The following is a 576,716-nucleotide window of genomic DNA, read 5'->3' as shown; positions in this document are numbered from 1 at the left end:
TTTAGCTCGATAATCGCTAAACGCTAAACCCACATTAGCGGAACTTTCGCTAATCGCTAACTTTTTAATATGTAAATAGTCATATCGCTATATTTACTGTTCGTGTTTTGTACGATTTGGACCGTTTTGATCTGTTTTGGTTAAACAAACGAAAACAATTACTTTTTAAAGCTATTTACAGTAAGAGGTTCACGAAACGGTATTCATATTTGATTTTGTAAAAACAAGAATAACAAAAGCTATTTAGCTTGCATTGAAAATTGATACTCTTAGGAATGTTTTCATGAAAATTCAATTATTATCTGAATCGAAAACGTAAAACCAAAATTGTCATAATTTCAAGCGCATTGCATTTTACCAAAGTTCTTGGTGTACCAAAAATTCAATCTAGACCTTGTTGTGTTCTTCAAAATGCTCCTGTGGCTTGTACGATAACTGGAACTCCATTCTAGGGTAAAAAACTGACAAAAGTAACTTTCGCAGTAAAGTATGTTCATCTTTCGAAGCAATTTACGTACGCCATCAGCAATTCACAGTTTTTCTAAATATTTCTATTGTCGCTTCTCCACAAAATTTAGCGAATTAGCGATTAGCGTTTCGATGGCCAAATTTTTAGCGACGCTAACAGTTTCGCTAACCAGCTCAAAAATTAGCGAAATCGCTAAATCGCTAACTGAATTTTAGCGTCGCTGATTAGCGAATTAGCGGAATGGTGCCCACCACTCCTCGAATTGACCGTTATTTTGATCCACGAAAATAAATTTCATGGTACGTCTATTTGTCTGTGGTATAGTGTTCAAGCGTGGTGTCAGGACCTATTTTTTTTGTGGCATTGTCCGCACGATTTTGCTGTTTGCACATTTTTGTTTTTTTACCTTTTTGTAGTGTTACTTACTGAGAAGTAACCTCTCCTTCAAACTTAGTAAGCTACTTCCTTCCTTATCGACCTTATCATCTCCTTTTGCAAGCTATCTTTCTAACATCATATAACGTGCTATAGTCTATGATACTATCGAAGCTTTAGACCAGTGGTTATTAGGTCTGGAGAAAGGTTTTGTGTGAAAGAGCCTGAGAATAAATCCGTACTTAAAATCTTTTTGCCAACAACTGGTTTGGTTCTACTAAGATTCGAATCTATCACCACCCGCTTGTCAAAGCGGACTCTGAAACCTTACGGCTCCGAAGCTCTACAACCCGGACCTTAATCTCCTGGATTTTTATGTGTGGTCATACATGCTGGCCAAGCAGAGCGAACATAAAGTGAGAACTATAGACCAATACAAGAAGCTCATTTCCAAGATCTGAGACGAGATGGATTAGATGCGTGCCGCGTACGATTCTTTAGAGGAACATCTCAAGCTCGTCATACAAAGAAGGGTGCTCCAAGCCTAGGACAGAACGTGACAAGTGGCTTCTAGTTATTCTTCTTTTCGTTCAAAATTGCCCTCATGAAACATTGTGATTTTTCGGCACGACGCTTGCCAGTGTTTCCAAAAATGTTCAATTAGCAAAATATAAATATAAAGGATTTTCCATGTTCTGGATTTCAATTTTAATCAATTCATTTGATAATCCTAGTTTAATTGATTTAAAGATATATGTTAAATTTATTTGAACCAGCCATAATTTTAACTCATTTTGGGTTCCTCTTGCTTTCATGAAAACTAATCTGCTATTGTTTATCATACGTAGTTTTAAAAACATCAATAACATTTCGAATGTTGATTTTTATAGAAGCTACACAGTAGTGTAGGAAAAAGTTTCAAAAAATTGTTGAACCAAAAGCTGTTCATTCACTTGGTAAGCAAAAACCGTGTGAACAAAAAATACCGATAGTTTTCGCAGCACGGCCAACCGTACCGTCTAATAATAAAATTTAACAGTGCGCTGAGTAAAATCGACCAATCAGAGAGGGCTTTCGCTTTGACAGAACTTTGGGTGATTTTTGGTTTCTCTTGTTACGTCCTGTCCTAGCTCCAAGCTAATATGTCGTAAAGGTTCTCAATAAATTTTTGCCTCGATATAAATTGATCAGAAAAGAATATGATGTATTTTCATATTTTAACACATTTTAAAAGTGTATTCGAACTAATTGAATACCCTGTATAATGGACAAATTACACTACTTCGACTACTTCCTATTGCAAAATTGTCATGTGATAAGTATTTGCTATTATGACTTTATTTTCAGATATAGCCGATCTCCTCATTAATTTTTTTCCTTACACAACATTTACAGCTTTATTCAGATTTATTTATTTTCCTTCAGTATAATGACTGCCGGATGCTCATTAGCTAACATTAATCGGAGATATTAGGTTTCACTCCCCTAATTGCTCCGGATGATTGAGTGCTCTCTCATTCAAATTGCAACGAACTACATGTTGTTTTCCTATAAATACTGCTTACCTCAATGTCAATGTTAACGCCCTGAAACAGGTTCGGTGGAATCTCTCTTAAATACAAGAAGATAAGTTGCATGAAGGGACTTTTTGATTTCTGTTTTTACTGCTATTAAATTTTCTTATTGTATTGCGATGGTTCCGTAGGAAAATGAGACATATCTGAATGGAAAATTACCCGTAATATCATATAGCTCCGTTTTTCGTTGTAGTATAAATGTATTCAGGAGCAGGGCTGCTGAATATCACTTCGTTGCATTCGTATTCATTCATTATTGCCGAAGCACAACAACACGTGGCAACAGTGTATTCACTCAGCAATGGAAACAACGCCTATAGTGAACTGAACTGTTATGAGTGGCTTGTGGGCGATGAATAGTTATTAAAACGTAATATGATCACCTTCGTGTTTGATTCGTATTGGCTACGATTTACTCAAGTCATCCGAAGCGATATTGAGCGATCGGATGGGAATGCATCGTTTCAGAAGCCTTTGTGACCCAGATCAATGCCGATGAATATTCACCGTGAATGGTATTACCAATCGCAATGATGCTTCGGGGCGAATCCAAACGAAAAATGAAAATTGCCGAGGAAGAAGCTTATACTGCCGTGGGCTAGGATTTTGACGTAAGCGCCAAAAGCACAAAATCGCTACAGATCTAAATCGTTTGCAAATTAACAGAAGCGCTTTATTGCGCAAACTAATCTGATAGAATCTGAGTAAATATGATGAAAAACATACCCCATTGCTTTAACACGTTTATTTATGTAAACGCATTGAGTTTTAATGCCAACGTCACTTCTCTTGCAAAACAGCAAAACCATTTCAAAGTTTTGCACTAAAAGTGACGTTGATACGCCTGAATAGTCTAGTTTGCCATGCGTACTGGTCGGTAGCCAGCAGCAAGGATATAAATAAAATTATGCACTCCACAAGCATGATACACTATCTTATTCGTACCTCAACGTCACTTCTATGTAAAGTGGCGCTAACGTCACTTCTTATTTTTGATATTTCTCAGTTATTTATCAAAATTTTTGGAAACGGCAACAAGCATCTTGAAGGTGATTTTCTATATTATAGTAATATGTAAATAAATGAAATTTGAAAATTTGGCGCTTACGTAAAAATGCAATATATATATATGACTATGTCCGGCGGGTTGCTTCTGATTGAATAAGTAGTATGTTCACGGCCTTAGTCATTTGCTTTGATCCGTAGCTTATCTAGTTGGCTCTTGTTAGGCCAGGACGCGGAAACAGTCTCCAAGAAGATACAGGTAGAGGGTATCAAATTGTTCCGTTTAAATAAATAGAAAAGATTTTTACTTTTGAGAAAGGGTTTCTTCTTTTGTTTTTTTTTTGAGATGTTTTCAAGCGACACAAAGAAACAACCATTTGTATTTATTCAAACGTAACTTAAGAGTTAAAAAAAAAATCGACAAAAGAAACATACAAAATGGCGGACATATTCACAATTTCGTAATCATGCAATTCATAATCATTTTGAAAATCTGTCTGTCTACTATGCTATTGCTACTATGTAGCAATAGAAGTATTGAACGTTGAAATATTTTTTTCTCAACTGTGGTAAAATTAATTGTCTTCCCGGTCAGAAGAGCACAACTAAAACATTACAAAATTCTATCAACGTGAGATACAAATAACATATTTTGATACAATTTTGTATTTTTCCATATAATTTTGATTACAAAATTGAATCTGAATATATATAATAACAAAACGTGTAATGAAGTAGTTCTGAAACAAGTCTAACTAACTTTTCGTTTTTATCAAAACCTGTTGTTTCTAACAATGTTTGTTATTATATTGTATTATATACTATCTTATTTTGTTAGAAAGCTAATATGTTAGTAGCAAATTTTAATATGTGTTAGAAACTAGTAGAATAATTTCTGTTATTTTAACACCTAACGGGACCAAATTGAAAACACAGCCTGGAAGGTTTTTCCCGTAACAAACTAACAACTTCTGTTACATTTTTGTTTTTTCTTTCTGATCGGGTTTGCAACAAATGTAAATTTGTATAAATAACTTAAGTAATTTTTCTATACACTAAAGTCGCTTTTTACGCGAGGGATACGTGTCGCGTAAAAAAACCGCGTAAATTCCGGAATTCGCGTAAAAAACCCGCGTTAAAAAAACGCCTATGAAGCAACCTTAGTTTATTTATGCACGCCAACCCAGCACACAAGATTGTTAAAATATGCCATTTTGCGTTTTTCTAAATCAACATTCATTTTCCTATGCCCAAACCTATCTTTAAGCGTATGCAAAAGATTATTACGCTGTATCGCATCTTTCACCCCGAAAATAAAACTAAGAAAAACCACCGCCGAGCAATGAGAACACTTTGAAGAAAGCGCTATACCTTTTAAATAAAATCTGTTGGTTGCAAATTCGTTTTTTCATCTCCAAGATAAATAAATTAACCCTCTAGTACTCAGTGCCGCCTTTAGACGGTCTTCAGTTGAACCTCTAAAAAGTTTCAATCAATACTTAAAAAATGTTTATAAAGTTTCAAAGTGATTTTTTCGAAGTCCGTCTGAAAATTAATTTGGGCACTAGAGGGTTGAAGCTACAATTTAATTATTTACCGTATATTGCAAACATCGATTAAAAAATAATTTTTAAATATTTATAATATCATTCAAAAAAATAATTTTTAAATATTTATGTAACCATATTTACCTAGTACAAGAATTATTAGTAAGCACACTAACTGTTCGGTTATTTCAAAAATTTGGTTATTCGGATTGGAATATTTTTAAAAATTCTAGATAAATGAGACAGACCTCGCAAATTAAGTAAATGATCAGTTGTATTAATTTACAATTAATTAATTTACAACTAACACGGCGCTGCCATGCATCTTCAAAAACCGAGAAAAATATGAACAATATGTTCCCCGTCGTCAATCATAATAAATTCAACTAAATTTTGTATGATTTCCAACATTAATTGTTTTCTTAAGAAACTATGCTCGCTGTTTTATTGAATCTTCACGACATAGATACAAAAATGAAAGCTTTTTTGATCCCGGCCGTATGAACAAAAAAGTTTGTCCTGCTTGTCTCGTAGTATTTGCAGCGGCGAATAAAGCCAACGCTTTAAGGCCGTGAACATACTAGCTCCGTAGGCTAATGTACAGCCCTAAGTAAAGCCCTGCCGCAGGTTAATGTACAGCTAACCCACGGCAAGGCGAACCGTCTCCGCAGTGCAAGACGCGCCAGTATATTTTCGGCCTAACTCATACGGCCTATTATCTCATAGCACCAGCAAATGTACGAACAAGCTCAGAAATTCTGGTAAGCTTCAGTGAACGATTCGATGCGAATGCTATTTTGTCTTCGTCCCGATTTTATTTGCCATGATGAATCTATCAATGCCACGGTGAACCGATACAAATATTTACTGAGTTGCATCGATGTGATTTTAAACCGTATCCAATCGGCAAATAATGAGAAACAGCAGGAAAAGGGAAAGACACGAATCGATCGTTTCAGTTCATCCGAACACATGTACGCGCCCGATGAAGTATGCGTTCGTGTTACATTGACATTAGTCCACAGCGAACGGTTCACGAAGCGAATGAAGATTCAATGCAGGAATCAGGAGCCCTGTTCAGGAGCACAAAATAGTTACAAAATAAATGTCTAAAACGCAATGAGGACAAATCAGAATACTACACTCCACAAAAACATTTTTAAAAAGCTGGTATGGTAATACTAGAGCAAAATCGTACCAAATGGTCTGGAAATACGCAGAATGTATTCGATCGTTTTTGATTCGGATGAAACTTTGCACTTTGGCTTAGCAAAATGAGTTTTTTTTAGATGGAGAAAAGCCTTTTAGAGACGAGAGAGTTCTTTAAAAGTTCGCATGCATTTTGGCATAGATTTTATTCAAAGTATTGTAGTTGGTTGTATAACAAAATTGCCTGAGAACGAGTGGTAGGGGATTAAAAATGACTTGTAAAAAATATAGAAAGTAATTTTATTTTGTTTACTAAAAAAAATGAAAATCAACACAAAGTTTTAATTTACGAAAAGAAGGAATTGATTTTTTATTTATTTATTTTTTCAGAAAAACTTGAATTGATCAAATCCTATATTGTATTCCTGCTTCACCTTTTTGTCAAATGGCTTTATGCCGCTGCATTCGCACACCTTATGGATTGAATTAAATAACCCTTCGATCATTTAATAACTAGAGCTCCATAATTGATACGCGCACGTTCCAACAGGTTTTCTGAGACTTTCCCATCCATGTTTGTTCCGTCGTTAGCGAAACATTCCAGCTGTATCGGCGCTCGTTCAATAATAGATTGCATCCTGCAGTTCGATCACGTTTTATCCACCGCCACTTTTGCCGCTATCAGACACGAGGTGCGGTTGTTGTAGGCGAAAACTGGTGAAAAAGAAAGACAAAGGTATCACGTTTCGTTGTAAAGCTACCTCATCGGCCATTTGGAATAAATTTGCGGGTGTACAATTATAGTGCCGTGAGTCTTCTCGCGGTGCCTGCTTCTGCATAGTGCCCAACCGACGAAAGTGAAATTTGCGAAATGACATTCTCATGGATGGTTGAATTGACTACTAACTGCATCTGCAGGGCCAAAACAGAAACCCTTTTCAGTAGCTACTAAACTGTGAAATGGCAAATATACAAGAGAAACGTGCAACGGGCAGATGATTATCGGTTGACCTTTTTTTTCATTCAACTGTACGCTACGTAGCAAACAAGAAATGCTACTCAAAATCAAAATGCTGAAAGTTGTGCGATAAGTAATGTTCAGAGCTATATGGTATTGCTGGGAGCTGTCATGGGACAATAATTAATCATCTTTTATGCTAATATATTTTATTATAAGCATTAAAAACAGTTTTTTACACAAGTAAACTTAAATTTCGCGAAACTTTGTACACATCAAACTGCCAGCCTAAGACACCTTTTGCCCACTGATATTTCCTCCGCCAGCAGCCCCTAAGACTACTCCCGGAATTGCGGTGTTATTAGGCAACCCATTCTGTTGGACCATAGGTCCTCCATTCTGTTGTTGCTGCTGTGCAGGAGGCTGTTGCTGCTGTTGAATATTGTTTGCATTTGTGCTATTAGTGTTGTTATTGTTGGTCGCTAACGGAACGGGTTCGTTCGATAGTAGTGTACCCTGAACACCACCACCGACAGGTTGACCTCCAACAGCCAGCCCGGTAAGACTAGTGGTTCCCAGCGAAGAAAGTCTCGTTCGCCTGCGAGTGTAATGTTGCCATAGCAGAATAGTTTGATCGTCAATGAATTTGCAACATTGCGCATTGACAATCTCCCGCCGAAAATGTTCGTATTGCAGCAGATCCAGAAAATACAAACACATCGGGTACTTCAGATACTTAGCATACTCGGGATCTTTCCAGTAGAGTAAATACTTCAAATAGTTGATAAAAGCGTTATCCTTGAAGAATCCACGTTGTGCTAGAACTAAACAGAAAAGCAAACTTAATCCGATCATGTTACAGTAAGAAGGATGAATGTCGATTGTGTTTTGCCGGTTAGAATATGATCCCTATTTTTCTCGGAACTTGTGTAGTTAAATTTTTATCAATACCCCGGGTATCGAAGTAATAGCAAACTGATTTTATTTAACTCCCCCATACCACAAATTAAAACATTGAGGGTGTATATCTTTTTCCTCTATTAGAATTTTAAATTTTAGAATAAAGGGTAGTTTGTTTATGCCTGGGTAGTTGATTATGCCTTTTTGTCGATATTCTCGAGAAAACGTGAAACAAAAAAAAACAGTCAATTTTTTTATGATCGGAATTATAAATTAAACAACCGATTAACCGATTACAATTCAAAAATTCTCAGCAATCGAAATAGGTTGTCTTGAAAATTTGGAAGACATTATTGCCAAATTTAATCTCGCCCTCCAAAAAAAAAAAAAACATTCTCGCAGTACGATGCTGCGCTGGTGAATGATACTTACAGTGAAGATAGTTGGGGTTTGCTAGACATTGGACGAATTCCAGCTCTACTTGGAACCTCAACTTCTGCGCATCTTCTGATTCAACGGGCACTGGAATTAGAATAGAAGCTTATTAAAAGGGTACTTCCCTATCCACAAGAAACTACTTTCAAATTTCAAATCCTATTTGTCATTGTAGTTAAGACAAATTTTGCGTGTGTACTGAAGTTGTTATACTAGCTATGTACCAAAAGTTAGATATTTTCAACATGCCAATGAACAATTTTTGTGTTTTGTTTTGCTATATTACCTTTTTACGAGAGCATCAAATATGCTCTAGCAATTACAGTACAGTAATGGGTGACGATAACAATATGAACATAGAAGAGGTAATAATAAAAATATAGTACTTACATTTACCCTTCCCGACCATCTTATTAGCCATTATTGTGCGCTCTAGTTTCCTAGAATCCTAGAGTTGTTTAGCGATATAGGATGCCGAAGGCTCTGTGCAGTAGTAGCCAGTGAGCTTCGTTCCGAGCAGGAAAACAGGAATAGCAAACTTATTGGAATTTTACGGAGGAATATACGTGAGTGCGTTTGCGAAAAGAACAAATTCCTTTGTGTAAAAAGTAGCAACCAAACCAACCAAGAGGAAGAGGCCAGTCGTGAACTCCAGTAGAGGTTCTAATCTCATTAACAACAACACATCAATCTCTTCTTGAGCGTAATCAAGCGCTAGGGTACTAAAGCAGATAAATGAAGGCAAAAGGATGTTAAATGATTATTTACAATACTAGGACAAAGGTACATTGAGAACCGCGTCGGCAGATCGATTTTTTGGTGCTTTTATATTATGACATCAATCTGTTACGCTTTCGAATATTTAACATTTATGCAGTCTATAGGGTATGTTAAATGTCAATTATATACAAACGTGAAATCTGTTTTTCGTTACTATGTTCTTTCACAAATAAGAATAAGATTGTTTTAGAAATGGATGCAAACTCTATGACGGAAAACCACCTCCAACAAAAAGTCAGTTTCTAGGTACATAACAAGGAACATGAACAATTTTTCACACTAAATGATTCTGTAATGCATTATCTTTCTATTAAAATACTAAGTGCGCCCGGAATCCTAACAGCTAAAGAAAAAATAATGAATTTTAATTAAAATGTTGATAGAACCCAACACTAACGGTACACAGACACAGCACCTTTGTTTTATAGAACCCGAAAATAAAATTACTCACAACCATACGGATTCATCATAGATAGCTGCTGTTTGAATAGTAGATCAGTTTGCAAGATCCGGATGCCGGATTCTGCCTTATTTTAGAGGAACACTGCAATTTTCATCTATGAATACACTTCACAAAACTACTTCCCGTTTTGACGCGTCAAGTATTGACTTGACGTATTGAGATGATTGACGATTCTCACGATTTTCGGCTTGATGCTTTTTGGCAGAAAAATGACGGATGATGACAGTTGTAAACATCGCATGAAGCCAAAGTATGTGAATCACAGGTTCGAATATTTCCCAAATTTTCATAACTACAGTCGAGTTTCGCTCGTTGGCCTACGTTTTAGTTGGGCTCCCGCTCGTTGGGTTATAGCAGAAAAAGATCATTCAAATAATACGTTTCCGCGTTCCTAATACCAAATAGCTCTGTATCAGCTAACTTAATGCGTATTAACTTTATACGAACATTACTAATGTTCAACAACATTATGGTGAACTAGCATTATTGCCAGTAAAATATGCGCTAATATGCGCTTGGATGCATTCTAAGAAAGCTTTTGATTTTTTGCGTGCTAAATGGCCAAAAACAAGCTTAAAACGAGCAGTGATTCTTGAAAACAGGTGTTCTCTGTCCATTCACGTATTTCAGCAGTGGTTGAAACAACAACAAAAGAATGCATGAAATAAACCATATGGGTTACGTTTGAAAACTTTCATTTGCTTTCTTTTTAAATATCAAATATCAAAGAAGTGACAATCCGAGAGTGCTCCAAATAAGCAATTATGATGCATACTAAGGGTTGCCATCTGCAGCACTTTATTGGCTCGCTTTTTACTGTTTTAACATTATATGAGATATATACAAGCATTTAGGTCAAAATAAGCTTTTACCCAGAATTATGTAATCAATTATAGTATTGTTATAGGGCAATGATTAAGTGTCACTTGGGCACTACGGGGGGCTATAGAGATAAGTTACTTTTCACCTACGCACACTCCAAACTGTAAATCATTTGTAAAAAATTTTTGTCATTTTTTGCCGATTACGTTGCGGCTGCGTTTGAGGCAATATAACAGTTAGCCCATACGTTTTCTGTCAAATTAACGTTAACGCAACGCAAACGTGTCCATTGTGTTTGGGCCTTAAGAGTTCGATTGGGTATCTCATTGCTTAGTTCCTCAGTGGTAATTGAGCCATTGACATCCCTATACCGAGTAACAGTGCTGAGCTCATGACCTGGGCTGCAGATCGGCTCTAACAATCTCGTAATTCGGTGGTTTATTCTTGGTTTTTGTTTTTATAACTCTAATATTTATTAGGGCCCGACCGCAAAGCACAACGGGGCCGAATATCTGTACGGAGTAGGGAAAAGCCCGCTTGAGTAGAGCCAGCATACCGTTTGCTCCTCCTCAAACGGGCATAAAAACCCTCTCATCTTTTCTTATATTCTAGCCCCTCTTGTAAAAAAAATCACAGGAGGGTTGTGTGAAAAGCCACGTCCGCAAGGTTGAAGTAGAATACTTTTACAAGAAAGATAACCCGGCTGCTTGCGTGTCAGTCATTTCTAAATCGGATTTGTTTCGTATATACCGCATACTGCTGTGCATTTGCAGCAGCATCAAACCTCAGTTGCAGTTTAATAATAACCATTCATTATGCTCTTCCAAATACATTTAGTAGCCTTGAAAAAGGGCGATTGCTGCAATTGCAACTTTCATTCAACTATTGCATAAATGCTTCATGGTCAGATATACTCGCTGCAACTACTACGCTATCCATAGTCATGCCACAGTGTGGCCGCTATACGCTACCATTGGTATCCGCTGCCACTGCATCAGCTGGCCTAGCTGCTATCGATGCTGAGATCCGCTGCAACTTGTGCGCTATCCATTGCTATGCCACAGCTGTGGCCGCTATCCACTATCGCTGGTATCCACTGCACTGCTAGTGCTGCTGCTAAGGGAGGACGACTACTGTTGTTGCTTTCTAGAACTTTTATGAGCGGCTTCGGCTGAAACAGGCTCTTATATAGGCCAAATAGCATATTTTAAACTGCAAGGTATATGATTATGTCGACCATGCTTGGGAAGCAATCTTATAACGACCAATCAGAAGTCTAATTTTCCGTTTCGACAAGGCTTAACTATTTTCAATAGTACAATAGTTTGAATAATAAAATTACAATTGTCTTCATTTTGGAAGAATTTTAGAAGATTTTCCAATCTATTGCTGCAAGAACGAAGGAAATCCATCGAATACTAACCGATTTATTAGCATTTGAAATTGGACATATTTTTCACTTTTTTCGGTTTTAGATTTTCATTTCACATCCCTATGTAGCCGAACTTCCTGAGAGAAGTATTCTAATTCAAAACAAGATGTGATGAAAAATATTGACCAAATATACAAGACAGCAGAGAGAGGCTTATTTTTGACATAGTTTTACCACTGTAACATTAAGAAATCTTACCAAAGCAAAAAGAAACAATGCTTTGGCGCTCCACTTGACAAAATTTTCCAGTTGTAGTTCACCCAACTAAAAAACAGGATTCGCTACCCGTCGATCCAACATGATTCATCACGGTCCAACTACCCGCATAAATGAAAACCATAGACGAATGATAATCCATATGGTTACACGATAACCCGCGCAGCCGTAACTATATCCCGAACTAGTTGTTAGGCACATTTTATGGTTTTTGATAACGCGGGTAGTTGGAAGCAAGACAACAAAATCAGTTTATCAGTTAACGAAGATTGTCAAGGCATCGGTCAGTGTCAGTGAAAAAGTGTTTCGGTGAGGTTCATTTTGGTTGAGTGGACTGTTTGTTTTTCTTTTTCGCTTTGAAGTGAAGATCATTTGGTTGGATTTGTCGTCAAATTTTATTCCGTAACCGTGAACGATGCGCGCGATCTATTTCATCTGAGTATAACAACACGTTACTAGGACGAAAATCTAGTGTATCTGAAAGAGTGCTGCGATCATTGAAAGTGAAAATTGAAAATGATTAACTGTAATTTTTGAAGAATTTTGCTGGAGAAAATGACTTTTATCAGCACTGGTCGTGACTCAACCAACGATTTCCGGCTGAGCTGAGTATTCAAAGATTTATAAATTCCTAACATTTACGTAAGTTATTGATGTGTTGATAAGTACGCATAGTGTACTTAACGTCAAAATTTTGATCAGTAATGACGTCAAAGTTTTTGATTACGCTAATAGGGGTAATTAAATTAAAAAGTAATTTAACGTGCCTTTAAACAAAGTATAACCTGTAATTCTACTTCACAATTGCTTCCATTGATGCAGATTGTTCTTCTTATTCTTATTAGGACACACAGATATGCCACTTCGAAGAAAAATCCTGGGAAATCCTTATTCGAAACGTTACACTTATGCGCCGCCATGTGAGCTAACTGCCTACTAACTAATTTTCGTAAAACCGGTGTTCTTTTTGCTAGGGGGTGTGTACTATAGACACTATATATAGACCTGCGTAGTGAATGACAGCAGCACTGTAATCGTTGGTTTTTCATATTCTTGTTATTTGTTTGATACAAATTTTTCGTTATGTTTATTTTGGCTCGCACGTTTGACGGTTATTTTGGCTCGCTGCGGTTCAGTCCGCAGGTATATATAGTGTCTATAGTGTGTACGCTTGCTTATGGCAACATCAGCGGCATAACTGACGGGTTTTTGCCTTTGCTAATGATTGTGCATGCTTGCTCATAGCGACATCGGCGAAGAAATCGTCATTTGATTTTTTTTACTCACATTAGAAGATTTCGTGTCCGGTTTCGTTTCGTATTTGAAATTTTAAAAACAACAACGATAACAAATGAACAAACCATAAGACGTCACCGTGGATTCGCGACTATACGAAGCACAAAGATATTCTAAAGGCCTCTCACACACACGTAAACTCTCATATAGATTGTCAAAATACGTTAATGACATAAGCAAAAATATTTCTTTCCTTCACTTTCTTGTGCAAAAACAAAAAAAAAACAAATCTCGCCAAACATGTGAAAAGGGCCCATGCGCCATATGTAAACAAGCCAAATTTTATCGTTTTTTGATCAATACAAGCGAAATCTGCTCTTAGCAATAAGATTTATTGATAAAAGAATTCACTCTTTATCAAAAAATCTTATTTGTACGAGTAGAATAAGCTTGTATTCATTGAAAAACGTGAAATTGTGGCTTGTTTACATATGGCACATGGGCCCTTTTCACATGTTCAGCGAGAAATATCAGCAACTTCGTAGTCCCGAATTGCTAAAAATTTTCTACACTGTAAAAAAATTTCACGTCGAAGTGAAGTGATTTGCTGTTGAATTCGCACTACTTGCCGAACATTTCAAAGTGAAAAGAAAATCCTTCGAAACATGTTAATGCAAAGAACGGTGAAAGCAACAGCAAATCACTAGCTTTTCTGTTGTTATGTTCATCTTTTATGATATTCTTATGTTTGAGATACAAAATGTTGGTCATTTAAATATTATCTGCTAATCACAATAAATTTAAAAGGTTTCTGTTTATTTTAGATTTTTCAATTTTATTTTATTCTAGGTTTTCAATTTGATTACAAAATGACCACTGTCGCTGTGTCGGTGTATTCGAATTCAGGTAAAAGAGTTGTTTTATTATTATTTTATTAATATCAAAGATTCAATAAAACTTACTTCCAAACAAATTTTTAATCTCCGGGGAAAATGTGCTGCTTGCGCCTTTCGCCACCGTCACTATTTTTGTTTCGTTTTATGTTTTTGACGTTTGTCAATTGGAATCGCAGCTGTAATTCAATTGATTTGAACAGTGGTGCAAATACAAGAGATATTCATTATAACATGATGGTGATTTCCATTGAACAGTTTTCAACGCAAGATCATTTCATTGGAAAGTGTTAATCATTGTGAAATCAACACTAAATCACTTCAATTTGCAGTGTGACGTGACGAATCGAGTCAAGTGCAAAAACACTCGAAGTGATCGTGGCATTTAATTACAGTGTATGATTTCATTCTATGTTTTACGTATACAAAATTTCATTTACTGGGAACACTGGGTGTTCAGTCATTTGAAATCAAAGGAAGCTGATGGAGATTTTTCACTCCTCGACTGTCGTTCCGTAGAAGGCGAACAGAAAAATTTTGATTTAGAAAGTGAGTTATAGAATAATCCAACAGCAAAGTGCTGGTGTTCAAGGTTGCAGTTTTTCCAGGACAAATAATACTCCTTTGTTATATAAATATTTATGAGATTTTGTTACGAGTGGTAAGTTTACGAATGAAATTTTATAAAGTAGAATGTAATAAACAAAGGATTTTATGTTTCAGACGCAAGTGATTTACGCTGCCAGCGAAAGTTGTAATTATCCTAAGAGTTTTGAAAACGTGTGGCAAACTGACGACCAATATAAGATTGGCTCTATTCACGAGAACAAAAATCAAAAAAGGAGGGTCACAATTGCTCGCATCGGGATGCCTCCCTATCGTTACCCTACCCAGAACTTTACGTATGTGAGTTCATGCGTAAAATACATGATTTTTCTGCTAAATTTTGTGTTCTGGTTGTTTGGAGGATTACTGATTGGAATCGGATTCTATGCCTTCATTGACAAATGGCAAGCTACGGGGCTGATCAAATTGGAAACATTTTACGACATCGTGTTGAATATTTCACTAGTTATGATAATTGCTGGAGGAATCGTGTTTATCGTGAGCTTCGCTGGATGCCTGGGAGCATTAAGAGAAAACACTTGCTTGCTTAAGTTCTACTCACTGTGTCTCTTAATGTTTTTCCTGTGTGAAATGGCTGTGGCTATCGTTGGATTTGTGTTTCCACATAAGATGAACATTGTTTTGGAAGAGCGATTTACTGACAAAATTATTACAACATATCGTGATGATCCAGATCTCCAAAATCTAATAGATTTTGCGCAGCAAGAGTTCCATTGCTGTGGACTAAGCAATGACGGATACTTGGACTGGGGAAAGAACGAATATTTCAACTGTTCCTCGCCAAGTGTAGAAAAGTGTGGTGTACCGTACAGCTGTTGTATCAATGCCACAGATATTTCTTCCGGGTTGGTCAATATTATGTGTGGCTATCATATTCAGCAGCAGTCAGTCGCAGCGGCTAGTAAGAAAATTTGGACAAGCGGATGTATTGAAATTGTCCGCGTCTGGGCCGAAAGAAATCTGTATCTAATAGCTGGCATAGCGCTGGGAGCAGCTCTCAGTCAGTTGTTTGTGATCTATTTGGCCAAAACATTGGAAGGTCAAATTGATCTGCAGAAAAGTCGCTGGTCGTCGTGAGCTTACGTGGGCTGGGGCGGTGGACGGGCAGTTTAAGAGCGGAGATAATGACTGGTGAGTGAATGGGCTTCTATTACAATTATATCAGCTAGATAGCTTAGCACTGTGGTGCCGCTGTTGTGCAACAGAAAGACCCTGCAACGAAAAAGACGAAAGAAGGCTGAGAAAATCGTTTCAAAGCGTTTCGGTAATTCAAACAGTTCAGACACTGCTAAAGTTGTATTGCTAGGTGACTAATTCGTTAGTGGTGAGAAAGTTCATTGTTATTCAAAAGCGTGGGCACAAGTGAACTAAATTACTTACATGCAAGCAGATTGAATTGTGCTGCATTCTTATGCTAGTTTTATTACGCTGCAATTTTATTTGACAAATAAAAAAATGGATTGGATTGTTTTTATGTGTCTCTAAGAAAAAAATAATGATTCCATCAAAGAAATCATGTAAAAACTTCATTTTTAAATAGCTTATTTAATTTTACTAACAACATTAATTGCAAAACGGAATGTTCATATAAAATAACTGTAAAACATGAAAATTCAACAAAATACTACTATTTCAAATGAAATTCTCTTGTTCAAGGTAAGGTATTCTCTTGTTCAATATGTTTTTCTGTTGCTCACTGTATGTCCTACCGTATATAAGGAACACATCGGTCATTGTTTTTGAGTTGTGTGACTAATCAACTGGTATATTCGAGCGGTTGCAACTTGAATACAATCCGGATTCAACAAGAAAAGTTTAGTGATTCCATCAAAGAAATCACGTGAAAACTCTATTTTTAAAAAACTTTTTAAATTTTACTTACGGCTTAAACTCCTATTTAGCACATGTTACTCATATGTTTCAAATATATGAGTAACACGTGCTAAATAGTAACTGTATTTGATACTTTATACTTCAATCGTATTTTCATCTTGCAGGATTGACTACCAGCCGGATTCCACCATTGAATGTTTACTAAATGATATGTAAGATCTGGCAGTAATTTCGTTTTTAAACACGCGATTGTTGGGAGACTGAACATAAAATATGCGCCATCTATCGGTGACCAGCACCTGATGTTGAAGTGAAGACTTAGCAGAAAATAGCTGAAAATGTCAGCAATTAGTGTTCCCTGTGTATATCCAACTAGAACTTACGTTTAATTTTACGATATAGCCAATATGCTACAACAAACAAAGACACAAAAACCGTTCACATTTCATAAATTGATATTAAACACGTTATAAACCCAAGTAACTAGCCCTAATATCGATGCATTTTACTAACTAGAGTACGCATACTCTAACTCATTTTGCTGTTTCAAACATTAACAATAGTATTTTTAATATGTTCAGAACAAAATGACTGATATTTTTTATATACACAACTTTGCAAATTTGATATAGTTCCGCGTCACTCTCCGGGCAACATAAAGCAACATTACTAGTTACCGCATGTGTTCTGATGCCTTCCAATTTCAAACCACTAAAACCGCATTTTTTTAAAGTGTTTATGATAAAGCAGTGATGCATAATTATAATTTGCTTTTATTCGAAGTATGTTTTGCATCAATCTAAACTTTGAATCATACAATTAAATAATTTTAATGACATGTAATTGCCAACGTTAATGACTCTTGAATACGTAACTAAAATCACAAAAACATACATTGCCGCTAGATCTTTCTATGTCGCTCAACGTTTACTATTTACTATTATACTTTATGAATGAAATTACAAATATTGAAAATTATTGTATCTATATTTGGATGACTAGACTAGCGTAACAGTAATGTTGCTTACCGACATTGTAAACTGTTTCCAACGAATGTGATAGTTATATCTCTTGTGTTTAGTAAAGATGTGTTATTCTACATTGAAAATTGAACGTGCAATGTGTAACAGCAAGCACTTGACTTCCAGTATTGAAAAACGAAAGTTTTGCTGAAAAATCTCACTACTATGACATGTTTTATAATCTTTCGCCGTTTGTCATCTCCCTGAGAAAATCTCATAGATTTTATATTGTGAAAATTCTATCATAAACGTCGGACCACCAACTCAAATTACGATTCAAGATGTTCTTTGGATGGAAATGGATATTAGGAAAGTTATATACGTTCAGCCAGTATGTTGAACAAGAAATACAGAGGAATGTCTAATAACCTAAATGAGAATCAAATAATAGAAGTAATTAACTATGTCATTATTTGTAAAGCTCAAACAGGTAGGGTTGCAACCGAAATTATATGAATATCTGTCAAGATTGATAAATAAAACCTGGTGTCATGAAGGACTTCTTTAATCTTGTTTGTCGTAACCTATGCTGACAAAATCCATTTCGTGACTTTATAACACCTCTCTTAATCGGTACTTTAAAACAAATCTATCTTGATTAGGATTAGGTATCAATATATGCATTGAAAAAGTTGACTTAAATCATACGGATGGAATATGATTATTCTTGAAAAAGATAAAGTTAGGGAAATGTTATGAAATTTTCGCCAGGGCATCTTAAGTGGAGGTGTATTTTTGGAATCACTTTATATTTGCTTCACATCAGCAGAACCCCTGGTGCGACAGTAAGTTTGAGTTAAAAAAATAGAAAAAACAACCATTGGACCACCGCTAAAGATGCCCTAAAGAAAAAAAATTGATTCATCAATCAATTGTTATAGACAAATCAGACCTGTTAACGTACGAACGTGTTAGTGCTACGCGTTGAGTAACACATAAAAAAATTGCTGTTTTGTTTGCAATGCTGCGTGTTGAGCAGCTGGTTCGGTTTTAAATATTGTTTTCATCCGAGACTATGAACATAATCGGCAAAAAATATCAAAAAGTGCTCAAGAGCCGGAACAACGAGACGCGATGCATAGCGTGTATTGTGTAGATTTTTTTTCACCTGTGAAAACATATTCTGCTATGGTGATGCAAACATAATGTCGTTTTCGTTTTCGCGGTGTAGCTACACTCAAACGACACTTGACACCGAAAATGTTTTATTTGACTTTTCGAACTACCCTTTTCCTGTCCCTCCCTACACTTTTTCTGTCCCTGACGACACCCGAAAAAAGCAGAGTGTACTGTAGGAAGTTACCAACACGTTCACACGTATGTGTCAAAACTGGTTTGTTTTGGTTTTCGTTCCACGTGGTAAAGTGTCAGGTAAATTTTTTCTCAGCACATTTGCGAGATGGACATATGAAATGGAAACGAGACAAAATGACGAATGCGATAATGACCAAAACAAAACGAATTGACAGCTATCCCATTATTACGCATACCAATGCAATGAAACTGAAAATGTTTTATTTGAAGCTGCAAAGTATAGCACGAAAAAAGTGTAGCTACATCGCGAAAACGAAAACGACATAACATAGTGTTTTCACAGGTAACGACCAGACCGATGTCATGGCAACAGTTTTCTGAAGCCGCCGCCGATGATGATGGCGCTACTGTTGGAAATATGGTCATAAGCTCCGTTCGTTGTGCCGCATGTGTTACTGTACGGATTTTTTGCGTGCTTCTAACTATATTGAATGTAGGGCTATCCGGAACGTGTTGAAACATGTTTGAACGTGACCATTTATGTCCTGCACAAAATCCATGAAACGCCTAAAACAAAACAATCGTTTTTCGCTTTCTGCATTTCTTCACACCACTTGCAGCAACAGTTAATCTCGCATGAACGGTGCTTAATCGGCTGTTTCGCAAGCACTGACAGTCTTTTGACGGGTAATAGAGCCAGAGAGCCAGAGAAAAACGGCTTCAAGCGAGTGCATGGAGATGACGAGATTGACATGCGGCACAACGAACGGAGCTTATGACCATATTTCCAACAGTAGCGCAATCATCATCGGCGGCGGCTTCAGGAAACTGTTGCCATGACATCGGTCTGGTCAAACGTCGTTACACTGAACGGAATCGTCGAGTTTTGCATTCATATTTTCAGTGATAGTTGTCGATAGTTTACAACATGAATTCAGGCGCATACGTGAAAGAAAATCATCCTTGTTAGCCCCATCAACCCGTATGGCATCACCTCACATCTAAACTTGTATTATAACTTAATAATTTAACTTGATATTTTGAACGATTAAAATATTAAATACGGGTTGAGAGCAGATCAATCTACAATACGCAACCCAGTTTGTGTTAATTGTACGTGTAGTTGCTTAGTTATTTTAATTATTTTACTAATTTTATATATTTTCGCCCTTTTTGAAGTTTAAGTTAGATTTCTTATTTTGCTTCAAATTCGCGTTGACGGTGTTGCTGATATTTGTTTGGTTTTTGCATGCGAAAAAGAAGGAAGGATATATTTTTGCTTTTGTCATCACGCACATTTTGACAATTACATATGAGTGTTCACGTAGGTGCGAACAGCCTTCAAAATCTCTTTCAACGCGAATAACCCGAATGTCCGTAAGCCCTACAAATGCAGATACATAGCGAATAGATTCAGCCCCACCTATGCGACGATGTCATGAACCAGTCAGCGTCATTAGTGACAGCTGACGCGACAGCGGCCGTATAGAACGAAGAAGAGCACGGCAAACCGAACTAAACTGTCTCGCTCTATCGGCACACACTGCAAGTGAAAAGTAAGTTGTTTTCAATAATTCTGTATTATTTAACAGTTTTAGGCATAACCTCTATGTTAAAATATATTCAAGAAATAGTCGGAAGGTTCAAAAAGCAAATGTGTGTATAATTTTCCACTTTATAGCTGGTTATGGTAGTGAAAATGTGATTTGAAAAATGCGAAAAAGTCTGCTCTGCCTTCAATCGAAAAAGATGAACGATGCGCTTTCCTCTCCTCTCCCGCTGACAGTCTCGTTCGCGTTTCATATCCACCCTGTTTGTGTTTCCATTCCAGTTAGCATAGCGTGAGCCCTCGTTGGCTGCAGCAGGGAAATGTTTGCATCATAAAAGGCTAGGTTCTCGTATTTATTAACCATAAGAAAGTTTGCCGCTTCGTATGGGGAATTGCTGAATCGGTTTTGTTTTGATTTGGATTTTCCTCGTTGGGGTTTTGCCGAATGTTGTGGTAAAGTTATCGAGAGTAACTCATTTTGGTAAAAAATTTTAACCAAAAATTATTACACACTAGTACAAGTGTCAAATCAGTTTAGGAGATTTATAAAATTTTCATATTGGTATATTGTTTGATGAGAGTTACTACAGTCGTAATCAGTTTAACATCATCTTGAAACCAATAGTTAGTCCCGTTTAGAAACTTCAAAAGCTGTTTAAACGTTAGAGAGCCTTGAATACTGTTTTGAAATTGAAACATCTCAATCACATTTTGTAAACGGGCACTTAAAACTAGTGTCAAAACATCGATTATATTCTATCGAAGAATTGGTAAAAAATCCCCATTAACTGAGGTTACGTTTTACAAAATGAGAAATTTTTCATTTGAGACTTTTTACCGTTGGTAATTTCGTGTTTTGGTTCGATTTGTATTTTAAAATAATTAGCCTGTATTGTGTATGCATATATTTCTTGATAATTACAACAATCGATGTATATCTCGTAGTGACGTGCCAGCTACGAGTCTAGTTGTAGAAGTTTCGCAGTAAAAATCTATTGAAGAGCGAATAGAAAAGCATCTTCGATTGCTCGTTGGAGTTGGCGACTCTTATTCTTCAGTATCGAAACCTTACCAAACATAAAGGTTTCTTATCTGACATTAGATGTCCCGAATATTCGGTCTACTGCTTAACGTTTCAACCAGGCATTTTAACGGCTATCGTGAACATTTACAAGCCTGGTTCCAACTATTCAGCCGAATAACATGATATAATTTCATTTGGTTTCAGATGCTCTGTTTTGTCTCATTAGTTCTATTAGCAGCATAAAGCAAAGAGATTAATAAGAAATTTAATAACAAATTCTTAAAACTTTTTTATAACCTGTTCTTATCATTCAAGAAAGTTATATTCACTCATAGATCAGTACGGAAGCTTTGTTTTAACTTGGATTTTGATGACTAAGAATAAGAGAATGAAATCAATAATTTCTTCTAATTAATTTATACAGTTATACAATTTATGAAAATAAAAAAAATCACTCGTTCAAAATTTTTAAACCAGTATATTTTATTTATTTATTTTCGTCAAGCAAATGTAGACTACAGTTATAATAATACAATGTTTTCTTATATTCTATACATTATTTCCAGTAGTTAGTCGTTTTTTGATTTGATTTCTGCCCATAGTGTGTCGATATTTTCGCAGTGCTGATTATAGTGACGCATCATACGATTTATTGGGCCATTTTTTGAGTAGTTAGTTCTGTGAGAGTTTTCCGAAAATATTTTACGATTTAGTTGCGATAATAATTTAGAAGATTGCACGCGTTGAGAAATAATGTCATTGATAAAATAAAGCATTGAAAGTTCGCGGCGTTCTTTAAGTGCTTGTATGTCTATAAGCATGCAGCGTGCTTCATATGATGGTAAGGGAAATGCTGTCCAATTTAGTTTACGAAGCGCGTACAAAAGAAATTGTTTTTGGACAGATTCAATGCGTTCTTCATGTGTTACAATATAGGGATTCCATACAATGCTACAGTATTCCAGAATTGGTCGGACGTATGTAATATATAATAGTTTGATTGTATATGGGTCTTGAAAATTGTGGCCGAAGCGTTTTATAAAGCCCAGCATACTATTTGCTTTGTTGATAATTGTATTATAATGTTCTATGAATGTAAGTTTGGAGTCTAAGATTACGCCTAGGTCCCTTACGATTTTGCATTTTTCTACTGGTTGGTTTCCTAAGAAAATGTTTGTAGGTGGTGTTACTGTTTTTCTGCTAAATGCTATTGAATTACATTTTTTGATGTTGAGTTGCAATAGACTTTTGTTGCACCAAGTGTAGAATACATTAATTTCATTTTGGAATATTTCGAAGTCTTCTGCATTGATTATTTCTATAAAGAGCTTCATGTCGTCAGCATATATACTTGTGTATTGATGCAAATTTTCTTAAATATTATAGTCTATTTCATTTCAGACCTTCCATGTCAACCGTTTTGTGAACACCGTGTTGTTCTCCCTGGGGATATTTGCCGACGAACGGTATCGTGTGAGGGCGATTCGCTGCAGCAGAATTAAGTTTTTTTTTTTAAACGTTTATAATGAATGCTATTCAAATGCCGGAGGCACAGTTGCAGCGGTATGAATTGGATAAGCGAGCCTGGGAGGATGCGATCCGGGGGTATACTGGGCCGGATCCCTTGGACATTTGGTTCAACTTTATCTGTTGGCTGGAGCAGCACAAGATGTTTGATAAAGATGGAGGATTTCGAAAAATTCTCGAACAATGCCTGTCAAATTTCGAAAATTATGAAAATTATAAGCAGGACGTTCGGATGGTGAAGCTTTGGATGAAGTTTGTAAGTAGTGTTGTCAGTAAAAGTGATGAGGGAACTAAATTAAATTTCTTACTTTCAGATTGACATGCAAGCAAACCCTTTAAATTTGTATCAGTTCCTGTATAAGAAAAATGTTGGCACTCAATGTGCCTGTTTCTACATTGGATGGGCTCACTACTACGATGCGGCAAATGCTTTCAAACAAGCAGAGTCTATATACAACTTGGGCATTCAAGTCAAGGCGCAACCGATGGAAGAGCTACAAGAAGCTCAAAATAAATTTCGTCTTTCAATAGCACAAAGGATGCTTTACAACGACGCATCCTCTAAAAAACGATCTGCAAACACTTTGGTCGAGCAAAGACAACAAATAACGTCCTTGAGTCCACCGCAAAAGAAATTGAAAGCGGAAAATATAGATTACTATCAATCGTCACAGCAGCACACTCAACCGCCGGTCCAGCAGCTCACACAACCGCCTGTTCAGCAACCAGCGCAAGTACAAGTGTCTCAAGCACCACAGTCTCAGCTACAATCACAGCATTCACAACATCAGCAACAACCAAATTCGCAACTACAGCAGCCGCATTATGCAGGTTATTATCAACAACAACAGCAATCAGAACTACCGGCTGTTTCGGCTTCGAATTCCACCAGCTCTACAATGACTGCCGAGCAATACTATCAGCAGGATAAACAGAATGCGTCTTACTATCAAAACAATAATTCACTTATTTATCAGAACCAGCATCATCAGACAGTTTCGTCGCAAACACAGATCCAATCTCCGATCACAACTCAACCCTCTACACAGCGTCAGATGCAAAGCGTTCAAGTACATCATAATGTTCAGCATCAGCTTCCCTATCAACCACTCACATCGGCTCACCCTCATCCGTCTCAAGAGCCACATTCAGCAAGTCAGCAACTCAGACCTCAGACTTCATGTTCAGCGCGTTTCCAATCGCAAGTAATTGTTCAAGCCCCACCTGCGGTTAATCAAACGGCTGCTCCAGTGCAGTCCAAAACAGCGTTACCACAGCAACACATCTCGGTTTTAGCGCCGACGCAGCCACCGCCTCCACAGATCGAGCAACCGGTTCACAAATCAGTCATCATCGAAAACTACTCACTGACTAACGACAGCCTGATTGAGTGCAATTTGAATAACTCGGCCTATGTTATATCTTCATCATTAAACTACGTCTACGATGATGCTGATCTGACCGGTTATTCAATAGAAGAACCAACGGTAGAAAAGGTAGATTTGAATCCAACTGGAATTCGACTGCCCATAAACTTTTCCCGCGAAGCTCGCTCCAATCACGAACGATGGGAGGTTCCGCTTTGTCTTGAAGAACCGTACGATTTAAACAGGAAATGCTGCTACCCGAAAGGCGTCGTTTATCCAGATTTACATACTGGAAAACCAACCATGGAGTTCTCACTGGAAGAAATCCGAGCTAGAAAGTGGTATCGTCGAAAGGAGGAACTTGAAGAACAGACGAAAGCAAAACAACAGCAATTGGAGTTCGAGAAGCAGAGGCAAGAGCGGCAGCGGCAGCTGCAATTACAATATCAACAGCAACAACATCATCATCAACATTCACACTTGCAACAACAACCACAGCAACCACAACCACAACAGCAGCCACAGCACCATCAGTCTATTCCACAACAAGCAAACTACGGACATCCACAACAGCAGATAACAACGCCGACGACAGCTCACCGCTACCAACAGCCAAATCAGGTAAGTTGTTGTATGGTATGTTTTGGTTTTTATTTTTCTAAACAACCGCATCCTTTTATTTTTCAGTATCCACATGTTTTATACCAACAGCAGTCACCTAATCAACCAGTTCAACAGTACCAACCACCTTCTCGACAATCGCAAGAAGTAGCAGCACCGATCCAGGCAGCTGCACTAACGCCAACTCCATACTATCACCAACATCTTCAGCAACATCAGCCTATTCATCACCAGTCAGGACAGCATAATCCCCAACCAACTATCCAATCGGTGCAACATTCACCTATTCAACCAGCTCAACATGCTCCGATTCAGGTTAATTATGCTAACTACCGACATCCGTATCCACAACAGCAGAATCAGTACCAACCACCGTCGGTTCCAGTCCATCAGCAATCACCTGTTCAACAGCCAGCAGCATATCAGCAGCATTCGCCGTATCACAGCAATCACTACGCGGGATATCCTGCACCCAACTATACTCACAGTCAACCTCCGGTACATCAATCACCTCCAATGCAGATGCAATCCCCGCATCAATACCCAATACAACAAAATGCGCAACAAGTCCATCATAATACGCATCAAAGTTATACGTCACAACCTCCTGTAAGAACCAAAGCTCCATCACAGCCACAAGTACCAATTGTACCGGCAAAACCTAACTCACCTATTCGACAAACTCCCAACCCACCACCTCCACAACCCTACATTGACCATCCGGCAACTAGTCAAGCCCCAGTTGCTAGTCAACCTGCTCAGCAATACACATCGCAACAAAAATCTGCTTCGTTATCTTCAAAACCACAAGCACCCGTGCCGCAGAACCAACCAATCCGGAAGCCAACAGCGTCAGCTTCGTTATCGCAGTGTGTCCCACCCGCTACCAAAAGCTCAATTAGCAATTGTGATGATTTTGAAGAGCAAATTGAAGCATCAACAATTCGATTTTCCACATCTACCGAGAACGGTACGAGCAAAAGTAAAACCATCACTATCAAGTTCAAAAAAGACAAATCCGCAGTGGCAGCTCCAAGTCCAATCAATACACCACCAGCAGCTGTAAGTCAGCCGACAAAACACCGCATTGAGGCAACGGCAACAAGTTCAGCTGCAAAAATAGAAACCAAAAAATCCCGTAAAGTGTCTTCTATAGATGGTACAGCTTTGAATAATACAGTAAAAGATAATTCGAAAAATGAAGTCAAAACTAAACCCAGCAAAGCTAAATTATTGAAGTCTAAATACGACTCGGAGACAACATTGATTCCGGCCCGGCCAATTGACGACTCTTTATCAGATGATAATGAAACTTCTGATCGTTCATATGCTTCTTCACCAGGCATTACCCCGTCAAAGAGCAAGAGTAAGTCTAAAGCTCGCTATGTCATAGACGATGACGATGATGACGAATTTGATGAACGTGAATTTCCGGACTCAGACGAGGACGACTACGGTGAGGTTGACGACGATGATGAAGACGATCTGGATGAAGATGGTGAAGAAGAAGAGGAAGAGGAAAACGATTCTTCGTATCAGTCAAATTCGGAGTTTAACACTTCTTTCAGCAATATTTCGTTTGCTGGTGATAACAGCAATGGAGCGTTTAATTTTGGCGGTGGCAGTTCTTGTTCAACTCCGCTTCGGCATACACAAACCTCAAGTGGAATTTCGAAAACGTCAACACCTGTGGGCTCCTTCCGGTTTCTCAAAAAACATGAATCTAATTTCTCACTGCTGGGACAAAATGACGATTCAATGAACTCAACAGTCGTCGAAAATAGCTATTTCCAGACGGAACACGATGAGGAAGGCAGGCGGCGTAGAAAGGAAAAAGCGCTGGATATAATAGATACACATTTAGCGAAACCGTTTTTGGATCCTTTCAGCAGTGAACTGTGCAAAGCATTTCTCACGAAGATCGATTTTCCATCCAGGGAAAACAGCAGTGGATATAAAGTGGTCAACAGTAATTTACCTAAGCTTATGAAATCCCAAATGGCATGCCTAGGGGGAACAACATACAGCATCGAAAAAGAGGTTGGCCGAGGTTCGTACGGATCAGTGTTTCGAGCGGTGAACAATCAAAACGGAGCAGTTGTGGCTATTAAGTATCAAAAGCCTGCCAACACTTGGGAGTTGTATATTTGCACCGAGGTGAAGAAGAGAATCAATAATCCCGAAATTGTGAGTAGTTGATACATATGATTTGCGATTTTATCTTTCAATTATTGCTACTTGGTTTGTAGTTACCCGGTTTTATGGACATCTGCTCTGCTGTAATTGCACCGAATGCGAGCGTTTTAGTATCGGAATTTTCTCAATACGGTTCCTTACTGGATATAAACAATAAAATAAGAACTGCTACAACGAAGGTAAGAACAGTTGTGCATCTTGTCGTTCATAATGTTTACCACAAACTGTTTTGCAGGTTATGCATGAATCGCTGGTCATGCATTTTAGCAGCCAAATACTGGCCATCGTAGAGCATTTACATGCCTGTAACATCATTCATGCAGACATAAAGCCTGATAATTTCCTATTGATGCAAATGTGAGTACCAACTAAAGCTGTTTTATTTAAGTCGTTCGAAAGTGGGACAACATTTTCCAATTCGTTCGAATAAGGCTCTGGTTATGGTGGACGCGAAAAGCGGCGCGAGGCGATTCGCTTTTACATTGACCTACGGCTAGGCGAATCACCTCACGCCGTTATTCGCGTCCACTATAACCAGAGCCTAAGTCTTTTCGAAGTTCGTATTCGAGTCGATCGAGTGTTCATTAGCTGTGAGCGAATGAATGAATATTCGACTAACTCGGAATTGTCGGTGTCCGATGTAGTGATAAAGTGCGACTATTCTGTTGTTCAGTAAAAATCAGCTTTTTATAGGTTAACGATAAAAAAATTCAAACAAAAGTGTACTGGAGATCTTGAAGTTAAAATCTTGATGTTCTACTGATCATTCTTTTTATATTTTTGAACCCTTTTCATTTAGTTAATTTACTGTTTTATGTTACTTGACATGCTCAAATGTATTAATAGTATATTAAAGTTTTCTCAAACTATTCTGGAATTGTTACTTTTAAAATTCCGCGATAAAATTTAATTGAGAACTTTCAACTAATGAAAACATATTATGCAATACGCAGACCAACTGTAGAGTCCGACATACCAACTCTTCGATTAATTGACTTCGGCTGTGCCATCGATATGAATTTCTTCGAAAAGAACAGACAGTTTAAAAAGGTAAGCATTTTTTATACGCTCCTCCACTGTCAGTGTGACTTATACCTTGAATACACAGGTGATTCAGACGGATGGATTTACTTGTATAGAAATGCAGGAAGGACGTCCATGGTCTTTCCAGACTGATTTATTTTGCGTGGCTGGTACAATCCACGTTATGCTTTTTGGTGAATACATGCAGCTAACAAAGAAATTCGACTGGGAAATCAAACAGAAATTGCCGAGGTATATTTGTTCGGTCACTCGTCAAATGATCCGGACTTCAATCGAAAATTTGTTTTTTTTTGTAGATACCTGAAGAAGCACGTATGGAGTGAAGTTTTTCAAAAGTTGCTGAACATCAAAGACATCAACCATATGCCGAAACTGAGCGCTTTGAAGGAATTGATCGATGGTGAAGCCTTTAATCTAGAATCTGAGTTGGTGAAACATATACGGACTTTGTCGAATTTACTAAAACGGCGCTAAAGTGGTATTACCCATTATGTATAGCGTAAAAAGCACTAGCTGGCCTGGAATATGAATTGCCATCAATTGTATAGCGGAAAGAAAAGTGTCTATAATATGCATATGAATAAACTTATGCACATAGTATTTAACGTTTAAAGTGTACATTGATAGAACTATCTTATTGTAAAAATTCGAAACAAAGATGAATCAAAATGTATATTTATAAGTCATATAATAATTTGTTTGTATTGCGCTCTTGGCTGTACCAATATAATAACAGGAGAAATATGAAGTTTAAAATAGATACCTAGTACCTATAAGATAGTGAGCCTGCTATGTCAAAACAAAAGGAAATTTAACTAGGAGTGTAATTATTCACGGCTATCAATAATTAGCTATGCTTGTACATAATCATTCAAAACTGTACTGACAAAATTTAAACCGTACAATTACATCGTTTATAGGATTGGCAAATAATTGCACGCTGAAGGTGATACATATCTAGTTTAGTGTTGAATTCCACAAATTGTGGAGGGCGACATAACTACTATTATATTTTGCAGCCGAATTTCATACAAATTAGTTCAGTCCAAAGAATAGCTGTCTCAAGACAAGGTGATGAGTTACGAACCGATTTAAAACTGTATCAATACCCGTAAACTGGGTTAAGGGTGAACATTAATATGACCTTTACACCGGGTATCCGAGAGTAAATTGATTTGCGCAAAATATTTCTCCTAATGATACAACATTCGCTATGGTATACACAATTGCATACTAGTGGGTAATAAAATTATTATGTTTACTATAGATGCTGGAATTTCATGTTTCGTAAAAAATCGAAGGAATACCCTGCTTCGTTTTTGTCTCAAGGATTACGTAGAAGAACAAACCATCCGGTTGATCGAGTTTTGTCTGTCGAATAATGTAATCTAATAACCAAAGAAGAAATGATGGACGAAAAGGAATTGATGAGAGTGAAAAAAGAACTTAAAAAAACCAGCAATGGCTGTACAAATTCTGATGGGGGCGTCAAGCAAAAATGTTGAGCATTTTACTAAAATCCGTCCCAAAACTTAACCGATGTTGGGTAAGGAACGGCCTCAAACTCTGAAATTTCGATCAATATCGCCACTTTCAATGACGAGAACGACAATTCTGATTATCTACCTGTCTTACGAATATAAAAAACAAGGTTCAGCACGAAAAAATCTTTGAAAAAACATCAATTGAAAAAATCAATTACTATTGCATCTATTCAGGCGTTATTCGGGTGCTGAAAAAATAATCTCCTGCAAGACAGATGCAAACTGCTTGCAATAGGTTCAGCAGGGTGATTGGAATGGTGTCCTTCGATTAGGAACTTTAATTGATTACTGTTAAAGTTTGCTAAATCAGTTTTACAATTTGAAAACAAGTGCTGACAGAGAGAAAGGTAGTAAACAAATCGATATACTTATGTTTGTATTTCACCTTACACATTTCGAGTATTTCTTCTAAATCACCTGCTTAGAATAGGTTCCCTACTCTATGTAAATTGACGTAAAGTAAATTGCACAACGCTTTCTGCTTTGAGGCCTTTTTGAACAAAACTGTGCATACATAAACAAAACAAAAAATACTGGCAAGAAGAGAAGAACTTTTATAAGAATAATCGCATTTCTCTCTGAGTGTGTTTGATGTTGAATATGAGTACCTCGAAAAAATTTCAAATTTTTAGTTATCAATTCGTTATCAAAATTCAATCTTTTCCGCTGAACAATATGAACATAGGATACCCACTGAAAATTTTGTTAAAAATGATCATTTCGGGCAAATAACATCGAATCCCCTTTTGTAAATGGCTGGGCACTAGACTGGGACACAGTTGTATGGGAAAAAACCGTTGGTGTAATTTTTTCGCTCTCATGCACTTTTCGTATTCCTTATGGGTCCTGTAACAACTGTGTAACTTTTCAGATCTATCGGTGGAACCCCTGATTTGCGCCCGATTTTTAAAGTTTCCATACGATTTTATATGGGAAAATCCACTTTTTCAAAACTTATCCTCTAGAAATTTCTAGTTGGCTCCTAAAAATATACCAATACATTTTTTTTGTAGGAAATTTCCTTTGGAATAATTCTTCTGAAGACTGTGTAGAAAAAATTATTCACTTTAAACTGATCGAATGTCTGACGAACGGCTCAACATAGAATTTTTCCAGCAACACTGCTGCAGCATGCTGCTGTTGCAAACTCAACAACGCGATGAGAAACAGTTTCGTGTAGAATTAAGCTTGAAAGCGTGATTTTTTGCTCATAGTATCTTCGGAGAAAATGCTTAGAAAATCAATCCCTATATTTTGATAGTATTCGTTGGGTGATTTATACCCCTAAAAGTGAGAAATCAGCTTTCTAAACACCCTTACGTAGTGAAAAACATTTTCGTGTAGGATTGAGCTTGAAGGTATGATATTTTGCTCACGTTATCTTCATTATCGGAGAGCTTGCTTAAAATATTAACTATCAAGTTTTAATGTAAATTGATTACTCCCCCTAAAAGAAGAAATAAGCTTTCTAAACACCCACGTCGTGTGACAACTTGCCAATTCAATTGCATGCTGCAGCAGTGTTGCTGGAAAAATTCAATGTTGAGCCGTTCGTCAGACATTCGATCAGTTCAAGGTGAATAACTTTTTCTACAAATTTTGTAGCGCCTTAGAGTCTTCAGAAGAATTATTCCCAGGAAAATTTCCTACAAAAATCATGTATTGGTATATTTTTAGGAGCCAACTGGAAATTTCTAGAGGATAAGTTTTGAAAAAGTGGATTTTCCCATATAAAATCGTATGGAAACTTTAAATATCGGGCGCAAATCAGGCGTTCCACTGATCGATCTGCAAAGTTACACAGTTGTTACAGGACCCATAAGAAACACAGTGCATGGGAGCTAATATTTATTTTTTGTTCCACCCTACTGGGCACGAGTCACTTGAGACACTCTTGTAGCCATCCATCTCTGTCTAGCAACTCCTATCCCAACCTCCACGAGGCACAGTGGCAGGTCTCTATACAAAAGCCGGAAAAAACCTAGTCTTTTTTTATGATTGGAAATTACATATTATTACAATTTTGGAGTGGTGAACTCATTTCTGATGAGAGCAAAAATGTTGCAAATAGCAATTTATGCACCTAAAGTGCTGTTAGACCTTTCTCATAATCAGATTTTTGTTTTTGCTTCAATTTTGCTTGAAATTTTGATATGAGAACCGCTCTTATGTTTATCTAAACACCTATATTCATCTCATTGCTCGTATTTGTTCAATTTACTGTAAAATTTTACTTTTTTTTAAGTAAAAGTAGTTTTATTTCACCTCTTATTTAAGTCGAGTAGTCGGAAGTTAAGAGCGAAATAAAAGCGACGGGAAGAATATAGGTGCTAAGATGAATATTTTGTTTTGTTCTTAGGGTACTATTTTTTGAATTAGGGTGGTGCAAGTATCGTCATAATTCAATTATTTTATTTTGAAAATTTTTTAGCTTTCAAGCCGTTTGACTAATTCGAGATCTTTCTACGACAAGTTAGAGTTCTTTTAAGAAAAATTATGAGATCGTATGGTAGTTTATTCAACGTCAGTGAAAATATAAAAGACGATAAATTTTTTTCTCATCAATTCAATTTATTCTCTCTTCATACATCTTGCAGTACTGAAAGCGGTTTACAAGTTTATATAAAAATGCTTGAAACTACCGGAAAAAACTTCATGTATACTTCCCAGTCAATCATGTTGTTCAAATATACGAAATTGAATATTTTACAACTGACCACCATACGTCTCCATAGTTTTATTTTAAAAATATCTCCATATGAGCAACGACGTGCAAAACGGGACCCAAAAATTTGAAAAGTACAATAAATTTCCCATTAATTGTTGGTTATCCGATCGTTCCGAACTGTTTCACAAGATTGTACGGTAGAAATGAAATTAGAAATACATGTTTTTTTGGCCTTCCTGCAATATGTTTTACCTCGATTGGGAAATTGGTTGTATTTTTGGAAACTCTTGAAAAAGTACACAAGTTTACCTTCAAAATGAAACTTATTGAATCAAAATCGGATCAAAACTGAGGAAGTTGCAGGTGTTTAAAATTGAGGTAAAAATTGTGATTTCAAACATGAAAATCATCGAAATTGCCTGATATAGCAACATTCAAAGTGCGATTAAAAATTGATATCTCAACCGATTGTCATGAAACTTTGCGAAAAGGTCATTTACACTTTGAGAATCTTCGGAAAAATGCAAAACATCAAAAATATTGACATGAAAAATCGAGGTTTTTTCCGGTCTTCGACCACTGTGCGAGGTGCCGACTAGGATACGAGTAACCTTAGCGGAGAACGGGTAAACAACCCCCGGTGGAAACTGGGAAGGCGGATCGTACGCGGCTGTATCTTCATGCTAGGGGCGGCGTACAACAGCAACTGACTCGGAGCGGGCTACTGAATCACGAAACGCGGTGCCTCGTCTGCTATATCTAAGACAGCAGCCCCTTCGCGAGACTAGGTATCGCAGCTCTAGTAAAGCAGTATATACCAAATATGAAATACTACGAACAATCCAGATATAAATACGGAACGGAATAATCGGCGTGGACCTAGGCGAACGAAAAAGGACAACGATTATTAGAAATTCGGTACTTGGAATGTAAGGACTCTACTCGAACCGGCACGTGCAGGTATCCTGGCTAGAGAGCTGCAGGTTGCTGCCATATAGGAGATGAGGTGGCCGAAAACGAGAGAACACGAATTCCAGCCAGTAGATCCCATTGCGGGCACTTACTTCATTTAAATACCACATCTACTACAGTGGCGGCATAAAACCACAAAGGAGAGTCGGTTCGTGCTCATAGAGAAACAGACGGAGTGTGTCATTAAATGGAGTCCGATCAGTGACCGTATATGCATGTTGAGAATTAAGGGCAAACTTTTCAACTACAGCCTGATAAATGTATACGCACCGACCAACGATAAACCCGATGAAGAGAGGGAGGAGTTCTATGAGCTCCTGGAAAAGACGTATAATGGTTGCCCAGGACACGACATCAAGATCGTCATCGGGGATGTAGAGAAAGCCTCCACTCTACTACGAACGACAACGGTCTGACGCTTGTCAATTTCACCGCAGTTAGAGATCTCGTGGTACCCAAGATTCGTGCCGGTTGTACAACGTGTTAAAATCCAGGACGACAAGGAGGATACATTTGAACATCTAGCGGCTGTCAACTGCAGAAGTGGCTACGGAGCTCCTGCAGACGGTTGATGAGCGGATCGAGGATCAAGTTGGAGGTAACCTGAATGAACAGTGGAGGCATATCCACAGTACAATCAGCACCACAGCGGGAGAAGTGTTGGGTAATCTGCGACAGCCACGGCCAATGAGTGGTTTCACGCTGAGTGCCAGCGAGAGACGGACGGAAAGAGTCGCGTCAGAGTTCACATGTTAGCCACGGCTGTGACTTGTCGGAGCGTAGGAAGATACCTGGAAGCCTAAGTTGCTGAAAAAAGACTCCATCGCCGGAAGAAACGACAGCATTGGGAGCGTATTCTTGCGGAGGCGGAAGGTTGCTTCTCCAGGCATGATGCGAGAAGCTTCTACGAGAAGATTAATGGTATCAGGAACCGGAACGCGTTAGCCGCTGTCATGTGCAACGATAGGAAGGGAAACCTGCTTACCGACAGAACGGAGGTGACCAGACGTTGGAAGGAACATTTTAGTATGCTGTTGGATGGTGAAAAAAAATAGCGTTGTTGAAAGGCACAGGATGATAATTGAGGAGGATGTTAAAGCTGTGGACCCACCATTCATGGACGAGGTGAAGAAAGCAGTGAAAGAGCTGAAGAATGCAAGGAAGCTGGTAAGGACGGCATTCCAGCCGAACTCTTCAAAGTCGTGAGCGAACATCGTGCTTTACACCGGACCATGCTGAGAGTGAGGTCCGATGCAGAATTGTCCGATCTACAAGAAAGACCACCGGCTGGACTGTAGTAATTATCGGGGCATAACCCTCCTCAGCACCGTTTACAAAATTCTCTCCCGTATTCTGCTCCATAGACTGAGGCAGTTGCAGGAAACCTTTGTTGGCGAATACCAATGTGGTTTTCGAGGGGGACGCTTCACTACGGACCAAATATTCACCCTGCGACAAATTCTCGAGAAATTTCGAGAGTTTAACTTGCAGACTCACCATCTGCTCATAGATATTGGGGCAGCGTACGATACAGTTGAGAGAAATGGTGAATTATGCTTGAACATGGTTTTCCAACAAAACTAATTGGGCTGATTCATACCACCCTTGAAGGCTCTACATCATGCGTCAGGTTAGCCAGTGAGATATCGGACTCCTTCGTAATGTTGATGGTTTGAAGCAGGGAGACGGACTGTCAAACATTGTTCGACAGGGTGCTATACGGAGGGCACCATCATTACGAAGTCTCATATGCCTAGTTTTTGCGGACGATATCGACGTCGTTGCTATTACCCGTAGAGCAGTGGAAGAGACCTTCGGCGGAGAGCAGCTGCAAACAGGGCCTTCTACGGATTACGTAGGTCCCGCAGTCTGCAAACCCGTACTAAACTGGCACTTTACAAAACACTAATACTTCCCGTGGCCCTCCACGGTCATGAAGCATGGACGTTGAAAGAGGTCGATCGGCGAGCTCTTGGTGTTTTTGAGCGTAGGATTCTGTGTTCAGTCAAGCAAACTAGAAAATGGTGTTTGGCGCAGACGCATGAACCACGAACTGTACCAGGTGTACAAATCGGCGGATATAATCAAGCGGTTCAAACACGGCAAGATGGAGCTAGAATGCCGGAAGAACGACCATCGAAGACTATATTAAGCAGAAACTCCGATAGAGGCCGTCGACTTTGAGGTAGGCCCCGCACTCGTTGGATGTGTGATGTCGACGAGGATGCCCGTTAAATAGGTGTTAGGGGAGATTGGAGGATAGAAGCTCAAGGTCAAGAAAAAAAAACTTTTGAAGATCACCGTTAGCACTGCTTCGCAAGTGGATGAATTTTTGAATTTTATGTATTATATTTAAGCCAAAAGTCAATCAAAAATTGCAACAGTTAGAAGAATTTTAGCTTTGTAACTGTTGCTCTTCTAAAAGAGGCCGTCGACTTCGGAGTAGACCCCGCACCGGATGTGGACTGTCGACGAGAATGCCCGCCTTGGCAGATAGCAGCCCTAGACCAAGTGGTGACGGGTTCTAGATTCGGCACTGGATCGATAATGGGCCTGTCGCCGCAAAAGTAAAGTAAAGTAAGTAACTTTTGCTCTCACTCTTAAACTGTAAACAGACTAGAATTTCTTTCTCCAATGTACACTCAAACAAGCATTTTCATTATACATTCATAATAATATATTACACATCCAACAATAAATAGGTGTTATTCTTTTAGATTTTTTTTTCAATTGTTAGAAACGATATAGAACATTGCTATACAAAACAGTGAATAATAAAACCATAAATTTTACGTTGTAAAATCAATCGCGTCATTGTCCAGAATTAAGAATTCAGTTTTTTTGTACACCTGTTGGATATAGAATTTGCCTTTAAAATAAGCTAAACGACAGTTTTCACATTGACTGGAATGATTAGATTATTGTTTGTCGGAAAATTAAAGTTCATTAGTACGTTGATGGTTGTATGTATAAATGGCAATGATTTGAATCGAACTCGGAGGGTAATCTATTGTTTCAAGATTGTGCACTCAACAATTTACATTCTACAGCTGTGCTCGGTTAGCTTGAACAAACTACCTTCGTTCCGATTAATAGAGGGTCATAAGCATGGTTTGATTAGATTCAGTTGCGTATTCCCGTATCGTTCGTGAGTGTGTGAAGTTAACTATTGCTAGTTTGAGTTTGCTTTTTTCTACAAATGCGTCCCGGTGCGATATGAGTGCTTTTCGAATACGCCGCCTAAAGAATAACCTAACAACAATAGTTGAGATGAGCGCGCGTGTTCTTAAAAGTCTTATCGTTCTTTTCGCGGTTAAGTCCTTTGTGTGTTGACAAGATCCTTTGCACTCCCATTGAAATTTTGTGCTCAAATTTAGTGCCAGAACTTATTGAAAAGTTCCATGAAGGAATCGTATATCATAAATGTAATCGCCACATCTAGACATACACGGCTAAGTCGCGGAACTGTTCCTTTGTAGAAGGCGAATGGGCCTTCATTTTTCCAGATCTTCAAGGCACAATCCATTGTGTTCTTGTATTTGGCAGCTTCTAGGCCTTGCATTCGCGTTTTCACTACATCTATAGGCGTGTTTCCAAACACAGAGGCAGCCCCAGCAACAGCACCAAACGCACCAACCATCATCTTTGGCACAGGTTTCGAAGGATCGTCTCCCTTGTATAGTTCCTTTAGCGATTCCATCACATAGAAACGTATGGCTTGATTGGAACCTTGCTTCATGATAGTTGCAGTCAGGCCTTTGTAAACACCAGACATACCCTCTTGTCGGACAATCATACCAACACCATGGAAGAAGCCTTTAAATTTGGGATTTGGACTTCGTTGGTCGTTGATGAATTTCACCTTCACGGTTTCCATGGGTGTAACGGCGAGGATCGCTTCAGCAACACCAGCACCGAGACCGGCAAGCAGTTTCCCTGAGGTACTTAGCTGACCACTGGGCTCTATTAGATACCCTTTGAAAGTTTCAAAGGCGCCAAACCTGCGTTTAGAAAAACGTTAGCTACAACTGGAAAGGAATGGTCGGATCTCATACCTAACCGCCGATTTAGGAATGGATCCATAGAGTAGCACGCTCAGACCTCTGTACAGGCCAAAGAAACCGTTATTTTTTACTGTTTTTTTCACGCAGTCTACAATGCCATTGTACTGTTTTGTTGCACCTGTAATAGAAGAAAAATATATACGTTCAATCTCATTAAGCTTAATATAAATTTTAAGTTTGGTTACCTTTTTCATCTAACTGAAGCTGCGTTTTGACGTACTCTGTCGGAAACGTAATACATATTTCAATGCCTCCGGTAATGCCTCCGGCTACTATCCCTTTCAAGCCGGTACCTCCTCCGGCCGCGGCAGCTGCACCATTTTGATCCATCCATGGTCTTTGACCGAATGGATTACGGAAGTCTTGCCTGGTGGTGGGAAATCGATCCATAGTCTAATTAACCAGGGTAAACGTGGAACTGTAAAGATTGATACAGAGTTTAAAATTTGGAATGTGGAAATGTGAAAATCAAATACAATAGGGATGAATCCGAAATCACTATCTTTTAGTCGTTTGCGTGCGACTGTGATTATTCACTTGTTCTGTTTGAACGATGTAAACGATGATTGAAGCTTTAATAGTGATAATTATGCACAGTTTGTACTGTTTTGCTTACTAACGATACATTGTTTATTGCAGGATCCGTTTAGCATCCGTGTTCACAAAATGTACCCCAAGATCGACAAGAAAAACGCAGTCTTACGTCAAAAGCCACATAAAAATATTAATCGAATGTTAATTCCATTCTTACACCGAGTTTTTAACCGGTGAACATTCAAGATAATTGAAGTAGACAGTGTATGTAATTAGCGAGGCGAAAAATAAGCGAATTGACAAATATGCTTGGCTTGGGAAAAAAAACATTACATACAGAAAAGCTGCCAGATCTAATATCCCGGGTCATATTTCGTTGACAACCAGCATTTTTAGGAAAAGTTATTAGGCCGGTATTTTGTAATCCACGATGTTGAGGATACCAGATCCCACGGTTATCTGTTCGTAGAAAGCAAGGTCGCGTATGACCATGATAGACGATGGCGAGCTACGGAAAGTAACAGACGAATATTTTTTCCCGCGAAGCTACCTAGTTGATACAGATTACAATGGTTGATGATGCGAAATTCCGGTTAAATATCTCAAAATGTAAACACAAGATTAACATATTCGTATAGGCTTTTTAATTGATTTGAACAACTTCTAAAAATAGTTACTATTTTTAACGTTTGGCTAATCATTTAACAAAAAGGAAAATTAGTACATAATGGGCGAGGACATCGCTGAAGAAGCCGTACCGAAAACGTCTGCTGCCAGTATTATTATTACTTACGAGTATTCGTTAATGTTTATTGATTTTGCTTCTATCAGAGCATAAAACATATATTGTTAGCTTTCTTATTCATTTCATTTCATTTAACTATATAAATGCTGCTTTCACTTTCATCAATCTTGAATTGACAAACCTATTTGTGTCTTCCAAAATTATGTAGATATAAAGATCTTAATGTGCTTTGGCGTGACAACTCAAAATGAAAATGACTTCGAAAGGGCTGAGGAATTCTGATTTTAGGACAATGCTGGGTTTTCAAGCTTCTTTTGCGTTTTATAATCCAGTTGGTTCTTAATCTTTCTAATCAAATGATAAAGCAAAGCAAAGCCTTGGTGCAACATTCCGATTCGGAACTTAACTTTCTGTTTATTCATACACAGACTTCGCAGCAGACTATTTAGTGTACAGGACAATTGCGGGGCTAGCGCTACGATCCAACTGACACTAACAGTCTCTCCCGAGACGACACTCGAACCTACGACGACTGGCTTGTTGGCCCAGCATCGTACCTCGAGACCATCTGGGAGATAAATCAAATGATAAAAACTGTTAAAAAGAGGTCTTCCATGTGCAGGTTTCGTATTTTGCACTAAGTAAAGGCACTGGTTTTTAGTTGACATATAAATAAACGCATAATTCGGCCTGGCAGTTGTTGGCAAAATCAAAAGTTTGCAGAGATAATGTTTTGTCTTAACTTCTTCCTTTTTATTTTAATTGCGATCCGGCACGTAATTGATAACAAATATCACTTTAAGCCGGATGATTCCATAACACTCGTCCGGGCACGAGTGCAGTATAATCTGAGCATTTGACTTTACCAAAGTCACAATCACAAATCGTACGACATTATATAAAACAAACTGGTTACCATGATACATTGGAATTGATTTGTCCATGTCTCGCATTGACGCCATGAAGGGCACATGGTTTGCTACTTGTGAGCAACTTTTCGATTCAGCAAAATATGCTAAAACTTAAAATAATGGATTAGCTTTGATTGTACATTGTAGCGTCTGTGTCAAAAGGCTTGGAATTTGAACCTTGAATACGACCCGGCTTAAACTTCCCCTATCAGCTGTTGCGAATTACACTGATTGTTGCCTAGCAACTGTACTCCAATAAGCGAGCCTAGAGATAGTGAAAATGACGCGTTTAATTGCAGAAATTGTCAATAAACGAAGGCGTGTAAGGTTTGGATAATAACAAGTTTGAAATGTAAACAACTTCAATTCATGAGAATTTTACTATTGGACGGAATACCGGTTCACAACCACATCGGAAGTGGAATTATGTAACAACCGTCATAGCTCGCTACAAAAAAGGTTCAATTTTTTCTGCATTTACGTGTTTATTGACCTCGACAATAACGATTTAATTTGAAGTAAGTTTTTCTTCCTCATAGCGCGATTGCAACTGGTTAACATTGCGACAAACCGATACCACATCTACTACAACCAACAACCATTATTACTACTTGGTCAAATTAGCGAACACCACCTGGAGAGAGAGAATAAAACTGACGTCGTGTGGTTTCATTGATAGGCACTTACGAGGAGCAGCCACTGACTAGAGCCTTTCGGTCGATATGTTGTCCACCTCCGTCACTGTGTGTGCAAGCGGAAGAGTGAGGTAAGCGATGATGACAGCGCAGTTTGGCTTACACACCAACCGAGTAGCCCAATGGCCAGCTGAGACACTTGTGTAGTTCCTACAGACCGCGAGTCCGATGTCGTCCGACTAGTGGGGCAGCCTTTCAATGACTGGCCAATAGATCCTCTTTCCGTGGGCATGTATTTTGACCTGCGAGCGAGTGCTGTTTCGCTCTCGTTTTAGGGTGCTGCTGATGACGCCATACGTACTACTACATTGTCGGTCGACAATTGTGTGAAATTTTCATTCCTACGCTGGAGTTCAATTGAATTGCGATAACTGGTTAAAATAGTGTATAATTACTATGGTTTCTCTGGTGTCAATGTTGTTTCTTGAGGTTTTACAGAAAAGCTAGAGATTTGAAATGGCAATGTATACCACAACACTTTTGACCATTTTCGAACACATTGGAAACCATTGTTATGGTGGCGCGATACTGATTCGCATATTCGTCTACGCGTCACTGATTGTATTGAACGCGTGTTTATTCCAAACTGAATCAATGGATGTAAACGTGAACACGTTTACAGGGCCGCATGGTTCGCGAATTGTAAGAAACAAAAGTCAGGAAAGGTGGACTTGAAGCGTACTGTATGCGTGTAGAATCCATCGTATGAATGTTTGATGGAAAATCTTCATCGTGCTTGAAGTGGTTGGTATCCAAAAATAGATATGCTCAAGATTTTTACTTTCACTGTTCTCCAGAAAACTTGCAATCATATTACACTGGATGAAAGAGTAGCGTATCGTAAACAAACACCATGATATATTTTTTCGAATAAAAATATTCTGCCCAGCAAACGTTGAGTTTTTTCTTCGGTGTCACTAGAACACAACTAACAATTTATGATCAAATGATAAAATACACTAAAGTCGCTTTTTACGCGGGGGATACGTGCCGCGGAAAAAAAACCACGTAAATTCCGGAATCCGCGTAAAAAAAACCGCGTAAATTCCGGAATCCGCGTAAAAAACCGCGTAAATTCCGGAATCCGCGTAAAAAAACATCGTTAATTTTGCATTCCGAGTGAAGGGAAACCGAAATCCGGGCAAAAAAAATATCGCGTAAATTCCGGAATCCGCGTAAATTCCGGAATCGGTGGAAAAAACCACGTAAATTCCGGAATCCGCGTAAAAAAAACCGCGTAAATTCCGGAATCCGCGTAAAAAACCACGTAAATTCCGGAATCCGCGTAAAAAAAAACCGCGTAAATTCCGGAATCCGCGTAAAAAACCGCGTAAATTCCGGAATCCGCGTAAAAAAAACATCGTTAATTTTGCATTCCGAGTGAAGGGAAACCGAAATCCGGGCAAAAAAAATATCGCGTAAATTCCGGAATCCGCGTAAATTCCGGAATCGGTGGAAAAAACTGCGTGAATTCCGGAATCCGCGTAAAAAAAAACCGCGTAAATTCCGGAATCCGCGTAAAAAACCCGCGTAACAAAAAAACGCGTAAAAAGCGACCTTAGTGTACTTTTTTTTATAAAAAACTTGAAATACCATTTGCGTACGGAACATCTTTCGGTTTTTTAACACAAATTAGAGGGTGGTGTTCAACGCACGTGTGCATGTTTGACGTAGGATTACGGCTGATAAATAAATCATAATTTTACAATTTTCGACGTAGGACTACGTCTAACCGCACTATATCGACACACATTCTGCGGAAACTAAAACCAAGGTGTAACGTTGGAATGAAAGATTTCAAACGGTAATACTGATGTAACCACATGATGGATTTCAATAATCAACATGTCATTGGATTGATAAAATGATGGACAATTTTGTGATTCCTCAGTTATCATTATCATTTTGTAAAACAGTGAAAATTTCATAAAAGTTTCAAGGTCGAATTTTTACGAACATTGTACCAATCACATACGAGCACGCCTGGCACAGACTTCATGAGTAGACACCAACTACCTGATGTGATATCCTGTATAGCAGTATCCAAAAAAAAAAATTACAGAATCTCCCCGTCCCAATAGGTCAACTATAATGTTCGCTTCCATGAGCCTAGACCATTTTGATGTCTTGAAGGTGAAGCTTTTTCGGAAAGTTCGTAACCACCTCCACTATCAGACAGTTTTACGTTCTGCTGTTAGAATGTTATTAAAACTGATGTCTTGAAGGGAAACATGCTGGCACAGACAACAGTACTGCACCGAGCAATGTATGAATAGAGTGCTGGTCACTCGTCGTCTATCAGTGCAGTAGAACTCGCTATTCATTTGTGTGCAGCCAAGCCAAGTGAAGACTACATAGCCGCTGTCGACGCACAGTGGGGCGTGTTGGGTTAACGCGTAGGTATCGTTTTGCGATCTGGAACACAATCGAATTGCCGTTTGAATTGTCTTCTTCTTCTTCTTATTTCGTATACAGGTCGGACTCGATTATCCGGAACATCGAAACATTTTTTATTCCGGATAATCGAGTTTTCTGGATAATCTAATCACACAATAATATACTGAAATTTTGCGATTAGAGAACATAAAATAAATATCTTTTTTTTTTATTTTACTTGTATGATGCAGTGGCGTAACCAGAAGTTAGTTTCTTAGGCGAAAAGGGGTAAAATCTTCAGAAGCAAAAAAAAAATAAATCGGACATTGGATATTATCACTTAATTCTAACAGGTCCCAAACATGCCGAAAGTGACTTAAATGGTAACAAATATGCCAGAAGGGATGGTAAGGGCAAAATTTCGGAATACAAATTGAAAACGGATACCAAAAAAATAAAATTCCGGATAATCGAGTCTAAAATTCCGGATATTCGAATTCCGGATAATCGAGTTTCCGGATAATCGAGTCCGACCTGTAGTAGCAAATATCAGATTTCAACATGATTATTCGGGTGCCGCAAAATACGTTCCGCCACCGGGGACAAAAAATTTTGTACGTGTCGGTAGAGGCAGATAGCAGGGTATATAAATTAGGTTTATTGTAAAGATAAAATGCGTTGTTTATTTTTGAACTCCACACTCTGTTCTTCTCATGCCCATAAATAAATAGTTTAAATTTTCTGTGAACATACATTTTTGTTTTAAAACTGTAATTCTTTATCGTTATTTCTTCCACGAACTTGTGACTGCGGGAAAATTTTATTATGTGACATCTTTGCCGCTTGGTGATCGGAGAGTGAGCCATCTTTCACAAGACAAATAAATATTGTTTAATTTCTACTAAATAGTACTTAATTTAGAATTTAGATTTTATAGAAGCTTGCCTTTTCACGTATTGAAGAAAATTGACTGTATTAGAATGAAAGGTATTCATCAATGTTAAAGAGAACATTTTTTTTCTAAAATGCACTCTATTTAAATAAATAATCAAAATACAGACCCCGTTCGATTTTGCCAAACACGGCACGGCATAATTTTTCTGTTGCCAAGATTGAACCATGCCAAATATGAACGGTTCTCTTTTCATGACCTACTTCATAGATATTTCCATTGATGAACTAGTTTTAGTTCCAAGTCGTTTGAGGTGTCGCTTGATGAATTGAGGCTGACGACCTAGATACTTGATATTACTACCTGAGTAATTAGAGGCTTAGTACTGCTTAGACCATGATCATTATATTACCGGCACATGTTCTCGCCATATTCCAGGAACCGTTTTACCGATTCAAGTCATCCGCTTCGGCAATATAAAGAACCAAAATACCCTTTTTTGGAGGATGTGGAGCTTAAATTGGTTGACATAATCAAGAAAACTAAGAAATGTGATTAGACATAATCGTTCGTTTTTGGCACATGTGTGTCCAAATCGAACCGTGCCAAAAGTAAAACGAGCTCGAATCAAACAGAGCTTCAAAGGGAAATATAAAACTATTGTAGTCCTACGTCAACTATGCGGTCGTGTCTTGGATACCACCCTCCTACTATTTTTAATACTTGACCTAATCTGATTTGAGTCCGTTTTTGTTACCTTTTCAGAAACAAATACAAACAAATACAGAAAACTTAAACTAGAATTTCAAAAATTCTCAAAATGCTCTGTTACAAGAAAGTATTTCTATAGCGGAAAAACATAACATATTTAACTTGACTCGAAACAAATAATCATATTTCAATCGTAGTATAATCAATGTGATAGGAATATATAGTTTATTATTTGCCGTCACAGCCCATTGTCTGCAAATACTTCGCACTCTGATGCGTATGTGTGCATGTCGAAATTTTGTAAAACGAATGCTGTTCGCTGTTGTAAGGTTTCCAAACCAAAACACTGTGTCATAACATAATATGTTTATGCTGCGAGATTTTGATGTTTTGGTATGAGACGAGGATATCGATTTCCGAAGCACTTATAGCAACAGAAAATAGTACTTTTAAAATAAATTATGTGTGATTCAAATGTAATCGTTAAACTTAAATTGATATTAGAACTCTTACGAACTTACGGTTTATTGCGATATCTTTGCACAATGCGAATGGCGTCGTCTATGCTGCAGAAATTTGATTGGTCCTATGCTCTTTCAATTTCGTAATACTGTAATCTGCACAATGTTTCCTACTTAACTTATGCTTTCTACGGCTATAAGAGTCTGATCACATTTTCAAGAACACAGATTACACAATGTTAGGCTGGTAGCTACTGGACAACTTAGAGCATCGTTTTGATAACGTTTCATATTCCATGGCTGCACGCCTACTATCTATTTACTTTCCACTCGCGGTTGCCGAACCTATTTCGTATTTATTTCCATGCCATGCGTCGACCTGACACGGCCGAAACAAAACGAAGCATTACCAAATTTTGGAGCATACAATTCAGCTCAGATGGCATCATGTTGCATTGCATTACATCGGATGATGTTGCATTGCTAGGTGTATGAGTGCAATATTTATGCTTTGATGCTAATATGATGTGCTTGATGCTTACTTTTTACGGGAGAGTGTGGAATATTCCAATAATAACAAAATCTATAAAATTTTATTAGGTTATTAGGTTATCCGAAGCAATATTAGGTTATCCGAAGTTTTTACGCTCTGGATTATTGTTCATTATTATTAGCAAAGGCCAGGTGCCATTTAGCCCGTTTCGGAGTTTGACCTTTTGTTAAGGACAAACGGTATTGAATCCACAAATGGCCGACATCGAACCACCACTTTGAATTTTCAGAAATGCAAGAGTCGGTAACATTTAATGCATTGAATTGTGTAAACGCTCGTGAAACGTCATCGAATGGCCTGATTCTGCTAAGATTCGAACCCATCCGTTTGACAAAGCGGACCCTGTAACCTTATGGATTTCTAGCTTTCTACGGCATTTCTTACTCAGTAAACATTTTCCGTGTTTCTACTGACGTTGCGAATAGTGCATCCATTTCCCGATGGATTTCAGCCTGCCGGGATTCGGGAAATTACAATTCAATTTCCCAGGAATTCCGTGAAATAAGAAAAAATGTAAAGAAAAGTCAAAAAGCGGCGATTTATTTAATTTGGATTTTTTTGTCATATAGAAGAAAAGATTGGAAACATTATTCAATGATTCGAATTCATGAAAAAGCAGTTTCGTCTTATCGGAAAAGTTTTCGATTTCGACAATTTTATTAACTACTTTCTGTGCATTTCTGTGTCAAACACGTGAAACTCTGACTGCTCTGACTCCACTACTCGAAATCAGATAGAGTCTAGATCATATTTTTTTCATACATTCCATTAGCGGTCTAAGGAGCATATCCATAGACGAAGAGTGAAAGAAATGATTTATACTGTTCAGGGCCGGGTTTGTAAATGGTTATGCAATCTTGCTCAAAATTGAGTGGAAGTGTACACGATCTCGGAAGGGTCTAAAGTTTTAACTTGATTTGCCAATAGTTTTCATTTCAGGAAATATTTTTCGGGATCCCGGTATTTGAATAAAAATCTCGGGAATCGGGAATTCCAGGAAATTGAAATTTCCCGGGAATTCCATTCAAGGACGTCCCGGGTAGAACGCTCTAATTGCGAACCTTTTTCACATCATCAAACATTTTGTCTTCTGACTAAGCAAATGTGAATACAGGAGTTTGCGTGATTTGGAAGTAGAAATGACGTTTTGGACAGCTCAAAAACGCCGTCTCTAGAGCTGCTTCTAGAGCTGCCTGAATCGCTCGGAGTTCCACATGTGTTGAAGCAAAGGAACGTCGATCAGCGTTGAGCTAGGGAAAAACGGTTATGCTTTGCATATGGTTGGATTTTTTCCAGGACAATGCAACGCCTCATGTTGCAAAAGTCGTGAAACCTTATTTAGAAACACTGAAATTGGAAGTTATCTAATTGGCATTGTCTTGATCCTGGGACATGACTTGTCAGAGCAATACTTCAAAAATTACGAAAATCTAAAGACTAAGAATTCTTTCGACGTGGTAACCGTTCTTTGCCAGAAAGATTCTAACCTTTGAACAGCAAGTTCAATCGAATTTCTCCGATTTCTCACATGGTTCATATTCGTTTAAGCAAGTAGTTTGTATAAGTAAGTTTGTATACTTTTCTTATGTCCAGAAAAGCATAACTAGAATGATGTATCAGCGTTATAATTGAAACTGTCAAAAATAAGCAATCTGTCCCTATCTATATGCAATTTCCACCAAACCTTGGTTTCGGGGGTTGGATGTAGGGCGAGATTTCATTCGCGTGATGTCTCGGATTATGTCCAACCACTACGGGTTAGACGCACATCTCCTGCGTATTGGGCTCGCAAACAGTAATCATTGCATTTGTGGATTGGATTGGAAGACGTGGTTTGGGTGTGTGCTGAATTCCGTTGCGCCAGATCTCTACTTTTGGATACGCTCAGGGCCCGATATCCACGTGATATCCTCGCTCAGCGAAACTTGTCATACATGCTACATGTTTATAACTATTTGAAAAGCATCAAGGTGCCCATTCAACAGCGAAACGAATCTTTGATAAGTGTTTGTTTTAGTGTTAGATTTAGTTTCAGCTCGTAGTCGACAGCGAGGTTCAAAAATTTGCCTTTAGCTTATAGGTAAGATATTTTAGACCATAAGGCATTAGATTGGCTCCGTAAAACATTAATTTGTATTGTGACGCGTCAAATAAACGTTGTGTAAAAACAAAATAAGCAATCGATTCACATGGCGACATTTATAGGTAATCATTTTATTCCACGTCGATCATGTTGAGCGCTGACTTCTTTCTTGTAACATTCTACACAGAAAAATATAAGTAGTATAGTATATATAAATACATTCTAACCTGCAGTTACTGTTCATAATACCTTATAACAACTATAACGATACATAAGTTTGAATAAGTTTTATTAGAATAAAGTAAGCAGTTATCGATCAGCCAATATTTTAATAATCTACGTTTAGCAGTTTACGTTTATCGATTAGCGACGTAACTTTTTTATGAAAGTTGGGCAGGTACCATTAATCAAAAATTTAGCCCCGTTAATCGTTAATCCACTTACCGAAAAATTAAGCACCGCTAGTTGATTAACGTTCATCACAAAGATTAGTGAAATATACTAATCGCTAACTGTAAATTTACTTTTTAAAAATACTTTTCAAAACTTATGTACAGTGAGTTATTAAGAGGTATTACTCATGGGCGCAACTACGGGGGGCTAGGGGGGCTCCAGCCCCCCTCCTAGAAAATGTTTAGCCCCCCCCCCCCCTAGAATTTTCCAGAGAATCTTTGATTTCTCAATCACTCTGCTAAGACGCTCGTTATAGATTTTCTAAATTTCCCAGAGAATGTTCGTATTCAATATAAATACATTCCATACTACTTATCAGAACATCAAAATCAACACAAATTGAGGCTAAGAACTAGTCAGGATCGATTCTCAAACCTAGCTCTCTTACTCATCTTACCAGTCAGACTAGAGCTGCAGTAACTCGTGCTGTATCAATAAGTTGTTGCCATTTTACTCGGTTTGGGCTGTGTTTCACCAGTTCCCCAGACGTCTCATCACTCGCAAGTCTCTTTCGATCTGGTCAAGCCATCATGCACGGTGCGCCCCTTACTTTCTGGTGCCAGTAGTGTTTGCTAAAGAGAAATGATTTCACAGGGTTGTCGTCCGGCATCTTTACGACGTGACCGGTCCACCGCAACCTATTGTCTTTCGCCAGGTGTGCAATGGGGTTCTTTCCAAGCAGCGCTTGTAGCTAATGGTTCATGCGCTGTCCCCATTATTCGTCGTCCGTTTGTACTCCACCGTAGATAGTCCACAGCAACTTCCGTTCAAAAACACCAAGAGGACTTCCGTAGAGGACTACCGGTTATATCAGGGTTTTGTAGTTTTTTGTATCGAAGTGGTCATGTCCGATCAGCACTGTGATTGGTGCGTACGTATGTAATGTCTGAGAAGAACGGGCCGTCGATGAGAACGTGGTCAATTGTTTTGCTGTACGTTGGTCGAGGAAAGAAGGGACTTCGGACTGCCAGCCCGCGGGAAGCTGCGAAGTTGGTGCATAGCTGACCGTTGTCGTTCGTCACGGTGTGCGAGCTGTGCGGGCAATCACCGGCTTATATAAGTCTTTCCTTCCGTTCATGTCCCCAATGACGATCTTGATGTCTCTACCCGAGCAGCTATCGTAAAGTTTCTCCAGCTGTGCGTTGAACGTTTCTTTCTCTGTATCGGATCTTTCTTCGTGAGGGCAGTGCACATTGGGAATAGTGTAGTAGTAGAACCAGCCTTTTATTCTCAACAAACACAACCTGTCGCTGATTGCCTGCCACTTCATCACACGACTCTGCATCCTGCCCAGCACTATAAAACCGCTACCAAGCTCATTGATTGTGCCACCGCTTTGGTGGTACTGTGCCTTGCGGTCACAAATCCACCGTCCTTCCATCCATCCTTCCAGGCAAAGCTCCTGGAGCGCAACGATGTCGAAGTGGCGGGATTCTAGCTGATCCAGCAGAATCCAGTCGACATCTGGGGCGTTGAGTGATATACTGTTACATGTACCGAGCTTCTTATCGTCGTCCTTATTTCGTCGGCTGGGTCATTGTAAGTGGTATATCGCGATTTCGCGGAAGCCGCGAATTCCGCGAAATTCAGCATGGGCTGCAAAATTTACAGAAACACGCGAAATGCCGCGAAAGTAATAAAAAATAGCAACGTTCTTTGCCAATCATCTGAAATTTCGATTTGAAACCTGCAAAATTCATGAAAACCAGCAACACGGACAAAGCTGAAGATTAATGGGCATCTCTATGGCAACGGGAGGCCTTTCCCTACGTATCCAATAAACTGAATTTTGGCGATTTATAACCTGCATGATAGAATTTCAGAGTGTGTAGCCTTAAAATCGAAGTTGCAAGCTGAACTAAGTACAAGCAAGTATAATTTTTTAAATACCCGACAGTGAGATTGGTATTATAACTTTAACAGGTATTCGGATCGCAGACATTTTCTTGGACTATTACGTAGTTGGTTTTGCAACATTAAGTATATATTTTTGAGTAGCTTTAGTTGAAAATTAGGTTGAATTACCGTGAAGGTGCCATATTCTGCGCAGTTAAGACAATTTCAAAAGTTCAACCCTAGTTCGCAGATTTTTTACATGTATTCAAACAAATAATAGGTCCCACATGTTGTATGACTTTCGAAAATACAGAAAAAAAAGTTAGACACATGTATGAGATATGAGACAGTATGAGATGAAAATTTTGCATTTATGTTTGGTGTCTAATTCTGCGCACTTGCTTGAGCATGTTCCTAATTCTGCGCAGTTTTGTTCCTAATTCTGCGCAGCCAAAAAATAACATTCATTTTTTTTTTAAATAGTTTATTTGACACGGCACGATACAATTTATGTTTAACTGAGCCAAGTACATTTTTTTTAAATTCAGGGAAAAGAGGGAGGCCTTTTCTTTATTCTCGCGGCCGACTACGAGCTAGTGGGGATTTAAGGTGAGAGGAGGGGAGTTACAATTTTGATTTTAACTATATTGAGTTATACGATTTATTTATTTGTACATGGCTAAGCAGTGATGTTCTATTTGAGCAGTTTGGACTGAGGTGTCTGCGTGAACATAAAGATGCCGAGTCTTCGTTTGAGTGTCTCCAGCTTAGTGTATCATCTTCTTTCAGCGTGTAGCGGGAATGGTAATCTAACAAATAGATAGAAGAGTTTCATATTTTAATACCAGCGTGTTTTATGAACACGTATAGCTGTGTCATGTACTGGAGATCACCGCTTCCCAGAATGTCTCTAACGGGTACGTTCGGTTGTTTTCCTCGGGCCCGAAGGGAATCTATAAGCTCAGACCTAACACCACAGTATTCGGTACACGACCAAACAACATGCTCGATGTCATGGTAGCCATCGCCACAAACGCAGTGATTACTGTCTACAAGCAATATTACGTGTAAGGTCGTAGGAAATATTGATTGAGTTCGGGGGAGTTGAACCATTAGCAATTGATATAACGATTGGAAGATGATCACTACCGTGGGGATCGTTGATAACTTTCCACCGGCAATCTAACGCTAGTGATGTCGAGCAAAGGGATAGGCCAAGCACGCTTTCACGTGCTGGAGGATTAGGTACACGTGTCGCTTCCCCAGTATTCAAAACTGTCATATTGAAGTCGTCGATCAAGTTACAGATTAAAGAAGATCGGTTGTCGTCGTACAGCGACCCCCATAGCGAACAGTGAGAATTAAAATCTCCCAATATCAAAAAAGGCGCGGGAAGCAACTCTGCTATATCAGAATTTCTTCTTCCCTTCTTCGATGGATACTGAATGCAATTGCTTGACATCCAGTATCTTTACATCTTGAATCAGGGGGTTCTTGAAGCAGCCAACCCCGTGACGCAAAATGTCATCGACCGTGAGGCTTCCTTCGGTAACCACACCGTCGATCTCCACGTCCTTGGCAGGGATGTACACGCGGTACTCTCTCGTGAAGAGCTCGTAGCTAGCAATTGCGTTTGCTTGCTTCAAGCTACTCACAACAACTCGCAGTTTGTTCGGTCTAACCTTTGTAATTTCGGTTACGTCCGAAAACTGTTTTGCCAGGTCCTTGCCGATTTGAATTATATTTAGAGGCTTCTTTATAGGCCTGAAGTAAACTACGAACGGACCTTTCGAAGCATCTGGGTAAGCTTTCACCCGTGTTGCCGGTACCCTTGGTACGGGGCTAGGTAGCGGGGAAGGTAGAGGGGAATTGATGGGGGAGATCTCAATCTCTTCCCCAGTTGTTTCCACATCCAGGAATAGTTGCACCTGCATGTCGTCCATTTTGCGGGAGCGTTACGCTCTACCGCACACAAACGATAAATATTCGAATGTGGGGGGGGGTCAAGTAGTTGCTATTAAATTTTAAAAACAATTTTCCAAACTACAATGGATCAAAATAAAAAAAAGGCAGTAATACTAATACTAATAACAACAGTAATAATAATAATAATAATAATAATAATAATAATAATAATAATAATAAAAATAATAATAATAATAATAGTAATAATAATTATAATAATAACAATAATAATAATACTATTAATAATAATGATAAAAATTCTAAAGTGAATACTTCACCGAACGTCTAAGTCACGACCTCACGGCTGATAGTAGGATTAATCGAGCGTCTTCGCAGAACAAACAATGACGATCCAGCTTCGTGTTGTGACACAGTGGCCGTATCCTACACGCGACCTTGTAGATGCCACTTGTAGTTGACTTCCACTCGCTCGATCATATGGTGGTCCGTGCTGCTAGCGGGGTAACAGCGGTGCGGGAGAATTATTCTTGCTGATATATCAGCTGCGTATCGGATCACTGGCGGGGTAGCCTGCCCCTACCAGTGTGCAGAAGATGTTTCTGCCGATAAACTACCGGCTATTGTTATCGCGCAGCACAAGAACTAATCGACAAAAAAACACTCGTACGATAACTCGTGTATTGTTATTTTGCAAACTCAAACGGAGATGAACAATTTGCGTCTAATCGAGACGAAAGCAAAACAACGAATGAACTACTTAAACATTTTCTGTAGAAGTTTTTCCATCATTTGAAGCCTTCGTTAATGTTTGTTTTTGGCGCTTCTCTTGTACTAACTGCTTTTTCTTTTCACGGGCTACTTTTCACCTTGCAAAACTCAGTGGTCTGAAGAGAAACGTTCGATTTATGGCCATTTATGAAAAGTAAAACGGGAAGAGCTACCTTGTATCGCAGTAGCCATGGGTGGAGAACATTTTTTAAACATTCATAAAAAATCTTATGCCACCGATACATTTTTCTCAATAGACCAACCATCCGGAGTACTATTGACGATTTCTGCCGGCAGACGGGTTCCAACGAAAATAGGTCGCCCAATTGATTTAAGGTAATGTGCCACAGATGTCTTTAACCTCTGAGAATCCACCCAAAATCCAGCTCTCGCTATCTGAATAATCCAATCGACAATCCGGCTTTTCTCTTGCGTTGTGAACGCTTCTGGCCTCCCGGAACGCGTCGCAGAGTTCAACTAAACACCAGCTGAAAACTTTGCACGAAGTGTGCTTTCGAGAATCCCATATTTCATTGCGGCTCGGCGTATGGAAAAGCCTCTTCTTACCTTGTCCACATTCGCAAGCACTTTGTTCTTATCATATTGCATGTGCTTCCGCCTAATTTTGCCAGAATTCATCTCTGTGAAACTGCGCATAGTTAGGAACACAAAAAACAAATTTGGTGCCTAAATCTGCGCATTATTTTTTTGCACTTTTTCAGTACTATGCGCTACTTAGCGTAAGCTAATATTTCATTTTACCTAAATCATGACTAATACTAACTTTTATTACCAACTTCGATGTTTGTTTAAATCGTTGCACTCGTTTTAAGAGGAAATGAATAAAACTATTTCCTGCCGTTGTCTTTTCGTTACTACGAACGAAGGTGTTTGCGACGTTGATCATATTAACAATTCAGATTTTTTTTTCTTTTATTCGCATATATTCTTGATATTATTGTGACCACTGACTAGTCAGCCTATACACCAGAGAGACGCCGAGACACTCACCGTTAAGGCAGCTGTCAACATCAAAACGCCGTTATCCGTTTTGATGTTGACAGTTGCCTTAACGGTGAGTGTCTTGTCATTTCTCTAATGTATAGGTTCGCTACCACTGACACAGAATCAATAATTCTATTTAAGAAAAATAAAATATTATGCTCATAGTTACAAAAAATACAACAAAACATAAGTATAACAAAAATTGCGCAGAATTAGGAACTGCGCAGAATTAGGCACGGTAACGGTATCAAAACAAAACTAAGTGTTACATGATTGATTGGGTGATACTGAGTATCGATACTTTCTCAATTGTCATTGTATCGATACTAGACTTCACGGTTTCAAGTATACTAGATTAATATATATAGGTATCAAGCACTGACCATTGCTGGAGTGATTTCTTATTAACCTACCAAGGTAGCAGTCATCATAGAGTATCTTTGTCTATATAATAAAATATTTCTGTCCAGCGTTTCGATATCGCTAGTATCGATACCTATCACCCAAACTGCGAAATCGTGTGCGAGATTCGACTGTGATAATCGTGTATTTCGGGGTAGTCCAATTTGGCGTAAAAGTCGCAATATACCTATAAACTTTTAGTCAGTAATGCAAAGAAATTATTAATCGTACGGTTAAATGACAGTATATTAATTTAAACCAGCGAATTGTTTCTTGTTTTCGCCAAAAAAATCACTTTATTCAGTATTTTTTGGAGAAGAAGGTTGCCGCGAAATTACCGCGAATTTTAAATATTTTTCATTTTGCCACCCGCGAATTTTAAATTTTTTTGCCGCGAATTACCACCGTCTCTAGTCATTGCCTATTGTTCTGGTTCGTTTTGAATTCTTGATTCTTCGTAGTATGTTTATTTTAGTATGCTGCCTTACTAGGGCTGCGATGCCTAGTCTCGCGACGGGGCTGCCGCCATAGGTGTAGCTGGCGAGACACCGCATTTCATAGTTTCGCCGTTCGGTCCGGATCAGTCACTGTTTAAGCCGCCCCTAGCCTGTGGGGTACAGGCAAGCTGCTCTCTAAGGAGAGCAACTACCCCTTTCCTGTCAGCATACGACCAAGTTCCCACCGGTTCACCGGTTTTCCCTAGGCTGCTCGTATCCCAGTCGGTAACACGGTGGAGGTTGGAATAGGGCATTATGCCTTGAACCACACTGGGGTCTATTTTATTCCAGCTAGTGCGGGTGTGCTGTTAAATAGCACTGCCCAGCCGTTTACCAAACCTGGCTCTCTTCAATATCAAATCAGTGTTGCTGAAAGAGGTTGACGTTGACGCTGTGTTCAAGATATTTAGTACATCTTCGGAGATTCTATCTCGAAGTGATTTTTTCTGTGATATTAAAACTCCTAAAGGTCGAATATTATTCCAAATATTCGGTAAACGAACCATTTTTCCAAGGAACTTTACATGCGTAATGATTTTTAGCTATGAACACACAATTTGATTTTTCAGCCATAATTTCGTCACGATTCAAACTATTGTATTTCAAAGATTCATTGAAATTATTGCCAGCAAATGAAACAAAAAAATTGATTTGATTACATATAACAATGTATTTCAGACGGGTTTAGTTTATTTTTACAATATGCTTCATGTTCAACTAAATCTAAAATAATATCCCAAAATAGATATTCTGATTCATTTTAACAAATGAGGGATAAATGAAAAAGTCTGGAAAATATGCAAAAAAAAAAAACAAGGAATAATCATATGGAATACATGCAGCATTTGTCCAAGCAACATACGCTTAGATTTGTGTCTGATTACAGCATGGTATGTGCGTCAAACCGATCGTAGGACTCTCGATCTCGAAGTCGATGCAGAAGATGTCTATGATGACTAGGATTGTAGGCTGAATGCTTGTTTTTGTGATGTCTAGTTATGTCGCGAAGAAGATACCTCAGAGACTAGGCACATCATGCATAGATGCTGTTGAAAAGGAAGGGGCGTTCGATGGTGCCGGTCTTAGACGGCCTTGTAGTATCGGACGCACTTTGCGGACCCGGCGGTCATGGTGGCAGTTAAATCGGTAGCAGTGAATTCACGAATGATGGTCGTTGGTTTTTCGCCCTTCTGCTCATGGATAAGCTTATTGTCGCCCTCGAAGGTGCACACGGACTTGACCTTTCGGCCGTCAACGGTTTCCTCCTCGAACTCCTCACCCAATTTGAACTTGATGGTGGTATTTTTAAAAGTAGACAACGTGTTGAAGGTGTACTCATCGCCCTCCTTGATCAGTTCGACCGTTGGCGAGATGCTGTTTCCGAGCTTGCGGAGCACCATGCCAACACCTGAAACGAATAGAGATAAGCAAAGATCCGTTAGAATTAGTCTACAGTAACATTTTTTTATCAATCACTTTGAGACTGATTTGAAATTGATGAAAAAAGTGTGAACACTCACACCTCATACCTTTGATATTCAAGCGAAACCCGAACAAAGAATTTTTATATTTTCTATGATTTATTAATTCGAAACAGTCCTATACCAGTTTTCTTACGGCGAATAAAAGTTTGTGCTTTTCATGCAAATGGTACAGGCATTAAGTTTAATTAAATCGCATATTTTTACAACTACTGTATGTTCAGTTTCTGATTGTAGATAATTGAAATATATAACTTTAATTCCGGTAATCTCTCCACGTAATGTGTTGGTAGGAGCAGATAGGAATTCTTCTAGGTGTGTTAACAGCGAGGTCCATAGTTCATTTTAATCTTGTTTGCACTGCATACCTAATGTTTTGTAACCTAATGCCATATGAGGGTACTGATTAGACCTCGACGTGGTTGATCCGATGTCTTAAAGTTAACTTGAGCACCGACAAGTCATGAATAAAAAACAACATTATCAGAATTCGTTCACCCTGATAACGATTACTGTTTAGTGCAGCAGTCGGTAGCTAATGCAGGAACTTATCGGTGATTTGTTGACGTTCAGCTTAGCAAACACTTGTAGCGTGTAAATAATGGGGATACGTTGAGCTTTAATAAATTATGCAATTACCAATAATCAATGTCTGATGTCGAATGTCACTATACTGCGGTAAGGTGACTTTGCTTTTAACTATGGAGATAATTGCACTAAATACGATGTATGCAGCGAAATAGTGGCTATCATGCAGACATGTTAATAAGAGGGAGGTAATAAGCGAGAATATTGGACCTAAGTGTGCGGAACCAAACTCAAACACATCAATGTACATTTTAGCGGTTTTACTTTCCAATCGGTTAAAGCTAGCCGTGCTCTTGTCGAAGGAAGTTTATGTTGAAAAGAGCCGGAAATCCGCATTAAAACCTGTCTGGCGAGGTCCAGACTGCGCGACAACCCGGTAGTCTGAGTTATAGTTACAAGTACTAATCGGCACTTTGGCACTGTCAGTTCCAACGATAACAAGCAGTACTGCAGTATGCAGCAACCGATAAGCACTTCCCATGCTTTGACACAATTGATCAATTGTAATAAATTAATCGAATTCTCTTGCTTGTCAAGCCAGCTGAACGGGTTTTCTCTTCCCACCACACTACGCAATGCGACAAGAAGCACCATTGTATGGATCCAGACTTCTCCGGCGGGGATTATAATAGGTTCTTGATTCAATTACCGACGGCTACGGAGGCAGGCGTGTTCCGTCAGCCGACGCATCACGGTGGCGATTGTTCGCGGGCGCGAATCAAATTAACCTCTATAAATCTTGAACTTTTTTGGATGGACACTTTCGACCGTTTGAATATGGTTGGGAACCTCTTGCAGTAGAACAAGTACTGGACGCTTGAAAGCTATTATGCATAACAAATGCATGTTTAGATTTCGTTGCAAAATGATCACATAATAAGCAATATAGGATAAAAGATTATTTTTCTCATTTGCTACCAAGTTGTATTTATGTTGCTTCCCTCTACACATTCTTTTTAGATGTGATGCGGTCTTATCACAACAGCGTGATTATGTTTTCAATCAGGAGTAAAAATGCATCACTTATGTTTTTAAATCGACAATCACTTCAATATTTATCAATGATTGTCGTAGGAGAGAAGAAAAGCGATTCATTTAAAAATAAATAGCTTTGTCAAAATGTTCACGCCATCACCTGTATGACAGCTATGTCAATAAAAACGCTTGGAAAGAAAATCTCACTTGTCGCTTATATCCAAAAATAAATTTTGCTGTATCGTTATTACTGTGTATGATTCAATGGCAGCTAACAGTCCTAACGAGAGTTAAAGCCAATTAATAGTTAAATTCACTATTAATTTAACGATTAATTTCAGATACACAGCTCTGTTAATCTATTGTAATCGAATCAGAACTATATTATAAACCTTTGTTTGAATTAATAATTTAGTTTAGTATTTTCAATAAATCTCTGTACTCTAAATTAGAGTCTCAACTATTCAATAAAAAAAAACGTAATCATGTTTAGCATGTTTGCAGGTATAAATTAAAAAATATCGTCGAAAACAACGTAGAACGAAGCGTTCAGAAGGTTACTTTTCTAATTACGATCTGCTTAGTCTTAAATTAGGAAAAAAAACTCTTAAAACCTGACGTTAAGGGTATAAAAATCGAAACAACACTGTATTCTTTGATTGATGTAAATGCTGTTACTGCAAAGAAACAATGCTTTCTAAAAATATACAATAAAAAAAAATACTGCGTATGAAATTTCATATTTAATGCCGTAGTCCAGTTCAACATACGAATTGAAAAAACTGCGCAAAACATAATGAAAATGGAATCTCTTCATTACAATTGATTACATTTCAACCCAGCCTCAACTTTGTTGTCCACCAGTCCACTGTTGATGGCACCGCAATCAGAACAGTTTCTGATTTCTAGGTTCAATGACTTTTTCTTCATTTCAGCGACAGTGTCGTTCTTCAGTACGACACGCTAAGAATGGAACTCTTGGAAAATTTTCAACCACACGTTTTGCGTGATAAAATAAAACCTTGAACAGTTTTCGTTCCAATCGATTTTTTGCACATTCTTCGTTTATCTCTACAGAGGTGCATGCTGCTGGGATAAGACGCAGACTACAAATGGTGAAAAGAGTTCCTCGAAGCAGAGAGGAAAAAGAAGATGATGCCGCTTGAAGAAAAACCGGCCGGTATTTGGCGCAAACGCAACCACATGCGATATCGTACGATACAACTGGTCTTGCGTTTAGTTCGGCGATGTAGAAAATAATAATGGGGCTTCACAGTTCATATCCGGTAGCGACGGGTCATCGATTAAAAAAAAAACATGTTTAAATTACGCGCTGCACTTCTAACTTGATAAATTAGAACGGTGGTCGGTACCGCACTCTGATGTATAGCAGAAAATTGAATCAATTACAAATTGAGTAATCGGAATGTGGAAGCTGCCTTGATGTATCATTATTGTCCGCGTGTATCTCAAACACCATTGCACCAATTAGCGAATAACTTACCGAGAGCCTTCATGTACTCATCGAATCCCTCGGACTTCTCCATCTTGTACTTCTTGCCAACCCATGCTGCCATTGTTAAAGGGTGTGTTTGGGACGTTCAAAAGGTTCAAAAAATGAAACTAAATGCAAAAGTTCTCTGCCAAGCCTGACCACCACCACGTACAACCTTTTACACTTGAATACACTGATCGGTAACCGTTCGGTTTCAATTTATACCGGCACCGCTATGGGAAAGGGCAGCATTGCCAACAATCTTCAAAGAAAGGCAGATGTATCGGAAATATCGGTCTGTAGACCATTGAACGATATGTTGGACTCTGGTCATGTGCCGAGAAATCACCAGATTTATCAAACGAAGAGCTTTTTTAAATTTTGGAAAATTTTGAAGAAGTGGAAAAATACCCTTGTGTCTGCTTGTCTGAAAATACGTCACAAAGTCTGGGATTTTAAAATAAATCTGCGAGATTGGCATCACTGTCGAATGAGGAGAAAACCTACGCAGCTTGCCGATTGAAGCGTTTGCTTGAAGGCGTTGTCTGTTGCATGCAAGAGCAGTGATGCCATTAGGTCATTGCAGGTTTCGACTGTAAATTTTGATTGGAATTCTAGTAAGAATTATTTTAGGATATATAACGGATTTTTTTAAACTTTTTCATATCTGAGCTACATGTTTAGAGTAAACAATTGATCAAAACTAAGAGTGTTTTTATTAATTTAACTCACTGCCATCGCTTCTTCAGACGATTCAATTCTAGACATTTGTGATAAGATTTGTCGCAAAATGTGTCATATCGTTGTCTTGATGTTGCTATACAATCAACTTTCTGTTCGATAACACGTTTGCTAATCGGTGAGATTAATCTGTTATCATTTTTTGCTTCAGTACATCCAATGCTGTAAACTTTTTAGCTGATGTGTTCAACACAAAGATTAATTTTCCCACAGCCAGCAGAAGGCATTAACAAATAGTCGACGTAGAGACCTGATAACATGTGGCTATTGTTTTATATTGGTGTTCGTGATCTAAAAAATTACATAACGTGCCCAAGAGGGAGGGTTGTATATCTCATGAATACACCAGTTATAACTGAGTAAGGTTGATAAACATGAGTAGAAATGTTTGAAGTCAATAGTCAATGTTTTTTATAACACTGCATCTTTATTACACCTGAACTTTAGGTCACATTTAATATGTTACATCTGCGTTATTTAACGGTAGCATTCTTCAACATAACGATTACGTTTGTGTTGCCAGGGTTGTATTTACAAATATTATGTAAATATGTATGGCATACTACAAGCGGAGCATTTTACGTGAATTCAGCAGAGTTGTTTAAAACATTTTGATCATGGACATGAAAAATAAACTTGAGATTTTATGATTTTTCTAAAGCATCTTTCAATTTTCATAACAAGGGAAATTTGAAATTTTCAAAGGTCCTTGAACTCAATGTTTTAAAAACTTGTGAAAAGTTTCTCTTAAAAGTAAAAATGAATTATTTTTAAAATCAGTTGATTCTGAAGTGATTTTTCCATTCCGATTTCCGAATGATGACTGAAAAGTTCAATAATGTTCGCCTCTGAGCTTTTTATTCTAGCTGATAATTCAAAAGGTTGTTCAAGTGGACAAAAACTTTGACTATGTCTGTTTAGTTATTCTTGAAGGAGAATCATAGAATCATAAAAGGAGAAACAATGGAAGGACTATTGTCTGTACCATTCGAGATTTGTATTTCTTGTAATTTGAGGTTTAGATTTTTGGAAGCTGAACTTGTATTCTTTGTCTAGAGTTTTTTACCGCCGAAATATTTTTTCAATTTTTCAAAGCATTTCGAGATATTTACGATCAGCTATTGAATTCAAAAATTTGTATTACAGCTATAAGGTCAATGTCGAAATCACAAACTCAATTTAGATTCAGGTGAATGGATTGATTAAAAATAACTAGTTATCAGTTAGGGTACATGCGGTGAACATTAGTTATCAGAGTTGATAATAAATCTGATACGGTATGATGAAACTTTTCGTTATCTTTTGGTCTGGTGTTATATTAGGTAACTTTGCCAGGAAACACGAGTGAATCGATTTGATTTACAACTCTTTGAAATTCAGAAAAGAATGTTACTGAATAAATTGTAATCGATAATTTGCTGGAATATCACGTTCATAATGTATTCCTCAGAGGCGATTGCCAAATTAGGCAAATCCTCTTTAAAATAAAAAAAATGTATTCCTGTACTGCTTATGATTATAACATAAATACATCTGTTGCTGTGGATCCACTGGTTTCATATTATTTGATTTTTACTTTTTGATGGAGCTTAATTTCAGAATACAAATAACATATGCGACAACCTTAATTCTAGCTCGATATTGATAGCAATAGCAATATATCTAATGTTTATTCTGCGACAGATTCTAGAAAAGTATCGAGACTGCAACTTGTAAACCTATATCTGTTTGTGGATTTTAAGGCGGCGTACGATATAATTATGCGAAATGAGAAGGGTTAGTGAGTCGAATCGTGTTTACAAAAAGCATTTGTGAATCGAATTTTCCGAACTGGAAAATGATATCGTTTGCAATGGTTTTCGAATTCCCAACGTTTTTTTAATGATTACAACGTGCTCTATATAACGGTAGTGGCAATGACGTCCAACACAATTTCTGAAGGGCATTTGCGTGTGATTGAAAAGGGTAACAAACAATAAAGTGAAGTGCTTTTATACGGGTCCTGAAAGTTGTAATAAAAGTGCTTGATAAAGCCTAGCCCGTTACTTGCTGTGTGACTTGTGGTGCTGCAGTGGGTTATAAAAGCTTACAGTTTTACCAGTTTGATTTCGTTACCTACCTTACCAATCAGACGTGAGCCGTGGTGGCTCGTGCTGTATTAAGAAGTTGTCGCAATGTTGCTTGGTTATGGGTTGTGTTTCGCCAGATCCTCAGGCGTCTCATCACCCGCAAGTCTCTTACGATCTGCTCGAGCCATCGTGCACGCTGCGCCCGGCTTCCTTACGACGTGACCGGCCCACCATGACCAATTGACTTTCGCCAGGTGTGCAATGGGGTTCTCTCCAAGTAGTGCGTGCAACTCGTGGTTTATGCACCGTCGCCATGCTCCGTCGTCCATCTGTGCTCCATCGTAGATAGTCCGCAGCACCTTCCGTTCGAAAATTCCAAGGGCTTTAAGGTCCTCTGCGAGAAACCTTGTTTTTTCGACTCCGTAGAGAACTACGATCACTCAGTTATTGGCTGCTGCTATCCAATCCCTAGGACACCGTGTACTATCCGCCAGATCTCGCTCCACCTGGTCTACCCATCTTGCTCGCTGCGCCCCTGGTTGTCTTCCTCCTGCCGGATTCGGAGCAAACACCACATTTGCAATGTAGTTGTCCGGCATTCTTGCAACGTGCTCTGCCCAGCGTATCCGTCCAGGTTTGGCCACCTTTTGAATACTAGGATCACTATAGAGTTGCGCGAGCTCATGGCTCATCATCCGCCTCCATGTTCCGTTCTCCTGCACGCCGCCAAAGATCGTCCTTAGTACCCGTCGTTCGAAAACTCCGAGCACTCGCAGGTCCTCCTCGAGCATTGTCCGCGTTTCATGCCCGTAGAGAACGACTGGTCTAATGAGCGTTTTGTACAGGTTACTCTTCGTACGGGGACTTAGTCTGTTCGACCGCAATTGCTTGTGGAGCCCATACTAGGCACGACTTCCACTGATAATACGCCTCTGGATCTCATGGCTGGTATCATTGTCCTCAGTTACCAGTGAGTCAAGGTAGACCAAGGTATCTGCAACCCAATCCTCGCTGATTCGCGTTTTAGTCTGGTGTAGTGTTCTACCACCGCCGCAGTTGTTCTGCCGACAATGTCCATATCATCAGCAAAGCAAACGAATTGACTGGATTTGTTGAAAATCTTACCCCGCGTGTTGATGTCCGCTCGATTCATTACACCCTGTAGCGCAATATTGAATAGCAGGCAGGAGAGACCATTACCCTGAAGAAGCCCCCTGCAGGATTCAAATAGACCCGGCAATCCACCCAAAATTCGCACACAGCACTGCGTCCCATTCACCGTAGCCTTTATCAGTCTAACCAGCTTTCCCGGAAAGCCGTTTCCGTCCATGACCTTCCATAGTTCTTTTCGGTCGATAGTGTTATACGTGGCTTTGAAGTCGATGAATAGATGGTGAGTGGGGCTCTGTATTCACGGCATTTCTGGAGGATTTGCCGTATGGTAAAGATTTGGCCTGTTATCGCTTTTTCTCCCGGAAGATTTGGGTTCGCTACATCTTCTTCCGTCTATACTGCCGTTCTAATCATAGTAGTCCCATGTTCTACACAAACCTTATGCAAGCTGGGACAACTATGCTTGGAATGGCAGTATATCTTTCCACGTTCTTGTTATGTTCTCTCAGGACTTTGGTTAATGTGCAGTGAGACAATTGATAGCACTCATGGCTTACCTATATTTACAAGTTTGTCGCTCATGACGGATGGTAGTTAAAGACCATGATGCAATGGTTTGAACAGCTATTTATAATATGTACAAAAAGAGTTAAGAGCAGGTAGCCCAGCTGGTCTCGAGGTACGATGCTGGCCTAGCAAGCCAGTCGTCGTAGGTTCGAGTCTCGGCTCGGGAGAGACTGTCAGTGTCAGTAGGATCGTAGCGCTAGCCCCGCAATTGTCCTGTACACTTAACAGTTGGCTGCGAAGTCTGTGTATAATAAACAGAAGGTCGAGTTCCGATACGGAATGTAGTACCAAGGCTTTGCTTTGCTTACAATAAGAGTTGCCTGATAAGACGTTCTCGGGATAACCCTGAAATACATTGCTGCTTCGTTAACTTTGTTCGTCAAAGTTATCTAGGGATACTACAGCTCTGACGAGTGGCACTGCGCATCTCACCCGTCCGCGCAGCGTTCTCTTCATCCATTACCCTCCTACATTCGTCGTTAAGCCACTTCTTTCGTTAGGTTCGTCCCACATGCCCGATGACGTTCGCTGTTGATGGCTGTTCTGATGGTGTTCCAACAGTCCTCGAGAGAAGCTTCCTCCAGTTGGTCCTCTTCCGGCAGCGCAGCTTCGAGTGAATGCGCGTAGTTTTCGGCGACGTTAGGCTAACTCAATTGTGCGAGATCTAACCGAGGCGGGCGTGCTACCGAATGTTGTTAACAACGGAGAGTTTTGGGCGCATCCTAACCATCACCAGGTAGTAGTCCGAGTCGACGTTAGCGACTGATGTCGATGATGTGTAAAAAGTGTCGACAGTCAATCAGAACGTGGTCGATCTGTGTTTCTGTCTGATTTGGTGACCTCCAGGCGTACTTGTGTAGAAGGTTGTGCTGGACTGCTACGCACAGCCATGTTCTTGGAGGCGGCAAAGCCGATAAGTCTTAGGGCTATTTCGTTGGTCAGCTGGACTTCCAAACACCGGTTTGTATTCCCTGACGATCTTGGTATCATGTTTTGGGCAGTGGTCGTACTCACGCTCCAACTGGGAGTAGAATTCATCCTTGTTGTCATCAGTACCTCCGAGGTGTGGGCTGTGCACGTTTTTGATGCTGATGTTGAAGAAACGGCCTCTGATTCTCAACTTGCACATTCGAGGGCTGATTGGCTACCACCCAATCACCCGTTTCCGCATCTCGCCCATCACTATAAAAGCTGTTCCCAGTTTATGCATGTTGCCCCTGCTCTGGTAGATAGCATGACCATTCCAGAACGTACGTACCATTGAGCCCTTCCAGAATACCTCCTGAAACGCTATGACGTTGAATCTGTGGGATTTCAATACTTCGGAAAGCACTCGTGGGCTCCCTTGGGAATTGAGAGACCGGCAGTTCCACGTCTCGAGTTTCCAATCGTTAGTCCGTTTTCGTCGTATAGGTCTGTGCCGATTGTTCGAGTCCGAATTTATTTGTTCCTCGTTCAACACTCATGAGCATAGGCGTGGCCAGAGGGGGGCAGGGGGGGCGTTGCCCCCTCCTAATTGTTGAAATTGGTGCAGAATTTTGTTTTCAATACCTCTAATAACGTTTGCGCTAAAAAAATAGACAAAAATTGCCAAATTTTCATAAGTTTACCTTTACACGCACTGACGAAACTACGCATGCAGCAGCAATCATATTAACCCATAAGTCATCAGAAAAAATTTGATTTGCGCGTTTAAATAACGGTACCCCGCCGCGTCGAAAACGGACATCGTGCGGCAGTTCGTGAACACCTGATACGCCCGTTCCGGCATCCACAACATCATGGCACCATTGGACACCAATCAGAGCATTGAAAGAAAGCCCGGTTCTGGACGGCCGCCGACCCTGAGCGACAAGAAGCTCCAAAGGATACTGAAGAGGAAGACCTAGGGAAAAGTGGCTACATCGCACGAAGTAGTGCTGGGACTTTTAACCGGATATACTCGAGATCCGGTTATCCGAAGCTTGGATCACGGATGCATGAACGAATACTATCCGGATACTCGGATATCCGGATACGGATCATCGGATAGTCGGATATTCGGGTATCCGTATATTTATTATCTTTTGAAACCCCGTCAAACAAAACGCAACACGAAAATTTTTTTCACAATCCCCCATCCCCTCGTAAGTAATTATTTACATAATTCTCTTTACACTATGTTCGGATAAGAAAAATCCGGATATCCGGATATCTGACTATCCGAAAATCCGGATGTCCTGTCGGATAATATCCGGATATCCGTTTGATCCGGATTTTGGATATTTGTCGGATATCCGATGCCGGATATCCGGATAGTCCCAGCACTAGTACGAAGTTTTCGTTGACAAGTGCTTCGAAAGGTTGAAGAAAAGAGAATTCGCTTGCCCACCCTAGGCGGCGACGTTTGTTTGGTGTTTTTTTTTTTTTTTTTTTTTTTTTTTTTTTTTTAAGGGGGGATTTGTTAGTAGCTTAAGTATTTATGATAAATATTAGTAAATAATGAGTATGTGTGTCCAATCACAAATGGTGACTTCTCAACACTGTTAGAAATTTGTAATTTTAATTGTTAGGATTTGTTTGCTTTCGCAATTAGGACTTATCATTCGTAGGGATTTAAACCTACTTGTCAGAAAAGGGGAAGTAAACTTACAACTAACTTAATTGCTAACTTATTGGCTATAAAGAGAGCTTATCGTAGCAATTGAGGATTGCAACGATTTTTGTCGAAAATTGTTAATAATTATATTTGACATAGCTTCTAATGGTTCAACACCAGTAAGTCTATGTAATTCGAGGGTACCAAACCAAGGAGGACGCTTCAAAATCATTTTCAGAATTTTATTCTGAATCCTTTGGAGCGTTTTCTTCCTTGTTGAACAGCAACTTGACCAGATCGGTACAGCATAAAGCATTGCTGGTCTAAAAATTTGTTTGTAAATCAAAAGTTTGTTCTTTAAACAAAGTTTAGAATTCTTGTTAATGAGAGGATATAAACATCTCGTATATTTGATGCACTTGGCTTGTATACTCTCAATGTGCTCTTTGGAAATAAGTTTTTTATCATAAATTAGTCCCAAGTACTTAACCTTGTCGGACCAACTTAAAATAACCCCATTCATTTTGACAACATGATTATTGTTTGGCTTGAGGAAAGAAGCCCTAGGCTTATGCGGAAAAATTATCATTTGAGTTTTAGAAGCATTGGGAGAGATTTTCCACTTTTGCAAGTAGGAAGAAAAAATATCTAAACTTTTCTGCAATCGACTGCATATGACACGAAGACTTTTTCCTTTTACGGAAATGCTTGTGTCATCGCAGAACAATGACTTTGTGCATCCTGGAGGCAAATCAGGAAGATCTGAAGTGAATATGTTGTACAGGACTGGACCCAAGACTGAACCTTGAGGTACACCTGCTCTGACAGGAAATCTATCAGATTTTGAATTCTGATAGACAACCTGCAGAGTTCGATCAGTGAGATAATTTTTTAAAATTTTGATTAGGAAAATTGGAAAATTAAAAGTTTGCAATTTCGCAATCAAACCTTTATGCCAAACACTGTCGAATGCTTTTTCTATGTCTAAAAGAGCAGCTCCAGTGGAATAACCTTCAGATTTGTTAGCTCGTATCATATTAGTAACTCTGAGTAATTGATGAGTTGTGGAATGCCAATGGCGAAATCCAAACTGTTCATTTGCAAAAATTGAATTTTCGTTGATGTGTGACATCATTCTGTTAAGAATAATTCTCTCAAACAGTTTACTTATTGAAGAAAGCAAACTGATTGGTCGATAACTTGAAACTTCAGCTGGGTTCTTATCCGGTTTTAAAATGGGAGTAATTTTTGCATTTTTCCATAATTTGGGAAAATATGCAATTTTGAAGCAGCAATTGAAAATTTTCACTAAAAATTCCATTGTGCTCTCAGGGAGATGTTTGATTAGTATATTAAAGATTCCATCGTCACCAGGTGCTTTCATATTTTTGAAATTTTTAATAATTGATTTAATCTCATTCAAGTTAGTGTCAATTATTTCTGCAGGTAAAAAATTCTGGGAAGAAACTAAATCAAATTGACGTGTGACTTCATTTTCAATTGGACTCACAAAATTCAAATTTGAGTTATGAACACTCTCAAACTGCTGAGCAAGTCTTTGAGCCTTTTGTTCATTGGATACAAGAAAACGTTCACCATCTTTTAAAACTGGAATAGGCTTTGAAGGTTTCTTAAGAATCTTCGACAGCTTCCAAAATGGTTTTGAATATGGTTTCAATTTTTCAACTTTAGTCTCAAAATTTTGATTTCTCAGAAGAGTAAATCTATGTTTAATCTCTTTCTGTAAATCTTTATAAATAGTTTTAAAAACAGGGTCACGAGAACGTTGATATTGACGTCTGCGGACATTTTTCAAACGAATTAGAAGTTGAAGATTTTCGTCAATTATTGGTGAATCAAATTTCATTTGAGCCTTTGGAACAGAATAATTCCTGGCATCAACAATTGCACATTTTAATGCTTCCAAAGCGGAATCAATATTCACTTCGTTTTGCAAATCAAGCTCATTATTGAAATTTCTCTCAATATGAGTTTTGTATCTTTCCCAATTAGCCTTGTTATAATTAAAAACAGAGCTCATAGGGTTTAAAACTGATTCATGTGATAAAGAAAAAGTTATTGGAAGATGGTCAGAATCAAAGTCAGCATGTGTGATCAAATCACTACATACATGACTTTGATCTGTTAGCACCAAATCAATTGTTGAAGGGTTTCTTACAGAAGAAAAGCATGTAGGACTATTCGGAGATAAAATAGAATAGTATCCTGAAGAACAATCATTGAATAAAATTTTGCCATTGGAATTACTTTGAGAATTATTCCATGAACGATGTTTAGCGTTAAAATCGCCGATTATGAAAAATTTCGAACGATTTCTGGTGAGTTTTTGTAAATCACCTTTAAAATAATTTTTGAGCTCGCGTGTGCATTGAAATGGTAAATATGCTGCGGCAATAAATAAAATCCCAAGTTCAGTTTGAACTTCAATTCCCAAAGTTTCAATAACTTTCGTTTCAAGATGGGGAAGAGCACGATGTTTGATTCGGCGATGAATAACAATTGCAACTCCACCGCCGGAACCCTGAATCCTATCATATCTATGAACCACGTAATTGGGATCATATTTTAATTTTATGTTAGGTTTCAAAAATGTTTCAGTAATAATTGCAATATGCACATTATTTACTGTAAAAAAATTAAAAAGCTCATTCTCATTGGCCTTCAATGAGCGAGCATTCCAATTTAATATTTTAATTGTCTTATTTAACATCATTGCTAAATTTTAAATTAGAAACAATTTTAATAGTAAAATTTGTGCCTATTTGAATGGCTTCAAACATTGATTTTGCCTGCAACATGGCGTTCATAAGATCGAACATTGCCTGTTGCAAAAAAGAAAGTTTACCTGCCGTAATAGGCCCCAGGCAGTTGACATTAGAAAAAATATTTTTGGCAGCAATATTAGCTGGAGTAATAGGTGTACAATTATTTTCTAGCTTGTTTTGCTTACCCATATTAACGGTCATTTTCGAACTACCAACACTAGGCGGTATAATGTTCGAACTACCTGTAACCTGTGCATAAGTTAAACGGGTATGCAAAGGAGTAGGTAAACCATGCGTCACTGGTACGCTTGGAGAATTTTGTTTTGAAGTTGGTTTTAATTGAGAAATTGAATTTGTTTACCTTGCCTTGCCTTAACAACTGCTAAATGGACTGGGCATTGATAAAAATTTTAAATAAAGTCATATACCAGTTTTTAAGTAATTATAAAAATGTATAGAGTGTGGAAATTACTCCTAAAATATTTCAGTGTAGCTCGAATGCTGTTTTAAAAATAGTTTCAAGGTTCTTTTGAAAAGGCTTCAAAACAGTTGAGAGGAGGTTATTTGCATTGGATTAATATTAACTGGACCACATTTTTGTTGGTGCAATAATTTTCTAAATTTGATAAGAAATGATGTGTATAAACTAGGGTGGGGAATCGTTACATGGAAAGAACGAAATTTGATAGCAGATTGGGGCCCCAAACAATCCTGAATTTATTGGAAGTCGATTGGTTTTGTCTCCGCTTGGCGCATTGCATTTTAAATTCAAATGGAGATTTGTATGGAAAAACTTTTTTGCATTTTCTATTCTAAAGGGCTCAAAATGGCTCAAAACATAGGTTTCATGACTTCATATGGTAGGTTTTTAAATGCCTAACAACTTGGACGAAGACACTAAAGAGCTAGGGTGTGCCAAAAAAATACTAGAGCTGTTCAAAGTTGAGTATGTCGAAATTTATGTTGCAAATCATTTTTTCTGCCAACACTGCCAGTGTACCGGCGTCAGTCCGATTTCCATTAGAAGTTACCTCTGAAACACGTTGTAGATTCTATTTACGCCTAGAATATTGACCTAAATTTGTTTGCTAGGTCTAGCTGAGTGTATAAACTTGTTACGACAGGTTACTTCTGATGGGAATCCAACTAACGCCGGTACATTGGTAATGTTGGCAGAAAACAAGATTTTTTGCATTTAAATTGACATACTCAACTTTGAAAAGCTATGGCTCTTCTTAGGGACATTCTAGCTCTTCAGTGTCTTTTGCAAAGTTGTTAGGCATCTAAAGTACTATACTTTAACATAATGTAGTGCATTATTAGAGCATTATTGAGCTCTCTAGAAGGGTAAATGCAAAAAGTAGGTTTTCCCATATAAATTTTTATACAAATTTGAAATGCAATGCGCCAAGCGGAGACAAAACCAATCGACTTCAAATAAGTTTGGGTTGTATGGTACCCCAAAAGGAACCAAAAAACTTGGTTCTGGAAAATCGATCATTTTTCCCCACCCTAGTATAAACGCTATATTTAGAAAGGGTTTGAGGCAGCATCCATAACTTACGGGACGGGGGGTATCCTTGAGCGTTACGATTTGCTACACAGGGTAGGGTAGAGAAACTCTGGAGAGACTCTCCAAAAACGAGTAAACAAATTCTTCTAAAGCGTTACGTAATTTTTATGAGGGGGTAGGTGTTGGCGTTACGTTTCGTTACGTATGGGGGGCGGGGGTCCAAAAATTGGGTTTTTTGCGTTACGTAATTGAGGGATGTCGCTTTATTTGGTTTAATTAAATAATGGAGTAGTGTATCAAACCAAAATACTTTAACTGTTCGCTACTTGGAAACTACTGATTTCGGTTATAATTTGATTATAATTTTCGATTTACACTAGGGTCTTTTCTTACGCGGTTTATTTTTATGCGTTTTATTAAACGCGATTTTTTTACAATAACACGGACTATTTTTATGTGATTTGTAAGACTATTTGTACGCGGTATCAAATAAGTTCAGTATAAGTACATCTAATCTCACCCCTAAAAAGCGGTTCAATCAACCGCGTAAAAAAGACCCCAGTGTATTACCAATCAAGTTTTTTGTGATCTTTATTTTAGACCACAGCAATCAACGGCTCAGCAATAGCGGGTACAGCAAAATGAATATTGCAAATTCTTGAGGCTTCTGGAGTACATATGTCAATGAATGAACACTCTAACATGTCAAGGCTGTTGATCAGTGAATAGAACTACCGCCAAAAGCATCGTTCAGAGAAAGCTCCAAAAAAATTAAATGCATGTACGCTTTCATACCGGCTAGCTTTGAATAAGTGTTGTACCAATAGCACTGGGGCGGCTGGGGCTCGCCTCAACTTGAACAGCAAACAAACTACCGCAAGCGGAAAAACTTATCCACATCATGTATGTGCCAACTGATTTTAGGAGATGCACAGTGCTCTTCGGAGCCCAGTGGTGAAGAGTTTTGCTTAGAAATGTGTTCATGATGGATATTGTTTTTCACGGTGGGACGAAACAGGAATCTTGGGCTCTGCTCTATAGAGGTCTGTTTAAAAAAACATGACGAAACTGTCTACTTTGCGGCCATCCCAGATAGGAGACGATAGTGGAGTTGTAGGGAGGAGAAAAGCGTTTTCTCGCTTTAACGTTGCGGTTGGAAGTCGTGGAGCGTCAGGAAAAGCATCTTCAAGGCAGAAGACGTCAAAAAACGTATAACGTGAATGTACGTGCTTTATTTTCTGTCTGGGCTCTATAGAGTTTTTTTGATGTGCTTTTCTGTTATGTACTGAAATCCTGAAAACTTACGAGGTTAAACGCAGAAGACGAACCGTCCGTTTGTGGGTATAAGTAGGACAAAAGTGCAACATGCATACACATAGGTCGGCAAACTGAGAAGGACACATCCGAAAGTATATAACCCATACCGTGCGAGCCTCTCGCTACGGACGAGTAATCGCGGGAAAGTGAGATACTATTCATTCGCTTGAGAGGAATACGATTTTCTAAAGAGTAGGGGAAAGTGCTCGTGTGATCGAACACGTGTGTGCCGTTAGAATTGGTTGGTTGCAGTTTCACGGTAATTTTCCCGCGTTCTTTTTTTTTGAAACTTCAAACTGGCTAGCAAATGCTGTAATAAAACTTATTTTTCACAAATGAGCCATTTTTCTAATAGTCCTTCTCAAGAACCCTTAGCTTTTAGCTTTATATTTTGCAGCCAGTTAGGTTATTTTTAAGAAAACGTTACTTAGTAACGCGTATTATTTTTTGCTAGATTAATTTACGCTTCGCTTCATACGAAACGTAAATTATACTGTCGTGAACTTTGTTCGAGCGTTCTATGTTTCGGGATTTTTTTTTATTTCGATTGGCTTTCAGTCGATAAATGATAAGATAACGGTTTAAAAGATATGATAGGATTATCTGATTTCTAGAAGATTGGCGATAAGCGACGTTGAATATCTGGTTAGCGATGTATACTAATAGAAATAACTTCCAAATATTTAAAACGTAGGTCTACATAAGATTTTAAGTAAAACTACCTATCCGTATTTTTTATTTTCATTGACATACATTGTAAAAACTAAGTGCCCTAGGTGGTGAACATTTTTCCGCTTACATACAATGTTTTACTGAACATGAACTATGCAAAAGCGCCTTTTATGATATAAATCAGCTATCGAGGTATATCACCCGTATGGAGTATGAAAAATGATCAAGGTAAATGCACATGTTCAAGAATACCTACCCGCAAAAGTTTGGTGTGACATTAAATAAAAATAAAATGTGAACCAGCCTTATTTGTTAATACGAAAACAAACGTTGATCATTTGTGATACTACCTGAGTGTCTGCTGTATTCTGCACTTCTATTATTACCAATAACGATATTTAGAGTAAGTGGCATGCTTTTTTATATTTATTTGGGATTGGATGTATGTTTTTATACTTACGCTCGATGCTCTACTACACGGAGCCTACCAAGTATCGACAATTCTAAATGGCATGGAGAAGTTGGCTGCCTTAACGCAAGTTTAGGTCCAGTATAACACCAAGATTAGTGACTACGACTACGTTCCTTCCAGCAATGTGGTATTCATAAATAAGAGGGTGATATTTTCGGCTAAATCTGATTACGAAACGCTTGGAGATGCTAATTGACATATGATTAATGCGGCACTAATCGGCGAAAAGATTAATTAGCTCTTGGAGTCTGGCGCAGAGGTCATGAGCTTTAATGAGCTCAAGGACTCAGTATCATTAGCGTAAAATAGTCTCGTGCATGGAGGTAATAGTCTGGTTATATCGTTGATAAATAAGGAGAATAGTAGAGGTCCTTGTGATATGACATCAATAATTTTTGTTTGTATAATTTGGAGTAAGGAATAAATTAGCGAACAGTCACAGTAGTTACAGACCGTTATTCTTTCTTGAACAGTTACTAACATAGTCGTCTTCCAATTTATGGGAAAGAAAACGGTAGTGGAATATGTAAATCAAATTTCCGTATGTTTATAGGGGGTTCTAAAAGTTCGATTAGACTTTAAAAATAAACAACATATTCTTCCCGAAGTAAATTTTTATATGTATTTGGAGTCGACCGTGTATTGATATCGGGGTTTTTTTCCATTCCTTGAGATGTGCCATATATACACCACACAACAAGCCGTCAATAAGAGAACAGACATTGCCGGACTAAATACAGCCTATGCCTCTCTTTTGACTGGTATAACAAACAATAGCCCATCTCTCTCTAAAATTAGCTCAAATAGCAATAGCCAAACTTTCAATAACCAAGATACCATTCCTTAGTAGCATAAATCCACCATAGAGTACGCAAACGCCACAATCACAGTTTTTTAAAAATTTAAACACCGAAATAGTAAGAAACTTTAAACCTAAGCTAAAAATGACACATTTAAAATAATAATTTTCCAAATTTAGCCAATCCACCAATGTCACTATCGAACGATACAGAACACACAGTTATATGTTTTAAAAAAACCGTAGGACGCGAAACAAAACTAGAACTTGTAAGTAGGCAATGTATGTACAAATGAAAATTGTTAAAATAGTTGACTTATTTAAATATAGTTTCCCCGAGGTAGATACCAATCGGTGTCGAAACGTAGGACAAAATTGAATAGCTGTTTTCAATATCAATACATATCAATACACGGTCGACTCCAAATACATATCAATGAACATGGCCGATGGTAGTTTTCACAAATACATAACCGAATGCTATGGTGAATCTGTGCTCAATAAGTTCAAAAGCTACGCCATTGCGAATTCTAAGCTAGCAAACATGCAAAGCCGAAAGTCGTTCCTAATCAAATGCAGAAGACGAGGTATGTTTCCCCAGCACATAGTACAGTCCCTGAAATGCCTGCATGAGATGATCGCAAAAAATGAAACATGCCTAGCAAAGCTAGACAGATGTGTTAAAAAATTCAAGAAAGCGATACTGAATATTGAGATAAAGCAAGCTTTCAACAAAATCAAGAAGTTAAAAGGGATAATGGAACAAGTGGGTCCAACACTATCGAGCATAACAAACGAAAACATCAGTCGAAACTTTTTGCAAACGCAAGCTATGTCGTTCCGAACTAAAATGACGAAACGAACCAAAACCGCACATAAAAAGCTGAGCGATATACTAGCCCGAACACTAACGGCACCAGGAGCGTTAACAACCAACGATAAAGCGATTTTCAACGCTACAAAGGTTCAAGTCCCAGCGCAGACTCTAACCCTGCTGAGTCTAGGTCCAAAATTTGCATTAACGCCGACAAATGTCAACCAAATTCCGATGTTTCATGTACTGGCCGATATAGAAGAAATTATTAGAACACACGCCGACAAACGAACTCAAGACGAGAATCGTTGCAGAGCCATCAACATAATACAAAACTATGTCCATGGCTTCCACTCGCAGATCGATACACGTGACCCTACGGTGGCCTTTTGCAATTCTTCCATCAGAGAGACGAAAAATTTCCTTCGATCACACCCAGACTTATGCATTCTTTCGTCGGATAAAGGAAAACGGACGGTTATTATGGAAAAGAAAATGTATGGAGAGAAAATGCTAGCATTGGTGGGCGACGAAGGAACGTACGCAAAACTAACCAGGGATCCAACGAGTGGAATTCAAAAAACGAACAATAACCTGGTAAACAGATTAAAAAATTTAAAGCTGATCGACTACACAACTGCCAAACACCTCACTGTTAATAATTCCGTATGTCCACGCATCTATGGTCAACCAAAAGCTCATAAAGAAAATCTCCCCCTACGCCCAGTAATCCCCAACATAACCGCCCCCACTTACAGACTGTCAAAATTCTTTGCGAACATTTTAGCAGGCTCGATCAAAAGCACCGACAGCACCCACAGCTCGTTTGAATTCTGTGACGAGATAAACAAGGTGATCTTGCCAGAGGACCATATTATACTTTCTCTGGATGTGGTATCACTGTTTACGAATGTTCCGAGGGAATTGGTCACCAGGATGATAATTGAGCGGTGGAGAGAAGTTGACACAAAAATCAACCTAGATTTGTTTCTGGAGGCTATTAGTTTCTGTATGGAATCCAGTTACTTCCAGTACAAAAATCAACAGTTCAAACAGATTTACGGTACCACAATGGGAAGCCCTCTTTCACCAATATTGGCGGACATAGCGCTAGATTCGGTTATAGACAGGGCACTAACTGAACTGCCATTCACCGTCCCCATAATCCGTAAATATGTGGACGATCTTTTCCTGGCGGTGCCAAAAGACATGGTACCTAAGGTGTTGGATGTGTTTAACAGACAGGAACCGAGGTTACAGTTCACGGTTGAGGTGGAAAAAGAAGGAAAGCTACCCTTTTTAGACATGATCGTGATTAGACAAGAAAATCAGCACCTTACGACGGAATGGTATACCAAACCAATCGCGTCAGGAAGAATGCTAAACTACCATTCATGCCACAAAATGCAGCAAAAAGTTAACGTTGCGGCGAACTTCTTTACCGGGTCATGGCGCTCTCACGGCATAGCAGCATACAACATCAAACAAAAACGATACATCAGCACTTACATAACAACAACTACCCGAAAACATTAATAAACAGACTTATCCAGAAACAAATTTCGAAGTCGAATAGCAGATGGGGATCCGATGTCAACTACACGCCAGCACACATTTCACCTTCGCCACCACCACTTATAGTACCAACACCACCTCCGGTGCAGCAGAATCCACAAACCAACAGCCAACATGAAACACCAACATCGCAGCCAGCCAAAAACGGAATCCCGCAATCCAGTCCAAGGCAAGAACAAACCAGCGAGAACATCATGCAGCCATCAGCAACCAAACAGCATATCCAGCAACAGCCTCAAGATCATTCCAGTAGCACACAACAGGTAAAGCTGTACCGTTCGGTCCCGTATGTCCCATTGCTAACAGAACGACTGGCTAAAATGCTCAAACATGACTATCCACAATACCACATAGCATGCAGACAAACACACACAGTCAACCAATTTCTCTCGAAACTCAAAGATCCACTCAGAAAAACAGACAACCATAGTGTAGTTTACAAAATACCCTGTAGTGACTGTAGCAGTTGCTACATTGGCATGACGAACAACAAACTGAACACAAGGCTATTGAGTCACAAATCTAATATCAAACGCATAGACGAGATTATCGCTGGTACCCACACAACAACAACAATAGACGAGATGAGAGAGAAAACAGCTCTCATACAGCACTGTGTTGATTTCGGACACAGATTCAACCTAGACAACACTACCATCCTTGACCGTAGTAGAACCCCCAACACACTTCCATTCCTTGAGATGTGCCATATATACACCACACAACAAGCCGTCAATAAGAGAACAGACATTGCCGGACTAAATACAGCCTATGCCTCTCTTTTGACTGGTATAACAAACAATAACCCATCTCCCTCTAAAATTAGCTCAAATAGCAATAGCCAAACTTTCAATAACCAAGATACCATTCCTTAGTAGCATAAATCCACCATAGAGTACGCAAACGCCACAATCACAGTTTTTTAAAAATTTAAACACCGAAATAGTAAGAAACTTTAAACCTAAGCTAAAAATGACACATTTAAAATAATAATTTTCCAAATTTAGCCAATCCACCAATGTCACTATCGAACGATACAGAACACACAGTTATATGTTTTAAAAAACCGTAGGACGCGAAACAAAACTAGAACTTGTAAGTAGGCAATGTATGTACAAATGAAAATTGTTAAAATAGTTGACTTATTTAAATATAATTTCCCCGAGGAAGATACCAATCGGTGTCGAAACGTAGGACAAAATTGAATAGCTGTTTTCAAATTACAAGACCGCTGAGCCGAAGAAAAAACCCCGGTAAATTTTTATTGAGGCAATGTTTATTGAGATATGGAACTTCTTGAATTCACTTTATATTCGCTCTGTTTGGTCAGCATGTACGACCATACATGAAGGTCCAGGGGATTCACGTCTGGCGAGAAAACCAGTCAAATTCTCAAGACACCACGCTTGGGCGATATTGACCGCGTGGGTCGGTGTGCAGTGTCCTTTTAAAAGACGAAATGACCGTATCCCTAGAGGTTCCGAAGTGCCGGGGCCACAACCTTCTCCAGAACCTCGGTCTTATAGTACCGGGCGATGATTTTTCCGTTTTTCTCGATAAACACGAGTGGGAGTTTCCCTCGCCTGAATACGGTCCCCTGGAACTGCGGGATGTTTATATAACCGGGGAATGCAGGCCTACGTCGGCGCCCACAGTCGATCATTGTGGATATTGTGTGGCTTGACAAAGATGAATAGTTGCACATCAGAAAACACGAACTCATGACTTGCGTGCCACAAACAACGGAAATATTTGCCTTTTAAGTTTACTTTTCACCGAAAACAGATTATCCGCCATATATAAACAACTACTGAAACGTCACGGTACTCCTACATCGTGCGCGGTAAACAAACTATGAATGACAACTAGTCTACACTGTGCACGTCACCCGAATAAAATAACATTAAAAAAACCTTAAAAGTTGCTGTAATTGTACATAGTTATACCATAATTTAACTATGTTTTTCATTGTAAATATATCAATTTTACATTAAATAACATTGTCCAGAACAATATAAAACACCGTTTTTACCATTTTTACCATGAAAAAGGGGAGTCGTTATGTATCTTAACAGCATTTTTTCAGGCATTTTTCCCATACATTTAGAAGTCACTGACAATGATTTTCATTGTAAAATTATTGTCGGTGGTAGATTCAACAACAAAACCTAAATTAATCCACCTAGCGGTCAGACCCAGCCTTTCTCATTCAAACTTATTATTTGTAAACATAGATTTACATGAACGTTTCAATCCAATAAATGTATATACACTCTTTAGGTTCTAAAATATTGAGGTTGTAATCTTCTATACATATAAAAATGCAGTCCGGTCTGTCTGTCTGTCTCTCTGATCCATATAGGCTCGAAAACTACCGAACCGATCGACGTGAAAATTTGTATGTAGGGTTTTTTGGTGCCGATAAAGGTTCCTATGATAGTTTGAGACCCCTTCCTCTTCTGGAAGGGAGGGGTCCCATACAAATGAAACATAATTTTCTGCACAACTCAAGAACAAACCAAGCAAGTGAAACCGAATTTGGCATGTGGATGTTTTAAGGGGTAACAAATATGTCCATGATAGTTGAACGCCGTTTTTACCATTTTTACCATGAAAAAGGGGAGTCGTTATGTATCTTAACAGCATTTTTTCAGGCATTTTTCCCATACATTTAGAAGTCACTGACAATGATTTTCATTGTAAAATTATTGTCGGTGGTAGATTCAACAACAAAACCTAAATTAATCCACCTAGCGGTCAGACCCAGCCTTTCTCATTCAAACTTATTATTTGTGAACATAGATTTACATGAACGTTTCAATCCAATAAATGTATATACACTCTTTAGGTTCTAAAATATTGAGGTTGTAATCTTCTATACATATAAAAATGCAGTCCGGTCTGTCTGTCTGTCTCTCTGATCCATATAGGCTCGAAAACTACCGAACCGATCGACGTGAAAATTTGTATGTAGGGTTTTTTGGTGCCGATAAAGGTTCCTATGATAGTTTGAGACCCCTTCCTCTTCTGGAAGGGAGGGGTTCCATACAAATGAAACACTAATTTCTGTACATCTCGAGAACTAACCAACTGAATGGAACCAAATTTGGCAAGTGAATATTTTTAGAGGAAACAAATATGTACATAATGGTTTGACACCCCTCCCTTTTCTATAAGGGAAGGTCCCATACAAATGAAACACAAACTTCGCACAGCTCAAGAACCAATCAAGAAAATACAACCAAATTTGGTATGAGAATGCTTTTAGAGGTAACAAATATGTCCATAATGGTTCGACGCCCCTCCCTCTTCCAGCACATGTTTCTGCACAAATTTCTGCACATCTCGCAAACTAATCAACTAAATGGAACCATATTTGACAGGTGAATGTTTTTAGTGGTAACAAATATGTTCCATAATCGACCTCAGGCAACATTTTGGATTGTAAGATGGCAACATCCGATTTCTGGAAAACAGCCAGAAATAGACGATTTCCACCCAATATAGTAATATTCCATTCTGTGCCGAACACGCATCAGTATCGGACGTGTTTGGTGATCGCTCCGATAGAATATAAAACAAAAGACGCGTGAGCAAGTGTTGGCATTGTTTGCCTGATCGAGTGAAGGTTCAAGGTCGCCCGCCTTCGTGCAACTGTTTCGCATCGTGGCTGTTTGCTGGTGCGTAAGCCGATTTGGCTGCTAAGTGATTTGTGCTACAGCAGTGGACGAATATCTCTACACAAAGGAGGAAAAAGAAGAAGCCAACAGTTGACAGCGAGTTGTGTCGCTGTGCTGAGTGATCGTACACCCGGCTCGCTGCTGGTGGCTGTTTGGAGCTGCTGTATTGGTGCTGCTGGCGGTAACGGCTGCAGCTTCGACCGTTCGGACAACCAACCCTGCTGAAAGGAGAAGTAAAGAGGTACGTGTTCTGTCGGCGCTAGTGCGCTAGATTTAGCGCGATGGATGTAGATCCCTCGCCTCCCGTGCCCCCACCCCGAACCCCTCCGCCCCTGTCCCTCCTGCCAACCCTTCCTCTGTTAATTCTCCAGTCCCCCCTCGCCCCAGGCTTTACCCGGACGGATCTCAGGGCAGTTTTACTGTTTTCTTTCGGCCAAAAGCAGGAAATCGAAACCGTTAAATATCCTGCAGATTTCGAAAGACCTGACGGAGGGATACAAGGCCGTGACCGAAATCTCCAAGGTCAGACCCAACAAGCTCCGTGTCGTGGTCAGCGACCTGGAACAGGCCAACGCTATTGCTCGCTCCGAGCTTTTCACACGCGAGTATCGCGTTTATATACCCGCACGAGACATGGAGATCGACGGTGTCATAACCAATTCGAGTCTGTCGGTCGAGTGTATCTTGGCAAGCGGTTTTGGCTGCTTCAAAAATGCTTTGTGTCACGACGTAAAAGTAAAAATCATAGATTGCAAGCAATTGCGGTCTGTGTCTCTTGTCAACGGCACAAAAGTGTACACTCCGTCAGACTCGTTTCGTGTTACGTTTGCCGGATCTGCTCTCCCTAGCCACGTCTCGATCGATCGGGTTCGTCTGCCTGTGCGATTGTATGTACCCCGTGTTATGAATTGCACCAATTGCAAGCAGTTAGGCCACACAGCCGCCTACTGCTGCAATAAGGCACGATGTAGCAAGTGTGGGGAGACTCATGCGGAAGATTCTTGCAGTGTTAATGCTGAAAAATGTATTCACTGTGGGGAAAACCAGCATGAGCTCTCCACATGCCCGGTGTACATGCAGCGCAGAGATAAAATCAAGCGGTCACTTAAGGAGCGTTCAAAGCGTTCTTATGCTGAGATGCTTAAGAAGACCATGACCACTTCTACCATAACATCGAACCCCTTTGATCTGTTGTTTCTCTGGATTTGTGAAATTCTCTGACATTGTGGACTGGATCTTTGAAAATTTCAATATACCCGATCCAATTAAAATTTTTCTTACAGCATTCCTCCCAACAGTTAGATCATTTTTGAAGCAGTTGACTGCCCAATGGCCCCTCCTTGCAGCGATTGTATCCTTCGATGCCTAATTCATCTGCGTATACGAAGGATTCTATCTCTGTCTTACAGTGGAATTGTAGAAGTATTCTAGCAAAAATGGATTCATTTAAAGTTTTAATAGATAGAAACAAATGCGATGCATTTTCCCTTTGTGAAACTTAGCTTACTTCAAATATTGATCTCAACTTCCATGATTTTAATATTATTCGCCTTGATCGAGACACCCCATATGGAGGAGTTCTAGGGATTAAAAAGTGCTATTCTTTCTATCGTATTAACCTCCCCTCGATTCCAGGCATCGAAGTTGTCGCATGTCAAATGACAATACAAGGTAAAGAGCTTTGTATTGTCTCAATATATATTCCTCCCAGAGCACAGGTTGGGCAACGGTTGCTCTTTGATTTAATAGAACTTCTTCCCTCGCCACGTTTGATTTTGGAAGACTTCAACTCTCATGGTGTGGCTTGGGGTTCCCCCTACAATGATAACCGCTTCTCTTTAATTTATAACCTTTGCGATGACTTCGACATGACTATTTTGAACAACGGTGAAATGACACGTATCCCGAAACCTCCAGCGCGCCCAAGCGCTTTGGATCTATCCTTATGTTCGACGTCGCTACGGTTGGATTGCACATGGAAGGTGATCCTCGATCCCCACGGTAGCGACCATTTGCCAATTCTTATTTCAATTACTAACGGGTCAACCCGCATGCGACCAATTGACATTCCGTATGACCTCACACGGAATGTCGATTGGAAGTTATACGAGGAAATGATTTCAAAAGCGGTCGAGTCGATTCAACATCATCCACCACTTGAACAATACAACCTCCTCGCGGGCTTAATCCTCGACGCCGCGTTGCAAGTCCAAACGAAGAAATATTCCGGCGTAACGATCAAAGAACGGCCTCCAACTCCGTGGTGGGACAAAGAGTGCTCCGATGTCTACACGCAAAGATCCGACGCGTTTTTAACCTTCCAGAAGGGAGGTATACCCGACGACTATATACGGTATTCGGAGCTTAATTCCAAGCTTAAAAGCCTGGCTAAAGCAAAGAAACGCGGATATTGGCGTCGGTTCGTGAACGAGACGTCGAGGGAGACATCGATGAGCACTCTTTGGAACACAGCCCGAAGAATGCGGAATCGCGTAACGGTCAACAAAAGCGAGGAGTCTTCAAGTCGGTGGATATTTCCTGAGCAAAACTTTGTTCGCGATACGTCTCCGGGTCACGACGCGATAGAATCACCTTTTACGATGGCAGAATTTTCAGTTGCCCTCCTGTCCTGTAACAATAACGCGCCTGGGTTAGATAGAATCAAATTCAACTTGTTGAAGAATCTACCCGGCAATGCCAAGAGGCGCTTGTTGAACTTGTTCAATAAGTTCCTGGAGCAAAACATTGTACCGCTGGATTGGAGGCAAGTGAGGGTGATCGCCATTCAAAAACCAGGGAAACCAGCTTCTGATCACAACTCTTATAGGCCGATTGCAATGCTATCCTATATCCGGAAGTTGATGGAAAAAATGATACTCCATCGTTTAGACCACTGGGTCGAATCAAATGGTCTACTATCAGAAACTCAATTTGGCTTCCGCCGTGCCAAAGGGACGAATGATTGTCTTGCGTTGCTTTCAACAGATATTCAGCTGGCGTATGTTCGCAAAGAACAAATGGCGTCTGCGTACTTGGACATTAAGGGGGCTTTTGATTCCGTTTCTATTGACATTCTTTCGGGCAAACTTCACCGACAAGGATTTTCTCCAATTCTAAACAATTTTCTACACAATTTGTTGTCCGAAAAGCACATGCATTTTACGCACGGCGATTTGGCAACTTTTCGCATTAGCTACATGGGTCTTCCCCAGGGCTCATGTTTAAGCCCTTAAGCCCTCTTTACAACTTTTATGTAAATGACATCGACGAATGTCTGGCAAATTCATGCACGATAAGACAACTTGCAGACGATAGTGTAATCTCTGTTACAGGAGCCAAAGCTGCCGATTTGCAAGGACCATTGCAAGATACCTTGGACAATTTGTCTGCTTGGGCTTTACAGCTAGGTATCGAATTCTCTCCGGAGAAGACTGAGATAGTAGTTTTTTCTAGGAAGCATGAACCTGCTCAGCTCCAAACACAATTAATGGGTAAAACGATTTCTCAGGTTTTGGTACACAAATGTCTTGGTGTCTGGTTCGACTCTAAAGGCACCTGGGGTTGTCACGTGAGGTATCTGATGAAAAAATGTCAACAAAGAGTGAATTTTCTTCGTACAATAACCGGACAATGGTGGGGAGCCCACCCAGGAGACCTTATAAGCCTTTACCAAACAACGATATTGTCTGTCATTGAGTACGGGTGTTTCTGCTTCCGCTCCGCAGCAAACACACATTTGATCAAACTGGAGCGAATACAATATCGTTGTTTGCGTATCGCCTTGGGTTGCATGCAGTCGACCCATACGAGGTCTTAGCTGGAGTACTACCATTGAAAAACCGTGTCTGGAGCCTATCTTCTCGCATTCTTATCAAATGTGAGGTCTTGAACCGTCCTGTGATTGAAAATTTTGAAAGGTTAATCGAACTTAATTCTCAAACCCGTTTTATGACATTGTATTTCAATCACATGTCTCGAAATATTAACCCTTCTTCGAATATTCCAAATCGTGTCAACTTATCAAATACTTCGGATTCTCGGAAGAAACTCGTGGAATCCCGGATCATTTACGCGTGCAGCAGATCCCTAAAATATTTTCCAATAAATATCGAAACATCAACTGCGACAATATGTTCTACACTGACGGATCACTTCTCGATAGGTCCACTGGCTTCGGTATTTTCAATAACAATTTAACCGTCTCCCATAAGCTCGATATCCTGCTTCTGTTTACGTCGCAGAATTGGCTGCAATTAAGTACACCCTAGGGATTATCGGAAAAATGCCCACGGACCATTATTTCATCTTTACGGACAGTCTCAGTTCCAGAGGCTCTCCGATCGATGAAAGATGTTAAACACTCTCCGTATTTCCTGGGGAAAATACGGGAACCTCTGAGTGCTTTATCCGAAAAATCGTATCAGATTACATTAGCGTGGGTCCCTTCTCACTGCTCGATACCGGGCAATGAGAAAGCGGACTCTTTGGCTAAGGTGGGCGCAACAAACGGTGGAATTTATGAAAGACCAATTGCCTTTAATGAATTTTTCTCATTTGTACGTCAGAATACGATCATCAGTTGGCAAAATGCTTGGACCAGAGGGGAACTGGGAAGGTGGTTACATTCCATAATCCCCAAGGTGTCGACGAACCCGTGGTTCAAGGGGTTGGATGTAGGTCGGGATTTCATTTGCGTGATGTCCCGGCTTATGTCCAATCACTATAGATTTGACGCGCATCTCCGTCGTGTTGGGCTCGGAGAGAGTGGTGTCTGTGCCTGTGGTGAAGGTTATCACGACATAGAGCACGTTGTTTGGTCATGCTCTGTACACCGTGACGCCAGGTCTAAATTAATAGCTTCCCTGCAGGCCGAAGGTAGGCAGTCGGCTGTTCCTGTTCGTGATGTCTTGGCGAGCCGTGACCTATCCTACATGTCCCTTATATACGTTTTCCTGAAATCCATCCACGCCCCAGTTTAGTCCTATCCCCTTCCGCCTACATTCAACCTAACGACAAGAACACGTTAAGACCCCGGATCCGGAAACAGCGATCAGACCCGCACGATACTCTCAAGGCCCGAGGGAGACAACCCAATATGCCAGTCCATAATATCTTGGCCCAGCAGCGGAACAAATTAAATATGCTGCTTACCTATGGCAATGAAAACCATCATACAGTAAACCAGTGCTTTTAATGCAAAATATTCTAGCTTTGAGTTAGATTTAGTTTCAGCTCGTAGTCGGCAGCGAGGATAAAAAATTTGCTTTTAGTTATTAAGATACTTTAGAAAGTAAGCTACCAGATATAATTGGCGCCGTTAAACATTAAATTGTATTTGTGCCGTGTCAAATAAATTATAGATGAACAAAAAAAAATAATAATAATATTCGGATCTAGAATGATGCACAGGAGCTCAAATCGACCACAGATACCATTTTGAATTCTAAGGCACTTCCGGTTTCTGAAAAAAACAGCTGAAAATGACCAAATACCACCCAATATGAGTATTTCCGGAGCCAGAATGTTGCAAAAAGCTAAAAATTGACTTCAGACACCATTATGAATTGTAGGATGGCTGGAAAACAGCCAAAAATGGCCGATTTCCGCCTAACATGAGTATCTCCGGATCTAGTCGAAAATGACCGAATAATATGGGTATTTCCGGTGTTAGATTGATGCCAGAAAATCTGCTGAAAGTGACCGAATACCACCCAATATGAATAAATTCAGAATTAAGGCGATGTACAGAAGCCAAAAGTAGAGGATGTTGTCATTTCGATAAAACCAATCATTTCAAACGATTTGTTATTTGACTTTGATCATATTCTATGGCCGATTCGTCGTGCATTTGCAGACTTCAAACACATCGCAAGGAATCAATGAATTCGGAACGTTCAAATAGTACGACACCACATTTAAATTATGTTGAGGCCACATATATCGATTAAAGCAGGTATAGTTTTCAATAGTCTTTGAATTTCTTTCCTTTTCATAACTTTTGAGCCACATATCAAATTGTTATGAAGTTTTTTATTTGTAAGTTTGAGAGATGACTCGTTTGTATGAAACTAGTTATGGTCAAATAAGTCATGTTATCTTTGAGATAATAGACTTTCGTTGTTTTATTAACAATTTAATACATAACGGTTGCTTAAGTTCGATTGTAATCGAATGAAATGGGAACGTATAGAGCAGCCAAACTTTGGAACCACGTGTTCAATCGTAATTCATCAGTTAACCCTTAACTTGCCCGCTCATCTGATAATGATATTGATCAAATCGGTTGAGTAGTTTCTGAGATAATGAAGTTTCGTGATTTTCACATTTCGGTACATTACAGACGAAGTTACAGTTCGATTACAGTTAAATTCAATAGTGTGTTATGAGGCAGCTAGACCTATTATTTGACACTGATTTTGTGGAAATCAAATCAGCAATCTCTGAGAAAAGTGAGTGAGTCCGAGTAGTCTTCGGAATATGTTTCTTTTCATAGCTGGATTTCACATTTTTGAACATAACAGGCAAAGTAATAGTCCGATTGCAAAATAAATCAATAGGGTCTTATGGGGCAACTAGACCTTTCATTTGACACTGATTTTATGAAAATCGGTCCAGCTATCTCCGAGAAACATGAGTGAGATTAAACAGTCTTCAGAACACGTTTCTTTTCGTAACTTTTGAACCACAAGTTCAATCTTTATAAAATTCGAAAGTTAAGTGTTTTTCAGGTTGCCCGTTCATTTGAAACTAATTTTGTTCAAATCGGTTGTACAGTTATCGAGATAATGATGTTTCATAATTTTTACATTTTGATACATAACCTCTAAACTAAAAATCCAATTACAAAAAAATTGAATAGGGTCTTATGGGACAACAAGAGCTTTCATTTGCAATTAATTTCATATAGATCGGTCCAGCCATCTCTGAGAAAAGTGAGTGAGAAAAAATCTGCACATACACACAAATACACACACACATACAGAAAATGCTCAGCTCGTCGAGATATATGTCATTCGGCCCTGGAGCACTTTTATATCTTCGGTTTTGCAAGTGATTGCTATACCTTTCTAGGAGAAAGGCAAAAACGTTGTAAAAACATGTTAATCACAACAATCGTTTGCAAGCTTACAGTAAAAATACCGTGTTTTTATGATTACAATAAAAAACATTGTCCGTTTACTGTTCTCGCCACAAAATACATCGTAAATTTTTTTTCGTGTGGTTAGCTTATAAACTAAAGCTGACACCAATACCAATACACAGAATGCACATGATGCACATGATGCGCACCTATAAAACGATGAGAATTTGTATTCGAACTTATTGAACACCCTGCATACAGAATTTGTTTAGAGCCCGATCAATTAATGAAGCACTGCGAATGTCAATCTCGCCCACTATATTAGAAAGTCATAAAGCGTGTATAACTGTTTCACAAATAGTCAATCAACAGTATTTTTATGAAATGATATAAATAAATTTTATAATAAAGTACAACATAAAAATTAAATTGAGCATGAAACATCGGCGTTCGGACTTGAAGTCTCACTAATAAAGATATAAAAAACAGAATAAACCTTCCAGATTTGAAACCCATTCAACGGCCGTTGGTGGTGGCGGGCGACTTCAACGCTTGGGCTGTTGAATGGGAAAGTCGCTCAATGAACCAGAGGAGTCAGATCTTGTTGGGGGCTTTGGCAAAGCTCAACCTAGATCTGGCCAACGTTAGAAACAAATGTACCTACAGCAGAAATGGTGCGGAGTTGATAATCTACGTGACGTTCCAGCCCAGGACTGATCAAGAACTGGAGGGTAGACGATGGCTACACTAATAGCGACCATCAGCCGGTTTGCTATAGTGTAAACAACAACAAGAGGCGGCAAGCGACGGGTAGAGCCAACACGTCGATCACCCGCGGGTGGAAGAAATCGAATTTCGATGCTCGGTATTCGGAGAGGCAATGATAAGAGAGCGCGAGAGGGGCAGTTGGCTCCGCCCGACTGCTGAACAACTAGTTGCATTGCTATCGCGACGTCTAGGATTCGCCAACTTATGAATGGGAAGCCACCGGTTTACTGGCGGATTGACGCGATAGCAGTGCGTGCCTCCGTGCATGGCTGAGGATGCAGTGTGCACGAAACGAAGAACAGGGGTCGGCCAACCGGCTGAACATCCAATACGTGAGCGACTATAGCCGTGTCGAGATCGATGGGGGGTAAGGGTTACGAATGAGGAACTTATAGTGATCGCCAACTCCCTAAAAATGAGCAAGGTACCAGGAACGGATGGAATGCCTAACCTGGCTGCCCTGGCTGCCTAATCAGGCTGACGATAAAAACGCCCCCCGGGCTGTTTTGGGCAGTCATGCAGAGGTGCTTGGATGACTGCCTCTTCCCGGAGAGGTGGTGACGGCAGAGATTGGTCTTACTGCCAAAAGCTGGGAAACCGCCAGGGCCCCAGCATACAGGCCCATCTGCCTGCTGGACATTGCGGGCAAGGTGCTTGAGAGGATTATCCCTGTAGGAGTTGTGATTATTGGCTTTGCAGACGACATAACGCTAGAGGTCCACGGCGAGTCGATCGAGGAGGTCGAGTTGTCGGCCGCGCACTATATACACAAGGGCGAAACTGGATGCACTCCAGGAAACTGGAGTTAGTGCACCATAAGACGGAGGTCACGGTTGTGAATAACTGCAAATCAAAGCAACAGGCGGTGGTCAGAGTCGGAGACTGCACCATCACCTCAAAGCGATCTTTTAACCTGTAAAGACCCGGGACGGAACTTGTTTTTTGAAAATGCTCGTTCTCAGCACTGGAACGGCTGATTTGGGAAAACTTGGAATTTTATTCAAGGGGAATAGTTGCTCTAAGTTTTGGTAAAGATACCACCCCTCTGGACCCCTCCCCGTTTTCGTGAGACGCAAATATGTCTGTGTTTTTTTCTAATTTTTCAAATTGATTGAGCTAACACTGGGAATTTTCATACGTATCAATTGCTCCATGTATCAAATCATGTCAGGTGGATGAAATATGGTATGTAAGAGTGAATTTTGGAGCTTTTAAATTGGTTTAAAATAGTTTATTTGACACGGCACGTTACATTTTCTGTTTTACTGAGCCAAGTACAATTCGTATTAATTCTACGTTAGCAGGGAAAAGAGATAGGCCTTTTTTTATTCTCGCGGCCGATTACGAGCTAGTGGGGATTTAAGGTGAGAGGAGGGGAGATACAATTTTGACTTAAAACTATTTTGGAACTTTGTTTTTCAACTGGTAGAGCAATTGTATTCTTGTTTGTTGTGGGTTCAAAATATTTGTGTAAGCATAGATGCGGGCTCTTCGTTTCCGTGTCTTCAGCATAGCATATTTGTATCCTTAGTCTGACAAATAGACAAAGAAAATTTTAAATTTTAATGTCAACGTTTTTCAGAAAGCAGGATAGCTGTGTCATGTACTGGAGATCACCGCTTCCCAGAATGTCTCTAACGGGTACGTTCGGTTGTTTTCCTCGGGCCCGAAGGGAATCTATAAGCTCGGACCTAACATCACAGAATTCGGCACACGACCAAACAACATGCTCGATGTCATGGTAGCCATCGCCACAAACGCAGTGATTACTGTCTACAAGCTCTATACGAAAGATGCGTGTTTAACGTGTAGTGATTGGACATAAGTCTGGACATCACCCCTTGAACCATGCTTTCGTCGATACCTTAGGAAAAGTGGAATGTAGACACCGTCCCAGTTCATCTGAATTCCATGATGATTGCCAACTGTTGAGTGTCCTCTGACGCAAAATGCTATAAAATTCATCATAAGCAATTGGTCTTTCATAAATATCGCCATCAATAGCACCCACCTTAGCTAAAGAGTCAGCCTTTCCATTACCTCGAGCAATGAGAAGGGACCCACGCTAAGGTAACCCGGTAATTTTTATCTGTTAAAGCACTTAAAAACCGCCGTATTTTCCCCAGGAAATACGGGGTGTGCTTCACAGGCTTTATCGATCGCAGAGCCTCAATGGCACTGAGACTATCTGTGAAGATAAAGTAGTGGTCTATGGGTAGGGTTTCGATGATTCCAAGAGAGTACTGAATAGCAGCAAGTTCTGCGACGTACAGGAAGCAGGAGCATCGAGTTTGTAGGAGGCGGTAAAATTTTCGTGGAAAACACCGAAGCCAGTGGACTCATCTAGATTAGATCCGTCAGTGTAAAACCTTTTATCATAATTAACGTGTTTAAACTTATTGGAAAAAATCTTAGGGATCTCTTGAGGTCGCAATTGATCCGGGATACCAGAAATGTCTTCTTTCATGGTAGTGTCGAAGAATATAGCATTATTAGAAGTATCTAAAAGTGCGACATTGGAGGAATCGTATGAAGAAGGATTAATGTCTTGAGCCATATAGTCAAAATATAAAGTCATAAATCTGGATTTAGATTGAAGGTCGACCAACCTCTCGAAATTTTCAATTACTAATGGATTCATAACTAAGCATCGAATTCGCAACCGGTAAGAGAGATTCCAAAAACGATGTTTCAACGGAAGAATACCCGCTAACACTTCAAGACTCATCGTATGGGTCGACTGCATGCAACCCAAGGCAATACGCAAACAACGATATTGTATTCTCTCTAATTTTATAATGTGCGTGTTCGCGGCGGAGCGAAAGCAGAAACAGCCGTACTCAAGAACTGACAATATCGTTGTTTGGTATAACCTTAGAAGGTCTCCTGGGTGGGCACCCCACCAGGTTCCGGTAATCGTACGAAGAAAATTAATCCTCTGTTGGCATTTTTGTGTCAGGTACCTAATATGACAAGCCCAGGTGCATTTAGAGTCGAACCAGACCCCGAGATATTTAGCGACTAAAACCTGAGTGATCGTTTTACCCGTTAGCAGGAGCTGCAGCTGAGCTGGGTTATGCTTCCTCGAAAAAACGACCAGCTCAGTTTTCTCCGGAGAGAATTCGATACCCAGCTTAAGAGCCCATTCAGACAAATTGTCTAAGGTATCTTGCAATGGTCCTTGCAGATCGTTAGCTTCGCTTCCAGTAATGGATACAACGCTATCGTCTGCAAGTTGCCGTAGCGTGCATGAATTTGCAAGACATTCATTGCAAATGAAGTTTCTCGGTTAAAACTTCTACAGAGACACAGTCAAAAGCCCCCTTAACGTCCAAGAATGCAGAAGCCATTTGCTCTTTTCGAATTGAATTTCAGTAGAAAGCAACGCTAGGCAATCGTTCGTTCCTTTGCCCCGGCGAAAGCCAAATTGAGTATCTGAAAGTAAACCATTTGTTTCGACCCATTTGTCTAACCGTAAGAGGATCATTTTCTCCATTAATTTCCGGAGGCAGGAGAGCATAGCAATCGGCCTATAAGAATTGTGATCAGAGGCAGGTTTTCCGGGTTTTTGAATAGCAATGACTTTTACCTCCCTCCAGTCGTGCGGAACAATGTTTAGCTCAAGAAACTTGTTGAACAAGTCCAACAAGCGTCTTTTTGCAGAGTCGGGTAGATTCTTCAAGAAGTTGAATTTAATTCTATCCAACCCTGGTGCTTTATTGTTGCACGAGAGGAGAGCCATTGAAAATTTCAACATCAAAAATGGAGGCTCTTCCGTAGCTACTAAAAACGCGTCGCGAAAGGTCTTCTGTTCGGGGACAGAGTCCGGACAGACCTTTTTGGCGAAATGGAGTATCCAGCGATCTGAATACTCCTCGGACTCATTCGAAACATTACGATTCCGCATGCGTCTGGCGGTATCCCAAAGAGTGCTCATCGCTGTTTCCCTCGACAACGCGTTCACAAACCGCCGCCAGTATCCGCGTTTTTTTTGCTTCTATCAAGCTCTTCATTTGTCTATCCAGTACATCGTACTTTCGGAGCAAATCGATAGTGCCTTGTTCTCGGAAGGCCAAATACACCGAGGACCTCCGCGCGTACAGGTCTGAGCACTCTTTGTCCCACCACTTGGAGGGAGGGCGCCGTCTAATCGTTACCCCGGGTATCGGTTTCGTTTGAGGTTGAGTCGCGGCGTCGATGATCAGGCCAGAAAGGAACGCGTATTCTTCCTCCGGAGGAAGTTCCACGTGAGACTCGATTCTTTGCGATATTATGGTCTCATAGGACTTCCAATCAATGTTACGTGTGAGGTCATACGCAATATTGATTGGATCCGTTGGAGTTGACCCATTAGCAATTGAAATAACGATTGGTAGGTGATCACTACCGTGGGGATCATTGATTACTTTCCACTGGCAATCTAACGCTAGTGATGTCGAGCAAAGGGATAGGTCAAGCACGCTTTCACGTGCTGGAGGATTAGGTACACGTGTCGTTTCCCCAGTATTCAAAAGTGTCATATTGAAGTCGTCGATTAAGTTACAGATTAAAGAAGATCGGTTGTCGTCGTACAGCGACCCCCATAGCGAACAGTGAGAATTAAAATCTCCCAATATCAAAAAAGGCGCGGGAAGCAACTCTGCTGTATCAGTGAGATGCCTCTGTTCAATCCGCGCGGATGGAGGGATATATAACGAAACAAGGCATAGGTCTTTTCCATTCATATTCATTTGAATGGCAACGACTTCAATATTCGAGATCGAGGGGAGGTCGATTCTGAAGAAGGAATAGCACTTTTTAATCCCTAAACGTACCCCTCCACCGTGTGAGCCTCGATCTCGACGAATAATGTTAAAATCGTGGAAATTGAGTTGATCGTTTGAATTGAGAAAGGTTTCACAAAGCGCAAATGCGTCACAATTGTATGTATTTATCAAATGAGAAAATAGATCGAATTTGGGGATGATACTTCTGCAATTCCACTGTAATACAGTGATAAAATTCCTAACCTCTTTCGCCGTATTAGTCATCGAAAGATATGATAGCTGAAATGAGGGGCCAAGTTGCTATGAGTTGCTTCAAACAGGTTTTCACTGTAGGAAGAAGGGCAAGAAGAATATTTTGTAGGGGATCTGGTAAGTTGAATGTTTTAAATATCCAGTCCACAATATCAGAAAATTTTATGAACCTTGTTTCTTTTTTATCTTCTGATCGAGAAATGGGTGCACGAGGGGTTTTTGGTGCCCCAGGAAGCGGTGGGTACTCCTGGTTTGATTTAAAATTAAAACCGGGAGGTACTTGCTTAGGTTTTTCTTCACCGCTTCCTTTTTATGTTGGCTTATTGGTCATTCCGCTAGGGGTTATCTTGCGACCTTTGCGAGAAAGATTAGGAGAGTTGATCATTCTCCTCTTCCTAGATCCTTCTGGTATGGCATAAGAACACCCTTCGACGGGATCGTCAGATGTACCCTCATCGGTTGGCAAAAAGGAAAAGATGTTTCCTGTCGAGGGTGGCTCAGCCCTCTTAAGCATTTCTGCAAAAGAGCGCTTTGATCGTTCCTTGAGGGAACGCTTAATTTTTTCCTCGCGCTGCTTGTACGCGGGACACGCCGAAAGGTCATGTCGAGTTCCCTCGCAGTAAAGACACTTTTCAGTATCCTCACTGCAAGCGGTCTCAGCATGATTGCCTCCGCACTTGCTGCAGCGTGCCTTTTTGCAGCAGTAGGTGGCTGTATGACCTAACTGCTTGCAGTTTTGGCAATGCATGACCCGCGGTACGAACAGGCGTACAGGCAGACGAACCCTGTCCAAGGAGATGTAGTTCGGCAGTGCGGATCCGGCGAATTTTACAAGGAAGGAGTCCGAAGGGAGGAATTTCTTCTTCCCTTCTTCGATGGATACTGAATGCAATTGCTTGACATCCAGTGTCTTTACATCTTGAATCAGGGGGTTCTTGAAGCAGCCAACCCCGTGACGCAAAATGTCATCGACCGTGAGGCTTCCTTCGGTAACCACACCGTCGATCTCCACGCCCTTGGCAGGGATGTACACGCGGTACTCTCTCGTGAAGAGCTCGTAGCTAGCAATTTCATTTGCTTGCTTCAAGCTACTCATGAAAACTCGCAGTTTGTTCGGTCTAACCTTTGTAATTTCGGTTACGTCCGAAAACTGTTTTTGCCAGGTCCTCGCCTATTTGTATAATATTAAGAGGCTTCTTTATGGGCCTAAAAAAACTATGAACGGACCTTTCGAGGCATCTGGGTAGGCTTTCACCCGTGTTGCCGGTACCCTTGGTACGGGGCTAGGTAGCGGGGAAGGTAGAGGGGAATTGATGGGGGAGATCTCAATCTCTTCCCCATTTGTTTCCACATCCAGGAATAGTTGCACCTGCATGTCGTCCATTTTGCGGGAGCGTTACGCTCTACCGCACACAAACGATAAATATTCGAATGTGAGGGGGGGGGAACAAGTAGTTGATATTAAATTTTGAAAACAATTTTTTAAACTACAATGGATCAAAATAAAAAAAAAAAACAGTAATACTAATTCTAATAACAATAGTAATAATAGTAATAATAATAATAACAATAACAATAATAATAATAATAATAATAATAATAATAATGATAATAATAATAATTATAATAATAAAAACAATAATAATAATAATAATATTGATAGTAATATATTAATAATGATAAAAATTCTAAAGCGAATACTTCACTGAACGTCTAGGTCACGACCTCACGGTTGATAGTAGGATCAATCGAGTGTCTCCGCAGAACAAACAATGACGATCCAGTTTCGTGTTGTGACACAGTGGCCGTATCTTACACGCGACCTTGTAGGTGCCACTTGTAGTTACCTTCCACTCGCTCGATCGTATGGTGGTCCGTGCTGCTAGCGGGATAACAGCAGTGCGGGAGAATTATTCTTGCTGATATATCAGCTGCGTATCAGATCACTGGCGGGGTAGCCTGCCCCTACCAGTGTGCAGAAGATGTTTCTGCCGATAAACTGCAGGCTATTGTTATCGCACAGCACAAGAACTAATCGAAAAAAAAACACCCGTACGATAACTCGTATATTGTTATTTTGCGAATCACACGGAGATAACAATTTGCGTCTAATCGAGATGAAAGCAAAACAACGAATGGAGTTTTTAAATTATTTCAGTACAAAGTCACAAAACTAGAGCGGGGGCCTAGTGTGGTTGGTAACGTCTCCGCCAACCACGCTCGACGCCTGGGTTCGAATCCCACCGCCGACATAGGTGTCGATGGTTGTGAGGTGGCGTGATCCACTCACAACCAACCCAACTGGTCTAGATTCAATCCTAGCCGACACCGGGAGATTTTCTGAGGCGAAAAATCTCTGGGATCACGCCTTCCATCGCATGAGGAAGTAAAGTCGTTGGCGCCGGTCCGTTAATAAACGGGTCGTGAGTTAGGGTCCTGGGTGTGGAGTCGCCTCCCTGGGCGTCGGTGATTGGCCACAACAGTGGCGGAACTAGACCGACGGAAAATAAGCGAGAATAAAAAAAAAATCACAAAACTACGTATTTTCATAAAAATTCAAATAAGAAAATCGTTCTTCAAACTTTAAGCTCTACATTTTTGAAGTAAGGTCTCCTGAATCAATACGCGATGAAATATTCATTTTAGCATGCCAATATTTTGAGAAAAACGAGTTTAAATTCACTAAAGTACGTATTTTCATGGAAACCTGATTTTTTCAGTCTCCCACAGTAGGTTTCAACTTAGCTCTTCAATTTCAAGCTCTATATTTCTAGAGGAACGTCTTCTGAATCCAAAGATGCTGAAAGATTTATTCTAGCATGCACAGAAAAACGAGTTTGAATTCACTAAAGTACGAGTTCTTATGAAAACTTGATTTTTATCAAATCTGTGCGTGCTTTCACCATCTTTGGATTCAGAAGAAGTCACTCTTAAAATATAGAGCTTGAAAATTGAAGAGTTAAGTTGAAACATACCGTGGGAGACTGAGAGAATCAGGTTTCCATGAAAATACGTATATAGTGAATTTAAACTGGTTTTTCTCAAAATATTTGCATGCTAAAATAAATATTTCATCGGGTATGGATTTAGGAGACCTTACTTCAAAAATGTAGAGCTTAAAATTTGAAGAACGGTTTTGTTGTTTGAATTTTTATAAAAATACGTAGTTTTGTACTGAAATAATTTGGATACTCCAAAATTCACTCTTACATACCATATTTCATCCACCTGACATGATTTGATACGTGGAGCATTTGATACGTATGAAAATTCCCAGTGTTTGCTCAATCTGTTTGAAAAATTAGAAAAAAACACAGACATATTTGCGTCTCACGAAAACGGGGAGGGGTCCAGAGGGGTACCTTTACCTTTACCAAAACTTAGAGCTACTATTCCCCTTGAATAAAATTCCAAGTTTTCCCAAATCGGCCGTTCCAGTGCTGAGAACGAGCATTTTCAAAAAACAAGTTCCATCCCGGGTCTTTACGGGTTAAGCTCTTGGGGGTTATTGTTGACGATAAGCTCACATTTAGGAGTCACGTCAACTATGCTTCCGAGAAGGCTTCAACGGCTATTGCAGCACTATCTCGAATGATGTCGAATAGCTCAGCGGTGAATGGAAGCAAGCGTAAACTTCTTGCCAGCGTTATCGTGGTAAACTGGAAAGTACCTACAGGCTCATGTTCCTGAGGGTTACAAGTGCGTTTTGTACAGTCTCATACAACGTAATCTGCGTCCTGTTCGGCATGATGCCTATCAGCATAGCCATTAGAAAGGACGTAGAAAGCTTTGACCAACGCGACACAAGGGGCATACGAGGTACAAAAAGATCATTCTCGATGATCATATTGCAGCATGAATGGTCCAGTTCCCCAAAAGGTAGATGGATGCAACGACTTATTCCGGTGGTATCCGTTGGGTCAGGAGGCGCAGTGAAGAAGTGACACAGATTTTGTCAGGTCATGGTTGCTTCAGGCAGTATCTATACAGGTTCGGGCATGCGGGATCTCCTATGTGCCCCGAGTGCGTGGATACGGAAGAGACTGCTGAGCATGTTTTGATAAACTTGGTTGTTCTTGAATGAATACTTAACCGGCGGAACGTTGGGGTTTCTTTTCTTAGCGGTGACGGAGTTGACAAAAGTCAAAACCGTTCGCAATGATAAAAACCTCTTTATGTTTAAAGCTATTCCGGTGAGTAGACTGGAGTAAACCAGTCGCTGCGGAATGCTCATTGATTAATTCGATGTCTTTATTAAAAATCATTTGCTTTTATAGGCAAATACAACTGCCAAAATATTTAATTCTATGTGTTACATGTGTGGCCAGCTTGGGCCCCTACTGGAAACAGCTGGAGAGTCGAGCTTTAAAATTGCAACGCTGCATTTTGCGTGCTGTATGAATCAGGCTCCAAGCGTTGCGGTACACTCAGCAAGGCCTGGTGGCGAGTGTGCTGTAACGCTTAGGCATAAGGCTTTCAGTAAGTAACGGAACTTACTTGCGCGGGTCAGTGGTTTGATTCGAAATTTGTTTTGTTTATGGTTTACGGTGCCGTACAAATGAGTTGGTATACGACAATGTCCTCGTTTTGCGCGTGCGCGGTGTGACATGGTGGTAGTGGACGGTCCAGACATTACTCCGGACAGCCTAGTTCGGATGATGTGTGTAGACCCGAAAATCTGGAAAACGGCAAGGCCTGGTAGCGAGTGTGCTGTAACGCTTAGGCATAAGGCTTTCAGTAAGTAACGGAACTTACTTGCGCGAGTCAGTGGTTTGATTCGAAATTTGTTTTGTTTATGGTTTACGGTGACATGGTGGTAGTGAACGGGCCAGACATTACTCCGGACAGCCTAGTTCGGATGATGTGTGTAGACCCGAAAATCTGGAAAACGGTTTGTGCAGCCGTCTCTTAAATAGTCCTAGAGTTGTAAAGCAGGCAATAGGTTGACCACCGACACGCCAGTGTTAGCTAACTGCCAGTCTCCAGGCTAGTTAGTTAATTAGCTAGGAGCATTGATAGAGACAGGAGGTTGCACAAAGCATAAAAGCCGCTCCCTGAAGCAATACCTAGCGGTCGCCCGGGGAGTATTATGGGCTGAAGATTGGAGGGTTTTAGTGGGTCAAACTCCACACTACCTGAGGTTGGCCTCTCAGGTGTTCGGCAGAAAATTTTCCCTCTACCTAAAATAAAAAAAAAACATTCAATTGCCGATAAAAAGGCGACGGGCAAATTCAAGAAAGTCGATTGGATTGTAATTTTGCAGCTAAGGTTTGTACACGCAATAATTCAGACACCTTCAAATTAGTGTAACTCTTGCAATATTCAAGCTATGAGCGACTTTCTTCATTCAAGCATGCTGGGGGTTTATACTTTCACCTACTTTGATTTGTTTTGCATTCTTTAAACAGTCCTCAAAATGTCGACGAACGGAAAAGACGTGCGAGAAAGGATATTGTACAGCCGCACTGAAATTCCTACCTCTCGATACGTGAACACGCCAAAAAGCTTAATTTCCTCAAAACCACAGTCCAGGATGTGTTAAAAAAGTTTGCTGAACGTTCGAGTGTCAACAAGACACCAAGAAGTGACAAAAATATGAGTTTTTTTAACTGAATTTCGATGTAATTCTATTTTTGTTAATTGGTTACTACAATAACTTTACAATGCAAGTCGTTTGCTTCCAACCATTTCATATTTGATTTCTCTTCATTTTTGTTTTTGAATTTGTTGCTGATTTGACTTATTTTTCAATTATAAATTTAATTTTTTGATGTTTGAGCATCTGGTTTGAACAAAAATATTAGTCGTGCGGATAGTTCTATGACCAAAATGGTGAAGAAGATTTCGGAAAAAAAATTAGGAATACCTCCAGGATTCGGACCAAAGCTGCCAGCAAGACCACCGAGGAGACTGTATAAAATCTAATGGATGGAGTGAAGAGCAAAGCACGAAATTTTTACATCAATGGAGAATAATAAAGTTTTGAACCCGTGAATTTGTGAATCATATCCCATAGTTACATAGTAACAAATAGTAACAAATAATGCTTTGTGTGTGTTATATCACAGTTTCGGGATAATTGCGGATACGAGCCTTTAAACGTTGTTTCTCTTTAAATGTCTCTCACCAGGCTATGACTCCGTTCGATGTTATGTAGGAGCATTATGATGCGCTTTTACCGATCTCGGTTTTCAAAACTAAGTCGATTGGTGCATGTGACACTGCTAAGCATCCCAATTGAAACGCTGGTGGGAAATTATAGCTTTTCAGCGGTCAGAAAACTTTTCACCCGTTTTTTTCGGATTTGCAATGAGCCTCTGATATTGCACTGGGTGAAGTTCAATTACAATTTCGTAATGTCCATTAATCTGATCAAAAGAATACTCATTATTTGTGGATAAAATTTTTGGAAATTTTGAGTTTTTTGTGTAAGATTTTGTTTTCTGCGAACATTGTTTTGATCTTTTGTTGTAAAATGTTAGGGTTTTCCAACACAAACCAGTATGACAACAACAAACATACCGTTGATTGTAACGATATACTGGCAATCATTTTTTTTTTTGAAAATATCCTAAATATCGATCATCGAAATAAACGTTGCTTTCTCATATAACTAGATTTTGGATTCAGGCGCAATTGTATGAAGCGAACAAAAACAATATTCTGTGGCAAATTTCTTTCAATCGCTCGATCGTCCATCGATATGCACTCCCAGTATTAGTATAAATTCATTTTAAATGCATTTAACATACAGCAATTATTTCTAAGCTTTTTTATAATGTCTCGCAGGAAATTAATATCGCCCCGCATAATTTATTCAAACCAATTGAATTTGTCAGCGGACGTAAACTTGTCTCGTTAACAGTAATAAATAGCAACAGCCGCCTGTCATGCTATAACCCTCTAATCGAAGGAGTAAATTTATGGCTCGGAGAGAAGCCTGCATATGTGCATGCCATTTCAAGTTCGAAAAATGCGCGCGCAGTTGTAGGTTTTTGAACCCTTCTTCTTCCGGATACAAACCATCCAGAGGACATCGGCCACAAGTCGGGCTGTGCAACCGTACCAGAGAACCGGAGAGAATTGCAATATACAGGAAGAAGCGAAGCCAAAGACCCGAAGACATGCGACTGTTATTTATGCGCTCGTCCTGAGACTGCCAACGATCGTCGATTTTGGTGGTACCGAGAATGATTTTCCCGCGGGAGGGGAAACCAACAGAAGAGCTTCCTTTTTGGAGCTGCATGGGGCAGGAGAGGCGAAGAGCACTGACATGTTGGCTGGCTGGACTGACTGACTGAGAGTGGGCGCTCGCAAGAAGTGTGTTGCCCGAGAGCGGGAAAAGTTCTTGCAGACGGTTTAATTTTCCACACAGAATCAGGGTTTATTTCAGTTTGGCAACGTTATCGGAATGAAGCACAACAGAAGTAACAATAAAGCAGCAACCTCCAAGTGAACTTGGTTGGTCTACTATTCTTCTTTTTTACCAGCCCCTCCGCCGGAAACAAGATTTAAGCTTAACTGTTAGGAGGATACTTGGAAACATTTTTTGGAAATACTCCTAGAGGAGCAAGTTGTAGTTCGTAAGATCGATCTGAACCAGTTTAAATATAGCAAACAAGAATAAAAAGAAATATATTGTGCTTAGATAAATTCATTATTGAGTATAAGTGAATGTGAAGTATTTTAGAGGCATAACTGAAACATGGCAAAATTTTAAACAATCGAGAATATATTATTGCTGAAAATAACCATACTAAAGAGAATACCCGTACTAGTGAAAAGTTTGTAATATTAAGGCAAACGGAATAATTCAGCTACATTTCGTGTAAAATAGTTGATAACATGGAAGAAAACATGAATTCACATTGATTTATAGTTTTGTGTATTTATTTTTGAAGAAAGAGTATTTATATCAGAAGAAGAAAACTTGGAATGTAATCCTGTGCGTGACGAAAAGCTTTTCTTCAGTCAAACCAGTTCGCAACCGTTTGTTATCACTGGCGGAAAAAGCGCAAGCTGGCCCTACAAGTAAGAAAAGAAAGAAAAAAGATATAAGTTTAGAAAATAATTCTCAATTCTCAAAAATGAAAATGGATTAGTGACCCCGCCAATCACGTGCGTGTATGAGTGTGCGTTACAGTCAGCAGTCTGAGTGAATCTGGGTCATTGCAAAAAGTTGCGGAAACAGTGCCGAGGAATCCGGTTGCTCAGCCATGGAGTTGGGAGGTGAAGTGCTCACTATGGGGCTGGCACTGAAGCTGCACCAGAAGATACCACCGGGGGCGGCTTTGGACTTTGGCGAGTTTCGAAGGGAAAACTCAAACACGGCGGCCTTCATTAGCGACTGGGGTAGCGATCAGGTGAGGAAATTTTATTTCTACTCCGTCATGTTCAGGATTTTTTTTTCTGTAATATTTATTGATTGGGAAATTATGATGCACGTGTATGTGCATATCAGGCGTGGGAGTATGAGCCTGCTGAACAAGAGTGAGTATGTTTGCAGCAAAAAATTCATCACGATGTCATTGTGGCTACTGCAGTGTGGTCATAATGCTGACAGCTTACGTAAGAGAGGCTAGCCGGTTTCTCAACAACTCGATGTCAAATCAGAATCTGCATTTTATGTTACAACAGTATTAAGAAAACTTATACCATCATCAAGCTTAACACCGCAAAAGGCTTTTGGTTTATTCAAATAGACAAAAGATTGTACGATAAAAGTATTCTTGAAGTAAATTTGGTGAGTATATGCCCTTGAATTTGTGCGTATAAGTGTACATTTAAAAACAGTGTTAAGGGGTTATATACCTTTTTAGTTTTCAAAAAACCGGAAATTTTTTTATTACATTAGCTTCAAATACAACATCTTGAGAACATTTCCACAAATTTTCATAAAGAATTGAGCAATAGGAAGAAAGTTAGAGCGATTTGCAACGCGCCTCGCCACGGCCGCATAAGCTAAACTTGAAACTTTACACGCGATTATCTCGGAATAGTTTTTTCCGGAAAATGACTTTGCCGAGATCCTGATTGCGGGAAAACTACTGAACCCTTTTTCCTTCATCTTTTTTTTTAAATTTTCGTTATAAAATTCGCCCGTCCTTGAACGATCGCTTTTTGAAACATACAGTTACATTTTGCCGCAACTTTTTTAATGCAATTTTTCGTGCTCAAAACGTGCATTTTTTGGGAAAAACGTTCCCGTTTGCACTGAAAACAAAATACTCATAAAAGCGATCGTTCAAGGACCCGGCACACTTCTAAACTAATGAAATAACATGAGCTTTTGATTTCGGTTGATCCGCTGAGTCTCTATCTGGATCACCGCAAGCCTCTGCAAGAAAATAGCGTTTCGGGGAAACGGCCATTACTCCAGTAATAATTGGTATATCTCAAAATCAAACGTATTTTCTTGTTGTTGATAAACTGTACTTTCAGAAAAATACCACTTTGATGCAATGAAAATGGTGCTATGCACTTAAAAATAAATTCAAACTTCCCTCATTTTTCTCGACCAAGAAGGTATATAACCCCTTAATAATTAGATGCGGTGCAATCTTCCAAACTTTCTACTTTCAGGAGTTTTGTCTGTAGTCTAAAGAATCAAGCATGAACTACTTAACATACTCTTTATTTAGATAGAATTAATCTAATTTGGTTCTGGTGCTTCTTTTCAAATTGAGTTTCTGTGAAATTCAATAATTGATCAATATTAAATTATAATTTTTAGGAATTCCATTCACTTTTGGTACTTTGTTTTTCACGCTTAGAGGGACGACAAGTGAAGGTTCTGATTGCTAAAAATTGTGCTTTGATTCACAAACCTGCGTAAAAGTTAAAAGTCACGACTTTTAATGCTTTTATTGTTCTCGTATTCGATATTGCAACCGATGAAATGTGAGCTTTTCTACGGTCAAATGTTTCTTCATGCCCAAAGATCTAAGTGAAAACAAATCTGAGCCTACAAAATGTGATACTGTTCACAAAACTATGAGACCATTAAATGCGCACAACGTTAAAAAATCATCTAAAAACATAAAATCTTTGTTTAACAGTTTTACTACCCTAAAACTAACCAATATGCATAAAAAATTTGAAAGATTTACTTCTTAATGTGCAAATAGGGTAACGGGGGTATTTTGGCCAGCTTTGGGAAGTGTTCGCACAGTTCATTGAAAACAAACACAATTTTTCAACATAAATACCTACTCTATTATACCATTGTTAAAAGCTAAGTGTCTATTTTAATATACACCGTTCAACAATGCAATATATTGAAAAATATCCTAGAAATATCAAAATTTCTACGAAGTGCTAAAAACATATTTTGGTCCACCAAATTTTTACTTTGGCCCACCTTTATATCTACAGACGTGTATGGAAATAGTTTGGACTAATTATATTTAAGATCATCATCGGTATTTTTAAAGCAAAAAAAGTGGGTTTTAGGAGAACATTCTTCTGCTGTGAATTTTTGTAAATTTTAGGCATCTAAAAATGAAATGTTTTTTCTCACAGTGGTTTTACAGGCATTCTCATCTAATTTCATATCGTTAAATGTGATAAATTAAGAAGTAATTACCTGTAAATTGTCACAAGCCGGTTCTTTGTTCACGTGCAACGGCCGAACGGTAATCAAAGAGATGTCAAAACTTGGCATGGTCAAAATATGTTTGCTTCAGAAAGAGGCAAACATATTTCAGCCATGCGTTTAACCACTTTTTCAACTTTTTCCAACATGTTAGAGTATACAAACTGTTCCTATGACATTTTATTGATGTTACTACAACAACGAATTGTTTTAAAGCATACATATTTGTAACAATAGCTTCCGGACGTTGACTTGTTTATTACCACTTCCTCTTGACTTTGGGTTGACTCTGCCATGACTTTGAATATGTATGAAGTAATTCCAAAAAAACACTACCTAGAGCCAGTTTTTCGCCGAAAATTATAGTGTAGTATGATTCTTAGGTGTGTTATTCAATGTTGCATGTATAGTTTTCTAATATTCATTGATTTCTCAGATAAAATGCGTAAAATGTTACCGGGTGGGCCAAAATATGCATGTGGGCCAAAATACCCCCGTTACCCTATTACCATGTTGTTTTTAAACAACACTGTGACTTTATCGCAGGATAAAGTCTGAGCAATTACTTTTGTTAACCGCAACTTTAAAATTGACCTTTTGTTAGTATAATTAATGATTTATAATTACTGACATTTTCACTAACCACTAACTTTATTTCAAAATTTATTTTCAAAGACAGTCAGCACCAATCGGGAATCTCGCCATGTTTTTTTTCGTTCCCGAGATTTTGACAGCAAAAGTAAAAACAAAACATTCAAATACAGTACTACCAGCTGTTAAGTTTTCTTCGTTAGAGTCTAGAGAGCTGTTCTAATGAATTATATTTCTAAAACCTAAATTAATCCACCTAGCGGTCAGACCCAGCCTTTCTCATTCAAACTTTTATTTCTAAAAATAGATTTACATGAACGCTTCAATCCAATAAATGTATATTTACTCTTAAGGTTCTAAAATATTGATGTTGTAATCTATACATATAAAAATGTAGTCCGGTCTATCTGTCTGTTTGATCCATATAGGCTCGAAAACTACCGAACCGATCGACGTGAAAATTTGTATGTAGGGGTTTTTGGTCCCGATAAAGGTTCCTATGATAGTTTGAGACCCCCCCTCTTCTGGAAAGGAGGGGTCCAATACAAATGAAACATACATTTCTGCACAACTCAAGGACAAACCAAGCAAATGAAACCGAATTTGGCATGTGGATGTTTTAAAGGGTAATAAATATGTCCATAATGGTTCGACGCCCCTCCTTTTTATGGAAGCACATGTTTCTGCACAAATTTCTGCACATCTCGCGAACTAATCAACTGATTGGAACCATATTTGGCAGGTGAATGTTTTTAGTGGTAACAAATATGTTCCATAATCTACCTCAGGCAACATTTTGGATATTGTTTTTGGCACATTTTGCATGTGTAGGATAAGTACAACGATACACCAAAATTTCCAGCTCAAAAAGATCCTCGACACCGCTGACCACAGAGCCACGGGGACCACAAGAAAGATACACAGGAGCTGAATTCGACCACAGATACCGTTTTGAATTCTAATATGGCGACTTCCGGCTACGGAAAACCAGCGGCAAACGACCAAATACCACCCAATATGGGTATTTTCGGAATCGTAATGATGCACTGGAGCCACAGATTGACTTCAGACACCATTATGAATTGTAGGATGGCAACTTGTGGTTTCTGGAAAACAGCCAAAAATGGCCGATTTCCGTCTAACATGAGTATCTCCGGATCTAGAATGATACACAGCAGCTAAAATCGAAAATGATCAAATTACACCCACTATGGGTGTTTTTTAAACCAGAATGACGCTCAGAGGCCAGAAATTATATTAAATACCATTTTGAAATCCAAGATGGCGACTTCCGGTTTGTGAAAAACAGCCTAAAATAACCAAATACCATCCAATATGACAGCGGTTCTCAACCTTTTTTTGTCCGCGTACCCCTTGGCAATATTTTTCATATCGATTGTACCCCCTAACTTGGAATGTTCTCGCAGAGTGGGAAAGAGTTGTGGTAGATCATGTTGTGGAAGTCTAGTTAAGGTTTCAAATAATGAAGTTTCGTGATTTTCACATTATGGTACTGGTTTCGTGATTTTCACATTATGGTACTTTACAGACGAAGTTACAGTCCGATTACAGTAAAATTCAATAGGGTATTACGAGGCAGCTAGACTTATTAGTTGACACTAATTTTGTGGAAAGCGGGTCAGCCATCTCTGAGAAAAGTGAGTGAGTCCGAGTAGTCTTCGGAATATGTTTCTTTTCATAGCTGGATTTCACATTTTTAAACATAACAGGCAAAGTAATAGTCCGATTGCAAAACAAATCAATAGGGTCTTATGGGGCAACTAGACCTTCCATTTGACACTGATTTTATGAAAATCGGTCCAGCCATCTCTGAGAAACATGAGTGAGATTAAGTAGTCTTCAAAACACGTTTCTTGTCATAACTTTTGAACCACAAGTTCAATCTTAATGAAATTCAAAAGTTAAGGGTTTTCAAGGTAGCCCGTTCATTTGAAATCAATTTTGTTCAAATCGGTTGTGTAGTTTTTGAGATAATGATGTTTCATGATTTTTACATTTTGAAACATAACCTCTAAACTAAAAATCCGATTACAATGAAATTTAATAGGGTGTTATGGGACAAAGAGACCTTTCATTTAAAATTAATTTAATAAAAATCGGCTCAGCCATCTCTGAGAAAAGTGAGTGAGAATAAAAATATGCACATACACACACACATACACACACACATACACACACACACATACAGAAAATGCTCAGCTCGTCGAGCTGAGTCGAGTGATATATGCCATTCGGCCCTTTGGAGCACTTTTATACTTTCGGTTTTGCAAGTGATTGTTATACCTTATAGGAGAAAGGCAAAAATACTGAAATACGTATAAAACGTTTTTAGTAGTGTTGGTTTAAAACAACATTGCGCATTTAAGGGTTAAAGACGTTATTTTTTTATGTTTGACTCGCGCTAAATTTAAACGTAGGGTTTTCTGCGATAAAATATTTGCAGATGTTCAAAGAACATGTTCGAGTTAAAGTAAAGATAAGGTCTTGTATATCCGATGTTCAAGATCAAAGTTCTCATCATCATTCTTGAGTTTAGGTCTGATAATCTGCAAGATCAATCACGATTGCTACAATGTTTGTATGGCGTATGGTCAATCGTTTGTCATATATTTCAGATGCTCTAGGTTCTTCAACTTGTTTTATTTCAAGTCAAATGCTACATGTACAACGTATTCAGCAATTGGATTTTCCCTTCCGATTTATTTTTCTCTGTTTTTTTTTTTTGTAGATAATAAAGCCGTCAAATACTCACAATTCAGTATTTTCACGTATCTTGGAATGTTATTGAATAATTTGCATTTTTTTTTTGTTAGAACCACTCATATTTCATAATACCCAGTTTGTGTCATGTTTTGTTGGGCAAAAATGCTTCTCGTTACTACCTCTACAAGAACTTATGGATAATTTACAGGTATTTAAACCATTTCCACTCAAGTGATATTTTTTAAAAGTGTGCACCATTTTCAATAGGTGAAATCTTCGAAAAATTGCATCTTTTGTATCAGGGTAACCTCTTTAATATAGTTGCCTATAGACGAGATGAACATGATGATAAAAGACGTTTTTAGAGACAAAATGGTTTGTTTGAAGAGTATAATATCTTCGGCAAAGTTGTGGGTAGTGATTTTATCTTCACGAAAATATACATGGTGAAAAAAATATAGAAATTTTTTTTTATAAAATTTTAACCTTTTTGTTTTTTGAACAACCACTTTATTTAATAGTTTTTTTGGTACGGCAGGAGAAACTACCACCAATGATTAGCTAAGATTCTGTAGTTTCTGATAGAACGAATTTTAAAACAAAGAGTTTTGTGTGATATTTAATTTATAATTGTATTTATCTGTGTCGAAGACACTATCAAGGCTTTGATTGGTCCGTTTGATTCTAATAAAAAGTTTTCGAGGATTGGAACTTCCTTATTTTTTTTTCTTTATGTTTAAACAACCATAATTTTGTTCAGTAATTTAAATAATACGCTAAGATATTGCGTCAGTTTTACTAGAACAAAATTTAAAAAAATGCCCGGCTTTTCAATTTTAGTTTTTAAACATTTTAATTTACTATTGAACAAAACTAGTTATTTTCTGTGTAAATTTTCACCTTCAATTTTCGACAACGCGTCCTTAGACAACGTTTTTTAAAGGGCAGCGTTTCTCTGCTAAATGACTTAGTAAACTGAGTATTTTCCGCGGGTGGAGGAATTTTCAAGACTCAAGACTAATTTCGCAATTTTCTTCGTATACTTTTTGGCATAGGTTTTGCATGGGAAATTCTTAAAAATCACTTAATTTTAATTTACAAAATAAGATTTGATTTTTTTTTGTTTTTTAAGAAATCTCAAGTTATAACGCAACTTTTGATAAAATGTCCAAAATGGAGTAATAAAGCAACTTAGTTTATGGTGGATTAAGTTTACTTTACTTTACTTTTTTGGCTAACGGACCGTTCACTGGTCTAGGGCCGAACGAATTAGAGATGTCCAGCTTCTGTCTCGGGCAGCCGTTCTCCAGTCTCCCCGTACACCAGCAGATCGTGCATCTTCTTCCACCGCGCACATCCACCGCGTGCGAGGCCTACCACGGAGTCGACGGCCTCTTCTTGGTTCTCTACTGAAGATGGTTTTGGCGGCTCTCTCGTCAGGCATCCTGGCTACATGTCCAGCCCACTGAAGCCTGCCCCGCTGTATTACCTTCACTATATCAGCATGTTTGTATATCTGGTACAACTCGTGATTCATGCGTCTGCGCCACACTCCGTCTTCCAGTTTACCGCCAAGTATCGATCGCAGAACTTTACCCTCAAAACTCCGAGCACTCGTCGATCAGCTTCCTTCAGCGTCCTTGCTTCATGTCCGTAAAGGGCCACCGGGAGTATCAGCGTCCTATACAGCGCTAGTTTTGTGCGAGTTTGCAAACTACGGGACCTTAGCTGGTTATGCAGTTCGTAGAAAGCCCTGTTCGCAGCTGCAACTCGTCGTTTCACTTCACGGTTCATATCGTTGTCACATGTCACAAGCGTACCAAGATGAACGAATTCGTCAACCACTTCAAATCGTTCCCCATCTATCTCCACCTCAGCACCAACACCACGGGGACTCTGTCGCAGGGTGGAAATTTGATCCGTCGTGGAACGCCCTTGTCGAAAACCAGCCTGGTATTCGCCAACAAAGGATTCCGTTAACGGTTTAATCTGAAGAACAGGATACGGGAGAGCACTTTATATGCGGAGTTGAGCAACGTTATCCCTCGATAGTTGCCACAATCCAATCGATGGCCCTTCTTATAGATAGGGCATATGAGGCCTTCCAACCAGTCGTTCGGCATTTGTTCGTTCGCCCAGATTCTTAGTATTATCTGGTGGATCGGCCGGGATACCGTCCTTCCTAGCGGCCTTGCCGTTTTTCAGCTCACTAATCGCCTTTTTCACCTCCTCCTGTCTTGGTGGCTCCACAGCTTGTTCGTCACTCATAATCGTCATCCTGTTCCTGCTCTGCTCATCCGGCTCCTCACCGTTCAATAGCGCTTGAAAATGCTCCTTCCACCTGGCTGCAACCGTCGGTTTATCAGAAAGCAGGTTGCCGTCCTTGTCATTACACATGACCGGCACAGGGAAATTCCTGCTTCTGACTCTGTTGACAGTTCTATAGAATCTCCGCACGTCGTTTTCAGCATAGCTGCCCTCTGCGCTGGCGAGCATCTGCTCCTCGTACTCGCGCTTCTTCCGACGGTGGGTTCTATTTTCGGCAGCTCTTGCCACCCTGTACCTCTCTCTGTTCTGACGCGTAGCCGCAGTGAGCATGCGGCTCCTGGCACGGTTCTTCTCATCTGTCGCTCTCTGGCACTCGGCATCGAACCAGCCGTTAGGCTGTCTTCCACGCGTCGTACCTACCACCTCTCTCGCAGTCGTTTCGATGGCGCCGTGAATACTGCTCCACAGCCCATTTATGTCTTTCACTTCTTCCTCCTGCTGTTCTGCGATCCGTTGATCCAGCTCTCTGGCGTATTCTGCTGCCACGCCATCAGCTTTCAACCGCTGAATGTTGAAACGCATCGTCCTCTCTGTGCGAGATTTCAGCACGTTCGACAACCGTGCGCGGATCTTACAAACGACGAGATAATGGTCAGAGTCAATGTTTGGTCCCCGAAAAGACCTAACATCAGTAACATCCGAAAAGTGCCGACCGTCAATCAGTACGTGATCGATCTGGGAGCAGGCTTCTCCATTTGGATGCCTCCAGGTGTGTTTCCGAATATTCAAACGTGAAAAAAAAGGAGCTACATATGGCCATTCCTCTGGCCGCGGCAAAGCTTATCAGCCTCAGGCCGTTTTCATTGGTTGACGAGTGGAGGCTATGCCTTCCAATGACTGGAACGAAGAATTCCTCCCTCCCAACCTGTGCGTTTGCCAACCGGAGGATTAAGTTTATAAAAATTATATTTCATTACGACATTTTTCAAATTATTTGTATTCCAATGATTTTAAGCAATTCAAATGGTTATTTCGAATCGAAAAGCTCATAAAATAAACTTCGTGAATGCATCCGTTTCCAGTTATTTTGAATTAATTTGAGCAAATTAGAAAATAAACACTAAATCATACATGAAATTAAAAACGGATCAAATTTTCGTCTCAAGTTAATTTTTGGTAAAAAGTTCTGGATGGAAAAATGTAAGAGAAATTTTCACTGAGAGTGAAGTTTCTTTTTTTTGACATAGTAAAACGTGTTTTAAAGAAACCCGTGACCGAAATTGCCATCATTGAACCCATTAACTATTTATTAGTCTAACACCGCTTAACACTAACTTTTACTTTTATAGCGACAGATCGTTGAGATCCTATGCCGAATCCAGAATACGCCTCCACAAAACTCGGTCTTGGGGTGCTCCTCTCCAGTCACACCTTGCAGCCGCTGTTCTGGCATTCTCGTGGACAGCACACATCCAGCGCATGCGGGGTCTACCTTGAAGTTGTCAACCTCCATCCAGTTTTCTGCTAAATTTTATCTTTGCCGGTCGCTCATCTGCCATCCGTGCTATGCGGCCAGCCCACTGTAACCTGTCGTGTTTGATCAGCTCGACAATATAAGCTTGTTCGTATACTTCGTACAGCTCGTGATTCATGCGCCTGCACCACACTTCATTTTTTAGTTTGCCACCGAGCATTGATCGCAGGATTCTACGCTCGAGGACCCATAACGCTCGTCGATCGGCCTCCTTCTACGTCCACGATTCATACCCGTAGAGCGCCACCGGGAGGATCAGTGTCCTATAGAGCGCAAATTTAGTACGGATGTGTAGGCTACGGAACCTAAGCTGGCTAGCAGTCCATAATAGGCCCTATTCGCTGTCGCAATCCGTTTCTTCACCTCGCGGCTCACCTCGTTTTTTCACATATCACGAGAGTACCAAGCTAAACAAATTCGTCGACCACTTCGAAAGTACCCCAATCCATCTTCACCGCAGCACAAACATCCGCAAAACTACCATGCTCTTTGCCAGCCATGTACTTCGTTTTGGCAGTGTTCATGGTGAGTCCAATTCTCGCAGCTTCCCTTTTGAGAACCGTTAAGGCCTTCTTAACAGCTGTACGGTTAACACCAATTTTATCAATGTTGTCCGCGAAGCCCAGAAGCATGTTAGACTTCGTGATGATGGTGCCGTCTCTCTGCACATCTGCCCTTCGTATTGAATCTTAAAAGCTGTGTTGAACAGCATGTTCGAAAGCCCGTTACTTTGCTTCAGACCATCTAACGTCACAAACGCGTCCGAAAATTTGTCCGCTTTCCTGACGCTTGATGTGCAACCGTGAAGCGTCGCACGTAGTTTTGTTGGAAAACCATGTTCAAGCATTATTTGCCACAGCTCGTTGCGCTTTCTTGTATCTTTCGCCGCCTTGAAGTCTATAAACAGGTGGTGTGTCTGAAAGTTGTTTTCTCGAAGCTTGTCGAGAATCTGTCTCAAGGTAAACATCTGGTCCGTAGATCGTCCCACTCGAAAACCGTATTGTTACTCTCCAACAAAGGCTTCCTGCAACGGTCTCAGTCGCTGAAACTGGATAAGCGAGAGAATTTTACAAGCGGAATTGAGAAGGGTTATGCCTCGATAATTAAGAGTCTATTTCAACCAGTCCGTAGGTAGTTATTTCTCAGACCATCCCTCAGAATAATCTGTTGAATTGCACTATACAGCCGCTTGCTCCCGGCTTTGAGAAGTTCGACCGGTAAGTCGTCCTTCCCAGCGGCTTTGTGGTTTTTTAGCTCCTTGCAAGCATTCTTCACCTCGTTCAATGTTGGTGAGTCCACAGCTTGTCCGTCCTCCCAGATTTCTATCCAGCTCCCCTCGACGACTCTTCTAACTTCCTCACAGTTCAACACCACTTCAAAATGTTGCTTCCAATATCTGGCCACCTGCTGTCGATGGTTGTGAGGTGGCGTGATCCACTCACAACCAACCCAACTGGTCTAGATTCAATCCTAGCCGACACCAGGAGATTTTCTGAGGCGAAAAATCTCTGGGATCACGCCTTCCATCGCATTAGGAAGTAAAGCCGTTGGCGCCGGTCCGTTAATAAACGGATCGTGAGTTAGGGACCTGGGTGTGGAGTCGCCTCCCTGGGCGTCGGTAATTGGCCACAACAGTGGCGGAAATAGACCGACGGAAAATAAGCGAGAATAAAAAAAAAAAATCTGGCCACCTGCGATTTATCGGTAATCAGGTTCCCCTCCCCGTCATTACACATGGAAAGTACTGGTACGATCCGGTTCCTGATTCCGTTAATCGTTCTGTAGAAGCTCCTTGTGTCGTTCCTGGTGAAGCAATTCTCTGCCTCTGTGACTCTGCGAGGACGCGATCGTGAGGCTCACGTTTCTTACGGCGGTGAAGCCTCTTTCCGGCAGTTCTTGCCTCCTGGTATTTCTCCCGCATCTGACGCGTCCCACGATTAGCTGCTACTGACATGTTGGCGTAGGCCCGTTTCTTCTTTTCCGTCATCTCTAGACACTCAGCATCGAACCACCCACCAGAGCCTGACGAACTCATTTTCAATTGACAATTATCAGGTTATAGTGACGCTTTGACCCGTCGCTTGCAATTTTAAAGCTTTTGTATCATTTTCGAGCACATTGTAAGGCACATGAAAACCATTCGAAAGCTCTTGCTTTGATTTTGACAACTGAAGGGCTTGAAATTGATACAAATGCTGTCACTCTCACACGACGATTCCCAATTGAAAATGACAACGAACGCTGACGGAGACAGGAGGCTTCCATACAGTATTTCACGCATATATAGGAAAAAGAGAAGGAAGAAAATCGTGACGATATGCAACGGAGGACGCCAACACCAGTTTCACAACCCGAATTGGTAACGCAGCGCCAGTCTCTCTTTCCTTCACCCTCTCCGTCAATTAAAATAGTCATCAGTTTCATTTGAAATGATCCGATGAACAACAGACGGGAAAGAGAGAAAGCAGTGATTCGATGACAGTAGCCGAAAAGAATCAAGTAAAAATGAAACTATATTAAAATGTAGTTTGTTTCGCTGGATGTGCTTCCACTGCTCGTTCAGGTCCACTCCAGCTGGTTCACCGATCCGTCTTTCAACTTTCCGAGTATACTCTGCAGCGACTCCTTGCGCTGATAACCTCTGGATATCCAGACGTATCTTTCTCGCCGATCTCGATTTAAATTCGTTGGACAGCCGGGCGCGAATCATACCTACCACGAGGAAGTGATCCGAATCGATGTTTGGCCCTCGTAAGGACCGCACATCTGAAAAGTGCCGGCCTTCGATCAGCGTGGGGTAAATCTGGGAGTAGGCCTCTTCATTCGGGTGTATCCAGGTGTGCTTCCGAATGTTGAGACGTGCATAATGGGTACTACAGATGGCCATTACCCTGCCGTTGTCGTTGGTGGTCGAGTTAAGCTTTTCCTTACCAATAATGGGACGAAGGAACTCCTTCACTCCGACTTGTCCATTCATATCTCCGATGACGATCTTTATGTCGTGTTTTGGGCACTCTCCATACGTTTTCTCAAGGAGCTCAAAGAACTCCTCCTTTACGTCATCATCTTTACCGTTTATCGGCGCGTACACGTCGAGAGGGCTATAATTGAAGAACCTGCTCTTGATCCTCAATACGCAGAGACGGTCATTAACAGGCCTCCACCTAATGACACGCTTGTATGGCTGATATCTTCACATTTGCTTCAATACGTTGGAGAGTTTGCTTAGCCAAACACGTGTGTAAAGTTTCATTCAAGTAAAAATGGTCGGAAGTATTTTTTGCGAAATTTCCAGATCATTTGGCATGGAAACGCTCAGTGAGGTTTGTTAGTAGCTTAAGTATTTATAACAAATATTAGTAAATAATAGGGGTCTTCACATCGAGCTCGTATACGAATACCCAGCCGTAAACTGTGTATCTTCCATTACTCGTCAATGGAGGTGAGTATTTTTACGGCTGGGTATTTGTTTACGAGCTCTACATGAATACCCATAATAAGTTTGTGCTAGAAATTTGTAGCTTTAATTGCTAGGATTTGTTTGCTTTCGCAGTTAGAACCTATCATTCATTAAATCTACTCGTTAGAAAAAGGGATTAATTTTACAACTAACGTAATTGCTAATCTATCGCTATGAAGAGAGGTTATGGTAGCAATTGAGGATTGCAACGATGTTTGTCGTAAATTGGTGATAAATTTATTTGACTTAGCTTGTAATGTTTAAACACCAGTAAGTCTTGACACTTTAAAATCATTATCGGAGTTTTATTCTGAATCTTTTGATGTGTTTTCTTACATGTTAAACAACAATTTGGCCAGATCGGTACAGCATAAAGCATTGCTGGTCTAAAAACTTGTTTGTTATGAAAAAGTTTATTCTTCAAAACTTCAAAACTTTAAACAGAGTTAAGAATTCCTTTTGATGAGAGGATATAAACATCTCGTATATTTAATGCACTTTGCTTGTAGACTCTAAATGTGCTCTTTAAAAACAAGATTTTTTATCGTAGATAAGTCCCAAACACCAACCTTTTCAGACCAATTTGAAATAACCCTATTCATCTGGATAGCGTGATGATTGTTTGCCTTGAGGAAAGAGAGATTTTCCACATTTGCAACTAGGAAAAAAATAACTAAGCTTTTCTGCAATCGACTGCATATGACGCGAAAACTTTATTTGTGTCATCGCAGAATATTGACTGTGTGCATCCTGCACAGTACCAAAAAATAAAATTTACAACTAATACAAATGAAAGCACGTAACGGTTTCTAGCACATAAAGTCAAAAACTTACATAATTTCACACCGTTAATAATGCACAATACAGAATCGTTTTAAACTATGTAAATTTGTACGTTAAGTGATATAAACTTAAAGCTTTGAATATAAATATGCATGCAAACTAACAATATATTCATTTACATTGATGTGAATATAATGCCACACGGAATATTACATGGTTTCTAATGCTCCATTTATGTGCATTTAAAGAAATGTAAATTTTTTTTACTGTGTGGAGGTAAATCAGGTAGATCTGGAGTGAATATATTATACAGGACTGGACTCAAGACTGAACCTGCTCTGACAGGAAATCTATCAGATTCTGAATTCTGGTAGACAACCTGCAGAGTTCGATCAGTTAGATAATTTTTCAAAATTTTGATTAGAAAAATTGCAAAATTAAAAGTTAGCAATTTCGCAATCAAACCTTCGTTTCAAACACTGTCGTATGCTTTTTCTATTTTTCGAAGAGTAGCTCCTGTGAAATAACCTTCAGATTCATTAGCTCGTATCATAACAGCAACTCTGAGCAATTGATGAGTAGTGGAATGCCCATGGCGAAATCTGAACTATTATTCTGCAAAAATTGAATTTTCATTGATGTGTGACATCATCCTATTAACAGTAATTTGTTATTTTGAAGCAACTATTGAAAATTTTTACTATAAATTCTATTGTGCTCTCTGGGAGATGTTTGATTAACAACAGCTGCTTCCATATTTTTGAACTTTTAATAATGGATTCAATCTTATGCAGTCTTTGAGCCATTTGTTCATTAGATGAAAGAAAACGATCACTCTCTTTCATAACTGGAATTGGCTTTGAAGGTTTTTTTAAAAACCTTCGACAGCTTCCAAAAAGATAAAATTTGGTTAGAGATCAGAGATCTTGAGATACAATTTTCCAAAGATTTCACCTACTAAAACATGTACGCCGTTTTCGAAAATAAGTCTTCAGTAAGAATGGTTGAAAAATAAGTCTTGAGTTAGAAGAGATTAAAATCAAAGGAATCAAAAATGTATATTTCAGATTTCGGTATTGTCAGCATTATTTCGCTTTCACAATGCACACGAACAATGAGTTTGAATGTTGAAAAAAGGATATTAGGAGCAAATTTTTTGCGAAACATGTGGTGTGGTGAACTATTATTTCCACCTTTCAGTGATCAAATAGGCATGCATTATTACTATCGTTTATTTAAATTTCATCGAACAGTGTTTAAATGGAGGATTTTGTAATGGATGGCTATATGCTGTAACTGAAGTTTTATTAGTTCTTGATAAGAACTCGACTGAATAACATCTGGCATGTAAGAGAAACTTTGAATGAATGCGTTGAAAAAATTGAACAAATTTACCGAATATTTGTTAGTATGTAGGAAAATAACAGTAACAGTTCAAGTTTCGCAATTGGTACTATTGGACAGTTATTTCATTGATATCGATAGTGAAGGGCACTGTTCCGGAATTTTTTTTATTTGTAATAATATTTACTTGTGATCAGTGAATTAGCGATATCACCTTTTTGATAAGGTAAAATAACAAAACGATGATTGTGAGGCACCGAAAATAATTTATAGGTACTATATGTACAAGCAGACGGGGATGCCAATTTTCCAAAAGATTCGGAATAAACATGTTATCAATTAGAGTTCTCTAATTTGTGCTGTTAATCCAATATACGGTATAAAAACAGTCTGTTTTGAAATTAAACCATATAGGTATGTAGGTATACGATTGTTTCTTGTGTCGTGTTTTCCTAATTCGGCCAGCTTAATTTCTGCTGCTACCGGGTCATGGCAAATCAAATGCTCGATATTTTTCATTCCCCTACCGGTCTGAGTAGGTATTTTAGTTCTTTAGGTCGCTGCTGCAAACCCCACCCGTCTTCGACGACCAAAGATAATCGGTGAGGTTGGTGGTAATGTTTTGCTTTTCAACGTGGCGATATAGTCTCCGGGGATGAGACAGCTTCAGCTATTCCTACCACGTCCGCTGCCATGCCGCCAGAAATGAAACAAAACTTGGGAAAGGTATCACGGACTGAGCTGCTAAGTGCAGCTGTCATACACAGAGGAGTATGGGGAAACGTTTCTAGATGAGAAACATATAAATGAACTTGTAGCATCAAATTTTTGTTTATTGATGAAATTATTGTTTTGGTTATCTGGCTTTTAAACTGTTAGTATTATATCTTTTTTCCATAAGCTCTACTTAAAAATGAGTTCATAGAAACATATGTGCTTGTGCATACATAGTTGCAGCCAGCTTAAAAATGGTCTGTTAAAACGATGTCGTATGTTGTTGGTCTATTTCTTTGCCCCAGTGTACCGATGAAGCACATCTGTGCTCTCCTGGCTTATTCCCACTCTTCAAGGAGAGCAGCTAGGGAAACTCAGGACGCGATGATCCTACACTAGCAACCCTATTCGCCGAGCGCCTAGTGCTATTGCATGCCGCTACCATTGAAGCGGAAACTCGCTCTTGTCATGCACAATTCCAATCAAACATTTGTCCATTCAGGGCGTGCATGCATTAAAAGCGGCACACACATTCATCAAGTACACCTTTTCAATTCAACACAAATGGATCAGGAGCCGAGCAGAGCCGTGCCGAGCCTAGTGGCGGAGGCTAGTGTGGTACTATAAATTATAGATAGCATGTTTTATTTTACCAACGAATGGGTACGAAAGTAAGTCCCTGATGTCAAAAGATTCTGTGCTGTTGAATCTAAACCGAATGACCAAAATTTTTAATTCATTAGTACAGTAGTTTTGCATTTCATTGTGAATAACAAAGTTTGTTTTTTACCGCTTCGTAATTGAGTTGAAGGAAAAATATACTTTGGATAACAATAACATTTTTGTGTTGTGAACTTAAATTTTATATATATTCAAAGAAGTTAAAAATAAATCAATAAAAGTGCATTATATCCGAGCGAATGGATTTGGGTACTTAAGATAAACTGGCTGTAGTAGAGAAACTAAGTTGACACTAGTACCGTAAATAATATTGAACTAATTATTACGAAATCTGCAGTTCTGTATCCCATTTTGACAATTTTTGCTGAAATGAAGTAATGGGTAAGTATCGCGTGCCATTTTGATTCTTTTGATACAAATCCAATTAAAAATTTCAATTACCTACATACAATTTATGCACGCGCACTCATTGTTGTTGGAATAAAATGAGTTCCAATAAATGCGGTATTTCAGTAGAAACTGCTTTCCACATTAAGACTCGAGTTTTTCCTCTACCTCAGTTGCTGATGACGGTCGAAATCGCTCAATCCCCAACAGTCCAGACTTTCAATTGGCCCGAGGCGCCAGAATCGATTTTCAATTTGAATATGTTTCCGCTGCACTGTGGACTGCATCTGACCACTCGCACCAAATGAGTGTCGGTGACAAGATCAGCAACGAATTGACGGTCATTGCAAAGACGACCACCGTAAAATCAAATGGTGTTTAATTGGATAAAACTAGCGAGTCGTGTTCTATCGCTATTCGATTCACTGTAGGGGCTGTGGGAACTGTTGTGCAATCAGCTCAGTACAGACCAGGGTAGGATAGGTCGAGGATCGCTTATCTGCGCATAGGTCGCCATACCGGTTATGTCAAATGAAACGAAATGTATTTGTGGAAATAGGTACACCATTACACGTGAATCGGCCATGAGTGAGATTATTGTTTCGAGTGATGAAATCCTTTACGAAGCATCAAACTGCCAACTGGTAGAAAGAAGCGACAGCATGTGTATGTACACATCGTTAAGGGTTATTGGAGTAAAAGGCATTACATTGCGTCGTCTCAGGTCACTATGTCTTGACAATCCTAAGATGTATAACTAGTGAAATAAGTTTTTGAAAACCGATCGTGTGGATACCACATCAATATTGTGCGAAATTAGCGAAACCTAATATTAAGTATGAAACCTGAAAAGATGGTTTTGTTTAGCTCCAAATCATTTACCGATACAGTAATGATAGATACGCAGGTACAAGTAAAATAACATCATCGTTATAGAATTAAAAATATATAGCAGCATGAGCATAGTTTTGCATGCAGTTTCTACCAAGTGAACCGCTCTATTTACCCATCACCTTAATTTGGCACTTACCATTCCAAACCACACTTCTCGAACTTCTCGTTTCTAGCTCACTATCAGCAGGAGGAATGCTTTTGGTTGGAAAAGCATCAACGCCCTTCCTTAGTCTGAAATGGTATGTGAACTGTAAATGCTGTATCTATTCTGATTCCTGACGAGGCATCGAGGCGTACTTTGGACAGACGGTACGGTACGTCTGTTTAGCATATTACATTCTGCGGTTGCGACGTTTTGGTATGAGGGAAACAGGCTTGGGCGGTATTCAGTAATGCTCAGATCTCGCGACATACTTTATCATACTATTTTGAAGGTAAATTAGTTGTTACAAGTAAAAGTTGGATGGTGCGGAACCACATCAATGTTGTGCGAAATTTGAGCAACTTTTGATTAATTTTCGAATAACAAAGGTATCATAGCCATAATACAATTGTTTCAAGCGTGTAATCAATTCATCAATAAAAAAGCAAATATATATCCATAAACTACAAAAATAGACTTGTGTATTGCTTGTTTTGATTGTAGAAAAAGCAATCCGAAGCTCTTCAAGGTGGCTATCATTCTTGAAATTTCAATAAAAAATAAGCAATAGTATTTACATTTCATGCATTGAAACATTGAAAATACTTCTCAGACATGTCTACCCACGTCTTTTCACATGCATAGCTACCACGGGTGTAGTTTTTGAAACAAAGTTTATGGTAATTCAATTTAAGAATTAAAATACTCGTGAATAAAAACGAAGAAACGCAATTCGACTCAGTCGTTACTTCTGCCAGTTAGAGGGGGAGGCATTGTCTCCCTGTAAAATTGTCATCCGAGGAGTTTTCGTGTTGGCGAGAACCACGTCGTAAGTTACGACTCGTGACAGTGAAGTGAACAATACTGTGAAAGAGAAGGACCTGCTACGCTTCGTTCATTCTTCCGTTGCACTGACTCTTGCATCACAATTTAATTCATGAATTGCAACTTTTTAGGCGGATGCCGATTTATCCACTTTGGGAAATATCTTCTTATTGATTGAGCGCAACAATTTTATATTTGCTCTGATCCGTTCAGTTTGATGCAAGTTGCAATGGTGGCCGAAGGAGAATGGTAATATCAGTGTAATAATATGATACAGATTCGAACTGAAACACTTTTTCAGCATGAATGCAGACAGTATTTGAATCCTGGAGTCAGCTTAAATCAACCACTCTGTAGCATCCGCCTGTGCTTATCCTACTGCAATGAGACTTTCTTCATTTTTTTGTTAATTAGCTGTCAATTGAAGCTAAATATTAAGCAAATTTTATAGCCGCTCGGTGGATAGAGATATCATACAACTGTGTGAAACTCATAGGTAAATTACAGATATTAAAATTTTCATTGAGGGTTCCTACAAGCCATTGTCTATTGTTATAGTTCCACAAGTGTAAATGGATGAGCACCATTTGGAGGCTTGTGTCAACTTAATCCTGCCCGCCTTTTAGTTTCCCGCGTTGCGGGATGACACTAACTTTTGCGGCAAGTTTTTGAATTGTCTGTTTGAACTTCTGGTGTTCTTATTCTGTCTTTTTCATATTACCGTTTTGGTTCGAGCTTCGATCATCTTGAAATAATAAATTTAATATCACTGTCAATACAGTCAAAATATGTATTTTCTGTACAGTTCATTGAAAGGTATGTTTTATTGAATTAATAAAACTAAGGTGTATTTGCCAGTTTCTTTTAGATATATTAACCCAATGCTCGCGGGTGATTGGGGATCGCTGACATTGACAATTATGCTTGAAATTCTAAACGATAAAATCATTCAACCAGAGAATTAACCTGTTCTAAATTTTCAGCAAATCTATCAAGTCTAACCCGAGCTCTTGCAGTTTTAGCTATTTTGACGGCATTTTGGGAAACAAATTGGTTTATATATGTGAAGTAAAATCCCACCCTAAAATTGAATATGCAACCTTGTATACATGAAATTTAAGCTCGTGAGTTGCTCTAAAATACACAATAGTTAGATTTTTTTTTCTAGCATTGTTGTGAAGAGTAGGAAGACCCAGGAAATTGGCAATTTATAAAAAAAATGCATTTTTTCGTCATGTCACCTCTTTGTCATATATTGTGACTGTGCATTTTAAAGTACTCTTAAGCGGGTATTAGACGAAGCAAACATTTGCTATTTTTGGTACGAATTTTATTTTTTATTTATACAAAATAAAATCCGTACCAAAAATAGCAAATATTTGCTTCGTCTAATACCTGCTTTAGTGTTGAATAATAACACAAATTTTTAGAAAAATCCATCAAAGCTAGCGGTAGTTACTTTCTTTACTTTTTTCGGCTAACGGACCGTTTACCGGTCTAGGACCGAACGAATTAGAGATGTCCAGCTTCTTCTGTCTTGGGCAGCCGTTCTCCAGTCTCCTCATACATCAGCAGATAGTGCATCTTCTTCCACCGCGTGCGAACCTATCACGGAGTCGACGGCCTTTTCCTGGTTCTCTACGGAAGATAGTTTTGGCGGCTCTCTCGTCAGACATTCTGGCTACATGTACAGCCCACTGAAGCCTGCCTCGCGTTATTACCTTCATTGCATGTTTGTATACCTGGTACAACTCGTGATTCATGCGTCTGCGCCACACCCCATCTTCCAGTTTACCGCCAAGTATCCCAAAACTTTACGCTCAAAAACTCCGAGCACTCGTCGATCAGCTTCCTTCAGCGTCCATGCTTCATGTCCGTAGGGTGTCACCGGGAGTTTTGTGCGAGTTTGCAAACTACAGCAAAATCATTTGGGCCACAAGGCCTGTTGATGTAATTTTTACAAATTAACAAATAAACAAATACGGGACGTTAGATGGTTACGTAGTTCGTAAAAGGCCCTGTTCGCAGCTGCAACTCGTCGTTTCACTTCACGACTCATATCGTCACACATGTCACAAGTGTACCAAGATTAACGAACTCGTCAACCACGTCAAATCGTTCCCCATCTTTCTCCACCTCAGCACCAATACCACGGGATGTGATGATCATATTGTTTCTTTGCACGTTTGCTCTTCGTACTGCCTCTTCGAGGGCGATATTGAATAGTAAGTTAGAGAGCGCATCCCCCTGCTTCAGTCCATCCAACGTTACAAACGCGGCTGATGTCTCGCCAGCTATCCGCACGCCTGATTTCGTTCCCTCCAGCGTCATACGACTCCGCTTAATTAGTTTCGTCGGGAAACTGTGTTCCAGCATGCTCTGCCAAAGCTCGTTTCTTTTCACTGAGTCGTATACCGCCTTGAAATCCACAAACAAAAGATGCTCCTGCAGGTTATACTCCTGGAACTTATCGAGGATCTGTCGCAGGGTGCCGTGGAGCCAGCCTGGTATTCGCCAACGACGGATTCCGTTAACGGTCTCAATTTGAAGAACGGATACGGGAGAGCACTTTATATGCGGAGTTGGGCAACGCAATGCCTCGATAGTTGTAACAATCCAATCGATGACCCTTATTATAGATAGGGTATACGAGCTTTTAGAACTTCGGCCGGAATACCGCCCTTTCCAGCGGCCTTGCCGTTTTTTAGCTCACTAATCGCCTTTTTCACCACCTCCTGTGTTGGTGGCTCCACAGCTTGTTCGTTACTCATAATCGTCATACTGTTCCTGCTCTGCTCATCCGGCTCCTCACCGTTCAATAGCACCTGGAAATGTTCCTTCTAGCAGGCGTTATTGCCCCACTTAACCTCAATGAAAATTACTACAAGGTATACAGCCCTAGGGTTGTATGAAGGAGTGACGTGGGACTAAACACTGTAATTAAAGGGACTTTTGAAGTAGAATACTTCTTTCAGGAAGTTCGGCTACATAGGGATGTGAAATGAAAATCTAAAACCGAAGAAAGTGAAAAATATGTCCAATTTCAAATGCTAATAAATCGGTTAGTATTCGATGGATTTTCTTCGTTCTTGCAGCAATAGATTGGAAAATCTTCTAAGATTCATCCCAAAATAAGATAATTGTAATTCTATTATTCACACTATTGTACTATTGGAAATAGTCAAGCCTTGTTAAAACGAAAAATTCGACCTCTGATTGGTAGTTATATGATTGCTTCCCAAGCACGGTCGACAGAATCATATACCTTGCAATTGAAAACATGCTATTTGGCCTATATAAGAGCCTCAGTTTCAGCCGAAGCCGCTCATAATAGTTCTAGACAGCGACAACAGCAGTCGTCCTTCCTTAGCAGCTGCACTAGCTCTGTGGTTGGTCACCACGTCTCAGGAGCAGCGCGGTTTTTCTCAGCGTGTGTCGCCAGACTGCCATTATTCCCCCTGTGTTGGGGCAGCATGAAGATTGCATTGAATTGAATTTACGACAACACAAGCAAGCGTTCTGTGTTGGATTCTAGCAATTTAAATCTGTCGCGCCCGTCTAATTCACTGAATGTGAAATAGCTTCCACAGTGCATGTTGTCCGTGTATCTTAATTCCCCCATTGTTAGGGCAGCTCAAAGGCTGCGATCAGCAACCGATTTTGAACCGCAAAATGCCTTTTTGAAGACAAATAAACAAGTAATTGAAGGTTAATAATTTTCTGGTATCAACACAAGCAGACATTCTGTGCGGGATGCAATCAAATTCTGTTGCAGTTGTATAATTTTAACTTTATTGAGGTAACCCCCCACTGTAAGGGCAGCGCAAAGGCTGTGATCAGCATAAGCGATTTTGAATAACAAACTGCCCTATTAGAACACCCTCACAAAAGCAGTTAGTTCGACTATGCAGAGCTAATGTGAAGTCGATTCAATCAATCAGCATGAACAAAATTTCGTCGTCTCACAGCTGCTAAGTTGCAACATGATGCAACACGCAGCAGCGAGCAAACGAAATCGCTTGATGTTACAAGCCGCAATACGGTTAGGGGTTAAATAAAGTATTCTACTTTAACCTTGCGGTCGTGGCTTTGCACACAACCCTCCTGTGATTTTTGTTACAAAGGTTACAGAATCCGCAGACAAAATTAATTCAGCCGTCGTCTAATTTTTTTAAAAATATATTAAACAACACTCGAAAGAATATCGTTTACACTTGACGATATTGCAGTGTTTTTTTGTGCAAACAACATTTATTTGTATTTGTATTTGTATTAGTTTAATATTACAGGGTGGGGAATCGTTATATGAAAAAAAAACACTTGATAGCAGAAAGCCAGAACCAAGTTTTTTTTGTTCTATTTGGAGCCCAAAACAATCCTAAATCTATCGGAAGTCGATTGGTTTTGTCTCCGCTTGGCGCATTGCATTTCAAATTTATATGAAGATTTGTATGGAAAAACCAACGTTTTTGCATTTTCCATTCTAAAGAGAACGAAGTGGCTCAAACCATAAGTTTCATGACATCAAATGGTAGGTTTTTTGATGCCTAACAACTTGTTGAGCTGTTCAAAATTAAGTACATATGTCGAAATTCATGTTGCAAATCATTTTTTCTGCCAACACTGCCAGTGTACCGGCGTTAGTCCGATTTCCATAAGAAGTAACCTCTGGAACGCGTTGTAGATTCTACCTACGTCTAGAACATTGACCTAAATTTGTTTGCTTGATCCAGCTGAGTGTATAAACTCGTTACGACAGGTTATTTCTGATAAGAATCCTACTGACGCCAGCACATTGGTAATGTTGGCAGAAAACAAGATTTTCTGCATTTAAATCGACATACTCAACTATGAACAACTATAGCTCTTCTCAGAGACATCCTACCTCTTCAGTGTCTTCTGCAAAGTTGTTAGGCATCTAAAATAATATACTTTAACATAATGTAGTGCATTATTAGACCGTCATTAAGCTCTATAGAAAGGTAAATGCCAAAAAGTAGGTTTTCCCATATAAATTTTCATACAAATTTGAAATGCAATGCGCCAAGCAGAGACAAAATCAATCGACTTCCGGTAAGTTTAGGGTTGTTTGGAGCCCTAAAAGAAACCAAAATAACATGGTTCTGGAATATCGATTACTTTGCCCCAACCTAATGTACACGTAATAAAAATCACCTTCGGAGAATGTTTATGCTTGTCGACTACGGAGAAGTTGCTTGAACATATTAACCGACATGTTAAAGTCAAATGAGGCTGCAACACTGTTGAAGCTTGCTGACATAAAGCGAATGGGATCATATTGTCCCTAAGATGCATTACACTGGGGCAGAGAAAGAAAATTTCTTCGTCTTAATGATCGTTCCGGAGCATATAAATCTAATCGCTGTAAAATTCTTGGGATTGCTACGGAGTTCGTTTCAAGAACAGAACGGACCAGGGAGATGTACAGTGGTCGAAGGCACAGTGGATCGCGGAATTCCGATGCTATCTCATAGGTAAATCCACGTTGTCGAATCACCTTTGCAATTATCTCGTTGTAGTGCGCCCTACAATGATAGCGATGCGTCTAAAGTAACACCCAAGTCTCGAACCTGGGTAACTTTCGTTAAGGTGAAACCTCATTGAATCCAAAATGGCCGACTTCGAGTCACCACTTCGAATTTTCAAAAGCACAAGACTCGGAAATACTCATTGCGTTCCCTATGAAAATTCTATTTTATGTTTGCTCCCCACAGCAAACATAAAATAGAATTTTCACAGGGAACGCATTAACTATTTCCGAGTCTTGTGCTTTCGAAAATTCGAAGTGGTGACTCGAAGTCGGCCATTTTTGGATTCAATGAGGTTTCACCTTAATGTTTGGTCAAACATGGTGTAGCTCAACGTTATAGGATCATTTTTTCTATGGAAAGAGATTACGCAACATTTCTGGATACTAATTGTTAGTAGGTTGTTGGTACACCACTTATAAAAAAATGTTGATAAGCCGCTGGAGTTCGTGACAGTCTACGATACTTCGTATAATCCGTATTAATTTGACAACGTCCGCAAAAAACATACGGCTTGGCTCTGGCAGTAATAAGGATGCGTCATTTATGAACAGTGCAAAGAGCAGTGGTCCTAAATTACTGCCCTGCGGAACGCCCGGTAGATTCGAAAAGTGTGTAGAATGTTGTGATCCAATTTTAACGTACAGCGTTCGATTTACCAAATAGGACCTTTGCCATTATACGAGAGCAAAAGAAACTTCTAATTTCTCCAATTTGGCGAGCACAAGCGTGTCGTTGTTGTTGAAAAAGAACCAAGAATTTCTCGTAATGCGTCTAAATCAAAATTAACTCTATTTCCTCAAAAACCAAATTCAATAAAACGTTATCATAATGAATGGTTTTGTCTAAGGGTAAAAGCACCGGTTTTGGCCATAGTATGTTATTGATGAGAGGTTTTTTGGTCTGCTTCCTTCGAAAAATATGTAATTGAATCAGTTCAACGCGCAAATCGGATGAACTCGCCTATATTTTTCACTAACATTGAGTTTAAATAGCAAAATTATGTTATTTTGTTTATATATTTTCCAACCAAAAAACTTCTCTAGGCTCTTATTTTGGCCATATCATTTCTTAATTGACCACTCGGGGCTCCTATTTTGGCCAATTCGCGAAAAAGTTGAATTCACACGAATTTATTTTATAATTTGACTTCACCATGTAGATATATTTTATCAGCAGAAAATCCTCGTTATTTAACTAACTAAAAGGCCAGTATATCTATTAATCAAACTAAATAATAATATTATATTCACACATAGCTAGCAGTGCAAAGTACTTCGAGCTAGAATATTATTTGAATTGAGTAGGATATTTAATAACACTGACATCACATCATTGATCTATGTTAATTTTTCTTCTGTCATTTATCTTTACTAATAAGCTTCCGCTCTTTGCGTTTTTCACATAGAAATTATTTGTATTATTTACCAACTATAGTTAAAAGTCCGAAGCGTTAGTTTTGGTAGATACAACCGAAGTTACAATTTTGTAAATAATCTGAACCAATAGAGAACGGATATATTATATCAAATAGCGGTGCTGTAGTAAAATAATTTTTGTGTTTTCACGAATCTCATGCGATATCTTATGACAGCCCGAAAAACTTCGTACTTTTCATGTTTTGCATCAATGTTAATACGTTACCATGGATTTGTTTACATATGGCCAATATGATATGGATTATGAATTGCTATGATATGTGGCCAAGAATGGATCATTGATCGTTTTTGGAAGCTTTTTTTTTTCTTCATCTATAGTTTATTTGACACGACACAAAAAAAATTCAATGTTTAACGGCGCCAATTATATGTGGTAGCTTACTTTCTAAAGTATCTTAATAACTAAAAGCAAATTTTTTATCCTCGCTGCCGACCACGAGCTGAAACTAAATCTAACTTAAAGCTAGAATATTCTGCATTCAAAGCACAGGTTTGCTGTTCGATGGTTTTCATTGCCATAGGTAAGCAGCATATTAAATTTGTTCCGCTGCTGGGCCAAGATATTACGGACTGGCATATTGGGTTGTTTCCATCGGGCCTTGAGAGTATCGTGCGGGTCTGATTGCTGTTTCCGGATCCGGAGTCTTAACGTGTTCTTGTCGTTTGGTTGGATGTAGGCGGAAGGGGATAGGACTAAACTGGGGCGTGGATGGATTTCAGGAAAACGTATATAAGGGACATGTAGGATGGGTCACGGCTCGCCAAGACATCACGAACAGGAACAGCCGGCTGCCTACCTTCGGCCTGCAGGGAAGCTATAAATCTAGACCTGGCGTCACGGTGTACAGGGCATGACCAAACAACGTGCTCTATGTCGTGATAACCTTCACCACAGGCACAGATACCACTCTCCCCGAGCCCAACACGACGGAGATGCGCGTCAAATCTATAGTGATTGGACATAAGCCGGGACATCACGCAAATGAAATCCCGACCTACATCCAACCCCTTGAACCACGGGTTCGTCGATACCTTGGGGATTATGGAATGTAACCACCTTCCCAGTTCCCCCTTGGTCCAAGAATTTTGCCAACTGATTATCGTATTCTGACGTACAAATGCGAAAAATTCATTAAAGGCAATTGGTCTTTCATAAATATCACCGTTTGTTGCGCCCACCTTAGCCAAAGAGTCCGCTTTCTCATTACCCGGTATCGAGCAGTGAGAAGGGACCCACGCTAAGGTAATCTGATACGATTTTTCGGATAAAGCACTCAGATGTTTCCGTATTTTCCCCAGGAAATACGGAGAGTGCTTAACATCTTTCATCGATCGGAGAGCCTCAATGGAACTGAGACTGTCCGTAAAGATGAAATAATGGTCCGTGGGCATTTTTTCGATAATCCCTAGGGTGTACTGAATTGCAGCCAATTCTGCGACGGGTTCGCCACAGAAGGCAGAATCACGAAAGGCAGAAGCACGAAAGGCAGAACTCTATGACCGTACACACAAGGCAGAATATTTCAAAAGGCAGAATTTCGAAGGGCACGAAAGGCAGAATCCCAGGTAGCAAAATCTGACTCACGATAGCCAAGTGCGTGATGACAATTTGGTGCGAATCCTGGTCACGGTATCAAAGCTGCTACTCTACCTTTATTATTTAATATTATTTGGTAACCAGACATTATAACTGGTTACAAGCAATGACCAGTTTTGATGTGAGGTGCAAATCAAGCCTAATTATTAGATCCGAAACGCACAAACTGGTTTGGCTCAGGTCTTAAAAAGTATCACGGCATCGCGGAGAGAAACTTTTCGATGGTAGGTATAACTTACACTAGTCTCAACGGCTTTATAATTAACATAAAACAATTCATGCGGCGAAGACGCATAATCGAGGGCAAGGAACCGAGGCGGCACAAAGCCGCCGTGGTTTCCACGGTCCGAGCCGGCCACCGACCCGCCGTCGGAAGCGGCGGCCTCTCGCATACAAACAACTGATCTACTGGTTTCCTAGGATTATTCAAACAGGTTTTCTTTCCCTTAGTTAAGTCCGAACGAGCGGTAGCGAGTAAGGACAGCATACACTTGGACAATAGAGTCGGCCAAAGGCCGCGAGTGTGTGTTGTTAATAAGAAAATAGACCATTTTTTGATTCTGCCATTCGTGCTTCTTTTGATTCTGCCATTCGTTATTCTGCCTTATGAAATATTCTGCCTTTCGTAATTCTGCTTTTCGTGATTCCGCCTTTCGTGATTCTGCCTTCTGATTTTCTGCCTTTCGTGAGAGACCCTCTGCGACGTAAACAGAAGCAGGATTATCGAGCTTATGGGAGACGGTTAAATTGTTTTTGAAGATACCGAAGCCAGTGGACCCATCAAGAAGTGATCCGTCAGTGTAGTACATATTGTCGCAGTTGATGTTTCGATATTTATTGGAAAAAATTTTAGGGATCTGCTGCACGCGTAAATGATCCGGGATTCCGCGAGTTTCTTCTATCATGGATGTATCGAAAAACACAGTAGAATCAGAAGCATTTGATAAGTCGACACGATTTGGAATATTTGAAGAAGGGTTAATATTTTGGGACATGTGATTGAAATACAATGTCATAAAACGGGTTTGAGAATTAAGTTCGATTAACCTTTCAAAATTTTCAATCACTGGACGGTTCAAGACCTCACATTTGATTAGAATACGAGAAGACAGGCTCCAGAAGCGGTTTTTTAATGGTAGTACTCCAGCTAAGATCTCCTAAATCATCGTATGGGTCGATTGCATGCAACCCAAGGCGATACGCAAACAACGATATTGTATTCGCTCCAGTTTGATCAAATGTGTGTTTGCTGCGGAGCGGAAGCAGAAACACCCGTACTCAATAACAGACAGTATCGTTGTTTGGTATAGCCTTATAAGGTCTCCTGTGTGGGCTCCCCACCATTGTCCGGTTATTGTACGAAGAAAATTCACTCTTTGTTGACGTGACTCACGTGACAACCCCAGGTGCCTTTAGAGTCGAACCAGACACCAAGATATTTGTGTACCAAAACCTGAGAAATCGTTTTACCCATTAATTGTGTTTGAAGCTGAGCAGGTTCATGCTTCCTAGAAAAAACTACTATCTCAGTCTTCTCCGGAGAGAATTCGATACCTAGCTGTAAAGCCCAAGCAGACAAAGAGTCCTAGGTATCTTGCAATGGTCCTTGCAAATCGGCAGCTTTGGCTACTGTAACAGAGATTACACTGTCGTCTGCAAGTTGTCTTATCGTGCATGAATTTGCCAGACATTCGTCGATGTCATTTACATAAAAGTTGTAAAGAAGGGGGCTTAAACATGAGCCCTGGGGAAGACCCATGTAGCTAATGCGAAAAGTTGCCAAATCGCCGTGCGTAAAATGCATGTGCTTTTCGGACAACAAATTGTGCAAAAATTGTTCAAAATTTGAGAAAATCCTTGTCGGTGAAGTTTACCCGAAAGAATGTCAATAGAAACGGAATCAAAAGCCCCCTTAATGTCCAAGAACGCAGACGCCATTTGTTCTTTGCGAGCATACGCCAGCTGCATATCTGTTGAAAGCAACGCAAGACAATCATTCGTCCCTTTGGCACGGCGGAAGCCAAATTGAGTATCTGATAGTAGACCATTTGATTCGACCCAATGGTCTAAACGACGGAGTATCATTTTTTCCATCAATTTCCGGATACAGGATAGCATTGCAATCGGCCTATAAGAGCTGTGATCAGAAGCTGGTTTCCCTGGTTTTTGGATGGCGATCACCTTCACTTGCCTCCAATCCTGCGGTACAATGTTTTGCTCCAGGAACTTATTGAACAAGTTCAACAAGCGCCTCTTGGCATTGCCGGGTAGATTCTTCAACAAGTTGAATTTGATTCTATCTAACCCAGGCGCGTTATTGTTACAGGACAGGAGGGCAACTGAAAATTCTGCCATCGTAAAAGGTGATTCTATCGCGTCGTGGCCTGGAGACGCATCGCGAACAATGTTTTGCTCAGGAACAGAGTCCGGACATACTTTCCTGGCAAAATCAAATATCCACCGACTTGAAGACTCCTCGCTTTCGATGACCGTTACGCGATTCCGCATTCTTCGGGCTGTGTTCCAAAGAGTGCTCATCGATGTCTCCCTCGACGTCTCGTTCACGAACCGACGCCAATATCCGCGTTTCTTTGCTTTAGCCAAACTTTTAAGCTTGGTATCAAGCTCCGAATACCGTAAATAGTCGCCAGGTATACCTCCCTTCTGGAAGGCCTCGAATCGGTTATGACACCGTCGATCTCAACGTCTCGTGCGGGTATGTAAACGCGATACTCGCGTGTGAAGAGCTCAGAGCAAGCGATAGCATTGGCCTGTGCCAGATCACTGACCACGACACGGAGCTTGTTAGGTCGGGCCTTGGAAATTTCGGTCACGGCCTTGTACCCTTTCGTCAGGTCTTTAGAAATTTGCAGTATGTTTAATCGCTTTGAATTCACTCCTGCCTTTGGACGAAAATAAACAGTATAGCTGCCCTGTTGAGATCCGTCCGGGTAAAGCCTGGGGCGAGGGGGGACTGGAGAATGAACAGGGGAGGGTGTAACAGAAGGGTCAGGGTCAGGGGGGTTCGGGGATGGTGGCACGGGAGGCGAGGGATCTATATCCATCGCGCTAAATGTAGCGCACTAGCGCACTAGCGCCGACAAGAACACGTACCTATTTACTTCTTCCTTCCAGCAGTGGTTGTCCGATCGTTCGAAGCTGCACCCAAAGCAGCCATTGGCCGAGCTGCAGGCCACCACGGGTCGACGCCTGGCGACCGTCGAGGCCATGCACGCGTGCGTGACCACCGATAGGTGTGTGATAGCATCAATTAGTCCTGGACCGGCAGCGGGAGCTTGCCTAGGGAGTGGTGGGGTTTCGGGCATTGGGCAGTCGATTCCCCGTAAAAGCCACGGCCACCCGTAAACAGCTTCGACGGAGCGAGTAGTGCCGCTCCCATCATCCAAATGCACTAACCTGCCTATTGGGGCTGATACCAGTAAGGTCCCAATTATGGTGTACTGGTCGCTGTGTGTTTTTTAGGTTTTTGAGAGGGAATACGATTTTATACCACGACGTAGGGCTGGCACCTGCACCGAGCTCCCTTAGTAAAGTCGCGTGACAACGGCTTGAAACGGCGAGGTGGCATACGGCTGCAGGGGTCTCCGTCCCGTAAAACCTGGCAGGCCTTCCAGTACGTTCCGCGGTCATTGCCTGATGGGAATCAGGCAGGAGTGGGATCAGATGCCCTTTCCTGACTTACGCCGGTCGGGAGGCGTCATAGTTGCTCATGAGGGGCTATGGCGACCTTCACTAGCCATGACCTCACTGCTCCGGCATAGGCCACCATGGGACCATATAGGCGACCACTCCACCATGACCAAGGATAGCGGCTGGAAGGGGGACCCTTTTAACCAAAATGTTTACTATTAAAATCGACGAAGAGGCGAAGGTAGTGGATGGGGCGGACGGGTTAGTAAACCCGTTTGCCAGGCGGGGCATCGCCCGGTCTCCACCGAGACTGGCCGATGCCGGTAAAGGCGGCGCACAGGTTGGTACACCTTTTGCGACACCGACAGGGGAGTTCCGAGTTGGGGCAAAGGCGGGCACGCCTAAGCCAGCACCAACCGGAACGGCGAAGACTGGTGGCAAGGTGGAAACACCTAAAACCGCCAAGGAGCGGGAACAGATATCTGGGGCTATGCTACTCTCTGCGGTAGAAAGTCACATGAATAAGTTCCCAAGCGTGGAGGCGGTGTCCGTACAACTTGATGAAATACTCAAGTTCACGGACGAACGTAGCAACATTTCAAAAGACCTGAAACAATGTCTTCTGTTGTTACGTATGAACGTATGCAGCGCGAAGTCCGAGCTTTCGCAAGCCCTTAAACGGGCTAATGATGCCGAAAGCAAGGCACTTGCGCTAGAGGCGAGGCTCAACCAGCCTGAAAAAGGGAGTGCTGCAGCTGTGTCTAAATACACACAAACAGCTGCAGCATCGCTTGCCGAAGTCTGTTCAACCGAACCGACTGGCAAACGTGCGAGGGGCTCTCCGGGGGAAACGGCCCCCAGGACGCAACGGAGGCGGTTGTTCGGTGACAGCCATGAAGCTGGCTCGTCGGTCCAGCCGAGCAAAGAACCAGCAAACGGCGAACCGGCAAACGGCGTAGCCACGGATTGGACTACCGTGGTGAATAAGAAGCGGCAGAAGCGGGAACGACGCGCGAAGCGCGGCGACCGCAATAAGAAGCCGCAAGGGGCGAGTAGGCGGAGCAAGGGTGACGCCCTCATTTTCAAGACCGATGCGTCTAAGTACGCCGAAGTCTTGAAGGCCATGAGAGGCGATCCCAAGCTCAAAGACCTCGGCACGGACGTCAGGACAATTCGTCGGTCACGCACCGGCGAGATGATCCTCGAACTCCGCAAAGAGGCGAAGGGCAAGGGCTGTGCCTATAAAAAGACGGCCCAGGAAGTGCTAGGCGAGGAGGTTAAAATCCGAGCCCTCACTCCTGAAGTGACTCTCCAGCTTAAAAACCTGGACGAGATCACCGAAGGGTGTGACATAGCACAAGCCTTCGAACGTGAGTGTGGAGTGGTAGTAACCGCAGAGGCAGTTCGTCTCCGCAGGGGCCCGGCCGGCACCCAGGTTGCCACCATAAAGCTTCCACTAACGGAGGGTAACAAGGCCCTGAAGAAGGCCACGTTGAAGGTGGGTTGGTCGGTCTGCCCTCTGGGCACCTTCCAACAGCCTGACGTTTGCTTCAGGTGCTTTGAGCGGGGGCATAAATCCTGGTCGTGCAAAGGGCCCGACAGGTCCAATTTATGCCGCCGCTGCGGTGGCGCAGGCCACAAGGCACGGGACTGCGGTGCACCTCCCAAGTGTCTGGTATGTACCGGTAAACGGGACGCCAAACACGCCATGGGAGGCCCCAAGTGTCCGGCTGCACGGCCGGCTACTAAGCCGCAGGCCTGAGGGTGATACAGTTAAACCTGAATCACTGCTATGCGGCGCAGCAGCTGCTACACCAAGCGGCTGCTGAGTCGTTGTCGGACGTGGCCATCGTCTCGGACCCATACCGTATCCCAACCGGAAACGGTAACTGGGTATCGGACAAGTCTGGGAAGACGGCCATTTGCACGACAGGCAGGTCCCCGGTTCAGGAGATTGTGTCGACCTCCAGAGAGGGGTACGTTATTGCCAAAGTGGATGGAGTATTCTACTGCAGTTGCTATGCTCCGCCAAGTTGGTCTACCGAAACGTTCGCGCAGATGGTCGATCAAGCAACCGTGGAACTGACGGGCCTACGGCCGTTGGTGGTTGCGGGTGACTTCAACGCTTGGGCTGTCGAGTGGGGGAGTCGCTGTACAAACCAGAGGGGCCAGGTCTTGTTGGAAGCTTTGGCAAAGCTCAACTTAGACTTGGCTAACGTTGGTACAAAGTGCACCTACAGCAGAAACGGTGCCGAATCGATTATCGATGTGACGTTCTGCAGCCCGGGACTGATCACGAACTGGAGGGTAGACGACAGCTACACGAATAGCGATCACCAATCGATCCGCTATGAGGTAGGCGTGCGGAAGCAAGCAACGAGTAGGGCCAATATTCCATCCTTCTACGGCTGGAAAACACTGCATTTCGATGCAGATGTTTTTGGGCAGGCAATTAGATGGAAGCACGAAGGGGGTGAACTGCTCCCGGATGTGGACCATCTAAATTCGATGCTGTCATGGGCGTGCGACGCCACGATGCCTAGGTCTCGTCCGCCTAGAGAGGGTAGGCCACCGACATACTGGTGGAGCGATACGATAGCAGGCCTGCGCAATGCATGCCTCCGTGCAAGACGGAGGATGCAGCGCGCACGTTCCGACGACCAAAGAGCGGAACGCGGTGTCGCATTCAGATCCGCTAAGGCAACGCTTAAGAGCGCAATCAGAGCCAGCAAACGAGCCTGTTTCGAACGACTCTGCGCCAGTGCCAATTCGAACCCGTGGGGTGACGCCTACAGGATCGTTATGACCAAGACTAGAGGTGCGCTAGCCCCGGCCGAACAATCACCAGCGATGCTAGAAACGATCATTCAGGGCCTCTTCCCAAGACACGAACCAAGTCCCTGGCCTCCGGCTGTCGAGTCACCACCTACCGTGAGTGACGGCAGCCGTGCAGAGGCTGACGATGCGGTAAGGGTGACGGAAGATGAATTGATCGAGATCGCAAACTCCCTGAAGGTAGGCAAGGCTCCGGGACCAGACGGAATCCCGAACTTGGCCATCAAGACGGCCATCAAAGAAGCCCCCGGGTTGTTCAGGGCGGTCATGCAGAAATGCCTTGACGACTGCCTCTTCCCGGACGTGTGGAAGCGCCAGAGGCTGGTGCTGTTGCCGAAGGTTGGGAAACCACCAGGTGACCCATCGGCATACAGACCAATCTGCCTGCTGGACACGGCGGGCAAGGTGCTTGAGAGGGTAATCCTCAATAGACTGGTGAAATATACAGAAAGTGAAAACGGTCTATCAAGCAACCAGTTCGGTTTTCGAAAAGGTAGGTCCACGGTGGATGCGATTCTCTCCGTCACTAGAACGGCTGAGGTTGCAATCCAACGCAAGAGGAGGGGCATTCGTTACTGCGCGATCGTCACGCTTGACGTGAAGAACGCGTTTAACAGTGCCAGCTGGGACTCCATAGCCTTAGCGCTACAGAGTCTCAGAGTGCCGACGTCGCTGTACGAAATTCTAGGCAACTACTTTCAGAATCGAGTGCTAGTGTATAACACAAACGAGGGTCAGAAAAGCATTCCAGTTACCGCAGGTGTACCGCAAGGTTCCATCCTGGGTCCGGTACTGTGGAACGCTATGTATGACGGCGTGTTAAAACTAACACTCCCTCCAGGGGTGGTGATCGTGGGCTTCGCCGATGACATAACTCTTGAGGTCTATGGCGAGTCTATTAGAGAGGTAGAGTTAAAGGCCGCGCTATCAATACGCGTAGTGGAAGACTGGATGCACTCCAGGAAACTGGAGCTAGCGCACCATAAGACTGAAGTTATTGTTGTTAATAACAGAAAGTCTGAGCAGGAGGCATCGATTAGTGCCGGTACATGCACTATCGCCTCAAAACGCTCGTTGAAGCTTCTGGGGGCTATGATCGACGACAAGCTCACGTTCGGGAGCCACGTCGATTACACCTGCAAGAAAGCTTCCATGGCTGTGGCAGCGCTGTCTCGCATGATGGCAAACAGCTCAGCGGTTCGTAGCAGCAGGCGCAAAGTCCTTGCTAGCGTGACCACGTCCATACTCAGGTATGGAGGACCAGTGTGGTCCAAGGTATTGAGTACCTCGTGCCATCGCGGCAAACTCGAGAGTACGTACAGGCTAATGTGCCTAAGGGTCGCGTGCGCATACCGAACAGTGTCGTACGAGGCGGTTTGCGTCCTGGCTGGCATGATGCCCATCAGCATCATCGTCAAAGAGGATGTAGAATGCTTCGACCAACGCGACACGAGGGGTATTCGCAACACCATACGGTCATCCTCAATGGCCAGGTGGCAGCGGGAGTGGTCCAACACTACAAAAGGTAGATGGACACACCGACTCATTCCAGAGTTAGCAGGCTGGATTAATAGGCGCCATGGGGAAGTAACCTTCCATCTAACACAGATCCTGTCAGGCCATGGCTGCTTTAGGCAGTACCTGCATAGGTTCGGGTACGCCGAGTCCCCTATGTGCCCCGCTTGTACGGGTGCGGAAGAAAGCGCAGAGCATGTGTTCTTCACATGTCCGCGCTTCGAGCGGGTACGGTACGAAATGCTGGCAATAAGTGGGATGGACACCACGCCAGAGAATATAGTGCGTAGGATGTGCGAAAATAGGGAAATCTGGGATGCGGTCATCACGGCAGCATCACAGATCGTTAGTATTTTGCAGGGCACCAATCGACGGGAAACCATCGACGTGCCCCAGTTAGTTAACGGTTAACTAACTGGCCTGTATAGGCTGCTCTGCTACCCATAGAGGTAAGTGCGATAAGCACGACGGGCCCTCTCCCTGAAGTAATGCCTAACGGCGGTCCCGGGGAGACAAAGGGCTTTAGCTGTTCAGCTTAGGTTGCTCAGCATGGGTAAAAGCACCCAAAGCAGCCAGCAGCACCAGTACAGCAGCACCAATACAGCCAGCAGCAGTGAGCCGGGTGTGAGATCACTCAGCACAGCGCACGACTCGACTGTCAACTGATGGCCTTGAATTAGAAAGATCTATTCACTGTGCACAGATCAAAACTGCAGCTGGTATTTTGCACCAATACAGCCAAAGTTGCGAGCCGAGTACAGAACGTAGCGACACAACTCACAATCTAGTTGGCCTTTAGCGCGAATAATACACTCTTTTGTTTGGCTATTCGTACACACGGACCGGATTGTAATAGAACGACCACTTTGCACGTCCGTTTCTGTCGAGTGTTCGACGTGGAATGATTTTGGAAGCTTTCGTTATTTTTGATATTGCAGAGAAAAATCATACCATAATGCCTATTTTTTTATCCATGTGCTGTAATAAGTTGTGCCTGGTGCTGGTAACAATATTTGCTATAGAAATGAACAAACTTAAACAAGATTATGCTCTACCAAAAATAGCTTGCAAATTACCTAAACGTTAGACTGTACAGTAAACCTGGGAGAGTATATTTAGTTCCTTTAAAAGTGAAACACGCATATTTGTTTGCTAAAGTAAGTAATGTATTTGTCGAATAACATCAGCAGTTTCAATAGGTAACTTCGAAACAGGAGTAATTCAAGATACTTTTTCACAATTATCGATTTTATTCTATCATGGCGAAAACTGGTGCTATGGCCAAAACCGGTGCTTCTATTTAACTCTGAATAAAACGAATTCATTATTTGAATAATGTCGAAACCGGAATAGGCAAACATGACAAGCTATGTTGAACAAAACGATCAACAAGTTCCAGCAAAAAATCGTAGCAATCAACAATTCCAAAGAAGCAAAAGTTGCTGTACTTCGAAGACAGCTCATATAGGGTAATCGCTCCATTATTCATCTCAACAGGTTGGTGCACCTATATTCATCTTATTTCTCTCATTTGTCCAATATACCGTCAAATTTCTAAAAATTTTTGAAAGTAAATCTATTTGCTTCTCGATTTTCTCAAGTAGCTAAAAGTTTTACGTTAAAAATATGGTAAAATTTGACGATAAATTGATCAAAAAGGCGTGACGAGATGAATATAGGTACTGAGATGAATATGGGAGCGTTTACCCTACTATATTATTTGTTGAGTTGAAAATAAAAAAAAATCATCTTATTAAATAAATCTTATTAAAAGCAAAGCCTTGATGCTACATTCCGATTCGGAACTCGACCTTCTGTTCGCAGCCAACTGTTAAGTGTACAGGACAATTGCGAGGCTGGCGCTACGATCCTATTGACACTAACAGTTTCTCCCGAGTCGAGATTCGAACCTACGACGACTGACTTGTTAGGCCGCAATCGAACCTTGAGACCAGCTGGGAGGGTAAATATATCTTATTAAATGGACTAAAGAATCACAAGTATTCGCCGGTTCTTACTCTTCTAAAAGTTTGTATATTTAGGAACGAACGAACATTTATTTTATTCGAAAAATAATTTTTATGCCGTTACAATTTGTTTCACTTTGTTTGGTACACAATTAATTGTTTTAGACTATCCGAAAAACTTTTATCTTCGAGACATCAAATGTGGTTATGCTGTTATTATCGTTTGAAATTAGACGCAATATTTGCCAGTTTCATTATCAATTTTACAAAATGCATTCCAATATGGAAAACACAGACGTGATCCCACGTTTATATTGCGAATATGGAAATGCTGCATACCTTGCTAACAATATTTGTGCTTCTCAAAAGTGCCTCAAAAGTTAAAACACTAAAACTGAAACATGACTTTTCCTGGTGAGGAAGGGTACATAAACAAACAAGTAAAAGTGTCTCTTTGTTGCATAGTGATGCTTTGTCTTCAATCATTCAAAGTGAAATAACGTTTCCTTATCCAGTGCCTACTTTTTTATCAAACCCTTACACCATTTTCTACTCATCGAGTCTTTCAAAATTCATCTTTTTGTCGCGAATTAAAATTCAAAATTTTCCATTGAGCAAAATCCAATTCTACCCATGCTGTTTTTTAGGATGAAGAGGTGCTTCACCAGTCCCCGTGGTTCTGTGGTTAGCGATGTCGGTCGGATAGCTCTCCCACACGGTTGTGATATCGGGATCGATTCCCGATCAGGTTGAGGATCTTTTCGAACTGAAAATTTTCTCGACTCAGCACTGGGCACGGTGTATCGTTGTACTTATCCTACAACATGCAAAATGTGCCAAAAAACATGATCGATAACGAATTCTCTCAACTTATCTAGTTGATCGAGACCGCTATTAGCCTTCCAGGCTAGCGTGCGATCTTATGTTGTAGGTGCTTTACAGACAACTGTATTCAAGCAACCATTATTTTTTAACGATTTAAAGGTAAATTCACAACGCTTCTCCTCGGTGTAATACATAATTTAAAACACTCTTTTTTAAGAAAGAAAATTATTACTGGAATTTACCGCATCAGGCCATCAAATCGATTAACTCCAATCGCGTGTACTTCCCATTGTAAGAAACACATTGACAGGCTATTGTAATTCTACGTCAACTTGCGGTCGTGTCTAATACACATACTTTTCAACTTTTAAACATAACAAACTGATAGCTCCTGTTACATTTTTTCTAACTGACCAGATAGTAGCTTAAAACTATAATCAAATGTTTGTTTGATTGTTGATGATGTTTGATTTTTTTTACACAAATATAGTGACACGTGTTCGTAAGTTGATACAGAACGGTAGCTCATGGTTGCTCCATTGGAATTTATTTTCAGGCCCAGGAGACAGCACTGAACGATACCAGCTTCTACGAGGATAATGAGTTGTTCTACCGCCATTCGGCCACCATGACCGTCGTGTACTGCGTAGCCTATTTCGTAGTGTTCCTGGTCGGTCTGGTGGGTAACAGTTTCGTAATCGCCGTCGTGTTCCGAGCGCCCCGGATGCGTACCGTAACCAACTTTTTCATCGTGAATCTAGCTGTGGCCGATGTGCTTGTGATAGTTTTCTGTCTACCAGCGACACTCATGAGCAACATCTTCGTGCGTGAGTATTCCGATATTGATAACCTAATTGCTTTGAATACCGCTTGCGAATAATAATTAATTCAATTTAATAGCGTCCTAGAGAACAAATTAATTTGTAGGTGTAAGGTGATATATTTACACGATTTTACTAGGGTTCAAGATAAGTTAAGGAAAGCTTCTTCGTATGTGATGAAGACAAGAAAAAAGGCAAGTTTATATTTATTCTGTTAATCATGACTAGCAATTTTTGCTAATAATAATATTATTTTATAGCATATTGAGTAGAAATTTCAATTAAGTACCAATACAGATGTTGGTGCGTAATCATAATCATGAATGGTTCCATGAAGTGGCACAGTAAGCAGCTATTTAGTAAGGGAAAGAAAAAATGCAACATTATTTTCCAAATACTAATTACTTCTGCGAATATGTCAACAGGGCAAGTGACATTGCCTTGTATTGAGAATTTTGCACTGATAGTGGTATCGCTGACATCGGAGCCTCAGCCGATGTAATTTGAAATCGAATTGTCAACACATGAAAGTAACTTATTTGAAATTGTAATCTCTCACTCGGGATGCGGTACCAAGTTGGAAACGACAATGCGCTAACAATGTATGCCATTGCCGCGTGGCACATTGTACCGTAAGCAAGCAACGGTAGACTTCTGTTCGCGTTTTTTTTTGTTGCACCCGAGCAAAATTCCGGAGGATAGGAAGTTTACAAATAAACCCACACGACTCCGAGGACGTAGAGTGGTTTCGGATCAGAACACTGAATGCGACAAAGCAAAATCAGATTATGTCCATGACTATACTACTGACTATTTCGATGCAGCGGATTGATGTCAATATTACTATTGCAGATATCTATACGACAGCAAACAATGTGTTATTGTAGAAGTCAAACTCCTCGAGTTTGCGATATTCAGCATCCTGATCAACGAAATATATCAGGATTTACTACATAACTTGATATTTAATGAACTGTTTGTACCAACAGTGTTTTAAACTTGATCTTGTTGATAGTTAAAATATCAAAAACCCTATCAAATTTATCCATTGATTTTTACAAATAACAGTTTTGTTAGGTTTTCTGCAGGAACAGATCAGAATGTTTCTTTTAAATTTTGTTATATATACCTATGTTGCAATATTATTAATATTAAATTATTTCCAACTTGCACATCAAAACATGTTTTAATGTTTAAACAGGCCTTTTCCAAAATGCATCAGTCTCTTTTTAGTTCGTAACAAAAATCAAGATATATTATAGTCTTGATCAGTGACGTAGCGAAGGGGTAAGGAGTTTGGGGTTCGACCCCTCCAAAACATTTGATCTTTAATTTTTTATCGATAGTAAGGTTTTGCATTACTGTTTATTAGAGTGCAAATGGGTTGTATGGAAAGAACTTGACCTTCAAATTCAATTTAGCAGTAGGGTGCTTAGTCTTTTCAGAAAAAGTTCGCATGCAAAATTTCGGCTTAATGGTACTTCCACATCAAAGTAGCATCGAAGCGGTCAAAGTTTCACTAAGGTATACGATCGATGAAAAAATGCACAGAAATTGTCGAAATGAAATTATCGCGATCAAACTTTTTTTGAAACCAAATGTCTTAGAATAGCGATAAAGTTTTCAGAAGGGTTAAAGCTTCGCTTTTTTTAGCGGTTAGAAAAAATTGAGAATTTTTGGCATTGAATCTTCGAGATCGGGTGTATTCTCAAAAAAAAAAAAAAAAATTAAAGGGTATGTGCTTGAGTGCACAAACATAGGCTTGCCGTGGTACTATGGTGGGTGTAAAGATTTAATTGTGCCATAGCCATAGTATATAACACACACCAAATGTACAAATACCATACACAATAATCCATGAACATTTCACAAAAAAACACATACACCTGTCATAAACTACAGCATACAAATACCAATACCCACATGAATGCATAACAGTCACACGTCACACACACATACACACATACACGCACACGCACACACACTTACACGTTACTTACACGCACACACACTTACACGTTACTTACACATACACACACTTACACGTTACTTACACATACACACACATACACGTTACTTACACATACACACACATGCACGTTACTTATACATATACACACATACACGTTACTTACACATACACGTTACTTACACATACCCACACATATACAAATATACACGCAAACGCCACTCACACATATACACACACGCTATTCACACACCCACATACACGCTATTCACGCATCCACACATACACACCCACAACGATATCTGAATTAGATTACCACTGGTGGGGTCCAACTCAGATCGAAGGGAAGCCGAACTGTTCGCCTTGACGGTCGACCAGGGAATGATCTTCTCTCAACACGGAATGTCCTTTTATAGCGTCACTCAGTGTGGGGAATTTGGGGAAGAACCAATCACGTGGGAGCATCTCTTCTTTCTTTCTTCGTCGCTTACGTTGGGTGATGAATGCGATGCCAATTAGCTGGCATTGCTAGCCAATGACTGAATGCGTGAAATCATTTCGTCTATGTTTTTGAAGTCTGCGTTAGGGAAATATCTTTGCCAGAGGTTTGTAAAACAGAATTTCCCGTACGTGCGGAGAAAACAAAGACCACCCGGATTCAAGTCTGTTGCAAGAATGATTTTATCAAACAAATTCTACTGAAACCCCTGAGAGTAAAAATTCTTTTCCGATTTTTCCCCCTGTTCTTTTCTAACTTTTCATTTCTTGGCTTCGAAAACGTTAACGATATTGTTTTTACGTTGCCTACTCAGTTTGCTCGTCATTGGTTTTCCCATGGACAACAGGGTGTCTAGTAAGTTTCAACACTTCATTCTATACTGTATCTCAGGGAAAGAGGCTGCTGCACGATTGAAATGTAATTTAGCAAGGGTACTTTTTTTGAGAAGACACAACTTTTGAGACCTACTGGTAAACAAAATTCCAAAAATCGATTTGGATATTGCATAGGTTTAAATAGCACGTGCGTTGACGAGCAAGCGGTATCGTTAATGATAGCAAAAAAACACATAATCTTCTAAGTTGTTCTCTCCGATTCTCTCTCTTTAATATTCTCTCGCACTCATTTCTCCACTACAACGCAACCCGTATCGAGAGTGTGTGATGTAAGCGCGCCAAGCCATTGCTTTTCTCATGCCGTTTTGTAACTTGATAGTATTTGATTTAGGCTACTCCCTCACTCTCAACCTACCTCTCTCTTCAATACTCTCAAAATTCAATTTTTATTTTCAAGGCAAAGCAAAGCCTTGGTGCTACATTCCAATTCGGAACTTGACGTCCTGTTTGTTATGCACAGACTCCGCAGCCGACTATTACACGTGTACACGACAATTGCGGGGCTAGCGCTACGATCCTATTGTCTCTCCCGAGCCGAGACTCGATATATTGATCAGGAACTCAGGAAGTTTTTATTTATTACGGCTGAATGACAGGTTTACAGTAAAGCGTAAGCGTAGTAATCTACACAGTCGACAATACAGTTACGAAATAAAAACATAGAGAGACTAAATTATATTGATTTAGAATCTGTAATGTCTATTGATTGATAGGATAAAAATGTGAAACATTCGAAGTTTTATATCTGATATATCGATAAAAATTCCAGTATCTTTGCCATATAAAGTAACGTAAGCATTTTATTTCGTATTCTTAGGGTAGTATTTGGCTTGTCTAAATAAAACCTTATAAATATTTAAGTGTACCATAACAGAATTTGATTAAATCCCGTACTTAGTACACTAATGTCGCTTTTTACGCGGGGGATACGCCACGTAAAAAAACCACGTAAAAAACCGCGTAAATTCCGGAATCCGCGTAAATTCTGCAATCCGAGTGAAGAGAAACCGAAATCCGCGCAAAAAAAAATACTGCGTAAATTCCGGAGCCCGCGTAAAAAAACCGCGTAAATTTCGGAATCCGCGTAAAAAAACCGCTTAAATTCCGGAATCCGCGTAAAAAAGCCGCGTAAAAAGCGACCTTAGTGTATATCAAAATTATTATAGGCATCATGCTTGTCATTCTCCTCAGTATGTGAAAGGAGTGGAGAAAAAATTCACTGCGCACTTCCCTTCCAGTATGTGCCTGCGTGTAGCAAATACTTTCACCACACTGCTGCTTCCTCCACTCCAAAGTGTCTCAACCAGCTTACAGAGAGACAAACACACTTCCAGCTCACCCCACATCTGATAGAAACGAGAGGGGTGAATCACTTTACAGAGAAAACGCAGAAATACACAACAGTGTCCACTGGCGAGTAGTCCGGAAGGTGAAAAAAAACCTACCGGGCAAAAATGTAGTCCTCGTGTAGCTACGAACGAATTCCACTAGAGTAAATTCGACCGGCACGAGCAACGCAGTCTATTTTTTTTCTCCCAATCTCTTTTCCTCTTCTGCCATGCTTAAGAAACCAACTGTGAAACGCACCGCAGATAGCTCTGCAGTGTAATTATCGTGCGTGATGTCCACACGTGTGAGAAAGTACACCATAGTTCATTGTCTCGCAAGAGAGAGATTTCAGATTTCACCGCAGTGCGTTCAGGTAGCTCAACAGATAAAAATCGTTTGTCACTCTCTTCTAGCATGAGCGTATTGATTTGCTCTTTAGTGTGACGGCAGTTGTTTCCGCAGTGCAAGATGTTCTCCTGCACTCTAGAGGTTTTCTGAGGAGAAAAGACAAGCATGATAGGCATTGTTATTTCTATCAAGTTCAGATATATTTGTGTTATACGTGTTATAATCGTTCGATCGGAATATCTCATGCTAGTGGTGTAGTGCTTATAGTATATCCTTTTTTGGAACTTATTCCTTCATTAAGACAGAATTGCTTGGAAGAAAAATAAGTATAACTATTTCGAGACACAATTGAATGCAACATGGAAAATAGAGTATTAAGAAAATAATTTTTGAATTACCTATTAACCATGATAGATCCTTTACATCACAGCCAAAGGATTTAGAATTCATAACACAACATTTCAAAGAATCAATCGATGGTAATTGATAATTATTTGAATGTACTCAAAGTATTCGAGTGGTGGATGATTTTCATCCGCGTCGTTCGCATAGGATCGCGGTGTTTGACAAGAAAATTACTCAATGTTCGTTTTCGTAATGAGTAAGCTTCGCGCGCAACATCGTTCGATTTTATCACTCATCGCGTAGACATCAAGGACGGACGGTTTCCGCTCCGGCCGCTTGCAAAATATCGCGGTGTTTGTGAAGAAATATACTCTTCCACTGGCGTAGCGTGATGAGGGGTGACACCCGCGTGAATATTTACATACGTGGAATCTTCAAAACGGTGACATCCGCAAGAATAATTATCAATTAACATGTGTTTCATATTGGACGAGGTGATACCCGCGAAAATTATATACACCTAGGAGGTAGGAGAGGTAACACGTTAATTTTCCGCCCAAGTGTCACCTAGTCACGCTACGCCACTGTACTCGTCATTCGTCTCTATGATGAGTTGATTACGCGCGTAACATTGTTCGATTCCGTCAAATACCACGGTGACACAACCCTTCCTCTCCGTCGCAGTCGTGGAGATGCAGAGGTAAACTCGGTCTCCGACAACAACGACTGTTACACTTCCTTCCTTACGCTAACGATCGTAAGGACGTGGCCGGCGCCGTTATCGATCCATACAAAGCGGTAGTTGCTGAATTGTTGTACATTTTACACATACACGTGTAACCTCACTAGCTCAGATCTATCACGGAGGAGCAACTACGAAATGTGTGGTCGTCAAGCTCAAACCAAAGGATTTAGAGTTCAGAACACAACACGTTTGTATTGTGTCAACAAGGTTGTAAGGTTGAGTGGTTGTAAGTTGATGTCAATTCTTTCCAAACTTTACCATGATTGCATCAGTTGTAATATGAATCACATTGCACGGTTTGGAATAGAAATCCTCAATATTATCAAATTATTTTGTTCTGCGACCAACCCGAAGCTAAGATTTCTTAATCATACCATTCCACTAGTCTTAAATAATTCGAACAGACTGTTCTTTATTACAAAGTTTCTCTATTTTCACAACTGACGACATAATACTTAGGGGTTTTTTATGGGTAGCAAAAGATAGGGTAGGAAACCTACTTGATTGATTATTTTTAATTGATATTTATTACAGGATTTTTTTGCGTTGAACAGTATTTTATATATTCGTGAGACAGCTAGTTAATCAGAGTTTAGTTCTTCTTTAGGTTAAAACTGTCGATATTGGTTCAAGTTCGGGAGTTTAAGGCCCATTTTCTTCGACTGATTGAAATAGGCTTAAGCTGTTTCTTACCCTAGTATGAAATAATTACTGGTTATAGGGAGGCAACTGTCTCTGGAACGTTGCACGTTCTCAGGACGATCCCATTGTTCTCTAAAATTTATCATCGATGGGGTTTATAAACATTTCAATAAATATAGAATGTTTCACACCACTTGAATGTAAAAAATCTTTCTATCAGTTGTAGTTAACGACACTTTTTGAATTTTATATCCAATGGTTTATTTATTACAAGGGCAAAATACAGCGGTAATGAATAATTTTTCTTCTTAAAACATTAATCTATTATTTAAATTATGTAACATCCTCATGCCTGGGGCCCTACATTTATATATTGCCATTCCTTCCGAAATGTAATTGCAAAATATCCTGAACTCCAACAATGGTAGAATAAAATGAAACTGCAAAACACTCTGTGCACTGCGAGGCCAACTATAACTTTTAGATATCAGAATTGATGTGTCAACTTTTTTCGGAACTGTAAAACTTATACACTAGTATACCGAGCACAAACGATGCTGTGGCGTCAGCAATAGGATTAGGTATCTGCCGCCGGTTTTTGTCTAGAAAGTGACAAATTTCAGAAGGGAATAGTTTGAGTCAAAGGGTGTTACGCTCTTTTACTGCATTATTTATCGCAGAAGACGAAGCTCACAGAAGGGCAATCGAAAAAGTTATTTCCATGGTATAAGGATTGTTCAAAGCAATCAAAATGTTACCGGCTAATTGGAGTCGACGATGTCTGCTCAAGAATTCTAACTTTTGCCACTAGGACTTTCGTAGTCTTGTTGTCTTCTTCTAACAGTACAAGTACGACAGGCACGTTTCTAACTATCAGTGATTTGAAATAGGGTAATTTTTCAGAATATTGGGTAGTTAAAAATAAATGATATCGTTTTTAAAATTGGCTAATACTATAATTATAATATAGGACTCTCAAACAACAGCGGACATCATTTTAAATTAAATTATCCTATTGATATACAGTCGAATATAAATGAAATCTCATCTTACCGATTTTATTCAATTCATCCAATTAATCTCAACTGTATGTTACCTGTGCAGACCAAGACTTGCGAAGGTATCTCCAAATTAAAACACGGTGGTACACTACACTGGAACGAAAATATTCAATTTGATGAAAACATTGGACCATTTCCTCGGAATGCCATTTGTACCCTTCATAAAATGTCATTAAATTGCATCCTTGCACTAGTGGAATGGTTATTCAATTACAAAACCCGTCCAATCGTAACTTCATTTTGTCCCCCAAATTCGATTGCCAGCTCAATGGTTATTTTTGTGTCTTTGGACTATGCCTCTTATTCGCCCGCGTGGATATGAGGATTCGAGATCCAAGTAGGTACATATGCTTAGGTTAGGACGACTGCTGCTGTGGCGCTGCAAATCAATTGGAAAATCTACAAACTACTTTCTCATCCGTCCCTCGCTCTGCACTAGCCGTTGCAAATGGTCTCAACGCGCTGTCATCATGCTCCACTTTGATAGTGAGCATCCGTCGAGCCCAACTGATTGCTGCCGCGTTTTCCGAATGACAGTTGTCTTTCTTGTTGAAGGAAAGAATAGTAAATTAATTGTAAGAAAAAGGAGGGAAAATCTAAAAAACATTCGGATTACGCGAATTTTACAGACATTGATTTTTATTGAAATAACTATGAAGGTTTGAAATACTTAAAGTAAAGCAACTCATAACCAAGCGTTTAAAACAAAATAACGTAAAGAACAAATTTTAATTCATTTTGTATTTTTTAACTTTTGGAAAAAATGTATATTTCTTGTAAGTTCGTCCAATGTATCGGTTTTAGGCAGCTCTTTAATTTTTCATAAATACAAAACATCAAATTTTATTAAAAGAAAGGGATTTCCATTCCAAAACTACAGAATAGTGCGTATCGACATACTTTCGAAACATAGGTCGTGTAAGTAGAACTCAGTATTAGTTCACTGAACGATCTGAAATTTAGAGGTGGCATTCCGAACGACGAGGACAATTATATATAATGTAATTTGATAGCAACAATAATGATAATGTAAAGATTTATCAACATAGGCTTCTTTCCATTTGATACACATGGTCTCAATAATATGTTTGAAGTGAGAAGCGTTGAGCTCCTCGAAATAGCTATCAATCGTAATCCAAAGGGGCTAGATCTGGTAACAAGAGTGCGTGAGGAAGGAGATGCAATAACGCATATATGAACTGGTGCAGTGTGTGGATAAAACTAACATTTTCTTTATTACCCAAAAAGGTAGTTTTTATTTGAATCATCGTTATGTGAATTTTATTTAGTATTTTTATGTGGTCTCATTTGGTCGTCGAATGCAAGCTTCGTCTTCACAGCTCTTTTGGCCTCAGCCAATTTCTGCCATCTAATATTTTACTGTTCAAGGCTAAAAATCAATTCACATTTTTTTTAACAAAACAACGCCATCTTTGAATCAGGAAAAAGACGAATGAGATTACTCTCGTGGGTCGTTCCGTAAACGTATCATTATTTGTTGAAATTCTAATGTAGATTTCAACGAAGAGCAACTTTCAAAATTATATTCCAAGCCGGTAGTATATAAAACGCTTTCTTCGGTTATAAGCGAGTATAATTTTCCTAAAACAATATGTTGTATCATGATATTACAGTGCAATTTCTTTCAATAGGGCCCGTTCCTAAACTACGTGGTCATAAAGAGGGGGACGGAGGGGTTTGTCAAAAGACCACGAAAGACCACGCACGGGGGTGGGGCGGGGGGTTAACGAAATGACCACGTGGTCTTTTTTCCTGACTTATAATTTATTGTGTCTACCAATTCAAGAATGGAGCTTTTGCACGGTGCTCCCACAGACCGTTATTATAAAAAAAATGCACCAAAGAATCTGAGTACACCATTCGATTCGATTTGACGTCCAGAATGTCTGGTCAAAATTTCAAAATCATCGTATGGTACATTTTTGAGTTATGCCCTTTTGAAGGTCGAAAACTACAAAAAAGTGATATAAAAACGATGAAATACTTATTGTAAAGCACGTTTTTCAACCACCATTTCATGAAATAACTTCCAAAATAGGTTCTACACATTCCAAGAGTCATATTTAAAAGACATTAACAATTGGTAGAAAGATTTATTTGAAAATCCCACAGTGGACAGTGGTCTAAGCTCGAAAAATCGAGATCGTCCTAGATTTGACTGTGAAAAATTGATTTTATGTACTCGATGTCTTCAGCAAAATTGTTTCATGGAATAAGACCTTACTTTTGGCGTTTTTAGTTTTTCGATCAATCCACCTAACAGTTATATAAAACAAATATTTTTTCTAATTTTCAATATACCAGATTGCTTCCTTCGGCAAAGTTATGGAAAATTTCAAAAGAAAAACAATTGCTGAACACTGCGATGTCCTATCTGTACGTTGGACACGACCAAATAGAGTTTTTTGTGGAACACTCCTCCTCAAAATCATTATTTTGTTTATAATTTTGTCTGTAATGGTCAAAACAGTGCAAAATGTTCTAAGATTTTATTCATTCAACTAAGATTCTCTCAAGACTTTATAAAATTAATTGTTTTGACAATCATAGAAAAAGTTATAGACAAAAAACTGATTTTAAGGAGGGGTGTTCCACAAAAAACTCTATTTGGTCGTGTCCAACGTACAGATAGGACATCGCAGTATTCAGCAATTGTTGTTCTTTTAAAATTTTCCACAACTTTGCCGAAGGAAGCAATCTGGTATATTGAAAATTAGAAAAAATATTTTTTTTATCTAACTGTTAGGTGGATTGATCGAAAAACTAAAAACGCCAAAAGTAAGGCCTTGTTCTATTGAACAATTTTGCTGAAGATATTGAGTACATAAAATCAATTTTTCACAGTCAAATCTAGGACGATCTCGATTTTTCGAGCTTAGACCACTGTCCACTGTGGGATTTTCAATTAAATCTTTCTACCAATTGTTAATGTCTTGAATATGACCCTTGGAATGTGTAGAAACTATTTTGGAAGTTATTTCATGAAATGGTGGTTGAAAAACGTGCTTTACAATAAGTATTTCGTCGTTTTTTATCACTTTTTTGTACTTTACAACCTTCAAAAGGGCATTACTCAAAAATGTACCGTACGATGATTTTGAAATTTTGACCAGACATTCTGGACGTCATAACGAATCGAACGGTGTACTCAGATTCTTTGGTGCATTTTTTTTATAATAACGGTCTGTGGGAGCACCGTGTTTGTATTTTAGAAATATAGAATGTACTGAAAGTTTAATAATAAAAAAGTAGAAAATTTTAGCGAATTTTTGGCACTTGACAAATGAAAAGACCACGTAGTTGAAGTCGCAGCTTAGGCTAAATTTAAGAACTAAAAACAATCCATAATGTGGACTGACCGACTGTGAAGTGCTTTATCTTGATTAATGATTAACGCTGGACCAGAAGGCTGAGAGAATGTGATGCTAACCTAATTTTATGATTGATTGCAGTACACTGGGGTCTTTTTTACGCGGGTTATTTTAAGCGGTTTTTGTATACGCGGTTTTTTTACGCGATTTTCTGCTATAACACGGATTATTTTTACGCGATTTTTTAATAAACGCGGATTATTTTTACGCGATTTGGAAGATTATTTTTTCGCGGTATCAAATAAGTGTAGTATAAGTGAGTCTGATAAAGTAAAAAATCAATCTTATGGTTCATGACAATAAGATTTTCTTTTTTAGCAATCTGAATAATGCATATTTTTAAAAAATTTGCTGTTATTATCAAATGGTAGGCAATTTCCGTTGATTCTGGAAAAAGGAACAAAAATACACTGTTGTATAGCGATACGAGCCAGGGTCGTTGGGATGAACTTCCGATTAAGGAACGAAAGCTTAAAAATATATTAAAATCATTATAAAAAGTCATTGTCTTATATCAATGAATTTTCATTTTGGAAGCACTATAAACTCATTTTGTGTGTTTTGTTACTATTTTTATATAATTTTTCAAGTTAATATTTACTTACGTGCTATTATTTTTAATCGGATCTCTCAATTGAATAGGGTTTTTTACGCGATTTTTTAAAATTGCGCGGTTTTTTTATACGAGGATTTTTTCAACGCGGTACAACCAACCGCGTGAAAAAAGACCTCAGTGTATTGTATTTTAATTTAGATTTTAGTTAATTGTATCTCTGAAGCCTAAGAACAATTCTCCTTCAATAAACTTCACTTTACTAAGTATAGAACAATTATATAATAGATTCTGATAGATATAACATGAAACTGATTATTTAATTGATCGCATGGAAAATCATTATAGTCCTCCTTCTTGTGTTGATTTTGTTTGTCGAACTTGTCATTCTTTTGCAATGTCAGCATTTCGTTATACGACCTATGTTCCTTGTGAGAGGTGCGCACAGGCCGTCATGGTCAACATTATTGAACTTTTTGACATGTGAGGCACTTGATACACACAAACTGTAACTGTAGCCTGCTCCTTTTGTGAGTTACATTAACAATATCATGCTTGAAAAGTTAAAGGGTATGTGCCCAAGTGCACAAACGTAGGCTTCACGTGGGACTATACTCAAACTATAAAATACATATTATTTGCGTACCATACACTATACTATACAAATATACGTACCATACACACCTATACGAACAACATATAAATATCATACACAACAAACTATGCAAATATCACAAGAACACATACCCCTATGATAAACCATACAATACGAATACCAATACACCCATAAACTGCCCATAAATGCATAACAACAACAACAACAACATATCGCACGGCTAGCCTTGGGGCTAATAGCGGTCTCGATCAACTAGATTAATTGAGAGAATATGTTATCGATATTGTTTTTGGCACATTTTGCATGTGTAGGATAAGTACAACGATACACCGCGCCCCAGTGCTGAGTCGAGAAAATTTCCTGCTCGAAAAGATCCTCGACCCGATCGGGAATCGAACCCGATATCATAACCGTGTGGAAGAGCTGGCCGACCGACATCGCTAACCACAGAGCCACGGGGAACACCCATAATTGTATAACAGTCCCATGTAATTACTCATCACTTTTGAAATAAACCTCAAAAATACGCTATATATACACACGCTACACACATACACACGCTACAAACATACACACGCGCTATACAAACATACACACGCGCTATACAAACACACGCACGCTACACACACATACATACATACGTCCATAAACACACATACACACATACATGCATACACGCAACTCACACACACACTACTCACACACGCACACTACTCACACACACACACTATCCACACACACGCTACTCACACACATACACGCTACTCACACACATACACGCTACTTAAACACACACATACATGCGTGGTATATATTACACATTATACCTGCGCAAATTCGACAACATCCAAACGGCTCCCAAGTCTTCCAATGGTCCCTTCCAACGGCTTCCAACGAGGCCCATTGCCGGGCACATCCAGTTTCGAAATGTATTCCAACAACGATATCTAAATTGGATTACCACTGGTGGGGTACAACTCAGATCGAAGGGAAGTCGAAATGTTCACTTTGACGGTTGACCAGAGAATGAGCTTCTCTCCCTTCTGAATGTCCTTTTATAGCGTCACTCAGTATGAAGAACTTGGGTGGTTGGGGAAAGAACCAATTACGTGGAAGCAGCAATTGGCTGGCATTGCTAGTCAATGACTAAATGAGTGAAATCATTTCGGCTATGTTTTTGAAGTCTGCGTTAGGGAAACAAGCCAATCGTATGGGAAATGTATGAGGATATTTGACCTTGAAACTTTTCCGTAATTTTCACGTAGTGATAGGGAATCGGCAAGTTATCATGTTATACAAATTTGAGAGCTAATAGCATCTGAAAACTTGCATTCCTCTAACCAAACACGTTACGTGTTTTTTTCAATTTTCGTTTTTAGTTAGTGAAGAAAAACATAGTAGTTAATTCTTCTGCCACAAAATAAGGCAAAAAAATATATTTTTTTGAGCTTCTGCTCGTCTATCTTTATTCACTTATGACTTAAGACTAAACTACAATTCTTTTAATACTCTTATATATAGCATCGCAGCGAGTGTTTGTTTATGCTTCCTGTTTATGCTTTGTATAATCAAAAGATAGTCTAAACACTACTGGTGAGAAATAGATTATTTTCATTCTGGGAATTCTGCTTTATGCTGATTTGACGACGATGATGGTGGTCCTGATGAGATAAGGTGGCTTGCCGGATATTGGTGACGTGTTCTGCTTAACTCTTCCCCTCTTAAGTAACTTTGTCCTCAAAGTTGAACGGTTCGAAAAGGTGATGACATATTGATGAATGATTCGATTTCCTTCTTTCGTTCTTCTGATAAATCTGTGGTTGCTATCTCTTGGTCCGTGATAATGAGATCATCCTTTTTGGTGGTAGAAGTTTCTATTGTTGTAAGTGCAATGTCTTTGTTCTCGGTGCTTGGTATATTAATTTTTGTGTTGATTATTGTCTTTCTGGAAAGATAGAAATATATCCCTATCACAGAGATGATTGAAATTATCGTTAATCCTCCGAATGATCCGAATATGTTGAGTTTCCATGTTAGTGAATTATTTTCTAGTTTTAATATTTCAAGTTTCTCTCGGTGCTCCAGTGTTAGATTTCGTAGATAAGCTGCGGGAGGTGAATCTAGTGTGTCTGTTTCGGTTACCAATAAGCCAGTTGTGGGGTGATACGGTCGTCCAGGTATAAAAGCTTCGAAATTAGAGAATAGTTCTCCGTTGATTTGTATGTCGCTGTCTTCGAATTGGATTAGAAATGAGCCATTCAGCTGCTTATTTGAATTGCTGCAATTAGATGAAATTTCTATGTGTGCGTCATTGATTAGAATAGAGGCGTCGTTAATTCGTTTGACTAAGCCTCTTAAGTAGACTTTTTCGAAGGTGCAATTGGAATGTTGTCCTCGTATGAGCCGGTCTATGCAGTTATTGGGTAATGTTAGACAGGTGGTTTCGCACAGGTAGTAGTTGCTTTGGTCCTCGCATGGTTGTTTTGATTCGTAAACATGCGTAAGGTTGCGCATGAGGTAATTTCGTGACAACAAAATTCGTCTGTTGTTCTTAATAATAGAGTCTACATAATCGTTTTCATAGACGTCTTTTGAAAACTGTGGTACTTTTAGAACGTGTACTATATGAGTATTGTTTAATGTTACTTGTGCTGTAGATTGTGAGAGTAATTCTTCAAACGATGACACGAAAATATCGTGCCTGCTTAAGAATGTGGCGATTGTGTTGAAGTCTCGCATGGATAGCAACTTGCTGCTTGGGATGCCATGTTTTGCCATCAAGATCGCTTCTTCTAGTGTTTCTATCTGGTCTTGAAGTGAGTCTAGATTGGATAGGATCATAAGATGATTGATTTCGAGAGAATGGTTTTTTGCTCTTACTTTCTCTAGTGTAAGCACTTGATTGGTGATATCTGTGACCTCTTGTATTCTTTTGCTGATAGCTTGATTTATCATGACTTGTTTGTTGTTTTGTGTGATGAGGGAGTTGAGCGTCATGTTGATCGTCAGCGTCTGGACTGCCTGCTACCCATTTCCATACTGTTCCTATTGAATCCCATCTCTTGTGTCTTGTTACAAAGGGTTTTAATTTAAGAAAGGTTTCGTACAATTTATAATTTTTGATTTGCATTAATTCGTATAAAGGATCGGTTGAAGGGTTTGCCTGAATTTCTTCATTGACATTAGCTATCGTATTACCTATCTGCACCAGATCTATTGGATGTACAATTCTTACATATCCTGTTTTGAATTTATCTTTGCCTAAAGGTATGATTGCTAGTGGATTATTCGTGAGGTCGTGTATGTGGATGTTGGCGTATGCGATTGACACGCAGAAGGCGAGTCTGTGAAAAGAAAGGAGTGGTATTATGATTTTTGTTCTATAGTGTCTCGCCTAAGGTTTACTTTATGAATTTTTCTATTATTAGAATCGATGACGTACGTGTCATGATTTTCCTTAATCTTTATTATATTATATCTACTTTTTCTTTTGTTATTAGAGCTTGTTTTTTCATATGCGTATGTATCTGGTAGAAATTTTTAAAATTCTTTGGTGTTATTTTATTTTCCTTATTTTCAAACAATTGTAGTATTTTTTGGTTGTTTTCCTCTTTTTGTTTAGCGAATTCCTCAAATGTTAAGTTATCTGTGTTTTCTTCTATGTAAATAGCCTTAGGTGTTTGTTTGGTAAAGGAATGTATGGAACTGTTATACTTGTGTGTAGCCTCCTGAATGAGGTTATTAACTGTGATATCTGGATTGAGTGCTTTTATACACCTTGCTATTTTTCTAATTGTTGAATGGCATCTTTCGACTTGTCCGTTTGTTTCTGATCTGTGGACTGGTGTTTTAAAAATTTGAATCCCTAGATTTTCGATGCGTTGTTCTATTACATTTGAGACAAATGAACTTTCATTATCACTAACAATCTGCGACGGTACGTCCCAGTCATAAAGAAGCTGTATCAGAACGTCCCCTACGTCTTGTAGCGACTTTGATTTTACCGGTCTTATTTTTAGAAATTTGGAAAATTTATCTAAGGAAGAAATGAACAAAAAGTTTGCATTGTAAACAAATATGTCGATATGAATAATATCACTAGGGTATTTTGGCATTGGTGTTTTTACTGGTATGTATGGTTGCGGTTTACGTTCGTATTTCTCAGTTTTGCAAATCTCACAAGTATTGACGTAATTTTGAATCAATTTGTTCATTCTAGGGAAGTAATATGTTTTCAAGAGCTGAAGTGAATTTTCTTTGGCGTTACGGTGAGCGAAATTGTGCGTGTTTTTAATTTCTTCAAGTTGTCGTTCTGCCTCTTCTATGTCTTCCACCCTTTTTTGGGAAAATCGAGCTTTGACAATTTTGGGGTTGAAGTTTTCTTTGTAAATTTCTTGAATTCGACCCATAGTAGGTTCGTCGGTTAAAATGCCGTTAAGAATTCCAGGGATTAGGTATTCTTTCAATTTTTGTTGTAGGTAATCATTTGTGAAATGGGGTTCTGTAAAAATATGCCTCTGATAGTTTTCAAATGGTCGGTTCTGTTCAAAGCTAGAGTTTCTTCCTATGACGAAAATAATTTGATTGCGGAAGACATTTATCGGGGCTTCTGTTGAGGGTATATAGGAACTGTCATAATCTTCGGCCGAGTGCTGTGTTGGGGTTAGTGAATTCATTTGGATGCGGGATAGGGCGTCTGCTACTACGTTGGATTTCCCAGGTTTATAGTGCATTTCATAGTCATGCTCTTCTAGGAATGCTTTCCATCGCTTCAGCTTGGCGTTGTAATTTTTGGGTGATAGGGTAAATGTTAGTGGGAGATGGTCAGTGTAAATTTTTAATTTAGCTCCGTATATGAAATTTCTGAGTGTGTGTAGTGCCCAAACGACAGCAAGCATTTCCTTTTCGTTTGTAGCATAATATTCTTCCGTTCTGGAAAGCGTTCTAGATATAAAGGTGATCGGTCGCTCTCCATCATGGAATTTCTGAGATAGCACAGCTCCCAGTGCTTTATCTGACGCATCGGTGGTCAAGATAAAAGGTTCCTTAAAATTTGGATGTGCCAATACATCGTTCGAGGATAATATTTCCTTCAATATTTGGAAAGATTGTTTAGCCTCTGTGTCAAAAGTAATTGGGAAACTTTTCGATTGATTTTTAGGAATTTGGCGATGGCCATCTTCCCCTCTTAAAAGTTTTGTCAAGGGCTTTGCAATTTTTGCGTGGTCTCTAACAAAACGCCTGTAATAGCCAGAGAGTCCTAAAAAGGCTCTCAAATCTTTAAGATTTTTTGGCTCGGGGTATTTTTGTATACATTCCACCTTTTTCATGTTGGGTTTCAGGCCGTTTACAGAAATAACAAATCCTAGGAACTCCACTTCGGTTTTCAAGAATTCTGATTTGTCTGGCTGGATTTTGAAGTTGGCCTTTTGTAGGGTTTCGAAAACACTTTTTAAATTGTCTAAGTGTTCTTCAAAAGTTTTTCCGAAAACGATGATGTCATCTATATAGACATGGCAGATTTTGCCAATATGTTCTCGTAGGACGTCGTCCATAACCCTTTGGAAAATTGAGGGTGCGTTTTTCAGTCCGAACGGCAATCGTACAAACTCATATTTGCCGTTATTTACAGAGAAAGCGGTTTTTTCGACGTCTTTCTTTGTCATTGGGATCTGATGAAAGCCAGATGCTAGATCCAATGTTGTAAAATATTTATTGTTTCCCAAGTTTGCCAAGACCGTTGAGGTTTCAGGAATGGGATACCTGTCACCGATCGTTTTTGAATTTAGTTTCCGGTAGTCTATTACCATCCTATACTTCTTTTCGTTGGAGGCGTCCATCTTCTTTGGAACGATCCATACAGGGGAATTATAAGGGGATTTTGAAGGTTTAATGATGCCATCATTTAGCAATTTTTCTATTTGTTTATTAACTTCTGCTTTCAAGGCTTGTGGGTATGGGTATGTTTTGCTATATATTGGATTTTCGTCGGTGGTGCGAATTTCTGCATTAACTCTTGTTGTGAAAGGCAATTTTTCATCAGGTGGTTGGAATAAATTTACAAAGTATTTGAGAAGTTTTTAAAGTTCAGATTTTTGATATTCTGGGAGGTGTTCATCTCGAATCTTGATCTGGTTTACCTCCTCGAATTTGTGCTGTAGTAGGTTAATGGTGTGTCGATTTTTTATTATTAGTTTTTCCTTTGCGGTGTCAATTACGGCTTCTAGCTCTTTGAGCGTATCGTGCCCTATAATTGCGTCGAAGGATTTTAATTCTGCAAGATGATAAAACTTTACGTCTATGTCTGAGTATGGTCGGAAAAATTTAGCTTTTGAAAATTTGTCGATTTTTATGTCTCCTCCAACAGAAGAAACGTTAAAAGGTTTCTCTGTGTTGTGGGAGACTCGTGCATACTTTGGATGAACATAATTTTTGTTCGATCCTGTGTCCACTAAGATTCTCAGAGGTGTACCCGCGTTGCCATAATAAAGAAAATAAGGCAACGTGGAATTCATCCTAAAAAATTAAGCTCAGCCTCCTCCTCTTCAGGTTCCTCACCTCGTTGGGCTTCCATCATTCTGATGTACCTTTCAAAAGTTTGTGATGATTCGGGGTAATATTCTTCATCTTCTGATGGGGCATAACCTGAGCGTTCATTAATTATGTCTTCAGGCTCAGGTTCTTCGTACTTATTTGGCAAAAGTTAAACATTCTCTGTCTTTTCAGTGGAGGTCCTCTCTGGTCTGACCTTTGTTGTCTGTTACCATAGTTGACGTTATTTGTTCGGATGGAAGTATCTACTTCCATCGGTTCTGGTGTGTTTTCAAATGGGTTGTTAGGTGTTATTGGGGGTTTTTGCTGTTGATTAAATTGCCTGAATGGTTGAGGTTGGAAGGGTTGATTAAAGTATGGTGGTGGTGGCATTGGTCTTGGATGATATTGTGGTTGTGGAATTGGTCGTTGGTAATATTGTGGGTTTGGTCTACATGAATTCAAATTGTTAGGTGGTCTTGTTAGTGCTGGAAGTTTGGGAGGAAGTCTAGGGGGGCAAGAATGGTATCAAGTTCCTTGGAACCTGCGGAGCTAACATGCTAGGTCTGATCATTGTGGATCTGAACTCTGCGTTTTGATCCTTAATGCAGTAGCTGTACGCGGCAGCTAATGACGTTGGTTGATAGTTTCTGATGAATTTGCTCAGCTCACCATCGAGGCCTCTAGTGAAAGAGTCAATAGCTTTCCTATTGTATGACTCGATCAACGCCTTTGATGCTTCTGGATGACTGAATCTTTCATCGGTCTTTATATGATTCGCAATTAGGGAGAGCAATCTATTAACTTCATCGTAAAACTGCTCGAGGGTTTTACCTTTCTGTGTCGTATGCGACAACTGGTAGTCGAGCGTTTCCAAATCTCTCTTCTCTCCATAATAAGTTGTTAAAGTTTTCTTAATAAGTTTCCAATTTATGTTCACGTTTGAGGCAACTAAGGCATCGTTTGCCTCGCCTCTAATTTTTCTTCTTATGGTCTTACAGACCATGTGGTATTTATTTTGGGCCTCTATGGGGCTTTGATGATTAGTCTCGTAGAGATTGATGATGCTTTGAACATCGTCAATCCAACTATTCAACTCTCTTGACTCGGCGGTAAACGTTGGCAAATCTTTAACTAAATCTGGGATTCTTTCAATCGAATCCGTGTTTACCCGAGCTCCTTCTCTATCAAAAAGATGAAGCGGTGGGTCGCTGTAGTCCGGTCCCGGAAGGGGAACGGCTGCTGCTTCTAGAGCGGCAATTCTATTGATTATATCTTGCACTTGATTTTGTACCATTTTAATTATTTATTGTTTTGAGTTTTTTTAGGATATTTCTTGTTTCACTTTTTTACTTCTAATATATACTATTTAAACATAATCACTTTCCTTTTGGTTTTTTAAGGATAATTCTTTTTTCACTTTTTTACTTCTAATATTTGCTTATTAAATATAATCACTTTTTATTTTTGATTTTTCACTTCACTATTTTAATAATGTTGGAGTACTTACATAATTATTTTAACCGTCATACCAATCCTGTTACAGTGGTACTTCTTTAAATCCAATCGTCTGCCTCTAACGGTGACGCTTCTGATTCCTTTGAATCCAATCGTCTGCCTCTAACGGTGATGCTTCTGAATCCTGTGGGTTGAGACCAGGCCGTGGTGTTTCCTCCTTTCCGGCACGGCTGTTAAATCCGTTTTTCCTGGAGCGAGTGATGAGCTGTCCAGGTGACGCGGCACAATCCGTACGGCTGCTTTACGCGGTCGGGAGAGATTTTTGCTTCACAACAAAGAAGTATCCGTGAACTCTTACGTGGCGAACTACACTTGTTGATTCACTTTACACTCACGCTGGTCCCTATTCGGGCGCCAGTTAATTCTTCTGCCACAAAATAAGGCAAAGAAATATATTTTTTTGAGCTTCTGCTCGTCTATCTTTATTCACTTAAGACTTAAGACTAAACTACAATTCTTTTAATACTCTTATATATAGCCTCGCAGCGAGTATTTGTTTATGCTTCCTGTTTATGTTTGTATAATCAAAAGATAGTGCTGGTGCAGACTAAACACTACTGGTGAGAAATAGATTATTTTCATTCTTGGAATTCTGCTTTATGCTGATTTGGCGACGATGATGGTGGTCCTGATGAGATAAGGTGGCTTGCCGGATATTGGTGACGTGTTCTGCTTAACTTAGTCCCACGTCAAAAACACGAGCATTTTCAAATTAAAGTAATTCTCCTTGAACAAACCAAGTCAATAAAGAAAAAAATGCGCATAGGCCAATGAAAGAAATAAATGTTTTATTCCAGTTATATCTTTAAAATTTGTTACGGAACCAGCAACAAACAACGCTTTTTTAAAAAAGAAGACAGGGTGTTTATTTGAAATGATCAGAATTGTGGCCGCCATCTTGAAGTGTGACTCTGTTCGAACCAATTTTTCAAACGGGGTTTCAATAATTTGGTTTTGAGACATTTTCATTCTTTGTTTATTTATTTCTTCAAGGTCGAACAACCACTAATGTTTAGCAAAAGTTTTTTTTTTTCTAAATATATTTTTTACTACGTTGTACATTTTTTCTGGGTAGACAAACTTATTATTTACAACTTTGCCGAAAACATCACACTAGGTAAGCCATTTTGGCTTCAATATTGCCTTTCTCCTAGAAAGGTATAGCAATCACTTGCAAAACCGAAAGTATAAAAGTGCTCCAAAAGGCCGAATGGCATATATCACTCGACTCAGCTCGAAGAGCTGAGCATTTTTTGTATGTGTGTGTGTGTATGTGCAGATTTTTATTCTCACTCACTTTTCTCAGAGATGGCTGGACCGATATTCATGAATTTAATTTCAAATAAAAGGTCTTGTTGTCCCTCAAGACCCAATTAAGTTTTATTGTAATCGGATTTTTAGTTTAGAGGTTATGTATCAAAATGTAAAAATCATGAAACATCATTATCTCAAAAACTTCACAACCGATTTGAACAAAATTGATTTCAAATGAACGGGCTATCTGAAATACCCTCAACTTTCGAATTTTATGAAGCTTGAACTTCATAAAATTCAAAAGTTCAGAGAAGAAATGTGCTCTGAAGACTGTTTAATCTCACACAAGTTTCTCAGAGATGGCTGAACCGATTTTCATAAAATTATTGTCAAATGAAAAGTCTAGTTGTCCCATAAGACCCTATTGATTTGTTTTGCAATCGGACCATTAATTTGCCTGTTATGTATAAAAATGTGAAATCCAGCTATGAAAAGGAACATATTCCGAAGACTACTTGAACTCACTCACTTTTCTCAGAGATGGCTGACTCGATTTCCACAAAATTAGTGTAAAATGAAAAGTCTAGCTGCCTTTTAACACCCTATTGAATTTAACTGTCATCGGACTGTAACTTCGTCTGTAATGTAACGAAATGTGAAAATCACGAAACTTCAGTATCTCAGTTAATACACCGATTTGAACAATACTGATATCAGATGAACGGGCTAGTTAAGGGTTAACTGAGGAAGTATGATTGAATACGTGGTTTCAAAGTTTGGCTGCCCTATACGTTCCCATTTCATTTGATTATAATCGAACTTAAGCAACCGTTATGTTTTAAAATGTCTAACAACGTTTGTTTTAGAATGTCTAACAAAGTCTAACACAAAAGCCTATTATCTCAAAGATTACATGACTTATGTGAACATAACTAGTGTCATACGATTGAGTCGTCTCTCAAACTAACAAATAATAAATTTCATAACAATTTGATATGTGGTTCAAAAGTTATGGAAAGGAAATAAATTCAAAGGCTATTCAAAACTATATCTGCTTTGATCAATATGTGTGGCCTCAACATAATTTCAATGCGGTATCGTACCATTTGAACGTTTTCGGTATAGCTCGTGATTAAATTGTTCGAAATTAAGAGTCATTTCTTTTATTTCGCTATTTCTTAATAACTAACATAACGTCAAATTTAATATTTTATACTTCAATTAAAACATCAATTTTTTAGAACCCAAAGAGTGAGTAAACCTTTATTGGATTTAAACGTTCATGTAAATCTGTTTTAACAAATGATAAATTTGAATGAGAAAGGGTCTGGATCTGATTGCTAGGTGGATTGATTTAGGTTTTAGTTATTTTGATTTCTCCATGTTTGTTTTCAAGTTGGTCTCAAGGTACGATGCTGGCCTAACAAGCCAGTCGTCGTAGGTTTGAGTCCTGGTTTGGGAGAGACTATTAGTGTCAGTAGGATAGTAGCGCTGGCCCCGCAATTGTCCTGTACATCATATAGCTGCGAATTCTGTGTATAACAAACAGAAGGTCGAGTTCCGAATCGGAATCTAGCGCCAAGGCTTTGCTTTTTTTTCTCCATGTTTAGACACTCGTCCATGTTTGGTCAACCTTTGTAGAAAAAATAAGATTTTTCGGAAAAAAAAATTATCAGGTTTATAAATCACCTTAAAAAAACTCGAAAGGTTTCTACGACATTTAATTTTGTTTTTTTCCTTAATAGAAATTTCGGCTGTGTATAGTTAATCGTGATTGAAAAAAGCGAAGTTTCAGTCAAATCTAAAACTGCAAATGCAATCTACATTATTTACATTTTTTAAAAGTTATCACAAGCTTGAATAGATACAAAATGTTCGCACGAACGATGAGAGTTTCACTGTTACGTAGATTGATAAGAATCTTAGCCTAAGTACGCGCCAAGCGGTTGAATTTGCTGAAACCATTTCATTCCAGAAAGCCCGGAATTGAGTATCCTGCTGATACGTAAGACTGCATCGAAGTGGCCATACAAATACATAACTATATGTGAGATAAACGTAGATCACAGCAGCGAAGACGTGGTGAAAGTATAGCAGACAATTTTTCTACCGCTTGCAACTGCAGTCAACCGTATATGATTGAACTTTATGTGTACGTATGTATGTTTGTATGTATGGGTATTTGGGGTGAGCTTCGACGGTTATGGTTTGAATGGGGGAGTATTTTTGATGGATGCGCTCGGTGACACTTACGTGGCACCCGATATTGCCAGAGCACAATTTCGCAACCATCGAATAATTCAATTGCCGTAGAGTATGAACAAGCAATTCAATTGTACGATTGTCCACGTCCAGTGCTGCACACAATATTGGCTACGTTATATCGACTTTTGTTTCGAACGGGTAATCAAATTGTGGAATAACTGAGCATCCTTTCAATACAAAATAAAAAATTCAATAATTGAAGTACTATGAAATACAAAATCCTTTATTAGCATTGAGTGAACTGTAAATATTCACTTTTTTATTACCAGTACAAAGACATTTCTATACCATAGCTAAATATCGCTTGCTAGAAACAGATCTGTCTTTTGTTTAGCCATAATGTTTAGTCAAACGATCAGCTTATTATTAAAGGTTTAACAATTTTTGTAGTTCGCTGAGATGAACAAAACATACTTATCTGAAGACTACAAAACATATAACTTTACTAACTTCCTTAACGTCAGTTTCGAATCTTCTAAACATATTTTATAAATAATCTGTAATCTTTAAACAAACTAATCACTTACTGTTCAACTTGAATATATTTTTATTAACCACAAAAGGCCAAAAAATTGGTCGCAGTGATAAAATACCCAACATGGAGAACCAAGCTGTTACCGGAAAAACAGGCACACGAACAACGATGCGTAGACTTTCTGTCCAAAGTTTTTTGTGACACTATTCTACGAGCCATAATTCACGAGCTTGTTTGCAGTAAAATCGAAGTGCTTTTACTTGCTGTGAAAGACAGAACCAATCAGCTGATCAACATTAAGAAAAATAACCAAAAAAGTGCATTCAAGTTGCCAAATCGAAGTACATTTTACAGGCTCACTCCTATGTGTCAGTCAAAATAAAGAATGTTACGCTATCGGTTTCTTACATAACAAAACGGAACTACCGGGGCACCCGGGTGAATTGAAGAAAAAAAAATCAGCCAATCACATCTGCAACAGAAAAGAAATTTAATATCAATATAATTTGGCACCAAACATAAACTTTTATCTATTCACATGGGTAAGCTTTTTGGCTTCAATTGCATCAATTGATTTTTTTAGAAAAGCAGTTTAAAAACTCCCTCTGCAACACATGCGGAGAAAATTCATTGTACTGCTTCCAAGAGTGAAGGCGTATCCATACAGCACTATACACACTGTCAATGTCATTGCAGTCCAGTCTGGCACCAAGCGATGTCCACTTGGCGGACGGGACAATCCCGCTGAATCTGGTCTTCTCGAAGAGCCTGATAGGAGTTGGACAGAATACCGGATTTAGTGCATTGTCGGATCACCGCCGCCGATGTGGTGCATTTGGATCAGTGATGTTTCGGTTGAGTTGCAGTTCTCGTGGCTGCTGAAATACAGTAACGGTGAGGGAAAAGAGAGTGCATTTGATGGGTGACTATATAAACCTTCAGTTTGCTCGGCTTTTATGAGATAGAGATTCAATGTGGTTTTTAATATCACACACGATGCTACGTGTACGCCATCTCGACATTGGAGCTACTGATAAGTGTTGTGGATTAACTTGTCGTTATTTTCATAGAACTAGCGGATATCCTTTGTAGGCGTTGGTTCTCGGTTGGTGCAAATTCACCATCACTCAGCTTTAGAGTACTGGCGTGTCAATCAAGAAATTGAAGTACTTGTGGGCCAGCAAAAATACAAAATACATAGAAATGGCATTCAAACCATCTTAGTATTTGATAAATGTAATTAATCCACCAAAAAAAGTTACTTTTTCAAGTTTTTTTTTCACGTTTAATAGACTATAATTAATGTTTCGCACAACGCACCTAGATGTTTTGGAACGGCACCGCACATTATTTCATGCAATCTAGAACTAAGAAACATTTTTGTCATAATTTCAAACAGAGCTATCTAATCTTATTATTAAGAAAATGTGTAGAAAGGATTTGAGACAAGCATACTTGTCGGTTTTAAATAATTCATTGTTTGGGTTAAGTTGGTATGAGGAATAATACAAAATTACGTGTAATTCACATTATTGCTCGGATCTATCAAACTAAATATTTAATTTAAAATCTGTTTAAGTTGAATAATTGTTTTTCTCATGAAAACACTCAACCTGAAAATAATACTGGTGGATAAAAGCGAAGAAAGTTGCTTTAAAAAGATTACAGCCTTTTTAACCATTCCTGTGAATTTTGGTGCACCTAGTAAACGCAAAAGTGCGTCAAACTTTTCGAGAAATCTCGTTATGATAAGGACCCATCGCCCCCTGTTTTCAGAACTTTCTTAAACGTCATTTTAACAAATGCAAATATCTTCGTAACAAATTGACGTACCTGGTAAAAAATCATCATTTAATGTCAGTAGATCTGTTTGCTTTTGAATGCGCACTATTTGCATTTTGTAAAATGCGAATCCTTCGGCTTAGTTCAAAACACGCTGAAAACCGATGACAATTAGGTATTCTGCATCTAAGAATAACGTTTCGGATTCGTGGCAATCATTTTGTCAACGACCAGTTTACACTCACAATACGAATTACGACAGCAGAAAATGTAATATGAGTCATTCCATACGAAGTGTACATACCACTTGGACACGACCATGAAACATTCAGTTCGAAGTTGTTGGAATTACAGACGGTGTTATGAACAGTTACGCAAAGAGTGAGGTCGAAAACTCCAAGTGAACCGTCAAATCGAGGCTCCAAGTGTGCAAAGTAAACAAACTCATGCGTGTTACTTTTCGTACAGAACGTGTGTTGCGATCAGTTTAAATTCTGTGAATCACGTGCAATTATGGTTTCAACGAAAAATGTGTTCGTCATACTCATGTTATGAGTGATGCATTGGAAATTATTATAATTGTATAAACAAGCACTGAAACTCAGTGTATCCTTAATATATCCTTACAAAGTTTCGAAATTTCATTACAATTTCTAGTGCGTATGAAAAGTCATGCGAAAATAAATGTGGTTGCCAGAATTGTTTAAAATAAAATATTAGCAAAGTGTTGCCATATTTACTGCTTTTCTCTTTGCGTATCTCTTTATAACACAGTCTCTAGTTGGAATCATTGATCTTGTGTCACTTTAAAAAAAATCTCAATTTTGGTGTCGGTTGGAATGCCTTCCGCTTTGTGTTTGTTGCAGAGTAACGCATTTTTTGTTTAAAATCCTTTATTCTGTTTCTTACAATTTTCAGCAAGACGCGCAAATGGTTAATGCTTTTTAAAGAAAATAAACCAAAGTATCCAGAAATATATGATTTTTGACCGGAGGGGTTGCCAGATAGATTATTCTCGTAGTTCAAAACTAAATTTGCATTTTTCGGTAAAAGCATTAAATTTTATTACAAAATTGATAGTTTCATCGTGTTCCTAGGAAAACTTTATGTAAGAAACATCTATCACCCAGAGATTATATGAGCTAATCTTGACAACATTTTTAGGAAAATAACACAACATGTTATGGATGGGGTAAAGTGACCGGTTTTCCAGAATCAAGTTTTTTTAGTTCCTTTTGGGGCCCAAAACCATCCTAAACTTTTCGGAAGTCGATAGGTTTTCCGCCTGGCGCATTGCATTTCAAATTTGTATGAAAATTTGTATGGAAAAACTCTAGGGGCAAGACACTATTGATATATTTCCAATATTCGAATTACGAAGTATTTATCGTTGCCTTTCCAGACACCCGTCTACCTGTATCACAACTCCTTGACAGCACATTATTGTCGGAGTCTGTAGGAGTGATATGAATGTGACAGATAAACGATAAATATTAAAATATATCCACCAATATCGAATAATATTACCGAAATATTTCTCTTGAAAATAAAGTTGTCTAGCCCCTAAGACAAACCTATTTTTTTTTCATTTTCCTCTCTAGTGAGCTTAGTGATGTTTTATGTATGCGTAATTTACGTTAAAGTATAGTATTTTAGATTCTTAACAACTTTGCAGAAGACACTGAGGACCTAGGATGTCCTTAAAAAAGCTATAGCTGTTCAAAGTTAAGTATGTCGGATTAAATATCAAAAGTAACCTGTCGTATCGAGTTTATACACCTAGCTGGACAAAGCTAACAAATTTAGGTCAATGTTCAAAACGCATGTGGGATCTTTGAAGAGGTTAATTATAATAGCAGTCTGATTGACAGCGGTACACTGGTAGTGTTGAAAGAAAAAATGTTTTTCGGCATTTTGTTCAACATACTCAACTTGTGTCTTTGGTAAAGTTGTTAGCATAAAAAACCTACCTTTTGATGTTTGGTTTGGTTAGTTTAGGCCAAGCCTGTCCAACGTACGGCTCGCATGCCACATCCGGCCCTCTGCTTCATTTCTCGCGGCCCGCGTTAAGTTTCGAAACTCGTTTTTCATCTGGCCTACGTGTTGATGTTTTCAGATTGGAATTTGTTGTGATAAAAACACCTTTGTATAAGTTTAAATTACACTAGTAACGGCATCCTATTTTCAAAGTGTTGAGATTTTCAATCCGTATCTACATTTCAAAATGAAAAACTTTTCCAAAGAAATGAGAGCAGTGAAGAATAGTTGTCGTTCATCTTTATCAGAGAATTTCGAATCATGTTTGTGGATTGCGGTATCAGATTTAGGAATCAATATGGCTCGTGCTCTTTAAAAAAACCAATAGTTTCCAGTTTCCATCAATTCTCTGAGCTCATGTAATTTAAAAATCTGACAACAATAAATAGAATGTCTGTCCTGTTTTACCTACCATAGAAAAAATATTGTTTGTTTTCCTTATTTGTTAAAACTGTGACTTGTAATTTTGGCCTTTCTCCTAGAAAGGTATAGCAATCACTGGAAAAACCAAAGGTATCAAAGTGCTCCAAAGTGTCGAATCTCGTATATCAATCGACTTAGTTTGACGAGCTGAGCATTTTCTGTATGTGTGTGTGTGTGTGTGTGTGTGTGTGTGTGTGTGTGTGTGTGTGTGTGTGTGTGTGTGTGTGTGTGTGTGTGTGTGTGTGTGTGTGTGTGTGTGTATGTAACGCTCTCCCAATCTCACTCGATTTTCATGAAATTAATTGCAAATGAGAGGTCTAGTTGCCCCATAAAACCTTATTGAATTTCATTGCAATAGGATTTTTAGTTTAGAGGTTATGTTCAAAAATGTGAAAATCACGAAACATAAATATCTCAGAAACTACTCAACCGATTTTAACAAAATTGGTTTTGAATGAACGAGCTACTTAAAAAACGTTTCTCAGAGATGGCTGAACCGATGTCCACAAAATCAGTGTCATTTGGAAGGTCTAATTACCCCATAAGACCCTATTGATTTTTTTTGCAATCGGACTATTACTTTGCCTGTTATGTTTAAAAATGTGAAATCCAGCTTTGAAAAGAAACATATTTCGAAGACTACTTAAACTCACTCACTTTTCTCAGAGATGGCTGGACCGATTTCAATGAAATTATATGCAAATGAAAGTTCTAGTTGCCCCATAAGACCCTATTTAATTTCATTGTAATTGGATTTTTATTTTAGAGGTTATGGTTAAAATGTGAAAATCGCGAAACATCAATATCTCAGAAACCACACAACCGATTTCAATAAAATTGGTATCAAATGAACGTGCTATCTTAAAAACCCTTAACTTTTGAATTTTATATAGATTGAACGTGTGGTTCAAAATTTATGAAAAGTAACGTCTTCTGAAACAGAGCTTTGTAGCCGCAAGGTTACAGAGTCCGCTTTGATAAGCGGGTGGTCGTGGGTTCGAATCTTAGTAGAATCAGGCCATTTGGTTGTCAAAGGACTTTAACATGGGTTTATTCTCAGGCTCTCTACTACTTACCCTTCCTTCAAGCTGAATTCTATAGTACCCTTGCTGACTTTCATCCTAACAAAAAAAGTCCCTCTTATAATAAAACTGTTCTGAGTAACGTATAATAGATCTCTTAAGGGAATTGTAATTATGACACAGTCTTGGCTGGAGGAACGAAGTTTCGATAAGACTCCTTCCTCTTGACAAAAATATAAGTCCTACTTATAATAAATCTGACCACAGGTGAAGCATTGAGTGCCTCTTCAGGGAATTGTGATTGTGACGCGGTGTTGGTAGGAGGAACGAGATTCGATAAGACTCCTTCCTCTTGACAAAATAAGTCCTTCTTTTAATAAAACTGATTTCAGAAATATTTACCCTCTACAGGGAATTGTAATTGGCGATATTAGCACGAGGAACGAGGTTTCGATAAGACTTCTTCCTCTTGACATAATTAGTCCCTCTTAGAATAAACCTGGCCAGAGAGGAACGTTAGGTGTAGCCTCCGTTCAGGGAATTGTAATTTGGCGATATTGGTAGGATAGAAAAGAGGCTTATCGGTATAGTAGAGCAGTAAGCTGGAAATGAAAGGGTAAACACACACACACAAGCACGGATATAAATAAAAAAAGCGTATCATTCACTCCAACAGTGATACTGCCAGTAATATGAAGTGCGGAGTACAGAAAACACCTGGGCAATATCACAATAGATCAAAAATGTCTCTGGTCGCAGTGATGAGTCCACACAGAGGAAAAAAAAACGTCTTCTGAATACTGTTTAATTTCACTCATGTTTCTCAGGGATGGCGGGACCGATTTCCACAAGATCAGTGTCATATGAAAGGTCTAGTTGCCCCATAAGACCCTATTGATTTTTTTGCAATCGGACTATTACTTTGCCTGTTATGTTTAAAAATGTGAAATCTAGCTATGAAAAGAAACATATTTCGAAGAATACATAAACTCACTCACTTTTCTCAGAGATGGCTGCACCGATTTTCACGAAATTAGTGTCAAATGAAAGGTCTAGCTGACTCATAACACCCTATTGAATTTTACTGTAATCGAACTGTATTTTCGTCTGTAATGTACCGAATTGTGAAAATCACGAAACTTCATTATCTCAGAAAGTACACAACCGATTTGATCAATAGTATTATCAGATGAACGGGCTAGTTGAGGGTTAACTGATGAATTATGATTTAACACGTGGTTTCAAAGTTTGGCTGCCCTAAACGTTCCCATTTCATTTGATTATAATCGAACTAAGCAACCGCTATGTATTAAATTGTTAATAAAACAACGAAATTATATTATCTCAAAGATTACACGACTTATTTGAACATAACTAGTGTCATACGAACGAGTCATCTCTCAAACTTACAAATAACAAACTTCATAACAATTTGATATGTGGTTCAAAAGTTATGGAAAGAAAAGAAATTCAAAGACTTTTTAAAAATATACCTGCTTTGATCAATATATGTGGCCACAATATAATTTAAATGTGGTATCGTACCATTTGAATGTTCCCGGTATCGCACGTGATTGAATTGTTCGAAATTAAGAGTCATTTCTTTTGTTTCGCTATTTTTTGAGCATTAACATTACATCAAATTTCATATTTTATACTTCTATCACAACATCATTATTTTAGAACCCAAAAAGTGAATACACATTTATTGGATTGAGGCGTTCATGTAAATCTATTTTTACAAATAATAAGTTTGAATGAGAAAGGCTGGGTCTGACCGCTAGGTGGATTAATTTAGGTTTTTTATTATGGTAAGCTTCAATCGAACTGCTTTTATATCAAAATCAAAACGATATTTTAACATATATTTGCACATAATCTAAAAATCAGCTGAAAATTGAAAGTTTTCCTAATTTTGGCCCGACAGCTGACTGTGAAATTTGGCCCACGTAGGTTGGACAAGCCTGGTTTAGGTGAAGACAAGTAAAAACAGTTTCGCACAGCAGTTTTACTTTAAACAGCTTCAACTAAAATAAGTTTTATTTAATCAATGAACTTAAACAAACAAATTTAGCTTACAAATCTAGTTTTTCCTTGCATGCGAATTTCCCAACCATAAACTGCCTGAATTATCACCACCGACTGTAATTAAAATACAATTAGGTATCGGTATGACTTCTCCCATCTGTAATCGCTTACTGCAACACTACCTTTCACTTTCAACTGATCTATCTTCCCGAACTTTACTTTTACTATCAAGTTTGCTACTAATTTCCGTAAATTCTATCTTAAGCCACGCTAGAATCTCTTTTACCTTCCTGCTTTTACAATATCTATTTGTTCACAACTTTGATCTTTGAACTTTGCTCTTCTTTGAGCTTCTTTGATCTAATACTTTTCCATCTGTCATTTCTACTCCTTCACCTTCTGACATTTCTAGATAAACATTTCAAAAGGTCCTATCTGCTTTTCTCGTTTTTCCGGAGCGTCGTTTCATATTGGTAATGATTCAGCATTAGTCACTCTCTCAAGCGTGGTTTACATTCAGAAGGCTAGAGTGATCCCTCCGCTATCAACTTGTGCAAATAACTTGTCATAAAAGGCGTTAAAGAAGTTGTGGTGATTGAATAAAAGTGATCGATCAAAAAATCGATCGAAGCAGATAGGACCTTTTGAAATGTTTCTCTAGATTTCTGGTTTATTTGACTAAACATGCAGCGACGCGGCAGAAACATGACCAGTATGGCCAGAACAAGTGTTGCCAATGTTTTCTCCCGTTCAATCTAGAATTAGATCTTTTCATAAATGAGGAAGAGATGGCAAACGATTTATCATGCCGTGAGCGGAGAAAGGTAGAATAATGTTATTTTGGATTAGGTATTATCAAAGAATAAAACAATATTAAACAAAAAAGTTAAAGGGTATGTGCTTGAGTGCACAAACGTAGGGTTGCCGTGGGACTATGGTGGGTGTAAAGATTTAATTCTGCCATAGCCATAGTATATAACACACACCAAACGTACAAATACCATACACAATAATCCATGAACATTTCACAAAAAACCACATACACCTGTCATAAACCACAGCATACAAATACCAATACCCACATGAACTGCCCATAAATGCATAATAGTTCCATGTAATTTCTCATCACTTTTTGCTTGAATCTCAAAAACTTCTTCACATACCCGGTGCTCTTAAAAAATCGCAAGAAAAAGCAAGATTAGAAGAATATGAATTTTGATCAGTCCCATGTTACAAATAAACGCAAAACAAGCTCAGTGCTGAAAATAACTAGCATGAAGTAATGGACACTATCATAGAAATACCAATTGAAGTACTAATAGGAAAAATAATTAACTTGTTGCCTATACAAGTATTCTGTCATAAATATATTTACCTCGGATAAATGCATTTTTGCACACACATGTTACACACACATACACACACACAAACACACACACAAATACACACACACACACACACACACACACAAACACACACACAAACAGACACACACACTACTCACACATACACACACTACTCACACAGACACACACACTACTCACACACACTACTTACACACACTACTCACACACACACACACACTATTCACACACCCACACATACACACACACGCTATTCACACACCCACACGCTACTCAGACACACACGCTTGATATACGACACACTATACCTACACTATCGGCAGCACCCAAACGGCTTCCAAGTCTTCCAATGGTCCCCAGAATCGTCTACGTCCAATTTCGGGCTGTATTCCAACAACGATATCTAAATTAGATCACCACTGGTGGGGTTTAACTCAGATCGAAGGGAAGCCGAACTGTTCGCCATGACAGTCGACCAGAGAATGATTCTCTCAACACGGAATGTACTTCTATAGCGTCACCCAGTGTTAGGAACTTGGGTGATTGGGGAAAGAACCAATCACGTGGAAGCATCTCTGCTTTCTTTCTTCGTCGCTTACGTTGGGTGATGATTGCGATGCCAATTGGCTTGCATTGCTAGCCAATGACTGAATGCGTGAAATCATTTCGTTGATGTTTTTGAAGTCTGCGTTAGGGAAATATACCAATCGTATGAAAAATGTATGAGGATATTCGACCTTCAAACTTTTCCGCAATTTTCACGGAGTAATAAGAAAATGGTAACTAAAATTATCATGTTATACAAATCTTAGATATTTAAGCTTTTCAGCGGTATATTGACTATTGAGATCAGAACAGTTGTTTAAGCGCTATTAGCATCTAAAATCTTCCACTCTGCCAACCAAAAACGTTACATGTTCAATCCAGTTTCCACATGATGTACCTCAGTATAGTGAAGAAAGACGTAGTCCCCCGTCAATAGCAATGAAAATGAGAAAAAAAGATAATATATCTAGCAACACTTCCGGTCAAAAATGATGTTTTTGCTGAATTCCTTAGTCAATTTCCATAAAAAATCGAAAAGTTTTTGGTGCCGAGAAGGGTGTTTAAGATAGTTCGAGATACGTCCCTCTTCTGAAGGGAGGACTCCCCCACAAATGAAACACAAATTTCTGCACAACTCAAAGACCAATCAAGAAAATGGGACCGAATTTGGCATGTGGAAGTCTTTGGGAGCACGAAATATTGCCATGGTGGTTCGACACCCCTCTCTCTTTGGAAGGGCGGGCACCCCTCACTACACTAGAAGGGGGCGAGGGGTCCCATACAAACGAAACAAATATCTCGATCAATTTTTCAGAAAAACACGTTAGAATGATCGGAATGATGCACAGAAACCAAAAATCGACTGCAGACGCCATTTTGAAATACAATATAGAAACTTACGGTTTCTATAAGACAAGCTTGAGCGAAATCGGGATGAAGAAACCAAAAGACGAGGACGTGCTCATTCCGATAATTTTAAACGATTTGCCTTTTGAGTTTGAACGTATCCAATATCCGATTCGTCATGCATTTGCAGACTATGAACAAATCGTAAGATCAATCTTGGGATGTATATGGAACAATTTAGAATGTTTAAATTATTAAGTAAAAAGAAAAAATGGGCGGGAAGAAGCCAGTTATTAATAATAATGAAGATAACAAGATTTTCCTTTTTTCCTCCCAATGTTATTTATTTTTTGCCTACCCTTGGTTAACTTTGATAACCTTGGACTAGAACCAATTCAAAATTTGTATTGGCTTTATTGCTCCAGAAGCTTGTAATTGTTATTTAATTCCATTTCGAGTATATAATAAAAGTTTTGCTCGTAGCGTTGCCTGATGCCACTGATGCACTGTTTTTGACTACTCTTCAGCTGGTGAACTGCATTTACACAACGAGATAGTCGCGGTGGTGTCCAAACCATCGTCGTCGTCCTTAGCATGTACTACATCTGCTCGGGTCTTCTTCATAGACTGGCTGCTGGTTGATCAGTGCAAATCAATATACTATATACAATTAATGAACTCGTGCAACACATGTTGACTGATATTGCTATTTTCATCTGCCGCCGTCATCTGGCGGGATACGTGTTGTTCTCTAGTTCCGTCCCTGCTGATGCGAATTGATATCCGTTCGTCCTTGCTCTGGTCAGTGGCTATAAATCTACAGTATTCGAACTGTGCAACGGTGCATTGTAACGTGATGCACTTGAGCCGTTGATGGATTGTTTTGAACATACGATGCGCATTTAGTAAACGTACACGATGCTGTTCCTGATGAGTGTAACCATTTGGTGCGGTCGGCAGGGATGGCCGGCGACGGCAGGTTCGACTCCGAAACCGACTGTTTGGATCGGTTTTCTTTCTCTGCTGATAAATACGCGAAAATAAGCTATGTTGCCGTCATTGTTGTAAATCTCATGGGATCTACCGACAAATTGGTTTACCAATAGAGTAATGATTTCAGTGTTTTGTTTTTCATATTAAAATTCTCTACAGCGGTTGCCAAGTTATCAGTACTTCGAGCTTCATCGAACTTATTATACTGATTACGTGTAAAACAAGTTTTTCTCCAACGAACAGTGGCCAAACGTTTCAAACTTCTAGTTAAGAACCTCAGAATATAAGATTTCTTAAAATTTACAACCTTAGTTTACAATTCAAACAAGCCTAATATGAAGAGAAAGAGAATAAAACATAAATTTGAATATTAAATATTGAATATTGAATATAAAATATTTGAATATTCCGAATAAGCAGTCTAAGTTATAACTGCTGAAGAGTGTCCTCAAACCTGGTGTCGCACTGAATGATAATTACTATTTGCATACAGATAAGAACTTAATGAATTAACTTTTTTTTACTAAAATTACCAGCAATTCGAAAGCGCAGATATTACCGATAAAGACAAACATGTGGCTCGCAATACATCCTTTCGATTATAATCAGAGCAATAATTAATCGAAACCAGCGTATCGACAAGATTATAATTGACTTTGGTCTCGCTTTTTCATATCGGTTTGAGCACTTCAATCTTATCAACCCGTTCCAATTTGCTGCCACGTCTCCAGGCTGTCTGCCGGGGTGGTTGATTTACCTAACCTTCAGCTGCAGTAACTGGTTATGGCCCATTTTATCGATCTCCCTGCCTCGTCAACCTTATCCACAACACTCGACTGTGATGTTGGATAATAGTGATTCAGGAACTGCATCGGATTCTTGGCGGTGGTGAAAGCGAAAAAAAATCTAAATAATACAATTTTCCTTGCCGAGTTTAGCTGCACCGAATAGCAAGCGTGATTCAAAACGGATGTACGGGCGGATTCGGAAGGAGCACAATTTTCCCACATTGCATTGCGTGCATGAGCTCCGTTTTCCCACAGGCTGCACTCTGTTTTTCACGCGACGGCCCTGACCAGGTAAGGCAGTACATAGTTTATTGACCGATCGACCTAGTTTTAAGTCTCTCTTTCTCTTTGCTAGAATTTCATTTCCTTTGCAGGCGCCTATTCTCTCGCTATTGCTCGAATTGATCACGATCTATTCTCTTCTCTCGCTTGCTAGAATTCATAGCGGGTGTCTCATGCCATTACCGTTGGTTGCCACCCGGAACGAGGATTTAAATCCTTGAATCTGGCTCCGCATGTGATACCAAGCTCGCACCGCTTTACTCAGGGGTAGATAAATGCATCTATTAGCTATTAACCACCGGAGACTAATGTGTACGTGTCGGATAGATAATGAGCATCGGGTATATTCTACCGCAAAGGTATTCTGCAGCGTTTAGATACGGTTGATAAAAAATTGATTTTATCAAGGTAGTAAGTTTGATATACTTGAATTTTGTCTTGAGGGTGCCCACGATTGTTAGGCCTAAAGCTTCACAATGGAATACCCGTTAACTCGATGACGAAGTGACTCGATTTGTAAATTTAAAAAAATGTCTTCAAGCTTGGTGCATTGCTAATTTTTATTTTCAACACAAATTATAGCGATACCCGAAAAAAAATTTACGATGTATTTTGCGGTGAGAACAGTAAACGGACAATTTTTTTATTGTAACCATAAAAAGCACAGTATTTTTACTGTACGTTTGCAAACGATTGTTATCATTACCATGCTTTAACAACGTTTTGCCTTTCTCCTAGAAAGGTATAGCAATCACTGGAAAACCAAAGGTATAAAAGTGCTCCAAAGTGTCGAATCTCGTATATCAATCGACTTAGTTTGACGAGCTGAGCATTTTCTGTGTGTGTGTGTGTGTGTGTGTGTGTGTGTGTGTGTGTGTGTGTGTGTGTGTGTATGTGTGTGTGTATGTAACGCTCTCCCAATCTCACTCGATTTTCTCAAAGATGGCTGGACCGATCTTCATGAAATTAATTGCAAATGAGAGGTCTAGTTGCCCCATAAAACCCTATTGAATTTCATTGCAATCGGATTTTTAGTTTAGAGGTTATGTTCAAAAATGTGAAAATCACGAAACATCATTATCTCAGAAACTACTCAACCGATTTTAACAAAATTGGTTTTAAATGAACGAGCTACCTAAAAAACCCTTAACTTTTGAGTTTCATGAAGATTCAGAAGTTATTTAAAGAAACGTGTTCTGGAGAGTGTATCTCACTCATGTTTCTCAGAGATGGCTGAGCCGATTTTCATGAAATCAGTGTCAAATGGAAGGCCTAGTTGCCTGTTATGTTTGAAAATGTGAAATCCAGCTATGAAAAGAAACATATTCCGAAGACTACTCAAACTCACTCACTTTTCTCAGAGATGGCTGAACCGATTTTCACGAAATTAGTGTCAAATAAAAGGTTTAGCTGCCTCATAATACCCTATTGAATTTCAATGTAATCGGACTGTAACTTCGTCTGTAATGTACCAGAATGTGAAAATCACGAAACTTCATTATCTCAGAAAGTACACAACCGATTTGAACAATATTGGTATCAAATGAACGGGCTAGTTAAAGGTTAATTGATGAATTTTAAATTGATTATTCACGGGGTTCAAAAATTGTGAAAAGAAACATGTTCCGGTGACTTTTCACATTCACTCGTTTTCCCGAAAATGGCTGGACTAAATTCATCAATCTGAGTGTCAAATGAAAAGTTTGGCTTTCCTATGGGTTCCCATTTTATTTGACTATAATCGTATTTTTATTCCGAAGATATTCCGCAGGATTGGAGGCAAGTGAAGGTGATCGCCATCCAAAAACCAGGGAAACCAGCTTCTGATCACAACTCTTATAGGCCGATTGCAATGCTATCCTGTATCCGGAAATTGATGGAAAAAATGATACTCCGTCGTTTAGACCATTGGGTCGAATCAAATGGCCTACTATCGGATACTCAATTTGGATTCCGCCGTGCCAAAGGGACGAATGATTGTCTTGCGTTGCTTTCAATAGATATTCAGTTGGCGTATGCTCGCAAAGAACAAATGGCGTCTGCGTTCTTGGACATTAAGGGGGCTTTTGATTCCGTTTCTATTGACATTCTTTCGGGTAAACTTCACCGACAAGGATTTTCTCCAATTTTGAACAATTTTTTGCACAATTTGTTGTCCGAAAAGCACATGCATTTTACGCATGGCGATTTGGCAACTTTTCGCATTAGCTACATGGGTCTTCCCCAGGGCTCATGTTTAAGCCCCCTTCTTTACAACGTTTATGTAAATGACATCGACGAATGTCTGGCAAATTCATGCACGATAAGACAACTTGCAGACGACAGTGTAATCTCTGTTACAGGAGCCAAAGCTGCCGATTTGCAAGGACCATTGCAAGATACCTTGGACAATTTGTCTGCTTGGGCTTTACAGCTAGGTATCGAATTCTCTCCGGAGAAGACTGAGATAGTAGTTTTTTCTAGGAAGCATGAACCTGCTCAGCTTCAAACACAGTTAATGGGTAAAACGATTTCTCAGGTTTTGGTACACAAATATCTTGGTGTCTGATTCGACTCTAAAGGCACCTGGGGTTGTCACGTGAGGTATCTGATGAAAAAATGTCAACAAAGAGTGAATTTTCTTCGTACAATAACCGGACAATGGTGGGGAGCCCACCCAGGAGACCTTATAAGGCTTTACCAAACAACGATATTGTCTGTAATTGAATACGGGTGTTTCTGCTTCCGCTCCGCAGCAAACACACATCTGATCAAACTGGAGCGAATACAATATTGTTGTTTGCGTATCGCTTTAGGATGCATGCAGTCGACCCATACGATGAGTCTGGAGGTCTTAGCTGGAGTTCTACCATTGAAAAACCGCTTTTGGAGTCTCTCTTCTCGTATTCTTATTAAATGTGAGGTCTTGAACCGTCCTGTGATTGATAATTTTGAAAGGTTAATCGAACTCAATTCTCAAACCCGTTTTATGACATTGTATTTCAATCACATGTCTCAGAATATTAACCCTTCTCCGAATATTCCAAATCGTGTCAACTTATTAAATACTTCTGATTCTACTGTGTTCTTCGATACATCCATGATAGAAGAAATTCGTGGAATCCCGGATCATTTACGCGTGCAGCAGATCCCTAAAAATTTTTCCAATAAATATCGAAACATCAACTGCGACAATATGTTCTACACTGACGGATCACTTCTGGATGGGTCCACTGACTTCGGTATCTTCAATAATCATTTAGCCGTCTCCTATAAGCTCGATAATCCTGCTTCTGTTTACGTCGCAGAATTAGCTGTGATTCAGTACACCCTAGAGATTATCGAAAAAATGCCCACGGACCATTATTTCATCTTTACGGACAGTCTCAGTTCTATCGAGGCTCTCCGATCGATGAAAGATGTTAAGCACTCTCCGTATTTCCTGGGGAAAATACGGGAACATTTGAGTGCTTTATCCGAAAAATCGTTTCAGATTACCTTAGCGTGGGTCCCTTCTCACTGCTCGATACCGGGCAATGAGAAAGCGGACTCTTTGGCTAAGGTGGGTGCAACAAACGGCGATATTTATGAAAGACCAATTGCTTACAATGAATTTTTCGCATTTGTACGTCAGAATACGATCATCAGTTGGCAAAATTCATGGACTAAAGGGGAACTGGGAAGGTGGTTACATTCCATAATTCCCAAGGTATCGACGAACCCGTGGTTCAGGGGGTTGGATGTAGGTCGAGATTTCATTTGCGTGATGTCTCGGCTTATGTCCAACCACTATAGATTTGACGCGCATCTCCGTCGTATTGGGCTCGAAGAAAGCGGTATCTGTGCCTGTGGTGAAGGTTATCACGACATAGAGCACGTTGTTTGGTCATGCCCTGTTCACCGTGACGCCAGGTCTAAACTTGTAGCTTCCCTTCAGGCCGGAGGTAGACGGCCAGCTGTTCCTGTTCGTGATGTCTTGGCGAGCCGTGACCTATCCTACATGACCCTTATATACGTTTTCCTTAAATCCATCCATGCCCCAGTCTAGTCCCGTTCCCCTCCGTCTACACCCAACAAAACGACAAGAACACGTTTGAACCTTAAGCACAAAACCAGCAACCAGACCCCGCACAATAGAACCAGGACCCAAGGACTACGAGCCTCTGTCCCAACTCACGACATCGTGGCTCAGCAGTACGAATCCATACATGCCATTCGACGATTATCAGACGACCATTGAACAACAAAACACAGATTCGAAATTCCATGCTAGTTTTAAGTTAGACTTAATTTCAGCTCGTAGTCGGCAGCGAGGATAAAAAATTTGCTTTAGTTTTTAAGTCATCAGATATAATTGGCGCCGTTAAACATTAAATTGTATTTGTGCCGTGTCAAATAAATGTTATGTGAAGGTTGTCTCTCAAACTCACAAGTAAGAAATTTCATAGCAATTTGATATGTGGTTCAAAAGTTTTGAAAAGAAACGAAATTCAAAGACTAATTAAAACTGTAACTGCTTTGATCAAAACATATGGCCTCAACAAAATTTAGATTTGGTACTGTGCTATTCGTACGTTTCCGGTACTGCTCGTGATTGAAGTGTACGAAATTCAAAGTCATTTCTTTTATTTCGCTTTTTCTTCAGCACGAATATTTTACTCCTATTTAATAATTTTTTTAACTTTTTGCCTTTCTCCTAGAAAGGTATAGCAATCACTTGCAAAACCGAAGATATGAAAGTACTCCAAAGGGCCGAATGGCATATATCACTCGATTTTCTGTATGTGTGTGTATATGTGTGTGTATATGTGTGTGTATATGTGTGTGTATGTGTGTGTATGTGTGTGTGTGTATGTGTGTGTATGTGCAGATTTTTATTTTCACTCACTTTTCTCAGAGATGGCTGGACCGATTTTCATGAAATTATATGCAAATGAAAGTTCTAGTTGCCATTGTAATTGGATTTTTATTTTAGAGGTTTTGTTTAAAAATGTAAAAATCACGAAACATCAATATCTCAGAAACCACACAACCGATTTCAATAAAATTGGTATCAAATAAACGGGCTATTTTAAAAACCCTTAACTTTCGAATTTTATATAGATTGAACATGTGGTTCAAAAGTTATGAAAAGAAACGTCTTCTGAAGACTGTTTAATTTCACTCATGTTTCTCAGAGATGGCTGGACCGATTTCCACAAGATCAGTGTCATATGAAAGGTCTAGTTACCCCATAAGACCCTATTGGTTTTTTTGCAATCGGACTATTACATTGCCTGTTATGTTTAAAAATGTGAAATCTAACTATGAAAAGAAACATATTCCGAAGAATACTTATGTATGTATACTCACTCACTTTTCTCAGAGATGGCTGAACCGATTTTCACGAAATAAGTGTCAAATGAAAACTCTAGCTGACTCATAACACCCTATTGAATTTTACTGTATTCGAACTGTAACTTCGTCTGTAATGTACCGAATTGTAAAAATCACGAAACTTCATTATCTCAGAAGGTACACAACCGATTTGATCAATTGTATTATCAGATGATTAGGCTAGTTAAGGGTTAACTGATGAATTATGATTTAACACGTGGTTTCAAAGTTTGGCTGCCCTATAGTTCCCATTTCATTTGATTATAATCGAACTAAGCAACCGTTATGTATTAAATTGTTAATAAAACAACGAAATTCTATTATCTCAAAGATTACAAGACTTATTTGAACATAACTAGTGTCATACGAACGAGTCATCTCTCAAACTTACAAATAACAAACTTCATAACAATTTGATATGTGGTTCAAAAGTTATGGAAAGAAAAGAAATTCAAAGGCTATTTAAAACTATACCTGCTTTGATCAATATATGTGGTCACAATATAATTTTAATATGCTATCGTACCATTTGAATGTTCCCGGTATCGCTCATTACTTTTATTTCGCTATTTATTGAGCATTTTCATTACGTCAATTTTCATATTTTATACTTATATTACAACATCATTATTTTAGAACCCAAAAAGTGAATACACATTTATTGGATTGATGTAAATCTATTTTTACAAATGATAACTTTGAATGAAAAAGGCTGGGTCCGACCGATAGGTGGATTAATTTAGGTTTTTTGCTGTTGAATCTACCACCGACAATAATTTTACAATGAAAATCTTTGTCAATGACTTCTAAATGTATGGGAAAAATGCCTAAAAAAATGCTGTCAAGATACATAAAGACCCCTCTTTTTCATGGTGAAAATGGCAAAAACGATGTTTTTTATTGTTCTGGACAATGATATTTTATGTAAAATTGATGTATTTACAATGAAAAACATAGTTAAATTATGATATAACTACGTATAATTGTACGTAGCAACTTTTAAGGTTTTTTAATGTTATTTTTTTCGGGTAATGAACTTATTCATAATTGTTCTAAATCACGTAAATAAAAGTACAAAAAGGAATCCACACAAAGTTTTTTTAAAAGAATAATTTCAGTGGTAAAAGTGCCAAAATAATGCCATTTCTTCAAAACGAAATCATCCAAAAGGAATAGGTCGGTTTCGGAGTTTTTGGTTGATAATTACTATTTTTTTTATTTTTTTCTCAAAAATGGTATAGCATTTACCACTGAATGACAGAGCAGTTCCAAACAAAATGTGCCATCTTCGATATTTTTTGAATGTCATTTTTGATTTAGTTTATTTGCAACTTTTTCAAAGACATACCGATTAAATGAACTGTTTTGGATATAAAACGTATTTTTGTCGTTGATAAGCACTCGGCTCTGCAAACTAGATTCATATTTCCGCATGAAGTTCTTTGTGCTAATCTAAAGAAATCTAACTTTGGGAGTATCTCCTGTGCTGAAAGTCAATTGATGATACAAATGGTTTCAGAGCCAAAGCGGTTTGTTTGATCATTATACAGATCGGACTCGATTATATACAATTTTAGACTTAGTTAATTCATTGACGCTCCCTAAGCAACTCATGAAGGGCTGTTCGAATATTCCGTAACGTATAGTTATATTATTTTCCGTATATGAAACAATAAACAGAAACAATAAGAGAATGGGGGATATTTAGAGATCCATTTTTATATGTTACCTTATATTTGAATGGACCCTGATATAGATAATTCAACGTGTGTTAGTGAATGACTTTTCTAGTTTTTTTATTTTTCTATTTGGCGAGAAAAAAAATCAGATGAACCTAGTTGACTATTTACCCAATGCGCAAGACAAGACTCATAGAGGATTGATATAAAACGACATAAATGAACAAATACACTAAGGTTCTTTTTACGCGGGTCCTTTTTACGCGGGCTATTTTTGTGTTTTTTTAAACGAGATTTTTTACAATAACGCGGATCACTTTTACGCGATTTGGAAGATTATTTGTAAGCGGTATGAAATGAGTTGAGTATAAGTAAATCTAATGTAATCTTTACAACGCGGTACAATCAACTGCGTGAAAAAAGACCCCAGTGTACTGCTTTTGATTAATTTCCATAATTGCAACCTCGTTTGAAATCGTGGCACAACAATAGAAGACCTGAAATAACAAATTGAGGTTTAGGGTCACAAGTAAACAAATCAATATACGCTGATCAAAATTTTTCTTTATTTTTTTTTGTTCATCTATAATTTATTTGACACGGCACAAATACAATTTAATGTTTAACGGCGCCAATTATATCTGGTAGCTTACTTTCTAAAGTATCTTAATAACTAAAAGCAAATTTTTTATCCTCGCTGCCGACTACGAGCTGAAACTAAATCTAACTTAAAGCTAGAATATTTTGCATTAAAAGCACAGGTTTGCTGTTTGATGGTTTTCATTGCCATAGGTAAGCAGCATATTAAATTTGTTCCGCTGCTGGGCCAAGATATTACGGACTGGCATATTGGGTTGTCTCTCTCGGGCCTTGAGAGTATCGTGCGGGTCTGATTTCTGTTTCCGGATCCGGGGTCTTAACGTGTTCTTGTCGTTAGGTTGGATGTAGGCGGAAGGGGATAGGACTAAACTGGGGCGTGGATGGATTTCAGGAAAACGTATATAAGGGACATGTAGGATAGGTCACGGCTCGCCAAGACATCACGAACAGGAACAGCCGACTGCCTACCTTCGGCCTGCAGGGAAGCTATTAATTTAGACCTGGCGTCACGGTGTACAGGGCATGACCAAACAACGTGCTCTATGTCACCACAGGCACAGACACCACTCTCTCCGAGCCCAACACGACGGAGATGCGCGTCAAATCTATAGTGATTGGACATAAGCCGGGACATCACGCAAATGAAATCCCGACCAACATCCAACCCCTTGAACCACGGGTTCGTCGACACCTTGGGGATTATGGAATGTAACCACCTTCCCAATTCCCCTCTGGTCCAAGCATTTTGCCAACTGATGATCGTATTCTGACGTACAAATGAGAAAAATTCATTAAAGGCAATTGGTCTTTCATAAGTTCCACCGTTTGTTGCGCCCACCTTAGCCAAAGAGTCCGCTTTCTCATTGCCCGGTATCGAGCAGTGAGAAGGGACCCACGCTAAGGTAATCTGATACGATTTTTCGGATAAAGCACTCAGATGTTCCCGTATTTTCTCCAGGAAATACGGAGAGTGCTTAACATCTTTCATCGATCGGAGAGCCTCAATGGAACTGAGACTGTCCGTAAAGATGAAATAATGGTCCGTGGGCATTTTTTCGATAATCCCTAGGGTGTACTGAATTGCAGCCAATTCTGCGACGTAAACAGAAGCAGGATTATCGAGCTTATGGGAGACGGTTAAATTGTTATTGAAGATACCGAAACCAGTGGACCCATCCAGAAGTGATCCGTCAGTGTAGAACATATTGTCGCAGTTGATGTTTCGATTTTTATTGGAAAAAATTTTGGGGATCTGCTGCACGCGTAAATGATCCGGGATTCCACGAGTTTCTTCTATCATGGATGTATCGAAAAACACAGTGGAATCAGAAGTATTTGATAAGTTGACACGATTTGGAATATTCGAAGAAGAAGTCATAAAACGGGTTTGAGAATTAAGTTCGATTAACCTTTCAAAATTTTCAATCACAGGACGGTTCAAGACCTCACATTTGATAAGAATGCGAGAAGATAGGCTCCAGAAACGGTTTTTCAATGGTAGAACTCCAGCTAAGACCTCGTATGGGTCGACTGCATGCAACCCAAGGCGTTACGCAAACAACGATATTGTATTCGCTCCAGTTTGATCAAATGTGTGTTTGCTGCGGAGCGGAAGCAGAAACACCCGTACTCAATGACAGACAATATCGTTGTTTGGTAAAGGCTTATAAGGTCTCCTGGGTGGGCTCCCCACCATTGTCCGGTTATTGTACGAAGAAAATTCACTCTTTGTTGACATTTTTTCATCAGATACCTAACGTGACCCCAGGTGCCTTTAGAGTCGAACCAGACACCAAGACATTTGTGTACCAAAACCTGAGAAATCGTTTTACCCATTAATTGTGTTTGTAGCTGAGCAGGTTTATGCTTCCTAGAAATTTCCTAGAGAGAATTCGATACCTAGCTGTAAAGCCCAAGCAGACAAATTGTCCAAGGTGTCTTGCAATGGTCCTTGCAAATCGGCAGCTTTGGCTCCTGTAACAGAGATTACACTGTCGTCTGCAAGTTGTCTTATCGTGCATGAATTTGCCAGACATTCGTCGATGTCATTTACATAAAAGTTGTAAAGTAGGGGGCTTAAACATAAGCCCTGGGGAAGACCCATGTAGCTAATGCGAAAAGTTGCCAAATCGCCATGCGTAAAATGCATGTGCTTTTCGGACAGCAAATTGTGCAATAAGTTGTTCAAAATTGGAGAAAATCCTTGTCGGTGAAGTTTACCCGAAAGAATGTCAATAGAAACGGAATCAAAAGCCCCCTTAACGTCCAAGAACGCAGACGCCATTTGTTCTTTGCGAGCATACGCCAGCTGAATATCTGTTGAAAGCAGCGCAAGACAATCATTCGTCCCTTTGGCACGGCGGAAGCCAAATTGAGTATCCGATAGTAGGCCATTTGATTCGACCCAATGGTCTAAACGACGGAGTATCATTTTTTCCATCAATTTCCGGATACAGGATAGCATTGCAATCGGCCTATATGAGTTGTGATCAGAAGCTGGTTTCCCTGGTTTTTGGATGGCAATTACCTTCACTTGCCTCCAATCCTGCGGTACAATGTATTGCTCCAGGAACTTATTGAACAAGTTCAACAAGCGCCTCTTGGCATTGCCGGGTAGATTCTTCAACAAGTTGAATTTGATTCTATCTAACCCAGGCGCGTTATTGTTACAGGACAGGAGGGCAACTTAAAATTCTGCCATCGTAAAAGGTGATTCTATCGCGTCGTGACCCGGAGACGTATCGCGATCAAAGTTTTGCGCAGGAACAGAGTCCGGACATACTTTCCTGGCAAAATCAAATATCCACCGACTTGAAGACTCCTCGCTTTCGTTGACCGTTACGCGAATCCGCATTCTTCGGGCTGTGTTCCAAAGAGTGCTCATCGATGTCTCCCTCGACGTCTCGTTCACGAACCGACGCCAATATCCGCGTTTCTTTGCTTTAGCCAGGCTTTTAAGCTTGGTATTAAGCTCCGAATATCGTATATAGTCGTCGGGTATACCTCCATTCTGGAAGGCCAAAAACGCGTCGGATCTTTGCGTGTAGACAACGGAGCACTCTTTGTCCCACCACGGAGTTGGAGGCAGCTCTTTGATCGTTACGCCGGGATATTTCTTCGTTTGGGCTTGCAACGCGGCGTCGAGGATTAAGCCCGCGAGGAGGTTGTATTCTTCAAGTGGTGAATGATGATGAATCGACTCGACCGCTTTTGAAATCATTTCCTCGTATAACTTCCACAATCGACATTCCGTGTGAGGTCATACGGAATGTCAATTGGTCGCATGCGGGTTGACCCGTTAGTAATTGAAATACGAATAGGCAAATGGTCGCTACCGTGGGGATCGAGGATTACCTTCCATGTGCAATCCAACCGTAGCGACGTCGAACATAAGGATAGATCCAAAGCGCTTGGGCGCGCTGGAGGTTTCGGGATACGTGTCATTTCACCGTTGTTCAAAATAGTCATGTCGAAGTCATCGCAAAGGTTATAGATTAAAGAGGAGCGGTTATCATTGTAGGGCGAACCCCAAGCCACACCATGAGAGTTGAAGTCTTCCAAAATCAAACGTGGCGAGGGACGAAGTTCTATTAAATCAAAGAGCAACCGTTGCCCAACATGTGCTCTGGGAGGAATATATATTGAGACAATACAAAGCTCTTTACCTTGTATTGTCATTTGACATGCGACAACTTCGATGCATGGAATCGAGGGGAGGTTAATACGATAGAAAGAATAGCACTTTTTTACCCCTAGAAGTACTCCTCCATATGGGGTGTCTCGAACAAGGCAAATAATATTAAAATCATGGAAGTTGAGATCAGTATTTGAAGTAAGCCAAGTTTCACAAAGGGAAAATGCATCGCATTTGTTTCTATTTATTAAAACTTTAAATGAATCCATTATTGGTAAAATACTTCTACAATTCCACTGTAAGACAGAGATAGAATCCTTCGTATACGCAGATGAATTAGGCAAGGATACAATCGCTGCAAGGAGGGGCCATTGGGCAGTCAACTGCTTCAAAAATGATCTAACTGCTGGGAGGAATGCTGTAAGAAATACTTTAATTGGATCGGGTATACTGAAATTTTCAAAGATCCAGTCCACAATGTCAGAGAATTTTACAAATCCAGAGTTTGTTTCATCAACTGGGTGTGCAAAAGGAACAACTGGGGTTTTAGATGTTCCTGGCAGTGCTGGGAACTCCTTCTGGGACTTTAAATTTGCAAACCCAGGAGGAGTTTGCTTCGGTTTTTCCGCAGCACTGTTTGGTTTGTTTGTAACTTTCATTTCACTTTGGGAAATCTTAGGACCTTTTCGGGGAAGTTTAGGAGAGGAAATATTTTTCCTCTTTCTAGACGCCCCAAGATTGGCATAAGATGTTCCCGCTGGTGAATCGTCAGAATCGGTTGCATCAGAGGACAACAGATCAAAGGGGTTCGATGTTATGGTAGAAGTGGTCACGGTCTTCTTCAGCATCTCAGCGTGAGATCGCTTTGAACGCTCCTTAAGTGACCGCTTGATTTTATCTCTGCGCTGCATGTTCACCGGGCATGTGGAGAGCTCATGCTGGTTTTCCCCACAGTGAATACATTTTTTAGCATTAACACTGCAAGAATCTTCCGCATGAGTCTCCCCACACTTGCTACATCGTGCCTTATTGCAGCAGTAGGCGGCTGTGTGGCCTAACTGCTTGCAATTGGTGCAATTCATAACACGGGGTACATACAATCGCACAGGCAGACGAACCCGATCGATCAAGACGTGGCTAGGGAGAGCAGATCCGGCAAACGTAACACGAAACGAGTCTGACGGAGTGTACACTTTTGTGCCGTTGACAAGAGACACAGACCGCAATTGCTTGCAATCTATGATCTTTACTTTTACGTCGTGACACAAAGCATTTTTGAAGCAGCCAAAACCGCTTGCCAAGATACACTCGACCGACAGACTCGAATCGGTTATGACACCGTCGATCTCCACGTCTCGTGCGGGTATATAAACGCGATACTCGCGTGTGAAAAGCTCGGAGCGAGCAATAGCGTTGGCCTGTTCCAGGTCGCTGACCACGACACGGAGCTTGTTGGGTCTGACCTTGGAGATTTCGGTCACGGCCTTGTACCCCTTCGTCAGGTCTTTCGAAATCTGCAGGATGTTTAACGGTTTCGATTTCGGTCCTGCTTTTGGCCGAAAGAAAACAGTAAAGCTGCCCTGAGATCCGTCCGGGTAAAGCCTGGGGCGAGGGGGTCCTGGAGAATTAACAGAGGAAGGGTTGGCAGGAGGGACAGGGTCGGGGGGGTTCGGGGATGGTGGCACGGGAGGCGAGGGATCTACATCCATCGCGCTAAATCTAGCGCACTAGTGCCGACAGAACACGTACCTCTTTACTTCTCCTTTCAGCAGGGTTGGTTGTCCGAACGGTCGAAGCTGCAGCCGTTACAGCCAGCAGCACCAATACAGCAGCTCCAAACAGCCACCAGCAGCGAGCCGGGTGTGCGATCACTCAGCACAGCGACACAACTCGCTGTCAACTGTTGGCTTCTTCTTTTTCCTCCTTTGTGTTGAGATTCTCGTCCACTGCTGTAGCACAAATCACTTAGCAGCCAAATCGGCTTACGCACCAGCAAACAGCCACGATGCGAAACAGTTGCACAAAGGCGGGCGACCTTGAACCTTCACTCGACCAGGCAAACAATGCCAACACGCGTCTTTTGTTTTATATTCTATCGGAGCGATCACCAAACACGTCCGATACTGATGCGTGTTCGGCACAGAATGTAAATTTTTTCTTTATGTTTGACTGCAATTACATAAAACACATAAATAAATTGCTAAGTCTTATTATTGTTGTAAGAAATGTTTAATCTCACTTCAAGGGGGTTGGTCAAAAATAAAATTCTTTTCATTCATCAAAAAACAATAAAACAATTATGCAAGAAAATAAACAAATTTTCGACTGTACTTAAAATGATGGATGGCGCGATTGAAGTTTAGCTTTTATGCATTTTCAGCTATCTGTCATCAAAAAAAAAAATCGAAAACGCAAAATTTTACGTACCTTACTGAGGTTATTATTGTTTTCGTGTTTGTTCTTAAAAAAAATCTTTTTGCCCTTTATGTATATTTTTCCTAGCAGGAAAAAAAATTGAAAAATCAAAAACTAACATACACTATAGTCACATTTTACGTGTTTTTCACACGGCATGTTTTCATTGGTTTTTGTTTTTAAATCGTTTATTTAGAGTGTCCGATAAATTCACTTAATCCAATTACTAAATATTTACTGATTTAGCCTAACCCTTTTATATTTTTTATCGATTTTGAGCTCGATTCGCAGGTGAAAATAGCACTGCTATTTTTTACGCGGATTTCGGAATTAACGCGGTTTTTTTCACGCGCTGCGTATCCCCCCCGAAAAAGGACTTAAAAAAGACACTGAGCATTCGTAGAAAGTGTGTTTTTAATAGGTTCATTCAGACCGTTATATTTAATCATGCGTTCTCCATTCGCTTGAAATCGATGGAGGCGCATTGTAACGCATAATAGGCACTGTTTTGAATCGCAGACATCTTTTTTAATTGTGTCCGTAAAAAAAATTCACACTGCTGTTTTGACTGAATCGAAACTGAATTACAAGCACAAGTAAATAAAAATTCGAGAAAGCGATGTGCGAAAATTAATTAATTCGCAAAACCTAGAGCACATTCAGTCCCCCACAAAGCACCATTGCATACACCTTTTATTGAAGATGATTCTGTATTTACTGCCAAAGGAGGGAGCAGTATTAATATTCTGTCTAGGGCATACTGATAATATTGAACTGAATACTAAGCAGTGAAATTTAATTTAGATGGTTCTTGTGAAAGTCGTTTTCATGTATAGCCGTATCGGCTGCATGAAGAATACAATGCACAGTGGGGTGACTCCATACAAAGGCTGGCCAAGCAAAAAAAGTGTCGATAAATGCGACAAAAACTTGGTATTTACATAATTTTAGGGCGTTGAACACGAATTTGGCATCCATTTTTTGTTTGGGGCCGTCCATAAAGCACAAAACCCAATTTTTACTATTTTTTGGAACTTTTTTCCTTTTTTATAGAATTATATGATCTTTGACCACAAGTAGTGCCTCTGGGCGTCCTCCCCATTAAAAAAATACGTAATTTATGGACGACCCCTCGAACAAAACAAATTTTGCCTTAATATATATATTTTTGAAACAAACTCAAACAACATAAGTAATACAAACTAATTACAAATTGAAAAAGTCATCATCATCTTCCGCTGTGATCGCTTAAATCTTGTGTTGAATTGTTTCCAGAAAATTTTAAGTTCATTATACTTATCAGCAGGAAAAATGCCTTTCGCTGCAATTTTCATTTCTTCTAGTGATTTTCGATGTTTCATTGTTTCATATATATGTTATCTTCCTAATCCGGTTTCTATGGTTGAAAGAGGACATTTAAATACATGTATAACACCATGAATTGACAACTTACTAGACATTGAATTAGGTGGTGCCGCTGAAGTTGAAAGGCTCCATAGTAAAATTCAACGAATTTATGAATTTGAAAACCAAGACACTGGAATGACACAACGTTCTAAATGAATACGAAAAAATGCGGAGGGCGACGACTGTTCTTTGTTTTTTTCTCATAACATAAAATGTGTGCTCTACTTTTGTATGCAAACGAGTGCGAAGCAAAAGCAACCTTCAAACGAGCTATTATTAGCCGGAGCTAGCAGCAAATTCATACCATCAATATGAATTTGCTGCTAGCATTTGACACTTCAATCAGTTTAGCGAATTTGGTGATCATAAATTGAAAAGGGCTGAATGTAAAAAAGCAAAGCCTTGGTGCTACATTCCGTATCGGAATTCGACCTTGTGTTTTACTATACACAGACTTCGCAGCCGACTCTTAAGTGTACAGGACAATTGCGGGGCTAGCGCTACTATCCTACTGACACTAACAGTTTCTCCCGAGCCGGGACTCGAACATACGACGACTGGCTTGTTAGGCCAGCATCGTACCTCGAGACCAGCTGGGAAGCTGGGGCTGAATGTAATATTGTTTAAATAATATTGTTTTAAATGTGCAGAAAGTGATAAAATTTAACATAATTGAAATTTCATAAAGATTTGTTTACTGCTTTCTTGTTTAACACTTATTTTATAACTTTTCATTGATAAATTTTGTAATTTTTGCCTAAATTTATATTTTATCCTTACGAATTGAGTACGATATCATAAATTTTCATTAATTGAGTATCATGGTTATGATTAAAATTAATCCTGGATGAAATCTCAACTTCAAAACCAAAAAACTAAAAAAATCTGCTATCGCTTTTTTCACTAAAGTGACAATTTGCGCAGTTTTGCGCTACAGCGGACAGTATGCATTTGAAAGCTTACGTTTTTACCTAAATTTTGAATGTAGTCACAACCGTGGCAAACGGCGGCAACTAAACTTTTAAGCTACTTTTCTACAAAAAATCACGTTTTTTTAAATTTTTTTTTTAGTGTCAGGCCTACGCCTACTATAAACAAATTTTGCAATATATAATGAAAGGGTTTGTTTTGCACAATATTTACAACAACTTTCCCATTGACGTCAAAAAAAATCCAAGCTATCATTGAAGCTACAGAGCGTTTCGAAGTAATGTACTTTTGTTCAAAAAAAAAACAAAAAACGTCAGTTCGCCAAGCTTTGAAAAGTCATAAAAAATTCAGATTTCATGACATTGCGCTCAAATTTTGGATTTAGACACTTGAATGTTATAGCAATAAAGGAAAAATATTATGAAACTGCTAACGAAAACAATTTTTTTTGGCTGATGGCCAGCGATTCCCCACTGTGCAATGATATCCAAACATATCTATAATTTCTTGTTGCTTGAATTTGTTTAACATTCAACATAAAAGAATATTCGAGATCAGTGCCTAGGATAATTGGATGAAATTATTAAAGATGACGCATTTTGGATAAAAATTGCTAGAGTACACTCTACTGTAGACAGAACAAATAAAAAACAACAACAGTAAAAAACATTAAGGGGTTATATATACCAAATTTTTTTTTCTTGTCATTTTTTTATTGGCTTAAATTATGCTAAAACTATCCTAGAATCGAAATTTATATCGCCCAAGTACTGATCTAAACTCAAAATTCGTTTAAATCTATTTTTACCGAACAACTTTCATGCTTTAAAAAACATTTTTCGACTGTTATAGCGTCTCTACAGCACGTGTTTACTCACAATTTCTATTTGTTTAGTAGATCAGCCGTTCTCGTTATGTACGTTCTTTGTTTGAGTTTTTTGTTACTCTTTAACTGTGAGTTATACTCAAAAGTACTTAAATATGAGTGACAAGTTTGAGTTTTGCGTGGTATCGGACGCCAACTGCGTCAAAGTCACTGAGCGTCGCATGTCTGATACCACGAAAGAGCGTAGGCGCAGCCTTAGATCAGATAAAATAAAAGGAAGAAGAGGAAGATAAAGCCCAGAAAGGACAACTTTGCGGCTCAGGGATAGCTGACTGAAGGTTAAAAAATTATTAGGGGCTTCACTGTTGCGATTCTTGAGACTTATAGCAATTTAAAACTTTAAACGCGTTTTTCTCAAAACCATGTTTTCAAAATCGGCGAGCAGTAGAACTGAAAAAGTTTACATCCCATTGACTTGAAATTTTAACTGTAGCTTTTTCATTAGATTATCTAGTGAAGTACACACGATTTTAGCGATTGATTAACAGCAACTAAAGTTATAAACAATCAAAGTCGATTTTTTTGTCGAAACAGATTTTTTTTTCAAACTGTTGCCATTTTGCGAAGAAAAAGTCTAAAAATATAATCATGTGTACTTCACTAGACACTTATGTAGATAATGAAAAAAATTTTGTCTTGGTTATAGGTGGAGTTGGGCACGACTTCTACTGCTCGCCGCGGAACAACTTTAGAAAAAGCGGTTCACGGCAATCCGCCATTATGTAACAAAAATAGCAATGAAAGTATTTCTTCTATTCTGCAAGAGTTGCTCAATCCAATGATATATTACTTATATACCTTACATCTCAAATGTCTTGCAAAAAAATTCATGAAAAAAGCCTTGTTTTTTTTGAGTATTTGGTAGATATAACCCCTTAAGAAAAGAAAAGGTTTATTTGCTGTTTACTTTACTGTTAACACAATTTTTTTCTACTGATACTAATTTGGATGAACTGTTTATTGAAACTTAAAATGGTTTAACATGAGTTTGATTTATTTTCTAGTTCGAGACGTAAATTGTATTAAGGATATTTTAATAATGTTTAAGCAGAACATTCAAGATTCGTAGCATCTTTTTAAATTGCACAAACTTAATTGGTTTTTGCTCAATTGGATCTTACTTAGAAAATTTCGAAACTCTCTTTAAAAGCTTTTTTTTCTTCCGCTTGGAGTGAACCCAACAAACGCTCCTCCTCTTCCTTCCGGCACAAGGCTGTGTATTACTAACTTCGTAACTGTTAGATTAAGTAGAACAAAGCGTAAAAACTTGACCTTGCCGTATAATTTTGGGGCTAGCGCGACCATCCTGCTGACACTAACATTTCCTAACAAAAGTTCACAGCTTGGATTAACGGAGTTGCGCCTTTTTATGGAAGTTTTTACCACATAAATTTCTCGTAACACCCAATGCAATATTCGGACTCTTGCCGTAATCGAACCCTGATTAGCAAAATTCCCATCTGCTGGATTGGATTGGATACACACGTTCGGATTCGAGTGAAAATGGTTGTTGTTTTCTGCTTTTGTATTTTGCCTACAGAGCACTTTATCGAAGTGAAAATTGATATTTATCCTCGAGAAAAGTGTGGCTCCAACTTTATATCTTTGTCAGCTTGCCTCGCAGCAGGGAGTGATTACTTTCGTATGAATCTGGGTATTAATAATTTGCTAGCCCAACGCAGTCACGTTCGGTGAGATCGTTCAAGAGAATCGAAAGGATGAAAATAGAGCTACTCGACGCAGTGCCCAACATAACCTCACCCGAGGTGAGGAAGGAAAAACACTTATCGTGAGTAAGGTAAGTGAACTACAAGTACGTGATGGGAATCTCTGCTGAGAGGAGTAAATCGGACACGTTCCGAAGGTTTTACGCCACGTGTGTAAATTGAACTGAATGAATGGAACTCGACCATATCCGGGAATTTTAGATTCAAGCAGGATTGGCACACGGCTGTGGGTAAATAGAGCGTACGTGGATGCGAATATGATTTGTTCGTTGGAGGCAAAACACAATGCAATTTAATTATTCTACGTCGAAAACGATCCAAACAGAACGGATTGTGTGTCGAAACCACTGTATTACTGGTTTTCTGGATGGAAAATTGTTAGACTTGCTTTCTCATTATTTGATATATTCAAATGATGATGAATAAATCTTTGATATGCCATAAGTTGTATACAACCTATTGCAGAATGTGCATAATTACGTTTCATTCTCGCCCTAAACTACTAGCACAAGGAGAGCTAAGCAATTTATATTCTTACAAAAGATCCTCGAGTGCACACGGCATAACGCTATTTGTAGCGCACAACCCAAGCAAGAACCGCACTGCATTCATCTTTCAAGGCGAAGAGCTTCAAGTTGAAGTCTGTTCTATTATTTCAACCCGTCTTCGCATCTGTTTCACTCTATCTGCCGACTGCACTATCGCAGGCACTCTTGTCATATAGATAACAAGCAGGTGAAAATTTATGCAGTGCCATTTCCGGGTTTTCCGGTCTCCAATCATCGCCAGCACGCGGTACGCTTTCGCCGATCAAGATTCTCCAGAGCGGTTGCTGTGTGGTCTATTGCCGGCAGTGCAATCCTCCAGTTTGCAGGGTGGCATGGGGAACGTGATAAATGAACACTTTGGAATAAATTTTCCAGCCAACTTTTATAAATCATTATTATTATCATCATGCGGTGGATCATTCGACGTCATGCTGCACCCCTAACTAGGATGTTACAATTGGCAGTCCCATGAAGCTTGTCGACGCGTCTCAGGCAATGGGGCACAATGTTCTGTTGAAGATGTGCACCTTGCTTCAACTCAAGCTCACTTGAATGACACTAAGAGAAACTTTCTGATAATGCATCACCCCGGCTGCCGCTGACGTAAGTTTCAGAAGCAAGAAAAAAAAACTTTGCCCCCAGCATTATTGTTGGCTTCCGGTTTCCACACGAATGCCACAATTTGGCCCGATTGTGGCTGTGGTGACTGTGAATGACGTTGATTTTTCGCGCAGCATTTCACCGAAATTGAATCACTCTCGGTTTGCTGAATAAATTGGAAGACAGAATTTTTTCGAGACTAATCGGATGAACATATATAAATATTTAGCGAAGCTCCTTCCGAGGAAAGGAAGTATGGCACTAAATTTTAGTTGTACTGAGCATCTGCATCATGCAACATATCAGCTGGATATTGTTTGGGCGGCTGAGAAAAAGTTAAATTGAATCGAACGTTGGTTTAGGAGGTAATAGAAGGTGAAAAACATGCTTACTCTACAATCACTACCACTAGCAAAGGCAGCCAAGATATAAAATGTCCAATATTTTGATTTTTAAAAAATAGATTTATACACCAAAATTTTACTTACACGATTTGATAGAGATTTGATAAATTTCAATTGAGATACTATCGAGCAAACACACATATTATGCTAGGCTACGAATTGTTTCTCACAATAAAGAACAATTTCTTCTTCACAGAAGGTATTTATATTACATCGAAAATTTTATTTTATTTTTTATTAAAGACGCTTTACCACTGACATGGCATGGCAGTAACAAATTTGGTTTTATCAAAGTTTTATAGCGTTCAATACAGCCAAAACAGCGCTATAGAACTTTGATAAAACCAGTTTTGCTACTTGGGATTCGTGTCTAAAGCACCGATAATATTTTTAAGACTGCGCAAAGCAATTTCATAAACTTTTGATAGCTATGCGAATATTTGAAATACACTCCTTAATAAAATTTCAGGTACTATTTATAATTCATTAGCGCTCTGCTGCATAAACATCAATATTTTCGACGTAGAAATACGTCTTAAGGCAACATTGTTGAATAAAGGTGCGAATTGAAACACCGAAAACTTTCGATCGTCACGAAACTCGTACAATTTGAAATGCTTATAACTAACTGAATAAGTTTTCAAAAGAGTTCCTTCGTTTTTGCAGCAATCGATTGGAACGCGTTCCCTAGAATGCGAAAAACTGTGATTTAACTATTGAACAATGTAGAGCCGTGTTTGGAACACAGATTACGACCAATCAGAGCATCCAACATGAATATTTTTGGAATCGGGGTGATATCCAGAGGCCGGAAATCGGCTCGTCGTACGGTCATACTTTACTTACTTAACTTTGTTGGCCTACGGGCCGTTTACCGGTCTATGGTCGAACGAATAAGACATGTCCAGTTTCTTCTGTTTTGGGTAGCTTTTTTCCAGTCACCTCGTACACCAGCAGGTAGTACATCTTGTTCCACCGAACACAACCGAACCGATTGAGAGGCCTACCACGGAGTCGGCGATTTCTTCCTGGTTCTCAGCTGAAGATAATTTTAGCGGCTCTCTCGTAAGGCATTATGGCTACATTTCCATCCCACTGAAGCCTGCCACGCTGTATCACCTTCACTATATCAGCATGTTTGTATGTATACCTGGTACATCTCGTGATTCATGCGCCTGCGCTATGCATCTCCTTCCAATCGCAGGACTTAACGCTCAAAAACTTCGATCACTCGTCGATCAGCTTTCTTTAAAGTCCATGCTTCATGTCCAGGCCAAGGCCACCGGGAGGATCAGCGTTCTACACAGCAATAATTTTGTGCGAGTATGCAAACTACGGGACCTGAGCTGATTACGCAGTCCGTAGAAGGCCCTGTTCGCAGCTGCAACTGGTATCACTTACCGGCCCATATCATTGCCCAAGTAACACACGTTTTATAGAGCAGTTGATATAACTCCTCTAATACAACCTGCAGTCTATCACCAAAAAAGCGCAAAAATTAAAGGCTACTAGAACAAGTACTAGTACTTTATGAAGTATTATAAAACTTCATGAAAGCAAGCCAACTTGTTAGACCGAAGCTGTAAAATACATCTCGAGTACCAATACGGTATAAATACGTTGAAAATAGGTTATTTTTAAGTTGTAATTGCTAACTAATCAAAACATCGTTGACGCAAGCGTAAAACTTCAAAATAAAAATATCGCAGAACGACACTGATTTATATCAGGAACAATAATGGAAAAAAATTAATCACTAATTTTTTTCCATTATTGTTTGGCGTTTCGAATAATCAAATGAGAAACAATAATGAATCAACCATTTGATGCTTTTAATACAAAGTTTTACGTGCGCGTCAAATTTCATGGTGAAACATTACGTTTTAATTCTGAAAAAATTATGCGCCATTCATTGGATATTGTTTTCTATTTGTGAATCAGTGGAAAATAGATTATGCATTACAGAATGTTCACTGATTTATTTCATTGCGAAGAGTCAATTCACCCCACCACCGCATGAGCTTAGTTCGTAAACAACTATCTGGCATCTCTTTCTTACATGCGTAGTAAATCGCAATGTTCTTTTTTTCCTTGGGTAGATCTGCACTGACCCAGTGCAGTGAAGAAATTCGCGCATTCGTGGGTCAGAATTCGCTATAACAAAGCGCATGCGCAAATGCGTTGCTATGACAACATTTACCCAGTGCATGCGCAAATGTATTGTTACGCGCAGTGCAACCAGTTCGATGATCGTTTTTGTCAGTGGCATTTTTAATCAATTATAAATTGATGATGAGAAGCAATGTTCAACCTTTCAAAATTAATTGTTTCTGTCGCTTGAATATTAAAATTGTTTTCGCATAGTTTCAACGTTATCTAGACATAAAATAATTCAAAACTAGAAAACGTTAGATATACGGTAACAAAAATTAGAGTGATATTGGTTGCACTGTAAGCGTTTTGTTTACCTTTTCTTGGCGCATTTTGACCCACCTCGATCAGGTTTATTAAAATCGTTTTAATAATTTCAATAACAATTTGATCAAGTAGTTTTACGTTGGTATTCGAAAAACCAATAATAGGAAAAGTAGTTTACAGGTACGTAGTCTCGTTTTTAGGCGTATAATATTGAACGCGCGCGGCTGCCCCGGCTGGGCATTTCATTCACAGTTTTTCTAATACATAGTGAAAACATCTGGAGGACAACTTTAAGACAAGTGTCATTTGTGTCATAGTTGTTGTTTGTTCAACTCATGTTAATGAAAAACATCTCCAAAACCAGGAAAAAATGAGTTTGTGTTCGAAATGTGGTTGAATAACTGATGAAAAACAACTTCTCAGAAATGTTGTATTTTAAGTTGCTTTCTGTACTGTTTTGATAACATCATAAACACAAGTTACAGATACGCGGCAGCAGTTTATATTCGATAATATATTAAATACACTTATGCTAGGAAACAACATCCCGAGAACAAGAATATAACAACACAAGTTTTGAATTGCGCTTATAGTATTCTTGTATGACTACTGTCATGGTGAATTATTTTCTAACATGTTTTGTGTATTACTTGGGTGGCATACGCCACAAGCGTACCAAGATAAACGAATTAATCAACTGCTTCAAATCGCTGCCCATCAACTTCCGCTTAAGCACCAACACCATCGGAACTTCCACGATTTTTACCAGCTACCGTGTACATACTATGTTTTGGCAGAGTTAATGCCGCTTCCTTCTTGAATGACCTGACGGCCTCCTCCACGGCTTCAGTCCATCTCGCGTAACTAACGCGACTGATGTCTCGGCAGCTATCCGCACGCATGATTTCGATCCCTCCAGCGCAATATGACTCAGCTTAACTAATTTCGGCCCCGTTTCTTTTCACTGAGTCGTATGCCGCCTCAAGGCCAAACGGTATTGAATCCACAAATGGCTGACTTTGAGCCACCACATCGAATTTTCAGAAGCACAAGACTCGGTAACAGTTGATACGTCACCTCTGAAAACGCTATTCTATGTTTGCCTCAACGCAGCAAACATAAAGTATCGTTTTCACAGAGAACACATTAACTATTTCCGAGTCTTGTGCTTCTGAAAATTCGAAGTGGTTTGCTCGAATTCGGCCGTTTCGAATACCGTTCAATACCGTTTCATCTTAAAATCTACAAACCGGTGGTGAGTCTACACGTTATACTCCCGGAACTTATCGAGGATCTGTCGCAAGATGAAAATTTGATCCGTGGTGGAACGCCCCTGTCGAAAATCAATCTCGTTTCTTCCGATGGTGCACTCTTTTCACGGCAGCTCTTGCCTCCCTGTATCTCTCTCTTTTCCGACGCGTAGCCGAACTGAGCATGCGGTTCCTGGCACGGTTCTTCTCGTCTGTCGTTTTCTGGCATTTAGCATAAAACCAGCCGTTACGCTGTCTTCCACGCGTTGTTACTAAATACTACTTCACAGGCCATTTATATCTTCCACTCATTCCTTCTAATATTAAGCGATCCTTCTGCGTATTCTTCTGCCAGCCCATCAGCTTTCAACCGTTGTATGTTAAAACGCATCGTCTTTCCTGTGAACCTCCAACAACCGTGCGCGGATTTAACAAACGACAAGATAATGGTCAGAGTCAGTGGTAGGTCCTCGAAAAGACCTAACATCAGTAACATCCGAAATGTGCCGACCGTCAGTCAGTGCGTGATCAATCTGGGAGCAGGCTTCTGTGTTTCCGAATATTCAAACATGGGAAATATTACCTATATATAGCCATTCCTCTAGCTGTGGCAAAGTTTACCAGCGTCACACCGTTTTCATTGGTTTACGAGTTCTTCTCTCTACCTGTACGTTTGAATCTTCCCTGACGACTTTTACGTCGTGTTTTGGTTACTCGTCGTAGGTTCGTAAAATTTCCACAGAACTCATCTTTGACGTCATCGGATTTGTCGTTTGTCACTGCGTAGGTGTTGGTTTAACTGAAGTTGGAGAACTTGCCCCGAATTCTCAACACACACATACGGTCATCTACGGGCCTCCACGGGATGACTCTTGCTTTCTGATATTCTGATATACTCGGATAGCACTACGCAACCGACGTCCCGATCCATTGCTTCGTCGCCACTGCACAGTGGTCCAATAAGGCAAAAAGTGGAACTTAATTCCATAGCGCCTTTCAACTTCACCCTAGCTTAATAGTGTCTTCAGAGCACTTGTTTGTATGAATGACCCGCATAATCGCAAATTGTCAAAAAATATGAAAAGTTTACTATACTAAAAATAAAAAAATTAACTTTTTTGTGTTAAGAGATAGAAGAATAGTTTATTCAGCAAAGTTGTAGAAGATTCAAAAAAATGAAACTTTGTTGAACAATTGAAAATCCTATTTTTTTCGGTACGAAGTTATGAAGTGTATTACATGGAACTTATTTGAAAGTTAGATTTTTATACTTAATTTTTGTTAGTTGCATTTTACACGAAATTGTAGTTCGGAGGAATTGTTAGGGCACACAAAACACACATTTTTGCCAAAGACCACAAATCTCCAGGACTTTTCGTTACAAAGTTATATCATATTTTAGCTCATTTTTTCGATAACTTCAAGAACGTATAGGCTAAAAAGGGGCAAATGGAATCATGATGTCAATACTTTTCCTTGAAGTTAAGCTGGAGTACTATAAACATTTTTTGGTGCCATTTGTCCCAATCCACCCATTTTAGAGTATGGCGAGCATATATTACAGTAGGTTTTCATATATAAAAATACGAACTTTTTTGTGTTAAGAAATAGAGGAATGGTTTATTCGGCAAAGTTTTAGTACGTGCAAAAATATGAAACTTTTCTGAACAAACAAAATTCCTATCTTCGTTGGGAACAGAGTTATAGAGTATTTTATGTAAAAGTTACTTAGAAGGTGGTTTTTTGTACTTATCTTTTGTTAGTTACATTTTACAAGAAAACGTTGTTCCAAAGAAGCATTTGGACATACAAAACACACGTTTTTTTTGAAGACCACACATCTCTAGAACTTTTCTTTACAAAGTTATAGCAAATTTCAGCATATTTTTTCGAAAACTTTGAGAATGTATAAAGTAAAAGGGGCCAGCCTCCCCAGCTGGTCTCGAGGTACGAGGCTGGCCTAACAAGCCAGTCGTCGTAGGTTCGAGTCTTGACTCGGGAGAGACTGTTAGTGTCAGTAGGATCGTAGCGCTAGCCCCGCAATTGTCCTGTACACTTAACAGTTGGCTGCGAAATCTGTGTATAGTAAACAGAAGGTCAAGTTCCGAATCGGAATGTAGCACCAAGGCTTTGCTTTTTCACTCTAATATGGGTGGATTGGGACAAATGGAACCTAAAGAAGTTTATAGTACTTCAGATTTACTCCAAGGAAAAGTATTGACATCATGATTCCACTTGCCCCTTTTTAACCTATACGTTCTTGAAGCTATCGACAAAATAAGCTAAAATATGATATAACTTTGTAAGGAAAAGTCCTGGAGATATATAGTCTTTGGCAAAAATGTGTGTTTTGTGTGCCCTAACAATTCCTCCGAACTACACTTTCGTGTAAATTGCAACTAACAAAAGTTAAGTATAAAAAACTAACTTTTGAATAAGTTCCATGTAATATACTTTATAACTTTGTACCGCAAAAAGATAGGATTTTCATTTGTTCAAAAAAGTTTCATAGTTTTGATTTTTTTACAACTTTGCTGAATAAATTATTCTTCCATCTCTTAACACAAAAAAGTTAATATTTTTATTTTTAGTATAGTAAACTTTTCATGTTTTTTGACAATTTGCGATTATCTTGGTCATTCATACGAACAAGTGCTCTGAAGACACTATTAAGCTAGGATGAAGTTGAAAGGAGCTATGAAATTAAGTTCCACGTTTTGCCTTATTGGACCACTGTTCACTGCAGTAGATATGGCACTTGACAAAGGTGTGTGCAGTAGGGTCTACTTGCACGAAATTCCCTTTCTCCGGAATTTGGCCACCGAATCTTCCGAATCGCTGCGAAGTCGACTCCCTGCCGCTGTAATTCTCGAGCAAGCAAACCAGCTCGCGCCGGTTCATCAAGAGATAGGATGTACCCAATTGCCAATTGCCAATTGCTTACCGTTTTCTGTTCGTAGCCAATGTCTTTGCAGATTGTTCTGTTTCGTATTTCTAACCTCGTTGTTCGTGGTTAGGAGAGGTTTCGGCATGCTACCTTACCAGGGTCACGTTACCTCGTCCTGCTGATGGGACTGTCATCTAAGGTGCAGTTAGCGGTATACAGTATTTCAATAATTCAGCCGCCCGGTCCGGATCATACGCCGTTGTACACCGCTCCTAACATGGGTACACAGCCGCGTATGACCGCCCTTACACCACAATAGATCTAAGTACTGGTCGCAGTGGTATAATGTCCCCAACAAGGAAAAAATGACCGCCCTTCCCAGTCAGCATACGACTAAAGTTGCCATCGGAGGTTGGTTAACCGCTAAGGTTACTCGTATTCCGGTCGGCACCTCGTGGAGGTTAGGATAGGAGTTACTGGACAGAAGTGAATGACCACATTAGGGTCTCAAGTTACACGTACCTCAAAGATAATAATTTTCAGAGCCGGAATGATTTCTAGAGATTTAAAATCTACCCCAAATGTTATTTTGATTTATTTTAGTGTTGGATAAAAGTATTTGGCATAAAAGTACTGATACGCGGTAGTTTAATATTAAAAGAATTAATGAAAACGAGAAGATTGCTTCGTTCATTCTCGAATGCAACAAACAGCCTTGAGTGGTTCTTCGTTGCGGACGTGGCTTTGCACACAACCTTTTGTTTGTTCTTCTGGCGATGAAGAGGTGTTAGAATGACTTTTAGCCATCTAGACAACTATATTGTTTACGGTTTCCAATAATTTGAAAACCGTAACTGTAACCCTACGTTAACCTTGCGGTCATGACTCATACACAATCTCGTCATTTCTCAAATTTTATTTTGCAAATTTTGTTAGCCTTTTCCAATTGCAGGCAAGCCTAAATTTTAATATTCTGCATCTGTCGATACTTTGTTGAAATTATAGTCTTAAAACTCTTATACAGTGCTTTTTCGATTTTATCACGCTAAAAATAAATTTCACCGTGAACTTGGCCAAACCGTAAATTTAGCGAAACGATATAAATCGTTCTTTTTTTTGTTGGATACAATTTAAATTATTGATATTTTAAGTAAAACAATGCACCTCCATACTCCAATGCAATATAAGTTCAAGATTCAAACAAATAAACAAAAAAGTTAGTTTATAATATTTTTCCCCGGAGCATTTTTGCGAATTTTCTAAATGCAATTATACATGCATTATTTATTCTGCCTATTCTAGCATAGTTAAGAGAGATTTATGCTTAATTATGTGCTCGAATAATACGTAATTTTCACATCAATGTCATTAAAATACGCTTTTTACGATTCATTTTTCACAAAATCATGACACAAATAAATTGTAACAGATATGACACTTGGTTACCCTATCGAGAAAAATGAACAAATGAATAGAGTTTATAAAACGATGCACATGCCATAAAGACACAAGGCACATATGATAGCCAGTTTTTCAATTCACTTTCTACATCTGAAACTCCATTATTCTTGATTTAGGTTTTTTTTAAGAAATGTGACAAAAATTGAAATAAAAAGCGTGAGAAAACCGAATTAGAATATGGCGAGTAGTGATAAAAACGACTGTTGAGTAAATCTAAAAAGCACTGTATAGTAGTCCAGTCCTCCGACATTTTGCTCGACTCGACATTGGCTGGACTCGAATCGAATTATGTAACAGGGCCGAATTTTCGTACAAAAGTCGGAAATAGCGGTAAACAAGAATTATGGTGGATGGTTTATCTTTTCGATGTAGAAAAATATTTTTGGAGCCGAGATAAAGTTTACCGTTTGACTTATACATTATGTTTATTTGTGTCACTACTGTTGTTATCTGTTGTTGTGATTAGCGAAATATTAAATGCAATTTCCCGCTTTCAATATTGTCGTAGCTTGTTATGAAAATGTGTGGATGAAAGCAATTAGTATGTCAATACCATAAAGCATTTCCATGTTTAAACACGCTGCCCAGCCCTATCTCAAAATAGAAAATCAACTCACCACCACTTTTCCATAATAATCCAGTAAGAAGCCGCAATCCGTCCCCGTTGTCATTCTAAAGATTCCCACACATCTTTCCAATCTGTTTTCTGGCCAACTTTTTTATCAAATTTTCCTGCGATTTTCCGACTGCTCTGCCTTCATGATTAAGCTATATGTCGTTCAAATCTTTGAATCCGCTTTCGGTTCATGCTTCATGTTTTCCTACCTCGTTTACTCACTCAGTTTCGTCCTGGCTCAAACCCAGGTCAGTCTGGGCGGCAGAACAAGAAGAGAGCCGTGGTTGGAATATCAAATTAGGAGCGAGAAATATGAAATAAATAGGTCACGCTCCAGTCGTACATAGAAGAACCACATCGCCAGCTAGCCGGGAAAACAACCCGAAAATAAGAACCTGGTGTCGTGCTTGGGTTTTGTCGACCCAGCTGCTGACTGTGTGCTTGCCGTTACGTACGCACATTTTCACTGATGCGAGAAATAGGAGACAAGTTGATCCTGCAGGAAAAAAAGGAAGGCAAAAACGCACTGCGGCACTCCTTGGGCTGTTGACTGTGCTTTTTTCGGTATCAGGCCAGCCTGTAGGATACTCAGGAAGTATATATTATCATGCCATGCCATTCTCTCATTCTTTCTTTATAAGTTTGCGCTTCTCCAACAATCTGTTGCGAATTTGACAAATAGTTGATGATGATAACTTGCAGATTGCCTTTGACGGTTTTATTTTTTCGTACGACCGGGAACAGATTTTATTCGCTGGTTGGTTATCGGGATGAGTCTCATCTTCGCTTTTGCATTGGTGTGGAAAATTTTGAGCGGCTTTTCTTTCTCCAGGGGGAGGCTAATGTGCGAGTTTCAACCAACAGCTTTGATTGAACTCCAAGACAAGTTTGTGGAGTCGTAATGTAATGGAGTTAGGGAAGAAACATGCTTTTCATTGAACATATTTATTTTGAAGAAATAGGAAGATTGGGTTATGAATATCGGGAAGTCATTAATAATTTAGAACTGTATAGCATTTATAAAAACTTACCAAAACATTCTTATGTTTCATATTCGTATACGGTGGTAAAAATGGATGAATGATAAATGATAAATGAAAAATGATAAATGATTAATGATAAATGATGAATGATAAATGATAAATGATAAATGATAGATGATAAATGATAAATGATAAATGATAAATGATAAATGATAAATGATAAATGATAAATGATAAATGATAAATGATAAATGATAAATGGTAAATGATAAATGATAAATGATAAATGATAAATGATAAATGATAAATGATAAATGATAAATGATAAATGATAAATGATAAATGATAAATGATAAATGATATATGATAAATGATAAATGATAAATGATAAATGATAAATGATAAATGATAAATGATAAATGATAAATGATAAATGATAAATGATAAATGATTAATGATGAATGATAAATGATAAATGATAAATGATAAATGATAAATGATAAATGATAAATGATAAATGATAAATGATAAATGATAAATGATAAATGATAAATGATAAATGATAAATGATAAATGATAAATGATAAATGATAAATGATAAATGATAAATGATAAATGATAAATGATAAATGATAAATGATAAATGATAAATGATAAATGATAAATGATAAATGATAAATGATAAATGATAAATGATAAATGATAAATGATAAATGATAAATGATAAATGATAAATGATAAATGATAAATGATAAATGATAAATGATCAATGATAAATGATAAATGATAAATGATAAATGATACTTGATAAATGATAAATGATAAATGATAAATGATAAATGATAAATGATAAATGATAAATGATAAATGATAAATGATAAATGATAAATGATAAATGATAAATGTTAAATGATAAATGATAAATGATAAATGATAAATGATAAATGATAAATGATAAATGATAAATGATAAATGATAAATGATAAATGATAAATGATAAATGATAAATGATAAACGATAAATGATAATTGATAAATGATAAATGATGAATGATAAATGAAAAATGATAAATGATAAATTATAAATGATAAATGATAAATGATAAATGATAAATGATAAATGATAGATGATAAATGATAAAGGATAAATGATAAATGATAAATGATAAATGATAAATGATAAATGATAAATGAAATATGATAAATGATAAATGATAAATGATAAATGATCAATGGCAAATGATAAATTATAAATGATAAATGATAAATAATAAATAATAAATAATAAATAATAAATAATAAATAATAAATAATAAATAATAAATAATAAATAATAAATAATTAATAATAAATAATAAATAATAAATAATAATTAATAAATAATAAATAATAAATAATAAATAATAAATAATAAATAATAAATAATAAATAATAAATAATAAATAATAAATAATAAATAATAAATAATAAATAATAAATAATAAATAATAAATAATAAATAATAATAAATAATAAAAAATAAATAATAAATAATAAATAATAAACAATAAATAATAAATAATTAATAATAAATAATAAATAATAAATAATAAATAATAAATAATAAATAATAAATAATAAATATTAAATAATAAATAATAAATAATAAATAATAAATAATAAATAATAAATAATAAATAATAAATAATAAATAATAAATAATAAATAATAAATAATAAATAATAAATAATAAATAATAATAATAAATAATAAATAATAAATAATAAATAATAAATAATATATAATAAATAATAAATAATAAATAATAAATAATAAATAATAAATAATATATAATAAATGATAAATAATAAATAATAAATAATAAATAATAAATAATAAATAATAAATAATAAATAATAAATAATAAATAATAAATAATAAATAATAAATAATAAATAATAAATAATAAATAATAAATAATAAATAATAAATAATAAATAATAAATAATAAATAATAAATAATAAATAATAAATAATAAATAATAAATAATAAATAATAAATAATAAATAATAAATAATAAATAATAAATACTTAATAATAAATAATAAATAATAAATAATAAATAATAAATAATAAATAATAAATAATAAATAATAAATAATAAATAATAAATAATAAATAATAAATAATAAATACTTAATAATAAATAATAAATACTTAATAATAAATAATTAATAATAAATAATAAATAATAAAAAATAAATAATAAATAATAAATTATAAGTAATAAATAATAAATAATAAATAATAAATAATAAATAATAAATAATAAAAAATAAATAATAAATAATAAATAATAAATAATAAATAATAAATAATAAATAATAAATAATAAACAATAAATAATAAATAATAAATAATAAATAATAAATAATAAATAATAAATAATAAATAATAAATAATAAATAATAAATAATAAATAATAAATAATAAATAATAAATAATAAATAATAAATAAAAAATAATAAATAATAAATAATAAATAATAAATAATAAATAATAAATAATAAATAATAAACAATAAATAATAAATAATAAATAATAAATAATAAATAATAAATAATAAATAATAAATAATAAATAATAAATAATTAATAATAAATAATAAATAATTAATAATAAATAATAAATAATAAATAATAAATAATAAATAGTAAATAATAAATAATAAATAATAAATAATAAATAATAAATAATAAATAATAAATAATAAATAATAAATAATAAATAATAAATAATAAATAATAAGTAATAAATAATAAATAATAAATAATAAATAATAAATAATAAATAATAAATATTAAATAATAATAAATAATAAATAATAAATAATAAATAATAAATATTAAATAATAATAAATAATAAATAATAAATAATAAATAATAAATAATAAATAATAAATAATAAATAATAAATCATAAATCATAAATAATAAATAATAAATAATAAATAATAAATAATAAATGATAAATGAATAATTATTATTTAAAAATTTTCAATGATTATTTATTGATGATCAATGATTAATGTTTGATGAATAATGATAAATGAAAAATGAATAATGATAAAATTCATTTCTAAACTGAATTACTGTTCCATTCGCCTTGCCTTTGCCAGATTGCCAGAGAAATACCTCAACTACTTTACCTTTTTGGTTTTTCTTTTCAAAGGGCCGAGATTTTCGTATCCACCCGAAAAGCACACGGGGCAAATTGCGTCGTGGGCCTGAAAGCCCGCATGTTTGTCCCTTTGAAGCCCTGTAAGGACATTTACAAGGCCTTCCTTCCGCTAGCAATATACTTATATTCTCGCTATATTTATGTACATATGAACCCGAGCTGCGGCACTTGTACATAGTGCTTCTTCGGGACTCAGTTTGATATACGCGATATAGGCACGAGGAATAATATAGCTGCTTGTGAGAGCCAGCCGTAATCCGGGAGGCGTATGAAGGTCATCCAGAAACACGGCTGAAGTTTGGCCATAACTGTCTGGTTTATAGAAGGTCTCCCACCTTTATTGTTTCCCAGGACCATTAGGAGTGGCAAGGGCGCGTCATGTATTATTCACAGCGGGAGTAAAATCCTATTTTCCTATATTTTAATTATTCCCAAGTGGAAGCTTGTGCTTCGTTCAGTTGAGTTAACTTTTCCTCTTCATCTCTGCTTTATAGTATTCCGGAACATGAAACAAGTAAGGTTGTTTACATTTTTGCCTGTCGGTTTCCCCACGTGAGCTTTCGTCGACGAGAAACATTTTTAATCCGTGCCTGAAATGCCAGCGTGTACATTAGTATATGTAATGTCTTGTCCTCTAAGGGTTGACCATTAGTTGGTATTTTTCAATGGGAATGCAACATAAAACATTGATGCATCCTTTTATAGTAAACCAAAATATTGTTAGCTACTTAATGTTCAATGTAGCTCAACCAAAAATAGTAAGGCAAATTATTTTTAGCACTTTTATTGTGATTATATAACTCTTTTGCTAAGAAGACCTACGCCTTCCAAATAGTTACCTCACCCATTGATTTATCGCTGCAACTGAATAATTACTGTTTTATTGCAACTGCTGCCGATGCATGTTTTGAAGTGTATTACAAAGGTAAAGTAATTAACAATCACAATCGCAAACTGGTAGAAAACACAAAAAAAAACATGTGCGCCTTTCCATTCAGTGCTTCTTTTTTCGCAATAACCATAGCAATTTCCTGTTCACTTCTTTGCGTAGTCGCCCTATGCCGTGCCTCCTGGGCAGAGCTTCCCTACTTGTTTCAGTTTTCCGAGAGCTCACTATGTTGCCACATTATCCGTATCCGCTTCGGCGTAGGTCGGGATACGGACCTGCTCGTACAGAAAAGCATACCAACAAAAACATAGGTACAAAAGAGAAAAAAATCCCAATTCAGAGTGAGCGACGGACGTGATTGCAACCGACCTGAAGGTATATAAGCCACTCGCTACATTTCCTGACACGACTGTTACGTTACTGAATTCTGACGGTGCCCATCCGAATAACTCCCCTACAGTTACCACCCATCGCCATCCGTTGTCTATTCCTTCTCAACGGTCCGTAGTCTCGCATGTTATGTCTGGCAGTGCTCTGACGACGAGTACTACGACGACGATGGTGACTGCGACCGACTGGAGCAAAGTTTGAACTCATAAATTTAGCACTTGTCGGTCGGGAAAACTGGTCGTCGGAGACGTCCGAGGAAAGAGGAAGCGATTTTCCCACGGAGCAGCACGAAGGAAACGGTGTGTGTTTCACTGGGTCACGCGAGAGAACGGAAGATCGTACCGAACAGCTGAGCGAGCAGAGAGTGCATGTAGAATGTGGCAAGCCGAATGTAAAAAAGGAGAAATACACGAGTGCTGAACGAAAACTACACGAACATGTTCGAAAATGCATTTTCGAACCGCGTGTAGTGCTCTCTGGGACCGATCACTGCGTTTGGATGTTGCGCTTTTACCGACTTCTGTGCTGGATTGTTTACGCGAAGAGGTGAAGGTTGCTGCAGGTGATGGATGCATACGGGGTGTTTGACCTGGTTAACAGTGCACCGAACATCTACCCAACGGAGCAGGTGCATTCTGTTCGGTCAGGGTCGAATTCGGTTTTTAGGACATTTTTTCCCGCAGTTGACCTTGAGGCCGTTTTGCCAATGCAATGAATTATGTCAATTATTTACAACCCTGAACTGCATCAAGGTCGCATTAGAAACAATTATCACGTGTAAACTGATAAGAATGAGACGAATTTAAAAATCTATGATTGGCACACGATGGGGTTCTGAAGCAAGTTATAAAAACTTTAATACTTCAATCTGTTGCGTGAATTGTTGTAGTAATTTTGAAGCTCCACCAATTAAAACCCTACAAGCAATAGGGAAGAAAGAATTTTTCAATGTCAAGGTGCCTGGAACTTGGTAGCTGATTATCCCAATCGGGAGGAAGAAGTAGCAAAATTAAACTTAGAGTTAATATAATTTTTTTTTGTTGGTTTTAATGCTCAGGATCATTCGCCACTTTGTTATGATGTTGAAGCCTAAATATTTATCCAGAGGTACATAACTTATCATAAACTGTGAAAGTAAAACAAAGTCTTAAACCTGTATTACCTTCTGACAAAATGGTCCAATTTATTTGACATCATGGTTATTGTTTGCCCGTGTTTGCCCCATGTAAAAATTGGAGAGTGACAAACAATTATCTTTGACAAAATTTTCATCTGTCAAAAAGTGACAAATATTTGACGCTTGGTCAAAGAGTGTATTAGAGCCTTTAGTTATGCATTCTTAGCGTATAGGACTATTGTGGGCAGGGTTGCCAATACCATTTTTAAATAAACTGGAACAATGTTGAAAAAAAAACTGGATAAACTTGGATCCCTAATAGCTTGAGCTTGCTTGAACTTGAGCTTGATTGACCTCCACCGGTTGCCGCTTCGTTGCTGGCCAGAGCCGATCGGAATTGTACCTCGAATCTATTAATTATTGCTTGGAATTAGCTATTCGATGTGCATCTCTAATGAGCTCTGCATGCTAATCAGTACCGACCGAGTCGGTCTAGAACGTCAATCAATGGAAGGGAGGAAAAGGATGTTAGTTCAATGCTTGTAGCTACTAGAGTAGGTAAAATAGGTTATGCCGCTCAAAAAGATCCGAAAAAGAAAAGAATTGAGAGAAGCAGCTGAACGTTATCGCCAAAAGTAGCGAAAAAATGGAACAACAAAAGTAACGCTACACGGTCATATACTTTTGCCAGTGTGTGTAGAGGAAATGTCACGAATCTCTATAAGTAAACACATAGAGAATGCATGAATATTAATAAAAAAAAACATAGAATATTTCGCAACATATCATTAAGATCTTGCTTATAGTCCTAAATAGTCGGTGCGGTGCAACATATCATTAAGGTCTTGCCCCTAGTCCTAAATAGTCGGTGCGATAGGGAGTCGAGTATTTTTTCAATGGTTACGTGTTCGAATGTCAACACATCACAAATTCGAAACAATAATTTGTACTCATCCTACTGAATCTATTTAATCGTTGCATATTCGAGCACCTCCACAGTCTGTAGTAACTACTCTCACAAAACACACTAGTTTCAACAAAAAATGGTGGTAAAACACATGAAACGTAACCTTTTACTAAGTAAACAAATCACACGCGCACAACGTGAGCCGTGCTGCCAGCCTCTCTCCTGGAAAAATCTGGATCCTCAATATGAGAGAAACAAAACTAACATGTGAAAATTTGATAAGGCAGAGCGTATTTATGTGCTTTAAATTTTACTTGAGACGGGTTTTCTTTAAATTTCATTGAATCGCGTGTCAATTTTACACATAAACATTATATACTATAGATATGACAAGGTGCCTACAATTATTTAATATGTACTATTCTCGCCCCAGGTCTTAATTATAAATATTCAATAATCTCACGCCTGGGTCAGCGCTATTCGATTACAGATTTTACAGACTTTTAAATAGATTATTTCATCCACCCAGTCTTCTACATTGTTTTTAATGATTGTGTGTATATAAAGTCGCGCATAGAGAATATCTATCGTTTCGGCAACACAGTTTTTGTGCCGTTTGTTGCCAAGAACTATACAGTTCTGTTTTCCACCATTCATAAGCGAATATCATTTTTTGAAATTCTTCACAAGGTACACAGTTCACACCGATGATGCTTTGTTAAATTTAACTTGCTTGAGATAGGTACAGGTTTATTGTTGGATTCAAAATGTGTAATAAAACTTCGGAAAAACACATATTCTTTATCACGCTTAGTTATACTAAAGTCGCTTTTTACGCGGGGGATACGTGCCGCGTAAAAAAACGCGTATATTCCGGAATCCGCGTAAAAAAACCGCGTAAATTCCGGAATCTGCGTAAATTCCGGAGTCCGCGTAAAAAAAACCACGTAAATTCCGGAATCCGCGTAAAAAAAGCCGCGTAAAAAAACCCGCGTGAAAAAACCGCGTAAAAAGCGACCTTAGTGTACAACACTTTTCTTCCACTCCTAACATTATCACCTTGTTTATTTACATTGCACGATTGGTAGCCTCGTTTGACACTGATTTGGTTCCTTTGGTTTCATCTTTGCGCGACTCTATATTATAAACATAGACTCTGATTGAGTAGGTTTATTGGTATTCATGTGGGCATTTGATATGAGCGTGTGATTTTTTTTCAGTGTACCTGTAAATAAATAGACATCTGCGACACTGTCAATATTGAAATGAATATTATCTATCAGTGTCATTACAATTGCGCAAACAACCAATTAAACTCGTGTGGGAAAAAGATAAAGGATGTTCAGTATTACCAGTATCAACAGCGATACCTTTGATGACACGGCACCACTCTAGTTATATTTAAAGGTACTCTAATCTTAAAATTTTTTTAGAAATTACAATTTTTACTCGAAAAAATATTTTTAAAACACACAAAAACAATCGGAACTTAAGCTGATAAAACTGGCAAAAATATACAAAACCTGGATGATCGTTCGGATCACTCGAAAAAACTTGAGATCTACGTCACAACCCAAAAGCACGTGGTTTCTGCCTATTCGTCGCTACTGATACAGACAAATGTCTTCTTCTTCCTCATCTATATATGGGTCATTCCATGTCAAGTGTCCGAGGAAATGCATCGACCATCTCCGATCTCGACCAAAATGTGTGAGTCGATGTGTTTTGGGCCGGAACTTATATGTTCAAAGTGTTGTACTGATTGGTGGACCCCTCGGCCAATGGGACTGCCTCCACTGAAGAGCTACAGGTGATATTGACATATCATTTTGAAGGGTTTGAGACGTATCGAACTACGTGGTCAATTATATCCTGCAGTGTTGCCAACTTTGCATTTTTTTCGATTCAAAACTTAATTTGCAATTTCCTCGAAATACCCCCCCTTCGATTTTGATTTTGACCACGCCAATGTGTTAAGCAGACGATTTTACATAAGAATCACTTATCAGCAAAAAACAAAATGTAGCGTTCCAGAGATACAGCATTTTCAAAATTGCAAGATTTTGGATTTTGTCTACGCACGAAAGCGCTTCTACATATATTGCTGGTATCTTAATGGTATCCTAGCAGGCGTTTGTGTTATCGAAGAGAGGTTCTTTAGAGGAGCATCCGTTAATGATGTAACGCAAAAAATCCCGTTTTAGAATCATTTTCACGAAAGGTTACAGAAGAGTTTTGGCTACACTTTTCGTATTTAAATTCAAACTGTTTTTTGTTAAATGTACACTTTTGTCTATGATTCGCATTTTGAAACCAACTTGTGACATTGTTAATAACATAAAAGAAATGCTGATTTCAGATTTCATTTCATAATTTTGCATATTTACATTCAAGACCACATGTTCAAACAAATCTCCGAACGTATCCAACATATTTTATCATAACCGAATATCTTAATTTGCTCATATCATAGCACGTCATAGAGCAAGTAAGCCCATCATATTATTCATCTGCCTATGTTCTTCTTCTTCTTCTTCTTACTTAGGATTAGAGCGGAGGTGGCTTTTTCTGTTCTGTTTATTTGACACAAGTTTCGCAGCCAACTGTTTAGTGTACAGGACAATTGTGAGGCTAGTGCTATGATCCTACTAATAATAACAGTCTTCTCCCGAGCCGGGACTCGAACATGCAACGACTAGCAGTTTTGTGACGAAATTTGACGAGGGGGAGGCTAGCGGGTCAAGCCAAGCTACGTAGCAAATATAAAATTTAAAAATTTAGATTTATTTTAATTGTTTTTTTTTTCTCACAACTTTGTTTGTTCATGGTCAATTTTAATTCTTTGTCTTATCTCATTCATTTATGATACAATGTATATTAAAAAAATTTGCAAAAAAAAAATTGGGTTGGGGTGGGAGGTGGGTTGCGATGGAGTTTGTTATGAAGCTACGTAATTATCTATAGGGGGTCTGACTTCGTGACGAAGTGCTACGGTGGGAGAGGGGGAAGGGGGGTATAAAAAACCTATGTCATTTATGCATGCTCCCTTAGTAGCTAGTGAATCTCATCGCGTAAGCTGCTGTGATAACCAATACCGTTTTCCAGCGATACAAATTTGTTTTAAATACAATCCAATTAAACACACCATCTTCAAGAATAAAATGACTGCACACGTGTTGGGACACCTTGTTTACAATTTTGAACGAAACGAAACGGTTTTAAATTGGATGATTTTTACAATGTGATGAACCAATAAAATGAAGAATCATGGGAAAAGTGTAACCAAAATTGTCCTGTAACTTTTCGTGAAAATGATTCTGGATTTTTTGCGTTACATCATTAACGGAGTTTCCTCTAAGGAACATTTTTTCGATAACACAAACGCCTGCTAGGATTCCATTAAGATACCAGCAATATATGTAGAAGCGCTTTCGTGCGTAAACAAAATCCAAAATCTTGCAATTTTGAAAATGCTGTAATCTCTGGAATGCTACATTTTGTTTTTTGCTGATAAGTGATTCCTATGTAAAATCGTCTGCTAAACACATTGGCGTGGTCAAAATTAAAATCGAAGGGGGGGTATTTCGAGGAAATTGCAAATTAAGTTTTGAATCGAAAAAAAATTCAATGTTGGCAACACTTCAAGAAAAAAGGCCACACAATTCGATTCTACGTCTCAAACCCTTCAAAATGATATATCTATATCACCTGTAGCTCTTCAGTGTCCCGAGATATTCACAAAATAAAAAAGGTGTTTTGCCAAATTTGCAAAAAGTGAAAGCAGTCCCATTGGCCGAGGGGTCCACCAATCGGTACAACACTTTGTACTTATAAGTTTCGGCCCAAAATACATCGACTCACAAATTTTGGTCGAAATCGGAGATGGTCGATGCATTTCCTCGGACACTTGACATGGAATGACCCATATACCTCATTGCTACGATACTACGGACACTTAATAAGCTTGATTAGACATGATTTAGGGGCTCCTCAAAGTGATCAAAATTTTGGTGTTTTGACCCATATAGGGATTAACATCCCTATAAAAATTATGTTTAAGACGTCTAATACACATTTGAATGAGTGGTTTGGTGAATTGGGTTGTTTAGCTATTCACGGATTTCTGATTTTCATATATCAACTAAAAGAGTGTAATTTCCTGAGCAAAACGTATTTTTTTAAATTTCTTCATCCTTCGATTTTTAAATGAAAAATTAAAAATAGCTCTAAATCGCTACAATGACAGTTGGTACACGAGCGAACTGTCATTGCAGCGATTTCGAGTAGTTTTAATTGGGTTGTTTAGAAATATCAGTTTTTATGTCATCTGAAAGAGCTGCATTTTCTAAGCCAAACGTGTATTAAAAAATTCTCTAGCGTTGTCATTCAATTTTTAAATCACGAATTAAAACTGCTCGAAATCGCTACAATGACAGTTCGTCCATATACCAACTGTCACTGTAGCGATTTGGAGCGATTTTTACTTTTTATTCAAAAATCGAAGGACAACGATATGAAATTTTGAAAAAACAGGTTTTGCTTTAAAAATTACACTCTTTTAGCTGATGTATAGAAATCAGGAATCCGTGAGTTCGCACAGATCATTCTTAAGGCTAATAAACAAAATGTACATGGTCGGTTTTAGAAATTTGGCATAGCCATTTTCGCTACCTCCTAAGTGTGTGTTTTTTATATTTATGCTTCATTGTTCATTGAGTTATTATCGTAGAGTTTAAGAATATTGGTTTCAAGTTCTGAACTATACAACACTAACGGCAATGATTTACTAGCGTAAAAGTTTGAGTTTGTAATAATTTTGACAACTACTGGAGCTAAAACTTTATAAATCTTTGGATATCTTTTCAAAAGAGATCGCAACAGAAAATTCAGAGCTCAAATAGTTTTGGTAATTAAACCGGGAGATTGCGCCGCGAACTGTTATGTGTTGTAAAGGCGCTGATATTCCTGTATTGAAATCCTTATCACAGAAAGCTTGGAACAGCAGGCAACAAACAGAATGTGGATAATGGTGCAGTTGCATAACATAAAACTTATGGCCAGTACGAAATATGAAGAATGTCTGCTACGTGTACTGATCCTTGACTAAACGGTGGGGCTTCAGAAGGAATCCCAGAGATAGAATGTTCTGAATTATAACCCGTCCGCACTATATTAATAGGTGACGAAGAGGCGAAGCGTTTTGCTTCTGAGCTTCGACGACTGCACGTGGAATGGCTAAGGTTACGGTTTCTTTCCTCAGTTGCCCTGCACCACCGTCGCTATGCAAGGAAGCTACCGCAGGTTGCTCGCCATAACAAGGCCATTAATTCCCATAACCATTCCAATGCTTTGCTGTTACGATGGCACCACGCGACATTCAAACATCTTCTAGTGAATGCGATAGCATAGTATATATTATAGCGGTTGTGTTGTGCAACCCACCACGGAAACTGTGGCTGGGGATGGCGGAACTGAACTGTTACGTTTATGAGCTACATCCTGCTAGACTCACATGTTCTGATTTTGCTACCTCCGATGATGTTAGTCGTGTCGACCAAGAATTGAATACCACCGTCAACCGACGGTAGTAGCTGTTCACGCAGAGGACAGTTAGATGATGATGGCGACGATGATGATGATGATGATGATAGCGATAATCGTAATTGCCCTTACAGGGTATAATGTCTTTGATTTATCGTTTGTTAGAGCAAATTGTTTAATTAATAGCAGCTGTTGTGTGTGGACCACTGGGAACACTTGAATATCTTCAATAGAGATTGGTAATGCATGATACAATTTCTACTGATTTAAATAAATTGCTGATAACCAGGATTTTCTTTCTAACAAATTGTTCTTTTGTCCATATTTATCCTTGTTTTGAAAGTGAATGCCGAACTTCGTACGGTATAACTTGTTGAAATAATTTAAATCCGCAATGAATACGTTATTGAAGTAGAATACTTCTCTCAGGAAGTTCGGCTACAAAGGGATGTGAAATGAAAATCTAAAACCGAAAAAAGTGAAAAATATGTCCAATTTCAAATGCTAATAAATCGGTTAGTATTCGATGGATTTCCTTCGTTCTTGCAGTAATAGATTGGAAAATCTTCTAAGATTCTTCCCAAAAGAAGATAATTGTAATTTTATTATTCACACTATTGTACTATTGAAAATAGTCAAGCCTTGTCAAAACGAAAAATTCGACCTCTGATTGGTCGTTATATGATTGCTTCTCAAGCACGGTCGACAGAATCATATACCTTGCAATTGAAAACATGCTATTTGGCCTATATAAGAGCCTGATTCAGCCGAAGCCGCTCATAATAGTTCTAGACAGCGACAACAGCAGTCGCTATTCCTTGGCAGCAGCACTAGCCCTGTGGTTGGTCACCACGTCTCAGGAGCAACGCGATTCTTCTCAGCCTGTGTCGCCAGACTGTCATTATTCCCCCCGTGTTGGGGCAGCATGAAGATTGCCATCAGAAATCCAATTTTGAAAATCAAAATGCCTTTTTCAAGGCAAATAAACAAGTCATTGAAAGTAAATAATTTTTGACAACGCAACGCAATCTGTTTCGGATCCTAGCAATTTAAATCTGTCACGCCTGTCTAATTTACTGAATATGAAATAGCTTCCACAGTACATGTTGTCCGTGTATCTTAATTCCCCCAGTGTTAGAGCAGCTCAAAGGTTGCGATCAGCAACCGATTTTGAACCGCAAAATGCCTTTTTCAAGGCAAATAAACAAATAAGTGAAGGGTAATGATTTTCTAGTATCAACACAAGCAAACATTCTGTGCGGGATGCAATCAAATTCTGTTGTAGTTGTCTAATTTTTACTTTATTTAGTAAACCCCCCACTGTAGAGGCAGCACAAAGGCTCCGATCAGCATAACCGACTTTGAACAACAAACTGCTCTGTTAGAACGCATTCACAAAGACAGTTAGTTCGACTATGCAGAGCTAATATGAAGTCGATTCAATCAATCAGCATGAACAGAATTTTGTCGTCTCCCAGCTGCCAAGTTGCAACATGATGCAACACGCAACTGCGAGCAAACGAAATCGCTTGATGTTATAAACCGTAATAATATAGGGTTAAAGCCGTTGCGTGTGTGAGAGCACCATCGGTGTTTATTCGCTAGATACAAAAATCATATGCGAATTGTGGAATAATTCGTCTGGAGAACATTTGAGAATGGAAAAACTGAACTGAAAGGCGTGGTCAACATTTATTTACTATTTAAAATGACTGACACGCAAGCAGCCGGGTTAACTTTCTTGTAAAAGTATTCTACTTCAACCTTGCGGTCGTGGCTTTGCACACAACTCTCCTGTGATTTTTTTTTATTTATCACAGTTCAAATGTTTCAAAATTGCCTGCATCATGCAGGATTGCCAGAAATACGAAATTTTCCGTAGATTTACGGATTTTTTTAATTTTGTTTTACGGATGAACAAGTATACGGAGATCCCAAATCCGAAATGTGTAGCGCCAAGTCTCTGCTTTGCTAGATGTATTTTTTACTTAACTTCAAATCACTTCCGACGATATATTTCATCATTCATATTCTTTTTTTTTGATGAATTTATCATACATATGGCAAAATACAAAATCGAACCAAAATATATTATTTGCATCTCCTGCAGATAGAACTTTTATTAGGCATGCTCTTCTGCACTGGTGGAAGGCAAAAAACACTAATTTCATTGAAATCGTTGACAACGTCTTCCATTTCATACACATAAACATGAAGAAAATTTGACGAACTGAGTCGAGTGGTTTATGATATTCGCACCATAAAAAGATCGATCGATAAAGGCACACATTACAAGAAATTTTGACTTGAAAATCATTGTCAACATGTCCCCAACATTGAATTTGATATGGTCCACTAGATCGCTAAACAGTTAAGCCTGGCAAAAGCCCCATAACACTTATGTGGCCTCGTGAAAAAAAAAAAATCCGCCATAATGTTGCGATTGGGTGGAAGAATGAGGACAAGATGAAGATGGATTGAAGTATGTGAAGGCGCTATTTCGATAAGAGAGAGAGATGGCTTCCTCTGGCACAATTCCGTAATAAGGCACTGGCAAGCTGCAGTGCAGAAGCGCATTGTGTTGCAGGCGATCTTTTCAATTTTCCTTTTTATTTTCCGATCAATGCACACTTATGAGCATGTAGTGCATGTAGGAGAAATTGAACTTCTTTTCATACTGCACATGTGGATCGATGTGTTTTTGTTGTTTCTTCAGCCGGCTTTTCACGATGGTACTGCTGCTGGGGAGGGTTGAGCTACTTGACATAAATTCCAAAATCTCGGTCGGTAGACGGTTTCATAAGCACTATTCTAGAGACTTAAGCGCGGTATAGATACGTGGGGGAATTGCACTGTCTCTGGGCTAGAATCCTTGTCCCACTAACGGTATCCGCCAAGGATACTGTTGACTTTTATAATGGCATCTAGTTGTTACACACTGTGAGTAGTTAGACAGTGATCGACATTCGATTTTAATCGTGAGCTGCTGTAACAATTAGACTACTATTCAACCACAGCACCGTGGAAGTTTTAGATAATAACATAATAATGAAGCGGTCACAAGAGATGAAGGAAAACAGAATCAAAAACAATGATCAGATTAAAAATGGCTAAATTTGGATAGCTAATATTTAACCAAAACTAGCGCGCATCGGTATAACGGATAAGTTTGACGATTTCAGTGCAATAACGGTTACTTTTCCGCTGAAACTACTGTTAATCCCCCTCAATTAACCTTTGTTTTTTTTTAAACCAAAGTATTTAAATCTGTTTTATTTCCAAATGGAAGTCAACCTTGACTATGGTGTGACGTGTGTGCAAGTACCTTAACCACAATTATCGCAAGTGCATTGACTGGCCGAAGCGTTTGCGCCTTTAAGGCGACTACGTGCATCATGAGCTGTGTTCAGTACGTTTTTATAGCAGGTATAATACAGGTTCGATAATTCGTTTCTGAACTAACTAAAGGGGCATTTAAACTATCCATTAAGCCGTTTCCCCAGTTTATTATTTGTACCTACACTGAACAATTATGCTGAATTTTTTTCTGAAAGCTTGGAAAAAAATATTTGAGCAATTCACACATTCATGTTTCTATTCCCTTATTATTCGAAAAAAAAGTCAGCATTCTATAAAAGTCAGCTGGAATCTTTGATGAGATTATCAAAAAACGAGGACAAACCGATATAGGGTAAGGAACGGCTTAAGCAGTAGTGCCTATTTTAATCAGTCAAAGAAAACAGGCCTCAAACTCCTGAATTTTGATCAATATCAACAATTTCAATGATGGAAACGAAAACTTTGATTGTCTAGCTGTCTCACGAATACAGTCCCTCTACAATTATGGGTCAGTCGTGTTGTCTGAATGTTCAAAAATGGATATAAAATCGGAATAATTATCAACTATGAATGTTTTACTATCTATCTCTGTGTTCTGATGTGTACTTTCGATCAACAATTAGTTTCACTGCAGTTGATGCGTGTGAATCGGTTGGGAAGAAAAATATCACTTACATACCCAAAGACACAGTTATGGGTCACTTTTGGCATTCAAAATCATTTAAACTATAAAATCATCAAAATACATAACGCAAGTTATTTTATTTTTATAAAAGCTTGATAATAAGTTACTTTATGTAGTCTTGTCGCATAATCATGTAAAAGTAATAAAAATAGCCAAAATATGGACTGACCCACAATTGTGTACCGCAAGATGTAACATTACTACAATTATGGGTCACTTCACTTACTGCACCGAGCAGAATTATAGTTTTTCGTGACATTTTCAACTTAAAATCATTTTAATCGTATGACTGAGGTTACAAGTAAGTTACAAAAAATACTACTGCTCATGAAAATTGTTCAGTTTCGTGAGAATAGACGTATTTGCGTGAAAGTGACCCATAATTGTAGCTGACCCATAACTGTGGAGGCACTGTATAAGAAATACCGTTAATCACAAAGCAATCTGTAAACAATCACCAATTGAAACAAATCGACCTATATTGCAGCCATTCAGGAGCCACTTCGGGTGCTGAAATAAAACGCCAGCGAAACAGATGGAAACTGCTTAAAATAGGTTCGGGGTGATTGGAATAGTCCCTCGATTGGTAACTTTAATTGATTATTGTTAAAGTTTGCTAAATTAGCTAAGTTTGCAATCTGAAAACAAGTTCTGACAGAGAAAACGATAAAGAACAGATTGATATACTACTGTTTGAATTTCACCCAACACATTTCGAGTATTTCGTCTGAATACACAGGCGGTTCCTAAAGCTGCTTAGAATATGTTCCCTACCCTACAAGATATGAAAAAAAAATGTTTTTTCTTTCGTGCAAATTTTGCAAATAAAATGTTTAAAACTAAATTGATTTGCTGTTTATTAATGAGCAAAATGCAAATGAATATCAAAATGTGAAAATCGTGAAGAGATGTGTCTGAAAAAAAAAAGAATTCTTCCAATAATTTTTTGGTATAGGTTTGTTGTATTTTTACATTCGGTTTCAATTATATACATCTTGGTCTTTGCCATTGTTTCGACCAAAATCTATTTTCTACAAAAGTTTATGGCATAGAGATCAATGTACATTACAATATATTACAATACGATAATCATCTATCGCTTCTGAAATATTTTGTTTTTTCAACAATTTGTCAACTCTCAATTTGACTACTTAATTATGTGAATATATCCTCTACGTTGAAATTAAAGAAGAAAAAAACTGAGTTACAAAAAGTACCAAATACAGCCGAAATTCGTTGATTTCCATTATTTTTAATTGATTTCAGTTGAAACATAGCCTCATGCTATCCCAGAACCTATGTGTGTAGTATCACATAAACTAAACTGTTATATTTCAAAGTTATTCCACAGTAAATTGGTCAGTTTAAAAAATACATGCTACTGCTCGGGTGGCGTAAAAAATTGAAAAATTTTGTCAAAAAGTTTTTCTCTCTCACAGGACATAATCTACAAGATAAGTAAAATGTTTTGCAATATTTAAAACGTTGAATGCATAAAATAATCATGGATTGTTTACGAAATAAGTGATTGTGAAAGTCGACCGCGAAAAATCCATAATATTGTGAAATTAATTATATGATTAAGTAACCTTCCGCGCAAGTCCCGCGTCGAAGCTTTATTCATTGACAGAAAGGTCAAAGCCTTCTGAAAATATACGAAAAGAAAAGTCTTCCTCCTGGTTCCTCTTTTTTATTTTATTTCCATTTTAGTAGATGAGGATTTATATGGAAATTCCTAAATCGTTGTTTTATATCATGTGTTAAAATGGAGTAAGCGAATTTAAGTTATATTTTATATATTGGGTGACGTTTTAAATGAATGTTACTTTTTTGTGTTGATTATACGAAAATAACACGTTTCTGATATAAATCTATCCAATTACTACCAAAAAAGAGCGACTTGGACTTTTGGCCAGCTTTTTGGCTTTAATACTCCTATGTGCGCCGATTGTTTGTTTTCTTCCTGCTTTAGAAAATTTCCGTATTCCATTGCGGTAAAACTATGCCAAAGAAAATGAACTTTGCTCATCTGTCTTGCTGCTGTAGTAAATATTTTAAGTATTTGGTCAATACTTTTTCATACAAAAAATCCAACGAGAAGTAAAATGATAAAGCGCAAGCACACCACTCTGCTTCTTTCCTGAAAAATGGCGGATCGCTACGCTGGCTAATTCCGGTGAAGGCGTTGAAAAAATAAAAGAACAAACAACCGAACAGTAAACCTCTAAATTACACAAAAAATATAGTTTCGAAGAATTGTTTCGATTATGAACTTTGTGCATCACAGCAACAAATTCTTATGCGAAACTAAGTTGCAGTTACATCTCAGTTCTTATACAATGACAAAAAAAGCGCAGGAGGTGGAGCCAATTGCAACATTTTCGTTGTTTCAACACAAGTTTCAAGAATGAAACCGCAATGTGTATGAACTAATGCATGGAATTTAATAACAACATGGTAAATGCTGCATGGTAAAATTTCAGCTACGAAGATGCATCGTAACAGCAACTAGGGCGAAATAGAAGCTCCATGGCGTCGTGGGAAGATTGTAAAACGGCGGTTATAGACCTTGTTAGTTTTCAAAAATCGAAAATATTGTTATTACAATATCTTTAAGTACAACTCGTTGAGAACATTTTCACAAGTTTCATAAAGATCTGAGCAATAGGGAGAAAGTTAGAGCGATTTGAAGAGCGCCTCGTCATGGCCGCATAAGCTAAACTTGAAACTTTATACGCGTTTATCCTGGAATGGTGTTTCTCAAAAAATGACTTTGCCTTGTTTACGATTGCGGTGAAACAACTGAGCCGACTTTCTTCATCTTTTTTTTAATGTTCGTTGTTAAATTTCCCGGTCGTTGAACGATCGTTTGTTGATACACGAAGTTCAACTCAGTGTCATAGGACGCAATCTGTGTTCTGTCCGGCATGATGCCATAAGGAAGGACATAGAATGCTTCGACTAACGTGACACAAGGGGCATACGAGGTACCAGAAGATCATTCTCGATGATAAGATGGCAGAAGGAATGGTCCAATTCCGTATAAGGTAGATGAACGCACCGACTTACCCGAGCAGCAAAAATTGTTTCGATTATGAACTTTGTGCATCACAGCAACAAATTCTTATGCGAAACTAAGTTGCAGTTACATCTCAGTTCTTATACAATGACAAAAAAAGCGCAGGAGGTGGAGCCAATTGCAACATTTTCGTTGTTTCAACACAAGTTTCAAGAATGAAACCGCAATGTGTATGAACTAATGCATGGAATTTAATAACAACATGGTAAATGCTGCATGGTAAAATTTCAGCTACGAAGATGCATCGTAACAGCAACTAGGGCGAAATAGAAGCTCCATGGCGTCGTGGGAAGATTGTAAAACGGCGATTATATACCTTGTTAGTTTTCAAAAATCGAAAATATTGTTATTACAATATCTTTAAGTACAACTCGTTGAGAACATTTTCACAAGTTTCATAAAGATCTGAGCAATAGGGAGAAAGTTAGAGCGATTTGAAGAGCGCCTCGTCATGGCCGCATAAGCTAAACTTGAAACTTTATACGCGTTTATCCTGGAATGGTGTTTTTCAAAAAATGACTTTGCCTTGTTTACGATTGCGGTGAAACAACTGAGCCGACTTTCTTCATCTTTTTTTTAATGTTCGTTGTTAAATTTCCCGGTCGTTGAACGATCGTTTGTTGATACACGAAGTTCAACTCAGTGTCATAGGACGCAATCTGTGTTCTGTCCGGCATGATGCCATAAGGAAGGACATAGAATGCTTCGACTAACGTGACACAAGGGGCATACGAGGTACCAGAAGATCATTCTCGATGATAAGATGGCAGAAGGAATGGTCCAATTCCGTATAAGGTAGATGAACGCACCGACTTACCCGAGCAGCAAAAATTGTTTCGATTATGAACTTTGTGCATCACAGCAACAAATTCTTATGCGAAATTAAGTTGCAGTTACATCTCAGTTCTTATACAATGACAAAAAAAGCGCAGGAGGTGGAGCCAATTGCAACATTTTCGTTGTTTCAACACAAGTTTCAAGAATGAAACCGCAATGTGTATGAACTAATGCATGAAATTTATTAACAACATGGTAAATGCTGCATGGTAAAATTTCAGCTACGAAGATGCATCGTAACAGCAACTAGGGCGCAATAGAAGCTTCATGGCGTCGTGGGAAGATTGTAAAACGGCAAATGGTCAGAATGGAAAGAGATTGTCTGTATAGCGATTTATCTTTGATTATTTCTAGAAATTTGAGGATTCAACTCCAGTTATCAATTTCTATTCACTTTTCTCGTTTATACTATTTACGTCATTTGCTGTAGAAACACTTGCAAGTTCAGGGCTCAGTTTTAAATATTGCTTCCTTTATCATGCTAATGGTCATTACCAGTTTTAATTTTGCTTTTTCAGCGTGATAATGAAATTCAAAGCAATTTATCACATTTCGTTTTAGAGACCCACACTTTTTGGACGACTTCTAGTTCAAGTACCCAAAAGTTACAACGCAGTAAATAACCTCATCTCAAAAACAAATATAAGGAGAACGATCGAGCAAAAGTTGCTGTTACATGGCTTCAGAACATGACAGCAACATTTAGAAGTATTTTTGTGTGTTTGTTTTTTGTATTTCGCAAGCATCACGTTGGCAACCTATATGCTCCACCCACTAGATCTATTCAGTAAAGGTTAGGTTTTCAAATGCCGTTTACACGTTTCAACAACAAATCCAACCTCGCCAATTACGTTGTTGGTGTGAAGATTTTTTAAGCAGCGATGCAACTTTAGTTGTTGCTTGTTTCTTCACAATTTCATCGTAGTAACAAAAAATGTTTCTTAAAACCTCGGAATTTCATTAGTGCAACAAATGATTACAATTTATTTTTTATTATGTTTCAATTGTTGCTTGGGTAGAGTTACTCTCAAGCAAAAGAGTAACTTAGATAAAAGCTGTCTTGCCCCTCGTTTTTTCACTACTTTCAATCATTTAAGGGGATATACACTAAAGTCGCTTTTTTACGCGGGGCATGCGATACATGCTGCGTAAAAAAACCGCGTAAATTCCGGAATCCGCGTGAAAAAAGCCGCGTAAATTCCGGAATCCGCGTAAAAAAACCAGCGTTTATTCTGCAATCCGAGTGAAGAGCAACCGAAATCCGCGCAAAAAAATACCGCGTAAATTCCGGAACCCGCGTGAAAAAGCCGCGTAAAAGGCGACCTTAGTGTATACCTTTTTGGGTAAAAAAATCGAAAGTTTTCTTTTTTGCATTATCTTAAAGTAAAACTTCTTGAGAACATTTTCCCAAATTTTCATGAAAATGTGAGCAATAGGGAGAAAGTTAAAACGATATGAAGCGCGCCTAGTACAGTAAGGTCTTTTTTACATGGTTTCTTTTTACGCAGGTTGCTTTTCTTAATTACTCAAAAGCGGTACAAAGTATCGACCACATTTCAAATTCAAACACGTTTTTCTTTTCAGGCCAACGATAATCATATATCCGTTTCTAAAAAAAACATAATTTTTGGTGTAAATACTGAAAATTTAAAATGTTGAATTTTGGAGATTGACCACTATCATATTCAAAAGAGGTTCAAACATTTTAAAACGGTTTTTTTTTGTTATATTCGCAACTCCCATACGATCCTATACAAATTTGGAACGCATGCCTCGTGTAAAAAAGACCTTACTCTATAAGCTAAACTTTAAAATTTTAACGAGTTTAAAAAATTAATGCAATTTGTAGCGCTCAAAACATGTTTTATTCCGGGAAAAACGTTACTGTTTGCACTGAAAACAAAATACTTATGAAAATGATCGTTCAGATACCCGGCACACTTCTAAACTGATGAAATAATATGATTTTTTTTATTTCAGTTGATCTGCTGACAAAACAACGCAAACCTCTGCAAAAAAAAACTATTACTTCACAAATAATTAGTATATCTTACGAACAAACGTGTTTTTTCAGAAAATTACTAGTTTTATATAATTACAAAGGTGCTACACGCTTAAAATAATTCTAAACTTCCCTTTTTTTCTCGAATTAAAAGGTAGAGTAAGGAACGGCTCACGCAGTGGAGCCTATTATAATCAGTCGAAGAAACTCCTGAAATTTGATGAATATCGACAATTTCAATGACTAGAATGAACACCCTGAATTACTAGCTGTCTTACGAATACATAAAATAACGTTCAACAAAGAAAAATCTTAGAATAAACATCAAGCGAAAAAAAATCAACTAAAATTGCAGTTATTCAGGCGCCACTTCGGGTGCTGAACAGATGCAAACTGCTTAGAATAGGTTCGGGGTGATTGGAATAGCGTTCCTCGATTGGAAATTTTAATTGATTATTGTTAAAGTTTGCTAAATAACTTTTACAATCCGAAAAGATTTGCTGACAGAGAAAAAGATAATGAGCAAATTGATATATTCATGTTTGTATTTCACCTTCCACAATTCGAGTATTTCGTCTCAATACACAGGCGGCTCCTAAAGCTGCCAAAAATATGTTCCCTACCCTAGTTATTTAACTCTTTAAGCACAAAAATATCTTTTTTGAAAGACCTTGTGTCACCAGTCGGACGTTTTCAGCCAGAATGGTGTTGAGGAATTTACAGCTCTTAGCAATCGGTATTGAGGCAAAATTTATGAAGGTAAAAATAATGCTATCATTTTACTTTTTTTTTTTCAGCATGGATGCTCGGCTGGTTAATGTGTAAAACTGTACCTTATATACAGGGAGTCTCAGTCGCTGCCTCCGTCTATAGTCTGATAGCAGTTTCGCTGGATCGGTGAGTGTACCAATTTTGCATAAATAATGGACGAAACACTTCATAGGAGTGATAAAAAATTGCCCAGAAATAATTTCCAATCATTTGTAGAACAAATCATCAATAGGTACCTGAGTGTGGTACTCCATATTCCTGCAATGTCATTATGTAAGAGCATATACATTAAATTTGGCCAAATATTTCACCGTTGTGAAAGTAATCTTTTACAAACGCAACACTATTGCTTCCCGCATAATCAATAACCATACAACGTGCCTAACACCTAATTCGGGATATAGTCCCGACTGTATGGGGTATCGTTAAACCATATGGATTATCATCCGTTTATGGTTATTGATTCTGCGGGTTCCTGGAAAATGTTTGGCATAGTAACCCTCAAAATGGTTTTATATAACTTACCCATTTTTCTATCCACTGGGTTATTAACTGTAATTTTAGTGCTTTCTATTACGAACAAATATCACTAATATATGGAAAATCAGCTAATCAAACGTTTGAGCGATTCGAATCTCCCATTTTACCAACTTCAAGTGTAATCAACGTCTTATCATAACAACTACAATTTGCTAATTATTCGGAACCTCAAAAGAGCCTGGTTTGACCTAATTCTTATTTGGCGAACCACTTAACCGCTGTGCAGTATTCGCTTGCACGAGTCTAAACAAGTCTAATTTAGCTGGCCCGAGTACGGACAAACCGCAGCATCATTGGGCGTTTGATGAACCGAGAAGGGGATTTGAGCTGGAGTTTGAGTGCGGCGAAGCAGTTCGTTTCGCAGCACCAGCAGGTGGCGATGAAACGTAAACTGATCTTGACATTGACAATGTCTATCGCGAGCAGTTCGACCGTACGCGAAGTTCACGGCACTTGGTCTGTGTCTCTACACACTACACACTCGGAACTTGTATAGCAGCAATAAGGCACTCGTCTATAAGGATAGACGAGATACCGGTAGTCATGTGCCGATGGCTTGCGATCAATGCTATCTGTGCACGAGAAAATTGTGTTGCGATTGCATTCGCCGCTACAATGGAGATAAGCGAGTAAATTTATCGTCAGACAATCTTCAATCAGACAATCAAGAACAATATCTACAATTAATTAAATACATAAAAATGACACCTTTATACAAGCTAAAATTTTAGCTTATTTAAAATACAAATTTTGAATTACATATCAAAATAGTTGAAATTTTTTGTTACATGATACATATTATGACAAAAGGATACACCAAGCAGTTTCCCAGATGTAAAACATCATAAAAAGTATTAAATATTCTTCCAATTTTCAATTAAAAAAAATAGAGTAAATTTGATCTTCTTAGGGAAAAAACCGATTTTAATGTTTGCAATCTTTCAATACACAGTACTTGAAAACTGAACCGACCTGAATTTTGAGCCATTTACAAGATTTCTATATTGGCATGTATTGGCTTATTCCAGCATTTCAGTAAATTTTGCACTTGTCGCAGAAATAATCCCCACATTCAGCAGAAAAGATAATTTTTCAAGAGCAACAAGTTTGCAGAAACCAGTTTAACTTTTTTAACAATTTGTGTTCTACTGTAAAATTTTCTCACTGCTCATCACGATATTAACCTTGATGATATCGATCTAAATTTATTGACTCGAATATCGCAATCAATTTTTTATGGAGGTAATTTTACTGCTCAGCTATTTTTGGCTAACCCAAAGTCAGCTTCCATATGACTGCCAAATAATCTACCTGGTTAGGATCTGTAAAAATTGGAGTTTCCACTCACATGAGATAAACCGCAGGTTGTTTGTGTGTGTGTGATTCACACGATAAAAGTTCGATGGTGTCACATGATTCGATGTTGGGAAGCTATTTTTGTCGGTTATTGATTCGAAATGATAAAACACGAACGAAAACGGATGCTGGCTCTGTGACCTTTCAGAAGAAAACCGTTGGTTCCTGACGATAAACAACCTTGCAGCAATTGAGTACCTAACCGATTTCTTTTCTCCTAAATTGACAGATCATTGCATTATGGATGTTTTTTTTTTCATTTTGTGCTACTTCGTACCCACTACTACCAGAAATAACTATTCTCACGGAAATACCATTAAATTATCATCGCGGATGTTGCAGAGATATGTTGTTACATGGCAGGGACATGTTTCGTTAATTATGTTTTCTGAAGTGTTTGAGATGTGAAGAATTTTTTATTTCTTGAACGACGATTTATTACCAATCAATTATCAATTTTGTGTATTTCCTGTTTCTGTTCCAAATTATGGACATAATATATCATATCACGAATGTAAAAGTTTTCCGGCATTCCGCTGTTATGCCCCGTATTTGACCTAGAACTTCAACATTTTTAACAGACATAAACTCGCAACAGTACCCAACCCGCTGCCACTGCTTCGTACACAGAACATAATTGCTTCACCAACAGATTTTCCAATTGCAACTGAAACTGAACCTCTTGACAGCACCGAAATTAACAACAGCAACTTCATAACTTTGCAAACCCTCATCGTAAAGAGGGCGTACATTTCTGCAGCGCACGCCCCCTGTACAGTTTAGTGAAGTTTTACCCCACCACATTTGGCGATAGTCGGTCGGTTTCCACGGATAACCGACTTATTTGCGATGCACGGAGAAAAGCTACTAAATAATTTTAATAATTTAGTTCTCAAGAGCCCTCTCATTCAAATTTTATATTGCTACAATGTTCATTGTGCTTCATAGTTGGTTTCAATTCTGACAGATTGTGACCTGAACGGTATCAACAACTGTGCTGTACCTATTAGCTTCTTTTGCTTAACTGGGTTCTGATGTAACTGGAGATAAACATTGCTTTGCCTTATTGCAAAGCAAAGGTTAAAGACAAGGTGATGAGCAGATAGAAATCAACGCAATTCATTAGACTGCAAGCCGAAATATAAATCCCTTAAATAGTTAAAGACAAACTATGATGAACTCAGTAAATCTGTTCGCAGAAAATCCCGTCTGTTAACCGCTTATCATCAGTTTCCCTGTTTAAATCACGGTTAGTCAACATTTGTAATTTTTGCAAACTGTTTTCTGTGTGTAATAACTTATCACAACTCATTAACAGTGTCTGAAACACAACTCTTTCTTCTTTGGCTAGAGCATCCTCAAGCTTACAGTGTGGTTTAGGGAGGTAACATATCGTTCTAACTCATAAGGTGCTATTTGGCATAAACAGCATAAATATCAACAAGTTAAACGGTTCAAGCGTAGCTCTGCTCGGTTCTCACCAAGGGAGCATTATGTTGTTTTATTTTGGAAGTTCAAAATCGTGAACTATTTACACAAAAGTATTTTGTTTATCGTAGTAAAGAAGTATATGATTAGGCTCGCGAGACTTTCTCTTTTAGATGATAACTAGTAACATGCAATCACAGTCATAGTCACATGCAAATCGCCGTTTGCGGCTCTACTCAAATGATGCATATGGCAAGTTATAGACTTGTTAAACAATGTGCTCTTACTTTAGGGAACATAATCTCGACGATATTGAACCTTTCATCAGCAGGTCGTAACCTTTAAATGCATATCCGAGAATTCGACAACAAGTTGATAGTACATTTCCACTGATCGTACTCAACCACCAAACGATAAGATACGATAGTAAAACAATAACGACGCTCTTTCGCAGAAAGCAAAGCGACTATAAAGTGGGGATACCAGTGAGCAATTTCAATCTGAATTTATTATTCTTCGGATAGATGACACCCGCATTCTGAATGCTCAAACTCTTCTCTTGGAACTTTAAGAATACGAATAAGTGAAAACGGAACCATCTGTCGGATGTGGGAAAATTGTCCTTTTGCATTCCCGGGATCGTGTTTGTTCCGGCTGGCACGAGCGCTTTCAGTGAAAAGTAGTGTGTACGTTGCTCAAAGGGGGGTTGTCATGTTGGAGATATTTTGCTTGACGCCGTTAGAGATATTTTCCCCTCCATTTGGCGATTGCGTGCCAGAAGATGCTAGCGTTGAAGATAACAGTTGAATGAAGCAGTTAAGCGATTGTTCCGTGCTAGCGTTGAATATATTATTCCGCGTAAATGCTGAACGAGTTTGACTGCGGTAGTGGCTAAATTCTAGGAAAAATATAGTTACCCTTCAAAACAGATGGCGATTACAGGCTAAGCTTGAAAACTTTTGGTTGAATTATTGATGATATGCTTTGTACAGTTCATAAACTTATGTTCTCCTTTTTAATCTTAGAGAGTCTAGCTGAATCGTCTTTTGATCGAGACAGTAGAATGGTACAGGAAATGAGAACCCAAACAACCTAATCGAAAATATACGCATTTCTGTTTGATGCAGACCAATGGGTAACAACTAAAATTTTACATTTTTTTTCTGTCGCCACCAAAAAAAATACATGTAGGTACTTAAAAAACCGGTTTTTTCATTATCAACGAAAAAAAATAAACGTTTGAGAATGGTCCGTGCTGGGTTTCCCGACGAATCTTTTTCGTGATGGCGAAACAAAAGTGTTGTACGACTCTTATTTCGACATTTAGAATGTATCTCTTGATTCTACCATTCAACAGTTTGAAGTTCGTTGCTTCCCAGTTATTTTTCTACACCAAGGAACATTTAATCCCAAAGGAATCTTCGATTGGACGATACTAAGGCAGATTCGTTGGGTTGCGTATATTGGGTAGAAATGGGGTCGAATGGTTGTTCAGGAACGTTGACGTAATGTGATAATGTTTCATCTGGCCAAAACACATACCTTTCATCGGTATCGGTATTGAAGACATGGAATCAAAACTTAGTTCAAACAGTTGTTCTAGTATACATCTTGATTGATTGCCAAACCACTAGACTTGAACCATAATTTAGATAAGAGAGAAAAAGTTCGATTTTCCCACTACTCTGGTCGGTCTTCCACCACCTTCGTGGCGAATTATTGTTGAGGTTTGCAGGAAATTATACACAGTCGAAGCCGGAACATTTTCAAAATGGTTCACCGTGAAGCCGCCATCTTTTTGTCAACAATTTTATAACTTGTATCTAATACTTATGAAATAAATTTCTGACAATTATATGGTGACCCTGAACAGATTTAAAATGGCATCTAGGGTTGTTTTTTTTGCTTTATGAGGATCATCTCGATTACGGAAATACGGTGGTATTCGGCCATTTCGGTCTGTTTTCCAAAAAACCGGAAGTGGCCATCTTAGAATTCAAAATGGCATCCGAGGTAAATTTTAAGCTACTGTGTATTGTCTTACGGAAACACCCGTATTTGGTGGTATTCGGACGTTTTGTGTTGTTTTTCAGAGAGCGTATATGGCAGGTGAAAATTGGTTTTAATATGTGTTTCATTTGTGTACGAATGCCTCTCCCCCCTTCTAAGTCGGATAGGGTGTCAAACCATCATAAAAACGTTTCTTGTATTCTAAAACCCGCACTTTCTAGATCTGGTTCCATTTACTTGATTAGTTCTCGAGTTATGCATAAATGTGTGTGAATCTCCCCCCTCCTCTCTTCTAAATAGGGAGGAGTGTCATATAATCATAGAAACATTTCTTGCCCCCGAAAACCTCCACTTGTCAAATTTTGTTCCATTTGCCTGATTGGTTCCCGAGTTATGCAGAAATTTGTGTTTCATTTGCATGGGAGAACTCTAGAGAAAGGGAGGGGTGTCGATCTACCTCATAAATATTTTTTGCATTCGAAAAACATAACTCGTTGAATTTGGTTCCATTTGCTTGATTAAATCTCGAGTTAATAGAAATTTGTGTTTCATTTATTAGGAATCTGCGAAATAGCAATGATCAATGCGAATTCTATTCGGTTCATGGCTGCAGCTCGTCATCATGTCGTCTGCAAAGGCCCCCGTCGCCTACTTAATCTAGTTACCTTGCTCGCCTCGTCGCCTGGTTTCAGTCGTTATCGAGAACTTAGTTCACCGGGCTGTCGCTCGATATCCTTGGGGCGTGGCCAGCTAACGGTAGGTTGATACTTCGGGCAACCCTTAGACTACTGTAGAGGGTACGAAGCGTCAGGAAGGTGCGACGCCCCAAGATGGCGGAGCGATCAGAGGATCATAAAAGGTCAAAAAGGCGTGGAGTAGACGGAAGGGTAGGTGGGGTCTAAGTACTCAGATGTCTTGAAGAAGATGAGGGGCAGAACTCATCTCAGGGATCGGGGGGCGAACGTGCGAAGTATCCGCCAATATCGCACTGGCGAGATGATACTTGTGCTCCGAAAGGACGTCAAAAATAAGAGAGCTACCTACAAGGCGCTAGCCGAGAAGGTCCTGGGGAAGGATGTGCAAGTTCGAGCGCTCTCGGAGGTAACTCTCCAGCTTGAAAACCTGGACGAAATCTTCGAGGGGTGCGACATTGCACAAGCCCTCAAAGCGTGGTGCGGGGTGGGGGTGGCTACTGAGTTAATCCGCCTTCGAAAAGGTCCCGCGGGAACCCAGGTAGCTACCTTCCGACTAGCGTCGGTGGATGCTAACCTGGCACTGAAGGAAGGTAAACTAAAGGTCGGCTGGTCTCTATTTCCTCTGAGCATGCTACAGCAACCGAACATTCGTTTCCGGTGCTTCGAGGGAGGACATAAGCCCTGGACCTGAAAGGGGCTCGATAGGAGCCAGGCCATAAAGCGAAGGACTGCGGGGAGTCTCCCAAATGTATGGTATGTTCCAGAAAGAGTGACGCAACTGACCCTGAACCATTGCTTCGCGGCCCAGCAGCTGCTATACCAAGCAGCCACTGTCGGACATCACCATCGTATCGGACCCGTACCGTTAATTGGGTTTCGAATAAGTCCAGTATGGCGGCCATATGAACGACGAACAAGCTCCCGGTTCAGGAGATTGTTTCAACCTCAGAAGAAGGGCACGTGGTTGCCAAGGTGAACTGAGTGTTCTACTGCAGTTGCTATGCTCCGCCACGTTGGTCTACCGGAAGGTTCACCCAGATAGCCTAGCGACTTGTTATCCATGGAGCTAACGGGTCTTACGCCGTTGGTGGTGGTGGACGATTTCCATGCTTGGGCTGTGGAGTGGGGAAGTCGCTTTACGAACCAGAGGGGTCAGATCTTGTTGGAGGCTTTGGTAAAGCTTGTAAGGAGGATCCTGGTAGGGCCTCTAAATTCTAGCTTATGCGCCAGATGACCAAGATCATCTGCCAGAATTACGGATCAGTTTGCCCTGCCAGCTCAGTACTAACCCTACTGCAGGATCCACCTCTTGAAAGTCCCGACTATCCCAAAACTTATCGACCTCAATTCGCACAGCAGGAATGTTTCCCAAATTCAACAAAAAAATTCTAATTAACTACGATTCAATTGTTGGAACCATTGAAAGTTGTTTTATTATTGCTTTTTTTATGAAAAGTGGTTATATTCGCAGGTAATAAAAAGAATGATAAGGTTGAAGTTATTCTAAGTAAATTTCGATTACTACAAAACGAGATTTATTTTGCTATTGTCCCTACATCTTTCTCCTATCCCAGGAATCCAGTTCCTTTACGTGACGTCACTATATGTTTTCTTCTCCCTGTTACGTGAGTCTCCCTATCTGTGCAAAATCTCTTTTCCCCTTTTGTTTTCACAATTTGTTCATGCCCTACTATTTCCTTATGGTGGTGGTGGGGAGGGGTGTCGGTGCTTAATAAAAAGGTCCGGACGTACTTACAGCATGTCTCGATGCTACAGGTTACCTGGAACGAGCAGGTCGTTCTCCTGTTGGGTCGGGTGTACTACTGTTCGGTCGCCGCGATTGCAGTGGTGGTGACACGAGGGCCCATTGGTGTAGAGGTCTCAACGGGTAGATTACTCGGCGTATCCACCGGCTCCGATGGGAGGGCGTTGAGTGGCTGATCTGGACTGATTATTATTCTTTCCCGGGACGTGAGTCCGAGCGATTCGCACTGGCTGTGGTAGTCTTTCCCCTGACAGACCACTCGCGACTCCTGGCATCCACGTGTTGGCGGAGTGGTGCTTCGCGAGGCTGAACTCCACTACCTTTGACCACGCACTCTGGGTGTACCCTTAGTGGCACGCAGCCACGAGGCGAAGGATACCACCAGGGGATCGCCCTAGTCCGATCAGTTGCACCACGATAACCACAAATGGTAGAGGCTCGCGTGCTGGCCGAGGTGGGCCGCGAATCTGCGGGTCGTCCGCCTTTGAAGAAGCGAATATCCTGGCCAAAACTTCCCAACGCTTTTTTCGTGGTCGTCAGTAAACGACTAAAAAGGAATTGATTAACACCCAACACACACAATATTTAATTTCCACCAATTTACCTCACGAAACTGTTAGTTTTTTATATTTAGCTCTGCCTCACTAATAATTTGATTTTTTTCTGACTCACGTTTTGATTTCTGTTATAATTTGATCAATTTTTTTAATTAGAAATAAAATAACTACTTGATTATTTCATTTTTTTTTTGTAACGCATGCTTACCGTTTACAATTTAATCAATTTACTGGACTCACGGTTTTATAAAATGAAACAAATAACTTTTTGTTAGGTCAAAATCTGGACAAAATCAAATTACTTAGAATACACTTCAATTTTGCAACGGTTAAATTTATTCACTTTTTTTTAGAATTCACTAATAAAATTAACCTTTATGGTTCACTGACTTATTTTTTTAGAAATTTCTGACTTGTCTGTTCGGCGGTCTGAACCGGAAAGATCGAGTTATTTTTTCCCTCGTTCAGCCAAGCCTCGAATTTTCTTAATTTCTTTTAATTTCCGTTTGTAAAAATTCTTGACGTTGATTTCCATACTATAATTGTTTTCGTTTACTGATCAGTGAAACCAACCTTTTCCTAGACTGTCAAAATATTAGTATCCAACACCCCATCAGTAATTCCCCTTGATTCGAGCACCCATTGTCTACCTTGCAGGCGATTTACCTCCCACCATTTAATAGGGTTCTCTATGAACCTAGCGGCACGCTCGTTTCAAGCTTAACCTAGAACTGGCCAACGTTGTGAACAAATGTACATACAGCAGAAATGGTGCGGAAAGGATCATCGACGTGACGTTGTCAAGCCTAGGACTGATCAAGAACTGGAGGGTAGACGATGGCTACACTAATAGTATTTTGCTATAGTGTAGACAACAACGAGAGGCGGCAAGCGACGGGTACAACCAACACTCCGACTGTCCGCGGGTGGAAGTCATCGCATTTCGATGCTGAGGATCGTAATGGCCAAGACTACAGGTGCGCTGGCGCCTGCAGAGCGGTCACCAGCGATGCTGGAGCGTATCCAAGGGGGTCTCTCCACGCTCACGTATCCACGGGACTCTTTCCACGCCACGAGCCCAGTTCTTGGCCTCCAGCAGTCGAGCCTCACGTCCGACGCTCCAGTATCTCAGAAACAGACCAGGGATGGTCGGCCACCCTGCCGAACATCCAATCCGTGAGCGACGACAGCCGTGTCGAGATCGAAGGAGAGGTAAGGGTTACGAATGAAGAACTCATCGTGATCGCCAACTCCCTAAGGGGGAGCAAGGCACCGGGACCGGATGGAACCCCTAACCTGGCAATCGGGCTGGCAATACAAACGGCCCCCGGGCTGTTTCGGGCAGTCATACAGAGGTGACTGGACGACTGCATCTTCCCGGAGAAGTGGAAGTGGCAGAGATTGGCCTTATTGCCGATGGTTGGGAAACCGCCAGGGAACCCATCGGCATACAGGCCTATCTGCCTGCTGGACAGTGCGACAAGGTGCTTGAGAGGATTATCCCCAACAGAATGGTGAGTTATACGGAGGGTGGTTACGGTCTGGTAAGTAACCAGTTCGGTTTCCGGCGGAACACGGCGGAGGTAGCACTCCAGCGCAAGAGAAGGGGCATACGCTATTACGCAATCGTCACGCTTAACTAATAGCGCCAATTGGGGCTCCATAGCGCTCAGGAGCATCCATGTACCGGTGTCGCTGTACAAGATTGTGGAAAATTACTTCCAGTATCGAGTACTTGTTTACAACACGGAGGAGGGTCAGAAGTACGTCCCAATTACCGCAGAAGTTCTACAAGGTTCTATCCTGGGACCGGTGTTGTGGAATATAATGTTTGACGAGATGTTGAAACTCAAGTTTCCTGTAGGAGTTGTGATCGTCGGCTTTGCAGACGACATAACGCTAAAGGTCGGGGGCGAGTCGATTAAGTCGAATGAGGTGGTCGAGTTGGCCGCCGAACACTGTATACGCAAGGTCGAAGACTGGATGCACTCCAAGAAACTGCAGTTAGCGCACCATTAGACGGAGGACAGCGTTGTAAATGACCGCAAATCCGAACAACAGGGTGTCAGTCAGTGTCCGAGATTGCACCTTTACCTCAAAGCGATCTTTGAAGCTCTTGGGGGTTTAGGATAAGCTTACATTTAAAAGACACGTTAAATATGCTTGCAAGAGGGCTTCAACGGCGCTGAGTGGTTCTCCGAAACACCTGCGCCACGATTCATGTTCTATCTGCACTCAACCGTAGATGGAACCGAACGTCTTTGCTGGTGTCGTTGTCAGCAGTCATTAGTGAGTGAAGTTACACGAACTTGTATACCGCCTCGATTTTTTTATCGCTAAACTGAATTTGTGGTGGGAGGTTGACCTTGTCTACTACACTACTTCCTCCCTAGTAAAAATCTGTCTTTGTGCGGTAGCTCCAACCTCAGTAAAAAGCTCTGCCGTATTTTGGCCACAGATAAACGATTCTGAAATGCTGGGAATCAATGCCGGTCGGTCCTCAAATTTCCAGCGTGAAAACAGTTTTTCACTGTGGACAATGCCCTATTCCCACTGTCGGGGATAGCACAGAGTGGCGGTCATCATTTCATCATCATCATACACTGGGGTCGCTTTTTACGCGGGTGGTTTTTATGCGTTTTTTTGAACAGGATATTTCTACAATAACGCGGATTATTTTTACTCGATTCGGAAGATGGTTTGTACGCGGTATCAAATAAGTTTAGTATGAAGGGTTGAACAACAAATTGTCCTTTTGAGGACAAACTAGATACTTAATTTGGAGTCAATATTTTCATGTACCAGCAGAGCAGCGGTAGCTGCATCCGGGTACTAGCAGCAGCAGTTGTAGTGATAGCAACGTTAGCGATAGGTGTAGCGACACTTCTTTTAGTAAACTATAAAAGAAGAGTTGTGTGCGAAGCCATGACCATCAGGTTGACGAAGGATTACATACAGCTATTCGTTACACACTTGCATTGTTGAATTCGGGAGTGATCGCAAACTCTTCGAATAATAGACGATGAAACTATGATAGACTATCTCGTACCAATGTTAATAACTTTAATCTAGCACAAATAAAATGACTATCTAGAAATAATGTGCCTCTGAAAACATAGGAAATGGCAACTGGGGTCGATTTACGGCCTGTGAATATCACGGGATTGATCTGGCAATATTCATATAAGCTGATCATTTGGCCATCTGATCATTTTCCAGGAACCGGAAATCATCCTCTTCAATTTCAAAATGATGAAAGAAAGAATTTACATTGATATAAGTTTGTTGCACATGTCAATTCTATACTCTAAACTGATCATCAAAGCTTCGCACGATCTCATCCCCGGATGGTCTGAAAAGTGTAAAGTTCAGAAAAACATTATTTTTTGACTTAAAACCGGTTTAATGCATTCAATGTACTCTTTCTTGATCGAATTGGTTATACAGGACATTTTTGGGAACGTTTTTTGTGCATATATTTTTACTCTAGACATCATTTAATTAAAAAAGTTCATTGATATTATCGTTTTCTTTTCAACTTCCAATTTTTGACCCAATCACTGTATGAAAAGTTATGAAATCAATATACGAATAAATTGTAAGTTTAGTAAAGCGGGCAATGTATGCAGTTTGCGAGGATGCGAAAATGAACGGGAATAGAAGGTGTGACTTTTTAGGCTTAGAAAAAATTTTCCCTCGTCCAGACGGGACGCGAACCCGCAATCTCCGTTGTCTCCGGCAAGGTGTTTTGGCCAATTAAACGAGGGAAATTTTTTCTAAGCCTAAAAAGTCACACCTTCTATTCCCGTTCATTTTCGCATCCTCGCAAACTGCATACATTGCCCGCTTTACTAAACTTAAAATGTAAGTCATATGACAAAAATGAAATTAGTTCGTAAAATACGAATAAATGTTTGATTCGAATAATGAAAAGTTATCAAAACAGAAACGGCGATGTAAATAGGTCACATCAATAATGGGATTACTATAATAAAAAAAAATAGTCAAATTTATTAAGGACACTTGTACAACGTAATTTGTTTTGGATGTACCAGAAACATAATTTTCTAGAAGCCAGGATCCTAGCACCCCAAGAACTGCGATATAATTAATTAGACATCTAATTATCTTGGATTATTTCGTTAGCAACATCTTGATTTTGTCTTCTTTACTTCGGTGGTGAAAGCAAGTGTCGCGAATAGCCTTTTTTGTTCGGTTCATTAAAAGCAATTCATACCAGACTGAACATGCTTCAAAAGGGTCTTTACTTTAGTTAACTGTAGGAAACCATGCGGCACTGTGCCTAGATATTTGGGTGCTATGCTAGAAGGGACTCCGAAACATAACGATGTTTTCTCTTTTATGTTTCTTTTTTTTTTTCTACAAACTGATTACTTACTGGAGAGTGATTATATACCAGAACGGTGCAGCTTTGGAAAGCTGTTGCAACCATGGTGGTCTCTGTAGCAATTTCCTATCTGGGATGATAGATGAATATTTTTGATTGATGAAGATTCGCGCTGCTTATGTTTGCAGCCTAGTACGTAGAAGTAGTATTTTCCTTAAATGAAGCAATAAAAATGTCAGTATACTTCAAATTTTTTGACTTCAAAAATATTTTGATTCATGACTTTTTTTTTGAAAAAAACTTCAACACTTTTTTAATCCTGTTGCTTACTATAAAGATGTATCATCCCAATAAGAGTTGATTCCAGTGCGATGTTTATTAAGTGTTCTGCTCATAAAAATTACTCCTTTTTATAGAGACACTTCCGAGGAGTCTCATACTCGAACCGAGGAAGAAACTTCTTGATACTCTCGGCACTAGATACGGCTCAAAGTATTGCCGCCCGGTGCAGCAGCGCTGGATGGCGGTTTATCTCATTTTCTGCAATTACGTTCGTATTCCGGCTCTACAGGACATCTTATTGACACTGAAGCGAGCCACAGCTGCAGCAAGAAGCAATCTACAGTGAAAAGAAATCTTCAAAGGATACTCCACCGTTGTCAATGGAGCGGAAGTGAAAGGGGTGATGCGATATAAATTACTTTGCCAAGCGCTGCCAGCACCCGGTTGTGTGTTGTGTAATATCTTGGGGTGCATTGTTAGTTGAGAACTTTAAAATTATATTTTCGTACAACCAAGCTAAGTGTTAAGATTTACTTATTTTGAATGTGTGGATTATAACTATTATTCCTGTGATTTTTTTTGTTATTTTCTGGAACACCAGAGTTTAAAAAGTTGATATATCAGTACGAAATAAATGTAAATCGATTCATGCATCTCCAAGAAACAGACGTAGGTAGGGTCTCCTACGAAAGGCAGAAAATCAAAAGGCAGAATCACGAAAGGCAGAATCACGGAAAGCAGAATTACGAAAGGCAGAATATTTCATAAAGCAGAATAACGAATGGCAGAATCTCAAAGAGCACGAATGGCAGAATCAAAAAATGGTCTTTTTTCTTTTTAACAACACACACTCGCGGCCTTTGGTCGACTCTATTGTCCAAGTGTATGCTGTCCTTACTCGCTACCGCTCGTTCGGACTTAACTAAGGGAAAGAAAACCTGTTTGAATAATCCTAGAAAACCAGTAGATCAGTTGTTTGTATGCAAGAGGCCGCCGCTTCCGACGGCGGGTCGGCGGCCGGCTCGGACTGCGGAAACCACGGCGGCTTTGTGCCGCCTCAGTTCCTTGTCCTCGATTATGCGTCTTCGCCGCATGAATTGTTTTATGTTAATTATAACCAACAAGCCGTTGAGACTAGTGTAAGTTATACCTAACATCGAAAAATAACTCTCCGCGATGCCGTGAGAGTCTTAAAGACCTGAGTCAAACCAGTTTGCGGGTTTCGGATCTAATAATTAGGCTTGATTTGCACCTCCCATAAAAACTGGTCATCAAATAATAAATGTAGAGTAACAGCTTTGGTACCGTGACCGGGATTCGCACTTGGCTATCGTAAGTCAGGTTCTGCTACCAGTGATTCTGCCTTTCGTGCCCTTCGAAATTCTGCCTTTCGAAATATTCTGCCTTTTGTGTACGGTCATAGAGTTCTGCCTTTCATGATTCTGCCTTTCGAGCTTTTGCCTTTCGTGATTCTGCCTTCTGTGGCGAACCCCGTAGGTATAAATGCAAGAACAAATTATCGCCATTATTAAATTAATGCACTGTTTGATGGTATAAGTTTTGTTCGATAGTTTCCACGATTTCGACTTCTTAGGACATGAGATGCCGGTGAGCATCGATGCAAAAAAACTAGAGTAGGAAATCAAGATACGGCTTTCTGGATTCGTTCATTCATTTTTCTGAACCGTTTTATCATAAAGAAAACTCCTCCTCCTCTGACATAACAATAGAACGATTTTCAATTGCTCCGGACTGCATGTCAAAAGCCGTGCTCCGTTTGCAGTGGGCTCAGATTGCTTCGGCATAGATGAACCCGTGTGGCAAAGAGCGATGACTTCGTGACTTACGTGCTACCATAAAACTATCCGGAAGCATAAATTATCTGCTTACCAGCTGGTCGGGCGGACACCTCATGCAGAAGCAAGGAAATGAGAAGCGTGCACACCGGGCAGCCCGAGCAAGTGTTCTCGTTTCCCGGTGTGAAATCCTTCGGGAGTACAGCTGGAGACGTTTTGTCGATGTCGCTTCATTCTTTTTTGTTTCATTAGCATGCTACACACTTTTTCATCTCAATATAAGAACGTTCAACGCGGGTCTGTTTTTCGATTGCAGTAGAGTCAGCATGAAATCTGAAATAAGTGGTGTTTTGCTGTGGAGATTAACCATTACACGTAATCAGATTGAATTAGATTTTCTTTTGTAGTTAAACTTAGGCGGGTTATACGTCAACATACAAATCGTTTCTGCCGCTCGAAAATTAAAACATAGCAAGTTGAAGTAAATTATAAGTTTTTACTTTTATACGCGAGGTATTCCTTAAATTTTGATAACACTGATCAACTCAGGTTTTGCCCTGGAGCTCAAATTAGGAAAAAAAATGAAAGATTATAGGTTTTTAACCATTCCTGTGAATTTTAGTGTCTCTACCAAAGATAGCAGTGCGTCAAAAGGCCGCACAATAATTGCTCGTCGGGTTCGTCACTTCTACGTTAGCATACGGGTAAATTTCACTTAAGTCTTTGAAGATTTTACGCACTTTTGCGCTGGATAAGGGCACCACAATCCACAGGAATGGGTAAAAAGCTGCAGTTTGAGTTTTAGGGCAAATTTTGTGCTCACTTTTGTAGACCAGTGTAATCGTGTCTGCCAACAGATGGCTAGATGTAGATTTTAGTTACTCGTATTATTTTTACAGTGCAGATAACAATTCGACACTGCTGCAGCTATTATTAAAGATTTGTTGGCAAATGCAGGGTGCGGCAGGAAAAAATGTGAAAGTTCGTAATATTTTTTCTAATCTTATTTCCAACTACTTTAAGCAATATAATCAACATTTTCGAGTTTAGTTATCTTTTTCAGGTTCTTTCAAAGAAATCACTCGATGTGTCCTCTATTTAGTGTCGGAAGTAGAGCATGCCTTTCGAACGTCGTCCTCCTATATCCACAATCACGTACACGTTAATCGTCGTACGTCAACTACGTAACACTAAAAATCTAGATTTCAGACCCCCTCCCATCACCAAGTAACGATAAGTGCCGTTCAATCTGACTCTTCCCCATAAAGTTGTATAAATCACAGTTACGTAACTGTCCTCCTACCTATTCCATATGTAACAATAATTAACGCAAACCCAACCCCTATCGCCTCCTGATTCATGCGTTACGTAATTTGTGTATGATACCTTATGACTAATTTCAAAGTCTTTGAACTATGATGAAACGTTCATGCGACTAATACTTCACGTTTTCCATAAGCCATCGTTGGGTCCGATTTGTTGTAAAACAATGTATTGATTCTTATGTCGAATTCGTTTTTACGGCAGGACTATAACGTCCCGGACTACACTTTGCAGATAAAAAAAACGCTTTCCGAGCAGTTGAAATGGTGTGCGTAATACCAGAGGTAGCTGTCACTTCGTTTTGTTTTGGTCATTATCGCCATTATCTTTTTGTCGCATTTGTGCTACTGTACGAAAAATTTGCCAATTTACTGAAAAATGACGGAGCTTGATATTAATTTGCAAGAATATGCATTGGTAGTGAACGATGATGGTACGGTGTAAAAATCAATAATAATAATCAAAGCAAACCGATTTTTATACATTTTTTTTTATTTTGACACATACGTGTGAATGTGTTGGTGTCTTCAAAACTGCACTCTGTTTCTTTCGCGGACTGTCCGGGACAGAAAAAGTGTAGTACGCGGTGTAGCTACACCGCAAAAACGAAAACGACTTTAGAGAAGTTGGGCTTCACCTAGAGAAGCATTTGGTTCGGTGTTGATTTTAACAGCAGCATCAAAGAAAAAAGGGGACATTTTCAAACCGTTGAACATCGCTTTAAACATCATGGAACCAGCCGGATATTTGATTAGGAGTTCAAATATCACTTTTTTTTTTGTTAGGGAATTAGAATTACGTTGTCCATTGATATATATCCCAGTCCATTGCTATACGTGTCCCCTTGCAAAATACTTGACTACTATTGTTGAGTGATCAGGTACCTGCACCGACACGCTCCCAGTCAGGTGAAATATTGTTCATGAAGCCAATCACCTTTCCAGGATTCAAAGACCAAGAAACCATGATCTGCGTTTAAATAATGCACCACAACTGCACAGCAGATGCTCCGATGTCTCGCTTTCCATGTTACATAAGCGACCGATATCATCCTGAACCCGGCCAATGTTCTTTAAATAATATCTACTCGGACAGTGCCCCTTTACTAGGCCAACGTATGTACAGGAGCTTTTTCGAATGATTCTCGTTTGGTGTGATAAATCTTTTAGATTGGGAACACTTTTTGACATCTAACCAATTGAAAAAATATCACTTTACTCGAAATATTCACAAATTTATTGCGGCTTTAGGGCACAACATCGATGCTTAACAGTTTTGGGAGAACAGGATTGTTCAGAAATTTTAGTTTCCAAATTTTCTCATGAAACGGACCGGGCTGCTAAGATTCTATGAGCGAACCGAGGGGCAAGACAGCTTATATCTGAGTTAATCTTGTGCTTGGGAGCAACTCTAATTTACTCAATATTACTCTGAAATTCTCAGACGATTCACATATTTGATTACCTTGAGAACATAATACATATATGAAGGGTGAGACCGAGCGACATTCATGTTCCTATTCGCGGTGGGAAAAAGTTGAAGGCTGGGTATCCAGAGACACGAGAGTTACTCAGATTTGCTCTTTATTTTTCAGGTTTTCTCAGAAAAACTCGGAAAAACTCAAATTTACTCACTTTTAACGGAGTTACTCTTTTGACTGGGAATTTATTCAATATTACTCCGAAATTTTCAGATGGTTCACATCTTTGATTACCTTGAGAGCTAGAAATATATATATGAACGGTGGGACCGAGCAACATTCATGTGTATATTTGAGTGGCAAAAAAGTTCAAGGCTGGATATTCAGAGACAAGAGAATTACTCAGATTCTCACGTCTTACCCCTCGGCGCTCCGCTGCTGTAGAGACTTTTTGATGTTATAAACTGTGGCCAAATTACATCCTGCTACCCCGGAAATATCCTTCGACGTCTCCTGGGCTGGTGTATATGTATTAAGTTATCTTCATGAAAAACGAATGAATTCTTTTTTCACACACAGTTGCATTAAAAGCATCTTGAACTGCAAAATGACATCTAGAGTTGATTTCTAGTTTAGTATTTGGCTATTTTTGGTTGTTTTCTGAAAACGGAATTCACCACCCTGCATTAAGAATGAGCATCTTTCCGGTCTCTGGGCATCATCCCGATTCCGGAAGTACTTATATTAGTTTTCTAAAATACAGAGGTCACCATTTTGAACTTTGGAATCGTGTCTGGGGTTGATTTCTGGTTTTGGACATAATCTCCATTCCGGAAATGCCCATAATTGGTAGTATTCGTAGTGTTCTAGAAACTAGAAGTATTGGTAATATTCTAGAAACCAGAAGTCACCATCTTGGAATTCAACATGAATAATATTTGGCCTTGTTTTTTGCTCTGACTAGTCGAAATCTGCTGTTAGCCACCCCAGCTGGTCTCGAGGTACGATGATGACCTTACAAGCCAGTCGTCGCGGGTTCGAGTCTTGACTCGGGAGAGACTGTTAGTGTGTTAGTGTTAGTGTTAGTGTTAGCGCTAGCCCCGCAATTGTCCTGTACACTTAACGGTTGACTGCGAAGTCTGTGTATAGTAAACAGAAGATCAAGTTCCGAATCGGAATGTAGCACCAAGGCTTTGCTTTTTTTTAGTCGAAATCTGCGTTGAAAATAAGGCTCTACATTTTACAATAGTACAATCACAATCGTTCGCCTTGTTGTGGATGAAATACTTATTTTACAATCGATTACTGCAAGAATGAATGAAATCTGTTAAAAGCTGAGCTAGTTTCGTGACACTCTCGATGTTCAGATTTTCGTTTCACACCCCTCTCACAGAATGTTACCGTAAGATGTGATTCTACGTCAAAACGACAAACAACTACTGAAAATATTTCATTGCAAATTTACATGCTAATTTCTAAGATTTTTAAAGTAGATTAAATTGGGTAAATTCCTCCCGGTTTGGCCAGCCAGAGTTTTTTTTTATTCATAGTTTGACGAACTCTGGGCGTGGAAACAATATACGAGTTTAAGATTTATCGTACTATTTTTAGGACCATAAAGCGTCACGCTTCACTTTCAGTTTCTTCCATCGAAGAAAAGGCTACGTGATCTAGTAATATTTCATAGCGAAATTTGTTTAGCATTATTTCAATATTTACCAATATTTTTAACACTAGTCTACCTTGGGAGCTGCGTAGCCGCAAGGTTACAGAGTCCGCTTCGTCAAGCGGATGGTCATGGGTTCGAATCTTAGTAGAATCAGGCCATCCGATGTCAAAAAAAGGACTTGAGCATGGGTTTACTCTCAGGCTCCCCACCAGTTACCCTTCCTTTACGCTGAAATCTACAAATACCTTTGCGTGACTTCCTCTTAACAAAAAATAAGTCCCTCTTATCAATAAAACTGGCCAGAAGGACGCACGACGAAACTTCTCCAGGGAATTATAATTGGTGATATTTGGCAAGAGGAACGAGTATCAGTATAGTAGAGCAGTAAGCGTGTAAGGAAGAGTAGCACATTACACACAAGCACTGATGAACAATAATAATAAGCATGCCACTTCTCAATAGAGGTATTGCTATTAACAGAAGTGCGGGATACAGCAGACACCCGGGCATATCTCACAATAGATCTACGATTCTGGTCGCAGTGAGGAAGCCCATACAGGAAAAAAAAACACTAGTCTAAGGTTTTATCGTCGAATAATTCGATTAATACAACGCTCTTTAAGAATCCCAAACTTCCGATCAGCCTACGGCACGGCCCGAAACTAGAACGGAAAGCTCAAAGCTAAAGTTTTATTTTCTAAAACATTTCTACTACATTTTGTTTTGCAAATTTTTGTGTTGACTACTTATTGATTGTTTGTGTTCTGATTCCAATTTATTTTTAAATTGCTCCTGTTTTGATAAGGTGTTTCTCTTTTTAAGTCTATTAAATTTATATGTTTCATTTTATAAATTCCTTCACATTGGTCTACTTCGCTTCCTTTGTTTTGTTTTCTTCTCTAATTTTTTCACACTTGTGTTTTCGTATAATTCGATTCCTGTAAATTTAATTTATGAAATTATTGCTCTTGTTTGTATTAGTTATATTACCTCTCAGCCATTTTAAAATCACTTTTTTCTGCTTTCACTCTGTTTTATCCTATCTTAGATGAATTAACCCTCTAGTGCCCAACTTAATTTCTAGACGGGCTTCGGTAAAATTACTATGAATCATTAAAAACACTCCCGATCAGTCAAAAATATCTGCACGCAAAAGTTCAAGTCTTGTACAATCATTTTCTTCCCGATTCGCACAAATTTTGCACTAAAATCGCACAATAAATGTGTGAAAGGATATCGCAACAGTTGTACTGCGAATACATTGACACAGATTGAAATCAGAATATGTATCATATATCGACACTTTATTTCTCACATCGAGTGTATCAGTGACTGCTAGTCATGGAGCAGTGCAAGCAGCGAACAACAACTTGTGAACTCACTAGATTTATATAGCTATAATGCTCGATCGATTTATCTCGATGGATTTGGTTATTTGAAAGTACCATTGAATGATTTGGAAAAAATAACGAAACAAAATTCTGTTCACAACATTTTGTAATCAACGCTAGCTTCGCGGAAAACCCTCCATTCCACAAAGCCACAAAAGCGTTGCTGATTTTTCAAGGCCACACTTGTAAATTCTGAATAATTATTATTTGTCATCCTGTGCACGCACTTTTTTCTCAAGCGACGAGAGAAATTTCTCTCTCGCTCGTAAAATTTCCATGTACGTGCGACAAGACTAAACACGTCACATACAATTTGCTGGTTGCTCTTTCGCTTCTCTTTCGGTGCGTATTGCGACGCGCAAGGTCTCGTCGCTTCACGAAATGAGCAAGATACCCGTGCTGTTTATACTTGATACCAGTGATGTTATGTCGTTTTCGTTTTCGCGGTGTAGCTACACTCAAACGACACTTTTGACACCGAAAATGTTTTATTTGACTTTTCGGACTACCCTTTTTCTGTCTCTCCCCACACTTTTTCTATCCCTGACGACACCCGAAAAAAGCAGAGTGTACTGTAGGAAGTTACCAACACATTCACACGTATGTGTCAAAACTGGTTTGTTTTGTTTTCGTTCCACGTGGTAAAGTATCAGGTAAATTTTTTCTCAGCACATTTGCGAGATGTACATATGAAATGGAAACGAGACAAAATGACGAATGCGATAATGACCAAAACAAAACGAATTGACAGCTATCCCATTATTACGCATACCAATGCAATGACACTGAGAATGTTTTATTTGAAGCTGCAAAGTATAGCACGGAAAAAGTGTAGCTACACCGCGAAAATGAAAACGACATAATAAGTGTAGTAGTTAGGAGCTGCCAAATACATTGAAAAAACGCTAGAGAAGTAATTGCGTTATGCCCAACACGCAATCATTGTACTGGTTCCAAATTACATCAACTTTTGCGCTGAAAACGCACAATTTTGTACTGGTTTTGCACCATCCAATTTTTGCGTGTGGATTATAACAAATATTGATATTTTGTTAAAATATCAAAATTTCTATCAAAATTACTTACGTATTATTAGAAATTATAGCAAGTTTTGTAAGGTTTTTGGCAGAAAAAGATCAGAACTAGTTAGAATGTACAATATTTTGTTAATTGAATAACAAGTTTTGTTATAAATATGCTTTAAAAAGACACCCTTTGGAACATTTATGTGTATGATAATAGAATACGATATAATTCTGTTCTTTTCATCAGTCTGGCATATCAAGAATATTGCAGACTTTGTTATTTCTATCAAGTTCAGATATATTTGTGTTACCCGTTTATTATGATTGTTTGATCGGGCTTCCAAAGTATTTATTGAAGCTTTCTAGGGATTCGACTGAAGCCCGCCAAAAGGCGGCATTGGGCACTAGAGGGTTTAACTGACAGTTTTTTCTTATTTCTGTAATCTTCGCTTTATTCACTGTTTACAATTATTGTTCCCATTTCTTCTACATTTTTGGTACTAAATCCTGAAATAAATCATTGAAACCTCGGGTAGTTGAAGCTGCTTAGCTACGCCAAATAAACTGTTTTTATTGTTCGAGTATTTTAGTATTTTATGTTGAATAAATGCCGCTGAAACAGTATTTCTAATCCCTTAATATTATTTTTCTAAATCGCCATAGAGTCATGTCAGAAAAAAGAAACAATAGAAAATAAATTTCTCTGCTTCTCACCAACTTAACGTAATGAAAATCGCGAATGAGGTAATAATTTATTTTCTTTAATCAATTTGCTTTCCAATTATTTTGGCGCATAAACTTTACAAGCCTGAATTTTTAACCAGTTTGACGGAACGAACAGCACTAAGGATCTTCCACTGTATGCTTCGATGAGATTAAAAGCTCGTGGCAGCACATAAGCAAGCATTAATCGATCTATCCAGCCAGCAAATAAACCGACCGGGAAGATGGTAACCTCCGAGATGAGCTTATTTGTTCGTGTCACGCTTCGTCAACTCTGATGGAATTATTAAAAGATTATTTTGATGATTTAATTAATTGCCTGCTACTAGGCAAAAGCGGTCGATAGCGAATCAAAATAAATTACTCTCACCCAAACTCTGTGTGATAGTGATAACATCACTTTGGGGAAATCTATTCGGTGTTGTTAATGAAGCTGTGTTTACGCTTTTTTGGTCAGTTTTAATACAACCACTTAAAGAAACTAATCAGCCCTACTAACAATCTCTATCCTAAATATTTAAGCCTACACAAATCTGAACAAACTTATTTGCTTGTCAGATCGGTATAAATCACGAGGAAAATGCAACGGGTGCCTGTGGTAGGTAAAGCTAATTATTTACACAATTGTCGTACCTACACCCTTTTCTAGCACACATGACCAAATTACATTTTTTAATTATCGTTTGATCGGAGCGCTCATAAATTGAAACTTGCAATTCACCGTTTACTACAACCGGTCACCGGTGAATCAGTTATGATCGACGATTTACGCATTCATGCTGGAGCTTCGAGTGCACGCAGGGAACATAATTGTTTTCCGACCCGTCGATAATTTGCGTGCGGTGAATGAACCGTGCAACTGCAATCAGCTCCGGTAAATAATGCACTAGCGGTCGGAGGTTGCTTAACCAATAAATCTTTTTAATTTCCGTTTCGGATCGAACAAGGTCTACCGAATTGTTTAGAAATCAATCGTTTACGAAAGAAATAATCGGCTATTGTAGAATAATTATGAGGTGTTGAAAATATTTCCTAATCAATTTCAATGTTATTTCTCTTCAAATGTATTTTAATCGTTTATTAATTCAAGAGGATGAAAACTTTTGGATATACTTTTTCAATTATTTTGTGATAGATATGAATAACATTTCAATTAAGTTTAATGTATATTTTTCTGAATCACAGTCTGGAAGCTATTGACTCGTTTTTGGCAGGAATAAATCAATTTTTACCCTATAATTACATCCAAAGCCATAGTGCCTCAACAATTATAGGTTATTCAATGCGATGCATGAATGTTTTTTTTTTATTCTCGCTTATTTTCCGTCGGTCTAGTTCCGCCACTGTTGTGGCCAATCACCGACGCCCAGGGAGGCGACTCCACACCCAGGACCCTAACCAAAAACATCATATCAAGAAGACTGACATCTCTGGATCGATCCCATACAAATGACAAGCGTCGCATCAAACAGCGCACTCCATCTATTAAAGGTGGAAGTTTGCTATGACAGTGCTGGTAATTACATCGCTGCGAAGATAGAGTGTGCGTATGTGGTGGTCCAGTCTGTGCGTTTGGCTTGCACTCGCATCGCCAGCACCCACACTAGCATGCGTCAGTTCCACTTTTACTCAACAGATTGCACTGCCAAAACTGTCGCTCAATTTCAGGCAGTGTTCCCAGTCTTCTTGATATGCTGTTTTTGCCCTAACTCACGACCCGTTTATTAACGGACCGGCGCCAACGGCTTTACTTCCTCATGCGATGGAAGGCGTGATCCCAGAGATTTTTTCGCCTCAGAAAATCTCCCGGTGTCGGCTAGGATTGAATCTAGACCAGTTGGGTTGGTTGTGATGCATGAATGTTGAAAAATCTATATGAAATCGGAAAAATACCCTGCCACCTTTCGGTCCTCACTGGGTTTTTCTCTATTCCTTTGTCTTTTTTAAGATGCAAAAAAATACTTCGTCAATAGTTGAATAAGGGACAACTGAGCTATGGAACAAGCATCGGCTGGAAAAAATAGTTCAATTCCTTGAAAATAAACATTTTTTTTCGTAAAAGCGACTCATGATTCTGACTGTGTCATCGTTGTGGTGTGGCTGCATATTCTGTTTTTATTTTTGATTTCTTTACCGATAATTTTTTTTTCGAAAGTGAGTAGTTTAGCCCGGAAGTCTGCGATGAATAGAACACTTTTACTAGCCCAACTTGGGCAATTTTTGCAAGATTTTGGATAATTTTAGTATAAATGCATTCATCAACCTATCTACTTTCAAAGTAAAAATCACGGTACATATGACAGCGTGATATTCGTATAAGTTTTTCATGTTAACTTGTTGCTGAAATTAGTGTAAAATCGATGACACATCGAAGCATTTGACAAAGTCACATACATTTTCGGAGTCAACTCTGTTGCTGTGAAAACTGACATCCAAAGCAAGACATATATTATTCGCAATCTATAAATACCACCCACAAAATTGCATAACCTATGGCAATGAAATGATTGTTATCCAAATTGCATCGCCACCCTTATATTATGACATTGAAATTTGAATTTGTCACTGATTTTATTGTGTGTGCCAACAGCGAAATTTCGAATGCGACTATTATTGCTATAAATCGACTATAATGATGATTGTCGTCTACCCTCCTGCCAGGACTGTTCATTTGAATTTGGAACGGTGCGTATAACCCTTGATGTTGCAAATAATGTGCTGTTTTGGTCCATGCTATTTTGGACCTTGCAAGGTCAGAAACGGTAACCTTTTCACGTGGGCCAACGTTTGACTAAGAATAACATATTGCGAATGTAACAGATTATTGCAGTGTATGTCTCACAAATGGTATCCAGTTCATCAGAGGTAGGTAGCATTACTTCCTATAATGCCATCCCCAAATTTCTCCGGTTTGGCATCATATTCCACAAGTTCGCTACACCGCTACCGAATCTGAAATCGATTTTCGGTGTCAGTTGTAACGTAACGAGCAGCGCCTCGTACACCGAGCGGTACCTACTACCTACTAGTCCCAGTAGTAGCATAAGTAATAGCAAAGTTTCATAACATGCAGCTAGACGTAGCTGATCTTCACCGTTTAGCAGGATGCTGTAATTTGTCGGAGAACGGTATTTGCATGTCGGAGAGAACGCGGCACGACGGAAGCCAACCGAACGAATGTGGCAAGACTGCCGCTCAATAAATGGTTTTGCTGTTGCTGACGCCAGTTTTTCGATCCCATGTATGCCGCAGGAGGAAGTTAGATAAAACCGGTAGTAGCGCAATTTGGCATCATAATGCCGTTTTTAATAAAATGCTAGATATTTCTAGAAACCGTGCATGGATTTAGACCATGTACATTGAAACTAGCTATGGCAAATAGAATCTATCCGTTTACATCGTAATAGCCTCATGAGATCCGTTTTACCCCCAGCTGTCTCTGGTAGAGGTATGAATAGAGAAATTGTGAGACACGGTCGAAAAGCGGTCTGCAGCAAAACCGTAAGTACGAATAAATGCAATTACATAGCTGTCGAATCTTGTATCAGGAATCCACTAACCATTCGGCTGAAGCGAGTGTTTGTTGGATTTGCCAGCAGCTTAACAATATTATTTTGACGATATTAATAGCACATGTTTATAGAGCTATCTAGCGGGACAGGATTTGAAAATTCACGATGATAGATAGCACAGTACGATTCCGATTTTAGCAACAAGCAGCAGCATTACGTTGCAACACATCTAAAGGTAATAAAAAACGGAATATTTGTTGAATGTTCGACAGAATATTATCTCTATGAGTTTTAAAAACTTCCTGAAGATACTATTGTCTTATCCTTGGAATTTATCCTTTCACCTTTGCCTAATCAATGGCTATATCGACGGGTTTTTTCCAGCGTCGCAGTGAATTCGTTTCGTACTTGTTGTGTTCGTACATGTTCCGGCCGAAAATAGGAACGTCTCTCTTGTTGAAATAGCTAATTCAGTGACAAAAAAAATCGTGTGAAATAAAATTACGTAAAAGACAATCGCGTAAAAAAAATTCAGTGTAAACCTGTGTTCTTTCGTACTTGACAGCAATACCTCTCAATGTGTTGTTACCTTTCTTGTTCATTTGGCACAAATTTTGACAGTTCGTTTGGCTCACAACGTTCTCTCCGCCTATAGTAGAACATAACAAATTAATTTAACTGGCATCTCGGGATGTCTACGTTGGTTCTGTCTATAGACTGTTTTACGAGATGTTTCGACTCAACTCAATTCATGAATGTAATTTTGACAGAAAGCACTGAACCGCTGACATACACACCTTATTCAATTTCTGAAAAAGGATCATCTGATACTTACAGCTTCAGGTATGTAAGCACTCATTGAAAAAAGATTTTTGTGGCGAAATTAAGTTGTTCCTTATCCAAAAAAAAATTGAAATATCGTATGTGTGGACAAACACACCCCAGGGTAGACAACGTTGGTTTTAAAATATTTTTCTTTCAGAAATATACAAGGGTTGTGTGCAAAGCCACGACCGCAAGGTTGACGTAGAGCTAAATAAAGTTGTTTTTAATTTTGAATATGTTTAAATTTTGTGCAAAAGAGGAGTTGTAATGCTACCGAATCTTAGTTTGCACATCCATCACTGAACAGGAATGGGATAAACACTATACAACGCAAACAAGTTTCAACAGTCAGAGTACATGCAGATTAAAATAACATTTTAATGTCAATTTTAACGCAAAACGAGAAGATTTTAAATCTTCAATGATTTGTTTGTTCATTCTGTGCCGAACACGCATCAGTATCGGACGTGTGATCGGTGATCGCTCCGATAGAATATAAAACAAAAGACGTGTGAACAAGTGTTGGCATTGTTTGCCTGGTCGAGTGAAATAAATCCGGGTTCAAGGTCGCGCCTTTGTGCAACTGTTTCGCATCGTGACTACCAGCTGGTGCGTAAGCCGATTTGGATGCTGGCTGAATTGTGCTACAGCAGTGGACGAGACACAAAAGAGGAAAAAGAAGAAGCCATCAGTTGACAGTGAGTTGTATCGCTGTGTGGAGTGATCTCACACCTGGCTCGCTGCTGGGGGCTGTTTGGTGCTGCTGTATAGGTGCTGCTGGCTGTAACGGCTGCAACTTCGAACGATCGGACAACCAACCTTACTGGAAGGGAGAAGTAAAAAGGTACGTGCTCTTGTCGGCGCTAGTGCGCTAGACTTAGCGGGATGGATGTAGATCCCGCGCCACCATCCCCGAACCCCTCTGACCCTGACCCTTCTGTTACCCCCTCCCCTGTTCATTCTTCAGTCCCCCCTCGCCCCAGGCTTTACCCAGACGGAGCCCAGGGCAGCTATGCTGTCTATTTTCGGCCAAAGGCGGGACCGAAATCGAAACAGTTGAACCTCTTGCAGATTTCTAAAGACCTGACGAAGGAGTACAAGGGCGTGACCGAAATTTCCAAGGTCCGGCCTAACAAGCTCCGTGTCGTGGTCAGTAACCTGAAAGAGGCCAACGATATAGCTTGCTCTGAGCTCTTCACACGCGAGTATCGCGTTTACATACCCGCACGAGACGTGGAGATCGACGGTGTCATAACCGATTCGAGTCTGCCCGTCGAGTGTATACTGGCAAGTGCCAAAGGGTGCTTTAAAAACAAAACCTGTCCCGATGTAAAGGTGCTCGACTGCAAGCAATTGCGGTCAGCATCGATCATCGGTGGCAAAACAGTGTACACCCCGTCAGACTCGTTTCGAGTTACGTTCGCCGGGTCAGCGCTACCAAGCCACGTCTCGATCCACCGGGTTCGTCTCCCTGTGCGATTATATGTGCTTCGCGTCATGAACTGCCTGAATTGTAAGCAGTTAGGCCACACCGCCGCCTACTGCTGCAATAAGGCACGTTGTGGCAAGTGTGGGGAGAATCATGCGGATGATTCCTGCAGTAAAAATGCTGAAAAATGCATTCACTGTGGGGAGAGTCAGCATGAGCTCTCGACATGTGCGGTGTACATGCAGCACAGGGATAAAATAAAGAGGTCTCTCAAAGAGCGTTCGAAGCGTTCTTACGCTGAGATGCTGAAGAAGACCGTTACCACTTCTCCCATTACATCAAACCCTTATGATCTGTTGTCCTCTGATGAAACCGATTCTGACGATTCACCAGCGGGAACATCTTACGCCAATCCTGGGGAGTCTAGAAAGAGGAAAAATATTTCCTCTCCTAAACTTCCCAGAAAAGGTCCTAAGATTTCTCAAAGTGAAATGAAAGGTGCAAGCAAACCAAACAGTGCTGCGAAAAACCGAAGCAAACTCCTCCTGGGCTTGCAAATTTAAAGTCCCAGAAGGAGTTCCCAGCACTGCCAGGAACATCTAAAACCCCAGTTGTTCCTTTTGCACATCCAGTTGATGAAACAAACTCTGGATTAGTGGAATTGTAGAAGTATTTTACCAAAAATTGATTCGTTTAAAGTTTTGATAAATAAAAACAAATGCGATGCATTTTCCCTTTGTGAAACTTGGCTTACTTCAAATATTGATCTCAACTTCCATGATTTTAATATTATTCGCCTTGATCGAGACACCCCATATGGAGGAGTACTTTTAGGGATTAAAAAGTGCTATTCTTTCTATCGTATTAATCTCCCCTCGATTCCAGGCATCGAAGTTGTCGCATGTCAAATGACAATACAAGGTAAAGAGCTTTGTATTGCCTCAATATATATTCCTCCCAGAGCACAGGTTGGGCAACGGCTGCTCTTTGATTTAATAGAACTTCTTCCCTCGCCACGTTTGATTTTGGGAGACTTCAACTCTCATGGCGTGGCTTGGGGTTCCCCTTACAATGATAACCGCTCCTCTTTAATCTATAACCTTTGCGATGACTTCGACATGACTATTTTAAACAACGGCGAAATGACATGTATCCCGAAACCTCCAGCGCGCCCAAGCGCTTTGGATCTATCCTTATGTTCGACGTCGCTACGGTTGGATTGCACATGGAAGGTAATCCTCGATCCTCACGGTAGCGACCATTTGCCTATTCTTATTTCAATTAATAACGGGTCAACTCGCATGCGACCAGTTGACATTCCGTATGACCTCACACGGAATGTCGATTGGAAGTTATACGAGGAAATGATTTCAAAAGCGGTCGATTCGATTCAACATCATCCACCACTTGAAAAATACAACCTCCTCGCGGGCTTAATCCTCGACGCCGCGTTGCAAGCCCAAACGAAGAAATATCCCGGCGTAACGGTTAAAGAACGGCTTCCCACTCCGTGGTGGGACCAAGAGTGCTCCGATGTCTACACGCAAAGATCCGACGCGTTTTTGGCCTACCAGAAGGGAGGTATACCTGGCGACTATTTACGGTATTCGGAGCTTGATACCAAGCTTAAAAGCTTGGCTAAAGCAAAGAAACGCGGATATTGGCGTCGGTTCGTGAACGAGACGTCGAGGGAGACATCGATGAGCACTCTTTGGAACACAGCCCGAAGAATGCGGAATCGCGTAACGGTCAACGAAAGCGAGGAGTCTTCAAGTCGGTGGATATTTGATTTTGCCAGGAAAGTATGTCCGGACTCTGTTCCTGAGCAAAATATTGTTCGTGATGCGTCTCCGGGCCACGACGCGGTAGAATCACCTTTTACGATGGCAGAATTTTCAGTTGCCCTCCTGTCCTGTAACAATAACGCGGGTTAGATAGAATCAAATTCAACTTGTTGAAGAATCTACCCGGCAATGCCAAGAGGCGCTTGTTGAACTTGTTCAATAAGTTCCTGGAGCAAAACATTGTACCGCAGGATTGGAGGCAAGTGAAGGTGATCGCCATCCAAAAACCAGGGAAACCAGCTTCTGATCACAACTCTTATAGGCCGATTGCAATGCTATCTTGTATCCGGAAATTGATGGAAAAAATGATACTCCGTCGTTTAGACCATTGGGTCGAATCAAATGGCCTACTATCGGATACTCAATTTGGCTTCCGCCGTGCCAAAGGGACGAATGATTGTCTTGCGCTGCTTTCAACAGATATTCAGCTGGCGTATGCTCGCAAAGAACAAATGGCGTCTGCGTTCTTGGACATTAAGGGGGCTTTTGATTCTGTTTCTATTGACATTCTTTCGGGCAAACTTCACCGACAAGGATTTTCTTCAATTTTGAACAATTTTTTGCACAATTTGTTGTCCGAAAAGCACATGCATTTTACGCACGCCGATTTGGCAACTTTTCGCATTAGCTACATGGGTCTTACCCAGGGCTCATGTTTAAGCCCCCTTCTTTACAACTTTTATGTAAATGACATCGACGAATGTCTGGCAAATTCATGCACGATAAAACAACTTGCAGACGACAGTGTAATCTCTGTTACAGGAGCCAAAGCTGCCGATTTGCAAGGACCATTGCAAGATACCTTGGACAATTTGTCTGCTTGGGCTTTACAGCTAGGTATCGAATTCTCTCCGGAGAAGACTGAGATAGTAGTTTTTTTCTAGGAAGCATGAACCTGCTCAGCTTCAAACACAATTAATGGGTAAAACGATTTCTCAGGTTTTGGTACACAAATATCTTGGTATCTGGTTCGACTCTAAAGGCACCTGGGGTTGTCACGTGAGGTATCTGATGAAAAAATGTCAACAAAGAGTGAATTTTCTTCGTACAATAACCGGACAATGGTGGGGAGCCCATCCAGGAGACCTTATAAGGCTTTACCAAACAACGATATTGTCTGTTATTGAATACGGGTGTTTCTGCTTCCGCTCCGCAGCAAACACACATCTGATCAAACTGGAGCGAATACAATATCGTTGTTTACGTATCGCCTTAGGTTGCATGCAATCGACCCATACGATGAGTTTGGAGGTCTTAGCTAGAGTACTACCATTGAAAAACCGCTTTTGGAGCCTGTCTTCTCGTATTCTTATCAAATGTGAGGTCTTGAACCGTCCCATGATTGAAAATTTTGAAAGGTTAATCGAACTTAATTCTCAAACCCGTTTTATGACATTGTATTTCCATCACATGTCCCAAAATATTAACCCTTCTTCGAATATTCCAAATCGTGTCGACTTATCAAATACTTCTGATTCTACTGTGTTTTTCGATACATCCATGATAGAAGAAACTCGTGGAATCCCGGATCATTTACGCGTGCAGCAGATCCCCAAATTTTTTTCCAATAAATATCGAAACATCAACTGCGACAATATGTTCTACACTGACGGATCACTTCTTGATGGGTCTACTGGCTTCGGTATTTTCAATGACAATTTAACCGTCTCCCATAAGCTTGATAATCCTGCTTCTGTTTACGTCGCAGAATTGGCTGCAATTCAGTACACCCTAGGGATTATCGAAAAAATGCCCACGGACCATTATTTCATCTTTACGGACAGTTTCAGTTCCATTGCGGCTCTCCGATCGATGAAAGATGTTAAGCACTCTCCGTGTTTCCTGGGGAAAATACGGGAACATCCGAGTGCTTTATCCGAAAAATCGTTTCAGATTACCTTAGCGTGGGTCCCTTCTCACTGCTCGATACCGGGCAATGAGAAAGCGGACTCTTTGGCTAAGGTGGGCGTAACAAACGGTGATATTTATGAAAGACCAATTGCTTTTAATGAATTTTCCGCACTTGTACGTCAGAATACGATCATCAGTTGGCAAAATGCTTGGACCAGAGGGGAATTGGGAAGGTGGTTACATTCCATAATCCCCAAAGTATCGACGAACCCGTGGTTCAAGGGGTTGGATGTAGGTCGGGATTTCATTTGCGTGATGTCCCGGCTTATGTCCAATCACATATCGGATATAATTTTGATCGTTTCTGTGTGCTACCCTGACAGAGGGGATTGAGGCATTTTTCTGATAACACAGTTGAATGTTGTTTTCACACTGAAAATTTGACGCCCCATATATTTTGAATGGCAGCATCCCAAAACGTTTGTGTATTGCCAATTGAGGCAACTTTTAACCTGTGACCTGCTGATGTATCCACTACTGATGCTGCGCAACTACAACACAAAGGCAGCATTAGCATTGCCGTTGCATTAGCTGGCCCTACCACTATCGAAGCTGATATGATACCCGCTGAAACTGCTGCTATCCGTTTTCACAACTGCTGCTGCTATCCGCTGCCACTGCTACTGCTAAGTGAGGATTGCTGTTGTCGCTGTCTAGAACTAGTATGAGCAGTTTCGGTTGAAACAGGCTTTTATGTAGGCCAAACAGCACATTCCGAATTACTAGGTCTATAACTCTGTCGACCGTGCTTGGGAAAGCAATCATTGCATTGCATTTGGGAGGATTCTTAGAAGGTTTTCCAATCTGTTGCTGCAAGAACGAGGTAAATAACTAACTAACTAACCGATTTACCGACAATTGTAATTGGACATATTTTTCACTTTTTCCGGTTTTGGATTTTCATTTTTCATTTCAGCCGAGTATGTAGCCGAACTTTCTGAGAAACGTAGTTCCACATCACAATTTTTTTTTGTGTTACATTGATAATTTAGGAATTGTCAAGAAATTTCGTCAAAATCTGTCGAGAAGTTTTCGAGAAAAAATCAAAGCAAAATTCATTTGCGGGGTTTTCCACACAACGGTAGGATGAGGCTTAATCAAAATTCAAGCTGAAAGTTGAAATGACGTTTTATATTATATCATTTGGTTATATAACAAACCAAACAAAAACATACTTAAATAGAAAACATTGAATAGAGAAAACAAATGAAAATAGCAGAAGGGTGGTATCCAAGACACGACCGCGCGGTAGATGTGGGACTACGTAAATTATAATTCATCACACTCTACAGCTATATAGTTATGTTAGTGTGGATATTGTACGCGGTCGAACAAAATTTCCCCCCAGTCGAACATCAGCAATATGCAACACGCAACCGTTGCACTCTTGGTATTTGCTTCTATCCAACACGAGAACAATTTCCTTTCTTCCAAGCTGCAACCCTGACTTGAAGAGCATAACTTAAAAATTACTAAAATCTACTAACACGAGGTACAGAAAACCTTTTTTTAATACAGTTTTGTATTTTCTCATATGCATTTGATAACAAAATTGAATTACAATAACAAATCCTGAAAAGTAGGTGTTCTGAAACAATTTTAACAAATTTTTCGTCGCTATGAAAGCATGTTGTTTCTAACAATGCACAGTGGTCCAGGAATGCAATCTAGCGGAACGAAATTGATAACCCCGGTTCGTTTTGTTTTTTTGAGATAGTGTTTTTGGCAATGTTCATGAGAATAACCGAGAACTATTTTTGTATCAAATATTTTTTTCTTCATTTTTTCAATTAGGATGGAAGGATGGTTTCTTTTACAAAGTTGTTTATTAGCCAATAATATGAAACTCTCCCAGAGTCACAACTACTCAAGAAGCCACAGTGTATGAAATATTGGTATTTTGGACCAAACGGGACCATAAACTTTTATTTTCATTCTATTTTTTGCTAAGTGTACTAACAAACTCTATGAGTTTCTAATAATAAATCTTTGAAACTCTGAGCTTTGTCGCAGAAATAGGATGGCTACCGTAGCCATTTTTAGTTTAGTTTTTGTGAAATAAAAAAAAACGAAAATTTCGAAGACTTTTTCTGAATGTTATATCTTAATTAATCCAAAAAAGCGCAACCTGAAACTATTAGGGCTGGGAGAATATTAAAATGAGTGTATTGTAGACAAAATTTCAGCCCGGGATTCCTTGAAGCTTTTGTTCTGTGATCAATTTTGTTAAATTCTACAAATTTTATAGAAAAACGTGCTATTTTGTTTCCAATGAGATGTTAATGATAATTATATATGATCATTTTTGTTTTGTCTTTCTGATCGGGACATGACACGATACGTTTGTGAGAGCTCTATCGGTCCGGCTCCGCTGGATGCCAAAACTAAATAAGCTTAAACTTAACGTTATCCTTACATGTTTTATGCAGGTAAGGAGAGGAGAAAACTTGAAATAAAAGTGGAGCCAAATATATTATGTCAGCGCGGATATCGTACGAGGTCTGACCATTTATGCGATAACTGAATTAAATTTGCGATTACTTTAATCGACCTTTTCCAAGACTATTACATGTATTTGAAGAACATTATGAACAGTTTTTTATTAAACTGCATTTGGGACTAGAAGCCGCTGCAAATGCGCAGTAGTGTAATGTTCGCCCCAATTCGATGATACTGTTCATAATCAGCAGTTTATACGAAACTAATCCGATTTTAAATAGAAAAGCTCGACACGTTTTGCTAACGTCTTGAAAAAAACAGTTATAGTTTGACATGACAGCGGAATTTAAGTAAAACTTTATACTCATATCTGCAGGCAGTTAACGTGAACACGAAAGAAATTTTCCTCCAGTCGCGCATCGGCAATGTGCAACACAGTTGCACTCCTGTTATCTGCTTCCATCCGATGCAAGAAAAATTTAATTGTCATCCTTCCAAGCCGCAACACGTTACGTTTGTGAGAGCTTTGTCGGTCCGGCTCTGCTAGATGCCAAAACGAAATGAAATAAATTTTTCATACATTCTGATTGGGAAAATGGGACAAACTGTGAGAACGAGTTCGTGTTAGAATAGCCATTGATTTTTCTATTGGTTTTCAGCTAGTTTTTTCATTGTTTTCCGATTGGAAAGATATGCCAGTTATAATACCAAAAGCTTGGGAAAAACTTCACCTATCGATCAAAACATTAGTGTTAAAGATCTGTTTAGTGGAAGTAACATTGCATGCATTCATAACGGCACATGGCACGTATACGATTCTACACTGAACCATCCTTTTCTTAGCTATAATAGCAAGCTGGTGAATGGTTGAATGCTACGAAACCAAACCAAAACGATTGATGGTCAACTCAACTTTTAATCAATATACTATATACTTTATACTATATCTTTTCAATATGACAATTACTATACTGCAAGTTTGGGGCAACCTTCACCTTTTGATCGAGACATTGGCGTCTGAAATCCAATAGTTATACAAAATGCACAAAAAGGGCACATTTTTTGTTACACTTTGCACATCATTCCACTCTACTAAAATAAGACGTGTTCCATGTCAAATCGAACAGTATACAGAAAACATATTTAGAAAATGAAAATAATGAAACAGAGAACACAACAACAAAATTATTATAAAGAACTAGAAATATAGACAATAAATGTAAAAATCCAAGGGTCTTGAAATGAGAAAACAGGTTTAGACCTATCAACTTGCATATAAATCAGTGATGATTGATTTCGAGCGATCAGAACTGCATATACACAAATAAACTATTTACTCCATGGAGATAAAAATAGCAGGCATAGTAATCTTATTCCTATTCTTTTTTTACTCTCGCTTCTTTTCAATGCGCTTCGCGTTTCTGCTGCATAGCCGCATGTTGCTATAGTGCCCCTGACCTTGTGGGTAGCTTTGCCCTCACTTCAAGAGGGATGAATTTTGATATACCCACTGTTTGTTCGTTTGTCTTGACCCAAAAATCTTTCAACAAAGCCGCTAATGCCGCTACGACGATGTGTAGATTTAGATATCAACTCGCAATCTGTGACGAACAGCAGAAACTTGATCAACGCTCCCAACACGAAGCCCTTCATCCATCAAAAGAAGGGCTTTATAATGCTGAGAGCATGGACTTTAATTTTGTTGTGCTTCTCATTTGGAGGTATTATATTCACTTTAGTCCGTTTTACGAAAGACGACTCGAGGTCCGAATACCGGATATAACTCCAATGGTTACTTTCACTTCTTAAAGTAACAAGTATTATAACCAGTAAACTATACAATCTATTTTTAAATCGATGGCAAAATTTAATTTTTAGTACGATCTTATAACACAAAAAAAATATCTGCTATGTGGATTGAATTGAGTTTACTTGTATTGATAGATGAGTGCCAATAAGCCTCGATTATTGGGCCTGCTTACTGAGGGATTCCATAAAAAATGTTGAGACATTTATTATATGTATATACAAATATTTTAAATTGTTATTTTTGATTTGTTGTAACCTTACAATATATTTACTGTTAAACATAACTACGATTTCTCCGCTTCTCAGATTAACTGCAGAGCGATATGATAGCAATGTTTCCCGTGCATTCCGCCATTTAAATTGCTGTGGAGACCTTAAAGCGATTGTTCTGACTTTCTATGAACTTTGCCTCAAAAGTTCATATACTAACTATACTTTAAGAATGAAAGGAGATTTTTATATTAATAAGTTTGAGATTTATTCTGCGTACAGATAATCGGTAACCTCAAATTTGAGTAACGTTTTATTTATTATAGGTGCATTGATATTCCTTTAATTTTTGACTACTCTACTCGTGCTCGGTAATGGTATATTTCTGATTGTGCGTTTTGTGAACAAAATTTCAAAGTTTCGACTGGTGGTTTTTCGCCCCTCGATTTTTAAGATATTCAGCTCCAGCCTTTTCTTTTCCGCCATTTCACGGTGGTTTGAACACCGAGAACAACCGCCTTGTTTGGAATTGAAATAAAATCGATGAGGATACTCTAAAAGCACAAACATGCTAGTATTGCCAACTCTTAATGTATAAATCAAAAATTAAGAGAGTGTTTTGTAGCGCACTGTTCGTCTGTCTACTGTTTTCTTACAGACAAGACTAACGCGCACTGCAAGTGGCATTTTGTTTGGCATTATTTCCCGACCGGCGAAGCGCACCTACCTTTCTGCTTCGTGAAAGGATTGTCCTAGTCTGCTGTGTGGTAGGGTATGTAGGTACGAGCCAGAAATGATAGAGCGATTCCATGATTGCATCCGTACAACGTAGAATGCAAGCAGACTACAGAACACGACAGTGAAACAACGGTAAGCTTCAAAACAAAATCTGTTACAAACAAAAACCAAGGAATATTGTTGGGGGAGAGGCACGGGCGTGCAGAGAGGTGTGAGAAATGATGTTTCGCTTCTTTAGTGGTCCTTGGGGAGTTGAGTCCAGATACTGGAAACGATACCTATGTAGAAAAAAAATGCGCACCTTACATAAAACCGGAAAGAAAAGTGTGATTATGGTATATTGAGGAAATGATAGCGACAATCTTTGGAAACAGAAAGTATTACAAATAGAACCAAAATTAATGATTTTTGAGCAACGAAACTCATCGAATGTACGAAATATACATACATACTAAAACCCTAAAACCAAAGCTCGAATCATTTAATATCTGGAAACATCGTTTATTTTGCTGCAGTGCTCCCCTAGTGGTCGGAACTGAAATGTTATGATAGTACTTTGTTGTGAAGTATTTTCTTTTTCAGAGCTGAAAAATTCGTCACGGTTTGTTTTCTTTCGAGAAGGTTATACTTTTGGGATTATGATATTGTGACGTCACACCCTGCGAAGAACCCAATGCTCCGTCATGAGCCTTATAATTAAAGTTAAATGTTGTTCCTAGGAGGGCATAGCCTTCTGCTATGCTTCAGTCGAACATTTTGGTTCCCTTGACAGAGGACCGCGAACGGCTCTGTCAACACTCTATGTATCAACAGATTATGCCACAGGTGGCAAAGAGAAAGTCTTTCTCTCTGAGTTACCGGTAGGGTATATTTAAGTAGTGATGTACGAAAATAAAGTCAGTTAGTCCACGTTAATTTGTGTGTATTAATTCCGCGCAGATTGCGCGTACAGGGTTTTCTGGAGAAAGTCCTGGTAGGTTATACCCAGGATACAGGTATACCTACACATGTGGTGACAGCGCGTGGTCTTTTCTGCGCCATTGAATCTTTTCTTTAATCTTCGGACGTATCTCGGGAGTCAGACGCGGTCGTAAACTCGGTCGTAGTATTCACGCTAAGGAAGCAAAAAGAAAAAGTAGTGGTTTAAGTATCTGTGGTTCAGTGAAAAATGAAATAGTTTTTCGGAGTTTTAATCCAAGTAGTGCTCGCGGAGGAAAAAGAGTGTGTTATTTAAAAAAAAAAGGAAAAAAAGAGAACTGAAGAAAAAGTATTTAACGATTTATCGAGGTCAGCAGCTTGGAAAGTAGTGCTGCTAGGGAAACAGGAAAAAAACAGCAAAAAAATAGTGAGGAAGAACATTGGTTACAAACTTTTCTAGTGTTAAAAACAGATTTGGTTCGCGCTTGAAAGAAAAAAAATGTAAAAGTGGTTTATAGTGATAAAGAAGCAACACAAAACTAGAGGAAGAAAAATAATATGATCAAGTAAACAATTGTACAATAATAATACGAGTAAAGACGAAGTGAAAAATTATTAAAAATTGACAAGAACACAAGTGCGGAGCTGTTGTTGTGTATGATAAGGATTTTCTTTACCAGTGTGTAAAAAGTGTAAAAAAGTGTTGGAAGAAACCTAACATTACGCGAACTCGATTTATTTTATTTTTTTCAGACGAATCTGTCGCTACAGGAAGATAATTTTAAACGGTAAGTTCTTGATTTTCTTCCCTATAACAAGAAAGGTTCATTCATTTCGCCCAAAAATAATGTGACTCCGTACCAGCGAAATAAACTAGTTGACATTTGCACGACCTGACTAATTAAATAGCAGTGCCTGCGGCAACACCGATGGCAAGACGAATTGTAGAACGCAAACAGACAGAGTTACGCACATGGAACTCACCTTAATTGTTCTGAAAAAGAGTTTTAGCTCACTGGTACCCATACAGCAAGTATGTAAATTGGGAGCTACGCTATCGTTAGCGATATAAAAAGAGCGTGAGAGCCTCTGCGATCGCGTCTTCACTTATACAGTATAGTAGCATATGCTAGAATGCTTGTCGTCCCGTTCTTATGCCACCAGGTTGAATAGGTGACGTATTTTACAGTGTTTTTGCGATCAGCTGTGCCAGGCACGGTCAAGGTCGCGGTTTGTATGCAGTAATTTTAATGGCCATTGGTAGATCATGCTGCTGGCATAAGCAAAACGATTCAGTAGCGGTGAAATGTTTAGTAGGTCAAAGAAAAAAGTAAATCAATAAGCGCAACGCGCGCGGCGATACAATTAAATGGTTCGAAACTTGGTGTTCAGATTTTTTGATGGCGCGACGAAGAAATTAGAGTCGGTCACGCTACGTTATCACATCTGGTCAACAGAATCGTTAGTGATACCTAGGAAAAAGAGGAAGAAGGCTACATAAGCCTTTTATTGTAGTAGTATTTATTCTGCCCTTATAGTATTTATTCCGCAGTACCTTTTATTATTATTTTTTTTTCAAGAAAATATATATAAAATTTTATATTCATAATGGAGTACACGTTTCCAAAAGCAGATGCCATGCAGTGCATCCCAGAATTTGATGGATCGCTAGACGGACTAGAAGCGTTCGTTTATCATATCGAGCATTTTGCTCGGGAGATACCAGAAGGAGTATCACACGCTCCACTGGTTTATATTATTCTATTGAAACTAAAAGGCAGAGCTGCTGCCGCAATACATAGAATAAACGCAAATGCTTGGCCACAGGTTAAGCAGAATTTATTAAAGGAATTTGGGGATATTATACGCATCGAGGCAGTTATAAATCAAGTAGAAACATTGAAACAGGAGGCGAATGAGACCTTTCCTGATTATAAAAAGAGGATATTGAAAATTAAGGAGCAAATCGACTCCTACGAAACTAATTGTACGAAGTCATGCATGATAGTTAGTCTTCGATTACATTTTATGGCGGGTTTGTGTGACACCGCATTGAAAGAAGCTGCTCAAGGTAAACGAGCATTGAAGTTAGAAGAGCTGCTAGACGACTTAGAGGATTATTACCATGAGCGTTATCACATCGCGGAAATAGAAAACAGAATACAGGGCCTAGAATGGGTCGAAAGACAGCGCGATGCGCTTAGACAATTTGATAGTAGCAGAAATATTTTCACAATTAATTACGAAGACGCTAATTGTAGCAACAGCCGCCTGGGAAGAAATGAATATTATAATCACAAAAATAGGGATAGAATAATCTACAAGCAAAACAATTATGACAATATATGTAGATCTAGCGACGGTAATCGATACAATTACAGTTATCGCACCGCACGTTCATGTCGGCGGAGTCAAAGGGGCTACGCCACTGGTTGGAAATATAATTATTACGGTCAAAATGGACCAACTGATAGGAGGTACAGGAATTCGTATACCCGGATGCCTCAGAAAATGCTTATGGTAGCCAACATTAATGAAAGAAGTAGTAATTCGCAAAAAGAAGGTATTTTGGATCCTGTTACACAGGAATATTTTAACGAGGATTTAGCAGAAATTTGCGAAGATGTTGACTGGCGGAGATGTACCGATGAGCCCAGCAATATAGAAATAGCCGATTGGAGGACCGCATGCAATCACATAAGAGACAACAGTGCTTGTGTGGCTAAGCGAGTATATTACGATGTCAGAGGGCACTTAATGTTAACCCTACTGGCTAAGCAGAATGTCAAATTTACGTTGAACCTGATCTTAGATACAGGTGCATGTGCGAATATAATTAATGCACGCATTGTGAATCTTTTGAATGTACCGGTAAATACACAGGCCGTAACCACTTTTGGAGGTATCGGCCAAGACATTGTGCGTACCTCAGGTACAATTATGTTGGATTTAATAGTCGGAGACTTTTTGATCCCGACGCAATTTCATATATTAGAAAATTTTCCAAGCGACGGATTAATCGGCGCAGAATTCTTAAAGAAGCATACGCTTCAAATAGGAAATAATTTTGATTACATAGTGTTCAAGAAACACGGAAACAGAAGTCCGGACGACTTGAGTCCGTGGAGTATGCCCAAAGACGAAGTCCTTAGTCAACATGTTTATGTGGCAGCCAGAAATAGAGTTATGGTGCAGAACGAGTTGCGAGATACTAGCAACACAGCCCGCAATGAGGCTGACGTAGACAAAAACGAAATAAATAGAGAGCACCAAACATATCGAAATGAAGAGCCGAAGAGCAATTTTCTTGACTCGAAGAATACTATAATGCCCGAGTTGGACCTAGACTCGAGGCTTGACTATGACCTGTTGGAGCACAAGCTGACACCAGAGTCAAAAGGAAATGCAAGAATTGAAAAACTACGGCAAGTGCTGAATTTGGCGCACTTGCCTGATAGAGAATTCAGGACAGTGAAGAATATGGTCGAAAGCTATGCGGATATATTCTTTTTCGAGGGCGACAAGTTAACTACTACTGACGCCGCCGTACACACGATAGAAACTTCATCGGAGGTGCCTATTAATAAACGACAATATAGATTTCCGGAGGCCACGAAACGACACATTAATAAAGAAATAGAGGAAATGAGGGTGCAGGGAATTATTAGGCCCAGCACTAGTCCCTGGAATGCACCGGTGTTATGTGTACCAAAAAAAACGGATGCTGACGGTAATAAAAGATACAGAATTGTGGTAGACTTTAGATCATTGAACGAAGTTACCAAGCCGTTTGTATACCCAATACCTCTTATAAATGAGATATTGGATAATGTTGGAGGGGCAAAATATTTCTCCTCAATTGATTTAAAATCGGGGTTCTATCAAGTCCCGATAGACCGCCGAGATGCATTCCAAAAACTTATGAATACTGTTCTCTTTGAGATAGGGGACGTGAAAGCTTTTGTCTACCTCGATGATATTATAGTTTTCGGTGACACTATCACCGACCATAATGATAACTTGCAAAGCTTGTAATACAGCTTTGCGCAAACATAACTTAAAAATAGAACCATCTAAGTGTCAGTTTTTGAAAAAGGAACTGGAGTATTTGGGTCATGTCGTTAATGAAGAAGGCATAAAACCCACCAATGCAAATATTAAGGCCATTCAAAGCCTTAAGCCACCCACAAACGTAAAAGGTATAAGGTCATTTCTGGCAACAGTAAATTTTTACGGGAAGTTTATCCCCAACATCGCGGAGAAGCGCAAGCCGCTGAATGATTTGTTGAAGAAAGACGCTAAATTTGTGTGGGGAAAAGAATGTCAGGAAGCGTTCGAATTCCTTAGAAACGCGCTGATTACAGAGCCAGTTTTAGTCCGGCCAGATTATCAAGACACTTTTGTTATTACGACAGACGCTAGAAATTATGCTATTGGAGCCGTCCTGTCGAATAAAAAATCCATGCACCGGCCGATCGCGTTCGCGAGTCGTGCACTTGTAGGTGCAGAGACCAGATATCATATCATAGAAAAGGAACTATTGGCGATTGTATGGGCCATAGAATATTTCAAACATTACATTTTTGGTCAAAAGTTTATCGTTTACACGGACCACAGACCACTTATAGCTATTTGGAGGCTCAAAGAGACATCTCCAACGCTGACAAGATTGAGACTAAAGTTGCAGGGTTTGGAATGCAGCATCAGGTATAAACAAGGTAGCGAAAATATAGTCGCCGATTTTTTGTCACGTTTATCAGATGGGACGTGTCAGGGGCAAGAAAGTTTACCCCACAGGCAGATAGCCATGATTACGCGCCAGCAGAAACGCCTGCTAGAGCAGCAGAAGAACGCTTCGGATGATTTGAACGGCACAATACAAGATTTGAGTGCAATAGACATTGCGGACATCGCTGAGGACGAGGATGAGCAACAACTCGTCAACATTTCATATGATGACTTTTCACAGGCATTATCAAATGACCTGATACCAAGTGAGACGGTGGAAGTCTCGAAGAGAATATTGGACGAGAGGAATATCGAAGCTCGTCTTGTCATTTTGAACAGTCGGACGGCGTACAGAGAACTTCAGACACTGTATCAGCTGTCACAAGGACTGAAGGACTACGTAGAGGATGGTGTACTCAAATTTAAAGACAAGAAGGTAGGCGGTTTCATAGTAGACGGCAGCGAAAGTTCATTAATCGATTGCCGGAAATTTTTTTCACAATTTTTAGATAGCTTCAATAAGAGCCCCACGGCAGTAAAGGCAGCCGGGGTCATTCACCTAATATCATTCAGAAAAATCAAGCAACAGGAAGTTCTGCAAATGATTCAGTTCCTAGCGGGTAAGCTAGAAAAACAAATAGTATTATATAATGCCAATAGCGAGCGTACAGTAATTGCGCCAGATCAAATGGAAACAATTTTAAAGGAATTTCACGATGCACCCTTAGGAGGGCACGTAGGAGCGCGACGAATGCGCCAAAGAATTGGCACACTTTTTACGTGGGCTACGATGAAACGGGATATCGAGAACTACGTTCGGCAGTGTGATTCCTGCCAAAAGAACAAAATTGGAAGATCAAACAAGATACCGATGCAGATCACCACAACCGCATCGGAGCCATTCGAGAAATTATACATGGATATAGTAGTGTTACCCGAATCCGACTTAGGAAATCGTTATGGTCTGGTCATGCAGGACGACCTAACTAGATATTTAACTGTCGCACCTATGGAAAACCAAGAAAGCCAGACGGTAGCGAGGACTTTTGTAGAGAATTATATTTGCAAATTCGGCGTACCGTTGGAGTTAGTTACAGATAACGGTGCGAATTTTGTAAGCACACTCATGAAAGATGTGTGCAAAATTTTGAAAATTAAGAAAATAACGACGAGTCCGTACCACCCACAAGCAAATTTGGTGGAAAGATCTAATCGGGAGTTAAAAACTTACCTAAGGCAATTTATTGGCGGAAAACCGCACACGTGGGATAACTTACTCCCATTTTTTACGTTTCAGTATAATACTTCAGTAAACTCATCAACGGGGTACACCCCTTTCGAATTGTTGTATGGACGTACAGCACGCATTCCCACCTCCATTTACAAGCGGAATGGAGTGGACAATTTGACATATGAAACATATACACAAGAGATGAAAAAAATATTTTTTGACCTCCACGCGAACGCGAAGGCCAACCTAAAGGATTCAAAGAAAAGCGCAAGCAAGTTTATGACAGAAAGGCAAATGAATGGCAGCCAATGTATGGCGATTTAGTTTTAGTGAAATCAGTCCCGACAGGATCAGGTCAAAAGCTCCAGAATATGTGGAGAGGACCTTATGAAGTAGTGGAATTCCCAAGTGAAATGACCACAGTAATCAAAAACGGAAACCGTTTAGAGAAAGTTCATAATAACCGACTTAAACGATATTATGACTGATTATACGAACTTAAACTATGTTATAAAATAAAATGAAATAAAATAGGTTATAGTAGCAAGCACCTAAAGCTGTATGAAAAAGTATACTGAAATAAAATGACGTGAAGAAATATGAATAGTCGCCGATATTATGGAAAGCCTTTGATGGACAAGTGTCAAAAGGGCGTGACGTTTACTTGGGGAAAGACGTGGTTGAATTTATAGACAAAAAAAATAACCTATCGTGTGGGAACACAGAAAACAGAAGTAAATAATACACAGGGAACGCTTTTACATAAAATGCGAATTTAACATGGGATAGATTGACAGAGTACAGATGACCCCGTTAGTGCGAGGCAGACGTAGGAAAAAATGGCCAATGGCCCGATAAAAGACGGACGGGAAGTAACAATGAGGGCGATTGTAAGAAGTTAAAAGAATTTAGAACAGCATTTGTTTGTAAAAATGCAAATGTTAACATGGGAAAAATATTTAGTGAATATGATAACAGGGTTTGATTAGTTAAAAATGGCTAATGGCCCAATGAGAGAAGAAAACCGATAAATGAAGTATTGGAGATGACCTAAATAACGAACGACAATAAAACTAGGAGAGACTTTGGACAAGAAGGCTAAACCTTCCAGACGAGGGGACTACTGGCGTTAAAAGATTCCACCTATCTATTGTAAGTTAAGATTGGGCGAGTGGAAACAACGGGAGTGACTACCCGGAACGATTGAGATGAATGCGTATCAGGTGAACGGACAAGGGAGTAGTCAACCCAGTATGAATGGAAGTGCGAAATTTTTTCTTTTATTTCCTAACCTTCTTATCTTTCAGGAATCACTAGCAACAGGTAGACGCACCTTCGAAGGGTAGGGGGAGAGGTATTATGCAGACTACTGCATATCAGGCGAAGTGTAAGTAGAACGTAAGTATGACGGACTGAGACAGCAGTATCATAATTAAAGTGGCCTACAGAGTTTTTGTAAATCGGATAAAAGAATTGTAAATCCGATAAAAGAAAAGAAGGAGTTGCTATGAGAAAGAGAAATGTTTTAATGAAAAGAAAAAGAGCCACGACGGGCAACAGAGGTTGACAAAGAAAAAAAAAACGCACAAGAATTAGAAAAAGATTTTTTTTTTTGTAAATCGGATTGAGTTCAAGTGAAAAAAAATAATTGTGAAGTAAAAATTCGTTGAGAATGAATAATGTAGACGTTGATTAACCAATAGCATCCGATATAATCAAGAGAAAAATATATTGTACACTTTAGTAGGAAAAGAAAAATTATGTTAACCGAAGAAAAAGAAAAACGGGCATAGTGTTTAAGTAGAAGATTAGAAGATATAATAGAACATAAGAGCCCGTACGCGTGTGAAATTAATTTTAAACAGCAAGTGGAAAAAATTAACGAAAAAAAAAAATTGATGAAAGAATGGCAAAAAAATATATGCACCACTTGCTAAGTAGGGCAGCTAGCATCTAAGAATTGACAATGAGACGAGTTCCCGATCCTCGAAGACGACCGAGGTGATTACAACGGATGCTGAGATGGGGGCATACCATAATGCCCAGTATGACGCGAAAAGGGAAGCAGACGGTTGTGAGGGGAGTTGAACGGCGGGTGTCTATGGTCGAGATGGAGGTAAAGCCAAACGTTATTACCAAGAGGAGACGAGCAGTATCCAGTTTTTGATCCCTGAAGAGGTCAGATGTGCAACAGAACTCAATCAATGCGGCTCAAGCCAGAATCGAGACTTCAGCGCGAAGACGAATACAGCAAACTACACAGCGAAGGGCGTAATAATTTGTTCCAAATATATATTACTCATTGAGAGTTATTGACTTCCACAAATGAGGATTCGAGGTCAAAGCCAAACAAGCAAAATGACGCTATAAAATTTTGCTCGTGTTTAATCAACTATGGTCTTTACGCACTACGCTTTGAAAATGTGCACACATGCTAGCGGGTAATTGGACACCCCGCGCAGACAGTTAAAGATGATAAACCAAGTGACTGCATTATGCAACAGAGCCAGTGGCAATCGCAAATCTTTTCGCCACACGGCGCATAACAATACTATAAGCCAAACAAAAATACAGCCGATCTATGCCAAAGGGACACGGCTAACCCAACATTGAAGTTCAACAACACACTCTGAACAATCGTAAAACAACCAGCTAAACTGCAGTCTTAATTAAAATGCAATGGTAATCGTTGAACTAGTGTAAATAACCCGATGAAGCCTTAGAGATGAGTTTGCACCACAACCAACCGATGAGAACCTCTACTGCCAGACGCACCCTCTCGTTTCAAACCCCCTGCAACCCGGCGCTTGAACACGACAGCTAAACAGCAGATATCTTCACGACGCAGCGCATCAGGCGAGCAAGCAATTGTTAATTTTAAATAAGGAAAATGTCATGTATGATAATGTAAACTCAAACGGTGCTACAGTTTTGAAAAACAAAATTTCATTGGCCAGAGGAAAAAAAGCATATTATAAAAAACAACGGTGTATATAGTTGTATAAAAACGCGAGAATAATTGTAATAAAAAAGAAAAAAACACACCTATCGGCCGTCAGGACGGACCGTGTGACCATTGTCTCTTCTAGATAATGGCCAACTAGGCGGGGTGGCAGATGTGACGTCACACCCTGCGAAGAACCCAATGCTCCGTCACGAGCCTTATAATTAAAGTTAAATGTTGTTCCTAGGAGGGCATAGCCTTCTGCTATGCTTCAGTCGAACATTTTGGAGGACCGCGAACGGCTCTGTCAACACTCTATGTATCAACAGATTATGCCACAGGTGGCAAAGAACTTCGCGCAGCCTTCTGCTGTGCCACCGGCAAACAAACTCAACCAAAATAAACAAGTTTTGTGTTATAAACAAAACGCTGCCTGTACTTTAGCAGTACTTGATTAGGTTAAGAGATCAGTAAGGTAAACAGAGAGTGGAGAAAGTCTTTCTCTCTGAGTTACCGGTAGGGTATATTTCAGTAGTGATGTACGAAAATAAAGTCAGTTAGTCCACGTTAATTTGTGTGTATTAATTCCGCGCCAATTGCGCGTACAGGGTTTTCTGGAGAAAGTCCTGGTAGGTTATACCCAGGATACAGGTATACCTACACAATATTACCGAGAAATTCAATGCCAGCTAAAGCACTGTCAGAAGGATTCGTTGGCGAGGAGGATTTCGATCTATTCGGGCCTGCAAGCAACCGAACAACAGAATCTAGTGGTCAAAAGGCGGGCTGCTTACCGGACAAAAGCTCTATAAAGCTATCGTTTTTGAAGAAGAGTTTCTTTGGTTCTAAAGAGCTCCAAAACTAACTGATTTTTTTCCGCTAGCATCCAAAAATATATTCAAAACTAGTTTACTTTTTCGTTTTTATTACACTTTTTTCACCAAATTTCAGCTTACTCTCGAGAAAAAATAATTCGAACAAGAGTATGATCTGACAGCAACCGTCCACGCACCAAAACACGGTTCAACAATCCAATGGAACCATGTTAGCTTGCCGTCATTGCTGTTCATACAAGTTGAATGATTGAGTTGAGGCTATTTTGTGGCAATTGTCAGCACCATCCAACGCTAACATTCCTTTCCATGCTATCGAGTACCCATTCTAGCATGACTAGAACAGACATTGGAAATGCAAAACACAGATTTCAAGCAAACGGGATGAGGGACCGATTGACGCAGACGGTGTCCACTCGAAATGGACATTTTTCACTTGTTTGGGAGTTAGTCACGTACGCCAAATCTGCTTAAACCAAAGATAGACATTGGTTGCTTAAGTTGACTACATGAATCAGTAATGTTGTGGATAAATAGCTGGTGAAGATTCTGGGTAACTTAACTATTGGGTATTGTTTACATTGTAAGTTTGGTCCAACTGATAAAATATCCAGTGCAGTATTGTTGATCACTAGCCAATCGAAAGGATAGCATACAATATACTTTCAGAGTGGGATTGAAAAAAAAACACAATAGTATTCCGTTCATCTTGGCTGTATTCCATTTAGCGAAAATAACATCCTGTCATCCCTCATCCCACACCCAAAACGTAGCAGAGTTATGACGTAATTCAAAAAACTGAAACAAGAAACAAAAGTTTTCCGTTTTAAAACGGCAAACCGGAAGCAGAATCCGATGCTATACTAAACTATATACTTACACTACCAAATCTGTAAGACGCTTGCTTTGCTAGTAAACCGCTTACCCAAATCCACGCCTGGCAACCGACATGTTATAGAGCAAATTCCCAGGAGGGGAAGCAAATTGAATTCTGCAGATATCGGAGCGAATCGTTTGTGTCTTGATTTGAGAATTTTTCAAGTTCACACTTTTCCACTAGAGTGCGGATTTCACCGACATTGTGACGCTCTCATCCGTGCCACGTGTGGGAAGACTGCGCTGCTGCACAGCTGCCAGATTTAAGCTTCTTGTTGAGTTTTACTGCTTTATGCAATGACACCCGTTGATGCTGCCAACAGTGATTGATGAGGGTTTCCAGAGACTGATATTTTTCAAAAGTATTACTTATATTTTTCCTAAACAGATATAAAACAATTTATGGCAATAAAAAATATAGTCCAGTTGTTTGGCATCACTGGTATTGACTGGTAGATATACACTTTGCCATCCATTAAATGTCGGTAAAGCGGCAATGGCGCGTGTCTGTTGGCGGATGCGAAGAATGCAGTTCCACTATATCCGGATGGCTGGTTTATCGGTTCGTTGGCTGGTTGAACTCTTCGAATGGTAAGATGTGATGGCCTTCATCTGCTATCCCCGCAGGTCTTTTCTCCGGTTTCATAATTGTGGTTATCGGAATGCAGTGATTTAGTATTTAATAATATCCTGGTAGAATTTATGGCAAAATCCGTCGTTCGAAGCTGTGCTCTTCAGGGTCAGGCGATAACGAACTCTGCTAAACTAAGTGGTTGTAGGCGGGCATGGACAACACTGTCTAGTTATGAATTCAGTACACGAAACCACTGAACAATGAGAAGGATGGAAGAAAATTTAATTGTCGGCTCAATCTCGTACGCAAGACCACTCGTGATGAAAATTCACATTTATCCGTGTCAGTGAGATGAAGGTTTTTTTTATTGATTGGTTTTCTAATAGAGTGACTATTATTTTGAGCATCCAAAGCGTGACATGACAGGATATATGTAGTTGAAACTACACGCAGAGTTGGATGGCGCGAAACCACATCAATCTTGTGGGCGAAATTAACGCCACTTTTGATTGGGTTTGAGACCTAGATAACTCAAGTGTCTACGAAGATACTTTTGTTAAGCGTATAACTATACTTTTTGACGTATAACTATGTTTTTGAAAAAGGCTATACGGGAATGTGAAATGAAAATCTAAAATCGCAACAGAAGACATGGTTAGTTTTTACCAGATTTCCTTCAGTTCTTGGAGCAATCGATTGGTGAATTAGCTACGAATCAATGCGATTCATTAATGCTTTTTTCCGATTTCCATCTCATTTGAATATTTTTAGAACCCATATAACCCATATTGGGTGGTCCGTAATCGTGATGATACAAGGAAGCCAACAGTCGGTCTCAGATACCATTTTTAATTCTTCGTATTCCGGTTTCTGGAAACAGCCAAAAAGGCAGAATACCACCCAATATGGGAGATTGACTCCACATACCATGCTGAAATTCGCGATATTGGTATTTACAGAATCAAGGTGATGAACGAAAGCCAAAAGGCAAGAATGTTCCTATTCCAATAAAACCAATCATTTCATTTTCGTCTTTTGAATCTGAACGTAGCCAATATCCGATTCGTCATGCATTTGCTGATCATGAACAAATCGCAAGATCAATCTTTGGATGTATGGGGCAACAATTAAAAATGTTTAAAATTATTTAGATAAAGAAAAAATGGACGGAGGAAAGTGTATCATATAAATAAAATAGGCAACTAGCAACACCATTGCGAGGTTGAAAGTGTGGCACCTCCTGCCATGTACCCAAGTAACACACAAAACATGTTAGAAAAAGAGTTACAACGAAAGTAGCATTCAAGCGCAATTGAAAACTTGTGTTGTTACATTGTGTTTGAACTTGTTTTTCATCTGTAATACAAACGCATTTCGAATACAAGTTTTTTCCTGGTTTTAGATACGCTTCTAATAACATGAGTTCAACAATAACAATATCATCACTACTCATCATCTAATAACAACACTACGTACTTGTAAAGAACTTTTCCTTAGGACGAAGGTCGTAGCATTCAGCAGCCAACGTAAAATTATTTGATGAGATTAATATTTAAATTATTTGAACGATTTCTGTATTTTTTCGAAGCGGGTCAAAATGCGTCATCAGAACGTCAACAAAACGCTTGCAGTGTAACCAGTAAAACTTCAATTTTTGTTATCTTATATCTAACAACGTTTTCTACACCCAACGCAAACGGGGAATATTTTATTACTTTTGGGCAATTTTTTATTACTTTTTGTGTCTTATGACTGCGCATTATACACAAAAAGTAACAAACAAAAAGTAATAAAAATTATGACGGCCACACGCTTGTATGTGTTTCTGCAGGAGAACATACAGCCAAGCACCGCAATGCCTGTGTTGGCAAGACTTCACTCGCTGCATTTGTATTGATGCAACGATCTGGTTTATTTTTGTCTTCCTTCATCCACACATAATCAGAATCTCAACCGTCAACCTCAAATGTCCAATTAGAAACACTTTCGTTTCGTCCCCCAGTGTTTACGTGAAATAGAAATATGTAATACTGTCTGACCAGAGTTGCCAAAGTTGCGAATATTGTTCTGGATGGGCACGAGTTTTGTATATTCAAACAGGTCCAAATGAGTTTCCATGAGCCAATGATTATGTGCTGTAAATAGCTTGCAAGAAAGCGAATGTTTTTATTTTTCTCTAACGCAGTTTACAGATCGTGATGTCATTTTAAGGCGCATTTCAAGTCTTTGAAATCATCAACGTTTGCATACTCTATGACGGGGAAAATGTTGCTTGGCAGCTCTTGTCATATTTTTTCGCTACTCCGTATGCATACAACGAGCGAACTAATACACGCCCACCGGATGAATTGGAGATTGAAAAAACTTGTAACATGTGCAACTTATGCGACGGTGTGTGATTTTTTTTTGACTTGAGGTGGTATGGGAGCATTTTTCGACAGAAAAAACGTTGCATGTGGTTGAAACGACCATTATCAGATAGTCGTACTCTCATAACACGTGCTAAATATATGACAGTATGTGTTGTTACTTAACTGGGGAAGAATTTTATTGCTTTTTAAGTAATGGATTTGTTACCTAAAAGGTAATTTTGCGCTATTGCTTTTAAAGTAATAAGGAAAAGTTTTGCGTGTAGTTTTGTTAGATTTTATGTCCAGATAAAGTTGAAACGATACGAAAATAATTTAAATATTCAAGCGAAAGAAACAAATAATTTTAAAGGTTGAATATTATTTTTCATCATCAATTTATAATCAATTGAAACTGCCACTGATAAAAACAATTGTCGACCTAGTTTCACTGCGCAAAACAACACATTTGCGCATGCGCTGGTTAACAGTTGCCATAGCAACAGATTTGCGCATATCCATAGGTAGGTACTTGAGATGTATTCTGCCACTTCATTCTGTCAAGTTGGCTTGCTTTCATGCAGTTATGTAATACTTCAGATAGTATCGGTACTTGTTCTAGTACAGCGATAATAAATTGACAGGTTAGGAGAACGACGGAGTTTCATTGTCTTGGTAACGAAAACATAGTAAACAAACCTGATGCTAGAAGCTTCTACGTCACAAAGTCTCAAGATTCATCACAACGCACTGGTAGATATTGATAAAACAGAACTATAAGCAACAAATACAACTTTTGAGAAAAGACCTTCCTTTGTTGCTTTGGAAATCAATCTATTAACATATGGTGAAGAGGAACTGTTTTAAGTGAAAATAGTTCCGGTAAAACGGGTAAAACACGGGTTATTCACAACATCAAGTGACTTAATTTTAAATTTCCATCCGGTATTTAAAAAAATCAACATTTTTAAGTTATTACTTAGCGTCCGCCAGAAAATCCAGGCCACATTTCCCATCGACTTGGCAATCGAGTTGTAATACAACATTAGTTTCTTCGACGAAATTCTTATCTTGATTCTTTTGAACACAGTTTGTTGCTTTCTCGGTTTCCTGATGTACTGTGCGTTATGGTGAAACGATGTCCAACACTTGACTCACACGTTGGGCAAATAAACGATTTTATCCGTTGGTACTAAAGCATCTTCTATAAAGTCAACTACCAAGTTTTTGGTTTTTTCATCGTTGCGGTTGTTATATTCAGTGTCCAATACTGGTGAATGTGAAGTCAGCGTATCGCCTCTTTTTTATTTCTTGGTATAATAACGAAAAGTTTAAACAGCTGAAATTCTTTATGACAGTAAGACCAGAATAAGTACATATTCAATATGATTATGTCTTATCACTTTTAACGAGACACGGTCGATGGTCGATAAGACACCGGCAATCGAAGTCCTCCTGTTTGAAGTACTGGGAACTGGGAACACACAAACTTTGCATCAGCTGATAACGGAGACTCACAAAATTGAGTCCACTTTTTTCAGGTTGGTTTATACCGCGGAAAACTCTGCATGCTTACTGGTTGTTTATTTTTCTGTACCTGGTATGATGAAATTTCACATGATTTTGCTGAGCAAAATGGCATTTCAAGACCTGTGCATTCCATCAACTTCACAGAAATGAACGCACTCCAATTTTCAAAACAAATTTTGTGGCGTAATATCCCCGAGCGCTTTGATCGGATTTAACGTTGGGCGTGTACATATAGGAAGCATGCAACACGGTGTCAAAATTTCGATTATTATCGAATTTTCATGTACCTCTGATTTTTTTTCGCAAAAATGTTGCCATCTGGATAAGAATCAAGGTTCGGGAAGTTAAAAAATATTTCATCGGCGATTTTTTGAAAAATTTGGATTTTAATTTTTTCAGCGCAAATCTACAAAAAAAATTCCCTCTAACTTCACTAATGTCAGTCATATTAACATAGTCAGCAACCAGCGCATTTGAGGGTAGTGCAGTGTGATTTAATTTCAAAAAATTAACAATTAAGTCAGTCTTTTTACCACAGACAAACAGACGTACCACTCCATACAAAATTCTAAAAAAATGTGGTTCCGTTATTTTGTGCGACACATACTGGACATATTCCGCAAATGATAAACTTTCAGCCTTTCTGCTGTTTCTGGCAGCACGGCACGCGACTGTCTACTGGGTTCAAAGGTAAAAGGGCTGATGTGCACCACCGCTGCGGCGGGAATATTCCGCGTAGTCGAAACTCATTTGAATTGACCGTTATTTTGATCCATGGATATAAATTTCGATTGTTAACGAATTTTCATGTGCCTCTATTTTTTTCGCAGAAATGTTGCCAACTGGATAAGAATCATGTATCGGAAAGTTAAAAATATTTCATCGGCGCTTTTTTTTTGAAAAATTGAATTTATTTATTTAAAAGACGTTCAGCGCAAAAAAATTAAGATGTAACAATTTTTGTGGGATGCAGGAAAAACGTACGGGAATCCAGCAAACCAGTTTGTCTTATGTTTTCGTAGAGAAAATTTCCTTAATGTTCAATCTCTGTCGGATTAGGTAAATAAATTCATTAAAAAACAATTTTCCTTTGAAAAATTCAAAGTTATTTATATTTAAGTATCTTTATTGGAGTCGTAGACGTGTATATATCGATGCTTCAGACCTTGTTCGAAAAGGTGCGTCAGCAATAAGTAATTTGACAATAATTAGATCACATTCGACTTAACTTTGGACTTTCAGTATACCCCCAGATAACAACTTCCGCACAAAACTCTAGGATACTTTTAGTTTTTTCTTTTAGTTTTTTTGAAGCACAAGGCGCAAACCAAATTTCTACACTTCTCGTGGTCTAGCTTCATGGTTTATTCGAAAAATTTTCGAAATGAAGTGACATTGCACTATCCTCAAATGCATTGGTTGCTGTGATTTCGTATGGTTAAATCACAGACAAACAGAGGTACTTTGAAATGTATATTCATGGATCAAAATAACGGTCAATTCAAATGAGTTTCAATTACGCGGAATATTCCCACCGCAGCGGTGGTGCACATCAGCCCTTTTAGCTTTGAACCCAGTAGACAGTCGCGTGCCGTGCTGCCAGAAACAGCAGAAAGGCTGAAAGTCTATCATTTGCGGAATATGTCCAGTACGTGTCGCACAAAATAATCGGAACCACAGTTTTTTAGAATTTTGTATGGAGTGGTACGTCTGTTTGTCCGTGGTAAAATGGTAAGTTTTTGAAATTAAATGACACTGCACTACCCTCAAATGCACTGGTTGCTGACTATGTTAATATGACTGACATTAATGAAGTTAGAGGGATTCTTTTTTGAGGATTTGCGCTAAAAAAAAAGTTAGAGGAAATTATTTTTGAGGATTTGCGCTAAAAATATTAAAATCCAAGTTTTTCAAAAAATCGCCGATGAAATATTTTTTAACTTCCCGATCCTTGATTCTTATTCAGTTGGCAACATTTTTGCGAAAAAAATCAGAGGTACATGAAAATTCGATAATAATCGAAATTTTGACACCGTGTGCAACATTTTCACCAATACGGCTGTAGGTATCTGCCTAACCTCTGCTCTATCTGACACAAACAGAAATACCGTAAACTGGGGTGACTTTGATCACGTTTTTGATCTTAAATATTTTCAGAATATACTGAAAACAATATTGTTTGATGTTTTTAAAATAAGTACTGGCATGCTTGGAGAAAGATCCAGTCCCTACTTCAAAAGTTTAGCAACAATTTTGCTGTTTTTTAATATGCTTTAAAAATTTTACACCAATCATCATTCCGGGGTGACTTTGATCACTTTATTGTTTTGATGAATTTAGAGTATCACTTTGCTACTTTCACTAAATTGAACAGCCTAAAATGACTTAAACGAGTTTATAAATATGGAAGGCAACTTGGGGGCCATTCACATTCTATGCGAACAGTTTATAATGGCGAATGTCCAAGATTCGTACAAAATTTTTAGAATATATATGAATGATTATCCACTGAGAGGGAAGGTGGTCTAAAATCATCAAAAACTAGTCCACGAGGAATATGAGTTATGAAATTGTCCAAATTTGCATGTTACTTCACGTCTTGGGTTTTTGTTGAGAAGAAATATGTAATACGCTGTGGAGAATATTGAGACTCAACATTGCCTTCGAGGAAAAACTTGCAAAAATAACAATAAAATGTATTGTTATAATATTTGTCCATTTTAAGAACTAATCTGGGAACAAAATAAAAAAACTTTACGTATTGCAACTTGTTGTTTTGAATCTGCTTGAACCGATTGTTTGTATGCAACAAAAACCGCCAAAAATACACTTTATTTTCAACTAATATTTTAGCGTGAAAAACACTGTTTAAATAGCAGGATATGCATGAATAGTAGCAATGCAGACGTATATCCACACAATCAGTGAAGATTACTACCAATCCCAAGCACTACGAGCGCTTTTCTACCACATTTTTAAAAATGAGTTACAGTGATCAAAGTCACCCCGGTGATCAAAGTCACCCCAGTTTACGGTACAGTTAATACCTTTGATTTCTCATATAAGCTTACCCCCAGTTTTCGATAATTTCGTTACTCGATACCTCTTCAGCTTGATGGTCGCGCATGGTAACTTTACTGATTAGGTATTCTCTACGAGTTGATATCGTTTTCAACTGGAATTCCGTCAGACATCAACATTGGTGTTATGTGAATCTTAATTCTCATCTCACTGAAGATGATGAGAACTGAGAACCGAAAATTCTGGCTGTTGTCCAAATATGATAGGCTTTTGTTTATTTTTGTAAGCTGATGACACAATAACCCTCGTTCATTCGGAGCAAAAATGTGGAAAGAAATACTTTTTGAAAAGACCAAATTATTATCTACAACGCTTTGTCTCAAGAAATTGCATTTTCGTATCTCGGGCATATGAGACAACCAGACCGTGGGCAATTTTCCATCAGATCATACCATCAGCACGATCCGATGAATGGCACGACACAGCTGTTCACTCCTGACTTTTCCAAGTCTGGAGGAACTGCTGTCCTTCCCAGCTTGCAGTTTCTCAGCCCCTTAACTACTTTCTTCGATATATATATATATATATATATATATATATATATATATATATATATATATATATATATATATATATATATATATATATATATATATATATATATATATATATATATATATATATATATATATATATATATATATATATATATATATATATCTATATATATATATATATATATATATATATATATATATATATATATATATATATTTTTTTTTTTTTTTTTTTTTTTTTAGGTGAAGGGAAATTTGATCCAAACCCCTGAGGTGGCCAACCTCAGGGAGTGTGGGGTTGGTTTGAATCAGTGACCCACTAAAACCCCTTCAGTCTCCAGCCCATAATACTCCCCGGGACCACCGCTAGGGATTGCTTCGGGGAGCGGCTTTTGTGCTCTGTGCACCCTCTTGGTTCTTTAGGTCTTTTTGCTAACTTAGCTAACTAACCTGGAGACTGGCCGTTAGCTAACACTGGCGTGTCGGTGGCGATCGCAAATCTTTTCGCCACACGGCGCATAACAATACTATAAGCCAAACAAAAATACAGCCGATCTATGCCAAAGGGACACGGCTAACCCAACATTGAAGTTCAACAACACACTCTGAACAATCGTAAAACAACCAGCTAAACTGCAGTCTTAATTAAAATGCAATGGTAATCGTTGAACTAGTGTAAATAACCCGATGAAGCCTTAGAGATGAGTTTGCACCACAACCAACCGATGAGAACCTCTACTGCCAGACGCACCCTCTCGTTTCAAACCCCCTGCAACCCGGCGCTTGAACACGACAGCTAAACAGCAGATATCTTCACGACGCAGCGCATCAGGCGAGCAAGCAATTGTTAATTTTAAATAAGGAAAATGTCATGTATGATAATGTAAACTCAAACGGTGCTACAGTTTTGAAAAACAAAATTTCATTGGCCAGAGGAAAAAAAGCATATTATAAAAAACAACGGTGTATATAGTTGTATAAAAACGCGAGAATAATTGTAATAAAAAAGAAAAAAACACACCTATCGGCCGTCAGGACGGACCGTGTGACCATTGTCTCTTCTAGATAATGGCCAACTAGGCGGGGTGGCAGATGTGACGTCACACCCTGCGAAGAACCCAATGCTCCGTCACGAGCCTTATAATTAAAGTTAAATGTTGTTCCTAGGAGGGCATAGCCTTCTGCTATGCTTCAGTCGAACATTTTGGAGGACCGCGAACGGCTCTGTCAACACTCTATGTATCAACAGATTATGCCACAGGTGGCAAAGAACTTCGCGCAGCCTTCTGCTGTGCCACCGGCAAACAAACTCAACCAAAATAAACAAGTTTTGTGTTATAAACAAAACGCTGCCTGTACTTTAGCAGTACTTGATTAGGTTAAGAGATCAGTAAGGTAAACAGAGAGTGGAGAAAGTCTTTCTCTCTGAGTTACCGGTAGGGTATATTTCAGTAGTGATGTACGAAAATAAAGTCAGTTAGTCCACGTTAATTTGTGTGTATTAATTCCGCGCCAATTGCGCGTACAGGGTTTTCTGGAGAAAGTCCTGGTAGGTTATACCCAGGATACAGGTATACCTACACAATATTACCGAGAAATTCAATGCCAGCTAAAGCACTGTCAGAAGGATTCGTTGGCGAGAAGGATTTCGATCTATTCGGGCCTGCAAGCAACCGAACAACAGAATCTAGTGGTCAAAAGGCGGGCTGCTTACCGGACAAAAGCTCTATAAAGCTATCGTTTTTGAAGAAGAGTTTCTTTGGTTCTAAAGAGCTCCAAAACTAACTGATTTTTTTCCGCTAGCATCCAAAAATATATTCAAAACTAGTTTACTTTTTCGTTTTTATTACACTTTTTTCACCAAATTTCAGCTTACTCTCGAGAAAAAATAATTCGAACAAGAGTATGATCTGACAGCAACCGTCCACGCACCAAAACACGGTTCAACAATCCAATGGAACCATGTTAGCTTGCCGTCATTGCTGTTCATACAAGTTGAATGATTGAGTTGAGGCTATTTTGTGGCAATTGTCAGCACCATCCAACGCTAACATTCCTTTCCATGCTATCGAGTACCCATTCTAGCATGACTAGAACAGACATTGGAAATGCAAAACACAGATTTCAAGCAAACGGGATGAGGGACCGATTGACGCAGACGGTGTCCACTCGAAATGGACATTTTTCACTTGTTTGGGAGTTAGTCACGTACGCCAAATCTGCTTAAACCAAAGATAGACATTGGTTGCTTAAGTTGACTACATGAATCAGTAATGTTGTGGATAAATAGCTGGTGAAGATTCTGGGTAACTTAACTATTGGGTATTGTTTACATTGTAAGTTTGGTCCAACTGATAAAATATCCAGTGCAGTATTGTTGATCACTAGCCAATCGAAAGGATAGCATACAATATACTTTCAGAGTGGGATTGAAAAAAAAACACAATAGTATTCCGTTCATCTTGGCTGTATTCCATTTAGCGAAAATAACATCCTGTCATCCCTCATCCCACACCCAAAACGTAGCAGAGTTATGACGTAATTCAAAAAACTGAAACAAGAAACAAAAGTTTTCCGTTTTAAAACGGCAAACCGGAAGCAGAATCCGATGCTATACTAAACTATATACTTACACTACCAAATCTGTAAGACGCTTGCTTTGCTAGTAAACCGCTTACCCAAATCCACGCCTGGCAACCGACATGTTATAGAGCAAATTCCCAGGAGGGGAAGCAAATTGAATTCTGCAGATATCGGAGCGAATCGTTTGTGTCTTGATTTGAGAATTTTTCAAGTTCACACTTTTCCACTAGAGTGCGGATTTCACCGACATTGTGACGCTCTCATCCGTGCCACGTGTGGGAAGACTGCGCTGCTGCACAGCTGCCAGATTTAAGCTTCTTGTTGAGTTTTACTGCTTTATGCAATGACACCCGTTGATGCTGCCAACAGTGATTGATGAGGGTTTCCAGAGACTGATATTTTTCAAAAGTATTACTTATATTTTTCCTAAACAGGTATAAAACAATTTATGGCAATAAAAAATATAGTCCAGTTGTTTGGCATCACTGGTATTGACTGGTAGATATACACTTTGCCATCCATTAAATGTCGGTAAAGCGGCAATGGCGCGTGTCTGTTGGCGGATGCGAAGAATGCAGTTCCACTATATCCGGATGGCTGGTTTATCGGTTCGTTGGCTGGTTGAACTCTTCGAATGGTAAGATGTGATGGCCTTCATCTGCTATCCCCGCAGGTCTTTTCTCCGGTTTCATAATTGTGGTTATCGGAATGCAGTGATTTAGTATTTAATAATATCCTGGTAGAATTTATGGCAAAATCCGTCGTTCGAAGCTGTGCTCTTCAGGGTCAGGCGATAACGAACTCTGCTAAACTAAGTGGTTGTAGGCGGGCATGGACAACACTGTCTAGTTATGAATTCAGTACACGAAACCACTGAACAATGAGAAGGATGGAAGAAAATTTAATTGTCGGCTCAATCTCGTACGCAAGACCACTCGTGATGAAAATTCACATTTATCCGTGTCAGTGAGATGAAGGTTTTTTTTATTGATTGGTTTTCTAATAGAGTGACTATTATTTTGAGCATCCAAAGCGTGACATGACAGGATATATGTAGTTGAAACTACACGCAGAGTTGGATGGCGCGAAACCACATCAATCTTGTGGGCGAAATTAACGCCACTTTTGATTGGGTTTGAGACCTAGATAACTCAAGTGTCTACGAAGATACTTTTGTTAAGCGTATAACTATACTTTTTGACGTATAACTATGTTTTTGAAAAAGGCTATACGGGAATGTGAAATGAAAATCTAAAATCGCAACAGAAGACATGGTTAGTTTTTACCAGATTTCCTTCAGTTCTTGGAGCAATCGATTGGTGAATTAGCTACGAATCAATGCGATTCATTAATGCTTTTTTCCGATTTCCATCTCATTTGAATATTTTTAGAACCCATATAACCCATATTGGGTGGTCCGTAATCGTGATGATACAAGGAAGCCAACAGTCGGTCTCAGATACCATTTTTAATTCTTCGTATTCCGGTTTCTGGAAACAGCCAAAAAGGCAGAATACCACCCAATATGGGAGATTGACTCCACATACCATGCTGAAATTCGCGATATTGGTATTTACAGAATCAAGGTGATGAACGAAAGCCAAAAGGCAAGAATGTTCCTATTCCAATAAAACCAATCATTTCATTTTCGTCTTTTGAATCTGAACGTAGCCAATATCCGATTCGTCATGCATTTGCTGATCATGAACAAATCGCAAGATCAATCTTTGGATGTATGGGGCAACAATTAAAAATGTTTAAAATTATTTAGATAAAGAAAAAATGGACGGAGGAAAGTGTATCATATAAATAAAATAGGCAACTAGCAACACCATTGCGAGGTTGAAAGTGTGGCACCTCCTGCCATGTACCCAAGTAACACACAAAACATGTTAGAAAAAGAGTTACAACGAAAGTAGCATTCAAGCGCAATTGAAAACTTGTGTTGTTACATTGTGTTTGAACTTGTTTTTCATCTGTAATACAAACGCATTTCGAATACAAGTTTTTTCCTGGTTTTAGATACGCTTCTAATAACATGAGTTCAACAATAACAATATCATCACTACTCATCATCTAATAACAACACTACGTACTTGTAAAGAACTTTTCCTTAGGACGAAGGTCGTAGCATTCAGCAGCCAACGTAAAATTATTTGATGAGATTAATATTTAAATTATTTGAACGATTTCTGTATTTTTTCGAAGCGGGTCAAAATGCGTCATCAGAACGTCAACAAAACGCTTGCAGTGTAACCAGTAAAACTTCAATTTTTGTTATCTTATATCTAACAACGTTTTCTACACCCAACGCAAACGGGGAATATTTTATTACTTTTGGGCAATTTTTTATTACTTTTTGTGTCTTATGACTGCGCATTATACACAAAAAGTAACAAACAAAAAGTAATAAAAATTATGACGGCCACACGCTTGTATGTGTTTCTGCAGGAGAACATACAGCCAAGCACCGCAATGCCTGTGTTGGCAAGACTTCACTCGCTGCATTTGTATTGATGCAACGATCTGGTTTATTTTTGTCTTCCTTCATCCACACATAATCAGAATCTCAACCGTCAACCTCAAATGTCCAATTAGAAACACTTTCGTTTCGTCCCCCAGTGTTTACGTGAAATAGAAATATGTAATACTGTCTGACCAGAGTTGCCAAAGTTGCGAATATTGTTCTGGATGGGCACGAGTTTTGTATATTCAAACAGGTCCAAATGAGTTTCCATGAGCCAATGATTATGTGCTGTAAATAGCTTGCAAGAAAGCGAATGTTTTTATTTTTCTCTAACGCAGTTTACAGATCGTGATGTCATTTTAAGGCGCATTTCAAGTCTTTGAAATCATCAACGTTTGCATACTCTATGACGGGGAAAATGTTGCTTGGCAGCTCTTGTCATATTTTTTCGCTACTCCGTATGCATACAACGAGCGAACTAATACACGCCCACCGGATGAATTGGAGATTGAAAAAACTTGTAACATGTGCAACTTATGCGACGGTGTGTGATTTTTTTTTGACTTGAGGTGGTATGGGAGCATTTTTCGACAGAAAAAACGTTGCATGTGGTTGAAACGACCATTATCAGATAGTCGTACTCTCATAACACGTGCTAAATATATGACAGTATGTGTTGTTACTTAACTGGGGAAGAATTTTATTGCTTTTTAAGTAATGGATTTGTTACCTAAAAGGTAATTTTGCGCTATTGCTTTTAAAGTAATAAGGAAAAGTTTTGCGTGTAGTTTTGTTAGATTTTATGTCCAGATAAAGTTGAAACGATACGAAAATAATTTAAATATTCAAGCGAAAGAAACAAATAATTTTAAAGGTTGAATATTATTTTTCATCATCAATTTATAATCAATTGAAACTGCCACTGATAAAAACAATTGTCGACCTAGTTTCACTGCGCAAAACAACACATTTGCGCATGCGCTGGTTAACAGTTGCCATAGCAACAGATTTGCGCATATCCATAGGTAGGTACTTGAGATGTATTCTGCCACTTCATTCTGTCAAGTTGGCTTGCTTTCATGCAGTTATGTAATACTTCAGATAGTATCGGTACTTGTTCTAGTACAGCGATAATAAATTGACAGGTTAGGAGAACGACGGAGTTTCATTGTCTTGGTAACGAAAACATAGTAAACAAACCTGATGCTAGAAGCTTCTACGTCACAAAGTCTCAAGATTCATCACAACGCACTGGTAGATATTGATAAAACAGAACTATAAGCAACAAATACAACTTTTGAGAAAAGACCTTCCTTTGTTGCTTTGGAAATCAATCTATTAACATATGGTGAAGAGGAACTGTTTTAAGTGAAAATAGTTCCGGTAAAACGGGTAAAACACGGGTTATTCACAACATCAAGTGACTTAATTTTAAATTTCCATCCGGTATTTAAAAAAATCAACATTTTTAAGTTATTACTTAGCGTCCGCCAGAAAATCCAGGCCACATTTCCCATCGACTTGGCAATCGAGTTGTAATACAACATTAGTTTCTTCGACGAAATTCTTATCTTGATTCTTTTGAACACAGTTTGTTGCTTTCTCGGTTTCCTGATGTACTGTGCGTTATGGTGAAACGATGTCCAACACTTGACTCACACGTTGGGCAAATAAACGATTTTATCCGTTGGTACTAAAGCATCTTCTATAAAGTCAACTACCAAGTTTTTGGTTTTTTCATCGTTGCGGTTGTTATATTCAGTGTCCAATACTGGTGAATGTGAAGTCAGCGTATCGCCTCTTTTTTATTTCTTGGTATAATAACGAAAAGTTTAAACAGCTGAAATTCTTTATGACAGTAAGACCAGAATAAGTACATATTCAATATGATTATGTCTTATCACTTTTAACGAGACACGGTCGATGGTCGATAAGACACCGGCAATCGAAGTCCTCCTGTTTGAAGTACTGGGAACTGGGAACACACAAACTTTGCATCAGCTGATAACGGAGACTCACAAAATTGAGTCCACTTTTTTCAGGTTGGTTTATACCGCGGAAAACTCTGCATGCTTACTGGTTGTTTATTTTTCTGTACCTGGTATGATGAAATTTCACATGATTTTGCTGAGCAAAATGGCATTTCAAGACCTGTGCATTCCATCAACTTCACAGAAATGAACGCACTCCAATTTTCAAAACAAATTTTGTGGCGTAATATCCCCGAGCGCTTTGATCGGATTTAACGTTGGGCGTGTACATATAGGAAGCATGCAACACGGTGTCAAAATTTCGATTATTATCGAATTTTCATGTACCTCTGATTTTTTTTCGCAAAAATGTTGCCATCTGGATAAGAATCAAGGTTCGGGAAGTTAAAAAATATTTCATCGGCGATTTTTTGAAAAATTTGGATTTTAATTTTTTCAGCGCAAATCTACAAAAAAAATTCCCTCTAACTTCACTAATGTCAGTCATATTAACATAGTCAGCAACCAGCGCATTTGAGGGTAGTGCAGTGTGATTTAATTTCAAAAAATTAACAATTAAGTCAGTCTTTTTACCACAGACAAACAGACGTACCACTCCATACAAAATTCTAAAAAAATGTGGTTCCGTTATTTTGTGCGACACATACTGGACATATTCCGCAAATGATAAACTTTCAGCCTTTCTGCTGTTTCTGGCAGCACGGCACGCGACTGTCTACTGGGTTCAAAGGTAAAAGGGCTGATGTGCACCACCGCTGCGGCGGGAATATTCCGCGTAGTCGAAACTCATTTGAATTGACCGTTATTTTGATCCATGGATATAAATTTCGATTGTTAACGAATTTTCATGTGCCTCTATTTTTTTCGCAGAAATGTTGCCAACTGGATAAGAATCATGTATCGGAAAGTTAAAAATATTTCATCGGCGCTTTTTTTTTGAAAAATTGAATTTATTTATTTAAAAGACGTTCAGCGCAAAAAAATTAAGATGTAACAATTTTTGTGGGATGCAGGAAAAACGTACGGGAATCCAGCAAACCAGTTTGTCTTATGTTTTCGTAGAGAAAATTTCCTTAATGTTCAATCTCTGTCGGATTAGGTAAATAAATTCATTAAAAAACAATTTTCCTTTGAAAAATTCAAAGTTATTTATATTTAAGTATCTTTATTGGAGTCGTAGACGTGTATATATCGATGCTTCAGACCTTGTTCGAAAAGGTGCGTCAGCAATAAGTAATTTGACAATAATTAGATCACATTCGACTTAACTTTGGACTTTCAGTATACCCCCAGATAACAACTTCCGCACAAAACTCTAGGATACTTTTAGTTTTTTCTTTTAGTTTTTTTGAAGCACAAGGCGCAAACCAAATTTCTACACTTCTCGTGGTCTAGCTTCATGGTTTATTCGAAAAATTTTCGAAATGAAGTGACATTGCACTATCCTCAAATGCATTGGTTGCTGTGATTTCGTATGGTTAAATCACAGACAAACAGAGGTACTTTGAAATGTATATTCATGGATCAAAATAACGGTCAATTCAAATGAGTTTCAATTACGCGGAATATTCCCACCGCAGCGGTGGTGCACATCAGCCCTTTTAGCTTTGAACCCAGTAGACAGTCGCGTGCCGTGCTGCCAGAAACAGCAGAAAGGCTGAAAGTCTATCATTTGCGGAATATGTCCAGTACGTGTCGCACAAAATAATCGGAACCACAGTTTTTTAGAATTTTGTATGGAGTGGTACGTCTGTTTGTCCGTGGTAAAATGGTAAGTTTTTGAAATTAAATGACACTGCACTACCCTCAAATGCACTGGTTGCTGACTATGTTAATATGACTGACATTAATGAAGTTAGAGGGATTCTTTTTTGAGGATTTGCGCTAAAAAAAAAGTTAGAGGAAATTATTTTTGAGGATTTGCGCTAAAAATATTAAAATCCAAGTTTTTCAAAAAATCGCCGATGAAATATTTTTTAACTTCCCGATCCTTGATTCTTATTCAGTTGGCAACATTTTTGCGAAAAAAATCAGAGGTACATGAAAATTCGATAATAATCGAAATTTTGACACCGTGTGCAACATTTTCACCAATACGGCTGTAGGTATCTGCCTAACCTCTGCTCTATCTGACACAAACAGAAATACCGTAAACTGGGGTGACTTTGATCACGTTTTTGATCTTAAATATTTTCAGAATATACTGAAAACAATATTGTTTGATGTTTTTAAAATAAGTACTGGCATGCTTGGAGAAAGATCCAGTCCCTACTTCAAAAGTTTAGCAACAATTTTGCTGTTTTTTAATATGCTTTAAAAATTTTACACCAATCATCATTCCGGGGTGACTTTGATCACTTTATTGTTTTGATGAATTTAGAGTATCACTTTGCTACTTTCACTAAATTGAACAGCCTAAAATGACTTAAACGAGTTTATAAATATGGAAGGCAACTTGGGGGCCATTCACATTCTATGCGAACAGTTTATAATGGCGAATGTCCAAGATTCGTACAAAATTTTTAGAATATATATGAATGATTATCCACTGAGAGGGAAGGTGGTCTAAAATCATCAAAAACTAGTCCACGAGGAATATGAGTTATGAAATTGTCCAAATTTGCATGTTACTTCACGTCTTGGGTTTTTGTTGAGAAGAAATATGTAATACGCTGTGGAGAATATTGAGACTCAACATTGCCTTCGAGGAAAAACTTGCAAAAATAACAATAAAATGTATTGTTATAATATTTGTCCATTTTAAGAACTAATCTGGGAACAAAATAAAAAAACTTTACGTATTGCAACTTGTTGTTTTGAATCTGCTTGAACCGATTGTTTGTATGCAACAAAAACCGCCAAAAATACACTTTATTTTCAACTAATATTTTAGCGTGAAAAACACTGTTTAAATAGCAGGATATGCATGAATAGTAGCAATGCAGACGTATATCCACACAATCAGTGAAGATTACTACCAATCCCAAGCACTACGAGCGCTTTTCTACCACATTTTTAAAAATGAGTTACAGTGATCAAAGTCACCCCGGTGATCAAAGTCACCCCAGTTTACGGTACAGTTAATACCTTTGATTTCTCATATAAGCTTACCCCCAGTTTTCGATAATTTCGTTACTCGATACCTCTTCAGCTTGATGGTCGCGCATGGTAACTTTACTGATTAGGTATTCTCTACGAGTTGATATCGTTTTCAACTGGAATTCCGTCAGACATCAACATTGGTGTTATGTGAATCTTAATTCTCATCTCACTGAAGATGATGAGAACTGAGAACCGAAAATTCTGGCTGTTGTCCAAATATGATAGGCTTTTGTTTATTTTTGTAAGCTGATGACACAATAACCCTCGTTCATTCGGAGCAAAAATGTGGAAAGAAATACTTTTTGAAAAGACCAAATTATTATCTACAACGCTTTGTCTCAAGAAATTGCATTTTCGTATCTCGGGCATATGAGACAACCAGACCGTGGGCAATTTTCCATCAGATCATACCATCAGCACGATCCGATGAATGGCACGACACAGCTGTTCACTCCTGACTTTTCCAAGTCTGGAGGAACTGCTGTCCTTCCCAGCTTGCAGTTTCTCAGCCCCTTAACTACTTTCTTCGATATATATATATATATATATATATATATATATATATATATATATATATATATATATATATATATATATATATATATATATATATATATATATATATATATATATATATATATATATATATATATATATATATTTTTTTTTTTTTTTTTTTTTTTAGGTGAAGGGAAATTTGATCCAAACCCCTGAGGTGGCCAACCTCAGGGAGTGTGGGGTTGGTTTGAATCAGTGACCCACTAAAACCCCTTCAGTCTCCAGCCCATAATACTCCCCGGGACCACCGCTAGGGATTGCTTCGGGGAGCGGCTTTTGTGCTCTGTGCACCCTCTTGGTTCTTTAGGTCTTTTTGCTAACTTAGCTAACTAACCTGGAGACTGGCCGTTAGCTAACACTGGCGTGTCGGTGGTCAACCTGTCGCCTGTTTTGCAATTCTAAAATTATTTGAGAGGCGGCTGTACAAACCGCCCTCCAAATGTTTGGGTCTTTACACATCCTCAGAACTAGGTTGTCCGGAGTGGTGTCTGGCCCGCTCACTACCATCATGTCGCTCCGCGCATGCACAAAACGAGGGCACACGAAGAAGACATGCTCAGCAGTCTCTTCCGCATCCGCGCACTCGGGACACATGGGGGACCCCGCATGCCCGAATCTGTGTAGATACTGCCTGAAGCAACCATGGCCTGACAGAATCTGTGTCAGATGCAAGTTCATTTCTCCATGGCGCCTCCCGACCCATCCGGATACATCCGGAATAAGTCGATGCGTCCATTTACCCTTCGCGGAATTGGACCACTCCTGCTGCCATCTGATCATCGAGAATGATCTTCTGGTACCTCGTATGCCCCTTGTGTCACGTTGATCGAAGCATTCTACGTCCTCCTTAATGGCTATGCTGATAGGCATCATGCCGGACAGGACGCAGATTGCGTCGTATGACACAGTTCGATACGCGCTGGCAACCCTTAGGCACATGAGCCTGTAGGTACTTTCCAACTTACTCCGATGTTTACTAGTACCTAGTGCTTTGGACCACACTGGCCCGCCGTATCTCAGTATGGACGAAGTCACGCTAGCTAGAAGTTTCCGCTTGCTGCCGTACACTGCTGAGCTATTGGACATCATGCGAGATGATGCTGCAATAGCCATTGAAGCCCTCTTACAGGCATATTCGACATGGCTCCCGAAGGCGAGCTTGTCATCGATCATCACCCCCAGCAGCTTCAGGGAGCGCTTAGAGGCGATGGTGCAATTCCCGACACTGATCAACGCCTGTTGCTTCGACTTGCGGTAGCTCCAGTTTTTTGGAGCGCATCCAGTCCTCGACGACGCTTATAGAGTGCGAAGCCGTCAACTCAACCTCCTCGATCGACTCGCCGTAGACCTCAAGTGTGATGTCGTCCGCAAATCCAACGATCACAACCCCTTTAGTTTCAGCACTTCATCGTACATGATATTCCACAGTACCGGGCCCAGGATGGAACCTTGTGGAACCCCTGCGGTAATTGGGACACATTTTTGACCCTCGTCTGTGCTGTAAACTAGCACACGATTCTGGAAATAATTTTCCAGAATCCTGTACAAAGACACCGGAATGTCTAGTTTCCGAAGCGAGTGGGCTATGGAACCCCAGCTAACACTATCGAACGCATTTTTCACGTCCAACGTGACGATTGCGCAATAGCGAATGCCCCATCTTTTACGCTGGAGTGCTACCTCTGCTGTTTTGGTGACGGACAGAATAGCATCCACCGTGGACTTGCCTTTTCGGAAGCCGAACTGGTTACTCGACAGACCGTTTGCACTTTCGGTGTACCTAACTCTATTGTCTATTGATCTATCAGTCTATTGAGAATAACCTTCTCGAGCACCTTACCCGCCGTATCGAGCAGACATATCGGTCTGTATGCTGACGGGTCACCAGGTGGTTTCCCTGTCTTCGGCAATAAGACCAGCTTCTGTCGCTTCCATCTCTCTGGGAATGTACAGTCATCCAGGTACTTCTGCATGACTTCCCGGAATAGTCTGGGGGCCTCTTTGATGGCCTTCTTCACAGCCAGATTCGGAATCCCATCCAATCCCGGTGCCTTGCTCACCTTCAGGGAGTTGGCGATCGCGATGAGTTCCTCATTCGTAACCGTTTCCGCCTCCTCTGCCTCGGCACGGCTAACGCCGTCACTCATGTATTGGGTGTTCGGCAGGTTGGCCGACCACCTCTGGTCTGAGTTTGAGATACTGGAACGTCGGTGAAGTGACTCGCCAGCCGGAGGCCAAGGATTTGGCTCGTGGCGTGGAAAGAGTTCCTCTATGATCCGCTCAAGCAACGCTGGTGATTTTTCTGCGGGTGCCATCGCACCCTTAGTCTTGGCCATCACCATCCTATAGGCGTTACCCCACGGGTTAGTGTTGGCACTAGCGCACAGTCTTTCGAAGCACGCACGTTTACTAGCTTTTATTGCTCTCTTAAGCGCCGCTCTTGCGGAACTGAATGCCCCTCGACGATCTTCCCTTTCTTCGTCGGTTCGCGCACGTTGAATCCTTCTTCTCGCTTGAAGACACGCTCTGCGGAGGTCCGCTATCGCGTCGGTCCACCAGTAGACTGGTGGCCTTCCATGCCTGGGCTGGCGGTTCCTAGGCATAGTGGCGTCGCACGCCTGCGAAAGTATGGCAACAAGTTGATCAGCGCTCAGGTTACGAGTTCTGCTCGCCTCGTGTTCTAGTCTAATTGCTTCCGCAAATACCTCTTCGTTGAAGTGTGATATCCTCCACCCGCGAGGAGCTGGAGTGTTAATCGGTCTCGTTTTATAGTCTACGCTATAACAGACCACCAGATGGTCGCTATGAGTGTAGCCATCGTCTACCCTCCAGTTCGTGATCAATCCTGGACTACAGAATGTCACATCGATGATCGACTCCGCGCCGTTTCTACTGAAGGTGCTCTTCAAGCCGACGTTGGCCAGATCTATGTTGAGCTTCGCCAAAGCCTCCAACAATATCCGGCCTCTCTGGTTTGTGCGTCGACTTCCCCACTCAGTTGCCCATGCGTTAAAGTCGCCCGCCACTACCAACGGTGATAGACCGATCAGCTCCCCGGTGGCTCGGTCGATCATCCTTGCGAACTGCTCGGTAGACCAACGAGGCGGAGCATAGCAGCTGCAGTAGTACACTCCGTTCACCTTGGCAACCGCCTTCGTTTGAAGTTGACACTATCTCTTGAACCGGGAACCTGCTCGTCGTCCATATTGCCGCCATACCGGACCCGTCCGAAATCCAGTTACCGTTTCCGGAAGGAATTCGGTAGGGGTCCGAGATTATGGCGATGTCCGACAACGACTCAGTGACTGCTTGGTATAGCAGTTGCTGAGCCGCGAAGCAGGGGTTCAAATTTAGCTGTGTCACTCTCACGCCCGTGGCTTGCTAGTCGGCTTACCGGCCGTGCACCTCGGGCCTCCCATTATGTGCTTTGCGTCACACTTCCCGGCGCACGCCAAGCACTTCGGGGGCTCTCCGCAGTCTTTGCTTTTGTGGCCTGCAGCACCGCACCGCCTGCATAGGGAGCTCCTGTCAGGCCCCTTGCAGCTAAAGGACTTGTGTCCTTGCTCGAAGCATCGAAAGCAGACCTCCGGCGGCTGGTACATGCTGAGTGGGCACATTGACTAGCCCACTTTGAGCCTCGCTACCTTTAGCGCCTGGTTTGCGTCTACTGACGGAAGCCTGACAGTGGCGGTCTGGGTTCCCACTGGGCCTTTGCGCAGTCGAACTGCCTCTGGTGCCACAACCACTTCGCACTGCTCCTTGAGGGCATCCACGACTTCGCATGCCTCGGTGACTTCGTCCAGGTATTTAAGTTGTAGGGTTACCTGCGACGTGAGTGCCCGAACCTGCACTCTATCTCCAAGCGCCTCTTGGGCTAATGCCCGATAGGCTGGGCCCTTGTTTCTGGCTTCTTTGCGGAGCTCGACGATCATTTCTCCCTTGCGGGATCGGCGGATGCTACGCACATCTGCCCCCAGATCTTTGAGCTTCGCATCGCCTCTCATTGCCTTAAGGACTTCCGAGCACTTTGACTCTTCTGTCTTAAGGATGAGTGCGTCGCCCTTATTTTTAACTTTCTTCGTCGCAGGATTTGTAACCGGGTGCGGTTTTTTGGCCACCACTTTTTGGTTCCTACTCCTTCCCGGAACCGTTACCCACGGGTTACCGGGAGCCTTCTGCTCCTTGGCTGCCACCGTGGGCGTTGCTTGCGCCACTCCTACACCGGTCTGAGGGCTGTTTGCGATTAAACGCTTCTTGGTGCCCCCGGGGGCCGTCTCTCCCGGGGACTGTCGCGTTCTTTTGGCAGCTGGCCCTGCCGCGCAAGCCGCCGCAAACGTGCTGGCGTCCGTTTGGACCGACTTCGTCGCCAGCTCGGTCACCTTCGTCTCCTCTTTCTCCGCAGCCGCAGCTTTCATTTCGAGCTCGGCATGCTCTTTTTTCGCAGCATCGACGGACGACCGAAGCATGTAGAGGACCTGCTTCAAGTACTTCGTTGTATTGCTGCGACTTTTCGCAAACTCGATTATAGCATCGAGCTGCTCAGACAGGGGCACTACCCTCGGTAGCGTCCGCCTTTAATAGCTGTGGACCAGCCACCGCGATGTCTTGCGTAGATCCGGTAGGCGTACTGCTTTTACCGTCTTCGCAGGCGACCTTCACCGCATCCGTCTCCACTTTTCTAGGCGGAGACCGCTGGATGCCACCTCGCGCAAATGGGTTTTCCAACCCATCTGCCCCCATCTCCGAGTTTTGTTTTGCTGCATTCTTGTATATTGGGTCCCCTACCAGCCGCTATCCTTATCCATAATGGAGTAGTCGCCTAAATGGTTCCAAGGTAGTCTATGCCGGAGCAGTGAGGCCATGGCTAGGGGCGGCTGCCATAGCGCCTTATGGGCAACCGGCGCCTTATGGGCAACCGACCGGCGCAAGTCAGGAAAAGACATCTGATTCTACTCCTGCCTGGTTCCCACCAGGCAATGGACTCGGAACGTACTGGAAGGCCTGCCAGGTTTTACGGGACGGAGACCCCTGCACCGGTTGTAATCTCGCCGTTTCAAGCCGTTATCACACGACATTACTGAGGGAGCTCGGCGCAGGTGCCAGCCCAAAATCATGGTACGAAAACGAAATCCGACTCTTATCCTATAGTGATGGGACCAGTTGCCGTAATTGGGAACATTACTGGCATCAGTCCCAAAGGGCGGTATAGTGCATTTGGGTGGTGGGAGCGGCACTACTCGCTCCGTCGGAGCTGCTGCCGGCCAGTGTGGCTTTTGCGAGAATTCAGCGGCCCAGTGCCTGAATCTCGCCACGACCTAGGCTAGCTCCCGCTGATGGTCCGGGACTGCTTGCTAGCAGTGAGCACTTCCGTGGCCTTCGGTAATCGCCAATTACCGACCCGTGGTGGCATACAGCTCTGCCAAATATATATATATATATATATATATATATATATATATATATATATATATATATATATATATATATATATATATATATATATATACATATATATATATATATATATATATATATATATATATATATATATATATATATATATATATATATATATATATATATATATATATATATATATATATATATAATTATATATATATATATATATATATATATATATATGTGGCAGAGCTGTATGCCACCACGGGTCGGTATTTGGCGATTACCGTAGGCCACGGAAGTGCTAACTGCAAGAACGCAGTCCCGGACCATCAGCGAGAGCTTGCCTAGGTTGTGGTGAGACTCAGGCATTGGGCCGCCGAATTCTCACAAAAGCCACATTATCCGGAAGCAGCTCTGACGGAGCGAATAGTGCCGCTCCCACCACCCAAATGCACTAATTCGCCCATTGGGATTGATGCCAGTAAGTTCCCAATTACGGTAACTGGTCGCAACGCCATATGATAAGAGTCGGATTTCGTTTTCGTACCACGATTCTGGGCTGGCACCTGCGCCGAGCTCCCTTAGTAAGGTCGTGTGACAACGGCTTGAAACGGCGAGACAACAACCGGTGCAGGGGTCTCCGTCCCGTAAAACCTGGCAGGCCTTTCAGTACGTTCCAAATTCATTGCCCGGTGGGAACCGGACAGGAGTGGGATCAGATGTCCTTTCCTGACTTGCGCCGGTCGGGGGTGTCATAGTTGCTCATAAGGCGCTATGGCAGCCGCCCCTAGCCATGGCCTCACTGCTTCGGCATAGACTACCATGGGACCAGATAGGCGACCACTCCAGTATGGATAAGGATAGCGGCTGGAAGGGGGACCCACTTAACAAAAATGAACAGTAATAAAGAAGATCAACAATTGGGCGCAGATGGGTTGAAAAACCCGTTTGCACGAGAAGGCATCCAGAGGTCTCCGCCGAGAAAGGCGGAGATGGATGCAGTAAAGGACGCCTGCGAAGACGGCAAAGGCAGTACGCCTACCGGATCGACGCAAGACATCGCAGTGGCTGGTCCACTGTTGATAAAGGCGGTCGGAAGACAGCGAGACACGCTACCGAAGGTAGTAGCGCTGTCGGAGCAGCTCGATGCCATAATCGAGTTTGCGAAAAGTCGCACCAACACGACGAAGTACCTGAAACAGGCTCTCTACATGCTTCGGTCCTCCGTCGATGCTGCGAAGAAGGAGCACGCCGAGCTCAAGGCAAGAGCGGTGGCTGCAGAGAAGAATGCAACGGAGGTGACCGGAAGGGCGACGAAGTCGGTCCAAACGGACACCTGCATGTTTGCAGCGGTTTGCGCCTCCGGGTCAGCCGCAAAAAGAGCAAGGCAGTCTCCGGGGGAAGCCCCCGAGAACAGCAAGAAACGGTTGGTTGTGCTAAGCCCGCGAGATAGCACACCAACGGCCTCCAAGTCCGCCGAAAAGTCTGCCGAAGTGGCAGCTACGGGAAACCCTTGGGTTACCGTGGGAGGAAGGAAGCGACAAAAAGACAGCAAGCGCAACGACGAGAAGGCGACAAATCGTCCAAAAATGGGAAAGAAGGCGCGAAGCAGGGGCGACGCCCTCATACTCAAGACGGAGGGGTCCAAGTACTCCGAAGTCTTGAAGAAAATGAGAGGCGAAACCCAGCTCAAGGATCTGGGAGCGGATGTGCGGACCATCCGTCGTTCTCGCACCGGCGAGATGATCCTTGAGCTCCGTAAGGATGCTAAAAACAAGGGCGCTGCCTACAAGACGGTAGCCGAGCAGGTCCTCGGGAAAGATGTGCAAATTCGGGCACTCACCTCAGAGGTGACTCTCCAGCTCAAAAACCTGGATGAAATCACCGAGAGGTGCGATATTGCACAGGCCCTCAAGGAGAAGTGCGGAGTGGAAGTAGCCACTGAGGTAATTCGCCTCCGAAAGGGTCCAGCGGGGACCCAGGTGGCCACTTTCCGGCTTGCATCGGCCGATGCAACTCTGGCCCTGAAGACAGCCAAACTAAAGGTTGGCTGGTCAGTATGTCCCCTGAGCATACTCCAGCAGCCGGACGTTTGCTTCAGGTGTTTCGAGGGAGGACACAAGTCCTGGACCTGCAAGGGGCCCGATAGGAGCCAGTTATGTAGGCGTTGTGGTGGTGCTGGGCATAAAGCTAAAGACTGCGGGAACCTCCCAAGTGCTTGGTATGTACTGGAAAACGGGACGCCAAGCACTTTATGGGAGGCCCACGGTGCCCAGCCGGTAAGGCGGCCACGAAACCACGGGCGTGAGGGTGACACAATTGAACCTGAACCATTGCTATGCGGCACAGCAGCTGCTATACCAAGCAGCGTCTGAGTCGCGGTCGGACATCGCAATCGTATCGGACCCCTACTGCATTCCTCCCGGAAACGGTAATTGGGTTGCAGATAAGTCCAGTACGGCGGCCATATGCACGACCAGCAAGTTCCCGGTTCAGGAGGTTGTGTCAACCTCAAATGAAGGATACGCGGTTGCCAAGGTGGACGGAGTGTTCTACTGCAGTTGTTATGCTCCACCGCGTTGGTCTATCGAAAGGTTCACCCAGATGGTCGATTTGTTATCTATGGAGCTGACGGGACTAACACCCTTAGTAGTGGCGGGCGACTTCAATGCTTGGGCTGTTGAGTGGGGAAGCCGCCGCACGAACCGGAGGGGTCAGATCTTGTTGGAAGCTTTGGCAAAGCTCAACCTAGATCTGGCCAACGTTGGAACCAAGTGTACATTCAGCAGAAATGGTGCGGAGTCGATCATCGACGTGACGTTCTCCAGCCCAGGACTGATCGTGAACTGGAGGGTAGACGATGGCTACACCTATAGTGACCACCAGTCGGTCTGCTATAGCGTAGTCCAGAACGTGAGGCGGCAGGCGACGGGTAGAGCCAATACTCCGACCGTCCGCGGGTGGAAGACATCGCATTTCGATGCCGAGGTATTTGCAGAAGCAATGAGAAGAGAGCGCGAGGGGGGCAGTTGGCTCCGCCCGAGTGCTGACCAATTAGTTGCCACATTATCGCGGGCATGCGACGCCACCATGCCTAGGACCCGCCAACCTAGGAATGGTAAGTCACCGGTATACTGGTGGACCGACGCGATAGCGGACCTCCGTAGCGCGTGCCTCCGTGCAAGACGGATGTTGCAACGTGCACGTACCGATGCACAGAGGGTAGAGCGCCGTGTAGTATTCGGATCTGCAAGATCGGCGCTTAAAAGTGCGATAAAGGCGAGCAAAAGGGCCTGCTTCGATAGGCTATGCGCGAGTGCCAATACGAATCCGTGGGGCAACGCCTACAGAGTCGTAATGGCGAAGACCAAAGGCGTGTTGGCGCCTGCAGAGCGATCACCAGCGATGCTGGAGCGTATCATCGAGGGACTCTTTCCACGACACGAGCCAAATCCTTGGCCTCCGGTTGCTGAGTCTCACGTCCGACGTTCCAGTATCTCAGACACAGACCAGGGATGGTCGGCCAACCTGCCGGGCATCCAATCCATGAGAGACGGCAGCCGTGCAGAGGTTGTGGAGGAGGTAAGGGTTACGAATGAGGAACTCATCGTGATCGCCAACTCCCTAAAGGTGAGCAAGGCACCGGGACCGGATGGAATCCCGAACTTGGCCATCAGGACGGCCATGAAAGTGGCCCCCGATCTATTTCGAGCAGTCATGCAGAAGTGCCTGGATGACTGCCTCTTTCCGGACAGGTGGAAGCGACAGAGATTGGTGCTGTTGCCGAAGGCTGGGAAACCGCCAGGGGACCCATCGGCATACAGACCTATCTGTCTGCTGGACACTACGGGCAAGGTGCTTGAGAGGATTATCCTCAACAGACTGGTGAAGTACACAGAGGGTGTAAACGGTCTGGCAAGTAACCAGTTCGGCTTCCGGAAAGGTAGATCCACGCTGGATGCTATTCTCTCTGTCACCAAGACGGCAGAGGTAGCACTCCAGCGTAAGAGTTGGGGCATTCGCTATTGCGCAATCGTCACGCTTGACGTGAAAAATGCATTTAATAGCGCCAGTTGGGACTCCATAACGCTCGCGCTTAGGAGCATCCACGTACCGGTGTCGTTGTACAAGATTTTGGAAAATTATTTCCAGAATCGGGTACTAGTTTACAACACGGAGGAGGGTCAGAAGTGCGTCCCAATCACCGCAGGGGTACCGCAAGGTTCCATCCTGGGCCCGGTGTTGTGGAATGTCATGTATGACGGGGTGTTGAAACTAAAGTTCCCTGTAGGGGTTGTGATCGTCGGTTTCGCAGACGACATCACGCTAGAGGTCTACGGCGAGTCGATCGAAGAGGTCGAGTTGACGGCCGCGCACTGCATACGCAAGGTCGAAGACTGGATGCACTCTAGGAAACTGGAGTTAGCGCACCATAAAACGGAGGTTACGGTTGTGAACAACCGCAAATTAGAGCAACAGGCGGTGGTCAGAGTCGGTGACTGCACCATTACCTCGAAGCGTTCCTTGAAGCTCTTGGGGGTTATGGTTGACGATAAGCTCACATTTAAGAGTTACGTCGACTATGCCTGTAAGAGGGCTTCAACGGCCGCTGCAGGACTATCTCGAATGATGTCCAATAGCTCAGCGGTATATGGCAGCAAGCGTAAACTTCTTGCCAGCGTGGTTTCGTCCATACTTAGGTATGGTGGGCCAGCGTGGTCCAAAGCGTTAGGTACCAACAGTCATCGTCGAAAACTGGAAAGTACCTACAGGCTCATGTGCCTGAGGGTTGTGAGCGCGTACCGTACAGTGTCATACGACGCAATCTGCGTCCTGTCCGGCATGATGCCTATCAGCATAGCCATTAAGGAGGACGTAGAATGCTTCGATCAACGTGACACAAGGGGTATACGAGGCACCAGAAGGTCATTCTCGATGATCAGATGGCAGCAGGAATGGTCCAATTCCGCAAAGGGTAGATGGACGCATCGACTTATTCCGGACGTATCCGGATGGGTCGGGAGGCGCCATGGAGAAGTGAACTTCCACTTGACACAGATTCTGTCAGGTCATGGTTGCTTCAGGCAGTATCTACACAGATTCGGGCATGCGGGGTCCCCCATGTGTCCCGAGTGCGCGGATGCGGAAGAAACTGCTGAGCATGTCTTCTTCGTGTGCCCTCGTTTTGTGCATGCGCGGAGCGACATGATGGTAGTGAGCGGGCCAGACACCACTCCGGACAACCTAGTTCGGAGGATGTGTAAAGACCCAAACATTTGGAGGGCGGTTTGTACAGCCGGCTCTCAAATAGTTTTAGAATTGCAAAACAGGCGACAGGTTGACCACCGACACGCCAGTGTTAGCTAACGGCCAGTCTCCAGGTTAGTTAGCTAAGTTAGCAAAGAGATCTATAGAACCAAGAGGGTGCACAGAGCACAAAAGCCGCTCCCCGAAGCAATACCTAGCGGTGGTCCTGGGGAGTATTATGGGCTGGAGACTGGAGGGGTTTTAGTGGGTCCGGTCACTGATTCAAACCAACCCCACACTCCCTGAGGTTGGTCACCTCAGGGGTTTGGATGCAAATTTCCCCTTCACCTGAAACAAAAAAAAAAAAATATATATATATATATATATATATATATATAAATATATATATATATATATATATATATATATATATATATATATATATATATATATATATATATATATAAATATATATATATATATATATATATATATATATATATATATATATATATATATATATATATATATATATATATATATATATATATATATATATATATATATATATATATATATATATATATATATATATATATATATATATATATATATATATATATATATATAATATATATATATTTATGTTTCCGTTAATCATATATATATATATATATATATATATATATATATATATATATATATATATATATATATATATATATATATATATATATATATATATATATATATATATATATATATATATATATATATATATATATATATATATATATATATATATATATATATATATATATATATATTATATATATATATATATATATATATATATATATATTTATATATATATATATATATATATATATATATATATATATATATATATATATATATATATATATATATATATATATATATATATATATATATATATATATATATATATATATATATATATATATATATATATATATATATATATATATATATATATATATATATATATATATATATATATATATATATACACAAGATACACAATTTCCCCATCATCCTCATTTATCCATCCTGGTCTTTTCGACGCCTCTGTGTTCCTCTCCGCTTACCGGCACACTAATGTTGTTTCCAACACCTGGCCATCTCTGATTCATCGGTAATCAGGTTCACCGCCCTGTCGTAGCACATGACAGGGGAAGACACGATTCGGCTCCTGTTTCCGTTAATCATTTTTGTAGATGCTCCCCGCATCGTAGCTGGACAAACAACCCTCCGCCTCTGCAAGAACCCGCTCCCAATGCTGACGTTGCTACCGGCAATGTAGTCTCTTTTCAGCGGCTCTAACTGCTCTGGCGTGTCATACTCGTGTCTAACACGTGACCTTTGGCGTGGTTCAAAAAAAAATTTTTTTTTTTTATTTGAACTTTTTCATTTGTTATTCCTCCAAGTTTGAACAGTCACCAATGTTCAAGGTATATTGTGAAGCTTTTGCAGAAAAAAAATCAAATTTTTAAAAAGGGAGCTTTTTGAGATATTGATATAACGATATTTATTTATTAATTTATTTGTTTCGTCAAGCAAATGTAGATTACATACAATATTTTATTTCAGTAATTACTAATAATTAGTGTCGTTTCTCGTCAGAGAGCGTGTAGGAGACAATCTTCCACTGCGAAAATAACTGATTTCAATAACTGATTTCCCCGGAAAACTAATAAAGTGGTGTGAGCTTTCTCATACGAAAGGACATTACACACAATAACTACAGAACAGAGTTCCCTGCACACTGCACGCTTTACTCTGTGTCTTTTAAACATATATTAAATGAGAGGAGCATCTAGGACAGTAGATTGTATTGTTTGTTTCGCATCTCAAAATTGAAAAAAAAACAAAATTCAAGGCGCCCGTCACGCATGTTTTCTCTCCGAATTTATCTCAGTAGTATTCACCGCGGTGTACTTATGTGTAAACGGTGTCCTACATCATATTGCAGCTTTTGGCATAATTATTTCATTCAACTTCAATGCTATTACCGTATGCTCGCACCTCACACTCTACTCATTAGGTTCATAGCGCTTGCTTGATAATTGCTCAGTGTTTTTCGGCCTCAGTTCCGGTGAGTTGGGGAGGAGGGGCTCATGTTCTTGGGTACGTAAGTGACCTCGTTGGCTTCGTATTACTCCAGGACAGAATTCGAATAGTAGCACGAAGCTAGATCCGGCTATAAGATCGTAGATCCATTGTGGTGCTTCAACAGAGTAACCAGGCGCTTCTGTAGACACCGCTTGAGTTAGATCTCCCCGTTCGCAATCCCGGTAGTCACGAACGGCGTACTACTTTTGCCACATGAGCAGATCGCCTGCTAAATCAAATATTTCTTGGCAAACTAAGAATGTTTCTGCATCCCTACTTTCTCCGGCACATCAAACTTGTGCTGGGCAGTGAAGTAACTACAGTAGCCCCGGAAGCTGCCGGAAGTCCACAATGTCCGCAATGACCAATGACCCAAGACTCTCCCACCGTATTTTGCCGTTCGTCACGATTTGGAGCCTTCTGCACTTTTACATATGCAGTCCCTCCCGATTCTTGGCTCTCTGAACGAAAGATTTGGATAGATGAACTTTTGGCCACATCTCTGACCGAAGCATTGGAATTCAGCGTAAACGCTTTCACAACATGCTTGTGATCCTGATCACTAATAGAACATCCATTCTGATTGCATTTCTCCTTTCGATCGATGCTCATAGTCTCGCAGTAACGTTTATTCACATGACTCGATGTTGACTGCACGATTCCGAGTTGTTTTCTGATGTCCCGATGAGAGAGTTGACGATTTTCCAGGTGCTTGCGTAAAATCAATTTTCCAGGTGCTTGCGCAAAATCAATCAACGTCCAAACGTTACTAGAACATTTTTTCCAATTTTAGAAAAACAGCCAGCGATAAAAATACAGTGTAAACAATATACTCCAAACCACTTCAACCCAAATTTTCAAAACAAAATACCCAATAGGTAGTTTTCTACAACGTTTTTCGTGATGCAATTTAATATTGTACACCCTTTTTTCTAACTAGTGTGATTCTCCTCTCTTGTTTCATTGAGTTTTGATGTTAAGCAGTATAACAGCTGAGTTGTGAAAGTAATGCCGCTGAGTCCTTACGATTTGAATTAATGCTATTGACAAAGAATAGCATTGCGAATTCGCGGCATTTCTTGAGTGTTGCAATGCAATGTTTTGCGGCGTTGGTGCAGATTAAGGAGTATGCAACGTGCTTCATACGATGGCAGAGAAAATGCAGTCCAATTCAAGCTGCGAAGCGTGTACAAAAGGAATTAGGTATTTTTGGTCAGATTCTACGCGTCCTCCGTGAGCGGCAGCATTGGGATTGCATATGAGATTACGATATTGCACAATATGTTTTAGAAATGTAATATATAATAGTTTGATAATGTACGGGTCTTGAAAATTGGGTCTGGACCGCCTAATGAAGCCCAGCATACTATTTAATTTGCTTATGATGGAGTTATGATGTTCTGCAAAAGTTGGCTTGGTTTCTAACATCACTCCTAAGTCCCTAACAGGCTTGCATTTTTGTACGATTTGTGGTTTTTGTTGAAATTCGTTATGTCTTACCGTGTATACCTAGGCCTGATGCCAGAGTAAAGCAGAAGCAAAAAAACAAAATTATTATCTACAACTTAGCCGAAGATGACAACCCGTTTGAACAAACCGTTGGCGTATAAAAATATTTGTGATGTTTAATACTGTTTTTACAGAAACCATTTCAAAAATTAGTTATGATTAAAAAAAATAACAGCACAAAATGGTACCTTTAGGCTATGCAAAATTTCAAAAAAGAGTTTTTAGGAGCAGGCCTAATTAAGAATTTTGTTTAATGTTATCGGTAGCCTTATGACTTGATAAAGTTCGATACGATTTATGACAAGGAAAATATAAATTACAAATGTCTTGTTGTTTTTAAAAATAAATGCCTAATCGATTATTAAACTAACTTGGTTCTTTCTTTTCGTTACAGGTAAGTGAAAATAAATCAAGCAAACAAACAATGGCTCGAGCAGTAAAAATTCAAGTACGAATAGAGCGCTGACGACTGAAAATATGTTTACGCCATTTCCAAACGAAATACACGGATTAGGTTCACTTCCAAGAAACGTAATCAAATGTTTAACACCACTCTGGCATCCAATTCGCTGCATCTTTTCCAAACGGATCGCGATACGCGATGGTTACTGCAATTGCTTCGTCTTGTTTTAAGATTCTCCGGCATAATTTCGAACTATCTTTAACCGTCTATTGATCCAGGCAGCGGTGGTATTTGCCACAAACGTTTGGCTTTGTTTGTGAATATAATGTTGTTTGTATAGATACATTATAGAGAGCCGCTCACCTTACACCGTGAATAAGAAAACAATTCAAACTTTGTACGGTTCACTTTCAAAGTTCCATGCACTTCGAGCGTTTTCTTTAATCGACTTCACTCGTGCTTCGTATTCGAGCGATTTGGTTTATTCATATTGTATTTCCAATTCTGAACCGATCGAGTTTTTTTTTTGCATTTTCATCAACAAACCTGGACGAATAGGAATCAAAGTTTTCCAATATTTTCCGGTCATGATGACAACATGCAAAATGAGATTGCGCTCGTTCACACACAAAAAAACACGGATGATTTTCACTTTGTTTGCTGTGAACTTGAACCGAGCAAAGTTATTTGATATTGTTTGTTGAATTTGATAGTGGTTTGCCAATGATTCTGTGATGAAATTGATTTATTATATTAACTTGCTCAAGGATAAAAAAAGTAACGACAAACTAATAAATCAATAATGACTGTCCAATGCTGATTGGAATGATTTTTCTATCCAATTTATTGCATCATCATTAAATTAGTAATCATATTATATCCGACTGTTATGGAGCGGCATACAATCGCTATGATTTGATTTCAATCGTGTTTCTGAAATAATAAATGTTCAACTTATTTTAGTATTCTGAAAATCATTTCTTTTTATCAGTGTCGTAAAAATATTTTCGAATTTCCAGTAAAAATATTCCAAGAGATATTTCTCCAGTTACTAATTCCGTGCACACTAAGCGAAAGTACCTGCGTGAAGGTTGTTGATACCGATAGGCAAAACAGCTTCCGTATGTCTGACAACAGCAATGAGCCTAAAATTAGATCTAGATATACTCGATTTAAATACTTGTTTCACCGCTACTGGACTAACTGCCAATAATCGCGTCATGAGCAGAAAATACTAATGATACTGGCTACCTATAAAGTAACCACCGTGACATTGACACCACGTTTAGAGCCTTAATAAATTGTTCCAATGAAGGTTCCGATAATCGTACCGATTTTTTCGGTTGCGGTGGAATACGATCCACGCAGCAAAATGTCACATCGATCATTAAGTGATGCCTTTAGCATTGCATCGGTGCAGTGCAAGGTCAGGTATCAAGTAATGCTTGAAGAAGTTATTGTTTCAGTCTTGACTTGACACAAATAAAACTTAGTTTTTGTCGAAAAATATACTCGATTTGAATTGTGTTTTAAACGTTTTAAACAGAGCAAAAAAGTTCCCAATTTCGTATCGATTGGTTACTTTTGTTGTATAGGTAGGTACTATGTGAGCTGTCAAAGTTTTCTTGCATTAAAATTTCACTTCAAATGATTAAACAATAATACTTGGCCGTTTTCGATTTGAATGGAAAAATGCTCTGACACTTAACTTTAAAACAACATCTCACATTCCTCCAGCTTGGACTTTTTACTAAAAAAATTCGTTATCTTTCTTTAAAAAAACAGAAAAAAAATCAACTCTTGTTCTAGACTAACAATTGTTTTTGTTTTGAAGTAGAATACTTCTCTCAGGAAGTTCGGCTACATAGGGATGTGAAATGAAAATCTAAAATCGAAAAAAGTAAAAAATATGTCCAATTTCAAATGCTAATAAATCGGTTAGTATTCGATGGATTTCCTTCGTTCTTGCAGCAATAAATTGGAAAATCTTCTAAGACTCTTCCCAAATGAAGATAATTGTAATTTTATTATTCAAACTATTGTAATATTGAAAATAGTCAAGCCTTGTCAAAACTCAAAATTTGACCTCTGATTGGTCGTTATATGATTGCTTCGGTCGACAGAATCATATACCTTGCAATTTAAAATATGCTATTTGGTCTTTATAAGAGCCTGTTTCAGCAGAAGCTGCTCATAATAGTTTTAGACAGCGACAACAGGAGGCAGCGGATCTCAGCATCGATAGCAGCAGGGCCAGCTGATGAAGGGGCAGCGAATACCAATGGCAGCGTATAGCGGCCACAACTGTGGCATGGCTACGGATAGCGTAGCAGTTGCAGCGGGGGTATCAGCATCGAAAGCAGCTGGGCCAGCTGATGCAGAAGCAGCGTTACCAATGGCAGTGTATAGCGGCCACAACTGTGGCATGGCTACGGATAGCGTAGCAGTTACAGCGGATATATCTGACCTTGAAGCATTTATGCATTAATTGAATGAAAATTGCGATTGCAGCAATCGGTCTTTTTCAAGGCTACTAAATGTATTTGGAAGAGCAGATTGAATGGTTATTAATAAACTGCAACTGAGGTTTGATGCTGCTGCAAATGCACAACAGTGTGATGTTTATTACGATTTTTTGGTGCTGTGCATAACAAGCGGTATATACGAAACAAATCCGATTTCAAAATGACTGACACGCAAGCAGTCGGGTTATCTTTCTTGTAAAAGTATTCTACTTCTACCTTGCAGTCGTGGCTTTGCACACAACCCGCCTGTGATTTTTTTTTACAAGGAATCGTTAGTTCCCTGCAATTCATTTTTAGACACTTTTTCTTTATAACAAAAGTTTTCGGAGCTACAATGATTTGATTATAGTTAATTCCAAAATGCAAACGCCTTTTCGAGAATTATTTTTGAGTCTAAAATAACATAATGGTTGTATGCAAAGCCACGGTTGACCACATACGGTTTTTGCTTACATTATTTGCTTTTTTGTATTCGAGAATGATTGATAACAATACCTTTTATCCAACACTAATAAAATATCTTTTTGAGGACGGCAGGCATAGTTTCACCGCTCCTGCCATCGTTCGATAATAAAATGATTCGAGCTGAAAGCCGACACAGGTAGTCTAATGTTGGATATGATGTTGATCGCATCCCTTCTCCTCCTTGGAGCATCTCCTTGGAGAGCAGCTTGCCTGAGCGTCTGTTCCCCAAGTTAGGGGCGGCTTCAACGGCGACTGAACCGGAGCGAACGTATGAGCTATGAAATGCGGCGTTTCTCCACTTAAACCCAAGACGACAGTCCCGTCGCGAGACTAGTAACCGTAGCTCTAGTAAGGCAGCATGCTGAAATAAATATACTGCGAACAATCCAGAGAATGACACGAATCGAAACAATCGGTGTAGACCTAGGCAAACTAAAAAGGACAACGATTGGAAAATTGCCACTTGGAATGTTAGGGCTCTGCTCCAACCGGTACGCGCGGGCATCTTGTTCAGAGAGCTACGGAAGGTTAAAGTGGAGATAGCAGTCATACAAGAGGTACGTTGGCCTAAAACCAAAGAACGTGAATTCCGGGCGGTTGATCCGACCGCGGGCACTACTTTCAAGTTTCACATCTACTACAGTGGCGGTGAAAGAGCGGGACGGGGCATCGGTTTCGTGCTACTAGGAACCAAATGAAGCGTTACATTAGACCGTCTGTGCGTATTGAGGATTAATGTCAGATTCTTCAATCTGACGTGTACGCGCCGACAAATGATAAAACCGACGACGTAAAGGAGGTGTCCTGTAAGCTTCTTGAGAAAACGTATGGAGAGTATCCACAACACAACATAAAGATCTTCATCGGAGATATAAACGCACAAGTCGGACGAGTTCGCCGCGGCCAGGGGAATGGCCATCTGTAGTGCCCATTTTACACGTCTGAACATTCGGAAGCACACCTGGAGACACCCCAATGGAGAGGCCTGCTCCCAGATCGATCACATGCTGATCGACGGCCGGCACTTTTCAGACGTCATAGATGTGCGGTTATTTCGAGGGCTAAACATCGACTGGGATCAATATCTCGTGGTAGGTAATATTATTTAAATCGAGATCGGTGAGGAAGATACGTCTGGATATTCAGAGGTTATCAGCGGAAGGAGTTGCTGCCGTGTTTACTGGGAAAGTTGATAGACGGGTCGGTGAACCAGCTGGAGTGGACCTGAACGAGCAGTGGATGCACATCCATGATGCAGTCAGCGAAACAGTGCGAAAAGTGATAGGCATGACAATGGGAACCACACGTAGTTGGTGATTCGATGCTGAGTGTCTAGAGATGATGGAAGAGAAGAACCGAGCCTACACCAACGGAGAATTGCATCACCAGGTACGACACGAAGAGCTTTAATAAAACGATTAACGGAATCAGGAACCGGACCGTGCCAGTACCTGCCATGTGAAATGACAGAGAGGGGAACCTAATTACCGATAAATCGCAGGTGGCCCGGAATTGGAAGCAACGTTTTGAAATGGTGTTGAACGATGAGGAATGTAGGAGAATCGTCGAGGGAAACAGGATAGAAATTGGGGAGGACGGACAAGCTGTGGACCCACCAATATTGGACAAAGTGAAGAATACTTGCAAAGAGGTGAAGAACCACAACGCCGCTGGGAAGGACGACTTACAGGCCGAACTTTTCAAAGTCGTGAGCGAGCGGCTGTATAGTGCAATTTATCAGATTATCCTAAGGGTATGGTCTGAGGAACAACGCAGGACGCCTTTTTTGGAGATTACCAATACGGTTTTTGAGCGAGACGATCTATAATGGACGAGATGTTTACCTTAAGGATCCTCGACAAGTTCCGAGAACACAACTTGCAAACACATCATCTGTTTATGGACTTCAAGACGGTGTATCGTAATACAGCAAAACGCAACGAGCTATGGCAAATTAAGGTTGAACATGGTTTTCCAACAAAAATAATAAACTGTTTTTTGGACGCGTTCGTGACGTTAAATGGTCTGAAGCATGGTGACGGGCTCTGGAACTTGCTATTTAACATAGCTTTAGAAGGTGCAATACAAAGGGCAGGTGTACAGAGGAGCCGCACCATCATCACGAAGTCTCACATGCTTCTGGGCTTCGCAGACGAACTGATATAGTTGGTGTTAACCGTAGCTGTTGAGGATGCCTTTAAGGCTCTCAGAAGAGAAGCTGCGATAAATGGACTCACACCATAAAACCTGCCAAAACGAGGTACATGGTGGCTGGCAGAGAGCGTGGTAGCTCTGCGGGAGTTAGTGCTGCGGTGGAGATGGATGGGGGTACTTTCAAGGTGGTCGACGAATTTGTTTATCTTGGTACTCTCATGACATGTGACAACGAGGTGAGCCTTTGTATTGTGCCGTGTCAAATAAATGTTGTGTGAACAAAAAAAAAACGAGGTAAGCCGCGATGTATACGATTGCGAAAGCGAATAGGGCTTATTACGGATTCCGTAGCCAGCTTGGGTACCGTAGCCTACAGATCCGTACAAAATTTGCGCTCTGTAGGACTCTGATTCTTCCGGTTGCGCTCTACGGACATGAATCTTGGACGTGGAAGGAGGCCGATCGACGAGCGCTTGGGGTCTTCGAGCGTAGAATACTGTGATCAATATTCGGTGGCAAACTAAAAAATGGGGTGTGGCGCAATATCAATAACAATAACAATATCGATAACGAATTTTCTCAACTAATCTAGTTGATCGAGACCGCATTAGCCCCCCGGGCTAGCGTGCGATATTGTTATTGTTGTTGGAGAGGAGCAGCCCAAGACCGAGCTTTGTGAAGACGTATTTTGGATTTGGCATAGAATCTCAACGATCCGCCTACCGGTGACGCTGCAACGTTAACTGGACATTAAATTTAACAAAACTAGAATGCGTTGTTAAATATACGATAACAAAAATTGGAGTGATATTGGTTGCACTGCAAGCGTTTTGTTTATCTTCTGATGGCGCATTTTGACCCGCTTCGAATAAATATATAAATCGTTCAAATAATTTAAATATTATTTTGATCATGTAATTATACGTTGGCTACTCAATACTGCGACCTTTGCCACAAGGAAAAGCAATTTACAGGTGCGTAGTGTTGTTCTTAGATGGTGTAAATCCTTACGAGAAGACATAGTGATGATATTGTTATTGTTGAACTCACCTTATTAAAAACATTTCCAAAACCAAAAAAAAACAAGCTTGTTTTCGGAATGCGGTTGTATTACTGATGAAAAAATCACAGGAGGGTTGTGTGCAAAGCCACGACCGCAAGGTTGAAGTAGAATACTTTTACAAGAAAGGTAACCCGGTTTCTTGCGAGTCAGTCATTTTTTCTAGTAAGTGAACGTTGACTAATCAGATCAATCGAATTGCGCGCTTCAACAAGGATTGACCACTTTTAATAATATAGTAAGTTGCTTGTCATGGTTGGGGCTTGACAATTTTTAAATTTTGGTTATGCGAAAAATTAGTTTTTATGCAGATAATGAAAATATTGCGGATGTCGTGCTCATGACTGAAGGACAATTTGTTGTTCAATTCAATCTGGGCGTTATTACTGACAGTGCGAATAAAGAATTCCTTGTGATAAAATAAACAGTGAAGAGCTGATACCCGCTGCAACTGCTACGCTATCCGTAGCCATGCCACAGTTGTGGCCGCTATACGCTGCCATTGGTATCCGCTGTTCCTGCATGAGCTGGCCCAGCTGCTATCCATGCTGAGATCCGCTGCAACTAGTGCGCTATCCATTGCTATGCCACAGCTGTGGCCGCTATCAGCTATCGCTGGTATCCATCGCAATGCTACTGCTGCTGCTGAGGGAGGACTGCTGGTGTCGCTGTCTAGAACTATTATAAGCGGCTTCAGCTGAAACAGGCTCTTATATAGGCCAAATAGCATATTTTAAATTGCAAGGTATATGATTCTGTCGACCGTGCTTGGGAAGCAATCATATAACGATCAATCAGAGGTCGAATTTTTCGTTTTGACAAGGCTTGACTATTTTCAATATTACAATAGTTTGAAAAATAAAATTACAATTATCTTCATTCGAAGAATCTTAGAAGATTTTCCAATCTATTGCTGCAAGAACGAAGGAAATCCATCGAATACTAACCGATTTATTAGCATTTGAAATTGGACATATTTTTCACTTTTTTCGATTTTAGATTTTAATTTCACATCCCTATGTAGCCGAGCTTCCTGAGAGAAGTATTCTACTTCAAAACAACTTCAAACACAATATAACAACACAAGTTTTCAATTGCGCTTGTAGTACACTTATATAACTACTTTTAATGTAACTTTTTTTCTAACATGTTTTGTGTGTTACTTGGGCCGCTACTGATACCCGCTGCCGCTACTGCTTAGTTGAAATCGTTCTAGTGGCCATCCACTAGTCAACGGATTGGTTTGAGCAGAAGCAGGATTTATATAGCCCAAAGAGAGCATTTCCGTTTTACTAAATATATAATTCTGTCAACCGTGCCAGAGAAAGTAAGAAACAAGCGACCAATCAGAGGTCGGAATCTGCGTTTCAACAAGGCTTGACAATTTTCAATAGAACAATATTTTCAATAGTACAATATACAATATTGAATAATCAAATTACAATCTTCTGCAATTGGACGGATGCGAAGATGATTTTTCAATCGATTGCTGCAAAAACGAAGGAAATCCATTGAAAACTAACCGTCTTAGGGTATTTGAAATTGGATTTATTTTTCATTTTAAGATATTCATTTTATACCTTTATGTAGCTGAACTTCCTGAGAAACGTAGTTTTACGTCAAAATTCCAAGTTCCATTCTAATTAGAAATAGTAATAGGTTATTTGGCATAGATTTGTTCTCCTGAGCTGAAAGCATTCAAAAAAGGGAAAGTTTCAAAAGAATCACAAAACTGTGTAAAACTGTAAGCACACAACTGTGGGTATATATTTCTACATCGAATCTACGTTTATACGATTTATTATAATCGATTTCGGCTTCTATCAAATCGATTTATCGAGGAACTTTTCACTTCAGCCCAACTTCCTTGCTTACTATCATGCGGCCTCCATCAAACCCACAGCCAGCCAGCCATCGAACCCCAGACGACACAACACGACACAACTGGTTAGAGTGGGCATGTGGCCTCGATCGATCTCGGTCAGATGACCTGTCTCCGTCAGATGTAAACACGCAATAACTCCTGGTGTCGTCGTCGGCCGTCTGCTACATTGCAGCCACAACGGCCGACATCTACGGAAGGTGAAGATCACCGAAAAGTAATAAACCAATCCAAAGGACAGGTACTTGTACTGGCCGTTTCGCGACTTAAAAACATTATTGTAGCATAAGAAAAGATCAAGACGCGAGAAGGCTGAAAAAACTCGCCTCAAGCCGGCGTTTAGTATCAAATTAATCAAGTTCCACTTCTCAGTTTTATGCTCGTGCAGCGCCGCTGTCATGGATAATGAGATTCAGTTTGGCCTGCAAATAAGATTCAGACTTTTTTGCACTCCAGTCGTGTGGAATGCCGCCCTTCCAAGTGGCGTGGATGCGCGTAAAGAGGAATAAATCGCAATGATTCCTGCATTCCTTTTCAAGGTCAGCGCTGCCAACTGCTTCGACCAGAGATTCCGGTTTGCTGAGGGATACTGACGGTCTGGCACCTTAGTGGCCGCCTATACCGACTAATTAAATTACGATACCGAAATGTCAACGGGGACCTGGTACATCTGATATTTTTATAGCTGACCAGTCGATTAAGATTTATGGTTGTCCTCGTGATAACCAATCCAGATGAAAGGTTGGAATGATTGATTTGTATTTGTATGTCTAAGTTGATTTCACAAACTCAGGATTAACAAAGAGCATTCGTAGAGTTGGTTTTCCGCCTTTCTTGTTGCCGGAAATTTAGTGAAATTCCACGGAGCAGTTACAGTAAACCTTTACTTTATGTTATAAGGTCCGTCCTATCAGGGTCGCTGGTCTAATATTCCAGTAATTGTATGTTGGAATCTCGACTGGATGAGACTATTAGAATCAGTAGGATTCTGGCATCAGCTCCGAAATATGTAGTTCAATTCACCACCGGTTGGCTGTCATGTTTAATAAACAGAAGGTCAAGTTCCGAAATCGGAGTTTGGGATTTAAGCATTGCGTTTCTTTGTATTTGTTACAATTTTTATTATAACACTCTCAATTTCGTCATTCATCAAACTAATTGAAACAAAAAAAAAAATACAAAAGAAAAACTACTATACGAATTGGATTTAATTATAAAATAATACAACCTCGTACCTTTCATGCTCTTCAGAAAGTTCACCTAGTGCCATACGTGAGAAATAGGTTTCAAAACGAGGACTCACCGTTTGCTCACCCGAGGGCACACCTTATGCAATGGTACCGCAACCTTCAGGGAGCAAGCTCTACTCTAGATCACTAACTAGTTTCTCATTGTTCGAAAAAGATTACTGTAACCGCCAACGATGATCACAAGTCGCTCCATACTTGGTCGCATAGTAAATCGATCGTATCGGAATCTTTGCAGTCCTATACGTAGGTACCTCGTGGGATTCGTTTCAGGAGATGCGATTTAATAAGGATCGTAGACGGAAAGCTCCGTTCAGCGATAAATTACTTATTTGTATATTGCGAGTTCCGAGCGTTCAGATCTTTACTACTACGATTACTACCACCACGACTTTTGTTACTGGTATGCTCGTGGCATCCAAGGTCCTGATAGAGGGGCTTCGGTTTCAAGATCACTTGTGCTCATGACTTAGCCGCTGCATAATAATATGGTGTATCAGGTTCGGAGCAGCTTGTTGAGCAATTTCGTCATTATGTTAATGAGATGTAGGTTTACCGCGTCGCTGCAGTTGAACTGCATTATTATCGTTGTATGTCCTGGTTGAATGTTTACATTTCTTCCAATTAATAATTTTTTTTTCTTTCATGACGAAAACGCATCTTGAAATCGGACTGCACATTCAAAGAAGAACATTTTTCTTAACTTTATGATGGATGCATACACAAAGAGCACAGAGAAACGGAAATAAACAGAAAAAATAGTGTAAGGAATCTGTTTTGTTATTGGGAACGAGAGCGTCCTCGGTTCACCTACCATTTTCATAATCTACATGTCTGTCTGAGACTATGCAGACTATGTATGCTTGTAGGACTGCTTTTACTTTGATCTGACTGGCTCGGTTGGGCGCTGCATGGTGTAGCGGACGAAAAGCCCTTCAGACTGAGTGTGTTGAGCCATACCTTTACCGGCATGCTAGCAGCGACCACAGCCTCGCCGTTTTGCTAAGTAGGGATGTGTTGCGTAATAATTTGATAGGGCACATTTGCGTAGCTTCACCATGCCCATTTCGCGCAGCAGCGACAAGGGTTAAGTGACGGAATGAAGGTTCAAGGTTGCTCATAGCCAACTCGTTTCAAGATGCACTACACAAAGTTCAGTTTTGTGTTACGATTTAGTGCTGCGGAGTTTAGTAAACGAATCATTTAACTGGGCACAGTGAGTAGAGGAGTTAGAAATTTTCAAGGTTAGTGTTTTGTGTGTTTTGTTTAGGGGATGGAAATGTTTGATTGGTATGGCATGGTATTGGAAGCCACATGTGACATGTTAAAAGTTTTTATAATACATCTGATTTCGATTTACTTGCCAACCAATTCTGCAGCACTTGGAGCAAGAAAAAGATAGCAAACGCTATCCACAGCAAAATCCATTTCAGATTGAACTGAAATACACAGGAGTAATTATAACCATTCCTCGACAAGGAAATCAAAAAGACAGAAGAGCAATGTAGAATATACAGACTTCAACTACAAAAAGGAGTTTGTGACCTTGTTTCGATATGTCTGAGAATTTTCTGATCAATCAGATAACCTATAAAACAAAGTGTACTGTCTCTACATTCTTGACAATACGACGCAGACGAAGTTTTCGGTTGAAGAAATAATTTCAATCGAGCAGAAAAACTCGAGCTGGAAAGCTTCGGTAAAACAGTGTCATTAAATTTCTGTTTTCCTCTGCTCTGGCAGCCTTCACAATAAACATCCATAATTTGCGACCCGGACTACTCTAATAAAAGAAAGACAGCTACTTTGAACGTATACGATATTCAAGTATTCTGATGTTGCTCGGATAATAATCAAGCCACATTCTTAAGTTTATGCTTTAGAAATTCAATTCAAAGAAACTCGGTTATAAATTACTTCAAAAATGGTAAAATTACATAGGCAATGTTGTTATCACTTTGACACACCTAAACTAATTGAACAGGAACGCATCATGTTAATTACTTATCGTTAAAAGGACATTTGTCCCGTGAAAAAGACCGCTAGTAGTTCTAAAATGTGTAAATTGTGGGGGTAAACACAAATCTAATATTATTTATTGTCCTGCTAGATCAAAAATAATTTAATGAAACATCGTGTTTTGTCCCATCTTGAAATCAAAGTTAGTGAATGTTTGGGAATTTAAATTCAAACAGATATAAGCATTCTATCTAAAGCCGTAATGTATTCACCTTTTCAATGCACTGGAGAGCAGAAAAATCGTTTCAAGGGAGGTTTACAGAAACGTACGAGAAATAAATCCTAACTTTTTATCATCGGTGACGTTAATGATGGTGGAAAAATTCCCAAAGCAATTCAAATGGAAAAATATTGTTCAACGATTACTCGGCAGGATTTTATTCGGATTTATTTCTATAGAATCCCACATGTTTTTCAGATACATGACGCGCGGAAAGTGTTCAAGCGATATAAAATAGCTACTTGGCAAGGCCGAGTTATATGTCCTGTGGTGGTGTAACGAAAACGCATCTAACTGAGTTATAAATTATGTTCCTTAAACTGGATGTCTAAATTCCTTTTGGTTTGTCCAATGTAAACCTTAACACAATGTGGACATGCAACTTTATAAACACCTGCCCTATGTAATTTGTCAATAGTGTCATTAGCAGGGCAAGTGAAGCCGTGTAAACGACGATGAAGGAAGTACCTAGTGCAAAATCCGCGTTATTCGAAACATTGCTCTTGAAAAAAAACATTCGAACGATCCGATGTATGAGAAAGTCGATGCTGTGAAAGTAATACTATCAATGTATCAGTCTTTTTTCTCGATACTAATATCGAATCGAGAATCGATACTTTGAGCAATTTTACCATCTCTAAGCACATTTCAAATTTCAAAGTCTATCATATCATATTAACGACCAATCAGATCAATCGAATTTTGCGACAAGGATTGACCTTTTTAAATAATATAGTTTCTTATCATAATTGGGACTTGATAATGTTTAAGGTTAGATTATGCGAAAACTTAATTTTTATGCAGATAATAAAAGCTGATCGGGTTCAGTACGTACGACTGACAGTGCGATAAAGGTATTCCTTGTGATAGAATAACACAGTGAAAAGCTGTTTTAACACTCAAAACTAGACGGCTCATATATTTTGAACGCTAGCTTTCCAGAACGATGCAACGCGTTGGTGTGTTGTCAAAATGAGGCAATTTTTCATTTGATGCATTTACTAGTGCCCGCTATCGCACAGAGGCAGCGTTTCACTAGAGGAAGTACCCCACTGCATCAGCTGGCCCTGCTACTATCAATGCTGATACCAGCTGCAACTGAGGCGCTATCCGTTGCCATGTTACAGCTATGGCCGCTATCCTCTGCTATTGGTATCCGCTTACTGCTGCTGTAGCCGAGAAAGGACTGGTGTTGTCGCTGTCTTGAACTATCATGAGCGGTTTCGGCTGAAACAGGCTCTTATATAGGCCAAATACCCTATAGGTTTCTAGGTCTATGATTCTGTCAACCCTGCTTGGGAAGCAATCATATAACGACCAATCAGAGGTCGAATTTTTCGTTTTGACAAGGCTTGACAATTTTCAATAGTACAATAGTTTGGATAACAGAATTACAAGTTTCTGTATTTGGGAAGAATCTTAGAAGATTTTCCAATCTATTGCTGCAAGAACGAAGGAAATACATCGAAAACTTCCCGATTTATTAGCCATACTGGACATATTTTTCACTTTTTCCGGTTTTAGATTTTTATTTTACATCCCTATGTAGCCGAACTTCCTGGGAGACGTAGTTCTACGTCAAAAGACTCAGAAAAGGGAATAACTCACCATTTCAGATCCAAAACAGCCGAACATATTTTTCATGAAAATCACCCTATGACTACCGACAACATTAGTCTAGTTCGGTCCGTAACATCCCCCTGGAAATAAGATGTCGCCGAAAGTTTAGAAATTTTCAAACAAAACCCAGCTACTCTCCAATAGAGATCAAGGTAATTACTTCTCATGGCTTTTCAAATGTGTGTGTGTGTGTGTGTGGAACCTATCTCTCTCCCACTGTCTGGCAGTGATAATGTGAAACGAAGACAGCTGCAGTAGAATTTCATTTCTGCAACATTCTTTGTTTCGGGATCAAGAAGGTGCTAGCTCTACCGATTTTCCAAAGATCCATGACAGAATGACTGAGTACTTGCAGTGCATTCCGAAATCTTTTTCCCGTCGGTAAGCCCCGCCCGACAGCAATATCAGAGCCATTGGGATTCTGATATTGTTTTCAGACTTTCGATTTATTTGATGTTACTTCCGTATCAAAGAAATCGACCCGTATATAATAATATTAAAAAATGATGTTTGTATGGCAGTACATGAAAAATTTATCCAGTTTTTATAGCATCGGAATATCCATCGCACTGTTTCCGTCATCTTTGTTCCAAAACCTGAGGATGTAAACATAATGTTAACTGAAATATAGCAGTAACCGGATTCTTTTCATGTATTATTCATGTATAAGCATTCCATTATGAACAGAAAAGTCTTCATTTCATTTTGACGAAATGACGAAAGTTTCGAAAAAGAATCACTCAACCACTGAGCGAAATTATTAAATAAATGTTTTTGTAAATATAAACACAATGCACTTATCTTATACATCGAGTCAGCATTCAGCGCATAAAGCATTCCGTTACTTTCGAAACGGTTAATAAATTCGTTCTGACAAAAAAAATTTCAGTTTATAGCGAAACGTTTTCAAACAAGATTTTGTCCAATTGGAACACTTTCATAGTGGAACTATATAACAACTGTCAGCCCGAGTGAGCAATTAGAACACAATCACTCAAAACTCCATTGATCGATGGACCTGAGATAAACAAGTGAGACGGACAAAAATTTTAATGGAATAAGTAATACTTAGCTTCTGGTCTTCGGATGTTGAATTGAACGCCTTTTCTCTGGTATGAAACGATTTCTTCTCTACCAGAGCACCTCACTACCACATGCTCACTCTTGTTCTCGTACGAACCGTCACTAAGCAGCGAGAAAAACGAGCAAAAACAACCGAAGCCGAAAAACATACACATCTTTCAATCAAATTTTCACTTGTAGGCCAGCTTGTTTTGAATGAATTTCATACATTTCACACGCGACGCCCTGAGCTGTAAAAGCCTACACAATTTTCACAAACAATTAACACAAAAATCATTCGAAAATCGCTAAGCAATCAAACGAGTAAAAAGTACGTTGCAGCCGTTCGGTACTGTGCTGCCAGATCATGGTTTTTTAAATGTCTATCTAAAATTCTACGATCTTCTAACTCAATTTGTTTATGTTCTCTGACTCAAAAATTGTCCCATACATTTACTTACTTAGCTATAAAAATTTAAAGGGTTCTTCATTTCCTCTGCAGTTCATCTAAGCACTGAAGAAGGCGCTGAGTCAGCGCTGGAATGCGTATTTGCAAGTGATAAGTGAAATGAAAAGTGATAGAATTAAAAGGTGAAGTGAAATAAAAGTGTGTAGATTCTGTCAATAGCTCGAAGAAAAATTAACAAAAATGCTTGCAATCTTCAATAACAACGATTAGCTCACTTTATAGTCAATAAGTTAGGTGTAAATTGAGGTTTAAGTTATATTTCAATTAATCTATTCGCTTGACAAGTAGGTTTACAATTTTTCCTTCAGTTGAATTCATTTAACTGCAATAGCAAATACAGTTTATTAATATATTATGTCCTTTTTTTGTGTTCTGCCACAACACATTATATAAATTCTGAATGAAACTTTGAAGAACTAGCCTGGTTTTTGTAAGCCGTGAGAAAATAAAATATCGAGAGAATGATTTTTTTTTTTCATTCTACTAAGACGCTCACACGATATTGTCAAAATTTTATAACCAAATAATTAATTCATTACAAAACATCCCCTCTTATAAAAAATACATGTATTTCGTTTTGCAATATATCGCAACGAACCTATGCCGAGTATCGAATAAATTATTCATTATTCATTGAACGTGCACATTGTACGGAACACAAACGCTATGTCTTGTTTTTTTTTTGCATCAACATATTTATTTGGAAATCAGTCAATGGTAATTACGGGACGTTTACTCTATTTCAGTTATTTCAAGACAAACCACACAAAAAGTGGGTAGCAGAATCACTGGTACCAGAATTATTGGCCCCTATTGCAGATACTGAGGCGAACAAAATGTTGTATTAGTGAACGCGAGTGAAACTTGGCTGGTGACAGCTGAGTGACAGACGAGCTACTCGTCCAAAATTCAGCCGATTCGCTATCTGCAATACCGAAATTGGTCAGACGAGTAACACTCCTCGTCACGTCTTCTGTAATAAGGGCCATTGAGTGGTAGATGAAAAATGGAAGAAGTTTGACAGCCACATCAGTCTCGTGGAAAAAACACACTTCGAGTAAATATTCACTATCCCTATTTTTACAAAAGAATTTTTCCAACATTTAATTTAAACAGAAATTTAGAAGTTTTTGGTGAATGGCTCTATACTTATCCTAATCAATTGGGTTGTTTAGCTATATACAGTTTGCCGACTTACACATATCAGTTAAGAGATATGATTTCCTGAGCAAAACGTGTTTTTGGTGATACAACCTTTCCTTTCCGTCACAGGCGTGGAAATGCAGAGGTAAACTCTGTGTCCGACAACAACGGCTGTTATACTTCCTTCCTTACAACATCCTTTCTTACCCTAACGATCGTAAGGACGTGACCGGTGCCGTTATAGATCTATGCAAAGCGGTAGCTACTGAATTGTTGTACACTGAAGATGGCAAACTGATCCCAAGTTGCCATTTAGGTGGTTCTTTGTGCAACTTCACTAGCTCAGATCGATCACAAAGGAGCAACTACGAAATGTGCGGTGTACAGCTCATGCTCAAGCTCAAAACGTGTTTTTTTGTTTATATCGTTATCTTTCGATTTCTTCATGTACTTCCACATATTGTTGATGTCACCAGAATATTTCACTAGTTTTTCCATCAACTTTTTTGAAAAAAGACCGCGGTCCACTTTTTGACAGTGCCGTTTTTTTTTCTTCAGTTCTTTGAGAACACTACTACTACGGCATTCCATGAAAAATAGCAAAAAAAATTTTTTTGAGGCATGTCATTTCCGTTTTTGCCTAAACTTTTCACAGTTGTTCCTATTTGATAATGGGGTCATTTTATGATATCAGTCCTTCATGTAGACTCGCGACTGCTGTTTCAAAAGGGCCTATCGAAGATGGTGACTGATGGATAAAAATTTCTATATCAGATTGATCGAAATAGCGTCTTCAGCAAAGTTGTAGGAAATAAAATTGCGGTTCCAGAAAAATATATACATTATAAAAAAATATCTCAAAAAGTCTATTTTTTAACATTTCATTTTTTACACATTTGAGTATTTCGACATTTTCACTTTGAGCTTTTTTGAATGTTTTTAACTCTTTTATTTATTGTTAAAAATTTATCACCAAGAGCATGAAACCAATCCAACGCGCTATTTTAGTACCATAATCGATCATTTTTATAGCGGTCCTGTTTAAATTGAACATGCGCGACTCACCGGCGAACCCTGTTATCAGAAGGTTTTAGAAATAAGACGAACACACAAGGTAACCAATTTAAACAATACGTGATTTATCCAGTAAATTCAGATTTAGAGAACAGGGAGCTGAGCGATTGAGCAGAGATAGGTTTCGCTAAAAAACTTGCGCCTGACGCGGAACATTCGTATAATACACACCGCGCTCAGGACAGGGGACGAAGAGTCATACTGTGTGAGGTCACCATGCGTTACGTCATACGTGGGGGTGGGGAGTATTGAAAATGAAATCCTCCTCCTCCGATTTTACTTCCTTAGGATGTTTCCGAAGTACCTGCTTCATGATGGCCCAGTACTTCTCAATTGCAATTGCTGCAGTCCAGGTGCGTTCGGGGGATTGAGATGCTTCGGTACGGAATCGACTTCCTTAGTCTCGTATCACTCCAGAACTTCTTTTGAGTAATAACACGAGGCTAAATCCGGCCAGGAAGTTTTAGGACCATTGTGTATAGTTTACCTGCCCATAAGCACTAGCAGGTAACTCCTCAATAAGCGATCTTGCAAAAAGTAAAAAAAAAACACAAAGTGCGAACAGCAAGAAACGTACTTGTCGTAGTGGGGTCCATATATGAAAAAATACCTGCCCATTGACCGTCCTGGCATGAATGGCTTCCCACACGAGCAAATTGTTTGCCAAACCTTTAACTTTTTTCAAACTTTGACACCTTCTGCTTTCTAACGTTCTCAGGAACTTTGAATTTATGATGAGCGGTGAAGCACTGGGGCCCCGGTCATTTTTGATTTGGCTTAAACTTTGCATTGACGTTTCTATAGGCAAAAGATGCCATTTTGTGCTATTGGTTGAATTTTTTGGAACACGACTTATTTTTGAGAAGTTATTGAAAAAAGTTATTTTGGGAAGGTATTAATGATTACAAATATTTTTAGGGCCGAAACAGTTTGTTTGATCGGTGTGACGTCTTCGGCAAAGTTGTAAATAATAATTTTATCTTTCCGAAAAAATGTACACTTTAAAAAAAACTATTTAATTTTCGAGAAAAAGTTAGAAGAAAAATTAAAAATTAATTATCTAAAAAGCTTGTTTTTTAAACATCTATTTTTTATAAAAACTACAAAAGATTACCTGAACAATGCAACCGGTCCGATCATCAGGGGAAAAAAGTTATGATTCATCGAAAATAAATAATTTTTTTTCACGGAGTACATTTTTTTATGGTAGGACTAAATTATTATCTACAATTCTGCCAAAGAGACTATGCTAATCAAACAAGCCATTTTGACTGTAAAAATATTTTTAATTCTTCATAGAGTGCTCTTTTGGAAATTAAAAAAATGTAAAAAACCTAAATTAATCAACCTAGCGGTTAGACCCAGCCTTTCTCGTTCAAACTTTAATTTGTGAAAATAGATTTACATGAAAGCTTCAATCCAATAAATGTATATTCATTCTCCGGGTTCTAAATATTGATGTTGTAATTGAAATATAAAATATGAAATTTGACGTAATGTTAGTGATTAGGAAATAGCGAAATGACTCTTAATTTCAAACAATTTAATCACGAGCGACACCGGGAACGTTCAAATAGTACGATACCACGTTGAGGCCACATATATCAATCAAAGCAGGTATAGTTTTAAATAGCCTTTGAATTTCTTTTCTTTCCATAACTTTTGAGCCACGTATCAAATTGTTATGAAGTTTGTTATTTGTAAGTTTGAGAGATGATTCGTTCGTATGACACTAGTTATGTTCAAATAAGTCGTGTAATTTTTGAGATAATAGACTTTCGTTGTTTTATTAACAATTTAATACATAACGGTTGCTTAAGTTTATAATCAAATGAAATGGGAACGTATAGGGCAGCCAAACTTCGAAACCACATGTTCAGTCATAATTCATCAGTTAACCCTTAACTAGCCCGCTCGTCTGATAATAATATTGTTCAAATCGGTTTTGTAGTTTCTGAGATAATGAAGTTTCGTGATTTTCAAATTTCGGTACATTACAGACGAAGTTACAGTTCGATTATAGTAAAATTCAATAGGGTGTTATGAGGCAGCTAGACTTTTCATTTGACACTAATTTTGTGGAGGTCGGGTCAGCCATCTCTGAGAAAAGTGAGTGAGTCCAAGTAGTCTTCGGAATATGTTCCTTTTCATAGCTGGATTTCACATTTTTAAACATAACAGGCAAAGTAATGTCCGATTGCAAAACAAATCAATAGGGTCTTATTTGGCAGCCAGACTTTCCATTTGACACTGATTTTATGATAATCGGTTCAGTCATCTTTGAGAAACATGAGTGAGATTAAACAGTCTTCAGAAGACGTTACTTTTCATAACTCTTGCACCACACGTTCAATCTTTATAAATTGAAAAGTTAAGGCTATTTCAGGTAGCCCGTTCATTTAAAACCAATTCTGTTCAAATCGGTTGTGTAGTTTTCGAGATAATGATGTTTCATGATTCTTACATTTTGATAACCTCTAAACTAAAAATCCGATTGCAACAAAAATTGAATAGAGTCTTATAAGGGAACAAGAACTTTCATTTGCAATTATTTCATGAAAATCGGTCCAGCCATCTTTGAGAAAAGTGAGTGAGAATAAAAATCTGCACATACATACATACATAATCGAGTGATATATGCCATTCGGCCCTTTGGAGCACTTTTATACTTTCAGTTTTGCAATTGATTGCTATACCTTTCTAGGAGAAAGGCAAAAATAATCAATAAAAAAATTAATTTTTAAAAAAGGTATTTTTTGAGATATTCAATATTTTGTGTCAACTTGGAAAATTTGGCACAGAAAATTAATTTTCTTCACAGTGCATATAGTTTTTCTAGAACCGCAATTTTATTAGCTACAACTTTGCTGAAGACACCGTTTCAATCAAACAAACCGTTTTTCTGATATAGAAATTTTTATCAATCAGTTACCATTTTGAATAGGCCCTTCTGAAGCAACAGTCGCGAGTGTACATGAAGAATTGATATCATAAAATGACTTCTTTATCAAAAAGGAACAACTGTAAAAAGTTTCAGCGAAATCGGAAATGACATGCCAAAATAAATATACACGGTAAATTTTTTTTCCTGGTCCAAACTTTCCAAATTGACACAAAAAATAATAAATACCTCAAAAAGTACAATCAAAAGAATACGTATTGAAAATAACAATGTTTACTACTACCTATCAAAATTTGGTGCTGGTAAAATGAGAAACAAAAAACTTAAATTTTTTTATAAAATATAGAATGAATTTTTCTGATAAAATAAGCTATTTATTTTATCTGAGCCAAAATGATTTGTTTAACTTATGTAATGTCTTCAGTACAGTTGTAGACAATAATTTTGTCGTTCCAAAAAAGAAATATATACCGTAAGTGAAAAAATTCTTCAAAAAAAAAATTTTAAGAATAATTATAAATTGAACATCTCAAAAAGTTCACTATTTGAAGATGAGATTTTTTGTACAAAAACTTCATTATATTAGCTAAACATTGATGCTTGTTTGAACATGATGGAATGAAAGATAGAAAAACTGTGCCTTTTTACACTAAAAAAAGTTACGACTTTTGTAACTTGTTGACTACTGTTTCAAGTTAGTAGCTTTTAAATGTCGTATAGTGTCATTTTCTCCAAATGTAAGTCAATTTGTACGTAAAATGTTAAATATATTGTAGGCCCTGATGATGGTTCCATAGAAAGACCGAAACGTCGGTGATGAGCAGATAGAAATCAACGCAATTCATTAGACTGCAAACCGAAATATCAATCCCTTGAGTTAATACCTACATCAATTCAAGTCAAAAACTTAAGTTACGATTCTGATAACATTAAACAAAAGTTTTCTCGTAAGCCAGTTAGCCTTGGTATCGGAGTAAAGGTGAAAAATTTCAAAGATATTTTTTGCTATGTTTTTCCATATTCTGTTAAGCTAAAGAAAACTCATAAGAGTACATTTAACCAAATCTATATCCTCACTGTTGTTATCCGTTACTAAAAAAAATTAAGTATGATCAAGAATCAAACAGGCATTTGACCCATAATTACTAAAAAAAGGTTTCTTCCTAATTCACTTTTGTTTTGAGTCTAAAACAGTTTGAGCTTGTTTCAATGTTAAGGGGATCTCATTGTACGATCATTCAACTTCACATCTTCTATCTCTATAACAACTGCGAAGTCATCTACAATGAGGAAACAACCTTGCCTACTTAAAGTGGTTAATCACCAGTGTTGCGAAAACAGAAATATAACCATAATGGATCGACACACCTCCAAACACGACAAATCAATGACTGGCAAATCGTTGTTTGGCACGAATACGCGCTGCTGTAGTAAGGCTAGATATGCTCAAATTTACACATGGTGGTTTAAAACCTGTCAGCGAAAAGGAAACAACAACAAGGCAGAAATGGAAACATGACCACCTCAATCGGCAAACTGGTCGAAAATAATCAGTTCGTAAATGGAAGCATAAACTCCTAACTCTAAACACACAGACGATGCTCACCAGTGATTGGCGTATCTATTTACGAACATGAAAAAAAATCACAGTTGCTTGCGCTCTGACCTTCGAAACTTGACTTCAGCTGGAGGTTTATTGTGATACAAAAATGAAGAATTTTTTGAAACCGTTCGAGATGAACGTTGAGATAATTTATTGACTCCATCTAATTTTAGATCTGATTACTGGTTTTGAATAGTCGTATCTTATTTGAAGAATAATAAATTAAACCTTATAACCTACGGCGATCATATTATTGATTTCGAGACGCCTAGTGGTGATGTAGGTAAACAGGACTAGCTACTACGGTCTTATAAATTGGCACCGAGTGGACCACCGGAACGGTTTTAATCACCGGAACCGTCTTGATCACTGGAACGGTCTTATACTTGATGACCGGAGTGTAGACGGTTTTCACGATCGGGGCTGCGTGTATTACGTGGCTGCAATAGAAGAGGTAATTTGCTATTGCGGATCGTGTATCAACTGATAAATATAGCAAAGAGATGACTTACGGATGGCTAACAGCTACCGGTGCAACTACAATTCCTGGTGCTGGCGCCGGAGCGGAAATAGCAACGGCTACGAGGCAGGTGAAGATGATCTGTGAGAAAGATGTGTTATGAAATTTTACTATGCTGAACAAATATTTCAAGAACAATGGAATCATATATTTATATTTCTTCATCGCAACAAAAAACGAACTCTTTAAAAAAATTTCTTGCAAATTTCTGAAACCTTCAGTTTTCAAAGCAATGAAATGATTTTTAATAAAAATCTGATTTCCATTCAACTGTACATCAACTTGTGTTGATAATAAGAGTCACAGTAAAAATCAGAACCGCATCGTCCTTCACAATATTATTGAGAAACCAGTATCAGACCCCCACAGATCTACAACCAGGCCGTAATCAGTCCGCTTGCTTTAGAATTAGCTACCGTCCGTAGGTACATTTGCACGTGACCTGTCATAAGTTGTCTCCAACCCCCGAAAACATCACTTTGACACCGCTCCACTTCAAACGAGTTCGGTGTCACGGCATTTGCTGCGGCACTATATGGAAGCAAACACGTTTATGCATATATCGATGCACATTAAAGATAAATTGACAAATCCAAGATCAACACTCGTACTTGAGAGACACTTTAAATTGGAAAAAAATGTATCCAATTTACAACACAACTCTGTCCAGACAAACTATTTACCGATAGCGCGTTCTACCAGTTTACTACGGATATTGGAAACAAAACTTGTACATTGCCTAAAAGCTGTCGCCCTCCTAGTTATTAACGACATGACCGCTCATTTCCAGTAACCAATTTAAGACACACTAAAATTGTACAACCGGTCACAATGTATGTACATACGTAGCATTCTCAGGGCATACCTATATCACTCTTGGATTAACAAAAATTTCACATACCAGTTTGAACATGTTGATAGATCTGGGGCAGTCGTGGTTGATGAAACTTCTAGAACAAGACCGAAACTGGTAACTGTCGATTGCACTGTGACTCCACTCAGAACCATTCTTCCATTATTTATATTCAAACAACTTTTGGATTCCCTCCAGGCCACCAGTCCAGTCATCTCGGCTCCTGCTCGATTCAGGCATGGAATACGTGAGATGCCGATGCTTACGGTGTGGGTACCGGGTTGGATAATTGCTCCAATTACTCGGAGCATCACCGTCGGTGCCTGTTGTCGGTAAAACGGCACCAAAATCGGTGACCACAGGGTGCGCAAAGCAAACTCAGTCAGCGAACTTGGCGGCCAGCTAGGAGTAAAAAAAATACAACTCAGGTATCACACCGCACACGTGAAACGTGATCCTCGATCGGAAGGATGATGAGCAAAAATATTAAATGGAAATGATATTTACATACGTAGCTTATTTAATGGCGATGAAATGATTACGAGATCGGTAACCTTCCATGTGTTGTTTTTTCCATTTCTGCTTCTCGATTTGATTTCATTAAATCATAATTGGTTATATGCTTGATTTAATCGATTTAAAAAACTTCTAGATTATTGCGAGGCAAAACGTATTATTAGTATCTTTCGAATTTCATTTGAAATCTGAGAATCAAAATTTAAAAACTACGTTTAAATGTGAACTTTTATCCAATAGCTAGAACAAAAGTTCGCAATGAATGACACACATTTGTGAAACTCTTGAATGAAATTAAATATCTTGTTGGTTATTTTTACACACACATCACGAGTAAAATCTAAGTACAATAAATATTTTTTTTGCTAATTTTTCAACATTTCGGAGTTCAATCCTTCAAAGTAAGTTTCGTACATTGACCCAATTAAGGTTCGATATCGCGGCAAATGGGAAATTTCATGGAGAATAACTTAGCCGAAGACAGAGAATAGCTATCTTTATCTCCAACAAAGTTACTCGTCCAATAACTGACTATTTCGATTAATTGTTTTGCAAACTTCCACTAGTCCGCTTCTTAAAGTTACCACCGTCTTCCGTATCGTTTACTCATCTACTCATTCGCTTAAGAATGAGAGACTTGCATTGAGCTTTGATAAATACCAAAGGTGCTTCTCGAACTTCCTGGACGCGTTTTTGCTTAGCTCTTTATCGTCAAAGCTTCGAAGAATTGCATAAACCTTAAATCGTTCTCCGGTGCATCTATTGCGACCAGTGTTGCGAAATTTCGACACAAAAAAATGAAAATGATACAACAGCAGTTTCACTCTCTCTCTCTCTCTTCAAATCCATTGCATGAAGTCGATGAAGTAGGTAACCATCTCCATCCTTCACCGCATAAACATCGCTAGAGCAACATAGCGTGTGCGAAATTACAGTAATGCTGCCAGTCAACTGTCAACTGATTGGAGCTGAAAGCAAGTGTCCCTTTCAGCTCGTTCGTATTGATACTGATATTCGTAGTTTTCAGTTTCAACTGAGAATCTGTCACTGACAGTGAAAACTTGCAACCCTGACATTAATACCACCTTTTAATGTAAACTTACACAACAAATAGTAAAAATCTTTGCAGCTGGACATTATTTTTCTCGAATTGTTTCCGGAAAAGGTACATTTTGAGCCCATTTCATCTGGCGTGAGAGAATACAATAGATAGACTGGAACAGAAAGCTTTCATTTTTCCATTTTCATTTTTCATTTTTGGGTGCAGAAGGGGGCCGCATGGCCAAGTCTCCAGTGTTTAAACACTTCCCACGCTGTACCAGAGGAGAGATTTAGATTTGGCATCGCAGCATAGTAACCCGAGGGGTCAAATAAATTCTGCGTTGGAATTCCGTATAGTAAGACAAGATTGAATATAGGGGATAGTCGAAGGGAACAGTGATAGTATTTGCAGAAAGGTGCAAGAGAAGAAAAAAATAGATACAGATGAAGAAATTTTATCCATTTGTAATATATGTTAGCTATGTAATATTTGTCTCGTATGCCGGTCTGCGTCCAGGGTCTCTCAAGGTAGCCCCTACCAACCGCACAGATATTTAAATATTTTTATTCATTAAAACTCTTGTCAGATGTAACATTTGATAAATAGTAACAACAATAATAACCTTATTTGCTTTTTTACATACCTGCTGTGCTTCAATCTTTTACTTACCCTGTTTTATGTTTGTTACCTTTAATCATTTTTTTCATTGACCTCTGTTTGATTATATTCCTCAGGGTAATTGCTTGATTCTTCGTTCGTTCTAATTCTTGATTTTTCTCGCATTTGAAAAAAAAAGAAAGAAAATTGGATTAATAATTTGATTGGAACAATGAAAATTGATGTAAATAAATCTGAATTCAGACCTCGCATACATCTAACTACTGGTTGAGCGTTGGCTTTGAGAAAGTTGGTAACGCAATCTTTCTATTACTAGCCAAATTCCTTTACTGAGCCCTCTCGGCACCTCAGTAGAAAGCATGTATTGGTTGTCACAATAGTCAATTAAAACTGCTTGATCCGTAAAAGACGAGATCAATCAATCTGACCTTTCATCAAAGTGTTTAATGACTCAAACATTCCACCCAATCATTGTCATTAACATTCAACTTCGTCTTATTACGGCCGTTGCAATGAAAGAATCTCATGAGCTTCATAGTTAAAAGTCTATCCAGCTTTTTACGCGCCACAATGGCGGACGCTACAATGCAAAGTTCGTAATAATTTACTCACCCTTTTGACAGCTCTGCTTACGTCAGTTTGAATTCTTCATACAATTTATCAAAAGAAAAATATATCGGGCAACATTTGTGTTGCCAATTTTTCAGAAATCGCAAATCTGACGTAGGCAAAGAGATTCGCATATTACGAACACGCACTACAGCGACCGCCACTATGGTGCGTAAAAAGCTGGATTCATTCTAATCAGTTCACTATGGTCATGCAGTATGTCATTAGGTTGAGTTTTATTGCTTCCTTATTTTGATTACTACCGAAAAGCCCATCAAAGTCTTTCAAAGAACGTTCGAGGTGTTTTGCAACTAGCATCTGGCCTTATTAGACTTGTATAATACATAAACGAGAAGAGTATGTTAGTTCGCGAATTTAAACCAGATATTACTAATTGCAAAACCGTTAAGCCCCTCAACCTAGGAGAGGGCAATAGATAGACTAGAATAGAAAACTTCCAATTTTATTTACCAATAGAGAATCCAGCTTAATCATTTTTGTCTATTGTATCCCATTCGTTTCGGGATAGAACAGATCTAATTCGTTTCGGAATAGTTACAGAAAAAATTATAGACAAAAAACTGATTTTGGGGAAAGGTGTTCCAAAAAACTCTATTTTGTCATGTCCAATGCACAGATAGAACATTGCAGTATTCAGCAACTTTTTTTTTTAATTTTTCACAACTTTTCTGGAGAAAAGTCTGTTTATTTAAAATCCAAAAAAATATTTTTTTTATGTAACTGTTAGGTGGATTGATCGAAAACCCGAAACGCCAAAAGTAAGGCCTTGTTCTATGCAACGATTTTGCTGGAGACATTGAGTACACGGAATTAATTTTTCGCAGTCAATTCTAAAACGATGACTGTTTTTCGAATTTAGACCACTGTGCACTGTGAGGTTTTCAAAAAAAAAAATTTCCACCAATTGTAAATGTCATGAAATATAATACTTGGAATCTGTAGAAAATATTTTGAAAGTTTTTCAAGAAATGGTAGTTGAAATGACAAGAAATGGTAGTTGTAGTGCTTTACAAAGAGTATTTTGCTGTTTTTATATCACTTTTTTGTGCATTACGACCGTCAACCTTAAGTAATGCACTTAAAAATGCGTTGTACGACGATTTTGAAATTTTGACCAGAGACTCAGGACGTCATAACGAATCGAACGGTGTTTTCAGATCCTTTGGTGCATTTTATTTTATTATAACGGTCTACGGGAGCACTGTGGTTTGTCTTTTCTATAATTTGTAGTTTTCCATGGGGTACCGGGAGTTACTGATGATCTCAAGCTGCGACGGAAAATGATTTTTTGGGTGGGAATTTTCTGCTATGCCGGGCATACGATCAAATTTGAGTTTCGTTTTTGGGGACATGATAAGTTATTGTTTTATTTCCTGTGAGTAATAAAGTTGAACTGATAATGAAATACTTGTCGTGTTTTAGTTCATTCATGAGTAATGGAAGCACGCATGCGTAAATAGCCTTTGTTATACGATCCATGCATTGAATAATGAACTATAATGCCATTTTTTCAATGTATCGACCTAGGAGTTATTCCCTATTCAGTGTGTAAAAAATGTCCAAGGACTTTGCTATAAATGGCCTGAGTCATTTATGAGGTTTGGTGACGGGTCGTAGCAATCTAGGTTAATTTGTTGTCGAATATTCAATTTTAAATAATATTTCATAAAATTTGGCAATGACAATCTTAAGCAGGTATTAGACGATGCAAATATTTGCTATTTTTGGTACGATTTTTATTTGCACAAAATAAAATCTGTATTGAAAAATAGCAAATATTTGCTTCGTCTAATACCTGCTTTAGCAGTAATATCACAAATAACTCTGTTCGGGTTAACGATAGCCGTACTCTGTCTTAGGCAAACAAACCGGCAAACAAGCGGTCCGTAAATTCAACGTTCTGTTGTAATTGTAGTCGCAAAGACTTTATAAGCTTTGCGTTAAGTCGACGAACATGCAACGAAGAAATTATTCTCCGCTCCATCGCGTTGTTAATTGTAGAAGAGAATGTATTTTCAAAACGCATAAGCGGAACTGTTGAAAAATTACATAGCATACACCATTATGGCAAGTAAAAAGCTGAATAGACACAGAAATCTTCAATTCTGAAACGATGTCAGACAACCATTTCGATTCTTATTTTACCTCACTATCTCAAATCACTGTTCCACCAATTTAACCTACCAAATGATAAACTTGGTAGGCTAATTTATTGACGATCGCACAGTAGGGCGACTCCATACAAATGCTGGCCAAGCAAAAAAATGTCTTCAAATCATGGAAAATACATGGTTTTTATGTAATTTTGGGATGCTGAGTCCAAATTTGATATTATTTTTGCATGAAAATGCATATTTTTGACGCCAGGGAAATTTTCATGTTTTTTATATATATATTATATGAGAAAAATTTTACGTCGGTTTCAAACTTTTGGAAAATAAAATGAATGATGCTTGAAAGACTTTCATATGCCATAGAAGAAAAAAACAAAATATTACACAGTTATCAAGAAAATAAAAAAAATTGAAAAATATGCTTTGTGTTGAAAATCACTTATAGCTTGTTTTTTTTCAAAGTGACTATATTACATTGCTTCTTTTTATCGCATTCTTTTTTTTTATTCACTTCTACCTTCATATTCATTTTTGTGTTCATTTTCAAATTTTCAATACAGTTTTAATATCTTCAGGGAGGGTTTTCAAAAAGCAGTTTTTAACGTCAAAATAATAATTCATATTTGCTCTGTAGAAATTAGCAGGCCATGTATTATGTCACGGTTTGTGCTCACACGATTGTTTTTACATGTGACTGGTATGATATAAACTTAAAATATGATTTTGGTACTCAGTGCTGGTGACCCAAAACATAAACAATGATTAGTTTTTGATACTTCGTTAATTATCAGAATATAGATGAGTAAAACTTGTAAATATGAAAATAGTGTGATTAATTATACTGAAACATGTTTGAAAACGTTGTTATTATCAAACTAATACGAGCCATTTGGTATTCTGTTGATGGTTTGCAGTGTGCAATTTAAATTTACAATTTTCAAGTCCGGTATGCGCCGAACACCTGTTGTTTCTCTTCGGAAGAAAGGTACTCTGCGCAACTCTGCGCAGGATCGGACTAGATGCATTTTAAAGCATTTTTCCAAGCTATCTTTTAAAACTAGTGCCAATCGTGCCAAACCCTGCCGTCTAAACTTTAAACGCTGTTTTATACAAAAAATACGTGATTTCTTGATTCCTCCTAATTTTTTTGAGTATATCAATGAGATTATACATTGTCCAATGATGAGGATTTATTCTCCACTATTTTATATACAACTTTTCCTTAGACGTCATCAAGATTCAAGTTACCCTTGAGGCTCCAGCAAGTTTCGCAACATTGCATTTTTTCCAAGAAAAACGCTAAAAAACACTGACTCAGTACACTTTGAAAAATCATAGAAAATTCGAATTTTGTCGTAATGCTCTAAAAATTTGGATTCTGACACTTCAATAGTATACAACTATAGGAAAAATATAATTGATATGAAATTCGCATTTTCAGTTTTGGGTCGATGGCCAGCGATTCCCCACTGTGGATCGGTTTCCTCAGCGACCGTAACCACAAATTCAAAACTATTATTCCGGTTTAACATTTCTGACTCAATAGGGTAATTGTTCCTTTATTCATCTCATTAAGCCAACGTTCACGAAGAATGCACGGATTAAACTCTAGATTTACACGAAATCATTGAACAAATAAACAAAATATAGTTACATGCACTCATGGAATCGCCCAGCAATGTAAATATCATACTCATAATCATCTCAGAACCTAAATCACTGTTCAATTATTCATCTCACGATCAGGGATGCCACATGTACAGATTAATCTGTATTTTACAGATTTTTGGCCGAAGTTACGGTACAGAATCTGTATATACAGATATACAGATTTTCGTCGAAAAGTACAGATTTACAGATTTTTCGAAATTGACATCAATTTTTATAAACACTCCAAATTTTATTTCATTAAATATTAAGCAAATTGAACATATTTTCAACTTCTCACACGTTTTAAGCTGAATATTTTGTTTATGTACCATAAAAACTTAAAAAATACAAAGTTCTCTATGTTTAAACAATACAGATTTTTTTACAGATATTTTTGTTCCAGATACAGATGCTCAGATTTTTTCAAGGGAAAACACAGATTTAAATGTGGCAACCCTGCTCACGAGGCCTCCATATTCATCACCCTGTTAATCACTTTGTGAAAGAACGTAGCCGTATACCGCCGTCGGGCGCCGTTACCGTTTACCAACACTCAAAACATTTTTCACGTTATAATTACCGGAAAAGTTTTGTAAATATTTTCCACTGCCATTTCCACGTAGGTTTTACATGACTGTCATTTGAGTTCATCATAATCTAGTGAGATAATTTATCCTGTAAATCAACTACCGGTAAAGTGGAAAGCATTCAATTGACTGTTCTATACAACGTAAAATTTCCTAATTTCGTTTCTCTAATTCTTAGGAGACGGGAAATAGTTTTTAGAAATTATTGAAACATGTTGCGTTATAAATCAGACGGCCATGCAAACTCGCCGATTCGTAAGTGAATTAAACGACATAAAAACTAACAAATTATTTGCCGGTAAGATATAGGCGGGGGCCTAGCGTAGTTTGTAACCTCTCCGCCAACCACGCTTGTCGGCTGGGTTCAAATCCCAACGCCGACATATGTATCGATGGTTGTGGTTTGGTCTGGTTTGATCTAGATTTAATCCTAGCGCCGATACCGGAAGATTTTCTAAGGCGAAAAATCTCTGGGATCACGCCTCCAATCGCATGAGGAAGTAAAGCCGTTGGGGCCAGTCCGTTAATCAACGCATCGTAAGTTAGGCGTCGTACACAAATTATGTAACGTTAAGAATCAAGATTTCAGACCCCCTCCCCCCACGTAACGGTAGGTAACGTTCGACATGTCCCCCCCCCCTATAATTACGTAACGCTGATCAGCCTGACCCCCTCCGAAATTTTCAATTTCGAGCAAACATCACAATTACGTAACTGTTTCTACTACCCCTCCCCCCTACGTAGCAATAAGTAACGCAGACTCAACCCCCTTCCCCCCCCCCCCCTTCATGCGTTACGTAATTTGTGTACGACGTCTTAGGGTCCTGGGTGGAGTCGCCCCGACAGGCGTCGGTGATTGGCACAACAGTGGCGTAACTTGGCCGACAGAAAATCAGCGAGAATAAAAAACACTACTGTAACTTGCAATTGTTTATGTACAGAAAATTCCTCGACCGTTGAACTGAATCTGTGTGAAACCTGTAAGCTCGATGTCAAACTCGTACGGTTTCTCAAAACCTCATTTATTGGCAAGCCTTCGTTCTGTTTGACGTTGCCAAGTTCACGTAGATACTACGCGATAAAACATAGTATGCATGTGATTTTCACGTAGATGTTATGTTTTCCACATAAATCGTGCAAAATGACAGAAAATGAATATGTACAGGAAATTTCACGTAACAATAATGTAAAAAATATTTTGAGTGTAAGTTTTTGAGGATTCCACTTCATAAGAAATTAAAAATGAACTAAGGAGAATCCATTTCATGAATTAGTATATTGGTTTAGTTAGAGAATATGCGTTTTTTTTTAGTTTTTAATTGAGTTTTCATGTGTTCCATTGTTCATGAGATGAACAATGGAACAGGTCCTCTCTTCGACACTCCGTACTCACACTCCATATTAGACACAAGAGAAAAGAATAGTGGTGTGATTTTGAATGAAGCTCGAAATGCAGAATCAAATTAAAGGTCTTATTCTATAGGTTCCATAAATTTTATACTTTATATGTTTTTCAATTGAGCTGCAAGGTTGAGAATGATGGTGCTTAAAACATTTACAGTGGATAAATAGAAATGAAATATATAATATGATAAACTGTTCATAACGCAGTTTCCTTCCATCTTGAATCGCTTATTGCGATATGCACTCTACTGGTTTGCTACATAAAATGTAGATGATATACAAAAATTGATTCTGACGTAGTATTTCATGTGATTATTTTGACGCGGTTTTTTGATTTTTTTTCTACTCTAGTGTGGCAACAAAAAAGGCTGAAAATAGAAAAAATCAAACAAAACAGATTCTTCAAAATGGTTATTATTTAATGCGAATTAACAGTAGCCACAAGCCAAGTAAAAAACGTATTATAAATCGCTTATTGAGAAATTCCTGTTGTGTAATCGACAACATTTTTAATTCTTTGGGAACGTTAATGTAAACAATAGGGTGTACATAAACTCTGGTACGATTTTTTTTATCATTTTCCAATCTGAAAAAAATTGGTTTATTTTTTTAAGCACAACTCATTTTCGTGAAGCTATTTAAAAATGCCAGTTGGGAAGGTATCGATAATAACAAATATTTTAAGAACTAAAACGGGTTGTTTGATCGATGTGACATTTTCGGCAATGTTGTAGATAATATTTATTACTTTCAAAAAAAAAAATACACTCTGAAAAAATAATTTTCAAAGAAAAAGTTAGAAAAAAAAAATTAAAATGCCTATTATTATCTAAAAACCTAAATTCATCCACCTAGCGGTGAGACCCAGCCTTTCTCCTTCGAACTTATAATTCGTTAAAATAGATTTACTCCAACACTTAAAAAATACACCTTGGTTATTTCTGCTGGAATTGTTATTCATTCTAAACAACAAATTTTTGGTAGCCAACAGCACAACTATATCGAACATTTAAAATTTAACATATCATCGGCTTCGTGCAACACTGGCACAACTCAAAATTTTGCCTTTTTGAGTTTTTGATGGCAAACGATGCTAAATACTGTTAAGTTTCATCACACGGAATTCCATTTCGAAAATCACAAAAATTCCAGAGTTATGAGTAGAAGTGCCTTTGCTGCACAAATCGAAATTTCTCCACAAAGTTAGTAAAACCTTTAACTTGGACAACGTGAGTACGTAATATGTGCATAATAGACCCAAAGGTGTTTAATAAGGATTGGTAATCTTAAACTTCAAAGTTTTCTTGAAAATCGAAAAATAAATTTTTGACGCAAATTTTCAAACGCGTTTTTCTCGAAACTATGTTTTTTGAGTGGTGCCAGTGTTGCACGAAACCGACGATATGAATATAAATTAACACATATACATGAAAATAACATTAAATTCTTTCAACTATATGATGCGATTTTGTTTTTGATTGTGGTATAATCGATCTGTACTCATATACTGCCTATAAATATTCAGATTCTTTAAGTCAACGTTAGTCAGTAGATTTCAAATAATGTATAATTAAATGTTGTTCTTTATACATTAATTTGAATGATCTTATCAGTGAAATTGAAATTCTTTAACGCAGTTGATATTACTGATCGTTTCTGAGAGGCATCCAATGAATGGCCAAATACCAATCAATATGGGTTCTTGAAACCTGGATTATACCCAGTGGCCAGAATCCGACCCCATTTTTAATCCAGATGACCACTTCCGGTTGCCTGATAATCATGAAACCATTAAAACCATCATAAAATCGCTGTACTGCCTTATCTGGGTATTTGGATGGCGAAGATGGCGACAGTTTCCGATCAACAGCCTAAAGTGACAAATATCATCCAATACGATTTGAAGAAGCGGTATGATACCCTGGGGCCATTAGTCATCTTCAGACGCCATTTTAAATTTCTAGACAGTAGCTTCCGGTTTATACCAGTCAGAAAGGGGCAAACATTACGCAATGTGAGTTTTTTAGTACCCGGGATGATGCTCAGAGACCAGGAATCAACTTCATACTTCATTTTGAAATTCGAATTTGCGACACCTGTTTTCTTTAAACAAGTCGTGTAACCTTTGAAAGAAGAGATTTTCAATATTGTTACAATTTAACACATAATGGATAAAATAAAAGTCCGATTACACTGGTCAACACAAATGTTGCCCCAAAGGTCATAGTAAGAAAAAATGAAAATTATAGCTTTTCCTGTGAATTTTTTTCATTCTAGGGCAACTATTATGAGCTTTAGAGCAGCATTTTTTCGATTTTGTCAACTTGTCATAAAGCAAATAAACCTCCAATTTAAAACTAAGATTGTTGAAATCAGTGATGCCATCTTTGGCAAAACGAGTGAATTTGATAAAGTTTTCTGAACACATTTCTTTTCATAACCTTCAAACTACACGTTCAATCATCATAAAATTCGTTATTTAGGGGTTTTAAAGACAGCCCGTTCATTTGATACCTATTTTGTTCAAATCGGTTGTGTAGTTTCTAAGATAATTGAGTTTCATAACTTTTACATTTTGATACATAACAGACAAAGTTACAGTCCGATTATAATAAAATTCAATTGGGTTTTATCAGGCAATTAGACCTTTCTATTGCAACTTATTTTGTGAAAATCGGCCCATCCATCTCTAAGAAAAGTGGGTGAGTTCAAACAGTCTTAGAAACACGTTTCTTGTCATAGACTGATTTCACATTATTATACATAACGGACAAAGTTAAAGTCCAATAACAATAAAATTCAATAGGGTTTTATGGGGCAACAAGACCTTCCATATGACACTAATTTTGTGAAAATCGGTCCAGCCATCTCTGAGAAAAGTGAGTGAGTTTAAACAGTGTTTGAAACACGTTTCTTTGCATAACTTTTGAATTACATGTCCAATCATTATAAAATTATTTCACAAATAGTTCAAAAAACAAGCCCGTTATTTTGATACCAATTTTGTTCAAATCGGTTTTGTAGTTTCTGAGATAATGAAGTTTTGCGATTTTCACTTTTTGATACATAACCTCGAAACTAAAAATCCGATTACAATAAAATTCAATAGGGTTTTATGGGGCAACTAGACCTTTCATTTTCAATTAGTTTCATGAAAATCGGCCAAGCCATCTCTGAGAAAATCGAGTGAGATTGGGAGACCGTTACATACATACACACACACATACACACACACACACACATACAGAAAATGCTCAGCTCGTTGAACTAAGTCGATTGATATACGAGTTTCGACCCTTTGGAGCACTTTTATACCTTTGGTTTTTTCATTGATTGCTATTCCTTTCTAGGAGAAAGGCAAAAAGCTGTTTTTGCCTTTCTCCTAGAAAGGTATAGCAATCACTTGCAAAACCGAAAGTATAAAAGTGCTCCAAAGGGCCGAATGGCATATATCTCTCGACTCTGCTCGACGAGCTGAGCATTTTCTGTATGTGTGTGTGTGTGTGTGTGTGTGTGTGTGTGTATGTGCAGATTTTTGTTCTCACTCACTTGGCTGGACCGATTTTCATGAAATTAATTGGAAATGAAAGGTCTTGTTGCCCCATAAGACCCTATTGAATTTTATTGTAATCGGATTTTTAGTTTAGAGGTTATGTTCAAAAATGCGAAAATCACGAAACAACAATATCTCGAAAACTACACAACCGATTTGAACAAAATTGGTCCCAAAAGAACGGGCTACCTAAAAAACCCTTAACTTTTCAATTTTATGGAGATTGAACATGTGGTTCAAAAGTTATTCAAAGAAACGTGTTCTGAAGACTGTTTAATCTCACTCTTGTTTCTCAGAGATGGCTGTACCGATTTTCATAAAATCAGTGTCAAATGGAAGGTCTAGTTGCCCCATAAGACCCTATTGATTTGTTTTGCAATCGGACAATTACTTTGCCTGTTATGTTTAAACATGTGAAATCCAGCTATGCAAAGGAACATATTCCGAAGGCTACTTGGACTCACTCACTTATCTCAGAGATGGCCGACCCGATTTCCACAAAATTAATGTCAAATGAATGGTCTAGCTGCCTCAGAAGACCCTATTGAATTTTACTGTAATCGAACTGTAACTTCATTTGTAATGTACAAACTTGTGAAAATCACGAAACTTCATCATCTCAGATACTACACAACCGATTTGATTATTATTATCAGATGAGCGGGCTAGTTAAGGGTTAACTGATGAATTATGATTGAACACGTGGTTTCAAAGTTTTGCTGCCCTACACGTTCCCATTCCATTTGATTATAATCGAACTCAAGCAACCGTTATGTATTAAATTGTTAATAAAACAACGAAAGTCTATTATCTCAAAGATTACATAACTTATTTGAACATTACTAGTGTCATAAGAACGAGTCATCTCTCAAACTTACAAATAACAAACTTCATAACAATTTGATATGTGGCTCAAATGTTATGGAAAGAAGAGAAATTCAAAGGCTATTCAAAACTATACCTGCTTTGATTGATATATGTGGCCTCAACATAATTTAATTGTGGTGTCGTACTATTTGAACGTTCCAAGTTCATTGATTCCTTGCGGTTTGTTTGAAGTCTGCAAATGCACGACGAATCGGCCATAGGATATGATCAAAGTCAAATAACAAATCGTTTGAAATGATTGGTTTTATCGAAATGACAACATCCTCGTCTTTTGGCTTCTGTACATCGCCTTAATTCTGAATATATTCATATTGGGTGGTATTCTGTCATTATCAGCAGACTTTCTGGCATCAATCTGACACCGGAAATACCCATATTGGGAGGTATTTCTGGTTGTTTTCCAGAAACTAAAAGTGGTCGTCTTCAAATTCAAAATAGTGTCCAGGGTCAATGTTTGGTTTCTATGCATCATCACGTTTACGGAAATATCCATATTGAGTATTATTCGGTCATTTCCGACTGTTGCCTATAAGTTGCCATTCAGCAATTCAAAATGGTGCCTGAGGTCAATTGTTAGCTCCTTGCATCATTCTGGTTCTAGAGATACTCATATTGAATAGTATTTGTTTATTTTAGGCTGTTTTCCACAAACCGGTAGTCGCCATCTTGGATTTCAAAATGGTATTTAGGATACTGGTTAAAGAAAAACTCATATTGGGTGATTTTTGGTCACTTTGGACTGTTTTTCAGAAGCCGAAAGTCGTCATTTTGGACTTTAAAATTGCCTGTGAAATCAATTTCTGTCATCTGGGCGTAATTCTGGTTCCGAAAACATTCATATTGAATGGTATTTGGTCATTTCCGGCTGTTTGTCAGACACCGGAAGTCACCATCTTAAAATTCAAGATTGTGTCAATTTTTAGCTTCTGTGTATCTTTCTGGTTCCAGAAATACTAATATTTAATGGGACTCGTCCATTTCAGGCTGTTTTCCAGAAACCGGAAGTTGCCATCTTATAATTCAAAATTTTGTCTGAAGTCGATTTGTGGCTCCAGTGCATCATTACGGTTCCAGAAATACTCATATTGGGTGGTATTTGGTATTTGCCGCTGTTTTTCCGACACCGGAAGTCGCCATTTTGGATTTCATAATGGCATTTGTAGACAATTTCTGGATTTTGAACGGCATACTGGTTGAAGAAAAACTCATATTGGGTGGTATTCGGTCATTTTCTGCTGTTTTCAGAAACCGGAAGTCACCATCTTAAAACTTAAAATGCTATCTGTGGTCGATTTTAGCTCCTGTGTATTATTCTAGATCCGGATATTATTATATTGGGTGGAAATCGGCCATTTTCGGCTGTTTTCCAGAAACCGGAAGTTGCCATCTTACAATCCAAAATGTTGTCTGAGGTCGATTATGGAACATATTTGTTACCACTAAAAACATTCACCTGCCAATATGGTTCCATTTAGTTGATTAGTTCGCGAGATGTGCAGAAATTTGTGAAGAAACATGTAATTCCAGAAGAGGGAGGGGCGTCAAACCATTATGGACATATTTGTTACCTCGGAAAACATTCACATACCAAATTTGGTTGTATTTTCTTGATTGGTTCTTGAGCTGTGCGGAATTTGTGTTTCATTTTCATGGGATCCCTCCCTTATAGAAGAGGGAGTCGGGTTTCAAACCATCATGTACATATTTGTTACCACTTAAAACATTTACCTGCCAAATTTTGTTCCATTTGGTTGATTAGTTCTCGAGATGTGCACAAATTTGTGTTTCATCCAACTATTATGGACATATTAGTTACCCCTTAAAAACATCCACATGCCAAATTCGGTTTCATTTGCTTGGTTTGCTCTTGAGTTGTGCAGAAATTTATGTTTCATTTGTATGGGACCCCTCCCTTCCAGAAGAGGGGGAAGGGTTTTCGGGCCTATATAGATCAGACAGACAGACTTGACTGCATTTTTATATGTAAAGATTACAACATCAATATTTAGAACCTAAAGAGTGAATATACATTTATTGGATTGAAGCGTTCATGTAAATCTATTTTTACAAATAAAAAATTGAATGAGAAAGGCTGGGTCTGACCGCTAGGTGGATTAATTAAGGTTTTTAAATCTTTTTTAGATTATGTAATTGATTGTTGCAATTGATGTCTGTAAGATCATGAAGAAATCACAAAAAAGAACAAGTTATAATTTTTTTGAATAAAAAAAATTTCCTAATATTTTTTACAGGGTACCAGGGTACATTGTTTTTGGAAGAACAAAATTATTATTAACAACTTTGCAAAAAAAAACTATGCCAATCAAATAAAACGTTTTGGCTAGAAAATAATTTTTATTCACTAATAGTGCTCTATTGGAGATTAAAACACGTTTACACCCAAAACGGATTGTTTGATTGGCATAATGTCTTTGGCAACGTAAATAATAATTGTGCTTCCATACAAAATATATACCCTGTACAAAAAAATTAAATTATACCTCTTTTTGTTTCAATGGGCAGACAGTCATCAATGTTTAGGCAATCTTTTGTAGTTGTAGTTTAACTTTTGTGAAGAAAAAGTTCTCTTTTTCCTGGAGTATATGTTTTTTTCGAAAAGACACACTTTGCCGAAGACGTCACACCGATCATAAAAACCGTTTTGGCTCCAAAAATATTTGTAGTCATTAATACCTTCCCAACATAGCATTTTTGAATAACTTCTCAAAAATAAGTCGTACTACAAAGAATAAAACAAATAGCACAAAATGGCATCTTTCATCCACAGAAACATCTATGAATTGTTTCAGCAAAATAAAAAAAACAGTTGAAACAAATATTAAAACTGGGACATTTTTTGTGGAATCGCTCAAATGTTCTAGTTTCATTGATGTTCGAATTCCGAACAATTAAAAATGCCGAAAAAATATTTCATTCAATTTTAACGAAAATTATTGCAATGTTGAGGCATTCACCACGATATTTTTCCTTCTGGAACAAAAACATATAACATAAAACAAAAACGCCACCACGTGAACATGGAGCTCAAAGCTGTCCAGCATGGATATTCCAGGTTCATACCACAAATTTTCAATGGACCGTGGGTTTTATTTACAGTCGCCACGAAAGCGCGATGCACAGGAACTTACAGGCGGTGGCAATCATCAGTATTTGCGGAGTTAAAACGTCTTCGCTTCGGTATTTTCCTTTTAAGATTATCGCTTCAATGACATTGTTAATCAGCGATGTTGTTTGGTATTCCGCAACATTCATTTTGCCGACCGCAAATTATAAGGTGATTATTTTGGAAATTTTGGCGATTTTAAAATATGTGGAGAGAATAATATTATAACAATATCAGTTATTGAAAAAAAAAAAACAAGAAATTGAAAACTGGGACTTGTTATATAGCGTCTATCCTAAAATACTGATTTTCTAAACACGCTTTTTACATTTGAGAGAGATATCATTATGTTCGTAGTAAAATTGAATCGTTGATAGCGAACACATCATTAAAGTAAGTTTTTTCGTAGTTTCAAATCATGCACATCATTCGTCTTTGTAAAATATAAAATATAACCTATAACACTTCAACTTCACTACCTTACGATTGCATTGAAATAAATCCGGTGTATCCAAAGTAGAATTCCCGCGATCAGTTCTGACCGGTCGAGTAGAACTCAATCGAAACACTTCCGAAAGCAGAATGCGGAAACATTTGCCATTTTAAAACAATACTATATACACCACTTCTCGGCTGGCATCAAAACACAGCCAGCAACGCGAAACAAATCCCTGAACGCGGACATGAGGCCGCTAGAAAAGGTTCAAACTTGTCAGGTACATGATATGATATGCGCAAAATATGCGAATCTATAGGTACCTGACATGCGCTGTCCATCTTTGGCGACATGTTGTAGACCTCTAGAAAATCGTGCGCTGCGGCGAGGCGGAACGAACACGCTGCGATGACCGATCCACCCGCTAGTTTTAGCATAAGAGCCTTTCAGGCAATTACAGCACATTTCGATGGGCTCACGTGATTAGGATTCAACAAGTAACTCTCAAACGCCTTGCAGAAGGATTGGAACGAGTTTTTTCCTGTAAGACAGGGCTTGATGCTTCACTCCAGTAAAGTGTGCATCCAATATTCTAGCAGAAATCCATGATGTGGGGATACTATCAAAAAGACGGAACTCTCCCCATCTGACCGCAACTGACACTATACCGACCGACTACAACGAGCAACGCCGATTGACCCGCGCCGCGATCATGTTTATTACCTCGCCAAGAATGAGGAGGCTTAATGGTGTCGAAGGAGGCTGCGACAAAAACAAGCTTGCTGTGGTGCCGTAGGTGCGCTCTCGCCATGGAAACCTGATCTCGAAATTTACGGTTTCGTTCACTCTCGTTTTCATAGACAGGCGAGACATCGCATATCTGTTTCTCTTCTGCTTATATGTCACACACAAGGCGGCGACACTTGCGGGGTCGTGTGACGGCGGGTTAGGCCCGCGTTTCTTTTTTTTGCCATTCGAGGACCTCCGCTTTAGGCTAGTTGAGAAGCTGGGAGTCTAGCTGAGAGAACGAGAGATAGGCAGCACAAGTTCCTTCAACAGTTATAGGCTCGGTTTAGGCGATTTTCACTATAAAAGCTAGCTTACCCAACCACAGAACGTCAGTCAATTGTTGTACACTGCAAGTGTTCGCATTTAGTGAATTGTTCTTGTCTAAGTCAACTTGTTAAGTTAACAAACCCCACAAACCGTCAAAATGTACAAGCTGGTGCGTATTTTTATGAACTAATATCTAGTATTAAGTGATAAGAAATTTGTGCTGTGATTCTTAGTGATAAATACGGTCTTACATTAAAACTATTGGATTACAACGCGGAGGAATATAAACTACAGAGAATGTGTCACTGACTGAATTGTCTAAATCCTCGTTACAGTTCGTTTTCACTTGCTTGATCGCTGCCGCTGTTGCCGCCCCAGCTCCAGGTCTTGTTGTTGCCGCCCCAGCTGTTGTTCATGCTGCTCCCATTGCTGTGAGCCACTCATCCTCGTAAGTATTGCTTAGCTCGTGGAAACGGACACATCATACCCAACGATTCCAGTATGCATTTCTAACGTCTGCTTTACGCCCGCAGTCATGTTGTGCATCATGCCCCCGTTGTGAAGACTGTTGTTGCCCACCATACCCCGGTCGTTGCCGTCCACCACGCCCCGCTTGTCAAGGCTGTCCCAGTCGTCCACCACGCCCCAGTCGTCCACCACACCCCAGTCGTGCACCACGCTCCTCTGCTGACCAAGACCGTCGTCGCTACCCCAGTAGTCCACTCCGTGCACCCAGTCCCAGTCGTTAAGAGCGTCGTCGCCAGCCCCGTCCTGGTCCATCACTAAGCGGTAACCCAAACTCCACCTAGGAATTCTTCGGCGAAGTCTAGCTTTGCCAAAACAGAAATACAAAAAACAACAAAGACTAGCAACGAATACTCTCCAACCGTGCAGACCTACGGGACCTGCGAATAGTTTTGTACATAGAGGAAACCAGTACTGCATCGAATATGCTTTCTCACAACTTCCATGAACACATCGAGTCTAGTGAAACAGTGCGATAGATAATATCAATGAAAAAAGCAATAACTCTAAATACATGCAACTTTGTTCAAAAAGTTAAATAACCTTCTCACAAATTTTGTTGCGTTGTTATGAAAGAAAATCTATTCGACTTTACAGCAAAAAAAGCTGAATACCATATCACTTTCACTTGTACACACCCGGAAGACTATCAACTTCTAGTTCAAACGCTATTTATCAGGTGCATGAATTCTGGTTTACAACATCTAGGCCATCGTGAGCAAGTTTTGTGTGAAAATGGCTAAGTAGCGTTTATATGTACGATACGCTAACAGCCATGACGTCTAATAATAACGACCTCTTAATAACAGCGTTTCCTAAGAAAGCAACAAGTTTCAAGTAGATGAATAGTACATTTTGTTCAACGGCATTTCCTACAAACGCCCTCCAAACTGGATATCGCTTTAATTATCATTATGGCACCATTACCTGTATAATAATTATTAATCTCACACTCTCGGATAGTGGTCAAGACACAAGACCGAAAAGAATCTGGAAAGTTCGATCTAAAGTCCGAATGGAATGAAGCCTGAAAAATCCATGCAAAAAAATACAGAAAACTATGATTCAGTAACACTACGGAGATTTCTGATATTTTGTTCCAGAATTTCAGTTAGGTTGAACTATCATTTTTTTACCTAGCACTCAGTGGTGCCGTTCTCGGCGACCAATTACCGGAAATCGGCAGCAAAATCCCATGTGGGTACATACATCGAAAACGATAAAAATGGGATCAGGAAGTTACCTACATTACAGCAAAGTGACTAATTTTTTGTAAAAAAAAATAAAAAGCTAAAAAACATGGGACACCCGAAAAATGTTCAATGTTAAGAGATGGCGTTGTAGTGGTAGTGGTAGTAAAATCGAAATTTCCACGAGCATTACCCTGTTTTTATATTATTCTATCTTTCTAGTACTTATTTTTACTATATGCAATCTAGTTTTACCAAAAAACTTGATTTTCCTATACAACTCCGTTGGTCCCCGTGGTTCTGTGGTTAGCGATGTCGGTCGGCTAGCTCTCCCACACCGTTGTGATATCGGGTTCGATTCCCGATCAGGTCGAGGATCTTTTCGAGCTGGAAGTTTTCTCGACTAAGAACTGGAGCACGGTGTATCGTTGTACTTATCCTACAACATGCAAAATGTGCTGAAAATAATATCGATAACGAATTCTCTCAACTAATCTAGTTGATCGAGACCGCATTAACCCCCCAGGCTAGCGTGCGATATTGTTTTTTTTTTTTGTTGAAATTAATAATCAAGGAAATTGCACCGGAAGAGAAGTTAAGAGAGAGACAATAATTCCATCTATTGCCCTTTGAGTATTTAAATTTTTGCAGTGAAGGTCCCAGCGCCACTGCTAGGACCTGGCAAGATATACAGAGGAATAGCGAACCACGAATGAATAGCATAATTCAATGACTGCTAATATTTATTTTCAAAACATCGTGATATGGCTGACTTCCCAACATTATCAGTTTATCTGCAAGCATCGTGACAATGAATTCGAGATGTACCTTGTGAAATATATGAAGCAACATCTTCTCAGTGGTACGGTGCCACTGGAAAAAATAAATCCAAAACACACAGATGAATTTGCTGCACCTCCGTTCACTACTTGGCATGTATGAACATTGCGTGAGTTTGCATAAGTTTATGTGTACCTACTTATATCGGAAAAGCGATCCGATCTGAGCGGAAACGATGATTGAACATAAAACTGCCCCGACAAAGTGGCATCTTTCTGCGGGAAACGTGCATCCACGACGATACAAAGGCATTCGTATGGGAATATGGGTTAGTTGGGTAGCGACAACAAGCCGTACGTGTGCATATTCCAAGGCAGTAAAGCGGCTTTATGGATTCAGCCAGACATTGCATGCGTGCCTCTGTGAACGTGTTTCCTGTTAGGATTTTTATTGTGAAACATCAATACGCCATCATTGATCGCTCTAGGTGGTGGTTTTCGACAAACGAGCGTCGTCGTTAGAAGGTGACAGCCGGGTGGAAAAAAGTTGATACATTTTTATTGGCTCTAATCGTGTAGAAAACTAAGAATCCAAGACAAAAGATTACAATTTAATGTTGATAGTTGTACGAGTAAAGAAGAATATATAAGAATGAAGAAGAATATATAAGAATGAAGAAGAATATATATAAGCTTTCCATTTAATTATATAAATGAAGAAAATGCTAAAAGCGACTGGAACAGTAAATAAACGAGAAACTTTTTCCATTATACACAGAAAGACTGACTTGAAAAAAAAAACATGAAGTACGCGGGGGATACGTGCCGAATAAAAAAAAACCGGAATCCGCGTTAAAAAAGCGTCAATTCCGGAATCCGCGTAAAAAACGCGTAAATTCCGGAATCCGCGTAGAAAAAACCGCGTAAATTCCGGAATCCGCGTAAAAAGCGACCTTAGTGCACATATCTCTGCAACCAAACTAACAACTCTCAGTAGTGGATCTTCTATCCAGCGTTCCACAACCGGTAATGGCGGATAGATTTCCACAAGCTGTAATGGCAAATAGATGTAGGTTGTAAAACTATAGTTCATTGGATATTTCCATTAAACTAGCACTAGTGGGATGGATTTGGTATATGATAATATGTACTAGTTTAATGGAAAAATCCATTGAATTAGTAGTATTTATTTATTTATTTATTTATTTATTTATTTGTACAATTACATTCATCTGACAAAGATAAGTCTTAATGAATAATAAAAAAAAAAACAGCAAAAACTTCACAATCTTCTATGAGCATCAAGTAGCCGGTGACGGAACGTATTCATTGGTAAGTCGAAGTCAAAAAACTCGAAAACATTATTAAAACGGTGGCAAATAACACGAATTGGATCATGGCAACCATATAGTCGATTCCGTGGTTCCAGATATAAGAAACTCCTTTGGCGCAGCGGTCTTTCAGGGGTGTATATGTTTAGTTGAGCCAATATAGCTGGACAGTCGATGTAGCCAGTCAGTAGTTTAGCAGCGAACACAGCTTGGTCTATTTGACGGCGAACCTCAAGTGGTTGAATACCAAGCAGACGACAACGGTCCTCGTATGATGGCAGGTTCAGTGGATCTTGCCATGGGAGATAACGAAGAGCATAGCGTACGAATTTTTTCTGAACCATTTCCATTCTGTAGGACCAGTTTGCATGATATGGGCTCCAGATTACAGAATTAGACTCGAGAATCGATCGCACTAGGGCACAGTAAAGTGCTTTGAAACATAATGGGTCACGGAATTCATCGGCAACCTTGAAAATGAACCCCAATCGACGGTTTGCTTTGGCGATAATGTTGTTATAATGGTTCTTGAATGTCAGCTCGCTATCTAAGTACACTCCAAGATCTTTCACGCACTGTACACGGAGAAGATGTTGTGACGATATGGTATAATCGTATTCGATAGGGACACGCTTTCTATTGAATGAAATTATAATGCATTTTCCAACACTCAATGTTAAGCAGTTTGTTGCACACCAGTTCACGAACGTATTTAGATGCTCCTGTAGCGCGACACAATCTCGTTGGCTATGTATAATTTTGAATATTTTTGTATCATCCGCATAAAACAGTCGACATCCGGGTGGTAACAAGAGAGAAGCGTCGTTTATAAAAATAGCGAAGAGTAGCGGGCCCAAGTTACTACCTTGAGGAACTCCTGAAACGTTTGAAAAACACCTCGAAACAGCTGAACCTATTTTCACGCATACACTTCGACTAGTCAAGTAAGATTTGAACCAGCGTACGGATTCTGATTGGACACCGAGTCGTTCAAGTTTACTAAGCAATATCTCGTGGTCTACCCGATCAAACGCTGCTTTCAGATCCAGGTAAATTGCATCGGTTTGTAAGCTAGAATCCATGCTTTGCAAACAGCGAGAAACAAACTGCATCAGATTAGTGGCTACAGATCGTCGAGGGAAAAACCCGTGCTGGTCGGCGTCAATATAGTGTTTAGAGCTGGCAAACAAAGCGTCATTTATAATAATCTCAAACAACTTTGAGCAAGCACACAGAGATGTGATCCCTCGGTAATTGGAAATGTCACGTTTGTTTCCTTTTTTGTAGACGGGAAAAAGATATGAAAATTTCCATCGGTCAGGGAATGTACACTGCTGCACGGACAAATTGAAGAGCATCGCGATCGGAGTACTAAGAACTTCTCCACATCGCTTCAAAACCGCCGAAGGGATACCATCCGGACCAACAGCGTATGAACTTTTGAGCTTATTCAAGGCAGCGACTACATCATCTGGACTGATGTGAGGTAATCTGAATGATAATACATCGCGTGGTACTACGTTACTGGCTTCACGAACTTGTTCGGGGGACGCCACCGATTCATTAAAAATTTGCTGAAATTGCTCGGCAAACAGGTTGCATTTTTCATTTTCATTGTTAGCTACATTGTTGCCCAGGAACATAGAAGTAGGCAAACCCCTTTCCTTGCGTTTTGTATTCACAAATGACCAGAATTGTTTCGGGTGTACGCGAAGATTGCTTTGTATGCGCCTTACATACCTATTATACAAATAGCGGTTGTAGTTTCGATATTGACAGCTGGCAGTGGTGAACTGATTTCTGTTATAAGCAGAGCGATAACAACAATATTTCCGCAGCGCAGCTGATCGCAATCGCCTAAGCGTGCGTAGTCGTGGATTCGACCATGGTGGCTTTCGTGGCGGTTCAAAGGATGGCACTGTTTGGGCGAGCACACTTTCCAGCGTACTACTGAAAGAATTAACTGCATTGTCGATACTAATGGATGGTTCCAATACAGCATTCCAGTTTATCTCCGCAAGAGCCGCAGTAAGTGTGGCGTAGTCAGCACGTCGAAAATTCAAAGCCCTAAGTTCCGAAGGCTCGTCGTACACTATTGTCGAGGAGAGGTTTAACGAGAGAACGATAGCAGGATGAACAGCTTCAAGCTCGACCAGCGGCTCGTGTGCAGCAGATACAGAACAAATTGGCAAAGTTTCATCATTTACCCATACAAGATCCAGCAAACGTTCGTTATCAATCAAAATATTGTTGACTTGTGTCAGACCATGCCAGTAGAGTCCATCGAGAAGAGAACAGCAATAAGCGGGCATATTAGAATGCAGCGTGTCCACTGAAGGGTGACCATTGTCCGAGATAAACCAACGCAAACCAGATTGGTTGTAGTCTCCAAAAAGTAAAGCAGGAGTTTTAAGTTGCAAGCGGGATAGTACCATGCCTATCGAGTCAATGTGCTGTTGAATCACCTGAGAATCGGACTTTCGATCAGGGGGTATGTATACGACACCAATACTAATGTCGCTATTTGCCGTTTCCACTATCACCCACAACTGCTCGACAGTGTTGAAAACAGGTGCAGGATCGATGCGACAACTCAACTTCACTGAAACAGCTATTAAGACACCTCCGCCTCGCGTCTTTTGGCTGTTCAGATGAGATCGGTCGTTCCGGAAAACTGTGTAGCGGTTCCCAAAAAGTTGCGCTGAGAAGATACGGTCATCGAGCCATGTTTCGGTAAGCACAATTAAATCATAATCTCCTTCAGAAACTGCTAGGAAAAATGAGTCGATTTTGGTGCGCAGCCCACGCACATTGTGGTAATAGATCCGCATATCAGCTACACGAGGAACAGATTCATGGACCAACGCACTGGAACGTGAAAAAGCATGAGGAACCGGAAGCTCAGATGTACAGTTATACTTGCCTGGCGATGCAGGCTGGAAGACCCCGTCTCCGTCACCGAACACAGGACCGGGACAATGTCGAGGATGAAAATCAGTAGGCAGCGCGACTGTGTCGATCGGATAAGGGGCTTCCATAATGCCTGTTAAAGGGTGTCCCGGGTCCAACAAGTTGATAGTAGCATTTGAAGAGGATGTCAGCAGGCTAGAAACGCAAAGGTTTCCATTGTACGAGTCGCTGGGCGGTTTACTCAAGAATGAACTGCAGGGCTGAGTGCGTGTATATTGCCGGTCACTTTCAGTCCGCGATTCGAGTTTTTTTCAATAAATTCACGAAATAGTATGCCTTCTGGCCATGAGGAAGGCAATAAAGCATGCTGTTTCAGGGCTGGGGGGAGACCGATTTTGTATGATACAAATGTCATTGTTCCGATATCCTTTCCTTTTGGAACTAATCTGACAACATCCGATGGTTTTTCGTTGTCCAGGCAGCGAGCAACAATTTGACATACATCGTCATCAGTTATTAGTGGTTGAAATCCCGAAAGGTACAACCAGAATTTAGGTGGCGGTGCTTCAGGAACGATAAATGGCACTGACAGTCCGCTCAAATCTACTGAATTCGTCCCGCGATCAGCAACTGCAACACGTACCGGCGTTCCGTTATTTCCTCGACGTCGCTTTACACCTAAGCTAGGCCATTTCGCTGTACTAAGTGGCTTCGGAGTAATATTCGGTTCCGGTTGAGGTAATGATAAACAATCCACTTTCTGGCTCAAACGTTCAACGAATTTGTGCAGCTGATAAATTTGTGTTGATATGTCGCTTGTATTTGACGGGGGAGCACTGTTTTGTTCGGTTTTATCAGCCAAATATGAACGAATGCTTCTGCCTTGCAATTCGTCTCTGCACAGCAAGCACAAAAACATTGCTTGCCCAGTAGCAAACAATTCCTTGTGAGCGCGATTATTGAATCCACAGCATTTTTGGCTGATGTGGAAATATGTATCACAAAATCCGCAGCGAACTGGTTCCAGATCATTAACAATCAGCTGGCAAGCTCCGCACAGTTTCGTATCCATTGCCGCTATTGTCTATTGTGTTAGCGAAATGAACAGTATACAGCCGGTGGCAGCACGGAAAGCGAAATAAAAATTGCAGCAAAATCACTATCACACGTCTCAAAATGTACTAACTTCACTGTCTTTTAGAACGCGGCAGTCTAATGAATGCGTACTACCAAAATTTTGGTTAAAACGGTTAAATTTACACTATAAAACAATTATTTAAACGGAGATAAAAACAAACTTCTTCTAGCATCAATAACACATATAACAACCTCCATTATATGTCAAATTCATCTAATAATTTTAGTTCAATGGAAAGACCACATGAACTAGTAGTTTGACAACCTACATAAAATATCAAATCCATCCGCCATTAGCGTTCGTGGAAAGCTGAATATACTGCATCTTACTATAAACAAAAAAAAAAATGATTTCATAGTTCATAGTAGTGTTTGTAATAATGATTTATTTATTGATATTTTTTTTGATAAAGAGGCGGCTTGTATTGTTTTGTATTGTTTTTAAACAAACATGTTGTTGTGAAAATTATTGATTATGTAGAAATTGAACATTATTTCGTTTGAAAACTATAACTATTTTCAGGAATTAGATGAAGATTGTGGGCAATTATCAGTATTTTCTCAACATGTTTCTTTCTAGCAAAAATCATGAAAAATTCAAAAGCTGTGTTTGATCAGAAAACTTTGAAAAATTTGGATTAACATCATCATATATGATGAATGTTTATCAGTGTCATTGATCAAATTATCTTTACGGCCTTAACCGTTTCGATGGAGTATTTGTTATAACAACGGTCAGAGGAACACCGTTGCATTGACGTCATAAATTAAGTTCCCCTATACTCTCTTTCTAGATCAATATCGGACCAACAGCGTATGAACTTTTGAGCTTATTCAAGGCAGCGACTACATCATCTGGACTGATGTGAGGTAATCTGAATGATAATACATCGCGTGGTACTACGTTACTGGCTTCACGAACTTGTTCGGGGGACGCCACCGATTCATTAAAAATTTGCTGAAATTGCTCGGCAAACAGGTTGCATTTTTCATTTTCATTGTTAGCTACATTGTTGCCCAGGAACATAGAAGTAGGCAAACCCCTTTCCTTGCGTTTTGTATTCACAAATGACCAGAATTGTTTCGGGTGTACGCGAAGATTGCTTTGTATGCGCCTTACATACCTATTATACAAATAGCGGTTGTAGTTTCGATATTGACAGCTGGCAGTGGTGAACTGATTTCTGTTATAAGCAGAGCGATAACAACAATATTTCCGCAGCGCAGCTGATCGCAATCGCCTAAGCGTGCGTAGTCGTGGATTCGACCATGGTGGCTTTCGTGGCGGTTCAAAGGATGGCACTGTTTGGGCGAGCACACTTTCCAGCGTACTACTGAAAGAATTAACTGCATTGTCGATACTAATGGATGGTTCCAATACAGCATTCCAGTTTATCTCCGCAAGAGCCGCAGTAAGTGTGGCGTAGTCAGCACGTCGAAAATTCAAAGCCCTAAGTTCCGAAGGCTCGTCGTACACTATTGTCGAGGAGAGGTTTAACGAGAGAACGATAGCAGGATGAACAGCTTCAAGCTCGACCAGCGGCTCGTGTGCAGCAGATACAGAACAAATTGGCAAAGTTTCATCATTTACCCATACAAGATCCAGCAAACGTTCGTTATCAATCAAAATATTGTTGACTTGTGTCAGACCATGCCAGTAGAGTCCATCGAGAAGAGAACAGCAATAAGCGGGCATATTAGAATGCAGCGTGTCCACTGAAGGGTGACCATTGTCCGAGATAAACCAACGCAAACCAGATTGGTTGTAGTCTCCAAAAAGTAAAGCAGGAGTTTTAAGTTGCAAGCGGGATAGTACCATGCCTATCGAGTCAATGTGCTGTTGAATCACCTGAGAATCGGACTTTCGATCAGGGGGTATGTATACGACACCAATACTAATGTCGCTATTTGCCGTTTCCACTATCACCCACAACTGCTCGACAGTGTTGAAAACAGGTGCAGGATCGATGCGACAACTCAACTTCACTGAAACAGCTATTAAGACACCTCCGCCTCGCGTCTTTTGGCTGTTCAGATGAGATCGGTCGTTCCGGAAAACTGTGTAGCGGTTCCCAAAAAGTTGCGCTGAGAAGATACGGTCATCGAGCCATGTTTCGGTAAGCACAATTAAATCATAATCTCCTTCAGAAACTGCTAGGAAAAATGAGTCGATTTTGGTGCGCAGCCCACGCACATTGTGGTAATAGATCCGCATATCAGCTACACGAGGAACAGATTCATGGACCAACGCACTGGAACGTGAAAAAGCATGAGGAACCGGAAGCTCAGATGTACAGTTATACTTGCCTGGCGATGCAGGCTGGAAGACCCCGTCTCCGTCACCGAACACAGGACCGGGACAATGTCGAGGATGAAAATCAGTAGGCAGCGCGACTGTGTCGATCGGATAAGGGGCTTCCATAATGCCTGTTAAAGGGTGTCCCGGGTCCAACAAGTTGATAGTAGCATTTGAAGAGGATGTCAGCAGGCTAGAAACGCAAAGGTTTCCATTGTACGAGTCGCTGGGCGGTTTACTCAAGAATGAACTGCAGGGCTGAGTGCGTGTATATTGCCGGTCACTTTCAGTCCGCGATTCGAGTTTTTTTCAATAAATTCACGAAATAGTATGCCTTCTGGCCATGAGGAAGGCAATAAAGCATGCTGTTTCAGGGCTGGGGGGAGACCGATTTTGTATGATACAAATGTCATTGTTCCGATATCCTTTCCTTTTGGAACTAATCTGACAACATCCGATGGTTTTTCGTTGTCCAGGCAGCGAGCAACAATTTGACATACATCGTCATCAGTTATTAGTGGTTGAAATCCCGAAAGGTACAACCAGAATTTAGGTGGCGGTGCTTCAGGAACGATAAATGGCACTGACAGTCCGCTCAAATCTACTGAATTCGTCCCGCGATCAGCAACTGCAACACGTACCGGCGTTCCGTTATTTCCTCGACGTCGCTTTACACCTAAGCTAGGCCATTTCGCTGTACTAAGTGGCTTCGGAGTAATATTCGGTTCCGGTTGAGGTAATGATAAACAATCCACTTTCTGGCTCAAACGTTCAACGAATTTGTGCAGCTGATAAATTTGTGTTGATATGTCGCTTGTATTTGACGGGGGAGCACTGTTTTGTTCGGTTTTATCAGCCAAATATGAACGAATGCTTCTGCCTTGCAATTCGTCTCTGCACAGCAAGCACAAAAACATTGCTTGCCCAGTAGCAAACAATTCCTTGTGAGCGCGATTATTGAATCCACAGCATTTTTGGCTGATGTGGAAATATGTATCACAAAATCCGCAGCGAACTGGTTCCAGATCATTAACAATCAGCTGGCAAGCTCCGCACAGTTTCGTATCCATTGCCGCTATTGTCTATTGTGTTAGCGAAATGAACAGTATACAGCCGGTGGCAGCACGGAAAGCGAAATAAAAATTGCAGCAAAATCACTATCACACGTCTCAAAATGTACTAACTTCACTGTCTTTTAGAACGCGGCAGTCTAATGAATGCGTACTACCAAAATTTTGGTTAAAACGGTTAAATTTACACTATAAAACAATTATTTAAACGGAGATAAAAACAAACTTCTTCTAGCATCAATAACACATATAACAACCTCCATTATATGTCAAATTCATCTAATAATTTTAGTTCAATGGAAAGACCACATGAACTAGTAGTTTGACAACCTACATAAAATATCAAATCCATCCGCCATTAGCGTTCGTGGAAAGCTGAATATACTGCATCTTACTATAAACAAAAAAAAAAATGATTTCATAGTTCATAGTAGTGTTTGTAATAATGATTTATTTATTGATATTTTTTTTGATAAAGAGGCGGCTTGTATTGTTTTGTATTGTTTTTAAACAAACATGTTGTTGTGAAAATTATTGATTATGTAGAAATTGAACATTATTTCGTTTGAAAACTATAACTATTTTCAGGAATTAGATGAAGATTGTGGGCAATTATCAGTATTTTCTCAACATGTTTCTTTCTAGCAAAAATCATGAAAAATTCAAAAGCTGTGTTTGATCAGAAAACTTTGAAAAATTTGGATTAACATCATCATATATGATGAATGTTTATCAGTGTCATTGATCAAATTATCTTTACGGCCTTAACCGTTTCGATGGAGTATTTGTTATAACAACGGTCAGAGGAACACCGTTGCATTGACGTCATAAATTAAGTTCCCCTATACTCTCTTTCTAGATCAATATCGGACCAACAGCGTATGAACTTTTGAGCTTATTCAAGGCAGCGACTACATCATCTGGACTGATGTGAGGTAATCTGAATGATAATACATCGCGTGGTACTACGTTACTGGCTTCACGAACTTGTTCGGGGGACGCCACCGATTCATTAAAAATTTGCTGAAATTGCTCGGCAAACAGGTTGCATTTTTCATTTTCATTGTTAGCTACATTGTTGCCCAGGAACATAGAAGTAGGCAAACCCCTTTCCTTGCGTTTTGTATTCACAAATGACCAGAATTGTTTCGGGTGTACGCGAAGATTGCTTTGTATGCGCCTTACATACCTATTATACAAATAGCGGTTGTAGTTTCGATATTGACAGCTGGCAGTGGTGAACTGATTTCTGTTATAAGCAGAGCGATAACAACAATATTTCCGCAGCGCAGCTGATCGCAATCGCCTAAGCGTGCGTAGTCGTGGATTCGACCATGGTGGCTTTCGTGGCGGTTCAAAGGATGGCACTGTTTGGGCGAGCACACTTTCCAGCGTACTACTGAAAGAATTAACTGCATTGTCGATACTAATGGATGGTTCCAATACAGCATTCCAGTTTATCTCCGCAAGAGCCGCAGTAAGTGTGGCGTAGTCAGCACGTCGAAAATTCAAAGCCCTAAGTTCCGAAGGCTCGTCGTACACTATTGTCGAGGAGAGGTTTAACGAGAGAACGATAGCAGGATGAACAGCTTCAAGCTCGACCAGCGGCTCGTGTGCAGCAGATACAGAACAAATTGGCAAAGTTTCATCATTTACCCATACAAGATCCAGCAAACGTTCGTTATCAATCAAAATATTGTTGACTTGTGTCAGACCATGCCAGTAGAGTCCATCGAGAAGAGAACAGCAATAAGCGGGCATATTAGAATGCAGCGTGTCCACTGAAGGGTGACCATTGTCCGAGATAAACCAACGCAAACCAGATTGGTTGTAGTCTCCAAAAAGTAAAGCAGGAGTTTTAAGTTGCAAGCGGGATAGTACCATGCCTATCGAGTCAATGTGCTGTTGAATCACCTGAGAATCGGACTTTCGATCAGGGGGTATGTATACGACACCAATACTAATGTCGCTATTTGCCGTTTCCACTATCACCCACAACTGCTCGACAGTGTTGAAAACAGGTGCAGGATCGATGCGACAACTCAACTTCACTGAAACAGCTATTAAGACACCTCCGCCTCGCGTCTTTTGGCTGTTCAGATGAGATCGGTCGTTCCGGAAAACTGTGTAGCGGTTCCCAAAAAGTTGCGCTGAGAAGATACGGTCATCGAGCCATGTTTCGGTAAGCACAATTAAATCATAATCTCCTTCAGAAACTGCTAGGAAAAATGAGTCGATTTTGGTGCGCAGCCCACGCACATTGTGGTAATAGATCCGCATATCAGCTACACGAGGAACAGATTCATGGACCAACGCACTGGAACGTGAAAAAGCATGAGGAACCGGAAGCTCAGATGTACAGTTATACTTGCCTGGCGATGCAGGCTGGAAGACCCCGTCTCCGTCACCGAACACAGGACCGGGACAATGTCGAGGATGAAAATCAGTAGGCAGCGCGACTGTGTCGATCGGATAAGGGGCTTCCATAATGCCTGTTAAAGGGTGTCCCGGGTCCAACAAGTTGATAGTAGCATTTGAAGAGGATGTCAGCAGGCTAGAAACGCAAAGGTTTCCATTGTACGAGTCGCTGGGCGGTTTACTCAAGAATGAACTGCAGGGCTGAGTGCGTGTATATTGCCGGTCACTTTCAGTCCGCGATTCGAGTTTTTTTCAATAAATTCACGAAATAGTATGCCTTCTGGCCATGAGGAAGGCAATAAAGCATGCTGTTTCAGGGCTGGGGGGAGACCGATTTTGTATGATACAAATGTCATTGTTCCGATATCCTTTCCTTTTGGAACTAATCTGACAACATCCGATGGTTTTTCGTTGTCCAGGCAGCGAGCAACAATTTGACATACATCGTCATCAGTTATTAGTGGTTGAAATCCCGAAAGGTACAACCAGAATTTAGGTGGCGGTGCTTCAGGAACGATAAATGGCACTGACAGTCCGCTCAAATCTACTGAATTCGTCCCGCGATCAGCAACTGCAACACGTACCGGCGTTCCGTTATTTCCTCGACGTCGCTTTACACCTAAGCTAGGCCATTTCGCTGTACTAAGTGGCTTCGGAGTAATATTCGGTTCCGGTTGAGGTAATGATAAACAATCCACTTTCTGGCTCAAACGTTTAACGAATTTGTGCAGCTGATAAATTTGTGTTGATATGTCGCTTGTATTTGACGGGGGAGCACTGTTTTGTTCGGTTTTATCAGCCAAATATGAACGAATGCTTCTGCCTTGCAATTCGTCTCTGCACAGCAAGCACAAAAACATTGCTTGCCCAGTAGCAAACAATTCCTTGTGAGCGCGATTATTGAATCCACAGCATTTTTGGCTGATGTGGAAATATGTATCACAAAATCCGCAGCGAACTGGTTCCAGATCATTAACAATCAGCTGGCAAGCTCCGCACAGTTTCGTATCCATTGCCGCTATTGTCTATTGTGTTAGCGAAATGAACAGTATACAGCCGGTGGCAGCACGGAAAGCGAAATAAAAATTGCAGCAAAATCACTATCACACGTCTCAAAATGTACTAACTTCACTGTCTTTTAGAACGCGGCAGTCTAATGAATGCGTACTACCAAAATTTTGGTTAAAACGGTTAAATTTACACTATAAAACAATTATTTAAACGGAGATAAAAACAAACTTCTTCTAGCATCAATAACACATATAACAACCTCCATTATATGTCAAATTCATCTAATAATTTTAGTTCAATGGAAAGACCACATGAACTAGTAGTTTGACAACCTACATAAAATATCAAATCCATCCGCCATTAGCGTTCGTGGAAAGCTGAATATACTGCATCTTACTATAAACAAAAAAAAAATGATTTCATAGTTCATAGTAGTGTTTGTAATAATGATTTATTTATTGATATTTTTTTTGATAAAGAGGCGGCTTGTATTGTTTTGTATTGTTTTTAAACAAACATGTTGTTGTGAAAATTATTGATTATGTAGAAATTGAACATTATTTCGTTTGAAAACTATAACTATTTTCAGGAATTAGATGAAGATTGTGGGCAATTATCAGTATTTTCTCAACATGTTTCTTTCTAGCAAAAATCATGAAAAATTCAAAAGCTGTGTTTGATCAGAAAACTTTGAAAAATTTGGATTAACATCATCATATATGATGAATGTTTATCAGTGTCATTGATCAAATTATCTTTACGGCCTTAACCGTTTCGATGGAGTATTTGTTATAACAACGGTCAGAGGAACACCGTTGCATTGACGTCATAAATTAAGTTCCCCTATACTCTCTTTCTAGATCAATATGCACAAAACCAACGCAGGTCTTAACCTCATCCTAGACGCACAGTGTGATGTGTCCACGTGTAGAACAATTCCATGAACGGAAAATCAGTGTCAGTAACAGGCATATGGAACTCGTACACATTGTCAGGATGAGCAAACTTGTCAGCCGCCGGCGACATGGCACACTCCGCCATACCAGTTCTCTTTTTCAGACCACTTTTTCATCTCGCCCGTGTTCGAAAACGACTGGTCGGGTCCGTCGTTGATAACTATCGCTGCGTAGAGTAGTTGTGAAAATATACAGGAGAAACTTTCTGGCATATGCCTCAAAAGGAAAAGTGATTTTCCTCGTGTGGTCGCCCAAAATAGCTCGTAAACTACGGCATACCGCAACCGTGTGGCATCCAGAACCTGTAGCGAGCCAGCTTTAAATCCACGAAGCTGCTGCCAATGGCCATACAAACTCCGGAAATAGAATTGCTCTAGGCCATGCGGTAATAAATAACGTGACATAGTCGAGAAGTTGCATAATGGCAACGGAAACGGCTTCTGCTTCAGTGACTCTTCTCGATCTAACCTTTCTCGACAGCACAACACCTCATCACCGCTACTTAGCTTCTAGCAGCGGATGGATTTATGCTCTCTCACCTCGAAATGGATATATTTTTCAATTCAAGTTCAGTTGAACGAACTTTCAACTTGGTCTTTTCCATCCTGCAGATGCAAGTTACTAGTACTAAGTTGCTGGTGTAATCAATCGTAGTTTTTATTTGAGGGTATCTGAGAGCGAACGACTATCTATCTTCTATAAAGAGACACTATCTCGGTTAGTATTTACCATTTTTTTGGTTTGAGCAAATATTTTTTTTTTCTCTAATATATGATGAAATAAACGGAATTTTGGAAAAAAAATGATTCATCACCTAAGTCGGAAAGAGCTTCAACAGTATGGACAAAAGTAGGCTTACGGCAGTCGAAATGTTCGTTGGTAAATCAAATGTATTAACAAAAGTTTGAGTGGGAGAAACGATTTGAAAAAAGGAAATTAATATTACAATGATTGAAAACATTTAACAAAAATCATGAACAGATGAACATGATTTTTGTTGAATCAAAACTGAATAGAATAATTTGTTTTCAAGCTATTTTAACAGTGGAATAACTTTCGAGATACATTTCGACGCCAAAAGTGACCCATAATTTTGTTTTTTGCTATGTAAGTAATATTTTACATTTCAACCGATGTATACAAACCAGTTGAAGTGAAACCCATTGATGATGGAAAGTACACTTAAGAACAAAGATATAGAAAGTCAAGCATCGGTGGTTGATCATTTCCCGGATTTAAAATTTATTTTTCAACTTTCAAAGCTCAGCTCAAAGTGTAAAAGTATTTCACTAAGTGAGCTACTAATTCAGTGCAACATAGCAGTTTGCTGATAGTAAAATTTTGAAAGGCGCAAATCTCATTTTCATCATTGAAAACATTTATATTTATTTATTTCTTCAATCTCAATAAATATTGTTTCCTCTGCCTCAGGGACTTGAAATACCGTTTCAATTGATACCCGGATATCGTAAAGTCAATCGCAGTGCTTTCGATAAACATAATGTGAATTTGAAAAGTATTGAAGATAGAGGCAGGTACAAAATGGCATTAGAAAAACAGTGGTTTGACGCAGTCACATCGCTCATCCTCAATCCGAGTTGCGTTGCAGTTGAGAAATGAGTGCGAGAGTATATTGAAGAGAGAATAGGAGATAACAATTTAGAAGAGAAAGTCTTTTACTGTTATCATTAGCCTCTTTGTTAGAAGTATAGTCACAAAATATCATTCCCAATTACAAACAACAGACTTGAATTAGGGCGGTCTTGGTTTTTTTCCGCACGTTTCTCATGCCTGAAAACGGTGAAAGTTTTTTTTTGCCGATGGAAAATTTTCGATATAAAAAAAAAATTGTCGAGTCAGTAGGTTCTCGAACTGTAAGAGAGAAAAAAATATTTGAAGAAAAAAACAGATCTCGAAGTTTCATGCATTGCTAAGACATTTGATTGAAAAAAGCTCGATTTCAATACCACAGAACCACAGAACAGAAAACAACCACAGAGAAACAGACGTTTACCTCATTTTCACAGCATGTGTAGAAACTTGCAACCGTCATTTGAACGAATGTACTAATGCGCTCGCTATGTGGCGCTCTCGTCACTGACAAACCAAGCACTGATATCGATAAAATATCTATACGGCAATATTTATGCAGAGCAACTGGGGCACCACAAGACAGATGTCGTGAGTGTATTAACATATTTTAATTCAAATTTTTACACACGATTTTTAATTTGTTTTATCTGAACATAAATGTCTGTTCTCTGTGGTGAAACTTTGACCGCTTTAACACTACACATCCCGAAGTCCCATCAAGCCGAATTTTGCATGGAGACTTTTTTCAAGGAGACCTACTGCTAAATTGAGTTCGTAGGTTAAATTTTTCCCATCCAATCCATTGATACGCTAATAAAAAATAATGATGAACCCTAATATTGAAAAAAAAATGAAGTTCAAATGTTCTGGGGGGGGAGGTTTAACCCTAAACTACCTCCTCTCGGGTACGCCATTGATACAAAGTTTTGATAGTGAACGGATCTTGTAGCAGAAGCTTTTTATAAACCCTAACATGTTATTTACCTTGTGTATGATAGTGTTATAGAGGTCGATGAAATTAGGTTTAAAAATCTAAGGTTATTCCTAAATCCCTTACTTTTTCGGGATCGCCACAGAAGGCAGAATCACGAAAGGCAGAAGCACGAAAGGCAGAATCATGAAAGGCAGAACTCTATGACCGTACACACAAGACAGGATATTTCAAAAGGCAGAAGTTCGAAGGGCACGAAAGGCAGAATCACTGGTAGCAAAACCTATTTCACGATAGCCAAGTGCGTGATGACAAATTGATGCGAATCCTGGTCACGGTATCAAAGCTGCTACTCAACCTTTATTATTTAATATTAGTTGATAACCAAACATAATTACTTGTCACAAGCAATGACCAATTTTGATGGGAAGGGCAAATCAAGCCTAATTATTAGATCAGAAACGCGCAAACTGGTTCGGCTCAGGTCCTAAAGAGTCTCACGGCATCACGGAGAGTAATTTTTCGATGGTATGTATAACTTACACTAGTCTCAACGGATAGTTGATTATAATTAACATAAAACAATTCATGCGGCGAAGACGCATAATCGAGGGCAAGGAACCGAGGCGGCACAAAGCCGCCGTGGTTTCCGCGGTCCGAGCCGGCCGCCGACCCGCCGTCGGAAGCGGCGGCCTCTCGCATACAAACAATTGATCTACTGGTTTTCTAGGATTATTCAAACAGGTTTTCTTTCCCTTAGTTAAGTCCGAACGAGCGGTAGCGAGTAAGGACAGCATACACTCGGACAATAGAGTCGGCCAAAGACCGCGAGTGTGTATTGTTAAAAAGAAAAAAGACCATTTTTTGATTCTGCCATTCGTGCTTTTTTTGATTCTGCCATTCGTTATTCTGCCTTATGAAATATTCTGCCTTTCGTAATTCTGCTTTTCGTGATTCTGCCTTTCGTGATTCTGCTTTTTGATTTTCTGCCTTTCGTAGGAGACCCACTTTTTTACATTTTTCTACATTCTGAATTCTCAATACAATTTTGGGTGTTGTTAATTTTCTGTTAAAAGATATTACATTGCTTTTTTCACATTTAATTCCAATAGGCTTTTCTTACACCAGATGTAAAATGTGTGGATTTCATTCTAAAAAACATTGAAGTCTTCTTGGTTTTCTATTTCAAAAAACGGCTTCATGTTGCCGGCATATATCAGTACTTTAATATTTTTGAGGATGGAGGAAATGTCGTTTACGTACAAAATAAAAAGAAGTGGTCCTAAGAGGGAGCTTTAGGGGATACTTGGAATAACTTGGATGGGAATTAATTTATTTTCATTACATTTTATTATTTGTTGCTTGTTTTTGTTAAATATGATTCAGGTCACTTCAGGAAGCCAGGCTCAATTCCAATTTTTTGCAGTTCAAAAAGTCGCTTTGGTATGTTAATACGGTCAAATGCTTAGTAAAATCTGTATAGAGAGCTTCAACCCGGTTCCCATTATCCATTGCATTCAATGAGTAATCTATGAATTCAAATAAATTTGTGATTTGTGTGTAGAGCGGCCTTTGGAAAAGCAGTGTTTTTTGTCTGTTATTTGATTTTTGATTTGAGTAAATTAATATTACAATGATTGAAAACATTTAACAAAAATCATGAACAGATGAACATGATTTTTGTTAAATCAAAACTGAATAGAATAATTTGTTTTCAAGCTATTTTAACAGTGGAATAACTTTCGAGATACATTTCGACGCCAAAAGTGACCCATAATTTTGTTTTTTGCTATGTAAGTAATATTTTACATTTCAACCGATGTATACAAACCAGTTGAAGTGAAACCCATTGATGATGGAAAGTACACTTAAGAACAAAGATATAGAAAGTCAAGCATCGGTGGTTGATCATTTCCCGGATTTAAAATTTATTTTTCAACTTTCAAAGCTCAGCTCAAAGTGTAAAAGTATTTCACTAAGTGAGCTACTAATTCAGTGCAACATAGCAGTTTGCTGATAGTAAAATTTTGAAAGGCGCAAATCTCATTTTCATCATTGAAAACATTTATATTTATTTATTTCTTCAATCTCAATAAATATTGTTTCCTCTGCCTCAGGGACTTGAAATACCGTTTCAATTGATACCCGGATATCGTAAAGTCAATCGCAGTGCTTTCGATAAACATAATGTGAATTTGAAAAGTATTGAAGATAGAGGCAGGTACAAAATGGCATTAGAAAAACAGTGGTTTGACGCAGTCACATCGCTCATCCTCAATCCGAGTTGCGTTGCAGTTGAGAAATGAGTGCGAGAGTATATTGAAGAGAGAATAGGAGATAACAATTTAGAAGAGAAAGTCTTTTACTGTTATCATTAGCCTCTTTGTTAGAAGTATAGTCACAAAATATCATTCCCAATTACAAACAACAGACTTGAATTAGGGCGGTCTTGGTTTTTTTCCGCACGTTTCTCATGCCTGAAAACGGTGAAAGTTTTTTTTTGCCGATGGAAAATTTTCGATATAAAAAAAAATTGTCGAGTCAGTAGGTTCTCGAACTGTAAGAGAGAAAAAAATATTTGAAGAAAAAAACAGATCTCGAAGTTTCATGCATTGCTAAGACATTTGATTGAAAAAAGCTCGATTTCAATACCACAGAACCACAGAACAGAAAACAACCACAGAGAAACAGACGTTTATCTCATTTTCACAGCATGTGTAGAAACTTTCAACCGTCATTTGAACGAATGTACTAATGCGCTCGCTATGTGGCGCTCTCGTCACTGACAAACCAAGCACTGATATCGATAAAATATCTATACGGCAATATTTATGCAGAGCAACTGGGGCACCACAAGACAGATGTCGTGAGTGTATTAACATATTTTAATTCAAATTTTTACACACGATTTTTAATTTGTTTTATCTGAACATAAATGTCTGTTCTCTGTGGTGAAACTTTGACCGCTTTAACACTACACATCCCGAAGTCCCATCAAGCCGAATTTTGCATGGAGACTTTTTTCAAGGAGACCTACTGCTAAATTGAGTTCGTAGGTTAAATTTTTCCCATCCAATCCATTGATACGCTAATAAAAAATAATGATGAACCCTAATATTGAAAAAAAAATGAAGTTCAAATGTTCTGGGGGGGGAGGTTTAACCCTAAACTACCTCCTCTCGGGTACGCCATTGATACAAAGTTTTGATAGTGTACGGATCTTGTAGCAGAAGCTTTTCATAAACCCTAACATGTTATTTACCTTGTGTATGATAGTGTTATAGAGGTCGATGAAATTAGGTTTAAAAATCTAAGGTTATTCCTAAATCCCTTACTTTTTCGGGATCGCCACAGAAGGCAGAATCACGAAAGGCAGAAGCACGAAAGGCAGAATCATGAAAGGCAGAACTCTATGACCGTACACACAAGACAGGATATTTCAAAAGGCAGAAGTTCGAAGGGCACGAAAGGCAGAATCACTGGTAGCAAAACCTATTTCACGATAGCCAAGTGCGTGATGACAAATTGATGCGAATCCTGGTCACGGTATCAAAGCTGCTACTCAACCTTTATTATTTAATATTAGTTGATAACCAAACATAATTACTTGTCACAAGCAATGACCAATTTTGATGGGAAGGGCAAATCAAGCCTAATTATTAGATCAGAAACGCGCAAACTGGTTCGGCTCAGGTCCTAAAGAGTCTCACGGCATCACGGAGAGTAATTTTTCGATGGTATGTATAACTTACACTAGTCTCAACGGATAGTTGATTATAATTAACATAAAACAATTCATGCGGCGAAGACGCATAATCGAGGGCAAGGAACCGAGGCGGCACAAAGCCGCCGTGGTTTCCGCGGTCCGAGCCGGCCGCCGACCCGCCGTCGGAAGCGGCGGCCTCTCGCATACAAACAATTGATCTACTGGTTTTCTAGGATTATTCAAACAGGTTTTCTTTCCCTTAGTTAAGTCCGAACGAGCGGTAGCGAGTAAGGACAGCATACACTCGGACAATAGAGTCGGCCAAAGACCGCGAGTGTGTATTGTTAAAAAGAAAAAAGACCATTTTTTGATTCTGCCATTCGTGCTTTTTTTGATTCTGCCATTCGTTATTCTGCCTTATGAAATATTCTGCCTTTCGTAATTCTGCTTTTCGTGATTCTGCCTTTCGTGATTCTGCTTTTTGATTTTCTGCCTTTCGTAGGAGACCCACTTTTTTACATTTTTCTACATTCTGAATTCTCAATACAATTTTGGGTGTTGTTAATTTTCTGTTAAAAGATATTACATTGCTTTTTTCACATTTAATTCCAATAGGCTTTTCTTACACCAGATGTAAAATGTGTGGATTTCATTCTAAAAAACATTGAAGTCTTCTTGGTTTTCTATTTCAAAAAACGGCTTCATGTTGCCGGCATATATCAGTACTTTAATATTCTTGAGGATGGAGGAAATGTCGTTTACGTACAAAATAAAAAGAAGTGGTCCTAAGAGGGAGCTTTAGGGGATACTTGGAATAACTTGGATGGGAATTAATTTATTTTCATTACATTTTATTATTTGTTGCTTGTTTTTGTTAAATATGATTCAGGTCACTTCAGGAAGCCAGGCTCAATTCCAATTTTTTGCAGTTCAAAAAGTCGCTTTGGTATGTTAATACGGTCAAATGCTTAGTAAAATCTGTATAGAGAGCTTCAACCCGGTTCCCATTATCCATTGCATTCAATGAGTAATCTATGAATTCAAATAAATTTGTGATGTAGAGCGGCCTTTGGAAAAGCAGTGTTTTTTGTCTGTTATTTGATTTTTGATTTGAGTAAAGATTTTTTCATTGACAATTGTCTCAAAAAGTTTGGGAATGCAGCAAGAGATAATAGCGATTCCACGATTCCCGCCCGGATTTGAAAATAGGCACCAAGAAATTAGCTTTTCCATATACTTGGAAAAATTCCAGTTTCCAGTGACATATTGAACAGCCAGATCAAAGGAAATCTAAGTCCGTTCGCAAGATTCTTCATGAGGGCTGAAAGAATTTCGTCAGGTCCAGAACCTTTTGAAGAATCCAAATTTTTCAAACCCTGTAAAATATCCTGTACCTGAGGTTTTATGACACCAACATTCCTTGGATATTCTGGATAAAATACACGGTGACAAAAAAGTCCGGTCACACTTGTTTGGGGTCGCCTGTAGCCTACACGTTGCATCTCTCTGGTGCCATCTATATGTCAAATGAAAGGGTTAACTTTGCTGCCCAAAGTGGCAGAGTTTCGGTTCTGTGCAGTTTGTTTACAATGAGTTGTGAGCCATGGCAGAGTTAAGAGCAGCTGTTATCGCTGAATATGTGAAAGGGTACAAACCCGGACACATATTCAAACACCTAAAACCGCTTGGAATCAACCGGAGATTCGTGTACCGGACCATAAATCGGTACCTAGAGACCGGAGGCAGCGAGGACAAAGCACGATCTGGACGACCAAGGTCTGTGAGACCTCCAAGGCTGAAAAAGATTATACGATACCGGATTCGCCGGAATCCCGCCCAATCTGCACGGAAGCTGACCAGGAACCTTAAAATAAACCGAGAATCAATCCGCCTGCTTCTGCGCAAGGATTTAAAACTTACACCGTACAAAAAACAGGTGGTTCATGGGGTTACCAAAGCTACAAAGGACAAGAGGTACCAACGGTCGCGGGAATTGCTCGGTTGGCGCGCAGATGACGAGATTATTTGTTCGGACGAGAAGCTGTTCGTTTTGGAGCAAACAGGCAATCGCCAAAATGATCGAGTTTGGAGTGTGAGCCTCCAGCAAGCTCCTGCAAACAGGCTGAACGTTTCCCGGTTCCAAAATAAGACGTCAGTGATGGTTTGGGGAGCCATTTGCAAGAGAGGTAAACTGCCTCTTATTTTTATCGATTAAGGGGTCAAAATCAACGCAGCGTACTATCTGGACACGGTTTTGAATAAAAATGTTCTGCCTCAAGCTGAACTATTGTTTGAAGACGATTACTACTGCTTCCAGCAAGATGGCGCCCCATCCCACACCGCAAAGGTTGTTCAGGCGTGGTGTGAGGAAAACTTGACCGATTTCATTTCGAAGAATGAATGGCCTCCGTCGTCTCTGGATCTGAATCCACTGGATTATTTCGTGTGGGGATACATGATGTCGAAGCTGAACGACTATAAAATAACAAATTTGGAGCAATTCAAGCGAGTTATCACGAAAATCTGGGACGAGATGCCGATGAAGGACGTGCGCGCCGCTTGCGACGACTTTCCGAGACGTCTGAAGCTGGTTCGATCAGAGAAAGGTGGTGTAATTCCGAGATATCGTCTGTGAAGTATCTTCATGAGTTACTGAATAAAGCTATGAAAGCCAGATTCAGATTTTCTTCTTATTCTTTGAAATATTGAGATTTTCCTGTGTGACCGGACTTTTTTGTCACCCTGTACAAAATAATCGCGGTCGTAAATTTCATACGTACCGACATAAAAACGCGGAGATAACGCAATACACATTCTTTACGTGGACCGATCCAAATTCCAAGGTCAGCGAGAAAAAATGTTTCGAATAAAAATCAGAACGCACGTGTTGGGAGTGGAAAACTGAGTATTTTCCACGGGATGAGAAATCTTTTAAGCTTAAGAGTAATATGCTTTAAAACTTAACCTTCCAAAAAGATTTTATTTCATTTCCTCTCGCTCATATTTTTACCAAGCTTTTTTGCAAAGCTCAATCAGTTTCGCCTCTAATCAGTTTCGCCTCTAAGGTTTTTGAGCTAGGGTCAACAGGTTTAATACCGCACTATATAAATTAGTACAAACGTGTTACGTACGAGCACACAGGAAGCAGTTAATAATTTTGCTAAAATTTGTACCACAGATGTTTACGAGTCGAAAAAAGTGTAATACAGATTCGTGTGAAGTGGCAGTAGTGTAGTTGTAAAAATCGTGCAACGCCTCAGGTGCAAATAAGCACTAAGGGGAAAAAGCATTTCAAAGTAAAATGGACGCTGTTCAACAGAAACAACAAGAGGAGAACGTGTGACTCTTGAATATCCCCTGAACATTCAATACTCAAAACAAATAAATTTCATCGAGCTTATCATGTATCTTTTGAAAGAAAACTTTTTAATTCTCAGTGAAATTATTCTCTGCGAATGGATTCCGCTAAAAAATCGCCTCTTTACTATGTCGAAGCTTCCAGCTTATTCAGCCGAAAGGTCGTTAGACTAGTTTGCCACCTCTCGGTTAGATTTGCCGAGAACGCAGTCAAATGCGTACCAAGATTCTCGGCATAAAATGACATCTGTCAAATACTGGTTTCCCGAAATTCTCGGCACTTGACTCCCCGATTCTCGGCACCCATAATGCCGAGATTCGGCGAATTTTCTTATGTGTGTACGATTTGTATGGATTTTTTACCTTATTCTCAGATTCTAAAAATTGAATTTGATATACACACTTAAAAATGATTCTCGACCTCGGTAATGCATATTACTGAGCCACCACGGTTCAACCTAATTTTACCGAGAATTCAGCAAAAAAATAATAAAAACCATGATTCAGCATCACTGTATACCGAAATTTCAGTGGTTTGCTTATTTTATCGAAATTTCAGCAAAAGAGTTTACCGAGTGCCAACGTAAAGAGATTTTTTGCGAGATCGGTTATGTGACATACCGAAATTTGGTTTTTCTGTTCGTTCTGTTCCGAGACCCGGTTTTGTAGCTGTCACCCGCCATTTTCATTGCTTTGAAAATATTGAACGCGCCGCGAAGAATAGTGCAAAAAATACGTGTGGTGAAAAAAGAGTGCAATGCCGATAAATTTAGTATACATTTCTTCTTTTTTACAGCAGGGAATGGAACTACCACAGCCCGATTTTCTAATCATCGTTGTATTGGCAGCGTCATTTGACGTTGGTGATTGCAATATTGTGTGGAGAGACATCGTAGTACCTGTGGGGTCGGATCTTCTAAACGCTTTCGTTCTGTTGCTGCAAACATTTGTTGTATGCAACGTAAAATGTCGCCCATCTGATAAGCTTTTCTATTCGTTCTTCTACGCATACTGCTTCAAAATCGGTTCTCTGAGTACAACTGGCAATAAGTTTCTCAGTCAATTGAATTGATAATCGTTTTAACATTAAATTTTCCTTGTTTTGTTTTCGATTAAATTTCATTGTTATTAGTATAAGGATTAATCTTAATTAGTTCAATAAGTGCTCATATAAATAGTCTAAGTTTTGTTTTTTTTTTCAACTTTGTTGAAGTAACATTGGAATAAACAGCCCGCAGAATCAATAACCATAAACGGATGATAATCCATATGGTTTAACGCTACCCCGTACAGTTGGGACTATAACCCGAACTAGTTGTTAGGCACGTTTTATGGTTATTGATTATGCGGGAATGCGTAAAACAATGAAATCTGCTCTTCGTTTATCCCAACAATCATTTATGAGCAAAAAATCACAGGAGGGTTGTGTGCAAAGCCACGACCGCAAGGTTGAAGTAGAATACTTTTACACAGCTCTACTTACGGCTGTACATTAACCTACGGCCGGGCGAATCGATTCACGCCGCTCTTCGCGTTTAGCCTGGCAGAGGCCTAATGCGCACGGCCAACACAATAGAAAGCTGTTTTCACATTGAAAATTAGACACGGCTTTACTGGAGTAAGTGTTGGCAAATGCATCTACTGCTAATACCGCCACTATTGTACGAAAGCGCGTCGTTTCATGTGGGGAATAATATCAACAACGAAAAATGACGCGCGTCTAAGCACACCCGAACTGTTTCGCCGTGCCGCTTCCATTTACTTCCTTATAACATCAGCCTTAGGGAAGTACCGGCTGCACCTACCGCTGAGGCTGTTACCATACTGCTACTGGTACCCAAAGCTATTAACTCTTCAAATTAAGTGTTCTATTTGTCCTCAAAAGAACAATTGTTCAATTCCATATCGGATATAATGCAATCGCATCTGAGTAATATTATAATTCTTCTAATATTCTTCTGAACAAAATGATCCAACTTTTCCATTAGAGGAAGTGCCGGCTGATGTACGGCGAAAATCTCGCCCGATCGCGTTGGCGTTCAGCCCGGCAGAGGCCTGAGACGTGGTGACCAACCACAGGGCAAGTGATTTCCCTAGTAACAATATTGGTTTTATCAAAGTTTTATAGCCCTCAAGAAAGCCAGGACAGCGCTATAAAACTTTGATAAAACCCGTTTTGTTACTTGGGTTGTTTGATTTGAAGGCAGTCACAGGCGCAACCCGCTGCTATCTTCTGTTACTGCTGAGTGCTGATATCTGCTGCTACTGCTGTCAACGTTGTGGACGGTGTCCAGCTCACCATCCGACTGATGAATGTAGCTAGTTTTCCCAGAAAAACTCTTTTATAGCCGAAGGGTGCTACGAAATAGGCCACGCCTTTCTGTTCAGTTGTACCATTTTCTAATGTTCTTTAGACGAATTATTCCACAATTCGCATTTGATTTTTGTATCTAGCGAATAAACACCGATGGTGTTCTCACACACGCAATGATTTAACCCCTTACCGTATTGCGGCTTGTAACATCAAGCGATTTCGTTTGCTCGCTGTTGCGTGTTGCATCATTTTGCAATTGGCAGCTGGGAGACGACAAAATTCTGTTCATGCTGATTGATTGAATCTAACTAATCTAACTAACTGCTTTTGTGAATGCGTTCTAACAAAGAAGTTTGTTATTCACAATCGGTTATGCTGATCACAGCCTTTGCGCTGCCCCAACAGTGGGGGGTTTACTAAATAAAGTGAAAATTAGACAACAGAATTTGATGGCATCCCGCACAGAATGACTGCTTGTCTTGATGCCAGAAAATTATTAACCTTCAATTACTTGTTTATTTGCCTTTAAAAAGGCATTTTGCGGTGCAAAATCGGTTACTGATTACAACTTTTGAGCTGCCCTAACATCGGGGGAATTAAGATACACGGACAACATGCACTGTGGAAGCTATTTAACATTCAGTAAATTAGACGGGTGCGACAGATTTAAATTGCTAGGATGCAACACAGAATGCTTGCTTGCGTTGACAAAAATTATTAACTTTCAATGACTTGTTTATTTACCTTGAAAAAGGCATTTTGATTTCCAAAATTGGATTTCCTGATGGCAATCTTCATGCTGCCCCAACACGGGGGGAATAATGGCTGTTTGGCGACACACGCTGAGAAAAACCGCGCTGCTCCTGAGACGTGGTGACCAACCACAGGGCTAGTGCTGCTGCTAAGGAAGGACGCCTGCTGTTGTCGCTGTCTAGAACTATTATGAGCGGCTCCGGCTGAAACAGGCTCTTATATAGGCCAAATAGCATGTTTTCAATTGCAAGGTATATGATTCTGTCAACCGTGCTTGGGAAGCAATCATATAACGACCAATCAGAGGTCGAATTTTTCGTTTTGACAAGGCTTGACCATTTTCAATAGTACAATAGTGTGAATAATAAAATTACAATTATCTTCTTTTGGGAAGAATCTTAGAAGATTTTCCAAACCATTGCTGCAAGAACGAAGGATATCCATCGAATACTAACCGATTTGTTAGCATTTGAAATTGGACATATTTTTCACTTTTTTCGGTTTTAGATTTTCATTTCACATCCCAATGTAGCCGAACTTCCTGAGAGAAGTATTCTACTTCAAAATATTTCTGAAATCTCGGCTGGTTTTATACGGTACTTTTTACATTTCGCCGAGATTACGGTTGCTATGATACCGAATAATCAGTTTGCGACTACCAAGATCTATCAAACTATGCTGAATTTCGGTTAGATCTCATCTGAATGTTTACATTAAATACCGAGATTTCGGATATTTCATGCCGAAACTTCAGTTAGGTAAAACCGAGATTTACGAAAAAATGCAACAGCTGTCATTTTCGTTTCAAACCGAGTGTCTCGGTAATTATTCTTTTACCAAGATCATTACCGAGCACTCAGTGATGCCGTTCTCGGCAAAAAATTACCGAGATTCGGCTAAAATTTTTAAGTGTGTACCAGCCCTAGCCTTTTGGGTAACAAAGGCGTCTTTCTGAGGCAAAATCATTTTCAAGTGAGACAATAAGCCAAATCCTGGGTGCTAAACATTCCGCTGTTGAAACTTGATTGTTTTGTTCATTGAATCCAGACTTCGCGGAACCAGCGCTACGACCCATACTGACATTGACAGTCTCCCACAAGGCGAGAATCAAACATACGACAACTGCATTCGAAGTTTAAATAAGTTCAGAACGGCGTGAGTGAAAAGTAACTACCGAAATTTATGTGCCTTTATATTTATTTTTTCAAATTAAAACACATTATTCGCTATACAAGCTCTATTGTTCCATACGTTGAAAACATGTCGAACGAAAAAAAAACTAAATCCACTCACATGAATAGTTTCCAGTTTGCAGACGCACGTGGCTCTTCGCGAAGTTGGGTGTAACAATAAAAAGTGCCATCTAACGCTATGCAATTCTGTTTGGATCTTCAAGAATGTGCCCAAGTCGTTCAGCTGCTGGTGGTGCCTTCTGCTAGTACGTAAGGATTATAGTTTTTTCAATTATTCTAAGAGTCCACATCCTCGCTTATGTTGCACCAACGACAGCCAACAAGTCGTCGATGTGTGAGTAAAGTGCAAGTTTTACATATATAACCATATTTTATAGCAACATTGTTGAAACTTTTGAATACGATAGAATAGGTTAAGTTAGTATGGATCCATTGAACTTCTACTCTGGCTGAGTGTCGACTATGTTTTTGTGTTCACCATTCCTACTTATCTTCAAACAGCAACAGCTTCGTCGTGTCATGAAAATGACGTTGGTTGCATAGGTATGCATTACACTGGTAGCCAACTTCAGTATGCATCGTCGAGCTGCCATCTATCGGTAAGCTTCACTATCTACCGCCTTTCCACTGGATTCCGATAGGTGAACCAGCAGAGGGTTAGATTTTCACACCACCAGCTGCATGCCGGTCATCACTGGGACACAATTCAATGGTTTGATGGCACTTCAAATCGATTCATGGTTCGAGAGGGAAATGCTTGTTCATATGGCAGTAGGATGAAGGTTCAGAATTTTCGATTCATTCATACCAGGAGTGCTAAGCATAAAACAAAAATTGAAATATATAGCACACCGATGCTCCACAGCACGATTGCTAATGACCTCATCGTCCTTATGCCATGACTTTTAAGGGAATTTACAAAAAATAGAATGCTTGAACAATTCAGTCTATTGTAAACAAGAGTGCAATGTCTATCATTTTAGATTCCATTCATGAGGGAAAAAGCGCGTCCCTGTTGCTCTCACTCAGTGGAGAAACCGATTCCCTGAGCAATAAATGAGGATGCTTAATTGAATTTATCATCCACATCATTACCAAAGACCAATACAACATTTTTTTGATGTATTATAAATGGGTATCAGAAATCTTTTGAATATATTAGGAATTTAAGAATAAAAAATTGCATCAGTTTTCCTACTTTTGATTACGATTGCTCTGTTTCGTTTTCGAAGTTTGCTTCTTTTTTGGGCCTGACTTTTTTTTCTTCTTCACTGTCCGCCCACAGCACGTAGCTTGCTGTGACTCTTCCGAATCCAGCTTCGGTACCGGAAAATCACTGGCACAACCTCCTCCACAGCCTCCGGGTAATCCAGCACTGCTAGATGCAAGACGGTCAAACCGCTCACAATGATGCAACGGACACTTGTGACCGCTTTGAAGCAATCTATCAGAGGCGGCCATTCGCATTGCCATATCTGCCGAACTGTCGGTGGACTTTTTGGTTCCTTTGCCAAAGCATCCCTCCATTGGTTCCCCGTTATACCTTTCTTCAGCTTCCGATGTGCTAGATATCTGCTCAATTGCGAAGTCTAGTTTGGCGAGAGATTCCAAATTAATCGACTGGGGTGACGTGTACATCGACGATGGAAAATTATAAGTCGTTATTGTACTGATGGAATCTATGGTCAATTCTGAGGAACAACTCTTTGCTGCGATATTTGTATTTGCTTCTATTAAAGGTTTCCGATGTTGCTGCAGTTCATTAGTACAAGGAATTGATTCCTGACACTGTGAATACTTGTTAATTTTCATTCCTGGAAGCTTTGAAAATGACTGAGCACTTATACCCTTGTCACATTGTTCTCGAATGTTTTTGACCAGTGATTTGGTGCTGGTGCAGCAGCAATGATCACTCAGAACCGGTAATTGCAGAAGTGATGAATCCGATATGAAACCCATATTTTCGACTTGTAGTCTATCCTTAAGATCCGCAATGGTTCGTGCAAGCCGAGCTTTGTCCCGGTAAGTGGAGTTTCGATAGTACTTTTCACAAATAGAATTTATGTTTGTGTCGGAAAAATCCCTCGATGTGACAATTTCCTGCGTTAGACGATACAGAAAACGAGACATTTCGCGATCGTCGGCCATCCTGCAAACAGAAAACTTATTACATTTCATATTTGTGTCTGTCGAACAATGATCATTGAGATTTACCGATGATAAATAACGCCAGGTGACACACCGCAATGATTTTGATCATTTAAAATTTGTTTGAAACACCTAACGCATACAGCCATATTAGTTGAGTTCCGAAAATCTATTTGTTGATGCAAAAGAGTTGTGAAGTTATCGAACCATGTTTTCAATGATAGCTTAGATTGTATTTTTAAAACCAATTTTGTTCAAATCGGTTGTGCAGTTTCTGAGATAATCATGTTTCGTGATTTTCACAGTTTGATACATGACATCCTAAAAATCCGATAAGAATAAAATTAAATAGCAACCTATGGGATAACTAGACCTTTCATTTGCAATTGATTTCATGAAAATCGGTGCAGTAATATCAGAGAAAAGTGACTGAGAATGAAGAGTTGCAGATACATACACACACACCCACACACACACACACACACACACACACACACACACACACACACACACACACACAAACACACACACACAAACACACACTCACAGACACACACACAGGCACACACATACACACACACATACTCGTGTTGTTTACGTTTTGACATACGACCATACCACAAAGTACTCCAGATTGTGTTTATTCACGGTGCTCCCACAGACCGTTATTATAAAAATAAATGCGCCAAAGAATCTGAGTACACCATTCAACTCGTTATAACGTCCAGAATATCTGGTCACAATTTCAAAATCATCGTACGGTACATTTTTAAGTAATGCCCTTTTGAAGGTCGTAAAGTACAAAAAAGTGATAAAAAACGACGAAATACTTATTGTAAAGCACGTTTTTCAACCACCATTTTATGAAATAACTTCCAAAATATTTTCTAAACACTCCAAGGGTTATTTTTCAAGACATTAACAATTGGTGGCAAGATTTGTTTAAAAATTCCACACTGCACAGTGGTCTAAACTCGAAAAATCGTGATCGTTCTAGATTTGACTATGAAAAATTGATTTTATGTTCTCAAAGTCTTCAGCAAAAGTGTTTCATAGAACAAGGCCTTACTATTGGCGTTTTTAGTTTTTCGATCAATCCACAGTAGGATAAAAAAAAAAATTTTTTCTAATTTTCAATATACCAGATAACTTCCTTCAGCAAAGTTGTGGAAAATTTAAAAAGAAAAACAATTGCTGAATGCTGCAATGTCCTATCTGTTCGTTGGACACTACAAAATAGAACACCTCCTTTAAAAACAGTATTTTGTCTATAACTTTTTCTATGATTGTCAGAACAATAAATTTTACAAAGTCTTGAGGGAAGCTTAGTTGAATGAATAAAATCTTAGAACATTTTGCATTGTTTTGGCCATTACAGACAAAATTATAGGCAAAAAATTTATTTTGAGAAGGGGTGTTTCACAAAAAACTCTATTTTGTCATGTCCAACGTACAGATAGGACATCGCAGTATTCAGCAATTGTTTTTTTTAAATTTTCCACAACTTTACTAAGGGAAGCAATCAGGTATATTGCAAACTAGAAAAAATATGTTTTCATCCAACGCTAGAAGTAAGGCATTGATCTATGAAACAATTTTGCCGAAGACATTGAGTAGGTACATAAAATCAATTTTTCACAGTCAAATCTAGAACAATCACCATTTTTCGAGTATAGACCACTCTGCACTGTGGGATTTTCAAATAAATCTTTCCACCAATTGGGTTCAAACCTATACCAGTTTTTATATGTCATTGAAATGAAGAATAAAAAAACTGCTCGAAAGGTCTTGATTGACGTTTCGTCCATGTACGGTATACGAAAGAACTGTCATTTAAGGCATTTTGAGCAGTTTTTTATTCTTCATTTAAAAATCGTAGGAAAACGATAAACATTTTTCGAAAATCACGTTTTGCTCAGAAGAATGCACTCTTTCAGCTGATATATAAAAATCAGAATACCGTTTAGACCTTTAGGACCCAATTGTTAATGTCTTGAAATATAACCCTTGGAATGTGTAGAAACTATTTTGGAAGTTATTACATAAAATGGTGGTTGAAAAACGTGCTTCACAATGAATATTCCGTCGTTTTCATATCACTTTTTGTACTTTACGACCTTCAAAAGGGCATTACTCAAAGATGTACCTACGATGATTTTGAAATTTAGACCAGATATTCTGGACGTCATAATCAATCAAATGGTCCACTCAGATTTTTTGGTGCATTTTTTTTACAATAACGGTCTGTGGGAGCACCGTATCATGATGTATAAAGACATGGTGTAACGATATGTCAAAATCAGAATCGGCCATATTGGAAAAAAAAATTGCCAGCGAGTAGGTTTGTTTATAAACAACTAGGGCATAAAAATTATCGCAACTCATAATATATCATTTCATGCATTTAAATTATAAATATGGCAATGCTACATACCTTGCTACCAATATTCATTAATTTAGGAAACAATTTCCAACTTAATACACCTGAATTTGCGGTCTTTAATTGTCTAGTTAGTGAGGATATATCAACAAACACGAAAAAGTTATTCGCTGTTGCATAGTGATGCTTCGTCTCCAACCCTCCAAAGTGAAAAAACGCTTCCTCACCCCGCACCTAGTTTTTGGTCAAACCGTTACACCATGTTCTACTCATCATGCACCGTATATTCTTACGTTTCCACTTTTGGTTTAGGCCTTTTTCAAAGGTTACTATAATTTAAATTACAAATATTTCACGTAGGGTAACGGTTGGCTCACCTCCATATTTTTGCCCCCCCGGGAGCATATTACGCATTTTATCTGATAAATTTAATGAATATTAGAAAACTTGGATGCATCATACGGCAAAACACTGTCTCTTGGTAGCATTAGTTTGGAATTAGTTTACACATATTCAAAACCACGCCTGAGTCAACCCAAAGTCTAGTGGAAGTGGTAATATTTGTGTCATCTTTCGAAAGCTATTGTAACAAATAGGTACGCTTCAAAAACAATTCATTGTTGTAGTTACATGAATGAAATACCATACAATCATTTTGTATACTTTAACTCTCTCTTTCTGACTAGATCGAACATATTTTGGCCATGGTAAGTCTTGACAATTTTTTGTCTACCATTCGGCCGATGTGTGCTTAACGAAGAAGCTGCTTGTAGCAATTTACCGGTAAATATTTCCTAATTTATTACATTTAACGATATGAAATTGGCTGAGAATACCTGTTAAACCGCTAGAAGCCCGATTTTTTAAATTTTCAAATGCCCAAAATTGCGAAAATATCACGGCAGAAAGATGTCCTTCTCAAATCCATTATTTCTGCTCTAAAATGATCTATGATGATCTAAAATATAATTAATATAATAAATAATTAATATATATTTCCACACACGGCTCTAAATATAGAGGTGGGCCAAAATATAAACTTGGTAGTCCAAAATATGTTTTTAGTAGTTCGTATAAATTTTGATATTTCTTGGATATTTTTCAATAAATTGCATTGTTGAATGATGTATGACGAAATAGACACTTAGCTCTTAACAATGGTATGATAGTTATGTTAAAAAATTCGTGTTTTTTTAAATAAATCGTGCAATCACTTCCTAAAGCTGGCCAAAATACCCCCATTACTCTACTAACAACTAGCAAAAATGCATGAACTTACACTCTGGTCTGTGTTTTTTGTTTAATAACATAGATTCATAATGGTCAGGCGTGGAATCTGTTTCTTCGGCTCAAGAATTAAGACACCCACCCCCCATATGTAACAAAATGTAACGCCACCACCTACGCAGTAGAAAATTTGCTCGTTTTTGGAGTAAAATTATAGCCTTTTCAGATATTTTTTGTTACGTTACACTGATCTTACTCTGCCCCCTCCCCTATGTAACATCACGCAACGCTCATGGATACTCCGATTAACGTTACGTAGTTTATGGATGTCGCCTTATTTTATTCGATCGACAGTCTTGATCACATTTTTGCGGTAATAGTTCAACCGCAAAGAACAGACATTCATGTTCATATTAAATTTTGAAAACCGTGTTTAAAACAATTCAAATCAATATACGTTAATACACTAACGACATCTGCCTTGTGGTACCCCAGTTGCACTGCATAAATATTGCCATATCGATATTTTATCGAAATCTTGGATTATCGTTGACGCGAGCGTCATGTAGCATTACCACTGACGGTTTAAAGTTTTTAGATATACTTTGAAAATAAGATGAACGTCTGTTCTCTGTGGTTCAGCTTCAACAACTTTTTCAAACGTATTTTTCATCCGGATCGTTGAATTGGACTCTCCGTTATTAAATAATGCAAAAAAAATGTCATGGAATGAGTCCATCATTGGTGGCAATTAAAAGTGAGCAAACATCAAAATTACTCACTTTAGATATTCTCTATAGCCTAATAGTCATCAACAGAAACAACGGTGAATAATTTTGTATGCAGAATACCATTTCTTAAAAAAGTATTAGCTTTTAGCGGCTATTTAGACACCGGTAGACGTCATCTTGGATTTCAAAATAGCATCAGATATCTATTACAAGTTTGTGAATTGTAAAATGGAGTAAGATATCAAATTTCTGTTTTTGGCGTCATGTCAGCTTCGTGAATATAAATCATCATCATCAGATCATCATTTTGTAATTAAAAATAGAATCGAACATTGAAATTTATTCTTTGAACGTTATCTTGATTCCGAAAATATGAATTTGCCGTAAATAATTCATTTTCGCAAATTTTCAGAAACCGGAAGTCGTCATCGTGAATTTCAAAATGTCGTCGGATACCGATTTCCGATTTGTAAGCGTCATCCTATTTCCGGATATACCACTAAGGCCTGTACTCGAAAAAAATGCACCATTTTTATCCGTGTGTAACTTTTTTGTCCGTGGGTAAAAATTGATGAAAAGCTAGGTATAGCTAGTTTGAAGTGTATTATTCACATGTGCAAAATTTCATAACAATCGGTTCAGTGGTTCAGTTGCATGCCGTTATGGAAAATCCGACTGCGACCACGAGACGGATCGGACGACAAAATCACAAAATCTCAATTGAATCTGGAACGGGTCGGTCTAAACATGGTTATTTTGAACTGAGTGAAGCTTCTGGTAATAAATTGCCATATTCTGCAGTCATTAGTAACATTTTTTTCCATTGCCATTATTCGGTATCTCGTTCATATTCCATTCCGGTTGCAACTCTGTGTAGCATAATAAACTCCTGCACCTATACCATACCATATATATACACATATAGTATACAATATACACACTGAAAAAATGCATCAGGTACATGTATTTTGGTACAGTATCATGAATTCAACCTGCATTTTGAGGAAACAAATTGAAATAGGAAAATGATTGAAAAATAAATCTTGGTTTGCGTAGGTAGTTAAATTTTAACCTAACCAGATTTTTTTTTGGAAGTGTCTATTAAGCTAGGTAAGCATCTTAGTCCATGCATCAATCAACACGGGAAAAGTACTCATGATGATGTGGTTTCGTGTGCCATCATATTCATCATTATGAGCAATTCAGGAATGTTTCCATCATCCGAAAATCATACTGCAAACTAGGAAATGTCAAATGGTATCGCACTGAGCTGTGAAAGTTGAAATATGTTGCGGAAGACAACTTTTTAGTCTGTCGAAAAGGTCATCAACTGTAAAATAAAAACGGCTAAGCATCGACAGCACCAACCTCAAATGATGGACTTCTGCTGACGAACATGGCGAATTTACATATTTAAACACGCTCTTCTTCGGACTTTTAGGCTTGTTATAGTATATTGATAAAATACATGTTTGTCTTTGTTCGCATTACACTACTGAAATGAGGAAACTTCAAACTACCAAACCTACAAATTTTGACTTACAGATTATTCAGACTTTGGTCTGCTGAAAATTACGCTTTTTCTTGTATTATATTTCAATCATGTTTTATTACCAAATCTAATCACCGTAATTCACTATCCATGCTCCCGCAGGTTCCTCGCCATCTGGTGGCCACTGAAACTGCAGATCACGAAACGGCGCGCTCGTTTCATGATTGTGTGCATATGGATCATAGCGCTAGGGTCTACCATACCGTGGGCGTTGTTCTTCGAGCTGTTGCCCATCATTCCCGAGGCACCCGATGTCAAACTATGCGTTGAGGTTTGGCCACCGGGCACGGACGGTGCCCTCTACTTTCTACTTGCGAATCTGGTAGCCTGCTATCTACTGCCCATGACACTAATCACCATTTGTTATATATTGATCTGGATTAAGGTAACGAAGTCTACCTAAAATAATGCAACGCAAGTCCTAATAGATCTACATTTAATCTCATCAACAGGTTTGGCGGCGATCCATCCCAGGTGACTCAAAGGACGCTCAGATGGATCGAATGCAGCAAAAATCCAAGATCAAAGTTGTTAAAATGCTTGTTGTAGTTGTTATACTATTTGTACTATCTTGGCTGCCGCTGTATGTAATCTTCGCACGAATTAAACTCGGTGGTGCCCTAGAAAGCAACGAGGAAGAAATGATACAAATTGCGACACCGATTGCCCAATGGCTTGGGGCATCGAACTCATGCATCAATCCAATACTGTACGCTTTTTTCAACAAAAAGTACCGGAAAGGATTCGCGGCCATAATAAGATCTCGGAAATGCTGCGGACGGTTGAGGTAAGTCGAATTTACCTCTAATACTGAAAGCGGTTATCAAAGAAAATGACTTGAAAACCATAGTTATATTGACCTTTAACCTGTAAAAATGGATTTCATACTCCACAATCGTATTTGTTCCGATAGACACATTAGCCGCTACATGCGTTTTGTTCGAGTTTGAAATTCAAAAACTCATATAGGGGAACTACTAGAGTGGCCTTTTTTGCAACATCATGCGATTTCGATGAGCGCCGGGTGGGAAAAGATCCCTTTTTACTCCAATAATAAGCCATAAAAATTTGAAGTTGATCCAAGGTCAGTAAATGGACCCACAAAACGCTTATATTTGAAAAAATTGATTCTTATAAAAAAATGCTGGTTTTATACAACTTTTTGCAGTTTTTTGCCTTTATTTCTCAAAATAGTTCTATATTTTGTGTCGAAATACTCTTTAATTATAAAAGTATATCATTAGGGACATTCACATATTACGTAACGGGAAGTTTTGACAATTTTGAGTTCCTCCCACCTCTAAAAAACGCAATTTTGTATTGGGGCCCCGACAGTCGAACGCTTCGTTTAATACCACCCTTCTCTGAGTACGTTATGTGATAAATGAATGACCTCTTATGTACGTTAGAGGGTTTGAAGCCGCCATTCTATACCTTATGTTGATCGAATTGCAATTTTTGTGAGTCACAATGGAACAGCAAAGTTCTTGGGCGCGCTTAAAATTGATTCAAGCTCCGGCAAAAATATCGCCAAAGAGGTTCATAATACGCTAGTGGATTGGAGTATTTCGGACAAGTTTGTGTTGCTGTTTTCTTTCAAGTGATTTGTTCGGTCGAAAGCTAACCAATCCTACTCGTCTTTTTCATATCTATGAACTTTCATGCAATAATATAATATATGGCACAACACTTGTCTTCAACCGTTTACAAAAGCATCAAACGAAACCAATTCATTCATAGCCAATCAATGATCCAATAGTTCGCTTAAACTGGCTCAAAGGCAATCAAGTTCGTGGCGATTATGAAGAGCTCCTTTTTTCCATACAGGGCACTGCGACCAGAACAGTTGACCTATTGTGAGATATGCCCGGGTGTCTGCTGTATCCTGCACTTCTGTTGTTAGCAATACTGCTATTAAGATGTGGCATGCTTATTATCATTTTATCCCTGCTTGTGTGTAAAGATTTTACCCTTCCTTTTACACACTGACTCGCTATACTATACTAAGCCTCGTTCCTTCTGCCAAATATCACCAATTTTAATTCCTTGGAGAAGTTTCGTTGGGCGACCTTCTGGTCAGTTTATTATGTGAGGTACTTATTTTGTTCAGAGAAAGTACTCCAAGGTATTATAATAAAATAAACCCAACCTTAAGTTCTTTGTGACAACGAATGCCCAGATTCTACTAGGATTCGAACCTACGACCATCCGCTTGGCAAATCGGACTCTGTGACCTTGCGGCCACGCAGCTCCCTTAAAGAGCTCTTGGAGTTGGCATTCATATTTCCTGGTTGTAATGCGACCCTTTTTCACTCATCCCACGCAAGATTCATGGCAACAAACGTTTATTGCCTGAAAATAAATTTGTTATGATCATTGATCACAGAAGAATTAAATTGCATTCGATACATTTCTGTTTTTAAAGTCAAACTTTACATTCAGGTACATATCCGATGTTCGAAGCCTATTCAATGTCTAATCGATTTATGAATTTTCTACATGATTCTTTCGCATGTGCCGAGATTAATAAAGTAGTTTCAGACGCTGTAACTGAAATGATGAAGAATCACTTGTAGTATCACAAGCATTCAAATCCTGAACAGTTACTAGTATGTGATCCCATCTCGTTTCATATAAAACCGATTCTTTCTTTCCGAGTTTTGAACTCAATATTGAATTCTTAGACCGTAACCCAGCCAAAGAGAAAAATAATGAGCAAACTTCTGTCAAAAAATTACTCGAATTATGAAAGATTATACCCGTGTTTTAATACATAATGGAGACGAACTTCAGTTTATATTGCATGTTGTTGATTCATACCGAAAAAGTATCCATCTCATTCAAAATCCGCACTTTTTACCCAACATCAAAAGTTATAGATCATTTTAAACCTTAATAAGAATAATAAAATTATTATTTTATAAAAATATAAGTATATTCAAATACGTTTAGCGAGAGATATATGTTAAAGAAATGAAAAAAAACGTACAATTTTCATGTAAATCGATTTCTATAATATGAGCGCTTTGTGGGTCTATTAAATAAGCTCCGATCAACTTCAAATTTTTGTGGCTTTTTATAGAGGTCGAAAGCGAAACTTTTTCAGCCCGGCGCTCATTAAGATTGATAGTTTCAAAAACGGCCATATAAAATATGGCCACTCTAGGAACTACTCCATTATTCATTTTAGCCTATATACTCATCTCATACACAATGAAAAACAGAAAAAAACGTATATTTTCTAACTACATCAATCTCCTAATCCAAGGAATGGATTCTTCTTAATTCACTCTAGATTTCTCATAAAGTAGAATCCTCAAAAACACACTTAAAAGCTCTAAATTTGATATAATAGTCAGGCATCTGCACTCGGAAACTCATTTATTTCAATCACCTACCTCAGAAAACAAAATCCGTGCATTGTTCTGTACGGCTACAACGGGACTCGTTCAGCAGCCAACCAAAGTTTTTCTCATCACTAGCGGACCATTTTTTGTTTTAATCACTAAACAAAATCACTCACTACACTAAGAATACTTTAACCTTTGAAATGTTCACCACAAATTTCCAAAAAACCAGCTTGAATTAGCAGAAATATATGAGATGAATTTCTACAATTCCTAAATTTCAACTGTATGTATTTTCATCTGTTTTCACTGCCTTGAAGAAAATCAAAAGTTGCCAAATCGGTTTCTGTTAATACGAACAAATCATACTAAAAATGTTGAATTATTCCGACATAATTGACATAAATGGACAGCACTGCGGTGGTTACCTAGGTTACCATATTTGCACGTAAACAACTACAGCGGATATCTAGTTAACCTACTACGACGGGCTGCGACTACGTTCATTCATGACAATGTGATTCATTCAAGGTTAACAGTGCACTGCAGCGTGATGAATATGGGGGCATGATGAATATGGGGGGGCTGAATAATTGAGCAGTGATTTAAGTTTTGAGATGGATATGGAAGCGTTGTGCAAAGTGGTTTGTTTTACAAAATTCAGGATAAATCTAGCTAAGTTTACTAAATATACAATGCTGAACGATTCTATAAGAGCACGTAAGCGTATTTTATTTGTTCAATGATTTCATGAAAATTTGTTGTTTAATCCGTGCATTCTTCGTGAAAATCGGCTTAATGAGATGAATAATAGAGCAGTTTCCCTATTTATTGGTAAAACTTATAGTTAACATAACCTGCTTCGTTCTCCTCCACATGCTTTTATCTTCATTAGGATGTAAATATCTTTCAAAATGGTAACTGAACGCGAATAAGATTACCAAAAATACTCTTTATGAATAATGCAAATAAATAATAGCATAGTTTACAGACAGTAAGAACTTCCCATAAAATAATTATTTACTCGCACAAAAAATTAAGTCAGGAAAACGCCCTTTTTAGAAACGAATCGCTCTAAAAATAGACGGATTTTGTGACAATAAATTTGACCATTAGCACAGACAAACCGACGTACCACAAAATTTATTTTCGTGGATCGAAATAACACAATTGTCTCACGCCGTACTGCCAAAAACAGCAGAAAGGCTGAAAGTTTATCTTTTACGGAATATATCCAGTAGGTGTCGCACAAGTTAGTCAGAACCACAATTTTCTTAGTATTTTACATGGAGTGGTACGTCTGTTTGTCTGTGCTATTAGTAAGCTTTTGGCATATATATTTCATTCTACTTCAATGCCATAACCGTACGTTCCGTATAGCCCAGTATTTTTCGATTAGCCTTAGTTCCGATGCGTTGGGGTGGCTCATGTCCTTGGATACGAAAGTGATCCCGTTGGCTTCGTATCACTCCATGACATAATTTGAATAGTGGCACTAAGCTAGGTCCGACCAGAAGATCATAGATCCCTCGTGCTGCTTCAACAGAGGAAGCAGACTGCAGATACTGTAGATACTCGGGTAGATCTTCCCGTTTACAGTCACGAGCGGCGCACTTCTTTTGTAGATCGCTTGCCCAAATCAGGTATTTCTTGTCAAACTTTGAAGGTTTCTGCTTCCTTACTTCCTCCGAAACATCAAACTTGTGCTGGGCAGTAAAGAACAGTAGCCCCGGAAGCTTTCGGAAGTCCGGCTTGGCGTAAGTCTCATCATCCAAGATGAGACAATGAGGCTTCGTCAGCATCCGGGTGTACACTTTCTGGGACCGTGACTTTCCCACCATATATTGCCGTTCGATTTGGAACTCTCTGCACTTTGTACGTGTGCAGCCCCTCTCGGTCCTTGACTCTCTGAATGAAGGACTTGGAGACATTCAACCTTTTGGCTACGTCCCTGACCGAAGCATGGGGATTCCGAACACTTTCACAACACGATTGTGATCCTGATGATTAATAGAACATCCATTCTAGCCGCATTTCTTTAACTTTTAACTTTTAATCACACGACTCACCATTGACTGCACGAATCTGAGTTGTTTTCCGATTTCCCGATGAAAGCGTTGACGATTTTCCAGGTGCTTGTGCAAAATCAATTCGCGATGTTGCTTTTCGGGTAACGCCCTTTTCCCCAAAACAACAATAAAAATACAGTGTAAACGATATACACCAAACTACTTCTACCCTAATTCTCAAGGCAAAATACTCAATGGGTAATTTTCTACAGCGTTTTTCCCGTGATGCAATTTGATGTGGGACACCCTTTAGTGTTATCAAACCAAATTATGTTTCCGAAGGAGTTTACCAGACCTCAAAAGACCAGCAAAGTCGGCGTACTTTCCAGCTACAGTTCACTGCCTCAGTTATTAGCTGATCCGAGGTACACACTTTTTTTTACCACCTTACCACCCTTATAATGGTCGATTGCTACGCTACTGCCTAAGCGAGCCCTTTCGCACTCGGTTTCTAGTAGATACTTGGTCTTAGACGTATTCACCTTCAATCCAACCTTTCCGGTTTCACGTTTCAGCTCGGTGTACTGTTCAAGGTTCACGTCTTCAGCGAAGCGGAAAAACTGGCTTGATTTATTAAAGATCGTTATCCCTTAACTTGTTTCAAACGGGTTTGAAATTTCGGGTACGTTAGATTTTCACACAGCACCGTACACCATCCGTCGGGGTCTTGATCCCTTTTGTTACTTTCGCATTTCGTTCACATTTTCGTCAATAATTTTCCATAGCTCTATACGGTCGTTAGTATCGAAAACCGCCTTCAAATCGGTGAACAGGTGGTGTGTGGGGACTTCGGATTTGCGACACTTTTGAAGGATCCACTGCAGAGTGAAGATTTGACCTGGTGTCGCTCGCCTGACAAGAAAAACGACTCAATCGCTTTCCACAAACCTCCTTGCTAGCGGCGAGAGGCGACGAAGGATGATCTGGGAGAGCACTTGGTAGGCTGCGCTCCGCTGCGACGCCGCATTTTCCAGCTATTTTATAGTTCTTGAGTTGCTTGACGGCATCCTCAACTTCACCTATCGTGGGGGTCAATATGTCTCCCTCATTAGCTATGCTGACGAAGTCGTTCCTCTTGCGAACTTGATCTGCTGCCTCCGCGCCATTAAGGTGTTTATCGTAGTGCTTCCACCTGTCAATCACCTCACGTTTACTCGTCAAATTTCCTCCACTTTTGACCCGACACATTCCGGCTTGTGGCACACGGCCTGTGCGAAATGCGTTGAGTTTCTTGTAGAATGTTTTGTACACACATATGCTCTTCCAGGCGTCGCTATTCGTCTCGGTCTGTTGTCTTCGTTTCTGTTTGTGCTTTGCTGCTGTATGAATGTTCGCGCAGTATTCATCTCGTTTAAAACGATCCGACACTCCTCGTCGACCCATTCGTTACGTCGATTCCTCTCAATGAACCCGATAGCACCTTCCGGCTAATGGCTCCTTTAATTACGTTCCAGCACTCCTCTAGAGGGGCTTCGATGAGCTCTCCCTCATCTGTCAATGCTACTCTAGGGCTTTGTGCGCACTCAGTGACGACTTCGGGAAGTTCAAGTCGCTCCAGATCATACCGTGGTGGGCGAGACGGTATCAGTGTTTTGTTGACTACCGATTGTATTTGATGAATTTTAAACATCAGGAGATAGTGGTCAGAATCGACGATTGCGCCACGATAGTTTGGGACGTCGATAATATTCGAGAAGCGCCTTCCGCCAATCAAAACGTGATCGATTTGTGATTTAGTCTGTTATGGTGATCTTCAGGTGTAGCGATGAGGGAGCCTATGATGGAAGTAGGTACTACGTATGACCATGTTAATGGAGGCGACGAAGTCAACGAGTCGAAGGCCGTTTTTGTTCGTGAGCCGATATGCTGAACTTCCTTCCCGTCGTCCTCCTGGTCAACCTGAGCGTTGAATCCTCCGATAACAGTTTTTACGTCATGTCTTGGGCAGTCGCACGCTAAAGGCGTTTTTATCTTCGTCGTTACTTCCTAGGTGAAGACTGTGCACTTTGACGATGCTAATATTACGGCCTCTAAGCCTCACTAAGCAAAACAATTTATCATAGATTTCAGCTTTTTCGCATGCACTGATTACTAGTGTGGGGCGTCGTTATATGGAAAAATGAAACTTAATAGCACAAAGTCAGAACCAAGTTTTTTCTGTTCTGTTTGTGACCCCAAACAATTCCTTTGAAGTTCGGTGCCCCAAGCAAACATAACTTTTTCAGAGACTTAAATGAAATTCCTTGTAATCAAACGTAGGAGCAACGAACCCTGCGAGCAATTACTCTACGGTCTTTTGACGCACTTCTACATTTACTAGTTGGAGCACTAGGCCAACCTTTTTTCGCTTTTGACAATTAGTATTGTCTGTCTTATGGAAGTTAGTGTAACGTTTGCGTTAAAAAATTGACAAAGTTTCACGATTTTTCATGGGTTTACCTCTTCACGTACTGACAACACTACGCATGCAGCATCAATCATATCAACCCATGAGTCTATCAGTCGAACTTTAACCGTGATGGCGAAAACAGTGAAGCTACTCCGTTCAGAAGTGTGTGCGTTCAAAGAACGGTACTCCGTCGCGGCGAAAAAGTACATCGTGCGGCAGTTTTTGGACACTGGATACACCCGTTCCGTCATCTACAACATCTTGGCACTATCGGACAACAATCAGAGCATTCAAATAAAGCCTGGCTCCCGATGGCCGACGACCCTGAGCCACAAAAAGCTCCAAAGGATGTTGAAGCGGGAGACCGAGGGAAAAGTGGCTACATCGCTGCGTGCGCTCAGCCAGGAGGTCGGTGCAACCGGTCAAACAATGAAAAAAGTACCTGGCGAACATGGACATGCATGTCAGGAAGCAGCAGTCCCGTCCACTCGTCTCGGAGCTACAGGCAATGACGAAGCGACAACGCCTGAACAAGATAGTCAAGTCGATTTTCCCGGCAAATCACGACATCTATCTCACCCTCGAAGAAAACGACTGGCAGGGCACTTCGTATTTCACCTCCCCCACGAAGGAAATGAGCACCAAGGTGAAGTTTACTTCACACACCAAGTTCCCCAAGAAGGTGCTGCTTGTGAGCAAGGGATGTCAAAGTTGCTCATCTTTCACTCCGGCCTGGCCGTGAACGGGGAAATTTATAGTAAGAAGTGCCTGCCGGAAGTTGCGTCGTTCATCACTTCATCAAGGGATACCAAAAGGCCGAAGACGCGATGTTTCGGTCGGATCTGGCGTCGGTCCACTACTCGAAGTTGGACGAGATGGAGCGGCTGAATGTCGATGTGATATCCAAGTTGGCAAACTCGCCCAACGTCCCCAAGTTGCGTCACATCAAGGATTTCTGGCCTAGCATGAAGCGTAAGATCTACTCCAACAATTTTGTCGCGAAAACTGAGGAGGAATTGATAAATAAAAGGACGAGAGAATTAATGTTTTCGTCCGCCATGGCGAATGTTCCGGTTAACTGCAGGAAGGCCGCACGCAAGGACGGACATTTTTTTGCGAGGAAGCTAACATGATTATTATCCATAGGAAATTTATCAAACTCAATCATCTCTTTTAGTTCTCCGTAAAAAGTCCATTTTTTACGCATACGTCATTTAAAAATATTGTCACCCGACTATTTATCGAAATATAACACAATTCACCTATTCGAGTATAAAGTCTAATAATTATCATGACTCATCAAAACGTACAATCAATAAGTTCGAATACAGTTTGAAAAAGTGTTGAAAATATGAAAATACTAGATATTCTTTTCTGGGTTAATTTTCATTGCGGTAATGTTCTTTGACACCAATAAAAATTGCAGAATGCACATGATGCACACCAACACCAGGATGAAAAGTTGTGTTCGAACCTACTGAACACTGACAGCTGGATGCCTGGCGTAGACTATGCTGAATCAGCAAAAGATGACGCAATACAGCACCTCAGCGGTCTTCAATACCCTGTGGAATTTTTTCTTCTTATTTCTATATATCCAATCGATCGAATAACAAAATGAAGCAATAAGAGGCGATTGTTTAGCCATTCGGTAGAAAGGATGAGAAAATCTCCATGTCTGTTCCAAAATGCAGAGATCTAGCTGATTGTTGATCTTCGGCCTTAATTCTGCTGATTGTTGTATGTTCTGGTCTAGTTTTGACACCTATTCTTAATTCTAATTCTACTCTTCTTTAAGACCCCAGGATATAGGTATTACAACAATGAAAACAAATCATGGGCATATTTGTTTTCATTGTTGTATTTGTTGTTATGTCACCGCTGACAGTGCTATTGTGTTTCAGTTTCGAGATTTAACTACCTAAGTGAAATTCACCAGCACGACAGTGAATTAAACGTACTGAATCGAAGGGTATTAATACTATTCTGCCTTTTGGGCCCCAGTTGAAGGCCATTTTATGAAGTAGTATTCGCATTTGTACTAATCAAAATTTCATTCCTATTTGCAGATACTACGAAACTGTAGCCATAGCGTCGTCATCCACCAGCACCCGAAAATCGTCGCACTATCACAACAGCAGCAAACGTCCACAGTACAGTCCATCAATGAAATCAGTTGACGCAGTTTCCTATATCTATGAGGAAAAGGGTGGCCGAAAGCATCACGCGATTTCCAAGCAAGACAGTAACCTATCCCGACATATGCTCCTCAAGCAGGATAGCAGTATATCGCGCCAGACACTGCTGAAACAGGACAGCATCGCCTCACGATCCGGTACTGTTAAACTCCAAAGGAGATTCTAGGTCTATGTCTGTACTATATTTGAATACAACAAATTATCGAACTCACGTGTACACACATTCGTTGGAGAGCTTTCTTCATACATAGAGTCGTATTATTTTGAGTATACACATATCGTACTATATATAGAATTTTTATTTTTCTAGAGTATTGCCGCTCGCAAAAGTGAGTTGTATTGAACTGTCTGTCTTTCTTTGTTTCTCTTTCTTTCTCTGTCTGTCGCTGTCCGGTTCGTCACCATCATGCAACCACCACTACCACCTATTCATGAACAAAAAAAAATACCACTCATCCATTAGCAATACTATATCGCCAAGATAGCGACAATTCGCGTCAGATGCTTCTGAAGCAGGATAGTAGCGGCTCACGGGATATGCTTTCCAAGCAAAGCTCGGCCTCGGACTCAATCTCACGCCAGGATAGTCAGATTTCATACATTGAGCCTCGCAAAGGCATCCTGTGCAAACAGGATACACAAATCTCGTACATTGAAAATACGAGTGCGAGCAAAAAATACTCCTCCTCGCTTTCAAGCCAGGACAGCGTCCTATCGATCATTGAACACAAAAGACACAGACTCGTAAAACAAGACTCAATTTTCTCATTCAATGAGCCCAAGTCAGGTAAGAGCAAGCCTTCCCATAGTTGGTGTCCAAGCACGTCTCCTGCACGTAACAGCACGACATTTCCTATTGCACAACCACCACCACTATCACTAGTTAATCCGCCTGCCACTACTACCACCACCACCACTAGTAGGCCGCTTGTCGGAGCTCGTAGTTTTTGTCCACCTGTCCACCACCATCATCATTTGTACCACCACCACTTACCACAGTGCAAAAGTCAGCGTCGCACGTCGTTCAGGCTCCTACCGGCCATTAACCAACGGCACCCTCTATTGTTCTTGCTCGTTGTAGTGTACGAGAGTACTGCAGCCGCGCCTCCAAACAAGCGGCACCAGCTGGTCAAACAGCACTCCGTTATTTCCTTTGCCGACCAGAAACGTGGCGGCAGTCTCACCAAACAGGACTCGGTCACGACTATCCATCGAACCGGCAACGGCGAAGGTCCGTACATATCATCCATCCTAAAGAAAACTGACTCACAGTGCAGTTCAGCGTCACCGATAAGGAAAAATATTGGATTTTTCGAAGGATAAATCAAGATAAGTGTGTGCACGCGGAACCATGCACCGAAGGCCTGTGCCGCGCCTTCTGTCATTCCCATCGCCAATGCCTTTCTGCGTTACCAATTGATGTGAGGATACCAATACATGCTGCCTATCGTAGAGGGAAGACCCCTTAGAGTGACTGCTAGTCCTAGTTCTTGCCTCCAGCTAGGGATACATATAGTATGCGAGGAAATAACGATAAAAAATCCATTCTTCACAACCCGCTACCAGTCATCGTGTTCGAAAGTGACAACGTTACTCAACCCCACAACCAACGTTTAGAAACATCATCGCATCCTCCATCTATCGGCAGTGAACGAACAAAAACAGCCGCTCACCTTTAAAAAAATGATGTTAGCAAAGATAAACCCTACGGCGTCCTGCACACACAAAAAAAAGTTCAAACGGACATGAAATGTGCGTCAGATATATGCCCTAGCACTAATGTTTTCGCTTTTCTATATTAGATAAGAGAGAAAAAAATCTGACTTCTCCCACCGCACTAACCGGCGCACATCCGTAACGTATCTCGACCCTTTTCCATCACAGTACATATACCACCGCCCACTAAGGATTGCTGCAGGCAGTTCAGCAACCAGCGCAGCGGCTATCATTTTCCATTTACAAACTCGCTATATTTTATCTCCATCAACATCAATTTACTAATCGACTAAATTGCGAAAGATACAACAGCCCGCGTGCACACAGAATCATTCACCCACCCGCAGACAGGATTACACCCCACACTCACCCCAAAGCGCACACATACAAACTGACACATCATACGGGGAGAGATGTCAGTAGAAGAAAAAAAAACGCCGCAAAACATCATTGTCACCGCTGGATCAGGCTGATCCGATCCGATCAGCAGGCGATGGTTCATGAGTTGTGATCGTTTTGGTATTTAGGTACGTATGTGTGTGTGTTAATGAGTATGTACGAGGCAAGGCATACTGAAATATATCTGCAAGAAATACAAAAAAATGCAAAAGGCAAGGCCTGCAGCATAAGTATTATCACATCACACTGTAAGTGTGCCCAAAAAAATGCACGTAAGCATCAGTTTAGTTTGGGTTTACGTGTGCGACTAACGAATTTTAAAGTGAAATCAACTTGAACAAAACTAAACCAACTCGTGTACGAAGCAACAAATAATACGCTATTAAAATAAAAGATAATGGAAGAACGTTAGGCATTAGGGAAACCAGAACGTCTAGCACAGAGTTGCAAAGCATTATCGCGATATCAAGAGTGAGTCAGACTAAATTAAGCATGTTGACAACAACCAATCTCCACAGCTAGTGAGAAAGAGCTTTTTTATGCTAAGGTAACATAAGCTTTACAAAGTACGACAGAGTTTGGGGAGCCAGCCTTTCTGTACATTTTTAACACTGATAATTCCGTTGTTCTATTGTATCCTATTATATTCGATCGTACATTTTAGAGTTTAGTGAGTGCATTCTGCATCAGTTGTGGTGTGCTGTGTTGATTGACGGTGACGTTTTTTGAGTTGTTACTGAATTAACGCACGCGAGAGCAAGAGTTTCGTTTTTTTTAAATGGCTTAGTTATTTTCTACTCTTTTATTACCTCGAAACAACATGGCGAAGGTATAATTTGTAGAATCCCAAAAAATTGGCACTCAATGATTTGTTCATCCGGTTCCTGTTTCTAGTTAGGCACTACTTTTTCTAAGTTCTAATTCTTGATCACTGGAATTCGTCCCTTGTTCACCGTGCTAAAACACTATTTAAAAAATAAATTATTTCAAGTATAGCAGCTACACATTATATTGGTTATATCAGGTACATACACAAAATTAACGAATTGGGCACTATGACAACTAATGAAAACCCTACTAAATAGTTACAACCATGGTGTATAAAGATATGGTGTAAAAGAATGTCAAAAAACAGTATCAGCCATATTGGAAAATTTTGGGACTCAGAGTATTTATCATCATATCATATCATCATATCATCAGCCACTGCACAAACTCAATCGCATCCAAAAATTTATTTTTTATACGTATTCGAATGGCAATATCGACAATGTTACATACCTTGCTAATGATATTCATGCACCCGAAAAGCACTTCACAATTTAAAACAAACACAAACGATATCATTTTTCTAGTAAGGAGTTTTTTTTTTGCTGCTTACGGAATCTTCACCGCCACCCCTTAAAAGCACAACAAAGCTTTATCCATTTCACCATGTTTTATTCTTCATGGGTTACACCAGCAATAGGATTCGTCGTCAACGTTAGGAAACCCAAATTTACTATCTATCCACTGCCGGATAAATCATGCTTTGTACGATATTGAGCTACCACTTGTCAGCATCCTCGTTGGCAGCACACATCCAACAAAAGTGCGGTCTACCGCGAAGTCGACAGCTTTTGTCATGGTTCGTGCTGGTTGCTTACCCACATTCCCACGTTTGCGCATATTCGACCATATCCGCAGATCGACTATACCCGCAACCGTAGAGAAACTTGTTCGCGGCCTCTGTCCGTTCCACCGACTGATCGGAAGCCGTGTTCAAGGAATGAATAGTTTCGTATTGACTGAACCATACGCTTCCTTGACATCTGTAAACAGATGAAGAAAAACTTCCCTTTTTTTAACTTTTATGACGACAGATCGTTGAGATCCTATGCCGAAACCAGAATACGTCTCCACAAAACTCGGTCTTAGGTTGCTCCTCTCCAGTCTCCCCTTACAATCGCTGCTCTGGCATCCTCGTCGACAGCACACATCCAGCGCGTGCGTGGTCTGTCTCGAAGTCGTCGGCCTCTATCCGGTTCTCAGCTAAATATTATCTTTGACGGTCGCTTATCCGCCATCCGTGCTACGTGGCCAGCCCACTGTAACCTATCGTGTTTCATCAGCTTGACAATATCCACGTGTTTGTATACCTCGTACAGCTCGTGATTAATGCGTCTGCACCATACCCCATTTACAAGTTTGACACCGAGTATTGATCGCAGGATTTCACTTTCGAAGACCCCAAGCGCTCTTCGATCTCCTTCTACGATCACTATTCTTGTCCGTAGAGCGCCACCGGGAGGATCAGAGTTTTATAGAGCACTAATGTCGTACGGATCTATAGGCTACGGGACTTAAGCTGGCTACGCAATCCGTAATAAGCCCTATTCGCTGCTGCAATCCGTCTCTTCACCTCGCGGCTTATCTCGTTGTCACATGTCACTAGCTTACCAAGATAAACAAATTCATCGAGCACTTCAAAAGTATCCCCATCCATTTCCACCGTAGCACCAACACCCGCTGAACTACCACGCTCTCCGCCAGCCATCATGTACTTCGTTTCGGAAGTGTTTATGGTGAGTCCAATTCTCGCAGTTTCGCAGCCCTTTTGAGAGCCATAAAGGCCACTGCTCTACGGTTAACACCAATTATATCAATGTCGTTCGCGAAGCCTAGAAGCATGTGGGACTTCGTGATGATGGTGCCACTCCTCTGCACACCTGCCCTTCGTATTGAACATTTTAAAGCTATGTTAAACAGCAAGTTCGAGAACCCGTCACCTTGCTTCAGACCATCTAACGTCACAAACGCGTCCAAACAATTCACAATGCCCGCAGCCCTGACGCATGGTGTGAAACCGTCGAGCGTCGCAAGTAACAGTTTAATTAGTTTTGTTGGAAAACTTTGTTCAAACATTATTTGCCACAGCTTGTTGCGTTTCACTGTATCGTACGCCGCCTTGAAGTCAATAAACAGATGATGTGTCTGCAAGTTGTGTTCACGAAACTTGTCGAGGATCTGTCTCAATGTAAACATCTGGTCCGTTATAGATCGTCCCACATTGGCGTTCTCCTACAAAGGTTTTCTGCAACGGCCTCAGTCGCTGGAACTCCTGTTCCAGAATTCTCTAAGCGGAATCGAGGAGGGTTATGCCCCGATAATTACTACAGTCGAGTCTATGTCCCTTCTTGTAGATAGGGCATATGAGTCCTTCCAACCAGTCCGTAAGTAGTTGATCCTCAGACCATACCCTTAGGATAATCAAGTGTATTGCACTACACACCCGATGTCTCCCGACCTTAAAAAGTTCGGCCAGTAAGCCGTCCTAACCAGCGACTTTGTGGTTCTTTAGCTCTTGGCAAGCATTCTTGACCTCGTTCAATGTTATTGGGTTCACAGATTGCCCGTCCTCCCCAATTTCTATCCTGTCCTTCACGACGGCTCTCCTTTCTTCCTCACCGTTCCACACCACTTCGAAGTGTTGCTTCCTGCGATTTATCGGTAATAAGTCATTACACATGGCAGGTCCGGTTCCTGATTCCGTTAATCGTTCTATAGAAGTTCATCGTGTCGTGCCTGGTGAAGCAATTCTCCGCCTCCACGAGGACGCTATTGTAGTGCTCACGTTTATGACGGCGATGAAGCCTCTTTTCGGCAGCTCTTGCCTCCCGTTATTTCTCACTCATCTGACGCGTCACACGATTAGCTGCTACTAACGTGTTGGCGTTGGCCCCGTTCTTCTCCTCCGTCACCTCTAGACGCTCAGCATCGAACCACCCACTACGCGTAGTTCCCGTTGTCATGCTTATCACCTCCCGCGCTGTTTCGCTGTGCTTCCACCGCTCGTTCAGGTCCACTCCAGCCAGGGCCGACGTCACACTGTTTTCTCGAGTGGTCGTCCGGCAGTTAACCGGAACAATCGCCATGGCGGACGAAAACATGCGTGTTTTTGAGTTCTTTCGTCGTTTTATTTATCACTTTTTGGGACAAAATTGTTGGAAAAGATCTTACGCTTCAGTTTGCCCAGAAACTCTCGATGGGGCCAGCTAGAGGAGGCTACATCTCCTTCAATGCTTTGAGAAGAGGCCCAACGGCAGATCCAGCCAGTACACCGTGTTTTTGCCCTTATGGTATTTCTTGATGAACGACGCAACTTCCGACAGGCACTTCTTACTAGAAATTACCCCGGTCATGGCCGGTCCGGAGCGAAAGAAGAGCGGCTTTGACATCTCCCTGATTGTCAGCCACAGCCGCAGCTTTTTGGGGAACTTGGTGTGTCAAATTAATTCCACCTTGGATCTCATTTCCTCCGTGGAGGAAGTAAAATACGAAGTAATTTTTACAATTTGGCCGGTGGCACCAACCTCCCGATCAAGCACACGCAGTGATGTAGCCACTTTTCACTCGGTCCTTCTTTTCAGCATCCTTTGGAGCTTCTTCCCAGGGTCGTCGGCCGTTCGGAACCGGGTTTTCTTTTGATGCTTTGATTCTTATCCAATAATGATAAGCTATTGTAGATGCCGAAACGGGCGCATCCGGCGTCCACAAAGTGTCGCATGATATCCGTTTTTGACGCGGCAGGGTACCGTTCTTTGAACGCGCACACTTCTGAATGAAGTAGTTCCACTGTTTTAACCATTGGAGTTCGAGTTATTTTTTTCTGCTGACTAATGGATTATTATGATTGATGCTGCATGGGTTGTTTTATTAGTGTGTAAAGGTAAACCCATGAAAAATCGACAATTTTTGTGCATTTTTTAATGCAAACGTTAAGGATCAACCGTTTTTTCTCCTCGAAAAAAGTCTCCATCCAAAATTTGAACTTAAACGGATTTCTGGTAAGGCTTCACTTACAGTAGTGAAAGTCTCACTTTTTTGACCAATGGAAAAAAGGCACAAGAGTAGCTTTTGAAGTTTTTGAATTCTAAATTGTGTTTGATCGCAAATCGCTTAGAAATGTATGAAATCTGTAGCTTTATAAACTTTCGCTCAACTATATCCATTAAAAAGCAGTCGCTCGCACATGTGCACGGCAATTTTAAGTTTCTAACATAAAAAACATTACATCTTTTGGTTATATCCGATATTTGCATGTGGGTAAGTACCCACAGGGATATTTTCCGAGTGGGCACTACTACCCATACTACCCACATCAACCGCCGACCCTGACTCCAGCTGGTTCAACTCTACGAGTATACTCTGCAGCAGCTACCTCTACTGATAACCTCTGGATGTCGAGACGTATCTCCCTCGCCGATCTCGATTTAAATACGTTGGACAACGCGAATCTTGCCTACTACAAGATAGTGATCCGAGTCGATGTTTGACCCTCAAAAGTGCCGGTCGTCGATCAGCATGTGGTTGATCTGGGAGCAGGTTTCTCCATTGGGGTGTCTCCAAGTGTGCTTCCAAATGTTCAGACGTGCATAATGGGTACTACAGATGGCCATTCCCCTGGCCGCGGCGAAGTTCACTAGCCTCAAGCCGTTGTCGTTGGTGGTAGAGTGCAGGCATTGTCTATCAATAACGGGACGAAAGAACTCCGCTCGTTCGACTTGTGCGATGACGACTTCATGTCGTGTTGCCTCCATACGTTTTCTCAAGGAGCTCATAGAACTAGACCTTTACGTCATCGGTTCTATCGTTTGATAAGGCCGTAATTGAAGAATCTGCATTGATAGGCCTCCATCAAATGACCCGTTTCTTTTGGTTTCTGAGTAGCACAAAACCGACTCATCGTTCCGCTCTGTCGCCGCCACTGTCTTAGATGTGGTACTTGAAATAAGTGCCCGCAGTCGGATCAACCACTCGGAATTCAAGTTCTCTGATTTTAGGCCAACGCACCTCTTGTGTGGCTGCTACCTTCACTTTTGTCCTAACATTCCAAGTGCCAAGTTTCCAATCGTTATCCTTTTTCGTTAGCCTAGGTCTATACCGATTGTTCCGGTTCGTATAATTCTCAGGATTGCTCATACTATGTTTCTTTCAGCATGCTGCCTTACTAGGGCTGCGATGCATAATCTCGCGACGGTGCTGCCGTCACCCCAATTTTATTGCAGTTTATTTCGAGCAAACATTGACTCGAAAATGAATGTCAGATTTGTCTAGGGACTAAACAACAGCGATGCCAGATTAGAAGACATGTCTTCAAGTGGAATACATTCACCCTGCGATGAAGACATCCTTGTTTGTGAAGACAAATGGAAGACATTCGAAAATATGTGAAGACAAAAGAAAATTTGTGAATATGACCCTCATTTTGCACAGATGGTGACCTTTTTTTTGCTCGACAGTTTTCGATTTGCCGGTGATTTTTTCAGTCTTTGGTCGGTTCTTACGAGCCATCTCGAGTTGGAAGACATGTGAAGACATTTTTTATTAGAACGTGAAGACATTTGGAAAAATGACCTGGCATCCCTGCTAGACAACTCTATTGATTGATATTTTTTACGTTTATAATAAGATTTGTCCTTTACACAAAATCTTAATCTTTGAATGTTTTTCTACGATTTTCCAAGTGATGAAAATGGTTTTAGGAATATAAAAAGACGTAAACAATAAGATATGAGTATTAGGCTTACATTAAAAGAAACAAAGTTCGTTATTTTCTGATGCAAAAAAATTTTTTTCATGGTTTCGTCAACATTTCAAGATAAGTCGGGGAGCACTCAAACCTTTTTAAAATACAATATTGCCTGCCAAACTGCACGAATACAATTCCTACTCCGTTAAAGATTGCCCCTACTTTGAATCTACTCGCAAGTGGATCCTACGAAATCAATGTTTTTCCGCTTCACAGATTTTAGTGGAATTATTTATGTTTTAGTCAACATATTTAGGTACAAACGAACGTCTTCAACTTATCGACCATTTTTTATCACTTTCGAGCTGAAAAATGCTCGATCAAACCATTACGTAATGCCAGTTTCGCTCGAAGATCAACTGCAATTATACGCCAGCTATTCGTTTCGAGCTCGAATCGAAATCGGCAATGTCAAATGTGGTCGAAACGAACAAAAATCACTCGAAACGAAATGCGCAATGCCACTCCTGCATTGGCTAACCCGTCTGAGCAAGATCGCGCCAAATCACCGATGGTCGAATATCGACCATTTTTGATTTAAATGAAACTTTGCACACGTATTTGGCTCAGCAAACTGAGCATTTTCCACAGATGGAGTGATTTTTTACACCCATGAGTTACATTCTAAAAGGGCGTATGCCTTTTGGCATAGGTTTTATTCGAAGCATTGTAGCCCAGAACCGTTGGTTGAATAGAAAAACTGTCTGAGAATGAGTTGCAGGGAATTAAAAATGCATCATAAAAAAAACACTGTACAAAAAAAAAATTTTTTTGACCAAAAAAAATTAAAAATAAACATTAAATTTCAATTAAAAAAAAGAGTTGAATTTTTTTTTAATTTTTTTTTTAAAGAAACTTGACGTAATACGCAACTTTTAAAAAAAAGTCCAGGATGGAGAAATGAAAAATAATTTTTTTATGGTAGATTAATTTTTTTATGAAAATTCTAATTCAAACATTTTTCAAAATATTTGTATTCTGATGATTTTAAAAGATGCAGAGAGTCATTTTAAATCAAAAAGCTCTTGGTAGTAAACATTCTAAAGGCATTGGTTTTCGAGTTATTTCTAATTTAAGCTCGAACAATTACTAAAATTTAGGAAAATACACGTTTTTCTTAATTTGTCCATGGTTCTCCAGCAAAAACCATACGTTCATTGGAATGCTTGATCAAAAATATACAATTCATTCTTTGACAACAAAACGATTGGGCGAACGGTTCTCAAGAAAAGAGTTATATGTTCTATGTGATATAAATATATATAAGAATCAAATATTTATTTTCGAGTTTTATTATCTTAGGAACATATTTTTTTATGACATAGATACTTTACAGAACTAGTTTCACCTTATATTTTATATACATCATAAGTAAATGATTCGTCATCTTTTGAAAACAGCTTCGTTTGTATCTTATTTTCTGAAATCGGAACAAACGAGTGATACTTTTGTGTGCCAGCTATTATTTTAGATTTTTTGAAAATATTGCTCCATTCGACTGAACAGTCGACTTACATGAGAGAAGCAAAAAATAATTTGAAAGATGGTGAAGTTGTTATAGTGTGTGATTTCTCAGAAAACTATTCATTTGTTCTTCAAGATGCCACTCAAAGTAGCTATTGGAATAATAGTCAAGCCACCATTCATCCCTTCGTTGTTTACTATTCAGAATCTGGAACACTTAAGAATATCAGCTCCATCATAATATCGGAAGTACTCCATCATGATACTGTTGTGGTTCAGGTGTTCATTGCCGAATTAATGAGTTTTTTGAAAACAAAAATACAGTTGAAAAAAGCGATATTTGTGTCTGATGGAGCTGCCTCACAATACAAAAATAGAAAAAACTTTGCAAGTCTTTGCAAGTTCAAAACAAGATATAACGTCGATGCAGAGTGGCATTTTTTGCGACTTCTCATGGTAAAGGCCCATGCGATGCAATTGGTGGCACATTGAAACGAATGGCAAGAAATGCAAGTTTAGCTAAAAAACATGAACAACCCATTACAAGCGCAAAAGAATTGAAGGATTGGGCTAATCAGAAAAGTAATAAAAATTCATCAAAAATGTCATTTAGTTGGGTATCATATGAAGAATATGAACAAGGAGTAACAGAATGGAGCAATATTTTCAAAAAATCTAAAATAATAGCTGGCACACAAAAGTATCACTCGTTTGTTCCGATTTCAGAAAATAAGATACAAACGAAGCTGTTTTCAAAAGATGACGAATCATTTACTTATGATGTATATAAAATATAAGGTGAAACTAGTTCTGTAAAGTATCTCTGTCATAAAAAAATATGTTCCTAAGATAATAAAACTCGAAAATAAATATTTGATTCTTATATATATTTATATCACTTAAAACATTTAACTCTTTCCTTGAGAACCGTTCGCCCAATCGTTTTGTTGTCAAAGAATGAATTGTATATTTTTTATCAAGCATTCCAATGAACATATGGTTTTTGCTGGAGAACCATGGACAAATTAAGAAAAACGTGTATTTTCCTAAATTTTAATAATTGTTTGAACTTAAATTAGAAATAACTCGAAAACTAATGCCTTCAGAATGTTAACTACCATGAGCTTTTTGATTTAAAATGACTCTCTGCATCTTTTAAAATCATCAGAATACAAATATTTTGAAAAATGTTTGAATTAGAATTTTCATAAAAAAATTAATCTACCATAAAAAAATTATTTTTCATTTCTCCATCCTGAACTTTTTTTTAAAAGTTGCGTATTAACGTCAAGTTTCTTTAAAAAAAAATTCAACTCTTTTTTTTTTAATTGAAATTTAATGTTTATTTTTAATTTTTTTTTGGTCAAAAAAAAATTTTTTTTTGTACAGTGTATTTTTTTTATGATGCATTTTTAATTCCCTGCAACTCATTCTCAGACAGTTTTTCTATACAACCAACGGTTTCTGGGCTACAATGCTTCGAATAAAACCTATGCCAAAAGGCATACGCCCTTTTAGAATGTAACTCATGGGTGTAAAAAATCACTCCATCTGTGGAAAATGCTCAGTTTGCTGAGCCTAATACGTGTGCAAAGTTTCATTCAAATCAAAAATGGTCGATTAAATTTTCGCGTATTTCCAGGCGATTTGAAATGATTTTGCTAGTCTTTAACTGGCACTCAATGTCGTGACTAGCACTTTTAATTTAACCCTCGAAATGGCCGCGCATCTGAAACGTCATAACATTGTGCGATCTTCCTCATCATAACATCTGTAATTGTAGGTTATGAAAATAAGGATTTTTTTTTGGTTTTCAACGTTGACATTGAATATAGGGGGATTAGGGGCATAATGAGCACACGGGGCGAAATGGGCACCCCTCTTTTATGCGAAACTACGCATTTTCTAATACAATATGGTATGTGGAACTCTTCCGTAGTTACTACAGTATCTCTTGTATGTGGAACAAAAGAGGTTTGTCTATTTAAAATATGGAAGTATATTGAAAAAATCAACTTGGTTATTATTATTGCGCACTAAAAAATAAGCTTCTACGGTCGTTTAAATGGCTCAATCAAGTATGTAGACACATCAATATGACGTATGGGTCGTACCCCAAATTTCACCATCATTAAAGTTTCGATTTTAAGCTATAATTAGTATTAAAATCTCATGTTAACTTTAACTAATTCGATAGGGGCGAAATGGTCACCTTTAGGTGGGGTGAAATGAGCACACCTTGTCACATAAACTTAGCTGAAATTCATCTTAGTAGACTTGTGAGTTTGTCTGTTTCCATAGTCAGTGTTTGTTTACAGTGATGGTGCGTTGGTGCATATATTAGAAAATCTTTGAGACCGAATCGGTCAGAAAAAGGGACTACAGGCAGAATTGGCCACCATAAGACGCGACGGGACATTCACGAAACAAGCCGCCAAGTATCCCGACATCCAGCGACAAACGTTGGCCCATTAGTTGTACTTCTACACAGTTTCAAGATATGTTCTATAAAAGTGCTCATTATGCCCCGTGGGTGCTCATTATGCCCCAGTGGGGTGCTCATTGTGCCCCACACATCGACTGATTGCTAGTTTTTGATGCATGAATCTAATTTGTGTTTTTCACCATTATACGATAAACTTTTCAATTCGTGAATAGTGTACCTTTAATTATAGATAGTTAATGCAAGTTTTGCACTGAAGACAGCTTAAAATTTTTGTCGTTTTCCATGCTTAAATCAGCAACCAAGTTAGGGTGCTCATTTTACCCCTATTCCCCCTAAAATTAAAACATAATCCGACTGGCTCGTTAGAAAAACAAATTCGTTTCTAATAATTTATTTAAAATTATTGATTGCAATTTAATTCTGGATGTTTTCACTTCACCATAAAAAGGTGAAAAAAACATTATCTGCCTATATTTATCAACATTTCTTTCTTTTTAAAATAAATACAGAAAATGTTGTATATTGATCGATTTTTCGGTTTGATTAATCTTATTCCTGTACCCTACAAGGGTTTACAATATAAAAGCTGCTATTTATGTATAAATAGTTTGTTTTACTAATCATTAGTAACAGAAAAAATCAGAACTTGTTAGGTTGAGCGTTCTGAGAACATAATATTTTCGGGTACCGTGTTAACTAGATATCAGTTTTGTTTAAGTTGATTATAGACTCTGATTTTTTACGTACCCGATACAAAAACCATTGGTTATGCATTTATTTATTCGTGTGGTTGAATGTGTTACGTCTGTTGCATGTATGTTGATTAATTTATTATGTTAGATGTTATAAGAATGGATACCAGGTGTAACTGTTGATTATTGTTGGATAATATCCATTACATAGAAGCTGTCTCGCCAATAATATAGTAAATCGTAAGGGTGCAACCATGGCGGTACCAAAATAGTATTCATAGGTAATAACTTACAATATAGTAGAATATCATAATAGCTTAGGCTGAGTAAGCCCTAATTTAAAATTCACGTACGATTGTCGATATTATCAGCAGTGTTCTCGATGTGAAGTGACGGTTACAAGTTAAAATATGTAAGACAAATTAAAAATTTACTTCACACGGGACGTCTCAAGGGTAATTAAAAGTAAGATGATCGTCACTCTGCAATAGAAACTTGGTAGAGGAAACAGAATGAACCAGTGAACAGTAAGGGATAGAAAATATCCGTACTAGAGGCACATTAATGTTTTACATAAAACACGATTAATCAAATCAACATATTTGAAGCTACAAAATTGATGTTTCTTCTATCCCAACCTATGGACCATTGTGAGATATTCTCTGGTTTTGAAAATAACACACATAACCAAGGGGCGTTAGTTTTCAAAATCTAACCCGACATTAGTAGACCCATGTTTATTAGACCAATCATAACAAAATTGATCGAAAACAAATCAAACGAAAACGAAAGTAATACATAAGGTAACGCACACTATGCACAAAAGTCCCTTTGAGAAAGAGAGATCTACAACAGATAACAATATCTTTATAAAAGCTGGAAAGAAGATAGCCAGATAGAGGAAATGACAAAAGAAAAAAAACATATATTTTTATATTAAAGGACATAACTGTGTAATTTGAAAAAGAATGGAAGAAACCTTCACGATAGACAAAAATCTATGCAAACTTATTTCAATTTAATATAAAGGAAACTAGTTTAAATGAATTGAAACAAATGAAACGAGCAACTCATAATTGTGATAAGAATAGGCCATTATAAGAAATAAAAAGAAATATTTTACCAAAAATATATTCTTGAAGAAAAATGTGAACTACAAAATGATAAAAAAATATAAAAACACTGTTAGTAAATCATTAGTAAAAATATCAAAAACAAAAAATAACAAAATCTGAAAAATTATTCAATTTTAACAGAATAAAAATATACACACTACATACAAGATGTGAAAAGGAATGACAAAAAAAAGAAAGTAAACATATTTTATACTTGGCGACTATATTATCGATAACATATTATATTATACAACAAGCTAACAGAAAACGATATTTATGAACGTAAAATCTCAAAAACTTCACATATTTTAACGCTTGCAACTGCAACTGACGTCGATGGAAACGTTCGTAAACAATTGTTCTGAACGAAACAAACCGTAATTAGATTGCATCCAACAGAAGAACTTCGTGAATGAGAGACACACAAACACAGCTAAAAAACACAGTTTGCAGAACACATTTTGTCGACGACATCGCTACCTGGTATCTTGGCCAAAACACAAACGAAAACTAAACAAAATGTAAGCCATCCGCAATAAAACGAAATTCTATTCATTATTGACAATTTTACGGAAAAAATATGTAAGCCACCTTTAACTTCATCATCTTCTTCAAGCACTGCTCTTTCGACTGTCACTTTTTCTAGTAACATCTAGCAGATGTTGAAACAAAAAACCAATGGATTTAATAGGTAAAACAGTTTTACAAAACATTTACGCAATGTTCGGTTTGGTAATTTGAAAAAAGAGAAATCCGTAATACCTATTGAATCTTTGGTGAATGTTTTTATCAGTTGTACATTCCGAACCAATTTATCTTACTTTCATAATCCAGTGGCATTTCAAAATAATCGACAGCAAAAATGCATTTAGAGTCAACAAATCACGTTTAAATCGACAAAAGTGTTGTGAATTTATACTTTCCTAAATCAAACTATTCCGATTAAGTGAACGGGAAATTTACAAGTATAACATTTACGACTCATGAAAGCAATATTCAAGTGTTGTTAGTACATTTTCAGCGGAACACAAATTATAGCAACTGTTGATCAGTTCAAGTCCGGTTTTGTCGCGGCACCACGCATTGTTTTGAAATATCGTATGCAGTTTTGTAAGAGAGAAAACTTGTTATTTATTAGCTAAATTCGAACAGTTTTTCGTAAAACGACAACCAAGCGGGCCGAAACACCGACAGCCTAGCAGGCAACTTTAGCATTACGAGTATTAAATTCTAGTTACTCACTATTCTGATAATAGGTATCGATAGTCGTTAGGGTTCACACACACGTGTACGTGAGCACTGAAAAAGCGAGCAGTAAACCATTTTAGAGCTTATATTGCGATTTAAGTTCGGATTTTGTATGAAGTCAAAACAACAGATGGTAAGAAATGCATCAGAGTTTCGCTGAGACTTGATGATAAACTAGTTAAATGACGACGGTAACTCTTTTATGTATTCTCTGAATTCGATTTGATTTCCGGGTTTAATTGCTAAGTTATTGTTTTTAAGTATCAAACATATGTGATCTGAAGAAGAATGCGGGTTATACATCATCCTGCGACAGTGTTATTGTATGGAGTGGAGGTTAAATTTCAACTGACAAATATATATCACAGCTCCAGATTTGTAAGTAGTAAAGGTGTGAACAACTTACTAATATACTAATTTATAAGATTCTCCAGATGGACCCAGAATTCGTGACGGCTCACTTCGCTTCTACATAGACGGTTCTAAAATAAACGATTCTGTAGGAGCGGGATTCACAGGGCCAGGAATTAATGATTTTTTTCCCATGGGACATTGGCCAACAGAGTTCCAGGCGGATATCGTCGCGATAATAGAATGCGTGAATACGTACCTGGAAAGAAATTACCGATACGCAAATATTAGCATAAAGCTTTGAATTTTTCTTTTTGCCACTCTAAACTAACGAGAATGCATCCTGTCACTCCAACAGCTACTAAATAAATCAGGTGGTTAATTTATGGTCACTGTGGAATCAAGGGAAACGAAAGAGCCGACTCACTAGCCGGACAAGAGTTATCCACTAACTTTGTTGGCCCATAACCTTTTTGTTGAGTCTCACTGAGCGCTTTAAAAACTGAACTCGGTGAATGGGAGCAAGCATCCATCAAAGCAAACTGGTGATTCATGCGTCTGCGCCACACTCCATCGCAGAGCTTTACACTCAAAAACACCGAGCACTCGTCGATCAGCTTCCTTCAATGTCCATGCTTCATGTCCGTAAAGGGCCACCGAAAGTATCAGCGTCTTATACAGTGCTAGATTTGTGCGAGTTTGCAGACTACGGGACCTTAGCTGGTTACGTAGTCCGTGGAAGGCCCTGTTTGCAGCTGCAACTCGTCGTTTCACTTCACGGCTCATATCGTTGTCACATGTCACAAGCGTACCAAGATAAACGAATTCATCAACCACTTCAAGTCGTTCCCCATCTATCTCCACCTCAGCACCAACACCACGGGAAGCCCCACGCTCCCTGCCAGCTGAGCAGTTCCACAAACAATGTCCCAGTTCTAATATTTTTTTTAAATTGTCATTTTTGATTTGGCTGAAACTTTGCATAGACGTTTCTATAGACAAAAGATGCCATTTTGTGCTCACGAACGCGCTACATAGGCTCACTAATGTAGAAACATTAGAAAATATGTCAAGTCAAATTATCAACAAATTCCGACAAAAATCGTTGCAATCCTCAATTGCGACGATTAGCTCTCTTTATAGTCAGTAAGATAGTTTTAAGTTTATTTTAAGTTTATTTTAAGTTTCGTTTTTTTTTTCTTTTTTTTCTCCTTGACAAGTAGGTTTAATAATTTTCCTACAATTACATTAACTTAACTGCGAAAGCTAATAACATTCAATAATATAAAAAAAGCGTACAAATATATATAATAGTGTTGAAATGTCATCATTTGTGGCAGAACACACAATATAAATTCTGAATAGATATTTTAGTACATAAATAAATCATTACAAACTAACCCCCCCCCCCTTAAAAAAATGCCATTTTGTGTTATTGACTTAATTTTTTTGGAACACGACTTATTTTTAAGAAGCTATTGAAAACTTATCGAGGATCTGTCGCAAGGAGAAAATTTCCGTCGTGGAACGCCCCTGTCGAAAACTAGCCTGGTATTCGCCAACGACGGATTCCGTTAACTGTCTCAATCTGAAGAACGGATACGGAAGAGCACTTTATATGCGAAGTTGAGTAACGTAATGCCTCGATAGTTGCAACAATCCAATCGATTACTCTTTTTATAGGTAGGCCATATGATGCCTTCCAACCAGTCGTTCGGCATTTGTTCATCCGCGCAGATCCTCGGTATTATCTGGTGGATCGTATAGTACAGCCGCTCGCTTCCCACTTTTAGAAGTTCGGCCGGGATACCGTCCATCCCAGCGGCTTTGCCGTTCTTCTGCTCACTAACCGCCTTTTAACCTCCCCCTGTGTTGATGGTCCCACAGCTTGTTCGTCACTCATAATTGTCATCCTGTTCCTGCTCTGCTCATCCGGCTCCTCACCGTTCCAGAGCGCCTGGAAATGCTAATTCCACCTAGCTGCAACCGTCGGTTTATCAGTAAGCAGGTTGCCGTCCTTGTCATTACATATGATCGGCACTGTTGACTGTTCTATAGAAGCTCCGCACGTCGTTTCTAGCATAGCTGTCCTTTGCGCTGGCGACCAGCTGCTCGATGGCACTGTGGAAACTGCTCCACAGCTCATTTATGTCTTCCACTCGTCCCTCCTGCTGTACTACGATCCGTTGATCCAGCTCTCTGGCTTATTCTGCTGCCACGCCATTAGCTTTCGACCACTGAATGTTGAAACGCGTCGTCCTTCCTGTGCGAGATTTCAGGACGCTCGACAACCGTGCGCAGACCTTACAAACGACAAGATAATGGTCAGTGTCAATGTTTGGTCCCCGAAAAGACCTAACATCAGTAACATCCGAAAAATGCCGACCTTCTCCATTTGGATGCTTCCAGGTGTGTTTCCGAATATTTAAACGTGGAAAATAGGAGCTACATATGGTCATTCCTCTGGCCGCGGCAAAGTTTATCAACCTCAGGCCGTTTTCATTGGTGACGAGGGAGGCTAAGCCTTCCAATGACCGGACGGAAGAATTCTTCCCTCCCAACCTGCGCGCTTGCGTTTCCGATGAAGACTTTTACGTCGTGTTTTGGGCATTCGTCATAGATTCGTTCAAGCTTGTCATAGAACTCATCTGTGACTTCATCGGATTTGTCGTTTTTCAATGCGTAGGTGTTGATTACACTGTAGTTGAAGAATTTGCCCTTAATCCTTAACACACATATACGGTCATCTACGGGCTTCCCCGGATGACTCTTGTTTTCTGATTTGCCAGCACTACAAAACCGTCACCCCGTTCCGCTACTTTGCCGAGAGGTCGGACGTTCCAAGTACCCAATTTCCAATCGTTTACCTTAATCTTTTTCCGTGTTCGTTGCCTAGGTCTTTGCGAATTGATCCGTTCCGTGTTTCTTATTTCGTTGTTCGTGGTTGAAAAAAAAGGTTTCGGTTTCTGTTTTCGCTACATTCTGCTGATAGGGCTGCCATCTAACTGGTAACTGACGGGATACAGCATTGCATAATTCAGCCGCCCGCTTCGGGTAAGACGCTGTTGTACGCCGCCCCTAATATGGAGACACAGCCGCGTACGACCCACTTCCCAGTCAGCTCGTATGACCATAGTTCCCACCAGGGGTTGGTTAGGGTTACCCGATCTCCGCTAAGGTTACTCGAACCTCGGTCGGTTCCTCGTGGAGGTTAGGATAGGATTTGCTGGACAAAGAAGAATGACCACATTACCACATTTAGATCTTAGTAAAAACGAGTCCAACCATTTGCCAGCCTTCTAGCAAAACTACCTGAATTTAGTAGTCTGAACGACATGTTTACGGCCATTGAAATCGACTGGTATGTTTCCTTTGCTCAGTAATTACAGTTACTGTAAAAGAAATTCAACAATATAGCAGAAATCCAGCAATATCCATATTATATAAATTATATATGTATTCAATTACTTTCCGCTATCTCGGACTCTAATATAGTAGCCAGCCTCCCTATACAATCAATAATATAAGTTTTTCTTATTAACCGCTAGAGTAACGGGGGTATTTTGGCCCGCTCAAGAAAATGATTGCACAATTTATTGAGAAAGTAATATGATTTTTTCAACATAAATACCTTATCTATCATACCATTGTTAAGAGCAATGTGTCTACTTTGCTATACATCGTTCAATAATGCAATTTATTGGAAAATCTCCGAGAAATATAAAATTTTCTTTAAATTCAAAACATATTTTGAACCACCAAGACTATATTTTGGTCCACCGTATATTTGAAGCCGTGTGTTCAAATATTTTCAGCTGATCATATTTTAGATCATCATCGATCTTTTTAGAATAGAACTAGTGGATTTAAGGAGAACATTCTTCTGCCGTGAAGTTTTCGAAATTTTAGGTGTCTGGAAATTAAAAGATCGGGCTTATATCAGTTTTGCAGGCATTTGCAGCCAGTTTCAAATTGTTAAATGTAACAAATTAAGAAATAATTATCAGTAAATTACTATAAGCTGCTGCTCCGTTCAGCGCTCAACGGCCGAATGGTAAACATAGAGCTGTCAAAAATTGGCATGGTCAAAATGTGTCCGCTTCAGACAGAGACAAACATGTTCCGACCATGCTACCAAGCTATTATTTTACCTTTTTTTCAACTTGTTATAGTATAAAAACTGTTTCTATGGTATTTTATTGATGTTACTACAAAAATGAATTGTTTCATTAGCATACATATTTGTTACAAACAGCTTTCGAAAGTTGAGTTGAATGCTACCCCCTCCTCTTGATTCGGGGGTTGACTCGGGCATGATTTTGAATATTCGTGAACTAAATCCAAAATAATGCTAACTATAGTCAGTACTTTGCTTTTCAGGTATGTTATTTCAATGATAGATACATTGTTTTGTAATATTCATTGAATTTATCAGATAAAATGCGAAAAATGTTCATGGGTATGCCAAAATATGTAGGTGGGCCAAAATACCCCCGTTACCCTAGTTGCTGCACTGAATTTGATTCAATTCATGATTCATTACATCGTATTTTTTTGCTTCGATGGATCTTCCCATAAGAAATAAATTCATGCTTCATATAATTCCTGATATAATGTCGGTTGATCTTAATATTTCAATTAACTTTTTTTTCTTCACGTTTTTAATTGACTTGTCTTTACGAATATCCAGGAAAATGAACTGTGTCTACAACCTATCGAAAAATACGCTAGTGATACATTTCGGATTTCCCTCCACTTAGTAAAGACAACCACCAGGGATATCAACTGTGTTCATGCATACTGAGTTAGGTATCAGTATATTACTGGCGGCATTTTAGTCTACCCAACTCACAAGAATGCACACAAAATCATTACAGAAAAATTTTGTTACAGACTTGCTCTCACTAGAAATTAAAAAGCAAAAACGACATCATTATTCGAAATCCATCTCCCCAAAAATTATTATTGAAGTATCAAAGACTCTACGAATGAAGTTTTCAGTACAACGATGCACTTAAGAATCCAAATCTGATCGAAAACCTCTAATTTAGCTTCGTAAGATTTCAGAGATATAATTTGTCTGTTCTTTTGTTTCTATGATGAGAAGCAATATGCAAGCCAAATGAGTTTTATGTAGGAATGTTTGAAAATTGCAGGAGAAGTCAAGTACTTCCTGAGAATCAGACCTGTCATCACTTAGCGCCGCTTTTCCTTTTTTTACTAATTTCCTGAGAATAATGGAGTACTCGGGAAAAATGCATTTCTTACCCGCTGTTTATTGGGAAAAAGAGTGTAAATCTTATTTAAATATGAATCAGAAAGAATTCAGAAGATAGAAAGCGCAAACCGCAATAAAACTATCACTTTAAAATCAGAACTAATCAATGACAAATATAAAGCAACAAGAATAGCCGGTGTAACACAAAGCGCAAAAACACATAGATATTAGTCATGTTATAGAAAAAAACATGAATCAGACAACACAGTTACTGTATCAAAATAGAAATGTTGAAAAAAAAACAAACGCAGCTCTATTATATATTGAAGTCCGCATGTACCACAAAACATATGAATTTGATGGATTCAACGTCCGACGTTGGCCATACAAGGCAGACATAACAAAATCTGACCAAAACGAACTAATCTGGTTATCCGTGTTTTTATGTTTAGATGTAATCAATCAAATATAAGCCCACTTACACACACACGTACAGAAAAATGCAAGAAACAAAGGGCCACACCACCAGAGCCACCAAAGTCCTTCGGCAGAGTAAATCAACAAACGGAATGGATCAAAGCAATAATGAAGGGCTAAGCTGTCAAAAAATGTACGAACGACATGCTGACCCTGGTTTGTCACGGAAAGGTCAGAATATGACCGCAGCTGATTCATCTGGTCGCTCGTTGTGCACCCGTGTTTCTTTGCTATACAATAAAATTCATACATAAACTTATGGATACTCTCAATGAAAAAAAAAAGTGAAAATACTAAACAGGTCTTAAGTTTAGGTTGAATGTTGTTAAGAAGAAAACGGGAGGATTAGCGCTTATACAACCACTGCAGAGAGTAAGCACACTATAGGTTCACGAGTCATAGCATCATCACCGTTAATGCAAATTCAAAAGTACGAATAGAAAAAAATACTACAAATTTGGCAATCATTCATCTCACCGAATCACATTAACAAACGAAGCTACATCTATATATCAGATAAGAAACTTGAAAATTGCAAAAGAGAAGCAGAGCAGAATTTGACCCATGAAAAGTGTAGTAGAGAAGGTCAAAAAAGTCCCTGAAGAAACCTTATGATGGACTTAGCACTGAGGAACGGGACGTGTGTCTTTTCGAACATTTCACACACACAAAGTTTGAAAAACAAATGCAAGTATCCAATATCCTGACGTAAAACGGTGTACAAAACAACCAAATTTTAATACTTTCCAGCGAGAGTAAAAGTTATGACCTACAACATACATATAAAAAAAAAGGAAAAAATACGATGGAAAACCAATCCTTGAGGGTGAACATTTTTCTTCAAATTTTTTAAACTCAGATTATCACGAGAAACAATATCAAACATAAAAAAAAACACACACACATGATACTGATATAAAAACTCATAGAAAATAAAAAAATATCCAGCCGTTTTATGTGAGCCGACGTACCACACACACACAAATGAAAATTGATTGTAGTATTATTACGAAAAACAAAACAAAAATAAAAAATCTAGACTGAGAATTGTGTGAAAAGAACCCTAACCGTATCGGGACAGTTCAAGATGTACTACTGGAGAAGCGCGAATGGTGGAAAGTGCTACAGACATGAGCGAACGCAGATGAAACAAGAAAGAATAGAGTGAGAAAAACGAGAAAATAAATTAGTACGTTGAAGATTAAACACAGCACGGCTGAAGCATTCTCTCGGAACTTGATCTTGAATGAGTGGGATAGTGAACGAATAAAATTGACAAAAAAAAACAAGGAATATTGTTTTAAGTGTAATGAAACGAATAAATGAACAATAAACAAAGCAACCAATTTTTATTTAATTGTGTATGTGTCCTTAAACCAAGGTGAAAGTTACAGATGATGAAGTAGGGGCTATAGAGCTTTCTACGCTATATCTCACCAATACAGGCTTAGTCGTGTATCCTTATAACATCGATTTGATTTCAACCAAAAAATCAGCTGATATTAAATTTTGAAAAATATCCTGCTTATCCAGGCGTGGAAAACTCCCACTGGTGTTTATCAAAAAAAAAAGCCACATACTATAAGGCAAATGTTCTGGAGAAGGTTGCGGCTCCGGCAAAAACATCTCAAGCGTGTCATAGAGCACTAATGTGGTAAGTTCCCAGCTAATATGTCATAAAAGTTTTCAATAAATACTGCTTCAATAAAAATTGATTCATTTTTTAACACATTTTCAAAGTGTATTCGAACTTATTGAACACTCTGTATAAAGGTCTACTAATTGTGCTAGTGTGATAAATATTACAAAGTTGTGAAACCCACTTGGGCATAAAATAGAAAAAACCCAAACCTAACTCATTCAAATTTCGTTTTTTTTTTTTGTGTCTAGAGAAGTAGTAAAATCATAGAATATTTTGCATTGTTTTGACCATTACAGACAAAACTATAGACAAAAAACTGTTTTTAGAAAGGAGTGTTCCACAAAAAAACTTTATTTTGTTGTATCCAACGTACAGATAGGACATCGCAGTATTTATCAATTGTTTTTCTTTCAAAATTTTTTACAACTTTGCTGAAGAAAGCAATCTAAAATATAGAAAATTAGATATTATTTCATTTTTTGACCAGAGATTTTGGACGTCATAACGAATCGAATGGTGTACTTAGGTCCAAAACACGCTCTGCACTGAGGGATATATTTATAACACGAAACGGCGTGCTTAACAATTGCCACTCAGTGTTGGTGTCAGACAGACGGCACGAAGGGCGAAACTTGAAACACCGAAGCCAGTGTCAGTGTTATACGATCGGCACCGGTGCCTCAAGCTTCGGCAAACACCGGAAACGAGGGCTTCAGTTTCGTGAAAGCACCGTAGCCGAATGTTCGAACTTCGTAGAAACACCTCGGTAACTGCCATATGGCTCTGCTAGGCCTAATGCGAAGGAAATCGTTCCCAAATATACTCACATTGTTGATATTATTCTTTACGTGAGACTAGTGTTTTCCAAAGCTAGATCCACCGGCGCCGGTGTTTGCCGAAGCTCAAGGCACCGGTGCCGATATTATAACACTGACACTACCTTCGGTGGTTCAAGCTTCGCTCTTCGTGCCGTCTGTCTAACACTAACACTTAGTGGTGGTAGCAAGACACGTCGTATCGTGTTGTTATGCAAAAACCGCACCCGTGCAGCACGGCTCAGTGTTTATACCATGGCTGCTTAGATTATTTGGTGCATTTTTTTATGATAACGGTCTAAGGGAGCACCGTGATGTAATGATAGTTAAATATGTTTATATACAATTTACTGCTGCAAAACATTTACATATTCTGGAATATTTTATGCTGTTTTACACATAAACTACGTGTTATACAAAAAATAAAGGACCGATGAACGATACATTGTCCATTCTTGGTTGCAGAATTATCATTCGAAAACGTGAATTCTGATTGATTGATTAATGGAATACAAGAATCAGTTCTTATGAAGGGCGTCCCACATCTAATTGCATCACGGAAAAAAACGCTGTAGAAAGTTGCCTAGTTGACCAATCCTTTCCGAACTTTCAGATAATAAAATATATCCCATTCGTGAACTTTTGGCAAATTTATTTCATTCAACTTCAACTTCAATGCCATAACCAAACGCCCGCACCTTACGCTTAACTCCATTCATTAGGTTCTTTACAACACTAGCTTATTCTTCATCTCCTCCTTAGATTTGACTTCCTTGGGATGCTTTCGTAGTGCCTGCTTCATAACAGCCCAGTATATTCCGAAAGGCCTTAGTTCCGTTGCGTTGGGGGAGTTCATGTCCTTAGGTACAGCAAGCCAGGTCAAAACTGGGTCAAAATCGAGCGAATAAAGAAGGGCTTTGACAGCAGTTAGTGCGCTCCCAAGTCAAAACGAGGTGAGCTGGTGAAATAAAGAAATTCGCTATTTGAAAGTTTCCGCTTGTTTACTTCCTCTGAAACATCAAACTTGTGCTGAGCAGTGAAGAACCGTAGCCCCGGAAGCTCCGCCTCCGCCTTGACTTGAGGTTCATCATCTATGATGAGACAATGAGGCTTAGTCAGCATCTGAGTGTACAATTTCCGGGCCCGTGACATTCCCACCGTATTTCGCCATTCGTCACGATTTGAAGCCTTCTGCACATTGTATGCAGTCCCTCTCGGTCTTTGCCGCTCTGAACGAAAGACTTGGACAGATTCAGCTTTTTGGCCACATACCTGACCGAAGCATTGGGAATCCGCGTAAACGCTTTCACAACATGCTTGGGATCCTGATCACTAATAGACTCATCGTTTGACTACACGATTCCGAGTTGTTTCCCGATGTCCCGATGAGAGCGTTGACGATTTTCCAGGTGCATGCACAAATTCGATTCGCGACGTTATTCTTCGGGTAACGGCATTTTCCACAATTTTCGAAAAAAACTGACAACGCTAAAAAACAAAAAACAATGTAAACAATACACTCCAAACTACTTGCACCCAAATTTTCAAAATGATGTATTTCGATGTGGGACACCCTTGATTTCATATATTTTACCGCCTCTTTAGCACAACTATGAAGTGAGTTATTACATATTACGTCAAATTCAAATATTCTAAGAATGCACAGAGCAAAAATAAACCCATGTTGGGTTGTGTTTGGCAATTTGGGTTTCCAGAAACCTAAAGTCGCCATTTTGAATTTTAAAATGTCATTTGAAGATGTATGAGGCCACTTTGGGCTGCTTCCCAGAAATAGGAAGTCGCCATCTTGGAATTCTAGATAACGTCTGGGGTTGAATTCGAACAACATTTACAAGGACAGAACTGCCGCTATTCGCATAACAGTCCTATGTAAAATTTGGGTGTTCTCTTGTTTTTGCGGGAATGGGTCAATTTTGGCATGCTCTTCAAGAATAGCCAACAAAAAAACAAGGTTTGTTCCCCACATCCTCGATTTTTTGTTTGTTCTCTGGAATTATTAGCATAACAGTCCTAGGTTTTTTTCGCATATAACCTTCCCTCGAAATCCTTTTAATGAAGTTCAACGTGAAATTGCCCTCTATATAAAGCATCAATTAAATCGATTCTACGTTACTTCGTATAATTGTGTCGAGGCATCAACCATAGTATACGATATAATGATAAAAGTTATTCGAAGAAATTCACACCCGGTTTTGCAGCTTCATAAAAAAATCGACAATTAATAGCATTCTTAAAGGTGTGTCCGGATGTGTTTCTATAATCAATAACAACTAGAAGAATTACAGTTAACAGCGCACTTCTCCGGTTCCGGTCTGAAGGATATCCGTAGTTCCGGATTACATTCCCCCATCCGATTCCGGGGTCCATTTATTACCGAAACACTTTCATCAAACTGAGATTTAGAATCAGTTTCGTGCTGCTGCTTTAGTGTAGTATCTTCAAAGAACGATTAAATTGCTAAGGCGATGACGGAAACTGTTCCGAAGCAGCTTTCCCGAAGCCGATGGAGTCCTCCTCAGAATTATCATCTTCACTTCTATAAATCTTTAGCAACTCAAGAGCAGACATCTTCGAGCACATAAGCAAAAAAATACCAAAAGAAACTGCGTTTAGATGAAAAATAAACAAACAACCACTCTCGAACGTAGGACTGGTGTGCGAAAATTTTGTTGATCGATGGGTAAAATATTCGCATAACAGTCTCGCTGCTATTTTTTAGTAAAAATCATGTTTTCATTATGTTTCTTGTGGACGAAACGTTCGTTCCTTATGAAGCGTATGCATTTGTAAAAAAAAATTGTAATGAGAGCAATCATACTCTAGCAAAATGATTATTATTTCGAAATATCGAAATACTTTCAATCGCGTTTTTCTCGACTGCTCAGTTTTTGACATAGGACTGTTATGCTAAAAGCGGCAGAGAGAGAAGTTTTGAACTACTGATCGAATTCGGTGCTAACATTTGTCACAGACAATATTTTGAAATAGTGTATCAGTCTGAAGTTAACCCGAAAGTTTTGCTATTTCCTTTGCCGAAAAAATTTGAAAAGTACCAATATTTTGTAAAAAAGTTCGCTGAATCTTTCAGTTACTGATCTGATCTAATCAACATACTTCTTTATGTGAATCTAGGATTATAGAACGATTTAGATTTTGAATAATTTATTTGGCATGGCACGTGTTATAGAACGATGCTCTCCGTCAAATGATTCGCTGAAATTCCCGACGCTGAAATTGACCGACACGACACGACTTAGAAAAATAGCAAAGAATTACACTGCCGTTCTAAGCATATTTGTCCCATGTTCCAAATAAAGCAAACGAGGAAAACAATTTCAAAGTTTTACTATACAACACTGGTCGACCATAGCGTAAAGGCCTAAAAAATTTGTAGGTTTTTAACCTTTTGGTGTCCCTAGCATATGTAGAGAATTTTGGTGTCCCTAGCATATGTAGAGCTAACAAAACTAATAATCCTTAGATTTTTGACATAGTGTAGTAAGAATTAGAAAAATTGAGTCAAAAAAGGGCCACGTGGTTTTAAAAACCCACGCGTGGTGTAGTAACGGTCCTTTAGTGATATTCACTACATTATCATGCACATTCATTACTCGTAAAACTAGTATATTTTATTATCGATTTGAAATTTAACGGTAACGCCTAGAAAATTTTTTTTTTTTTTTACTCTCACACACACACACTGATCACAGTCACACCGCACCGGTCAAATTCAAGTAACTAAAACAACTATTTACCGCTTTTGAAATTGATCGAGTACGATCCGGACGACGGGTCTTGTTTCATCTCAAAGTTCTGAGTCGATAATCCAAAGGGTCGAAGTATCATATTGCCTAAGTCTTTCAGTTTGCCCATCATTTCCTCTTTGAGGCGCTCATTGCGTTCCTGGATTTTCGGTGGTAACCTTAGCTGGGCCGCCTTAGCTTCCACGTTTGCTGGGTCTAACTCCAATATTTTTTTGTAATCCTCCAGACTCTCATCTAGCTTGTCCGCCTCCTCGTACAGGGTGGCCCGTCTGGAAGTGGATTCAATAACACTTAAACAAACGATGTACCACCCGTTCGCGTACTGACGCCGATTACGTGAGTATTCGGATGGACTGGATGAAGGTGCAATGAATGTAGCTCTGGTGCATAGTACTAATTATTCTTTAAGCATGCAGAATGGCTGTGTGTATGTGTAAAACGCATTTTTGAAATCACAGATATTCAATGAATTTTTAAATCATAGAATTAACACTATTAGTTTATCGAGAAACATTTAAGCTTTTTTATCCCGGCTACTACTATATTTGAACAGTTAAAGTTTTTCAAAATATTTGAAAAGTACTTGCAAACATGAACGTTTATTGCCTGTCCAATTAGAATCATTATGTACCGTTCCGGAATAAATCGTTCGCCTTATGTATGCACTGTGATTTCATTCAATTTTCTATCACAATCCCCAGAAAACAAAATAACTATTTTTCGTTTTAGAACCTAACCCGCATAGCTAAATACTAAAGAATAGTCATCGGTAGATCCTATAAATTTATAAAGTCAAAAACTAACTGTTGAATGAAAATTCACCATTGAATATTCAACAAATTTTAAATCTTCGCGACACAAACATAGGTGACATGGATGAACATCAAAAATATTGCAAATTTACCTCAGTAGTGCCTTCAGGTACTTTGGATTGTGCTCTATCGCTTTGGTGCAGTCATCTATAGCGGATGGTTTAAAGTTAAGCTTAGTCTTAGCTGCCGCTCGGTTTGCATAGAGGATCGAACGTTCCGCTGAGTATTCCACCGGACAGATTCGAAGTGCCTCGGTATACACGTTGGCGGATTTCTCAAAATCACCTTGTTTGAACAGTTCATTTCCCTGTACCTTCAGCTCATCTGCTTTTGCTTTGTTGGATAACTTTTCCTCTTTGGTGAGGCCCTTTTCCCAGTCTCGCTGTGACTCGTCATCAACGAAATCATCACTCTGTGGAACAGTCTCCGATTCTTTGTCTTTGCCTGACGTTTCTTCGTCACTTCCGGTATCACTTCGACAGTCGACAAACTTCTCCGTTTGTTCCGAGGAAGATGAAGTGTTGGTTTTAGGAGAAACGCCAACCCCTATCCCTGTGACTTGTTGGATGACTTCGTCTACTGCTTTTTCATTGAACTCCTTGCATGATGCATCCTCGAATCGTTCTTCATCACTGGCAGAAGTATCCGCTAAGGTTTTTTGTTTTGCTTGGTTAGGATCCATTTATTTTCTAAATTTCACTGCCAACGTAGGGTACTGCAGCTGCGCGCAGTCAAACCGTATGTATGAACTTTAAAAAAGTAATAGTTCCTTGTTAAATAGTCCTAGAATCACCCAACTTTGTTCCTTTGCTATGAATTTGCAACATTTGACTTTGTGTTCTGTTCAGAGTTGCCAGACTATTTTGCCAATACCAGACACCTGCGTAGAGTGCATATCAATATCACGTCTCGATTACCGGATGATATATCGCCTAAAAATTGTTACATTCTTGAGGATATTATTTTATTAAAATTAGAAGAATAATTATAGTTGAAACAGTCAGAAAAAAATAGCAATTTTAATTGTTTACAATAAAATAAAAACATCTGGCAGCTCAGGTCAAAATAATTTATGTTTGACATTTAGAAATAGGCTGCATCCTGATGGTTCCTCATTCAGGCACTAGAAACAAAATGATTCTAAAATCATATCAGATCCTTATTCCAAAAAGCGGTAAAACCGGTAAAACGGACTGAATTAAAAGCGGGCGTTAAGAAAATCTTTTTTTGTTGGAGTCACGACAGGACTCGATGTGTAATAATGGTTCTACAAGTCACTCGTCAGATTTTCAGGTCCCGTCTTAAAGAAGTCTGCTAGTGTCATAGCCCATTCAGATGCCTGCTGGAAATCGGGTGATTAATAATTGCAGTAACATCATAATAAATAAATGTATTAAACATACATATATATTAATAATAAAATATTTATTTTAATCATAACCAACATTTTAGGTATATGTACCAGTATTCACCAGCATCATTTTGCCATATCACTACTTAGGGATATCGTACAAACCGCATTCTCGGTTGGCAGGGACGGCAACATCTGTGTAGATAATTGGATTATTTTACAACGTACCTGATATAAAACTGAGCAATCTGATTTGAAAAGCATAACACCAGCCTTACCAATTTTCGAAGGATACGGTAAATTTAGATTAGCCATGATCTCTACGAATGCTTCGATATCTTTAGTCAAGCGAGGATTGTATTGCTTTTCTTCGGCAACACTGGTTTCCATGTTACCCCTAAAAATATGGAGTTTCTGGTATTGATTTCACGACAGTAGTGGAAGAGAAACTCACTTGTAATCATGAGCCGGAAACAGACGGTAGTTATCCGGTAGAGTAAAAATTTTCTCATGCACAGAACGGTACAGGGTTCTAGAATCACCCTCCTGAAAATCTGTTCGTCCACAGCCACGAATAAGCAGAGCGTCCCCAGTGAAAGCTACGCCCTAGAATTTTTAATAGGGATTAAGGAAATTCTATTTTTTTTTTCTTAACAGAGATCGAGTACCTGATTATGTACGACGAAGGTCATGCATCCGTTTGTGTGACCTGGCGTACATAAGGCTTTCAACTCAAACCGGCCAAACTTAACAATTTCATTGTCCTTAAGATATTTGTCTGCCTTGGCTCCGCTGCATTCTGAAATTACGCTTATTGTACCGGGGAGCAGTTGTTTTAAATAACCGGTTCCGGTTATATGGTCCGCATGCATATGTGTGTTTACTGAAATGTTTCGGAGAGACACTATTAATTCTTAGGTTCCAGAAATGTGCTGTTACAAGCCTACATGCATATGTTAGTTTAAAACCAAGCTCCTGAATTAGTTTGGCATCACGAGGTGCCTGTTCCAATACTGGATCGATGAGCACTGCTTCCTTGGTGTTGATATCGCCTAACAGGTACGTGTACGTCCAGGATTTCTCGTCAAAAAGCTGTAAGTTTTTTGAGGAAAAGATAATTGAAATTTGTTTTTAGATTTGAACGAATCGTTCATCTGGTCCAGTTGATAAGTTAAGCGGTTTATCAAAATAAATTCTGACAATATGACGTAAAAATGATGCTGTCGATTTTGACTGGATGAGAGCTATTTTTTCAGGCCATGAATATGCGAAAATAAGATTTAATATTATAACCGATTAAAGAATTTTATTATTCAAAGAAAAAAATTGCAATTATAATACAGACAATAAGCCGTATGAATAAAAGTGTTTGCTTTGCTCATCCCGTGTAAATCTTACGGGAGCAGCAGAGTAACTTCTCTTATTCATACGGTCTAATATGCTAAACCGAGAGACAACACTTAAAGCCAGATTTCGAATGGTTGAAAAATTGAATGCAAGATACATAAGCATGTAAAACGATGTTCGGCTGTACAACTAGAAAAAACTACAAATGAGAAAAGCTACAAAATGTTTAAGCTTTTTAATGTATGTAATGCCAATTATTGATTGGTTGATACTAAATTTGCATGTCACAAAGTTTTTTTTGTAATTCAAAAAAAACGAATTAGCGAAATTAACGTGTTAGTTTTCAATTTCGCGCTTTTAGAAGCGAATGTTATAATAGGTTGATGCCATAAACGATTTATCTGTTGAATAAAATTGGGGGCGTTTACCGGAGCGATTTATAAAATTTGTTCGGTACACATTTATATTAAACACCATGCCAGAGCACAATCTGTTGCTCTCGAGCGTACTTCCATGGGTAACAAATGCATCACGATGACTCAGCACATTTGTAGAGGTCAGTCGCGCTATGTAAGCTGCCTCAATAAATGCCGAATACATTTAATAATATCTTTGTATAAGCTGATACCTTGAGCAAACACTGAATCAAAACTAAACAGTGCGTTTAAATTTATGAAAATAGATAAACGAATAAAACCTGTGTCTTGATTAATAATATATTTGCATTATTCACAAGTGTAACCAACGCAAATCATCAAAAACCTTCTTTGAAGCCCAATTTTGATGATTTCTATCTAACTAATATTTATCGTATTCACTAGCACTTTCACTTTTAACTACTGTATACGTACCTGACGGAAGAAGAAATCTGCGGTGAGCTGTTTACGTTCCTCGACCATTCTTACGTTTCGTAGGTTGATATCACTTTGAGCAAACTGGGTAGAAGCGCTGGGCTTTATGTGTAAGGCCGAAGTTGTGGCAATAGATCGCGATGGCAACCACAAAATCTTTCCTGAAGCGGCTAAAACGCGAGCGACAGTCGTCATGATCTGTTGAATAAAGATGCTTAATTCAAATGTATATATGATTTCGGACTTGATTAGTAACATTATTGATAAAGCTATATTATCTATCAAATCACATCACCAGTTGTGATAACAGTGATAAGATATTGTTCTACGGAGGAAATTAACTATAAGGGTATCTTCAAGAGAACTTACTAATTGCAGCTATATTATGAGGTAGATGTGCTATAGGCCGAACGCCAATTCGTACTAACGAATGATGCTCAAAGTAAAGCCAAATCACGTATAAGAAAATCCATAAGTGTGATATCTGAGGATTTGGTTTTGGCTTTTGCATGCAATTGATCATATTGGATTTTGCATTTTGATTCATTATCAGTCGGTAATATCTGCTATGCGATAACTCACATATTTTCGTCAACAATAATATCACACTTGTACCTGTACGCATTTACCGAAAATAGCGATACATAGCACACAAATGCGTTCAGAACTGTGACAACATGTTGGTTAGAAGGTCACGTACGCCGGAGTTAACAAAAACGAAACAAACTTTCACAACATCCACGGTGAATGCTTGTGTTTGTGTTTATTCGCTTTTTCATTCAGATAGCTTCGTGTCAAAGTAGTAGTAATAAGCTAAATTCAACATTGATTTAAATTCACTTATCTATATGAATATATTGACTTAGGTTGCTCGTGCATATTGCATTCGGAGAGGTTAGGGTTTCATACGTTCCATCGTTTGTACTAAGTAACGAACAAATCCAATATAAGCTCGAGACTGCTTAATTTTTCATTTGTATTCAATAATTTCTTATCATAGAAACATAGAAAAGAATAAAGCTTTTGATGAAAAATTCAAATCGTTAAAAAAATTTTTTTGCATTATCTCAAAGTACAACTTCTTGAGAACATTTTCACAAATTTTCATAAAGATCTGAGCAATAGGGAGAAAGTTAGAGCGATTTGAAGCACGCCTCATCACGGCCGCATAAGCTGTTTCTCCAACAATGACTTTGCCGTGTTTACGATTGCGGTAAAACTACTAAACCGATTTTCTTCATATATTTTTTAATGTTCGCTAATAAATTCCCCGGTCGTTGAACGATCGTTTTTTGATACACGAAGTTCAACTTTGCCGAAGAAAATTGTTTTTATGCAATTTTCGGCGCTCAAAACACAGGGTGGCCAGCAGATTTTCAATTTCAAATTCCCGGTTTTTCCCCGGTTTTCCCGGTTAGAAATTGGTGTTTTTCCCGGTTTTAAAACGCATAAATGTAAAAGTTCAACCACGTTCATTCATTGATAAAATAAATTTGTGAGAGAATTTGGATTTTAATATTTATTATTATTTCATTTGAAATTCTCAAAAGGGCTAACTACTTCGGCCAACATCTATTTGCTGTTGATTTTTCGAATTTTCATGGCTGAGGAATGCAACTGCAAATCATTTCCTATCATTTCAGCCTTGAGAAATTTCATCAATTGTTTTTAAGCTTTATTACGGATTTTGGCCTTATTCAAAGTGCTTATTAAAAAAAAAATATAAAACTTTTAACCTAAATTCCGCATTTCTGACAGCATTTTCTCTTTTAAAACTTAATTTTAAATTGAATTGACTTTAAATTTTTTTTTATTGAATTGACTTTAAAAATTATTTAATATTTTTTTTCTTGTTTTCTGATATATTTTTTCATAGTCAATTTTAGTGTATGAGAGAAAACATTCTAGTTATTTTTCAGAGTTTTCAAAATAATTAAAGCACATTTTTTGACCCCAAATCGAGATAGTTTTTCGTCTTGCCTGAAACTGCAATGATAGCCGTTTCTGGCAATTTTAAATTTGTTTGAGAATAAATTTTTGCACACACTTTTCTAGATTCAGTTTCGAAATTGATTTTACGTTGATGTTGTTAGTTTCTTTCAGGCTTCAATACAATTTTACTGCTACTTAGAAACAATTTTTGTCTTTTTGAGCTAAATAAGAAGCTTGTTTTGTGTTTTTTGAATCCACGTTCTAAATTTCCGAATTTTCAACAAAAATCTATTTCCGCCACTATTGTGTCAATCCCCGACACCTGGCGAGGCGACTCCAACTAGAATCTTAACTAGCGGCCCGAATCTAGAAATATTTCGCCTCATAAAATCTCTGGAGGATTGAATCTAGATCAGTTTTGGTTGAGTGTGAGTGGATAACGTCACCACACAACCATCGACACCTATGGCGTTGGTGGTGGGTGGAGGCGTTACTTGTTTTGGGTTTTCGATATTTTTTATCATAGTTTAGTTTTTGCCTATTTCAAGTTAAAATATAAAGCCTTATTGGAATCATTCTAGACTTCTCTGGCCTTTAAAATATTTTTTAGTAATTTAAAGTTTTAACCTTTCCTGGGTTTTGTAAGTATTTGTTGGCGATTTGTAACCTAAGATTCGAATCTTGTTTCTTTTTAAAGAATGTTTGTACGTCAATTATGAATAATTCGGTACACAACTTTGAAACAAACTGAGACATTAATGACATTAGACGTTGATCCTGTAAAGTGATGATTGTTTTGATGTTTGATGGCCACTTACTGTTGAATCTCTAATCAGTGCGAATGAGAAGGTAGACAAATTAGAGAAAAACAATCGCAGCGAACTGTTAGTGTACAGAACAATTGCGGGGCTAGCGCTAGGATCCTATTGACTCTAACGGTCGTTTCTCTTAGCCGAGATTCTAACATATGACAACTGGCTTGTTACTCTAGCATCTTACCCCGAGATCGACTAAATGGTTCCTTGAGTCTTCCAGTGTTTTTGAGATGGCAGAAAATGTATAGCGTGTTGAACTTATACAACAGATCCCAAGCATGTAGTAAATGAAAAATAATGTTTTAAAAAAACATGACAAACTTCCCGGTTTAGTATTGAAATTCCCGGCTTTTTTTCCCGGTTTTCCCGGTTCATTTTCGAATTCCCGGCTTTTTCCCGGTTTTCCAGGTTTTCCCGGTTCGCTGGCTACCCTGAAAACATCGTTCAGATACCTTGCACACTTCTGAACTGATGAAATAATATGAGTTTTTTGATTTCAGTTGATCTGCTGTCTCGCTATCGTAAACACCGCGAGCCTCTGCAAAATAAAAGCGTTTCGGGAAATCAGCCATTTCTCCACATTCAGTTGGCAATTCTTATGAACAAATGTGTTTTTTTTTTGTTGTTGATTAACTGAACTTTCACTACTTTTAGGCAATTAAGATGGTGCTACACGCCTAAAAAAATCCAAACTTTCCTCTTTTTTCTCGAGAACAAAGGCATATAACCCCTTAACACTGTAGTGATCACTCATTATTGAATTTTAAACAAAAACTTGCAAAAATGATTTCAAACTCATGCATCAATTTAACGCCTCAATAAGATAATCTTTTCAGGATTAAAGACACGCGAGGCCCCTTGTTTTTTGCAAAGGAGGCCACGGAGCTCTTTATATGTACTTAGCAAAAGGGATCACGAAGCCGATCTGAAAGTTTCTCAAATTCTGAAATTTTAAAAACATTTAATATTGATATCATTTACCCTACAATTCAAATGGTTCCGAAAAGATTTTGTAATGTGCATCATTTACTATGTTCAATTGTTATGTATTCCCTCGTGTATTCCACTCGTTGTGTATTTTTAATTTTTTGTATGTTGTCATTTGATGTTTTGGAACTGTTAGTTTCGTTAGCTTTTAATAAAATCAGTAGAATTTGTTCGAATATTTGTGATCGGCTTAATTCAACTGTTTCTACTGCTTTGATTGAGTACAACATGATAAATTTATGTAACATCAAGCGTTTGCCGATTTTCACTGTATACTTAAGTGTCAATTGATTGACGCGGCTAAATTGATAAGTGCCAATGAATGAAAATTGCTGTTATAACTTTTAATAAAGTTTTTCATAACGTGACGATCTTATGCACAATTTCATTAAGTGATTGATAAAATTCACTGAAGTCATCTATTAAACTAGAAATTGATAAAGGGGCTGTCAACATTCCACGTGGACAACTTATAGGTTGTGGATGGGGAATTAGGGGTACGCAAATGATCACGCCGGCAATCAAAATGTCCACGTGGACACGATATTTCCCAAAAAAAAATGAAAATCTGCCAAAAAAAAGTATTTTCCTGCAATAAAAAATCTACAGCTGTTCTGGTTTTAGAGTCGTCGTCGGCTGTATTTGTGATGAATTTGACTTTTAAGATATATATTTTTTTTATCATTTTCTTTCGTTACCAGAGGTCTTTGGGACACTTTCAACTAAGCTCAATTTGAAATAAGTTTTGTCTCATCCATTTATCAACACCATCTATTTTCTGCTTTGCCCTTTTCTTTCAGAACGCTTTTATTCTTCAAATATTTGGTTGAATTTAAATCTTTTTTTTTTTTTTTGACGTGGGACACGTCTTTGTTTACTATACTGGGATGCATTCTGTAAAATTGAAAAATGAAACGGGCAAATGTTGCGTCAGATTTCAAACGCTAATAACAGCATAACCACATGATGGGTAACAATAACCAATATGTTGTTGGATAGATAAAATGTATAACAATTTTGTAATGTGTTAATTATCACTCTAATTTCATTGCTAAGCGGTAAAATTGATAATAATTTCAATAACAAATTTACGCGAATAATGAACCAATTACATGCGAGCATTCCTAGCACAGACGACGTGAATGGACACCATCCGTTCCCTGTGATATTCCCCGTATCAATTTCGAAATAAAAATTGACAGAGTCTCCCCGTCCCAATAGGTCAATTTATTTTTGTTCCATGAGCTTAGACTAATATGATGTCTCGAAGGTAAAAGTTTTCCTAAAAGTTTGAAACAATACCCATCCTTGAACAATCTCTAAACCTGCGTGTTAGGTACTGTAGAACCTAATAAAAACTGATGTCTTGAAAGAAAACATGCCAGTAAAAGCAACAGTACCAGTGGAGTATAGAACCGCAGGTCTCTCGTCGTCTATGATTGCAGTGGTACTCTTCTATTCGTACTGCAGCAGTACTATTCGTATTGCAGTGGTACACTTTTGTTCGTACATTTCTATTCGTATACAATTGAGGAAAAACTACAATGCTGCTGTTGATGGTGATTGAAAGTTTATTTCATAAATATGATTGCCATAAATTACTCAGCAAGAATTGTAAATTTTTGCAACGGATATTTATTTAATTTTATCTTCGATATTCACTAAATAATCGTGACCGGATAGTATCGAAAGAGTAAATTCCTAAATATATACATTTATAGAAGAGTAAGAACCTGCGAATGCTTGTGATTTTTTAGTTGATTAGTAAGATTCGTACAGAATCTCTTTTTACATTTCAAATTTGTTAGATGATATATTATTATTCTAAGCGTAACCATAATAAACGTATATTTCCTGTCTTCGTAATACAGCGAATGTAGTTGCAGGCAAATGAAACAATTGTCAAGCAAAAAACAAAATGTAATTGTGGATTTCTACGTTTTTTTGCTGGAACTTGTTAGGAATTTTGTTCAAAATATTTTCTTATGTTTTCCAATTGATGAACCTTAGTTAGGGCTTCCATATTATTTTGAAAGTAAGATCCATACTATAGATTTGATTTAGTTAGCGTTAAATAAGACAAAACCATTCATTATGATAACGTAAGCATTATTGGATTTGGTTTTTGAGGATATAGAGATAATTCTGACTTTGACGCATTATGAGAAATTCTTGGTGCTTCTTCAACAAGCACGATATGCTTGTGCCTTGTTAAATACATATTTTTTTGCACAAAAAAAAAATAATAAAGGCATAATATCGCCAAATATAAATGATCTTTCTTCGAGTGTTGTTGAATATATTCCAAAAATTGAATTCCAGGGGAGGCTGAAAATAAACACATTGATTCTGTCTGCAGACTCTGTATATTTTGTAACAAAAAATCCCCTAATTACAGTGTTTAGTCCCACGTCACCATTTCATACAACCCTAGGGCTGTATACCTTGTAGTATTTAACCTTTTTCTCTCCATAGAATTAATTTATTATTTTTGAACCAAATTTAAAATCGATTTCTTAGTTTTTTTGCATTTCAGGAGCATTCCTAAGCATTTAAACTAATTCGGAGTGCCTAGTTTTCTTTATCCGTTTTCAAAAAGCTTTTTTAACATAATTTTAGACGATTTTTTTCTTCTGTTGCTTCTTTACCTGCGAAACATTTTACAGCCTTTTTTAAGTCAATATATGATCATATTGTATTTTAATCATTTCTGTCTAAATAAAGCGTCATGAACTATTATTTTCATTTGTTGGCTTTTTCTAGAAATCATTTTTTCTATTTGAAAGAAATGTTTTCAGTTGTTTCGAGACTACATTTACTGGCGTTTTTATGCATTTAAAATTAAACATGATATAGGTTTTCCTTGAGTTTGGTATTTTTCTGGTTTATCGTTGCTCTTTTAAGCTATTTACTAATTTGAGATTAATTTTTTAGCCGTTTTTCTTGTTTTTGAGACTTTTCTCTGGTGAATTCGAACAGTTTTTTATTTGGAATTCATTTCTGTTGGGACCTTTTCACTGTTTGACGTTTTTAGGCTTTCTGGCTGAATTTTGATCATGAAAATTTCTGGCTGTTCTGAATACTGGAAGTTGCGTACAATAACATGTAAGAAAATTTTAGAAACGACAATCTACTTCTATTTGGTAATTAGGTACTTTCATTCTTCATTATCATTTTCGTTTTTGGTCTTAACTGTTTTCGAAAGTAATTTTCGTTTATTGGACTACATTTTGTTTTTTTTTTTTGTTAAGAGAAGGTTTTAAAAATTATAGTGGCTTTTATTTTCAATTTTTTCTTACCTTCACAGACTTTTCATTTTGTTACGTTTTTAGACTTTGCCTTGAAGTTATATTCAGGATTATTTTCTTTTCGACTTCTTCTGGAAATCAAGTTTTTAGAGACGTTTTAGAGTTTTTTTTGCGTTAATTTCTGGATAAATTTTTGATATTAGTTTTCGGACTTTTCCTGACGTAAGATAAATTTGAGCTCAATTTGTTTGGAAACTGTTTTTTTAAAGATGTGTTCCTGAAATTGAAATGATATATTTTGTATCTTCTGGTTAAAATGTTTATCAATCAGTATGCTAAATATCTTCCTCGAACTCTTCTACCTTGCAGAAAAGATTTTATCCTTCCAGCTTCTACAGAAGCTTTCCGCCATTTTGACTCATTTCCTTTTTTGCCATATTTTCACCTATTTGCTTTTTATTTCGAGCACCGCCGCTCACCTCGTTTTCTGAGGGCCCATAATTTGTGATTATATTTGATGATGATGATGATGATGGTCCCACCTCATACCCCTACATCGGTTTGAGCTGGTCGATTTATCTAAGTAAGATATTATATAGTCATACAATGTAACCAGTTGGCAAACAAATAACGGACTGGTTATTATTACGGACATAGTAACCCTTCAAAAGAATACCAATAATTTAACAATGAATAAAAAAACGATTTTCCAATACCATCATGGATCCAAGGCTCATCCAGAACGTTTCCAACTCGAAAATTTTCTGGACTTGGTTAGGAATTGAACCTAACATTTAGGAGTGTTAACTAATCCGAATTGATTCTGGATAACGATTAAAACTACGAGAGAGATCCTGTGATACTATAGTTCTCGATAACGAGCTTTACAGTCCACAGGCAAACCCAAGCCTTTTCAGTTTTTTCTCCCAACCCTTTGTTCAAGATCGTTCAAACAGATAAATATCAAAAATCAGAATAACAGCATATATGCTATTTCAAACCAAAAAGCAACTTTCCAACCCGATATGCGCTTTTTGTTTCAATTTCAGGAGTTTAATCCTGATATACTCAAAATCCAGATTGTCTATGTCAGTCTACGCGCGCGTGGCTCAAACATGTGTGAACATAATAACTTCGTTTACCCAATAAATTAAAAAAAAAATACATAAATTTTACAATCTTCGTCACTAATTCACAAAAAATTCTATATAATCTGTCTACATAACAGACTTTATGTGTGAAATACAGCGCCTCCGCCTCCGCCATTGTTGCTACACGTTTTACTTGTATTGACATCGAATTGAGAAAAATTATTCCTTTGTAGTTCTGTGATCTTTGAAAAAGAAAATTTGGTGTTCTGGTGCATCATCCGCGTTTCTAGTGTTGTACCTATGAAAATCACTTCCCCTATCAATTCGATTACACAAATATCGCAGCATATTATTAAAAATTTTAAATAGAAACACCATTGTCAGAAAATATATTCTTTGCTTCACAGAAAGCCATTGCAATGCGTCCAGCATAAAACTCGAGGAAGTGTATCTATTACATCTTAATATTAATCGCAGAACTTTATTTTGTAAGCGCTGCAGTCTCAATATTTGTGCATTGTTTGCAAGAAATAATATGGATGAAAAAAATCTATATGTGGTGAAATGATTGACTTATAAAGAAATACCTTATTTCGTTTATGCGATCATCGATTTCTTTCGGTTTCTTCTGAGTTATAAAGGCGTTAGCTCTACCCTTCTCTGCTTACGTAGCGCATTTCTCGGCTCTCTCAGGCTAAATTTTGATGGGATTCTTTTCACATTTCACCAACAACAACAAATTTTTTCAACGGTTTTCGCCGCAGGGTTTAAACTTGGAAATCATTTGAAAGTACATACACAGAAACATAGGACAGTGATTATGTTTCATTATCAGCGTTTGAAATTCGCGAAATAATGCTTGAAAAAATAAAATTAAGAATTGCACATGTATTTATATAAACCATGCTTTATCGTTCAGGATAAAAACAGGATAGGGTTTTAGTACCCTATTGTCAAATTTTTCACATGTCAAATTTCTTGCATTCACCCCACTAACATTCATACGTGTTCAGAAATTCCGAACCACCGTTAAAACATTGGTCCGCCTAGGGTACACTTGTATTGGTTTATTGCTGCGGACAGCATTCTCATGCGTCTGCCTGCTGAAGTGCTTACCCACTGCTACTCATCAATTGCCAAAGAGATAGATAACGTTAGTACCGTCGGTACATTTTCTGGAGTTAACAGCCTATTAAGTATAAACTAAATATTATCATAATGTGTTAATTGTTACCAGACGTACAACTTTTAACTCTCTCGTAGCCAATTTAGTTGCCATCCAAATAAGTGAGTATTAATATGCTTACCTTAGCAGAAAAAAGTTAGTGAACTTGTATCTCAATTAATAGCAAAACATAACAATAAACACTTCAAAACGATTCTATTGTTTCGAAATATTCTATGACAACTTGAAAACACAACATCGAAAGTGAGCAAAAATAGTTTTCAGTGACAGTCAGTCATAAACGTAATGATAGGTGATGACGTCATTCAAATAATCCATTTCATTAATAAACTGTCACAGAGCATATTGTAATTAACATAAAAGGATCCAAACGTCAAGTCTGTATTTTTTGTCCGAATTTTTCGTGCTTGTGTAATAGTTCTTTCATAATTATTGACACATTCGATAGCAGAAATAGTAAATTGCAGTGAAGGTATCAAATATATTGTGTGGTTTCTGTACTCAATCGGATATTTAATTCTAGAATACTTTTTGAATGCTGAAGCATGATGCAATCCGCTAATTGATGATCAAAGGTTTTAATATATACTAATTATTAAATGTAATAGTCAATTTTGTTTGTTGTAGATTGTTTTCGTAATACTAAACCATAATGTCAATATCTTATCTTTACAGAGATAGTAGAATGCTTCGAATCTTTCGCAATCCAAACCTGGGCCAGCGCTTCATTAGAAAGACTTTCTCATTTTCGGCCGTGGCTACCAAACAGTTTGTTATCAAGGATCATTATGAATTTGATCAAAAGGTAATTATTCCAATATCAAACATGTTTACACATATTAAAACGCTCAACACACCTCGGTTACTGTTACAAAATTATCAGAGTTCACGGCTGTTCTACTGTAACATATGTTGCTTGTGATAAAAAACAACCGATGTGCTCATGCGAAGGTTATTTTTCGCCGCAACCGGTTTAAAGCGGTACCATGATACAACGAAATATTATAGCTCTGCCAAATTTACCCAATCCTACGTCACTATCGTTGGATTCTACGTCATACAGTGATTGCGAGTAAGCTGATTGACGCTTAATTCCAAATTTCCAGATTATTAAGAAACCCGGAAATATAGACTTCCTAAGTTATTCATCGCTGCGAAGCGGAAAGATAACGCGTGTGGCAATGTGTTTTGTCCGTTTTGACAGGTTTGTTTGCAGAGCAATTTGGTTGTTTTTCTTGCTGTGGGTACCTAATCGTTGTTTATGGAAAATTGAGAGGATTCACCTTTAATGTTTGTGAGTTTTAACCCCGTTGAATTTATCGCTCAATAACGGCATATGAATAAAGATAAAATAAGTTTAAAATGAATGAGTTACGCTAGTTGAAAATTAAACTTGGTAATTGAAAAAATTAATTAACAAAAAATTAGATGGCTCAAATTTTATTCAACAAAAAGTTCGTGAATAAATACAGACTGCCAAAACACTGTTCTTTTAATCATTCATGTAATGTCGAAGACAAAGATCTAATTGTCTGATTGAAGACAAAGATCTAAAAATCCTCTGAACCAAACACTCCTAATTCTGTGCATGAAGATTCTTCATTTTGTGCATTGGTAAAATACGCTGTATATAAAACACAGACCGTCAATTCAAGAAGATATTATTTATTATAGGTGATCAACAGCGACAATCCCGTAATTGTGAACTTTCACGCAGAATGGTGCGATCCCTGCAAAATTCTTACGCCCAAAATGGCTGAGATGCTGGAACCCTTGGAAGACATCGATCTGGCGATAGTAAACGTGGACGACAATGCCGAGTTAGTGCATACATTTGAGGTGAAAGCAGTGCCGGCTGTGTTGGCATTTCGTAACGGCGTTGTGGTGGACAAATTTATTGGTCTGGTTGATGCGGACATGATCGAAAACCTGATCGGAAAATTAGCCAGAAAAAAGCAATCGTAGTCACCTTCCTACCGATACAGTTTATTAATACATATTTGCATGTGTGTACCAGAAGAAAGAGAGACGATCGGTAGCCGAACTGTGATTGAATATTGACCACTAATATTTAAGCACTCTGTGTGATGTGACTTACAAGAACATTTAAATCGCGTATAAGGTAACCTAATTAATACCTGCAATGCCAATAAACTATAGGATTACATAATTATGTTTGTTAGCAAAAGCCTTCCCGAACTGAATAGAGAAATACAGAGTTTTTACGACATACTGAAAACTAGATGGATTTTTTTTTACGTTGCTAATCTTCATACACTAGGCTTTTCTATCTAGTTTGTTTCAGTTGTCTTGCCGAAATTGATATTTTCTTCGTACAGAAGCATGATTCAGACTAAGCAGATTAAGATACCGATTAACACGGTGACGGAATCGTGAAAGGAATCGCAAACACGATCTGGAGGATTCCCGCTCACGATTCTTATTCGAGAATCCTAGAGCCATATACAGGGCATTCCTGAAGATTCTTTTATTCAGGAATCCTTTCCAAGGACGCTCACGAATGCAATGTGAGGACTCCTAGAGAACCTATGCGAATCGTATGTGTTCGTCCGGGTGGGGTAGCAAAGAAGAATAAATGGTTTTCGCTTAAGGTAGGTACTGTTTAAAGGTAATTAAGGTTCATCAACTCTATATATAACGCATCTCGCAATGACATCTTCAATCCCTGTTTGATTACACTGGTTGGCAAAAGCGAAAAAAAAATTGCCCTAAGGCCCAAAACTGTTGTCCTAGAAAGATTATAGTTTTTTAACCATTTCTTTGAATTTTGGAGCTCATAGTGTATGCAGAAGTGCGTAAAAACGCCACAGAGTAAGCGCTTGCCGTGTTGGTAGCTTCTACGTTGGTTAACGGGAAAACTTATTCAAGTCCCTGAAAAAGTTGTCTTTGCACTCAAAATCACAGGAATGACTTTAATCTTTCATTTTTTTCAGTTTAAGCTCCAGGGCAAAACCTGCGCTTACCAGTGTTATCTGCCAAATTATGGCACACGTGTTAAAGACCAAACTAATGCATAGCCCAAGACGAACCATATACATATTTACCGAAATGCATACAAAATCATATAAAAAATATCACTTATAAGAATCCTGGAAACCGGAAAACATTAGTTTCCTTGGAAATGAGTAGTTTTGTTGACATATGAAAAAGCTTTTGCATGCTTGTAAACCAAGCTAAGTTTGACCTGGAATTTTAAATCAAATTGCTTATTTGATAAATAAGATTCACTTTATTTTTATATTATTCAAAACGATATAATGCTCCGCTGCTCCGGACTACCTTTTCTACCAGGAAATACATTTGCTGATGTAAGTATTTCTTCATTCTAAACATGTATTCTTCGACATTAAATTAAATACTATGCACAGATCGGGCGGACGAGATATCATAGATCTCACCACTTTGACCGATGGAACCGAATTTGCATGCTGGCCGAACAGAAACGCCCTGGCATCGGTGGAAAGCAGTACTCACCGATGGACGGTCCCGAATACTGTTTGCCGTCTTTGTACCCTCCACGTCAAGGCCCTTTGCAACCATCATGGCTTTCATATGACCGGAAAGTGCTCTGCTTTCATGGATTCTTTCAAGAGACCTTGAACGAAGTTGATCGCATTCCGTATCAGATTCGAAAGGTTAAAATCCTTTACTATCTTGAGGATAACACTATGCAAGTTAGCGAACCCCGAACCGTGAATTCCGGTATTCCACAAGGTTGCCTGGTAACGCGGCAGCGGATTCCTCGCCCTCCACCGTACGATGGGGAGTTTACCTCGTTGCTGGATCTCAATATTAGTCATACGGTTCAGCTGTTCGATCGCGTGTACACCATAACCGGATGCGATGAATTCACTCGTAAGTTTCTAAATCGGCTCGGGGTATCCGTTCCCGAAGCAGTAGAGGCACCAACGTAAGTACTTGTTTTATGTTGTTATACTCAAGTTGTTTGTTGTTTGCAAATGTCATTACATATAATGTAACGTAGCAAATTTGTGCGTAAGGCACAAAAAATGGAAAATCGGGTGAAATTCGGCAGAGTAGATTCTTAAAATTTTATCTTAAATTAGAAGCTCAAAAAAATATTCAAAATGCATATGTTCTAGTGCAACTTACAAAAGAATCAGCAAGGTACTAAAAGTTACAGTAATTAATTATCACAGTGTTGAAAAAAAATACAAACAAGAACAACAGTCTTACCAAATTAAAAAATATAAAAACGCTAAAAATCGAATATTCCAAAAAATTCAGTTGATGAGCAGAAAAAATATAATAAACGATTTTTTTCTCGAAATTTTGTTAAAAATGTTCAAAACGAATTAATTTTTTATCGAGTTATAAGTTATTTTACATTTCTACGGAAGCGAAGTTTTTTTTTAGTTTTCGTCTGTACAAAATTTCATTAACCGGTAACACTAAATTCTCAAAATTTCACACTGAGTAAGGGTTAACTTGTAATAAAACAAAACATAATAATGGTTTCAAACATAATAATGGTTTCATATAATTGTTTTTTTGTCATTTTTTCTCATAAAATCTGGTGCCTAAAATCTAATTAGCTACTCGCTCTCAAAAGAATTTTATTTTGCATGGAAACTAATTACAGGCCCTGTTCGATTTTGGCAACACGTCAAAATTGAAATTTTTTATTATGCCTACCGGATTAAAGAGAAAATTCAATAGCCAATTATATAGCCAATCTGAAAAGTGTTGTCCGATGCCTACCGGACTTAAGGGAAAATTAAATTCAACGCTTAGATGGTTGCTGGTGGCAACACGTCCAAAGTTTTAATGTTGCCAAAATTGAATTGTGCCAAAAACGAAAAGTGCCAAAATCGAACAGGGCCTGTATTCAAAAAAGTGACCATTCATCAGCACTACAAGTTTTGACTGAATCAAAAAAAAAATAGGCCGCTCAAAATTGGACGAAAATACTGAACGTGACATTAGACTAACAAAAATATACCTTGTCCAGACGAAATTCGATTGATCGATCAGCATCTATTTACAAAGTAGCGTAGGACTGCCTCAAAGGTCACATTTTAAATTCTAATGTATTCTGATACCGTACATTCACAGAGATCCGAGTACCGAACAACGCAAACGGGAGGATGCTGCCAAGCTAGCCCGAAGACCTGCGTACAAAATCGATACGCTGGGAAAGTTCCTTGAATATGACCGAAAAGTGCTGCGCTTCGAAGGTTTTTGGGATGATCGAGCTAGTTTGTTTGGTGATTTGCACGAGCTAGAAGTATTGTACCATTTGAGCGACGAGTCCGTCGAAATTAAGGAAAAATTGCCACTCAACTCCGGCCGCGAATCGAACGGTATGTTTCTGCGCAGGGGCCGCTTGCCAAAGCAGTTTGAACGTTTGCCTACAATGGGTGAAAGTATACCGGTCACTGTACTGAACGTTATCGGAGGTGGTCTTAAAGGTGGACGCTATCTAACCGATTGCGTAGATATTGGCAAAGTTAATGAAAACTACTACAAGGATTCGGATCTCGCCATCGGGAAAATAATAAATGTTTATGGCAGAAAAATTATACTAACAAATTGTGATAATTTTACTAAAGTTTATTATACAACTAAGGTAAAGATATAACTCATGAAAAATATTTACAAACTTATTTTCAAAAAATTATTGCAGTTCGGCGTAGAAGATTTCACACCGATACAAGGCTATAGCGTGCGTAAAAACAAATTCCAGCAGCAATGGCGCAAAGAACGGCAACTGCCTCCGTACAATGGCTGGGGATCGCATGAAGATTCCGAGGGTAATTGTATTACTGTAGAGCCAACGCCACCAAAAATTGACTTCCGAAAATTTGTGGTTTATGATCGTTGTAACCTTCGCTTTGGAGCTCATATGATATCCAACATCGTGGAAAACAATGACAGATTTTTTGTGATTACATACTACCTGAGTGATGACACGATATCGGTTTATGAACTAATGATCAGAAACTCTGGTTTTCAGGTAAATTAATTCTTTAAGCAGATCAGAAAACTTTTTCTTTTAAATAATTCCTTTGGCAGGGAGGAATGTTCATCAAACGATCCAGAATGTTGCTGCCTAATCAAAACATTTTCATTCCATCTAGGCCAAAATATTATAGAGCGCAAGATTTTTTTCTCGGCTCATCAGTAGTCCTACAGGACCACAAATTTACCATAACCAACTCTGATATTTACGCTCTATCTTTTATGGAAAGATATTGCGAAGAGTTTCCTCTTTCTAACGTGTCAAAAATTGTTCAGAAAATCCGAGATGCTTTACGACCGGTGTACAAGGAGTACGTAGCCAAGCATATGGACAAAGTAGTACATAAGAATATCGATGGAAAGTCGGTTGCCACCGTGAGCTATGAGATCCTACGGGAAATGTTAATAGAACTGCTAGGAGATCGAATTGTTGAACAAGAAATTGTCACTCTCTGTAGACAATTCTCCGCGGAATCCAAGCAGAAAATAAGTTGCGACAAGGAGCTGGTTCGGTCAGCCATACACGGTGAGCTCACAAGGGAACTGTGGAACGACCTTGAGCGTACCAAGGAGCACCTCTATCATTTAAATCCCACCTCAAATGGTTGGATATGTCCGAAGCATATCGTTGGTACCATCAAAGCTTGCCGCATTCCGCTTGATAATGCTCTCATTGACGCAATGTTGCAAATGTAAGAAACAATTCATTTGTTCTAATAACAAATAATTTTCAAATCTTTTATATATACACAGTCTGAACCAAAACGAACAAGGAGATGTAGAGATTAAAGACTTCCTGGATATACTAAATCCAGCGCAAACACCATGTAAACCTTTGCAACCGCTCAATATTAAGCATGATGTATGCTACTTCACGCCCTATCAGATAAGTGGGAATTTGGTTGATTGGGATAAGCTACTAGGTAGCATTGACTTGGAGGGTAATTTGACTGCTCAGACATCGTGAGATACCTAATTTAGCAAGCACTATTTCATATTATTACTATTATCACTAACGCCGTTGTCGAATAAACGTAGTGGAATGTATCGCAAAGGGACTTTTTATTACCTCGAAATCCGATTGCTGGTGTTTTTTTTTTTTTTGAAGTAGAATACTTCTCTCAGGAAGTTCGGCTACATAGGGATGTGAAATGAAAATCTAAAATCGAAAAAAGTGAAAAATATGTCCAATTTCAAATGCCAATAAATCGGTTAGTATTAGATGGATTTCCTTTATTCTTGGAGCAATAGATTGGAAAATCTTCTAAGATTCTTACCAAAAGAAGATAATTGTAATTTTATTATTCACACTATTGTACTATTGAAAATAGTCAAGCCTTGTTAAAACGAAAAATTCGACCTCTGATTGGTCGTTATATGATTGCTTCCCAAGCACGGTCGACAGAATCATATACCGTGCAATTGAAAACATGCTATTTGACCTATATAATAGCCTTTTTAAGCCGAAGTCGCTCATAATAGTTCTAAACAGCAGTCGTCCTTCCTTAGCAGCAGCTCTAACCCTGTGGTTGATCACCACGTCTCAGGAGCAGCGCGGTTCTTCTCAGCGTGTGTCGCCAGACTGCCATTATTCACTCCGTGTTGGGGCAGCATGAAGATTGCCATCAGGAAATCCAATTTTGAAAGTCAATTTACTGAATGTGAAATAGCTTCCACAGTGCATGTTGTCCGTGTATCTTAATTCCGATTCCGATTCCGATTTCCGACCGATATTGAACCGCAAAATGCCTTTTTCAAGGCAAATAAACAAGTAATTGAAGGTTAATAATTTTCTGGCATCAACACAAGCAGACATTCTGTGCGGGATGCAATCAAATGTTGCAGTTGTCTAATTTTTACTTTATTGAGTTAACCCCCCACTGTAGGGGCAGCGCAAAGGCTGTGATCAGCATAACCGACTTTGAATTACAAACTGCCCTGTTCATGCCCAATCAATCAGCATGAACAGAATTTCGTCGTCTCCCAGCTGCCAAGTTGCAACATGATGCAACACGCAACAGCGAGCAAACGAAATCGCTTGATGTTACAAATCGCAATTGGCCCTGACGACTCTGTTGATATTGGTTTGGTTTTTATTTGCAAAAGTGAAGGAAGGGAATATTTTTGCTTTTGTTTTCACACATAAATTGACAATTGCATATGAGAACTCGCGTAGGTGCGAACAGCCTTAAAAATCTCTTTTATTTGTGTCAGGGCCAATAAGATACGGGTTAAAACCGTTGCGTGTGTGAGAGCACCATCGGTGTTTATTCGCTGGATACAAAAAACATATGCGAATTGTGGAATAATTCGTCTGAAGTACATTAGAGAATGGAAAAACTGAACTGAAAGGCGTGGCCTATTTCGTAGCACCCTTCGGCTATAAAAGAGTGTTTCTGGGGAAACTAGCTACATTCATTAGTCGGAAGGTGAGTTGGATGGACCGTCCACAACGTTGACAGCAGTAGCAGCAGATATCAGCACTCAGCAGTAACAGACAATAGCAGCGGGTTGCGCCTGTGGCTGCATTCAAATTAAACAAATCACTTGCCCTGTGGTTGGTCACCACGTCTCAGGAGCAGCGCGGTTCTTCTCAGTGTGTATCGCCAGACTGCCATTATTCCCCCACTGTTGGGGCAACATGAAGATTGCCATCAGGATTATCCAATTTATTTGCCTTTTTCAAGGCAAATAAACAAGTAATTGAAGGTTAATTATTTCTGGCATCAACACAAGCAGACATTCTGTGCGGGATGCAAGCACATTCTGTTGTAGCTGTCTAATTTTTACTTTATTTAGTAAACCTCCCACTGTTGGGGCAGCGCAAGGGCTGCGATCAGCATAACTGACTTTGAATGACAAACTGCCCTGTTAGAACGCGTTCACAAAGACAGTTAGGCCTCTGCCATGGTGAACGCGAACGCGAGTGATGGGGTGAGAAACTTGCCGTAGGTAGATAAACAACTCTCTTTACGGCTGTTCGGCATTCTGGATTTTGGCAATCATAACTTCTGCTGGCTGTCTGATTTTCAATGTAAAAAAGGCCTTCAACTTTGTTGTCAGAGTGCCTGACTACGATTTGGTAATATTATTTGAGTTAAATGTTTACAAAATTTGACAATATTCCTCTTTCTTCCATTCAATAAAACAGGTAATACGATGCCTTCGTCATACGCAAAGTTCACCATAACTCCCGCTATCGGGAGATGCTTTAACCAAAAGTTAATTATCTAATTTGAATTCACATGTACATGCAAAGAGTTTGTTCTTTTTCTGTTCAGTGAGGTCGTATTTATATGATCAAACTGAAATTGAGTAGTACTTCAACTTTATTTGCACAGATTTTTCAATACTGCCAATGAGCGGTCAACATTTATTTGCTAGGAAAAATGACTGACACGCAAGCAGCCGGGTTATCTTTCTTGTGAAAGTATACTACTTCAACTTTGCAGTCGTGGCATTGCACACAACCCTCCTGTGATTTTTTTTCGCTAAACTTTGCTCTCATTCAAGCGTAACTTTCGATATGCTATTTATTACTCTCGTACCTACATTCGTATATTAAAATGGAGCAAATACAACTTCGGAACACATTTTTGCCATACTAAAAAAAATTGCTCGATTCGTATTTAATTGAAGGTATTCTATCTTTCCATCAAGGTTCTCTAACACAACCATAAAATAGAACAAAGCATTTAAGTTTTCTATTATTTCTTTACGATTTTTAAACGCGTTTTCACATTACTGACACCAGCGTCTCGCTTAATGATTCTCATTGTCATTGTTGAGTGTATAGCCCGTGCTTTCCGTCAGCATATCTAGGGACTAACCCCCTGGTCTATACACTTATTTTAATCCTTCCCGTTGCACGTGTCGGCATGTGCGATACTCTAGACTCACATGGGTGGTCGTATCCGGGTCCTCCCCTGGGTAGGCGCAATGTCCGGCCAGGTTCTGGTACATTAACTTACTTACCCCATTCCCATTTTGTTACATTGAAGTTAAAATGTTAAAAAAAAGACTGCAACAATATAACGATGAAAGATATAGTAATGTTCAAAATATGATTGATCGTTACGAGTTTATAGTAACGGTCAATTATATTACGATAATGATAATTATAATTATGGATTTCAAAGAAATACAAATAATAGTTGGCTTATCTGTTTGCGAATCCGATGCTTCATTCCTGGGTCTCTCTATCTCTCTTTTTATCCTAGCGTGTATTGGAGGGGAATGCTCGTGAATGGTGCGAATTGGGAGAAAAGGAATGAAAATATTAGTGAAATATGTCGTCGCTAGTAAAATGAAGGAGTTAACATGCGTAAAGGGATAAATTGAGAAGCTGTTAAATAAACATAAATAAATGAACAAATAGCAATATTAATATTGATAATAATAACAATAATAACAATAAAATTAATAAAATAAAAATAATAATTATAATTTCAAACAAATAAAAATTTACAAACCAACTTCAAGGATAGGTCTATCCGTACATGGACGCTGAACCTCTCCCCAGCCCGGCCACTCCAGAGCATAACAGGTCCGGACGCAAAAAGCCCCCCGAAACATCCACCAATCCTACTCAAAATGCATGAATAAATTCTTGAACAATCAACTGATTGTTCAAGAACACAGCCACGCATCCCGAGCAGGACCGGCAAATACCCCCAAAGGCCCTCCGCAACCAAACCTATGCCGCTCCAGAGCAACCATGGTAAAGAGAGGGTTAAGTAAACTACAGGTTCTGAATCAAGTTGGGATTACAACTTAATTCCAAGCAACCCGATCACGGATGGGAGAGTTCCCACACAAGCTCTCCCACGCTCATTTTTTAGCGCCGGCCAGGGGGACTTGACCCCAGCATCGCGATGCTTTCCTTATCTCCGTTTCGCTCATTTTATCGCAATCTTTTGTGGAGCGAAATATTATGATTTGAGATAATTATGCGCTGACGTTTCCCGAATTGAGAAGATCGACAGGTAATATGTGGGTGTTCACCTGACTCTTCATAGCATTATGCTAAAGAAAGAGCTGGAAGCAAACTGATCGTTCACCCGAAACCGAAGTTTACCGACACATCACGATCTTTGTGTGTATGATACATATTCTGATTTCGATTTTTGTCAATGTATTCATTGTACAACTCTTGCGTTATGCATTTCACCGTTTGTTGTGCGAAGTCAGAGCAATTCTTGTGCGTTTTGAGAGGAGACATTGGTTGACAAAGGCTTCAACTTTTGCATGTTAACAGGTTGTCTCTCGAATTCACAAAGTCATTTATTTCATATTAATTTATTACGTGTGTTCGGTCAGCCAAATGAGTAAATAAATTTTACAGCAGCACCTTTTTTGTGACAGCTAAAACTATAATGTATTTCATTAATTAGGTTAGGTGATAGTTACTGCCGTGATAAAATTAAATTCCATAACCCGCGCGAGCAGCGCCAATAAACTCAAAACGTAAATAAACAGAAGATCAAATTTCAATCGAATGCTCCCGCAGGTAGCATGTAGTAGCCATGCACTCACAGGTAGAACGATTGGCAACAAAATAGTAATTACGTAGGGTCAGCGTTTTGAGGCAGGTGGCTCGCGCTGCCGTACTTTAAAGACTGTATTATACATTGACTTGTAAATATTGAATTGTAAGCGTGAAATTAGTATATAAGGAAATTTTGATTGAATAAAATTGAAGTTTATGGTTAGTCTGAATTTGGTCGTTTCATTGGACGGACCGAACCTTCCTATATTAATAAGTGATTACTCTTTGATTTCTCTTCAAGAAGCATAGACCTCCACATTAGCGAGGACACTAGCTAGAAGACTTAATCAGGCCAGAGTGATCCTTACTGGTATACAGAAAATCCTTTAGAACGTAACTTATTTCCCCCTTCCAGCCGCATAGGCCTTCGCTGTAGTAAGGCAACTAGCAGGAAACGGGAAAGGCCAGGTAGTCGTTGCTAACAGGAGTCTTGGTCCGCCTTGATTATCGGTTCCGCTCGCGTATTTAACTGTCGTTCGGTGACAAAGCCTTGTTAACCCGTACCTTCGCCCGGGGAGGCCGCGTAACGCGAATAACATATGGTGGCTCCAGAGAGGAGCAAGTGAACTCAAACTCTATTAACTCGATCGTGCGCGGTATCGGTAGTGTGACGGACACTTGAAATAAAAACCTAACGTAAACAAAATGGTTAAGTTTGTGGAGAACCCGAATGGGCACTGTCGGATGTGCACCGAGTCCGACGAGGAAGGTGTACTTGTGGAATGCTGCGAATGTGACCGTTGGTTCCACTTGGCATCTGTGGGACTGAAGGACCCGCCGAGAAGTGAGGACTACTGGACATGCCAAAAATGCTACGAGATTGCAGAAAATCAGCAAAAGATGGAAGAAAAACTTAAGAAATTGGAAGCCCAAGCCAAAGGCAAACGAACACCATCGTCGGAAAGAACGACAACAACGGAAGAAATATTGCGTATTTATCAGAAAACTATGGAGGCTCTCGTTAAGCAGCTCCAAGTTAAACCCGAACCAACTCCAGATATCAGTCTGGCCCAACCCAATCAAAACGAAGATTGGACAATCTACCTGAAAAGGCAAGCTCTGGCTGACTTGCCTAGGTTTGATGGCGCGCCAAAAGATTGGCCAAAATTTAAGAAAACATACGAAGAAACCACAAAAGCAGGAGCTTTTACTAATCTTGAAAACTTAAACCGGCTGCAGAAGGTTCTGCGTGGAAATGCCGCAAAAACTGTGAGTCAACTTCTGATCGACCCGGAGAATGTCAAGAAAATAATCGAAAGACTAGAAGAAACATACAGTCGACCAGAGGCGATTTATAACGAACTTCTCCACGAAATAATAAAAATTCGTAAAGAGAATAAAAGTGCATTATTAGAAATAGCAGATGCACTGGATAATCTCGTGAGTACAATAAATGTAATCAATTGTGCTTAATATCTGAACGACCCTCGTTTGGTCGATACTATAGTAAAGAATTTGCCCTATAATATTCAAATAAAGTGGGCTGAAGAATTGAGCAAAGAAAACATTCATTGCCCAGATTTAAAAATACTGAATGAATGGATAAAGGAAAGGAAGTCAAGAGTAAACATTCACCAAGATAACCGGAAAAAGTTCTACAACAAATGTCCATTTTGCGAAAAGGACCACATATGTGATACATTCAAAAAAATGAACACGGAAGCAAGGAGAAAAATTGTTACACAAAAACGACTTTGCTTTGGGTGTCTAGGAGCAAACCATCTAATGAAATATTGCGAACGTGCTAGAACATGTGACATCGATAAATGCCAGGAAAAACATAGTAGATGGATATATCCGAGAAATAAGAAAAACGTAGACAAGGCCAACAAAATGATGACGACGCGAAAGAAGAAATCGTAGAAAAGCTCGTAACCACAGAAAACGCTTCATCTTCTAACTCTGGAACTACAAATCACCATCAAACATTCAGAAATAATATTTATTTCCAAATTATTCCCATAACACTTAGAAACAAGGGAAAGGAAGTAAATACGTTTGCTTTCTTAGACGCCGGCTCATCACTAACTTTGATCGAGGAACAAATTGCTTATGAACTCGACCTAGAGGGACGCTCGAATCCTCTCAAACTCACCTGGACGCAAAACGTCACCAAGCAATCGAACAGCAGGCAGGTACAAGTTACACTCGTCGGACCTTCAAAGAAACCATTTATCCTGAAGGGCGTAAGAACAATTGACAACCTCCAGCTACCAATTCAATCTCTAGACATGGATGCTATGAAAAAACAATACGATCATCTGAAAGACTTACCCATTGAAAGCTATACGGTAGCACGACCATCAATACTAATTGGTCTCGACCAGGGCTCCTGATTCCTGCATTGAATCTTCATTCGCTTCGTGAACCGTTCGCTGTGGACTAATGCCAATGTAACACGAACGCATACTTCATCGGGCGCGTACATGTGTTCGGATGAACTGAAACGATCGATTCGTGTCTTTCCCTTTTCCTGCCGTTTCTCATTATTTGCCGATTGGATACGGTTCAAAATCACATCGATGCAACTCAGTAAACATTTGTATCGGTTCACCGTGGCATTGATAGATTTATCATGGCAAATAAAATCGGGACGAAGACAAAATAGCATTCGCATCGAATCGTTCACTGAAGCTTACCAGAATTTCTGAGCTTGTTCGTACATTTGCTGGTGCTATGAGACAATAGGCCGTATGAGTTAGGCCGAAAATATACTGGCGCGTCTTGCACAGCGGAGACGGTTCGCCTTGCCGTGGGTTAGCTGTACATTAACCTGCGGCAAGGCTTTACTTAGGGCTGTACATTAGCCTACGGCGCTAGTATGTTCACGGCCTTAAAGCGTTGGCTTTATTCGCCGCTGCAAATACGACGAGACAAGCAGGACAAACTTTTTTGTTCATACGGCCGGGATCAAAAAAGCTTTTATTTTTGTATCTGTGTCGTGAAGATTCAATAAAACTGCGAGCATAATTTCTTAAGAAAACAATTAATGTTTGAAATCATACAAAATTTAGTTGAATTTATAATGATTGACGACGGGGAACATATTGTTCATATTTTTCTCGGTTTTTGAAGATGCATGGCAGTTCCGTGTTAGTTGTGTTGTAAACTAATACAACTAATCATTTGCTTAGTTCGCGAGGTCTGTCTCATTTATCTAGAATTTTTTAAAATATTCCAATCCGAATACCGTGCTGGATCGAAGCCCGTACAGTATCGAAATCCGTACACCTTGATGTTTTTCTTCAGTTTTAAGCATTACAAAAATGAAAACTCATATAAAAGTTACATGTACATGTCCGTTGAACTATTGGCTTTCTGTTAAATTGAACTATGCGCCAGTAGGCCATGAAATAAAAATATCAAAAATATAAGTTCAATCGTGTATCGGTTTCAGTTGTCATTTCGTCGCATCGTTAGAGATTTCACTAAGGAAACGTTCTTCAGATAAAAACGTTTTTCAAGTGGGATATAAGTGTTTTACTCTGTGAATCTTTTTGAAATCGATTGAAAAGGTAAGTCTTTGTCATTTTCGAGCTGTGTATTGTCTGGTAAATAGTGCAAATTGTATTTATTCATCAAAAAATGTGCCGTACGGATTTTGATCCTTGTTAATCGCTTGAATCTAAATCCGTACAGCGTGTGTATCATGCATATTTTGTTGAACTTTCATCCTTGTTTTCAGCATTTTATGGAAGAAAACAAGCATAAATATACGGCAAACAACCCCGAAAGAGCTGTGACAGAAGTGCGTGAGGGAAAGTCGTACCGGGAAGCTTCGAGAGGTTCCGGCGTTCTAGTGACTACGATAAAAGAGCCGTAACTTATGGCTACGAATCTCAATCAAAAGGAGTTCCACCAACCTTCACTGCTGGAGAGGAAGATTTGGATCATGAAGTGGGGTATAGCAATCGGGGGGCCCGGGGCATTTGCCCCCTCCTTAAATCTGGGCCTGGAAGAAGGCGTGTCGCAGTTGGTAGTTGAGAAAAAATTTATGTTTTTTATGTCGAATCATTCAATTGGGACCTAAAGCTATTCCAGTTCTTAAATATCATTAAAAGAAAGCCGCATTTTCTGAGCAAAACTTCAAAAAAAGTTTATCGTTTTCCTTCGATTTTTAGACGAAAAATAAAAAATTGCTCGAAATTTAGGGCATTTCGAGCAGTTTTTTATTCTTCATTCAAAATTTGAAGGAAAACGATAAACATTTTTTAAAAACAAGTTTTGCACAGAAAGCTGCACTATTTCAGCTGATATAAAAATTAGAAAATCGTGTAAAACTTTAGGAACCAATTGACCGCCACAATTTTTTTTTGCTTAGTGTAGAATTTTATAAGAATCAACTCTTACTCTTCATGCTCAAATAAACAAATAATAAATAAATATAATATATTTATTCGTCAATTTAAAGATAAATAGAAAAATGAAATTCATTTACGTACTTCTATATCTATACGGATTTTGATTCATTGCTGTACGGTCTTTAATCCAGTCTATATCGCGTGCGTGCGGATTTTGATTCAAAAGTGTACGGATTTGGATTCAGACGAAAAACTGCGTACGGATTTCGATTCAAAACATGCTCTATTCAAACATGATTTTTTCGAGTTTCAGAGTAGTTTAAATCATTTCGCTTGAAAATAGTGATAAAATATAAGTAGACCTATAAAATAACATGTCAGTTTAAAGCAATATGTAATTTCTTGATTTTATATTGACCGTTGAAGATTATCATGTGCTTAAGTGTACGGATTTCGATCCAGCACGGTAACCAAATTTTTGAAATAACCGAACAGTGAGTGTGCTTACTAATAATTTATGTACTCGGTAAATATGGTTACATAAATATTTTAAAATTATTTTTTAATCGATGTTTGCAATATACGGTAAATAAATAAATTGTAGCTTTAACCCTCTAGTGCCCAAATTAATTTTCAGACGGGCTTCGATAAAATCACTTTGAAACTTTATAAACATTTTTTAAGTATTGATTGAAGCTTTTTAGAGGTTCAACTGAAGACCGTCTAGAGGCGGCACTGGGTACTAGAGGGTTAATTTATTTATCTTGGAGATGAAAAAACGAATTTTCAACCAACAGATTTTATTTAAAATGTATAGCGCTTTCTTCAAAGTACCTCATTGCTCGGAGGTGGTTTTCCTTAGTTTTATTTTCGGGGTGAAAAATGCGATACAGCGAAATAATTTTTTGCATACGCTTAAAGATAGGTTTGGGCATAGGAAAATAAATGTTGATTAAAAAAACGCAAAATGGCATATTTTAACAATCTTGTGTGCTGGATTGGCGTGCATAAATAAACTAAGGTTGCTTCATAGGCGTTTTTTTAACGCGGGTTTTTTACGCGAATTCCAGAATTTACGCGTTTTTTTTTACGCGACACGTATCCCTCGCGTAAAAAGCGACTTTAGCGTATAGAAAAATTACTTAAGTTATTTATACAAATTTACATTTGTTGCAAACCCGATCAGAAAGAAAAAACAAAAATGTAACAGAAGTTGTTAGTTTGTTACGGGAAAAACCTTCCAGGCTGTTTGGTACAATTTGGTCCCGTTAGGTGTTAAAATAACAGAAATTATAACAGAAATGATTCTACTAGTATCAAACACATATTAAAATTTGTTACTAACATATTAGCTTTCTAACAAAATAAGGTAGTATATAATACAATATAATAACAAACATTGTTAGAAACAACAGGTTTTGATAAAAACGAAAAGTTAGTTAGACTTGTTTCAGAACTACTTCATTACACGTTTTGTTATTATATATATTCAGATTCTATTTTGTAATCAAAATTATATGGAAAAATACAAAATTGTATCAAAATATGTCATTCGTATCTCACGTTGATAGAATTTTGTAATGTTTTTGTTGTGCTCTTCTGACCGGGAAGACAATTAATTTTACCACAGTTGAGAAAAAAAATATTTCAACGCTACATAGTAGCAATAGCATAGTAGACCGACAGATTTTCACAATGTTTATGAATTGCATGATTACGATGGTCCCGGACCATCAGCGGGAGCTAGCCTAGGTCGTGGCGAGATTCAGGCACTGGGCCGCTGAATTCTCGCAAAAGCCACACTGGCCGGAAGCAGCTCCGACGGAGCGAGTAGTGCCGCTCCCACCACCCAAATGCACTATACCGCCCATTGGGACTGATGCCAGTAATGTTCCCAATTACGGCAACTGGTCGCATCACTGTAGGATTTCGTTTCCGTACCATGATTTTGGGCTGGCACCTGCACCGAGCTCCCTTAGTAATGTCGTGTGATAACGGCTTGAAACGGCGAGATTACAACCGGTGCAGGGGTCTCCGTCCCGTAAAACCTGGCAGGCCTTCCAGTACGTTCCGAGTTCATTGCCTGGTGGGAACCAGGCAGGAGTAGGATCAGATGTCTTTTCCTGACTTGCGCCGGTCGGGGGTGTCATAGTTGCCCATAAGGCGCTATGGCAGCCGCCCCTAGCCATGGCCTCACTGCTCCGGCATAGACTACCTTGGGACTATTTAGGCGACTACTCCATTATGGATAAGGATAGCGGCTGGTAGGGGGACCCAACAAACAAAAATGCAGCAAAACAAAACTCTGGAGATGGGGGCAGATGGGTTGGAAAACCCATTTGCGCGAGGTGGCATCCAGCGGTCTCCGCCTATAAAAGTGGAGACGGATGCAGTGAAGGTCGCCTGCGAAGACGGTAAAGGCAGTACGCCTACCGGATCTACGCAAGACATTGGGGTGGCTGGTCCACAGCTATTAAAGGCGGTCGGAAGACAGCGGGACACGCTACCGAGGGTAGTGGCCCTGTCTGAGCAGCTCGATGCTATAATCGAGTTTGCGAAAAGTCGCAGCAATACAACGAAGTACTTGAAGCAGGCCCTCTAAATGCTCCGGTCCTCCGTCGATGCTGCGAAAAAGGAGCAGGCCGAGCTCGAAATGAAAGCTGCGGCTGCGGAGAAAGAGGAGACGAAGGTGACCGAGCTGGCGACGAAGTCGGTCCAAACGGACGCCAGCACGTTTGCGGCGGTTTGCGCGGCAGGGCCAGCTGCCAAACGAACGTGACAGTCCCCGGGAGAGACGGCCCCCGGGGGCACCAAGAAGCGTTTAATCGCAAACAGCCCTCAGACCGGTGTAGGAGTGGCGCAAGCAACGCCCACGGTGGCAGCCAAGGAGCAGAAGGCTCCCGGTAACCCGTGGGTAACGGTTCCGGGAAGGAGTAGGAACCAAAAAGTGGTGGCCAAAAAACCGCACCCGGTTACAAATCCTGCGACGAAGAAAGTTTAAAATAAGGGCGACGCACTCATCCTTAAGACAGAAGAGTCAAAGTACTCGGAAGTCCTTAAGGCAATTAGAGGCGATGCGGAGCTCAAAGATCTGGGGGCATATGTGCGTAGCATCCGCCGATCCCGCAAGGGAGAAATGATCGTCGAGCTCCGCAAAGAAGCCAGAACAAGGGCCCAGCCTATCGGGCATTGGCCCAAGAGGCGCTTGGAGATAGAGTGCAGGTTCGGGCACTCACGTCGCAGGTAACCCTACAACTTTAATACCTGGACGAAGTCACCGAGGCATGCGAAGTCGTGGATGCCCTCAAGGAGCAGTGCGAAGTGGTTGTGGCACCAGAGGCAGTTCGACTGCGCAAAGGCCCAGTAGGAACCCAGACCGCCACTGTCAGGCTTCCGTCAGTAGACGCAAACCAGGCGCTAAAGGTAGCGAGGCTCAAAGAAGGCTGGTCAATGTGCCCACTCAGCATCTACCAGCCGCCGGAGGTCTGCTTTCGATGCTTCGAGCAAGGACACAAGTCCTTTAGCTGCAAGGGGCCTGACAGGAGCTCCCTATGCAGGCGGTGCGGTGCTGCAGGCCACAAAAGCAAAGACTGCGGAGAGCCCCCAAAGTGCTTGGCGTGCGCCGGGAAGCGTGACGCAAAGCACATAATGGGAGGCCCGAGGTGCACGGCCAGTAAGCCGACTAGCAAGCCACGGGCGTGAGAGTGACACAGCTAAATTTGAACCACTGCTTCGCGGCTCAGCAACTGCTATACCAAGCAGTCACTGAGTCGTAGTCGGACATCTCCATAATCTCGGACCCCTACCGAATTCCTTCCGGAAACGGTAACTGGAATTCGGACGGGTCCGGTCTGGCGGCAATATGGACGACGAGCAGGTTCCCGGTTCAAGAGATAGTGTCAACTTCAAACGAAGGGTACGCGGTTGCCAAGGTGAACGGAGTGTACTACTGCAGCTGCTATGCTCCGCCTCGTTGGTCTACCGAGCAGTTCGCAAGGATGATCGACCGAGCCACCGGGGAGCTGATCGGTCTACCACCGTTGGTAGTCGCGGGCGACTTCAACGCATGGGCAACTGAGTGGGGAAGTCGACGCACAAACCAGAGAGGTCGGATCTTGTTGGAGGCTTTGGCGAAGCTCAACATAGATCTGGCCAACGTCGGATTGAAGAGCACCTTCAGTAGAAACGGCGCGGAGTCGATCATCGATGTGACATTCTGTAGTCCGGGATTAATCACGAACTGGAGGGTAGACGATGGCTACATTCATAGCGACCATCTCGCGGTCTGTTAAAGCGTAGACTGTAAAACGAGACCGCATGTGGCGAGTAGAATTAACACTCCAGCTCTCGCGGGTGGAAAATATCACACTTCAACGAAGAGGTATTTGCGGAAGCAATAAGACTAGAACACGAGGCGAGCAGAACTCGTAACCTGAGCGCTGATCAACTTGTTGCCTTACTTTCGCGGGCGTGCGACGCCACTATGCATAGGAACCGCCAGCCAAGGCATGGAAGGCCACCAGTCTACTGGTGGACCGACGCGATAGCGGACCTCCGCAGAGCGTGTCTTCAAGCGAGAAGAAGGATTTAACGTGCGCGAACCGACGAAGAAAGGGAAGATCGTCGAGGGGCATTCAGTTCCGCAAAAGCGGCGCTTAAGAGAGCAATAAAAGCTAGTAAACGTGCGTGCTTCGAAAGACTGTGCGCTAGTGCCAACACTAACCCGTGGGGTAACGCCTATAGGATGGTGATGGCCAAGACTAAGGGTGCGATGGCGCCCGCAGAAAAATCACCAGCGATGCTTGAGCGGATCATAGAGGGACTCTTTCCACGCCACGAGCCAAATCCTTGGCCTCCTGCTGGCGAGTCACTTCACCGACATTCCAAGATCTCAAACTCAGACCAGAGGTGGTCGGCCAACCTGCCGAACACCCAATATATGAGTGACGGCGTTAGCCGTGCTGAGGCAGAGGAGGCGGAAACGGTTACGAATGAGGAACTCATCGCGATCGCCAACTCCCTGAAAGTGAGCAAGGCACCGGGATTGGATGGGATTCCGAATCTGGCTGTGAAGAAGGCCATCAAAGAGGCCCCCAGACTATTCCGGGAAGTCATGCAGAAGTGCCTGGATGACTGTACATTCCCAGAGAGATGGAAGCGACAGAAGCTGGTCTTATTGCAGAAGACAGGGAAACCTGGTGACCCGTCGGCATACAGACCGATGTCTGCTCGATACGGCGGGTAAGGTGCTCGAGAAGGTTATTCTCAATAGACTGGTTAGGTACACCGAAAGTGCAAACGGTCTGTCGAGTAACCAGTTCGGCTTCCGAAAAGGCAAGTCTACGGTGGATGCTATTCTGTCCGTCACCAAAACAGCAGAGGTAGCACTCCAGCGTAAAAGATGGGGCATTCGCTATTGCGCAATCGTCACGTTGGACGTGAAAAATGCGTTCAATAGTGTTAGCTGGGATTCCATAGCCCACTCGCTTCGGAAACTAGACATTCCGGTGTCTTTGTACAAGATTCTGGAAAATTATTTCCAGAATCGTGTGCTAGTTTACATCACAGACGAGGGTCAAAAATGTGTCCCAATTACCGCAGGGGTTCCACAAGGTTCCATCCTGGGCCCGGTACTGTGGAATATCATGTACAATGAAGTGCTGAAACTAAAGCTCCCCCAAGGGGTTGTGATCGTTGGATTTGCGGACGACATCACACTTGAGGTCTACGGCGAGTCGATCGAGGAGGTTGAGTTGACGGCTTCGCACTCTATAAGCGTCGTCGAGGACTGGATGCGCTCCAAAAAACTGAAGCTGGCGCATCATAAGACGGAGATTTCAGTTGTCAATAACCGCAAGTCGAAGCAACAGGCGTTGATCAGTGTCGGGAATTTCACCATCGCCTCTAAGCGCTCCCTGAAGCTGCTGGGGGTGATGATCGATGACAAGCTCGCCTTCGGGAGTCATGTCGAATATGCCTGTAAGAGGGCTTCAATGGCTATTGCAGCATTATCTCGCATGATGTCCAATAGCTCAGCAGTGTACGGCAGCAAGCGGAAACTTCTAGCTAGCGTGACTTCTTCCATACTGAGATACGGCGGGCCAGTGTGGTCCAAAGCACTAGGTACTAGTAAACATCGGAGTAAGTTGGAAAGTACCTACAGGCTCATGTGCCTGAGGGTTGCGAGCGCGTATCGAACTGTGTCATACGACGCAATCTGCGTCCTGTCCGGCATGATGCCTATCAGCATAGCCATTAAGGAGGACGTAGAATGCTTCGATCAACGTGACACAAGGGGCATACAAGGTACCAGAAGATCATTCTCGATGATCAGATGGCAGCAGGAGTGGTCCAATTCCGCGAAGGGTAGATGGACGCATCGACTTATTCCGGATGTATCCGGATGGGTCGGGAGGCGCCATGGAGAAGTGAACTTCCATCTGACACAGATTCTGTCAGGCCATGGTTGCTTTAGGCAGTATCTACACAGATTCGGGCATGCGGGGTCCCCCATGTGTCCCGAGTGCGCGGATGCGGAAGAGACTGCTGAGCATGTCTTCTTCGTGTGCCCTCGTTTTGTGCATGCGCGGAGCGACATGATGGTAGTGGGCGGGCCAGACACCACTCCGGACAACCTAGTTCGGAGGATGTGTAAAGACCCAAACGTTTGGAGGGCGGTTTGTACAGCCGCCTCTCAAATAGTTTTAGAATTGCAAAACAGGCGACAGGTTGACCACCGACACGCCAGTGTTAGCTAACGGCCAGTCTCCAGGTTAGTTAGCTAAGTTAGCAAAAAGACCTAAAGAACCAAGAGGGTGCACAGAGCACAAAAGCCACTCCCCGAAGCAATACCTAGCGGTGGTCCCGGGGAGTATTATGGGCTGGAGACTGAAGGGGTTTTAGTGGGTCCGGTCACTGATTCAAACCAACCCCACACTCCCTGAGGTTGGTCACCTCAGGGGTTTGGATGCAAATTTCCCCTTCACCTGAAACAAAAAAAAAAAATACATATATATATATATATATATATATATATATATATATATATATATATATATATATATATATATATATATATATATATATATATATATATATATATATATTTTTTTTTTTTTTTTTTTTTTTTTTTTTTTTTTTTGTTTCAGGTGAAGGGGAAATTTGCATCCAAACCCCTGAGGTGACCAACCTCAGGGAGTGTGGGGTTGGTTTGAATCAGTGACCGGACCCACTAAAACCCCTTCAGTCTCCAGCCCATAATACTCCCCGGGACCACCGCTAGGTATTGCTTCGGGGAGCGGCTTTTGTGCTCTGTGCACCCTCTTGGTTCTTTAGGTCTTTTTGCTAACTTAGCTAACTAACCTGGAGACTGGCCGTTAGCTAACACTGGCGTGTCGGTGGTCAACCTGTCGCCTGTTTTGCAATTCTAAAACTATTTGAGAGGCGGCTGTACAAACCGCCCTCCAAATGTTTGGGTCTTTACACATCCTCCGAACTAGGTTGTCCGGAGTGGTGTCTGGCCCGCTCACTACCATCATGTCGCTCCGCGCATGCACAAAACGAGGGCACACGAAGAAGACATGCTCAGCAGTCTCTTCCGCATCCGCGCACTCGGGACACATGGGGGACCCCGCATGCCCGAATCTGTGTAGATACTGCCTAAAGCAACCATGGCCTGACAGAATCTGTGTCAGATGGAAGTTCACTTCTCCATGGCGCCTCCCGACCCATCCGGATACATCCGGAATAAGTCGATGCGTCCATCTACCCTTCGCGGAATTGGACCACTCCTGCTGCCATCTGATCATCGAGAATGATCTTCTGGTACCTCGTATGCCCCTTGTGTCACGTTGATCGAAGCATTCTACGTCCTCCTTAATGGCTATGCTGATAGGCAACATGCCGGACAGGACGCAGATTGCGTCGTATGACACAGTTCGATACGCGCTCGCAACCCTCAGGCACATGAGCCTGTAGGTACTTTCCAACTTACTCCGATGTTTACTAGTACCTAGTGCTTTGGACCACACTGGCCCGCCATATCTCAGTATGGACGAAGTCACGCTAGCTAGAAGTTTCCGCTTGCTGCCGTACACTGCTGAGCTATTGGACATCATGCGAGATAATGCTGCAATAGCCATTGAAGCCTTCTTGCAGGCATATTCGACATGGCTCCCGAAGGCGAGCTTGTCATCGATCATCACCCCCAGCAGCTTCAGGGAGCGCTTAGAGGCGATGGTGCAATTCCCGACACTGATCAACGCCTGTTGCTTCGACTTGCGGTTATTGACAACTGAAATCTCCGTCTTATGATGCGCCAGCTCCAGTTTTTTGGAGCGCATCCAGTCCTCGACGACGCTTATAGAGTGCGAAGCCGTCAACTCAACCTCCTCGATCGACTCGCCGTAGACCTCAAGTGTGATGTCGTCCGCAAATCCAACGATCACAACCCCTTGGGGGAGCTTTAGTTTCAGCACTTCATCGTACATGATATTCCACAGTACCGGGCCCAGGATGGAACCTTGTGGAACCCCTGCGGTAATTGGGACACATTTTTGACCCTCGTCTGTGCTGTAAACTAGCACACGATTCTGGAAATAATTTTCCAGAATCCTGTACAAAGACACCGGAATGTCTAGTTTCCGAAGCGAGTGGGCTATGGAATCCCAGCTAACACTATTGAACGCATTTTTCACGTCCAACGTGACGATTGCGCAATAGCGAATGCCCCATCTTTTACGCTGGAGTGCTACCTCTGCTGTTTTGGTGACGGACAGAATAGCATCCACCGTAGACTTGCCTTTTCGGAAGCCGAACTGGTTACTCGACAGACCGTTTGCACATTCGGTGTACCTAACCAGTCTATTGAGAATAACCTTCTCGAGCACCTTACCCGCCGTATCGAGCAGACATATCGGTCTGTATGCCGACGGGTCACCAGGTGGTTTCCCTGTCTTCGGCAATAAGACCAGCTTCTGTCGCTTCCATCTGTCTGGGAATGTACAGTCATCCAGGCACTTCTGCATGACTTCCCGAAATAGTCTGGGGGCCTCTTTGATGGCCTTCTTCACAGCCAGATTCGGAATCCCATCCAATCCCGGTGCCTTGCTCACCTTCAGGGAGTTGGCGATCGCGATGAGTTCCTCATTCGTAACCGTTTCCGCCTCCTCTGCCTCGGCACGGCTAACGCCGTCACTCATATATTGGGTGTTCGGCAGGTTGGCCGACCACCTCTGGTCTGAGTTTGAGATACTGGAACGTCGGTGAAGTGACTCGCCAGCCGGAGGCCAAGGATTTGGCTCGTGGCGTGGAAAGAGTCCCTCTATGATCCGCTCAAGCATCGCTGGTGATTTTTCTGCGGGCGCCATCGCACCCTTAGTCTTGGCCATCACCATCCTATAGGCGTTACCCCACGGGTTAGTGTTGGCACTAGCGCACAGTCTTTCGAAGCACGCACGTTTACTAGCTTTTATTGCTCTCTTAAGCGCCGCTCTTGCGGAACTGAATTCCCCTCGACGATCTTCCCTTTCTTCGTCGGTTCGCGCACGTTGAATCCTTCTTCTCGCTTGAAGACACGCTCTGCGGAGGTCCGCTATCGCGTCGGTCCACCAGTAGACTGGTGGCCTTCCATGCCTAGGCTGGCGGTTCCTAGGCATAGTGGCGTCGCACGCCCGCGAAAGTATGGCAACAAGCTGATCAGCGCTCGGGTTACGAATTCTGCTTGCCTCGTGTTCTAGTCTAATTGCTTCCGCAAATACCTCTTCGTTGAAGTGTGATATCCTCCACCCGCGAGGAGCTGGAGTGTTAATTCTACTCGCCACATGCGGTCTCGTTTTACAGTCTACGCTATAACAGACCGCCAGATGGTCGCTATGAGTGTAGCCATCGTCTACCCTCCAGTTCGTGATCAATCCTGGACTACAGAATGTCACATCGATGATCGACTCCGCGCCGTTTCTACTGAAGGTGCTCTTCAAGCCGACGTTGGCCAGATCTATGTTGAGCTTCGCCAAAGCCTCCAACAAGATCCGGCCTCTCTGGTTTGTGCGTCGACTTCCCCACTCAGTTGCCCATGCGTTGAAGTCGCCCGCCACTACCAACGGTGATAGACCGATCAGCTCCCCGGTGGCTCGGTCGATCATCCTTGCGAACTGCTCGGTAGACCAACGAGGCGGAGCATAGCAGCTGCAGTAGTACACTCCGTTCACCTTGGCAACCGCGTATCCTTCGTTTGAAGTTGACACTATCTCTTGAACCGGGAACCTGCTCGTCGTCCATATTGCCGCCATACCGGACCCGTCCGAAATCCAGTTACCGTTTCCGGAAGGAATTCGGTAGGGGTCCGAGATTATGGCGATGTCCGACAACGACTCAGTGACTGCTTGGTATAGCAGTTGCTGAGCCGCGAAGCAGTGGTTCAAATTTAGCTGTGTCACTCTCACGCCCGTGGCTTGCTAGTCGGCTTACCGGCCGTGCACCTCGGGCCTCCCATTATGTGCTTTGCGTCACGCTTCCCGGCGCACGCCAAGCACTTCGGGGGCTCTCCGCAGTCTTTGCTTTTGTGGCCTGCAGCACCACACCGCCTGCATAGTGAGCTCCTGTCAGGCCCCTTGCAGCTAAAGGACTTGTGTCCTTGCTCGAAGCATCGAAAGCAGACCTCCGGCGGCTGGTAGATGCTGAGTGGGCACATTGACCAGCCCACTTTGAGCCTCGCTACCTTTAGCGCCTGGTTTGCGTCTACTGACGAAAGCCTGACAGTGGCGGTCTGGGTTCCTACTGGGCCTTTGCGCAGTCGAACTGCCTCTGGTGCCACAACCACTTCGCACTGCTCCTTGAGGGCATCCACGACTTCGCATGCCTCGGTGACTTCGTCCAGGTATTTAAGTTGTAGGGTTACCTGCGACGTGAGTGCCCGAACCTGCACTCTATCTCCAAGCGCCTCTTGGGCCAATGCCCGATAGGCTGGGCCCTTGTTTCTGGCTTCTTTGCGGAGCTCAACGATCATTTCTCCCTTGCGGGATCGGCGGATGCTACGCACATCTGCCCCCAGATCTTTGAGCTTCGCATCGCCTCTCATTGCCTTAAGGACTTCCGAGTACTTTGACTCTTCTGTCTTAAGGATGAGTGCGTCGCCCTTATTTTTAACTTTCTTCGTCGCAGGATTTGTAACCGGATGCGGTTTTTTGGCCACCACTTTTTGGTTCCTACTCCTTCCCGGAACCGTTACCCACGGGTTACCGGGAGCCTTCTGCTCCTTGGCTGCCACCGTGGGCGTTGCTTGCGCCACTCCTACACCGGTCTGAGGGCTGTTTGCGATTAAACGCTTCTTGGTGCCCCCGGGGGCCGTCTCTCCCGGGGACTGTCGCGTTCGTTTGGCAGCTGGCCCTGCCGCGCAAACCGCCGCAAACGTGCTAGCGTCCGTTTGGACCGACTTCGTCGCCAGCTCGGTCACCTTCGTCTCCTCTTTCTCCGCAGCCGCAGCTTTCATTTCGAGCTCGGCGTGCTCCTTTTTCGCAGCATCGACGGAGGACCGAAGCATGTAGAGGGCCTGCTTCAAGTACTTCGTTGTATTGCTGCGACTTTTCGCAAACTCGATTATAGCATCGAGCTGCTCAGACAGGGCCACTACCCTCGGTAGCGTGTCCCGCTGTCTTCCGACCGCCTTTAATAGCTGTGGACCAGCCACCGCGATGTCTTGCGTAGATCCGGTAGGCGTACTGCCTTTACCGTCTTCGCAGGCGACCTTCACTGCATCCGTCTCCACTTTTCTAGGCGGAGACCGCTGGATGCCACCTCGCGCAAATGGGTTTTCCAACCCATCTGCCCCCATCTCCAGAGTTTTGTTTTTCTGCATTCTTGTTTATTGGGTCCCCCTACCAGCCGCTATCCTTATCCATAATGGAGTAGTCGCCTAAATGGTCCCAAGGTAGTCTATGCCGGAGCAGTGAGGCCATGGCTAGGGGCGGCTGCCATAGCGCCTTATGGGCAACTATGACACCCCCGACCGGCGCAAGTCAGGAAAAGACATCTGATCCTACTCCTGCCTGGTTCCCACCAGGCAATGGACTCGGAACGTACTGGAAGGCCTGCCAGGTTTTACGGGACGGAGACCCCTGCACCGGTTGTAATCTCGCCGTTTCAAGCCGTTATCACACGACATTACTAAGGGAGCTCGGCGCAGGTGCCAGCCCAAAATCATGGTACGAAAACGAAATCCGACTCGTATCCTATAGTGATGCGACCAGTTGCCGTAATTGGGAACATTACTGGCATCAGTCCCAATGGGCGGTATAGTGCATTTGGGTGGTGGGAGCGGCACTACTCGCTCCGTCGGAGCTGCTTCCGGCCAGTGTGGCTTTTGCGAGAATTCAGCGGCCCAGTGCCTGAATCTCGCCACGACCTAGGCTAGCTCCCGCTGATGGTCCGGGACTGCTTGCTAGCAGTGAGCACTTCCGTGGCCTTCGGTGATCGCCAATTACCGACCCGTGGTGGCATACAGCTCTGCCATATATATATATATATATATATATATATATATATATATATATATATATATATATTACCGTGGGCTTGCATTTTTACGTAAGCGCCAAATTTTCAAATTTCATTTTTTTTACATATTACTATAATATAGAAAATCACCTTCAAGATGCTTGTTGCCGTTTCCAAAAATTTTGATAAATAACTGAGAAATATCAAAAATAAGAAGTGACGTTAGCGCCACTTTACATAGAAGTGACGTTGAGGTTCGAATACGATAGTGTATCATGCTTGTGGAGTGCATAATTTTAGTTATATCCTTGCTGCTGACTACCGACCAGTACGCATGGCAAACTAGACTATTCAGGCGTACCAACGTCACTTTTAGTGCAAAACTTTAAAATGGTTTTGCTGTTTTGCAAGAGAAGTGACGTTGGCATTAAAACTCAATGCGTTTACATAAATAAACGTGTTAAAGCAATGGGGTATGTTTTTCATCATATTTACTCTCTATCAGATCAGTTTGCGTAATAAGGCGCTTCTGTTAATTTGTAAACGATTTAGATCTGTAGCGATTTTGTGCTTTTGGCGCTTACGTCAAAATCCTAGCCCACGGCAGTATAAGCTTCTTCCTCGGCAATTTTCATTTTTCGTTCGGATTCGCCCCGAAGCATCATTGCGATTGGTAATACCATTCACGGTGAATATTCATCGGCATTGATCTGAGTCACAAAGGCTTCTGAAACGATGTATTCCCATCCGATCGCTCAATATCGCTTCGGATGACTTGAGTAAATCGGAGCCAATACGAATCAAACACGAAGGTAATCATATTACGTTTTAATAACTATTCATCGCCCACAAGCCACTCATAACAGTTCAGTTCACTATAGGCGTTGTTTCCATTGCTGAGTGAATACACTGTTGCCACGTGTTGTTGTGCTTCGGCAATAATGAATGAATACGAATGCAACGAAGTGATATTCAGCAGCCCTGGTCTCGACAACGCGCATCTACTAATGCCTATGGACAGAAGAATGTTAGACGAGAATTCTCCTATGGCTATGAGAACCAAACTAGGATGGATTCTTTTTGGTAACCTCAAGTTGAATATCGCACAAGACTATGTCATGGCAATACAGGAAAATGACGAGATGCGAAACATGATGGAGCGGTATCTCAGCACAGAAGATTTTGGAGTCAAAACAGTCGAAAGTCTGCCAAAGGGTAAGGAGGACAAAAGAGTTGAAGTAATAATCAACGACACACTGAAATATCTAGGGAATAGATACGAAATTGGAGTGCTGTTCAGACAGGACGATGTCAAATTCCCTGACAGTTACCAAAACGCCTTAAGACGATTAACTCTGCCAGAGAAAATGCTTGCGAAAAATGAGAAACTCAAGCAATGGGCCATACTTAACTTTAGAGAGTACGTTGCGAAAGGATATGCCAGAAAATTAACACCAGCAGAATTACTTACACCTACAAACAAAGTTTATTATCTACCACACTTTATCGTCATAAATGAAAACAAGAACAAACCAAGATTAGTGTTTGACGCCAAAGCAGAAGTTAAGGGTGTCTCATTAAACTCAACCCTTTTACCGGGGCCGGACGCCACATCATCGATCTTCGGAATATTACTACGTTTTAGAGAAGGAAACATAGCGATAAGCGGTGACATCCAGGAAATGTTTCATCATGTGAGAATTCGTCCGGAGGATCAGCACGTACTACGCTTCTTATGGAGAGATTGCGATACATCAAAACCACCGGAAGTATACGTCATGATGGTTATGATATTTGGCGCCACCTGTTCACCGGCCTGCGCTCAAATAGTAAAAAACTTTAATGCGAAAAAATTCGAAAAAACTCACTCCGCCGCAGCAACCGCTATTGTAAAACAACACTACGTCGACGATTACCTAGACAGCTTCCACACTCAATAGAAGCAGTTAAAACAGTCAACGATGTTATAACAATCCACGAAAAGGGAGGTTTCTTCATAAGAAACTTCATATCAAACAAACGCGAGTTACTTCACTCACTCCCCGAAAACCGGTTAATGGATTCAAACAAGAAAGATATAACTGGCAAGGAGTCTCACGTAGAAAGGGTCCTAGGGCTACACTGGAATACACAACACGATTATTTTAATTACCAACTAAGGTTGGATAAACTAAATGCAGAAGCATTAAAAACGTTAAACACACCGACAAAAAGAGAAGTACTTTCATTCGTGATGAGTATCTATGACCCGCTCGGATTAATATCGCACAAAATTATAGAAGGAAAAATAATCCTCCAAGAATTACATAAGGAATCGATGGAATGGGACGACACAATCACGTCACGCATTCTGCCCCGATGGCGAAATTGGATCAGTACGTTAAAACTGATGGGAAATCTAAAAATCCCAAGAAGTCTTCACATAAAAATCGGAGCACCTCTAGAACTCCACAGGTTCGTAGATGCAAGTGAAAATGCGTTTGCCGCAGTAATTAACATAAAATGCGGAAATACCGTTAGCCTTGTGGCAGCTAAATCGAGAGTAGCACCTATTAAAACACTTTCAATACCACGATTAGAGTTGCAGGCAGCTGTGCTAGGCTCCCGGCTAGCAGAAACAATAGTAAATGAAATACGTCCGACAATATCAAAAAGAATATATTGGTCTGACTCGCAAACAGTTATAGCATGGATTCGATCTGATCATCGTAAATATAAGCCTTTCGTGGCTCACCGCATAGGAGAAATTCTAGATACAACAACCGTACAACAGTGGCGTTGGGTCCCATCGCTGCAAAACCCAGCTGACGAAGCAACGAAGGAAGTGAAAAGAAAATCTATTTGGATAAATGGACCTGGATTCCTGCATCTTCAGGAAAACAACTGGCCTACGCAAAAACCAATTGAAGAAACCTCAGAAGAATCTAAGGATATGTTAGCACTACATATAACAACAGAAATACAGCAATATGATTTCATACGAGAAAACCGCTACTCAAATTACTGGAAACTAGTTCAACACCTATGTATACTACAGAAATTTGTCAATTGGATCGCAGAAAGGAAACATTTCATAAAAGCTATAAACAGAAATGATCGAGACATCGTCGAAAATACGCTTTACAAAAAGGCCCAATGGGAAGCATTTCCTGTCGAAATGATGGACCTAACTAAAAATAAACAATTAACCAAGCAAGGTCCTTTATCAAGCCTGCGACCAGTGCTGGACGAGAATGGCGTCATGCGTAGCAGAGGACGGTTAGAAAACTTATCCGCATTGAAAAACTCGGCCAGACAGTTAATAATCCTTCCTCAAAAACACCACATTACCCATCTACTTGTGAGATCATACCATGAAAAATACCTTCACCACGGAGATGAAACAGTAATCGGGGCACTTCAAACCAAATATTGGATTCTAGCAGTACGCGCCGTGCTGAAAAATGTTGAAACACACTGCCAACAATGCATCATCTGGAGAACGAAACCTAATCCACCACTGATGGCGGCGCTACCCGACTTTAGAGCAAAACCATATTTACATGCGTTCACGCATACAGGTGTGGATTACTTCGGCCCATTCGAAGTAAGAGTCCATAGATCCATAGAAAAGCGCTGGGGAGTATTGTTCACCTGCTTGTCGAGCCGAGCAGCACACATTGAAATGGCCGAAAAATTAGATACCGACAGTTTCCTAACATGTTTCAAAAACTTTCAAAACAGAAAAGGAAAGGTGTCCCATATGTACAGCGATAACGGCACGAACTTTATAGGTGCCTGGAATGAAATAAGAGAGCTACAAGCATGGGCGAATAAGATAAACACCACGATGGAGAAAGGACAATCGGCAGCACTCGAAATACAATGGTCATTTAACCCACCCGCAGCACCACATTTCGGCGGTGCATGGGAACGTTTAATAAAAATCATAAAGACTTCCTTGAAAAATATGTTTAAGAGTTGTAAAATGCCTACACCAGAACTACTAAGAGCCGACTTCATCCAGGCAGAGTTTCTGCTAAATTCCAGACCGCTTACTCATATACCGCTCGAAACGTTCGACGATGAAGTTCTAACACCGTTTCACATATTGATCGGACGAGCAGGAGAACATGTATCCCCAATTGCACCAACAGTAGATGGATTTAATAAAGAACAATGGAAGCTAGCGCAACACTACGGACAACTCTTTTGGGATCGTTGGAAAACAGAATATTTCCCAACATTAATAAAAAGAAACAAATGGACCGAGGAGATCATTCCACTCGAAGAAAACGATATCGTCATCATCACAGACGACAACGTACCAGCTGGAAGATGGTTGAAGGGGCGTATAATAAAAACATACCCCGATAAAGATGGACAAGTCAGAAAGGCTGACATACAAACGGAAAAGGGCATTATAAAAAGAGCAGCGACGAAAATAGCGGTTCTCGACGTTACACAGAAGGAGAAACCAGAAGACGCTCAACATCTCCCATCAACGAGCATGCCGGAACAACACGTCATGATGATACACAACAACGTTAGCATCAAGGACAACGTAATCAACAACAGCAATAACAGCAACAACAACTCCAATCAAAACAACGACAAGGTCATCAATACGAAACGTAAACTAGCGGACGAAAATTTCTCTAACTGGGGAAAAAGAAATAAACTGGATATTGACAAAATTAAGGAACTAAGAGACCAACATCTAAAGAAACATCCACCCCGAACTATACCAGAACGAAATAAGCGGATCAAACCATGCAGTTGGATTAAGGCACTTCTACTCAGCACCACGTTGTTATCAATCATATCTCCAGCAACATCTCTAAGAATTCAGCCGATCAACAAGGACGGTCTTATATTTCACCATTAAGGAACGTGTATTGTACAAAGGGGACTATGGACCTCAGAAATAGAAACAAACATTAAACCTCTAGAAGATATAAAACACATTGAAGACATGCAAACAAATTTAGGAAATACATTAAGTAAAATATCAAGAATAATCAAAGACGACACCATTATCGAATCAGCGATAGCAGTAGAGCAACAATGTGTAGTTGCCATCGAAGATATACAAACAATGTTTCAAGAAAAAATGAAAAGAATGAAACGCAGCAAAGGTATTTTTGGGTTTTTGAAAGATTTAGTATTCGGAGGTGACGATTTAGAAGACCAACTACAAATAATACATCATGAAGATAACCTAAAGTTACATCAGTTATCTAATCTCATTAATACATTAGACGAAAAAACAAACACTTTGAAAACACAACTCAGCAAAAAAATTTTTAGTATTCAGGGAAAGTTAGATCATTTAACAAACCAATATAATTCAAAAAGAGCTGATATTGCAGTAAAAAAGTTGTTGGAAACCATAGTGCTCGTTCGACAAATTACCGTAAGCACTTTAAATAAGTATAAATTAGTTCAACGAAATCCTATTCCAGAAACAGAGAGGCTACAAATACTTGCCAAAATAGAAGAGAAAATCCCACATGATTGTATAGTTCCAAAAGAACAATTTGCAAGCCATTATGAAATCACCTTAAAAAAAGATGCACTTCACATAATAATGAAAACAATTATTATAAATAGAGAGAAATTCGAACTATTCAGAATTATTCCAATCCCTAGAGTTTACAATAGATCCATCATAACGATAAATAATTCATTTATAGCGATCAATCACCAAGAACAATACTTTTATATTTCTAAAGATGTAACTAAACTTAATGAAAGTTATTATATGACTCATCAAAGTACTTTTCTTACGGAACCAGATTGCATTGTAGCTGCCATGCTGCATAAACTACCAAAAGAAATGTGTAAAATTGAACAACTTGAAATCGATTACTTTGAAACCATAACATTGGCTGATCCTAATGTAGTATTATATTATGCCCAGAATTCACGAGAAATAATTATACATTGTGGTCAAACAACCACAACACCACCACATTACGCAGCAATAATTTACATGGAACCTGAATGCGAAATTCGTTCAAAAAACAGTGTAACATACTCAAGCAATACTAGAGAATCAAAAAGTAGGAAGATTTTTTTCAAAGTCAAAAATGAAATTCCACATGAAATAGATGAAAAACAAATAGCCGCATATACAGACATAACTGATGACATTACAACCACCACATCAAGTGGCAAAATCCAACCAATAAGCAATCATCATTTGCTCACTCTAATTATCATTGTACTAACAACAATACTTTTAGCTATAGTTGTAACTGTTCTATATTATATATTGCAAAAACAGAAAACCAGGAGACAACAAATTACACAATATCCACTACCTCAACCCAGAAAAAGGAAACCATGGCCAAAACCAATTATAAGAATAAATGAAGATGCATTATAATATTTATCACGACAGATGTTAAGGTGGCGTAACTTTTCAGTTACGGGGGCCGGAATGTTACTGCCGTGATAAAATTAAATTCCATAACCCGCGCGAGCAGCGCCAATAAACTCAAAACGTAAATAAACAGAAGATCAAATTTCAATCAATGCTCCCGCAGGTAGCATGTAGTAGCCATGCACTCACAGGTAGAACGATTGGCAACAAAATAGTAATTACGTAGGGTCAGCGTTTTGAGGCAGGTGGCTCGCGCTGCCGTACTTAAAGACTGTATTATACATTGACTTGTAAATATTGAATTGTAAGCGTATAATTAGTATATAAGGAAATTTTGATTGAATAAAATTGAAGTTTATGGTTAGTCTGAATTTGGTCGTTTCATTGGACGGACCGAACCTTCCTATATTAATAAGTGATTATCTTTGATTTCTCTTCAAGAAGCATAGACCTCCACATTAGCGAGGACACTAGCTAGAAGACTTAATCAGGCCAGAGTGATCCTTACTGGTATACAGAAAATCCTTTAGAACGTAACTTATTTCCCCCTTCCAGCCGCATAGGCCTTCGCTGTAGTAAGGCAACTAGCAGGAAACGGGAAAGGCCAGGTAGTCGTTGCTAACAGGAGTCTTGGTCCGCCTTGATTATCGGTTCCGCTCGCGTATTTAACTGTCGTTCGGTGACAAAGCCTTGTTAACCCGTACCTTCGCCCGGGGAGGCCGCGTAACGCGAATAACAGTGATAATGATTTGATTAACAATTTCACTTTTAATTTTCCTCCCTCGCTTACGAATCGCTTTAGGCTATATTCTTCACTATCGTAACTATCGCCGCAGTATCTTGCCTGTTTTAAAATTGTCTAAATTATTCGGTTTTCAGTGTAATTTTGCTGCTCTAAATTTACTTACAGTAGATTACACGCGGTTTCCTTGGGGGCACTTTGGTTACAAATATAACAATTTATTTTCAGGTTCCCTACAGGTAAGTATCAATAATTTTAAAAATTCTTCACAATCCTCACTTTTTACTTACAGATTTTTAGGTCTCGAGTAATAATTCTTCATATATATCTCGCTGAATCTCCTTTACTTAAATCGATTTACTTGATATAGCGCCAGTTCCTACGTTCGCTCAACTAGGCGGTAAACAAATATCTCAGTGATGCTGACGTATAGACGTCTAGTCACTCATCGCTGGGAGTCTCTCATTCGCTTTCGAAGTTCAATATTCAGCCGCGGTAACATACCCCCGCCCGTAACATCCGGCACGTTCTTCAGAAGTTCCGGATTTACCATCTTGAATCTCTAGTACAGCTAGATTTACTACACCGCGGAGATGTGACTTTCCATCAGCAGACAGAACGTTGGCTTGTCTGACAACTCCGTCTGCCCCTGGAATTAATTGTGTTCCCTTGCCACGTCTCCAGCTCTTGCGATTCTTACCATCTACCATGAAAACTAAATCACCTATCTGCAAAGGTCGCTGTTCGTTGAACCATTTACTACGACGATTAATTGTCGGCAGGTACTCGGTGACCCACCTTTCCCACATCCGATCACACAGGTATTGAGAGCGCTTGTAGACATCTCGTAGATTCTCGGATGAACTAAATGGATTCACTTGAAGATCCAAACCGGATACTGTACCACGAAGGAAGTGGTTTGGGGTAGTTGCTTCTTCACCTGCTAATTCTTGTGATTTCAATGGACGAGTGTTTATCATGTCTGCTGCATCTGCAATTGTTGTGCTAAGGATCTCGTCTGTAAGTTTCTTACCATCGTCTAACGCTCGCATTGCCTCTTTTACCGATCTAACCATTCGTTCCCAAATACCACCCATATGTGGTGTGCCTGGGGGATTAAAGTGCCATGCAGTAGAGGAACTGATGACTTGTTCTGCGCACTCTCTGTTGATTTGCCTCTTTGTCTTTACTATTTCGTTCCACGCACCGCGAAAACAAGTCGCGTTGTCAGAGAATATTTCCTCCGGTTTGCCATATCTGCTGCAAAATCTCTGTATAGCCATAAGACACGATTGCGTAGATAGTGAGTGCACGACTTCTAGGTGCACGGCACGCACGGCTAGGCAAGTGAAGACTGCAATCCAGCGTTTTTCCTTTCTCCGCCCTATAGTTACCCCAACATGGCCCAAATAGTCCAAACCTACTGCGCTGAATGGTCGTTTGCTGGGAGTTACACGCTGAGCAGGCAATGGGGCCATTTTTGGTGCACACGGAACGCAGCGATGCACATTCTCCATACACATTCTCCTACAACATGTTGAATAGCGGTTCGTAAATTTGGGATTTCAAATTTTCTTCGTAATTCATTAAATACTGTTTCTCCGCCAGCATGACCGAACTGTTCGTAATAGTGTTGAATAATTTTCTTTGTAACATCATGGAAACGGCACAGAATGACTGGGAATCTCTGTTCAAAGGGTATTTTTTCAGCATGCACCAACCTACCATCTACTCTCAAAATACCATCTTCGTCTAGCGCAGGTGAGCATTTGTAATTGTAGCTTTTCTTTGACATCCATTCCGGTTTATGATCTGCATTGAGCTGTAGATTTTTTGTTAGCATGCTCATCTCATCCGGAAAGCTATCCCACTGAGCCTGTTTCCATAAAATTCTCTCTGCCTCAGCTAGCTCTTCTCGTTGCAATGGCTCTATGGTTGCATTATTGTTCCGCTTAAGTAATCGTAAATGTTTCGCCGTCGCTTTCGTAGTCAGTATTGGCAGTTTTTTCAGCTTCCGTCTACAATTATTGCTAAACCTTAACGCTGTGGCAGTTACCCTCAATAATCTCTTCCAGGTTGAAACTGTTTCAACCTCTAAAACCTCGTGAAATAATACAACACCTCTCGTGTCCTCGCTAGTTTCACCGAATGATACTGGTTTTCTGAAAGATATAAAAATGACGGGCCTTTGAACCATTCGCTATTGCTTTGCAGCGGCGGCCCATGGCCCCACTTGGTTAGCAAATCAGCGACTTTTTGTTTGGTTGATATCCATCGCCAATCCATGACGCGTGTTAAGTCCAATATTTCTCCTACTCTGAATGCAACGAACTGCTTATATTTATACTGATCCGATTGCAGCCAAGAACACACTGTGCGAGAGTCGGTCCAAAATATACAGCGAAGAATATGCAATGAATGCGTTCCAATAATCGTTTGGTTCATTCGAGCTCCGAGCACTGCTGCCATCAGTTCTAATCTGGGAATCGATTGACGCTTGAGCGGCGCCACCTTTGCGCGGGACATAACCAAGCAACATTGAACCATTCCGTTGATCACCGCCCTCAGATACGCCACACAACCATATGCGTGTTCACTAGCATCAGTAAATATGTGAATTTCGAGCGATGCGACATCGGTAGACAAAGCATTTCCAATATAACACCGTGGAATCCGGATTTCTCGGACATCTGGCAACAGACTGGTCCACCGCTTCCACAGACTTAAACTCTCAGAATCGATTTCTGCATCCCAATCGCAGCCTTTGCGCCAAAGAAGTTGAAGAATTATTTTACCGTGTATCGTGAAGAGAGACAGTAAACCCAACGGGTCGAAGAACCCCATAACGCAGCTCATGGCTATTCTTTTCGTTGGATGCTTGCCCCAGCCATGGTCGAAAAACCGAACTGTGCTGCCCGGTTGCCACTTTTGCATCGAAACACGGCACGACGTGTTTTGAAACTGAACTGAGTGTTAGTGTTGAATCGACTACACGCAGAGCGATAGCCGAACCACCGGTGGCAGTGGCTGTTTTTCATTTCCGCCACGGGTGTTTCAAACCTCGGCAAACACCGGAATCGAGGGATTTGGCTTCGTAAAAACACCGGCCGCAGCCGAGAGTTTCAACTTCGAGAAAGCATCTCGACAACACGCTCGCCTGCTTGTCCTAGCGCGGGTTGATTTGATTAGTGTTGGAAAATATCGAGCAAAATCCGTTTGCGAGTTTTGATGTTTTCAATCAACCTATCTCGCTTTGGCAAGAGAGTGCGAGGTCGCAAATGCACTTGTTTACTTGTTAATTTGATGGTCATTTAGGATTTTTTTTTGCAAGTGCAAGAAATAATTCGTATGCTTTGTGCCGTCAGCGATAAATTAACAACTATTGTTAGCGCCGAAATTAAACGATATTATCGATAAGAAGCGATCATCCAAATTAACGATAAGTATTGATAACTTTTCCATCTGTAGATTTGGCCGTGGAATTTTAACAAATTAGACGCTGACTGGACTATTTGGCATTAATCCTAGAACAGAATACTTTTTGTTTTGTATGGCGTCTGATGATAGAGAAATGCGGTTGAATTAGTTTACTATAGCGTTTGTCGGCGTTTGCGGGAAGCCCCAAAGAGAGTAATGTTTAATATTGATAATTTGTTGAACATAAAAATATGCAAGAGTAGAAATTTTTCTGAATATATATTATTTAAATTTTTTTTTCACTTGGATAATTTTTCGAATGGACACAATTATTGTTCACAATATTGTCGAAGAAAACAAACCGATCGAATAAACCGTTCCACAGTGTTTTATTTTGCCGTTTTCGTGCGATTGGATAAATAGAGAATCAAATGTTGATTATAACCATAATGTATGTTCGGAGATGTTTCAAGATATTCAAAAATGCATCTTTCGATGTAGGAAGATGAGTGATCAATCCACCTAAAAGTGAGATAGAAAATTTACTTTTTTATCAGATTGAGATAGATGCTTGATGTCTCCGGCAAAATTTTAGGTGATCTAAAAACAAGAAACTTGGCCGAAGCCATCATGTTTCTATCGCTTACATATTATGAGCAACATAAAGTTTTCTACAAATAGGTACTGAAAATCACAATTTTCTTTAACTTTTTTCTCAGATTTTTCCGAGTTTTCAAACCTTCTACAAAGTTATCAGTCATTCAAAAATGCATGTTTATGCAGAACATTGTTTTTTTATCTCCCAAAATAAAAAAAATTGACATATTTCGATATTTTTGGAGATATTTTCACCTCAATCATCTCCAAATTACGCAATTTTACGCAAGTGGCAAATCCGTTCGATGAAATAACTATCTTAAGACTTTCAATAAAAGGCAAAAACTTTTGTATGTAACAGTATGTAAGCAGCCTTTCCGCCTGTTTTTCAAAGCTATTTGATGCCGCTTTTTTTATACAAAAATTTTAAAATGAAGAGTTTTGAGTTTCGAAGGTGGCACTAAATGATCTTCAGTTTAACTTGCATGCATACTTTGGTAAGGGTAAAAAAAAAGGGGGAATATATTCATCGCCGAATCAAACATCGTGCTCTTCTTCATCTTGAGACGAAAGTTATTGAAACTTTGGGAATTGAAGTTCAAACTGAACTTGGGATTTTATTTATTGCCGCAGCATATTTACCATTTCAATGCACACGCGAGCTCAAAAATTATTTTAAAGGTGATTTACAAAAACTCACCAGAAATCGTTCGAAGTTTTTCATAATCGGCGATTTTAACGCTAAACATCGTTCATGGAATAATTCTCAAAGTAATTCCAATGGCAAAATTTTATTCAATGATTGTTCTTCAGGATACTATTCTATTTTGTCTCCGAATAGTCCTACATGCTTTTCTTCTGTAAGAAACCCTTCAACAATTGATTTGGTGCTGACAGATCAAAGTCATGTATGTAGTGATTTGAACACACATGCTGACTTTGATTCTGACCATCTTCCAATAACTTTTTCTTTATCACATGAATCAGTTTTAAACCCTATGAGCTCTGTTTTTAATTATAACAAAGCTAATTGGGAAAGATACAAAAATTATATTGAGAGAAATTTCAATAATGAGCTTGATTTGCAAAACGAAGTGAATATTGATTCCGCTTTGGAAGCATTAAAATGTGCAATTGTTGATGCCAGGAATTATTCTGTTCCAAAGGCTCAAGTGAAATTTGATTCACCAATAATTGACGAAAATCTTCAACTTCTAATTCGTTTGAAAAATGTCCGCAGACGTCAATATCAACGTTCTCGTGACCCTGTTTTTAAAACTATTTATAAAGATTTACAGAAAGAGATTAAACATAGATTTACTCTTCTGAGAAATCAAAATTTTGAGACTAAAGTTGAAAAATTGAAACCATATTCAAAACCATTTTGGAAGCTGTCGAAGATTCTTAAGAAACCTTCAAAGCCTATTCCAGTTTTAAAAGATGGTGAACGTTTTCTTGTATCCAATGAACAAAAGGCTCAAAGACTTGCTCAGCAGTTTGAGAGTGTTCATAACTCAAATTTGAATTTTGTGAGTCCAATTGAAAATGAAGTCACACGTCAATTTGATTTAATTTCTTCCCAGAATTTTTTACCTGCAGATATAATTGAAACTAACTTGAATGAGATAAAATCAATTATTAAAAATTTCAATATACTAATCAAACATCTCCCTGAGAGCACAATGGAATTTTTAGTGAAAATTTTCAATTGCTGCTTCAAAATTGCATATTTTCCCAAATTATGGAAAAATGCAAAAATTACTCCCATTTTAAAACCGGATAAGAACCCAGCTGAAGTTTCAAGTTATCGACCAATCAGTTTGCTTTCTTCAATAAGTAAACTGTTTGAGAGAATTATTCTTAACAGAATGATGTCACACATCAACGAAAATTCAATTTTTGCAAATGAACAGTTTGGATTTCGCCATGGGCATTCCACAACTCATCAATTGCTCAGAGTTACTAATATGATACGAGCTAACAAATCTGAAGGTTATTTCACTGGAGCTGCTCTTTTAGACATAGAAAAAGCATTCGAAAGTGTTTGGCATAAAGGTTTGATTGCGAAATTGCAAACTTTTAATTTTCCAATTTTCCTAATCAAAATTTTAAAAAAATATCTTACTGATCGAACTCTGCAGGTTGTGTATCAGAATTCAAAATCTGATAGATTTCCTGTCAGAGCAGGTGTGCCTCAAGGTTCAGTCTTGGGTCCAATCCTGTACAACATATATACTTCAGATCTTCCTGATTTGCCTCCAGGATGCACAAAGTCATTGTTCTGCGATGACACAAGCATTTCCGTAAAAGGAAAAAGTCTTCGTGTCATATGCAGTCGATTGCAGAAAAGTTTAGATATTTTTTCTTCCTAGTTGCAAAAGTGGAAAATCTCTCCCAATGCTTCTAAAACTCAAATGATAATTTTTCCGCATAAGCCTAGGGCTTCTTTCCTCAAGCCAAACAATAATCACGTTGTCAAGATGAATGGGGTTATTTTAAGTTGGTCCGACAAGGTTAAGTACTTGGGACTAATTTATGATAAAAAACTTATTTTCAAAGAGCACATTGAGAGTATACAAGCCAAGTGCATCAAATATACGAGATGTTTATATCCTCTCATTAACAGGAATTCTAAACTTTGTTTAAAGAACAAACTTTTGATTTACAAACAAATTTTTAGACCAGCAATGCTTTATGCTGTACCGATCTGGTCAAGTTGCTGTTCAACAAGGAAGAAAACGCTCCAAAGGATTCAGAATAAAATTCTGAAAATGATTTTGAAGCGTCCTCCTTGGTTTGGTACACTCGAATTACATAGACTTACTGGTGTTGAACCATTAGAAGCTATGTCAAATAAAATTATTAACAATTTTCGACAAAAATCGTTGCAATCCTCAATTGCTACGATAAGCTCTCTTTATAGCCAATAAGTTAGCAATTAAGTTAGTTGTAAGTTTACTTCCCCTTTTCTGACAAGTAGGTTTAAATCCCTACGAATGATAAGTCCTAATTGCGAAAGCAAACAAATCCTAACAATTAAAATTACAAATTTCTAACAGTGTTGAGAAGTCACCATTTGTGATTGGACACACATACTCATTATTTACTTATATTTATCATAAATACTTAAGCTACTAACAAATCCCCCCTTAAAAAAAAAAAGAGATGCTTTCTCGAAGTTGAAACTCTCGGCTGCGGCCGGTGTTTTTACGAAGCCAAATCCCTCGATTCCGGTGTTTGCCGAAATTTGAAACACCCGTGGCGGAAATGAAAAACAGCCACTGCCACCGGTGGTTCGGCTATCGCTCTGCGTGTTGTCGATTCAACACTAACACTCAGTTGCAGTTGCAATACACGTCGTGCCGTGTTTCAGATATGCCACTCAGTGTAGAGCGTGGTTTGGACATGGCTGCCTTGCCCCTGTGAAGATACTGATCGACTTCATCACGTTGCAAAGTGGAGAAAGAAAATTCATCAAGAATCGGGTCCCATATTATTCCCAAGACACGCTCTCTAGCAGTTTCCTTATCCCGGTTAAAGTGAACAGTAGCAGATAGTTTCTTCTCGCCCAAACTCTGTAGCACCTCAGGAGAATTAGATACCCAGTTTCTGATCTCGAACCCAGCACCTTTATGTTCAAGAGTAACCAGTTTCGCCCTCTCTACAGCTTCTTCAATCGTGTCGACACTGTCAAAATAGTCGTCGACATAGTGACGATTGATGACGGCAGCCCCGGCTTCCGGATATAGGCTAGCGTATTCTGCTGCGTTAAGATTTTTAACGTATTGGGCTGAACTTGGTGAACACGTCGATCCAAACGTCGCAACGTCCATTACATCGACAGTTGGTTCTTCTTCGGGACTGGATCAGAACAAAAACCGCTGAGCCTGTCTGTCGTTTCGAATGATCTTTAGCTGATGAAACATCTCTTCAAGATCACCTTCTATGGCAATCCTCTTTTCTCGGAAACCGATAATCACATTTACCAGAGGCACTAGCAAATCAGGCCCTTTCAACAGCTGCGAGTTAAGTGAAACCCCTTGCACCGTAGCCGCGGCATCCCATACCAGGCGAACCTTACCCGTTTTTTTTGGATTTATCACGACATTAATCGGGAGGTACCAAGCTTTATTATTTTCCGTTTCAGTCAGCTCTTCTTTTGTGGCAACATGCGCATAGCCCTTCTGCTGGTAGTCAACGATCTGCGTTCTCACGTTTTGGTACAGCTCGGGATTTTTAGCTAACTTCCGTTCAAGTTGTAACAACCTACGCAGCGCCATCGGGCGACTATCGGGAAACTGTACGTTGTCTGATTTCCAAAGCAGGCCAGTTTCAAAACGTTCTCCGATGCGTTTAGTGGTTCTCTCCATTATTTCCCTAGCTCTGGCATCATCGGTTGATTCTGCCGGTTTTGCAACCACAGACTCTTCTAGCGCGTAATGTTTTTTAAGGAGATCGTGGATATCCTCGTTACTGATCTCTTGGTGAAAGCAGACATACCCACCAGCTGGGTCTGCTTGATTCGGGTCGTATGCCGTCCAACCCAGTTTACACCGAACGGCGATTGGTTCTATTGTTGAACCTATCTTCACTTCCAGCGGGGCGAATGAATGAACATTATTCATTACAATAAGGATTTCCGGGTGACCATCGTACGATGCAATAGGTAATCCCCGCATATGTGAATAATGTTCGGCAAGATCCTTCACATTCAGTTTCTGACGAGGCAACATAAGACGTCCCACTGTACGAACCGTTCGTAAAAATATTTTTTCTTTGGATCCAACGGCCGATGCCCACACGTTTACCTTTCTGGATTTTTCCTCGACTCGCGAAACATCTGTTGTCCATCTAATAGTTAGCTTTTCCTCCACACCGACAACACCTAGTCGGTCCGCTAAACTGCTTTCAACCAATGTAACTGACGCACCTTCGTCTAGGAAGGCCAATACGGTTAGTTTGTGAACACCGCAATGTAGATCTACTGGAATGATCCGAAACATCACCGGACTGTTAGTCCGAATGTGTGCGCTCATGCCAACTATCCGATTCGAAGGGCCATTTACGGGATGCATTAGTGCATTATGGGCCTCGTTATACTCCCCAACGGTGCAGTGAAACTTGAAACGACACTGTCCTCCATGTTCGCCCAGGCACAACTTGCACAGATTATTTCGGTTCACCACCGCTACTCTGTCTTCGTACGATAATGCTTTGAAGTCCTGACAATACCGTAGGCGGTGATCGGTTCGTTTGCACATTTTGCATGGCTTTAATTTTCTTTGATAAGGCGAATAGACACTCGAACTGTCATCTTCATAGTGGTTGTACAAGAGACCCTTTTCTTTTCCTCTTTTATTAGACGGGCCCCCTGTTGCCTGTGCCGATGGAGCGAACTCAACATCAACATCAGCCTCGCACGCATCTTCCGCAATTCGCGAAAGAAAATTCGTTAACGTGCGCAATGTTACTTTCCTCCTTCCTCTTTTGAACTCGACCCATTGTCGCTTCTCTGTATCAGGAAGTTTTTTCACGATATCTTTTATCAATAGCGGATTTACTAGATGCTGTTTCATTTCAGCCGCTTGAAGATGCTCGCAAAGCTGCTCTACGGCATTACTGAATGGTATAAAAGCACACAGGTTATTTGGCTTCAAAGAGTCCAACTTGTGTATGCGATCAAGGTGACTCTGCAGCAGCTGCTCTGGTCGACCAAAGTGTTGACGAAGTTGTTGAATTACTCGCGGAACTGATTTCGGCAGTAGTAGTTGCCCACGAACTAGATCGAGTGCGTTGCCCTTTAGGCATTGCTGCAGGCGCGACAAATTGTCAATGTCGCTAAAGCCACAGGCTTCCGTCGACGACGTGTAGGCGGCATAAAACAATGGCCAATCTTCAGGCTTACCAGAAAATGCTGGAAGCTGTTTGCTAATACCGTGTCTCGCTGCAAGTTGAGCCTTTGTCGGTCCGGAACGCGGCGGGGGCTTGGCTAGTTGGCTGTGCTCTTTGTGGGAACCAGACGTATTCGTCATTTGTTCATCATCCGATATTTTATCTATTTCGCTGTCCGTTTCGATCACACTTTTCTCGTCTTCATAGTCCGTAGCACTATCGCTATCTGTCTCCACAATGTCTGATTGCTGCCTCGGCCTATCTTTCACCGGATTGGTCACATCAGGATTACGCAGTGGGGTGCTTTTGCTCATAATTTGGCCGGATGGTGCCTCAAACGGACTAGCTACTGAATTTGTCTTCGCTGTACTTCCCGTTTTAATTTTTCCCAGCTGGTAGTCAATGACAGACATCCGTTCCTTAAAGTTACTTTCCAATTCTTGGATACTTCGTAGATGGTCTTGCTTCACCTTAAGCTGATGCTCCAGCTCGCGAGCTTTTTCCTTCAGCTCCAATTCACGCATTTCCGCCTCCCATTGTAATTCCATTTTTCGCATCTCTTGCTCTTCTAGCCACTTTTTCATCTTGAGAGCGTTCCGGAATTTCATCTCTTTCTGTCGGATAATTTTTTCTGTTTCCCACTCTTTCCAACCATTGCTGTTCCTCCTCCATGGCTTTCATCCGGTCTTCCATAGAAAGAGTTGCCCTGCCGACAGACGATCTAACAGATGCATCCGACTCTTCCGGGTTTGGAGCATTAGACGCATTTTTCTTAATACGGCTTTTCTTTGCCATTTGCTTTTGTTTTTTTTTTTTTTTTTAAGGGGGGATTTGTTAGTAGCTTAAGTATTTATGATAAATATTAGTAAATAATGAGTATGTGTGTCCAATCACAAATGGTGACTTCTCAACACTGTTAGAAATTTGTAATTTTAATTGTTAGGATTTGTTTGCTTTCGCAATTAGGACTTATCATTCGTAGGAATTTAAACCTACTTGTCAGAAAAGGGGAAGTAAACTTACAACTAACTTAATTGCTAACTTATTGGCTATAAAGAGAGCTTATCGTAGCAATTGAGGATTGCAACGATTTTTGTCGAAAATTGTTAATAATTTTATTTGACATAGCTTCTAATGGTTCAACACCAGCAAGTCTATGTAATTCGAGTGTACCAAACCAAGGAGGACGCTTCAAAATCATTTTCAGAATTTTATTCTGAATCCTTTGGAGCGTTTTCTTCCTTGTTGAACAGCAACTTGACCAGATCGGTACAGCATAAAGCATTGCTGGTCTAAAAATTTGTTTGTAAATCAAAAGTTTGTTCTTTAAACAAAGTTTAGAATTCCTGTTAATGAGAGGATATAAACATCTCGTATATTTGATGCACTTGGCTTGTATACTCTCAATGTGCTCTTTGAAAATAAGTTTTTTATCATAAATTAGTCCCAAGTACTTAACCTTGTCGGACCAACTTAAAATAACCCCATTCATCTTGACAACGTGATTATTGTTTGGCTTGAGGAAAGAAGCCCTAGGCTTATGCGGAAAAATTATCATTTGAGTTTTAGAAGCATTGGGAGAGATTTTCCACTTTTGCAACTAGGAAGAAAAAATATCTAAACTTTTCTGCAATCGACTGCATATGACACGAAGACTTTTTCCTTTTACGGAAATGCTTGTGTCATCGCAGAACAATGACTTTGTGCATCCTGGAGGCAAATCAGGAAGATCTGAAGTATATATGTTGTACAGGATTGGACCCAAGACTGAACCTTGAGGCACACCTGCTCTGACAGGAAATCTATCAGATTTTGAATTCTGATACACAACCTGCAGAGTTCGATCAGTAAGATATTTTTTTAAAATTTTGATTAGGAAAATTGGAAAATTAAAAGTTTGCAATTTCGCAATCAAACCTTTATGCCAAACACTTTCGAATGCTTTTTCTATGTCTAAAAGAGCAGCTCCAGTGGAATAACCTTCAGATTTGTTAGCTCGTATCATATTAGTAACTCTGAGCAATTGATGAGTTGTGGAATGCCCATGGCGAAATCCAAACTGTTCATTTGCAAAAATTGAATTTTCGTTGATGTGTGACATCATTCTGTTAAGAATAATTCTCTCAAACAGTTTACTTATTGAAGAAAGCAAACTGATTGGTCGATAACTTGAAACTTCAGCTGGGTTCTTATCCGGTTTTAAAATGGGAGTAATTTTTGCATTTTTCCATAACTTGGGAAAATATGCAATTTTGAAGCAGCAATTGAAAATTTTCACTAAAAATTCCATTGTGCTCTCAGGGAGATGTTTGATTAGTATATTGAAATTTTTAATAATTGATTTTATCTCATTCAAGTTAGTTTCAATTATATCTGCAGGTAAAAAATTCTGGGAAGAAATTAAATCAAATTGACGTGTGACTTCATTTTCAATTGGACTCACAAAATTCAAATTTGAGTTATGAACACTCTCGAACTGCTGAGCAAGTCTTTGAGCCTTTTGTTCATTGGATATAAGAAAACGTTCACCATCTTTTAAAACTGGAATAGGCTTTGAAGGTTTCTTAAGAATCTTCGACAGCTTCCAAAATGGTTTTGAATATGGTTTCAATTTTTCAACTTTAGTCTCAAAATTTTGATTTCTCAGAAGAGTAAATCTATGCTTAATCTCTTTCTGTAAATCTTTATAAATAGTTTTAAAAACAGGGTCACGAGAACGTTGATATTGACGTCTGCGGACATTTTTCAAACGAATTAGAAGTTGAAGATTTTCGTCAATTATTGATGAATCAAATTTCACTTGAGCCTTCGGAACAGAATAATTCCTGGCATCAACAATTGCACATTTTAATGCTTCCAAAGCGGAATCAATATTCACTTCGTTTTGCAAATCAAGCTCATTATTGAAATTTCGCTCAATATGAGTTTTGTATCTTTCCCAATTAGCCTTGTTATAATTAAAAACAGAGCTCATAGGGTTTAAAACTGATTCATGTGATAAAGAAAAAGTTATTGGAAGATGGTCAGAATCAAAGTCAGCATGTGTGATCAAATCACTACATACATGACTTTGATCTGTTAGCACCAAATCAATTGTTGAAGGGTTTCTTACAGAAGTAAAGCATGTAGGACTATTCGGAGACAAAATAGAATAGTATCCTGAAGAACAATCATTGAATAAAATTTTGCCATTGGAATTACTTTGAGAATTATTCCATGAACGATGTTTAGCGTTAAAATCGCCGATTATGAAAAATTTCGAACGATTTCTGGTGAGTTTTTGTAAATCACCTTTAAAATAATTTTTGAGCTCGCGTGTGCATTGAAATGGTAAATATGCTGCGGCAATAAATAAAATCCCAAGTTCAGTTTGAACTTCAATTTCAATAACTTTCAATAACTTTCGTCTCAAGATAGGGAAGAGCACGATGTTTGATTCGGCGATGAATAACAATTGCAACTCCACCGCCGGAATCCTGAATCCTATCATATCTATGAACCACGTAATTGGGATCATATTTTAATTTTATGTTAGGTTTCAAAAATGTTTCAGTAATAATTGCAATATGCACATTATTTACTGTTAAAAAATTAAAAAGCTCATTCTCATTGGCCTTCAATGAGCGAGCATTCCAATTTAATATTTTAATTGTTTTATTTAAAATCATTGCTAAATTTTAAATTAGAAACAATTTTAATAGTAAAATTTGTGCCTATTTGAATGGCTTCAAACATTGATTTTGCCTGCAACATGGCGTTCATAAGATCGAACATTGCCTGTTGCAAAAAAGAAAGTTTACTTGCCGTAATAGGCCCCAGGCAGTTGACATTAGAAAAAATATTTTCGGCAGCAATATTAGCTGGAGTAATAGGTGTACAATTATTTTCTAGCGTGTTTTGCTTACCCATATTAACGGTCATTTTCGAACTACCAACACTAGGCGTATAATGTTCGAACTACCTGTAACCTGTGCATAAGTTAAACGGGTATGCAAAGGAGTAGGTAAACTATGCGTCACTGGTACGCTTGGAGAATTTTGTTTTGAAGTTGGTTTTAATTGAGAAATTGAATTTTGTTTACCTTGCCTTGCCTTAACAATTGCTAAACGGACTGGGCATTGATAAAAATTTGACATATGGTTGCCGTTACAATTCGCACAGCGAAAATTTTTACTCTCTTTCACAGGACATGTGTCCTTTTTGTGAGAAGAGTCTCCACAATTAAGACATTTTTGGTCCATGTTACAGAATTTGGAACCATGGCCATAACGTTGGCAAGTACGGCATTGGGTGATATGCTTTTCACCTCCGCCATACTTCCTATAAATTTCCCACTTTACACGCACATTATACAAAGCATGTGCTTTTTCAAAAAATTTTAAGTTGTTAACCTCATTGCGGTTAAAATGAATTAAATAATTAACAAGGGAAATTCCAGTTCTCTGACTGTTTTCGCCTCGTGATTTTTGTTTCATTAGAATTACTTGGGTAGGGGCTATGCCAAGTAATTCTGTTAAAGTAAGTTTGATCTCATCAACGGTTTGATCGTTGGTGAGACCTTTCAATACGACCTTGAACGGCTTGGCGTTCTTGGTGTCATATGTAAAAAAATTGTACATCTTGTCAGTTAAATACTGAACAAGACGATCACGACCCTTTACTGAGTCGGCTAATAAGCGGCATTCACCTCTACGGCCAATTTGATAGGTAACTTTAACGTCAGAAACAAACGTTGAAAGTTCCTTTTTGAATATATTAAATTCAGAAGAAATAGTTACCACAATAGGTGGAACTTTCTCCTTTTTTAAAGATTTTATATTTTGTATAGTTTCATTATTGGTAACTTCCATTTCACCAGCTTCTTGCTCAGGCAAAATATCAAAAGGATTGTCACTACAGACACTCGAAGTGTCAGAAAGAGATGCCTCTCTTTTCCTCCCCGCAGCGATGCGAGGTTTCTTTTTCCGTCCAGCCATTTCAGGTGATACGAAAAAAGTTAAAACAAATGTTAAATTCAAAAGTAGGTAGTCTTGAGAAAGACTGATGGGAAATAACTTTCAGGTAGTCTTTAAAAGACACACTGACAAAACACAAACTTTGAAGCTATAGGCAGTCAAAGACCAGTCCACAAGCAACCGAAAAAACGTCTGATCTGTAGGCAGCGTTGCCAGGTCATTTTTTCAAAAATCTGGAAAAGGCAAAATAAAAATCTGGAAAAAATCTGGCAGTCATTTCGTGGGGTGAAAGGTTAATTTTTCGAATAAAAGGCTTGGGGTACGCAAAATTTGAGGTGACAAAATTGCAAAATTTCGCGCCAAAATTGAAGTGATGACCTTTTTGCGGAACAGAGAAAATAAAATCTGGATAAAATCTGGATCATCCATGAAAAATCTGGATAATTGGACATCAAAGCTGCCTACCTGGATACATGTTCAAAAATCTGGATAATCCAGCTAAATCTGGATACCTGGCAACGCTGTCTGTAGGACAGTTCAAGACGCACTGGATTTGCTTTTGGTACTTTTTTGCTGTTGCTTGACAACCGACTTCGTCGCAGTACCATTTTGCCTCCTCCGTAACGGCAGCGGTTACACCAACGCAAGAGTAGTGAAACCACTGGTCGCAGCAGTCGCAAGCAACCATCCCTTCCTGTTGTATTGAAGCTGCCTTGCACTTTCCGCATGCCGTCGTCGTGAAGTCTAGCTCGTTATCGCTCAGCGTGCCGTGGTATGGTACGAATCAAGTTAAAATTTTAGTTTGTTCGGTCAGCCAAATGAGTAAATAAATTTTACAGCAGCACCTTTTTTGTGACAGCTGAAACTATAATGTATTTCATTAATTAGGTTAACAATTTTACTTTTAATTTTCCTTCCTCGCTTACGAATCGCTTTAGGCTATATTCTTCACTATCGTAACTATCGCCGCAGTATCTTGCCTGTTTTAAAATTGTCTAAATTATTCGGTTTTCAGTGTAATTTTGCTGCTCTAAATTTACTTACAGTAGATTACACGCGGTTTCCTTGGGGGCACTTTGGTTACAAATATAACAATTTATTTCCAGGTTCCCTACAAGTAAGTATCAATAATTTTATAAATTCTTCGCAATCCTCACTTTTTACTTACAGATTTTTAGGTCTCGAGTAATAATTCTTCATATATATCTCGCTGAATCTCCTTTACTTAAATCGATTTACTTGATATAGCGCCAGTTCCTACGTTCGCTCAACTAGGCGGTAAACAAATATCTCAGTGATGCTGACGTATAGACGTCTAGTCACTCATCGCTGGGAGTCTTTTATTCGCTTTCGAAGTTCAATATTCAGCCGCGGTAACAATGTGGTTCAAAGGTTATGGAATTAAACGTAACCCAAAGACTAAAATTAACCCTCTGGTACCCAGTGCTGCCTTAAGACGGCCTTCATCGGAAACTTGATATCTCTCCATCAAAACCTCTGTTCATACCTTTTTCTCATAAAATGAACTGACATCACTTTTTTCTATGTTTATATGTGGTTTCATAAACATCTGAATCGCACGATAGCAACCATCAAACTTTAAATTTGCATAAATAATTAAATCGGGAAATATAATTATTTTGCGCTTTACCCTGCAGTGATATTTCAAATAAAAAGATTATTAGTGAGAAATTTGATTCAAAATAATTATTAGTGGCTATTCAATTGCTTGATATTTCAGGTTTATATAAGTTTTGTTTCTATTTAACTATAAAATACTGAAATATTAACAAGAAAGATGCAGGAGCTTAACAGTGATACGGACCTGGACTGTGATATTTTGGATGATTTTAATAGTGACGATAGTGCCCAAAAAAACGTCGAGAAAAAAGCTCGGCCATCGCGCTGTACATTTTTAGAGTCATAAATTTTTGAGTCGGAGTTAGCCGTATTCAGAGAAATCATTAACAAGACAAAAAACTTGTACTACCAAAGTCTTCCATTTGTTTTTAATACGAACCCTTATCTGGTTTTTGTTTCACATCGTAAAAGGATTGAAATAATGTTACTTTAATTTTTTTAAGCGAGTGCCCAATGCCGCCTTAATATTTCGCGATCTTAATATTTTTTTAAATAAGCAAGTATTTTTCAAAACAGGAGTTTTCTTATTATCAGACATGTGTTACGGATCACAAAACAAAGCGGCTAGAATTTTTTCAAGCGAAAAAAATATATTGGGCATCAGAGGGTTAACTGCTTTGCTGCAACTGTAAAACAGGTGGCTTCAACATAATTTATATTGATGTGCTAGTTGAACGTTCTCGGCGCTGCTCGGAATTAAATTGTTCGAAATTAAGAATCATTTCTTTCATTTAACTATGTCTTTAGCACAACTCACTTCACAAATATTACGTCAAAGTTCACACATTATATAAGATTTTGTGCAAATCTATTTCCACGAATAATAAAGTTTGAATGAAAAATGGCTATGTCTCAGGTGGATTAATTCGTGTTTACTTCGTTTATTTTCGGGCGATGCAATTTTTTTCTCATAATTATACCAGATCATTCAAATTGTGACCAAAATACCCTTTAAATGTTGTACGTGAGGTACCATTACAATTATAAATTGAGCAGCATTTTCACTACGCACACGATTGCTCCACCAGAAAAAAAGCACAAAGTTCAAAATGTAACAAAGTTACCACTAAATGTCAGAAAATTGAGGTTAAAGAGATTCAATGAGATGGTCTGTTACAGAAGACGAGGGGAGCAACTCGCGTCACCAGCAGTCACTGACGAGGCGAGCAAAATGTTGTATTAAAGAAGAGAGAGAGTGAAATTTGGCTGGTGACAGCTGACTGATAGATGAGCTACTCGTCCAAAATCTATCCGAGTCACCTTAATTTATTAAAACAAAATATCATTCATTACTGTTAAATATCATGCATCATGTTGAAAGAAGGTTTTCTTTGATGCGAATAGGAGAGCTGGCTGTAAATAGTCTGTCGGCTGCAATTAAGCAGCTTCCGCAAGCTGTCTCCGATCTAACGAACGCCATTTTGCAGGCAAATTCCATGATAAAAGCATTTTGAATCGGAACAAACTTTACCCATAATCTTTTTTTTTTGACTCTAAGAAAAGTTATACTATTTGAATAAATAGTTTTTATTCGAAAAATATGATAGTAGAAACTGCGAAAAATGTAGTTCAGCAGGTGTGACTCGAACCCGGAATTACGAAAGGTGCGGGTTAAGTTTCAAAGATTTTTTTCAATTTCAACATTTTTGAGAATAATCAAATTCCAATTATTTGCATCATTGATGATTCTAATGGTAATGATGACTCTAATAGTGATTTAAACCCTTTAACGGGCTGAGGCTAAAAAAATGTAATTAAATTTGATTGTTTATTTCTGATCACTGATCATAGCTCGTAAATATCAAGCAGAAAAAAAAACAAAAGTTGTTGGTGGCAATATAGTGGCCATTGCCTTAGAAAGGGTTAGATAAAGAAGCTCTTGGCTAAATGTATTTGTTTTCAGAATATAATATATATATTTGTTTTCAAAATATTTCAATACTAGGCTTCAAAAATTTCAGTTTTTCATGAAAACACAATTAATTGTCATGTACAACCAGGTTGGCAAATGGCTGGCTCCAGCAACTCCTATCCCAACCTTCACGTGGTGCCGACCGGGAGTAACCTTAGCGGAGATAGGGTAACCAACTCCCGGTGGAAACTATGGTCGTATGCTGACTAGGAAGGGGGTCGTACGCGGCTGTATCCCCATATTAGAGGCGGCGTACTACAGCGTCTGACCCGGAACGAGCGGCTGAATTATGGAATGCTGAATCCCGCCAGCTACATCTAAGATGGCAGCCCGATCAGCTGTAGGAATCGCAAACTTGGTAAGGTAGCGTACCGAAACCTTTCTTCAACCACGAACAACGAAATTAGAAATACGGAACGGATCAATCGGCAAAGACCTAGGGTACGTACACGGGAAAAGGTTAAGTTTAAGTAAAGGTGAGTGCTGGGAAATCAGAAAACAAGAGTCATCCGGTGGAGGCCCGTAGATGACCGTATATGCGTGTTGAGGATTAAAGGCAAATTCTTCAACTACAGTTTAATCAACACCTACGCACCGAAAAACGACAAATCTGATGAAGTCAAAGATGAGTTCTATGACAAACTTGAGCGAATCTGTGACGAGTGCCCAAAACACGACGTAAAAGTCCTCATCGGAGACGCAACCGCACAGGTTGGGAGGGAGGAATTCTTCCGTCCGGTCATTGGAAGGCATAGCTTCCACTTGTCAACCGATGAAAACGGTCTGAGGCTGATAAACTTTGCCGCGGCCAAAGGAATGGCCATATGTAGCTCCTATTTTCCACGTTTAAATATTCGAAAACACACCTGGATGCATCCAAATGGATGTTCGGTCTTTTCGGGGACCAAACATTGACTCTGACCATTATCTCGTCGTTTGTATGATCCGCACACGGTTGTCGAACGTGCTGAAATCTCGCACAGAGAGGACGACGCGTTTCAACATTCAGCGGTTGAAAGTTGATGGCGTGGCAGCAGAATACGCCAGAGAGCTAGATCAACGGATCGCAGAACAGCAGAAAGAAGGAGTGGAAGATATAAATGGGCTGTAGAGCAGTATCCATGGCGCCATCGAAACGACTGCGAGAGAAGTGGTAGGTACGACGCGTGGAAGACAGCGTAATGGCTAGTTCGATGCCGAGTGCCAGAGAGCCACAGATGAGAAGAATCGTGCCAGAAGCCGCATGCTCACTGCGGCTACGTGTCAGAACAGAGAGGTACAGGGGAGCAAGAGCTGCCTAAACTAAAACTCACCGTCGGAAGAAGCGCGAGTACGAGGAGCAGCAGCTCGCCAGCGCAGCGGACAGCTATGCTCAAAACGACATGCGAAGATTCTATAGAACTGTCAACAGAGTCAGAAGCAGGAATTTCCCTGTGCCGGTCATGTGTAATGACAAGGACGGCAACCTGCTTACTGATAAACTGACGGTTGCAGCCAGGTGGAAGGAGCATTTTCAGGCGCTATTGAACGGTGGGGAGCCGGATGGACAGAGCAGGAACAGGATGACGATTATGAGTGACGAACAAGCTGTGGAGCCACCAACACAGGGGGAGGTGAAAAAGGCGATTAGTGAGCTAAAAAACGGCAAGGCTACAGGGAGGGACTGTATCCCGGCCGAACTTGGAAAAGCGGGAAGCGAGCGGCTGTACTATGCGATCCACCAGATAATACTAAGGATCTGAGCGGATAAACAAATGCCGAACGGCTGGTTGGAAGGCCTCATATGCCCTATCTATAAGAAGGGCCATCGATTGGATTGTGGCAACTATTGAGGCATAACGTTGCTCAAATCCGCATATTAAGTGCTCTCCCGTATCCTGTTCTTCAGATTGAGACCATTAACGGAATCCTTTGTTGGCGAATACCAGGCTGCTTTTCGACAGGGGCGTTTCACGATGGATCAAATCTTCACCCTGCGACAGATCCTCGATAAGTTCCGGGAGTACAACTTACCGACTCACCATCTGTTTGTGGATTTCAAGGCGGCATACGACTTAGAGAAAAGAAACGAGCTGTGGCAGATCATGCTGGAACCCGGTTTCCCTACGAAACTAATTAAGCTGAGTCGTATGACGCTGGAAGGATCGAAATCATACGTGCGGATAGCTGGCGAGACATCAGCCGCTTTCGTGACGTTAGATGGACTGAAGCAGGGGAAAGCGCTCTCTAACTTGCTGTTCAACATCGCTCTTGAAGGTGCAGTACGAAGAGCAAACGTGGAAAGAAACGGTACGATCATCACGAAATCTCACATGCTTCTTGGTTTTGCAGATGACATCGATATCATCGGTATCAACCGTATCGCCGTGGTGGTGTCCTTCGTACCTTTTAAGAAGGAAGCAGCGAGATTGGGACTTGTCGTTCACTCTGCCAAAACGAAGTACATGGTAGCTGGCAAAGAGCTAGAGATGGTCGGGTTTCGGGTTTGAAAATTTTCGAAAGTGTCGGGTTCGGGTCGGGTTCGGGTTTAAAAATGTTTGAAGGTGTCGGGTACGGGTCGGGTTCGGGTTTGGTGGAAAAAACATTGTCGGGTTCGGGTTTGAAAGTGTCGGGTTTAGGTCTGAAAACCCGAAACCCGACTATATCAATTAGCATTTTTATAAGATAATGATGTCTAATTTCATGCAACTGTAAAAATCACTAACATTTCAACACCATTCGAGGCTCAAAGCTTCAGGGCAACCTCGAATCGATACAAAAAATCGACCTCTTCAAAAAACATCTCGGGTTCGGGTCGGGTTCGGGTTTCACAAAAATAAAATTTTCGGGTTCGGGTCGGGTTCGGGTGTGATCGAAAAAAAAAATCTCGGGTTCGGGTCGGGTTCGGGTTTGATCGAAAAAAAATTCCCGGGGTCGGGTCGGGTACGGGTTTGAAAAAAGCCAAACCCGACCATCTCTACAAAAAGCGTGGGAGTCCCCGTGGTGTTAGTGCTGAGGTGGAGATAGATGGGGAACGATTTGAAGTGATTGACGAATTCGTTTATCTTGGTACGCTTGTGACATGTGACAACGATATGAGCCGTGAAGTGAAACGACGAGTTGCAGCTGTGAACAGGGCCTTCTACCGTCGCATCAAAACAATTAACGCCAATACAAAATTATACAGCTCGCCCGTTTTCATAACAGTTGTCCTCACGGTGAGTGCCTTGGCGATTCTCTGACATACAGGTTCACTAGGCCAGAAATGGCCGACGACTTCGAATTTTCAAAAGCACAAGACTCGGAAACATTTAACAGGTTCTCAGTGATAACATTATTTTTTGTTTGCATCATCACATAAAATGGCGTTTTCACAGGTGACGCATTAACCATTACCGAGTCTTGTAGCTTTGAAGTTTGCAACATCAACGCGGTTTTACCTAAAATTTGTGGTAATGTGGGGATTAAACACAACCAGCGAGTTGCCAGATAGCGGAATAAGTTGATTGCCAAAACGCCTTCGGAACCGAAATTAGGGGACTTAGCTCCACCCGGAGATTTTGATTCACAGTCACTGTGATGTGTTTTATTAAAAACCAAGAATGAAATACAATATTGTCATACCAAAAGTAATTTTTAATGAACATGTTATCATCCGTTTATTGCTGTTACTGTTGAATATAGAGATGAATTGCTCATGCTTAGGATGGCAATTGAGTCTTTCAAAATGAGGCTTCTATTTTGGCAGTGATGGTTCTCCATTGGACGGCTGATTCTCGAAAGAAACCATTTGTTTGCGCAAGTTTTTTCGCTATAATTTACACCGAGATCTGCTTCTCTGTGACTTCATCGTCATCTTCGTCTTCAATTACTCCATCAATGGTGGTGAAACCATTCGGGATCACCATATCGTCGCTACAGGCTGTAACTGGATTATCTCGGTCCCGGACCATGTGTGTCGATGCGACACTAATACTGTCATCTAATACATTTCCTCTGAGACCAAGCAGTGCGGTGCTTCCATTCTGTGGCATTCGGAAAATATCACAGGTGCGTTCGTAAGAAGTTATACTGATGTCGTTTGTTGATGTGACCGACGTTCCAGTGAGCGAGTTCTTCGTTATACTGCCATCATCGTTATCTGTTAAATGTAGAATATGTGTGACCAAACAATCAAGAAACCCAAAACAAAAACTGGAAGATTTCTTACCTCTACATATGCAACAACAAAAAAAAAAACATGCAACGAACGTAATTGCAACTAAATGTGCTGATACATAATTAAACTAAGGATGTTTCGGAACAAGTAACATTATAAGAGTTTTAAAACAAGCGATCATGCATTGTTCTGAATTTGTTTTTTTTTATCCAAAAAGGAACATTACTAGTTTGTTCAACTATTTGTACATAATGAGTTACAAATAAAAATGCAGCTAAACGGCTACGGTCTCCTCGGCTTCTACACATTACAATTTGGGTTTCCTCTTTAGGATTTTTGTAGGAATCTGGCGGAATGGATGACTATGCCTAAAGGCACTTCTAATATCAAAGGGTTAAGATTGCAGATCAATTCATGTCGTTTTATTTGTTACCTTAATTTTGCCGACAGAAATCTCAAAATTTATACTATTCATGTCGTTCTAATTGACTGGTATTTCAAAGGCAAATTTCGGGTGTCGTCAAACAGGTGCATTCGGATCGAAGCTGGGGAGGAAAAGGATTTCGGTAGCATTCCGAGAACGAAGGGACAGGCGCCTTCAATTTAATGCAATTCCGAACTGCCTTGGGCAGGTCACACTTAGGTGGAAACTTTGCCTTATGACATCCTGGAACACCGATTCGAGGACACAGGTCGGTCTTGACTTTCACACATTCCAAAGCTTCCACGCTTGGTGCCGGTTTTGAACACGCTGGTCGAGATGCCATAGCACGCTTCTTTCGCCGAGGTACTTTGTGTTGCAAAGTATCGTCACACGAAAATTCCTTGGGAGTTGGTGGATCTGGGCATGCACGCCACGTCTTGGGACTGGATACCTTATCGCATTTCGGTTCTTCGATTTCGGGTTTTCTTAACGCGCGTTCTGCACAAACTTTCTGTTGGCATTCCTTTCGCTGGCTAAAATCGGTGAGGCCATTGTCGTGTGAACCTTTTCCCTTTGAAGAAAAAGGACGAGTCTTGAAAACCTTGCCAACTGCTTCTATTTGTTTAATCGTCGGGACTCCTTTGGGCGCTTCACTTAAAATTTTGAACATTTTGCTGCTTCGTTAGCAAATGTTGAAATCTGACTTGTTTAATTGAATGGTCGAAATCGAATGAAAATTTTTGCCTCGTTCCTACGCACCTGTTGACAACCAAAGACTACTAGATGAAGCATCTATTTTATATTAGAATTATCTACCTATATTGGCATTTGATGTCTAACATTAACCCTAAAATTTTATCTTACCAGCTAGAATAATATACTGCGAAACATATTAAAACATCGAGCTCATGCTAGTGCGTACATTATACGTATCTTAAAGCCTAGTAATTTCCTCAATCATGGTATCACAATTCTCATCGAACGAGTCGATTATTACGAGTGAGTTAAGGCTGGTCGCTAATGACGTGCTGGTGTCGAGCGTGGTGAAGCTCTGAATCGTTCTAAGCGATGACATACTGACACCTTTGTTTTCCAATATTGGCCGAAACGGCAGTACAACCCACGCACACATACACAAACACAGACAGATAGTGCCGTGTTAAGAAAGTTTTCAGAATATCGGATGTTTGAAAAAACCCCAGTTTGGTGCGTGTTTGTGCCGAAACGATGTACACCAGGTGGTTCACCGTAATGAAAACAAAATAAGATAAAGAAAATAAATGATAATTATAAAATACTACTGACATTAAACTGAGGATGAAATAAAGCATTAATAGTAAACGATTACCAGTACCTTTACCCAAAGGATATAAACGCCGAATCCGTGGTGTTAGGAGAAATTGTTGGTGAACTGCGGAACACACCGAAAACGATCGATCGATAGTTATAGTAAAGTTGCATGCAAAAAAATATTAATTAGGACAGAACAGCCACCATGGGCTAATAGTTGAGAACTAAGGCACTTAACGACAAAACAATGCAGAAACAAACTATAACATATTAACAAATCAATACACAAAGCAAAACAGCTATTGAAAGACTAAATTTACAAAATCACTTATGATAACAAAAACCAATATTGCTGGATGCTGTGGCAATTGTTCTCTGTCACCGGAATTGACAAATTGTAAACACGCAATAGAACTTTGAAATCCGAATATCTTTCGAAAATCGATGCAATGAACATCGACTTCTTACAATATAACAAACACAGTTTAAACATATCGTTTGTTTTGTTGGCATAAATTGAACTTTATATAAACAATCTGGTCGAGTTACAGATTTAAACGTTTAAAAAACTATAAAATACGAAGAACTAAGAACGACTGAAATTATGAAGGCACTCCTAGGATTGATAAAACTTTAAAAACAGCAAAATAATTGCTTTCTTTATTGAAAATTATACGGTTATACCCTCAACTCCTTGTAGTACAGGCTTTTGTGTTTCAGTGTTTCGTTTTTTATTGATATCGGCTTAGGACACATACTGTTACTAGCGTCAGTAGGGTCTTAGGGCCGTGGCATTAGCTAGTTAGGTTAGTTAAGTTAATTCTGGCAGCACAATATACTGCTATTAGTTTAGCATTCCTGAATCTTTTAATGCGGAAGTAAATGTCGTAAATATGCAGTGTTGGGAACCATTTTACTAAATTTCATCACTGTTAACAAATCAATTTGCTCTTAGCGAAAAGCGAATATTTACCTAATCTAAGCTAGCGATTAGTATTTATTGATTTGCAACACTGCATTCAGAGTGGCAGATTAATGAAAAGCGGGGGTGGAATTATGTTAGCCCACCAATGAAAATTTTGTCTTCTACCTTACTGAGTTCATAATGTTCATTGACACCTCAGCAGTTGTTTGATTTACAGGATCAATTAGCGAACATTATTTAATTAAAAAAAATAATAATTAATTAGTACCTAACTATAAAGTTCCTTCCCTTCTTCCATTATTGATTAGTAACTTATTGTTCTTCGATGCTCGATGCTCGCTTTTGTGAATGAATGAATAGAATCTGAAGATTTCCGGCAATTTGACATGAATGGTATTGTGAATGTGTAGAACGTAAGTGCACGCCATTACCAACCATATTTACATCACGTGAATTGTTCAGAATCATTATATTAATGATATTTACTTTAAACACATCTATAGCTAGATTTAGTCAAATTATAACCAAAATAAAATCAAAGAAGGAACGCAATGTTGCATTGAGATACATTATTAGCAGCACACACATGCTCAAAAACAAGTAGAAGCTACTAAAACGCTAAAAGTGACTTTCCAAATAGCTCGCGTGGCTTGAAAGCGACCGTAAAGAAGCCAGTGACGTACCTGTGTGCAGGTTACTTATCGTGTCCTCGGTAATATCATCGCAATCCCGCTCGGTGCGGTCATCCTCGTCGTTTTCCTCATGCCGGCTATCGTTCTCTTCTTCGTCGTCTTCATTTTTCGATTCACTTCTGTACAGTACGGTCTGTCTTAATTCCGTTTCCTTTTCGGTAAACTTTTCATTTCGATGACCAATCTAAATAAAAACAGTTTATCGTTGCGTAAAGCATGCTAAATAAACGGTTACCAAAATAATTTACCTTCGTTTCCAAACTGGGTTCGATAAATTGTCCGAATGGATATTTTGGCGATTCGGTTGGCGGTGCTGGCGGTAGTTTGTCCAGGTTTAGTTTTTTGAGTTCGTACATCGCCAGCTGGAGAGTCTTTATCACAGTATCATCATCGTATCCAAACTGTTTGTACAATGTTATTTGTAGGAATTCTGTTATTTGATCCATGTCCTTCATTCGCAACAACTTTCCACGGTTGATTTTTAAGATGGTGTAGGCCATCGCCGTCAGGACTCGCTCACCGAACAGCATGTATATATCCCATACTCGCAAACAGAGGCTAAATGGTATCTGCAAATTATAAATCGATTGTCATACTGCTACCTATCAACTGAAGTTGTATTAGTTTAATTTTACTCACCCTCTCAATGAAAATAACAAAAAACCACTTCAATGAGTACAATACGGAATCCACTCCATGTTTATCTAAATGCTTCTTTACTTTGGGCATACACTTTGTTAAAATCTTGTCATGGTGCTGCAAGAACCGCATCAGTTTAGGAAAACCTTCCACGTACAACCCGTGCATGGCATAGCGTTCGTTCGAGAGAAGTGCGTTCAGTGCCCAGAATGTATCCTCTTCATCAAAGTACATCAGTAAAACACCAGCCACCGTCGACATACCCTGGCAGTAGCCCACTTCCATGTTGTACATGCTATAAGCCGCCAGAACTTTCAGTAAACTTTGCTGCTTTACACTATACCGCTCGCGATAGTTGATATGATTTCGAAATTGTCTATTTACGTCCATATCAATTTGTCGTATATCAGGACTATACAAACGAGCAAATTTGAGCATTTTATCATAAACACCCGGATTTTCGTCTAACGCTTGTTGTATGTTTAACAACTTTCTCCAGATAGCAGCACGCAGCCTATCCGGTATCCCTTTCAGCACTCTTCGCTGCAGACGCTCCTTCGTGTCTGCGCTGTTCCAGTTCTTTAACATTTTGAGCCATTTTTTAGACCGTTCCATCTCAATCTGCTTGCGCCGTCCCGCATCCAGATCATCCCGCACCAGGTCGTCTTTTTCTGGGTGCAGAAACCCATACCGATCGGCTTGAGTGTATATCTCAAATGCCGGATCGTCCCAGGCGTCGACATCAACATTCTTCCTACCTCGATCGTATCGCATGAAAATTGCCTCGCGTTCTTCATTGGCACGCTCTAGCAGGAGCCGCTTGTTTACCGGATCGTCCTCATTCATTATTTTCCGGTTCTACCTTTGGCTTTTCTTTTTTTCCTAGAAGCATCACCGATTTTTTATTGAGCATTTTCCCATCAGTCGCTCGTGGTAGTCAACCTTGAATCAAACTCCTCAGCGTCGGACTCTGCAATGAAACAAAAGCGGGAGCAATATGAAAATAATGGTATATATTTGTATATTCATTATCGCCAACATTCCATCGCGTGGTGATCATACAATTAAGTGTTGAACGTCTATAAATAGTCAGAACGCAGTAGCCGCAAGCTAAGGGTTTCTTTTGGAAAAATTCAAAATGTATTGAAGCATTTCTGGTTTATTAAGTGAACACCAGCTGCTTGCAGCTCATCCATTAAGCGTGACCTTGAATTATAATTTTCATTGGACGTCAGCTCGATAGGATGTGTTCTAGGGTCGGTTAAAACTTTTGTAAAAATTTTTGTTTATACCCTGCCACAGCAACAACCTTTTTCGTCCAATAAATAACGGCACGCTACACTGCCACTTATCACCAGAGTTAAGGCACCGACCAAAGCCGAGTTTCTGTGGCGATCGAAACGGTCGAAAACAAACTAAGATTTTCTTACACAAAATGTACAAAACAAACAATTCAACTGATCATAATTCACCTTAATTTCAGCAAATAAACAACATTAAACGAGATTTCACGATAGAAGATTACGAACAGAGAAGGTTCTGTATACCACAATTGGTTCACCAATTTTATTCCTCATAATTTCCATGTTTATTGTTGCACAGAAAGCAATAGTGGATATTTTATACTGAATTCATAAGGCACTACGATTGTGATCAGCAGCAATTTTTACGCTCATGCGTGTTCCGACTATGAGTTGCGTTGAAACGAAACGACCTTCACCGGATCACGTTTCTTTCGAAGTAGCCATAAGCAGCAGGTACCTACCAGAAAGTAATAGTTTTGTTTTTTTTTTCTGTGTTTTGCAATCATTTGGTTACACACTGCTTAGCAAATTTGGGCAACCGGTAACTTGGATAACGGTGCGAGTCGAGCTCATTCCGTTCGCTATTGGCGTCAAGTCAGATCAACGATGGAACACTAAATGTACAATGGATTAACCGAAGCTTGGGTATGCGGACATTTCATGAGACTTAATTGCATTCGGACGGTGATGGCACTTGTAACGTCCCCAATAAAATGAAACAAATCTGTACGATTTCGTTCAGTTCTTTTGGTCTGCGAATCATGGGTGATAGATGAAGGCAGATACCATATCAGCAGACAGTCGCATAGGGAGAAAAAATACGAGACATTGTTTCCACAATCACGTGCAATATTCACTAATGGTTTGGATTGAATTTGAGTTTTGTCTATTCTATGAAATCTCTTGGAATCTTTCTATCTTGGAAGAATCTTTAAATTTTACAAAAATCACAGTACATTTGAAAAAGGCATCGGACATAATTGCAATAACAATCGGGTCGTAGTTTTGATGCTACGACGACTTGCTTGCAGTAAACAACGAGAAATAACAATAAGTTAATTGCATTGAAGCTGCGCTCAACCGTAGAAACTGCCATTACAGAGTTACCTTGAAACGCATGTTAAACGATGTAAATATTAGGAAGCACAGACAGCATAAATCATGTTAGGTCAATATACAGCAAGAAATCAACAGATGGATTATTTAAAACATTAAGTTATTAATGTAGTGTTTGATTTTTCGGTTATACTACTCAGATGTAGGGTACTGTAAAACGTTCGTTTTTGAGTTTCGTGCTTTTTCTGCACCGCTAACTTTATACATTTTTGCACGAGGGTTATATACCGCGCCAAATTAATCTGTGTTATATGAGGAAACTGTGCAACTTTAGTTTTCCCTCCTAAGACTGGTTTCCGAGGTGTTGAGGGCGGCTATTTTTGTATGAAATTGACGTGGCAATTAGGTTACAACATTCCTTTCGACAAGAGTTACATACATTTCATGCGAGATAATAAAATACTGAATCAATAAAAAATTTGTAGAGTCCATACACCTACAATATTGCCAATATATATTAGGTACTTCTCAATCTTGTACACTAAAGTCGCTTTTTACGCGGGGGATACGTGCCGCGTAAAAAAAACCGCGTAAAAAAACCACGTAAATTCCGGAATCCGCGTAAAAAAACCGCGTAAATTCCAGAATCCGCGTAAAAAAAGCCGCGTAAAAAGCGACTTTAGTGTATTGTTGTCCCGTTGAAAGGCTGCCAATATTTTTTCAAAACAAATAAACGTCGCTTAAAAAATGTGTTCTTTTGAACAAAAGCAAATAATCAAACAGTTCATCGATTTTGTAGATATAAGTGAAAATTTTTCAGGACAATGGCCAATACTAATTTGAGAATTGTTGTTGCTAACGTACACACAGCGATTTTCTCCTCGATTATAAAAAGCATTTTACATTATGTGACCCAGTTTTTTCACTGGTAATTTTCCAGTAATGTACGCAGAAAACTTCTTTTGTCATTTGTTAAGGGATACAAAAATAATAAAACAAAATTGTTGATACAAGTTTCCCACCTCATCCCTTGTGAAGTATTTCTAGGGATTAACAAATGCTATTTTTGATGACCGCACCTCCATTATCTTGGCGACGACTTCGGCATCACAATTTTAAACAACGGTGAAATGACACGTAACCTGAAATCATCAGCGTGTCCATGCGCTTTAGATTTATCTTCATGTTTGACATCGCTACGGTTGGATTGCACATGGAAGGTAATCCTTGATCCCCACGGTAGCCATTTACCCATTCTTACTTCAGTCACGAAAGAATCAATTCGATCTTCAACCTCTTTGAGAATACAAACTCGTTGGTTTTTGACGCCACGTTGAAAGCCCAAACAAAAAATATCCTGGCGGGACGGCATCCTTAATTCGGCACTCGGGACTTGAAATCAAGTTTAAAAGCTTGATCCGAACCCAGGAACGCCGTTATTGGTGTCGGTTTGTAAACGGAACGTCGAGAGAGACGATGAGCACTTTTTGGAACATTCAGCCTGTGGCTGAAAGCCACCCTAATAAAGTAATAGAAAAAAAACTTTTTGGAACACAGCCAGAAGAATGCGAAATCGTATAACGGTCAACGACAGCGATGAGTCTTCAAGTTGGAGGATATTTGCTTTTGCCAGGAAAGTAGGTCCGGACTCTGTTCCTGCCCAAAACATTGTTCGCGATGCGTCTCCGAATCGTGACGCGACCTTTTACGGTGGCAGAACTTTCAATTGCTTTCCAGTCCTGTAACAATAACGCGCTCGGATTGGATAGGATTAAATTCAACTTGTTGAAGAATCAATCCCTTTCGTAATGACGAGCCGGTTGGAGATGTTCTAAGAGGAATATCACGTGTTACAACAATTTTAGTGAAGTGGTGGTTAACGAAAAACCAAACGGTCGAATCGAACGTGCTTCAATAATTTTAATATAACTTTTGTTTTAGACAACATACATCTCTGATTTTGACGTATTTTGTGTAAAAAAAACGTGATTTTGTGTAAAAAAAACGTTCTTTACTTATTCAACATGGGCTTCCGAAAAACCATAACTTGAACCGTTTTCAACACCATCATGTAAATAGTGGGCCGGTCTCAGCGGAAATAACTCATATCGAAACATCAACTGCTACAAAATGTTCTATGCTGACGGATCAATTCTCGATGAGCCGGATTCGGTCGATCGATCAATCAGCTCCAGGGCGAAGAAGTTGTCTCCATTCAATTCGGTCCATGGCTGCAGCTCGCCAGCCATATTGTCTGCGGAGGCCCCGCAGGTGGTCTTCCACTTTATCGAGCCTTCATGCTCTCCGGCGCCTCGTCGCTTTGTTTCAGTAAAGTCGTTATCGACAACCATTTTCACCGGGCTGTCGTCTGACATCCTTACGACATGCCCAGCCACCGCAGTCTCCCGATTTTCGTCGTTTAAACGATAAGGAGTTCTCCCAGTAGCTATAGACTGTTCCGAAAATTATAAATACATCTTCTTTCTTGAATAAAACAAAAAATACAGGATTTTTCGGGACATTTTATTCTGAAATATAGATAATTAGTGTTTTTTTTCCAGTTTCAATTCAAGTTGGGATTATTTTTCGTAGGATACGCGAATTCTCTAACTTTTCTCTTAACACTACTCGTAAGCTTTTGCACAGTGTGTTCTCCGACCATTTTTACCATTTTAAGCCAATCTTTTTTAAATTTTTCAACAATGTCCGCTGGTTTGACATATTTCCTCAGCTTTGCCTTGGTCAAAGTCCAAAAAGTTTCAATAGGGCGAATTTCAGTGCAGTTTGGTGGATTCATCTCCTTTGGGACACATGTGACATTATTTGTTTCATACCACCCTAATGCATCCTTAGAGTAATGGCAGGAAGCAAGATCGGGCCAAAAGATTGGAGGATTGTTATGCTGCTTAACCATGGGTAACAACCTTTTCTGCAAACACTCTTTCACGTAAATTTCACCATTCATTGTGTCATTCGTAATGAATGGACGAGATATTTTCCCACATTCACAAATGGCCTGCCAAACCATTACCTTCTTGCCGAATTTTTCGGTGTAAATGGCTTTCACTGGTCCAGGGACATCCTTTCCCTTCGGTGATGTATAAAATTGCGGTCCTGGCAGAGCCTTATAGTCCAGTTTTATGTAGGTTTCGTCATCCATGATAACACACCCCACTTTTTTGGTCAGAAGTTTGTCATAAAGCTTCCGAGCTCTCGGTTTCACAGATTCAGCTTGTTTTGGATTTCATTTTAGCCGCTTGTGCTTCCGACGGGTCTGCAGACCCATTCTTCCCTTGGCACGCATAACGTTACTCGCCGAGGTTCCAAGCTTTCTCGCCACATCTCGTACTGATACTGAAGGATGCCGCTTGTAGTATTCCTTGAACTTTTTGTCCATTGTGGGATCAACAGGCCCGGGTTTTCTACCACGTCTTGGGGCATCAGTAAATGTGCACTCTTCACAATACTTCCGCAATGCGGTTTGAACTGCTCCGACACTTATACCTTCTTCTCTGGCTAATTTTCTTATAGAAAGACCACTCACGGTGCCCCATTTGTGCACAATTCGCTTTCTTTGCTCGGGAGAAAGACCACGCAATTTTAAAATTTCGCACTAAATGTTAGAAAAAATGACAGCATCTGTTTCTTTTGGATGTAAACAACAGGACGCAGCCAACGTTTGGTTGAATACTGCACGTTATTTAAAATGACGGTTCATCGTAAGTGTATTTATAATTATTGGAACGGTCTATAATGTAACTTGTGGTTTATCCGCCTGCACCATAATCCATCTTCCATCTGCACTTCACCACAGATGGTACGCAGCACCTTTCGTTCGAAACCTCCAAGAACGCGTTTGTCCTCCACGAGCGTGATCCAGGTTTCGTGGCCGGACAGGACTACCGGTCAGCGCCTTGTAGATGGCCAACTCCGTGCGGCGGCGGATTATTCCGACTCCGGAGTCCAAAGTAGGCACGATTTACTGCCATAGGCGTGAATGAATTTCTCTGCAAGTGTTGTCAGCAGTCATCTGTGAGCCCAGTTACACAAACTCGTCTACCACTTCGATTTCTTCACCGCTAATATAAATTCGTCGTGGGAGGTTGAGACTGGCTTCTCTCTCTCTCTCTCTCTCTCTCTCTCTCTCTCTCTCTCTCTCTCTCTCTTGCTCTCTCTCTCTCTCTCATGTAATGTCCGATGAATATGGTACACTCGAATTACATTCTAGTGTTGAAACACTAGAAGCTATGTTAAATAAAAGCATTAACAATTTTCGACAAAAATCGTTGCAATCCTCAATTGCTACGATAAGCTCTCTTTAGAGCCAAAAAGTTAGCAATTAAGTTAGTTGTAAGTTTACTTCCCCTTTTAATTCTATAGTATATGGGTCCATGGAAACCAGTAACCGACCCTTAAGCCTACAATTCGAAAACGCGTGCAAAATTCAATCGAGCCAAGCGAACAAAGACGTTTTATTAGAATCAAATTACCAGTAGTAACCAAGAGTCAGCGGATTTAGTTAATTGAATTTCAAATAAAATTCATGCCAGTATTGCGCAGTTAAATTCTGATTGGCAATTGAAGTCTATGCAAATGATAATAGTTTTTGTTTTATCACAAAATGTGTTGCGGTGCAATCTGTATGTTTCCACAGAAAAGAAATAAAGTTATTTCATCACACATCCTAGTTTGTTTGTTTTTTTTTTTATCTCAAAACACGCGACTGCAATATTTTTTTTTTTAAATCCACTTACGAATCGATGCTTGGCAGTGTGCTGATGTATAGGCATGGCGATATTTATTGCATGGTTGTTTAGAAGACTTTTTCTTGTTTGTTTGTGATTGGAAATAGATTAGCCGACATTTAGCGCTTGTTTCCATGAACATTACTCCAATCTCCAATCTTCTCTGCTACCAAATAAAACTTTAACAAATGCACATTTGATAATCACTTTATAAAATAAACAATTATTCGCGAAAAAGTTGACATTGAATATAATGCAGACACTTCCAACAACAATATTAACAAAAGGTACAATTGAAATTCTTCAATGAAATTATTATTCCAACAACTTTAAGGTTTCATTCAGCCAAGCATAATGATCGTTGGTATCAAAACCAAAAAAGGAAACTTTTTTGCAAAACTTTATTCGCACTTAAATCAATTTAAACTATTGTTTGATATTGAATGAATTGTAAAAACGTTATTATTTTGATACACATACATGTTATACTACTTTATATTATGATTGAAACATTGGCGAAAACAAATTTTCATGTCTCATTCATTACGAATATCTTCAATATCATTTAAATATAAAAAAATGCGGAAACTGAAGCTTTCACTTGGAATAATAGATAATCATATGTTTTCACTTAACAACAAATGAAACCAGCTTTGTTCTATAATAATACTAACATAGATAATTTCATAGTCTATGACACGATATTGGTCGCGTTCACAAAAATCGGGCTCGTTTTCATACATTTACTAAGAAATGAAAGTTCCACACAAGTGTGCATACCAACCTTAAGCCGAATTTAATTTGCATGAGAAATACCTAAATGGAAATTAAAATCACCATGTGACTAATATCTAACTATAAGAGGTAAAGGCCATTTCAGTGGTATCCGGACCGGAGTATTCAACTAAACTCACGGATTCTGTAACCAAGTATATTCTGATTGTTTTTTCTCATCTTCGTTTTTATAGATTACGCATAATACAAAAATATTAAGGAAAACTAAAAAGCGCATAAATATTTCACATTATGTAACTATACTAGTGCAGATTTTTAAAGCATTCGAATCTTTTATCTATAGCACCAAGGAAACTTTATTGCAAAACTTTATTCGCACTTAAATCGGCTAAAACTATTGTTTGATATTAAATGAATTGCAAAAACGTTGATATGAGAAATTATCACTTCAAATTCCTTAATCTGCAAAAATGTCATGAATAATGCTGACTGGCTTAGCTGAATTTAGAAGAAGGTAGCAATTCATGAGTCAGGTAAGAGAAGCATATTAACAGCTGTTGATATTTACTAGTGATGGGAAACTTATCGATAATATCGATAAATGATGGTCATCGATATTATCGTTAATTTTTTGCCGTTAGCGATAATTATCGATATTATACGGGTGAACACAAGTCAGTGCGGCTGGTTACTGGAGGAGACCCAAAAGAAGGAAACCTCACCTACCCTACCCCAGGAGTTGCTTCTGCCGCTAGGTATTTGTTGGGTGCTGCTATTCGACAAGATTTAGCATTGTTGGGGGTGGTGCGGGCGAACCTTTAGCCCCGGGTGTCACTGAGTTTCTGAGAAATAATGGTAACTAATAAGGTATTTATAGATTTTAGTTTCCTAAGAACAGATGACTTCGACAACTTAGTACTGGAGAACTTTAAAAAAATATCCAAACTTTTTGCACCATCTCATAAAAAGCAATAATACGAAATTGTAATAAAATGCTTAAAGTATCTGTTACCCAACAAACAATTTTTAGTTCCACTAAAAATCCAAATCAACGAAATTGTTGCGCAAAAAATATCCTGGGGTAGACAAAATAATTGGGATAAATAAAATTCTCTCGAATTTTAAATGGCCAGAACTTTACGAAAAATGAATCAATTTTGATAACCGGTTTCATTTCACAGTATTATATTAGTATTACTTGGGAACTTGGTGTGACCAACCTACACCGAAAATGTTTCGGATTGCAAGAGTGTGTGTCAAAGTGTACATTTTTGCAACACATAGAACGTTTTAGGCAACTATATTGTCTATCTAATATACTTCATTTATTTTCTAAAATTATTTTTTGTTTTTAAAATTATATTTTTTTCAGAGTAGGATCTTTAACTCAATTTTTATATTTTTGAAGGAAAGTTCAGATAATTTTTACTAAAATATATTGATTCATAAGAAAAAGGTTCAAATACAGTTGGGTTTTCTTAGGCGGGGGATACATGCCTCGTGAAAAAACCATGTTAATTCAGAAATCCGTTTGATAAACTGCTTTAGTTCAAAAAGTCGCGTAAAAAACCACGTTTATTTGAAAATCTGCATAAATAACCTTTTAGAGAAAATCCGCTTGAAAATAATCTGACCTTTTTAAATGTTAATCCAGATAAATTTTCAAACGCAAGTTTACAAAGTTGCTTGGTTTAACAAGACCTACACACCCACAATGTTCGATTGAATTCTGCTACACACTAAAAATTTATTGCCGGGTCTCGGTAATTTTTGCCGAGAACGGCACCACTGAGTGCTCGGTTTAAAAAATAATGACAGCTGTCATATTTTTTCGTAAATCTCGGTTCAACCTTACTGAAATCTCGGCATAAAATAATACCGAGCTACCACTGCCGAGATTACGGATATTTTGTGCTGACGACCAACGACCCTGCGCGACAAGAAGCTTCAAAGGATGCTGAAGAGGAAGACCGAGGCAAAAGTGGCTAAATCGCTGCGTGCACTTGGCCGAGAGGTTGGTGTATGCTCTAAAACAGTAAAAAAGCATCTAGAGAACATGGACATACATGCAGGAAGCGGCAGTCCCGTCTACTGGTCTCGGAGCTGCAGGCAATGACGCAGCGACAGCGGTTGAATAAGATGGTCAAGTCGATTTTCCCGGCGAATCGCGACGCGGCAGTGGTATTGGACGACTAGACCTATCTCACCCTGGATGGCAACGACTAGCAGGGCTCTTCGTATTTTACCTCCCCACGAAGGAAGTGAGCACCGAGGTAAAATTTATTTCACAGCCCAAGCTCCCAAAGAAGGTGCGGCTGTGGCTGACGATCAGCGAGAAAGGGATGTTAAAGTTGCTCTTCTTTCGCTCCGGGCTGGCCGTGAACGAGGAAATTTATAGTGCGAAGTGCCTGACAGAAGTTGCGACGTTCATCAAGAAAAACCATAAGCGCGAAGACACGGTGTTCTGGCCAAATTTGACGTCGGTCAACTACTCGAAGCGATCGTTGGAGGAGATAAAGCGGCTGAATATCGATGTGGTACCGAAGTCGGCGAATCCGCTCAATGTCCCCCATCTACTTCCCATCGAGAATTTCTGGACAAACTTGAAGCGCAAGACCTATTCCAACAATTTTGTCGCGAAAACGGTGGAGGAATTAATAAAAAAAAACGAAGAAAGAGCCATGGTGAATGTTCCGGTTAACTGCCGGAAGGCTGCACGCAAGGACGTAATATTTTTTTGTGAGGAAGCTAACATGATGACCTTCCATGGGAAATTTATTCAACTCAATTATCTGTCATAGTTTTTTTTCATCACCATCTGAAATAGTTTTTTTTCATCGCCATCTGAAAATTTTTTTTTTACCGCAAACGTTATGCTGTCAAATTATCGATACTTATCATACTTATCGATAAAAGCCCCGGAATTATCGATTGTTATCGATGTGCGTTTTGGGCGATACTTCCCATCACTATATTTACATCAAGATTTGATCCGGTGGGGTGTCCATACTCTACCGAAAGCTTGCACCTTATAAGTCATGTTTTTTTTTAAACTGATTTATTTGTTGAATACATATTTTTTAAAGGCTATCTTTAAAGAAAATAATGAATGATAGAAAATGAACCACGATGGTATAATCACCACATTAGATAAATAAATTTTAATTTTGGGATGTTGAAACTAAAATTCTCAGCTTATGGTTTAGGGCATCGACACTTTAATATGGTTTAGAACAGTTTTTAAAGGCAATGCAGGGTGGCAAAAAATTATTCAAAATAATTTTCTTGAATTTCCGTAACATTCCCGGAAGAGCCTATTTATTTTCCCTGATATTTCCAGCTATTTTTTTCAAAAACATAATTTTTAATTTATTTTTCTCCGTCAACCATGCCAGTTAGTATTGCATTTGCATGTATTGCAACTGATAGCTCTACCATTCATTACTGATAGCAATCTGATGACTATTCTTGATCGCGGTAAAAGGTTGTCACAGGTACCATTCTTATATAATTTTAGCGCAAAATGAGTTGTTTTCCTTTTCTAATTGTTTTAAATTTTCTCTGATATTCCTTGATCGTAAAAATATTCACTGACATTACCTGATTTTCCAGTTTTTTCAGGTTTTCGCACCCTGGAATCTTAAGCACTTCCTTTGTAAAAATTGAAACAGTTCAAGAAAAAAATCTGCGTTGCTTTATGGGAAGTGGCGGTTGTCAAAGTTTTTATTGAACATAGTATGTAAGATCTGACATAAGAATCAATGTTGCTCGTGAGTCAACAAACATGTGATCAAGAAAATTCTACTTGGTTCTTTTCGTTGCATTTTTAAAGAAAGTTTACTCAATTGATAAAATTCTAATGATAACCTTGCCTTAATCTGTAATTCTTCATTCTGTCACGCACTGCTCAGGCTGTCACTCACTGCTATTTAACGTACTTCCTAATAAATGATTAATTATTGATAGCAGCAGGTAAGTCTATAGAAGCCCGCGATATTCATTTTTGTACACCTTGGTCATCGATTATATACCCCTTGGAAGATATACTGTTGAATTAACGTTTAAAAATATTGTTTGCTTCTCCGTTGTTTGTCTTCAATATTGATTGAAAAACTCTTTTGCCTGCCAGCTGACTCCAAGTTGGATGGCATAAGAATCGGAACCGTTCTGACTTACACCTGCCGTTTCGGTCACGCTTAATTACACACTTGCTTAGTCACTGCGGAGCTCTTGCACCACCTAAAAATATTTTGGGAAGTTCTCGTCTACCTCAATGCCAAATAAAAATTTATATCCGAAGGCGTTATTTATTAATTTTATCATGTTGTGATTATTACAAAATTACCGCAAATCAACTCAAATTTTGCACTGACTAGGGAATAGTTTTGGGCAAACATTCTACCTCCTACTATAAAACGTCAATCTAATCTTTGCCGATGTAACAACCTTTTATCAAACTTTAACAATATTGGCGCCAAAAACAACATATATTATTTTGATACACATACATGTTATAAAACTCTGTCTTATGATTACAACATTGGCGAAAAGAAACTATCATGACTCATTCATTACGAATATCCTTAATATCATAAAAACATAGAAAAAGGCGGATCCTGAGGTTTTCACTTGAAATAATAAATAATCATCTATTTTCATTCAGAAAAAAATAAAACCAACTTTGTTTAATGATAAAACTAACATAGATAACTTCATAATCTATGACACGATATTGGTCGCGTTCACAACAATCGTTTCTATACCAAGAAATAAAAGTTCTACACAAGTAAGTATGCATACTAATCTTAAGCCGAATTTAATTTTCATGAGAAATAAAGGAAAATAAAAATCCCCATGTGACTAACATGCAACTATAAGAGGTAAAGGCCATTTCAGTGGTATCCGGACCGGAGTGTTCAACTAAACTCACGGATTCTGTTACCAAGTATATTCTGATTTTTTTTTTCATCTTCGTTTTTATAGATTACAAAACAATAATAAATAATACAAAAAAAAATATATTAATTTTAGGAAAATTAACAGGCGCATTATTACAAATAATGGTTCAGCACCAAGTTGTGATTTGACCGATTTGGCATGTATGGGAATCAACACAAACGACTATGATCAAGTGGCTAAGGCTAAGCAAACTCACCAGAACATTTTTTTCTTCTAAAACAGCTCGAGAGCAAAATAAGCGAATTCCGCAATCGCCAGCAAATGGCAAACGCCTCTCCCTACATCAGTAGCTGTGACTGGCAGGTGTGTTCATCAGTTTGCGTCTGGCATAGAAGCGTTGTGCAAAACGAAGGAAGAATCTGCTTTCGAGTTTCCTGGTTCTTTTCGGTGGTCACTGAACTCGCTGCCCTATCTTCTAGACTTGCAAAGATATAGCTTTAGATAGCTGCACTGATTTCACTTTTGAATCGAATTCCTAGTTCTTATACTAAAGAGCGAAACTCGCGAACGCGATACAACATTGTCTCTATCTTCATCGGATTATCTTATCTGCTAAAATCCTTTTGCGCTTAGATCATTGTGATTATTAATTATGACATACAAACCAAAAACTACACGTCGCGGCAACGAAATCGAAAGCTTGTCGCAATGAAAACTATCTTCTGAGCAATATCTATGCAACAGCTCAACGAACACTAACTTTACTTGCTTCCAATTCTTTACCCTTTTCGGTGGACACTGCTCTACTTGTGTTCGTATCCGCGTCTACGAAGCTGGTGATGTTTTTTCTGTTTTGCTAGCTTTATGTGAGAAAAAGAAAGAGAGCTATTTTTTTTACCACGCACTCATTGACGGATACTTACGAGATTACATATATGCGTAAGCGAGATACGAGATTTCATTTTAGCAGGTACGGCAGATTAAAATATGTCTTTGAAAAAATATTGGGGCTGTGCATATAATGTTGACTGTCGCTCCGTGAGATATAAAGTTGATTTCCCCTTTGACGAATATCGAATTTTTTAATAGTTTGGAAAGGGACACAATATTTTGTCGAAGTCCTAATGTAGCTTGTTTTATACGTTTTCGGTAAAATCTCTGTTTGTTGACAATTTGTTAGATTCGATTTTAGGCGTAATCACAAATTACGTAAGACATTCTTCGAAATTTTCTGATTTTTTTAAATTTAAACAGCAGAACTATTAAATCATTCGATTTCGAACATTAACAACCGTAAGCTATTTTGAGGCAACCCTGTCAAGAAATCATGACAGAGCTCATTTTTCAAATGTTTACACTCCACGAAAAAATGTCTTCACACATAAGAAAGGCGTCGTACACAAATTACGTAACGCTAAAAATCTAGATTTCAGACTCCTCCCCCCATGTAACGATAGGTAACGTTCGATATGACTCTCCCTAAAATTAAGTAACGCTGAACAGCTTCACCCCCCTACAAAATTTTCAATTTCAAGCAAACATCTCAGTTACGTAACTATCTCTACTACCTTCCCCCCTCCCCCCTACGTAACGATAAGTTTCGCGCACCCCTTTGACATCACGCCATGTTTCAAGGGCTAACATCTCAACATATGTAAATACGAGACAGTATATCACCGCTTCCTGTCATACATTATTATCTTACTGTTGGCAGCGAGCACAAATTAATTTGAGCCCAGGACATGAGTTTATTGTCATTCACTGTTACTCGGTATAGGGATGCCAAAGGCTCGGTTTCGCGAGCACTGACAGCCTTTTGACGTATAATCGAGCCAGAGAGCCAGAGAAAAACGGCTTCAAACAAAATGTATGGGAAGGACGTTCATGACAGGGATGTGAACAAAACAGTTCACCCAAAGCAAAAGATACTTTGGCAATTGGCCCTTTTCATTGTTTTGATTCAACGGGCTTATTTGTGAAATATTTTGTAAACAGGTTACAATAAAGGGTGCATCAACATTATGTTTTCAAAATACAGGCGCATATAAAGGGCGCAACAAGGCAAAAACAAAAACAAGGCACCTCGTTGTCAAAACGCTTTATGGCGAAATAAAGGAGGGCGAATCTCGTTGTCAGAATGCTTTAAGGCTCATTTGATAAGGATTAGAAGAAAAGCGCAGATTTTAGCCATCAATGCACAAATTCAATGTAGTATTGTTAGGAAACAGACAGGTTCATTTAACGTCGATTTTTGATGTTAGTCGCTTAATTTGAAATAACAATTTGAAAATGTACTTGCAAGTTTTCGAACTGATATTCCCCAATGTTTATCTTTTGCCAGTTACGCCCCAATCGCAAACCAGTCCAAATATATAAACACGTTTACAATTGCAAGTTGGCAAAAATCTCAGTAAACGCATTTAATCGAGTGCGGTTAATCAACCGACTTCTTCACACGAGATCTAATGTTTTCGAAATTGAAGACATGTTTTCACATTTGGCATCCCAAGAAGTGAAGTACATAATCATTCTCCCTCCCAGCTGTTCTCGAGGTACGATGCTGGCCTATCAAGCCAGTCGTCGTAGATTCGAGTTCTCGAGTCGGGAGAGACTGTTAGTGAGCAAAATCATTTCAAATCGCCTGGAAATACGCGAAAATTTCATTGACCATTTTTGATTTGAATGAAACTTTGCACACGTGTTTGGCTTAGCAAACTGAGCATTTTTCACAGATGGAGAGATTTTTTACACCCATGAGACATTCTAAAATATATAAAATAAATATATTCGAAGCATTGTAGCCCAGAAACCGTTGGTAGTATAGAAAAACTGTCTGAGAATGAGTTGTAGGGAATTAAAAATGCACCATAAAAAAATATACACTGTACAAAAAAAATTTTTTTTACCAAAAAAATTAAGAATAAACATTGAAATTCAATTTAAAAAAAAAAGAGTTGATTTTTTTTTTAATTTTTTTTAAAGAAACTTGACGTTAATACGCAACTTTAAAAAAAAATCCAGGATGGAGAAATGAAAAATCATTTTTTTATGGAAGATTAATTTTTTTATAAAAATTATAATTTAAACATTTTTCAAAATATTTGCATTCTGATGATTTTAAAAGATGCAGAGAGTCATTTTGAATCAAAAAGCTTTTGGTAGTAAACAGTCTAAAGGCATCGGTTTTCGAGTTATTTTGAATTTAATCTCGAAAAGTTAATAATATTTCGGAAAATACACGTTTTTTTGTTGTCAAAGAATGAATTGTATATTTTTGATCAAGCATTCCAATGAACGTATGGTTTTTGCTGGAGAACCATGGACAAAATAAGAAAATGTGTATTTTCCGAAATATCAATGATTTTTCGAGATTAAATTCAAAATAACTCAAAAATCGATGCCTTTAGAATGTTAACTACCAAGAGCTTTTTGATTCAAAATGACTCTCTGCATCTTTTAAAACCATTAGAATACAAATATTTTGAAAAATGTTTAAATTAGATTTTTTATAAAAAAAACTAATCTTCTATAAAAAAAAATATTTTTCATTTCTCCATCCTGGACTTTTTTTCAAAAGCTGCGTATTAACGTCAAGTTTCTTTAAAAAAAATTTAACTCTTTTTTTTTAAATTGAAATTTAATGTTTATTTTTAATTTTTTTTGTCAAAAAAAAATTTTTTTTTTACAGTGTATATTTTTTCATGGTGCATTTTTAATTCCCTACAAATCATTCTCAGACAGTTTTTCTATACAACCAACGGTTTCTGGGCTACAATGCTTCGAAGAAAACCTATGTCAAAAGGCATACGCCCTTTTAGAATGTAACTCATGGGTGTAAAAAATCTCTCCACCTGTGAAAAATGCTCAGTTTGCTAAGCCAAATACGTATGCAAAGTTTCATTCAAATCAAAAATGGTCGATATTCGACCATAGGTCATTTCGCGCGATCTTGCTCTAGTGTCAGTAGGATCATAGCGCTATCCCCCCAATTGTCCTGTACACTTAACAGTTGGCTGCTAAGTCTGTGTATAATCAACAGAAGGCCGAGTTCCGAATAGGAATGTAGCACCAGCAAAGCTTTGCTTTTTACATAATCATTCAGCTAAGGTGAATCCACTGCTTTCCCAAGGTTCAACTGTTAGGATCTTAGCGAGAAATGATTCAACTTATTTCTATTTTTTTAGTTTTGTAAGTTTTTGTTTGTAAGGGAACATTCATAAATGACGTTTTTAGGTTTTTTTACCATCTTTTATCGTAGCGTTTCGTCTCAAAGTTAGACCCCCTGTAGATAATTATTATTATTCCTAATTTAAATTTTTCAATCGAACGTAAGATTTTCTCGTATCCCGCGCTCTCCCTCCGTAAGCATTTGTAAGAAATTTGCTTACCCCCACAGTGGTTTGAATTGTATGGCAAGAGTGGTCATAAATCATTTTTGTACAGTATTGTTCTTGAAAACTACTGTAATCGACAGAATTTGATAATTTTTGACTAAAACAAGCTTTTCATGAACTGCCTTTATTTAACTTTTTTTCAATTTTCTGGCATTTAAATTATTATACATACAAAATAGGATACCAATAGAATATAAGGAAAAGTTTGGCCATTGAAATCCTAAATGCGACAGCTTCAAAAAATTTTGCCTTCTCGTAAAAAGTCTCTATATAGGCTCAATCGGGTTTCTAAGCCTGAAAGCGATCAAAGTTTGACTATTCTACCCTTTGGAAAAACTTCAAACATATTTGATATTGTCTCAGAAACCTCCCGTATTTCAAAACCAAATATTAAATTTCGAATATAGACAATTGTTTAAAAGCAAATTTGTAAATTTTAGCTGATGGCACCACAACCCTTTTAAGAAACTATGTAGTAAACATAAAATTTAAACGAAAAAGTAACCATCTTTAGTAGCTTGCCATTGACTTAGATGCAAAAATTAACAGCTAGAACCTTCAACAAATCTTTTTTAAGTCCTGATTCTTTCGTTTGATGGTAATTTGGTGATAGTACCTAGCGCGGAACACATTTAATAGTTTACATGAATTTTAGTATGAGTGGCGCTCTTTGGCTTTATTATTATGTACCCTTTCGCGACTAATACCCCGTTCACACTACACCGCATATCACCTGATATCAGGCGATTCGTGCTATTGAGGCCATATCACCATTAATATTACCTGATGTCCCATACAATCGAGCTGTCAACGGATATCACCTCGGCTACATGCTATCGCGGATATCATGTTCGAAAACCAATAATAACCACATTTCAAGCAGTTGGCAACACGGCCAACAGACATTTGACGCAACCCTACAAATTTCGCACTTCGCGTTGCATGCGAGAAAAAAGGAAGGAAATATTTCTGCTATTTTCATCCCGCACATGTTGACAATTGCATATGAGAGCTCGCGTTGGTGCTGACATCTCTATCCTAATCCCATTGCTCTTGTTGTCTTGTTTTAGCTTTGACCTGTTTTTGTTTTCTTCTCTTTTCAATTACCAAAGCAAATGTCAAATCATATCAGCTCACTGAAGTGTGAACGCTCGAGGTGGTATCCGATATCATCTGGCGATATCAGGTGATATCCGGCGTAGTCTGAACAAGGCATAATTCTGATTACAGTTTAGCACGTACCTTTCCAAACAACACCGCAATAGCAGAACATAGCTGTTTTCTGAAGGTTCATGATGAAAATAAACAAAAAAAGCAATTGGATTTGCTCCATGGTGTATGTATACACAGTGTTAAAAACACGTATTGCTTAGGCTAATTTTGCCAGTGTCAACCACCCTCACTTATCTCGTGCTCAATAGGCTAACAAAAACAGTTTTTTCTCATTCTCAGGTTCATAACCAATCAATATAATCGCTAATAACCAGTAAACAAAAAAAAATCTATTGTTGGCCAATGGGCGAACCACTGTGCCTCCCTCCTTATCCCCTTAACTCTATATTCCTTGTATATTATTATTGTGATTTCAGAGAAAAACTAGAATTTTGCGCTCTAACTGACAACCGCAACTGACAACCGAAAATGACAATCTCAGACAGCACCGATAAAAATGCGACTCAAGAACTTGTTTGTCAAAGCGTATGCACTCTTAATTTACTTCAATTGAAATTGAATAGCATTGACTCATAGCGAATTTCTTTATTCCACTGTGTGCGGGCAAAACTGCCGAGGAATAATAAAACGTCATTGCCATTTAAGACGCAAGTAAGAAAGAGATGTCAGACAACTGTTCACGAATATAGCACGTGCGGAAGTGGGTTGAAGCTGACAAATTTTACAGTGCGCTTCGGGCAGCACGGCAGGACAAAACTGGGTCAAAATCGAGCGAATAAAGAAGGGTTTTGACAGCAGTTAGTGCGCTTCCGGGTCAAAACGAGGTGAGCTGGTGGAATAAAAAAATTCGCTATTAGTGCCGCCTTGATTTCTTGCCCTTGACTATGCAGCAGAGCCGCATTATGGTTTGCAATCAGAATGTTCTACGAAAAAAAACTACTTATAATCCATTATTTGATGTTGCTGAAACAGTATGCAATATAACATAGTTTTCACAAAAAATGACCTTCCGTGCTTCGACGAATTGAAGTTTCGGACTTCGTTAGTATTGTTATAGTTCGGCCATTTGGAGCTGTTTGCAAAATACTGTTTCGATATTTAATGGTCTCCATGGCGTTGTCTCCGCTCTAATTTCGAGGTCAACCAACTTGTCACGTAACTTCGGCGTTTGGCCCATGGCCAAAAAAATTAGTCTTATGAATACCACATTATTTTTTCACTGTTCACGGAACTAAAATCACTAAAATTATTAGTTAACATCATCTCCTTTTATGTTTAACATTTACTTCTAGCGAAAATCCGAAGCTTCTGAGCCCTACCGCCAAACGACATTCGAAGGCCTAATTTCCCCATAACTTCTATTGGCTCCAGCATGAGAATTCCTAAGCTCCAGAAAGTCTTGTTTTGGAAATTTGTTTCCTTGGATAACATAAATGTTTTCCAGTACCGCAAAAGCGTACAGCGCATTGTTTCTATGTCTGTTTCTTGACTCTTCAAAAATAAGCTTTATTACTATCATAACATGTAGCGTTATTACTATCATAACATGTTAGACATAATTGTCCCACGACTTTTATTTTATATATCATGGCATTGTTGTGATAAATACATCAAATCGACAAAAGCATGCGAACTTTAACAAACCAGTAAAAATAGGCGAAATGGTGCCCATCGCTGATGGCAATAAATCGTACATGCCTTTGATGATGAATATGATATTCTTTTCTCGATCAAGACAAACGAAAACCTAAAGCCTGTAGTACACTCTTTGTCTAATGGTCAAATATTTGACCTTCTGACATAATGGTCAAATTTATTTGACATCATGGTTGTTGTTTGCCCGTGTTTGCCCCATGTTAAAATTGGAGAGTGACAAACAATTAAATTTGACCAAATTTTTATCTGTCAAAAAATGACAAATATTTGACGCTCGGTCAAAGAGTGTAATACAGGCTTAAGAAACAAATAAGAAGACTCTAATTAACTAATGAGGTGTAGAGAATAAAACTTATTCGGATATTTTTGTATTTCAATTACGAACATTTTACTATCCCCAGTTGAACGTGTATCGATTGCTATTCCTTACAGCACTTTTTTACCAGTGTTTGAGATGTCTGACAGTTGCGGGTGTTGCTTCTTCTTTTTCTTGAAAATACCCTGCATTCTAATTTTTGACGTAGAGCTACGTTTTACTTTAGCATACCACACAGGGATGCAACCTGAAAAACTGGGACGAAATTTGTCCCTTTTCAAATGCTAATAGGTCGGTTGGTTTCAACCGATTTCCTTCATTCTTGCAGCAATCGATTGGAAAATTATACACGCATCTGCCCAAATGCAGAAAAATGTTGTTTGAATCTAAGAACTATTGCACTATTGAAAATTGTTAAGCCTTGTTGAAATAAAAATAACGTCCTCTGATTGGTCGCTTGCTTGCTGTGTGTGTATGATATGGTGTGATGTGTATGTGTTTGTATGATATGGTATGATGTGTGTGTGTGTCTATGATATGGTATGATTTGTGTGTTTGTGCTGTGTATGGTTTTTAACTCGGCACGTTCTGCTAACTGCTGAATCCGGTTCACGAAATTCACAACCCTTCATTAGTAGACATTATAACTCATTACCCAAGTAAAAATATTGATTTTCCCAAAGTTTTATAGCGCTGAATACAGCCAAAAAAGCGCTATAAAACTTTGATAAAACCAGTTGTGTTACTAGGGTAATGAAACACTCAATGCATTTGTTAATAGTGTACGTAGTTCTACGTCATTTTTGCGGTCGTGTCTTGGATACAACCTCCTACTTTTTTGTGAAAGGACAATATTTGCATTCATGATATTCATGATATGATATTTGCGGCATAAAAAGTGGAATTGGAATGATATGGTTTAGGACTACAATCAACAGATACATTGAATTTATGCAAATTTTACAATTTTATGTATTTTTCAGAACTACATAACAAGAAACGATTTATCCACTTACTGAAGAGAAACACTGAAAACGCAAATAAACATCGCTTTTTGCAGTACGGCCAACTGTGCCCTCTAAAAATAAATTTCAACAGCGCGCCTCCCCTGTATTGTACAATGTATTTTTTTAGAGTGTATATTTTCGAAGGAAGTGTGTCATTTAGGCTGCGTACGAGCGCCGGGAACAAGAAAACAGTGCATTCTGAAATTTGGGAAATTTTCTTTTGTATAGCGAATTGGCTCTTATCCCTCTCTTCGCTCTCATCTCTACAGGGATGCCAAAAATTCACCTGTTTGATCGCTAACTGAAAATGACACAGTGCATATCTAAAAATCTGCACAAAATTTGCTTCTTACTGCTACTTTTTAAACAATCTGCAATCGGTATTATAAAATTTAAACTTAAAAATGTGTATACAATCTGTATTGCAATGATTACAAGTGGTCTCGCCATCATCCCTTGTATAGTGAAATGGCTTTTTAGTAGTAACAGTTTGCCGGTGTTAGTGCCGACCGTGCCGACTAGTCAGCCTATACACCTTAGTCAGCCTATACACCAGAGTAGCGAACCTATACATTAGAGAAATGACAAGACACTCACCCGTAAGGCAACTGTCAACATCAAAACGGATAACGGCAATGCAAAATTATACAAATCGCCCGTTTTGATGTTGACAGCTGCGTTAACGGTGAGTGTTTCGGCGTCTCTCTGGTGTATAGGCTGACTAGCCGACAGAGAAGCGTAGCGGTAACGACCAGACCAGCTAGCAATTCATTCATCGATTCGTGGTGATTCGGTTTGCAGCGGGCAAAGTGGAGCTCCGTTTTGCTGCTTCCCTACGGTTTTTTCGCGCATGTTTTCACGGTTTTTAAAGTTTGCAGCTCGTGACAGCCATCGTGCAGTTTAGTTTCCTTTCGAAGAAAACAAGCAGGAAGTGAAAATCGTGTTTCTTGTTTTTTCTTCCGATTACGTAGTTTGATACTGTTTGTTAAAAATCCAGGTGCTTGCCGCCATCATTTAATCGATCCGGTGTCGTTGTGGGATAATGCTTTTCTCGTCGATGTGCTTTGCGGTTTGATTTTTTTTTATTTGCTTTTATTTCGGTCGCCATTACCTAGTTGAAGGTGTGCGAAATCCTTCCCCCATAAGGTGCGTTAGCCGGTTTCAAGTTTTGAGCTCTACCATTTGTTTCAATTGAAAATATGAATCAGTAAGCTGCAAATATTCCAGTCCCTTGTGTCTGCCAAATGATTATTTTTCAAGAGCCATTTTGTGATACATCTGTTACACTTCGCGAAAGGGTAAGTATTTATCTGCAAAAATGTGTCCGATAAATATTGAATCTGTAGTGCAAATATTTAATGTCATAAAATGGTAGACAATGTGTTATCAAATTGCTCAAAAATTATACATGTCGGAAACGCACTCGCGTTAAATGACTATGTTATAGAGCTGACAAGTCAAAACCAGGTCAATACGGCGATACTAAATTACCACTCTATGGGTTACCCGTTTTGGTTAAAAATAATCGGCTTGGATCTGTGATATGTATGCCTAGTATCTGGAATAAGCACAAGGACTCAAAACTAGCTCGTTATTGTCAAAACCAAGCCAAAACGGTGGAATCACATCGTTTTATTGCGAAGAGTATACACTAAAGTCGCTTTTTACGCGGGAAGACGTACCGCGTAAAAAAAAACCGCATAAATTCCGGAATTCGCGCAAAAAATCGCGTAAATTCCGGATTCCGCGTAAAAAAAACGCGTAAATTCCGGAATTTGGCTAAAAAATTACGTAAATTCCGGGATCCGCGTAAAAAAACTGCGTAAATTCCGGAATCCGCGCAAAAAAAAACGCGTAAATTTTGGAATCCGCGTAAATTCTACGCAAAAAAATACTGCGTAAATTCAAGATCCCGCGTAAAAAAACGCGTAAATTCCGGAATTCGCGTATAAAAAACTCGCGTAAAAAGCGACCTTAGTATACTCAAAATTTTAGTTCAGTTCAGAAAACCTTGGGTTGTTTCATGCATCAACGTAAATCAATCATTTTTAGTCTAACAATAAAACAGATAAAATATAAAAATACCTTGACATTTTTTATTAGTAATTTAAAAAATAAAAACAAATCAAAATTTTTAGATAGGCGCATTTTTTTTTATTTGTACGCTCCAAATCAAACAATTTTCAATATCGTTTTTCAAAATTTGATGATAGCAAAAAGAAAAAAAATGGCAAATAAAACATTCATCACATTTTCGCTGAAAATATTAGCTCAATCAACTGTCCCTTTTGTCCAAAATTTATTAATTTGATGCTGTTTTCAAATAGCCTTTTCAAATGAATAAACGAGGACATTAATGAACTAATGTCGTAAATTGCAGTTTCTACTAAGCTTAATCATACTGTGCAAAGTTAAATGAAAATCGAAAATCACGATTTTTTTAGTTTTAAAATAGCTTATTTGACATGGCAAATCATGAGTTAATATATATATATATTTTGATGATTAAAAAACAATATTGATTAGATGGCCCTTAATCAAAATGTGGAATAAAAATGATAGCGCCTGAGTTATAATAGACATTTTATTCCGTCAATTAGTATGGTTTTGAAAAGCATGGTTAGCGATTTATCGGATTTACACAGTAAAAACTTGTCTTTTGATTTGACAGATTATAAAAAACTACGATGTATGTTGATAACCATGTTTATCGTCAAATTATTATAAACAAAGAGGTGGCAACACGGAATCTGAGGGGTTTGTTAATGCTTTACTACAAAGGCTTATCACACACGCCTTGTAGCAAACGGTAATTCCTTTTAATTTAATTGCATGCAGAGATGTGCATGATGTCATGATCATGAATACCTACTCTATGGATTTTTTTTTATGAACAGCAATCGTTAGTTTTATTCACTATCACATTTTTCTAAAGACATTTTTTTTTAATTTTAAAGAACGAATGAATGCGCATACTTAGTGTTATTTTCAAATTATTGAAACACATTTCTGGAAACAAATCTTCATTTCTTCAAGTAATTAAATTTCCCGCCTTATAGTAACAACGTACCTATATAATTTATTTGCGATTGGAAAACAAATACCATTTATTTATTAACTCCCTTTCTAGCTACCACGCAACACGTCTCATGTCTCTGGCTATTTGTTCGACCTCGGCGAATCAGTTCAATAGTCTGGTGTTTTTTTTTTTTGCAATACATCTGGATGAATCTGGATTTTTTTCGACTGTAGGATGCACGAGGCACTGTACTCACGAACCCAGACGGACATATAGTTATCACTTTTACAGTATACTACAGCAACACAGCTTATCTAGCTTCGCGGTAACTGCGTCAATTACTTTTGATACGTGCACAGTTATAGTGCGATTGCGAAGTGCTAAACTCGTCAAAAAGAACCCGTAATCAGTGAGTTGGAATAATGTCAGAATGATGCAAATTTTAATAGATCATTCTAACCAACAGCGTGTGCCGATATTTCTTACAGATATATGATATTCGCATACATACCATGCATTCACGTGTTCAATGACAGCAATTTTCATGCGCATTCATTCAATTTTCTGCTCCAGTGTGCCGCGTGTCTTTGTAAGCTTTATTACTGGCAGGGTCATAAACGAGTCTAAAGCCAAAATAAATGCACGCCATTTTCATGAGTAGACAAGAATTATGAAGTGGTTGTTTGATGCGTTGCAAAAATATAGTACGTTGTTAGACTACTTATATTGCTGCTAATTATTTTCTAGATAAAGAATTTTAGTTGATTTCGCCGGTTCATGCAACAAACACTTTATAGTATGGCATTAATTTGTTAGTCAAGCTTATGCCATAAACTAGTACGTTGAAAATCAATAGTCCCGGAACAGCACATCCTCCCACTTGAAAGTAATTTATCCGCCTACTACAGTAAACATTTTACTTTTACATTCATCCAGCAACGTACGATGCGGTTTGTTTACATGCTTGGTATTGATTTTCTCCTACTATTGGCACGCACGTGTTCGGGCAGAAAAAAAAGCTTGAGCCATTATCGTTGTAGTTGTATCGTTTTACTTAAACCAGTAAATATTTCTGTTGCGTTGTAGCTGGGAAAAATTCACTTGAGTTACCACGTTTCATATTAGTTTCAAAAGATTGAATCAACTCAAAACGTTCAAGACAGCGCAGTTAATTTTTTTTGCCGAAAAAGCAAGCTTTGACAGAATTTGATTAAGCAAAAATAGAAATTTACCAGTGTTCACCGAACCCCAAAAACACAAAAATAATAAAAAGTTTCAACCGAAAAAAATACGAATTCGGAACGGGTACGAGTTTGAAAAATGTCAAACCCAACCATCTCAAATATGCGTGAAGATTATTTATCCGAAACACGTGAATAAATGAACAATGTTTTTTATTGGCAATTACGTTTTGTGAATCAAGTATAAACCAAGTTGATGTAATTTACACTTTTGAAATGATTAGAATGTTATTAGTTTCTTGATACACGTTTCAAAGACATATGTTTCAAAACAAAATATCTTAATTTTCTGAGAGACGTCAAAAGTCAATTTCGCCGTCTTCCAAACAGTATTATGTCGTCAGCGATGTCTAATTTATTTACAGGTGTTTCAACGTTAAAATCATACATTTGATCCTCAATATTTCAAACACTCGAAATACTCTTTTATCGTATTCCGAAACAAACTTTTTTGATAGTCGTAACAAAACAACCGTTTTCGTAAAAACGGCTTAGCAACCACAAAATGTTGCGAATGTTACCGCTAATCATTGTAATTTTTTAAAGCCGCAAACACGCGCTGTTGTACTTATGTTTCAAAAAGTGAACAAGTAGTGTATCTATAAATTTTCAAAATTCACCTCTAGGTTACCATGTATTGTCTTCAGCACAGTTCCTTCTTAACAAAAGATGCAGACACGTTCCTAGTTCCGTGTTGGTCCTGAGGGGCAATTCTTATTTCGTGACTAAAAACAGAAACGTCCCAGGCGCATGTGCAAAAGCCAATTGAAAAAAATGTGGAGGCACAGTCAAACATGACTACTGTTTACGATGTTTACAATTGAGAGAACGCATGGCAATATAGGTCAACGAAATATCATGGAAGAGAAAAGTCATTTGGACTAGATTATTATAATCTAGAAATCGTTTCATCTTTTAATCAAAAATAATGTGTATTTTTGCTCAACACAAAACCTACATATATTCCTATCGCAATGAACAAATTATTTAGCGTTACGAAGTACTCAACTGCAGAAACACATGTTGAAATTTGCAGTTACGAGATATCGAGTGTCGACAGACAGATTGTCACGGAAAATCGCCCGGACTACAAGATCCGAGACGAGAGGTCATATTTATTAGTTCGTGTATAACGTACGATGGTGGGCTCGGTTAGTGAGAGAGTTTCGTTCGACACTTTCTCATTTCGTGTTTATCAACCGTATCGCAAGCATCTGTCGGCCGTTTGTGTATGAAGGGAGGAAATTGCTCTCATTTTCTACCGCCACAGAAAAGGAGAATGGATTTCCTCAGTGTCTCCCCGTGTTGAGTAGAACTGATTGACAAGTGAAAGGAGTTTCTAGAATGCAATCATAAAATTAGGTTCAATTTCATGGCATCGAGTGCAAAAGTGAACTAAGTGCTTTTTACTCGATAGACATCCATTAATCAATCGAGTCATTGTTGAAACCAGAAAATCAGGTAACATATTTTACCGTGGATACCTGCTCCTTTGTTCGCACTATGTAAACGATATGGCTACGTAAATGGATAAATCGTATCATTTGTGAGAAGAGAGAAAATTGAAAGATACCGACGAATCAATTGCATGGATTAAATCAAAAGTTATAGACATTAAATTATATTGCTGATAAGGGCAGAAACCTAATGCTAGGAGTGAAATCTAATCATTGATATTTGTGATCTGCAGTCATAAAATGTTAATAATTCACATTCAATTCAAACTCAAATAAAAGACTTGGCAGATATGCTATTAAGTGAGCGTAGCGTATATCGTAATAGTGTATCGAGGAGTCAAAGAGCAGAATTTACAAACAATTACAGTAGGGAACACCAATTAAAATTTTAATTAAATCTTTACAATGCTACTGACTTTGTTCACAAGAGACATCCATCAAGAAACAAATGACAGCTAAAAACATCAAATGGTGTGCCTTGGTTTGAAAAATTTAAAAAATGAATTTAGATTTCAATCAACATTACTATATTAACATATGTTCTGACCCAGCAAACTTCGTACCGCCCATTTTTGTGTTTAAATAATTTTAAACATTCCAAATTGATTGATTCCTTGCAATTTGTTCATAGTCTGCAAACGCACGACAAATCGGCCATAGGATATGAGAAATGGTGTCGAACCAGTATAAAAATATATTTTGCTCTCAAAAACCTTCACATGCCAAATTTGATTCCATTTACTTGATTAGTTCTTGAGTTGTGGAGAAATTCGAGAATTTTTCTTGCTACCAAAGACCTTAACATATAAAATTTGGTTCCAATTACTTAATTATTTTTCGAGATGTGCAGAAATTCGTGTTTCATTTATTTGTAACCCTTCCCTTTCAGTAGAGGGAGGAGTGTCGAACCATTATGGACTTATTTGTTACCCCTCAAAATATCCACGTGCCAAATTCGGTTGTATTTGCTTGATTGCCTCTCGAGTTGTACAAAATTTCTGTTTCATTTGTATGGGACCCCTCCCTTCCAGAAGAGAGAGGGGTCTCGAACTATCTTAGTCACCTTTCTCCGCCCCTAAAACCCCTATAGACAAAATCACGCCGATTGGTTCAGTAGTTTCCAAGCCTATATAGATCAGACAGACAGGCAGAGCTGCATTTATATACCCTTACTAACACGCAGAGAATCCTGAGTAAGAATCCCCAGGATACCGATTAACACGGTGAACTTAGAACATTCAACTCTTTTCTTGAGAACCGTTCGCCCAATCGTTTTGTTGTCAAAGAATGAATTGTATATTTTTGATCAAGCATTCCAATGAACGTATGGTTTTTGCTGGAGAACCATGGACAAATCAAGAAAAACGTGTATTTTTCTAAATAATTATAATTTTTCGAGCTTAAATTGAAAATAACTCGAAAACCAATGCCTTTAGAATGTTTACTACCAAGAGCTTTTTGATTCAAAATGACTCTCTGCATCTTTTAAAATCATCAGAATACAAAAATGTTTGAATTAAAATTTTCATGAAAAATTAATCTACCATAAAAAAAATATTTTTCATTTCTCCATCTTGGACTTTTTTTTAAAAAGTTGCGTATTAACGTCAAGTTTTAAAAAAAAAAAATAAAAAAAAACAACTTTTTTTTTAATTGAAATTTAGTGTTTATTTTTATTTTTTTTTTTGGTCAAAAATTTTTTTTTGTACAGTGGATATTTTTTTTATAGTGCATTTTTAATTCCCTACAACTTATTCTCGGACAGTTTTTCTATACAACCAACGGTTTCTGGGCTACAATGCTTCGAATAAAACCTATGCCAAAAGGCATACGCCCTTTTAGAATGTAACTCATGGGTGTAAAAAATCTCTCCACCTGTGAAAAATGCTCAGTTTGCTAAGCCAAATACGTTTGCAAAGTTTCATTCAAATCAAAAATGGTCGATATTCGACCATAGGTCATTTGGCGCGATCTTGCTCTAATGATAATATTAACTGATCGGTTCACTTTAATGAATTCGGTCATTTAAAAACATCATTGTTAATGATTACAATTGAAAAGGACATTGAGTTTGTTCTAAACATTTTGCATTTATCTATGACTCTGGTTTTATTGATATGCATATGATTTCACGTTACTGGCACCAGCGTAACTAAGTTATGTGTGGGAACATGAATCACTGGGGGCTGTTTTGGCTGCAGAGTATTATTAGGGATGAGCAAGTCGTTCATATGAACCGGCGCACGAAAATGAAGCACGATTTTTCGAGCGCCCTAGATGATTGTTCGCCCGAAACTAAAGTTCACCGGAACCGGATTCTCGTGTATATGATATATATTCAGATTTCAATCTATGTCAATGTATTCGCAATACAACTGTTGCGTTATGCATTTCACACATTTATTGTGCGATTTTGATGCAATATTTGCGCAAATCGGGAAGACACATTGATTGTACAAGACTTGGGCTTCTGCGTGTATGTTTAGATTAAAAGATAGATCATGAGTTAATCTGAAAATTTTTTTGTGAGAGAACCGACAATGCACTGGGAATTTTTAATATGTAGAACCAGTTTCGTTGGTAGGCACGATTTCGCCCAACATCTTATGGAAATTTTGCATGTTTTTCAAAACAGTACCGACACTTGAAAAACCAAAGCAGCACTGATACTGAGAAAAAATTACAATTTAAAATTCAATCACAGACATTTTAATTAATTGACACTTCAATCACAGAAGAATGCGGGTACTTCAATAACGAATAAATTATATTTGCAGCAATACACATTCGGTATTTGCCTTAATTTTGGCAAATTTGGAAAATGTACTCAACAAATCTTAAAATAGATACAGAAATACTAACGCTAAGTCGTAGGTCCATAATCTATTTTTTTTTTATTTAGGCTCATTCTAGATTTGTTTTCTAACATTTTAGATCAAGTTCGAAAGCTTGAGAAAATGTAAGAAAATTTTTAAATGAAAAACAAATATCTTTAATAATTATAATAATCCACTCGAATTACATTAATGATGATTCGAATGTTTCTCTTAGATCAAACTTTGATTATTTTTAATATTTATCTGTGCCCGATTTCCATGTCATCCGAATATTGTACTTAACTATCAATGACCAATCGTTTTTGTTTGTTTTCAATATTTTTGCAGATTTCATCCATTCATACTTTCTTTTGAAGTCGGTTCTTTTGATCTTGCCAAAATTCTACCAACAAGGAAAATGCGTCCCCGCATCGAGAGCTCGATTGGCGGTAAGTTTTTGTTTAGCTCGTACTATATGAGAGTATGTATATGTCCATTTCAGCAACCGAGAGCATCCCGCCGGTTCGCATTTATTTACTACCAAGTACGATGTATCCGTGATTTATAGAGTGTTATCAAAATCAATTATAATTTTCTGAACGACATTCGAACGTGCCGGGTGTGCTTCCTTGTGCAGACTGATCAATACACTGATCGATTGACGAAAACTGCAATTCCTGCAACATTGAATGCATACCATTGGTTGAAAAGCATGAATATCTTGTGATTCAGCATCTAGTAGGTCCGTACTTCCGTTCTTTATTTGATTTGTAATTATGCATCGATAAAACTCGATTTAACCGGGAGCTCTGTGAGTTATTTTTATCTGTTGATCCTGTGCAAGCCAGAGAACTCGACATACCGTGATTCAAATCCAATCTAAATAACTGTCGATACTGTTAGGAGAACGCTTGTTTAGTTAGGAGTTCGAATGGTAGGTAGAATGTATACTAATTGAGCCAACTGCTACGCAGTTTTTTCTGTTCAAAATTAGTTTGCTCACCATTTGCTGCTCGAAAATGGCTTACCTTGAAACGGTTTCTCCGTTCCCCAACGTAAACAAAAGACGAACAGCTTATTGGAGACCGTCAAGTCGGTAGAACTAGAGTTTAATGGAACAGTAATGTAATCAAACCGAACAATGTTATCAAAGTCACGAATAAATATTTTTCGATTTCTTCACTGCTGTTAATGGTTGGTGAGACTAAATAACCAGGCGTCTCCTTTAAATCAGTAGTGCAAGGAGACGCTGCACTTTCGGTCCGTAACCACGAATTTTGACTTATATCATGAACAGTAGTTGTACTGCCAAAAAAATTTAACAGGTTAATATAAATGTTTCTGAATTTGAGCCAGGAAGAAAAAAAATCGACAGACTTGGTGACTTGTAAAACACTTGTCGAAGGTTAGAAAGAACGTCCATCAATCTTGCGATGACAACGTAAATGTGAAATGACAGCGCGATCTCTCAAATCTTGTCATCCGAAAATTTGCGAAGCTCACCGCTGTTTCGTTCGACCGAGAAATTTGTAAACATGAAAAATATTGAAAACCTATGATTGACAAGGTGCTGCCTGTCCAATACTTGCCAATTAACAAAGTGGCGCTACGAAGAGTTAATGCAAATAACACAGAGAATGGATAACCAATTAAAGAGTTTAATATTTCCAGTTTATTACAAAAAAAAAAATGAATTCATGGCTGACGTTACTGATTTTAGATTAAGTATCGTTCTCATTCATCGTTGTTGATTCATTCAATTATTCTTGGCCGCCACAATCACAACTGGCACCTATCCAACTTACGATAAATCGCAGATATATTATTTAGCATACTGTATATAAACGTAAGATGCATCTCTGCGCATAAGGCTCCTTCTACTAACTGTTTTATAGATGACCAGCAATGGTGCTGGTTTTGTCCAAAAAGTAGTAGGAATGTCTATAAGTTCAACACTAGTTGTTACTATATACATTATCAGTGAAGGACGATGTTACTGTGGTGATAATTTTTGTACCCATCCCCTCGAGAGCCTGTGCTCAGGTGTTTGAACCTTTGAGTTGAAATTTTTCTAACACTGACAACATAGAAAGAAAACTGATAATGGAACAAATTTCCGGAAGGTAGAAAACAAAATTGATCGCTTTGTCTGTGGGAACCGAGTACAACCATTATTTAATAATCTAATTTATGTCTATGTTTTATCATTACCCGTCTACGAAATATGTGTATGTATCCGTTATTTCTAAATACTTAGCGTTGGTGAACCTGTCACTGTGTAGACTCTTCGAAGTATGCTATCACGAAGTAACATTTTGTTTTTTTTTCTTCGGTGTACATATATACAGGTATGTAACGGGAATAGGAGAATATTGAACGTTATCCTCTTCACCGTCCACTGATAGCTACCGAGAAATCAATAACTTGCGCATCTATCTGTTTACATATTGGTGGTAACCTTCCATAATTATGCAACCAATTGGATTTTTACCTGATACATACATATTTTCTACATCTAAAAACCGACACCGGTATGAAAATTCCAGGTTCAACAGTTTACATTTTTTTGTGCTCATGACCTTCCGTTTCCAAAGCCACGTTTATCCGGAAGCGTTCCTTAAGGACACTCGGGTAACAGTGTCGCTCTTTTTTTGGCCAACCCCTTGGAGTGCCCTGTTATTATACGGCTGCAGCCGTTAGTAGCAACCAACACAACAGTACTCAAGGCCACCCGTCCGCGGGTTAGGTTGAGGTAGTCCAAGCCGGCTTACAAAAAGTCAGTCGTTCGATAGCGACCGTCCCGACAGGAAGAAAGCCTTCTCACTTTCATGTGCTGATTTACCTAGAAACGGGAAGAAAGCACCGAACGGGTGAATCACTTGTGTAAAATCCCAAATACTTGCATATCGTCACCAGCCGACTTCACAACAAGCTATGGAGCGACCGTCCCACATTTCAGCCGTCAGTCAAATTGAACGGTGATAAAGTGTCATCCTGGTTTTTTGTTTGCGTAAACGCTGACGGAACCAAAATAAATTGTTTTTTTTTTTTCGTCGAAAACATGAGTGAAGATTCGTAAAATGGTTGACACATGATACTGGGCGGATGCACTTTTCTAGAGGCAATATTGTGATTGAATCTATCTAGTTGTTGATTTGTGTACAGTCAATGTGGAACGGCATATCTGTGTTATTAGTATTTAATTACCTAAAGTCTGTGATAGTAATATAGAAGATAGCCATCATGACCCGAAAGAACGGTTATAATATTACATATGAGAGTGGTAAGTCGATGCATTTCTTCCTAACTTTTAGCGTGATGAGTAAATTATTGTTTGTGTCAAATCTTAAATCTAAAATGCTTGAACGTTTGCGGTTAGGCTTCGTGTAATATATACCACAGCCATGCAAAACAATTTCAATGATGGCCATGAGCATAGCACAAACCCAATGACCGTTAAGAAAGTTCCATTCCACCTTCCCAGCTAGACTCATAATCCCGTAAACCTCTTAACAAGTTTTCCCAATTTGTACGCAAAACACTTAATTAGAACGAGTGGCGAAAGTTTGGAAAAATCTTTTAAATCAGGAAATGTCAGGGAATTTATTACTCGATCAGGAAAACCAGGATACATAAGGGAAAATAATATCAGTAACGTAGAGCAGAGCTATCAGTTGCAATACTCTATGTATGACAAGGTTAACGTAGGAAAAATAAAATAAACATTTTTTTTAAATAAGATTTAAAAATTTGATATTAAGAACAGGCATTTTTTCCTTCACGAGTAATTCGCGAAAAACCAACCGAAGTTCGTTTATCTTTATAAGTAAACGATCAAAATTATGATTTTCTTGTATGTTTGAGTGCTAAAACTTAAGGAAAATCATAATGAAACCGGTAAATGAATCTGGTCCCCGTGGCTCTGTGGTTGGCGATGTCGGTCGGCTAGCTCTCCCACACGGTTGTGTTATCGGGTTCGATTCCCGATCGAGTCGAGGATCTTTTCGAGCTGGAAATTCCCTCGACTCAGCACTGGGGCACGGTGTATCGTTGTACTTTTCCTTCACATGCAAAATGTGCCAAAAAGCTATTGGCTTTTAGCTATTAGCCCCAAGGCTAAGCGTGCGATATTGTTTTTTAAATAAATATTTTCAAAATCATAATTTGGAAAGAAGATAAATGTGGAACATATAGAATATTTATTATTCGCTTGAATGTTCAATTCATCAAAGTAAAAATGCTAGTGATAAAGTTGATAAGAATAGTTTCCAGTAAATTTATGTACTACTGTTAGTGTGCAGCGTCCCCTAATCCAGCAAAAATGACAGTAAAATCTGTTGCCAGTATGGTACCGAAAAGCAGTATCGTAGAATCAGTCTAGTATGGTGCCGTTAAGTACTTGATGATGAATGAAGGTACCGAAGGTCAATAATCCAAATGAATGGTCGCCAAATTGATTGTCACAGTTAATTAGGAACACACGTGCGACGATTATTTATTGTTTATGGCATCATTTATTATTGATTTATCGGTGCTTTACCGGTAATTTTACCATTTACATAAGGAACCGATTTTTCTAAACTTATCTAAGATATGACAAAACGAATAAAAGTTAATTAAAAATGAAAATAAACAGATGAAGCAGATAAATGGCAAATGTACAGAATTGCGTCTTCGAAAAGGAACCAGATTTCAAAAATCTGTGATTTATGATATCATGCACAAACCGGTGCACGGTTGCGATGACGTTTTCGGTCTCGTGACGCTGTTTCGCTGGAACTGCAACAATTTCATTGCTTAACACCTGCGTTTTGCATTGACGTAGTTTTCCAACGACTATGGCATGTCATTAACAAATACTCATAACTCCAAAAACCGACTGTTGATCATTTCCGTGACGAATGAACCTGTCTTCAAGCGTGAGGCAGCTTCAGAATATAAACGTTTCTCGGCGTTTACTGGTTTTGCGGCAGAGACAGTAAAAATCCCCGATTAGTGGGCTGCACCTTGCACCGTATTTCTCATTTAAGTTGTTACCGTATAAACTCATTTCACTTCCGTTTGAGTGTAAAGTGACTCCAGTTGTCACTGCAAATAACCGAGTGTCTAGCATAGCGGCTAAAAAATCTCACATTCGCGAATCCTCGATGTATTCTGAACAATAAGGTCTAACCATCTCGAACAGCAGTAATTAGCAGACTAATATTCTTCACCTCCTCAAATGAATCGACATTTGACGTGACCGGCGACGATATTGATCATTATACAAGTGAGATAGCCAGAAGTTGCACCTCGAAGGATGACTCACTTTTCCCAAGTATGAAATGAATGTTTTTTTTGTGTGATCTAGAATGATCTTGATCAATCGCGACCAAAATACAGGCGATAATATTGTGCTATATCATGCTAATTGAAGGCGGAAATGTTCAATAGTACATAATAAACAAAGAAATGCATCATTTTCGAATAGTTTTAAATCATGACTCAATAGATGCTTCGAGTATCACTGTTGTGCATTTTTGTACACTCAAAACCTGCTATGTAAGTGTGGTGTACAAAACGACTATTTTAAATTTTGTGTTTTTGTAATAAATGGTCATCGGTGATGAGCATATAAAAGTCATGAATGTTTATTAGTGTGACTGCCGCCATATCGTCTAGAATAGTGAGGAGTTTATTGTGGAACCGGATCGATACATATTTTTATACACACGTTCAAAAAACACAGAAGATTGTTTAGCTTTCACAACTGATGCATCACACAATACAGAGGATTTCTTTATTGGTAAACATTGAAGCATGTACGGAAATTTTGTACAGCTTGTTGCTGTGCGACGATAGCAGTTATTGTGTAAACATTGCATCCAACTCAAAATAATCCACACGATCCCGAGCCCAAACAAACAAATAAGCTTTTAGCGCAAGCACAGCGCGACAGGTTTGTGAGGGCAATAAATACGGAAGCCGCTACCATTGCTCAGAATTTATATATCAAGTTTTTCTACGATCGTAGTAAAATGACATCAGCATTTCTTGTTCGCCTCACGCGCGACTGAATTTGCCGGTTTATAGTTAATGATTAACAATTCGCAAGTTGTTAAAAAAAAAACTATTATATGTCACGATACTTTGGTGACTCATAACGACAATCTATTTTATTTTAATTTTTTCTGTTTCGACTGTGTGATTTCGTGATTTTGATTAACTCGCTGATGCCGTTATTCTGACATCACGTTTTCGTGCTGCACCCAAAGATAACTGGAAAGATACTAACTACCACACACAACAACATCAAAAAAACACATGACTGGACAATTATATTGTTTATAAACAAGGTGGCCTAAATTGAAATGGTTCGATTTTGATAAAAAAGAAATGACCACTGCATGCGAACCGGACCCGTGCGTCTTAAATTTGTCACTTAGCTGCTATCTAATCAGCCTAGCTGTTGATAGGATTCCGTGTTCTGAACCATGAACTAAATTCATTTTTTACAGAAGTGTACGGAACTGTTACTCACTGAGATAATATAAAGAAGTGTTAAGTGGCTACACCAAAATGAAGGTTGCGTTGTTCGTCAACGATATAGTCTTCGGTTTAACAGATATCCGCGATTTCATCAAAGGTGGAATACACACGCACGCTTAGATCAGGTGATTAACTCGTGACAAATCTTATCTCTATACCGCATACAAGAAAGGCATTGCAGAAGTTTTCAACCGACAAGTCTTGGGTGTCACACGTTCACTCCAGTAATGAGAAATTTCCTTTCAATAGCGTATGAAAACTGGTTTAATTTAAGTGTGAAAGCTGCATAATTATTGGCTGTGCTTGAGTGAATTGCTTTGAAAACACATTGAACTCGGGTAGATCACCGACTCCGACTAATGAGACCATCCTTCTCTGTTAATTTACACTTTTATGATTGAAACATCATTCCAGATTATCCAATTAATTCTGGTTTTCTCAAGTGAAATCGTTGACGTTTGATTCGTCATTCTTCATTATTTGAATACAATTTGGAATACTATCGATTCACACACTGGTGTGAACCAAAATGAACCAGTTTGAACTTTTTCGCTAATGATATTGTTAAGTGCAACGCACTAATCGAGAAACTATTTGTTTAGCACTTAACAGGTTTTTTTTCTCAAATTGAGTAAAAATACTGCGCAACTTTTGAGGCACAAACTTTTATCTCCAGTAGTGGACCGCAATCCGGAACCCGAAATTTCAAATTAAAATTGATAATTTTCGCTTTAGTTTGGTAATTTTTCTGGTTTGTAGTTGATTTCTTAGGTTATTAGATATTATTTTGAGATCATCTAATGAGTTTTCTCGTAAACATAATGTTGAAGCGACGAACCCGGCGAGCAATTACTATGCGAACTCTCACGTAAGTTGACGCGTTTTGGTAATGACTAGGGGCACCAAAAATCATAGGAATGGTTGAATAGCTTATCCATTTTTTTTGGTTTCCATTTTTTGAGCTTTTGGAGTGCACTTTTTTCATTTTGTCGACCAGTGTTATTATTTTCGTGTTTGGTCTAAACTGTTCTTAGGAGTAATTTTTGTTTTTATCTCGTATTTGGTTTCTTAGACCGGTTTACAATAAAGTCCTAGAGTTAAAGTTTGGCCGACTTTCACTGAAAAGTTCCAATCGAACAGTCAAAAGTTTTTTCATCATAGTTTTAGCATTGCTCATGTTCGATTGGAACGATTTTTGGCAGTTCGATTGGAGCTTTTAGTGACAGTCGGCCAAACTTCAACTCAAGGCCTTTAGTTTACAACTATTTTAGAAATTAAAGTCTTTTAAGAGTAAATTTCGGGATTCATTGTGTTGCTTTTCTGGTGTGTTTTCAATCATTCAAAGCATAATGATTATATTTCTTTCGATTTTTTTTTAACTATAACGGCGTTTGCTTTTTTAGTTATGCTTTGTCCTCGTCGAGGAGGGGATTTGGTCAATGTCCACACGTGTCCACGAAGGGGGACGGGAGGTCTAAAATGACGATTTTAGTGTCCACGTGAAATGTGAACTGCCCCTAATTGCGAATGCATCCAGCAATTAAAAATACGAATCTAACAATGTTGAAAAGTCACCATTTGTGATTGGTCACACAGAATAATTATTTGATCATTTATTATAAGATACTTACGTTACAAACAAAAACCTTTAGAAAAAAATGAAAAAAGAAACGAAAATCTAGTCGAAGAAAATATTTATTAATAATACTTAAGCTACATTGCATCCACACTGCATAATTGTCAGTTGATAAACGTGAGTTCAAATCAAAAAACTTTAACATTGAAAATTGAATTGCTTTCGCTAAGAAGGAAATAGAAGTAGAAAATAGTAATAGTTATATCATGCGATTTGCTGATAGTCCGTATTGTAGAGACTCTATGTCCTACAGATTATTTTTAAACAGGAGATAGTCAAGTACAGCTGAACTACGTTTGAACAAAATGATGGTTTCTTACCACTTCTTCTGTACCTGTTCTGTTTCGATGTGCGATCAATAGACTTTCTACACGCAAAACTTTTCCTTATTACTTTAGAAGCAATAGCGCAAAATTGCCTTTTTGGTAACAAACCTATTACTTAAAAGGCAATAAAATTCTTCCCCAGTCAAGTAACAACACATACTGCCATATATTTAGCACGTATTACGGGAGTACGACTATCTAATAATGGTCGTTTCAACCACATGCAAGATTTTTTGTCGAAAACTGCTCCCTTTCCATCTCAAGCAAAAAAAAAAAATCACACACCGTCGCATATGTTGCACATGTTACAAGTTTCTTCAATCTCCAATTCATTCGGTGTGCGTGTATTAGTTCGCATACGGAGAAGAGAAAAAATATGACAAGAGCTGCCTAGCAGCATTTTCCCCCTCATAGAGTATGCAAACGTTGATGATTTCAAAGACTTGAAATGCGTCTTGAAATGACATCACGATCTGTAAACTGCGTTAGAGAAAAACAAAAACATTCGCTTTCCTGCAAGATATCTAAAACACATACTCATTGGTTCATGGAAACTTATCTGCACCTGTTTGAAAATACAATACTCGTGCCTATCCAGACAATATTCGCAACTTCGGCAACTCTGGTCAGACAGCATTACATATTTCCATTTCAAGTAAACACTGGGGGACGAAACGAAAGTGTTTCTAATTAGACATTTGAGGTTGACTGTTGAGATTCTGATTATGTGTGGATGAAGGGGACAAAAATAAACCTGATCGTTGCATCAATACAAATGCAGCGGGTGAAGTCTTGCTAACACATGCATTGCGGCGCTTGGCTGTATGTTCTCCTCCAGAAACACATACAAGCGTGTGGCCGTCATAATTTTTATTATTTTTTGTTTGTTACTCTTTGTGTATAATGCGCAGTCATAAGACACAATAAGTAATAAAAAATTACTCTAAAGTAATAAAATGTTCCCCGTTTGCGTTGGGTGTAATACCTAGTCAAACAATGATTTGACAGTTATGTACTTCCCCTTTAAATGTGAGGAACATTCGCAGCCTTGTTTGCAACAGCTCGTTCGAATGAAGCGAAACGCTGAGGACACGATCAGCTTAATCACGGAAGTCTGATGAAGGTCATACGCTATAGAATGCTGCGCCGCAGGTAGGATCGAATCGAAAATGACGGTTTCTTGCAAAAACACAACTGATCTATTTTTTTTTTGGTTTACTTCCGCGACAAATCACTAATTTTTAGCTTTGTTTTATCTTGAACATTTTTTCACATCCATTCAATTCAATCAGAAATTATATTTTATATGCAGTTTGTTTATCTTATCTTTATTTTGCAAGAGGCCGCCGCTTTGTGAGACGGGTCGGTTGCCAGCTAGGCCAGTAAACTTTGTCGCATAGATCTGATCTGAGTAATATGCCCTTATTTTATGAATAGCAGAGTTAAGTAAATTTTAGTTTCCAGTTTTTTGACGTAGGACTACGTCTAACCGCACTATATCGAGATACATTCTGCGGAAACTAAGACAAAGGTGTAACATTGGAATGAAAGATTTTAAACGGTGATACTGATGTAACCATATGATGGATTACAATAATCAATATGTCGTTGGATTGATAAAATGATGAACAATTTTGTGATTCCTCAGTTATCATCATCATTTCATTGTTAAATAGTGAAAATTTCATAAAAGTTTCAAGGTCGAATTTCCACGAACAATGTACCAATCACATGCGAGCACGCCTGGCACAGACTTCATGAGTAGACACCAACTGCCTGCTGTATAGCAGTGGCAAAAAAAAAATGACAGAATCTCCCCGTCCCAATAGGTGAACTAATGTTCGCTTCCATGAGCCTAAACTGATTTGATGTCTTGAAGGTGAAGCTTTTTCGGAAAGTTCGTAATTGCCTTTACTATCAGACAGTTTTACGTTCTGCTGTTAAAATGTTATTAAAACTGATGTCTTGAAAGAAAACATGCTGGCACAGGCAACAGTACTCGCCGAGCAATGTATGAATAAAGCGCTGGTCACTCGTCGTCTATCAGTACAGTAAAACTCGATATTTATTTGTGTGCAGCCAAGTGAAGACTACATTGCCGCTGTCGACGCACAGTGCGGCGTGTTGGGTTAACGCGTAGGTATCGTTTTGCGAACTGGAACACAATCGAATTGCCGTTTGATTTGTCTTTCTGTTTCATATAGTAGCAAATAGGGTACCCGCTCCTATATTCATCTCATCACGCATTTTTGATCAATTTATCGTCAAATTTTACCATATTTTCAACGCAAAGCTTTCAACCACTTGACAAAACCAAGACGCAAAGATTTGTAGAAATTTGACGGTAAATTGGACAAATGAAAGAAATAAGATGAAAATAGGTGCAGCTAGCTGTTGAGATGAATAATGGAGCAATTACCCTATCAGAATTCAATATGATCATTCGGGTGCCGCAAAATACGCTGCGCCACCACAACAAAATTCTGTACGTGTCGGTAGAATCAGGTAGCAGGGTATATGAATCAGGTTCATTGTACAGATAAAATGCATTGTTTATTTTTGAACTCTACACTGTGTTTTTCTCATGTCCATTTTAAATTTTCTGTGAATATACATTTTTGTTTAAAAACTGTTATTCTTTATCGTTATTTTTTCCATGAACTTGTAACTGTAGGAAAATTTTACTATGTGACATCTTTGCCGCTTGGTGATCGGAGAGTGAGCCATCGTTCATGAGACAAATAAATATTGTTTAATTTCTACTAAATCGTACTCAATTTAGGTCTGTATAGAAGCTTGCCTTTTCGCGTATTAAAGAAAATTGACTGTATTAGAATGAATGGCATTCATATATGTTAAAGAGAATATTTTTTCTTCTAAAATAGAGTGCTGCAAATAAATAATCAAAATACAGACCCAGTTCGATTTTGCCAAACACGACACGGCAGAATTTTCCTGTAGATTAAACCATGCCAAAAATGAACGGTTCTCTTTTAATGACTTTTTTTTCATAGATATTTCCTCCAATGAACAAGTTTTAGTTCCTAGTCGTTTGAGGTGTCGCTTTATGAATTGAGGCTGACGACTTAGATACTTGATATTACTACCCGAGTAATTATAGGCTTAGTACTGCTTAGATCATGATCATTATATTACCGGCACATGTTCCGGTCATATTCCAGGAACCGTTTTACCGATTCCGGTCATCCGCTTCGGCCACATAAAGAGCCAAAATACCCTTCTCTTGGAGGATGTTGACCTTAAATTGGTTGAAATAATCAAGCAAACTAAGAAATGTGACTAGACATAATCGCTCGTTTTTGGGACATGTGTGCCAAAATCTAATCGTGCCAAAAGTAAAACAAGCTTAAATCAAACAAAGCCTCAAAGGGAAATATAAAACTATTGTAATCCTACGTCAACTATGCGGTCGTGTCTTGGATACAACCCTCCTCCTATTTTTGAATATTTAATCCTACAATTTCTATAATTCGTTCAAAGAATATAATATATAAGATTCATTTTGAGTTTCCTGGGAACTACGAATTCAAAAGTTATAGAAAATTTACAATAATTAGTTATACGAGCGATGAATGTTTATTGGTCTATTTTGTTTTGTACAGTATGGGAATTGTAAATTAGGCCGGTACATATTTTATTTTGATTTCATGTCAACCCCTTTCCCCCTCAAAAACCTTCAAAATTGGGGGGAGGAGAAAAAAAGTTCAAGCCGTTTTGTTGTTATTATTGGTTTTTTGACACCTTATATGCTGAATTTGGCAACAAACAAGTCCAATGACTAATAAAAAAATTATTAATAATAAAGTGTTATTTTTCAACATTTATTGGAGTGCAAGTTACAAACGTCCTAATTTGTATACAAAATTTTTAAAGATATTTCTTTTTATCGTCTCAACAACATGCAAAATGTGCCAAGAACAATATCGATAACAAATTCTCTCAACTAATCTATTTATTCGAGACCGCTAATAGCCCTCCAGGCTAGTGTGCGATATTGTTGTTGTGTATTGTTTATCCTAATCGCTAGTATATATGGATAACTAAACGTCAAAGAATCAACACAAAAACCTTTATCAGCTATCACATTCTGTGAGTTCTTTTTGGACGTATTGATGTTTGGTTAGACATCAAATGTCAAATTAATACCATAACCAACAGTAGTTTTTATTTTGTTTAGTCAGTAAAATAGTTGATCGTTGAATCACCATTCGCTCGAGGAAAAGTGAATGTTGTATTGAAATGACCTGACGAGGCAACGTGTAACAATTACGTAGGAAAATGTAGAGCACGACACCTCGTTTGAAACGGAAACGTGTTAGTACACGTGATGGTATCTGGGAGGGCGTCAATTATAAGTACTCTTTCTACTGTATAATAATCACTTTGATAACCAGCAATTAATTGTAATTGCATGTCGAAAGCCAAGTGGCATTTGCTTTACCATTGAAGCGTGCGAAGTTTTGTAACCATCCAAAAAATTATCTCCTATGTTCTGAGAAAATAAAGTAAATAAAACAAAGAAAATATAGTAAATATTACATAATCTAAATTACCTGTTTCCTCAAAGTTATTAATACTGAATTGTTTTTAGCAAAATCCTTACAACTCAATACTTTTACAACCTAAATTCATCACTTTCTAGAAAGACACGACACACAATGAATCATCAGTGCTAGTGCGGGCAGTAGTGCTTTTAATGTCGTCAATTGATTGGAAGGTTGGATAAAAAACTACCTCCCTCGCAAAGGGTGATTTCGCTTCCAGTCGATATATACCTACATAATTTTCTCGTGCACGCAAAAGATGCAAGCAGTAACTGAGCATCTACACAACAATTGACTGTTGGTAAACTGTTTACTATCAACGATAAAAGCACGTGCTTCCTGATGTCGACAATATATCAGCTTATATAAATATATACAGCAGTTTCACGCGCATTACTGTCATGGCAATTCTCTTTGTATTTTGTTCAATGCAAGCAGCAAAGGGAATATAGTAAGAATTTTGTTTTAAAAAGGTTCTACATCTACATACTAAGAAATCAAATATGGTTCTGTTTATGAAACAACGTCATTAGTACACAAAAAATACAAATGGTTATTTTTGCGCAGTTTTTTTTTTAACAATTTGTTGAGTGACTATCAAGGGCAGGATTAGTAGGGCTTGTGAATAAACAATAGGCTAATTAGAAAAATCGCCCGATCATAAAAAAATAAAAATGAAACAATCCCAAGCGGTGTACATTTCAATATTGATCAAATATCAAGCGTTTAAACATCATACCTTGGCTGTTACAAAGTTGACAATCGGAAATTGTAAAGCGGGAAACTTCTGACAGCAAGAGCAAAACGGATGCCAGTGTCACTCAAATAAATGTTAACCTGTACCACAGCTCTCAATTTTTTCCGATACGCTCAAGGTGATGCTTTCAATAACGGAAGTATTGATCAAACTGACTGATTTTTTTATAAACAAGAAAAGCATGTTGCGCGTCATGACGGAACAAACACAATTTAAACATTCTGTTTGCAGCTTTAACTCAAGTAGAACAAACTATCGGCTTAACAATATTCGAACCGAGCGTGCTTACCGGCTTTTTGCCGACAAAGTTGGTCAATTCAAGGTCAATTGCATTAGTTTGCTGTTTTATTGAAAATTAAGACTCTCAAAACTGAATTGAACCGCAGAGCGAATGATAATATTGTTAAGGAATGTATACAATAATATAACAAAACGCACTGGCAGCATGCAAAAGCGCTACCGTCCAACACAGATAGTTCGCAATGCTTGCTTTCGGGTATTTTTAGAACGCATCTGGGTGAAGCACTGTGACCCTTGCGCTAGCATAATCTAACGGCATTGTTTTTTTTTTTTTTTGCTTTTATTTACAGATGATGCCATGGAGAGCTGCGGCTATCTTAAGTTCAACGACGAGAGCATGAAGTCGAACTTCCTGCAAAGTCTAAGCACTATGCGTCGCCATCGGCTATTCTGCGATGTGATCATTTTGGTAAGTTTGCGCTACGGCACAATTCAGTCTAAACAATCTGCCGGTTGGATGCGTCCGGCATTGACGACGCTAACCGTAACCGCAGGTTGGAAATTCCCCAAATACTTTCCGTTGTCTGTACGAGTTTTGCTTTCCCTTTACCATGGTCGTTGTTTATTTCGATATGTTTGATAGGCTTACAGCTCTATACAACTTGCATGCATATTATGCAGGGAAAAAAACATTCACATGTATCTGTGATACGAGAGTCTTTTGGCCGGGTGTCTGGTCGTTAACCTTTCTTTTAAATAAAGACGTTGCGATACCAGTTGAGCAACGAAGTAATGCAGATTAAAAACTAGTTTTCGTGTTTTTCAAACAGGAACGCTCTGCAATCGCTGCGTAAGGTTATTGGTTACATCAATCAAGTTGTTTTGCTGTATCCTATGAGGACTCAATAAAAAAATCTGTTTGGTGTAAAATATGCTCTAGTAATATTGTATAAGCGACATATTTCCAATTATGGTCAATATTTTCTCTAACATCCAAACCAGGTTCTAGTATATGTATTAGGTATGTGTAAAAAGTTTTTTGCAATTTGATCAAATGAACATTTTATCTACTTTTTTATATCATATAATAAACATTTTGCCTAACATTGAAAATTTTCTTTTGGTAATGGGGAATGTAACGTAAAGAATTATATTGAACTTCCTTGTTTCAGAGTATGTGTGAAAATAAAGAAGGCTAAAGGGCATTGAATAGTTATATATTGTTGAATTCGAGTCTGTATCATGATTGGTTATTGAGATGAGTTGAGGTTAGAGTATTTCTATAAGCAATTTAACACGCTTTCGTAAAGTTACAGAACGGCACAGTTAGAAAAAAATAGGCAATATTGCTGCAAGCGAGGAGTCAAATTGACGCAGACTATTTTTCCAGGGTTATATCGCGCTCTTGCTTATCGTATCTTCTATTTTCAAGTTTGTATTAGCATAGTTACTTATTTCGCTTAACTGAATCGTACATTACCTTGCAGTTTATGGACATTCTCTAAATTCCCGATGATTTATCACAAAGTAAGAATTATCTTATTGTGATTTGGAATGTTTTTGAGAAACTGAAACCAAGTTTCACCAATGCATTTTTCGTTAAACACTGAATTATTTTGAATCTGTTATAAACAATTAATGGGTTTATAAGCATGATACTCCAGAGTTCATGTAATATTTTTTTTTATTCACAATAAAGCACCACACCTTGCATATTACAACAACAGAAACTCATATGAGCACCGTGGAATGAAGTGAAACAGAACAGTGGGATGAAATTGATCACACAAAAATTTAGAATAAAAGTACTGATCCTAAAATATTAGCTAATGTTTATTCTTTGTTTATTTGTAAAAAAATACATCAACAGGCCTTGTGGCCCTACTGATTTTCTTAATCTAAGTGCTACGTACTAATGTTAAAAATCGATTCTTCAGTACCTCGCGGCTGGCGTCAAAGTCGAAACATGATGCGTAACGGTTAAAATGGCGCTGTATACCGGTTATCGTGCCGAAGCTACTGTAGTTTGTTCGTCTACTTTGCACGTGAAGAAACAGGCTATTTCGCAACATACGTGGTCTGACATAGATGTTAGGTTGTTCGAGAATCGCCGGGCAATCTATCCGTGAAGTCAATACGTCCGAGATGAATATAGCTCTGATCACATCGACGAATTTGCCGGGTATCCAAATCGATAAGCCTGTAACGCTGTTCGTAGCTTGGTAGTTGAAAGGGGTCAGTCCACGGTAGTCTACGGAGAGCAAAGCGAATGAACCGTCGTTGTACTGCCTCGATTCTGCTTACTCCGTTCAGGTAGTAGGGACTCCACACTGAAGCGCAGTATTCTAAGCTAGATCGTACCAAAGCGCAATATAAAGACTTTAGCCAATAAATGTCGCTGAAATTTTTTGCAATGCGCATTATGAATCCCAGGTTCCTGCTGGCCTTGTCGACGGTGAAGGGCATATGTCGTTTAAATGTGAGTTTGGAGTCGAGCAGTACTCCCAAGTCATTAACACAGGTTGTGCGTCGTAGAGGCGTATTTGATAGCCTATAATCGAAAGTCACTGGGCTAAGCTTCCTTGAGAACGTTATAATCTCGCATTTGTCGACGTTCAATTGCATGCGATTGTCGACACACCATTTCGCGAAAATCGATAACTGCTCCTGGAGTGCAGCGGCATCTGATGGGACCTTCACTTTTGCGAATAGCTTCAGATCGTCAGCGAAGGACAGTCGAGGGCCCTGAAGCCGGAAGTTGACATCGTTCAGATAAATAAGAAAAATCAGTGGCCCGAGGTGGCTACCTTGAGGAATGCCGGAGTGAGCGGAAAACGAATTCGAGGAAACTCCGTCGATGTTCACTGCTAAACGCCGATCTGTCAAGTAGGATTTAAACCATAGTAATAGGGGGCCTCCGATGCCGAGCTTTTCAAGCTTCGCAACGGCGATCTCGTGATTCAGTTTGTCAAAGGCGGCGGAAAGGTCCGTGTAGATAACGTCCGTCTGAGACTGGTCGTCAAAGCTGTTCATTACGTAAGATGTAAGCGTCGGGAGGTTCGTGGCTGTGGATAGCTTGGCCATGGAACCGTGTTGTTCGTCTGCGATGTACTGCTTGAAGAACGAGAAAATGGGTTCGAACACGCTGAGCTCAAAAAGCTTCGGGATAGAGCAAAGCGCTGAGATTCCTCGATAGTTATGAACGTTTCTTCTGTTCCCTTTCTTATGTACTGGAAACATGTATGCCGATTTCCAGATCGAGGGGAAAACACCCGAACTGATGGATTTGGTGAAGAGATTACTCATTGGAGCAGCCAGACTACTGATACAGTTTCTCAGGAAAAAGGACGGTATGCCATCTGGCCCAGCGGATATGGAAGACCTGAGCTTCGAGGCGGCTAATGTAACCGTGCTAACGTCGATGGAAATGTTAGTCAATGCGAGACCGAGAAAAGAAACACGTGCCGTCGCAGAAGTAACTTCGTCCGTCGTTAACCTTTCGTCTACAAACACGCTGGAGAATTTCCGTGGAAATAGTTGGCAGATCTGTTCAACACTATTCGCTGTATCACCGTCTAAAAACATGCTTGATGGTAGGCCGCCGTCTTTTCGCTGTTCATTCACATATTTCCAAAATGATTTGGGGTTACGTTTGAGTTTGCGCTCGACATTCCGAAGGAAGCCTCGAAAACAGGAGCGACTTAGCTGTTTATAGCGAGTGTTGATCGATAGGTAGTGGTTCCGTAGAGGTAAAGTTCTGTATTTTGAAAACCTTCTGAAGGCCGCTTTCCTCTCTGATTTTAGACGTCGTAGCGTAGTATTCAGCCATGGCAATCGCTGTTGATCGGAGTTAGTTTTTTTTCGGTACATGTCGATCAATGACGTAATTGAGAATATGGGAAAAAGTTAAGGCGGCGGCATTGACGTCGTCTGTGTCCAGAACCGTGTTCCAGTCGATTTCAGACAACAATACGTTGATATTTTCGAAATCGGCACGGGCGAAATCGTAATAAACAGATGTCGGTGCCGTAGTCTCGGCACAGGAGATTTTCTGATGGACAGACACCAGCAAGGCCGGGTGATGCAGGACGTGTTTAACGAGCGGAGAAGGAGCCAATGCCACTTCAGGGGCTTGGCAGCGCACAGTAGCGAAACAGAGGTCCAAAAAGCGCCCATTTTCGTTGGTGCTTCTGTTGCATTGCTGAAGAGTAGCGGTACTGTAGCTATCTAGCAGTTCGTTAGTGGCTGGTGACAAGCTGAGCGAGCCGAAATCGGCGTACATGAAACCATTACCCCGCTCTTGCCAAGTGATACCAGGTAGATTAAAATCGCCTAAGATAATTACGTCATCCACCGCGGACGTCTTCGAAATGATGGTGTTAACCGAAGACATGTGTGCGCCAAGAAAGTCTGTATCGCGGGTACGATCAGGAGGAACATAGATAGCACACAAAAATAACGTGCGGTCCACGAGTTTAATTGTTGCCCACACTTGCTCGGCGGTCGACCAATCATCGTGTTCGAGAATAGAAGCATTGAGTTGACGGTGAACTGCGATCAAAACTCCACCACCAGAAGTTTTGCGACTGTTTTTAGGGTTCCGGTCACAACGAAAAACTTCGTAATTGGGTCCGAAGATTTGACGAGAGAGTGTTCGATTGTCGAGCCAGGATTCGGTCAGAACAATGATGTCATATGGACTGTCGGCGCATGCTAGTAAATAGTCGGAGACGCTAGCGTTCATACCACCCACGTTTTGGTAATAAAGAAGTATATCATGTCCATGGTCAACGTTATTCGTCTTCGGATTGGTCGACGGGCTAAAAACGAGTAGCGAGTCAATGGATGGTCTATGGTTAACGTTTGCGCACTTGCCTGATCTGAGATTTTGGATGCTCCGTCCCTCGCATCCGCACGCAGGACCGGGACGACTGATGGCAGCTGGCTGGAAATGCTCGACTGCGGCGGGGAGGTAGGGAGCATCCATGATGCCAACATCGATGCGTCCCGGTGTCACGTTGAATCTTGAAGTGTCAGTTGAAGAAAGATGTCGTCTTGTTGTGAGAGTGTTAAGGTATCATCATATACAACTTTCACGAGATTCGCGTACATATTTTCATAAAATTCTCTAATTCCGTCAAAGTTCAACCAAATTGGACATGCAATTAGATATTTCATATCTGAAATTGAATATGCGAGAAGCTTCGTAGCCGCAGGGTTACAAAGGCCGCTTTGATCATCGGGTGGTCGGGGGTTCGAATCTTAGTAGATCCATTTGGTTGTCAAAGGACTTTAACATTGGTTTATTTTCAGGCTCTCCACTACATACCCTTCCTTCAAACTGAATTCTAAAGTACCCCTGCTGACTTTCATCCTAACAAAAATAAGTCCCTCTTATAATAAAACTGGCCTGAGTAACGTATGATAGTTCTCTTCAGGGAATTGTAATATGGCGCGGTTTTGGTAGGAGGAACGAGGTTTCGATAAGACTCTTTCCTCTTGGCAAAATAAGTTCTTTATATAATAAAACTGATCTCAGAAATATTTATCCTCTCCAGAGAATTGTAATTGGCGATATTGTCACGGGAAACGAGGTTTGGATAAGACTCCTCTCGATCTAATAAGTCGCTCTTGGAAATCACCTGGCCAGGGAGGGACGTTAGGTGTAGTCTCACTCCAGGGAATTGTAATTTTGCGATATTGGTAGAGCAGGAGTGGAGCAGTAAGCTTGAAACGAAAGGGTAAACTCTCACACACAAGCACGGATATAAATGAGAAAGCGTATCATCTACTTCAATAGTGATACTGCCAATAATACGAAGTGCGGAGTACAGAAAACACCTGGGCAATATCACAATAGATCAAATGTCTCTGGTAGCAGTGATGAGTCCACACAGAGAAAAAAAATGGATATACCGCAAGGTTAGAGAGTCCGCTTTGATAACCGGATGGTCGCGAGTTCAAATCTTAGTAGAATCAGGGCCATTCGATGTCATAGGCTTCGGTCAATTCTTATTCTACCCGCTTACCGATCCTTTCCGTTAAACTTTATAATACGGTGTCTAAACGCTTGACAAAATAAGTCTCTTATGATAAAACTGGCCAGATAGGCGGGGGCCTAGCGTGGTTGATTACGTCTCCGCCAACCACGCTCGACGCCTGGGTTCGAATCCCAGCGCCGACATAGATGTCGATGGTTGTGAGTGGCGTGATCCACTCACAACCAACCCAACAGGTCTAGATTCAATCCTAGCCGACACCGGGAGATTTTCTGATGCAAAAAATCTCTGGAATCACGCCTTCTATCGCATGGGGAACTAAAGCCGTTGGCGCCGGTCCGTTAATCAACGAGTCGTAAGTTTGGGTCCTGGGTGGAGTCACCTCCCCGGGCGTCGGTGATTGGCACAACAACAGTGGCGGAACTAGACCGACGGAAACTAAGCGAGAATAAAAAAAACTGGCCAGAAGAACACATAGTTGAAACTTCACCAGGGAATCATAATTGAAGACACATGGCAGGAGGAACATGGTTGGTAAAGTAGGTAAAAACCATACACAAGCACGGAGAAATAATTAGAATATTACTTACTTTTAACAGTGGTATTGCGAGTTTCAAATAGCCAAAAAATCTTGAATTTACTTAAAATAAACTGACTTACTTACTGCAGTAGCCTAGAACCGTGGTGGCTCGTACCACGCTCCTTGGTCCCAGGCTACTTTTTGCCAATTTCCTAGGCGTTTAGACACTCGCAGATCCGCTTAAACTTGGTCATGCCTCCTGGCATGTTACGCCCCTCTGTTTCAGGTGCCGGTGGGGTCCTTGAAGAGACCACTCTTACCGCACTGTCATCCGGCTCATCGCAACCTCCTGGCCTTAATCAGTAGCACAATGAGAATCTGTCCAAGCAATGCCTGCAGCTTGTGATTCATAATATTCTCCGCAACACTTTCCGTTCAAATACGGCCAGTGCGCGTATGTTCTCCGTGAGCAGCGTCACGATTTCAAATCCATAGAGAACTTCTGGTCTAATTGGGGTTTTGTACATTGTCAGTTTCGCGCGACGCCGTAGGTTCCTGGATCGGAGGTTCCTGCGATGACCAAAGCAGGCTCAATTACCAGCTTGAATGCGTCGTTAGATCTCCTTACGTGTTATTTTCGGCGGTTACCAAAGTTCCCAAGTATACGAACTCATCTACCACTTCGAGTTCATCGCCGGCTAGGATCACCATCCGCGTGAAGAAAATGCTGGTTTCTCTCGAGGCCTCCTTTTCATATACTTGGTTTTCAACGCACTAATTTCTAGTCCAGCTCTCGTAGTCTGCACTTTTAGTGGGACGAAGAATGCCTCCGCCGTTGCAAAGGTTCCATGTAATAACGTCGTGGTCGTCTGCGAAGCCTAAGAGTTAACTATTTTTACTGAAAATCATGCCTCATGCTTCGATGTCCGCTCATCGAATCACACCTTCAAGAGCAATGCTGAACAACGTGCAGGATAGTCAATTTCCTTGTCTTAACGATACGAACACGTAACACATCACTCGATTCAAGGTAGCATTTGTAAGTCGTGTCACTTTATCCGGAATTGCATTAGTTGTCATATCTAGTCTCGATCGGCTTAAAGTTCACGAAGACGTGACGTATGTGCTTGTTGTACTCCCGGAATTTCTGAAGGATCAATAGGAGAGTGAAGATTTGAATCGTAGTAGCACACCGCCTACAAGGTACTCTCTCAATTCTGTGCCGTCGACTATCACCGTTTGCGAGGGAATTCTTTGGGCAATACCAAGCGGGATTTATGGGTGCCCGCGCCACCACGGACCAAATATTCGCGGTACGGCAGGTCCTACAGGAGTGCCGTAAGTATAACATGCCCACACATCATTTGTTCATCGATTTCAAAACGGCATACGACACAATCGTTCGATATCAGCTATGGCAGATTATGCACGATTACGTTTTTCCGGATAAACTGACACGGTTGGTCAAGTCGACGATGGATCGGCTGATGTGCGTAGTTCGAGTTTCGGGGACACTCTCGAGTCCCTTCGAATCTCGAAAAGGGTTACGGCTAGGTGCTGCATTGTAGCCGATCGCCCTTTTAATAAATAGGGCTCAATTGTTCTTTAACGAGCCAATTTCCCGTTCGATCTCCAGGATATCAAAATCTGGGACACTGTTAACGTTTGTAGGCACTCCAAGATTAACTTCCTTTCCGCCTTGTCCCGTTGCTCCGCTATTGAGGTGCTCATCGAAAAACTACTTCTACCTGTTCTACTTTGCGCTCATTTGTGAACAGGTTTCTCTCCTCGTCTCTAGACATAGCTAAACTCGGTTATAGCCCTTACGGAATTGGTTTACCTTCTCGTAAAACTTGCGCGTGTCATTAGCCCGAAACAGGTGTTTTAGCTCTTCACAATCTCTGCCCTCCTGATGGCGTTTCGTTCTCCTCAGAATCGTCATCATTCCGAGCTCGTCGGTATTTGGCCGCGTTCTCTCTTGTCGGCTCGACTTTATCTCACCTAGTGTCACGGTGGTGGCCTCTCCGATGGCCGAGCGTAGCTTGCCGTATCCATCGTCGAGTGTCGAAGCACATAGTTCCTCCGAAGGTTGGAAGGTTCCTGGAAGGTTGTCCCTTGTCATGTAACAAGCAAAGCAAACAACAGGAACTCGACTTTCTGTTTACAACACACAGACCTCGCAGCCAGCTGTTTAGTGTACAGGACAATTGCGGGGCTAGCGCTACGATCCTATTGACACTAACAGTCTCTCCTGAGCCAGAGACTCGAACCTACGACAACTGGCTTGTTAGGCCAGCATCGAGCGGCCAGCGGGTTATGTAACTGCTGGATGTTTGGCCGAGGAGGACGGTTTGGTCGTGTGTGACATACCGTAGATAGCCTATATATTCGCACCCCGAAGGAAGCGTATGTTTGTGATGTTCGAGAAAATCCGGCCATCAATGATAAGGTGGTCAACGACGATCTCCTGACGATGCCGAGGCTATAACAAATCAAGCAGCACTCTATCTCCGTCAATAAATTTTAGCGACTTGCAGTTCCAGGTACCAAGTTTCCATTAGTGGACCGTTTTTCGTTGACTTGGTCCGTACCGAATGTTCCGAGTGATATTTTCTTGGTTGGTGTAATTGTTCACCTAAATTGCCTTAATGGACCACGCTTCTGAGTCTCATGATGGGGCCGCCATCTTGATTATAGCGTTCACGTTTCTTAATTCAGCCGCCCACTCCGGGTCAAACGTTGTTGTGAGCCGCCTCTAACATGGGAAACGTTTAGGAAAGTCGGAATTTCCTCCGATGAGGTTCCTTATCGGCATATAACCGTGGTCCCACCACGGGTTAATAACCATGATCTTCGTTTAGTTACTCGTATCCCGGTTGGTACCACTAGGAGGTAGGGATAGGAGTTATTGGGCAGGATGCTACGGACCTATTTCATGCCTGCAAGTACTCGAAATACTGATGGTACGCACTCCCCAGCTATTTACCAACCTAAAAAAACTGAATTAAAGGTAAATTACGATAATTAGGAAGAACTTAATTAAACTTCATAAAATCTCAAAAAATATAATTTTCAACAATGATTATACCATACTATTAGCGTAATACTGATTATTTACTCTGACATAACAAAAATTTCAATTCAAAAGCTAACTTTTGACCTTGTGCAACAAACTGAATTTAAATCGATCGAACATAAAACATAATATATATATATATATATATATATATATATATATATATATATATATATATATATATATATATATATATATATATATATATATATATATATATATATATATATATATATATATATATATATATATATATATATATATATATATATATATATATATATATATATATATATATATATATATATATATATATATATATATATATTAGGGCGGTTCGATTTGTAGGGGATCAAAAAATCGCTTAGGCACATATTATTTTCGGATTCTAGGGATCAAAATAAGATACTTTGCTCAAGAAACCATACCTCTAAAATGAATTCTGATGTCCCTTGTACTAACGTGTAGGTACCCAAAAGGTCAAATTTCAAAAAATCCTGGTTTGACCCATTTAGAGTGCCCCAATCGAGTCCAAATGTATGACCGACCCCCATTAACTTTGGAGGGCCGACCCACCCATGCTAGTGTTACCCCCCTGGGACCCCCCTAGGGGGTCTCCCACACAAAAATATCAAAAAATATCAAAAAATCACCATTTTTGGCACTTTATATGACAAAAATCAGTGAAATACCTATCATTTTTCCGCACAAATGAAGTTTCTAGGAAAAAAATGTTTTTTTTTTGTTTTTGGATTTTTGTTTTCTCCTGCTTCGCATGGGATTCGGTCCTGAGTCTTCAGCGCATACATACACAATTACACATATTTCTGAGCCATTCTCATTGCAGATGGCGTTTGCAGTTGGCTTCCTTTTGAACATAAAATCGTATATCACTCTGTTACATCATATGTAATATTTTTATTTCGACCAGTCAGGCGAGCACCGCTGGTATGCTACCACAACGGCTACCACGCACGGACGCTCCGTTTCCACTGTTCCCACGCACACTGTAAAACCAGAGTGAATAAATAGAGCACAATTTCTGGAGCCAAATTTACGCACTGTTGTCAATCATGTAATTAAAAATAATCCATATTTTGCACATTCGAAAAATATCTTGCTATCAATGTTGTTTGATGATAGGAAACAGGTGCGCGACTCTGCTATCAAGAAAATTTTACGATATCGAGACAATGTTGAAGACCCATCGGAACTTAGAGAATATAAAAAACCAGATATAAACTTCCATTGCTTCGATTACACGAAAATGATCGATTTGACTTATAAAAATAACGTATTTGAACCACCATTCACGCGAATCATTCCGTATGAAACATTGATAGCATATTTAAATGAAGATGATTCACCATTTACTGATCCGCATATTCCATTACATATACAAGGAACGGAACAACACGTTCAACTGCTAGCTAGCGTTTCCAAACGAGTAATATCGGAAAATGTAGAGGCTGTTATGGAGGCGACATTAGAGAGCCGTGCGAAATTGCCCAGTGTTGAAACCAAAAAAGACTTCAAACAATAATTTTTTAGTTTCTTTCCTATGTTCTGATCGAATAAATTTTTAAAGAGAAAACAAAAATCCAAAAACAAAAAAAAAACATTTTTTCCTAGAAACTTCATTTGTGCGGAAAAATAATAGCCATTTCACTGATTTTTGTCATATAAAGTGCCAAAAATGGTGATTTTTTGATATTTTTTTTATTTTTGTATGGGAGACCCCCTAGTGGGGGTCCCAGGGGGGTAACACTAGCATGGGTGGGTCAGCCCTCCAAAGTTAGTGGGGGTCGGTCATACATTTGGACTCGATTGGGTCACTCTAAATGGGTCAAAACAGGATTTTTTGAAATTTGACCTTTTGGGTACCTACACGTTAGTACAAGGGACATCAGAATTCATTTTAGAGGCATGGTTTCTTGAGAAAAGTATCTTATTTTGATCCCTAAAATCCGAAAATCATATGTGCCTAAGCGATTTTTAAATCGACCCACCCTAATATATATATATATATATATATATATATATATATATATATATATATATATATATATATATATATATATATATATATATATATATATATATATATATATATATATATATATATAAAGTTAACCGAGAATTTTATAATATCAGAAATATCATTATTTTCGTTTACAAATTAGCTGTGATTAATATTTTTCCAGCCCCGAATAATAGCACATATCCAATAGAATACATCTATTTCTTGAATGATCAAATTCATCTCGATTTATCTCATAGAATCTTAGAGAATTTTCGCATTTATTTCATAAAGTAAACAATAGAAACTTTTATAATAGTCATAAAGGTTTTCTTGGGCACATAAAAGAACCTATTCATTTTAATTACCTACTACTTTGGAAAAAAATCTACATGAAGCTAGTTATTTAGAAAATATTCAAAAAAAAAAAAAAATATATATATATATATATATATATATATATATATATATATATATATATATATATATATATATATATATATATATATATATATATATATATATATATATATATATATGAAGTTAACCGAGAATTTTATAATATCAGAAATATCATTATTTTCGTTTACAAATTAGCTGTGATTAATATTTTTCCAGCCCCGAATAATAGCACATATCCAATAGAATACATCTATTTCTTGAATGATCAAATTCATCTCGATTTATCTCATAGAATCTTAGAGAATTCTCGCATTTATTTCATAAAGTAAACAATAGAAACTTTTATAATAGTCAAAGAGGTTTTCTTGGGCACATAAAAGCACCTATTCATTTTAATTACCTACTACTTTGGAAAAAAATCTACATGAAGCTAGTTATTTAGAAAATATTCAAAAAAAAGTGATCAATTCCACCCTATTTTGTGGTACGAGTCTGAAATCTTGACAAGCGATAATCTAAAATCACTAATTCATTTGCTTATTGATTATGCGGGGCTCTTGCAAGTTAAGTTGTTTTTTTTCTGAAGATAAAACAGAAAAAAATGGGGCAGGGCAACTCAACAGTCTACTTTATCAACATTATCCAAAGAGGTTTTCTCTCCAAAGAGCTAATACTAAATTCCTCACATAAAGAATACGAAACTTTTCGTTTCCATCCAAACTATTAAACCATCTTTTTTATTCACTCCCAGGTCGGCAGCACGGAAATTCACGCCCACCGTAACGTTCTGGCCTGTGTATCGCCTCACCTGATGGAACTGTTCAGTTCGGATGTGGTAAGTGTCATTCCATACCTGCCCTCGCACTAATCCGGTTTTCTCTCTAGGGATTACAGATTGTGGCATAATACAGCTCCATCTTTGGTACGAAGAAAACGGGTCCACCCAAGTCCAGCCATTCCAGCTAGCGTTTTAATGATCTAGAATCGTTTTGTTGGTTTTCTTCCGCAGGGTAATCTAAGTGGTACCGCAGCCGAGGGAAAAACACCCTGTTACCGACTGAACGGGCACATCACCACTCCGGGCCTGAAGTATCTGGTTGAGTACGCTTATACCGGCTCGCTGGAAGTGCCCAACGATATGGTGAGTTTAGAGTAATAGCGATCACGAGAGGCGTTTCTAGACACCCCTACGCCCCCACTCTCTATCTCTCTGTGTGTATGTGTTCCGAATCGGAACAGTTACCAATGAAAATTTTCTAGATACGCGATGTGTATCTGGCTGCTTGGCAGCTTAAGATTGACAACGTGGTCAAGGAATGTGCTCGCCATATGGTGGGAGAACTGGAACCGGAAAGTTGCATTGAGACGCGCTCCTTACCGGGAATCGCACGGAATAACAACTTCGTTCATGAGGTTGACGACTACATAGCGAAAAACTTTGCCGAGGTTTCGCAACAGCCAAGCTTTCTGCAGCTTTCGTGCATTTTGATCGAGGTTCTTTACCAAACCAAACAAGAGATGTCAGTGGTTTCGGAAGCTTCGCTCTGTAGATTAGTTCTCGATTGGATTCGGCGTCGAATGACAGAAGATGGGATTTCGGTAAGCTGGGTCTGTTTTTGCTAATGAACCACAATCTATCTAGTCCATCACAGGTTTCCAACTTGCTGGAAAGATCACATATGCTGTATTTGGCATTGGATAACTCTTTACAAGATTGTTCAGATCTTCCGCCTGGCCAAGAGTCGGAAAGCGATCTGGTGCAAGACTACAAACGATTGGCACAAAAGTGTCCAAACGGTAAAAAGCACCGAAAAGGACTTAAAACTCCCGGTCGACCCAGAGTTCTCGTTTACAACCGAGACATCGGTGAACGAGTAGAGCAGAGTGCTCAAGACTGCGATTGGAGTCTGATTGGTAGTTCAAAGGTGGCCAATCACACATTCGTTTCGCTGGTTACATTGAACGGAAGTCTTTCGCGGTTGTCGATTCAGCTGCGGCTCAATATACCGACAACACCCTCTCCCATCAATACTCCGGACACAGTGAGCACTAGCGTAAGTAATGAAGAGGATCTCAGTGAAACACAAAAACCGGAGCTGTTTTGTGAAGTGGCTACCATGTCCGGACCAAAATGTGGTTTGGGTGTTGCCGAGTTGGAAGGCAAATTGCTGGTTTGTGGTGGATACGATCGGGCGGAATGTTTGAAATCGGTGGAATCTTACTGTCCGGATACCAATAGCTGGACACAGGAATGCAACATGGGCGAAGCACGTGGACGAGTGCAAATAGCTGTGATCAATGGAACCGTTTATGCTGTCGGTGGATGTAACGGTAAGTTCCCAATACACAATAGTACCCTGCGGTCCACTTTGATGTTTCTAATCTCTTGCAGGAACTACTGAATTAGATTCTGTTGAGTGTCTATCAAAAATCGACAACAAGTGGAAAAAAGTTTGCAAGCTACCACTCGCTCGCAGTAACGCTGGCGTGTGTGCTCTGAATGACAAGATTTTCTGTATTGGTGGCTGGAATGGTCAAAGTGGCATTCGTCAGTGCGATGTGCTCAAACCAGCAGATAATAAGTGGTTCTCGATTGCTCCGTTGAACACCGGTCGATATCAGGCTGGTGTGGCATCTTACAAAGGAAACATGTGGGTAGCTGGTGGAAGCGATGCATGGAACTGTCTAGGGTCAGTGGAAATGTACAACCCGGAAAACGATCAGTGGAGTTTTGCTCCATCGCTGCTTACCCCGAGGTATGTTTTCATTCTATGTTCTGACACTGAAATACATTTCAATTACTTTTTCTTTCTCTCCTTCAGGCGCGGCTGTGGATTGGCTGAGTTCAATGGTAAGCTTTATGCCGTCGGTGGTAGCGATGGGACACACTCTCTTAACACAACCGAATGTTACGACGAAGGTAACAAATGCTGGGTGGCAGGACCAAATTTGACTTCACCTCGGTCCAACGTGTCAGTTGCTGTCGTACAAAATCGACTATACGCGATCGGTGGTTTTTCGGGAAAGACATTCCTGAACACGATAGAGTACTTGGACGCCAGCTCAAATGAGTGGACTACATTTGTACCGCAAACAAATCAGAACATTGACAGTTTACTGCAAGCTTCCCTCCACACCAACGGTCTTAGCATCCGAGCTGGATCTGCATCTACCTCGTCTTCGCCGGACATGATGAATGCACAGAACGGCGAAAGCGATCACTTATTCAAGCCGATCAAAACGGTTGCAGTTAACGCTTTCGGCTTTGAAACATCCAACAATAAGGCATCCTCGATGGATAAGGAGGTAAGGGATATTTTGGAAGAAACTGAAAATTCCGCAAAAAACCTGGCCGCTTCAAATGGGAAAGATGATGATTCACATGAAGTGGCAACAAATGGTACAAACCACTCTCACGATACCAGTATTAAACTGCAGAAAATGCTTACGAACAACGGTGAGAAAATTTCGAACTCTAATGGCTGTAGCTAACTAATGGACGGCAATGCGGCGCCAAAACAACATCCAGCTGATTCGACCTGTACTGCTCCATAAGGTTTGAAGCTAGTGTAAGTGGGAAGTGGAGCCGATATCAGCACAGGCTTTACGAAATTCGCAGTTTTTTCGCGGTGGTTTTCTGGAACATATTTAACTATATACAATTGCAAACTCAATACATTTGATAAGTATCTTTTTACTACTTTTAAGATTAAAAGTGTTATATACACTTTCTGTATGAACGCCGGTGAAATTTTTGATGAAAATGAGAGAAATTAAATTTACCTGTCCCCACATGAAGTTGAGAGCTGAGACATCAGCTCTAAAAAGGTATAATAAATGTATTTTAACTCTCAATTGAGAAAGGCAGAATAGTCGGTATATATAAATCCAGGAAAAAAATGAACATCAAACTATAGAGGCAAATAAACTGCTATTCAAAGTATAAGAAAATCATTCATGATGTTCATTGTAGAACGCGTCATTTGCTATTCTCACTCGAGTTCAACAGGATGCAGCTTACGGATATTAGTACGCCTGACCCAAAACATAGTGTTTTCATATCTTTGAAAGCTACTAGATATTCAATGTTGGAAATTTTTTCCAATTTTTCGATTGTTCCAAGTTTTATGGATGTGTAATATTCTAGTAAGCTGCAACAATGACAGACAATTTTTACATTAGTCTAAAAAACAGGTTATTACACTGCGGTCCATCTACATGTATAGAAATAAGTTCACTTTAAATATTTTCTCTAGAGAATAATAGCAGAGCCAATGGCATAAGCTGATTACTCAATAAAACAAAATTAAAGACACACATGAACTACGTGCGTTTATAGCTTTTAAGAAATTTCACCTTCGAGTGAAAGGATAAACCACTCCTCCTATGAGAAATCCAACTAAAGTATCACATAAGTTAAAAAGATCATCAGTCCCGTTCTACCTTGGATTTCCGAAACGTTAAGCCATTTTTACATACGACAAAAGTACCCTGAAAGCAATTGGCAGATGCGTGAGATAATTTTGAGATAGCGTATCATGATGAAATCTAGTGAACATCAGACGAACGTGTTTGATTATACAATGATTTTAAAAACACGAAACCAGTGCATAACCTCGACTGCATGCCGCCACCGTATATACATTTTGATTAGCTTATCTCACAATAGAGTACATTTTTCGATGAAAGTTTTCAATAATACTTAACCGATTGTATTTTCGGCAAAATGAACAGGTAATAACAAGCAAGCATTTAGTTTTTTCCCACCATAAATAAAAAAATCAAACCAGCAATCAAAACTGTTTCATCGAAAAAGTGATTGTTATGTGGTGCAGTGAAAAACAGTCTACCGGTTATGACAAATTGCGAAGCGAACTATACTAAACTGTATAACGAGCATCATGAAAACGAGAGAAAGACGACAATTAACAGCAAAGAGTGGGGAAATTGAACCCACTGATGATGATCAATTCCTTTTACTGAAGTGCTATATTGTTAGTATTAGTTATTATCATTAGTGTTAGTTTTCAACAATTTAAAATTTTTGAAACTACATTTTGATTGAACTTGTGATTCCAAATGAGTTTTTTTTACTCTATACTACTTATGATGATAAGTTTTTTTTTTTAATTCTCGAGCAGTCGCACAGCACAGCTCTCGTTGTGTCTGCTATATAATAATATTATTACCGACGTTATATGTTAAATTTAAGCAGCACGAAATAAAAGTGTAAACAATTTCTGCAACTGCAGCACAGGACACACACACATTTGCGAAGGAATAAAAGATCGATGAGAAAAGAAAGAAATTGTTAAAATCTGAAAATAAAGTTTAAGACAGTGCACTTGCAGCGTGATTAGTTTTTGATTGAAAAGAAAATACCTCAGTTACAATATCTTTTATAGATTTACACAATTTATGGACTTCAAAACAACGGGTGTTGATTCCTGGATTCTGAGCATCATCCTGATGCCACAAACACCCATATTGGATGATATTTGGTCGGTTTACACCGTTTTTCAGAAACCAACTCTTATCCGCAGGCAAGTATACAATTCCTAGGAACACTTACTTACTTACCTTACCATTCAGCTCCAGGCCGAAGTGTCCTTAGCTGTTCGAAGAAGTCGTCTCCATTCAACTCGGTCTATGGCTGCAGCTCGCCAGCCATGTCGTCTGCGGAGGCCCCGCAGGTCGTCTTCCACTTGATCGAGCCACCTTGCTCGCTGCGCGCCCGTCGCCTTGTTCCAGTCGGGTTGTTATCGAGAACCATTTTCACCGGGTTGTCGGCCGACATCCTAACGACATGCCCAGCCCACCGTAGTCTCCCGATTTTCGCCGTTTGAACGATGAGTGGTTCTCCCAGCAGCTGATGCAACTCGTGGTTCATCTGCCTCCGCCATGGTCCATCTTCCATCTGCACTCCACCACAGATGGTACGCAACACCTTTCGTTCGAAAACCCCAAGGGCGCGTTGGTCCTCCACGAGCATAGTCCAGGTTTCGTGGCCGTAGAGGACTACCGGTCTGATCAGTGTTTTGTAGATGGTTAACTTCGTGCGGCGGCGGATTTTATTCGAGCGGAGCGTCCTCCGGAGTCCAAAGTAGGCACGATTTCGCGTCGACGAATTTCTCTGCTGGTGTCGTTTTCAGCAGTCACCAGTGAGCCCAGGTACACGAACTCGTCTACCACCTCGATTTCATCACCGCTAATATGAATTCGTGGCGGGAGGATGACACTGTCTTTTCTGGAACCTCTTCCTCTCATGTACTTGATCTTCGATGCGTTTATGGCCAGTCCAATTCGTCCAGCTTCAGCCTTCAGTCTGATGTACGTCTCCGTACATCGTGCTACAATATCAATGTCATCGGCGAAGCCAAAGAGCTGAACAGACCTTCTAAAAATCGTGCCACTCGTGTCGATACCAGCCCTACGTATCACACCTTCCAAAGCGATGTTGAATAGCAAGCACGATAATCCATCACTTTGCCGTGACCCTCTTCGAGATTCGAAGGGACTCGAGAGTGTCCCAGAAACTCGAACTACGCACATCACCCGATCCATCGTCGACTTGACCAACCGTGTCAGTTTATCCGGAAAGCCGTAATCGTGCATAATCTGCCATAGCTGGTCTCGAACGATTGTGTCGTATGCCGATTTGAAATCGATGAACAAGTGATGTGTGGGCACGTTATACTCACGGCACTTCTGTAGGACCTGCCGTACCGCGAATATTTGGTCCGTGGTGGCGCGGGCACCCATAAATCCCGCTTGGTATTGCCCCACGAATTCCCTTGTAAACGGTGATAGTCGACGGCACAGAATTTGAGAGAGTACCTTGTAGGCGGCGTTCAGCAACGTGATTGCGCGGTAGTTGCAGCAATCCAACTTGTCGCCTTTTTTTGTAGATGGGGCACACTGTACCCTCCATCCACTCCTCCGGTACTACCTTCTCCTCCCAAATCTTGGCAATAACCCAGTGTAGCGCATAAGCCAGTGATTCACCACCGTGTTTTAACAGCTCGCTGGGAGTTGGTCAGCTCCAGCGGCTTTATTGTTTTTCAGCCGGCCGATCTCCTCTCTAAGCTCCTGGAGGTCAGGGGCTGGGATTCTGTCGTCATCTGCGCGTACACCGAGATCTACTAGTACTCCGTCGTCGTCCTCTGCTACATCGCCATTAAGGTGCTCATCGTAGTACTGCTTCTACCTGTCAATCACCTCACACTTGTTCGTGAGAAGGTTGCCGACCAGGTCCCTGCACATGTCGGCTTGTGGAACATAGCCTTTGCGGGAACAGTTCAGCTTCTCGTAGAACTTTCGTGTGTCATTCGCACGGTACAGTTCCTCCATCGCCTCGCGATCTCGATCTTCCTCCTGGCGCTTCTTCCGTAAGACCGAGTTTTGCCTGTTCCGTGCGCGTCGGTAGCGCTCCACGTTCGCCCTCGTTTGATGTTGCAGCATTCTCGCTCGTGCTGCATTCTTCTCTTCCATTTGGACTCGTCGTCAAACCAGTCGTTTCTCCTGTTCGAAGCCATAGTACCAAGCGCCGCTACAGCAGTACTACCTATGGCTGATCGAATGTCCCTCCAGCCATCTTCAAGAGTAGCTGCGCCAAGCTGCTCTTCCGTTGGTAATGCTGCTTCCAGCTGATCAGATATCCGTGTTCTAGTTCACCACCTACCGACTTTTCACCCGATACTGCACTACTTACTAGCGGAACACTGGGATGCACTAGCTCACGTATTATGGAAGCATATGACTCCCCCGCCGTGGTCGAACATTTCGTGCCAGCGTTCATCAGTCATCCCGGTCCTATGGGCGGAAGCGGGGAACGAGGCTTCCAAAACGCTACTTACGGCAAATTTAATTTCGTAACTTCAGTTCTCTCCGGTGATCCGTACTGCACTTTCAGTCTTCGCCAACCTGGCGACCCGCCGCCAGTGTTCGCAGGACGTAGCCTTGCGGCTGATAACCATTCCTCTGGACTTCGGATATATCACCAAAATGTTCGTGGACTTCGTACCAAAAGTGACGACTTTTTCTTGACCGGTATTGAATGTGACCACGACATTGTATTAACCGAGACCTGGCTTGACGATCGTATTGACTCCGCACAACTTTCTGACAGTTTATCCACTGTCGATCGCTGCGACCGTAATCGTCATAACAGCTGCAAATCGCGTGGTGATGGTGTCCTGATAGCTGTATCTCTGTGTTGACCCGGCTCCAATAAGTGACACTAACGAACAGCTCAGGATTAGAATCTCCATGTCAACTCGCAGCATTAGTTTGAGAGCAGTCCATCTTCCTCCCGAACGTAGATGCGATGTGACCGCTGTTATAAAACCATATCAACTCCATCTGCTCCGTTATCTCTCGCTTAGACCAAAATGATCTATCGTTTCTGTTTGGAGACTACAATCAGCCGTGGGAAACGTGGGAGCGATGGCACACCTTCAATGGATCTGATTATTTCACGGATATCTGTTGCCTGTTCCGCTTTGCTAGACGGGTTTAGTTGCGCCAACGCGTGATTGGGTGGCAGCATGGGCGTAGCTAGAATTTCAAACAGGGGGGGAGGCAAGCTCTTCAAAATTTCAGAAGTAAAAAAAAGTAAAAGAATTAGAAATAAATACCAGTGTTTAGTGATTATTACATCAAGGCAACCAGTGAAAAGTTGTCCTTGACATCAGAGTGGAAAAATTGATTATTCTTTGTCCAATCTCGAATATAAATATATGTTCTTTAGTAAAAACTCCTAAGTTTATTTAAACCTTTGGACATATTATTTTGGCGACGAGGATCTCAAGAATCCACGAACATGGCAGAAGATAGAGTTGATCAGCAGCCGCAACCGGGAATTCAAGATATGATGCTCAAGATGGCCCAACTTTTACAGCAGATGGTGGCTCAGCAGCAGCAGCGTCAGTATCAAACCGCGGAGCAGATTTTGGAGTCCCTCTCATCGAACATCACCGAGTTTGACTTCGACGAAAAAAACGGAGTTACGTTTGGACGCTGGTTTAACCACTACCAGGACCTCTTCGAGAAGGATGCAGGCCAGCTGAATGATGCGGCGAGGGTACGTTCACTTCTCTGGAAGCTGGACACCCATTCGCATAGCCGCTATCTCAACTACATACTGTCAAAGCTTCCCAAGGACGTGAAGTTTGAAGACACAGTCAAGATTCTCAATAAAATCTTCGTTCACCAAACTTTAACTGTATTCTCAGTCGCAGGGAAGAAGAAACGGGCTTTAGCTAGCAGGTCTATAAGATCCAAATCGTCCAAGTTCTTACGGTCTGCTCTCATGCTGCTGCAATGTTAATACAAAGCTTCCACCTCTCCAACAAAATTGTCAACTTCGTAAAAAATGACGAAACTTTCGATTTTACGACATGCGTATTACGTTAGCGGGATGCAGCAAGGACAACGCGTAGGCAGGTGCGCTATCTTCACCGAACCGTGTTTCCAGTGGGGTTACCAGAGAATCAAGGTGAGGAATTGTCACAGCTCGGTTTCAATACTCCAAGCTAGGAGGATTTGCCCGGTACTTTTGCCGCTGCATATCCTTGGTGGATCAACTGAAAAACCTGTGCAATTCTAGGGAACATAGCTCAAGCATTTCAATCAATTATTTTTGATCTGGCTGATACTTTACACAGATGTCTCTATGGGCTAAAGATAACGTTCTGTGCCATTAAAGTTATGGAAAACAGAAATCTGCACCAATGTGAACAACTAGGGAGAGAGGGGGCAACGGACCCCCCCTGCCCCCGTCTTGCTACGCCTATGGGTGGCAGCCGAGCTATTCAACAAGGTGTGATACTAAGGGCACGATATTTATAAGGTCTGTTCGCCGATGAAATTGATATTATAGCAAGAAGATAACGGAGACGTACATCAGACTGAAGGCTGAAGCCGCACGAATTGGACCGGCCATAAACGGATCGAAAACTAAGTACATGAGAGGAAGAGGTTCCAGAGAATACAGTATAAACCTCCCGCCACGAATTCATATTAGCGGTGATAAAATCGAGGTGATAGACGAGTTCGTGTACCTGGGCTCACTGGTAACTGCTGATAACGACACCAGCAGAGAGATTTGTCGACGCCTTATGGCAGAGAAACGTGCCTTCTTTGGACTCCGGAGGACACTACGCTCAAATAAAATCCCCAGCCGCACGAAGTTAACCATCTACAAAACACTGATCAGACCGGTAATCCTCTACGGTCACGAAACCTGGACCATACACGTGGAGGACCAACCCGCCCTTGGGGTTTTCGAACGGAAGGTGTTGCGTATCATCTGTGGTGGAGTGCAGATGGGAGATGGATCATGGCGGAGGCGGATGAACCAGGAGTTGCATCAGCTGCTGGGAGAACCACTCATCGTTCAAACGGCAGAAATCGTAGACTACGGTGGACTGGGCATGTCGTTAGGATGTCGGACGACAACCCGTTGAAAATGGTTCTTGATAACGACCCGCTGGAACGAGACGATGGGGCGCGCAGCGAGCAAGGTGGGTCGATCAAGTGGAAGACGACCTGCGGGGCCTCCGCAGACGGCATGGCTTCTTCGAACAGCGAGGGACACTTCGGTCTGCAGCTGGCTGGTAAGGTAAGTAAGATATAACAATCAATGTAACTCCACCATGTAAATGTAGGTGACTTTCCATGTCTAGAGTTTCGTAGAGCTGATTTTGAGTCGTTGAGCATTGCTTTCTCTCGCATCGATTGGCAATTCTTGGATTCCACTCCGCCTATAAATGATGCTATTGAGTACTTCAACTGTGCTATCAATTCAGCAATCTACTGTATTGTTCCTCCGCAAAGAGCTTGGTCTAATCCTCTTCTCCTGTATCTCAAGAAACAGCGTTCTATGGCGTTGCGGCATTATTGTGAAGCGCGTTGCCCAATTTCGAAGCACGGAGTCAACGAAATCAGTAATTTATACAGGAAATATAACCGCTTCCTCTACAAACTGTACACCTCCAGGATGCAAGGTAACATCAGACGAATCGTGAATTCTAAGCGCAAAGAAGAAGGTTTGGCCGGTTTAGTAGTAGATATGTTTCTTGGTGATTGTCACGGCTGCACACTACTTGAAAAATGTAATCTATTTGCCGTAGCCTTCAGCACAGTTTTCATGAGCATACTGCTTCCGATGCTCAAGTTGATACTGCTTTAAGTGACCTTCCTAGAGATGTGATTAATTTCAATCCGCTTGAAATAACAAATCGTCACGTTACTGCTGCCATTGATAAACTGAAATCATTCTTCGCTGTTCTGAAACGATGTGTCTTTATCCTTGTTCACTATGCCTGCCGTTCAATTTACAACACGTGTTTCCCTTCTCCAAATTCTCCATTCTTCCCGTGCATAATAAGAAAGACGACGACGCCCTATTCGCCAGTTGCAAACATTACATCACGTCGGATTAACATAGGTTCTACCCGAAACGTTCGATAACGACTAATTTAGCCTCTTGTTGACTTGCTGGCGAAATATGAGTAACAGTGCTCAAATAGATGCAGTATACACCGATCCGAAAGCGTTCGATCGAGTAGACCACAGAATACTTTCAGCTAAACTTGGAAAACTTGGAGTTTTATCTGCACTCGTGCAATGGCTACTTGATGAATCGAACACTCTGTGTAAGGATAGGAAGTGAGTTTTCTGCGAAGTTCACGAATATCTCTGGAGTCCAGCAAGGTAGCAACCTAGGACCGCTACTCTTCATGTTATTCATCAATGATATTTCTTTGGTGCTTATTACGGGACTCACTTCACGGTGAAATCAGAGTGAAGTGAACAAAATCCTATTACGGGACTCACGTAAGTGAGAAAAACGTCGCAAAGTGACATCTGCCGCGAAATCTGGGTTATTGGTGCTTATAACGGGAGTCACTTCACGGTGAAATCAGAATGAAGTGAATGAAGTCCTATTACGGGACTCACGTAAGTGAGAAAAACGTCGCAAAGTGACATCTGCCGTGGAATCTGGGTTATTATGAGTGTCATACCAGTAAAGTGAGAACGGAAAAAGCGACGTTTCGCGTGGAATTATTTCACGACCATTATGAACGGTGGAATGATTCCACGAAGATGCCATAAGTCTTAAAATTGATTAATTTGTAATCTAATGGTAAATATTGGATTTATTCTTTAGTAACGAAGGGAATCAGAATTTGATCCGTGCTTTAGAGCGGTCAAATTTTCATTTTTTTGCCCGATGAAAAAAATGCAAACTAGTTCAGGAAATTTGCGATACCGAAAAAAACATTTCTTTTATGCCGAATGTCTTAGAAATGCAGAACACGCCGAGATCTGGTGTTATCTAAAAAAACAGGAAAAAACGACTTTTTGGGACTTCTCTCAATTTCACTTCACTGTCAATCTCACTCTACGGAGGTGATTTTTGTCACCTCACTTGAGGTGGAATCGGGAATAGGTCTAAAAAAGTGAAGTGAGCGTGAGAGTGAAATATATTTCACCGTGAAGTGCCTCCCGTAATAAGCACCTTTGTTACTTCCAGAAATGCCGTAAATTGTATGCCGATGACGTTAAACTCTTTAAAGTTACGTTACTGCGTTGAGCTTCAGCAACTGGTGAATATTTGCAGTTTATGATGTTCTAAAAACCTTCTTTCTGTAAGCGTTCAGCAATGTAGTGTCATCTTCTTCTATCGGACTAGAAAGCTAATCTTATTTGACTATACGATATCGGGTCCGCCTGACACAAATTCGAGATCTGGCAGTTATTTTGGATACCTACTGCGCTATCTTTCAAACTCGGATTCATGTTTAAGATAGCCAACGAGTTCCGTGATCCGTTTTGTCTTAGATCGCTGTATTTCTCTCTATTACGGTCTATCTTAGAATTCTGCTCCTTTGTATGGTGTCCATTCCCCAGCTCCTGGATTGCCAGAATTGAGTCCGTCAAACGTAAATTTGTACGATATGCGCTAATATTCCTCCCTTTGGCACAATCCCTCAAGTCTGCCAGCCTACACTGATGAAAGTCCAGAATACTACAGTGGCAACGACAGAGATGAACCTATTGACAGAGGTTACCAACGACTCTTGAAAATAAATGAAAACTATCATACCGTTACGTGTTTATTGTTCTAATTTACTCCAAGCCTACGCGTGCGCCTAAATTTAACTGTCTGCAATATCTTGTTTTAGTTAAATATATTTTACTGATTAATGCTTTCGAATGTGTAACTTTTGAATGTGTGGTCTTGAAAAAAGTATAAAATTTTATATTGAAATATTTCGATGAGCAGAAGCGAGTTAAATAGACAGAAAAGAATAGTTTTATGGACTCTTATTTCAATCGAATTTTTGGAAATTTAATGATTTCTTGGTTTGTTTCACATACAACCCATCATCCTTTTGATATTTAAACGACTTACTACTCTTGAAAAAAATTATTCTAACATAACATTAACTATTAACTCCCATCGACAAACATAACTGCAATTAGAGAAATCTTCAAATATTTTCCCATTTTTTGAAAGAGAAATACACAACAAAACAGAACCCCTAGATGTACACCACTATTTACATTTTTAAGAACTGGATTGAAAATGAAAATTAATAAGCTCTATCACGAAAATGAAAGAAAACGGAAACGTCGAAGAACTGGCTTTACTCATTTCTCACTATCACTGGTTTGTGTTCCGTTAACCACGGTGATAGCATAATGGTCGGTGCTGTCGACCGTCCCGGCCGCTTTGGTCTGCTTACTCTTCAGGTATTTAGATTTAATCTTTTTCCTACCAAAGGACATCATGCTGCTCTCGGTAGAATGATGGCCTCCATTCTTATTACCATGGTGGCCCTTGCGATGGTGAGCATGCTGCGACCGTTCCTTAGACGCGATACTGGCCTCACCATCACCATCGCTATCATCTCGTTCGCCGTCTTCATCTTCGGCTACCGGAGCTTGGCTAATAGAGGCATGCGTGAGGAGTGGCATAATTTCGTCTACCGATCTGGAAGGAATGGTCATACTGCAATTGGATTCGCTAGTATTATTGGCACTGTTGTGGTGGTAGCCGGTGTGGCCGTCGTCCGCAGACTTTGAAAATGCGACTGAAGCCGTCACTGCAGAGCTAAGGTAACTGCAGTTTGCTTGGGTGTTTGATGATTCATTGCTCGTTTCTAATCGAGAAATGTTGCTGGAGAAGTTATCTGAGTTGGCAGGTTGGTATTTGCCTAAACAAATAATGTTAAATTAATTATTTTAAAAATAATTTTTAATTTCTCAGCGAAATGGCAATAACATACCTTCAGCTCCAAACAGACCACTTGCTTTCATTCCAGTACGATGGCGCTTATCCTTTTTTCCTCTTATATCCAGCGTATCGCTATGATGCTTTTCGTTGCTGGGATCCTGCGTTATCTGCTGTTGGTGCTTGAGCTGCTTGCGTCGTAAGAACGTAACTAGTCCATCGACACCCTCAGTTTCCGTTCTTTTTGGCTCTTTGGATTGTTGTTGTTCCTTTTGTTGTTGTTTAATTTGCTTTCGTTTCATTTGAACTGACCGTAATGATTCATTGTGACCAGTGCCATTATCCATATAGCTCTCATTATCTTCGAAAGATACACTCTTTTGGGGTTTTTGTGAAACGGTTTGATTGATGTTTTTTGGTGGCACTTCGGCAGGTGCCTCAGATGTAACATCCCGCGCCCCATTGCTTGTCGTAGACGGTTTTAATGGCGGTTGAAGTGGTTCACCAATATCCATTGGTTCTGAATCACGTTCCTTTAGAAAATTTGAAAATGTTATTCGAGGATCGATAATTTAAAACATAAGTACATACTTTAACACATTTCGTAGGTTTTGCTTCCGGTGGCGGTACTGGCTGTCCTCGAAGTACAATTTCTGGACCACCACCATAAATACCATGAAAAAAATGCCATAGCGTTGAATTTATCTGAGCATAATCTGAACCTTGTCGTACACTGCGTAAGGGAATGCTGGTTTCTGTTGGGACGGCAATCGACTTATTATCAACAGGTCCTGGCTCATCTGTAGTTACACCACGAGCAAATAACTGCCACTGTCTAAACCATGCCATCGAGATAGCGTAAATTGGTGTTGGGTTTTCGTTGTACTGCAAAAAAACATGTTTTTGGAATGGGATAAAGAGAATTTCAGCATAGAACTACCTGGTACTCATCATTGCATGTGGTAAATGCTTCTAGTTCAGCACGTTGTCTTCTAGATAAAGATTCTGCTGCTTTTTTGCATGTATGGCAGGGAAAAATATGGTTGCAGACTGGACCACCACCAAACTTTTGATACAGAAAATCCCACAGCGCTTGAGGAATGGGTACTACTAATTTCGAAAAGAATGGTGCTTTGTTTGGTGGGAATGCCCCATGTGGACACAGCAGCGTCCAATTATCAATGGGACCTGGCTCAGCGAAAGTGTTGAACCTTTGAGGGATGAAAAACAGGTATATTTTTACTTTCCTGAAAAAAAAACTACCAATAAATTATCTCACCGATGCAACCAGTTACGAGATATATAGAATCGAATATCGGAAGCGTGTTCCTGTACATTTATCAAATCACTCGCCTGAGCCCTGATGGTAGTCATTTTTGCATTGTTTTTACGGTAGAAGAGTACATATGCTTCACAGTTTTGAACATCATCAGGATTAACTTGCGTGACGAGTTGATCATCGAATTCAAACCACTTTCCAGTGGGATCATGCTTCGCAAAACTTGTGTAGTGTCCTCCACCCACTGTTCCGTGATGGCAGATGACGGCGCAAAGGTCATATGAAGTTACATCCGATTTGCAATCTTTATGTAAATATGGACGCATGTCTAACCCATGCAATGGGAAATGAACCGGACTGGAAATTTTCGAGCTATACGACAAGTCGTGACGAAAGCGCTTCAAATGAACGCATAACATCTCCGGCAGTGCTAGGACACGAGAGAACTTCACTCCATTTCGCAACTTGTTGCATTTCTCACAGCTGTACATATTATCTCCCTTCAGCTCATCGGCACTAAAGAAGGCTGCCATACAATCGTGAAGGCTCACTGCTGGTCCCCAAAACCACGAACGAACCCAGCTCCAAATCGGCCAGTTCCATATCCACCAAATCCAACTGTCTCCGGTAACTGGGTAGACGGCATCCGAGCATGTTATTCCATTGCTACTGTTGCCGCTTGCATTTCCTGCACTGCCACTGCTAACAACGGGCGCAGCATGTGTCGTAGTTGGCATTCCGGAATGATTTTGATGCAAGACGGCTAAATGATCTTTACCTGGAATTGGCAGTGACAAATCTTGGAATGTTTCTTCACGCGTTGAAATTCGATCACATGTTAAGCACTGAACCGAGGACAGAAGTTTTCCATCGAAGATATCACTAATGATCGACCTTTCCGGTAGCTTATCTTTTGCGGCCTTTGGCTGTTGTTGATCGCCAGGGTTTCCTGGTTGATGCTGTGTATGCGGAGAAGTCATACTCCCAGTGCTACTAGAAGTACTTCGATTGCTTCCAATTGGTGATTGCTGTCTGCTATTAGACGACATATTTCTTTGGCCTGCGTTAGGACTAGGCGAGCGAGAGAGCCTTCTAGTACGTTTACTGTTAACTGACACTTCATCCGACAGACTGGACTGTTCAGAAACTCCACTATCACAAGTTTCATATTCCGCTTCTGATTGCGATGGTGAAGGAGAAGAACAGGGCGACTGATTATTAGCAATACCTCTGGCCGTCCGGCCTCCTTGCAGGGGGAGCAGTTCTGGTGGTGGCTGAGCAATTTCTTTCAGTTCTTCGTGCAGCTGATCCATGAAGCAACGAAGAAACTCTTGTGTGTCATGCTGCTGGTAACCTCTAAACATAGGATGAACAATGCGTATGCCATATAAAATGCCACTGGGAACAATGTATCGACGATTTTTGCACCACATATCTTTGATTAACTTATGATAGTGCTTGGCTAACCCCGGTTTGGAGACTGTCTGATTCCCAAGCAAATCGGTTTCCAATATTGAACCACAATCTAAAAAGAACCCCGTTAACGGAGGGCTGTTACTAAGTGCCTGGATTGCAGCATTCATGTAGCATGTGTTGGCAATATTCTGTAGTCCAACAAGACCGTTCCATTTGCCATGCCGCTCAAATTCATCCTCCTCGCAGCTACTATCGCAGGACTCTCCTCCACCTCCACCAGCAAAGCGGTCACCATACATCAAAAGTTTTTCATTATTAGCGGAATAGCGGCTCGTATCACTGGAATCATTGCTAACCATAGAAGTTCTTCGAATTTGCTGGTGGTGCTGTTGATGTTGCGCAAGGAAAACTTCAAATTCACACAGGTAGCACCAAATCCGTTGTGAAGATAAGTTCATATGAATGCAATGAGACCGGTAAGTTTGAAAATGAGTTGTGCTATGATCATTATACTGTTCCGAGCAACCAATGTGTAAACAGTTTTTCTGCAGACATATCCATAAGTTCGGACCGTTTGCCTCACATTCAGTGCATGGCTCGCCCTGTGAAAAATTATAACAACAAACGTGATTTAATCAGTCCATAATAGAAGAATATGTGATCGTCTATTCGGATTTGGGATAAACATTAATATTCCTATCTCTGCCTTCATATTAATTGAAGAATCGATACTAATTAATAGTATTAATATAACAAAACTAAAAAATCAATTAGATGAACCATTCACACATATGCACAATTCTCATTAATGTGACAAACAAAATTTAATTATTTTACGAAAACTCGCGGTGCTTAATATTGATACGTGAATTCACTAAATATTGTGCAAGAGTCCACCAATAGTAACCTCAAGTAACTACTCTGAGCGCAGCAAAAATTTAGGAGGTTACAATTAAAAACGAAATAATTCACTAGGCAGTAGGCATGAAGTTTATTCATAAAAAATTGGTTGCAAAAAATCATTCATAAGAAATTGTAAAATAAAATCTTACCTTTTTCAATTTACACAACTCCAGTAACGATAATTGTACGACGTTTTCCAGGTGGGGGCACTTGTTACTTCCACAGCGAGCCATGGTTGCTCACTTTGATGAGGACCAGTTCCCACTACGATTTACTGACAAGCGCAGGAGTAAAACATCAACAATTATGTAACCTTGCTAACAATGTTGAAGCATAGAAACTAGAATGAATGTTACAAAACGCATACATAAACTCGATAAAAGTTTTGATAGAAAGCATTTTTCATCTAAATTTTAAAAATTTTGTTTCGTAATTCAAACAATAATTAACTACCTGATATCAGATTTGATGTTTAGAATCGACATTGTTTATTATTGATTACTAAATTTCAAATTCTTTTCTTTGTTGACAACAAAAAAAATATTTTTTTTTGTGAATACACGTACATTGACGTCTTCAATGTCCAGAAAAAACACTGCGAATCTCCTTGACCCACCAAATTAGGCACCTTTCCCTGCCGCACTTGTATACACTGCAGCTTGCAGATCCAGTTTGCAATCCACGAACAAGTGCACAAAATCCAACTATATAGCTCATCGATTTATAATGAAGAAAACTTCCATAACAGCAGTTTTGAGAACATCATGTTATAGAAAAACATTAACATGTAGGTCACATTTAACTGAATTAAATTCTTAACACAAATTTATTCACGACTTCTTATTTCTGCACTCTGTTCTAACTGGCTGATCATGCATTTTTTGTAATACTCAACTGTCAAATGATGAATCAAATGTTGACAGCCGAAATGAAAATGAATCATTCGCAGGGTTTCAACTTTTAAACCGTGTATGGAGCCAAGTGTTAAATATCAGTAAGGTGCGGCAATTGCGGGGCATGAATAACAATAGCACACCGAAGCAAATTAGCGTGTATTTTTAATTAGCGAATTTCTCTATTTTACCAGTTCACCTCGTTTTGACCTGGAAGCGCACTAACTGCTGTCAAAACCCTTCTTTATTCGCTCGATTTTGACCCAGTTTTGACCTGCCGTGCTGCCCGAAGCGCACTGTAAAATTTGCC

At 39.3% G+C, this 576,716-nt stretch overlaps 20 protein-coding genes and 3 long non-coding RNA genes across 56 annotated transcripts; 10 read left to right on the top strand and 13 right to left on the bottom strand.

Moving 5' to 3' along the window:
• Positions 1-7,272: 7,272 nt before the first annotated feature.
• LOC129727838 (mediator of RNA polymerase II transcription subunit 31) lies at positions 7,273-9,831 on the bottom strand. 4 transcript variants are annotated; one of them, XM_055686055.1, is made up of 4 exons: positions 9,647-9,831; positions 8,806-8,953; positions 8,413-8,502; positions 7,273-7,904 (listed from the first exon to the last, which is right to left on the bottom strand). In XM_055686055.1, the coding sequence occupies exons 2-4, from the start codon at positions 8,834-8,836 to the stop codon at positions 7,369-7,371; spliced, it is 657 nt and encodes a 218-aa protein (XP_055542030.1). In that variant the 5' UTR covers positions 8,837-8,953; positions 9,647-9,831; the 3' UTR covers positions 7,273-7,368. The 4 variants fall into 4 exon arrangements, with proteins under 4 accessions (XP_055542030.1, XP_055542029.1, XP_055542031.1 ...); XM_055686054.1 differs by having other exon boundaries at positions 8,806-8,920; XM_055686056.1 differs by lacking the exon at positions 8,806-8,953.
• A 4,881-nt stretch (positions 9,832-14,712) lies between these two features.
• Positions 14,713-18,247, top strand: LOC129731360 (tetraspanin-33-like). The gene is made up of 3 exons (XM_055691264.1): positions 14,713-14,918; positions 14,981-16,015; positions 16,882-18,247. Exon 2 carries the CDS (start codon positions 15,125-15,127, stop codon positions 15,959-15,961), a length of 837 nt encoding a protein of 278 aa, XP_055547239.1. The 5' UTR covers positions 14,713-14,918; positions 14,981-15,124; the 3' UTR covers positions 15,962-16,015; positions 16,882-18,247.
• Positions 18,248-20,483: 2,236 nt separating this feature from the next.
• LOC129730448 (putative RNA exonuclease pqe-1) lies at positions 20,484-29,587 on the top strand. 2 transcript variants are annotated; one of them, XM_055689777.1, is made up of 9 exons: positions 20,484-20,549; positions 22,968-23,349; positions 23,408-25,081; positions 25,148-27,268; positions 27,331-27,456; positions 27,513-27,634; positions 28,231-28,327; positions 28,386-28,552; positions 28,618-29,587. In XM_055689777.1, exons 2-9 carry the CDS (start codon positions 23,092-23,094, stop codon positions 28,793-28,795), a joined length of 4,743 nt encoding a protein of 1,580 aa, XP_055545752.1. In that variant the 5' UTR covers positions 20,484-20,549; positions 22,968-23,091; the 3' UTR covers positions 28,796-29,587. The 2 variants fall into 2 exon arrangements, with proteins under 2 accessions (XP_055545752.1, XP_055545753.1); XM_055689778.1 differs by having other exon boundaries at positions 20,511-20,549; positions 22,953-23,349.
• A 6,571-nt stretch (positions 29,588-36,158) lies between these two features.
• LOC129730434 (putative tricarboxylate transport protein, mitochondrial) lies at positions 36,159-45,274 on the bottom strand. Of its 3 annotated transcripts, none has more exons than XM_055689759.1 (4): positions 44,955-45,274; positions 37,755-37,987; positions 37,561-37,687; positions 36,159-37,506 (listed from the first exon to the last, which is right to left on the bottom strand). In XM_055689759.1, the coding sequence occupies exons 2-4, from the start codon at positions 37,957-37,959 to the stop codon at positions 36,879-36,881; spliced, it is 960 nt and encodes a 319-aa protein (XP_055545734.1). In that variant the 5' UTR covers positions 37,960-37,987; positions 44,955-45,274; the 3' UTR covers positions 36,159-36,878. The 3 variants fall into 3 exon arrangements, with proteins under 3 accessions (XP_055545734.1, XP_055545733.1, XP_055545735.1); XM_055689758.1 differs by lacking the exon at positions 44,955-45,274 and adding an exon at positions 40,447-40,695; XM_055689760.1 differs by lacking the exon at positions 44,955-45,274 and adding an exon at positions 40,253-40,434.
• Positions 45,275-55,063: 9,789 nt separating this feature from the next.
• Positions 55,064-59,164, bottom strand: LOC129727058 (probable fatty acid-binding protein). Its single transcript, XM_055684455.1, has 2 exons — positions 58,966-59,164; positions 55,064-55,825 (listed from the first exon to the last, which is right to left on the bottom strand). The coding sequence occupies exons 1-2, from the start codon at positions 59,036-59,038 to the stop codon at positions 55,500-55,502; spliced, it is 399 nt and encodes a 132-aa protein (XP_055540430.1). The 5' UTR covers positions 59,039-59,164; the 3' UTR covers positions 55,064-55,499.
• A 14,861-nt stretch (positions 59,165-74,025) lies between these two features.
• On the top strand, positions 74,026-75,781 carry LOC129728952 (uncharacterized). The gene is made up of 2 exons (XM_055687430.1): positions 74,026-75,708; positions 75,770-75,781. The coding sequence occupies exons 1-2, from the start codon at positions 74,026-74,028 to the stop codon at positions 75,779-75,781; spliced, it is 1,695 nt and encodes a 564-aa protein (XP_055543405.1).
• A 24,106-nt stretch (positions 75,782-99,887) lies between these two features.
• LOC129732327 (neuropeptide SIFamide receptor-like) lies at positions 99,888-421,291 on the top strand. 7 transcript variants are annotated; one of them, XM_055693132.1, is made up of 8 exons: positions 99,888-100,550; positions 100,622-100,882; positions 139,395-139,665; positions 228,310-228,409; positions 388,352-388,634; positions 388,702-389,036; positions 398,124-398,389; positions 398,716-421,291. In XM_055693132.1, the coding sequence occupies exons 2-8, from the start codon at positions 100,736-100,738 to the stop codon at positions 399,573-399,575; spliced, it is 2,262 nt and encodes a 753-aa protein (XP_055549107.1). In that variant the 5' UTR covers positions 99,888-100,550; positions 100,622-100,735; the 3' UTR covers positions 399,576-421,291. The 7 variants fall into 7 exon arrangements, with proteins under 7 accessions (XP_055549107.1, XP_055549108.1, XP_055549109.1 ...); XM_055693133.1 differs by having other exon boundaries at positions 99,888-100,882; positions 398,716-399,039; positions 399,334-421,291; XM_055693134.1 differs by lacking the exons at positions 99,888-100,550; positions 100,622-100,882; positions 139,395-139,665; positions 228,310-228,409 and adding exons at positions 379,968-380,173; positions 380,327-380,460.
• Positions 163,719-165,058, bottom strand: LOC129732331 (uncharacterized). Its single transcript, XR_008729233.1, has 3 exons — positions 164,533-165,058; positions 164,135-164,471; positions 163,719-164,068 (listed from the first exon to the last, which is right to left on the bottom strand). It is a non-coding gene; the product is annotated as an uncharacterized LOC129732331 (long non-coding RNA).
• LOC129732332 (uncharacterized) lies at positions 170,748-171,200 on the bottom strand. The gene is made up of 3 exons (XR_008729234.1): positions 171,071-171,200; positions 170,940-171,002; positions 170,748-170,887 (listed from the first exon to the last, which is right to left on the bottom strand). It is a non-coding gene; the product is annotated as an uncharacterized LOC129732332 (long non-coding RNA).
• LOC129732330 (pupal cuticle protein G1A-like) lies at positions 350,755-351,820 on the top strand. Its single transcript, XM_055693141.1, has 3 exons — positions 350,755-350,910; positions 351,077-351,189; positions 351,275-351,820. Exons 1-3 carry the CDS (start codon positions 350,899-350,901, stop codon positions 351,525-351,527), a joined length of 378 nt encoding a protein of 125 aa, XP_055549116.1. The 5' UTR covers positions 350,755-350,898; the 3' UTR covers positions 351,528-351,820.
• On the bottom strand, positions 381,348-382,588 carry LOC129732329 (uncharacterized). 2 transcript variants are annotated; one of them, XM_055693139.1, is made up of 2 exons: positions 382,426-382,588; positions 381,348-382,360 (listed from the first exon to the last, which is right to left on the bottom strand). In XM_055693139.1, exons 1-2 carry the CDS (start codon positions 382,506-382,508, stop codon positions 381,406-381,408), a joined length of 1,038 nt encoding a protein of 345 aa, XP_055549114.1. In that variant the 5' UTR covers positions 382,509-382,588; the 3' UTR covers positions 381,348-381,405. The 2 variants fall into 2 exon arrangements, with proteins under 2 accessions (XP_055549114.1, XP_055549115.1); XM_055693140.1 differs by having other exon boundaries at positions 381,348-382,374; positions 382,426-382,561.
• Positions 421,292-426,034: 4,743 nt separating the features above from the next.
• Positions 426,035-427,958, bottom strand: LOC129730131 (tetratricopeptide repeat protein 1). Of its 2 annotated transcripts, none has more exons than XM_055689199.1 (2): positions 427,096-427,958; positions 426,035-426,481 (listed from the first exon to the last, which is right to left on the bottom strand). In XM_055689199.1, exons 1-2 carry the CDS (start codon positions 427,683-427,685, stop codon positions 426,175-426,177), a joined length of 897 nt encoding a protein of 298 aa, XP_055545174.1. In that variant the 5' UTR covers positions 427,686-427,958; the 3' UTR covers positions 426,035-426,174. The 2 variants fall into 2 exon arrangements, with proteins under 2 accessions (XP_055545174.1, XP_055545175.1); XM_055689200.1 differs by having other exon boundaries at positions 426,035-426,460; positions 427,096-427,947.
• Positions 427,959-428,409: 451 nt separating this feature from the next.
• Positions 428,410-440,085, bottom strand: LOC129730132 (persulfide dioxygenase ETHE1, mitochondrial). 4 transcript variants are annotated; one of them, XM_055689203.1, is made up of 7 exons: positions 439,933-440,085; positions 430,553-430,750; positions 429,302-429,446; positions 429,023-429,237; positions 428,809-428,960; positions 428,633-428,751; positions 428,410-428,549 (listed from the first exon to the last, which is right to left on the bottom strand). In XM_055689203.1, the coding sequence occupies exons 2-7, from the start codon at positions 430,745-430,747 to the stop codon at positions 428,497-428,499; spliced, it is 879 nt and encodes a 292-aa protein (XP_055545178.1). In that variant the 5' UTR covers positions 430,748-430,750; positions 439,933-440,085; the 3' UTR covers positions 428,410-428,496. The 4 variants fall into 4 exon arrangements, with proteins under 4 accessions (XP_055545178.1, XP_055545179.1, XP_055545176.1 ...); XM_055689204.1 differs by lacking the exon at positions 439,933-440,085 and adding an exon at positions 431,135-431,276; XM_055689201.1 differs by lacking the exon at positions 439,933-440,085 and adding an exon at positions 430,922-431,182.
• Positions 439,684-442,050, top strand: LOC129730133 (thioredoxin, mitochondrial). Of its 5 annotated transcripts, none has more exons than XM_055689209.1 (4): positions 440,128-440,277; positions 440,335-440,386; positions 440,487-440,616; positions 441,486-442,050. In XM_055689209.1, exons 3-4 carry the CDS (start codon positions 440,497-440,499, stop codon positions 441,774-441,776), a joined length of 411 nt encoding a protein of 136 aa, XP_055545184.1. In that variant the 5' UTR covers positions 440,128-440,277; positions 440,335-440,386; positions 440,487-440,496; the 3' UTR covers positions 441,777-442,050. The 5 variants fall into 5 exon arrangements, with proteins under 5 accessions (XP_055545180.1, XP_055545181.1, XP_055545185.1 ...); XM_055689207.1 differs by having other exon boundaries at positions 440,335-440,412; XM_055689205.1 differs by lacking the exons at positions 440,128-440,277; positions 440,335-440,386 and adding an exon at positions 439,684-439,912.
• A 935-nt stretch (positions 442,051-442,985) lies between these two features.
• Positions 442,986-446,827, top strand: LOC129730130 (EF-hand domain-containing family member C2). Its single transcript, XM_055689197.1, has 6 exons — positions 442,986-443,140; positions 443,201-443,742; positions 444,909-445,422; positions 445,480-445,809; positions 445,869-446,506; positions 446,568-446,827. The coding sequence occupies exons 1-6, from the start codon at positions 443,090-443,092 to the stop codon at positions 446,779-446,781; spliced, it is 2,289 nt and encodes a 762-aa protein (XP_055545172.1). The 5' UTR covers positions 442,986-443,089; the 3' UTR covers positions 446,782-446,827.
• Positions 446,828-452,007: 5,180 nt separating this feature from the next.
• Positions 452,008-452,775, top strand: LOC129728951 (uncharacterized). The gene has a single exon (XM_055687429.1). It carries the CDS (start codon positions 452,008-452,010, stop codon positions 452,773-452,775), a length of 768 nt encoding a protein of 255 aa, XP_055543404.1.
• A 19,209-nt stretch (positions 452,776-471,984) lies between these two features.
• On the top strand, positions 471,985-473,022 carry LOC129728950 (uncharacterized). The gene has a single exon (XM_055687427.1). It carries the CDS (start codon positions 471,985-471,987, stop codon positions 473,020-473,022), a length of 1,038 nt encoding a protein of 345 aa, XP_055543402.1.
• Positions 473,023-483,144: 10,122 nt separating this feature from the next.
• LOC129728949 (uncharacterized) lies at positions 483,145-485,754 on the bottom strand. Its single transcript, XM_055687426.1, has one exon. It carries the CDS (start codon positions 485,752-485,754, stop codon positions 483,145-483,147), a length of 2,610 nt encoding a protein of 869 aa, XP_055543401.1.
• Positions 485,755-490,977: 5,223 nt separating this feature from the next.
• LOC129730789 (uncharacterized) lies at positions 490,978-491,617 on the bottom strand. Its single transcript, XR_008728923.1, has 3 exons — positions 491,294-491,617; positions 491,170-491,236; positions 490,978-491,105 (listed from the first exon to the last, which is right to left on the bottom strand). It is a non-coding gene; the product is annotated as an uncharacterized LOC129730789 (long non-coding RNA).
• Positions 491,618-497,215: 5,598 nt separating this feature from the next.
• On the bottom strand, positions 497,216-526,426 carry LOC129726715 (USP6 N-terminal-like protein). Of its 5 annotated transcripts, XM_055683735.1 has the most exons (6): positions 514,782-515,366; positions 501,787-502,756; positions 501,396-501,716; positions 501,139-501,331; positions 499,595-499,651; positions 499,175-499,323 (listed from the first exon to the last, which is right to left on the bottom strand). In XM_055683735.1, the coding sequence occupies exons 2-6, from the start codon at positions 502,630-502,632 to the stop codon at positions 499,175-499,177; spliced, it is 1,566 nt and encodes a 521-aa protein (XP_055539710.1). In that variant the 5' UTR covers positions 502,633-502,756; positions 514,782-515,366. The 5 variants fall into 5 exon arrangements, with proteins under 5 accessions (XP_055539709.1, XP_055539710.1, XP_055539711.1 ...); XM_055683734.1 differs by lacking the exons at positions 499,175-499,323; positions 499,595-499,651 and adding an exon at positions 497,216-497,798; XM_055683736.1 differs by lacking the exon at positions 499,595-499,651 and having other exon boundaries at positions 514,782-515,363.
• On the bottom strand, positions 498,057-498,910 carry LOC129726716 (uncharacterized). 2 transcript variants are annotated; one of them, XR_008728387.1, is made up of 2 exons: positions 498,250-498,910; positions 498,057-498,196 (listed from the first exon to the last, which is right to left on the bottom strand). XR_008728387.1 is itself a non-coding variant. In XM_055683737.1 (1 exon), the coding sequence occupies exon 1, from the start codon at positions 498,908-498,910 to the stop codon at positions 498,314-498,316; it is 597 nt and encodes a 198-aa protein (XP_055539712.1). In that variant the 3' UTR covers positions 498,217-498,313. The 2 variants fall into 2 exon arrangements, 1 of the variants encoding a protein (XP_055539712.1); XM_055683737.1 differs by lacking the exon at positions 498,057-498,196 and having other exon boundaries at positions 498,217-498,910.
• Positions 523,837-563,023, top strand: LOC129726714 (influenza virus NS1A-binding protein-like). Of its 3 annotated transcripts, none has more exons than XM_055683730.1 (9): positions 523,837-524,369; positions 531,953-532,053; positions 546,007-546,125; positions 558,425-558,508; positions 558,683-558,814; positions 558,934-559,272; positions 559,326-560,004; positions 560,066-560,429; positions 560,496-563,023. In XM_055683730.1, exons 2-9 carry the CDS (start codon positions 532,023-532,025, stop codon positions 561,163-561,165), a joined length of 2,418 nt encoding a protein of 805 aa, XP_055539705.1. In that variant the 5' UTR covers positions 523,837-524,369; positions 531,953-532,022; the 3' UTR covers positions 561,166-563,023. The 3 variants fall into 3 exon arrangements, with proteins under 3 accessions (XP_055539705.1, XP_055539706.1, XP_055539704.1); XM_055683731.1 differs by lacking the exon at positions 523,837-524,369 and adding an exon at positions 528,519-528,792; XM_055683729.1 differs by lacking the exons at positions 523,837-524,369; positions 531,953-532,053 and adding an exon at positions 534,380-534,887.
• A 7,758-nt stretch (positions 563,024-570,781) lies between these two features.
• LOC129731056 (ubiquitin carboxyl-terminal hydrolase 20) lies at positions 570,782-576,408 on the bottom strand. Of its 6 annotated transcripts, none has more exons than XM_055690789.1 (7): positions 575,967-576,408; positions 575,663-575,853; positions 573,195-575,212; positions 572,856-573,126; positions 572,507-572,800; positions 571,971-572,448; positions 570,782-571,898 (listed from the first exon to the last, which is right to left on the bottom strand). In XM_055690789.1, exons 2-7 carry the CDS (start codon positions 575,744-575,746, stop codon positions 571,333-571,335), a joined length of 3,711 nt encoding a protein of 1,236 aa, XP_055546764.1. In that variant the 5' UTR covers positions 575,747-575,853; positions 575,967-576,408; the 3' UTR covers positions 570,782-571,332. The 6 variants fall into 6 exon arrangements, with proteins under 6 accessions (XP_055546764.1, XP_055546767.1, XP_055546763.1 ...); XM_055690792.1 differs by having other exon boundaries at positions 575,663-575,787; XM_055690788.1 differs by having other exon boundaries at positions 576,080-576,408.
• Between the last annotated feature and the right edge of the window lie 308 nt (positions 576,409-576,716).

The sequence above is a fragment of the Wyeomyia smithii genome, chromosome 3, assembly GCF_029784165.1.
Source record: "Wyeomyia smithii strain HCP4-BCI-WySm-NY-G18 chromosome 3, ASM2978416v1, whole genome shotgun sequence".
In the NCBI taxonomy this organism is placed as follows: domain Eukaryota; kingdom Metazoa; phylum Arthropoda; class Insecta; order Diptera; family Culicidae; genus Wyeomyia; species Wyeomyia smithii.
The sequence above is the reverse complement of the archived record's forward strand: the minus strand, read 5'-3'. Positions and strand labels throughout refer to the sequence as shown.

What these genes read in the sequence shown, in the direction of transcription:
- LOC129727838 (XM_055686055.1), bottom strand. Translation starts at nt 8,836, where the DNA reads ATGGCTAATAAGATGGTCGGGAAGGGTAAAT. An exon ending in GATGGTCGGGAAGGGTAAAT is followed by an intron (nt 8,503 to 8,805) that starts GTAAGTACTATA and finishes TTCTAATTCCAG; the next exon opens with TGCCCGTTGAATCAGAAGAT. An exon ending in AAACCCCAACTATCTTCACT is followed by an intron (nt 7,905 to 8,412) that starts GTAAGTATCATT and finishes TTTTCTGTTTAG; the next exon opens with TTCTAGCACAACGTGGATTC.
- LOC129731360 (XM_055691264.1), top strand. Translation starts at nt 15,125, where the DNA reads ATGCCTCCCTATCGTTACCCTACCCAGAACTTTACGTATGTGAGTTCA.
- LOC129730448 (XM_055689777.1), top strand. Translation starts at nt 23,092, where the DNA reads ATGAATGCTATTCAAATGCCGGAGGCACAGTTGCAGCGGTATGAATTG. An exon ending in GCTACCAACAGCCAAATCAG is followed by an intron (nt 25,082 to 25,147) that starts GTAAGTTGTTGT and finishes TTTATTTTTCAG; the next exon opens with TATCCACATGTTTTATACCA. An exon ending in ATCAAACAGAAATTGCCGAG is followed by an intron (nt 28,553 to 28,617) that starts GTATATTTGTTC and finishes TTTTTTTTGTAG; the next exon opens with ATACCTGAAGAAGCACGTAT.
- LOC129730434 (XM_055689759.1), bottom strand. Translation starts at nt 37,959, where the DNA reads ATGGATCGATTTCCCACCACCAGGCAAGACTTCCGTAATCCATTCGGT. An exon ending in GCTTCAGTTAGATGAAAAAG is followed by an intron (nt 37,688 to 37,754) that starts GTAACCAAACTT and finishes CTTCTATTACAG; the next exon opens with GTGCAACAAAACAGTACAAT. An exon ending in ATTCCTAAATCGGCGGTTAG is followed by an intron (nt 37,507 to 37,560) that starts GTATGAGATCCG and finishes TTCTAAACGCAG; the next exon opens with GTTTGGCGCCTTTGAAACTT.
- LOC129727058 (XM_055684455.1), bottom strand. Translation starts at nt 59,038, where the DNA reads ATGGCAGCATGGGTTGGCAAGAAGTACAAGATGGAGAAGTCCGAGGGA. An exon ending in TGAGTACATGAAGGCTCTCG is followed by an intron (nt 55,826 to 58,965) that starts GTAAGTTATTCG and finishes TATTCGTTTCAG; the next exon opens with GTGTTGGCATGGTGCTCCGC.
- LOC129728952 (XM_055687430.1), top strand. Translation starts at nt 74,026, where the DNA reads ATGGCCGATGGTAGTTTTCACAAATACATAACCGAATGCTATGGTGAA.
- LOC129732327 (XM_055693132.1), top strand. Translation starts at nt 100,736, where the DNA reads ATGGAGTTGGGAGGTGAAGTGCTCACTATGGGGCTGGCACTGAAGCTG. An exon ending in GCGACTGGGGTAGCGATCAG is followed by an intron (nt 100,883 to 139,394) that starts GTGAGGAAATTT and finishes ATTTATTTTCAG; the next exon opens with GCCCAGGAGACAGCACTGAA. An exon ending in ATATATTGATCTGGATTAAG is followed by an intron (nt 388,635 to 388,701) that starts GTAACGAAGTCT and finishes TCTCATCAACAG; the next exon opens with GTTTGGCGGCGATCCATCCC.
- LOC129732330 (XM_055693141.1), top strand. An exon ending in GCTGTGAGCCACTCATCCTC is followed by an intron (nt 351,190 to 351,274) that starts GTAAGTATTGCT and finishes TTACGCCCGCAG; the next exon opens with TCATGTTGTGCATCATGCCC.
- LOC129732329 (XM_055693139.1), bottom strand. Translation starts at nt 382,508, where the DNA reads ATGGCTGTATGCGTTAGGTGTTTCAAACAAATTTTAAATGATCAAAAT. An exon ending in CCTGGCGTTATTTATCATCG is followed by an intron (nt 382,361 to 382,425) that starts GTAAATCTCAAT and finishes TTCTGTTTGCAG; the next exon opens with GATGGCCGACGATCGCGAAA.
- LOC129730131 (XM_055689199.1), bottom strand. Translation starts at nt 427,685, where the DNA reads ATGGATCCTAACCAAGCAAAACAAAAAACCTTAGCGGATACTTCTGCC. An exon ending in TACCTGAAGGCACTACTGAG is followed by an intron (nt 426,482 to 427,095) that starts GTAAATTTGCAA and finishes CGTTTGTTTAAG; the next exon opens with TGTTATTGAATCCACTTCCA.
- LOC129730132 (XM_055689203.1), bottom strand. Translation starts at nt 430,747, where the DNA reads ATGACGACTGTCGCTCGCGTTTTAGCCGCTTCAGGAAAGATTTTGTGG. An exon ending in TTTTAAACTAACATATGCAT is followed by an intron (nt 429,238 to 429,301) that starts GTAGGCTTGTAA and finishes GAAACATTTCAG; the next exon opens with TAAACACACATATGCATGCG. An exon ending in ACCGTATCCTTCGAAAATTG is followed by an intron (nt 428,550 to 428,632) that starts GTAAGGCTGGTG and finishes TTATCTACACAG; the next exon opens with ATGTTGCCGTCCCTGCCAAC.
- LOC129730133 (XM_055689205.1), top strand. Translation starts at nt 440,497, where the DNA reads ATGCTTCGAATCTTTCGCAATCCAAACCTGGGCCAGCGCTTCATTAGA. An exon ending in ATTATGAATTTGATCAAAAG is followed by an intron (nt 440,617 to 441,485) that starts GTAATTATTCCA and finishes TATTTATTATAG; the next exon opens with GTGATCAACAGCGACAATCC.
- LOC129730130 (XM_055689197.1), top strand. Translation starts at nt 443,090, where the DNA reads ATGCTCCGCTGCTCCGGACTACCTTTTCTACCAGGAAATACATTTGCT. An exon ending in AAGTTTATTATACAACTAAG is followed by an intron (nt 445,423 to 445,479) that starts GTAAAGATATAA and finishes AAATTATTGCAG; the next exon opens with TTCGGCGTAGAAGATTTCAC. An exon ending in ATTGACGCAATGTTGCAAAT is followed by an intron (nt 446,507 to 446,567) that starts GTAAGAAACAAT and finishes ATATATACACAG; the next exon opens with TCTGAACCAAAACGAACAAG.
- LOC129728951 (XM_055687429.1), top strand. Translation starts at nt 452,008, where the DNA reads ATGGTTAAGTTTGTGGAGAACCCGAATGGGCACTGTCGGATGTGCACC.
- LOC129728950 (XM_055687427.1), top strand. Translation starts at nt 471,985, where the DNA reads ATGGAGAAAGGACAATCGGCAGCACTCGAAATACAATGGTCATTTAAC.
- LOC129728949 (XM_055687426.1), bottom strand. Translation starts at nt 485,754, where the DNA reads ATGAAAAAGTGGCTAGAAGAGCAAGAGATGCGAAAAATGGAATTACAA.
- LOC129726716 (XM_055683737.1), bottom strand. Translation starts at nt 498,910, where the DNA reads ATGTTCAAAATTTTAAGTGAAGCGCCCAAAGGAGTCCCGACGATTAAA.
- LOC129726715 (XM_055683733.1), bottom strand. Translation starts at nt 502,632, where the DNA reads ATGAATGAGGACGATCCGGTAAACAAGCGGCTCCTGCTAGAGCGTGCC. An exon ending in TTGTTATTTTCATTGAGAGG is followed by an intron (nt 501,717 to 501,786) that starts GTGAGTAAAATT and finishes TATAATTTGCAG; the next exon opens with ATACCATTTAGCCTCTGTTT. An exon ending in AACCCAGTTTGGAAACGAAG is followed by an intron (nt 501,332 to 501,395) that starts GTAAATTATTTT and finishes GTTTTTATTTAG; the next exon opens with ATTGGTCATCGAAATGAAAA.
- LOC129726714 (XM_055683729.1), top strand. Translation starts at nt 534,848, where the DNA reads ATGACCCGAAAGAACGGTTATAATATTACATATGAGAGTG. An exon ending in TCTGCGATGTGATCATTTTG is followed by an intron (nt 546,126 to 558,424) that starts GTAAGTTTGCGC and finishes ATTCACTCCCAG; the next exon opens with GTCGGCAGCACGGAAATTCA. An exon ending in TGGAAGTGCCCAACGATATG is followed by an intron (nt 558,815 to 558,933) that starts GTGAGTTTAGAG and finishes AAAATTTTCTAG; the next exon opens with ATACGCGATGTGTATCTGGC.
- LOC129731056 (XM_055690789.1), bottom strand. Translation starts at nt 575,746, where the DNA reads ATGGCTCGCTGTGGAAGTAACAAGTGCCCCCACCTGGAAAACGTCGTA. An exon ending in TCTCGTAACTGGTTGCATCG is followed by an intron (nt 573,127 to 573,194) that starts GTGAGATAATTT and finishes CATCCCTCAAAG; the next exon opens with GTTCAACACTTTCGCTGAGC. An exon ending in TGGTCTGTTTGGAGCTGAAG is followed by an intron (nt 571,899 to 571,970) that starts GTATGTTATTGC and finishes TTATTTGTTTAG; the next exon opens with GCAAATACCAACCTGCCAAC.